Source organism: Bos indicus, chromosome 10 (assembly GCF_029378745.1).
Source record: "Bos indicus isolate NIAB-ARS_2022 breed Sahiwal x Tharparkar chromosome 10, NIAB-ARS_B.indTharparkar_mat_pri_1.0, whole genome shotgun sequence".
Classification (NCBI taxonomy): Eukaryota; Metazoa; Chordata; class Mammalia; order Artiodactyla; family Bovidae; genus Bos; species Bos indicus.
In genome coordinates, this window is record NC_091769.1 from 77,194,402 (window position 1) to 77,771,117 (window position 576,716).

The window sequence follows — 576,716 nt, forward strand, 5'->3', positions numbered from 1 at the left end:
TCTTCTTTACTTTCTGCCATAAGGGTGGTGTCGTCTGCATATCTGAGGTTATTGATATTTCTCCTGAAAATCTTGATTCCAGCTTGTGCTTTGTCCAGCCCAGCATTTCTCATGATGTACTCTGTATATAAGTTAAATAAGCAGGGTGACAATATACAGCCTTGACGTACTCCTTTCTCAATTTGGAACCAGTCTGTTGTTCCATGTCCAGTTCTAACTGTTGCTTCCTGACCTGCATATATGTTTCTTAAGAGGCAGGTCAGGTGGTCTGGTATTCCCATCTCTTTAAGAATTTTCCACAGTTTGTTGTGATCCACACAGTCAAAGGCTTTGGAATAGTCAATAAATCAGAGATAGATGTTTTTCTGGAACTCTCTTGCTTCTTCGATGATCCAGTGGATGTTGGCAATTTGATTTCTGGTTCCTCTGCCTTTTCTAAAACCAGCTTGAACATCTGGAAGTTCATGATTCACGTATGGCTGAAGAATGGCTTGGAGAATTTTGAGCATTACTTTGCTAGCATGTGAAATGAGTGCCATTGTGCGGTAGTTTGAGCATTCTTTGGCATTGCCTTTCTTTGGGGTTGGAATGAAAACTGACCTTTTCCAGTCCTGTGGCCACTGCTGAGTTTTCCAAATTTGCTTACATATGGAGTGAAGCACTTTCACAGCATCATCCTTCAGGATTTGAAATAGCTCAACTGGAATTCCATCACCTCCACTAGTTTTGTTCGTAGTGATGCTTCCTAAGGCCCACTTGACTTCACATTCCAGGATGTCTGGCTCTAGGTGAGTGATCACACCATTGTGATTATCTGGGTCGTGAAGATCTTTTTTGTACAGTTCTTCTGTGTATTCCTGCCACTGCCTCTTAATATCTTCTGGTTCTGTTAGGTCCATCCCATTTCTGTCCTTTATTGAGCCCATCTTTGCATGAAATGTCCCCTTGGTATCTCTGATTTTCCTGAAGAGATCTCTAGTCTTTCCCATCCTGTCGTTTTCCTGTATTTCTTTGCATTGATCGCTGAGGAAGGCTTTCTTATCTCTTCTTGCTATTCTTTGGAACTCTGCATTCAGATGCTTATATCTTTCCTTTTCTCCTTTGCTTTTTGCTTCTCTTCTTTTCACAGCTATTTGTAAGGCCTCCTCAGACAGCCATTTTGCTTTTTTGCATTTCATTTCCATGGGGATGGTCTTTATCCCTGTCTCCTGTACAATGTCACAAACCTCCGTCCATAGTTCATCAGGCACTCTATCTATCAGATCTAGTCCCTTATATCTATTTCTCACTTCCACTAGAAAACTAAAATTTTTGGTTCTGAGGAATCTGGTTCAGAATCCAAGCTACTTGCTATTAAATATCCTTGCTATTTTCAAAGACTCTGGGGAAAACAATGGAAAGACAAAAGTATGAGTTAAACACTGATTCTACCTGTAGAAAATAGTAACCAGGAGAAGTGGTAAGATACAATGAATTATGCCCTCAGGGCAGTGTGAGCATGGCTGCCTGGAGGTCTGGGTGGAGCCTATGTTGGCCTCTTGGCATGACTGAGTTTTCACTTATGATTAGCTTGGGCCATCAGATGAAGTCTCTGTTGCATGGTCTCTAAGGAGACCCCACTAACTTAGTGCATTGCTGATAGCTTGTGGCCACCGTTGGTACCTCCTGCTCCATGGAAGACTGGATGACAGAATGTCATTGGATGGGCATAAATCCTTACAAATGATTGCAGCAATAATGAAGTATAGAGCCTATTGAGTGAGCTGGGTCATTACCTCTTGGGGCCCTTGTGTCTTTCATTGGCTAGCTATCTATTTTTAGTTCTGTGCTGGTTTTTAGTTCAGTGATGTGACATCAGTAGCTTGAAAGTAGCCATGGTAGTAGTATCTACACCACAAAAGTCAGCAAACACTACAAATCAGCACTCACCACCCCCACCACCCCCCACCAAGTTTGTTGTTAAACATTTCTCGGCATCCTAGCCCTGGAGATAATGAAATCTGGTGATTTTCACCTTCCTTCAGCCAAGGAGATCCACTGAGAGTGTTTGGTTGTTGCTTGAAGGAGAAGGGAGTGCTGGGCAAGGGGAGGGCAAATGGAAGTCTGTCCTGAGCTAAGCCAGCAATGTGTGTGCTTGTTTTTACTATGACCTTTTGTGTAAGACTTAAGGACAGTTCTTTCCACATTATAGCTCTTTTCACAGTTCTTTTTACAAAAGTTCATTAAAAGCAATGGAAAGTGACTCATCTGGTCTAATCTTACTTGACAGTCAGGAAGTAGAACTTTTTATAGTTCAGATCTCAGAAGAGTGCAGTGACTTTCTTTAGATCTCCCAGAGTCAAGTCCACCACCTTATATGAGGAACTTGGCACCATGGCACCCGCAGTGGGAGACAGATTCCCGCTGTCACTAACTGGGGCTTCCCTGGCTCCAAGCGCCACAAGCTCTCAGCAGAGACTCACTGCTCCACTCAGATAGGTGTCCTCCCTAAGCCTCATCCACTGTGCCCCTTTGCCCTTGAAATGGAAGGACCCTTAGCAGAGCCTTCAGGTGTTTTTCTCCCATAATGAACCCTCTCCTGGTACCTCAGGATGACTGGCTGCTTTTCTGAGCCCATCTCCTCAACTGATGAGAAGCCGAGTTGAAAATCACCCTTATGACCAGGTTTTAAAACTTGCTCCCAACTTTTGGCTGGGAAGAGATGCTTAAAGCCTTAAAAGCAAAACAAAACAATAGCTATTTTATCTTTTATTCAGCAAAGCTAGAAATGGATGTCAGGGCTTGCTGGAGGGCAAATGGATGTGGTCATATAGGGGGTGCAGTTAATAGGGAAGAGTAGCAGAGGTGGGAGAGAAGAGGATATGGAGTGAAAAGAAAAAGAAACATTAAAAAAAATCATTTTTAGGGGTAAGAAAATTCAGCTACAGGTGCCAAGGGGTATAATTTCCTGAGACTGTAGAAAGTCTTGCCCATTGCTTCCCTCTAGCAAAACCTGCTCTCTGGGCTTTATTTTGTAATCCCAATCACCCAGAACCAGAGCACTTGAAAGCGTTGCAGAAACTTATCTTTGTCGTAACACCACAGTGAAGCATTCTGTAATAAATATGGTTTGAGTTTGCTAGGGTTGCCATAATGAAAAAGTCCAAGCTGGGTGACTTAAACAAGAGACATTTGTCTTCTCACAGTTCCAGAGATTGGAGTTGAAGATCGAGGTGTGGGCAGGTCTGGTTTCCTCTGAGGCCCTGCTCCTTATCTTGTAGGCGAGCAACTTTTTGCTGTGTGCTCACATGGCCTTTCTTCTGAAAGTGCACACATCTGGTGTCTCTGTACCTCCGAATTTCGTTTCCTTATAAGGATGGCTGGATTGGATTAGGGCTTTTGTTAACGGACTCATTTTAACTTGATTGCCTCTCTAAAAGCTTATCTCCAAATGCTGTTATGTGGTAAGATAACTCAGATGTCTGAGATAATTCATATTTTGAGGTTAGAACTTTAACAAATGAATTTTGGGGCACACAATTCAGCATATAACAAATGTTTAGGCACCGTTTATCTAGTATACACGCATAGGACCCAGCTCACATATTTGGATATTAATGGTCCCTCCTCACTGACCCTGAGAACTTTTATCGTCTGCACAAATTAACTGCGATGCCTGGATTGAGAACTCATCAGGTGACATGACTTTACGAAAAGTCTCATTTGACTTAAAGAATTTTGAAAGTTTCACCTCTCCTTCAATTCTTTTTGTTTTCACCAGAAATTGATTTTCATAGGTGGGATGTCCTCAGGGACTTTCAATATTAGCAGAAGCTACTGATGACACGGAAACAGATGTACTGGCTGAGTGTGGCGGAGGAGAGACCACTGGGCAGGGCAGACAGGGCAGATGAACATGGAATCATGGGAAACTGCAGATAGACAAGTGAGAAAGGTTATCAAGACCCTGCCAGGATGAATTAACAGTTCAGCTGTGATAACTATTTAAAAATGGTTAAAATAGACACAGTTCTTGCCCTTCAAGCAGAGGACCCTAAAGGGATCATGACCAGCAATCCTCTTGGACCTGAAATAGCGGTTTCATTCAAACCCCAGAAAAAGACTTACAAGATTTCTGTAGATTTTTTATGAGCTGAAGTAAAATTTTTTCCTGCTTCCCCAAACGCACATATTCAAATGATTCAGAAGTACAAACTGTAAGTATCCTTTCAGTGAGCTAGGCTGTTGCTGCTCAGGCGCTAAGTCTTGTCCAGCTGTGCCCGTGCCATTTGGCGATGGGAGCCGTTAGAAAGCCATGTGCAATTATCGTTCAGTTCAGTCACACAGTCGTGTCCGACTCTTCGCGACCCCATGAGCTGAAGCACACCAGGCTTCCCTGTCCTTCGCTATTTCCTGAAGTTTGCTCAAAACTCATGTCCTTTGATTCGGTGATGCCATCCAACTGTCTCATTCTCTGTTGCCCTCTTCTACTCCTGCCCTCAAGCTTTCCCAGCATTAGGGTCTTTTCCAATGAGTTAGCTCTTCACATTAGGTGGCCAAAGCACTGGAGCTTCAGCATCAGTCCTTCCAGTGACTATTCAGGGTTGATTTCCTGTAGGATTGACTGGTTTGACCCCCTTGCTGTCCAAGGGACTCTTAAAAGTCTTCTCCAGCACTACAGTGAGCTGGGTAGTGAAAAATAAACAAGAAAAATCATTATCTATGCATTTCTTGCCCCTGCTCCAATGGATTATAAATCATTTGAGGATAAGAACTGAGGTATATACTCTACAGCCTCAAGTGTTCTTTGCATGAAGTGAATACTCTATATATTCACTGATTTGACCTGAATCTCCAAGAGGAAAGATTTTTTTAATAGAAATCACTAGAACACTCAAAAATGACATCACCATCTCAGACTAAGAAAAGAGAAAAGATTTGATTACCCTAGAAAAAAAAAACCCCAGGTGACCATGAGAAAGTCAGCAGTCTCCTTCTTTCAAGGGCACCAGAGGTCTGTGTTCTTCAAGTAATGAGTTGGAGGGGAGGGGTTGGCAGTAAGTTTCATTGAATTTCCTACCACCATTCTAAGGTATGGACTTCAATAGCCTATAACTTCAGTGTAATTGCTCTGTGGTCTGCTCTCTATAAATAGTAGCTTATTTGTAGGTAACCCAGGGCTGCCTATGAAACTGCTAGACTCAGAAATTAAATCAATTCAATTCAACGGATATTTATTGTGTAGTTCAAGACAAGAGAACTCTCAAACAGCCTAGATTATAAGAAGAGAAGAACCTAGGAGTCTGGAGGGATAGCTTAAAAGAAGGTTCGCCTTTGTATGTTGACAATTTCTCTTTCAGTTCTGCACACTGGACCCCAAGACAAAGAATAAGTAGAGCTGGGCTGCCAAGTGGGAAAATACAGGTGTAGATAAGTGGAATGCTCATCATTCCAGTCTGGTGATTTGATGATTCATATAATCCAAGCATGGAACTTGTGTTCCCTTGGCCAGTGATAGTTTTAGGTTATAGGCATGTGACCCAATGCTGGTCAATAAGAAATGAGAAGAACCAATGCAGGAAGATGGGAAGGGGAGAGGGAGGAAGGTTTCTGGGAAAGGCTAATACTGGTAAAGTGTTCTTCAACCACTGTTATGTTTCAGATAACAGACACCACTGCAACACTCTAAGCAGAAAAGGGTTTAATTTAGAAAATTAGGTGCTTAAACATTTATGGATGGGCTAGAGGAGAAGGTCTTGGCTCTACCTCCCACAGTAACCAGCAGAACCCTGCGGAAACATTAGCCAGGTGGCTGTTATCTGTGTCAGGGCAGAGAAGCTGGGGGAATCAAGAAGGCATCACAGTAAGTGTGACTCCAGAATCACACCCCTTACCCGTATTCAGGGATCAAAAAACCACTGCCAGGGCCAGACTGTCCCTGCTTGATCTGGCTGGGCAAGATGAATGTCCCACTTCCTGCTTCTCTGTCCCCAGGAAGTTGGTGCAGAGCACTGAGACTTTTGTTGGTGGTAGAACAAAAATTCAGCGCCTTCCTGACCGTGTTTGCCAGGAAAGAGCAGGTGAAACAGACCACACTCTCCTCTCACATCTCAAGATGCTGCATCTGATGTGCATTCTTCCACATGGAAGAGCTCAGCTAGTGCAACCCTTCTGCAACCCCTTTTCCCCTTCACACACTCCTTCCTAGGAGAGGTGGAGTGACATAGCTAATAGGTAAATTTGGGAGAGGAAAGTTGATGTGCATGAATCAGTCCTCCCTTGTCTTTTGGGAGTAAGTTACACACAGGGAGTATATTTCTGCTCTGCAATTCCAGGGACAAGCTTTCCTCTGGTGTGAGGCCTGGAAGTATGGTCCAGAGGTTCCTGTGACTGGCTGGGTGAACTGGTCATTAGAGTGTTGGAAGTGCAGTGTTGGGAAGCTTACCTGCCTACAGTTGCACTTATTGTTACAGACTTATCAGAAATAGGGTAATGTTTGGACCTCTAGATGCCATCTTTTTCTTTTTTTAGTTCTTCCTGTTTCTTTGTTGATTTAGGAATCTGGGGAGGAAACTAGGGCTGGAGACGTGAAATCGAACTCTCTTTGTGCTACTGATTGACACCTGGTCTGTCACAGTGCCGCCTGTTTGTATAACCATCAGCAGTTTTCAAAGCATGTCACACATGTGATCCTCACAACAACCTGTGGACAAAGACAGAACAGGATTGTTTAGCTGAGGAAGTAAAGCTGCAACTCCTTTTTAAAAATTTTTTAAGCATAGCTGGTATACAATGTTGTGTTAATTTCTTCTGCACAGCAAAGTGATTCAGTTACACATATACAAACGTTATTTTTAATATTCTTTTCCACTATGGTTTATCTTAGGATATTGAATATAGTTCCCTGTGCTATATGGTAGGACCTTGTTGCTCATCCATCCTATGTATTCTGCTTTGCATCTCCTAACTCCAAAGTCCCACTCCATCCCTCCTCCACTCCTCTCCTCCTTGGCAGCCATGCGTCTGTTCTCTATGTCTGTGAGTCTGTTTCTGTTTCATAGATAAGTGCATTTGTGTCCTATTTTAGATTCCACATGTAAGTGATATCATACGGTATTTGTCTTTCTCCAAAGTTGCGACTCTCAGTGCTTCCAACTCTTTCCATGTTATGATACATATAGAACATTGAAAAAATGTATATATACATACACATATACTTACGTATACAAACATATGTGCAAATTTGTATATATCTGACTATGGAAAAGAAATAAGGCTGCTGGCACCAGAGGTGATGGGCTCAGAGATTCTGACTGTCCTGGACCTTACCTGGCTAATCCAAGCATTGAGAAGATCAAATTCTTAGTAGACCTAAAACTCATTCCTTTACCACCAGTTGGGAATTCTACCTTAGAGAAGTGTGCTAATGTCCAAGGTCACAAGGTTAATACACAGAAGAATATTCAAATCCAAAGAATCTCAACGTAGTCTGAAATGGGGGAGGTGTTTGTTACCTTCACATATCCTCACTGTAGCTTCTTAGGTCAGAGAAGTTTCAAAGGAAGGACTTCTCAATCCAGTCTGTCTCTACTGAACTAATCTCTATAAGTATCTCAATAAATATACATATAATATGCCTACTACAGGAATATTCTAGGTGCTGGAGATACCTCAGTGAACAACGCAAGGTCTCTGTAATCAAAGAGCTTACATTCTACTGGAATCTTCCATTCCCGGTTTCTTTTAAAGTAGAGTAAGAACTTCAAGGCAATCTGAGTACAGACATATCCTAAGATGTTTATGATTTTTTTTCTCAATATTTTTTCACATGTTCACACATTGATTCAATAGCAATTTTCATGTGTATGACTTGTCCTTATCGAGCCTTTCCAAAGTATACAACGTCAGTTGTCACAAGAACAAAACTTCTTTTTGCACTCACATTTTATTGGTTTACACAATGGTTTACATAATCAGGAAGTATGATGAGCATAAATGGGTTTGGGAACAGATGACATTGACCCTGGTCAGCATGCAGCTCAATTTGTGGCCCCGGAAGTCCCTAAGAGGACCTCTGCTACCTCAGTTTCTGGTGCGCTGTGAGCTCTAGTGGGCTTTATAGAAGAAATAGCATCTGCCAACCTGGCGACTCGTTAGGTGGATGTCAGTTTTAAGAGCTTCTGCCACACGGATTCACCATCTCCCCAAGACTGTATGTATATCAAAATTTGAGAGTTGCTTATTGGCCAGTCTCTTATTGGACGACTCAGGTATTTATTCCAAAGCTTTATGAAGGTGGGGGAGACAAGGAGTTGTACTTTTGTTTAGCTAGGTTTTGTTTTCTGTTGCCTTTTTTTTTTAAAATAAAATTTCTAAAGGGGAAAGCATAACTGTGTTGCCTTTGTGTGATATCTAATGATATGTGAACCTTCTTTTCTCCACAACCCTCCCTCATCTATTTCCTCAGTCAGGGGTCCCAGGCCCTTCCTCAGATACCACTTCTTTCTTCAGGATGATGCAGCCCCAGCACCAATCTTTTCTTCTGCCTTACAAGGCCTGTCCCTTAGGCATCGAGTGTCACTGCATTTCCCCTAGCTCAGGCTTCTGCAGCCTCTGTAGAGTCTGGTACATGGTTGAGGGTCAGGGAGCAGAGGCAGGGGGAAACTGGCTTATTTCCAACTGCAGGCAAATGCAAATCAATACCCCCAAATGTAGATTTCTTCAGAAAATCACCCAGTCTGGTCTACTTTATTTTTCATAAAAAATATATGTATTTATTTTATTTTTATGACATGGACCTGATTTTCCTGGCTTGGATTTCATGAAAAAGAGCACGCCCTTAACTGAAAATGCTCCATCTAGAATCATTCAGGACACGTGACACAGTGTTCAATTAGGGTAGAGGTGGAGTCTTCAGTCCATCTGCTGCAAGTGAACTCTCTATGGGAGAGCGAGTTGCCCTCCCATCTTGTAAAGAGATAGGAAGAGAATATGTGCCCACACATATGTAGTGACAAGGGCACACCAAAAAGAACGAGCCATGCTAGAAACAAACAGGCAATAATACTGATAAGTCAATTATAAAGATTGTTCAGTGTCCCACAGTGCTCCTAAATTGACAGTGAGATGACAGATTATTTAATCCAGCCTGTTGGTATTGCAGTGAATAGGCGGCGCTTGAGCGAAATGACTTGCAAAAGACAGAGCTAGCCGGAGGCAAAGCCGGGGTAAGAAGCGCCAACCTTCCGTCATTCATTGCATCTACGGTACCTGCTGTCCTCAAAGTCTAGTCCACAGACTCTTGAGGAATCCCTGGGTCATTTCCCATGTGTTCATGAAGTTTAAACCCTCTTCATAATTGTATTACAACATTTGTTGCATTTTTCATCTTGTTGACTTTTGCACTGAAGGTACGAAAGCAGTGGTGAGTAGAAATACTATCTCTTAAGTGTGAATCAAACAGGCCCCAAACTGTAGCAGTCATCCTCACCACACACCTGCCATAAAAACAAATGTCAGTTTCATTTAAGAACGTCCCTTGATGAAGCTGTAAAAATGATGAATCTTACTAAATATTGATGATTTTCAAAACATTCTGTGTAATAAAATGGTCAGTATGCATAAACTACTTTTGCTGCATTTCAGTGTGTGATGGTTATCTCGAGGGAGCTGAGTTTGTGAGTTGAACTAACCACTTTTTTTTTTTCTCATGCAACATCTTTTTTCCCCCCTTGCTTGAAAAGCTAGATGACAAAGAAGGCTTTTTCAGACTGGATATTTGGCAGGCATTTTCTCAAAATGAACAAAGGGGGCCTGTCACTTCAAGGAAAAACAACTGATAGTATTTATTGCCAATGATAAAATTTGAGCTTCCAAGCAAAAATTAGAATCTGGAAAACTTGTATCCACCACTGTGGAGCTTGACAGCATTCCAAAACTTAAAGATTTTTCCAAAGAGATCTATGGTGATATTAATGAATGTGATTTTTTTTTTTAGATAGTATATAATGAAATGGGTCAACATTTAGAATATCTGTATAACTCAACGAAGCAATATTTTCCCATGACCAATGCATGGTATTACAAAATAGTGCATGGGTAAAAATCCATTTAAGGTGCACAATAAACCAAAGTTTAATGTAACAGAACATGGAAAGTTCATTGATATACTTTAAGATTCCACACTGCAATTAACCTTTGAGAAACTTGCTATGTTTTGGTGCAGTATCAAAAAAAAATATCCACAATTATCTAAAAAGATGACTGAGTACTCTATTTTTCCAGTTACATATCTGTGTAAAGCCAGATTTTCTTCACATACTTCAACCAAAACAACATATTGCAAAATTGACTATTAATCCAGACATTTACAAAATTTGCAAAAATGTAAAACAATGTCACTCTTATAATTTTACTTATCTTGAAAGTTTTTTTTTTTTAACAAAAACATGTTAATTTATGTTAACGTCTAATGGATTTAGGGAGCTTCCTAGATGGCTTGGTGGTAAAGAAGCTGCCTGCCAATGCAGGAGATACAGGTTCAATCCCTTGGTTAGGAAGATCCCCTGGAGTAGGTAGGGGCAACCCATGACAGTATTCTTGCCTGAGAATTTCATGGACAGAGGAGCCTTGCGGGCTACAGTACATGGGGTAGTAAAGAGCTGGACGTGACTGAGCACGCACCCACATGATGGATTTATTGTTATTTAAGCTAATTAATAAATATTTTAGATTTTCTACCAATAGATATAGCCTACATAAGTTTAAAAGTAAAAAGGTTCTGAGACTGAAAGGTTTGAGAGCCACTATATTGCACCATTCTGCCTTCCAGAGAGTGCGTTGGAGGAGGTTCTTCCTTCCCCTTTACCCAAAAAAGCCAGTGCTGTTACTGTTTTATTTTTAAATCCAACCCCTGCCCTCTTCCTCCAAAACTGTTAAAAAAAAAAGTCAACAGCAAAAATACCGCAAATACTTGAAACCAAAGGACCCAAAACAGAGAGAAGGCAAAGGACTGAATACAGGTGTTTCTCTGGAGCCTGCAAGGCTGACCAAGGACCACCTCCTGTCTGGCAGTCTGGCGGGAGTCACCTACTTCTTTTTGCTTCATTGGCCTAACCTTACATCCATCCAACCACTCCCATCCTTTAAATCTCAGCCCTGTCCGGGAACACTACTGTCCTCTGGGGCCTCAAAACACAATGGCTTTATTAAAGCTGTAGGCTGATACCCACCCTCAAGCCCCTCTTTCCTTGTGCCCCCTCTGGGATGACAGTGCAGGAGAGGGCTCTCTCAGCACGAGCCTCTACCGGCTCACTGTCTCAGGCTCAGGGCCGAGATGAAAAGGGGCGGCCTCTGTTTCTGGGCTGGAAAGAAACTGTAAACCTCTCGCAGGCCACATACCAGAAGCTGCCAGAAGACCATTTCCCTGTTAGTAAACAGGGCCGCTGGGGCCATCTTTCTCTCCTTTAATAACCTGTGGGGCACCTATTGATTGCACATGCTGGTCCATCATAAATTAGAACAGGGATGGCTTTCGGTTGCTCAGGAGCTGTGTGGATGGAGAAATTGGCTCACTAATACTTAGCTCAGAGCACAGTGCACACATCACAAAAACATGGAGAATTAGGTGCTGAGAAGACACAGGAATCAACTCCAGTGGCTGCGGAGGCTTCTGGCCATGCTGCAGACCTTAATCAGGCTGTTTCTTGTGCTCCTACTTGAGACCTACAGACACACAGATTGCATGCCTCCTTCTATAGCATCCTCTTCAAATGAGAGGGAGCAGCAAGCTCCAGTGGGTGGGAGACCCTGCTCCCATCTCAACCACCTCACCAGGATGGGAGCCAGCAAGTAGGAAGGAATATTCAAGTCTTGTACTACTTGAACAAGAGCACTGAGTTAGGAATCAAAAGACACATTCTAAAGTCCTGCTTTAGCCATTTACAGCTACTTGATCTTGGGCAAGTCCCTTAATTTCTCTGAATCTCGGCACCTCACCTGGAAAGAGGAGAAAGTAATAATACCTAAGAACATATGCCGGCCTGGTGTGCTCTCTGTAAATGAGTATCCATTGCTGAACCTGAATTTGAATCAGCTAAAAGATATGGCAATGTGTAGGGCTGAAATGATTTCTTTCTCCTACCTCCAAAATCTGGCATCAGGAACTTTCCACCACTATCCTTAGCCAACACTTTGCTCTTAAGTAAGAAGTGACGTCATGAAACTCATAGCTTGATAAATTGGAAATGTTTCTCTCATCCTTCTGTCTTCCTGAGCCCCACCTGACTTGGTTTCTGGGTTGAAAATTCATTTCACAGGGCCCTCTCTAAAGTGGATAGCAAACACAGAAAAACATGCCAGCATAGCTTACCAAGTTCTACTAAAAAAGCTTGACACCCACATGCCCATTCTTGGAAGAGCCTTCAGAGTTTCTCTGACTTTAACGCTCTGGGCTTTGAATGCTTTTCCAAAATAAGTAGTACTATCCTGCGGTTCTACTGTGGTCCCTTTTGCCAGCACTAATTAAAAGGGACCAGAAGGACTGTGTGCATAGTCATATTTCCATATTTCCCTTCCCCTGGTTCTGGAAATGAAATCTGCTGTCCTCGGACAGAGTGTGTAGTGGGTTGGATGGTGCACTTCCCACACCTCCATCAAATATGTCCACATCTTGGAACCTGTGAATGTGACCTTATGTGACAAAAAGGGTCTGCATAGATGTAGTGAAATGAAGGCTCTTGAGATGAGATCATCCTGGATTACCTTAGTGGGCCCTAAATCTTCAACACAAAGTGTTCTTATGAAAGACAAGAAGAGAAAATGCAGACACCGAGGAGAAGTCCATGTGGAGATGGAAGCAGAGTGATGCGCCACAAGCCAAGGGATTCTCAAGCCACCAGAAGCTGAGAGAGACAGGAGAGGATCACCCAGTAGAGCCTTTGATTTCGACTCTTGGCCTCTAGAACTGTGAGAAAATAAATTATGTTGTTTTAAGCCACCTAGTTTGTGATAATTTGTTACAGAAGCTCAAGGAAGCTTCTACAAGTGTGTTCCCTGGGATGGACCCCAGCTCAGGTTCTTCCACAGATTATTTTTTCCCTCTATGAGGAGATCTGTCTGAGAGCAGCCTCAGATGGCCTGGTCAGCAGCCGACTCTCAAAAGTCCAAACCCCCATCAGGGGCTGTGGCTGAGGATCCACAGGGGAGAAGCATCCTAGGATGTTTTCAGCATCCGTTGGTGTGCAAGGCATTGGGGAAATGGTCTGAATTTTGGAGATAGATGGACCTTGGTCTAAAACCCAACTTCACCATTGACTTTGTGCCTCTAGATAAACTATCAATACTTTTCCTCTTTGTACTGCAAGTTCCTCATGGATAAAATGAAGATAATAATGCCTAGATGGTAGGCAGGAACAGACCCAGAATCTGTATAAAAGCCAGGTTTAGGGACTCTTTCAAAAAGAAGAATCCATAGTTTCAGTTGGGAGTGGGGCCATGAAAGGGCCTTGTTAGTGAGGGGCCCTGAGGCTTAAACTAAGCCAGCCTCTGCTTCCAGGGTGTTCTGAGGATTATAGATAAAAACAGGAAGCCTAAGGCAGTGCCTGGCTCCTCCTGGGTGCTCTGTGAGAAGTAAAGCTGTTTGGATGAAGACATGAATACTGTCTCCTGAAAAGTACACAGATGTGTTTGCGATGCATAGAAAAGTGTCTGGTAGGATACATTCCACAGCAGGTTGCCAGCTGTTGCCTTGATAGTCATTTTTCCTTTCTTTTCCAAAACAGACAACTGACTTTTGGGAGGATGGCCATGTGCTCAGCTAAATCCTAGCTTCCCAGTGAGGTGTAGTTATGAGACTAAATTCTGGCCAAAGATAAGCAAAGAGGTATAAGAGACTTCTCATGGGAGAGTGTTACAAGTTGAATTGTGTCCCCCGACTCCCGCCCTGCAATTCATGTGTAGAAGTCCTAATTCCAGTATCTCAGTGCAAGTGAAAGTGTTAGTCGCTCAGTGGTATCCAACTCTTTGTGACTCCGCAGACTGTAGCCTGCCAGGCTCCTCTGTCCAAGGAATTCTCCTGGCAAGAATACTGGAGTGGGTTGCCATTTTCTTCTCCAGGGGATCTTCTTGACCTAGGCATCAAACCCAGGTTTCCTGCTTTGCAGGCAGATTTTTTTTTTACCATCTGAGCCACCAGGGAAGCCCCAGGATCTCAGGATGTGACCTTATTTGGAAATAGGGTCCTTGTAGGTATAATTATTAAGATGAGGTCACTAGGGTGAATTGTAATACAATACGAATGATGTCCTTATAAAAAAGGAAAATTTTAACACAGACACACACACAGGGAGAATACCATGTGAAGATCAAGGTAGAGAATGCAGTGATACATCTAAAGGTAAAGGACAATAAAGATTGCCAGCAAATTTCCAGCAGAAAGGAGGGAGAATATGGAATAAGTTTTTCTTTATAGCTTTCAGAAGGAACCAACCCTGCTGACACCTGGATTTCCAACTTTTAGCTTCCAGAACTATGAGTCGATAAATATGTTTCTGTGGCATAAGGCACTCAGGTTGTGGTACTTTGTTATAGCAGCTCTAGAAAACCAATACAGAGAGGTTTTCCCTTCTTCACCTCTTTTCCATTCTGCTGCCTGGAATGCAGATAAGAGAGCAGAGTCTCCATTAGCCATCTTGGCCTCGAGAATGAGGACCACGTTCACAACTGGTAGAGCAGAGAGTTAGCAGCCTGGGACCCTAAACACTCCATGGAGCTGCCACACTAGCCCTGGCCTGCCTACCTTCTGGAGTCCCTTGGACTGCAAGGAGATTAAACCAGTCAATCCTAAAGGAAATTTTCAGGTCAGTTTATTTCTCTTCCTCAGATTTTGTCCCATCACAACAAAAATTTGGAACGATGAACTAAAGGGTTTTAAACGGCAGACAAGTTACAGCTCAGTTCAGCTCAAGCAGACAAATCTTTTATTAGACAGACACTCCCAAGACATGGGAGCAGGCCTACCCAGCTCTGCACTCGTCCATTAATCCTTAAGCTCAATGGGTGTGTTTAGAGCTGGATTCATTAGGGTCTTGCTGCCTTGCCTATCCCTTGGAAAGCCCAGCCCATTAGCTTCCGGCTGACTGTTTGCAGAAGTCTTGTGCCCTGACAGCATCAGACCAGCTCACTCCCCTTAAGCATACACCACACCACACCTGCACCCATGTTCTGCACCTGTTGCTTCACTTGGCCACCTGCTCAGGATACTTTAGGCCTCTGAGGTGCACACGCTTCTCTGGTGCCTCTGCTGAGACTGACTTTGAAGTACACCCAGTCCTTGCAAGGCCCACCCTGGTTTAGTCAGGATCCCTCACAAGGTTGCCTAGAAGTCCAAGAGGGGTCAGTTGAAGTGTAGTAGGAGCAGGGGCCTCTGAGTGGGAGGCCACTCAGCGACTGAACGTTCTCTGCTGAGGGGCTAATAAGTTGGCCCCCTGGACCTCAGTGGGCTGCAAACTCAGCTCCCCACCCGAGTTCTGAGGGGCAGTAGGCTCTGCTTTCCAGATGCCCAGGAGCCTGACCAGGGCTCAGATCAGACCAGGGCATCAGCCAGAGGCGGGTAGAAACAGCTTAGGCATTGGGTGAACCAGGACAGAAGACAGCCTTTGGACAGAGCAGTGGAGCGGTGTGGAACAAGAGGGGCCTTGCTATTTTTACACGGACACTGTTCTAACCACAACTTACAGGTTTCGGAGGTGGGTGGGTGGTATCTATTTGGCAGAAAGATCTTTGAGATGAGAGCATGGCAGGGGGCCCGAACACCACTACTTCCTCTGCCTTTCCGAGTGTATTGTTGTCAAGCCAGTAATCCTGGTTCTGCTCAATTTGTGTGCCCCTTAAAGGAGTAGAGGGCTTCCCTGGTGGCTCAGCTGGTAAAGAATCCATCTGCAATGCAGGAGACCTGGGTTCAATCCCTGGGTTGGGAAGATCCCCTGGAGAAGGGAACGGCTACCCACTCCAGTATAGTCAGACATGACTGAGCGACTTTCACTCACTAAAGGAGTAGAATGAGGTGGAATGTGGCCACCTGGGGAGGCCTGGGGGGGCTTCTTGGATGCCTCAGTGGTAAAGAATCTGCCTGCCCATGCAGGAGATAATGGGTTCAATCCCTAGGTTGGAAAGATCCCCTGGAGAAGGAAATGGTAACCCACTCTAGTATTCTTGCCTGGGAAATCGAATGGACAGAGGAGCCTGGTGGGCTACAGTGGTAAAGAGTTGGACACAACTTAGTGACTGAGTACTCACTGCTTCCTGGAAGGCAGTCATGGCCGCTGGGGAGTTTCCAGGTGTGAGAGCTGTGGGTGGCCCTACGTGTGAAGTCATTTCCCTCCCCTTCAGAGAAACCGGATGATGTGTGGGTTTGCAACAGCACTTGAGGATCAGAGAGCCCTGGGTTCAAATACTAGTATTTGAGGGTGGAGGCCTATTGATTACTCAGAGGGTAGGGCTTTGAGGGTAGAGGTCACCAACAACAGTGCTCCTAGCCTTTGTGGAAATCTGTTTTTGCCTACACACCATTCCTTCTTCCTTCCTCAATGCCAGATGGTCCTTTGGGAATCCATCCATGTTCCACTCTTTCCATTTTGTTCAGGTGGGGATGACCTCACCCCTATTCTGCTTCCAGAATGGTTGTATGACCCAGACTTGGCCAACCACAGTCACAGTGTTTGGTTGAGGATTAAGTCCTTTGTCCAGGGAGCGTCAGTGAGGACCCACACTGGGACTGTTGCTGAAAGAGGCACTCTTTTCCCACTGGAGTTGCTAAGCTGAGAAGATGTAAGCCAAAGCCAGTGGTGGCCACCTCTGCCACTGCATGGGCAGAGTCTGACTGAGAATAAAGACAGTAGAGGGAGAAGGCAGATCTGGGAGATGGAGACACATAGAGTTCTTTCTACCCTTGCTGAACACCTGAAACTAGCCATTCCTGAAGCTCTCAGGTTTTAATTTATACCAGCTAACATATTACCTTTGAAAAAAACAGCTTGAACTGGGTTTTTGTTAATGAAAGCCAAAGGGGTTGTGACTAATTCTCTTTCTATTTACTTTTCATTTTGGTGAAAATTTTGCAATTTTTACATTGTGGCATAAAAACAGAACTCTGACATGTTTGACAACATACTTTTGACGGTTCTATCTCTTTCTGACAAGGACACGCTGGGAAGATGCAGGAACACATCCCCTGGGTCCGTTCCCCTCCTTTCTGAGTATACTTTTATCCAGAGCTACATAAATGTATGCTAATGATCTTATGCTGATGACAATCGGATCTGCGCTCCAAGAAGATTATAGCAGTCATGAGTAGGATTAGAGTGGGGAGAGGCAAGAAGCAAAAAGTCTACTCAGGAGGCCAGTATGATTCAAATAAGAAGTGATAAGGATCTTCACTGGGTGGTAGCCGCAGAAATGGAAAACAGAGACCCTGTGGAGGGGGATTATCATGGTTTGGCAGTAAGTTAGAGGGTAGAAGAGTCAGAATGAAATGCTTTCATCTACACAGCTCTGTGGGACCTTGCCCCCCCCGACCCTGATTTATCCCTGACTTATCTTGTAGCGCTCTTTCTCTTGTCTGTCTGCCCAGCTGCACTAGCCTTTGTGCTCACTGTGCCCTTTGCTCAGGACACTCTCACCCCAGAGAGCTCTTGGTCTATTCCTTCACTCTCTTCAGGGCCTCTTCACAGTCGGGAGTGTGTCAGAAAGGCTTCCCCGAGCTCACCCTTCAACCTGGCTTCCCAGGTCGTGCTAATGGTAAAGAACCCGCCTGTCATCTCAGGAGATGTAAGAGATGTGGATTCAATCCCTGGGTCCAGAATATCCTCTGGAGGAGGGCATGGCAACCCACTCTAGGATTGTTGCCTGGAGAATCCCATGGACAGAGGAGCCTAGTGGGCTATGGTCCACAGGGTCTCAGAGTCTGACATGACTGAAGAGACTTGGCACACATGCATCCTAGCACTCCTTATATCTGTGTGAATTTCCTCCATAGTACTCAGCCCCTCATTGACTCTCTCTTTCTCTCTCTCTATATATATCTTTTCTATCTTTCTTTTTTTAATTTAATTTTTTATGGGAGTATAGTTGATTTACAATGTTATGTTAGTTTCAGGTATACAGAAAAATGAATCAACTATCAGTTCAGTTCAGTCGCTCAGTCGTGTCCGACTCTTTGCGACCCCATGAATTGCAGCACGCCAGGCCTCCCTGTCCATCACCAACTGCCAGAGTTCACTCAAACTCGTGTCCATCAAGTCAGTGATGCCATCCAGCCATCTCATCCTCTGTCGTCCCCTTCTCCTCCTGCCCCCAATCCGTCCCAGCATCAGAGTCTTTTCCAATGAGTCAACTCTTCGCATGAGGTGGCCAAAGTATTGGAGTTTCAGCTTTAGCATCAGAATCAACTATACATATACATATATCCCCTCTTTTTGTTAGATTCTTTTCCCATAAAGACCATTACAGAATATTAACTAGAGTTTCCTTTGTTATAATAGTAGGTTCTTCAGTCAGTTCAGCTCAGTTGCTCAGTTGTATCCAACTCTTTGTGACCCCATGCACAGCAGCACTCCAGGCCTCCCTGTCCATCACCAACTCCCAGAGCCTACTCAAACTCACGTGCATCGTGTCAGTGATGCCATCCAACCATCTCATCCTCTGTCGTCCCCTTCTCCTCCCGCCTTCAATCTTTACCAGCATCAGGGTTTTTTCCAATGAGTCAGTTCTTTGCATCAGGTAGCCAAAGTATTGGAATTTCAGCTTCAGCATCAGTCCTTCCAGTGAATATTCAGGACTGATTTTCTTTAGGGTTGACTGGTTGGATTTCCTTGCAGTCCAAGGGACTCTCAAGAGTCTTCTCCAACATCACATTCAAAAGCATCAGTTCTTTGGCTCTCAGCTTTCTTTATAGTCCGACTCTCACATCCATACGTGACTACTGGAAAAAGCATAGCTTTGACTAGACGGACCTTTGTTGGTAAAGTAATGTCTCTGCTTTTTAATATGCGGTCTGGGTTGGTTAGTAGTAGTAGTAGGTTCTTATTAGTTATCTATTCTATATATAATAGTGTGTATGTGTTAATCCCAAACTTCCAATTTTCCCCTCCCCACTCTTTTTTGCTTTTCTTGGCTAGAGTGCATGCTCCACAAAGGCAGTGAGTTTTGTTCATTGCCGAGTCCCTAGAACCTAGAACAGAATCTGGCACAAAGTAGGTACTCAGTAAATATGAATCAAGAAATCTTGAGCTGGGACAGAGATGTGGCACTGACAGAAACAGAAACACTGGGAGAGGAGTGAGGAGAGGGTTAGTGGAGTGGAGGACGGAGGTGCTGAGTCAGCTCAGAGCTCGTGGGATTTAAGTTTAGATGAGCAGATGGTACTGCCCAGCTGGTGGTTGAAGTGCTGGTGGTCTGCACTCTGGAGAGGCCAGAGATGGAGATTTAGTGTGGAATTAAGCCTTAAAGACTGGTGGAAGCTGTAGTGTCAGTGAAATTCCCAAGACTGTGGAGAGAGAGACCAGACCTGGGCCCAAAGGCCTAGAGAAAGCCCTGGGTGACCAACTAGTCCTGGTGTACCAAGCACTTCCTGGGTTAAAAGTTAAAAGTCCAGCTTGGAAACCCCCTGGGGCTCAGGCAAACCAAGAAGGGCCTAAGAAGCTTCTTCCATTGAGGCAGAGGGAGGGGAAGGACTGGTTGGAAAAGGTAGGGCTTCCTCATAGAACTCAAGGAAAGGGAGGGCTCTATTAAGGACACGTCTCCCTTCCTCTCTCTCCTCCCCCAAGAACAGTTTGGTTCTGCCTTTCTGAGCCCAGGAAGGCTGAGTTACCTCTGAGCTTCCACCGACCCCACCTCCCAGCCACACTTGATGGCTTCCTCGTAAGCCTGGCAATCGGTTTAGTCCTAGGGCCGGGGCCCCAGACCATCGGGCACAAGTGTTAACCTTTGAATTCTGGTATCTGGGGGCTCAAGTGATACCCTTGGTAAGGGGTTCTCAGTCCATGATCATTTTCTGTTTGTCCAGAAGTAGAGTTTAAGAGGGTAAACAAGTCTGCATTTGCCTAGCCCCTGCGGCTAAAGAAACAGGAAGCTGCCTCTTCTCTTGTAAACAACTCCAGCCAAGATTAGCAGTATTGTAAGATGCTGGCTCTTAGCAGTGGGCACCGAGTTGAACCCAGGACTAACTTTCAAGTGAGGGAAACGATTGCTGAGTACATAGAAATTCAAAAAAATCCTAAAGGCCATTTTCAAACCTCTTTCTGAACTCGGTAGTTCTCAGAGTGAGTTCTGAATGAAGTATTTGGAACCTTGGTTACTGCCAAGAGAAGATGAGACAATAAATTATAAAGTACCTTAAGCTGTGTCATTTAATTTCATAATTAAAAGTATATAATTATTTTAAATAATTACACAAATACAAGATCATATCACTAGATCTTATTTGAAATAAAAGAACTGTTAACATCTATAGAAAATGTGGTCCCTGGCCTCAGAGAATGCTATGGCTTACCTGTAGAAGCAGGACATATATCAAGCTCATGATAAGAACTTAACTATATTTACTAACCAATATTTAAAGAAGTAGAAATAAATGCTGTGTCTCACCCCTTCCCAGCTCGCTTGCCTACAACATACATATCCACCCTCCCAGTGAGTATGCAGAAAAGGTCAGAATGTGGCAGTATTTCCAGCCATCATTCATTCTTTACCCACAGACCTGTTCCAGGAAGAAAGGGTTAGGAATATGGTAAGCCTGAGCTTAGATACATTGGCTAGAAATTTAATTCAGTAAGTGCTTACCGTATGGGCCACTTACTCGAGGCCTAATGCTGCATTAGGCCCTTTGGAGAGCTAAAAGAAGGTACCTGCCCTTAATCTCACTGGAGCAAAAAACTAAAGTCCCCAAAATGAGGCCTCCTATTATTAAGTACCAATGTTAATTGTAAGTGCGAAAAATTCTAGAAAAGGGAAACATTAATGTTTTAAGCAGACTTTAGATTTCATAGAGGCTAGGCATTGAACTGGATGTCTGTCAGGAGAGAATGAAGCTTGATGAGTCAGGATATAGCAAAATGAATAAATACGACAGTGGGAAAAACATTTTTTGCTGAGATCTAGGTTGAGAAGAAAGGGAAAATGTTTCATCATTCCTTTAAAAATATGGATTGCTTTCAGTAATGTAAAAAGAACCCATGGCTCTAAAGAAGTTAAAGGCCTTGGGACTTCCCCAGCAGTCCAGTTGTTAGGACTCTGCACTTCCACTGCATGGGACATGGGTTCTATCCTTGGTTGGGGAACTAAGATCCTGCAAGCCACGTGGCACAGCATAAAGAAAGAAAGGAAGAAAGAAAGTTAAAGGACTTGAATGAAGAAGCAGTCATATCCTAGAACTTGAGCAGATAACCTAGCACTTAGGCACTTAAAACCTCAGGTCCTTCTGTAATATGAAAGCCCATCATGCTGGGAGGAAGCACCAGCTATTGGTCAACAGAGCTTTATAAATCCATCAGAATAGGTGAGGTTATGCTCTTGTAACAAGGAACCTCAATCTCAGTGTCTTGATACAGTAAATATTTATTTCTTGTTCATGCCACGTATCCAACAAAGGTAACGGTAGGGTGGGGTAAGCTCTATTCCATATAATCTCCCAGGGACCTGGAGATTCACCATCTTGGAATGTTGCTATCTTATCATATGGCTTCCAGGTGAAAGAGATCTAAGACTCAAGTCTGTAGGTGGCTTATATTACTTCTACCAACATGCAGTTGGCTAAAATCCAACCATAAGTGAAAGGAACTGTGGGACATATCATCTTCCTTTGTGTCCTGAAAGAGGAAAAGAAAAATAGGATTTAGTAAACACACTGCATTATATGCATCATGACTTTGATGCACAGAATTTTACCCTATTGATAATAGCTAGCAGTTATATTTGCTAATCCTAATAATAATCCTATTATTATTAGGATTAGCAATAAAAAATGAGGTAGATTTTTAAGTATTATCTTTATTTTAAAGGTGAGAGATGTGAAGGAAAGAGAAGTTAAATCACTTACTCAAGATCCCAGAGCTAGTAAGCAGCACAAAAGAGATTTTGACTCAAGTAGTTTTTCTGCAAAGTTCCCACTCTTAACCATTATGCTATACTGCCTTTTCAGTGATTTAGTTAAAATGGGAGTCAAATCATGGCCTCATGTACCTGAACCTCTCACATTGGGGTATAGAAAGCTTCCAGCAATAATGTTAAGCTTGACTTTCACCAGGTCCCCTTGCCAATATTGCTATAGCATCAGTTGTATAAATATATTTACAATGTTCTTGACCGGCCTATCTTGGCATGCCATCTGTTCTTAGGGATATGGATGAGAACTTAATTATGTATAAATTGTATGGGTAGATGCTGTTTCTAAATGCAACACATTCTTGCATAGGCACCAGCAATCGTCAAAAGTATTGTGTCCTCTATTTCTGTCCTTGGGTGAGGCATTCTGGCTCCCCTGTCCTTAACTGCTCTCCAGCATGAGTTCTTCTCATTCTTTGTAGAACAGAAGTTAAGTGAACTATATTTTTCTTCTAAATCAATGTAATGGAGCAGATTATGTACAGACAAGTGGTGGGGGAGACATTGGCAGCTGGCCCTGAGCATGGCTGAGTAATGGATGTATTAGGAATCCAAGTTATCTCAAGCCTCAGACTTATTCAGGTTTGCTTATGTAACCCATGTGTCCAAGGTCAGACAAGCCTGGAAGCAACATTAGGGCCATCATTTCAATTACATCCAGATTTTAAACCTAATATGAGCCGAAATTTTGTTTATTTTGTTCACTGCCATATGGTGAACATCTAGAGCAGGGCCTGGCGTATAACAGACATCCAGTAAATGTTTGTTGAGTGAATTTGTTGACTAAATTCTAATCCTCTTTGGAGACACTGTGGTGAACTGGGAGAGCCCTGACTTTAGAACCAAATAGACTTGGGTTCAGATATCACAAGCTGTGTGACCCCTTATAAGTTATTCTCCTTAGCTTCATCCTTCCTCATTGATAAATGTAGCTAATATTGCCTACCTCTTAGTTATGAGAGTGAAATGTGTTAATTCATTTCATGTAGTCAGTATACTGTAGCTTGGTGTGACTTCTGTCCTTATCAGAGAAATTCCTGGAAATTCAGCTGTTTTTCAGTGTTCCCCTCAAACATTCCAGAGTCTTCAGGGGTACCTAAGGTGCACTCACTAGTAAGTCTTCCTGGCTACAAAATCTCACACATCTCTTAGATTCCCACCAGCTTTCTCCTCTGATCTGATACCTTTGTCTGATGGTCTTGTCTGATGCTGAGCTCTCCACTGCCGTTTTGCAGTGCCCACCATATTGAGTGTTTAATATATGACCTGATGCACTGCCTCTTCCTGGAAGCCAATGATGTCAACACTGAGTCAACAGCACTGAGGCCACTGCTCCTGCCACCCTCTGAAGCTTTCACCAAAGGCACCGCCATTGCCCATTAAAGTCACTGTGTACTTTGCTAAGCCACCTCACTGGGCTGTTGCTTCCTAGCACAAGAATCCACCTGCTTGAAGCAGGAAGCATTCAGAGGCTGGTCCTGTCCACTGGTCCCTGTTGGCTCTGCAGATTGAGGAGTATTCTTGATTCATACTCCTTTATGAACACTCAAGATCCCAGTTTAACAAAGTTTTTAACATAGTTTAACATTATGTCCCCACTGTGTTCTTTGTGTACCCCAATATCTCACAGAGATTTTCTGTGACTGTGCCTATTTCAGCCCTCCACCACCCCACCCCATCTTTGGACTTAGTCATATCCATAGGGTGCTGGGTGAGGAACAATCTAAGAGGCATTCACCAGCTGTTACTCAAAACCACTCCATCCCCCACAAGTCATCTGTGGCAGCTTGTATCTACCAGTTTCTTTCTCTTTTAGAAAGGTTCCTTCCTTTGTGGTTCCTGGGTTCCTCAGACAAATAGGTCCTTGACAGGCCTCTCTACTGGCCTGTCTCTAGACCAGCCCTGACATGTCTGAGCCCCAGCATAAATATGGCTGTCTCCAGCCTAAAAGAAAGAAAGCTGAGTGCCAAACAATTGATGCTTTCAAAATGTGGTGCTGGAGAAGATTCCTGAGGGTCCCTTGGACAGCAAGATCAAGCCAGTCAATCCTAAAGGAAATCAACCCTGAATATTCATTGGAAGGACTGATGTTGAAGCTGAAGCTCCAATACTTTGGCCACCTGATGTGAAGAGCCAACACATTATAAAAGACCCTGGTGCTGGGAAAGATTGAGGGCAGGAGGAGCAAGGGGATGACAGGATGAGATGGCATACCAACTCAATGGACATGAGTTTGAGCAAACTCCAAGAGATGGTTAAGGACAAGGAAGCCTGGCACGGTGCAGTCTATGGGGTCGCAGAGAGTCAGACACAACTGAGTGACTGGACAAACAACCAGCCCAGATCCTCACCACTTTTAAAAGGGGATAAATAAACCATAAAGGTCAAATGCATAACTTTCTTGGGACTGTCAGAGATGATCAATAGAATGTTAATACTGAAATTTCAAAATAAAGACTTTGATAAACTTTAGAAAAGCATTGATTGAGATGGTTTGGTAAAAAAGCAAGGTCAAAAGTCCTAACTTTAAATAGATGGGTGAAATTACACCAAAACCAGTAACAAGGAAGTTATCTGTACAGCTGGCTTCAGTGATCTGCAAAATCTGATGAAGCTGGGAAACTCGAAGACTGGGAAGAAACCCCTTTTGGGGCTGTTTGAAGGCTATCTCAGTGCTTGGAGCTTTTCATATGCTCTTATCTTAACCCTGTGTTACTGGAAAAAACCACCCGCCCACACCCATTCCCTCTCCCCTACTCACCAGATAAGACCTGGGAAGAAAAGAGCCGTGTTTCTCAGAGTGAGTATGATCTGAGGCCCTCACAAGTATAGCAGGGGACTTTAAAGCTTTGACAGAAGTCTTGGACATGTTAAGGGAGAGCAGCATTTGCAAGTAGGGACTGGAGAGAGATGAACTGCTTGTATAAGACCATAGGAAGAATCTGGTTTTTCTCCAGAGGATGGAAGCAAAGAAGAAAAAGGAAAGAAGAGAAAGACAGACTGAGAGGAATTCATTTTTTTTTTGGTATGTTTGAGTGGATATAAATCCCTCTGTGTGCTATGCTAAGGCCTTAGATGAGTGAATTTTCATTGAAATTAAGGAAATGGCTGAGCTCCACAACTAGATTGGCATGACATGGTTCTGAGATAGTGTTTGAAGAATGATAAGAAGCTATTCCAGAATTCAGATAACACTGGGGACGTGGGAGCTCACAGAGAGACCATTCACACCCCCAGAAATCCTTCTCAGGAAGAGCATGGGACTGTCTATACCTGAGTAATGGGTGTCTGACTATGCACGTGCTCAGTCATGTCCTACTCTTTGAGACCCCGTGGACTGTAGCCCACCAGGCTCCTCATCCATGGGATTCCCAGCCAAGAAAACTGGAATGGGTTGCATGCCCTCTCCCAGGGGATCTTCCCAACCCAGGGATCAAACCTGCATCTCCTGCATTGCAGACATTCTTTACTGCTGAGCCACTGGGGAAACCTGTGTCTGACTATATCTTAGCTAAAAATTAAGGACCAGGAAGGCCCTCTGACTGACCTCTGTTTATACCTGTAACCACATGGTTTATAAGATTTTTGAATTGTTTGTCATTTTGTATCCAATTTGTAAACATTTTCAATGTCATTAAAATCTTTTCAGAGACATATTTTTAAAAATTTTGCACACTATTGGTGCATCTTAATTTTCTTAACTCTACGAAATTGAGCATTCTGGCTGTTTCCAGCTTAGTGTTTTGTGAATAAATTTTTACTGAGCAGCAGTTTAACTGATACCAACTAGGGTTCTCGGCCTTGCCCAATCAAAAGAAATTGACTAGCAGACAGACAAGAAATTCAGGCAAGGCTTTACCGGAGCTCCCAAGGCCACAGTGGGGAGCAAAAACAAGTAACAGGTTCCCTTGCTCGCTCCTTGAGCTACAGGGTGGTGGGGTGTGGCGAAGTTGGTTCCTTATACGGGGTGAGGTAGGGGTATGTCCAGGGGTTGGACTGGAGGGGTGGCTTATGTGTCTCGCCCACCCCTTTGGTGGTGCTGTGTGCAAGGAGCATATATAGTATGCTGCTTTTGCTCTCAACACCCTATTTTTTGCTCCTGGCTCTTCAGAAGTGGCAGTTGGGTTTTTGGTCTTTTTGTATCTTTTTGTCCATAATTTGCCCCAACAACCCATGCATGCAGTGATTTTTAGTCCCTTATAATTCCTTTATATATATATATATATATATATATATATATATATATATATTTTTTTTTTTTTTGCTCAAGGAGGTGTTTATTCTGGTGCAAGCATTGCTGTGAGGGGTCCCAGATCCCAGCCTATCTCATAACCATTCCCAAATGAAGTTAAGTGATCTAGATGAACTAGCAGTCTCAAATTTAATCTCTCTTGAAGCCTGACTATACAAATGAACAGTGTCCAGACCATATATGAAAACTGAATTCTGACCCACAACCTCTGCAGTAACCAGCCCAGGAAGCCAAAGTGTAACCTCTGTAGCCACCAGCCCATAATAGCTAACTTCCCCTTTGCCCATTTGCTTCTGCATCCAAGTCAGAACCAGCCAGAGAAAGTCAAATATGTTCTCCAAAAAAACCTCATAGGGTGCTCTGCTTCTAGGCAGTCTGCCTTCAGCTTCTTCATGCCAGCCATCTCCAATCGGAGCCTGGAACCCTTCCCTATTTTTCACCATGACGTTTTCTATACCTGTCTTTGTCTCTGCCAAAAGCAAGTGATGCTGGCTGAGTCCTTTACCATAAGCAAGCTCGGCAAAAACAGCCTCTGTATGTTCTCATCTGGGTGGTCTTCTTTTATGCCCACACTCTCCTTGAATTAACCTGATGGACACTGACCCCAAAGGAATGTCACAGGCAAAAATATTGCATCAAATTTTTTTCCACCATGAGCCACTGGAAAATACTGGCTATTTCTAGAAGGGCATCTAAAAGAAAAACCCCTCCACACCCTGTGCACACCTATCAGACAGAAGGTCCCGGGCTCTGTGTCTTCCTTGGCCACTTGGTGCCTATGGACACATAGCAGCAGCAGCAGGAAGCCACAGAACATAAATCAGCCGCCGAGTTCAAACTGCTCCAGTCCGTCACATTGCCACGTCGCCAGCCCACGGTGCTGTGCCAGTTACCACCACATGTACCAAAGTCACTTTTCAAAACACGGTCAAACAAACTGCAGCAGGGCCATCCAAGCGTTAAAACGCTCGGGTGCAATTGTCAAAGCAAAGACTTATGTGCCAATAAGTAGGAGTCTGGGCTACATCCAGTTAAGAAATCACCTGGATGACAGCCTGAAGTTTAACTCTTTGTGGACAGACCAGCTCATCACCACTTCTACTAAAGAGAGGGCGAAGGGCATGGGGTGGGAGGGGCCAGGCATGAGATTCAGTCAGACAGAACCTGGGGCGGTTTTCTGTACTGTGGTCCCTGGGCAACCCCGACTGTGGGGGCTGTGGGTGATGCTGTCAACTCAGGTCATCTGAGGCAGGTGTAGGTGCTTCACATAGTTTCTTAAACCTCTTGCCCAATTCCCCAGAACCACTGGGAAACTGACAAATGTTTCCTGACAGCCTACTGCGTGTCTAGCACTGAGGTTCCTTTATGGTTGTTCTTGGAAGAGACAGAACAAAAGCCCCACCTTTATCTTCTCAGAGCTCCTTCTCTAGGAGTGTTATCAGAGCCACTCTAGGTGTAGATATCCTGGGCTCCATGGAAAATTCTGAAGAGCTTCTCACTAGCCCCACATTCTGAGAAACAGTATAGATGACATTTGAATAGGCTTCTAAAATCTACCAGGGCTTCCCAGATGGCTCAGTGGTAAACACCCTGCCTACCAATGCAGGAGATGTAAAAGGCATGGGTTTGATCCCTGGGTAGGGAAGATCCCCTGGAGGAGGGCATGGCAACCCACTCCAGTATTCTTGCCTGAAGAATCCCATGGACAGAGGAGCCTGGCGAGCTATTATTAAGCACCATTTACAAAACCCACTTGGTTTAATCTCTGCAAACCTTCCAGGTCAGTACCATCTTATCATTATCCTTCTTCTGAGGCTCAGAAAGCTTAACTAACTTGTTTCTGATCACACAGCTAGGAAGGTAGACAGCGGGCTCTTCCATCTGCAAACTCCACACTGGATACTTTTGGTGGGGGGGTGTAGGGGGTGGGGGGTCTTGGGCTAGAGGTTGTGGATATGTACCTCTCACTGGAGTCTGAGGCTCTTGCCATGAGCTTCTTGATACTGCAGAAGGTGGGGAGTTTAAGGCAGCCATGGGTTGGGGTTTACACCACTCATATGGAGGCCCATGGCTGGAGACGGCCTCTGGGTTCACTTCAAGCCTCAGAAAGGGAGTGCTTAAGGGAAACATCTTTTCTGCTATTTTAATAGGGGGGTTAAAAAAAAAAAAAAGTGGTAAATACAAGAAGTTAGGTGGTTGCTGAGGAGAAGGCAATGGCACCCCACTCCAGTACTCTTGCCTGGAAAATCTCATGGATGGAGGAGCCTGGTAGGCTGCAGTCCATGGGGTCGCTAAGAGTCAGACACGACTGAGCAACTTCACTTTCACTTTTCACCTTCATGCATTGGAGAAGGAAATGGCAACCCACTCCAGTGTTCTTGCCTGGAGAATCCAAGGGATGGGGGAGCCTAGTGGGCTGCCATCTATGGGATCGCACAGAGTCAGACACGACTGAAGTGACTTAGCAGCAGCAACAGTAGCCGGTTGCTGGGATGGCCCGTAATGTACACTTTAACTGTAGAACTGGTCACTTCCTGGATGTAAAAGAAAGGTTTAAGAAAAAGTGACCGAGAAGGCGCCCACTCCCAGCCACCAGCCCAGCCAGCTGCAGAGAGGGAAACAAATGAGCTTCTATAGATGGAATCCTTTGTTTGAATAGAGGTTAGCTGTGGCTTCTCTTTGTAACCTGGGGTGGGGAGTGGGGGTGGCTAACACTTTAATGCTTCCCTTGGGCAGTAATTAGGTGCCCCTGGAGGGATGGCCACTATCAGGACCCCATAGGGACCACTTAGAAGAAAGGTCATGAATCTAGAGAAATTAAGGGATCGAGTCAGAAAGGTAAGGGGCCTGTGGAGCTGGGAGAGAAGGGACATTTTCCCCACAAAGAGTTTCCCCTCCTATGTCGTCCTTCCATGCTGCGTGTAGTAATAAGACCAAGTCATAAATAAATCCCCCCTGCCAACCCCCAGCCAGCCAAAGTAGGAATGCCCAGAGTGGCAGGCAGCCTGTGCACAGGGTCTACAGGTACTGGCCTAGTGCAGGGGTGCTCGTGAAAGGGCAGGCCTTTTCCTCTACCCTTCCTCACCCCAGCACCATGACTCTCCAATGTGCTGAGTGCCTCTTGGAGGCTGGGAAGAGAGAAGCCTCACCCAATTTGCTCCCCTTGTCCTTTGCCTCCCCCTCTGCCTCTGCACGACTTCCGCCCACCAGCTCCTCACCCCTCAAAGGGCCTCTCCCACAGGGAGATGCAGCAGAGACAGCACCTGCATCTGGGGTGACTCTGTGATTTGTCTCCTGTTGACTAAGTCACTCACTGGAGAAGGCAGTGGCACCCCACTCTTGCCTGGAAAATCCCATGGATGGAGGAGCCTGGAAGGCTGCAGTCCATGGGGTCGCTAGGAGTCAGACATAACTGAGTGACTTCACTTTCACTTTTCACTTTCATGCATTGGAGAAGGAAATGGCAACCCACTCCAGTGTTCTTGCCTGGAGACGCCCAGGAATGGCAGAGCCTGGTGGGCTGCCGTCTATGGGGTCGCACAGAGTCACACAAGACTGAAGTGACTTAGCAGCAGCAGACTAAGTCACTCAGGGCACTAAACTCCCTCCAGACCTGGGAACAAGTGAGAGCAAGGAGTGAGAAGTGGAGAAAGCCATTCTTCTGTCTCTTTTCTTCCCTGGACCTGTCCTCTGCTAGCACCGTTGGGCAGGTTGTTCCCCATGAATGGCAGGGCCCTGCCGGTCAGTGACTTTGCCTGTGAAGCCAGCCTCAGGGCACTGGGTGGTGTGGGGGCAATGGTGATCCACTGGGGCTCACAGATGGGGAAGGAGATCTCAGTGCCGTGGTTACAGGGCTGGGCCATGTCCTTCAGAGATTGCACAGAGACAGGGGGACACAGGATGCATGAACTAGGAGGACTGAATTTTGGCCTGAAGACCTTTGAAATCTTTGTGAAGAAAACAGAAGACACATATGGCAAATCCACAGTAAACTCAGATTTTAGAGAGTCCATAAATGAGCCTTGGGTTTTGCAAGAGGCAAGACTTGGATACAGCTTTAGGGCAGATGGTTACTTAGTTCTGGGAAAACCAATGTAATGGCCCATTTAATTATGCAAATGTGGGGATACAGTAGCTGGAAGGGAAAAGGGCTCTGGGTGGTAAAGTGAACGAGTGTATCTGTGTTGGAGTCTGATACAGGTCTCTGCTATGCTTTCTTAGAAAAACTGGATATGCTGAGAATTTGGCCTATGCCAGGCTGGTGCTCCATTGAGCTTGCTTATGTTTTCATATAGCTCATCATAGATGATGGACCTGCTTTTGCCGGGGCTTTATTGGTACCCTGGGCACAAGCAACAGAGAGTCAGGGAGACTCTGCTAGGGGCGCTGGCGTCTCCAGGAGAGATGCCCTTAGCCAGGACATTAGCATCCTCGTATGGATGCCCTTGGCAATGAGGAGACTCTTTTGAGGGGCCTCTCTAGTGTCAAACATTCACTGCACTAGGCTCTGGAGTTCTTACCCTGAGTCTATGTCCTATAATAGGTCAGTGACTAGAATTTAGAAAGTCTATGTATTTGAATTAGAAAAAAATTAAAAAAAATTTTTTTACTAATTTCTGAGTGAAATGTAGCATTTCACTCAGCAATGATGTAGGCAATAAACTGCGATAGTATTAGAAGAGCTTGTAATGTTGTCACTGATAAAAATCATGTATATTTTCATCACTTTACTGTTGTTGCTGTTATATTAAAGTCTTTTTAATGCTCATCACTGCTTCAAAACTACAGTAACTATTAGCTCTGCCACTTGAACCAGGCAGGATTAAACTAACCTTCTAGTTGGGATCAGGTAATAGAATCATTTGTAGGTAGCTGGTACTAGATCAGACTGAATCCTGGGCTTAGGCCATCCTGAAGGGCATCAGCTATTGAACCATTTAGGCAAAAGTAAAAGCAGCTATAGAGTATTTCTAGCCAATGCACCTGCCTTGAACATAACTCATTTTACCTGTGGAGACTAATATCTAACATTTACTGTGCTAACTACAAGCCCTCCAGTGTTAATGTAGATAACAGTAGCTGAAGTTTTGTGGTATCCTCTTGTTAGAGTCTTTTTTGCTTAGAGTTCTACGCAGAGTCTTTTTCGCAGATGTTATTCATCTCTGAAGAGTGCCTCTCTTTCAGGGGACTTCAAATGTTAATTAACTGCTCCTACAGTGTAGATGACACATTTGTCATGTTAACTATGCTGAAATGTTTTAAATTAAATGATAACAATATAACACAAATCAGGACTGACCCAGGAGTTTGGTAGGAATTGTAGGTTATCTGGCATCCAGTGAATACTTGAGTCAAATTTCTTGAATTTACAGTTGAAACCATCTGGGAGATAGCATCAGGTACATGGGCTCACATTCTATGAATCCCCTGGTCTTGGGTGGACTGACTCCAGAGCAGGCTTGACAAACTCTATCATGTCAGGTCCTTAAAAAAAGAGTATCCTGAAAGCAGGGGACCACTGCTGCTTCCCCTTGTGCTTTTTTGGAAAGGAGCATATTATTTCATGGAAAGCAGATAAATGCTGAGTGACTGTCTTACCTTGCTCGTAGCTCTATATTTCAAGTGTCCTTCTCCCACAGGTGCCGAATCTAGCTAAAAATAGGCAAGACATTGAATCCAAGAATAAAAGGAAGCTGGTCTTTACCACCTTTGGTATCAGTTTCAAATGTAAAGAGGTTTAATGCCCATTGGCAGCTAAAACTACGTTTTCTCCCCTTTGAAATTGAACTACATTTTGGCCGAAAGAAACATTTATTTAAAGCCTTGATATTATTAATTCAGGAAGGGACTACACAGAGCATTTACTCCATTTTAACAGAGGAGAAAATGAAGGCCAAGAATGATAACTTAATAGCTACATGGCAGGCCGGCTAACCAGACTGAGATCTTCCTTTCATACAAAGATCTAGTCCCTACTGAGATGAAACAGTGGGAGATGATGAAACTGAATTTTCAGAGCAAGCCCGTGTCTCAACACTGGCAATAACCACTCAGAAAATGCAATGGGAAAAACATTTCACTTACAGTAGCAGCAGAGATGATAAAACTCTCTAATTAGATGTTTTCTTCATTTCACCCACAAAAATAAATTCTAGATGGATTAAAGATCTAAATGTAAAGAAAAAAATAAAATGATGAAAGTTCTAGGAGAAAAAATAAGAGAATATCTATTTCTTATGATATTTGGATACGAATGAATGATCTTCATAAGCAAAACACAGAATTCAAAATGTAAGTGAAAAGATCTACAGATATGACTGAAAAAAATTAAAAACCTCTGTAAACAAAGACAAATAAATAACAGTAGATTGAGGAAATATTTGCAACATATATCATAAGAAAAAGATGAATATCCAGAATATATAAAACATTTTAACAAATAAATACAAAAAATAAATTAATTCTATAAGAGAATGGACATAGGACATGAACTGGCCAATCACAAAAGAAATACAAATTGTCAGGGAGCATATGAACAGACGGTTTTAGGCAAATAGATATCAATTGTGGTTTTTGGACTGCAGTTGGTTTCAGAACCATCTAAACAAGAGTATTAAATCATAAGCAAGGGATGGTCTTCAGGGAAATGGGCTTTCCAGAAAGCTGGAAAGGTTTAGGCAGGCTGTAATTCAGGGAAACCTGGCCTTGTTAAATTTGTTTCTAGAACCAAGGGAGTTCAAGTTTGATAAACCTTTCCTTAGGCAGAAATACGGCTTGTGTGTATAAAGGTGATGAAAGCTCTGAGTAGAGAAAGGTTAAGGCATAATCAGACTTGAATTGTTTCACATCTGGCTTGATTCTCCTTGTAGGCATTCTGTGCCTGGCCCTGAGGCCTGGGGGCCAGGGAGAGCTGTACTGAGACAGCCATGTTTGTTCCATGTGGCCAGCCCACTGCTGACAAGATTTTACATCATTCTCCAATTAAATCCCCACCTTAATTTTTTTCTACATTGAGTGTGTGTGTGTTTGTGTTCCCTTCCCATTAACTGATAAATATCTGAAATGCAGCAATGTTTATCCTAATTAATCTAAAAAATGTAGATCAAAATATGATACATCTGTTTTTGTCTAACTGAACAGAACAAATTAAAATACCTGTGATATCCAGTGCTGACAAGAGGTGGGGTAAAGTCAGTTCCAGCAAACTGTTCGTATGGAATGGAATGGAATTGTCGCTTCAGTCACGTCCAACTCTTTGGGACCCAGTGGACTGTAGCCCACCAGGTTCCTCTGTCCATGAGGATTCTCCAGGCAAGAATACTGGAGAGGGTTGCCCTGCCTTCCTCCAGGAGGTCTTCCTGACCCAGGGATTGAATCTATGTCTCTTACGTCTCCTGCATTGACAGGCGAGTTCTTTACCATTAGTGCTACCTGGGAAGCCCAATTGTTGGTAAGGATATTATTAATAAAGCCATTTGGGGGTCAGTCTGGCAGTATCTCTTAAATACCAAATATATTTTTCCCTTTGACTTAGCAATTGTAATTCAGGAACATGTGCCTATGCTTAAGCCGCATGGAAAAAGATTTTACTGAAATGTTATTTTTATTGAAAATCAGAAGCAAAATGGCATGAATAAGAAAACGATTAAATAAACTGGAACATGTTCATACTTAGTTTATATTCTTCCAGAAACAGATCTTGTGACTGGGATTCAAGTTTGAGGTGTCTGGGAAGTGTAAGTAGGGAACTGGGGAAGTGATGCAGGGAAGAGCAGATGACTAGTGAAGGATGTGTTATTGAGCCAGTGAGGGACCAGAGTTTAATCCTTCAGGAAAACTCAGAAGGTAGTACAAAGCACATATCTCAGAATTATCCTAGCCAAGGGTCCAGGGGGCTGGGATATTTATACTGCTATAAATTTTAGTCATTGTTAAAGCTGTCTCTCAGAGGAACTTTAATTCCCAAGTACTTCCACTCAACCATCCACGGGCAAATTGGTTTCAGTGGCTGGAGGGAGCTATGCAACCAAGGTGGAGGTGTTGGCCATTGGCAGTCAGGCTGTGATGTGTGGAAATGATAAAGGTTTCCAAAGGGATATGAGTGGAGCATGGACAGTATCTGCTACATATGCTAACAAATGCAGAGAGGCCATTAAAAAGAAAGAGGCAAAGTAAGTAGCAAATATTGGATTGGCCAAAAAGTTCATTTGAGTTTTTTCATAAGATGTTACCAAAGTCCTGAACAAACTTTGTGGACAATCCAGTAAATATATAGTATGTTTTCACTTTTGTAATAAAAATACATATAACATAATTCACAGTGGTTACCTCTAAAGAGAACAGGGTAAAGAAAAAGATGGATTTTAATTTTTTATTTCATTTCTGTCATTTGTTCTACAACAGGCCTATGCTGCTGCTGCTGCTGCTAAGTCGCTTCAGTCGTGTCTGACTCTGTGCGACCCCATAGACGGCAGCCCACTAGGCTCCTCTGGCCCTGGGATTCTCCAGGCAAGAATACTGGAGTGGGTTGCCATTTCCTTCTCCAATGCATGAAAGTGAAAAGTGAAAGTGAAATCGCTCAGTCGTGCCCGACTCTTCGAGACCCCATGGACTGGAGCCCACCAGGCTCCTCCGTCCATGGGATTTTCCAGGCAAGAGTACTGGAGTGGGGTGCCATTGCCTTCTCCACAGCAGGCCTATAGAATCATTTAAAATTAAAAGAAATAAGGGAAAGTTTAAGAAACACATTCATGAGAAAACAAGAAACAGGTGAAGAAACTGAAAAACACTATGAATTAGGACCAAAAACTATATCCACTAATTTGTCACTCAACACATTTTTATTAAACGCCTTCTATGAGGCCGGCTGCATACTAGATTGTTGTTGTTTAGTCACTAAGTCGTGTTAGACTCTTTCCTAACCCCCGGGACTGTAGCCTGCCAGCTCCTCTGTCCATGGGATTTCCCAGACAAGAATACTGAAGAGGGTTGCCATTTCCTTCTCCAGGGGATCTTCCCAACCCAGGAGTCAAACCTGTGTCTCCTGCATTGCAGGAGGATTCTTTACCACTGAGCTGACAGGGAAGCCACGTATTAGATACTGAATAAAGTGGCCAGTAAAGACTCTGCCATCTGAGGTACTAAACTTGCTGATCCAAGAACCTCTCCTAAAATCTTGGTATTGGTGGAAAGTTAGTAATTTTTTTTTCCCTTGAAATATCCATCCCATCCCAAAGCTTCTGAAGCTAAATATTCATACTTTTGAGGATTTTTTTTTTTTAAGTTTTAAAGCGGGGAAAGCATAGAACTTAGGAATACATGTGGATATGCTTTTAAATGTTGAAAACACTAATGCATAGGGAATTGTGATTTTTTTTTTTTCTTCCATAAATATCCTGAACAGAAGTGAAGTGTTCATTGACAAATACCCAATACAGTGGCTCTTTCACCACCTGAGAACTGTCATTGTTTTTTCCAGGTACATGATTCTTGTGCTAAGTGGTTATGCTATTGGGGTTAGCAAAGTCTTTTCTGGGGAAAAAAACAGAACTGAATCTCCTTTCCCTGAAATCATAGATAATGACTCTGTGAAAAAGAAGAACGTACATAGAAAGCCCATTTTAGCTCCCAAACACTGACCTCCACAACTTTTATGACTTCTTGTCTAAAGCCTTAAGAACTGCTGAAGAGGTGGCATTGATGTAATCTGGGGGAATTGCTCCAAACTCTCTGCTTTCCAGCTTTCTTATTTCAAAGGCAGAATAGACATCTCTAGGCATGATAGAGGCCCGGAGGTAGCAAGCAAACGCATAGCTCAGAGCACACAGAAAGTGTTCCATTCGTTTTAGTTTCTGTCCTTCCCCACTGGCAAGACCTGTCTTCCCCGGCACCCACCCTAACCTTGTGAAAAATTGTATAAAAGTAGCTGGTGAATTACTATTGTTCCATCATCTGATGATATCTCTGTGTCAGACAGACTCTAAGATGACCTGTAGTAATTTCCAGTCTTCTGTGTCCCCACCTTTCTGTAATTCCCTGTTCCTGACCCACAGGTAGAGCCTGTGAGTTGCAAAGGTCACAGGATGTCACTCCCTTGATTAGTTAACATTATATGGAAAAGTGGAGGGATTTGTAATGTAATTAAGTTCCAAAGTCAGTTTTTTGTGTTTTTTTTTTAAGTTAATTTGTTGTTGTTTAGTCACTAAGTCGGGTCTGACTCTGGCTCTGTGGACTGCAGCACACCAGGCTCCTCTGTCTTCCACTCTCTCCCACAGTTTGTTCAAATTCGTGTTCATTAAGTCCGTGATGCTATCTAACCATCTTATTATCCTCTGCCACCTCCTTCTGCTTTTGCCTTCAATCTTTCCCAGCATCAGAGTCTTTTCCAATGAGTCGGCTCTTCAAGTCAGGTGGCCAAAGTATTGGTGCTTCAGCTTCAGCATCGGTCCTTGCAGTGAATATTCAGGGTTGATTTCCTTTAGGATTGACTGGTTTGATATCCTTGCTGTCCAAGGGACTCTCAAGAGTTTCCTCCAGCACCACAATTTGAAAGCATCAATTTTTCAGTGCTCAGTCTTTTTGTGGTCTAACTCTCACATCCATACATGACTACTGGAAAAACCATAGCTTTGACTTATACAGACCTTTGTTGGCAAAGTGATGTCTCTGTTTTTTAATACGCTATCTAGGTTTGTCATAGTTTTCCTTCCAAGGAGCAAGTTATCTTTTAATTTCATAGCTACAGTCACTGTCTGCAGTGATTTTGAAGCCCAAGAAAATAAAATCTATCAATGTTTCCACTTTTCCCCTTTCTATATGCCATGAGGTGATGGGATCAGATGCCATGATCTTAGCTTTTTGAATGTTGAGTTTCAAGCCAGCTTTTTCACTCTCCTCTTTCACCCTCATTAAGAGGCTCTGTAGTTCCTCTTCACTTTCTGCCATTAGAGTGGTATCATCTGCATATCTGAGGTTGTTGATGTTTCTCCTAGAAATCTTGATTCCAACTTGTGATTCATCCAGCCTAGCATTCTCATGGGGAGAAGGCAATTGTACCCAACTCCAGTACTCTTGCCTGGAAAATCCATGGACGGAGGGGCCTGGTAGGCTGCAGTCCATGGGGTCGCTAGGAGTCGGACACGACTGAGCAACGTCACTTTCACTTTTCACTTTCATGCATTGGAGAAGGAAATGGCAACCCACTCCAGTGTTCTTTCCTGGAGAATCCCAGGGACGGGGGAGTCTAGTGGGCTGCCGTCTATGGGGTCGCACAGAGTCGGACATGACTGAAGCGACTTAGCAGCAGCAGCATTTCTCATGATGTACTCTGTATATAAGTTAAATAAGCAGGGTGACAATATACAGGCTTGTCTTACTCCTTTTCCAATTTGGAACCAGTGCATTGTTCCATGTCTGGTTCTAACTGTTGTTCTTGACCCCCTCATATACATTTCTCAGGAGACAGGTAAGGTGGTCTGGTATTCTCATCACTTTAAGAATTTTCCACAGTTTGTTGTGATCCACACAGTCAAAGGCTTTAGTGTAGTCAATGAAGCAGACTTACTTACTTACTTAAAGTTGCTCAGTTGTGTCTGACTCTTTGTGACCCCATGGACTATATAGTCCATGGAATTCTCCAGGCCAGAATGCTGGAATGGGTAGCTGTTCCTTTCTCCAGGGGATCTTTCCAACCCAGGGATTGAACCCAGGTCTCCTGCATTGCAGGCAGATTCTTTACCAGCTGAGCCACCAGGGAAGCCCAAATGAAGCAGAAGTAGATGTTTTTTCCTGGACAGTTAATCCAAAGGGAGATTATCTTGGGTGTGTCTGACTCAGTCAGGTGGAAGCCCTTTAAAGAGGGCCAAGGCCTTCCAGAAGTCCAGAAACTCTCCTAGCTTTGAAGAAATAAGCTCCATGGGGTGAGAGGGCTACCAGAAATTATCTCACTGCAAAGAACTGCAGGCAGCCTCTAGGAGCTGACACTAGCCAGCAAGGAAACAGGGGTCTCAGATCTAGACCTGCAAAGAGATAAATTCTACCAACAACATGAGGGAACTTGAAAGTGGATCTTGCCCCAGTCAAGCTTCTAATGAGACAGGAGCCTCCACTGACACCCAGATTTTAGCCTGGTGAGACCCTGAAGTAGGGAACCTAAGTAGGCTAGCCCTGGACTCCTGACCCACAAAGACTATGATATAATAGCCATGTGTTGTTTTAAGCTGCTGACTGTGATAACTTGTTATACAATAGTAGACTATCTCCCTGTAGCTCTTCTGCTTTATACTGAGATAATAAAAAGGATGGTGAGGATAATGAAGGAATGAGGGTGGGAGGGGAGGAAAAACATGAAACATTTATTAAACACTTAATATATACCAGGCACATTAGTCATGGTTCTGAAATGAGACAAATGGGACACTCAAGTGGTAAAATAGGGAGAATCTTACAACAGAACTATAATCAGAAGTATGCATAGGGTTAGGATTCCCAGCAAGAGATGTTGAGGCCATGAGCATCTCTAGGTGTGAATGTCTAAGGGGAGAAAGCAGAGTTAATGGAAGCTTTAGAGAGTTTAGCTATGGGAGAGGACTGCCTGACAGGAACTAGGGATGAAGGTAAAGGTATATAGCCTCTATTGAAATGGTAAAAGCCAGGGAAATAAATACCCTGGGTTCTTATTCCTTTGAATAGCTATTCTACTAGTATCTCCCTTTGGCTGAATTCAACCAGAAGCCCAAGTGCAAAGATTACTCGGTGACACAGTCTTAGAAGTCAGTCTCTAAGGCCCAAGGCAGAGATGAATAAAGAGGTGGAGAATGGAACTGGAAGGGTAAATGGAGAATAATAAACTCTCATGGATTCGTTCATTGATTGTTGGTACATGAGGACTGAAGTATAGAGATGTTATGTAATCTACCCAGGGTAAGAGAACCAATGGGCTCCCCAGGTGGCTCAGAGGTAAAGAATTCACCTTCCAATGGCGGGGACGCAGGAGACATGGGTTTGATTCTTGTGTCAGGAAGATCTCCTGGAGGAGGAAATGGCAACCCATTCCAGCATTCTTGCCTGGAGAATCCCATGGAGAGAGGAGCCTGGTGAGCTACAGAGTCCATAGGGTGGCAAAGAGTCAGACATGAGTGAGTGACTGAGCACGCGTGCAAGAGAACCAATAGGTGGTAGAACTAAGATTGGAACTTAGGCATATCTAGTCCCAGAACCTGGACTCTTTCTTTAAAACTAATTAATTTGGCTACATTGGGTCTTAGTTGCGGCATGTGGGATCTTCATTGTACCATGTGCATCTTTCGATGCAGTACACAGGCTCTCGAGTTATAGCACATGGGCTCAGTAGTTGTGGAGCACAGGCTTAGTTACACCATGGCATGTGGACTCTTAATTCCCTGACTAGGGATGGAACTCTTGTCGATCTGCATTGCAAAGTAGATTCTTAATGGAGCCATTGCAAACTCGACCATCAGGGAAGTCCCAGAGCCTGGATTCTAGACCACTCCAATTAGAGCCTGGATTCTAGACCACTCCAATTAGAGTCCTTGGGACCCTTTGTGCCTGTGACCTTTCTATTCTGGGCTTTCCTCTGGATCCTGGAAGTCCCTTCCATGCCAAGCCACAGTGTAGGCTGGCTTCCTCTTTCTTCACCATGGCCACCTTCGTGTTATTAAAGCCAGGTACTGGCATCCTGCTTGTGGTGGCCAGAATAGGTCCTCCATGATCAACATGGGTGACTAAATTTGGGGAGAAACAACCCTTTTCTCATGAGATTTCCAGCTGAGTTGTTCAGGACCAACAAGAACAGAAAACTCTCCTATGTTTCCAAAACCATCAAAGCCTTTGACATTTTCTCCCAGTCATTCCCAAATTACTTCAAAGGGTTTGTTCTTACCTGGTAGGAGGGCACGGGAGAGAGTTTCAAAGCCTTTTGTGGAGATCCGCAGCCTTTACTCTCATTTGCAAAGCTTCCCCCTCTGAAGAGGTGATGAGTTCAGCTATTTCAGGAGCAAGGATGTAGATGTGACCCTGGCTCAGCTCAGAGTAACTGCCTAGAGTTCCTGCAAATATCAAGAAGAAAGGAAAAGGAAAGTTAAAAAGAAAACCTCTCAACATAGTTCATAAACCTGCCAAATGCTTAATTAGCTTCTTTGTAGATCCGCAGCCCACTTTCTTCCAGAAAATGTCCTCGTAGGACAGTTAGGATATGGAATTTGGGGGCACAGAGACCTTGGTTCTGGTCCCAGCTCAGCCACGTATTAGCTAGATGACCTTGGGCAAGTCATTCATTCATGGAACTTTTATTGAAGGCTTTGTCCTTGAGAAGTATAAAGATGAAAGACACAGTTTCTCCTCAGGGAGCACACAGAAAACTGAATAGAAAATGGTATATAAACAAATAGTTATATCCCAGTGTGATAAATGCTAAGATAGAGGTTCCATGAGGGGCGCCTGGAGAAGGGAAACCTAGCTCAGCCTGGAGAGGCTGATCTACCAAGCTCTCTGGGTTTCCATCCCTCTGCTGTGAAATAGAGAGGTTTCACGTATTTGCAAGGGTAGCTAATTCATTCATTTAGTGCTGGACACTGAGGAGTATGGGCTTCCCTGGTGGCTCAGTGGTAAAAAACCTGTCTGCTAAATACAGGAGATGTGGCTTCCATCCCCGGGTCAGGAAGATCCCTTGGAGTAGGAAATGGCCATCCACTCCAGTATTCTTGCCTGGGAAATCCCATGGACAAAGGACCCCGGGGGGCTACCCTGCATGGGGTCACGAGTTGGACATGATTTAGTGACTGAACAACAACTTAGGAGAATGCAAAGTTGCCTAAGGTTCAGCTCCCACACGAAGCCCCATTGGCGACTTGCACCTGCCTCTGGCAGAGGGAAAGAAAGCCAGCATGGCCCCTACCCCTCGCTCAGGATTCTCTTGAGGAAGAGCTCTTGCCTCTCCCTGTTCCTGCCTCAGTTTCCAACACACATTATGTGCTTTCTTGGCTATCTGTTTGATTCTGGTGTACTCTCTCTGTAAATGTGCTAAATTGAGAGAGGTAGGTTTTATTGGATTAGCAGAAGCAGAGCTGCTTGACAAAGGGAGTCAAAACTCAGCTGAAGTGAAACCAAGAACAAGGAGGACAGGGAAGAGTAGAAAGGAGGGAACCAGAAAAGCTAGAGGCAGAGTAAGTCTGCTCCCAGGAGAATCCCAGGAGACTGGTCTGTGTCTCGATGGCTCTAGAAGTTTAGGATTGAGTGACTCTTCATAAGGATGAAAAAAAAAGGCTGGCAGAGCTGTTTCTTATTAGCAGCCAAATTAGTTTAGTGATAAAGTCCTGCCTTCCAAGGGAGTAGAATCAAGATGTAATTAGGAAGTGAACACAGACTTCTTGAATAATTTGGGAGATGGTACCACTTCCTATAAAGGCATATGCTTTTTTTCAAAGCCAAGTCCAAAACTCTGCATTTCTCATTCATTAATGCCCCCATCATTCATTCACTTAGAACTGGGCAATGAGAGGGATGCAAAGTTGTACAAGACTCAGCTCCTACTTTCAGTTTTATTCTAGTAAACCTTTTGGCTAAAATCAAGGGTAGTATTGGAGCTTCCCTAATGGCTCAGTGGTAAAGAATTCACCTGCCAATGCAGGAGATACAAAAGATGAACATTCGATTCCTGGGTAGGGAAGATCCCCTGGAGGAGGAAGTGACAACTCACTCCAGTATTCTTGCCGGGAGAATCCCATGGACAAAGGAGCCTTGTGGGCTACAGTCCACGGGGTGGCAAAGAGTAGGACATGACTGAAAATATACAAACATTTATTGAGTACCATGTGCCAGGCACTGGACTCCATCTGAGAATCAAGAATAAATAAAGCGTGGTTTCTTACCTCACAGAGTTTATAGACTGGTCAATTTGCTAATAAAATGTCTTCCCACTTAGAATATTCTAAACACTAACTTGAACAGATATATTTTTCTCTCTTGTGATTTTGTCAGTTCTCTGGCCTTTGTTGGGAGAATAAATCCTCCGGATTTATTCTAGAAGCTTGCCAGTTCAGCTCTGAGCTCAGTTATTTGTGACTGGGAGAGAAAAGAATGGTCTGTTTCCTATCTCTCTCCTACAGGTTTAACAATGCACCTGGCTGGATCAGGCACATCCACTTTGTTCTCCAAATGAGGTGTTGCACACACTGAGTCATTTTTCTGGCTTTTGAAAAAGCTCGATTCAACCCTCCAATTTCCTACCTTTCTTTTCCACCTGCCTTGTTTAATAATTAGGCTATTTAATAAAAGCTTTTGATGAGGAGTCGGGGAGGAAGACGGTGATTGTTCAGGTTTACAAGTACCTGAGGAATAGAACAGCTACCTCTGCCAGAGTCGTCATGTTCTGGGTTGTTCCCTGGGCATCAAGTTGAGGGAAAAGGTCAGAGGCCTTTCCCACTTCAGGGCCAAGGCGTGGCTGACCTCAGGTCATACTGTCTCCAAGAGCCCTGCCAAGGATTCAAGTTTGGCTCCTGTCTGTAGCCGCCTTGTTCCTGCTCCTCACTTACTTCTCATTGCACATACTTGCTTGGAGCTTCTACTAACAGCAGACAAGTTCAAGTACACACTGGGTTTGGAGATTAGAGGGCAGATTAGACTGGGTGAAGGTAAGGAAAAAATTGCAGGTCAGCGTGTGATGATGCAAAGGAATCCAGAGGCCTCCCTGGAGGAGAATATTTCAGGAGAAGGGCACTCAAGGCATGGACCTGAGCAAAAGAGAAGGGGAGAGAGAACGTCTTACTGACAGGCTACATAGCTTGGGGGAAAAGCATTGGTTTTGGAGAGATTGAGATGTCAGTTCAGATTCCAGCTCACCATCTACTAGCCATACGATCTTATACAAGTTGCTTGGGCTTCTCAAGCTTCAGTTTCCTCATCTCTAAAATGGAGCTAAGAATATCTATTTGTATGCTGGGAGGGATTGGGGGCAGGAGGAGAAGGGGATGACAGAGGATGAGATGGCTGGATGGCATCAGTGACTCGATGGACGTGAGTCTGAGTCAACTCCGGGAGTTGGTGATGGACAGGGAGGCCCGGCGTGCTGCGATTCATGGGGTTGCAAAGAGTCGGACATGACTGAGCAACTGAACTGAAGTGAACTGTAAGAACTAATAATAAAATATGTCAAGTTATTGGCATGCAATAAACTCTCGATAAGGGTATATGTAATTATTTATTGAGTACTTTTTAAATGCTAGATACCTTATATAGTAGTTTAGAGGGATATGGTTAGTGGTAAAGAATCTGCCTGCCAATTCAAGAGATGTAAGAGACGTGTTCAATCCTTGCATCAGGAAGATCCCTTGGAGAAGGGAAAGGCAACCCTCTTCAGTATTCTTGGCTGTAAAATCCCATGGACAGAGGAGCCTGGCGGGATACAGCCTATGGGGTCATAGAGAGTCAGACACGACTGAGCAACAGCACATATCAGGGGGATATGTGTAGAAAGTGTGGTATGACCAGTAGGATTGACCAGTGAATTATCTGAGGATCTTTTCCTTGGGTTGTCTGGCAATGGGCTACCTCCTTCTCCAAAAGGAGTACTGGCTATACCAACCTCAACTTCCTGTGGGACCAGGAGACCTCAAGCTGGACATTTCAAGCACTTCCATAAGCAGTGGGCCCCTAAATTCATACTGCTTAGTATCTGAACCCCCAAATATTTACAATCCTGACACAGCCCCTCTCAAGCTGACCTATAAAAAGGAAAAGTAATAAAGGCATTCCTCCTTAAGGGAGTAGCTCTACGGCACATCCAACCTTGCCCCGCCTGACCTTGCCTCCCTGCAGGATCCAGGGAGAGCAGAGGACCTGCATACCTGCCCCCTTTATGAGTATCACCTGCACCAGTGATGCTCCTAGTACTGAGTTCTTTGCCAGAGCAGAAAGGCAGTCTCTATTAGGAAACAACAACTCTAAATGCTATATGAAAACTACTGTGATAGAATTACTTCACATAGCCCTAATGGGGTGCAGAGAAGAGGCATCTAATTGCCTTTTGCAGAATGTCCTACTTGAAAGAGGAGTTGGCTGGGCAGATGTGCAGAGAGACATTCCCATTCAAAGGGAATAGCAAGGCGTGGAGGCGAGAGAGGAACTCAGGAGTTCTGTTTGCTCAGTTACATGCATAGTGATGTGACAGATGATGCTGGAGAGGTAGACGTGTCTTTGAGGGTTGTGCTGAGAAACTGGAATTACTGGAGGTAATGGAGAGTCACCAGAGTACGTGAAGCAGGTGTGCATTTTAGAAAGATCATTCTGCAAGCTATGTGAAGCAGGAATTTGGAGGAGCAAGACTGAAGGCAACAACCCAGGGAACAACTGATGATTGCACCAAGCAGGATGGAACAGTGGGAATAGAGCAGAGAAGACTTGAGAGAGAGACATAACAAATTAGGACTAAAAGAGGATTTAGGAATAGTTAGTTCTTTCTTTCATGCTGAGGAAATTGAGGAATAAAGAGATTATATCACTTCTTGGAAATTGAATCTTCTTGTGCCCCGAATCTCCTTTTTTCTAAGGAATGTCTTAGGGTCCACTTCTCTACATAAGGCGTTCTTGATCTTTGGAAGTGTAAGGGTAGGACAGGAGGGGGACTGCTAAGGAAGATTGCATTAGACATGAGAAGGGAGTGGCTGTGTGAGTCTCTTTCATTTCTTTCCCCTGATGGTTGCTCAAAGCTTCCTTCATTTTAGAGAAATGTAGTTCCGTGAATACATAGTTCTGTGAATAAGCATTCACAGAAATGCAACCTCTAGTATGCTGATTTGTTTGTAGAAGGATTGATGGTGTTATTTCCTGGCAAATAAAACACACCCAATTTACGCATACTTGGGAATGCATGGGAGTAACCCTGCAGTGTGCACAGAGAGGCAGAAATTCTACCGGATGCAGCAAATGTGGGCAATGAAATCTGATTGGTTGCCTGATGTGCTCTGACAACCAAGCTTTCAGCATCCTTTCTAGAGAGTGTCACTCAAGATGTGGACAATGAAATCATCTTGTGACATACATATTATTGGGCACATTTAACAGAGAGGGAAACTAAAGCCCAGAGGGCCTGAGATCATGCCTGTGGACACAAGTAAGTAAATAGGAGAGTTGGAATTCCCTGTTCTTCCCACTATACCTGTTTACCTTCCTGGAAGTTGGTGCAGGATTTGCCATCGTTTTCTCTTTTAACCCTAACACTTGCACACCTATGGCTGTATGATTAGTTGGTCAGAGAAAGGGTATGTACAGTCTGTCTTACACTTTTGATCCTCTGAGTCAAGCATAGACTGGACCACCCATGGATGGGTTTGAGTTGTTCTCAGGACTGGAAGATGTCCTTCAATAGCATAGCTGTCATGTGAGCCTTCTGCAGCATGGGGTTCCTATAGGACCAAGGGGACAAAACTCCTGGAGTGGGGTCCTTGCTTTCCTATCAGAGACTTCTCTTTTAAGGTCTGTTTTCCCAAATATAGCACAATCTACACTTTTCACAACACCACCTCTCTTCCCTTAAGTGAGAGTGAGAAAAAGAAATGCTAACACCAATTAGCTCTTTTCTTTATACAGTCCATGGAATTCTCCAGGCCAGAATACTGGACTAGGTAGCCTTTCCCTTCTCCAGGGGATCTTCCCAACCCAGGGATTGAACCAGGGTCTCCTGCATTGCAGGCAGATTCTTTATCAACTGAGCTATCAGGGAAGCTGCAGCTTTTTTCTTAAACATATTAATGCTTCATTGTAATGTTTATAAAATATTATATAATATAAATATTATACATAAAATAAATAACAAAAATAATAGTCGTTATAAAATTGTTGAAAGTATATATAAACATATGAGTATACACACATATACATATGTCTGTATATTTATGTATGTGAGTTATAAAAGATAAAGCTATCTGTGTATAAAGCCATACCATATTTCTCTTGCACAAATGGGCTCACAGTGTACAAGCTATCCTGCAATTTGCTTTTTTCCAGTTATCAAATAAATTGTTTTCCTTTTTAAGATCATAATGATGGGTTTCTCTGACCCGGCAGTTCTAGAGCACGTCCGTACCTCCACTGTTTCCTGACGACTCATGATAGTTGCACTTCTTGATAAAGCCTGTGTATAACCAGATCAAACAATATCATGTATCCGAGACACTTTACAAACATAGGGTGCTGTACTCATGTTGGTTATCAAAATACTGGGTGCAGTGTGAAGATACATTTATGCACGAGTGGGTTGGATGCTTCCCATAGAGTTCTGTGCCATGGCTAGCGGAGAATGTTTGCACTTTGGACAGGAGGAAGGGCAGACCACTGAGGTTAATATAGTTGGTCCAGCCTGCTGGCAAGTGCTCACCATGGAAGCCTTTCAAGGTCTGGCCACTTCTGTCCCCCATAGCACCTGGCTGACTGATCGGAGGAGGTTTCCTTGTCACATCAATTTCACCAAACAAGACTACAGCCACCATGGGAGCAGGGATTCACCCCAACCTTCCTGGGAGCCCAGAATCTGACAAGGTTTAACTTGGTGGAGAACAAGAGGTGGGGACAAATGCAGCATCATTTTAATTCTTTAAAACACCTCCAAATCCTTCAAAGACACTCCAAATCCCTTTCTGGTTTGGTTTAACATTTCACTTCTCCCTGCTTCCAGCTGACAGTTTGAGAAAAACCAAATTTGTGGTTGACTGGTTGGGTTTTTTTTTAACCTATTGACAAGCCTGGTTTAAAACTGCTCAACCATTTTTCAGCTCCCAATACTGTGTGTCTATAGATAAACAGGCATATATATTATCTACTTTTGTTTACTTTTCCCCAAATGGAAGTCCATTAATTCCCCAATATATTTTACAGAATGATTTGCCTGTTTCTAGCATGGGGAAGATATATTAATCCTTAGTCCTGAAATGTTTAAGTTAGAAAATAATGGGAAATAGAAGAAAAAGAAGGACCAAGATGACTCATTTATCTCAGATGTTTACACTAAACTACTTCAGAAGTGCCAGCAATGAATTAAAACCAGAATTACAGAAGAATGACCCAGCTCACACTTTACCAGCAACACTCTTTAGTTCTTTAGCAAAACTTGCACTGTATGTCTAGAAGAGAGGAGCTTGATGATGACTTGAGTCAAGTAGCATGAACTCAGTTCCAACTGGTCTAGGGATAATGAATCAATATTTTCTCTCTATGGACAGAAACCTCTTTAGAAGATGACAAAGGGAAGCCATAGTCAAGTACAAGATAGTGACATCCTGTGATATGTTAGTGCTGAGAAAGAGAGCTGGCTTGGAAAAAGAACAAGATCTTTTCTTGCTCACTGAATCGTAAACCAAATCTGCTCCTCTGCTTGCTCTGTGGTGTTCCTCCTGCTTTAATCTTTCCCTAGGCACAAATGCAAGGGCCCTACAGGGATCCATCAACCGAGTTTTCTGTAAGATGATCTGAAGGCTGACGATGCCAGCATGTGATGAATGATAAAGGCTAGGGGTGTGGTTAAGTTAAAAATCAGGGAAAAAATAAGATGCAGGTCAAGGAACTTTTCACTGAGAGGTTAATAAGACTTCATATTTAACTAGTAACTGCAGGAAAGGAACTAATCTTGCAACAGAATAGATATTCTTGACAATGTTAATTGGATGCCACCAATTGGCATTCAATTTTATGCGTTTATTATTCAAGTTGTAAGTTTGATCTTGGAATGAACAGGTAGTGAAAGACTTGAGAAGCTTAGTAAGTGAGGTTATTTGCTTTGTGTATAAATGAAGACGAGGTTTTGAGTGAATAAAGATGAAGAGAGAGAGAGAGAAACTGACTAACCCTGACCCTGGGCAGGTACCTCAGGTGGGTCCTTCTAGGTAGCATATGTTGATGAAAGTGGTCTCAGAACCAGCACTGGCCCTCAGCCCTGGGCATGCCGGACCTCCAAGTCATCAGTCCACTTGGCAGTGGGCAGGCCCTAGTAGGGCTGACAGGAAAAGTACAGGGCACTCAGTTAAATTTGAATTCTAAATAACAACAAATATTTTTTTAGTAAAAGTGTGTCCCATGCAATATTTGTATATGTATTTGCTGAATCTGGCAACCCAGTCTAGAAGGCTTCCAAATTAGTTAACTCACTAGAGACTTATTTATAAGTCAGAATGCCAAAGTGTGGACTTTTAGGGCAGGGTACACGTTTCCACATATCAGTGCCCTCGACATACTGTCTGTTCCATGCTCCTTTAGGTGTTTGGTTAGCCATGTTGGTTGGTGAATGTCACGTTGTGGTAGAGCAGTTAAGTGGGCTCACAGGCTACACCTCAGGCTGCAGTAGACACCCAGGGGAACTCTGGGTGTTGACGACAGGGACACCACCCAGAACCTGGAATAGCAATCCAGTTAGACACAGTGTGTCTCTCTCGCCCTGACAGGGTTGCAGTAAAATTGGGCTTAAACTCTTCTTTTTCAATATTTATTTTTCTTTTTTAAAAATTAATTAATTTATTTTAATTGGAGGCTAATTACTTTACAATATTGTAGTGGTTTTTGCCAAACATGGACATGAATCAGCCACGGGCGCACATGTGTTCCCCATCCAGAACCCCCCTCCCACCTCCCTCCCCATCCCAACCCCCAGGGTCATCCCAGTGCACCAGCCCTAAGCACCCTGTCTCATGCATCGAGCCTGGACCAGCGATCCACTTCACATATGATAATATACACGTTTCAATGCTATCCTCTCAAATCATCCCACCCTCGCCTTCTGTTTTTATATCTGTGTCTCTTTTGTTGTCTCGCATATAGGGTCATCGTGATCATCTTTCTAAATTCCATATATACACATTAGTATACTGTATCAGTGTTTTTCTTTCTGACTTACTTCACTCTGTATAATAAGCTCCAGTTTCATCCACCTCATTAGAACTAATTAAAATTCATTCTTTTTAATGGCTGAGTAATATTCCACTGTGTATATGTACCACAGCTTTCTTATCCATTCGTCTGCCGATAGACATCTAGGTTGCTTCCATGTCCTGGCTATTATAAACAGTGCTGCGATGAACATTGGGGTACACGTGTCTCTTTCAGTTTTGGTTTCCTCAGTGTGTATGCCCAGCAGTGGGATTGCTGGGTTGTATGGCAGTTTTATTTCCAGTTTTTTAAGGGATCTCTGCACTGTTCTCCATAGTGGCTGTACTAGTTTGCATTCCCACCAACAGTGTAAGAGGGTTCCCTTTTCTCCACACCCTCTCCAGAATTTATTGTTTGTAGACTTTTTGATAGCAGCCATTCTGACTGGTGTGAGATAGTACCTCGTTGTGGTTTTAATTTGCATTTCTCTGATAGTGAGTGATGTTGAGCATCTTTTCATGTGTTTGTTAGCCATCTATATGTCTTCTTTGGAGAAACTTCTGTTTAGTTCTTTGGCCCATTTTTTGATTGGGTCATTTATTTTTCTGGAAATGAGTTGCAGGAGCTGCTTGTAAATTTTTGAGATTAATTCTCTGTCAGTTGTTTCATTTGCTATTATTTTCTCCCATTCTGAAGGCTGTCTTTTCAATCCCTATCAAGCTACCAATGGTATTTTTCAGAGAACTAGAACAAATAATTTCACAATTTGTATGGAAATACAAAAAACCTCGAATATCCAAAGCAATCTTGAGAAAGAAGAATGGAACTGGAGGAATCAACCTGCCTGACTTAAGACTATACTACAAAGCTACAGTCATCAAGACAGTATGGTACTGGCACAAAGATAGAAATATAGATCAATGGAACAAAATAGAAAGCCCAGAGATAAATCCACGCACCTATGGACACCTTATCTTTGATAAAGGAGACAAGAATATACAGTGGAGAAAAGACAATCTCTTTAACAAGTGGTGCTGGGAAAACTGGTCAACCACTTGTAAAAGAATGAACCTTTTCAGGAGAAGGCAATGGCACCCCACTCCAGTACTCTTGCCTGGAAAATCCCATAGACAGAGGAGCCTGGTAGGCTGCAGTCCATGGGGTCGCCAAGAGTCGGACACGACTGAGCGACTTCACTTTCACTTTTCACTTTCATGCATTGGAGGAGGAAATGGCAACCCACTCCAGTGTTCTTGCCTGGAGAATCCCAGGGACAGCAGGGCCTGGTGGGCTGCTGTCTATGGGCTCACACAGAGTTGGACATGACTGAAGCGACTTAGCAGCAGCAGTACACTTTTCTAATACCATACCGAAAAATAAACTCAAAATGGATCAAAGATCTAAATGTAAGAGCAGAAACTATAAAACTCCTAGAGGAAAACATTCGCAAAACACTCTCTGACATAAATCACAGCAGGATCCTCTATGACCCACCTCCCAGAGTAATGGAAATAAAAGCAAAAATAAACCTAATTAAACTTATTATTTTTTTTTTTTTTGCCACATATCAACATGCATCCGCCACAGGTATACATGTGTTCCCCACCCTGAACCCTCCTCCCTCCTCCCTCCCCATACCATCCCTCTGGGTCATCCCAGTGCACCAGCCCCAAGCATCCAGTATCTTGCGTCGAACCTGGACTGGCGACTCGTTTCATATATGATATTATACATGTTTCAATGCCATTCTCCCAAATCATCCCACCCTTGCCCTCTCCCACAGAGTCCAAAAGACTGTTCTATACATCTGTGTCTCTTTTGCTTTCTGTATAGAGTTATTGTTACCATCTTTCTAAATTCCATATATATGCGTTAGTATACTGTATTGGTGTTTTTCTTTCTGGCTTCACTCTGTACACTAGGCTCCAGTTTCATCCACCTCATTAGAACTGATTCAAATGTATTCTTTTTAATGGCTGAGTAATACTCCATTGTGTATATGTACCACAGCTTTCTTATCCATTCATCTGCTGATGGACATCTAGGTTGCTTCCATGTCCTGGCTATTATAAACAGTGCTGCAATGAACAATGGGGTACATGTGTCTCTTTCAGTTCTGGTTTCCTCAGTGTGTATGCCCAGCAGTGGGATTGCTGGGTCATAAGGCAGTTCTATTTCCAGTTTTTTAAGGAATCTCCACACTGTTCTCCATAGTGGCTGTTCCCACTAGTTTGCATTCCCACCAACAGTGTAAGAGGATTCCCTTTTCTCCACACCCTCTCCAGCATTTATTGCTTGTAGACTTTTGGATCGCAGCCATTCTGACTGGTGTGAAATGGTACCTCATAGTGGTTTTGATTTGCATTTCTCTGATAATGAGTGATGTTGAGCATCTTTTCATGTGTTTGTTAGCCATCTGTATGTTTTCTTTTAAACTTAAAAGCTTTTGGACAATGAAGGAAACTATAAGCAAGGTGAAAAGACAACCTTCAATATTTATTTTTCCAAAAACGTTTGCAAGTCACCAAAATCTTACTCTTCATCACAGACATGCTGTCATTTCCAAGATACCTGCTGATTCTGCTGATTAAATCAATTTATACTGAGCTGCTTTTGAGGGAATCCTACTAGATCTCTTGCTGAGGTTTAGGAAACTTGATAGTCTTAAGTAGCAGATAGTAATTTTATAAGATAGTTTCAGATGTGTACATATGTATCATTGATTTTCCAAAACAGAACATAGTTTTCATCTCAGATTCCTTTTCTTTGTGATCCAGAAAAAAAAATTAATCTAGTAACTACCAAGGAGATTAATTCACACTTACATTATCTCCCTTGCTTTACTTTGGATGGGATCTCAGTGGGAGGGGAGTGAGAGAGGGGGAACCCATATAATACCATGCACTCTGTGTGGGTACCTCCCAAGATAAGTAGCTGCCCCATCTTGTCTTTGATCATGGAATCCTCCCCTCTGGCATCCAGAGTTGTCCTTGAAGGTGGCTACATGCCATCTGGTTTTCTCAGTTCATTCTGCCACACATGGTCGTTCTTCCATGGTATGATTCTCCCAGGCTGTTGACTGTCACCCTCAGCTAACTTCTAAGCCATTCTCTAGGTATGAATAGGGTTCAGCTCCTCTCCCACACCTCTTTGGGGCCACAGGAAGCAAGACTGTCACTGAGTTCTCTTCCTCTGTCACCTGTAATACCATCTCTTCTGTGTTGACCCCATATCACTGGGGTATAAGCACATCTGTGGCGTTAGCTGCCCATCCACCATAGGAAGTAGACACAAGTCTTTTCCATTCTCAGTTTCCTCAAAGATCACCTGGTGTTCCACCTCCAACCACAGGTCTCTCTCTTCTGAGGGGATTCAGCCTGGGAAGATGACAGGGGGCTGGGGCCTCTCTTGGAGACCACACATCCCTACCATCCAGGTAATCCTACTTGAGGGCCTAAGGGCTGGTTATCTTGGATGGTTCTTTTGGATCCATCTTGTTTGTCTTCTGGTTAGGCTCAAATAGTTGTTGAAAGTTCAGAAGGTCTTTTCTCCTAAGTCTAGGTCTTGTGTTCAGGACTCTCATTTGACTCCTGAAAGCCAAGCACTGACTTTCTTTTCTTGGCATTCTAGCTGTAGCAGCATCACTTTTCCCTAGCATAGGGCATGCCTCGGATGGCACAGAAGGAGAGGACAGGGGAGTGTGCAGAGTTGATGGGCAAAAGGAAGACCTAGTTAATATCTCAAAATATCCTTGGGCTGCACTGACAGCGGACCTGCACTGAGCTCTGTGCCTCAGACCCATGTGATCTCAGAACAGTCTCCCAAACTGAGTATGGTCATTCTCATTTCCAGAGGAAGAGATAAAGGTCGAAGAGGGGATAGGTAGCTTGTTCAAAGATCCCAGATATAAGCGATGGAGAAAGAATTGAACCTAGGATAATCTAATATCAAAGCCTCTGTGTAAAATACTAACAGTGGTCTCATTAACTTGGTAAACAACTGAGTCTTCAGAAAGTTCATTAAAAACAATTCTGATAAAGACCGGCTGCAGGAGATCCTGATCCAGTTGATCTGTGATAGGGCCTGGTTGTCTGCATTTTGAACAGTAGGTAAATTTGTAGGTAATTCAGACACACACCAAATTTTGAGAGCTGATTCTGTCACTTGTTACCTGTGTGGTTTGGAACAAATTACTTCACCTCCCACTGCCTCAGTTTCCTCATTTGTTAAATGGGAGCAATGATGTCCCTCCCACTTTTGAGTTACTGTAGGAATTAGATAAGTTTAAAATAAAAGCTCTAGGAAGAGTGTATGGCACATAATAAGTGCCTGATAAGCATTAAAAATGATTACTTTTGCTGTCTCTTAGCAGCAACTTACTTACAAAACGTTTTTTAGAAGCTCTGCTTCCTGGACAGATTACATAAAAGAATAATTGCCTGCATTTACATAGATTTTTAATAGTCTGTGTCTCAGGCAGTGATTTTCTTTCTTTTTTTTTTTTAGCCTCTTTTCCAAAATCTTGGCTTATGCCAAATTTGGATCCCATGGTCTCCTGTCATTCCAACCATCTGGAGACCATATTTTGAAGATAAATTGAAATTAAGCCACAAATGTAATGACAGTGGCAGGTCAAAGAGAACTAGATCTATGATTCTCAACCTTGGTTGTAAGATAGAAATACAGAAAGAGCTTAAAACAATGCCCAAGTCATATCCAAGATCAATTCATACCAGACTCTTTGGGAACAGGGCCCAGCCATCAGCATATTTTTATCTCCAAGTAATCTAATGTGTGGCCATTGTACCCCAACTTTAGCTCTACTAAGTAGAAATTCTAAGGGTGGGACCCAGTAGTCTGTGTTCAAACAAGCCTTCTATAAACCTCAGGACATCTGATGTGAACTATTTCATTGTTCTCTCCATGTCCAGATCTCTGTTTCTGCTTCTCTTCCCAGTAGGGTGTGACGTAAAACAAGACAGAAGATACATTAACTCAGTTCCCTTAAAAAGGTGTAAGAAGGTCAGTTGTTTAGTCACTAAGTTGTGTCCGACTCTTTGTGACCTGATGAACTGTAACACGCCAGGTTCCTCTGTCCATGGGGTCTCCCAGGCAAGACTAAGGGAGTGGGTTGCCATTTCCTTCTCCAGGGGATCTTCCTGACCCAGGGATCGAACCTGGGTCTCCCGCATTGGCAGACAGATTCTTTACCGCTGAGCCACCAGGGAAGCCTAGACAGGTCAGTACTGTTTATCTAATTGATATTTATTCTCACCAGACCTGCCCTAATCTAAGGGAATGAGGATCTTGCAGCCTAAATGCTTGCATCCTAAGGGACACATGATCCAATTAAGAGAGGTTGCACTTCCTCAGAACGGAGACCACGTCAATATTTGCCTAAAACTCTCCTTTTCTCCAATCCTATCTCTGCCCTGGAAGCTTCACAGAGACCAATAACACGTAAACAAGTTCCAAACCAACCCATCTGCTTCACATTTCCTGCAGAATGCTAAAACGAGTCTTTTAGTGTTGCTTAAAATATGTCCCTCTCCTCCTGCCCTGACCCCCAGGGCGTTCGCTCTGCGTCCTCAGACCACCTCAGCCCCTGCCTCCTCCTCCACCTGGGCCCCTTCTGCACAGACTTGGCTTCACACAATGCTCACAGTTATTCCTGGCATTAGCTTTTTTGGCTTAGGGCACAGCCAATGATATCTTTTTCTTCTTCTGTTTGAAGCACTGTCTTCGGTCTCCTCATTTGTCCCTTTCTCCTCTGGCAAGTGTAATGCTATGACATTTGAAAGTGGCCTGGTTCCCTGGAGTCTGGTAAATGGCCTGCTGCTAGAATTAGCGTGAGAGAACCATGTGCAGAAGCGTAGAGCCGAGCTAACAGGACCTGCTCTCCTGGGGCGCAGACACTCCTCTTGGGACTTCCACAGCAGACGTGCAAGGTTGGAGTGCCAGGGTGCTGGGAGTGGTACTTGGAGTAAGTCTAAAATTCCTTCCTAAATTTGAGCAGTGGCTCCATGTGACTTCCTTGGTGGCCCAGATGGTAAAGGATCTGCCTGCAATGTAGGAGACCTATGTTCGATCCCCGGGTTGGGAAGATCCCTTGGAGAAGGGAATGACAGCCTACTACAGGATAATTGCCTGGCGAACTCCATGGGCAGAGGAGCCTGGTGGCTACAGTCCAGCGGATTGCAAAGAGTCGAACACAACTGAGCAACTAACACTTTTCATGTGACCTTAAACCACTGTGGCTTTGCTCTGCTCTAACTTAAGTAGAGACCTTTGCCATCAATTAATTATAATGAGGCCCTATTAAGTTGCAAGGTACAGGCATACCTCATTTTATTGAACTTTGCCTTATTTCTCTTCCAAGATATTGCCTTTTTTGTTTTTTTTAAACAAATCAAAGTTTTGTGGCAACCCTGTGTCCAGCAAGTCTATCAGTGCCGTTTTCCCAACAGCATTTGCTGACTTCATGTCTGTGTTACATTTTGATAATTCTTGTGATATTCCAAACCTTTTAATTATTATTATATTGGTCTTGTGGTCTATGGTCTTTGATGTTATTATTGTCATTGTTTTGGGGAGCCATGAACCATGTCCATCCATGTAAGATGGTGTACTTATTTGAAAAATGTTGTGTGTGTTGTGACTACTCTGCTGACCAGCTGTTCTCATCTTGCTCTTTCTCCTTGGGCTTTCCTATTCCCTGAGACACAACAGTATTGAAATTAGGCCAATCAATAACCCTACAATGACATCCAAGTGTTCAAGTGACAGGGAGAGTCATATGTCTCTCACTTTAAATCAAAGCTGGAATAGATTAAGGTTAGTGAGGACACATGTCAAAAGCTGAGATAGGCCTAAAGTAGGACTCTTGCTGATATAGAGAAAGTTCTGGTGATCTGGATAGAAGATAGAACCAGTCACAGTATTTCCTTAAGCCAAAACCTAATCCAGAACAAGGCCCTAATGCTCTTCAATTCTAGGAAGGATGAGAGAAGTAAGGAAAATGCAGAAGAAAAGTTTGAAGCTAGCAGAGGCTGATTCATGAAGTTTAAGGAAAGAAGCTGTTACCACAACATAAAAGTGCAAAGTGCAGCAGCAAGTGCTGATGTAGAAGTTGCAGCAAGTTATCCAGGAGATCTAGCTAAGATAATTAATGAGGGTGGCTCTTGAGAAATCTGTATGCAGGTCAGGAAGCAACAGTTAGAACTGGACATGGAACAACAGACTGGTTCCAAATAGGAAAAGGAGTACATCAAGGCTGTATATTGTCACCCTGCTTATTTAACTTATATGCAGAGTACATCATGAGAAACACTGGGCTGGAAGAAGCACAAGCTGGAATCAAGATTGTCGGGAGAAATATCAATAACCTCAGATATGCAGATGACACCACCCTTACGGCAGAAAGTGAAGAGGAACTAAAAAAACTTCTTGATGAAAGTGAAAGTGGAGAGTGAAAAAGTTGGCTTAAAACTCAACATTCAGAAAACGAAGATCATGGCATCTGGTCCCATCACTTCATGGAAAATAGATGGGGAAACAGTGGAAACAGTGTCAGACTTATTTTTCTGGGCTCCAAAATCACTGCAGATGGTGACTGCAGCCATGAAATTAAAAGATGCTTACTGCTTGGAAGGAAAGTTATGACCAACCTAGATAGCATATTGAAAAGCAGATACATTACTTTGCCAACAAAGGTCTGTCTAGTCGAGGCTATGGTTTTTCCTGTGGTCATGTATGGATGTGAGAGTTGGACTGTGAAGAAGGCTGAGTGCCAAAGAATTGATGCTTTTGTACTGTGGTGTTGGAGAAGACTCTTGAGAGTCCCTTGGACTGAAAGGAGATCCAACCAGTCCATTCTGAAGGAGATTAGCCCTGGGATTTCTTTGGAAGGAATGATGCTAAAGCTGAAACTCCAGTACTTTGGCTACCTCATGCGAAGAGTTGACTCATTGGAAAAGACTCTGATGCTGGGAGGGATTAGGGGCAGGAGAAGGGGACGACAGAGGATGAGATGGCTGGATGGCATCACTGACTTGATGGACGTGAATCTGAGTGAACTCCGGGAGTTGGTGATGGACAGGGAGGCCTGGTGTGCTGGGATTCATGGGGTTGCAAAGAGTCGGACACGACTGAGGGACTGAACTGAACACTAAACACTAAAGATTTTCCATGTACACAAAACAGCCTTATCTTGGAAGAAGATGCCATTCAGCACTTTTGTATTAATAGCTGGAGAGGAGAAGCTGGCTTCAAAGCTTCAAAGCTTCAAAGGAACAGTCTGAGTTTTTTATGAGGGATAATGCAGCTGGTGACTTTGAGTTGAAGCCAATGTTCATTTACCGTTCTGAAAATCTTAGGGCCCTTAAGAACTTTGCTCAATCTACTCTGCCTGTGCTTTACCGATTAAACGTCAAAGCTTGGATGACAGCACATCTGCTTTCCAATGTGGTTTACTAAATATTTAAGCCCATTGTTGAGATCTATTGCTCAGAAAAAAGACCCCTTTAGAATGTTACTGCTCATGGACAGTGAACCTGATCATCCAAGAGCTCTGATGGAGATGTACAAGATGAATGTTGTTTTCACAACTGTTAACACAACATCCATTCTGTAGTCCGTGGGTCAAGGAGTCATTTTTACTTTCAAGGCTTATTATTTCAGAAATACATTACATAAAGCTATAGTTGACATAAACAGTAATTCCTCTAATGCAGGGGTCCCCAACCTCCTGGCCATGGATCAGTATATCCTGTCAGATCAGCAGGAGCATTAGCTTAGAAACAAAATGCACAAAAAATGTAATGCACTCGAATCATCCCCAAACCACCCCCCACCCGCATTCGGTGGAAAAATTGTCTTCCACGAAATTGGTTCTTGATGCCAAAAAGGTTGGGGACTGCTAACTCTAATGGATCTGGGCAAAGTAAATTGAAAACCTTCTATAAAGGATTCACCATTCTAGAGGCCATTAAGAAAATTCATGATTCATAAGAAGAGGTCAAAATGTCAGTATTAACAAGAGTTGGAAGAAATTGATTCTAACCCTCAAGGAAGATTTTTGAGGGATTCGGTACTTCAGTAGGGGAAGCTACTGCAAACATGGTGGAAATAGCAAGAGAACTAGAATTAGAAGTGGGGCCTGAATATGTGGCTGAATTGCTGCAATTTCATAACAGAACTTGAATGGATGAGGAATTGTTTCTCACGGATGAGCAAAGAAAGTGGTTTCTTGAAATGGAATCTACTCCCGGTGAAGATGCGATGAGGATTGTTGAAATGACAACAATGGATTTATAATATTACCTAAACTTAGTTGATAGAGCGGGGACAGAGTTTGAGAAGACTGACTCTCATTTTTTGAAAGAAGTTCTAGTGTGGATAAGATGCTATCAAACAGTGTTGCATGCTACAAAGAAAGTATTCATTAAAGAAAGATCCAATCTATTTGGCAAAGTTCACTGTTGCATTAGATTAGGAAATTATCACAGCTACCCTAATCTTCAGTGAACACTACTGTGATCAGTCAACAGCCAGCAACATGGAGATAAGATCCTTCACCAGCAAAATGCTTGCAACTCACTAAAGTTTCAGATGATGGTTAGCATTTTTTTGCAATAAAATGTTTTAAAATTAAAGTACAGTACATTGTTTACTTAAGACATAATGCTATTGCACACTTAATAGGCTATGGTATAGTGTAAACATAACTTTTAAATGCACTGAAAGTGAAAGAAAGTGAGAAAAAAAAAACAAAAAACAAAAAAAAAGAAAGTGAAGTCACTCAGTCGTGTCTGACTCTTTGCAACCCTATGGACTGTAGCCTACCAGGCTCCTCTGTCCATGGGATTTTCCAGGCAATAGTACTGAAGTGGATTGCCATTTCCTTCTTCAGGGGATCTTCCCAACCCAGGGATTGAACCCTGGTCTCCTGCATTGTAGACAGACGCTACCAGGAAAGTCCTTTATATGCACTGGGGAACCAAAAAAAAAATGTGTATCTTACTTTATTGCAGTGCTCTGGAACCAAACCCACAATATCTCCAAGGTATGCCTGTACTATTAGAATTTGAACAAACTTGAAAAGACCAATTCCAGAGGAAATTGTGGAGTAGGAACAGTGCTCCTGTATTCTCTTTTTAATTTCAGAGAAATGCTGCTTCCCTTCTTTTCCTCAAGGACTTAATTTGAACCCTATTTTAAGGGCAGAATCCAAAGTCCCATACCCTCTCCTAAATGTGCTGTCTTGTCCCATACTTCATCTTCTCACCATCCTGCCAAGACCAAGTTAGATAAAATGATAACAACTGATAATATCCTAATATATCTTTTCAACAGCATAAACTTTAGAATGCCATCTTTGTACCAGACATTGTGCTTCAAGAGGCAGCTCTGTCCCTTAAGAAGCTTGAAGAGACAGGATGTGTGCACATGGAAAGATAATAGCTTCAGACCATGCCAAGTGAATCCGATAACAAAAGTTAACAGGTGGTGCTATTATTCAATAAATATATACTGAGTGCTTATTACATGCTATGCTACATGTTACCAGTAAGAGGGGGAATAGATAAAATCCTTGGTTTCATGGATCTTAGGTTCTAATAAGACAAGACAGAGTGTTAATAAATAAATATATAGTATATCAACTTGCGACAGGTACTTGAAGGAAAATGAAGCAGAGTAAGGTGAATTTTTTAGATGAAATGTCAGGGAACACCTCTCAGATAAGGAGGCATTTGACTCAAAATCTGAAGAAAGAGGGAGAGCAAGTCATCAGAATATCTGGAAGAATTTTCCCAGCAAGCTGAATAGTAAGTGCAAAGGCCCTGAGGTGGGAATGTGCTTGGTGGTTCTGAGAAGGACAAGTAAGCCAGTGTGGTTGAAGGGCTGTAGGTGAGAGGGCAGGATATAAGGTTAGAGAAGTGATAGGTTAGATCACCAGTGTTCTAGAGGCTGTGGGAGAATTTGGATTTTGTCCTGAAGCTGTTAGAGGGTTTTGAGCAGAGCAGTCATGTGATCTGAGTTATACATTCAAAGGAGCACTCAGTGCGAGGGCAGATGTAGGGGTGCACGAGGAGAAGAAATGATGCAATGATGGTGGCTTGGACTGAAGTGATAGCACTGGGATTGGTGATACGAAGTTTAATTCTGAATATATTTTAAAGGTAGACAAAATGCTAAGGTATGTGTTCACAAACAGAGAAATTAGGAATGACATCAAAGTTTTTGGCCTGAATTCAATGTTTTTACACTTATTGGAGAGTGTGGCTGCATCTGTCTCAGGTAATTGGAGAAAGACTGATGAAGGATCTAAGATTTGAGTTGCACTTTGAAAAACGAGTATGGTTTTGGGGCTTGTAAAAACTCTCGGTGGCTTATTCTGAGACCATTTTGTCTTCCTAGACCCCATCTCCCCACCCTAAACCCACTCCTTTGTTAAATTTTAGTACCACAACTACAGGAGACAAGGGACTCACCCTTGTCTCATAGTGCACCTTGAATCTTGGGCCAATCATGGAAATTCCTTGCTCTTGCCAGTAACTGGTTTAGAAATGGGCTGATTTAGGAAAGGGCATGCACTAAAATTCTGGACAACAGAACAGAAAAAGGAACTCTGAAGGACGGACTTCTGGGAGATTTTCTGAGTCTGAGATGCTCTGGATTTGAGATGTTGTGTAAAGACATGGCCCTCGAGCTGCTGTTGTCATCTTGCAGACGTGAAGTGGGAAGCGGAGGTCAACGGGGCACAAGTTGAGAGTGGCAGAGGGAAAGGGTGGAAAAAGAATGTTTTTTTGAGGACATTGTTGAGTCACTGAGTTCCCCAACCTTAGAAATACACCATTTCTGGACTTCTTATTATGTGAGATTAAAATAACAAACCCTCCTTATCATCAAATGCTTTTGAGTTGGGTAGTTTGTGCTTGAAGCAGAAAGTATATCATTTTAGATAAGCAATAGATAGTAAGGCATAGCAAAAGCAAAGACACTTTGAGGCAAGAAAACTCAAAGCATATTTGGAAGAGAGTAGGTGTAATAACTTGGCATTCGTTCATAGACTCGTTCAAATACTTGTGGAGCCCTACTGTGGACCAGACACTGGTCTAAGTAAGATGTAGGATGCTACAGTAGACAGGATCCCTTTTCTCATGGAGTTTATTACTTGGTGGAGGGAAGACAAGTGGTAACAGGAAATACAGTAAGAATAATTTCAGGAAGCTGTAAGTATGAGAAGGGAATAAAATACCCTGACATGCTAGAGAGGGACTAGACGGGCTTCCTGAGGTTACTGTGAGTCAGTTGCTCAGTTGTGTCCGACTCTTTGTGACCCCGTGGACTGTAGCCCGCCAGGCTTCTCAGTCCATGGGATTCTCCAGGTGAGAATACTGGAGTGGGTTTCCATTTCCTTTTCCAGGGGATCTTCCCGACCCTTGGATAGAATCTGGGTCTCCTGAATTACAGAAGGATGCTTTACTGTCTGAGCTATTAGGGAAGCCATTCCTGAAGTTGGGAATGGTATTAAATACATTCAGGAGACTGAAAGAAGTAATTTTGACAGAGTAAAAGGACCCTGGGGTGGCTAGAGCCTAGGAGAGAGAGGAGAGGAAGAGAAAAGAGAGGGAAGAAAGGCCGGGTCCTTTGGGCTTTGGGGCTGAGGCAGGCATGTAGATTTTATTCTAAGTCAGAAGGGAAGTAACTGGAGGATATTTAGTAGGGGTGTGATATGACCTCTTTACCTTTGTAGATCTGCCTGGTGACATCATGGATGGACCCCAGTGGAGGGATATAGGAGACAGAGAGGTATATACCTGGGAAAGCAGTCACTGTCAAGTAGCTTCTTTCCATTTTTCAACAACCAACATTGTGACTCATTTGAGAATTTTAGGTATGGGAGCAATGGCCTTGGGGCAATAATTATAGCAGAGGCCCTTTTGTCTGCTGGGCCATCCACTTGGCCTTCTTCCTAAAGAACAAATCAGCCTTGCCACAACACTGGATAGAAAGAAAGAAGAAAGAAAGTGAAGTCAGTTGAATTTGACTCTTTGTGGCCCCATGGACTGTAGCCCACCAGGCTCCTCCATCCATGGAATTTTCCAGGCAAGAGTACTGGAGTGGGTTGCCATTTCCTTCTCCAGGGGATCTTCCTGACCCAGTGATCTTACCCGGGTCTCCCGCATTGCAGGCAGATTCTTTACCATCCGAGCCACCAGGGAAGCCCATATCAATACCCAAAACAGTGTTGATTAGAAATAGAGGTGATTACCTATCTAAAAGAAATAGCACATGAACCACATAGGTAGTTTAACATTTTTTAGAAACCACATTTAAAAAGTAAAAGAAGGTAGGGACTTCCCTGGTGGTCTGGTGGTTAAAACTCTACATTTCCACAGTAGAGGGGCATGGGTTTGATCCCTGGTCAGGGAAGCAAGATTCCACATTGCTGCACAGTGTGGCCAAAAAAATTTTTTTTAAGTAAAAGAAAGTAAAAAGATAAAGTTAATTTTAATAGTATATTTTATTTAAGCCACTATATCCAAAACATTATCCAAAACATTATATATCAACATGTAATCAATATAAAAATTATGGTTGTTCAGTCACTAAGTTGTGTCTGACTCTTTGCAACCCTATGAACTGCAGCACACCAGGTTCCCCTGTCCTTAACTATTTCCCAGAGTCTGCTCAAACTCATGTCCATTGAGTCAGTGATGTTATCTAACCATTTTATCCTGTGCCACCCGCTTCTCCTCTTGCCCTCAATCTATCCCAGCATGGGGGTCTTAGTGATCTGGTTTTCTTTCTTTTTTCCTTCCCCCTAAGTCTGAAGTTTACTGTATTTTATACTTACAGCACAGCTTAGTTTGCACTAGCAACATTTCAACTGCTCAGTAGCCACATGTGACTAGTGGCTACTATAAGATATTGGTCAGTATAGGCATTGGAGAAGGAAATGGCAAACCACTCCAGTATTCTTGCCTGGAGAATCCCAGGGACAGGGGAGCCTGGTGGGCTGCTGTCTATGGGGTCGCACAGAGCTGGACACAACTGATGCAACTTAGCAGCAGCAACAGGGATAGAAATGCATCCTGGGAAAACTGGGTACAGGAAGTCCATGTCAGGATGAAACCCTGGACTTTGGCAATGGCTTCCTGCTTCTGCTCTGCTCTGAATCCACTCTCTAAAAGAGATGTATTGGGTCAAAGACATGAATTTTTAGGACTCTTAATTATTTTCCTAACTGATAACATCTATTTATGATACTTCCTACCATGAATATAGGTGCCAATATCACCAGCTCCTGATTTGGAAATTTGCATTTAATTTTGGGAGGGGGGAGGTTAATTTAGCAACAGAATTAATTTACATCAGTTTAAATTTATTTAATCTTGTGGGAAAATAACAGGCTTCTTTTAATCTGCTTCTCTTTGGTAACTAGTAAAATTGAATATATCTTCACATATTTATTAATATTCTTTTGTGGATTGTGTATAAGTCTTGGGTCTATTATCAGCAGAAGTGTTAATGAAATTTTTGAGTGGATCACAATGCTTGCTCAATTCAGTCTGTAATCATATTTTCTTTGCTTAGATTGGCCTCAGGGGCCACCAGATTATCAGGGAGTTTAGGAAGCATGGATTTGGACCCAGGAGGAAGCTGATCTCAAGTGTTTCTCAGCTAAGGCAGATTCTAGCTCTCTGTGGCGGGAAGCATAAGTGGGAGTCTGCTTAGTAAAGAGATTCCTTGCTCTTAACTGAGTTTAGGGGGCACTGGTGCGTAGTGTCAGACTTTATTTTTTGGACTCCAAAATCACTGCAGATGGTGATTGCAGCCATGAAATTAAAAGACACTTGCTCCTTGGAAAGAAAGTTATGACCAACCTAGATAGCATATTCAAAAGCAGAGACATTACTTTGCCAACAAAGTTTCATCTAGTCAAGGCTATGGTTTTTCCTGTGGTCATGTATGGATGTGAGAGTTGGACTGTGAAGAAGGCTGAGTGCCAAAGAATTGATGCTTTTGAATTGTGGTGTTGGAGAAGACTCTTGAGAGTCCCTTGAACTGCAAGGAGATCCAACCAGTCCATTCTGAAGGAGATCAGTCCTGGGATTTCTTTGGAAGGAATGATGCTAAAGCTGAAACTCCAGTACTTTGGCCACCATGCGAAGAGTTGACTCATTGGAAAAGACTCTGATGCTGGGAGGGATTGGGGGCAGGAGGAGAAGGGGACGACAGAGGATGAGATGGCTGGATGGCATCATTGATTCGATGGACGTGAATCTGAGTGAACTCCGGGAATTGGTGATGGACAGGGAGGCCTGGTGTGCTGCGATTCATGGGGTCGCAAAGAGTTGGACACGACTGAGCGACTGAACTGAACTGAACTGAACTGGTGCACTGGCTTGACCTACTGTTTCCCTCCTAAGAACTGGGTCTTTTTCCAACTACAGTGTAAGTTTCTCTGTACTGCAGTTGGTTGCATTCTTTCTGTGCCTCCCTTGAAATTACTCCTGGAGCAGCTGGACTGGATTCTGGCTCTTCTCAACCTTTCAGTCACATATTTACAATCTCTAGATTTATCCCTATATATAACCAATTACGTGTGTAATGAGAGGATCTTACCAATTTAATATGGAAGTCAACTTTATTTCCAGTTTCTTGGGTAATGTCTTGTTGTGATCTTTAAGAACTAACAACAGCTTCTACAACACCATCATTCAGTATGATGTCTAATATTAGGCACTCTTTCTTTTGTGAAGATGAATTCTATCTCTATTAGCATTTTTAAATGAATGAATATTGAAATTTAGATACCATTTTGCATTCATAAAAATAATTAAAAATCTTCTAGTTTAAATTTTATGATATGCTTCAGTTAAGATATTCTTTTATCATTGAGATTGACCTCTCCTTCTATTAATGAATCACTTTGAATAGCTAATATAGGCACATGGCATAAAATTCAGAAGTTTAAAGAGGTGTATAATGAAAGCAGTCTTCCTTCCTCCTCTGACTTCTATCCACTTAACTTCCCTCTTGATATTATCAAGAGGGCACCTGATATTATCAATTTCTTATTTATCATTCCAGACATGGTTTTTGCACTGTCAAATATCCAATACACACACACAAATAGTAGTGTACCATCCTGTACTATTCTATCCTGCATATTGCTTTTCTCACTTACCAATATTTATTTGATGTCTTTTAATGTCAGTATGTATACAATTATTTCCTTCTTGTTAATGATTGCATATAATTCAGAATGAATGTAATGTGATTTATTAATTGGTTTCCTACTTCTGGGTCAGCTGGCTAGTTTTCAGCCAATTTGCATTTACAAATAATGCTACAACTAGTATCATATGCATGTCCCTTTGCTCACATGGAAGTGTATCTATAGGATGAATGCCTAGCAGTAGAGTTGTTGGGTCAAGTGCATTTTTAGTTTTGAAAGTTATAGCCAGATTGCCTTCTATAGATTTATAGCATTTATAATGAGCAACAAATGGGTATTCTGGTTTCCCCTCGGCAATTTTGGATATTATCAAGCTTTTTGATCTTTGTCAGTAGGGAGATGAAAAATGGCATCTCATTGGAGTTTTAAAGTACATTCTCTTTAAAAGTGAGGTTGAATTTTTCTTATGTTTAACAGTCATTTGTGTTTCATTTTGAAGCTGAAGTTTGTTGCATGGTATGATCTGGCCTTTGCATCCCAAATCCTGCCTTGCAGAACCCAGATCCTGCCTTTTATATCTCCATAGCTTTTACATCAGTTTGGGTTCAACTTGACTGCAAGTAATATAGAACCCTGACTCAACTGGCTTTTAGAATAAGGAAAATCTTTTATCTTACATGACGTCATGTTTTGGTATAGAATAGCTTTAGGGTTGGTTAGTTTAGCTACTCACCAGGGTCACCAAGGTCCCTGGTCTTTCTATCTTACTGACTGTGTGCTCAGTCGCTCACTCATGTCTGACTCTTTGTAGTCCCACGGACTGTAGCCTGCAAGGCTCCTCTGTCCATGGAATTTCTAGGCAATACTGGCGCAGGTTGCCATTTCCTCCTCCAGGGGATCTTCCCGACCCAGGGTTTGAACCCACATTTCTTACATCTCCTGCATTGGCAGGTGGGTTCTTTACCACTAGTGCCACCTGGGAAGTTCCATCTTTCTGACTGCCACTCTCCAGTTAGAATACTTCATGGTCATAACATGGCTGCGTTAGTCAGGCACCCCACAGAGACCGCACAGCATCCAGTGGAAGATGACGGCTGTTTCTTACGACGAGCCTCTTTTTAAGAACAAGGAAACGTTTCCTCAAGTTCCCTTTCAGGAGATATGCCCTTGAATCTCATTAGCCAAACCTGAGTTTTATGCCCATTCCTAAACCAATAATCGGCACAAAGACTGACCATCATAACTGGCTCGTGTTAATCAGGATTTTCTCCTGAATTCTATGGAGTACCAGTGGAAACTCTTCTTCCCCCCAGAGTAATTAGGACACTCCCAACAAGAAACACGTAGGTCGGCTGCAGGCGGACAGTTTACTGATTGCCACAGCTCTGCACGTGCTATTCCATTTGCCTGACACAGCTCTTCTCTACCTATCCTACCACACATGTTTCTAGCATAGGCTCAGTGTTGGCTCTGAGGAAACCAACTCTGTCTCCCTCAGGGCCTCTTCATTCCCCTGCAGCCTGTGCCACCCTCAGCACACAGCATTCTCATGCTGGCTTTGCCTCCCAGTCTCCCGCCACGTCCCGCACCCATCAGGGCAGGGTCTGCTTCTGATTTGTTTCTGTATCTCAGAGCACAGTACAGAGCAGACACAACGATCTGTTGAACGGTCTGTCTGCTAGCATTTTATTTAGAGTGTCAAATCTAGATTCACAACAGAAATCAACTTAGAGTTTTGTGTTTGTAAGTGATTTGCTTGTTGAAATTTGGAATTAGGATTATCTTTTCCACATACAGCAAATGGGCATTTACAGAACAAATTGTTTAACTGGTGGGTTATTGGTTCCTTAAAAGTCCAGAATTTCAACAAATATTTCTCAAACACATATTACATATTGAGCACTGTCCCAGTTGGCTCTTTATACAAAAGTAGAATGAGAGCTTGTCTTTGAATGTGTGTATGCTTTAAAGCAGCATTTTTTAAACTGCAGGTCAAGGTCCTTTTGTGGGTAATCAATTTTGTGGGTCAAAACCATTTTAAAGTGAAAAAAGAATATAATATCAATAGATTAGAACAAAGTATATCAGAGTGCATCATTCTTGGTTAAACTTTTGGTTTATATGTGTATCTATGTGATGTCCTGGGTCAAGATTATAGAATATGTTTTTCACTATGGGTAAGGTCAAAGCAGTTTAAAGTCATTGCCCTAAGGATCAGTATATCTTCTTTCCTCTTTCTCTTTGAAGCTTGCATTCTTCTGCTCCTAAAGTCTGGGTTCCCTGGAAACAGGGTAAGACAGGGCTTTAAGATATCTGCCTCCTGCCCGGAGCCAGGGCCCCAGCCTGAGGTTCAGTCAGCCAGTCACAGATTTTAGAGTCAGAGGCAGGAGTTCAGTCCTGAGCTCCAGCACTTACGATCTCAGCAGTCCAAGTCACTGCACCTTTCAAAACATCTGTTTCTCTCTTGCAGAGATAACAGCAGTACTTGTCCCACAGGCAATCAAGGAGGTCAATATGTGAAAATATGTTGTGGCTTAGTCAACTCCCTCTTTTCCTTCAGAGGAGGAAAGCAAACGGAGCCCATGGTTGAGAAAGTTCTGTCTCCTGAGCAGGGAAAAAAAAGACTTCAAGGAATAGCCCCACAGAGAAACTTAAGAGGTGGCTCTGAACACCCAGGGACTGCAGACATTTGAATCAAGAAAGGGGAGAAACCAATCAGTGGGAAAAGCTCAGGGCTCTCCAATGAGCAGTTGCTTTTCCTTTCTCTGTGGAGCTGGAGAGCAGGGCTTGTCTGGAGGGGCTGACAGCACACACCGCTGCATCCGGAGGGGGAGAGATGCTGATTGCGGTCCTTTTGCATAAACTTCAGGAGGACTGCTGTTGAACTCTGTCCTCCCTTCACCCATCGCAGCAGGTGTGGAGGGGCTGCCAGTCCTGGAGGTCACTCAGGGTGGGCGTAGGTCAGAGGAGTGGGATGGGGCCAGGGTCGGGAGCTCATAGGAGAGCAAGCCACTCTGGGCGCTTGGTCTGTCTTGAGGCTCAGTAATCCTCACCCTCCGAAGCTCTGTCTTCTGTGACTCTGAGCAGTGGTCACAGCGGACAAGCTGGGCACGTTGTCCTGCCTGCTCCCCTTCTCCCTGGAAAACTCTCTGCAGCCTTCACAGCCTGGTTCTCCTGTCATCAGATGTATTAACAGGTAGCCAGGGATGTGCTTCCTTAAATAAAAAAGTTATTTTTTCTTGTTTGTTGTTCACCCTGAATTGTTGAGACAGAGGAAGAGAGACTTCTAAGAGTTTTAGATGAAGATGGGGGATCCCTATGAACCCAGTGGTTCTTTGTTTCTTTCCAGGGACTCTGTCCTTAAGACGCCCCGTTTGGGATCTGGGCACCTCACTCTCTGTTCTCTGATACCTTTCAAGCCAGCCTGGGCCCCAGGGGTGCCAGTGTTCCCCAGCATGCTCAGTGGAAGCTCGGGGAAGCAGGCAAGGGCAGGCATTCTCACTGCCAATACAGGGAGAGAGGAAGGCGTCAGTCATGTGTGAACAGCTGCGGCTCCAACAGCCTTCCCAGCACAGTATGGGCTATTTGCCAAAGTTTGTCTCGAGTTGTGCCTTCTTAAAGGGCACCAATGACCTCTAAGTCACAAAATCCAGTGGCCTTTCCTCAGGCCTCATCTTCCAACTGATCAGCCCCTCCCTTCAATGCTCTGCTAGCGATCGAACTCTCCTCCTGCTTTCCCAACAGCTCTTCCTCTGGTCCTGTCCCTTTTTTCCCTGCATCCTCAGCTTAAAACTCCCCCAAGCTTCTGTCTTTAGTCCTTTTCTTTCTCTACTCTCCCTTTTTCTGGGAAAATTTCAGTGTCCTTTGGTAGTATTTTAGTTGAGACTTTTAATTTCAAGTAACAGTAATTAGTTTAGCCAGAAGAGGGTTTCCATTATAAGGTGTCTGCAGAGCCCAGGGGGAAAGAGAGGGTGAGTCTCAGAAGGGGCTGATCCCAGAACCTAGTAGGTGTCCGGGAAGCCAGGCAGTAGCTGAGAAGCTGGTCCCTTCCTCTCTGCAGCTCTGCTTATGTTCTGTTCCTAGATGTTTTTCTACCTTTGCCATCTGTTTCTGGGCCACCATCTTACCTGAGGGCTTCATGACCTCTTTAGTAATTTCCCTACTCTTGGTTGTATCTTTCATCCGAGCTGTCTTATTTCACCAGTCTGCCCTCTGTGTTGGGTCCCACATTTTAAAGCAGGGTCCCCAGCCTCTGGGATCTAATGCTTGATGATCTGAGGTGGAGCTGATGTAACAATAATATAAATGAAGTGTACAATAGATGTAATGTGCTTGAATCATCCCCAAACCATCCCCTTGCCCTGGTCCATGGAAAAAATTGCCTTCTACAAAACCAGTTACTGGTGCCAAAAAGGTTGGGAATCGCTCCTTTAGAGGGTCCCCCTCTGGTCCACTTTGGCTGCAATTCTCCAGGAGGAAAGGAATCCACAGGGCCAGTGAATATTCCCACCCAAAGCCCGCATTCCCTTTCTAGAGCCCACTTCCTGGGCTGGGTCAGACTTCCTCTAGGAGCATTCCTAAGGGCAGATCACTGTTGCTGTATTTACTCCTAGGCTTACAAAGTGCTCATGGGGCAGCTGTCTGTTGCAGACAGGTGTGGTAAGGTGGGAGCAGGAATGTGACTAGAGCTTGGACATGTCCACTGAATGTGCTTAATGTTCCAGGTCATGTGGGATGGAGTCTGACCTGAGAAGTGAGGGTGGCCTGGGGCTAGGGCCAACTTTGCTTCATTCTACCTTGACCCAGCATGGAACTCTGAGAAATTCAAGAACTCTGTATTTGAACCTGGCAGTCCACTTTGTTATGAAGGTTTGTTTGTCAGTACAGGAGGATGGAACATATTTTATTTAATAGTTTATTGGTTTGATTTATAACTTTTAGACATGTGGCATGTGGGTTTCCATTTGTACTTATGCCCTGGGCTGCACAGACCTTAGGGGCAAGTCTATATTTCACTGTGGCCAGTTTTAAAATATATATATATCCCCTAAACAAGGCTTTGATTATATCATCATCTGCCTGGAAGCTTTTGATGATGACTGCTCCTGCTTGCTGGGAAGTAAGTGGCTCTGGTTGTTCATTATTCTGTGTCAGATGAAACTGACAATCAAGTGGGACCTGCCTTTCATCAGAGAAAGGGTCAGGCCAGGATGGAGTCAGCAAGGGAGCAGCTTGCTGCTCGGAGCTCACAGAGGGAGCTTAGAGGACAGAAGCCAGGGCAGCCTGACAACTAGCAATTGGAACCTCAAGCAGAGATGGTGTAAGTTCATGCAGACAAGTGTCAGAAAATCAAAGACAAGTCTAAGGCAAGCTGTCAAGAAGTGACCGGTCTGAAGTTGTTGAGGAGAGTGGGGCACATATCAAGGTAAGGGAGATTTCATTTCTGGGTCACTTTTGGCCTCTGTTCCAGATTTTCTTATAGTTCCCATGTGCTGGAACTTTTCCTCACCTAATCCATGTAAGACCCTTCCAGGAGGTGAGATTGCATCATGGAAACAAAGCTTAGTACCTAGCAGTATTCAGCAATGGTTTGCAATGAGCAACTCAGAGCAGTAATAAGCATGTTCTGATTATAATCAATCTCCTATTGAATATCTTTGAAGGGACTGAATTTGGGAATCAGTTAGGTCAGGGAAAGGATAAGCAGGTAGGGCTGAAGTCGAGGGAGGTAGACTGGGGCAAGATGACGTCCCAGAACCTTCTCCTACTTCTGAGGTTTAGTCAGGTGCTCATGCTGGGAAAGAAGATACATAGGACTGAGTGCAGGCTTAGACTTCTGTTTGACACAGCTCCGTCTGCCAAAGCGGTGCCACTTGTGATGTTCTCTTTCCAGATGTGCAAGGATCAAGAGCTCTACAGAAAAGCTGTTTTGAGCTTGGGAGACAAAAAGGTAAGTTAAAACATTGGGAACATGAGGAAAGGGAAAGCCTTGAGTTTAAATTAAACCAAAAAATCATATGCACAGCTTTCCTGGACTTCAAAAACAAGCACTGAGGACAGATTCACCAAAATTCATATACAGGCCGTTCTTTTATATTAAATTGTTTTAGTTCAAATTCATTGATAAGAGCTCTAATGGGGACATTAGGCACTTATTAGGGGCATCCTGGTACTTTGGCAGGGCTGCTGACATCTTAAGAGGGCTGCCTTGTGAGGAGCTTAAAGAGCCCACTTACCCAGTGCTTCGTAAACCAGCATGCATCAGAAGCACCTGGCAGTGCTTATTCAATATGCAGAATTTATAAGAATTTTCCCCTATTTATCCAAAATAATCTCTTGAAAGCAACTATAGTAAGGATCTTATTTCTCACAATATACCCAAAATTATTTTCTATATTTAAAAATGTTAAAACAAAAAAAAAAACAGCTAGCTTTATCAGGAAAAATTTTTTTCTAAGGAAAAAAGCAAACCCCATTTGCAGAAATTTGACAAAGGGCAAAATCAAGTTATAAAACTCCCTCTCTTCAGTTCAGTTCAGTTGCTCAGTCATGTCTGACTCTTTGCGACCCCATGGACTGCAGCACGCCAAGCTTCCCTGTCCATCACCAACTCCCAGAGTTTACGCAAACTCATGTCCATTGAGTCAGTGATGCCATCCAGCCATCACATCCTCAGTCATCCCCTTCTCCTCCTGCCTTCAATCTTTCCCAGCATCAGGGTCTTTTCAACTTAGGAATAATAATAAAAGCAAAATGTTCTAAAGGTTACATCAGTCAGGGACCTGAATCCCCCCTCCTCCCCAATAAAAACCTTATATTGAGTCATTAGAGAAGATTGTAATAAAAGACTTTATTTGCAAAAGATAGGCTGGTCTTAGATGAGGATAAGGGGATAATAAGGGGATGATACACCTCTTCTGGGCTGGTAAGTGCAGGAGCCATCACCACCTTTTCAAATTACAAATTGAAAAAGCAAAGAGGCCCTGATTCAGTTAAGGGAACTGAGAAAGAAAGTAGGTGGAGTGAGCTGCATAGCAGGAAGGAACCAGAGAAATATGCCAACTTCATAGGCCAACCCTCCCAGAGGCTAGAGAGCCAAGGGAGCCCACGGATGCAGTCCCTGGGGCTCAGTATCTGGGGACAACGGCCAGGTGGAGAAGGCTGCAGAGTGGATCCTGAGGGGCAAATGGAGAAAGAAGACCCAGCGCTGATCAGAGATGGTTCAGGGGTGGGAGTGGCTACTGGCTCTCTTTACAAGCATGAAGAAAATGACTTCCTTTTCTGTCATCTTGTTTATATCACCCTGTAGCAAGTTTATAAGAAATAGGTTATTAAGTGTTAAGTCTTGTATCGGGGGAGGGGAGCAGAATCCTGTGCCCCACCCTCAGACGCAGAGTCAAGTCTCACCCATAAGGGGCCCTGAAAGCTGAACTTTAAATAAATACTCCAAATGACTCACAAAGTGGAGGGCTGAGCTGCGGCAGTTACCTTGTTAGGAAAGTGGTAACAGTTACCTACGTTGAGAAAAACTATACAAAGTTTGAAGGCCCCTGGACAAGGACAGGCGGAAGAACAGGCTGGTTAGTAAGGGTGTTCAGAGTTTCAGAAGTTTTTTTCCCATGATGATGTTCATGTAAGAGACTATCCAACTAAAAACACTTCTAAGAGAACTTGGAGAAGGTGAAACATCGGGTCTCCACAAGGGCCTGACGTCCCTCCCGAGGAGTCCCAGAAACCCATCCTGAGCTCTTTTAGTCCTTGTCAGGGCTGCTCAGTATCCCAGAGTCTCCTGAGCCAGTGCAGACGGAACTCCAGAGGGAACATCTGTGGCCTGAAGGAGGAAGGTCAGACCCTGAACTGGCTTCACAGGACCCTCCAAACTTTTTAGGTACAAATGGACAGGCAGCCTGCGTGGACAGGGCTTACCTTCCCCTCCTCCTGGGTTGAGTGACCGAACCTTTGGTACTTGGGCTGGGGAGGCGCCTTTTAATGATTTCCTTAGTCTGTGTTTCCCAGACAACGGAAGTTCCCTGCTTAAGGCAACATTAAGCACAAGGGAATGACCCTTGGGACTGGAGACAGCAAGGTTGTTCTGGAAGTTGCAAAGGCAGTGCAGCTGCTGTGGCTGTGTACCTGTGGAGGCCCTGGACTGGGCTTTCTGCCTCTCCTCGAAGTCTTCCTTATTTGACTGCTCTGCGAGTGGCCTATAAAGCTTGAGACAGGTCAGGGGAAGCTGCAGGGTCAGCCTAGCTTTCCCCAAGAAGCCAGTGAATTGCCTGCAAAGTTCAGCTGTAGGCTTCAGGGCAGAGAGAGAGAAGCCTTCTCTAAATCCAGAAGTCAGGAAATGCTCATTATAGTCTATATAAAGGCACCCCCCCGTGCTTTCTGGGCTGACACAGGGAAGGACTATTTATTTCTCAGCAATGCTTGTCTGAGTTGGCAAGCTTGGGCTGGAGCAGGGAAAAGCAGATCTAAGACAATCATGCGATGGAATTACACCTGCTGAGATAAAGAACAGTGGAGCTCCCCGAGCAAACATTCTTGCAGACTCTGCATTGCAAACTCTGGCTCAGAAGGTGCCAGGCTAATTTGTCTTTTGCCAACTAAAGGCAAATGGAGGAGGGCAGAGCCTGGTAGCTTCTCCAGCTGCCTGGTGATTTGAGGATCACTCTAACCACTCCCCTCCTCCGCCATTGCCCTCCCTCCGTCAGCTAAAGAGCTGATATGAATTTGCTCCACTTCATCAGGGAGCAAGGAAATGCACATCTCTTTATTTTTCCAAATCAACTGAAATCAGGCTGAGTCCCCTCTTGGCCTGGCTGGTGGGGTCCTCAGTGTTAATTGTTATTGGAATTGTCTCTTCCCATGCACTGAGCAGTACTAGAATGCAGGGGTCTACTTGGGAACAGGAAAGCAGGACAAGGGTTTGAGATAGTCAATAAAATGCGTGCGTGCATGCATGTCAGTAGCTAAATTGTGACTCTGTGACACTATGGACTGTAGCCCACCAGGCTCCTCTGTCCATGGGATTTCCCAGGCAAGAATACTGGAGTGGGTAGCCATTTCCTTCTCCAGGGTATCTTCCCAACCCAGGGATCAAACGTGTGTCTCCTGCATTGGCAGGCAGGTTCTTTACCACTGAGCCATCAGAGAAGCCAGTCAATAAAACAGCCACCATTATTAATATTGCTTCTTTTCTTATGAGATGCAGCTATTTGACTAAAAGATTTCTAATCATCGTGTCTACTTTGCCATAGGGGGGCCTCTGACCATGTTTTCAAGGTCATAGATTAGAGACTGTCCCCAAATTGATAGTTTTGTTCCAAGTTTGGGGTGCAGGGAGAGTGGAAGGAGCTTTGAGGAAACTTTAGACCCTCCTTCCATAATGTGGGTCAGGGTCCCTCAATCTTTGCTATAGATAATTAATCCTTGCTTATTTCCATGTTTACATCCACATAAACAGCTGAGAGCACCCTTCTCCTCTCTCCAGATTGCTGCCACTGAGACCTTCCTACATAGACACTTTGGAGGTTTGACTGCCAGGCACCACCTGTTTCCCCAAAGCCTCCAACCCCCAGATCCCTGTACACAGAGGCAGTATCTCCACTTTCTGAGGAGGCCTACACTTTAATGTCCCCCCAGGCTCATAGAATTTAACTCCCTGTCTTATTCACGGAGACCCAGCTTCCTTCCACCCATCCCCACCCCATCCTCTGGACCACCTCCAGCTTAATTCCTTCTTGGGCTTGACCTCTGAATTGTAGAGAAGCCAACTGCTGTCATCCTCTCAAGACAAAACAGGGGCTGAGACCACTGAACACAAAACCTTGGCTGATTTGTAGAGCCAATGAAGAGGAACAAAAGTTGTTTTATTTGTTTTTCTCTTCTTCCACTATAGAAGGAAGGAAGGAAAATAAGTTTCATTCAATTATCACGCCTGAAATTCTGTCACCAGAGAGTCAGTCCTTCATGTAGGATACTGCTGTCTCCAAGGGATCCTAAGATGTTCTCTTGGGAAAGTTGACAAAGTAAGGCAAGCACCTTAGGTGTATTTGACACCTTAAATGCCAGCCAGGGGCAGGTGGTAGAAAATGGGTGGGGAATGTGTGTCATGTGGAGGCCTAGCTCTGCTTCACCTTATAGTCGGGTCCAGGGGCTGGCTTTGTGGTTGGCTGTATCAGATGATGCTGACCAGGAAAGCCTCTCCTCTTTCTGTTGAAGATAAGCTTGTGCATTTCCTGTGGTTTATTTGGGCTGGGTCACTACCTCCTGGAGAGGTAGCAAGGTGGGGCAATTAGTTTGGATATCAGATCACCTGGGAGTTATTGCTGTTTTATATGAAATGAAGAGCCAAGTTCAGAATGAGGAGGAAATCAGAACATAGGTTCATATAGTGTCTGGCAAGAGACTGAGGGCAGCGGCCTCCTTTAGGGCCACTCCCGTGAGAGCTGGCAGTGACTTCATTAAACTCACAGGGTCAGGGGCAAGCTCTGACATAGTCCTCCCCAGGACTGCCAAGAACTCCTAGGCAGCTGTTGGGTCCCATCTGGATTAACAGAAGCTACAAGCAGACTCTTGTTGGAATCAATGCAACCTTGGCTCTTACTTACATTCTGTGCTTCAGTTTTCCCCTCCTTAAAATGGGGATAATAACATATCTACTCCATGGGGGTATTGTGGGGATTTGTTGGTGTATTTAAGGCACTTAGAAGAATGCCTAGCACATTGCAAGTGTTACAGAGATGTTAACTGTTGTAGTTACTATTGTTGCTGTTTAAAGCCAGGTGGATCACGGAGTCAGCAGCCTCAGGTAAGCCTGTGGAGCTGCCGCTAGAAATAATTATTTACACTTGTTCCCAGCCTTCCTAGGGCTACAGATGAAATAATATTTGTTACACCCTCATGGAGTTTCCTTGGGAAGGGCAAAATACCTGGATTTACCACTGGAATGCAGGTAACAGAGGCCTTTACTTTGGGTCTCTGCAATTTAAATAGACCTTACTCTTAAGTGGTAAAATACCTCCTCAATAGCCATGGTTTGAGGGTCTTTGCACGGAGAAGGCAATGGCACCCCACTCTAGTACTCCTGCCTGGAAAATCCCATGGACGGAGGAGCCTGGTAGGCTGCAGTCCATGGGGTCGCTAAGAGTTGGACACGACTGAGCGACTTCACTTTCACTCTTCACTTTCATGCATTGGAGAAGGAAATGGCAACCCACTCCAGTATTCTTGCCTGGAGAATCCGAGAGATGGGGGAGCCTGGTGGGCTGCTGTCTATGGGGTCGCACAGAGTCGGACACGACTGAAGCGACAGCAGCAGCAATAGCAGAGGGTCTTTGCAAGGCTTTCCAGTACCAAGACATCTCTGCCATGGGCTTCCTCCAAAGCCTGACGTTGTCTTTAGTGCTTCCAGGAGTTTTGAAGAGGTGACCCGGTCTGCAGCCAACTGTGTGGATGTGGACTCTGTACTCACTAGCTGAGAATCCTGCAGAAGTTACTTAATTTCTGCATCTCAGTTTGCTCATCTGTAAAAGTAAGACTAATGAAACTCCCCTCTTTATAGAGTATTTGGGAATTAAATGAAATAGTATGAGTAAAAGTTTAGCAAAGTGCCTGGTAAAACAGTGACTGGTGGTGATGGTGGTTTTATCTGGAGAAAGCATCAGTTACTGATTTAATAATTATTAATCCACAAATACTTAATTTTAAAGACTTTATTAGTAAGTATGCAAAAATGTTGAAAAAATAATACAATGAACATCTTTGTACATACCATTTAGGTTCAATGGTTTCTTCATCTATGATGTTGCCATTTTTGCTGTTATTCATGATTTTCTGCAGTTATTTTGCTGTCGTGTGCATATGGTTTTTTTAATATTTTACTTTATTGTTTGGCTGTGCTGGGTCTTCATTACTGCATGTGGGCTTTCTCTAGTTGTGGCTAGTGGGGCTACTCTCCAGTTGCCGTGTGTAGGCTTTTCACTGTGGTGGCTTCCCTTGTTGCAGAGCACGGGCTCTAGGGCATGTGGGCTGTAGTTTTTGCTTAGTTGTAGGCTTAGTTGCTCCATGGAATGTGGGATCTTTCCAGACCAAGGATTGAATCCACTGAAGGGATGCCCCTTCAATGGCAGGTGGATTCCCAACTACTGACCAGGGAAGTCCCCTTAGTCATTTGTAAGTTGCAAGCATCATGACACTTCACCCCTAAATACTTAAACACGTGGCTCCTCCAAGTAAGTAGGTTCTTCTACAAAGCCACAGTACCATTACTACATCTAAAACAATTGACAAGGATTCTAAAATGTTTTCTCGAATTAAGCCAACAACTCGTACTTTTTCTGTTGTTCGCCCAATGTCTTTTAGAGTTGCTTTTTTCCAGCTAGTAACCAATAATACATGCATGAATTGTGTTTGGTTACATTTCTTTAAATCTAGAGTAATCTCCCCATGGGCTTCCCTTTTGGCTCAGTGGTAAAGAATCTGCCTGCAATGCAGGAGATGTGGGTTTGATCCCCAGGTCAGGAAGATCCCCTGGAAAAGGAAATGGTAACCCACCCCAGTATTCTTGCTTGGGAAATCCCGTGGACAGAGGACCCTGGGGGAGCTACAGTCCATGGGGTCGCTAAAGAGTTGGACACAACTTAGCAACTAAGCAACAACAAATTTTCCCATCTTTCTTTTTAGGTGCACTGAGTTTTGAAGAGGCCAGGCCATCTGTCTGATAAAATGTCCCATTCTTGATTTGTCTTATTGTTTCCTTGCAGTACGGCTTTCAGTGGAAAGAATGAAAAAATCTAGAGCTTGAACTAGGGTGCCTGGGCTGTCCCAAAGACGTAAAATTCTACTGCCCCTAGGGAACAAGGGAGGAAGTCAAAACACAAGGCACACTCATTTTTTGAAACTCTGAACCTATTAAACACGAACTTCTTTTTCTTTCTTTCCCCTAGCCCTTAGCAACTACATTCTACTTTCTATGAATTTTACTGCTAAGAACCTCATATAAGAGGAACCTTACAATGCTTGTCCTTTTGTGATTGCCTTATTTCACTTAGCGTGATGGCTTCAAGGTTCACCATGTTGTAACATGTGTCAAAATTTCCTTTCTTTAAAAGACTGCATATCATTCCATTGTATGGATGTGCCGCATTTTGCTTGTGCATATCACATGGACACTTGGTTGCTTTCATCTTTTGGCTATTGTGAATAATGCTGCTATGAACATGGGTGAATAAATATCTGTTCACAACCCTGCAAGGTACACTCACTCTTACCTTTTGTCTTGGAGCTAGCCTTCATGCAGCCTGTAACTACTGGTGATTTTAGAAAACGTTTTAAATCTAACTTTCTTTCCCATCATTTTCTCCCTTTTACTGAAGTCTAACATAAAGCTGCTCCTTCAGGGTTGCCATTTTCTGGAGCTTACAGCCATGTGCAAGAAAAACCTGGACACTATTCAAAGCAAGTATTTCTACATTTCTTACTATGGCAAGTATATTGATTATAATAATATCAAGGTGTGTAAGAAGCTGAAAGCTCCAAGCTTTTAAAGCCACTAAATGGGAAAGGTTTGAAATGCCCTTTTAAATCCATTTATGAATTTTTAATCTGTTAGGCTCCTATACTTCAGAAAGTGAAAGTGTTAGTCGCTTTCAGTCATGTCATGAAAGTGTCAGTCATGTTCGACTCTTTGCAATCCCTCGGACTGTAGCTCTCCAGGCTCCTCTGTCCATGGAATTCTCCAGGCAAGAATATTGGAGTGGGTTGCCATACCCTCCCCCGGGGGATCTTCCCTGGCCCAGGGATTGAACCCAGGTCTCCTGCATTGCAGGCAGATTCTTTACCATCTGAGTTGACAAGGAAGCCGCTCACACGCTTCTGATTAAAAATATTTATACCAAGTTTCCAAATTAACATGTGTGACTTATATCTGCTGCTGCTGCTAAGTCGCATCAGTCGTGTCTGACTCTGTGCGACCCCATAGACAGCAGCCCACCAGGCTCCCTCGTCCCTGGGATTCTCCAGGCAAGAACACTGGAGTGGGTTGCCATTTCCTTCTCCATTGCATGAAAGTGTAAAGTGAAAGTGAAGTCGCTCAGTCGTGTCCAAGTCGTGTCCAACTCTTAGCGACCCCATGGACTGCAGCCTACCAGGCTCCTCTGTCCATGGGATTTTCCAGGCAAGAGTACTGGAGTGGGTCGCCAGTGCCTTCTCCGTGACTTATATCTAGCTACCAACAAACTATAAGAGGAAGCAAGACAAAGTAGAATTGACTCTGAACTGGATGATGGAGATGGGGATCCAGTATCTGAGCTCTGTTGACAACATGTGACCTGGGGCCAAGTCTCAACTCTGAGTCTTGGTTTTCTCATTTGTCAAATGGAAGGTTGATTGATGGCCTTCAAATGTTATGATAGCCTGAGCTACATTTTCTTTATTTTCAGAAATCAACAGTAAGGAGGCACTTATGGAAATTTGAAAGCCCTGAAGTTGAGTTCCAGCTTTTCCCCATACGTTGGGTGATCTTCAGCAGATCCCTTAATTATATGAGCCTAACTTTTCTAACTTGCAGAATGGATATGATGAACATGGTAGATCAGTGATAAAGATTATAAGTAATGAAGTCTGGTGAAAGGGCTTTGTAATTTTAAGTTACTATAGGATCCCATGAGAGTGATTGCACAGAGGATTTTAAGCCATAAGAAGCTCTACGAATGTTAAGGAATTACTATAGAAGTAAGAACATTACTGTTAATGATCCACTTATATAAACTTAACAACATTTTACAAAAAAAAAGTAGATTCTAAATCCTACTCCCTTCTTCCTAAGAATTCATTCTTTGTTGGTCCTGGGTATTTCCTAAATTGGTTTGGATTTTGTGGTAGATCTCTGCCCCTGCCTTACCCCTACTTTGTAAACTTTAACAGCTGTTAGAAAGTGCTTGCTTTATTTTGCTCCAGAACTTGCTGCAACATATCTTGTTTCAACAGCACTCCAGCCTGTCAGTGTAGCTATGGTTTTGCCAGTTGTGATGACTCTAAAGTCCTTTGTCAATTCTTTTGAGTCCTGGAACACTTGATCAGTGAGTTGGGTTGCACGTTGCTTTAACCACTGAAGAGAAAGCAGCTTCCCAGGTTTTGCCGTTTTATAACCTGCAATTTAATTATGATTGTTTAACAAGTGTTCAGGAGCTTCAAATAGTCCCTATCAACGTTTGTTCACTCTTTATAACCACAGCACCCTGTCTTCTAAGGAACTCTCTATGTTTCCAATTCAAAAAGGGAGTATTTGAGAAAAAGAATATGGGAATAAGATGGGTTCAGAATTCAGCTAAGAGCTCAAGGGATAATAAAATGTTTCAGATTTGAGTATGGTATGCCAGGCTTAATTGTTCATATGCAAAAGAATTACCTGGAATTCAAAATAAAAACACAGATTTCTGGACTCTGGCCCCAGAGGTCCTCTGATTAAGAATATCTGAGTTGGGTCATGTAAAATACACTCCTCGGGTGGTTCTGATGCAGGTTCCAGGAGAAAGCACCATTTTAAACAAGTTGATTCTAGGCCAGCCACAAACATACTGTGCTCAGTCTCTGTGTTTATACATGGAGAGGAAAACAGCAACTACCCTCTCAACCTGATGAGTTAGAAATGGAAGCAAAATGAGACACCATTTTGAAAAGTGAAGAGCTCATACTAGTGCAAGGCACTCTCATCCTCCTTAGCATTCTCTTGCCTCAAGGGAGTGGACCCCAGCTGACAGCATCCTGCCCCCACCCCACTAAGCACTTGCAGGTACTCATTTGAAGGGAGAGAAGCTCCACTGACATGCCTTTGTCTGCTTGGTCCAGATAGGCTCACCTAGGTTTATGCCTTTCCCAGCAGAGTGTTACAGGACCGCCCACATTTCAGTCTGTAATCTTGCCCAAAAGGCATCTGGAGTGACCCTCCTAATAGGTCCAAGTCCGTCTCGAAATCTAGGTACATCTGTATCATTAATGATCCCATTGATTTCATTTTCTTCAATGTCACATCCTTCCTGGGCCACATATGCCTTTTCTTTGATCCCAGGCTTGCACCTGAGGGTTTGCCGTCCACACCTATCCCTCGTGCTTTGGCTGTGTTCCCAGGTACAGTGTGTACCTTTTGAGGTTCAGAGTGCTCAATTTCACGTTAATCTTTTCTCCCTCACTCTATTCTAATCTCTTTGGAAAGAATTTTTCCAGGGTATTCTATCCTTTGAGGCCATAGTCATCTTGGAGGGTATCATTTCCAGTTAAAGCACATTGGCTTTCTCTTTCAGATGACTAGACAGTCTACCAGCAAGGTCCTTGATTGTTTGTCGTTGTTGTTCAGTTGCTAAGTTGTGCTAAGTCTTTGTGACCCCATGGACTGCAGCACACCAGGCTTTCCTGTCCTTCACTATCTCCCAGAGTTTGCCCAAACTCATGTCCATTGAGTCGTCGGTGTTATCTAACTATTTCATCCTCTAAAAGAACGTTAAAGGGAATCTGATTCGTAGCCCAGAGACATTTATTAAATTCCTTTTTCTCTCCTTAATCTGCATTAGGCAGGCTCACCGAACCCCTCAGATTGTCCCTTGGACCCAGGCCACGTGCTTATTCCTCTCTTCATCCTTCACTTCCCTTTCCTCCCACTTTTCCTCCCACTTTCCTCCCACTCTCCAATCCCATTTCTATTCATCTTCCAACCTGGCATAAAAGCCTACAAACTGATTTGGGGAAGACAGGATTGATCTTAGAGCAGTGCTGTTCAGGGAAAATAAATGAGCCACCCATGTAATTTAAAATTTTCTAGTGAAAGTGAAAGTGAAGTCACTCAGTTGTGTCGGTCTCTTAGCGACCCCATGGACTGCAGCCTACCAGGCTCCTCCATCTATGGGGATTTTCCAGGCAAGAGTACTGGAGTGGGGTACCATTGCCTAAAAGTAAAAAAAAGTGAAATTAATTATAATAATATGTTTAATTCAGTATGTTTAAAATACTATTATATCAACATGAAAAAATATAAAAATAATTCAGGAGAGATCTATTTTTTCAGATGTTCTTGAAATCTAGTGTGTATTTTTCACTGATCAGATCAGATCAGTCGATCAGTTGTGTCTGACTCTTTGCGACCCCATGAATGGCAGCACGCCAGGCCTCCCTGTCCATCACCAACTCCCGGAGTTCACTGAGACTCACATCCTTCGAGTCAGTGATGCCACCCAGCCATCTCATCCTATGTTGTCCCCTTCTCCTCTTGCCCCCAATCCCTCCCAGCATCAGAGTCTTTTCCAATGAGTCAACTCTTCCCATGAGGTGGCCAAAGTACTGGAGTTTCAGCTTTAGCATCATTCCTTCCAAAGAAATCCCAGGGCTGATCTCCTTCAGAATGGACTGGTTGGATCTCCTTGCAGTCCAAGGGACTCTCAAGAGTCTTCTCCAACACCACAGTTCAAAAGCATCAATTCTTTGGCGCTCAGCCTTCTTCACAGTCCAATTCTCACATCCATACATGACCACAGGAAAAACCATAGCCTGGACTAGACGAACCTTTGTTGGCAAAGTAATGTCTCTGCTTTTGAATACGCTATCTAGGTTGGTCATAACTTTCCTTCCAAGGAGTAAGCGTCTTTTAATTTCATGGCTGCAGTCACCATCTGCAGTGATTTTGGAGCCCAGAAAAATAAAGTCTGACACTGTTTCTACTGTTTCCCCATCTATTTCCCATGAAGTGATGGGACCAGATGCCATGATCTTCGTTTTCTGAATGCTGAGCTTTAAGCCAACTTTTTCACTCTCCACTTCCACTTTCATCAAGAGGCTCTTTAGTTCCTCTTCACTTTCTGCCATAAGGGTGGTGTCATCTGCATCTCTGAGGTTATTGATATTTCTCCCGACAATCTTGATTCCAGCTTGTGCTTCTTCCAGTCCAGCGTTTCTCATGATGTACTCTGCGTATAAGTTAAATAAACAGAGTGACAATATATAGCCTTGAGGATCTCCTTTTCCTATTTGGAACCAGTCTGTTGTTCCATGTCCAGTTCTAACTGTTGCTTCCTGACCTGCATACAAATTTCTCAAGAGGCAGATCAGGTGGTCTGGTATTCCCATCTCTTTCAGAATTTTCCACAGTTGATTGTGATCCACACAGTCAAAGGCTTTGGCATTGTCAATAAAGCAGAAATAGATGTTTTTCTGGAACTCTCTTGCTTTTTCCATGATCCAGCGGATGTTGGCAATTTGATCTCTGGTTCCTCTTCCTTTTCTAAAACCAGCTTGAACATCAGGAAGTTCACGATTCACATATTGCTGAAGCTTGGTTTGGAGAATTTTGAGCATTACTTTAGTAGTGTGTGAGATGAGTGCAATTGTGTGGTAGTTTGAGCATTCTTTGGCATTGCCTTTCTTTGGGATTGGAATGAAAACTGACCTTTTCCAGTTCTGTGGCCACTGCTGAGTTTTCCAAATTTGATGGCATGTAGCACATTTTAAAATGGATTACATACCTATGGCTGGTTCATGTTGATGTTTTACTGGAAACAACAAAATTCTGTAAAGCAATTATCCTTCAATTAAAGAATAAATTAAAAAAATTTAAAAATCAAATGGATTAACCACATTCCAAGTGCTTAATAGCCGCACGTGGCTAGTGACCTTAAGCAAGAGTGCAACCTTACAGGGTAGGTGAATGGGCAGACAGAAGGGAAAAACTGGGTTTCAGATCTCGCCACACGGCCTAGTTCATGAAGATGTTTTCAACGTTGGTGCAACAGCAAAATTACAAGAATAAGGACAATGTGCTGAGTTTTACTTCAGTTCAGTTCAGTTCAGTAGCTCAGTCATGTCTGACTCTTTGCGATCCCATGAACCACAGCACACCAGGCCTCCCTGTCCACCATCAACTTCCGGAGTCCACCCAAACCCATGTCCATTGAGTCAGTGATGCCATCCAACCATCTCATCCTCTGTCATCCCCTTCTCCTCCTGCCCTCAATCCTTCCCAGCATCAGGGTCTTTTCCAGTGAGTCAGCTCTTCACATCAGGTGGCCACAGTATTGGAGTTTCAGCTTCAACATCAGTCCTTCCAATGGACACCCAGGACTGATCTCTTTTAGGATGGACTGATTGGATCTTCTTGCAGTCCAAGGGACTCTTAAGAGTCTTCTCCAACACCACAGTTCAAAAGCATCAATTCTTTGGCGCTCAGCTTTCTTTGTAGTCCAGCTCTCACATCCTTACATGACTACTGGAAAAACCATAGCCTTGACTAGATGGACCTTTGTTGACAAAGTAATGTCTCTGCTTTTTTTGGGGTCTTAGTTCCCTGACCCTGGTGGCTTAGATGGTAAAGCGTCTGTCTACAATACAGGAGACCTGGGTTCGATCCCTGGGTGGGAAAGATCCCCTGGAGAAGGAAATAGCAATCCACTCCAGTACTATTGCCTGGAAAATCCCATGGACAGAGGATCCTGGTAGGCTACCATCCATGGGGTCGAAAAGAGTCAGACATGACTGATCGACTTCACTTTCACTTTCCTAGTTCCCTGACCAGGGACCGAACCTGGGCCCTCAGCTGTGAAAGCTGGACCACCAGAGAATTCCCCTCATAGTCTTTTTATACATTAGCCTATTCAATCATCTTGACCACTGCATGTTGTGAAACAATTACTTTCAGAAAAGATGCAAGTACAGTGTACAAAACTTTTTTACTTGAACCATTGCAAAGAAAGAAAATGAAGTTGCTCTTTGCGGAAGTGTCTGACTCTTTGTGACCCCATGGACTGTAGCCTGCCAGGCTCCTCTGTCAGTGGGGATTCTCCAGGCAAGAATACTGGAGTGGGTTGCCATGTCCTCCTCCAGGGGATCTTCCCAATTCAGGGATTGAACCTGGGTCTCCTGCACTGAAGGCAGATTCTTTACTGTCTGAGCCATCAGCGAAACATTGAAAGGAACTTGTTGATTTGATGCCCTATCAACCCCCAATTTTAATGCATATTTCCTACAAAATAACCTATAAAACCACATACGGTTATGGAAATTAACTTACATCAGTGTATTACTATGCAGTAACTTAGGTACTATTCAAGTTGTCTCAATTAGGTACCATAATAGTTGTCTCAGTTATGTCTTCAGTCTCCTTCAGTCTAGATTCCTTAGTCTCTTTGATGTACATGATTGTGATGCTTTTGAAAATTATAGACTAGTCATTTCATAATTAAGAAGTATTTAGTGGGGAGTTAATTTAAAACTATACAAATATGGGCATTCCCTGGGTGTCCAATGGTTAAGACTCTGCACTTTCACAGCTGTGGGCCCAGGGCAATGATGCCTGGACCCTGATCAGGGAAGTAAGATTCCCCAAGCCACATGGCACAGCCAAAAAAGCAAATAAAAGAAAAGGGAAAAATGTTAAATTGCTATTAATTACAGTATGCCCCCTACACAGGAACCTTCAACTTGTGAATTTTTGCAAACATGTGTTTGCTAAAGAGGCAAACGCGTGTGTTCACATGTTCAATCACATAAGTTAGTTCACATATCTGGTGTCATTGTCACGTGGGTGCATCCTCTACAAGGGGAACAGGAAACGGCAAGGGGATTTTCTTTGAGGAGGACTGTTAGTTTTTGAGGCATAGGACCTGAACGTGGAATGGTACACCAAGGTTGCAGCAGCTGTTCAGAAGGCAACCCCGTTCTACTGTGTCATCTATGATGAGAACCAAAGAACTACTACCCAGACATCACTGGACACTTTTTCAAAGAGGTAGATAGAACTGAATCCAGCAGGGAACCAGAACCTGTGCCATCAATGTCAGGTGTGAAACTGCAGCTTGCCTTCCATCTCCTATTGCTAAGGATTCTTCGGCTCTACCATCTTCCACCTCCTCTCCCTGTTTAGTCAGTAGCCCTTCTTGCCTGTTCACTCCATGCCAGCCCCTGTTTGCCAGCTGTTATACTGTACTACTGTGCTTGTCAAGGTTATTTACTGTAAGATTTAAAATGTTTTCATTTTATGTGTTTGTTTTTATGTATTATTTGTGTGAAAAGTATTATAAGCCTATTACAGTGCAGACAATATTAGCCAACTGTGTTATTAATAGTTAGGTACCTAGGCTAACTTTGTTGGGCTTATGAACACATTGGACTCCTTGAGGAGTGGGGAGAGGCAGCTTCCTGGAAGGGAGCATTCAGGGAGGGGAATTAGCAGTGATCTGAATGTAGGTTGCAGTCCATGGGGTCGCTAAGAGTCAGGCACGACTGAACGACTTCACTTTCACTTTTCACTTTCATGCGTTGGAAAAGGAAATGGCAGCCCACTCCAGTGTTCTTGCCTGGAGAATCCCAGGGACAGAGGAGCCTAGTGGGTTGCCGTCTATGGGGTCGCACAGAGTCAGACACGACTGAAGTGCCTTAGCAGCAGCAGCAGCAGAATGGGTTTTATACTAACTTTCAGCCAGTCCTCCTGGTTTTAGGCCTGTCCAGCCTCTGACCTTGGGAGGTGCCTGTTGTCCCCGGTGTCTGGGTCTTTCTGGGATTCTGAGACTGTTTCTCCTCTAAGTTTAGGTTTCTGCTTTCTCTGAACATTGTTTCTCTCATTTGCTGTGTCTTTATCTAGTGTTCTTTCGTCTTTGTGGGCTTATGTCATTTAAAAATTCCTCGGCTGAATTTGTTTTGTGAGGATAGAGATAAATGTGAGTGTTTCATCTGCCATGTTTAACCAGGCAACAGTGATTTTTCTATTTATTTTATTAGTGTATACCTCTAATGTGTTACATACTCACATGTCCTGGGGAAAAGGTGTTTGAATAAACGCAGGACTTTTTCTTCTTCTCCATTTTCTCCCCTGCCCCCAGTGAAGTACCAAAGGTGGTGCTGACAGAGTTTATTTGGACCTCTAGACTTGGTACTGATACTGTGGCACCGCTGGCTCCCCCAGGAGAGCTGGACTAGAGTGCCTATAAATCTTCAGCCTTAACCAACTGTGAGTTTTAAACCTAGCCATTCCCTATAGATCTGTAGCTTAGAGCAATGAATTTAGATAAGGACAGGGTTTACTGTTGTTTATTGCTTCACAATAAATGCTGTTTGCTCATGGTAATTGGTTTACAAAAGCTCTTCAGTCCCTAATAAATAAACACCCAGGGTCGTTTGTTAAGTTGGAAGGTGAGGGGTCCCAAGGTTCCATGAGGACCGAGAATCTTGATCTTTGTCTAGTTCCTAGGACTATCCTCTGAAATAAGGCCAGGGAATTTCAAAATTAGTCTGATTACTTAAAAAAATTTTTTTTTTTACCAACTCATATCATCATAATTTAATTCATTGCTACATGTCTCAGATATAGTAGGCGGTAAAATTCAGGCTGACAATCACTGTAGTCAAGGGATGGAAGTGAAAAGCAAAAATGGGGCAAGAGTACCACCAACTCTCACTAGACTTGGCCTTATTTTACAGATGATGAAATAGGTTCAGAGAGGCTTATAACAAGTAAGTGGCTCCACTGGTATATAAATTCAAGTCTGTCTAACACCGATTCTTAGAGAGGGATTTAGACCCTGTGAATTTTAGACTCTAAAAGGCCTGTGCTCATTCTGGGAAAGCAAAGGGTAAAGCCAAGGAACTTTCTGCAGAGGGAAGTTTTCTCTTCTATTTGGCAAACACAGTTTTCTAGAATGGATTATTTTTCTAGCAGAAATTGCAGTGGGATTTGAAGGGAAGTCTTCTGTTTTGGTGGTAATATCAGCCAAACAGAATCAGGAAGGATACTTGGTGGCAAGGGACAAGAACTGGGAATCTCTATAGTTGTTAAAAAGCACTGATTTGATTTGATTTGATATCGGATAAGCTTATCTTCAGGAAAGCCAAGAGACATCTTGCCCTGACACAGAAAGAACTCCAAGCTTGAGGGGACCCAGACCTGAGCCCACCTGTCACCTCTAGGTAGGGAAAGGTTACAGAGGTGAGTTCCTATGAAATTTCACATAAGAAGGAGAAAGATGGCTATGTCAGTGACTCTCAGGTAGTCCAGAAGAGTTTGGCAATGTTAGATTTTTATGTCATTTTAATTGTTTTGATGTATTAACCTGGTAACAAATTGTCAGTTAGTCATTTTTATGTCATAATAAAATATACATAAAATGCTAGTGATGCTTCCTGCTCAGGGCCCCCTCCCTAGCATGGAGTGTGATTGAGATACATTTCATTTCAATAAGCTGGCAATTTTACCAGAGTTAGAGGACACTGACAATTATCCCTCGTGTTGCAGCAGACAATGTAGAAAGCCTCCAAGTTCTAATTCCTTTTGGCCCCAAGAACATATCTTACAGAAGGAGCAATTTTGGTGGCCCTGGAGACTTTAGTCACCAGGTGACATTATTTTACTGAAGAAAAAGCCCACAGTCCCGTTTCAGTAGATAGGGAGATAAGTGACTAATAAATGTGATAAAATGGGCTTTCTGTGTTAAATACAAGCTGCATGGGTTTTTAGATCAGGTTTATATAAGAACACTCTGGAATTCTTTCCAACTACCAGTGAGATCAGAGTGTCCATGGAAAGCTACCGAGCACAGACACTGGAAAAGCAGAATCATCCCCAATTTCTGCCATGTGACCCCAGTATGACCTTGCTGATGTGTTTGCTTTGTAGTCTGTTGGTTTAAGTTAAACCTCTTTACAAGGTTACCACATAGAACAGTACTTGTCAGCCTTGATTTAGCAAAAAGCAAGAGCCTTTCTGAGGGTGTCACAAATTCCTGAGAGAGTTTAGTCTTTCTTAGTGGCCCTCCTGCTGAGTGCAAGACATCAGGAAAAGCAGTTATGAGATTAAACAATGATGGGGTGATGCAACTCCAAAAAGGCTGGAAATCCTTAATAGAATTAAGTCATAAAGCTACAGAGTAAAGGAAGGAGTGACTTGACTTTTATGATGACTAATATGACAATCTCAGCACTTCATTTGGTTGCTGCTGCTGAAGGAGGAGGGAGGAGGAAGAAAAAAAACAGATGCAGGGTGGAAGGAAGGCTGCCTCAGTGGTGACAGTTCTGCTAGACTGTAAATTAAGCTAATTATTAGCATTAGCTGTTACTTACTGTTTAATTCAGTAGTGTTGCTCTGTGATTCTATAACTCGTAAGTTGGCAAACCATTATGTAATGGAGCTGTCCAAAAGATCCTATATAAAATTAAGTTTACTATTCTGGTTATTATAGTTCAGGAGTCACTTAACCAAGCTGGTGTGGTCATGAGTTAAGAAGATGAGCTGCTAAGGAAGAGATTGAGAGAAAGTTAATGTTTGTTTTTTTTCAAGCTAGTTTGTCTATAACCCCAGTCACCAGGAATCACAGGCCAGTGGATAAATGTTAAATAGGATGAAATCTCTAATAAAACCAAAGGTGTGGGTTCTAGTTCTGATTTTTTCATCCTTTTGACCTTTTTGAATGGAGATGAAATGGAAATGTTTGTGTTGTTTCTACCTTGTCCAGGATTTAATAGATCAAGCCTCTAGGAGAGAAGTAATACGTTCTCTTAAGAAACACATTAACTAAATGTCAGGTGATATAACCCTTGAAGGTCTTCTAGACACAACAATTTCACTTGAAAGCTATTAATTTCAGAAACAGAGGACAGAATACCCTGGAGTTTCAGGTTAATACTCCCTAAGTACACCTAGGTTAGGAAACTTTTAGGACTATAGACAAAATAAGTCCACAGGAGGATTAGGAAAGCATCTACCATGTCTATGCAGTGACTATTTCTTATAGCATCAATTTTTTTTTTGCTATGTCATGTAAACAATTATGAAAAAATATAGTGATACTTAAAACTTTACAAGAAAAATTTTAAGCAGACAAAAATAATATGCAAGAACACGAGAAAGCAGAGTTATGAGCAGAGTTCAAACATTCAGTAAATATCCAGTGAGCACCAACCACATTATGTGCCAGGCCCTGTGGCAAGGGTGAGGATCCAAGGATGGCTTCAGAAATAATTTATAGTGGTTCAGTATTTAAGCTGTGGAGAGGCAGATAGGGGTGGTACCCTGACTTCATCCCAGCCTTTCCCAGCCTTTGGTAACTTCACCCCTACCTCCACTCTCACTGAATTTCTGGCAGTTGAAACATCATCCCTCTGGGGGTTCCCCAGGGCTCATCCCAAGAGTTGATCAAGTGTTCTGCCTTTCCTTGTATCTATATGCGTGTGCATGCGAAGTTGCTTCAGTTGTGTCTGACTCTTTGTGACCCTATGGACTGTAGCCCACCAGGCTCCTCTGTCCATGGGGTTCTCCAGGCAAGAATATTGGAGTGGGTTACCATGCCCTTCTCCGGGGGATCTTCCTGGCCCAGGGATCAAACCTGTGTCTCTTATGTGTCCTGCACTGGCAGGTGAGTTCTTTACCACTAACGCCACCCGGGAAGCCCCCTTGTAGCTGTGACCATGCCCCAGTTTGGTTCACTGGATGTCAATGAAGGAAACACCGGGCAGCTACTTCTGAGCGTGCTGATCCCAACTTTGGAAAGTGTTTCTAAGAGAAAAGGACAGCCAGTGTCACAAGTTCCCCAGGTAGCTGCCTCACTTGCATCTGGAAAATTGAAAGTTGTCTAGCTTGTGGCCTCAATCCTCAGTTGTAATCCACTGAGTCCACACAATTGCTCAGGCATTGTAGAAAGAGGTGGCGCATTCCTAGTCATTGACGGATGTGTAAACTCAAGTTACATTTTTACATTTAAAAGAGGAACTTAAAAATATTCAGGTTAATTCTGCTTCCTAAGTATTTATTGCCATTAACGTGCACCATTAAACACTATCTTTTTGAAACTCCATTTCTCTCTGCACTCACTAGTGAAACATTCCCAATAATAGGCCTCTTCTCTTTCTTTAATGTTCTTCCCTGACTTTTCCCTTTAAACTGAGGAAATATTATCGTAAGTGAAATCTTTCCCTATTCAGCTAGAAATGAGCACTTAACTTAAAACTAATTGCAGGCCAGCTAAAGGGTCATTAATTAGTAATGGTACCAGAGGAGCAAAGTGACTAGATGGCTGAAATTGAGCAGAACAGGCCCAATGTTTTTTTGCTTCTTATTCCATCTGACAAAAGCTGTCCTTCAAAAGCACATTTAATAACTGAGTGAAGAGACTTGGTAGAATTTCAGCATAGTCCCTGGCATGTGCGAAGCTCTCAATAACACTTCTCTACCTTTTTGCCCTCTCCTTTCTATCTTCCTTGCTCTCTGCAGTCACTCACGCCTTCCAACTCATGAAAATAATGGCTTGAACTTCTTCAACTTTTCTCAAATGAAGCCCTGTCTCTTTGGTGCCACCCACTCAATGGACATGAATGTGCCCAAACTCCAGGAGATGGTGAAGGACAGAGAGAGTCGGACACGACTGAGCAAATGAATAATAACAACTCTTTGGTATTCCTTTCCTGGTCTGATTCCCCTGATAATCTTGATGCTCCAGGCTCCTCTGTGGCCCCATTCTTCCAGTAATCCCTTCTCTACGGTGTATCTTCATTACCTTTGTCAACTAGCACATTCCACCTTGAAATCCAACAAAACTTTCTCTAAACCCATTTGCTTCTTAAGTTATTGATTGTTTTCTCCTCCATTAAGCCAACCTTGAAAGAGTAGTCTACACTTCCTTCAATTCCTCCTCTAAATGTCTGTCCCTTGCCAATTGCAACCTGGCTTCTGTGGCTACTAAAATTGCTTTCCTGGAGATCAGTGATGCCCTCTTCTCATTCCTCTTTCATCTGTTCATGGCATAGTGCTCAGCTACTATCTTGATTAACTTCTTGTGACCGTCTTTATTTTTATCTGCCTCTCTTTAGGGCTTCCCCGGTGGCACTAGTGGTAAAGAACATGCCTGTCAATGCAGGAGACATAAGAGCCGTAGATTCATTCTCCAGGTCGGGAAGATCCCCTGGAGGAGGGCATGGCAACTCACTCCTTGTCCTCTTGCCTGAGAATCCCATGGACTGAGGAGCCTGGTGGGCTACCAGTCCATAGAGTTGCAAAGAGTTGGACGCAACTAATGTAACTTAGCATGCCTCCCTTTATCATCTCCCATGTCAGTACCTTAAATGTTTCTGTCCTCAAGTGCTCATTCTTAGCTGCTTCTCTTATGCTCTGGATCAGGGTTTCTCAATCCGGATGCATATAGGAATTACCTGGGAGCTCTTTTAAAATGCAAGCCCAGATTAAATCCAATTGTTGTCATACAGTCACCCAGTCATGTCCGGCTCTTGGTGACCCCATGGACTGCAGCATGCCAGGCTTTTGTCCCTCACCATCTCCCGAAGTTTCCATATCAATTAAATCTAATTTCTGATACCACCAAGAAATTGGATTTGATTGATCTGGGGTTGGACCCTGGCATCTATTTTTTGTTTTTACTTTAAAAAAGTTATTTATTTTTTTTTTGAAGGATAATTGCTCTACAGAATTGTGTTGTTTTCTGTCAAACCTCAGCATGAATCAGCCATAGGTATACATATATCCCCCTGCCTTTTGAACCTTCCTCCCTTCTCTCTCCCCATCCCACCCCTCTAGGTTGATACAGAGCCCCTGTTTGAATTTCCTGAGCCATACAGCAAATTCCTGTTGGCTATCTATTTTACATATGGTAATGTAAGTTTCCATGTTACTCTCTCCATCCATCTCACCTTCTCTTCCTCTCTCCCCATGTCCATAAGTCTGTTCTCTATGTCTGTTTCTCCACTGCTGCCCTATAAATTCTTCAGTACCATTTTTCTCGATTCCGTATATATGCGTTAGAATACGATATATATCTTTCTCTTTCTGACTTACTTCACTTTGTATAATAGGTTCTAGGTTCATCCACCTCATTAGAACTGACTCAAATGCGTTCCTTTTTATGGCTGAGTAATATTCCATGGTGTACATTTACCACAACTTTTTTATCCATTCATCTGTTAATGGACATCTAGGTTGCTTCCATGTTCTAGCTATTGTATATAGTGCTTCAGTGAACAATGGGATACATGTGTCTTTTTCAACTTTGGTTTCCTCAGGGTATATGCCTAGGAGTGGGATTGCTGGGTCATATGGTGGTTTTATTCCTAGTTTTTTAGGGAATTGCCATACCATCTTCCATAGTGTCTATATCAATTTACATTCCCACATTCCCACCAACAGTGCAAGAATGTTCCCTTTTCTCCACACCCTCTCCAGCATTTATTGTTTGTAGACTTTTTGATGTTGGCCATTCTGGACCCTGGCATCTATTTTTAAAATTCTCCTTATGTGATTATCAAGTACAGCTAGAACTGACGCCCATAGCTCTAGAATATCTATTTTTATCCTTAATTCTTACATTCCACTGATATATAGACCCACATTTCCAACTCTTTGCTAAGCATCTCAATCTGAATGCTCCATAGCACTTCACTTTTTGGGTGAACCGAATCAAACTCATTTCCCCATTCAAAGAACCTCTTCCTCTATGTTATAGGGCCACCATTCTCACATTCTCCCAAGCTGGAGACCTGGAAGTTACATGTAAAAATTTCTTTGGCTTTTCTGCTCAATTCACTTATTTGCCATGCCTTATAGATTTTTAATACTGACCAATTTCAAATCCATTTTCCCCTGCCAACACAACACCATCCTGTGCCCCATTTTAGGACCTTGTTACAATAACTTCTTAATTGGCATTCTTGCCTTCAGTCTCTTACCTCTTCATTCCATCCTCTACATGCTAGTAGAAAGGCCTTTCTGGAACACAGATCTGATTATATGCACTCAAAACCATCATTGGGAGCACCCCTGCCATACCACCATTGGATTATCCTTACCCAATAATAAAGCCCAAATTTTTTAGAGGGTCCCTCACAATCTGACCCCAATTCTCCAAAACCACTCTCTTCTATATTAGATTCCCACCCCATGAGGTTCCCCCTAATACAATCATGGTCCATGAATCATGATATATTCCTTCTTGCCTTTGCTATTCTCTCTGTCTAGGACTGAATTCAACTCAGATGGTTCAAAGAAAGATATGACCTACAGAGATACAGCCAAGGTAAAGGGAAACTACAAGAGTGGTTGAGACATCCATAGTGAGCAGAATGGGATGCTCATTCTTTCCCTAGTCTTAAAGGACTGGGGGTGAAATACTATTACCACTTCTCAGTGAGAGCTGGAGCCATGGAAAGAGGGCCATCAGCAGAAGCAGGTAAGATTACAGCCACTGCCAAACCCGAGTGCAGAAGCAGAGAAGGGACAGCAAATAAACAGCTCAGACTCTCCTCCTTGCCTGCTGATCTCCTTCCTGAAGGTGTTTTTTAATTGGCCAAAGTCAACTAGAAGCCAGCCAACCACCAAGAATGGTAAAATGATGCAATCTACTATTGACAAAACAGAGCAGAGAGAAGCAGAGAATAAATGGTGGTGTGTGTGTATGGTGGAGGTAGGGGGAGAATTAAATGGAGAATAATCCCCATTTTTATGCAGTAAAATCCTTTGTAACTTTTGGTTCAAATGTCACCTATTATGTGAAGTCTTCGCTTGTTTTGCTACCCTAAGAACGAGTTATTTCATTCCTCTGGTCTCTTTTATTATATCGACATTATTGCAGCTCTCAGTCTGACTTATGACACTATTACTTATGTATCTGCATCCATCTCTTGCACCATACTTTGTGCTCGTGGAGGAAAGGGATCATATTTCATTTGGTATAGTGTCTTGCAGATAACAGGCTCTCCATAAGTGTTGGTTAAATTTGATTGCATTTCCGTGATATCTCCTTCTCTGCCTCTGTAAGGGAGATTCATATATACTTGTAGTCCTACATTTTTTCCCCACTTTCATAAGAGTTCCTTTTTTGGTCCCACTTCTGCCTCTTCCTTGAGTTTCTCCTTCTTACCCCTGTTTCTTAGGTTAGGTACTTTAGACTGCAGCTCATCAATAAATTGTTGGGAATGCCGACATCACTGATCCTGGCAGGGATCCAAAAATCTCTAGCTTTATTTCATGTTCTAAGTGGTACATATAAAACTTTTTTTCTTTAATTTACGCATGTACCAAGCTTAAAAATGAAGTCACAGAACCCAATTTTTTGTTCTACATTGGACTTTAAGCACTTCTGAATGGAAGTTACGCTTGGCTTCACATATTTTGCATACAGAAAAAGCCATGCACTGCTCCTATTATTTCTAAATACCAATAGTGAGTGCAGCTAACATATTTTTACTGTGTAAACACTACATAGATGGTTTTGATACACATTGAGATTTTTATATGAAAAGGAGTATTTTTAGACCCAATGAAAATATTATTTTCTATGATGTTGATAATGGTGGAAATAATGGCAAAATTATAATTCCCATAGTAGATCAGAGTTTTCATCTAAAATACTGAATTTTTCATCTTGAGAAGTTTGACTTTGGTCTTTTTAAAATATCTTTCTTTTCTCTCCTTAACATACTCATTTATTCCTCTGCTTTCTTAAGCATATGGAGCACAGTTGCAAGAGCTGTTTATAATAGCTGTTATCATGTCTTTGCCTACTAATTTTATCACCTGTGCCATATCTGGGTTTGTTTCAGATTTATTTGTTTTGAAGGATTTATTCGTTTTCCTCATTCTGGGGTTTCCTGCTTCAATTTGTATGTCAGATTAAAAAAAAAAAAACAAGTGCCAATAAAAAATTGAATTACAGGCATCATGAATTTCATATTTTTTGATGCTGGACTTCCGCAGGGAGGGCACTGATTGCCTTAACTATTTTTGAGTTATGTTCTGGGACACAGTGAAGTTACTTGGAAATGCGTGTGTTAGTTGCTCAGTCGTGTCTGACTCTTTGTGACCACATGGACAGTAGCCCACCAGGCTCCTCTGTCCATGGAATTTTCCACAAGAATACTGGACTGGGTTGCCATTTCCTTCTACTTGGGAATAGTTAGATCCTTTTGAGGCTTGCATTTAAACTCTGATGGGCAGAAGCAAAGTTGCCTTTAGCCTGTTAATGAGGCAGTACCTTTCTGAGTACTCAACCCGTTGCCCAATATACTAAAAAGTTTTTACTTCAGGTTGTTGAGAATGCAGGTTATTTCCAGCCCTGTGTGAATGCCAGTAATTGCTCCTGCCAGGTGTTTCTCTTCCTGTCCTCAAGTAGTTTCTTCATACACATGTGCTGATAAGTATTCAGCAGAAGATTTGTGGGGGAGCCCCTGCAGATCTCCAGAACTCTTTCTCTCTCTTTCCATGAAGCTTTCCTACCTTACGAATTCTAGCCACCCTAGCCAATTTCAGTCCTTAACTTCAGGAAAACTGCCAGGCTTTATGGGGTTCCCTTGCCTGTACTTATATGTAGAGTATATCATGAGAAATGCTGGTCTGGAAGAAGCATGAGCTGGAATCAAGATTGCTAGGAGAAATATCAATAACCTCAGATATGCACATGACACCACCCTTATGGCAGAAAATGAAGAAGAACTAAAGAGCCTCTTGATGAAAGTGAAAGAGAGTGAAAAAGTTGGCTTAAAGCTCAACATTCAGAAAACAAAGATCATGGCATCTGGTCACGTCACTTCATGGGAAATAGATGCGGAAACAGTGGCTGACTTTATTTTTGGGGGCTCCAAAATCACTGCACATGGTGAATGCAGCCATGAAATTAAAAGACGCTTACTGCTTGGAAGGAAAGTTATGACCAACCTAGACAGCATATTAAAAAGCACAGACATTACTTTGCCAACAAAGGGTCCATCTAGTCAAGGCTATGGTTTTTCCAGTAGTCATGTATGGATGTAAGAGTTGGATTATAAAGAAAGCTGAGCGCAGAAGAATTGATGCTTTTGAACTGTGGTGTTGGAGAAGACTCTTGAGAGTCCCTTGACTGCAAGGAGATCCAACTAGTCCATCCTAAAGGAGATCAGTCCTGGGTGTTCATTGGAAAGACATGCTGAAGCTGAAACTCCAATACTTTGGCCACCTGATGTGAAGAGCTGACTCATTGGAAAAGACCTTGATGCTGGGAAAGATTGAGGGCAGGAGGAGAAGGGGATGACAGAGGATGAGGTGGTTGGATGGCATCACTGACTCAATGGACGTGAGTTTGGGTAAACTCTGGGAGTTGGTGATGGACAGGGAGTCCTGGTGTGCTATGGTTCATGGGGTTGCAAAGAGTCGGACACAACTCAATGACTGAACTGAACTGAATTTGCCTATACTGTAGCCTGGAATCTCTCTAGGCAGTAAGCAGGGGCAATTATAGTTTCACTTCATTTGTTTTTCTTTCAGAAATGACTGTCTTGTACTGTATGCTGTCTAATATCTGAAAACAGTTGTATATATATAGCTTATTTGGTTTCTATTTGTTTAAGACAGAGTAAATCAGGTCCCTGTTACTCCATCATGACCACAGTGAAAGTGAGTTTTTATTTTCAAATGAAAGATGGGAGAGTATATTGAACCAATTTGTACCAGAAAAATAAGCTGGAGTGTGGCCATGGCCCAGTCATTTCTCTTCTTAGCTTTACTTTCCTCATCCAGAAAATAAAGAGGATGGTGTCTGTATGATCATTAGGTTTATCCCAGACTCTTAAATTCTGTAACTCTGAAATAAAGTACAGGTGTATTTTTGAAGAGAGAATTGATATACAGTCTCCAATGTGATAGTTTAAAGATTCAGAACGAGGGAACTCCCTTTTTGCCATAGTAAAGTAAATTTAGAAGAGAAGATTAGTATTTTAATAGATGAAGAAGGAGTTTTTAGTTATAGACCTGAGTGGGACAGTTAGAAATTCCAGAGCATAGACATGCAAAGTGACCAAATGAATTGAAGAAGGAGAAATGTATAGGAATATTCTTAGTTTCACTATTGTTTACAGGGCCTAGCACTGTGTATTGAACATAGTAGGTGTTCAATAAATATCTGTTCAATAACTCAGCGGTATTTGAAGCCATTTTCTAACAAGGAAAAGCCAACTGAAAAGCTTTTATTATAGCAAAAGTTGGGAAAAAATGAAAAATCTTTCAATATTGGGATTGGCTAGTGGTATATTCATGTTATGAAATATTACACAACAGGCAAAAATACTGAGGCAGAATGCCATGCACTAATACGGAATGCTTCCAAAGACAGAGTGCTAAATAATAAAAAAAACAAGATCACTCTATGTATTTTATACTCTTACAATAAAAAACATTTTAAAAGGAATTAGATCTGTTTTAAGGCAATGTATACATACATGCTTATACATTCAGAGAATACATCTAGAAGGACACACACACGGTGACACTAATACCTTAGGGGAAGAAGACTAGGAGACAGTATGAAGAGGAACTTTTTTATATGTTTTGAATTTATGTCCTTTTATGCTTTTGAACTGTGGTGTTGGAGAAGACTCTTGAGAGTCCCTTGGATCACAAGGATATCCAACAGTCCATTCTGAAGGAGATCAGCCCTGGGATTTCTTTGGAAGGAATGATGCTAAAGCTGAAACTCCAGTACTTTGGCCACCTCATGGGAAGAGTTGACTCATTGTAAAAGACTCTGATGCTGGGAGGGATTGGGGGCAGGAGGAGAAGGGGACGACAGAGGATGAGATGGCTGGATGGCATCACCGACTCGATGGACATGAGTCTGAGTGAACTCCGGGAGTTGGTGATGGACAGGGAGGCCTGACGTGCTGTGATTCATGGGGTCACAAAGAGTCAGATAGGACTGAGCGACTGAACTGAACTGACTGATACATCCTTTAATTTTTCTTTTTTATCATGTGCATATGTTATCTAGTTTAAAAAATGTTGCTAGTGGATGTATAGGTACAATTTTTGTTTAAGCGTGGGCGGCTGCGACGGTGCACAAGCGCCGCAAAGAGGAGCTACCCCACGTCGGAGGTCAGGGGTGGCTGAGAGAAGCAAACCCATGTCCAAGGAGCGGTGGCTGTGCGGGCGCAGGAGGGCCAAGAGGAGCTACTCCACGATCAAGGTTAGGAGGGGCAGCGGTGAGGAGGTGCCCCTCGTCCAAGGTAAGGAGCAGCGGCTGTGCTTTGCTGGAGCAGCCATGGAGAGATACCCCACGTAGAAGGTAAGAGAAACCCAAGTAAGATGGTAGGTGTTGCAAGAGGGCATCAGAGGGCAGACACACTGAAACCATACTCACAGAAAACTAGTCAATCTAATCATACTAGGACCACAGCCTTGTCTAACACAATGAAACTAAGCCATACCCTGTGGGGCCACCCAAGACGGGTGGGCATGGTGGAGAGGTCTGACAGAATGTGGTCCACTGGAGAAGGGAATGGCAAACCACTTCAGTATTCTTGCCTTGAGAACCCCATGAACAGTATGAAAAGGCAAAATGATAGGGTACTGAAAGAGGAACTCCCCAGGTCAGTAGGTGCCCAATATGCTACTGGAGATCAGTGGAGAAATAACTCCAGAAAGAATGAAGGGATGGAGCCAAAGCAAAAAGAATACTCAGTTGTGGATGTGACTGGTGATAGAAGCAACGTCCGATGCTATAAAGAGCAATATTACATAGGAACCTGGAATGTCAGGTCCATGAATCAAGGCAAATTGGAAGTGGTCAAACAGAAGATGGCAAGAGTGAACATCGACATTCTAGGAATCAGCGAACTGAAATGGACTGGAATGGGTGAATTTAACTCAGATGACCATTATATCTACCACTGCAGGCAGGAATCCCTTAGAAGAAATGGAGTAGCCATCATGGTCAACAAGAGTCAGTCAACAAAAGAAATGTAGTACTTGGATGCAATCTCAAAAATGACACAATGATCTCTGTTCATTTCCAAGGCAAACCATTCAATATCACAGTAATCCAAGTCTATGCCCCAACCAGTAACGCTGAAGAAGCTGAAGTTGAACGGTTCTATGAAGACCTACAAGACCTTTTAGAACTAATACCCAAAAAAGATGTCCTTTTCATTATAGGGCATTGGAATGCAAAAGTAGGAAGTCAAGAAACACCTGGAGTAACAGGCAAATTTGGCCTTGGAATACGGAATGAAGCAGGGCAAAGGCTAATAGAATTTTGCCAAGAGAACACACTGGCCATAGCAAACACCCTCTTCCAACAACACAAGAGAAGACTCTATACATGGACATCACCAGATGGTCAACACCGAAATCAGATTGATTATATTCTTTGCAGACAAAGTTGGAGAAGCTCTATACAGTCAGCAAAAACAAGACTGGGAGCTGACTGTGGCTCAGATCATGAACTCCTTATTGCCAAATTCAGACTGAAATTGAAGAAAGTAGGGAAAACCACTAGACCATTCAGCTATGACCTAAATCAAATCCCTTATGATTATACAGTGGAAGTGAGAAATAGATTTAAAGGACTAGATCTGATAGATAGAGTGCCTGATGAACTATGGAATGAGGTTCATGACATTGTACAGGAAACAGGGATCAAGACCATCCCCATGGAAAAGAAATGCAAAAAAGCAAAATGGCTGTCTGGGGAGGCCTTACAAATAGCTATGAAAAGAAGAGAAGCAAAAAGCAAAGGAGAAAAGGAAAGATATAAACATCTGAATGCAGAGTTCCAAAGAATAGCAAGAAGAGATAAAAAAGCCTTCTTCAGTGATCAATGCAAAGAAATACAGGAAAACAACAGAATGGGAAAGACTAGGGATCTCTTCAAGAAAATCAGAGATACCAAGGGAACATTTCATGCAAAGATGGGATCGATAAAGGACAGAAATGGTAGGGACCTCACAGAAGTAGAAGATATTAAGAAGAGATGGCAAGAATACACAGAAGAACTGTACAAAAAAGATCTTCACGACCCAGATAATCACGATGGTGTGATCACTCACCTAGAGCCAGACATCCTGGAATGTGAAGTCAAGTGGGCCTTAGAAAGCATCACTACGAACAAAGCTAGTGGAGGTGATGGAATTCCAGTTGAGCTATTCCAAATCCTGAAAGATGATGCTGTGAAAGTGCTGCACTCAATATGCCAGCAAATTTGGAAAACTCAGCAGTGGCCACAGGACTGGAAAGGTCAGTTTTCATTCCAATCCCAAAGAAGGGCAATGCCAAAGAATGCTCAAACTACCGCACAATTTGCACTCATCTCACATGCTAGTAAAGTAATGCTCAAAATTCTCCAAGCCAGGCTTCAAAAATACGTGAACCATGAACTTCCAGATGTTCAAGCTGGTTTTAGAAAAGGCAGAGGAACCAGAGATCAAATTGCCAACATCCGCTGGATCGTGAAAAAAGCAAGAGAGTTCTAGAAAAACATCTATTTCTGCTTTATTGACTATGCCAAAGCCTTTGACTCTGTGGATCACAATCAACTGTGGAAAATTCTGAAAGAGATGGGAATACCAGACCACCTGACCTGCCTCTTGAGAAACCTGTATGCAGGTCAGGAAGCAACAGTTAGAACTGGACATGGAACAACAGACTGGTTCCAAATAGGAAAAGGAGTACATCAAAGCTGTATATTGTCACCCTACTTATTTAACTTATGTGCAGAATACATCATGAGAAACGCTGGACTGGAAGAAACACAAGCTGGAAGCAAGATTGCTGGGAGAAATATCAATAACCTCAGATATGCAGATGACACCACCCTTCTGGCAGAAAGTGAAGAGGAACTAAAAAGCCTCTTGATGAAAGTGAAAGAGGAGAGTGAAAAAGTTGGCTTCAAGCTCAACATTCAGAAATGAAGATCATGGCATCTGGTCCCATCGCTTCATGGGAAATAGATGGGGAAACGGTGGAAACAGTGTCAGACTTTATCTTTTTGGGCTCCAAAATCACTGCAGATGGTGACTTCAGCCATGAAATTAAAAGACGCTTACTCCTTGAAAGAAAAGTTATGGCCAACCTAGATAGCATGTTGAAAAGCAGAGACATTACTTTGTCAACAAAGGTCCATCTAGTCAAAGCTATGGTTTTTCCAGGGGTCATGTATGGATGTGAGAGTTGGACTGTGAAGAAAGCTGAGCGCCGAAGAATTGATGCTTTTGAACTGTGGTATTGGAGAAGACTCTTGAGAGTCCCTTGGACTGCAAGGAGATCCAACCAGTCCATTCTAAAGGAGATCAGCCCTGGGTGTTCTTTGGAAGGAATGATGCTAAAGCTGAAACTCCAGTACTTTGGCCACCTCATGCGAAAAGACCTCATTGGAAAAGACTCTGATGCTGGGAGGGATTGGGGGCAGGAAGAGAAGGGGATGACAGAGGATGAGATGGTTGGATGGCATCACCGACTCGATGGACATGTGTTTGAGTGAACTCCGGGAATTGGTGATGTACAGGGAGGCCTGGCATGCTGTGATTCATGGGGTCACAAAGAGTCGGACATGATTGAACTGAACTGAAGTGAAAGTCTCTAAAAGGGCTAGATTTCCATAAAGCTGTCTGGAAAATTTCCCCATGTCTAGGTTTTGTGTTTAAAGGAACCAGAGCACACCTACTCTTTCTACTATTACTATAGGAAAGTACAAGGCACCTCCATAGCTGTGATTAATTTCCCATTCCTTGTGAAAAGAATCATGATGCTAGATTCCTAGTGACTGTGGAGCTTAATGCCTGCTTGAATATGGGTGCTTGAGAAAAAGAACAAGGCCATTTGTTTCTAATGATCCTATATACATTTTATGGTATTTAATTAGCCTTTATAATCTACCCCACCCATGTTTCTGGCTTCCAGATGAGCAGTCAAGAAAGCATGGGATACAGGAGCTGGACAGGAAGGCTGTGAGAGTCATAAGAAAGTAGCCCTTAGTTTGCTACTTTCCAATGCTATAGGTAATGTGTAAATGTGGTTAGAAGAGTGTGAAATAACATCCACCATAAAACAAACAAACAAACAACTTTTTCTGTTTTAGGGAGAGAGTTATATCTCTGGTAAACTATCGTAAAAGAATGACTTCTAGTCATAACCTGTGTTCCTGTGAGTGTCTGATGCGCCTCAGGTATAACCCAGCCAAATATTTCCTGGAAGACATGGAGAGATATTTGGAAACATATGTGGAATCCAAAATTAAAAATCCATGGCTCATCATGTAAGTCAGAAAAAGTGCTAGGATGCCCAAGGCATTTTCTTCTGACTATTGTCTGCTTTAAAATTTCTGGTGCCATTGCTGGTTTTGAATTCTTGAAGTGCTTATGTTCAAGTAGACAGTCAGTGCCAGAAAGATGCCTCCAAGTTCCAGTAAGTCAATAAAAGAATAGGAAGAATAAGATTCCTGACTTCACAAAGCTTATTTTTGTCATATGTGGGATATTATTGTGCAGAAATTACTATAAGACATAAATAACAGGGAGTAAAACATTCATTGAGGGGGGAACTGTTAGGTAAAATGGCAGTATTTTTGGTGGATTATGAATCAGCAGGAAGAGTCCTGCTTCCAGCCACTCCCCCAGTCTGAACTAAAGGTCAAGAATTTAACAAAAGGGAGGTCCTGTACTAGGTGATTCTAGATTTAGCAAGTAAAAATTCAGGATGCTCAGTTAAATTTGAATTTCAGATAAACAAATAATTTTTTAGCATAAGGACATTATGTAATATTTGGGATGTGCTGATACTAATGCTTTGCTGATTATCTCAGTCAAATTTAATTGGACATCTTGTATTTCATCTGCCAATCCTAGCTGCTACATGGAGTAAAAGTAGATGTATTATATATTATTGTCTTTTCCTCACCTCTTGGTAGGATGAATTGCTAGTGACACCAGGCACACAAATAGGAGCCAACCAGGAGTAAGAAGACAGTTGATTTCTTGCTATGCTGCAGAGCCAGAATGGAGGAAAAGGCTATATGAATTAACTCAAGAACAACTGTGAGACAGATTCCCCCTTCCCCCACAAACAAACAGATGGAAACATGCTTATAACACAGATGATGAAAGTTGAGCTTTTGAATGTGGATATTAAAGGAAAAGCTGACTCCAGAAGGCTTGGAAGTCTTGAAGAAATTCTATACTTCGAAATTCTTGGAGTTAGTGAAGGTGGAAGTTCCACAAACTAGGTAAATCAATGCTAGGTATGAGATGGGGTACACCTACTCTCTGGCGTCAGGCTGAGAGAAGCCTTCACGTCATGCAGGCTTCCAGAGCCAGAGAACACGGGGTGGTGGTGAGAGGACAGAGGCAGCAATTAGGAGGCACAGGTGGGTTTGTTCAAAGGATGTGGAGGGTCTTGCAGACCATGTTAAGGATTGGGGCCTTAATCCATGAAGCAGTCGGGCTCCTCTGGGGGTTAGCATGATCAGATTAATCTGGCAGCCTCTTCTAGAGTGATTGTAAATGGCCAGAGGGAAGAAAGTGGAGGGAGGATTATCAATTGAGAGGGGATTCAGTCGGGCCACTCTGGTCCTATGGCATCCATAAGTGAATTAGAAAAGGTACCTCCCCTGAGGAGATATAGACCAGGGCACTCATTCTGGTAAAAGACTGTGCCAAGACATGTGGTTTGGTGATGAAGAAGTGGATTTTTAGCTTTCCCATTATCTTCCTGGGATGACAGTGGATGAGATGGTTGGATGGTATTACCGACTTGGTGGACATAAGTTTGAACAAACTCCAGGAGTTGGTGATGGACAGGGAAGCCTGGCGTGCTCCAGTCCACGGGGTCGCAAAGAATCAAACACAACTGAGCAACTGAACTGAACTGATCTTCCCAGATAGTATGACAGTTGGTTAATTAACACTAGTAGGTTAAAGCAATAAAGGTTTATTCTGTGCTTATGTCACAGTTCAATGCCTGTAGGGTGGTTTTCCTTCCGATGGACACTCAGGGATCTGGGGTGCCTACCTTGATCTGAGAGTGAGACCATGTTGAATATGAGCCTCCAAGATCACCAAGGTGGGGGGTTGGGGGAAGAAAGAGCTGGAGATTCTTACAGGGTCATTTATGGCCAGACTTGGAAGTGACTTAAGTTCTGACCACATCCCATTGGCTAGAACATGGCTCCAACCTGACTACCAAAGAGGATGGGGAAGATAAAGGAGGACAATAACTTGTGGTGTGCTTGACTCTAGAAAGCTTTGGAAGATGATTCTAGCAGTTGGAGAGGTTTGTAGGGATATTAGGGGATATTTATTCTAGCAGTTGGAGAGGTTTGTAGGGATATTAGGGATATTTATTCAGTTTTGATTTTGACTGTAATAAAAGCAATATCCTTTCTCTTGTGCAAAGCAATTTAATGAGCATCCATACCTAGCAGTTTGGGGTTTTTTTTTTAGAGCTATATATGTGGAAAATTATGAGTCATAAATACAAGAGGAATCTTCAGACATTATATGGTCTTTGATACTGTCAGAGCATGACTGATTTAAGCCGAAAACCAACCAATCAACCAACTCAACCAACAAACAAAAAAACCTCAAAACTACACAGGTTAGTTTCTGTAAAAATCTATAAAATTTGTCTTACTGCATGAGTATCATATAATATCATTTATGTGTGGAATCTAAGAAACGATACAAATGAACTTATTTATTTAACAGAAGTTGAGTCACAGATGTAGAAAACAAACATCACTGGGGGGGAAATGGGGGGTGGGAAGGAAGATTGGGATTGACATATACACACTACTATATATAAAATAGATACCTAATAAGGATATATTATATAGCACAGGGAACTCTGGCCAATGCTCTGTAATGGCCTATATAGGAAAAGAATCTCAAAAACAGTGGATATATGTATATAGAGAGCTGATTCACTTTGCTGTACAGCAGAAACTAATACAACATTGTAAATAAACTATACTCCAATAAAAATTTTTTTTAAAAAATTTGTCTGAATCTGCACATGATATTGGAATTCTAGATTTGCTATGATGAATGTAAAATTTATCCCATGTCCTTTGATGAGCAAAGTGGTAAGTTGTAATTGGGAGACAGGGAAGGAAGATGAAAATCTCTTCTGCCACAAAATCAAAATGATATGTGCACAATCCTATTTACCAGAGCTTCACTTAGCCTCCCTGATACTTAGTTAAGCTCATAGAAGGCAAAAATATTCTTTGAATATTCAAAATACTATTACATGGGCTCATACAATCAAAATAGATGCCTAAATAATCATAATTTTGCCATATTGGCAAACATCAGATCTGATATACTGCCAAGGACATTTTATGGGCATGATCATGAGGAGTCTTAACTATAATGCAGGTTTTACATACTTCAGACTTAACCTATGATATCCATATGTTTTCTACCTTTCAGGAAAATTTAGATTTTAACTATTAGGTTTGGTTGTTAGATTTAGTTTCACTCCGTTTGGTGAAAAAAATATGGCCACTGCATATCTATCTGGGAGGAGCTGGTAAATTCATTCATTGTACATTGTGGAGGAGAACTAATCAAGCACATTTTCTCTTAGAGGCGCACAGAATATTAAAAGCGAGAAGACTGCATAGATTATTTTATTAGGCACTTATTTTTAAAATGAAGAATACACCTATAAAAGGAAAGACAAAGTTAATTGGATTTCTTCTATTATTTAGGAATGTGGACATAAGTATGTGTAAGGTTTTCCTATGATCCTTTAAAAATAGCTATTAAAAGCTATTAGAACTTCCTTGGAAACCATTTTCAAGATCTAGCAACATGTAAACACAAGAGTTCTTGCATTTAGTCAGATCTTTTCTGTGGAAACAAATTCCACTTTCTTCATTCATTCATTTACTCATCCATTCATTCAGTTACTATGCGTTGAATATCTCCTAGAGGCCAGGCACTATTCTAGGTGCTGGAGGTAACAATGATAAATGCATCTGATTCTATGATGGTTTGTTAGGATTTTGTTTTTAAGTAAATGAAATATTGAGCCTGACAGAATGCAAAGAATATTTGGTTTGGAACCAGAAGATCTGAATTCTAATTGTGGTTATGTGTGTGCTCAGTTGCTCAGTTGTGTATAACTCTTTGATCCCATGAATGATAGCCAACTAGCCTCCTCTGTCCATAGAATTTTCCAGGCAAGAATACTGGAGTGGGTTGCCATTTTCTACTCCAGGGCATCTTCCTGATCCAGGGATTGAACTCGTGTCTCTTGCATCTCCTGCGTTGGCAGGTGGATTCTTTACCCACTGTGCCACCTGGGGATCCAATTGTGGTAATACTCAACCATCAGTTATATTAATGATATCAAATAATGATTTATTTGTCTCAGGTCTCACTATCTTTAGTCATTTTTTCACCTAATCAGTTATCACGTCTTTTAAAATTTTTGAAATTCACCTGCTGCTATCCACTTCATCTCTTGGTTATTTCTTAAATCATTGCATCCAGAGCCATGCCATATATGATTGTGTAGGTCATCTGTTGCGTGTGGCAGAGACATTAGTCCCAGTCTCTCTTGTTAATTCAGACCTTTATGAATTCCATTTCTACTATTTATATATTAGACATTCATAAGTTCTTGATATCAACACATGGTAGCATTAGCTTTTAATAAAACTTGTCTATAGATTAGCTTTTGAAACGTCTGTCTTTCGTATGTGAAGACAGTTTTGTCCCATTATCATAGGGCTTTCACTTTTTTGCTTTTAAGAGGAGCCGTGAGTGTTGCATTACATAGATCATGATTTCTCCTTGTGAACAGAATTCACATTGTGATCAGACCATTGTAAGGTGGGCAAGTTATTTTGTTGATGAGAAGCTTGATGTTCCACATGGAGATAAACTCCAACACAGCCCGCCGGACTTTATAAACAAAACCAAGACTGAAATTTAGTGGAAACAATGGACTGGGGAATTTTATAAGGCCACTGTGAAGGATGAGATTGAGTTGGATTGCTAAGGACCGAGAATAGAAGGATAGAGTGATAAGATCTATATGTGAATATTAGAGGGATTAGTAGGGTTGTGAAAAATTGAAGGAGAAAGCAAGGAAGAGGAGTGTACATAGCAGGGTACCCAATATGTCAATTCTTGGGTCTGTTTACCTCCTGCCTCTACGCAAGGGTCTGCCATGTTCATGCTCATAGAGCCTGCAGAAGGGCAGCGCCACCAGCTTGACACAGTAAATTGGAAATAACATCTTACTGAAGGCCAGAAGACATATGATGTGACTTAGTAAAGAAAGACAAGACCCAACAAGACTTCCCTCTCTGGAAGTTGGATAGACTTCTCAACTGTTTGACCTGTGATTATAAGAGCCCAGAAGACTGGGAGTATATTTTAAACTTAAATGATCAGCCTTGAAATACATGTAAGTTAGCCCCACTTGACCCTGTCTGTGTAAGTTTACAAGTCTACTTGTAATCATGCCAGCACAATTTATAGGGGGTTGTTTTTAGAACCTTTACTCTTTGTCTTAAATGCCGGCACTTGTGTTAGAATATGTAGTGCAGAACTGAAATGATATTCAGCCTTTGGTCCAGGAAATCTTGTTTTTTTTTTTCTTCCTGAGAGTCTGTTTTCATGTTATCTTAACTTTGAACTTAGATCCGATAATAACAGTAGTGTTCACAAAGTCTTGCTTTAGCTTAGGGTTTTTGTAGAGCTGTAAATGGCAAACATTTATTGTGTGCTTACCCTGTGCCAGGAATTGCTTTTAAGAGCCTTATATGTAATATTAATAACTCATTTTATAGTCACAGCAAACTGATGAGGTATATAATGTTGTCATTCCCATTTTACATGAGTGAAAAAATAAGACAGAGAGAGGTTTAAACAGTTTCCCAACATCTCATCACTATTAAGTGTCAGAGCAAGTATCAAATATAGTTAGAATCTATGTTCTGAACCACAACTCTATACTTCCGTGTTCCCATGGAAACCGTAGAAGATCCTGACTAACCAGAGGTTATTAGTTTCTTGATTTTCCCCTTGGCAGTTATACAGCAATGAAAATTAATTAACTCATTTGATAAATATGCTACATAATGGTGATCAAGACAGATAGGCAGGATCTCTGCTCTGAAGGGGCCTTCTGGTATTTCAGACTTTTGTCAGTTTGGTTAGAGTTGGTTTTTTCCCTTAGAACCCAATGTTTCCTGGGGTGAACTTAAGAGTTTTTGCTACTGCAAAGTGGAGCATTGTAACTTTGGTGACTTCAGCAAAGCTCACTTTTACTAGAGCAAGTATTTGTAACATTTTGACAGTGATCATTATTTTTTTGGCTGGAATTTTTCTCTTTGAGCAATTTTTTCTCTTGCACCTATCCCATCCTTTCAAAGACTGTACTGTTAGTTTTGGTTTAAAAATTCAAAATGTAACACTAGCATGTACTTGTCTTTGTTACATTTCTCTCAAATCTTTTCAAACTTTTGGGGATTTGTTTCTCTTTTTGTAAGCATTAACAACCAACTTAATATAATTTATCAAGCTACTATGGAATTGTACCAGGATTAGATTCAGTGACATGTGGCAGGAAAATCTAGATGATAGTGGCTTAAATAAGATACAAACTTATATATATATATCTTTACATAAAAGAATTTTGGAGGTAGGCAGTCTAGGATTGGCATGGTGGTTTCACAAAGTTGTCAGGGAGCCAGGCTCTTTCCTATTCATAAATGGTATCCCTAGTGTATGGCTATCCTCCTCGGGGTCCAAGATGGCTGAAAGGGCTCTAATCATCACATCATACCCTAGGTAATAGGATACAGAGTAGGCAGAAGACTGTATCTCCATTCTTTTTATGACTTAAAAAAAAAAAAAAATAGAAGTCCCATACAATGTTTATATCTCAACAGCCAGAATTTAGTAATGTGGTCATATCCATTGCAAAGGAGACTAGGAAATGTCAGATTTTATTTGAATGGCAATAGGACCATGAAGGAATGAGAAAATATATGTTGTTGTTCAGTGGCTAAGTTGTGTTTAACTCTCTGCAACCCCATGAACTGCAGCACACCAGGCTTCTCTTTCACTGTTTCCTGGAACTTGCTCAAATTCATGTCCATTCAGTTGGTGATGCCATCCAATCATCTCATTCTCTGTTGCCCTCTTCTCCTCTTGCCCTCAATCTTTCCCAGCAACAGGGTCTTTTCCAATGAATTGGCTCTTGGCATCAGGTAGCCAAAGTATTGGCGATTCAGCTTCAGCTTCAGTCCTTCCAATGGATATTTGGGTTGATTTCCTTTAGGGTTGACTGGTTTGATCTCCTTGCTGTCCAAGGGACTCTCAGGAGCCTTCTCCAACACCACAGATAAAAAGCATCAATTCTTTGGTGCTCAGCCTCTTTATGGTCCCACTCTCACATCTGTATATGACTACTGGAAAAAACCATAGCTTTGACTAGCGGGGCCTTTGTCACAAAGTGATGTCTCTGCTTTTTAATACGTTGTCTGGATTTGTCATAGTTCTCCTTTCAATGAGCAAGTGTTTTCATTTCATGCCTGCAGTCATTGTCCGCAGTGATTTTAGAGCCCGAGAAAATAAAGTCTGTCACTGTTTCCACTTTTTTCTCCATCTATTTGCCATTAAATGATGGGACCGGATGATATAATCTTTGTTTTTTGAATGTGGAGTTTTAAGCCAGCTTTTTCACTTTCCTCTTTCATCTTCATCAAGAGGCTCTTTAGTTCCTCTTCATTTTCTGCCGTTAAAGTGGTATCATCTGCATATCTGAGGTTGTTGGTATTTCTCCCGGCAATTTTGATTCCAGCTTGTAAGGAATTTCACTCTGCATATAAGTTAAATAAGCTGGGTGACAATATACAGCCTTGATGTACTCCTTTTCCAATTTGGAACCAGTCTGTTGTTCTATGTAAGGTTCTAATTGTTGCTTCTTGTCCTGCATACAGGTTTCTCAGGGGACACATAAGGTTGTCTGGCATTCTCATCTGTTTTAAGAATTTTCCACAGTTTGTTGTGATCTACACAGTCAAGGCTTTAGCATAGTCAATAAAGCAGAAGTAGATTTTTTTGGAATTCCCTCCTTTTTCTATGATCCACGGATGTTGGCAATTTGACCTCTGGTTCCTCTGCTTTTTCTAAATACAGCTTGTACATCTGGATGTTCTCAGTTCACATACTGCTAAAGCCTAGTTTGAAGGATTTTGAACATAATCTTTCTAGCATATGAAATGAGTGCAATTGTAAGGTAATTTGAACATTCTTTGGGATTGGAATGAAAATTGACCTTTTACAGTCCTGTGACCACTGCTGAGTTTTTCAAATTTGCTGGCATATTGAGTGCAGCACTTCAATAGCATCATCTTTTTTTTAGCTTCATTTTTTTTTTTTTAACACCAAAACTATTTTGTATTGGGGTATAGATGATAGCAGCATCATCATTTAGGATTTGAAATAGCTCAGCTGGAATTCCTTCACCTCCACTAGCTGTTTATAGTAATGCTTCCTAAGGCCCACTTGACTTCACATTCCAAAATGTCTGGATCTAGGTGAGTGACCACACCATCATGGTTAAACAAGTCATTAAGACCATTTTTGTACAATTCTTTTGTGTATTCTTGCCACCTCTTCTTAATCTCTTCTGCTTTTGTTAGGTCCTTGCCATTTCTGTCCTTTATTGTGCCCATCTTTGCATGAAATGTTCCTTTGGTATCTCCAATTTTCTTGAAGAGATTCCTCTATTTCTTTGCACTGTTCACTTAAGAAGGCTTTCTTATCTCTCCTTGTTATTCTCTGGAACTCTGCATTCAGTTGGGTATGTCTTTCCCTTTCTCCTTTGCCTTTCACTTCTCTTCCTTTCTATTTGTAAGACCTTAGATAACTCCTTTGCCTTCTTGCATTTCTTTTTCTTGGTCATCTCTTCAGGCTGCCACCGCCATGTTATCCCAAGAGAATATTTAAAAGGGGGGTAATTTGAAGTCTATGCCACAGGTACTTTTGATATAGTTGGCATTTGAAAAAATTTATTGATTGGTTTTTATAAACTTGACAGTCATATTCTTAGAGGGCATCATTCAAGTTGTTAATAAAGATAGGTAATCCTAGACTTTTCCTTTTATTATTATTTTTACTTTATTATTTCATATAGTATATTGTTATATTAACTGCATCTAAAATAAATCCACCTGGAATTAGCTTATGCAAAATATGAAATATATTGGAAGAATATGGGAGAAATCCTTGGATGAGGCAAGCCTAAGAAGAAGAAAGGCAAGATTCTGCCATTGGTCAAGAAAAACTGGAACTGGGAATTCCAGTGTAACAATGACATTTTCTTCATTCTTTTTGCTTCTCTCTGTCCATTGGCTTTATCTCCCCAATGCAGAATGTTTTTTTTTTCCACTTGACAAAAAAAATGTCCAGTGATGTCTCCCAGATTTTATTCTCGGTGAGGCTTGACATGACCTCTCTTTCAAAGTCTAAAAAGCTTGGAGGAATGGCTTCCTCAGTTCATCTTGCATCAGAAATTCACCTTTTGACCAGTTAGCTATGGCCAAAGGGAGTCCAGCAGTAATATGACTTCTTTGGCTGCTATCATGTGATAGAATGTGGAAATGGGAAAAACATTTCTCTAGGAAAGGGGTATGCTGGCTATACAGGTGTATAGACTACACTATAATTATACAAGATAGAAACATAGGTCAGTGCCCTGAATTAAATAAATGATAAAGGAGAACAGTATCTATCCTAATGAAAACAAAAGTTAATTTAAGCAATGAATAAACAATGGCAACCCACTCCAGTATTCTTCCCTGGAGAATTCCATGGACAAGGGAGCCTGGAGGGCTGAAGTCCATGGGGTCGGACTGCATAGGGTCAGACATGACTGAGTGACTAACACACACACACACACAACTTTTGATATGGCTGCAATATATAGAAAGTTTACTATGTGTCTGGCATTTTGTTCAGTGCTTTTTACATGTTGAGTTGTTTATTTCTCACAACTCTATGAGCTGCTGCTGCTGCTGCTGCTGCTGCTAAGTCGCTTCAGTCGTGTCCGACTCTGTGCGACCCCATAGACGGCAGCCCACCAGGCTCCTCTGTCCCTGGGATTCTCCAGGCAAGAACACTGGAGTGGGTTGCCATTTCCTTCTCCAGTGCATGAAAGTGAAAAGTGAAAGTGAAGTCGTTCAGTCGTTCTGACTCTTAGCGACCCCATGGACTGAAGCCTACTAGGCTCCTCCATCCATGGGATTTTCCAGGCAAGAGTACTGGAGTGGGGTGCCATTGCCTTCTCCCTCTATGAGCTAGAGATTGTTAACTTCTTTTATAGATGGAAAAACCAGGGATCAAGGAGTTTAAATACCATGTTCAAGATCATCCAGCTAATAAGTAAGCTACAGTTGTCTTAACTTCCACGTTTTTAACTACTAATCTACTGTCTATTACTTCTCCATCTTGAGTTGAAAACTATGGTCATTTTGATGAAGTGATTATTAGTTTTTTTTTCCCCTTTGGTTCTGCCATAACAATGCTATGTGAACTTCATGAGTCTTATAACATATCTGAGTCTAAATCTCTTCGCCTGTAAAAAGATTGAGTTGATTCAAATAACGTTTTTCCCTTTGTTAATGTAGGTAATATTTTATTTCTGAAGACAAGAGCCATTATATTTTTTATAAATTTTATATCAGTCAATATTTTTGAGTGTTTACTGAGCTAGATCTGTGTTAGGAGCTGTGATGAAATTAAAAATATTTAAGACGTATTTTCTGCTCATAGTATTTTGGACAAACAGAATTATTATTTTGCAGATTTAGAAGTCCAGAGAAGATTAGCCTTCAGAAGTGATATAACCATCAGCTCAGCTGTATCTTCAAGGTTCTGCTCTCTGTTTGCCATTCTTAGTGGGTCAACTTCATTCTAAGTTAGTCCCTCTTATGGCTGTTAGATTGCTGCCAGTGGCAATTTAGGTTATAGGCTGACTTGCTCATACTTGGCAGAAAGGAGAGAATCTTCTCTCCAAAGCATGGGCTAAAAATCCTTCTGATTGAGTCAGTTTATCCCAGGACCACTGGTGGCTCAGAGGTTAAAGCGTCTGCCTGCAATGCAGGAGACCCAGGTTTGATCCCTGGGTCGGAAAGATCCCCTGGAGAAGAAATGGCAACCCATTCCAGTATTCTTGCCTGGAGGATCCTATGGAGGGAGGAGCCTGGTGGGCTACTCTTTGTGGAGTCACAAAGAGTCTGACACAACTGAGCGATTTCATTTTCACTTTCACACAGTTTTCAGGTCTAATAATTAGAATGGTCTAGGATCTGGCATAACTTAGAGTTTAGGTCACACCGCAGTAAAAAGAACAAAAAACAAAACCACATCTCCGTAGCTTAAACAACAAAGGTGTAGCCTTTTCTCAAACTATATATCCATCCTGACTTGATGAAGGAAGGAGGTGGGCTGTTCCACATTGTCCTGTCTTAGGGAGCTAAGTTAACTAAGGCTTTATCATCTTCAACAATACGGGTCTTGAGACTGGGGAAGAGTTTGGACTTATACTTGCAATTAAGTGTTCTACCTGGAAGTGACACATAGCACTTCTATCCACAACCCACTATAGCCTGCTGCTGCTGCTGCTAAGCTGCTTCAGTCATGTCCGACTCTGTGCGATCCCATAGACGGCAGCCCACCAGGCTTCTCTGTCCCTGGGATTCTCCAGGCAAGAATACTGGAGTGGGTTGCCATTTCCTTCTCCAGTACATGAAAGTGAAAAGTGAAAGTGAAGTTGCTCAGTCGTGTCCAACTCTTGGCTAGTGACTTTAATTAGTCACATGGTCCAGCCAACTACAAGAGTTGGGGTAGGTGGCAGGAATGTAATCTCTTGACTCAGACTAGTTAAATTGCCCTTTTGTAGCTGGAGGTTGGATGGTTATCTAAAAAACAAACCGATAAAAACAAAAACAAGGAACTCTATTAATAAGGAAGGAACAAGAGTAGATGCTGAATAAGAAACCAACAGTGTGAACTACCTGACATTTTACCTTAATTGAGAAGACAGAAATTTCAGCCATGGAGGCAAGTCATAGGGAAGGATAGTTTGGCTAATTTCATTGGTCTTTAAATCAATCACTTCATTTATTCTTTTGATTGGAAAGATTGACTTCGGCTCTTTAATGAGTGGATGTAGTTGGAATTTCTATGGCTCAAAAGTGACTTAAAATTTTATTGGATTTGGAAGTATGGACTGTTTTTCCATATTTTATTGTTGTAGTTCCTGCCAATGGGGTGTCAAGCTAGCTAGATGTATTGTTTTAGAACTGACAAACAACTAAAGTTTATCCAGTCCAACTTTTTTATTTTGCAGATGAGAAAACTAAGGCCCAAATGGGTAAAATGATTATCTCAAGGTCACACCTTCTTGCACGTAGCAGTAACAGTGCTGTCTTTTGGATGATTTGCTGTAAAATGGAATCCTCTGAGTACAATGTAGCTAGAATAACAGAAAACAAGATTAAAAATTTGTTTAAAAATTTTTAAAATTTATAAGAAAGTTTTCAGGACTGATACTCAGTTGGTCCACATTGGTAAAGATGGAAAATTTTCTAAACTGTTTGGTAAGTAGTTGCTCTGAACCTCTTGAGAGTCTCCTCAACCTTTCTCTCTGATCCCTCCCACCACTGTAATAAGGGGCCCACCTCAAAGGGATGATTTTAAAATTAAATAATGGAGATAAACAGTTTATCAAGGGACCTGGCACTCAGCAATATTATAACTTGTCTATTATTTTTATTATTGTCATTAATGAAATGGTAGTCAATTTCAAACTAGCTCCTACATGAAAGTTCATGATTTTGGAAATGTGATGGTATTCAAGTTCATTAACTTTGATCTAGCTAATCTCTTGAAACAATAGCTTCTTATGTACTCATTAACTTTCATTTTGATCTTTTGTATTGTCTAATGGTTGACTCCGCCTCACCCCACCTGCAAGATCCCACAAGTTTTGGTTGATGAAAGAATTTAATCTAGGCTGTGAAAAAGAATATAAAGTACGGACAAGGTTCTATTAGTTCTTAGTAAAACATATCATAAAGAATGTTCTGTACAGTGTTTTGTTGAGCAGAACTTGCCTGTAAGTTTTCAGATAAGCAAAGATAGGCCTAATGCCTCGCTGGTAACAAAGCCGTGGGGGTTGTGGAGCAATTCTACTTGGTCAAGCAAATATCAGACACGAGGCATGATGAGAGGCAGATGAAGTAAGAAGAGATGGAGGGTCCAGAAGCATAGAGGGAAGCTGGAGCTTATGGAGAAATCAGCCTTTGACAGAGATGTCTATGGGTAGCCAGAGATGTTTAGAATCTTTTGGGGATTTTTTTCTGTCAGAAATTTAACCCAGCAAGAAGGCAGAGTTTCAGTAGTAACCTCTTTTGTAAGAGTAAATGAAATGTGTTTTTTAAAAGCTGGAACTGTTGGAAACTTTCTTGAAATTCATTATTGGCCCAGACCTTAATGTGTAAAGATTGGTTCTCAAAAATCAGTTGTTAAACTGATATTTCCAGTTCTGAGGTGGCCACTAAATGCTGGGCATGTCCTGGAAAGGGCTGTGTTCTGTCAGTGACTGAGATGTCCATTGACTCAACAGAATGCAATCCAAATTGTTAATGGACTAGTTTCTGAGTATATTTATTTTACAGACAGCAGATTATCTGGTTTGGGCTTCCCTGATGGCTCCATAGTAAAGAATCCGCCTGCCAATGCCGAAGAGGTGGTTTCAGTCCCTGGGTGGGGAAGATCCCCTGGAGAAGGAAATGGCAACCCACTCCAGTATTCTTCCCTGGGAAATGCCATGAAAAGAGGAGCCTGGTGAGCTATAATCCATGGGGTTGCAAAAGAGTCAGACATGATTTAGCCACTAAACAACAACAAGAAGACAAGAACCATCCTATAAATGTGCAAGAAATTCCGGACAAACATTCTTTGGACAGGTTTTTTTTTTTTTTTTTGAGCAGAAAGAGGTAGAGAATATAAGTATTTCACTTCCTAGGCTTTTGGAGAGGAAAAATGAAGGCAATATTAAAAAACCCAGGAGTTTGAGGCAAATGTAAAGGAAAGCTTTGAAACTGGAGATCTTAAACATGCTTGCTAAAGTATTGTTAAAAAGTACTGTTTAAATTAAGAAAGCAGATATCGACCTCACCTCTGACTTCTAAAAAGTACCTAGAGTTTGACTGATAAAACTTTGGCCTTTAATCTATATTGCTGCTAACTCGCTTCAGTCGTGTCTGACTCTGTGCAACCCCATAGACGGCAGCCCATCAGGCTCCCCCGTCCCTGGGATTCTCCAGGCAAGAACACTGGAGTGGGTTGCCATTTCCTTCTCCAATGCATGAAAGTGAAAAGTGACAGTGAAGTCACTCAGTCGTGTCCGACTCTTAGTGACCCCATGGACTTGCAGCCCACCACGCTTCTCCGTCCATGGGATTTTCCAGGCAAGAGTACTGGAGTACTGGAGTAGGGTGCCTTCTCTGTTAATCTATCTTACTATGGCATAAGTCTAAAATTTCTGTTCAATTCCAACAACAAGGTATGTAGCCATTATAGCAGACTTTTGTTCAGTTTATTAACTTAGTGCAAAAACCTCTGCAGTAAGCGATAGCAACCATGCATAGGATAAATGATGGTTGAATGATGGAATATAAACGCTAAGCTAGAATATAGTTCTGGCTCTGCCAGTATATATTTTTGTGTAACCTTAGGTCAGTCACTCTACTTTTTTCTAAATTTCTTTTCTTACAGGGAGACAATCATAAAAATGACTGGCAACTACCACTTAACTGAGAGCTTTTTCTTTAAAGGGCTGATGATAAAAACCCGTTGCAAGGTCCAGCAAACCTCTTTCAGAGGAAACTAAACTTCTCGAGGACAGGGAACTTTTTTTTTTTTGAATTAGAAGCATCTTATTTGTATTTCTGTAATACAGTTTCTGGACTCTAAAAAGGTGTCAACAAATATTGTAAATTTATTAATATTATTAGGCAGATTGCAGTCTTGGCAGCCCACCACTGCCTCTTAAATCTCTTTTCTGTGATCCTTTCATACTTGGCATCTAAAAGGCTGCCGATCTTCGCTCTGTGATAGGTTCCCAAGGCATTTACTTAAAAATATCCAAGTCTGGAGAAGTCATTCTTGTCTTTACGGGCACCATTTCGCTTTCTCAAGGTATTGCACCCAGGCTTGGGATCTGGGTCCGGAGGCTACAGGGAAGAGTTCGGTACGGGAAGCTCATCCTCCCGCCCTCCGATTGGCTGACTCGCACTCCACTCACGCGGTTCGTGTCTCTGGTTGGCCACCGTAGCACCCCCGCCTCGGCTCGCGACTACTTTGTGTGCCGGGGCGGCGCGCTCAGCTCCTCTGGCTCAGCTCGCCGTCAGGGCTGGACTGGGCTAGCTCTTCGGCCCACTGCTCTGCATCGCGGGCGCCAGGAATTTTCCCGAGTCCGAGCCGGGTAGGAAGCATCCTAGGGAAAAGCTCCCTCCTCCGCCCCATGTTCTCTTTCCCGTACTGAATAAACTTCCGCCTTGGAGGGGTTGTTGCAGCCGCGGGTCGGGGGGAGAGGCCAGGCACCGAACCCAGGCTCTCATGGGGGAGGGGTCTTTCTGTCCGGGCGAATGTGGAAGACCAGCTCTCACAAGATTAAACCGGGCTTCACTATTCGCATGGGAGTGCGATGCCATTCTATGATCGTGTTTTGCAAGCTGCAGTGGAGCGGCCAGACCTGCGCTACGGGGGCTGAGCAGCAGCGATCACTCCTAAAAAGTAGCAAGGAGCCTGCTTCGTATATCCAGTACCAGTGGTACTTAAGGGCCGCGGGCTGAACTGGCACGGGCCGATCCGTTTCCCGGCGGTTGAGAATACGGCATTCCCCGGAGGTGGCGCTCCCGGGAGTGGGGAAGCCCGGCTCCGCTCGCGCCTCCTTCAGCCTTTGGCCTTCAAGCGGTAGAGGGCGGCCTACACTCGTGTCGGAGTCAGCGCCCGTGCGCACAGCGTTGCCGACCCTGCTAGAAGGCTCCCCGTCCCGCTGTGGCCCGCGGCTCAGCCCGGCAGTCGGACGCTGCGGCTACGCGGTCCACGGGCGCGGCGAGAAGGGGGCGGGGAGAAGCCCTGGCACAGGCGGGGGTCGCCGTAGGAGGCAGTGGCCAGCGCATGCGCGCCTTCTCCCAGAAGCTTGGGACGCTGAGGGGGCGCGCGCTCCCATGCGCGCGGGCACGCTTGCTCTAGCCGAGGCTTCCCCGCCTGCGCTCGCGGTCAGAGCCGCTCAGGCGCGTGCGCGTGTTATCTCCGGTAGACCCGAGTAGCCCGGTTCTCTTGGCTCCAGGCCCCCGCCCCTCGCCGCCCCTCGGCCGACCCGTCCCCTTCCTCTCCTCGCGGAATGGGGCCGGCGCTGCTCGGGGTCGCGCGCCCGGGACCCGGCTCGCCCTCGGTCTCGCGCTGTCAGCGACTGCCTGGCTCGCGCCGCCTTGCGCTTTCCCTCAGTCAGTGGCGCCGAAGGCTCCGTTAAGCAGCGACGGCGGCGGTTCCTGTTTCCGTTTCTTCTCTCCCTTCAGTAGGGAGTAGCATCCTCCACCCAGCCACCCCTCCCACTTCCCCAGCGCGGGGCAGCTGCGGCTGAGGGCTGTAGCGGCGGCGGCTGCTGGGGAACGGCGGAGACCGCCTCTGCTCCCGCCTCGGGTAAGGGGGCGTTTGGGAGCCGGGCCCCGCGCGCCCCGGGGTCTGGAGGTGGGCAAGCGCGGGATCTCAGGAGGCTCCGGGAAGGTGCCTGCCGGCCGTCGCAGCTCTCTTTCCCCCGAGGCGACCCCCGGGCCTTTTGCTGCCACTGCTGCTGCTTATGCAGCGGCTCCGGGGAAAGTGGGGAGGGAGCCCCCGGGACCCTCTGATGGGTGCCTTTGCTTGGCCGCGGGGGTTGCGGGAGGTGGGGGCCGCGGCAGGGGACTAGGGACGCCTGCAGCTTCGGCCGGGGCGTGGAGCGGCTCGGCTGCTGCCCTCGGCGTCGCGCATCCTTGGTTAGGGCAGGGGCCGAAACCGAGGAGAGGAGATGGGGGCGGGGGTGGGAGGTGTCCCTCTTCTCTGCTCTTACCTGCCCTTTCTCCAGCAACTCGCTCTCTTGTGTCACAGACTGTGGGGACAAGCATGCTTGTGCGTTAAGGGCTTTCCTGAGGGGTTCTCCGGGAGGAAATTGGGGAGTGGACCCGTGCAAAGAACCGCTCCCGGCGAGGGGCCAGTGCCAGAGCAGTTTCACGGCTTGAGTGCCGCTGCACCCTCGTTTGACGTGGAAATGATGAGCTGGCGGCTTTAGAGCTCCAAACTTATTTGGGAAGGTTAAATGAGTTCTTAAATATTTATTTATTTAATCTCCAGTTAAAGGAGGTTTGTTCTGCAAGAGTGAGTGGGCTGTCGTGTGCAGCACCTGTTTTTTTTTTTTCTCACAGTGAGGATTGCAATCTTCAGCCACACATAACGTCAGAGACGCAGTGTATTTCTTAAGTTAAATGGCAGTGTCATGGTTAGAATTTATCCCTGGTGAGCTTTAGCGTTTGAGTGAGGCCTTGGATAGAACAGGGTGTTATTTCTTATTCCCATGTTTCGGTTAGTTTACAGTGGACTTAATCCAGCTCAAGAGTGTGGACCTAGGCAAGCCAGAATCTCCTGTAGAAACACCCCAAACCTCAAGGTAACGCAGACTAAATTTCGACAAAAGTTTTCTCTCAGTTTACAGTTAAACTCATCACAAGTAACTGAACTTTGGCTTGGTTCTCTTTAGAAACTGCAAGCAAGGTTTAATTGCAGTTTTTTGCTCCCTTGTTATTCTTGGGGATAAGTGCATATTTATTTTCTTGATTAACTTTTGTTTTTATGCATATTTCTTTTAAAGAAAGCATCATGTAGAAAACTTTTTAGGAGAGAGATTTGCAGTATTATAGAGTTATGCTGAAGTAGTGGAGTAAGTTGTATTCTCTCTTGAAAGTAACTTAAAATTAACCTGAAATCCTATGATGTATAATAAAGCCTTGTACATTGCTAGCCTTGTGAAATATACCATAAAATGCACATAGTAAATCTTCGTTTGATTTATACCTACTACAATAGTAAGGATAAGGTGGGAATTCAAAGATTTGAAATTATGATTTTATAGCTTAGTATGTAAAAATGCAGGGTGTTAGAAATGAATAGGATTTAAGGAACATAGAGGGGTGGTTTGGAGGCGTGAATTTTCCTTTTCCTGCTTTATAAACTGAGAATTCTACTTAAATTGCTGAACAGCTGGAATGAAAGTTGCATAGATAGCAGAAACAGATGCAAAAATGTGTTTTTGATTAAGTAGTCAGTTAACATGAAGAATATCTTGTGGTTTATTAAGACAGTGATTCAAAATAATTTACATAAAACATAGCATTATATAGATTGTACTTTAGGATGTTCTTAAATTGAAATAGACACTTAAAGTTGTTTTCCTTCAAGTCAGTTTTGAGAGAGAGAATTGAAAAACAGTAACTTAGATTACATTCTGCAGTGTTTGGTTACAAGTTTTAACTAGTTATTTTAAGGCACTGGAGTGTCTTTAAAAGTGGTGAATTGTTAAATCACTAGTGGCTTGGAAAAACTTGTGTTCCTTGTTTATTTTTTTAAGTGCCCGTTATATCAGTAGGTTGGTCTGGAGGGGGAGCTAGTGCCAAAGCAAAGCATGGCTTAATATATGTTTGAACTTTTTCAAACACCCCAAACCAGATTTTTATGACCAGAAGAAAGAGAAATTTAATTTTTAGTTAAAGGAGTAAAGGAATTGATAATGAATATATATCTTATCTGTCAATAGTTACTTGTGGAGTATATATATTGTATATTACAAATTAGTTTTTTTCGTGATCTGAAAATAAATGCATAAGGTTTGTTAAATTTCTCATTTTAAACCTCTGAAAGTTGGTCCCCAAACTTAGGGTATATGATGACAGATTCTTAAACTTATTACGCATTGCATCAGAAAGGAAGCAGTATCTGTTAACCCTTTGTGCATGTTGTATCTTCTTAAGTTTTTTCTTTGTAATATCTATAGTCCAAACATTTCAAAAGAGCTTCAAGTAGAGTCTTATAAGAGCAAAGATATCAAGCATGTAGTATTTAGCTAGGTATTTATCAATAGCTAGGTATTTATCGATCAATAAATACCTAGCTAGGTATTTATCAAAAGTAAAGGTAATTGCAATAAAAAAAAATGGGTCCTTTAAACATCTGGAGATCTGGAAAGCAGGATCCCAAGGTCACTTCTTAACATCTCTCTCCTGCAATATAATGCAGTGAGTCCATCTGATCTGTGAAATTGAACTTGTGCATTTGAATATGAAGCAGTAATTTTTTTGATCTGTGGCACTTTATTTAGGTTTCTGAACTGCAATCAGTTTTGATTTTACTTCTTACGGTTCACATATTCTTCCAAATTCGAGGTTAGGATTGATTGTGTGTATATTAAAATCAGAATATTTTAGTTTTCTGAGGGTAGTAGTTGGGCTGTTCTCCGTTGCTATTCATTGTGTAAATAGAATTTCGGTGGTGGTAAAATAAAAAAGTAGATTCTTTGAAAGGAATGAAAATATCTGTGAGATACAGAATAGTGAGGTGTTTACTGTTTTTAAAAAGTTAATGCTATAAATTAATCACTTTAAGATATTCTAGAGTATTTTCATATATGTTTTTCATTTCTTTAATGGTTCTTTTTAATTCACTGCACAGTATTAGTAAATCTCTTGGTTTAATTAAATGGTGAACATACCCATTTCATATTATAGCACACTTGTAAAAGCATTTTCATTTCATAATCATAAAAGCAAATGTAAAAATAAACATGAAATTAAATTTCTTTACTTAAAACAAAATTGAGATTCTAAGCAACTCTGAAACCAGCATAATTTTTCTACTCAGGCATCAATACTAGTCCTATTGGTACTTTGCAAATGAGATATATCAATCTCCAGTCTTCTGTAGTCAACAGTAGTATTGTAGATATAGGATTTAGAGGATAAATACCAAGTTTCCCTTGGTTCTCCTGTTGATGATTCTCTGGCTTATATTTCTGTACCATATAGTATATGGTTTTGCAGTTTGAATTGATATTGAATTGTACTATTGAATTGTAGCTTGTTATAATGAAAGAAACATGTCTAAAAGTAAAGAATAATTACGACTGATTCTTTTAAAAAAGACCGTTTAAAATTCAGAGCAGAAGAAGGTTATATGGGTATATATGTATATAAATTTTTAACAGATTAGTCTCAAGTCTCAACCTTCCTTTCTCTCTACATTCTACTTTCCTGATTACATCTCCCCTTCTCCAACCATCCTCTATCATCCTGTGATTTTCTCTTTGGGATAATTAGGAATCAAACCAATAAAATGAACCATATCATTCACTTGGCATAGTTTTTTTCTTCCTTGATTAAATGACTTTATATCAGTCTGTATAATATTTTAAAGATAAAGCCCATATGGACTTTATGCAGTACTCTAGATTTTTCTTTTAATGGAAGAAGAGCAAATATGGCCTGTGAATTATGCCGTGTATTTCAGTACAAGAGTTATTCATGCTCTTTATAGAAAGTAGAGCTATTGAGTTAATTTCATTTATTTTTTTTTTAAGATATAGGCTTTATTTGCTAAAAACCCAATATTACACTCATTTACTACTTTTAAAAAAATATCTTTTTGTGATAATTTTTTGTCAGAAAAGAACATGTGACGAGGAAGTGTGTTGAATTTTAAGTTTAAAAAAATTGACAAATTGACAAATAAGGCTAGAACAGATGTAATTCAAACACTTGCTTTTGCTATCATTCTCTTTTCTTTTGTATTGATTCTATAGTATAACTTCTTCATTTAAGCACTGGAATAAAGCTTTGAAGATCACTCCTGAAATGCTCTCCTGTATTTGTTGTATCTAAGAACTTGGGGTTTTTTTTTGGAAATTAAACTAATTCAGGGATAAACTGAATAAACATGATTTAACATATTTACGTTAAGAAGATCAGGCTTAATGTTTCTACTCGTCACAGTCTCAGTGACTGGTAGGTGTAAATAAGGTTCATATTAGAAAATAATAAACTATTGATGTTAATCTTTGATGTAAATGGGACATTAAGCTCATGTTTATTTTAGCATCTCAGTTATGAGAAGTGTTACATCATGTGAGTTGTAAATGCTGTAGCTTTCTGTTTGTAAATGAACACAAGTGAAGGGAAAATGGAAGGTTGTTCCATTTGATTTACCCCAAATATATAACTAAAATGAACCTGTTTTGTGTCTGTGTAAATCTTATTTTTTTAAGACTGTTACTGAACCATGAACGAGTTTTAAGTTTTTACTAATTTATGGCTGGCTGTTTATATCCCTTAGATGAGATAAATGCCGTTTAATATGACTTAATACCTAGAGCTTTAGAATAAATTTGTCTGTAGTAAAAATGGTATTTACAAACCATCAAGCTGTAAAAGCATCCCAGTGTTATTAAATGAGTTAATATTCCATAAGCTAGCTTTTAAAATAACTTTTATAGTTTTTAAGATTAATTTATTGTAATATCTTGATAAATAGTAAAGGTGGAAAAATATAGTTTTTAGCTTTTATATTTCATTCATTGTCTCAGCCTTAGGTAAGCTTGAGACCAGTGAGGTGGGAGACTGAGAGAGGGGATGTACTGGTTGATGAACCTTCTTTCTTTAGAGGTGAGGGAGATTTCTTTTTCAGTTTTTTCCACTCCATCCACTCCTTTCATCTCCCTGTTTATCATCTGTCTTCTTTTCCAACAGTGGTGAAAAATCTGGGAGTTTGCCACCTTTGCAGGATTTTTTTTTTTTTTTCTTTCTTAGAGTTCATAGAATATTTCCTGGTAGAACATTAGCTTTTATGTTAACAATAATTTTATTATAATGGCCTCATTCTCTTGCAGCAGTAGGCAAGAGACTGGAAGAAATTCAGGTTGATGTGGGGTTTAATTATTGAAAGTCACTCAGTTGTGTCTGACTCTTTGCAACCCCATGGGCTATATAGTCTGTGGAATTCTCCAGGCCAGATTACTGGAGTGGGTAGCTATTCCCTTCTCCAGGGAATCTTCCCAACCCAGGGATGGAACCCAGGTCTCCCCCCACTGCAGGTGGATTTTTCACCAGCTGAGCCACCAGGGAAGCCCAAGAATACCGGCGTGGGTAGTCTATCCCTTTTCTAGTGGATCTTCCCGACCCAGGAGTTGAACCGGGGTCTCCTGCATTGCAGGTGGATTCTTTACCAACTGAGTTACCAGGGAATCCCAATTCATTATTAATCATTTATTAATGATTTTGTATAAAAAGGGATATGGGAGGTGTTCATTGTTAGGAGTCCTGTGTCAGTCATATTATTGTTCTGCTTACTGTTAAATACATGGCAGTCCCTTCTTCTATTTCTTGAAATGCAGTCTTATGCCTTCTCTGTTATTTCTGTCGTCGTCTATGGAGTTTCTGACTACACGGAATTTGCTTTTTAGAATGTCTCTTTACCTCCTTTGTCTGCCTCATTTGAATAATTTAATGTTAAAAAAAACAAAAACAAAAACTAACAAACCCAAACAGTAGGAACCTATGTCCACTGAAGAGAACAGCTCTGAAACGAAAATGGACAGTAATGTTCTCCTTTCATGGGAGTAGTTTTAGCAGATTTAAGCCAGTTACTGTGGAATATTCACAAGGAGAAAGTGTATATTTGATGATTAGGGCTCTAGTCATTAGAGATCTGACTGATTCAATTTCTCTAACATATGGAATTGTACCTGAGAGAGATACATTCAGTAGAGATTGTAATTTTTTTTTGTATGTATTGAGTTTTGTGAGTAACTACTTAATTCAGTCAGTTACCAAATGACAAAAGGTTGTAATTTTGAGAAAAATATATTCTTTAAAATTAGAACTTAAGCCAGGGTAAATATTTTGTTTTCTTTTTGCAAGTTTCAAATTTTTCTTTATCTTTTAGAAAGTTATTGAAATTTTAGGGTTTAGAAGGTGGTAATTAAAGCTCTTGAGTCAAAAAGTCTTTAGCATTGGTGAAATAAGCCTCAGTGGCATGAGAAAGGTAGATTTACTGAGTAATTCTGACTGCTTCCTCTAACATGATTATGCACATCTGGGCCTTCACCAGTTAGAACTGTTTGTTTTTAAGATCCAAGCAGTAGATTACCAGCTTGATACTTACAGGTGTAAAGCATTCATAGAATGAATGATATAATGTTATTTTTAATTTGTAAGTAAATGAGGACTGCTTCTTGTGCTGAGTAGGCTAAAGAGTTGTATACCTAATAAGGATGTACAAATAATAAACTAAAGAAACTTGCTAATATGCAGTTAGGAATGGTTCCTGTTATTAGTGTTTATAATGGCACAAATTATAATGGTGAAAATGAAATCAACGAAGAACTCTGTCTTGGAGCAGTTTGTTAGATAAGAGCACATTCTCTGATCTATAACTGTCTGCAGAAGTTCACTTAGAGCCATGCAGAATCCTACCTAAAAGGAAATAATGATCAACAACTAAAGTGTTTTTGCAGGAAATGTGCATGTTTTTTCTGTGTATATTTGCCCAGTGCCTGTCACCTTCTCTTTCCGTATCAAATATAAGGTTAGAAAGTAAGGTATTTAACTTTTGAAAAATCTGAAGGGAAAAGGATCTGAAGTTTGGAAAAGGCTGGTTTCTTCATGTTTTAGTACTTCTTTTTGACATAAAATTTTCGGAGAGCTCCACAGTTGTGAAGCTAAAATCTGAGTTCTTTCTTAGTAATTTTTTGGATTGCTTTATTGAAGTTTATTGGACAGGGAGGCCTGGCATACTCCGGTTCATGGGGTTGTAAAGAGTTCGACATGACAGTGACCGAACTGAACTGATTGAAGTTTAATTTGTATATCATAAAATTCACAATTCAAATTTTAGTAAATTTATATAGTTGGTGTCTCAGTGGTATAGAATCTGCCTGCTCATGCAGGAGATGTTGTTCAGTCCCTGGGTCGGGAAGACCCCCTGGAGAAGGAAATGGCAACCCACTCTAGTATTCTTGCCTGGAGAATTCCATGGACAGAGGAGCCTGGTGGGCTACAGTCCATGGGATTGCGACTTCGTGACTAAACAAAAATAATATAGTCGTACAACAGTTATCACAATCCAATTTTAGAACATTTTTGCCTCCAGAAAGTGCCCTCTTGCCCGTTAGCCCAACCCCTATTCCTGCCCTCAGCTCTAGGCAACCACTTGTCTGTATTTTGTCTCTGTAGTTTTGCGATTTATAGAAATTAGACATTAATGGAGTCATATAGTAAATGGTCTTTTGTTTCTTGGCTCTTTTCATTTAGTATGGATTAAGAATGGATAAAGTAGAAAAACTTTAAGCTTGGAATCTAGAGACCTGGATAGGAGTATTATCTCTGCCACCCAGATGTATAAACTTGGGTAAGCTATTTGCCCTCTCTGGGCCTCTGCTTCTTTCTCCATCAAGTGAATTATTTTGATTTTCTTCTAGTTTGGTTTTCACACCTTGGTAGACATTCACTGACCTTTCCCTGGAACATACCTTAACTCTTTCCCTTAACACTTTATGTCTGCATACGTTTTTTCTGAATCAAAAACAAGGCTTATGGTCTTAAGAGGTGACTCAGCAATGGACAAATATGAGACTGCCTTGAAGCATCAGGATGACTGATTAAACCTTTTCTTGGGCATTTTTTAGTTCATATGTACAACTTGAGAATAAGGATAGTCTTAATTGCTGAGTTAATAATTAAGACTTTTGAAGAGAATAAAAGCAAAGTTGAATAATTGTCAGAGGTAGGGCTTTAAAAGTGATGGAAGCTTCTTAGGAACGTAGGAAAAAATTACACTTTTAAGTTATTTTTTCTTCTGGAAGTAGAAAGTGGAGTAGAGCATTTTTAGTTAAGTTTGAGCCAAATTGGGCTCCAGGAAGAAGAGCCAAAGGAGATAAATGGCTACTGTTGGGAAGACTGTCCTAGGGCTCATCTGGAGGCAAAGCTGACAGATAACATTCAGGTGACAAATTAGGGGAAAAATATGTATATAGGGAATTAAAAATTAGGGGTGTGCATGTGTATACGTATGTGTAGCAGGTATAGACCACAGACTGAGAAGGCTGGTATCAGGTATATGCCAAGGGTGTAATTTTCAGTGTAGTATAGTAAAAGATAGGGCATTGAAAAATAACTAGCTAAATTTAAAAATGAGAGTGCTGTGACTACTTTTAAATATTCAATAATTTTGACTTTTAGAAACTATCAGAGGTTCTTATATCATCTGCAGTAGTAGGAAGTATGGCTATTAAATGATTGAACCTTTATTTTTATCCAACATAGTAGAGTATACGAGTGGTGACCTACAAAGCAGGCCTTGTAGAGGAGGGGAATGTAGCTGTAAATATATTTTACTGATGCTGTCATTAGAGCAGCATAAAAAAATCTGTTCATGCTTTATAGTCACACTTTTTGCTTGAAATGGTATTTTTATTTTAAATAAATCGTCTTATGATAACCAAATATATCCCCAAATCAAACCTGTATTAAGTGAAGATTTTTCACTTGATAGTATTATAAAGGTTGTGTTCAGACTTTAAAGGAGTTCCAAAAGTAGAATCCCAAAGCTTATTGTGCAATGGCAGCATTCTAGGAATAAATTTAAAGCTTTCTAAGGTGACTGTTTTTATGACAATAATATTCTTTTGAATATATGCTATACTACGTATTTTTAAAATGTCCCACTGAAATTGTGACCTCATGGACTGTAGCCTACTGGGCTTCTCTGTCCATGGGATTCTCCAGGCAAGAATACTGGAGTGGGTTGCCATTTTCTTCTCCAGGGGATCTTTCCCACCCAGGGATCGAACCTGGATTTCCTGCATTGTAGGCAGATTGTTTATTATCTAAGCCACCAGGGAAGCCCACATATAAAATACCTAAATATAAATTATGTAATTGAAAAAATTTCAGTGTAAACGAAGGGGAAACTTCTTTCTATAACTTATGAAGCTTTAAAATATTAAGGATAATCATCATTCATATTTTCCCAGGGAATTTTAATTTTCAATCATAATAATAAGTGACAGCTGTCAGAAGGTATAGCCATTTCTACATTTAGAATTCTTTTTCTTTATACGAAAGAAAGTGAAAGTGTTAGTTGCTCAGTCATGACTGACTTTTTGCGATGCCGTGGACTGTAGTCCTACAGGCTTCTTGGTCCATGGGATTCTCCAGGCAAGAAAACTGGAGTGGGTTGCCATTCCCTTCTCCAGGGGATCTTCCTGACCAAGGGATCAAACTAGGGTCTCCCACACTGCAGGTAGATTCTTAACCATCTGAGCCACCAGGGAAGCATAATTCTCTCAAATACTTGTCCTTAAGAAAATAGCTACTAGGGATTTGTTGAATAATCAGATACTACTTTGATATTTAAGCAAAACACCAAGCTAGACTAGGAACATTAAAGCAATAAAAATGATTAATTTCTAAGTTTTAATAAATTCTTAAAGGGTGCTGCAAAATACTTAACATTTGTTGAACAATTCTTTTCTGACTGACTTCCTACAGGGGCTCTTTCAGACCTTTTCTACCTCTTTCCTAGCCTGTAATGGTATACTGCTCTCGGACTTTGCAGGTTATTTCACTTGCTTTTTTTTTTGAAAAGCGTAAGACGGTTAAGACCATCAAACAGAGGCTTCCTCAGCTTTGCTTTTCTTTATCAGTAAATTGTGTAATTTCCCCTCCCCTGTACCATTTGGTGTCAGGGATGTGTCCTTTAGGCTTTCACGACTACTTCATGACCATTTGTATCCCAGCTACTCTTTAGAATGGGGCTTTTCTGGTGGCTCAGTGGTGAAGAATCTGTCTGCAATACAGGAAATGCGGGTTTGATCCCTGGATTGGAAAGATCCCCAGGAGAAGGAAATGGCAACCCACAGCAGTATTCTTGCCTGGAAAATTCCATGGACAGAGGAGCCTTGTGGGCCACCGTCCATGGGGTCACAAAGAATTGAGCATGACTGAGCTACTGAGCACACAAGAGATTAAAAACAAAATTCAGTGTCGAACATTCTGTAACTAGATGAAGCTGTGCTTGTTCAAGTACCTTTAGAATATATAGGTGCATTAAGTTCATTCCTTTATCATTTTAATTTCAGTTTCTCCTAACAGCATCTTTACTGGCCTAAAAAAAAAAAAGGCAACAACAAAACCCCAAACCACTTTTCCTTATTCTTTCTGCCACTTCCTCCATCCTCTGCTCCCTGCCCCCGACCCCAACTTCTTTTGGTGTTACCCACAACCCAAAGTAAAAGCAGTATGTCTCTTGTTTTAATTGTTCTACCTTCTTTTTCAGTAAAACTATTCTCCTTGTCTTTATTAATGACCTTCTGAACTGCCAAACAGAGGCATTTCTAGTATTAGTTTTAGCTTTTTAATTTTTCAGACAGTGTAAATCCCTTCTCCTGATTTTCCTTATAACTCAGTAGTCCTGGTTCTCCTATATATTCTAGAAACTCTTCTTTTCATTCACAACGTCAACTTCTTTATTAAGTATTAACCTTATACATTTTTCTTAATCTAGACTTTTTTCCTTGTGATGTTACAGTGTTTTTTAGCTTCAGTGAATACCTCTTTCAGACAACTCCCAACCATACGGAAGCTGCTTGACTTTCAGTTTCCAGCTTGAGAGCGCCACCTGTTTGTTATTCCATCAAGCTCAGTGTACTCAGTTCTGAATTTTCTCTCATCCAAACTGTATTATTCTTTCTAACTTCCCTTTCTCTATTATTGGCTCATCCCTCTCATTGTCCAAACTTGAACTCTGAGTTGTCTTTGAATTCCCTCCCCATCAGATCCTTTCCATTGTCAAGCTGTAAATTCTGTTACTACAGTGTTTCTGTACTTCATCTGCTCTATTCTATTTCCCTTTTTTTAACTACAGAAATTTAAGTTCTCATTACTACTAACATAAATAATTACAATTTTGTAATTGCTGTAAAAGAGGGAGAGGAGGAAGAGGGAGTTCTACTAGGATATGATCGGTAGGGAAAGAAAGTGACATTTAAGCTTAGCACCAAAGAATAAGTAGGGAAATTCTAGGCAGGCAGACTGAATAAAGACTTAATCAAAGTTTATTGTATGTTGTCAGCTCATAAGATTTTTGCTTTAATCCTTACTGCATGTGGGTGTTTTTCCTATTGGCACGTGCTGTTGCCTTTCTTCAGATATTGAAGATCCAGAGAATGAATAATGTAAAACCAGAGTGACACAAAATAATGTATATCTTATATTACCTAGCTTTGAGTGAGCAGAGTGGTAAAAATGTAAAGGGGTGAAAAGTGACTACCGTTTGCACTGATGACTAGAAGCTGTCTTGAAGGTCCCTGACACTTGGAATGTAAATCTTCAATGGGCAGCTGTTTTCAGTCTACCGTTGATCTTAAACAACTCAGGTTGGAACTGTCCAGGTCCACTTATACATTATATTTTCAGTAGTAAATACTACAGTACTATAAGGTCTCTGGTTGATTGAATTTGTGAATGTGGAGGAACTGCAGTTACCAAGGGCTGACTATAAATTACACTTGGATTAACCCCTACACATTGTTCAAGGGTCAGATGTAACTCTATATGGCTTTATTTTTATTTTTGCCTCTTTCCACACATGTTTGATTGCCCTGTAGTAGGACTTGGTAATATCTTTATATTAATAGCCACTAATAACAAAAGTAAATTAACTGAGGGTCACAGCAAGTAAAGAAATGATTTACTATTTCTGTTCCCTTAGAGAAGCAAGATGTTTTGTGCTTTTCAAATGGGAAACACTGAAAATAACAATTCTAAAATGGTTAAACCAAAATGTGACTTTTGGACTTTGCAAGTAGAACAACCTAGACAGCATATTAAAAAACAGATATTACTTTGCCAACAAAGGTCCATGTAGTCAAAGCTATGGTTTTTTCAGTAGTCATGTATGGATGTGAGAGTTGAACAATAAAGAAAGCTGAGTGCCGAAGAATTGATACTTTGGAACTGTGGTGTTGGAGAAGACTCTTGAGAGTCCCTTGGACTGCAAGGAGATCCAACCAGACCATCCTAAAGGAATCAGTCCTGAATATTTATTGGACGGACTGAGGCTGAAGCTGAAACTCCCAGTACTTTGGCCACCTGATGCGAAGAACTGACTCATTGGAAAAGACCCTGTTGTTGGGAAAGATTGAAGGTAGGAGGAGAAGGGGACGACAGAGGATGAGATGGTTGGATGGCATCACCGACTCAATGGACATGAGTTTGAGTAAACTCTGCGAGTTGATGATGGACAAGGAGGCCTGGCGTAATGTGGTTCATGGGGTTGCAGGGAGTCGGACATGACTAAGCGACTGAACTGAACTGAGAATGGAGGTAGAGCAGTCCAGGAACAGCCAGATCGAAAAATTTAAATGTCTTCCGGATATTCTCCATTTCTTGACTTCTTTCTTTGTGTTGGTCTTATTATCTGCTTATGTTAGAAGGCTTTTTTCAACAGAAATGTATGGACTCAGACTACTGAGAACTTAAATTTCTGAAGGAGGACCTATAATTGGACCCATCCTTGGAGAATTGTCATTGTCACCAGAACCACATAAAGTGGCAGAGGGTCAGTTCCCCAAAGGATGGGAATACTATAAACCAGAGAAATGGGAGAAGGAATGAGAAGTAAGCAAAAACCATCTATAGTCATTAGGAGGAGGAAAGGAAGGGAGTAGGAGATACAGGGAAAGGAAAATGCATATACAGGAGAGAGAAGCCAGTTAAGGGAAAAGAACTATTATTAGTTGAGAGTTTACTGTGTGCTAAGCCTTGGGTTCCCCTTCATGGATCACAACCTTGTTGTAACTAAGGGGATTGCATACCTCAGTGATGCTATGAGCCATGCCATGCAGGGCCACCCAAGACGGACTAGTCATAGTGAAGAGTTCTGACATAGTGTGGTCCACTGGAGGAGGAAATGGCAACCTGTTCCAGGATTCTTGCCTAGAGAACCCCATGAACAGTATGAAAAGGCAAAATGATATGATACCTAAAGATGAGACCCTTGCTGAAGATGAGGAAGCGTGGTGTCCAGTATGCTGAGGAAGAGCAGAGGGCAATTGCTAATAACTTCAGAAGGAATGAAGTGGCTGTGCCAAAGTGGAAACGACACTCAGTGGTGGTTGTATCTGTTGGTGAGAGTAAAGGCCAATGATGTAAAGAACAATATTCATAGGAACGTGGAATGTTAGGTCCATGAATAAAGGTAAACCAGACGTGGTCAAGCAGGAGATGGCAGATTGAACATTGACATCTTAGAAATCAGTGAACTAAAATGGACGAGAATGGCAAGTTTAATTCAGATGACCATCATACCTACTACTGTGGGCAAAATCCTTTAGAAGAAGTGGAGTAGTCCTCATAGTCAACAAAAAAGTCTGAAATGCAGTACTTGGGTGAAACCTCAAAAACAACACAGTGATCTTGGTTCATTTCCAAGGCAGCATCACAGTAATCCAAGTCCATGCCCTAACCCCTGATGCTGAAAAAGCTGAAGTTGATGAGTTCTATGAAGACCTACATACAACACTTTCTAGAACTAATACCAAAAAAAAAGATTCCCTTTTCATCATAGGGGATTGGAATGCATAAGTAGGAAGTCAAGAGATACCTGGAATAACAGACAAGTTTGGCAAATGAAGCAGGCAAAGGCCAACAGAGTTTTGTTAAAAGAACATGCTGGTCATAGCAAACACCCTTTTCCAACAATACAAGAGACAGCTCTATACATGGATGTCACCAGATGTCAATACTGAAATCAGATTTCTTCCCTCGTGGCTCAGTGGTATAGAACCCACCTGCCAGTGCAGGAGGTGTGGGTTTAGTCCTTAGGTTGGGAAGATACCTTGGAAAAGGAAATGGCAACCCACTCCAGTATTCTTGCCTGGGGAATTCCATGAACAGAGGAACCTAGAGGGCTTCCATCCATGGGGTTGCAAAAGAGTTGGACACGACTTAGCAACTAAATAGCAGCAACAGTGTTCTTTGCAGCTGAAGATGGAGAAGCTCTGTACAGTCAGCAAAACAAGACCTGAAGCTGACTGTGGCTCAGATCATGAGCTCCATATTGCGAAATTCAGGCTTAAATTGCAGAAATCAGGGAAAACTACCAGGCCATTTGGGTAAGACCTAAATCAAATCCCTTATGATTATACAGTGGAGGTGATGAATAGATTCAAAGGATTAGATCTTGTAGACAGATCAGGTAGTGTGCCTGAAGAACCATGGTAGAGGTTTGTAACACCGTACAGGAGGCAATGACCAAAACCATCCCAAAGAAAAAGAAATGCAAGACAAAGTGGTTATCTGAGGAGGCTTTACAAATAGCTGAGGAGAGAAGAGACATGAAAGGCAAGGGGCAAAGGGAAAGATATACAGGACTGAATGGAGACTTCCAGACCAAAGAATAACAGGAAGAGAAAAGAAGCCCTTCTTAAATGAACAATGCAAAGGGATAGAGGAAAACAATAGAATGGGAAAGACTAGAGATCTCTCCAAGAAAATTGGAGATATCAAGGGAACATTTCATGCAAGGATGCGCATGATAAAGGACAGAAAACTACTGCACAACTGCACTCATCTCATGTGCTAGTAAAGTAATGCTCAAAATTCTCCAAGCCAGGCTTCAGCAATATGTGAACCGTGAACTTCCTGATGTTCAAGCTGGTTTTAGAAAGGGCAGAGGAACCAGAGATCAAATTGCCAACATCTGCTGGATCATGGAAAAAGCAAGAGAGTTCCAGAAAAACATCTATTTCTGCTTTACTGCCTATGCCAAAGCCTTTGACTGTGTGGATCACAATAAACTGTGGAAAATTCTTTAAGAGATGGGAATACCAGACCACCTGATCTGCCTCTTGAGAAATCTGTATGCAGGTCAGGAAGCAAGTTAGAACTGGACATGGAACAACAGACTGGTTCCAAATAGGAAAAGGAGTACGTCAAGGCTGTATATTGTCACCCTGTTTATTTAACTTATATGCAGAGTACATCATGAGAAACGCTGGACTGGAAGAAACACAAGCTGGAATCAAGATTGCCGGGAGAAATATCAATCACCTCAGATAAGCAGATGACACCACCCTTATGGCAGAAAGTGAAGAGGAACTAAAAAGCCTCTTGATGAAAGTGAAAGAGGAGAGTGAAAAAAAAAGTTGGCTTAAAGCTCAGCGATTCAGAAAACAAAGATCATGGCATCCGGTCCTATCACTTCCTGAGAAATAGATGGGGAAACAGTGGAAACAGTGTCAGACTTTATTTTTTTTTGGGCTCCAAAATCACTGCAGATGGTGACTGCAGCCATGAAATTGAAAGACGCTTACTCCTTGGAAGGAAAGTTATGACCAACCTAGATAGCATATTGAAAAGCAGAGACATTACTTTGCCAACAAAGGTCCGTCTAGTCAAGGCTATGGTTTTTCCAATGGTCATGTATGGATGTGAGAGTTGGACTGTGAAGAAGGCTGAGTGCCGAAGAATTGATGCTTTTGAACTGTGGTGTTGGAGAAGACTCTTAAGGGTCCCTTGGACTGCAAGGAGACCCAACCAGTCCATTGGAAGGAATGATGCTAAAGCTGAAACTCCAGTACTTTGGCCACCTCATGGGACGAGTTGACTCATTGGAAAAGACTCTGATGCTGGGAGGGATTGGGGGCAGGAGGAGAAGGGGACGACAGAGGATGAGATGGCTGGATGGCATCACTGACTCGATGGACGTGAGTCTGAGTGAACTCCGGGAGTTAGTGATGGACAGGGAGGCCTGGCGTGCTGCGTTTCTTGGGGTCGCAAAGAGTCGGACATAACTGAGTGACTGAACTGAACTGAACTGAACTGAAGTAGAAGAGATTAAGAAGAGGTAGCAAGAATACACAGAAGAACTGTACAAAAGAGGTCTTAATGACTTGGATAACCATGACAGTGTGGTCATTTACCTAGAGCTAGACATCCTGGAATGTGAGGTCAAATGGGCCTTAGGAAGTATTACTACCAACAAAGCTAGTAGAGATGACAGAAATCCAGCTGAGCTATTTAAAACCCCCCCAAATGACACTGTTACAGTGCTGCAGTCAATATGTCAGCAAATTTGGAAAACTCAGCAATGGTCAGTTCAATTCAGTTCAGTCTCTCAGTCGTGTCCAACTCCTTGCTACCCCATGGATCATGGCATTCCAGACCTCCCTGTCCATCACCAACACCCGGAGTTTACTCAAACTCATCTCCATTGAGTCGGTGATGCCATCAAACCATCTCATCCTCTGTTGTCCCCTTCTGCTTTCCTCAATCTTTCCCAGCATCACGGTCTTTTCCAATGAGTCAGCTCTTCGCATCAGGTGGCCAAAGTGTTGGGAGTTTCAGCTTCAACATCAGTCCTTCCAATGAACACTCAGGACTGATCTCCTTTAGGATGGTCTGGTTGGATCTCCTTGCAGGCCAAGGGACTCTCAAGAGTCTTCTCCTATACCACAGTTCAAAAGCATCAATTCTTTGGCACTTAGCTTTCTTTATAGTCCAACTCTCACATCCACACATGACTACTGGGAAAACCATATCCTTGACAAGATGGACCTTTGTTGGAAAAGTAGTGTTTCTGCTTTTTAATATGCTGTCTAGGTTGGTCATAACTTTCCTTTCAAGGAGTAAGCATCTTAATTTCATGACTGCAATCACCATCTGCAGTAATTTTGGAGCCCAGAAAAATAAAGACAGCCACTGTTCCCACTGTTTCCCCATCTATTTGCCATGACGTGATGGGACCAGATGCCATGATCTTTGTTTTCTGAATGTTGAGCTTTAAGCCAACTTTTTTACTCTCCCCTTTCAGTTTCATCAAGAGGCTTTTTAGTTCTTCTTCACTTTCTGCCCTAAGGGTGGTGTCATCTGCATATCTGAAAGTTATTGATATTTCTCCCGGCAATCTTGATTCCAGCAATGGCCAGAGGACTGAAAAAGGTCAGTTTTCATTTCAATTCCTAGGGCAATGCCAAAGAAAGTTCAAACTATTAATACCATACGGTTGTGTTCATTTCACATGTTAGCAAGGTAATACTTGAAATCCTACAAGCTAGGCTTCAGCAATACCTGAACTGAGAACTTCCAGATGTACAAGCTGGATTTAGAAAAGGCAGAGGAACCAGAGATCAAATTGTTAACATTTGGTGGATCATGGAGAGAGCAAGGGAATTTCAGAAAAACATTGACTTCTGCTTCATTGACTACTCTAAAGCTTTTGACTATGTGGATCACAACAAACTGTGTAAAATTCTTAGATAGGATACTAGACAAACTTATCTGCCTCCTGAGAAACCTGTATGCGGGTCAAGAAGCAACAGTTAGAACCAAACATGGAACAATGGACTGATTTGAAATTGGGAAAGGAGTCCATCAATGCTGTATATTGTCATCATGCTTATTTAACTTTTATATAGTGTACATCATGCAAGATAACTGGATGAGTCACAGCTGAAATCAAGATTGCTGGGAGAAATAGCAACAACTTCAGATATGCAGACGATACCACTCTAATAGCAGAAAGCAAAGAGGAAATAAAGAGTTTGTTTATTCATCTGTTTAGAAGTTTGGGTTGCTTCTAGTTCTTGGCAGTTATAAATAAAGCTGCTGAAAACATTTGAGAATAACTTCGTATGAACATGAATTTTCATTTCCTTTTGGTAAATACCTAGGAGTGGGATTGCCGAATCATATGGTAAGAGTATGTTTACTTTTATAAGAAACTGCCAAAATATTTTCTAAAGTTGACTTTACCATTTTGTATTCCCATGTTCAATGTATTTGAGTTCCAGTTGATCTTCATCCTTGCTAGCACTTGGTATTGTCAGTTTTTTTTTAAGTTCTTTTCATAGATTTATGTCATTGTGCTTTTAATTTGTATTTTCCTAATGACTCATGATGCTGAGTGTATCTGTGCTTTAAAATGCATTTCTTTAACCTTCTGAGAATGTGTATTTGTTTTTTGAAATATGATTGCATTTTTTCCCAGAGTCATACAGTAAATGGCTCTGACAAGGCCTTTGATGAGCATTTGGGTTATTGCTCCTACATCACACAATCCAGAGGACACCATACACACACACACACACACACACACACACACACACACAGTGCTCTGTGGAGTTGTGCAGTGCAGCAGTCCTGGCTATATATTTACAGCTACTATCTTAGGTTATTGATAATTAGTTTCCATGGAAAATTTGAGTAGTATCAACTGATGCATTTAAAAATAATTTTTCAGGGTTTCCCTGAAATGAAATTTTGTCCAGGAACAAGTTCTGAAAAAATGCCCTACAGGCAGTATGGCTAATGAATCAGACTTGGGAGATAGAAAGGTCTATTTCAAATTCTCAGCTCCTCCATTTACAGCATTTACAGTGACTTTGGGCATCTTATCTGGCTTCTCTGAAGCCATTTTTTTCCAGCAAAACAGCATTGATAATATCTCCCTTTTATAGATGATGTGATAAGAATTATCAGTAATGCATGCAAAATACCTGATACAGGGTCATTTCAGTTCAATTGCTCAGTCGTGTCCAGCTCTTTGCAACCCCATGGACTGCAGCATGCCAAGCTTCCCTGTCCATCACCAACTCCCAGAGATTGCTCAAACTCATGTCCACTGAGTCGGTGATGCTATCCAACCATCTCATCCTCTCTTGTCCCCTTCTGTAATCATGAGTGTGTTATAAAAAAGACTGAAATATAGCAACTATTTAGGGACTGAGAAATGCACTTTACTTGAGACAAGAAGATATGTGACTGAATATTTCTGGATACCATTAGTTCTGACCAGTGAAGTCAGGATATTTGAGGTACCAGTGAACTTTATAAGATTTTTCTAAACTTTATAATTTCTTGTTGTGATTCCATGGTGATTACAGTAAATCCTTAAAACAGCAAGCCAGCAGAACCAGGAAGATTCTGGATACAAAGAGAGAGGTTTACCAAACAGTAGAGTGAGTATGGAAAGGAGTTTAGGTTGGGTTTCTGGACCTGGGAAGTAACTTAAAAGTCTTAACTGTAGAAGAAGAGTCATAGTGTGATCTTGTTTGTTTGCTTGCTGGTTTTTTTGGTTTGGTTTTAAGCCATCTCTCTACCTGGGTGTTTTCTGTTAGACTTACTAGTTTCTACTTCTGTATAGTAAGGAGTTTTCACAACTTTGAGTCACACTGTTTGGGCTCACAGTTTTGTTACTTTCCAAGTGATTTCTTTTTTGGGGTAACAATATGAGAAGGAGTAAGAAATAGCTTAAGAAATAGAATTAAAGGTCCTTCTCTTTCTCCATTTCTTCTCTCTCAGGTAATATTTCATTCTAGTCACTTTGTAGCTTAGAGAAGGAAGATTTGCATTCACATGTCCTTTCTTCATCTGCCTTTTCTTCCCTTTGATCTATTATGTCATGTTGTCTGTTTTTTTCAAGTTAACAAACCTAAATATTTAGCACTATCTCCAGTTGCTTCCGCCAACCTCCATCCTAAGGCAGCTCCCCTTCTCCTGCTTCTCTGTCTGTGGTAAACTCTTGGTACCATTTCACTTTTGCATTTTTTAAATTCCCAAAATCTCTACTTTCAACATTTTTTGATATATTTTTTCACCGACAGGATTACAATCAGAAGCAGTTGTAAGGGCTACTTATGTGGTTTCCTAAGTTTTAAAGAAAAATTATAAACTGGTATATAAATTAATGTGTAAATGTAGTTGCTGGTATCTTATTTTCTACTGAAAAAGATGTAATTCCCCCAAAATAATGTGTAGCCATTAAGTACTACCACCACCCCCTCTTCTCTGCCCCCCAGTAGTGTTGTTTTTTTTTTTAATTAAATTTTTCTTAAAAAAAAAAAAAAAAAAAAAGGATCCTGAGGCCCTGCTTTCACGGTCTGTATTCGTACTGAAAATCAAGATCAAGCGAGCTTTTGCCCTTCTGCTCCACGGGAGGTTTCTGTCCTTCCTGAGCTCACCTTAGGACACCTGCGTTACCGTTTGACAGGTGTACCGCCCCAGTCAAACTCCCCACCTGGCACTGTCCCCAGAGCAGGTCGCACATGGCCTGGCTGGGTGCTTGGTGCCAGAAGTGAGAGCCCCTCGGGGCTCGCCCAGTGGTGGTTGACATAGATTACTTTGGTTAATTAGCCAACTCCTCCAGTGATTATGTCTAACTCACTAATACCCTCCTTGTAAACTTGTCAGTATTGCTGCCCCAGACTTCACAGAGAGGCACATTTTCTTAGAAATTTATGTCACCTGTTTTGAATAGGGACACTTTTATTGTCTTAGACATCTGTTTTCCTCTTTGTTAGGCAGTTTAATAGTATGTTCATCAAATGTTTGTTTGAGAATGTACTGTATGGCAGACATTGTATTAGGCCCCAATTATGTCAACAGAAACAAAAATGCTCAAAGGGAAGGCACCTTAATCTCTCTGTAATAAAGTTTTAACTTATTTTTTCGTTCTATTTGTAACTTTTAACTGCAAAAACAAAAACAGATTACATCGAATTCCCATGTAACATCATCGGACTTCAACCTCTATCCTTTGTGAGAAAACAAAATTCAGCTAAGTAAATTTGAAAATTTGATTGGCTTTATTCAGTGATTCATGAATTGGGTAGCATTCCATTCTATCTAGCAAATAGAAAGGAGCTCTGAAGAGTTGAGCAAAATGGGAGAAGGGAACAGGAACAGGGACAAAGAAACAGCAGAGTTGCCTCATCTTTCTTTGGGGTAATTCAAGAGGTCTGTCAGGTGGATTATTTCTCTACTGCTAACCAGGAAATTCCAGATTGACTTGTTTAAGATTGCATTCCTGTGAGAGATTGAAGTTGTTTTTAGGTTAGGTATTAAGTCTTGGTTTGTGGACATGGGTCTTAGCACAAATGACTCCATTTTGGGCCTGTTGTCTCTTCCCTCAACACCTTTTTTGATGATATATCTTGATGAAAATTCCAGAAATCATGCTGTTTTATCCATGAATACTTTAGGATGAAACTTGAATTTCTTTTTGTAGTGTAATTACAATGCCATTGTTATACTTAAAAACAATTAACTGTAATTCTTAAAATTAACTGATACTCCCCAATTATGTACAAAAAGTCTTTTTGCATTTGGTTTGTTTAAATCAGGATCCCAAAATGGTCCAGTTACTATAGTTGGTTGTGTAACATCTGTTTTAAATTTCTTTAAAAAAAAAACTACTTACTCTAATTGGTCGTATAATGTGTTTTGTTTCTTTGAAACTAGGATAGCCTGGCTCTCTGTTTTTCCCTATGCTGTTGACTTGCTGGAAAAAAACTTATTTTGATGTTTTTTTCCTGATAGAATTTAGTTAGATTTGGAATAATTAGCACTTGCTGCAACACATTTTATCTGTATTACTTCCACCTGATAAAACTTAGCTTTCCAGGTTGTCAGTCAGTTAGTTACCATAAGTGACTTCTGTGTCTTCACTGAATTCTCTGAACAACTGCCTTAAGATGCATGCATGCATGCATCTATCCAGAATCCTTCTCCCTGGGAAAGACTGAACTTCCCTGGTGATTTAAGGCCTTTACAAAAACAACTAACTCTTAGATTTTTATGACATTTGTGACTAGTATATAAGTCACAAGTATTAGCAAGAGTTCATTAGAGCCCATGAAGAATCAATAAAAGCATGAAGTAAGATACTATACATATTAGGGGAACATTTTACCATAGTCCAGTGATCTGTTTTGTTGTAGATGAGAAGTACCCTTGACCTAAATGAGATTGAGAAGAAACTTCCTCATTTGTGCAACAATTTATAACAACTGAATCTTATAGTAATTATTTTAGACCCAAGGTAACAAAACTGGAAATATATATTTCATAATCAAACCACATCTGCCTTTAAAAGAAGAAAAAAGTGAATAAATGTAATGCGCAAGTTATACAGAAAGAAAGGTATTTTCACACATTTTAAGTGATTCATTTTTTTATTAAGATGATATCTTGGATAAGTGGCAAGATATTTTTTACAGAGATAGTACATTGACAAGTAACTAATTTTCGTTATAATTTTGGGAATTTACTTTCTTATTTCATACATGGAGACCTATTATACACTTTGGTGATGCAGTTAGAGATCAGAATTGTTGAAATGTAGATATCATTTTAATTACAGTTTATAGTACTGTACCTTAGAATATTTTCATATATTTGTAGAAAAATATACATGTTATTAGTAACTCAAAAATTTGAACCAAGCTTTGGTTGACAATGAAATTTGCTTAATAAGTAAAATTTTTTAAGTTTAAAACTGAGTATGGCATAAAACTGAGAGAGGTATCATACCTACAAAATATCTCAGAACTCTTGTGTTGTTAAAAAGAAGGAAGGTTTGAAAAACTGTCATAGCCAGGAGGAACCTAAAGAGATATGACAACTAAGTATAATTTGGTATATTAACTGTGATCCTGGAACAGAAATAGAGGTTTAGGTAATCTGCATAAGCTATGGGCTTTAGTTAATAATAATATATCAGCATTTGTTTATTAATTTTAACCAGTGTACTGTACGGGACTTCTCTTGTGGCTCAGCTGGTAAAAGAATCCGCCTGCAATGCCGGAGACCTGGGTTTGATCCCTGAATTGGGAGGATCCCCTGGAGAAGGGAAAGGCTACCCACTCTAGTATTCTGGCCTAGAGAATTCCATGGGGTCGCAAAGAGTCAGACACAATTGAGCGACTTTCACAGACAGACAGACGTACTAATGTAAGATGTTACTATTAGGGAAAACTGAATGGGAAGTCAGTATATGGGAACTCTGTTATTTTCTGAAATTTTCTTTAAATTTAGAACTATTAAAAGAGACTATTTAAAAAATGAAAAAGTTAATTTTTAAAAATTATGAATAATAATAACTGCTTGAGAACAGGGTCATTTGATATTAATATTTGTATGCATAAAGACTAAGCACTCAATAAATGTTGTGTGAAACTGTTTCACTTAGGTTATTTTGTGGAAGGCGTTTTGGGAAGATGAGAAGCAGAAAATTGATAAGCTATTTAATTTTCTTAATTTTTATTAAAAAGTTGCCAAAAATTTGAGTTGACTTTATTTGAATACATTTTATACTGAATGAATTAAAAATGTTTGCATAAGGTTTCTATTTTTTCTTGAGGCCAGTTTGAAATTTTCAGTATTATAAATGATTCTGCATCAAGCTTAGTTTAGTTTATAAAACTGTTTCATTACATTAACAGGCTGAGTGCTGAACATTAAAAGTAGTCCTTTAATAATAAGAATTAAATATAATATTTAAAAAAAAACCCCTGAGTATTTCAACATTATTAGCCATTAGGGAAATACAACTTAAAACCAGAAAGAAATACTACTGTGTACCTTTTAGAATGGCAAAACAAAACTAAGACACAAAACTTTGACAATACCAAGCTGGCAGGGATGTGAAGCAGCTGGAACTCTTGTACATTGCTGATAGGAATGCAAAGTTGTACAGTCACTTTGGATAATAGCTTGGCAGTTTCTTAAATAAAATTAAACATGCACTTAACATGTGGCCCAGAAACCTCACCACTAGGTATTTGCCCAAGAGGAATGAATTTATGTTCCCTCAAATTATATACATGTCTGCTTTATAAGGCATTTGGTCTAAGTACTGGCTAAATAAACTTATGTTAAGTATTATTTGACATTTTCTTTATTAGATTTTTTCACTTTCAAGGAAAGTGAAAGAAGTCACTTATACAAGAAGTGACTAATAATAAAAAAAAATTTATATCAAAAGAGTACTATAATCATTCTGTGCAAAGAATTTGACCTAGCAGTACAATGCCACATTTTTGAATAGGTAGTAATTATTTACTGAAATCATAAAACTGTCCAGTGAACACTTTGCAAAACATTTTAACTATATGTTTTGCTCAGTATTATGGTTATTATTTTCTCTGTTTCACTCATGAGGAAACTGAAGCATAGAGTTATTAAATGACTTGCCTAGGATCACACAATAGGAATGTGACAGAGTTGGAATTTCAACTGTGTCAAACTCAAAATTCCTTTCTTTTTTTTTTTTTTTTACAATTTATTATACAACAAAATGTACAGATTATTATGATTGTAAAAATAAAGTACAAAAAAAGACCACACAGAACAATTCTATTTAATGTATTATAAACTAACACAATTATAGCCACCACCCCGGAAACTTGTAACTGTTTCTCTCCTAGCAGTAACAATTATTTTGATTTTTGTGGTCATGTAGCTTTATCACCCGTGCGTGTATGTGTGTGTGTGTGTGTTTCTAGATAGTACACTTTAATCTTACCTATTTCAGTTTTGAATTTGGTATGTCTTTTGGGCCTTTTAATCTGTAGGTTCCCCTCTCATTTATTTCTTTTCTGCACAGTTTAGCTGCTGAACCCTGGCTGACTTGTAGAGTTTCCCACAGTTTGGTTCTGCTGATTGCATACTAATGGTTAATTCAGCATGCCTTTGTCTTTTTTATGTGTCCTGCAGGTTTTCTGTGGGATCTAGAGTCTTGATCAGAATCAGGTATGATCCTGACAAGACTATATGAGGTTATATTCATTTGGGGGACTTGATATCTGCATGAATCTTTTTTGTGATGTTACCAGCCATGGATATTTAATACCTGCTTGCTGCTGCTTAGTTGCTTCATTCGTGTCTGACTCTGTGCGACCCTATGGGCCATAGCCTGCCAGGGTTCTCTGTCCAAGGGATTCTCTAGGCAAGAGTACTAGAGTGGGTTGCAATGCCCTCTTCCAGGAGATCTTCCTGATGCAGGGATTGAACCCGGGTCTCCTGCACTGCAGGAAGAGTCTTTATCACTGAGCCATCAGGGAAGCCCATTTAATACCTATATCCAGTAATTCATTGGGGATTGCAAAATGGTGATATTCTAAGTAATTTTAATTTATGATTTAGGGTACTTCCATATAATATTATCTTCAACTGTTATTTTGTTATTAGTACAATTTACAAGGAAGTTCACTCAGTCAGTCGTTTCTGACTTTTTGTGACCCCAGGAACTGCAGCATGCCAGGCCTCTCTGTCCATGACTAACTTCCGGAGCTTGCTCAAATTCATGTCCATTAAGTCAGTGATGCCATCCAACTATCTTATCCTCTTTGTCCCCTTCTCCTCTTGCCTTCAATCTTTCCCAGTATCGGGGTCTTTTCAAATGAGTCAGTTCTTCTCATCAGGTGGCCAAAGTATTGAAGTTTCAGCTTCAGCATAGGTCCTTCCAATGAATATTCAGGACTGATTTCCTTTAGGATGGACTGGTTGGATCTCCCTGCAGTCCAAGGGACTCTCAAGAGTCTTCTCCAGCACCACAGTTCAAAAGCATCAATTCTTCAGCACTCAGATTTCTTTATTGTTCAACTCTCACATCCATACATGACTACTGGAGAAACCATAGTTTTGACAAGACAAACCTTTGTAGGCAAAGTAATGTATCTGCATTTTAATATGCTATCTAGGTTGGTCATAGCTTTTCTTTCAGGGAGCATGCATCTTTAAATTTCATGACTGCCGTTGCCTTCTCCATTGATTTTGGAGCCCAAGAAAATAAAGTCTGTCACTGTTTCCATTGTTTTCCCATCTATTTGACATGAAATGATAGGACCCGATGCCATGATCTTCGTTTTTTGAATGTTGAGTTTTAAGCCAACTTTTTCACTCTCCTCTTTCACTTTCATCAAGAGGCTCTTTAGTTCTTCACTTTCTGCCATAAGGATGGTGTCATCTCCATATCTGAGGTTATTGATACTTCTCCCAGCAATCTTGATTCCAGCTTGTGCTTCATCCAGCCTGGCATTTCACATGATGTACTCTGCATATAAGTTAAATAAGCAGAGTGACAATATACAGCCTTGACGTACTCCTTTCCCAATTTGGAACCAGTCCATTATTCCATGTGTGGTTCTAACTTGCCTCCTGACCTGCATACAGATTTCTCAGGAGGCAGGTAAGGTAGTATGGTACTCCCATCTCTTTAAGAGTTTTCCACATTTTGTGGTGATCCACACAGTCAAAGGCTTTGGCGTAGTCAGTAAAACAGAAGTAGATATTTTTCTGGAACTCTCTTGCTTTTTCTATGATCCAGTGGATGTTGGCAATTTGATCTCTGGTTCCTCTGCCTTTTCTAAATCCAGCTTGAACATCTGGAAGTTCTCATTTCACATACTGTTGAAGTGTGACTTGGAGAGTGTTACTCTACTAGCGTGTGGGATGAGTGCAATTGTGCAGTAGTTTGAACATTCTTTGTCATTACCTTTCTTTGGGATTGGAATGAAAACTTGGAACAAAACCTTGTGTGCACCAGGACCCAGGAGGAAGGAACAGTGACCACAAAGGAGACTGACACTGACTTGCCTACGAGTGTCCACGAGTCTCCGGCAGAGGCATGCGTTGGTGATGGCCTGCTGCAAGGTCAGGGCACTGAGTGTGGCAGTGCGTGCATGGGGCCTTTTGAAGGAGGTCACTATTTACAAGGACAGGCAGGATAAATGCCTAATTCTTTATTTTTAATTACCCGTTTTCAAGATAGTGAATATGTGCAGTAAAAACTTCTGAAAGTGTTTTAGTTATTTAAGGATCATTATGAACTCATGGGTTTACACATATTTAGATTTTAATACATTACAGTTAATATGGTTAATGAAGCTCTAATTGTCCCATCTTTGACCAGTGGGAACCTCTTTAGGAGTGTTTTGAATCCTTTTATATGTCCCTAATTGTCTTTAATTACTTTCTTGCTGTTGATATGATAGTTGTTCCAGGCTTATTTTGTAATTTTCTATTGATTCTATGGAATCACTCATTTCTCCATATTCCCTGGTGATGAAGATGATTATGCTACTGCTGCTAAGTTGCTTCAGTCGTGTCCAACTCTGTGCGACCCCATAGACGGCAGCCCACCAGGCTCCCCCGTCCCTGGGATTCTCCAGGCAAGAACACTGGAGTGGGTTGCCATTTCCTTCTCCAATGCATGAAAGTGAAAAGTGAAAGTGAAGTTGCTCAGTCGTGTCCGACTCTTCTCAACCCCATGGACTGCAGCCCTCCAGGCTCCTCTGTCCATGGGATTTTCCAGGCAGGAGTACTGGAGTGGGGTGCCATCGCCTTCTCTGGAAGATGATTATATAATAGAGTTAATATTAGTTGAGGAGAGCCTCAACTGAGCCACCAGTAGAAACAACAGGGCCTGGAACATAATAGGAACTCAAGAAATATTTGTTGAATGGATATTAGGATGTGAATATCTTTACCTCTGTAATTTTGTACCTCTTCTTTTTCCCTCACAGTGGCTGACTCAGAGGTACTCAGTAAATGTAGTGAAGTGAATAATGAATAAGATCATGTCCTTTGATAGCATATTAAAAAGCAGAGACATCACTTTGTCAACAAAGGTCCGTCTAGTCAAGGCTATGGTTTTTCCAGTAGTCAAATAAGGATGTGAGAGTTGGACTATAAAGAAAGCTGAGTGCTGAAGAATTGATGTTTTTGAACTGTGGTGTTGGAGAAGACTCTTGAGAGTCCCTTGGACTGCAGGGAGATCCAACCAGTCCATCCTAAAGGAGATCAGTCCTGGGTGTTCATTGAAAGAACTAATGTTGAAGCTGAAACTCCAATACTTTGGCCACCTGATGTGGAGAGCTGACTCATTTGAAAAGACCCTGATGCTGGGAAAGATTGAGGGCAGGAGGAGAAGGGGATGACAGAGGATGAGATGGTTGGATGGCATCACTGACTCAATGGACATGGGTTTGGGTAGACTCTGGGAGTTGGTGATGGACTGGGAGGCCTGGTGTGCTTCAGTTCATGGGATCGCAAAGAGTCGGACACGACGAGCAACTGAACTAAACTGAACTTTGATAGCAGACCTCATTCCAGAACCAAATATTAATGGTACGATCTTGAAGAGTGAAGTAAATTTACCAAATTTCTATTTCTCTGTCTGTTAAATGGGTTTATAACTAGCATTGTTATTATGAAGTTTAATTGAAATAATTTAATGCTGGCCAATAATTTTAATAGCATAATGGCTGTTACATGGTAGATGCTTAGTAGAACTTAGCTCTCATTAGTGACTGTTGTTTTTGGGTTTATATATTTTCTTCAACTAATTATCTCATTATATTTTATTTAGTATCAAAATAAAATACCAAATACATGGAATATATATATATACTAATGGTGGGTGAAAGCAGCTCAATAGCAATATGGGTAACAAAAATTAACTTGTTAGTATAGATTTCCTTTTGCAAATGAATGTAGTTACAATGGTTGATGTATTAATAATTTAAGCTATAATGTTCGCCAAATTGGCTGTTACGCATTGTGTTTATAGTCCTATGTTCCTCAAGTAGAAATAGATTAAAAAGGAACATAAAGATGTGTTTTCTGCAGTACACCAAATTACCTTGTAACATGGTTAGTTTTTGACTTACACATACACTCTAGATTTAAGTGCTCTATAGAATAGAGATTGCCTGAAGAAGTGAGTGATCTCTGTGTAGAGGAGCTGTCTCTTACGTGATTGTTTAGGTTTTCCAGCAGAGACTATTAATTAATCTTCTTTGACCCTAGATTCTACTGCCGAATCCCTGTCTCTCTGCAAGGCTACCATGCTGCCTTGGGTGTCAGGGACGTCTCTGCTTTCACTGACAAACAGGGAGACAAATTAATTCTTGAGATCACAACTTGGAACTCTGAATATTAATTCACCCACACTGCCCACCCTACCCCAATATGTATATTTCCCTATATTTATAAATAGTGGCTAAGTATGGTTGATAAATTACCATTTAAATATGGGTTGGCCTGGAACTAGAGTTATCATTTAGCATGTTTCTGTATAAAAGGAAAGTGCATTCTAAGTTCTGAATAGGTTTTGGAATAGCTTGTTCATAGTGGACTGTTTATATATGAGGACCTTTTTGCTTGTCAGGGGCCAAGCATGAAATATTTGGTACATTTACTAATTTGTAATCATTAGGGATTATATATCTGAGTTTGGGGTTAAGCCATGTACTGCAGATGATTTACATTTTTGTGTAATTGAGATTGAACGGTACTGTTGCTGATATTTAGTTAAATGAATGATTGAAAGCTGTAATTTTTAATCTTGTAACTTGGTAGCTTTGTAACTTGGTAGAGTGGAAAAAAACTGCGGTTTAGCGTCAGCTCTGAGTTCAAATTTTAGCCCGACTAGTTACTAACTGAATTTGTTTCCTCAGCTGTAAAATAGAGATGATAATTACAGAGTGGTTATGAGATTTCAAGTGATTTAGCAGTAGCCCATGTAAAATGCTTAGTCAAAGCACTTGATACACATTAAACACTCAATAGCATACCATTAGATCCTTAATTCCTCACATTAAGTTTTTTTCACATAAGGACTTGTTTAAAAGCGGACATTTTTCTGAGCTACAGCATGGAATTGTGTTTAAAAGGCATAATAGTAAATAGGTGTGATAGTATATGTTGATATTTCTTTGGCTGTGTTGAATAAAAGATAGCTTTTTAATTTTTCACATTTTTATAACGCTCATAAACACCATTTAGTAAGTACTTATTTGTAAAGGAAAGCTCAAGTAGCAAGTAAAAACAGTGAATAGTGTGTTGTTTTTTGTTCAGATTATTATTTTATATAGTAATGTTTGCTTTGCCAGGAAGTCTTATTTTATAGGGACATTGGCTGAATTTTTATTTCCTGTTTTCAAATAGTCAACTTTTGAATTGTATATATGCTTCTGAAGTGCAAATTGGTTTATTAGTAGCCAGAACTGCTGTCCAGTGTAGATGGATATAGCATCACCAACTCAGTGGACCTGAACTTGGGCAAACTCTGGGAGATAGTGAAGGACAGGGAAGCTTGATGTGCTGCAGTCCATGAGGTTGCAAAGAGTTGGACACGACTTAGTGACTGAACAACAAGCCAGAACTGACCTATAAAGCTATTTCAGTGAAAGTAGCGAGGAAACCTTAAAATGTAAATGAACTTAATAATTGTTCTTACATGAACCTGATGATAAAAATATGCAAGTTTAGTTAGTATAATAATGTTTACAGTTCAGTTTCAGGTTAATAGTGAAGTGAAGTGAAGTCAAGTCGCTCAGTTGTGTCTGACTCTTTGCGACCCCATGGACTATAGCCTACCAGGCTTCTCCGTCCATGGGATTTTCCAGGCTGAGCATAATTTAACAAAAAAGAATAGTGTTTTTGGCCTTGGACATTGAATATGGTTTGTGAGAAAGTTTGTCTTAGATAACAAGTGCTTTAAGCAGTGCTCTTTGGGTAGGCCATAGTAAGTATGAGATACCTAGAGAAAATTTGTTTGTGGGTATCATATACTTAAAATGTCCAGCCAGCTTTGTGGAAGGTAGAGTTAGCAGGTCATTCATGCTTTTCCTCTCCTTTTATTTCCCCCTCTCCTCACTCCTTCTCCTAGTCCTCTTCTCCTCATCCCTCCTCTTTTCTTTTCCCTTCTCTTCCTCCTTTTTTCTCCCCTATTCTTTCCCCATTTCCCTTTATTCCTATGGTCTTTGCTGAGATTTTTTTTAACCTGTGGAACATTTCAGACATATTAAAAGGTATAGTATATCAGAAAGCAGACATTGTCCACCACTGAAATTAATGTATTCCATCCCATCCAAAACAATTAATTATTTTTCAACATAAATGATATAGTAGAAATAGAGAAATTTGGAATGAGAAAATATGTAGGAGTTCTAAAATTTCCTTCTTTTATATTGGAAAAAATTAGGTGATGGAAAATGTTTGAAGATATAGCAGTGTTGTATTTGAGGAACATTTGTTTTACTTGTACTGAATTGAGTGGAGCTCTTCCCAAGTGGTTCAATGGTAAAGAATTTGTCTGGTAATGCAGGAGCCACAGGGGACATGGGTTCTATCCCTGACTTGGGAAGATCCCCTGGGGAAGAAATGGCAACCCACTCTAGCATTTGGGATTTCCTGGTGGCTCAGATGGTAAAGAGTCTGCCTGCAATGCGGGAGACCCGAGTTTGACCCTTGGGCTGGGAAGATTCCCTGGAGAAGGAAATGGCAACCCACTCCAGTATTGTTGCCTGGAAAAGCCCATGGATGGAGGAGCCTGGTGGGCTACATACAGTCTATGGGGTCACAAAGAATCCGACACGACTGAAGCTACTTCACTTTATGCTGATAATAGGGCTTCCCAGGTGGCGCTAGTGGTAAAGAAGGCCCCTGCCAATGCAGGAGACATTAGAGACATCGGTTCCATCCCATGGTTGGGAAGATCCTCTGGAGGAGGGAATGGCAACCCACTCCAGTATTCTTGCTTGGAGAATCCCATGGACAGAGGAGCCTGGTGAGCTAAAGTCCATAGGGTCTCCAAGAGTTGGACATGGCTGAGGTGACTTAGCACACATACAGGCACATGCTGATAATAATCACAGTTTTTTTCTTATTTCTAATTCTGTAGAGATTAGAGGAAGGTTTCTGACAAATCAGTTTGCTGCTAAATATTAGTAGTTATGAAACTTATTCTTAAGACCCATTTTACATTATTAAAAGTTATGGAGGGAGACTACAAGAAATTTTTTTGGTGATTATATTGATATTTGCCACATTAGAGTAAAACAAATTTAATGTAACTATTCATTAAAAATACCCATAATAAGGTATTACATGTTTATGTAAATAACATTTAATTAAAAATAATTTCCAAAACAGCAAAAAAAAATTAGATTGCCTTTGTTTTACATTTTGCAAAACTCTTTAGTTTTACAAACTCTTAGTAGATGTCTGGATTTTTATATTTGCTTCTGCATTTATTATATTGTAATATATTGTTTTGGCTGAAGTATATGAATAAAATATGGCTATTTTATGGAAACAGTGACAGACTTTATTTTCTTGGGCTCCAAAATCACTACAGATGGTGACTGCAGCAATGAAATTAAGACACTTGCTCCTTGGAAAAAAGTTATGACAAACCTAGACAACATATTAAAAATCAGAGACATTACTTTGCCGACAAAGGTCTGTGTAGTAAAAGCTGTGGTTTTTCCTATAGTCATGTATGGATGTGAGAGTTGGACCATAAAGAAGGTTGAGTGCTAAAGAATTGATGCTGTTGAACTGCAGTGCTGGAGAATACTCTTGAGAGTCCCTTGGGCTGCAAGGAGATCCAACCAGTCCATCCTAAAGGAAATCAGTCCTGAATATTCATTGAAAGGACTTATACTGAAGCTCCAGTACTTTGGTTACCTGATGTGAAGAGCTGACATATTAGAAAAGACCCTGATGCTGGGAAAGATTGAAGGCAGGAAGAGAAGGGGACAACAGAGGATGAGATGGTTGGATGGCATCACTGACTCAGTGGACATGAGTTTGAGCAAACTTGAGGAGATGGTGAAGGACAGGGAAGCCTGGCGTGCTGCAGTCCACGGGATTGCAAAGATTCGGACACAACTGGGCCAGATTGATAGTTTCTTTTCAGTACACAGACTGTAAAAAAGATGTGAATGTTTGAAATTTTAGAAAATAAAAATAATTTTAACTCTTTATTAAGGATATTCTTCATTAATACTCCCTTCTGCCTTCCCCCCAACTCCTTGCCAGTTGTTTGTTAGTAAAACATACACTGACTACTAATACAGTTTGATACCGGGCCTTTGTTCATTCTAAGACACCGTCAGTTTTATCCAACTTTGTTTTTGCATTGTGCATGCAAATGCTAGTTTTATGATAAAGGCAGTTACCATCTCAGTGTTACCATGAAGATAGTTTTGGCCTTGTGAATCCTTGAAAGGATTTGTGGGATACCAGTTGATTCGTTGGAGAAGGCAATGGCAACCCACTCCAGTACTCTTGCCTGGGAAATCCCATGGATGGAGGAGCCTGGTAGGCTGCAGTCCATGGGGTCGCGAAGAGTCCGACACGACTGAGCAACTTCACTTTCACTTTTCACTTTCATGCATTGGAGAAGGAAATGGCAACCCTCTCCAGTGTTCTTGCCTGGAGAATCCCAGGGACGGCGGAGCCTGGTGGGCTGCCGTCTATGGGATTGCACGGAGTCGGACACGATTGAAGCGACTTAGCAGCAGCAGTAGCAGCAGTTGATTCGTTAATCATATTTTGTATGCAGTAAGCCAATTTTTGGATATACCTTAATTATTAGAGGATAGTTATTCACTGATTTTTGTTACCTGAATTTTCCTGTTCAACTTGTCTTAAATTTCATAGCTTTAAACAACTGTCCATTTTTAAGGAATCCAGCTGTAGAAGGTTCTTGAGGAGAACCAGGTTCGAATATTGATTATTTAACAGTTCCAAAGACTTTAGAACAGTGAGAGGGAATAATTTTGCCTTGGTTTTGAATGGTTCTTTAGATCAAGGTTTAGAGAGGAAGAGTTTTTTTTATCAATAGAGGGTGGTGCAGTGACTTCAAAATCAAGCCTGTCCTTACATCTTTACATTCTCAGAGCTCTGGAACCTTGAGAATTGGTGTTGGGTTTTGGTGTTGGAAGAACAGAAGTTAAGGGTTTCCACACCTTCATTAGATTTGCACCAAAACTAGAGTCACTGCACTTTAATTTTTTTTTTTCCCTGTGTTGAGGTTCTGTTTAGGATTTTAGTAGAAAAAAGTGTTCTGTGGCTAAAATATGTTTAGAAACTTCATGTTTATCTTTAGGACTTATTTCTGAATAGCTTGATTCATTTTCATATGCAGATTATTATTGCTGGTTGTTATTTACATATGGGTTCATCCATTTAATACATTTCTTAGCGTATACACTGTGTTGCAGTCACTAGTTGAATATAGGAATGAGTTAAGACAGAAGGCAGACGTTGACAGACATGGTTCTATTTCCAGTTATGTATATACTATACAGTTTTGGACCTTACCCTCTAGCAGAATCTTCTCCATCCTTCAGCTGCTCCTGGGTCAGGTTCCCTATATCTGTTTTCCAATTTCAAAATTATTACCCATGTCAGTGACCTTTGAAGTTTTTGTATTTTTAAATAACTTCAGACTCACAAAAATGAATGGTGGAAGAACAGTATAAACAATTCTTCTGGGGCTTCCCTGGTGGCTGAGTGGTAAAGAATCCATTTGCCAGTGCAGGAGACACGGTTTCCATCCCTGATCCAGGAGGATCCTGCATGCCATGGAGCAGTTAGGCCTGTGAGCCACGACTGCTGAAGCCTGTGCTCTAGAGCCTGCGAGGCACAACTGCTAAAGCCCCCGTGCCCTAGAGCTCGTGCTCTGAGACAAAAGAAGCCACCACTGAGATGCCCGCACCCTGCAGCTAGAGGGTGGCCCCACTCACTGTAACTAGGGAAAGCCTGTGCAAAGAGTAAACAGCCAGTGCAGCTACAGACAAGCAAATAAAATTATAAGTAAAAAGTTATTCTGCACCTTTTGTCTAGTTTCCCAGATTTAATATTTTACATTTTCTTTTTATTTCTATCATTCTTTTTTCTGAACTATTTGAAAGTCACAAATATGATTCTCTGAAACTCAGTGTTTATTTTATGAAATGTAAGACAATCTCCTGAAGTAACCAAAGGACATCAATCTGTCTGTAAATGAATAATAAGTGAGGAATAATAATAAATGAATAATGAATAATTATTCATTTAATCTATCTATATTTGTTATGTCTTATTTACTTTGTCTATGAATTTAAGTTTTACCAACTGACCAAATAATATAACACAAGAAAAAATATTTTTCTCTAGTCCAAGATCAAATTCAGAATCATGAATTACTTTCGTTTTCTTTAATTTGGAAAAGTTTCTTTTATGACACTGACTTGTTAAAAATGTAGTCCATTTATTTTGTAGAATGTCTCTTGGTTTGGGTTTGTCTAATGTTTCATCTTAGAATCTTATTATACATTTTTTCAGGGCTATGGTTGTGTCCTTCTCGGGTGGTTTTATCTGGAGACACATGATGTTGATTTGTCCCATTATTGGTGATCCCAATTTTGGTCACCTGCCAGTTTTATTTTTTATTCCCCACTCTAGAAGTGCTGTGTTTTTCCTTTGTAATTAATAAGTATGTTATGAGGAAATACTTGGATTATGTGAATATTCTGTTTCTCAGCAGACTTTTACTATTTTTGCATTCCTTTGAGGAAGTTTGTGTGCTGTGTCTGCTGAGTTGCTCAGTTGTGTCCAACACTTTGCAAACCCCTTGACTGTAGCCCACTAGGCTCCTTTGTCCATGGGATTTTTCAGGCAAAAATACTGGAGTGGGTTGCCATTTCCTTCTCAAGGAGGAGGTTTGATTGAATCAATATTATTAGTATGTGTTCAGTCACTTCAGTTGTGTTGGACTCTTTGCGGCCCTGTGAACTGTAGGCTCCTCTGTCCATGGGATTCTCCAGGCAAAAATACTGGAGTGGGTTGCCATGCCCTTCTCGAAGTCCTTCTCCTGCATTGCAGGTGGATTCTTTACCAGCTGAGCCACCAGGGAAGCCCAATAATACTGGAGTGGGTAGCTTCTCCCTTCTACAGTGGATCTTCCCTACTCAGGAATCGAACTGGGGTCTCCTGCATTGCAGGTGGATTCTTTACCAGCTGAGCTACAGGGAAGCCCAAAAATTAAAACTGGAGTGGGTTGCCATGCCCTCCTCCAGGGGATCTTCCCAACCCAGGGATCGAACGCAGGTCTTCCACATTGCAGATGGATTCTTTATCTTCTGAGCCACCAGGGAAGCCCAAGAATACTGTAGTGGGTTGCCATGCCCTCCTCCAGGGGATCTTCCTGACCCAGGGATTGAACCCAGGTCTCCTGCATTGCAGATGGATTCTTTACTGTCTGAGCCACTGGGGAAGGCCATTATTAATATAGTGGTCACCAATTGGTGAATTTCTCCTTTAATTAGCTGACATTCTGGCATGTACATACACATGGATTCTTATTTCTTACTTCAGATCAGATCAGTCGCTCAGTCGTGACCCCATGAATCACAGCACGCCAGGCCTCCCTGTCCGTCACCAGCTCCCAGAGTTCACTCAGACTCACGTCCATCGAGTCAGTGATGCCATCTAGCCATCTCATCCTCTGTCGTCCCCTTCTCCTCTTGCCCCCAATCCCTCCCAGCATCAGAGTCTTTTCCAATGAGTCAACTCTTTGCATGAGGTGGCCAAAGAACTGGAGTTTCAGCTTTAGCATTATTCCTTCCAAAGAAATCCCAGGGCTGATCTCCTTCAGAATGGACTGGTTGGATCTCCTTGCAGTCCAAGGGACTCTCAAGAGTCTTCTCCAACACCACAGTTCAAAAGCATCAATCTTCGGCACTCAGCCTTCTTCACAGTCCAACTCTCACATCCATACATGACCACAGGAAAAACCATAGCCTTGACTAGACGAACCTTTGTTGGCAAAGTAATGTCTCTGCTTTTGAATATGCTGTCTAGGTTGATTATAACTTTCCTTCCAAGGAGTAAGCGTCTTTCAATTTCATGGCTGCAGTCACCATCTGCAGTGATTTTGGGGCCCCAAAAAATAAAGCCTGTAACTGTTTCCACTGTTTCCCCATCTATTTCCCATGAAGTGATGGGACCGGATGCCATGATCTTCGTTTTCTGAATGTTGAGCTTTAAACCAACTTTTTCACTCTCCACTTTCACTTTCATCAAGAGGCTTTTTAGTTCCTCTTCACTTTCTGCCATAAGGGTGGTGTCATCTGCATATCTGAGGTGATTGATATTTCTCCCGGCAATCTTGATTCCAGCTTGTGTTTCTTCCAGTCCAGTGTTTCTCATGATGTACTCTGCATATAAGTTAAATAAACAGTGACAATATACAGCCTTGACGTACTCCTTTTCCTATTTGGAACCAGTCTGTTGTTCCATGTCCAGTTCTAACTGTTGCTTCCTGACCTGCATACAAATTTCTCAAGAGGCAGATCAGGTGGTCTGATATTCCCATCACTTTCAGAATTTTCCACAGTTTATTGTGATCCACACAGTCAAAGGCTTTGGCATAGTCAATAAAGCAGAAATAGATGTTTTTCTGGAACTCTCTTGCTTTTTCCATGATCCAGCGGATTTTGGCAATTTGATCTCTGGTTCCTCTGCCTTTTCTAAAACCAGCTTGAACATCAGGAAGTTCATGGTTCACATATTGCTGAAGCCTGGCTTGGAGAATTTTCAGCATTACTTTACTAGTGTGTGAGATGAGTGCAATTGTGCGGTAGTTTGAGCATTCTTTGGCATTGCCTTTCTTTGGGATTGGAATGAAAACTGACCTTTTCCAGTCCTGTGGCCACTGCTGAGTTTTCCAAATTTGCTGGCATATTGAGTGCAGCACTTTCACAGCATCATCTTTCAGGATTTGGAATAGCTCAGCTGGAATTCTATCACCTCCACTGGCTTTGTTCGTAGTGATGCTTTCTAAGGCCCACTTGACTTCACATTCCAGGATGTCTGGCTCTAGGTGAGTGATCACACCATCATGATTATCTGGGTCGTGAAGATCTTTTTTGTACAGTTCTTCTGTGTATTCTTGCCATCTCTTCTTAATATCTTCTGCTTCTGTGAGGTCCATACCATTTCTGTCCTTTATCGAGCCCATCTTTGCATGAAATGTTCCTTTGGTATCTCTGATTTTCTTGAAGAGATCTCTAGTCTTTCCCATTCTGTTTTTTCCTCTATTTCTTTGCATTGATCACTGAAGAAGGCTTTCTTATCTCTTCTTGCTATTCTTTGGAACTCTGCATTCATTTGTTTATATCTTTCATTTTCTCCTTTGCTTTTCGCTTCTCTTCTTTTCACAGCTATTTGTAAGGCCTCCCCAGACAGCCATTTTACTTTTTTTGCATTTCTTTTCCATGGGGAGGGTCTTGATCCCTGTCTCCTGTACAATGTCACGAACCTCATTCCATAGTTCATCAGACACTCTATCTATCAGATCTAGGCCCTTAAATCTATTTCTCACTCCCACTGTATAATCGTAAGGGATTTGATTTAGGTCATACCTGAATGGTCTAGTGGTTTTCCCTACTTTCTTCAATTTAAGTCTGAATTTGGCAATAAGGATTTCATGGTCTGAGCCACAGTCAGCTCCTGGTCTTGTTTTTGCTGCCTGTATAGAGCTTCTCCATCTTTGGTTGCAAAGAATATAATCAATCTGATTTCAGTGTTGACCATCTGGTGATGTCCATGTGTAGAATCTTCTCTTGTGTTGTTGGAATAGGGTGTTTGTTATGACCAGTGCATTTTCTTGGCAAAACTCTATTAGTCTTTGCCCTGCTTCATTCCATTTTCCAAGGCCAAATTTGCCTGTTACTCCAGGTGTTTCTTGACTTCCTACTTTTGCATTCCAGTCCCCTATAATGAAAAGGACATCTTTTTTGGGTGTTAGTTCTAAAAGGTCTTGTAGGTCTTCATAGAACCGTTCAACTTCAGCTTCTTCAGCGTTACTGGTTGGGGCATAGACTTGGATTACTGTGATATTGAATGGTTTGCCTTGGAAACGAACAGAGATCATTCTGTCGTTTTTGAGATCGCATCCAAGTATTGCATTTCGGACTCTTTTGTTGACCATGATGGCTACTCCATTTCTTCTGAGGGATTCCTGCCCACGGTAGTAGGTATAATAGTCATCTGAGTTAAATTCACCCATTCCAGTCCATTTCAGTTCGCTGATTCCTAGAATGTCGACGTTCACTCTTGCCATCTTCGGTTTGACCACTTCCAATTTGCCTTGATTCATGGACCTGACATTCCAGGTTCCTATGCAATATTGCTCTTTATAGCATCGGACCTTTCTTCTGTCACCAGTCACATCCACAGCTGGGTATTCTTTTTGCTTTGGCTCCATCCCTTCATTCTTTCTGGAGTTATTTCTCCACTGATCTCCAGTAGCATATTGGGCACCTACTGACCTGGGGAGTTTCTCCTTTAGTATCCTATCATTTTGCCTTTTCATGCTGTTCATGGGGTTCTCAAGGCAAGAATACTGAAGTGGTTTGCCATTCCCTTCTCTAGTGGACCACAGTCTGTCAGATCTCTCCACCATGACCCGCCCATCTTGGGTTGCCCCACAGGCATGACTTAATTTCATTGGGTTAGACAAGGCTGTGGTCCTAGTGTGATTAGATTGACTGGTTTTCTGTGAGTATGGTTTCAGTGTGTTTGCCCTCTGATGCCCTCTTGCAACACCTACTGTCCTACTTGGGTTTCTCTTACCTTGGGCGTGGGGTAGTACTGTCAAATTGATACCATTTATTTTGATTCTCTGCTTGTCCCAGATTTGGTCCCTTCAGACTAACTCCTGCATCCTTAAGACATATTTCCATCTTTCTTTAAACATTTCCCTAGTTTCTGGCATAAGATGCTCTTGGTCTGTCTTGTACTGTTCCAGCCCTTGAGATGGAATGAGCTGTTTTTCCTAGAAGTCTCAATTCCTGTTGGGAGAGAATAGGATTTAGATAAAACCTCTGGGTGCTAGTTGTCCTATTCATTGTTAATGGCAGTCATTGCTTCCAAGTTCCCTCAGTTGATAGAGTCCTAACTCTATCACACACTCACATGTTCTTATCTATTTATCTGTATGTATATCTACATATATAGTTCAAGTTGATACCTTCAATTTTAGTCCAGCACTGTAAGATTCATAACTTTTTCAGCATTTCTAATTGCCTTTTTCTAACAGTGATAGACCTGACTTTGATTATTTACAATACATTCACTTAGTAAATCAATTCTAGTATGCTTAAAAGATAGTCTCAAAGTTGATCAGTCACACTAGTAGTAAAAATTAGCTAGTGGTCTTTTTGTTTTCAGCTTGACAGTATATAGGCAAAATAACATGTTCCAAAGTTACTTCAGTTAGTTCTTCCCAGTGGCTCTACCCATCTTTCAGTGTGGATATATTCAGTATAACTATTTGAAATACTTTTAGGTCTAGTTCTTTCTGCGTATAGCACCTTAGGGGTTATTCCTCCTGTATCCTTGTTGATTTTCTTTTTTTTTTGAGTATGTGAAACATTCATATGGTTCAGAACTATAGGAATTACTGTCCTAACAGGAGTCAGAACTATATAGTTTGAAAGTCATTTGCCCATCTCTTCCACTCCATTTTTCACTTACTCCCAATAGGCTGAAAGGTGGTCCCATGGATGACATTCAAGTGCTAATCTCTGAAATCTGTTAATTTGAAAAAAGCATTTTTGCAGATTTGACCAAGACTCTTGAGATAGATTATTCTGGGTGGGTCCTAAATACAGTCATGGGTATTCTTCTTAAGAGGGAAGCAGACAAGAGACTTGATATAGGAAAGGAGAAGGCAGTGTGATCATAAAGGCAGAAGCTGGGTTGGAGCGTCAAGTCACAGAGTGTTAACCACTACCAGATGTTGTAAGAGACAAGGAACAGATTCCTTCCTAGAGCCTCTTAAGGGAGTGAGGCCTTATTTACACCTTAATTTTAGTTCAGTGAAACTGACTTCAGACTTCAGACCTTCAGAATGATGAGAGAATAAATTTCTGTTGTTGTAAGCCACCAGGTTGGTGGTAATTTGTTACAGCAGCCACAGTAAACCACTACACACCCCTTGTTGGTAACCAGTCTTATTTTCTTGGTTAAATATTTTATTCTGATTCAGGGTATTTCTTATTTCTTATTTCATACTCAAAAGTTGTATACAGTAAATAATCTGCCCTTTATTTTGTTTTCTTTTATTATATCTTGGAAGATCTTTCTCATCTTTCTAGAACAACATATTACTTAATTGTGTTGTTGTAATAATTTAGCCAACCATACTCCAATTTAAAATTTTTTGCATTTAGGGTTTTTCTATTAATTTGTAGTTGAAAGCAGTGATGTGTAGAATAACCTTGTCCATATATGTTTGTATGCTGAGTTGGACATGACTGAGAAAATTCACTTTCATTTTTCACTTTCATGCATTGGAGAAGGAAATGGCAACCCACTCCAGTGTTCTTGCCTGGAGAATCCCAGGGACAGGGGAGCCTGGTGAGCTGCAGTCCATGGGGTCGCACAGAGTTGGATGCGACTGAGGTGACTTAGCAGCAGCAGCAGCATACTACTATTATTTTTTTCATGGTAAATTTCTAAAGTGAAATTGCTAAGTTAAAAGGTAAATATATTTATAAGTTTTGTTATATACATTTTGTTTGTTATTGTTCAGTTGCTAAGTCGTGTCTGACTCTTTGCGACCACATGGACTGTAGCACACCAGACTCATCTGTCCTCCACCATCTCCTTGAGTTTTCTCAGATTCTTGTCCATTGAGTTAGTGATGCTGTTGAATCATTTCATTCTCAGCTACCCCCTTCTCCTTAAGTCTTAAGTCTTTACCAGCTTCAGAGTCTTTTGCAATGCGTTGACTCTTTGCATCAGTTGGCCAAAGTATTGGAACTTTAGCTTTGGCATCAGTCCTTCCAATGAATATTCAGGGTTGACTTCCTTTAGGGTTTGATTTCCTTGCAGTCCAAGGGACTCTCAAAAGTCTTCTCCAGTACTATTCTTTGGCTCTCAGCCTTCTTTATGGTCCAGGTCTCACAGCTGTACATGACTACAGGAAAAACCTATACAGACCTTTGTCAGCAAAGTGATGTTTCTGCTTTTTAATATGCTGTCTAGATTTGTCATAGTTTTCTTTCCATGGAGCAAGTGTCTTTTAATTTCATGGTTGCAGTTTCCATCTGCAGTGATTTTGGAGCCCAAGAGAATAAAATCCGTCATTGTTTTCCCATCCACTTGCCATGAAGTGGTAGGACTGGATGCCATGATCTTCGTTTTTTGAATGTTGAGTTTCAAGCCAGCTTCTTCACCCTCCTCTTTCACCCTCATCATGAGGCTCTTTAGTTCCTCTTTACTTTCTGCGTTAGAGTGGTATTATGTGCATATCTGAGGTTGTTGATATTTCTCCTGGCAGTCTTGATTCCAGCCTGTGATTCATCCAGCCTGGCAGTTCACATGATGTACTCTGCATATAAGTTAAATAAGCTGGGTGACAATATACAATCTTGCTGTACCCTTTCCCACTTTGGAATGGTTAGTTGTTTCATGTGGGGTTCTAGCTGTTGTTTCTTGACCTGTATACAGGTTTCTCAGGAGGTAGGTAAGGTGATCTGGTATTCCCATCTCTTTAAGAGTTTTCCGCAGTTATGATCCACACAGTCAAAGGCTTTAGTGTAGTCAATGAAACAGAGGTCGATGTTTTTCTGGAATTCCTTTGCTTTCACTGTGATCCAGTGGATGTTGGCAATTTGATCTCTGGTTCCTCTGCCTTTTCTAAACCCAACTTGAACATGTGGAGGATCTTGATTCACATAATGATGAAGCCTAGCTTGAAGGATTTTGAGCATAACCTTACTTGCATGAGAAAGGAGTGCAATTGTCTGGTAGCTTGAACATTCTTTAGTACTTCCCTTCTTGGGAATTGTGATGAAAACTGAGCTTTTCCAGTCCTGTGGCCACTGCTGGGTTTTCCAAATTTGCTGACATGTTGAATGCAGCATTTAGTAGCATCATCTTTTTGGATTTTAAATAGCTCTGCTGGAATTCCATCGCTTCTACTAGCTTTATTGGAAGCAGTGCTTCCTGAGGGCCTCTTGACTTTATACTCCAAATGTCCGGCTCTTGATGAATGACCACACCATTGTGGTTATCCGGGTCATTAAGATCTTTTTTTGTACAGTTCTATTCTTGCCATCCCTTCTTGGATCTCTTCTGCTTCTATTAGGTCTGTTAAAGCATTAACGTAAGGCACATTGAAAAAGAGAAAGTCAAGTTATTTGACATGGGAATGTAAAGGGAATGACGGTGTTATAACCAATGGAAATTTCAGTACCTTGTCTTCTGATTTCAGACTAGCTGAAAGGATGATAACTAAAAGGATATTGACTATAAATAGATAAAGATATAATTTTTATTTCTAATTTCTCAGAAATATTATTTTCATTTTTTGTGATTCTACAAAGCTTATCTGAACAAAGTTATGAATTAAAGATGACAGAAGTCACTTAAATTTCTGTTCCAATAATTTTTGGCATATAGGGCTGACTGGAGGAAGAGGAAGAAAAAATGGGAATTGACATTTTACTGTCAAATGGAACTTACAAATTTACCTAGACCAAAATAGGAATAAAAATTTAAGTGGGCCCTATTAACTGGTAAGAAAATCGATAAAATTAAAGTTGATGGATTATTAGTTTATGTTGTCAATGTTAGACAACTTCAGAATAGGAGAGGAAGTAGTGAGGACTTCTCCTTGTTACTAACTTGGTTTTTTATTTTGCTTCAAATGAATGTTACATTTCAAGATCATTATAGGAAATATTGCTTACCAATAATTATGAGTTTAACAGTCTTAGAATAGTGAATTCATTTTTGTTGAAACAGTGGACAGAACATGCTTTTCAGTGTTTTTATTTTTCAAATTCATACTGGTTATCAGTTCAAAATATTTTCTTTTTTGTTCTCTTTTCCTTTTTATTCTTAGAATGATTGTTAATGAGAAAAAACATGGACCAGTTAACCATGTCACTTGAATCTTTAGTCTTCTCTTTCCCTCAAGTATTTAAATATGACATTCCTTTCATGATATTCTTTCTGGCCATCATGTTCTCTTTCTTTCTGGCGTCAGAGTCCTTTCCAAAAGGAAATATGCTGCCTGGCATTTTGTATTACCCCTGATTTCCAGTTGGAACAATCAGCCAGATGAGGTGACGTCTAAAAACAGCGGGATTATATTTCTACAAACAAGACAGTAATTCAGATCTTCTTGCTTTAATTCTTCTCTGTTTTACCATAATGAGATATTTATCAAAGTCCAAGAGATTACTGATACACAGTAGTGACCAATGACTTCATATTAATAGAGCTATTCATAATAAATTCATCAGTGAAGTAATTGGAAAAAATTTAAAGAGTGATTTTTCACTGTTCTGTTTATATAGTATTGAATGAAACAACCATAGCATTCAAACACCCAGAAAGTACAAAACACTAATATTAAATGAAGATTGATAGCCTCGAAATACTGCAACATCTTAAAGTATCTTGCAAATGACCAAAAACAGATAAAATTTTGGTATAACTTTAGTTTTTTCCACAGAGCTATATATTAAAAATACTGGTAATCCATGTAAGATATATACACAATCCTGAACTGACTAGATTGTTCAGTGAATAAATAATACTCCACACTGCTTTATTGTTAGGACAAATGAGCTTTATAATTCAATGAAACCCTTTTAAGAAGTTCTAGTCTGTAGAATGATGTCCTCAAATTATTTGGTCCTATTAGTTTTATTAACAAAAACTTTGCATCCTTCTTGGTGGTGGTGATGGTTTAGTCACTAAATCATGTCCAACTCTTGTGATCTCATGGACTGTAGCCTGGCAGTCTCCTCTGCCCATGGGATTTCTCCGGCAAGAATACTAGAGTGGGTTGCCATTTCCTTCTCCAGGGGATCTTCCTGACCCAGGAATTGAACTTGGGTCTCTTGCATTGCAGGCAGATTCTTTCCTGACTGAGCTATGATATTTAATTCCTCTGAATATTATCTTTAAAAGGCCCTACTTGATAGTTGTCAGTATAAACCATAGGTCAAGTGCAACCCTCCCATCTTCAGTCTATGGGCTTTTCGTGAATTTCTGTTCCATGTCCAACACAGTGACTGGCCCACGAGTTTTCCATTGGAGATTTCATGGTCCTTATTTCAACACTTTCCACAAAGTATCCCTTCCTTCTCTAGGCATTGGGTAGAGTGTCATACATAATGGTATGTGGTGTTCCTTAACATACCTGCCAAAATGTGATAATTTCCTTGGAAGAAAAGTCATGGGCTTCAGTCACACATCTGAGTTGACAGACATCCAAGTGATTCCTGTATAAAAAGAAAAGATTGGTGTTTTCTGGAATATGAATGTCCACTTTTAGTAAATTGAAACAGATCTGAACATAAATATCTTCAGACTTGATGGATTTTATGTGCCTTGTCATTTTACAAATTGTATCGGCACCAGATCTCTGAACATTATATAACCCAATCCACTGCATTTGGGGGGGAGCACCTTGAAGGTACACATGCTAAGTCACTTCAGTTGTGTCTGACTCTTTGCAACCCTATAGACTGTAGTCCGTCAGGCTCCTCTGTCCATGGGGTTCTCCAGGCAAGAATACTGGAGTGGGTTGCCATGCCCTCCTTCAGGGGATCTTTCTGACCCAGGGATCTTATGTCTCTTATGTCTCCTGCATTGGCAGGTGGATTCTTTACCACTGAAGGTATAGTCCGAGTATGAAATGTAGACTTTTTGGTAAAATCTTCTATAGGGATAAATATCAGTTAGAGGATAACCTGTGAAAAACTTCTCTGAGTGGCTTAAATCTAAAAGATAATACACTAACTTGCCAGTATTGATGAAAACATCAGTGTCTGTCTTCACGATGTACCTAGCATTGGGGCAAGACTCAGTTATCCACCTAAATGCCATAATCATCTTCAAGATCAGGTTATTGTTGTTGTTTAGTTGCTAAGTTGTGTCTGACTCTGCTACCCCATGAACTGTAGCCTGACATTTCCTTCTCCAGGGGATCTTCCTGACCCAGGGATTGAACCCACATCTCCTGCTTGGCAGGTAGATTCTTTACCACTGAGCCACATGGAAAGCCCCAGGTTATTGTATGTGACTATAAAAACTCTTGTATTATATTGCCATAACGGAGGTGTTTATCCTTTAAAGATAATGCTAACACTTTGTCTTCACTTTCAGCCTGTTGGCCCAGTAAGAAAAATGTAAGAACCTCATATCCCCACCAAGACTTCTTTTCACCCCAAATAACTCTAATGGCCTGTCTGACTTTCTCATCTGAGGGGTGCAGAATCACTAGGATGACAAGAAATGGATTTTGATGAGAGTAGTTTGAGTGCTCTCGAAGTGTGAAGTGGAGGTCTTGTCTGTAAATGGACTCTGAGAAGTACATCCAGTTCACACATTGTCACATGGTGGTGAGGCAGACTGAGGTGCCACATCACCAGGAAATGGCAGAGCAGTAGCAGCAGGAGGCTCCATTGGAGGGGTCTCAGTGACATCCCACCCGGAAGGGTGGAGCACTGGGGCCCTTTACAGCCACTCAGCAGCCCATGAGCCTCAGGGTCTGGCTGCTAGACACCGCACAACCCTAGGGGCTCCATTTAATCTTCTTCTTGATTCATTCCTTCTGAGCGAAAGACCTTCAGTTTCACCAACAGGACATTCAGTAGTAAGAAGTAGTCAAAAATAATACTTGGAATTTCTACTGAAAAACAGAGACTCTCAGATTGGCTTAAAATTCTGCCATATACTGCTTATAAGACACATGCCTGTAGAATTTCTGATGAAACCAAAGCAGTAGCTGAAGTTTTTTGTTTTCCGTACTCCACGCTATATATAATCAAAAGATTTGCCGTGAACTACTCTCAGCCGCCTGGGGAAAGGTAAAACTATTCCCATTTGAAGACTGCAAACCCAGATCTTTCTTATCTCTGGAGGGGCAGCTGATTGTCCTGGCGGCCTGAGCCTCTGGGTGCATATTGTTACCTATTTACTGATGTCTGTTTGCCAGCATAACATGTATGCTGGAAGCAGCAACTTCCCTTGTTCCACCAGATTCATTGATGTATGTATTAATGCTACAGGAAAAGAGAGACAACAGAGTATGTTCTTCTCCTTTGGGGTTTACTTTCCACCTCTTTGTGTATTCTCTCTTAATATTGCATGTGTGCTAATTGCCTATTTCACTTTTATGGTTACTGTTCTGAAATTCAACCCCATAGTCTGCATTTATTATATGGTTAAGGATAACTTATTAACATGGTGAGTGGTGTTAACTGAATACATCTAATTTTTGGAAAATTTCAGCTTTCAGTGCAATCACAAAGTTAGATTAACTCATAGTTCGGGCTTCCCCGGTGGCTCTGAGGTTAAAGCGTCTGCCTGCAATGTGGGAGACCTGGGTTTGATCCCTGGGTCGGGAAGATCCCCTGGAGAAGGAAATGGCAACCCACTCCAGTATTCTTGCCTGGAGAATCCCATGGACGGAGGAGCCTGGTGGGCTACAGTCCATGGGGTTGCAAAGAGTAGGACATGACTGAGCGACTTCACTTTCACTTTCCTTTAAAGTAATTAAAATAATGCTTCCAGCCACATTGGAGTGAAGTTGGAGTGACAGGGATTGGTATCCTTTTACTTGAAATAACTAGGCAAAAAACATGAAACAGCAGTTCATGAGGCATTTGCCATCAGGCAACCCAAGACATTGATCCCTGAGAGACGGGAAACAGCGGAGACCTATGCTTGGTCTAGCCTGGGGAGTGTTTTTAGGCATGGAATAGTAGAGCAGTAGAACCCCAGAGAAGGCTAGAGACCTGCCTGAATTGAGGAGATGGTATTGGGAGCCTGAGAAGCCAAGGCAGCTAGAGCTCATGGGGCAAAGTACCAGAAAGAAGAGGGCTGCAAGAGAATTTTACAGATCTGCAGAAGTCCCTTCCAGGAATTCAGTTGAGCACTGATCAGTACATGCCTGTGAGGAAACTATGTGTGGTCAAAGGAACTCACCCAAAAGGAATACAGTGCTCACAGCTTACACAGTGTTAGGAATAGGGCCTAATTCACCGAGTGTCAGGTAGAGCCTCTAACATTCTAGCTTTCATTTTTAGGTGTTCAATTTGGGTCTTTTTTCTATGTTTTAAACTTAAATTGCACTCAGTCTTTTCTCTAGCTTCACAGCATATAGAATACATTTATAATAACTTTTAATCCTAGTTTCCTGGTTTTATAAAAACTGTGTCCTTTCTGGGTTGGTTTTCATTGATACTTCTCATTTGCCTCTTATTTTCTTGTCTTTTTTTCTTGAAACTTGCTTGGCAAATTAGTTAATGCTTGTTAGGTATGTAACAGAAGACATTGTAAATTATGCTTTGTTGGGTGCTGAATATTTTTGTATTCCTCTAAATGTTCTTGAAGCTTTTTGTAGAATGTATTTACTTGGGAAATATTTAATCCTTTAAGGTATTCCTTATTAGGACCATTTAGTATAATTCTGCTGTATTCCTGAGGCAGAACCTTTTTGAAAACTTTACCTGATGCCCTGTGAATTATGAGGTTTTCCATTTAGCTCACCATCTGTTTACAGATGTTAAGTTGAGGATCAGGTTGTTCCTTCAGGGTTTGTTTTTAAGCTCTGCTGTCATCATCATCGATTAATCTTTATTCTGGGACTAATTCAGCCCTGCTGAGGCCTCTGCTTATTGTCCAGAGTATGCAAGGTTTCTCTCCTCTGGTTAGGTGCAACTCACATGTCCCTAGCTCTGAATGAATTGGTCATTTTTCTTAGCTCCCCAGCAGATTCTCCCGCCCCCCACCTTTGCCTTATGGAGTTTTACCCTGTGTATGTGCATGCTAAGTCGCTTCAGTCATGTCTGATTTTTTGCGACCCTATAGATCGTAGCCCACTGGGAGTTTTATCCTAAGTATGTGCAAATTAGCATGAAGCCAAAGACTCAAGAGAAGATGTCTGAAGTTTTTTTCTTCATTACTCCCTCCTGTCTGGTATAGTATTCCAGTAATAATTGCCATATATCCCTTCAGCAAATTTGGAAAACTCAGCAGTGGCCACAGGACTGGAAAAGGTCAGTTTTCATTCCAATCCCAAAGAAAGGCAATGCCAAAGAATGCTCAAACGACTGCACAATTGCACTCATCTCACACGCTAGTAAAGTAATGCTGAAAATTCTCTAAGCCAGGCTTCAGCAGTATGTGAACCATGAACTTCCTGATGTTCCAGCTGGTTTTAGAAAAGACAGAGCAACCAGAGATCAAATTGCCAAGAGAGTTCCAGAAAAACATCTATTTCTGCTTTATTGACTATGCCAAAGCCTTTGACTGTGTGGATCACAATCAACTGTGGAAAATTCTGAAAGAGATGGGAATACCAAACCACCTGATCTGCCTCTTGAGAAATTTGTATGCAGGTCAGGAAGCAACAGTTAGAACTGGACATGGAACAACAGACTGGTTCCAAATAGGAAAAGGAGTACATCAAGGCTATATATTGTCACCCTGCTTATTTAACTTATATGCAGAGTACATCATGAGAAACGTTGGACTGGAAGAAACACAAGCTGGAATCAAGATTGCTGGGAGAAATATCAATCACCTCAGATATGCAGATGACACCACCCTTATGGCAGAAAGTGAAGAGGAACTAAAAAGCCTCTTGATGAAAGTGAAAGTGGAGAGTGAAAAAGTTGGCTTAAAGCTCAACATTCAGAAAACAAAGATCATGGCATCTGGTCCCATCACTTCATGGGAAATAGATGGGGAAACAGTGGAAACAGTGTCAGACTTTATTTTTTTTGGGCTCCAAAATCACTGCAGATGGTGACTGCAGCCATGAAATTAAAAGACGCTTACTCCTTGGAAGGAAAGTTATGACCAACCTAGATAGCATATTGAAAAGCAGAGACATTACTTTGCCAACAAAGGTTCGTCTAGTCAAGGCTATGGTTTTTCCTGTGGTCATGTATGGATGTGAGAGTTGGACAGTGAAGAAGGCTGAGCACCGAAGAATTGATGCTTTTTAACTGTGGTGTTGGAGAAGACTCTTGAGAGTCCTTTGAACTGCAAGGAGATCCAACCAGTCCATTCTGAAGGAGATCAGCCCTGGGATTTCTTTGGAAGGAATGATGCTAAAGCTGAAACTCCAGTACTTTGGCCACTTCATGCGAAGAGTTGACTCATTGGAAAAGACTCTGATGCTGGGAGGGATTGGGGGCAAGAGGAGAAGGGGACGACAGAGGATGAGATGGCTAGATGGCATCACTGACTCTATGGACGTGAGTCTGAGTGAACTCCGGGAGTTGGTGATGGACAGGGAAGCCTGGCATGCTGCGATTCATGGGGTCGCAAAGAGTCGGACATGACTCAGCGACTGATCTGATCTGATCTGATCTGATCCCTTCTGAACTCTGATGTTTGTCCTTTCATGTTGGTGACCCTGCTGCGCTCTACTTTGAATTTCCCTGCCTGCAGTAGTGTCTGTAACATGTCTCTTAGCAGAAAATTAAGGTGTATGTAGGCTTATCTAGCTTGTTTTCTTCTCTCAGAGAATGAAGATCTACACTAATTGTTGTCCAGTGTCTGGAAACTGTGCTGTCATCTGTTTTGCCTAGTTTTGCTGTTGTTTACTGACTAAAGAGAAATCTGGTACCAGTTACTTCATGACGAAGTATGAATCCCATAATACTGAATTATTGTGGGAGGTTGGTGAAGTTTTGTGAAGGTTTTGTGAAGTTGGTGAAGGAATCACAATGAGCCTTGATGATTTTGTAATTAATGGCCATTTAAGAATTGTCAGTTTATGGGCCCTGGGGTAGTTGACTTGGGAGTGGTTTGTCCTTTTCAGTGAGAATTTCCAGAAAAGATAATGTAAATTGTAAAGTGTCAGTTGCTCAGTTGTATCTGAGTCTTCGGACTCCATGGAATGTACCCTGCCAGGCTCATCTATCTGTCCATGGTATTTCCCAGGCAAGAATACTGGAGTGGGTTGCCATTTTCTTCTCCAGGGCATATTCCTGACTCAGGGATCGAACCTGGGTTTCCTGCGTTGCTGACAGATTCTTTACTGTAAGACAGTATAGAAATGTGCTTGCTTTTGATTTAGAATTATTTATTAAATGTTTTTATAGGCTCTTGTGTCTCAGAATAAATTTTTGACTCTTGGAATTTAGAATGAACATAGTTGGATTACTTTTGGGGAGATGGAACTGGTAATGATTCTTCTGTATTATTTCTAATCATCAGAAATTGGTTTCAAAATGGCTTTGCTGTCAGCGAAAGACTACATCTGACAATTTGAAAATAATCTTATGTTGTAACAACAGTAAATTAACTGGCAGAAAGACATGTTTCCATAGAGTGTTTTGTGTCTTTATGTTATTCTTGGGTTTTTCTACTTGGTGAGCTGCACATATGTACACACTCAGTGAACATATGATGTGTGAATCTTCATTCGGACCATTTCACTTGTTAGTCAATCATAGTGATTACTTTCTGTGTGTCAAACATGTTACTAGATGATGGAGAAGAGGTGACAAAAGAAGTAGGAGATAGTGTTGCTAACCAGAAGACTATATGAGATGACACATATCAAAGGAAACAAAATATTCTTGTAGAGATTAATGGAGTACAGAATGATTTTATCAGCTCTCAGGCAGGAATGAGGAGCTGCATTTTGAAAGTTGATGAATATGCATTGATTAACAAAGAGGATAAGGGAGGAAAAATCTTTCTTTTAAAAAGAAGGAATGCTGTGTTGCATGGTGACAGCTGAGAATGACAGAATTGTTCTGTGGAAAGCAAGCAAATTAAATTGACTTGAATGAAAGTTTGTGTAGAATATAGTCAGAAATTAGATTGTAGAGCTAACTGAGGTATAGGGATGTAGATGATTTCAAGCTTTGGTCTGGAAAGAGATGTTTCTGACTGACCTTGTTTTAAGATGTAGACAAAATTAAGAATTTTGTGTTCACAAAGCAGTTTTATAGGTGCAGATTTATTTTAAGATGAACTATGAAGCAAATTAAGACAGTGTTACTATGTTTGAATATAATTTGCAAAATGAAAGGCTGTTTCTTAGTGGGATTTGAAAGGCATTGTTGATATTGTTCAGTCGCTCAGTCATGTCCGACTCCGTGACCCTGTGGATTTCAGCACACCAGGTTTCCCTGTCCTTCACCTTCTCCTGGAGTTTGCTCAGACTCGTGTCCGTTGAGTTGGTGATGCCATCCAAACCATTTCCGTGCTCTGTTGTCCCTTTCTCCTCCTGCCTTCAATCTTTGCCATCCTCAGGGTCTTTTCCAGTGAGTCGGCTCTTTGCATCACGTGGCTAGGGGTGGAGCTTCAGCTTCAGCATCAGTCCTTCTAATGAATATTCAGGGTTGATTTCCTTTAGGATTGACAGGTTTGATCTACTTGCACTCCAAGGGACTCTTAAGAGTCTTCTCTGACATCACCGTTCAAAAGCATCAATTCTTTGGTGCTCAGCCTTCTTTATGGTCCAACTCTTACACCCGTATGTGACTACTGGAAAAACCATAGCTTTGACTATATGGACTTTTGTCGGGAAAGTAATCACTCTGCTTTCTAATACGCTGTCTAGGTTTGTCGTACCTTTTTTTCCAAGGAGCAGGCATCTTTTAATTTCACAGCTGCAGTCACCACAGTGATTTTGGAGGCCAAGAACATAAAATCTGTCTCTGCTTCCATTGTTTCCTCATTTATTTGCCATGAACTGATGGGACCAGATGCCGTGAGCTTAGTTTTCTGAATGTTGAATTTTAAGACAGCTTTTTCACTCTTCTCTTTCACCTTCATCAAGAGGCTCTTTAGTTCCTTTTTGCTTTCTGCCATAAGGGTGGTGTCATCTGCGTATCTGAGGCATATTGAAAGGTGTAGCTTGCAGAATAAGTGAATATGCAAAATTTTTACATGTTATGAGTGGCTACATAAGGGGAAAAAAGGGGACTTTTAGAAAAGTATATAAAAGGGGACTTTAGAAAAGTATATAAAGTATATAAAAGTTACATAAGGGGGAAAAAAGGGAACTTTAGAAAAGTATATAATGGTAACTGAAGTTTGAATAGGACAGAGGTTCATAGTATATATGTATATTTTTTGTTCCAGGTTGCTGCTTTTTCTAAGAGAGCACCCATGACCCTGATGGTGTTTCCAGTTTTGATAAAGAGTTCTATTGCAATTATTGATTAACTGAACAAATTCAGGTTAGTAGATTTTGTGGACAGTACTTCTCTTTTCCAATTATATGTTAATATTTTTAGAAATGGATAATTTTGTATTTAAAGTTACATATGTATACACCAGTGAAGTAGAAAGGCCAAGTCAATTTAAACTTCTCCTGAATTATGTACCTACCACGCTACCTGTTATGTACAATTTGCAGTGCATAAAATGAAAAATGTTTTATTTCCTATTTAATAGTTTTTTACTTTAAGGTGCTAGGTAAGTTGTGGGTGAATATTGTATACTGTACCTTTTCATCCTGTGGCATCTTTAGTGCTGAAAATAAACTACTCATCTTAAAATTGTTTGAAACTTTTAGTAGCTTATTTAGAAAGATTTCATTCTTATTCATATTTCAGTTATACATTCAGATTTTTATTTTTTTTATTTTTTTTAAGTCTGTGAATTTTGACAAATATATATTCATTACCATAATCTTCTAAATTCACTCTTGTTGCCTTTTTGTAGTCAACCTCTCTCTGCATCTCAATCCCTAGCAACTACAGATCTGTTTTTTTTTTGTCCCTGTAGTTTACTTTTTCCAGTATACCATTTAAATGAAATCATTTAATGTATAGCTTTTAAAATCTAGCTTCTTTCATTTAGCATAATGCATTTGCATTTATCCATGTTGTGTGTACCAGTAGCTCATTCTTTTTTGTTACTGAGTAGTGTCCTATTGTATGGATATACTGCAGTTAGTTCCCTGGTGGCTCTGACAATAAAGAATCCTCCCCCAGGGTAGGAGACCCAGTTGTAGTTTTTGAGTCCGGAAGACCCCCTGGAGAGCGGAATGGGTTTCCACTCCAGTATTCTTGCCTGGAAAATTCCGTGGACATAGGAGCCTGGGGTCCATGGGGTGGCAAAGAGTCAGACATGATGAGAGACTAACACTATCTATCTATCTGTCTATATACATATACAGTTAGTTTATCCATTCACCATATGATGGACATGTGGGGAGTTTCTAGTTTTTGGTGATTATTGCAGTCGTGCTTTCTTCTTTTTTAATCCTGTGATAAAATGCACATAAAATTTACCTTAACCATTTTTAAATGTACAGCTCAATGGTGTTAAGTATATTCACATTGTTATGTAGCCGTCACCACCATCCATCCTCATAACTTTTTATCTTGTAAAACTGAAACTCTATACCCATTAAACAATAAAACAATAACTCTCCATTCTCTGCTCCCCCAGTCCCTGGCAACCAGCACGATACTTTCTGTCTTTATGATTTTGACCACTCTAAGTACTTTATATGAATGGAATTATACAGTAATTTTCTTTCTATGACTGACTCATTTCACTTAGTGTAACGTGCTCAAGGTATATCCATTTGTAGCATATTGCAGTTTTCTTCCCTTTTTACGTTTGAATAATATTGTGTGTATATATCACATTTTGCTTATCTACTCATCAGTTGATGAACATAGTTGGGTTGCTTCTGTGTTTTAGCTGCTGTGTATTCACAGAACATGGGTGTACAGTGATCTCTTCAAGGCCCTGCTTTTATTTCTTTTTGTGTATATGCTCAGAAGCGAAATTGCTAGATCATAATTCTATTTTTACTTTTTTTGAGAACCACCATACTGTTTTCGACAGGAGCTACACCATTTTATATTTCCGCCAGTAGTGCACAAGGCTTCCAGTTTCTTCACGTCCTTGCCAGTGCTTATTATTTTCTTTTTTTTTTAAGTAACCATCTTAATGGTTATGATGTGGTATTGTACTTTAGTTTTCATTTACGTTGCCCTAATGATTGCTGACATTGAGCATCTTCTCATGTTATTTCATGTTGGTAATTTACATATCTTTGGAGAAATGTTGTTTCAAGCCCTTTTCTCAATTTTGAGTCATTCTGGTTTGTTGTTGAGTTCTAGGGTAGTTCTCACATATTCTGGATATCAATTTCTTATCAGATATATGATTTCCAAGTATTTTATCCTATTCTGTGGGTTGCCTTTTTATTCTATGCATAGTATCTTGTGCACAAAATTTTTAATTTTCATAAAGTCAAATTCGTTTTTTAATTTCTTTTTACATGTGCCTTTGGTGTCCCCCTGTCCAAGAAATCATTGTGAAATTCAATGTCCTGATGCTTTTGTGCTTTGTTTCTTCTAAGAGTTTTATTATTTAAGTCTTACATTTAGATTCTTCATCCATTTTCATTTAATTTTTGTATATGGCATTAGGTGTGTGGACCAGTTTCCCCAGCACTCATTTGTTCAAAAGACTTACTTTTTCCCCATTGGATGGTCTTAACACCCTTATCAGAAATCATTTGAGCGTGTACGTGTGAGTTTATTTCTAAGCTCTCTTTCACTAGTCCGTGTGTCTGTCTTTATGACAGTGCTGCACTGTTTTGATTACTGTAGCATTCCAGTGAAATTTTGAAATCAGGAAGGGTGAATCCTCTAGTTTTTCTTTTCTTTTTCAAGATCTTCTTGGCTCTTCGAGGTCCCTTGAGAGTCTATGTGAATTTTAGGATCCTTTTTTCTCTTTGTGCAAAATTCTTTGGGATTTTGATAAGCGTTGCATAGAATCTGTAGATTGCTTTGGGTAGTATTGACATTTTAGCAATATTAAGTCTTTTAGAATATTAACGTGAGATTTATTTCCATTTATTTATGTCTTCTTTAATTTCTTTCAGCAATGTTTTATAGTTTTCATTGTACAAGCCTTCTACCTCCTTGGTTAACTTATTTCCTAAGTATTTTGTTCTTTTTTATACTACTGTCAATTAAGTTATTTTTGTAATTTTCTTTGTCAGTTTGTTCATTGTTTGCATATAGAAACGCAACTGACTTTAGTCTTTGTATCTTTTTTTGCTGAATCCATTTATTACTTCTAACAGTTGTTTTGGTGGAGTCTGTAGGGTTTTCTACATAGAAGACCACATTATCTGCAAGCAGAGATAATTTTATTTTATCCTTTTCAGTCTGAATGCCTTGTATTCTTTTTCGTAATTGCTGTCACTTGAGCTTTCGGTGCTGTAGCCAATAGAAGTGATGAAAGTGAGCATTCTTACCTTGTTTCTGATCTTACAGGAAAAGCTTTTAGTCTTTCACCATTGAGTATGTTGTTTGTTGTGAGCTTTTCATATATGGCTTTATTATGTTGAGGTAGTTTCCTTCTATTCCTATTTAATTGAGTGTCTTTGTCATGAAAGGATGTTGAATTTTGTAAAACACTTTTTGTGTGTTAGTTGAGATGATTATGTGAGTTTTTCCTTCATTTTGTTGATGTGGCGTATTATATTAATTTTTGTATGCTATGCTCTCCTTAGTTGCAGGAATAAATTCCACTTGTCATGGTATATAATATATTTACTGTGGAGTCATACAGTTTAAAATAAAAATGTGATTATATATTCTTTATTAAAACAGTGTTACTTGTTTTTAAAGAGATCATAATGATTTAACTGTTGCCTTTTTGGATTGGGGGTTGCATTTCTTTTTAAAATGTCATTAAAAATTAATTAGAAAAAACTTAACAGATCATATGGGTATGGGAAGAGACTTGCAACTTATGATCTTTTTTTTTAAATGATCATTTTGAGTATAGAAAGAGAGGTGATGAAAATTATAAGATGGGGGTATATTGGAACTTATGTGTTGTCCTTATTATGGAAAAATCAGGTAGCTTTCCTCAGTATAGTGGTAGATCAGAAATGTACAAATTTTTATGTAGTTAACCCTCATATAGGGAGCTCCAAGAGTTACCTGTTTAGAAAAGTCAAGTATTTGTAAGAATTCTTCTGTCTTAAAAATGTATGTAAAAAGGACAAAGGTTGGGCATGAAAAGTTAATTTAAACTTTCTTGAATGAATACTTGGGATGAAAATGATGGAAACTGTCATTCTGCCTTGGGGAAATTAAATTAGTAATATGAAAGATTAGCTTATTTAGTGGTATCAAAAAGCTATTTGAATATTTACAAGGAATATCTAGTTCATCATGTGCTACAGAAATAAAAATATTTTGAGCAAAATGTCATGCTTAGATTCAGAAAATGTTGGTTTCAATTTCAACTCCAAAGCCTGAACACTAAAAAAAGAGTCAGTGTGACTTTGAATTGTTCTCATGTTTTTGCATATCTTTAGATGAATTATATAACTTTCATAGTCTCTGTTGGATAAGTGGTATGCTATATTATGTTCTCAGGGAACATTTCAGAAATAGATAAAACATTTTAAGCAGAGACAGAGCATTTTAAAGATGTTCCTGAGAGAATATTTGTTCATTGGGCATATTCAACACAGAGTCAGAGATGATGCTATGCTCAGAAGTTCTTCAGGATTTGAGCTCTTTTGTGAGTGTCTTATTAATTAGTTATCTGGCATAACTTTATAATAAACATAAAAAACATTTGTTGTTGTTCAGTTGCTCAGTCGTGTCTGACTCTTTGCAGCACCACATGGACTGCAGCACTCCAGGCTTCCCTGTCCATCACTATCTCCCAGAGCTTGCTCAAACTCATGTCCATTGAGTCAGTAATGCCATCCAACCATCTTATCCTCTGTTGTCCCCTTCTCCTCCTGCCTTCTATCTTTCCCAGGATCAGGGTCTTTTCCAGAGTTTCAAAAACATTACTGAAAGCCAAATATTAGAAAAAGGGATGAATTTCTAGTTTGTAGGAATACTGATTCCATTTGCTGAAGAGCATGTCATGAAATTTTAAGGCAAATATATAGTTCCTAAGATGGGCGGGTCACAGTGGAGAGATCTGACAGAATGTGGTCCACTGGAGAAGGGAATGGCAAACCACTTCAGTATTCTTGCCTTGAGAACCCCGAACAGTATGAAAAGGCAAGATGATAGGATACTGAAAGAGGAACTTCCCAGGTCAGTAGGTGCCCAATATGCTACTGGAGATCAGTGGAGAAATAACTCTAGAAAGAATGAAGGGATGGAGCCAAAGCAAAAAGAATACCCAGCTGTGGATGTGACTGGTGATAGAAGCAAGGCCCGATGCTATAAAGAGCAATATTGCATAGGAACCTGGAATGTCAGGTCCATGAATCAAGGCAAATTGGAAGTGGTCAAACAAGAGATGGCAAGAGTGAATGTCGACATTCTAGGAATCAGCGAACTGAAATGGACTGGAATGGGTGAATTTAACTCAGATGACCATTATATCTACTACTGCAGGCAGGAATCCCTCAGAAGAAATGGAGTAGCCATCATGGTCAACAAAAGAGTCCGAAATGCAGTAATTGGATGCAATCTCAAAAATGACAGAATGATCTCTGTTCGTTTCCAAGGCAAACCATTCAATATCACAGTAATCCAAGTCTATGCCCCAACCAGTAACGCTGAAGAAGCTGAAGTTGAACAGTTCTATGAAGACCTACAAGACCTTTTAGAACTAACACCCCAAAAAGATGTCCTTTTCATTATAGGGGACTGGAATGCAAAAGTAGGAAGTCAAGAAACACCTGGAGTAACAGGCAAATTTGGCCTTGGAAAATGGAATGAAGCAGGGCAAAGACTAATAGAGTTTTGCCAAGAAAATGCATTGGTCATAACAAACACCCTATTCCAACAACACAAGAGAAGACTCTATACATGGACATCACCAGATGGTCAACACTGAAATCAAATTGATTATATTCTTTGCAGCCAAAGATGGAGAAGCTCTATACAGTCAGCAAAAACAAGACCAGGAGCTGACTGTGGCTCAGACCATGAACTCCTTATTGCCAAATTCAGACTGAAATTGAAGAAAGTAGGGAAAACCACTAGACCATTCAGGTATGACCTAAATCAAATCCCTTATGATTATACAGTGGAAGTGAGAAATAGATTTAAGGGCCTAGATCTGATAGATAGAGTGTCTGATGAACTATGGAATGAGGTTCGTGACATTGTACAGGAGACAGGAATCAAGACCATTCCCATAGAAAAGAAATGCAAAAAAGCAAAATGGCTGTCTGGGGAGGCCTTACAAATAGCTGAGAAAAGAAGAGAAGCAAAAAGCAAAGGAGAAAAGGAAAGATATAAGCATCTGAATGCAGAGTTCCAAAGAATAGCAAGAAGAGATAAGAAAGCCTTCTTCAGCCATCAGTGCAAAGAAATAGAGGAAAACAACAGAATGGGAAAGACTAGAGATCTCTTCAAGAAAATTAGACATACCAAGGGAACATTTCATGCAAAGATGGGCTCGATAAAGGACAGAAATGGTATGGACCTCACAGAAGCAGAAGATATTAAGAAGAGATGGCAAGAATACACAGAAGAACTGTACAGAAAAGATCTTCACAACCCAGATAATCACAATGGTGTGATCACTCACCTAGAGCCAGACATCCTGGAATGTGAAGTCAAGTGGGCCTTAGAAAGCATCACTACGAACAAAGCTAGTGGAGGTGATGGAATTCCAGTTGAGCTACTCCAAATCCTGAAAGATGATGCTGTGAAAGTGCTGCACTCAATATGCCAGCAAATTTGGAAAACTCAGCAGTGGCCACAGGACTGGAAAAGGTCAGTTTTCATTCCAATCCCAAAGAGAGGCAATGCCAAAGAATGCTCAAACTACTGCACAATTGCACTCATTTCACACGCTAGTAAAGTAATGCTGAAAATTCTCCAAGCCAGGCTTCAGCAATATGTGAACCGTGAACTTCCTGATGTTCCAGCTGGTTTTAGAAAAGGCAGAGCAACCAGAGATCAAATTGCCAACATCTGCTGGATCATGGAAAAAGCAAGAGAGTTCCAGAAAAACATCTATTTCTGCTTTATTGACTATGCCAAAGCCTTTGACTGTGTGGATCACAATCAACTGTAGAAAATTCTGAAAGAGATGGGAATACCAGACCACCTGACCTGCCTCTTGAGAAACCTGTATGCAGGTCAGGAAGTAACAGTTAGAACTGGACATGGAACAACAGACTGGTTCCAAATAGGAAAAGGAATATGTCAAGGCTGTATATTGTCACCCTGCTTATTTAACTTATATGCAGAGTACATCATGAGAAACGCTGGACTGGAAGAAGCACAAGCTGGAAGCAAGATTGCTGGGAGAAACATCAATCACCTCAGATATGCAGATGACACCACCCTTATGGCAGAAAGTGAAGAGGAACTAAAAAGCCTCTTGATGAAGGTGAAAGAGGAGAGTGAAAAAGTTGGTTTAAAGCTCAACATTCAGAAAACAAAGATCATGGCATCCGGTCCCATCACTTCATGGGAAATAGATGGGGAAACAGTGGAAACAGTGTCAGACTTTATTTTTCTGGGCTCCAAAATCACTGCAGATGGTGACTGCAGCCATGAAATTAAAAGACGCTTACTCCTTGGAAGGAAAGTTATGACCAACCTAGATAGCATATTGAAAAGCAAAGACATTACTTTGTCAACAAAGGTCCATCTAGTCAAGGCTATGGTTTTTCCTGTGGTCATGTATGGATGTGAGAGTTGGACTGTGAAGAAGGCTGAGTGCCGAAGATTGATGCTTTTGAACTGTGGTGTTGGAGAAGACTCTTGAGAGTCCCTTGGACTGCAAGGAGATCCAGCCAGTCCATTCTGAAGGAGATCAGCCCTGGTATTTCTTTGGAAGGAATGATGTTAAAGCTGAAATTGCAGTACTTTGGCCACCTCATGCGAAGAGTTGACTCATTGGAAAAGACTCTGATACTGGGAGGGATTGGGGGCAGGAGGAGAAGGAGACAACAGAGGATGAGATGGCTGGATGGCATCACTGATTCGATGGACGTGAATCTGAGAGAACTCCGGGAGCTGGTGATGGACAGGGAGGCCTTGGGTGCCTCGATTCATGGGGTTGCAAAGAGTCGGACATGACTGAGCAACTGAACTGAACTGAAAGTCTATTAGAATTTCATGTACCTACATTCTCAAGTAGACGATTGAACTTCTTGACGGTGAGGGTCATTTTAGATTTTGGTGTTTTCTGAAAGAATTATTTCTACTGCAAATATTACTACTTGCTGAACTCATGATTTAGTGGACTTCTTTGAGTTCATTAGAGCATCATTGCATCCGTGGATTCTTCAAGATTGTCAGGGCAAGAAGTAGGAAGTTAATTTTCTGAAATCATGAGAAAGTAGAATCAATCAAAACTGTAAAAACTGGACTTGTAGAACTGTTAAGTGACATGGACCTTAAGGAACATTTAGTCTAATACCTGTTTTGTTTTGTTTTTGTAAATAGGAAAGTGGAGACCTGGAGAGGTGAGGTGTTAAGATTTAGTCACACAGCTCTCTGGAGACATGTTACGTAGTGCTCATTTTACTCATCATCCTGCCTCTCTTCCTCCAGGGATCATTGCTTGATCTTAGAGTTGAAATAAAGTTAAATTGCTCAATTTACAATTGTTTATTTAAAAAACTCAGTTTTAATTTCTCTTTCAACTGATGTGTTAAAACAGGTTACTGTTGAAAGGGTATGAGATATGATCTTCATTTTCAAACAGATGCAAAAATATGCTGATATTAAATATGTAGCTAGAAAAATCTAGCAAATTATTTTTTATTTTTCAACAACCTTAAAATTTTATGTGGATTAATTTAAAATGTATAATATTAAATGAGACCCAAAGTTTTACAAATTTTAGATAAATTTGGACCTTAGATTTCTTGGTTAAAAATCTAAGTACTCTAAAATGTGGATTATATTCTGCTCTTGAGGATTTCATTTAATAATTGTATTTACAGGTAAAATTGGTGAAGTTCAGAACTAGTAAACAGTTTTCTTTTTTTCTTCTTCCTTTTTTTTAAATTTTGGCTGCACTGCACAGCAGAAGGATATTAAGTGTCCTGAGGAGGGACTGAACCTGTGCCCCCTGCCGTGGAAGTGCAGAGTATTAACCACTGAACCTCCAGGCAAGTCCCTGTTTTTCTTTTTTTTTCATGAGCGCTACTAAACCTAGAAAATTAGCAAACAAAATAAAAACCCTCATTCAGTATACTCTTTTGGAAATGTAATAGTTTAAAATAAAAGTAAGAATCAAACATATAATTATTTACTTTTGCGTAGTTGATATACAGGCTTGTTGAGAGAGACTGTTTAAGACACACAGGGTGGTTTTAGGTTATACAGGTAGTATACCTTTTTGTTTAAATGTTTTCTTCCTGGAACATTTTCTACTCATTGCTTTATACTAACTTCATCCTGATTTCCTAAAGTCTCTAGCCCTTTAGGACAAGGGAGATACCTACTGAGAGGTGATTCTCCATGATCTCTTATGCTTCAGCACATCTTCTGAGCCAGAGGCATTGGCAGCTTTTGTTTAGGGCCCTCTTTTGAAAGAAATTTGCATCGCTAACAGCCTGAGAAGATAGAAATAGTATTTCCATAACAACAGAGGGCAGATTTCCTTATTGTCCAGGATAATCAAGATAATCTCTCTTGGGAAAAGGTGGGATATTTTTGCTTGCAACTCCTTTAAAATATTGACGGTTCTTAGGTTTCAGCTTTCTTCTCCTGTAATGTAACTCACTGTGTGTGCAGCATCACCTGGCTTATCTTTGTATTGCCCTTTAGGAATTGGAGCTTGGGGAACCAGTGCGAAAGATGATAACATTGGCTACAGCTGTTGTTTTGAGTAGTAAACTTCTCTTTGTTTCTGACCCAGGGGTGTCATATTTTCTGCCAGGATTATCTGATACTGGCTCACCAGATATTACACTAACACAACCTATTGATAAAATTGAGTTTATTGCTTACTGTGGTAAAGGAGAATACCACCTTGACAGATATTTGATAATACCTTAAAAGGGCAAAGTCAAGGTAAAAATTTTAGAATTTGAAGTTTGATTTTATTTGAGTCTTGCAATGGTGATGATGGAGCTTGATTAATATTGAGTAAGTATCATGAATATCAATACAACAATTTAGAATTGATCAAAACAGCGATGCAAGGATTTAAACTGTTGATGCTTTCTGTTGGAGTCTAGATGAGTCTTTTGTGAAATTTCTATAATCAAGTTATGTTCCCGCAAGAATCTCCTGGAATAGTAGAGTATGCTAGTGAAGACACTGGACTAGTAAAGCCAGGCTCATGTAAACAGAAAGGGGTGTGTGCGTGTTTGTGTGCAGGTGTTTTAGTTTCCTAGGGATGCTATAACAAATTGCTGTGTAATTAGTGACTAATTAGTCACTTAAAAGAATAGCCTCTAGGGGAATAATTGTTTCCTCTTTTCGAGCTTCTGGTATTTTTAAGCAATCTTTGGTGTTTCTTGGCTTGGCTTGTGGCAGCGTACCTTTAATCTCTACCTCCATCTTTACATGGTGGTCTTCCCTCTGTGTGTACGTGACTCTTTGTTACTCTATGGACTGTAGCCTGCCAGGCTCCTCTGTCCATGGGCTCCTCCAGGCAAGAATACTGGAATAGGTTGCCGTGCCCTCCTCTAGGGGATCTTCCCTCTGTATCTCTGTCCAAATTGCCTTCTTTTTATAAGGATACCAGTCGTTGGATTAGAACCCACCCTAATCCAGTATGACCTTATGTTACCTTGATTACATCTGCAGAGGTCCTGTTTCCAAGTGAGGTCAAATTCACATGTTCCAGTGGTTATAAATTTGGGGGGTGGGTAGTATTAAATGCATTGCAGAGTATATGGTTTCAGTTCTGTGTTCAGTCTGTGTGTGGCTAGATACTTTTGGTTCTCAGTAGCCATGAAACTCTCACAGTCTCATTGCTTTGCATGCATGTAGGATAGAAATCTCAGGCTCATCAGAGTTGTTGACAACAGCATGGTATATTGTGGAAGGAATACCAGTATGGAAGTCAAGATGCTTTGGTTCTAGTTTCTGTCCAGTTAGTCAGTCAATTTGGTCGCTCAGTCATGTCCCACTCTTTGCGACCCCATAGACCGCAGCACACCAGGCCTCCCTGTCCATCTCCAGCTCCCTGAGTTTACTCAAACTCATGTCCATTGAGTCTGTGATGCCATCCAACCATCTCATCCTCTGTTGTCTCCTTCTCCTCCCGCCTTCCATCTTTCCCAGCATCAGGGTCTTTTCAAATGAGTTAGTTCTTCTCATCAGGTGATGGTGGAGAGTTCTGACAAAATGTGGTCCACTGGAGAAGGGAATGGCAAACCACTTCAGTATTCTTGCCTTGAGAACCCCATGAACAGTATGAAAAGGCAAAAAGATAGTTTCTGTCTCACTGTTAACTATAATAGCTTGGAAAAGTTACGGTCTTCTCCAGCTATTAGTTTCTCAATGGGTAAAAGGGGAGGTTTGAAAGAAGAGAATAGGAATGTATCTCTGAGAGCCTTTCTAGCTCTCAGGTTCTAAAGTTCTGTAATTGTTGAGTGTCTGCTGTATACCATATTGGTATTAGTTTTGTTGGAGTGACAAAATTAAAAAAAGAAATAGAGAATGCTTTAAGTGCTGATCTGATGTATTCTGACATGTGAATATAGCCTTATTTATGTTTTGTTTGCTTGAGTTAAAATCATTAGTGAAGATATTGGGTAAACATGGAATTACCCCATTCTAGTCCATTCCATTCTCTCTGACTTACTGTATTTTATTTTTCAGTCTGAATGTTGTATTTAGAATAGAGTCATTCTTCAGGTCAGTTAGTTCATTTAAAGTTAGAAAAATGTTTTGTTGCTCTACTCTGTCAGCTGAGTTCAGAAAATGAAATAACCTTTTCTGAAGCAAGCATGATGTAGACTATGGATGTATTTGATTCCTTTTGTGATTCACAGTCTTGACTTTCTATGTAGTATTTATTTTTTTGATTTTTGGATGCTTGAAAATCTAGAAAATTTCTTTCCCCTCCTCCCCAGCTACTCCTGCAATTCCGTAGGAAAAAAAGCAAGGAAGGAAGACCATGTTGAACACATTTTCCTTTTTTTAAATTTTATTTATTTTTTATTGAAGTATAATTGACTTACAGTGTACTAGTGGAAAGTGATTAGTTGTTTATTCAGTTTCTTTGACCAGTATAGGCCTATTCACATGATCTGTTTCTCCTTGTGTTTGCTTTGGCAGATTGTGTCTTTCAAGGAATTGGTCCATTTCTTCTAAGTTAGCAAGTTTGTGGGCATAGAATTATCCAAATATTTCTTTATTATCCTTTTAATATCTGTAGGATTGCTAGTCATGGCCCATCTTTCATGTCTGATATTAGTAATTGACTTCTCTCCTTTTCTCCTTAGGAAGCTTGGCTAGGAGTTTCTTCATTTTATTGGTCTTCTCAAAGAACCAGCTTTTAGTTTTGTTGGTTTTCTTGTTTACCCTGTTTTCAATTTCACTGATTTCTGCTCTGATTTTTATTATTTATTTTCTGCTGCTTATTTTGAATTTAATTATTTTCTTTTCCTTGTTTCCTAAGGTAGAAATTTGAGTAGTCAACTTTACTTTTTTAATTTAAATATATGCATCCAGTGTTAAGTTTCTTTCTAAGAGAGAAAATGTAGTATGGTATTTGCTGTATCCCACAGATTTTTATGCTTTATTTTCATTTTTATTTAGTTAAAAAATTTTTTTTAAATCCTCAACACTTTGATTCATGTATCATTTGTATATGTTGTTAATATCTACATACTTGGGGATTTTCTGGCTGTCTACTGTTATTAATTTCTGGCTTAATTTCATTGTGGTCTGAGACCATATTTCATTTGATATCTGTTCTTTTAAATTTGTAAAGGTGTATTTCCTAGCCCAGAATATAGTCTGCTTGGTGAATGTTCCCTCTGAGCTTGAGAAGAACGTGTATTCTGCTGTTGTTGAATGAAGTAGTCTATAGATGCCAGTTGTGTCTTGTGTTCAGTTATGTCTCACTCTTTGCAAGGCCATGGACTATAGCCCACCAGGCGCCTCTGTCTCTGGAATTTACCAGGCAAGAATACTAGAGCGGGTTGCAATTTACTGCTCCACGGGTTCTTCCCGACCCAGGCATTGAACCCATGTCTCTGTGTCTCCTGCATTGGCAGGGGCATTCTTTACCACTGTGCCACCTGGGAAGCCTCTATGGATGTCAATTAGATCCAGTTAATTGATGGTGCTGTTCAGTTCTGTGATAGTCTTACTGATTTTCAGCCTGTTGGTTCATTTACTGATAGTGGGGTATTGAAATCTTCAGATATAATAGAGAATTTATGTATTTCTTTTTGCAGTTCTACTAGTTTTTATCTCAAGTATTTAGTTCTGTTGTTAGCTGCATGTATATAAGGATAGTTATATCTTCTTGGAGAATCAACCCTCTATCATTATATACTGTCTCTCCTTATTCTGGAAATCTTCCTTGCTTTGAAGTCAGCTCTATCTGTTTTCTTTTGTTTAGTGTTAGCATAGTATATCTTACGTTATCCCTTTTCCTTTAATATATCTATGCCTTTATAAGTGGGTTTTTGCAGACAACATATAGTTGGGTCTTGTCACTCTGAATTGGTGTATGTAGATCACTGATATTTAAAGTAATTATTGATGTACTTGTTAGTATTTACCATATTTTAAATGTTTTCCATTCCTTACTCCAGTTCTTAGTTTCTGGTTTTGTTTTTTTCTTTTCCTTTTTATTTTTTTTTGGCCTTCCACTCTGTTTCTGCTTTCTCTCATTTTAATTGAGCATTTTATATGGTTCCATTTTCTATCCTGTTATAGTATATCATTATATTTCTTAAGGAACTTTTTTGAATGGTTGTCTCAGAGTTAACATTTATACATTTCTAGGTAATTCAAGTTCATTTTCAAATAATGCTACACTACTTCATGGATACGCAAGTACCTTAGAGCATTTTCAGTTCCTTTCTCCCATCCTTTATACCATTCTGTCATTCATTTAAGTTTTCTATAAGCTGTGATCACAAAATATATGGTTTTGAACACGTTATTTGTTAGATTAAGAATAAGAAAAATAAGAGTTTTAGTTTTGCCTTTATATATTGCTTTTCTTATGCTCATCATTTCTTTATATAATCCATGTTTCTTACCAGTATATAATCTTATTTCTGTCTGAAGAACTTGTTTTTACATTTCTTGCAAGGCAGATCAGTAGGTTTTCAGTTTTCTCAATTTTTGTCTGAGACGGTTGCCCACCCCCGCGCCCCCCCACTTTTGAAGGATAATTTTGTTGGGTACAGAATTCTAGGTTGGTGTTTATTTCACTCATTTTGTTTGCATGGTTTCTGAAGAGAAAGTTCAATGTAATTCTTATTTTACTTCTTTCTAGATAAGGTTTATTTTTTTTCTCCTCTCTTTGTTTTTTTTCTCTTCTTTTTTTGTTGACTTACTCATCTGTTGTTCTGTAAGTATTTTAGTATTTGTTCTGCTTGGAGGACACTGAGCTTCCTGGATCTGGTTTGGTGTTTGTTACTAAAGACATTTTTGTTTTCTGTTACATTGTTGTTGATTTGTAACATTTCCTATTGATCTTTTCTTAGAGTTTCCATGTTCTGCTTTTATTACCCATTTGTTCTTACATGTTCACTTTTTCCATTAGAGCCCTTTGCATATTTACCATAGCCTTTTTTTAACCCATTGCTAATTCTAAAGCCTCTGCTGTATGAGTCTGGTTTTGAGGCATGCTTTGTTTCTTCAGATTGTGTTTTTTTGCCTTTACAATGCTTTGTCTTTTTTTGTTGCTATCCAAACATGGTGGGCTGCTATCTATGGGGTCGCAGAGTCAGACACGATTGAAGCAACAGCCACAGCAGCAGCAAGCATGGCATAGTAGATAAAAAAGAGGAGGTAAATAGATCTTTCACTTCAATTCAGTCGCTCAGTTGTGTCCGACTCTTTGCGACCCCATGAATCGCAGCATGCCAGGCGTCTCTGTCCATCACCAACTCCCAGAGGTCACTCAAACTCATGTCTATCAAAATAGATCTTTAGTGTGAGGTTTTATATTTATCTGATTAGGATGCCATGCCGTGCATATATGTTCAGTTGTGTCCAGTTCTTAATTGTGTCTGACTCTTTGCAACCCAATGGACTGTAGACTGGCAGGCTCCTCTGTCCATGAGATTTTCCAGGCAAGAATACTGGAATGGGTTTCCATTTTCTCTTGGGATCTTCCTGATCCCAAGAGGAAATGGAATCCAACTCTTGTCTTCTGCATTGGCAGGTGGATTCTTTACCACTGAGCTACCTGGGAAGCCTGTATTTGGTGTCAGAGGCTAACATTTCTTGCAGTGTCCTTATTTTGGCTTGTTCTTTTGTCTTTGGGTTATGTAGAGAATCTTTAAATGGGGTCTCAGACTTTGAAGTTCTTTTTACCTGTAATGCTCTGTTATTGTATAGAGTTGTATTGATATGGAGGTAAGATGGTTGGGAGTTTTGTGGTATTGTGATTAGGTCTCAGTTTTTTAAACCTGATTTGTGTATCTCTTCTGTTCTTTGAAGGCTGGAGGGAGCTGGAGTTAGGTAAGGTACTTCCTGGTAGGCTAGGTTCTGTTAAAATAATGTTCTTTTCAGACTGTCTTTTTTAAGAAGAACAGAAAGCTTTGGGTATATTTTAAGAATTATTATGTCTCCCTTCCCCCTGCTGGAAATAAAGAAAATTTTTTCAGATTATCACAGTTGAGAACCTGGTAGGGCTCCTGGAGGTAAAACTCTAGAAACTGTTGGGGCCTTTCAAAGACTGAGCTCTCTCATGGTTTTTCAGTCTAAGCTAGTCTACACTGAGTCTCCAGCAGTTTGTCATTTACTGTTTAAAGTGTTCCTACTGATACTGGCTCCAGCTGAAGATTTATCTTCCTAGGCTTTGCTTCTTGCACAGTGTGATTTTCTGTATCTACCTGTCTCTGTAGTTTTCAGGTTAGAGGTTTGCCCTCTGGCTTCAATTCCCTGATTAATTGAAGAAGAGTGGTTGATTTTCATTTTTTCTCTTCAGCTTTTTTATTGCTATAAGGACAAGTGTGATGAATTTCAAGTTCTTTACATGTTGAACCTGATTGAAGGTTATTTTTGAATCTTTTTGACAATTTAGTAATGGTAAAGACTTGGTACAATACTCTTTGTCTGATTTGGCAGTATTACTCATTTGCAATGTGATTTCCTTCTGGAATCAGGTTTGTACATTTTGAGATCATGCATTGTAATTTGCAGGGATGAGTAAAGAACTTTTCCTGAGGGAAGTTAATATTAGGACTGATTTTCGTTATTGGTAAGATGGCTCGTTTTGAGTCCATTTACTGTTACTCTGCAAATTTGGTTTGGGGGTAACAGCAGCTCTCTTTGCATGTGTGGTTTGGGGGCAACAGCAGCCTTTGTTTCCTGTGTTGATAGAGTTTCATTTTTATACCTTACAAAAAATATCTGATTTTATAGTCTGTTTCAGAATAAGGTCATGTCAAGTTACACCAATTTGTACTCTGATAACTATACTGATGATTCTAAGAGTGGGTATTAAACCCTTGTACTGATATTTTTGTATTTATGGAACCAATTAATTGGATGACCTCTTTATGTTGAGTGTCTTAATTTAATTAGATTTCCCACTAAGTATTTTTATGAGTAAAATAAGGTAATGTTAATCCTTAAATTTTCTCTGATGTGGTAAAAAACTTAATGTACCTCTTGCATATTAGATATATTGGTAGAAATTGAGATATAAGAAGAAATTGGTTTAAATTATACATAAAATGTAGTTTATTTTCTTTTGCAAAACCTTCATATTAAAAAATTACTGTTAGAGAAAATTTAGACAACTTTTTCTTAAAGTAAAAGAATCACTTTTAATCCCACTAGCGTAACATGATTGTAGTTACAGGTGGATGTGTGTGCCTTCTAGTACTTTTTTGTATATAGACTTTTTTACATAGTTGTGATCACAATTTATTTTTAAATGTGTGCTTTCCCTGGTGGCTCAGACGGTAAAGTGTCTGCCTACAATGCGGAAGACCCAGGTTCAATCCCTGGGTTGGGAAAATCCCCTGGAGAAGGAAATGGCAACCCACTCCAGCAGTCTTGCCTGGAAAATCCCATGGATGGAGAAGCATGGTAGGCTACAGTCCATGGGGTTGCAAAGAGTCAGACACGACTGAGCCACTTCACTTTCCTTTTCTTTTTGCAGTTAGTAGTATATTCTCTCATTCTGCATCATTGTGTTTCAAAAATAATATTTTTTCTTTGAGTAAGGTATTATTAGATTGATCAGACTGACAGTTTATTGTACCTATCGCTGTCATGAACTATATGTGCATTTAGCTTTTCTCTGTGCTATTTCCTTGCCTGGATTTTCAGAAGTCTCAATTTCTCTTTCTTTCAGCTTCTCTCTCTTTCTTTTAAGGAGTATTTTATATATTTCATGTTCTCTCCCACAGTGCTAATTAGTTTTTACTGGATCTTGAAAAATGGATTTTTTTTTTCTCATATGATCAGAAAACAATGCTTTCAGACTTATACTGCCACAGTTATTCACACAGGTTTGTTCTAAAAAGTGGAAGATTTTCAACCGGATGATAAAATGATCCCCTAGATATGTCAAATTTGGTATTCTAGACTCCCACCCTTAGGTTGTGTTAATAAATTGTCTTTATCCAAATAATTTAATATTTTACAAATTGGATTTTTTCTTTCCTCATATTTATGGGTTTAATGTGATCTCTGTGTCAGGATTCCTTTTAGATTTTCTGTGGTCTTCTGACTTGTCCTCTGCCTGTCATTTGTGCTTAGAGCTCAGTTAGGTCTAGTCATTTGAATGGAAAGTCAGTCCTCAGAGAAACTTATAGAAACTTCTGCTGAGTCTGATGATTCTGAACTTACCTAATTCTTTATACACAATATTTAGCAGTTTCTCAGCAACCATTAGTTAATTTTCATTGTAAATTATACACTAGATTATTGAGTGTTTTTTAAATGGGAAAATTGTTAATTGAACTTTTACTCTCTTGAGTGCCCAAGACAACTGCATGGATAAGATACAAATTAAAGTCTTGAGGAGGCAAAAGTCCAAAGGAAAGACATAATGCTCTGCAGTTATGCCAAACAGGGAACTATGCTCGTATAAAAGATGCTTTGTGAACATAGGGAGAGAGTAATGCTGTCCCCAGAGTGTAAAAGTAAGGAATTTGAGAATGACATCTGAAGGAGGTGACAGTTGAGTTGTGGCAGAGAGATTTTTAAAGCTAAAATTCAAGTATCTGTTCTCCAAAATTTCTTCAACTCTAGACTTCTCTGGTGAAGTTACAGTGTACCATAGCATTCAGTTACAGATCTATACAAAGAGAAGTACTGCTTCTAGTAAGGACCCTGATACTTGGCTGGTTCAGGATCAACAATCCAAAACTATGTTTTTCTTGGCATATTATGCTTACTAGTAATATTGCTATGACTGCTCTACTACCGATGCTGCAGCTGCCTCTTCCGTTGCTGTCACTGCCGTTGTTACTACAGTGCTGTTTCTAATGCTACTGCTGTTACTCCTCCTGTGCCTTCTACCGCTATCCTGCTGCTGCTACCTCCGCTACTACTTTACCAAGCGATACTTGTTTTTACCAGGGACAACTTTATGCTCCTTACAGATTTAAGGTGGGAGATTAGATCATGTTTTAGGTACAGTTTTCAAGAGAAAAAAGGGATTGTTTTCACAAAAACTTAAAATTACCCCCATTTTCAAGAAATATTCTGGTAATGTCAAGTTCTGCTTATGAATGGTTATCCTGTGTTTCCCCTTTCTTTATGTTTCTTGGTATTACTTTATGCATGACAGTATGATTGAACTTTTATAATTATATTTATTCCAAATAAAAATCAACCTAAATGTGCAGCATTTCTCTAGTTAAATGTATGCTTTTGTTGTATTCCTGGGGATTCTGATTATTTCTTTGAGCATTCAGGTCAATCAGGGTATTTCTAAGGTGAGTTCTAGGGTGTTTGTAGGGGGAATTCTAGGTGTTTGTAGGGTGAGTTCTAGAATTTCTGTAGAGAGTATAAGCTATGTAGTAAGACAGGTGTGGTCTGATTCCTGATTTGGATTTGCTTGCTGTGCTTGGATAGTTAAATTAGATGCTGAGTTTCCAAATCTGTAAGATGTGGGTAAATAATAATACAGAGTCTTTAGCACAGTGCCTGGTGTATGCATGAAGTAATGACTCAATACATGTTAACTATTATTATTGTTAACTGAATAGGCATTCCTTAAGTTTCAAGCCTCAAACGTATGGACCTTGGAGAATATAAATATTAATATCTTGGGGCCACTTCGAGCCAAGACTAAATTTTAGGAAGCACGTTTTTATTTATTCATAAAGTGATTTTTTTTTGCATTTTTTAACTTTAGCAAAATACATAATTCTTTTTATTTTTTTGTATATCTATTTTTATAGAGAAGATTGCTTACAGAATGATCAGTTCTCATGTGCCTTTCTGACCTGAAGCTAATCTAGTGTCTACAGATTTTGTCAAAAAATTTTCAAAGAACCTTAATATTGTAAAACAGTCGTACAGAACACTTAGCACAGTACAGAAGAACAGGCTCTTGGCTTATGCTTAAATTCTGGCATAGGATGAGACCACAGGTGTATAGGTTTCCCTGTGATGTGTGTGTATGTGCTAAGTTGCTTCAGTTGTGTCTAACTCTTCATGACGCCATGGACCATAGACTGCTAGGCCTCTCTGTCCATGGGATTCTCCAGGCAAGAGTACTGGAGTGGGTTGCCATCTCTTCCTCCAGGGGGATCTTCCCGGCCCAGAAATCAAACTTGCATCTCTTATGTCTCCTGCATTGGCAGGCAGGTTCTTTACCAATGGCCCCACCTGGGGAGTCCCTTCCTGTGATGTAGGTATTATATTATAGCAAGAGTTGATGAGAGAACCTTTCACAGCTTCTAGTCTGCATAAGTTGACTCACTTGGGATAAGTTAGAGTAATCTGAACTGTGTTGCCAAACTGTAGGGAGAGATGTCTTTTTTTTTTTTTTTAAGTTCTGTATTTGAAAAGTACCTCATTTTAGGTGTTATTAGTGATACCCGATGAAGGCAGCAGAAAAGTCAAGAGACAAATGTAGTCAAATCTAGATTCTATATCCTGTAATCTTTTCAGTCAGGAGTTCTAGGTTCTAGAACCGGGTTTGTGAAATACTGAGGGACCTCCTGAGGGAGCCCACTGATAGTCAAATGATTGATATCTTTTTCTTTGTCTTTCTTTCTTGGGCAATGGAGGTTGGAAATGCATTCAGGGTCACGAAACCTTTTTTTGTATGATTAATGTCTGAAAAGAAATATTCCACCTTCCACCCAGATAGTGTTTCTCTTGGATACTTATATTTTTAGAACAATTATGTTACTGTGTTTTTAAGTTCTGAGTTCCTGACTTGGAATATGGTATAGACAGTTGCAGAATAGGTAAGTCTTACTTAAAAAGTATTTATTACTTCCTGTGCCACCAAATAGTACTAGTCCCTCATAATACAGATACATTCTTAAAAATGCTAGGAGAGTTATCTTTTGGTGATAGTTTAATTTATTGATATACTGTGTAGTTTTGAGATTTTAAGAAAGTGCTACTTTTTTAAATGAAAAAGATGGCTTAAAAACAAGTTTCTTTTAAACACCAGTAAATTACTTGACAGTTTGATTTATTGTGATTGAAAGGGTTTTTAGTTGATCTAATTTTAGATTCTAGAGAATGCTTTACAAAAATACCTGGTTAGTCAGTTAGAACAGTGGTGGACTTTCCTGGTGGTCCAGTGGTTAAGACTCTGTGCTTCCACTGCAGGGGCACGGATTGGATCACTAATTGGGGAAGTTCTACATGCTTCGGGGTACAGCCAAAAAAAAATAATACAGTGGTATTTTTCATACATACTGTTAAAAATCAAAATTTGTGGAGTGATAGCAATGGCACCCCACTCCAGTACCCTTGCTTGGAAAATCCCATGGATGGAGGAGCCTGTTAGGCTGCAGTCCATGGGGTCGCTAAGAGTCGGACACGACTAAGCAACTTCACTTTCACTTTTCACTTTCATGCATTGAAGAAGGAAATGGCAGCCCACTCCAGTGTTCTTGCCTGGAGAATCCCAGGGACGGGGGAGCCTGGTGGGCTTCCGTCTATGGGGTCGCACAGAGTCGGACACAACTGAAGTGACTTAGCATAGCATAGTGTTATACAGTGATACTTTATCATGGAGACTGTATTAGTAGGCAGCATCAGATAAGCTTTTCCTGACCATTCAGACTTAAGTATCTTGTAACTTTTTGTCATATTATCTTATGTATAACACTCTTGTTTCCCTTGTGTATATATGTATGTGTGTGTGTGTATTTGTATTTAGTGATTATTTTCATGCTGGAATGAAAATTCAATGAGAAACCTTTTCTTCTTTTTCATGAAAACCTTTATTAAGTTCCTAAATGCACATGGCCTGAACCATGTATGTGCAGTTTAAGGCCTGAGTGCTTGGCTGAAGGCAGGAAAACCGTTGGCCTTTATCCTGTTTGCAGAGCGTCTGCTGTTCATAGTTGGGTCAGTCCTATGGCATGCAAAGGAGAAGATAAATATCCCAGAGCAAGATTATGCTGAAGTCGAATAATACCGGGGGTACGGACACTGAGCCATCCCTTCTAGTTAACCCCTTGGGATATAACCTGAGCACCTAAGTTATAGCTTCTGACTCATAGTGGGTAGTCAATAAGTATTTGATGGTGGATGGAGGATTTTCTTTTCTCTTTTTTTTTTTTTCTTTGAGGGAGGAGTAGCAGGTTTGAATGCAATATAAATAACTTGAATTCATTTTCATAAAGACTGTGCCAGGAAAATATATCTGCTTACTAAAGAATACATTTAACAATTTAAAAATGAAGAATTAAGAACTCCTTAGTTTTAAGGCTAGCTGATTTTCATCATTGTAACTCTTAAAGGAAAATATAAATCATGATAATTGAGAATTCAAGAGAAATTTTGGTTGACGAAGTGGTAATACATTTGTAATAAAAGTTATACATACAATTAAAATTTTAGAAAAACTTGAATACCATGAAATCACTAAAAAAAAAAAACCTTAAAGGAAAAATCTCTGAGGCAGAACTTTATTCTAGAATCTGGAGGAAAAAAGAAGTATAAAGTAGACTTTAAATAGGATAAAGATTGCCAGAGCAGGCCAATCTGAGGCTAAATATTGTCAGCCAGAAAAAATGGCCTAGAACAGATGTTAGATGGAGGAACCCAGAAGTAAAACCTGCAAGCTGCTGTTGAATTAGATTGTGTTGGATCCATCATGGACTCTCCTTGTTCAGTGCAACCTTCTATGTCCAATACAGTGTCTGGCACTTAGTATTCTCTGCATAAAAATTTTTCCTGAGAACTGCATTAATATGTAGGTAGTAAATTCCTGAGAGCTGATTTCAGACATTTTAGAAGTATCTTTAATACCAGATTGTGGTAGATTTTTAGCTATATATAATTAAAGAAAAATTCTTTTAACCTTTTAGGGCAAAGGATTGGAACTTGTGCCTGTGGCTCTTGCTAATACAGTTGACCCTTGAACAGTGCAGGGGTCAGCAGCACTGACTGTCCCCTCCCTGAAAATATTGTAAATTTACGTTTTCTGTTTACAAGATAAACCTAAATTGTCTGTCAGATACTAAGACTGGACATCAAAAATGAAAAGATAATATGAAAAAGAAATTCATATTTATAGCTATAACAGTTCATGCACTGATAACAAGGAGGTAGCAATATGATTGCTTTATTATAGCCTAGTGTAATTGATATGATTGCTTTGTAGTAGCCTAACCTTACACTAATGAATGAATCATTATAAAATTTTTATGGCATGCAGTGTTTCAGTCATATTCATGATACAGTATTAGAAACATTGTTACATTAAAAACACCCCACTTGTGATGATAAGCAGTTTCTCCAATTATGACAGCGTTTTGCTCTATGGTAATGTAATTATTTGAAAGCAAAGTTATAAAACAGTAAGAAAACTAACGTATTATTAATTTTGAATACCACTTACCTTATGCCTGTTTAAGAACAGGCTATCCACTTCAAGGCTGTCCACTTCATTGCAAGTTTTGCATATGATGTGTTACCCAGTGAATACTTGGGTGATGATGATACAAAAAAATCTCATACAGTTCTTGCTGTGTAGTTACTAAATTTTTCAAAGGAAGACCATACATATGCATTAGATGAGTTTGTTAACTGTACGGCATGATTAGCATTTACTGTTTAAGTGGAAGGTCTTCATCCTCATTGTCTTCACATTGAGTAGGCTGATGAGGAAGAGGAAGATATGAAGTTAGTCTTGCTGTTTCAGGGGAGGCAGAGGTGGAGGAGGTAGAAGGGGAGCAGGAGTGGCAGGCACTTGGTATAACTTTATGGAAATATTTCATAATTTCTGTCTTTTTTGCTTTTGCATTTTTCTGAAACTTTCTGTATGGTACCCATCTTTCTACCGTTTTGGGAAGATTCCCCTGGAGAAGGGAATGGCTACCTACTGCAGTATTCTGGCCTGGAGAATTCCATGGACAGTATAGTCCGTGGGGTCGCAAAGAGTTGGACATGACTGAGAGACTTTCACTTTCACTTTCCTGCCATTTGCTTAATTTCAGTTCCTATATCATAAAAGCATCCATGTTGTAAAAAAGAAGTCAAAAGCAGTCTTGAATAATCAGACCTTATCTGCCAGACATTAGATTCTGTCTAATGTCAGTTTGTTTTCTGGCACTCATTCTTCTATCTCTCTCTCTCTCTTTTAAATTGAAGTATAGTCCATTTACACTGTTGTGTAAGTTTCTGGTGTACAGCAAAGTGATTCAGTTTTATATATGTATTCTTTTTTGTATTCTTTTCAATTATGGTTTGTTATAAGATAATTGGATATAGTCCCCTATGCTATAGAGTAGGACATTGTTGTTTATCTATTTTATATATAGTTTTTTGTGTATGCTAATTTCAAAGTCCTGATTTCTCCCCTCCCTCCCTATTCCTCTTTGGTAGCCATAAATTTGTTTTCTTTTTCTGTGAGTCTGTTTTGTAAATTATTACATTTGTATCATATTTTAGATTCCACATATAAGTGATGTCATGTGATATCTGTCTTTCTAACTTACTTCACTTTAATATGATAATCTTTACGTCCATCCCTATTGCTGAAAATGCCATTTTTTCATTCTTTCTTATGGCTGTGTAGTACATTGTGTATGGTCTTCCCTGGTAGCTCAGCAGTAAAGAATCCACCTGCAAGGCAGGAGACACACAGAGATGCGGGTTTGACACCTGGGTCAGGAAGATCTCCTGGAGAAGAGAATGGCAACCCACTGCAGTATTCTTGCCAACAAAATCCCATGGACAGAGGAACCTGATGGGCTACAGTCCATAGGATCGCTAAGAGTCGGACATGACTGAAGCGACCAAGCATGCACATATATTTATACTACCTCTTTATTCATTTATCTGTTGATGGATATTTGGGTTACCTCCATGTCTTGGCTATTGTAAATGGTGCTGCTGTGAACATTGGAGCACACGTTTTCAAATTAGAGTTTTCTCTAGACATATGCCCAGAAGTGGGACTGCTGAATCATATGGCAATTCTGTTTTTTAGTTTTCTGAGGAACCTCTGTATTGTTCTTTATAGTGGCTGAGCCAAGTTACATTTCCACCAACAGTGTAGGAGAGTTTCCTTTTCTCCACACCATCTCCAGCATTTATTATCTGTTGACTTTTTGATGATGGCCGTTCTGACTAGTATGAAGTGATGCCTCATTGAAGTTTTAATTGGCATTTCTTTAATAATTAGCAATGTTGAGCACCTTTTCATATACCTATTGGCCACCTATATATCTTCTTTGGGAGAAGTATCTGATTAGGTCTTCTGCCTTTGATTGGGTTGCTGCTGCTGTTGTTTTTATTACTGGGTTGTATGAGCAATTATTTGTATACCTTGGAAATTAAGCCCTTGTTGGTCACATTGTTTGCAAATATTTTCTCCCAGTTTGTAGGTTGTTTTATTTATGGTTTCTTTCGCAGTGCAAAAACTTGTTTGGTTATGTCCCATTTGTTAATTTTTTGCTTTTATTTCTGTTGCTTTGGGAGACTTATCTGAGAAAATGGTATTATGATTTATGTCAGAATGTTTTGCCTGTATTTTCTTCTAGGAGTTTTATGGTGTCATGTCTTGTATTTAAATCTTTAAGCCATTTTGAGTTTATTTTTGTGTGTGGTTTGAGGGCATGTTCTAACTTCATTGATTTACATGTAGCTGTCCAGTTTTCCTAAACCCATTTACTGAAGAGACTGTCTTTTCTCCATTGTATATTCTTGCCTCCTTTGTCAAAGATTAACTGCCCGTAGGTGCATGGGTTTATTTCTGGGCTCTCTAGTCTGTCCACTGATCCATATATCTATTTTTTTGATCAATACCATACTGTTTTGTTTCCTGTAGCTTAGTAGTATTGTCTGAAGTTTTGGGAGTGTTATGCCTCTAGCTTTGCTTTCTTTTTTTCAGGATTGCTTTGACCATTCTGGGTCGTTTATGGTACTGTATAAGTTTCAGGATTATTTGTTCTAGTTCTGTGAAAAGTGTCATAGGTAGTTTGGTAGGGATTGCATTAAGTTTGTAGATTGCTTTCAGTAGTAGTCTAGTCTTCTTCCTCATTGTCTGGCACTGATTCAGAAACACTCATCTCTGTCAAGTCATGTTCTTATTAATTGTTCTTGTTTTGTGTCTGTAAGCTCTTGAATGTCTCCAAAATCCTTTTCTTGAAACTCTTTTACCCCCAAACTTTTTTTGCCATATCTTTGAAGATCTCTCAGAATTGCTTTTGAGTCCTTGATTGGCTCTTTCATAAATCCTGTGAAGTCATGTAACATCTGAACACAGTTTTCTCCAGGAGGAATTTGTTTTGGGTTTAATGGCTTTTTCTGTAACAGTGATAGAAGTACAGTGGTGTAATCCTTCAGACTTTCATGATCTGTTGGGTTCTCTTCCATAGCTTTGACAGTCCTTTCCATAGAGTCCTGCATGTTATGAACTGTAAAGGCTCTCTTTACTAGAGAGATATTTGGGGGCAAGTGGACCATTTTAATGCCTTTGGTGTTGAACTCATGGGGTTCTGGGTGGCCACGTGGACATTGCCCAATATCAAAAGAACTTTAAAAGTCAATTACTTACTGGCAAGGTACTCCCTGACTTCAGGGACAAAACATCAATGGAACTGGCATTAAATTCTCTAGTTTTAGGGCCTTCTCCTTTCTTTTGCTTTAAGTTGTCATATAATGAATTTGATTTTTCTCTAATCATATTATATTCTATAGATATTCCTTTCTTATATAAATCCTGTACCCAAATAAAAGCTGCATTTTCAATATATGATAAAAAGGTATTTTGCAAAATGTGCAAGGTTTTTGCACCTGCTGGCTTTATTACAGCGATGACTTCATGAATTTTCTTTTCTTTTTACAATGGTCCTTACAGTGGATTCATTTATCTTGAAATGACAAGCATTGGCAGCTGCAGACTTGAGTCTATGGGGCATATTGGGCAATTCAACTTTTTTTTTGTAATGTCATGAGTTTGCTTATCGGGAGTGCTTCTAGCGTCACTAGTGGCACTTCATATGAGTCCCATGATGTTATTCTAAGTTTATGGTATTGTACTGAACATGATAAAAAATATGTGGAAACCAGGAGAGATCACTTTTTACTGCAATGCGCAATTTACTGGAGAGACAAACTGCTCTTGCAGAGGTGATTAATGTCACATGGCATTTTAAGCAGATAACTCACAACACTTGAACTCATCACAGTGGCAATAGGAGGTGACTCTGAAATTATTATAGTAATACAGTATGTACTCTGGTTAATTTTTTACAGTTATGCTTTACTACTGTGTCTTTATATTTGTTTGCATTTTCCTTAACTGTGAAAGTCACCATGTACGGTCTGTGTTGTGTGCCTAAGTTTTGATATTAACTTTTTATATTGAATTTGTGCATATTTTATAGTCATAAATGACAAAATAGATTCAGATTTGCATATATTTTAGGTATTCATACCTACATTTTTAATTTTTTAAAATATTTCTAGGCTACATAGTTCATCTATGAGTTTTTTCAAATTGTTGCAAATCTCCAAAAACTTTTTCAATATTATTTATTGAAAAAAATCTATGTAAGTGTAATGTTGTTCAAGGGTAAACTGTAATATGCTTTTAATTGTTTGCTGCTTTGTTCTTATCTGTAGCTGGACCCTTATTTTCATGAAAGTTAGAGGGCAGGCCTCCCTGGTTTTTTGAGTTTTGATAGCCAGAATTTGAGTCTATGACCAGTGCACTAATACCAGGATAGAAAATCTTGTATTTATTTTGTTCAGTTCAGTCTCTCAGTCGTGTCCGACTCTTTGTGACCCCATGAATCGCAGCACGCCAGGCCTCCCTGTCCATCACCAACTGCCAGAGTTTACCCAAACTCATGTCCACTGAGTCGGTGATGCCATCCAGCCATCTCATCCTCTGTTGTCCCCTTCTCCTCCTGCCCCCAGTCCCTCCCAGCATCAGGGTCTTTTCCAAAAAGTCAGCTTTTTGCATGAGGTGGCCAAAGTATTGGAGTTTCAGCTTCAGCATCAGTCCTTCCAATGAACACCCAGGACTGATCTTTAGGATGGACTGGTTGGATCTCCTTGCAGTCCAAGGGACTCTCAAGAGTCTTCTCCAACACCACAGTTCAAAAGCATCAATTCTTCTGCGCTCATCTTTCTTCACAGTTCAACTCTCACATCCATACATGACCACTGGAAAAACTATAGCCTTGACTAGACGGACTTTTGTTGGCAAAGTAATGTCTCTGCTTTTGAATATGCTGTCTAGGTTGGTCATAACTTTCCTTCCAAGGAGTAAGCGTCTTTTAATTTCATGGCTGCAGTCACCATCTGCAGTGATTTTGGAGCCCCCCAAAATAAAGTCTGACACTGTTTCCACTGTTTCCCCATCTATTTCCCATGAAGTGATGGGACCAGATGCCATGATCTTCATTTTCTGAATGTTGAGCTTTAAATCAACTTTTTCACTCTCCTCTTTCACTTTCATCAAGAGGCTTTTTAGTTCCTCTTCACTTTCTGCCATGAGAGTGGTGTCATCTGTATATCTGAGGTGATTGATATTTCTCCTGGCAATCTTGATTCCAGGTTGTTAGATCTTAGTAAATAAATTTCCACAGGATTTAATTGCCCTGCTAAAGAACTCTGTATTACTTAGTTATATAAAGTTATGACGATCGAATAAAGGGGTGAATGAGTCATCAAAGCTTTTCTCTTGCAGTTACTGTTTTCAAACTTGCGTGTGTGTTGGTAGCAATGAAAAAATCACTTAATCCTCGATGGACTTGAGAAAACACCTGGAATCTTAAGTTGTTTGTGTCTTCATGGAGTAAAAGAGGTTGATTAAATTGTCCTTTCACAAGTGTAAATAAGAAAAGGATTAGTCTAGGTTTTCTTCTAGGCTTCTATTTTATTTACAGTTTTTTTAAATACTCCCTTCATTTTAATACATCCTAAAATTTGATGAGTATACTTAATATGTTAATGTGCCCCTCCACCCAAAAAGCTACATTAAATCAGTATGGTGCTTTTAATCAGGAATATAATACTAATTTGTTGTTGTTTAGTTGCTCAGTCATGTCTTACTCATTGCTATCCCACGGAAGCAGAATGCCGGGCTTCCCTGTCCTTCACTATCTCCCAGAGCTTGCTCAAACTCATGTCCATTGAGTTGGTGATGCCATCCAGCTATCTCATCCTCTGTCATCCCCTTCTCCTCCTGCCTTCTGTCTTCCCCAGCATCGGGGTCTTTTCCAATGAGTCGGCTCTTTGCATCTGGTGACCAGTGTTGGAATTTCAGCATCAGCCCTTCTAATGAATATTCAGAGTTCATTTCCTTTAGGATTGACTGGTTTGATCTCCTTGCTGTCCAAGGGACTCTAACACAACAGTTCAAAAGCATCAAATCTTATGATGTTAATAGTTTAATGTTATGTCAACTAAAACAATCCTCCCTGAGGGGGAGGGTTTTAAAATTCACCACATAGTGATTATGCCTAAGAAAGAATAAATAGATTAATCCTGTTATCAGTGCCTGTTCTAATTAAAACCAAAGTATACATATTAGTAAGAGATACAGTAAATACTAGATTAAACCATTTTATTTTATTTATTTATTTTTTGATTAAACCATTTTAACAAGAACAAAAAGAATAAACATAAGTTAAGGCTAAGATACTGCCAAAGGTGGGATTGTTTGCTAGGTCCAGGCTGTGAGTGCTATAAGAGGATTATGTGTGTTCTGCACATTATTTATCCTGTAAGAGGTAGTCAGTACATAATGAGTGATAAGTAACTGCTAGTTTATTAGCAGAGGGATTTCAGAGGATGTCCGGGAAGGAACAGAGGAAGAAACAGAGGGTTGTTTGAGCTGTTAATTGCCAGGAACCAGAGATTATATAAACAAACGCTGTCTAATATGGTAGCCAACAGCCACGTGTGGCTGTTTACATTTTGAAAGTTAAAAATTTAATTTTTCAGTTTCACTAGCCATATTTCAAGTGCTCTGTGGCCACTGTCAGTTCAGTCGCTCAGTCATGTCCGACTCTTGGCGACCCCATGAATCGCAGCATGCCAGGCCTCCCTGTCCATCACCAACTCCCAGAGTTCACCCAGACTCAGGTCCATCGAGTCAGTGATGCCATCAAGCCATCTCATCCTCTGTCGTCCCCTTCTCCTCCTGCCCCCAATCCCTCCCAGCATCAGAGTCTTTTCCAATGAGTCAACTCTTCTCATGAGGTGGCCAAAGTACTGGAGTTTCAGCTTTAGCATCATTCCTTCCAAAGAAATCCCAGGGCTGATCTCCTTCAGAATGGACTGGTTAGATCTCCTTGCAGTCCAAGGGACTCTCAAGAGTCTTCTCCAACACCACAGTTCAAAAGCATCAGTTCTTCAGCTCACATCCATACATGACCACAGGAAAAACCATAGCCTTGACTAGACGGACCTTTGTTGGCAAAGTAATGTCTCTGCTTTTCAATATGCTGTCTAGGTTGGTCATAACTTTCCTTCCATGGATTTCCCTGATGGCTCAGACAGTAAAGCGTCTGCCTACAATGCGGGAGACCCGTTTTCAATCCCTGAGTGGGGAAGATCCCCTGGAGAAGGAAATGGCAACCCACTTCAGTAGTCTTGCCTGGAAAATCCCATGGACGGAGGAGCCTGGTAGGCTACAGTCCATGGGGTTGCAAAGAGTTGGACACGACTGAGCGACTTCACTTTCACTTTCACTTTCCTTCCAAGGACTAAGTGTCTTTTAATTTCATGGCTGCAGTCACCATCTGCAGTGATTTTGGAGCCCCCCAAAAATAAAGTCTGACACTGTTTCCACTGTTTCCCTATCTATTTCCCATGAAGTGATGGGACCAGATGCCATGATCTTTGTTTTCTGAATGTTGAGCTTGAAGCCAACTTTTTCACTCTCCACTTTCACTTTCATCAAGAGGCTTTTTAGTTCCTCTTCACTTTCTGCCATAAGGGTGGTGTCATCTGCGTATCTGAGGTTATTGATATTTCTCCCGGCAATCTTGATTCCAGCTTGTGTTTCTTCCATTCCAGCGTTTCTCATGATGTACTCTGCATAGAAGTTAAATAAACAGGGTGACAATATACAGCCTTGATGTACTCCTTTTCCTATTTGGAACCAGTCTATTGTTCCATGTCCAGTTCTAACTGTTGCTTTCTGACCTGCATATAGATTTCTCAAAAGGCAGATCAGGTGGTCTGGTATTCCCATCTCAGAATTTTCCACAGTTTATTGTGATCCACACAGTCAAAGGCTTTGGCATAGTCAATAAAGCAGAAATAGATGTTTTTCTGGAACTCTCTTGCTTTTTCCATGATCCAGCGAATTTTGGCAATTTGATCTCTGGTTCCTCTGCCTTTTCTAAAACCAGCTTGAACATCAGGAAGTTCATGGTTCACATATTGCTGAAGCCTGGCTTCGAGAATTTTGAGCATTACTTTACTAGTGTGTGAGATGAGTGCAATTGTGCATAGTTCGAGCATTCTTTGGCATTGCCTTTCTTTGGGATTGTAATGAAAACTGATCTTTTCCAGTCCTGTGGCCACTGCTGAGTTTTCCAAATTTGCTGGCATATTGAGTGCAGCACTTTCACAGCATTATCTTTCAGGATTTGGAATAGCTCAACTGGAATTCTGTAACCTCCATTAGCTTTGTTCGTAGTGATGCTTTCTAAGGCCCACTTGACTTCACGTTCCAGGATGTCTGGCTCTAGGTGAGTAATCACACCATTGTCATTATCTGGGTTGTGAAGATCTTTTTTGTACAGTTCTTCTGTGTATTCTTGCCATCTCTTCTTAATATCTTCTCCTTCTGTTAGGTCCATACCATTTCTGTCCTTTATCAAGCAGTATATATATTCGATACCATATTGAAAAAAATATATATATATAGAACACTTCCTCATTGTAGATATAGCTGATATAGACATTTTCTCAAAGATTTTAATGATCCAGATAATCATAGTTTTTAAGATAAGATTCTTAGGATTTTTTAGTTTAATATTTATACTGTAAAATTTATTTTGATTTTTCAGTTTTATCATAGATACTCCACTAATTTTTAATTGTTATTTTGTGTTTTTAGATGTTATTTTAATTTAATTTTGAGAATAGGTCCCGTTTATAATATAAATTAATGGAAAAATATGAAATGATAACTGGAATTTGTCCTTCCTGTTAACGAAAAGCATCAATTCTATTAAGTAAGGTAATGAATAGAACAGTGAAAATTCCTTTTAAGGTTTTTACTGTCAGTATTTTAGGAATATGAAACTTTAAAAAATTGCTTCTAGTTCTTTTGGCTAAACATGATAATGTATTTTTCAGTATAGTGCCAGGCTTACAAAAGTTTCTGATTAGGTGTTAGTTAGTTCTTTCAATACATGCATTCATTCACTGGGTCCTGGATCCAAAACCAGATAGATGATCATAAGAATTCCCTGAGAAGTTTTTTAAAAATACAGATATCCATGACATATGGCCTATGATTATATATAGCAGTGTATTAGTATACAAAAGGATTTTGTCTAATTTTTCCTTAGCATTAACTCCTTGAGAGAGAATTGTTGGCTCAAAAGATTTAATCATTTGAGATTCTTGATTCACAGAAACAAATCCCCTTCAGAAAATTTGTATCAATTTACAAACTTTCCCTCACATTTTCTCTACACTGGGTGTTATTGAACTTTTAAGATTTTCTCAGTGGATGAAAAGGGTCTCTTATTTTAGTCTGTATTTCTTTGTCTATGAGTGAGTATCAACGTTTCTCATAAATTTTTTTGAAATGGATTTTTGTGTATTCCTCCTCATTTTAAAAAAATATTTTGGTGAATTATCTGTTTTTGTTATCTGTTCTCTCATAAACCTAAAATTCTTAACTTTGATAAGCAGTAAATTGAATGATAGGGCTTAGAAGGCAGCACCTAAAAATAAGAATTGTCATCTGGAAGATGAGGTGATTTAGATTACTATGCAAATATGGCCATGATGTTAAATCTGTCACATATCTGCAGGATTCTTTTACATATTTCAATCTATTCTCTCATAAATGATGTTTCAGGAGTGATCATTTTCAGTGTGAGTGTGGGGGAATTGGATTAAAATTTTCTAGTATGAAGAAATCAGATATTTTGCTACTATCATTTGAACACTGATCATTACAGTTGGTTCTGGGTGGTATTGAAATTAGTTTGAAACCATGCCCTTAGTAATGCCATCTGACAAAACTGTTTGTTTTACTTTCTTGCCTATGTATAAATGTGATTACAACAGAATCCCCTTAATTTGGGGACTGTTTATCTTTGTGTCCCTAGTAGCTTATAGTATCTGGCCCTTTAAAAGAAAACTCATTTACTTTAGTCCCTACACTTCTGATACCAGACATGTGGGTTTCCCACACCAGTAAATTCTATAATTCTCTAAGAACACCAACTGAGAGTTAGCACAGACTCCACAAATTAAGGGGTCAGTCCCACAAGACTACCCTTACTTCAGGTATCAATTGCGAGTAGTGGGTGCCCAGGTTACCTGTACTTTTGTTTGATTTGACTATAAATCGAGTTGGGGGCAGGTGGGGTACTCCTGAAATCTCCTCAGGTTTGATAATTGTTGTCATGGTTCACAGAACTCAGGGAAACATGTTTGCTAGTTTATTTTAAAGGATATAGTAAAAGATAAAGATGAATAGCCAGATGATGAAGGACTAGGTCTGGGATGGGTGTGCCCCCTCCCAGTACATGGATGTGTTCACCAGTTTGGGAGCTCTCCAAACCTATAGTTTATGGATTTTTTTATGGAGATGTCATCATGTAGATGTGATGGATTATTAACTCAATGTCCAGCCCCTCTCTTCTCCATGGAGGATAGGAGGTGGAGCTGAAAGTTCCAAGCTTCTAATCATGACATGGTCTTTCTGGTGACCAGCCTCCATCCTGAAGCTATCTAGGAGCCCACCAAGAGTAGCCTCATTAAAATAAAAGAAATTCCAAGGGACACAGGAGTTCTGTGTAAGATGCTTCTATCACCCTCATCACTCAGATAATTATCAGGATTTTGGGAGTGCTGTGTCAGAAACTAGTGCCAAAGACTAAATATCAGGAAAAAAAATTGCCCCTACCAGCCCTGTCACTCAAGCAATTATAAGGATTTTAGAGCTCTGTATTAGGAACCGGAGACAGAGACCTATGAATATATTTCTTATTATGTCACACCATGATTGCGGGGGGGGGGCGGTTAAGAATGCTTGTTGATGTGATTGCCTTTTTATCTGAATCTACTCTTTCTACTTTATTATTATGGTAACATCTCCATTTTGGGACTAATAAAACTATAACAAAGTATAGAAATAATCTCTGCTTTTCTCTTTTAAAATTATTTAAAATTTAAAAATCATGATAAAATACACATAGAATTTGGCATTTTAACCATTTTAAAGTGTACAGTTCAGTGGCATTGAGTAGATTTACATTCTTAATGTACTCATCACCACCATCCACCCATAGAACTTTTTTCATTGGCAAAGCTAGTACTGTTGGGTGGTAACTCCCCATTCCCCTACCCTCAACCCCTGTTAACCACCGTTCTACTTTCTGTTTCTGAATTTGACTACTCTGTGTTCCTCATATGAGTGAAATCATACAGTATTTTCTTTTTCTGACTAGCTTATTTCACTTAGTGTAGTGTCTTCGAGGTTCATCCGTGTTGTGCGAGGGTCAGAATTTCCTTTCCATTTAAGCCTGAATAATATTCCATTGTGCATGTTATACTGTATTCTGTTTATCAGTTTTTCTGTCAGTGGACACTTGGGTTGCTTCTGTCTTTTGATTATCATGAGTAATGCAGCTGTGATCATGGGTATACAGTTATCTCTTTGAGACCCTGTATTTAATTCTTTTGGATATAAACCCAGAAGTGGAATTGTTGAGTCATATGGCTTACTCCTTGGAAGGAAAGTTATGACCAACCTAGACAGCATATTAAAAAGCAGAGACATTACTTTGCCAACAAAGGTCTGTCTAGTCAAGGCTATGATTTTTTCAGTAGTCATGTATAGATGTGAGAATTGGACTATAAAGAAAGCTGCATGCAGAAGAATTGATGCTTTTGAACTATGGTGTTGGAGAAGACTCTTGAGAGTCCCTTGGACTGCAAGGAGATCCAACCAGTCCATCCTAAAGGAGATCAGTCCTGGATGTTCATTGGAAGGAATGATGCTGAAGCTGAAACTCCAGTACTTTGGCCACCTCATGCGAAGCGTTGACTCATTGGAAAAGACCCTGATGCTGGGAAAGATTGAGGGCAGGAGGAGAAGGGGACGACAGAGGGTGAGATGGTTGGGTGGCATCACCGACTCAATGGACATGGGTTTGGGTAAACTCCGGGAGTTGGTGATGGATTCATGGTGTGCTGCGATTCATGGGGCCACAGAGAGTCAGACATGACTGAGTGACTGAACTGAACTGATGGTAATACTGTTCTTAATTTTTGAGAAACCGCCATAGTGTTTTTAATATTGGCTGCCCCATTTTATATTTTTACCAGCAGTGTACTGGGTTCTAATTTCTCTTCTTCCTTGCCAACACTTATTTTCTGTTTTTCAATAATTGCCATCTTAATGAGTATGCTGCAGTATTTCATTATGGTTTTGATTTTTCATTTCCATAATGACTAGTGATATTGAGCATATTTTCATGTACTTATTGGCCATTTGTACATCTTCTTTGGAGAAATGTCTATTCAAGCAAATCCTTTGCCCACTTTTTGTTTAAGAATTTTCTTTACATGTTGGATATGAATCTAATTCTCTATATCTGGATATTAATTCCTACATTAATTAAACATTCTCTAAGTGTTTTATAATTCTGTAGCATATATTTCGTTTTTCTTATAGACTTCAATATAGTGTATTTGGGGGGGCTGATGAGGAAATATGGCTTTATTTTTTTTAGAACAGATTTATTGATATATGACTGACATTCTAAGCCCTGAATACATTTTAAATATGCAATGTGATAAGTTTTGACATATGTATACATCTGTGAACCCATTGCCACAGTTAAAACAGTGAACATATCTATCACCTTCCAAAATTTCTTCCTGTTCCTTTGTAATTCCTTCTCTTACCCCCTCCTGAGCTTCCCCCCTTTCAGGGAAATACTGATATACTTTCTGTCACTATAAATTAGTACATTTTCTAAAGTTTTAAAAAATGGAATCTGTAGTATGACCTTTTAGGAAGAAGTTGCTTTTTCCACTCAGCATAATTATTTTGAGATTCATCCATGTTGCTGCATCCTTATTTCTCTTCTTTTTGTACCACTCAGGTAGTCTCTTGAATGGTGTAGCAATCTGGGTCCAGTAAGGAGATGGAAACCATACAGTTGGTTAAATAAGGAAAGTTTAGTATCAAGAATTATTAATATGACTAAAGAGTTAAAACTATAAGATAATAAGGAAACTTTATACAGTATTGTAGGGCTTTGGGAGAGTACCCAAGGAGGAAAGATTTGGAAGGGGATAAGATGTCATTGGAGAAGATGGGGTTCAGTGCACTGGACAGCAGAGAAGTCCATGGTTTGTATAGGCCCGAGGTGGTCTGAAGTTGCTGGATGAGCAGTAGGCAACTCATTGGAGTGTGAGAGGAGAGCAGGGGATCAGCCACTGATAGAATGGGTGTGTAGTGGGAGTTCAGGTGCCAGCAGGGGCAGGAAACTTTTGGAGTGGGTGGGCTGTCTTGGGGGCTTGCAGGAGGGACAGCTTGGTGTGTATCCATCTGGGCCACAGGCAACTATGTTCAGTCTCAGGGCTTGTAGAGGGAGTATAGACGCTGGTGCTGGTAAGAGACCAAGCCCATAAGGGACATTGACACTTTATTATACCAGGTTGAGGCTTCAAGGTCACAGGATTGTTTTCTCTGTAGGTGGCTAAGACAGTACTCTATTGGAAGTCCTCATATCTGCACCTACTTCAGTGTCTCTTGAGTGCCCTCTATTGAGAGAGGTAAACATGGGGCATGTTGAAGGAATGAGCATACTGAAGGAACTTTCTTGTCTGTCATACAGCATATATTGATGGATGCATTCAGAGCCGAGGGGCAATAAATGGGTAAGTGACACACGTGGATATATCACAGTTTGTTTTTCCATTCATCTGTTGATGGGCATTTTGGGTTCTTTTTTAGTTATTGGTTCTTACAAGTAAAGCTGCCATGAACATTTAATATACCAGTTTTTGTATGAACACATATTTTCATTTCTCTTTGGTAAATACCTAAGTGTGGAATGACTGGGTCATAGAGTAGGAGTGCATATAACTCTTTAGGAAATTACTAAATAGTTTTCCAAAGTAGCTTTACCAAAAAAAAAAAAGTAGCTCTTTTTGTTTTTGATTTTGTTGGCAGTGTATAGTTCTTCTATATCTTACCAACATTTGGTACGGTCATTCTTTTAAATTGTAGACATTACTAACTGGTGTGTTTGTGTGGTCGTATCTCCTTGTGGTTTTAATTTGCATTTCTCTAATGACTAATGATATTAAGTATTAATTCATGTGTTTATTTACCATTTGTATATTTTCTGTGGTAAAATGTTCAGATCTTTTACCCATTATTTTAATTGATTTAATTCTTCATTATTGAATTTTGAGCACTCTTTATATATTTTTTGTTCTATGCTTTGCAGACATTTTCTCCTAGATTGTGGCTTGTCTTTTCATTCTCTTAACAGTATCTTTTGAGGAGCACACATTTTTAATTTTGATGAGGCCCGGGCAATCAATATATTTTTATATGGATTTTGTTTTTGTATCTAAGATGTATTTGTCTAATCCAAGCTTAAAAAAGATTTTCTACCAAGTTATCTTCTAGATGTCTTATGCTTTTAGGTCTTATGCTTCATTCTATGATGAATTTTGAATTGCTTTTTAAAATATTGATCATAAGCTGATGGAGGTTCATGTTTTTATGTAGTGGTATCCAGTTCTAGCATCGTTTGTTGAAAAGGTTGTCCTTTTGATATTTGTCAAAAATCAGTTTGTCATATATATGTGGGTTTATTTCTGACTACCAGATTTGTTCCACTGAACTCTTTGTCTGTCTCGATGCTGCTATCATTTTGATTTCTGTGACTTTATAAGAAGTCATGAAGCCAGGTCATGCTACCCCTCTAAATTTATTCTTCTTTTACGGCCTATAAGATATTGGCTGTTGTACTGGTTGTCAATTTATTGCCTCTCAGCTCCAGATTTATCCTTTTTTTCACCTGCTCTGTGAAAATGTATCAGGTCCTTTAAATATTTTTCTTTTGCCATCTTGTACAGTGTTAAGCTTTGTCACTAGAGAATGCTGGAGAGAAATTGAGAGTTTTGCTTCTTGGTTCTTGTGTGCTTGCTTTGTGGTCTCCAGCAGCATACTCATCTTCTCCAGTGTCAGCCCACATAGCTCTGCTAGCCTACATCTCCTGAGCACGTGCAGCTTTTTCTCCACTAGGCTCCCTGAAGTGCAGAGAGAGCAGTGGTAACTGCACCCGTCAGCTAGCACCTTCTCTTTGTGTCTCTCCTTCGTGTGGTTTGTAGCGGATTACCTTGGTGGGACACTTCCAGGTCAACAGCTTTTGTTTCATAGCTCCCTAAAGACTGGATTTCTGGCAGGATCCACAGGCAGATTTTCAGCAGGTTCTGCCTGCATGTCACCAGAGCACCTTCTCTACCATTCAGTGAGATAGACCTGTGCCCTCTCCAAGGTCTGAGTGTCAGCCTTGAAATCGCCTGAAAGGAGTTGGTAGAGGTTCTTGCTTAGCCACTCTGTCTGAGCCTTAGGAAGTATTGGCTGCTGTTGTGTTCTTTAGAATTCTGTTTACTTCTCACTAGTTAACTGCTACTACTTCAATCTCTTGTTACAGTTAATGATTCTATATACTTCACTTTCAGTTTTCAAATCTCTGTAGCTACTCTCCTGATTCAGTCAAGAGGGATGCAACTGTACTATGTCGTTCACATTTCTTTATGAGTTTTAGAAGCAATTTATAAATGTCTATCTGAGAAAAGGATATTGGGATTTTTGTTGAATCTGTAGATAAATTTGGGGGAATTGCATAGGATCTATAGATAAATTTGGGCAGAATTGAAATCTTAACAGTGTTGTCTTTTAAGCCATGAATAAGGCTGTCTCCATTTACTTATATTTTTAACATTTTCTTAGATTTTTTAATTTCTTTCAGCAGTGTTTTATCGTTTTTAGTGTACAGATCTTTCCAATACTTTGCCAAATTTATCCCCAAGTATGCTATTTTTTTCTCTTATATATGGTGTTTTATAAAAGGTATTTTTAAATGGTATTTTTTTTAATCATTTTTTTATAACTGGTATTTTTTAATTCAATTTTTTAATAAATGGTATTTTATGCCATCTATAAATGATAACTTAAAAAATTCCAGTTCTGTTTGTTCATTGCTAATATATAAAAGTACAATTTATTTTTGTATGTTGGCCTTGAATTTTACAACCTTGCTAAGTGAACTTTTCTGTTCTAGATTTTTCTTTTTTTATTGATTCCATTGGATTGTCTACATGAACAATCGTGTCTTCCGTGAATTAAGAGAGTTTCATTTCTTTCAATCCAATACAGATGCCTTTACTTTCTTTTTTTCTTTCTTTTTTTTTTTTTAACTGACTTCACTGGCTGGACCCTCTAGTATAATGTTGAATAGAACTGGTGATAGTGGATATCCTGGTCTTGCTTCTAGTCTTAGGGGGAAAGCATCTTTTCTTTCATAATTAAATGTGATATTGATTATAGATTTTTTTTCCTAGACCCCTTTATTAGATTGCTTTCCTTTCCATTCCTAATTTGCAGACTTCAAATAAGGGACAGATACTGGGTTTTGTCAAATAATTTTTTGGTGTGTTTATTGAGATGAGAGTTACTGTGTGTTCTAGCCCTGCTGCTGCTGCTGCTGCTAATTCACTTGAGTCCTGTCCGACTCTGTGCGACCCCAGAGACGGCAGCCCACCAGGCTAATGCAAATGTCTGTTGTGCACAGTTTTGTATTGGCAGTTTCCCCCCTCACCCCACAGAACCCTTCCTTCATGAAAGCAGTCATTCTGCATGTATAATATCTGGGTTTTAAAAAGTATTTTATTTTCAAATATCATTTCTAATTGTTTAAAATATAAACTAATTATTGAACTATGGTATGAAAAAGTAGAGAGAAACATTAAGAACTATTTGGAAAAACATATACTGAGGTAACTGTTAACTTACAGTTGAAACATCGTATTCATTATGTTCAGCATTACTGATGGGAGATAGCTATGGGATACTTAAGCCCTTTTGTGAATGAGTTGCCCTGGGATAGTTGGGTTTAAGTCTTGTATTTACCACTTGCTAACTTGATAAGTTTCTTAAACTAATTTTCTGATTTCTCATCTGTTGAGTGAATATAAAAATATTCATCCCAAGGGTTATAGTGAGGGTTAAATAGAATCAACTGCATAAACGTACATACATAGCAGTGTTGTTAGGCACTTAATAAATGTTTTTGTCTTTTATTTTCTTCTAAGTTTCTAATGAAAGTTATCTTGGAACCAAGAAAATAAAGCAAATTCCTGCTTCTGTAACTTTTCACAGTTTGAAAGAAAATTAAACCTATTAGAAAATACTGAGCTGAGAATGCTCTGAAAGACAGTTCTGACTTGGGGAAGGATGGTAGAATTTTTTTTATAGTGCTTTAGTTGGATGGGTGCAGGCATAGTACAACTAGTTTGGGGGAATGGTTGGTTAAGTATAACTCTCAGAGAATTGATCTTGTAGATGAGCAGCCATTGGACAATTTAGATTTTATCAACAGAGTTGGGGAGAAGCAGCCTCCGGAGCATGAGAGGGCCAATGGAAACTTCCCAGATTTTTAGAGTCATCATAGTAGATTTTTCTATCACTGGGTCCTGAAGTCTTTTCCCAACCCCACAGACCTCTTCCCCAAACCCCAAGTATGAGGGCCCTTTACCCTGGTCATGATTTTAGGCCTTTCTGGCTCTTGATCTCAGAAGGAATATCTTTATGAAACTTCTAAGAATAAGTAAATAAGTATTTTGTAGTGTTAAAAAGTCCTCTAAGTCTTCCTGTCTTCTTTGCACTGTGTTTTGGATCTTGTTATATACCTGCTGTGCAGTAGACAAAATAATAATGTATAATAATGAAAAGCTTCAAAGTAGACATATGGCTGGAAGGGAGGGTTTGCAGCAGCTTTTTTTTTTTTTTTTGGTCTTATAAGAAGTCGAATGAGATAATTTTTAATACCTAGTTTGCAGACTTCGATATGTGCAAGCAGCTTTTCAAAGCCTACCTGTGCATTTCCGGGAGCTCGGTTTGGGACTGAATGGATCAGCTATTCTCTTGTATCTTTTTAATGCATTACTGGTTTCTAGCAGCTGGTACTTAACACTGTTCAGTTTTGAGTTTGGTTACTTATCTGTGCTTCCTGTGATTTCTTTGCTTTTATGAGGTACTTTTTGACTACAGGTGGATACAGTTTTCTATAAATATAATCTATGCTTTGAAATTAAATTATCCTTGTCCTCTTTGAATACGCAAATTATCTTATTATCTGTGAGTTTGCCTCTTGTTTTGTGACGCCCTGTGTTCTTGTAATGCTTGCTTACGTTTTAGTATAAGTATAGACATCCATGAAAGACTTTGGTCTGTTTAGATTTTAGGGAAATGTAATTATTTGGCCATCACATTTAGGATTATTGGGGTGTTTCTTCCTAACTTTTCAGAATATAGAAAAAGAATTGAATTTCCTATTCTTTCCTAATCAAGCTCTCTAAGCTCGTTCCTAATCAAGATCTTGCACGGAAAATAATATGAAGTATAGTATATCTGTTATTTCTACATGGATATGCTTACTATAACTATGGAAAATAATTTGATTTACTGTGAAGCTCTTTTAGGGTAAATGTGTCAGATATAATCAATATTTTAGTATTATCATATATACTTAAGTACTTTTCCATAACTTATGAGAACTTTATTTATTTATTTTTTGTTCTGCAAAAGATCACCAAAATTTCAGTAATGGAGCTTTCTCTTTTAGATATTCAGAGGAATTTAGAGAACAGATTTATCTACATTTATATAATTTTATTTAAATTTGTCTACATTTTGCCAGTCACTGGTAAGAAGCTTTCCTTCATGAACCCTACTTTGCTCCTTAAATGACATTTTCCTCCACTTGTGATGTTTGGTACTTATAAAGTAAATGTTCACTGTTCTAGCTTTCTTTAATTTTCTGGAAGGTATTTTTTTTTTAGCCTCTGTATCTTTAAATGTTGGGAACTCTGAAAGACATCCATTTTTATTTCTTCTCAAGAAAGTATCTTCATTTACTCTTGATGTTTTTCTAGAAATTCCTGCTATCCACAGATAGAAATGAAAATATGCAAACATAAAATCTCAGCCGTTTAGGATATTTTTAAAATTACCAAGTCAGTTTATTTAAAAAGTTCATTAGATGTGTGGTTTTTTTTTAACTACTGCCCCCGTGCCCTGCCACTTTACTGAGCCATACTTGACAAATAAAATTGTAGGATATTTAAAGTGTACATTGTAGTGACTTGATCTATGTGGAGTTGTGAAAGAAGTCCCACCATCTAGTTAATTCACATATCCATCACCTCACTTATTTTATCTATCTTTTGTGTGTGTGTGTATGTGAGAACATTTAGATTCTCTCTTAGCAAATTTCAGTTATATAATACAATGTTATTAGTGAGTGTTGTTGTTGTTTATTCACTCAGTCGTATCTGACTGTTTGCAACCCCCTGATCTGTAGCCGACCAGGTCCTCTGTCCTTGGGATTTCCCAGGCAAGAATACAGGAGTGGGTTGCCCTTTGCTTCTCCGGGGGATCTTCCCAAACTAGGGATTGAACCCATGTCTCCTGCATTGGCAGATGGATTTTTTGACAATGGCTGAGTTACCAGGGAAGCCCCATTATCAATGATAGGAACCATGAGAGGAGGTGAACTCAGAGTCTTTCTATTCAGCCATCTTAGTGAACTCTCCTTAAACTCATTCAGCTTTTATTTGCCTGGAAAACCCTTTATATCTTGTTCAATTTTGAAGGACAACTTTGCTGGGTAGAGTATTCTTGGTTGGCATTTTTTTCTTTTAGCACTTTGAATATACTTCCTTCTGGCCTATAAAAGTTTTCAGATTTTGCTGAAAAAATCTGCTGAATATTCTGTTGAGGTTTTCTTTTATTTAGCATGTGGTTTTTCTCTCACTGCTTTTAACATTCTGTCTTTGTCTTTACCTTTTGATAATTTAATTTAATGGGACTTGGTTGAGACTCATCTTATTTGAAACACTTCAGATGGACTCCCTGTGTCTGGGTATCTATTTCTTTCCTCAGGTTAGGGAGGTTTTCAGCCATTATTTCTTCAAAGAAGCTTTCTGCCTCTTTTTTTCCTTCTGGGACTCCTATAATGTGTAGAGTCCCATTGGCTTTCAGAGCTAGATGATTTGGGGCCCAATCCCTCAGATGAAGTCTTAAAAGTTGGAGTGGTAGATGTTAGGTCTAAACTCTTCATTTTTTAGGGAGAAGCCAGTAGTTGTGAATTCCTTTCCAATTGTATGTTGCTGTGCTGGGATTGGAGTTTATGAAGAGAATGTTTCTCAGCTTTTCCACTCATTTGATGTAGGTTTTTCCTTATTTACCCTCTTTGCAGTAGTCACTCGCTGGTCTCTGATTTTCTTTCAGAGGAACTTGCATGTTTGGGTGTAGATTCAGTGTATCTGAGGGAGGCAGTGAGTTTGAGAGCCTCTTATGTAGATGTTTTTGACCAGAATGAGATTTCTGATTTTTAGGTACTGAATGAATAATGATCCAGAGAAATGAGATGCTGTTCATATCTTAAATATGATACAGAAATGAGTCTACAATGTGTATAACTTCATTTGTGCTTGTGTGTAATGTAACCTTTTTTAATGTAAGTACACTATTAGAGAATATATTTGGAATGTTATCAAAAGGACTCAATGTGTTGTTTATTGATATCATACCTATTTCTAGTTTGGTTCATATACTTGTTTCATAAGTATGCCAAGTACATGGCATGGTAAGGGAGAAGAAATGTAAAATGTGAGTTTATGTAAAGATACTTAAGGAAGGAAGTGCAGTGTACACTTTCTAATGTGGTTTTTTTTTTTTAATGTTAGAAAAAACATTGAAAACTTGGACATCTAAGAAAGCTGAGAAAGCTTCTTGCATTTTGTAACAATTCTTATCTACTAGTTGCAGAGCAAAAACAATAGAAAATTAATTGTATAGTAAAAAAGAAAAAAAACCTTTAACTATGAAGTCCTCCTATTAAATTCTTCAGTTCATTAAACCTACTTTTGGTTGTTATTATTTAAAAAACTGTTATTTAGCAGTTCTAAGAAAAGCTTCAGAACAGCTGTAATTACAGCTGCAGTCTTAGTCAAAATAGGGGTTTTTAAGGCTCCTCAGTCCCCTTTCGCATCTCTTTCACTCACCCCAAGCAACCCAAATTTAGTTGTCAAAGTTTTGGTGAGCTCAGGATTCCCGAAACTGGAGTGCCATGTGTTTAACTGCGTATAGATGCGATGGTTATCTGTGACTCTTTATGAAGGTTCCCAGAAACTTTTTCATTTTCCTGCTTCTCTGTGCACAGTTATATGATTGTTGTCTGTTCTGCCTGTTTCTGCGTTGAATTTTATAGATACATGAGTATTCCAAGCACAGGTTAGTGATTTTTACCAAGGCCTAGGCATCTACTAAGACTATTTAGAGGGATAATAGGTTTCAATCTAAATTAAAGCTAATGTTCACATAATTACACGTTGATTGGAAATACCTGAAAAACTGTATGTCTGTGTTTTTAAAAATTACTTCCTCAAATTTTACTGTAATATAAAATTGCCTTTCACCTTGTCTGAAAACAAATTTGGTAAATTTCTTGAAGCAAGTTCAGTTAGTGAATCAAAAGTAAAATACATATCCATGTCAATGTTTCCCTTATTCTTCCTTCCTCTAGTTTTATGATCTGGGGATGTGGATGTCATTCTGGTCTGGCTTTCACATCATCAGTTGGGAAATGGCTCTAAGGGTTATGAAGAACTGTGACTAAGCACAGGGTTTGGGGCCAGTCTCCCTGTCCCAATTAATTACCATCTCTTTTGCAGATACTCGTTATGCTGAATATTGCTCATGCACTCTAATAATTTAACTTGGGTTCTAACCAATTTTACTATGTCTTCTCAGAAATTGAAGTGATTTGCTGTTGAATCACACATAGGTAATTGAGAGTCTTCTGTCGGTGCTAACAATTTAACACTTAAGGTAGAAAGGCAACTGAAACATGCCTGCATGTGCATAGCGCCATGTTAGCACCTCTTATGTTAGCGCCATAAGCATCTCTTATCCAAAAGGATAAGGCTACGAAGATGTACAGTTCCTACCTTTAAGTAAAGTAGAAAAGGTGCAGATATGTGCATTAAAATAATAAATCAACTTTTATAGGGTAAATAAACTTGGACTTAAATCCGCAATCTCAGGAACTCTTTAAAATTTAAAAGAAATTCCAAAGATCTAGATCAATGTTTTATTATCACACACAGTAAAACAGATTCAGAGAAGTTGAGTGAATTACATTGTCATTGATTAAATGGGGGGTTTATAGGACATTCTAAATATGAACTCAGTAGTGAAATAGCAAGTTAATGCTTTTATTATTATTTTAGTGTCAGCTTATGTTGGTTGATTGTTCAATGTAGGTTCTTTTCTAGAGAAGCTGCCAATTCGTTTCTTACAAAAGTATAGTGTATATATTAGCGGAATGTGGACTTACATAGGTTATTTTTAGAGAGCGTAGCTTTGAACAAAAACCGTTTTAGAGAATACTGGCCAATTCAAGTGAATAATAAAACATTCATTAAGACAGAATAAGGAAACTATTTACAAAATTGCATAACTTTTAAAACATAATTTGGCTTATAGGCATGAGGGCAGATAGCAGGTAAAATTTGAGATGGAATATAATTTTAATGATGAAAGTACAACTAATTTTGTGAGAATAAAGGAAGAAACTCAACACAAACTTGTAGGAAGGAAAATAAAACTTTGAGACTTTACTAAGATAGGAAAAAGGAAATGTAAAAAGCAGTTCAGTTTTATTTAGGGATCAGTCATACATTTATCTCATTATCAAAACTTGTTGTCAGTGTCTTCTTTGACTTTCTCCCTTCCTTTACTGGTTCTCTCCGAGAAAGGCCCTAGCGTGGTGTGATACAGCACAGTGCCGTTCTGGCTTTGTCACTTATGACAAGCATGGTCTTGGACTAAAAATTTGCTTATTAAGACATACTAAAGTGAATAATTTTTAGTTAGTTAATCAGGCATTTGAAATTCAGGTACTTCATAGAAAATGAGACTATGTATTTGCTGTGACTATAGGATCATTGGAATAATCAAGTGAAATCACGTGAAATTGTTCTAAAAACCAAAGACTTCACAAAGGTAAATAATATTGTTTTATGCTGTAACTATACATTCAATCTAACAAGACAAATATTTGTCTATCCAATATGTCAGAATTAAGGTTGTAGTTTTGAATTAGGGAAGGTATAGTCCTAGCTTTTAAGATGCTTTTTGTCTAATTTGAGAAAGTAGGACATAAAATATATAGTGCAGTTGTCTACAGTATATGACAGAATATGAAAAGGGTAATGAGAGGTTAAGCTGAACTGAATTTTGGCTTTAAGTTAAAGAGCTGCTTACCTGAATCTACTCCAGGTCCCTGAGACTCAGTACGCCACAAGTGACAGAGTGAGTGTTTTGACCTTTGATGTATATGTCTTCTGCTTCTTGGGCTTTTAGGTAAGAGTGGACAGATTTTAACATGGGTTGCCACGTGATAGAGGTCTAAACTTAGGCTCTCCAATAGATGCGGATAGGAACTTGTTAATTTTTAGGTGTACAGATATGAGTCAGTAGCTGACTCAAGGTTACAAAGAACATACAAGTTTTAGTCTTGTTGAGTATTATCAAGGAGATATGTTCCAGGTTTTAACGTCTGGGTTGGATACTTTGATAGGGGCATAGAGGATTAAAAGGGGACTTTAGGAACATCTGTTTTAACCCCCTTGAATATACCTTTTACAGGGTCCCAGAATTAGCTTGACTGTTTATCATGCTGAGGAATCTTCTGGTTATGTCACATAGTACACTTTCTTATGGGCTCTTGTGTTTGTATTCTTTTTTTTTTTTTTTTTGGCTCCGAATGACCTCCCTCCTGTTGTTGTGTATTCTTTACCTTTTGTTGCATATGCTGCAGGTTTGGCTGAAGGGAGAACCTGTTGATGCAGCAGCCAGGAGTAGAAAGAGGAGAATGATAGGTTCAGGAAGCAGGACAAGAAAGGAAATTATAATAACAGTAATAACTAATACTTATTAGCACTGAAGTCCCAGATGCTTTTCTTATGTTAATAATGAGATGAGTTAAATGAAACATCATAGTATTTACCCATGTTACAGATAAGGGAGCTGAGCTATAATGCTTTGCACAGTGGAAGGCAGAGTTCATGATTTTTGGTTCTAGAGAGTAAACCCTTAGCACTGTCACCGATTGCTTCTTAAAGATAACCTGGAGGCCCCTTTGTGAAAAATTCTCTGCCTTTTCTTCTCTAAATGTGATAGCCATTAGAGATAAAAGATGAATATTTTAAGGCTGGTAACTTGGGTTGGGTGGTGATGCTGGTGGAGGAGGTGAAATATTACAGAATTTATTCAGCATTTTAAGACTGAATGATGGTATCAGAAAGGAAGGAACCTGAATATAATCTACTGTGCAAATCAGGGGAAAGGGAATTTTGGTGAAGACCAGATTTTGTGATGCTACAGAAGCATGAAAGCTTGATAGAGGAAGTTTAGTCAGGGCTTATGGTCACTGGTTTAGGTAGATCAACACTGTACAGTAGAAATACAATGTGAACCATGCATGTAATTTAAGATTTTCTGGTAGCCACATTAAATAAGGTAAAAAGAAATAGGTTAAATTAGTTTTAATAATGTATCTTATTTAAATATTATTTAAAATAATTAATAAAAAATAATGAAATATTTTGCCTTCTTTTATTCCTACTGAGTTTTTGAAGTCAGTGTGTATTTTACGTTTAGGGCATTTTTCAGTTTAAACTAGCCGTATTTCACATGCTCAGTGGCCACATTTGGCTACTGACTGCCTTATTGGACAGTGCATTTTTATACCATTAAAAGATGGGTTCTTTAAAAAGTTTCTGATTGAATTACAACTAGATGGCTTATTCTTCCTTTGTGAAGGAGTGGAGGGCAGTCTGGGGCCTAAAGGTATCCCTATTCAGTTGTGTCCAGAGAACCTGCTCATTACGGGGAACGTATTTTTTTATACTTAGTACGAAGAGAGTGGGGAAAGATTTACCAAATGTTTAGGTTTCGTATCATTTGAGATGTGTGGGTGTTACGCAGTTAGAGGGACTTCTATGCCGTTCCAAATAATTTCTGTGGTCATATTAGTTCTGGGCTCTGGTTTCCATTATAAAGAGCAGAGTGCTTTTTCTGTATACAGAGCTTTGAAAAAGGAGCACACAGCTCTTGAAATGTGGTGTCTGTTGGTTCAGGGACTCTGCCACCATGTAGAACCCTTCACAACATCACTGATTTCACTGATGTGCTTTTATGGGATTTGATATGTTTAAAGTTGTGTTATTCCTCAGGCAGGGATTTCTAAAATCTGCTTTTTCTTTAAAAAAAAAAAAAAGAGAAAATCTCCCACTAAATAAACTTAATCACATAAAAAAAAATGACTAAATCTTTTGTAACTATTAAAGTGTAATATGCATTCTTTGTAAAAATCTAGATAATGGAGTTAGCTACTTTTACATGTTTAATGAACAGATCTCTAGCACAGGGAAGTGTTCAGTCTGTGTTCAGTCTTTGGCTTCCTCCTGCCGTAATAAGATTCTTTGGGCAGTAGCTCTCCGGTGAATTAGACTCTCTGTATGGAACAGGTAGTGAAGAGTTTATTTCCTTTAAAGAGACAGTGAACAAGTGAGAAGTATGTGTTCTTTCTGCCTAAGTTATATATGTATATTGTTCTGTATTATATATCATATGTTTGACTAAGAGCCTAATTTGAATGCATTTCATTAAAAATCTTCTTAGTTATCTGTAAAACTAAGATTTATTAAACTAAGTAACTACAAGAGTTGCATTAACTTGTTGAGAGATACTAGGTTAAAATACAAGTTCTGTTCTGTACAGTTGAACAGAATAGTGTACACGTTATCATAATCAGTAATTTTCATTTTCTGAGTTTGTAGTTTTAGTGGTATGCTGATGTTATCGGGCTTCCCTGGTGGCTCAGATGGTGAAGAATCTGCCTGCAGTGCGGGACACCTGGATTCAATCCCTTGGTAGGAAAGATCCCCTGGAGGAGGAAATGGCAACCTCCTGGCAAGTATTCTTGCCCAGAAAATCCCATAGACAGAGGATCCTGGTGGATTACAGTCCATGAGATCGCAAAGCATCAGACACGGCTGAGCGACTAATGCTTGCTTTCATTTTTTTTGACATTATCAGTGGATTGTGTTTTACTTGTGAATGTAGTTGTGGTTCAGGTGGGAGCAGGGTAAGGGATGTTTGTGGAAACCATTGCTTACCATTTCGGGGATGGGTTGTGGGAAGAGCAAGCGAGAAATATATTAATACTTGAGAGATAAGACAGTAGCCACATGGGAGCAATTTGAGATACTGGGAAATACATATTTTGAGAAAAGTTAGAGTGTTTTAAAAAATGTACAAAACTTAATCCTTAGGAACATAATCAAATTCTATAAAATTTGAGTAGGAAACATTAAAGAGTATTAGAGAACTTTGAATTTCATATTTATTATGTTCATATTTTGTGTGAATATGAACATAATATTCAAATATAGAGTCTTGTTTTGAATTGACCCCTTGTGGCTTCTTAGACTCATAACTAAGGATCATAGTCCTTATGTGTGGAGAGTTCCAAGACTGAGTTTGTCAGATTAATGCATCTAAAGTCATTCAGTGTTAGCTGTTTAGATTTTATCAATCTGTATCTTCATATTTTCTGCTGGAAGGTTAACAGTCATATTGACCCTTGTCAAGGAGTTATTAGTAATTTATAATTCTAAAGTGCTGTGAAAGCATTAAACACTCTTTAAGTATTATACTTATTTGAACATTCCTTAATACAAAGTAGTTTATTCATCAACCCCTACTTAGTTTTGGTTACTATAATTACCTGTTCTCAGATGTCTGTCAGAGAAGGCAGTGGCACCCTACTCCAGTACTCTTGCCTGGAAAATCCCATGGACGGAGGAGCCTGGTAGGCTCCAGTCCATGGGGTCGCTAAGAGTCGGGCACGACTGAGCGACTTCACTTTCACTTTTCACTTTCATGTATTGGAGAAGGAAATGGCAACCCACTCCAGTATTCTTGCCTGGAGAATCCCAGGGACAGGGGAGCCTGGTGGGCTGCCGTCTATGGGGTCGTACAGAGTTGGACACGACTGAGGTGACTTAGTAGCAGCAGCAGCAGCAGCAGACTGTCTGTCGTAGTCCTGTGCCTGTCCTTCTTTAGTTCTTAGCCTTGTAGGAACATTTGTGAGTGTGCTCTTAGGTCATTCCCCATGACTGACCTGGGCATAACTCAGGAAAATTCTTGTGAAGGGTGGTTATGACTGTGGAATGGTTTTGTATTGACTGTTGTTGCCTGGCTTCTTGAGGATGTTAGCTTAGGTTAAAGAGTTCAGATTTTGGAGTTACTTGGTTTCTCATGAATCCTGTCTCTTCTCCTTTACCACCTCTAGGCAAGTTACTTGCCCGGGCAAGTTGTTAAACCTTAGTTTCCTTAACTGCAATTTGAAATAATAGTGACTGCCCCTTAGGGTTGTTAGGAGGACCCCCATAAAATAATATCTCTAATATTATTATCCCTCTACTAGAGGGATGATAGCACTTTACTGTTTGTTTGTTTTTGAATAAAGATGACTTTTTTTTTAGAGTGGTTTTAGGTTCACAACAAAATTGAGAGGGAGGTATAGAGGTTTCCTGTATGCTCTTTGCCCCTGCACATGTATAGCCTCCTCCATTTATCAACAGTTTCCACCAGGGTGGTACATTTGTTACAGTTGATGAACATGCATTGCCACATTGTAATCAAAAATCCATAGTTTACCTTAGGATTGACTCTTTAGGTTGTACGTTCTGTGAGTTTGGACAAATGTATAATGACATGTATGTATAATTATAAATCCATAAAGAATATATTCACTGCACCCGTCCCCCCATATCCTCCGTGCCTTTTCATCACTTCTCCCCAGCTTCCAACCCTGGACTATTCCTAGTCTTTTTACTGTCTCCATAGTTTTTTGTTTTCCAAAATGGCATATTAGTTGGAATCTAACAGTTACGTAGCCTTCTCAGATTGACTTCGTTTACTTTAAGGTTCCCCCCATGTCTTTTCATGACTTGATAGCTCATTCCATTTTAGTACTGAATAATATTTCATCGTCTGGAAGTACTGAAGTTTACTTATCCATTCACCTACTGAAGGACATCTGGTTGCTTCCTAGTTTTAGCAATTATAAATAAAGCTACTCTGAACATCTATGTGCAGGTTTTTGTGTGGCCATTAGTTTTCAACTAGAAGCTACTTTTATTGAGCATTTATTTATTTTAGCTAGACACTGTACTATATTTTATATGCAAAATATCATTTAATTCTTGTTGTTTAGTCACTCAGTCATATCCAACTCTTTTGTGACGCCATGGACTATAGCACGCCAGGCTTATGTACATATAATAGACTGAGCAGAATTTACAGCCCATAGTAATATATGTCCAATAACTGATGGCTGTAATTTTATCTCTGTGTTAGTTCTAAGCATGTAGTTTAAGTAGAAATTGAGGCTTTTAAGATGAGACTGACAGTGGGCATTCTGATCAGACCTCAAAGACTTAAGAAGTTGACAGTGGATTGAAGGTGAAGTGTATAGCAAATTGTAGTTCAAGGATAATCCACATGGTAATCATTTAGGAAGCCTGTTAAAATGTAGAGTTTGGGGTTCATTTTCAGAAACTCAGACTTTATGAATCAGAATCTCTGGCCATGGAGCTCAGGTTCTGTAGTTTTACAAGCTTAATAAGTAATTCTGATTCACTATGAAGTTTGAGAATCTTATTTTTAATTTATTCTTCCTGATGAAAAAAATAATTCTAGTGATTTTAAATAGTTGTGTTTTTTTGATATAATAAGCTTTCTATTGGTGATGGAGCTGGTAAACTTTTTCTGTTAAAATTTTTCCACGTTATGAGGGTAGGAAGGTAGTGATATTTGTTCATTCAACTATTTTTTAGTAAGTGTCACTTCTTTAAGGTGTATTTTAATTTTTTAAATAAATATTGCATATTTTACTTTATTCAAATAATATAGGCTTTTTGAATAGGATAAGAAAGTAAGGCATACTTTTATGCCTATTATGAAGATAGTAGAGATGCATACTATTATGAAGAACATACTATTATGAAGATAGGTAGAGACACAAAGAGAGTGTTTTCGGGTACTAACTGGAAGGAAAAAATAGCTATAAATAATTTATGTAACTCACATGAATGATTAAAATCTGATGGAAGTTTTCAAGGAGTTTTGGTATGGGTTACTTTATTAGTCATATTAGTTAATGACAGAGTCATATCAGGAATGCTTAGCTTCTGTTGCTTTTTGACCGTTGCTTTCTCTCCTAAGAACACTCTTCTTTTGGGTTGTGTCAGTGTTGGCTTCCTGGGAAGTCTTATTCCAGATCCACGGTTTGGGAAATCAGGATTCATCCCTACAGTGTTTCACGTGCACCTAGCTTTCATAGATCCTTCCAGTAAAACCTTACCCAAAGGAACCAATGAATTCAAGTCATAATTTTAAACTTAGGTCTTTAGAAGACTCCATTTCAGTGAGTCTTTGCATTTGTATTTTTAGCCCCCAAATCTTTCTGGCTCCAGCATCCACTTTAATAACTCTATGGGTTAAGCAGTGCTATTTTTAATATCTGTAGTTTTGTTCATTCTCAGAAACTAGGTCAGTTGGGCTTTGTCAAATGAAAAAAGGTACACTTTATTTTTTAGGAGTATCCTTGGACTGAATGAAGCTAAAACATAGACATTGTTGCTCTTCTTTAAATGCTCATAGGATATAATTTTGCTTATTTTAAGCTCAATCTGTTTGCCAGTACAATGATATATTTATCTCTGAAAACTCTGGCTTTTCTATTGTGCTGTTCAGAATTCACATGAATTATTAAAACTTTCTAGTAGGCCTTTTATTGATAGCCTTTTATCTGACCTCTTCTTTAAAGTTGTCTTCAGCATTTTCAAAAGAATCATCTGGGTCTTTCTGGGGCTGGAGATTTTGCTTCTGTTATGACAGAAGCAGAGAGTGAGTTTTTTGGAAGTTAGTAGTAGTGGGGTACAGAAGAGAAAAATCAGACTAAATTATACATCATGCCGTTTCATTGTAAAAAATAATCATAACTTTTTGTCCTTTTCGGAGAGTGATGGTGGTGGTTATAGGAAGAGTATAGGGTGAATTGAGACATCAAGGAAAATACGTCTCCTAACATAGAGCTTTAATTATTTCCCAAAGGTAGATAGTAAAGTGGTTCTTTCCAGAAATTTTTCATTCATAGGAACCCTATCTGCAGTATTGGTATATTTATCATTCACCCTAGAATATTGACAACGTTGATGTTATAGGTAATCTGAGTTACTGCTTTTGTGTTATATTCCTTTCTGTTTTAAGTGTGTGCTACAGACCCATAACAGTGTTGATATGATTATATTACTATTGTAACAGTTTTTCTTTTTAAACCAGAGTAAAACACACTGATTTTTTCCTTCATTCTTACAGTATTTTTATTTTAAATAAGTACACTTCCTTCTGAATTATTTCAACATGTTTTGGTCAGTCAGTTCAGTTTAGCCGCTCAGTCATGTCTGACTCTTTGCAGCCCCATGGACTGAAGAACGTCAGACTACCCTGTCTATTCCAACTCCTGGAGCTTGTTCAAACTCATGTCCATCGAGTCAGTGATGCCATCCAACCATCTCATCCTCTGTCGTCCCATTCTTCTCCTGCCTTCAATCTTTCCCAGCATCAGGGTCTTTTCCAATGAGTTAGTTCTTCACATCAGGTAGCCAAAATATTGGAATTTCAGCTTCAGCATCAGTCCTGCCAATGAATATTCAGGTCTGATTTCCTTTAGGATGAATTATTTTGGTCTCCTTGCAGTCCAAGGGACTCTCAAGAGTCTTCTCCCACACCATAGTTCAGAAGCATCAATTCTTTGGCGCTCAGCCTTCTTTATGGTCTACTCTCACATCCATGCCTGACCACTGGAAAAACCATAGCTTTGACTAGACAAACCTTTGTTGGCAAAGTAATGTCTCTGCTTTTTAATACATTGTCTAAGTTGGTCATAGCTTTTCTTCCAAGGAGCAAGCATCTTTTAATTTCATGGCTGCAGTCACCATCCACAGTGATTTTGGAGCCCAAGAAAATAAAGTCTGTCACTGTTTCCATTTTTTCCCCATCTGTTTGCCATGAAGTGATGGGACCGGATGCCATGATCCTAGTTTTTAAATGTTCAGTTTTAAGCCAGCTCTGGATGTAGCTAGTGTTTAGATCATATCTTGAGTATTAAAGTCATAGAATGTCCCACTAGTGGTTCCAAATCTCTCTGTCAGTACATTATAAACACTTGGGTGTGTTTTTTGTTTTTTTGTTTTTTTTAAACATGCCTAGACTCTACCTCAGACCAGTTAAGTCAGATCTCTGGCTGTAGTGTTCTGGACATTATCATCGTCATTGTTTTTTAAAAAAATATTCTGTCATTCTCATATGAATAGCATTAACAGCTGCTACTTTATTAATGTGAAGGAGAGTCATTAAGCTAGGTAATCCATTTTATGTCTGCATTTACTATTATCTTTTATCATTTTAAGCATCTGAAGGATAAGCATAAACTGGTCAGAACTCTTTAACTGGGAGGCAGCTAATAATGTTGGCTTGAAGTTTTCTTCACAATATACTGGACTGAAAAGTTTGACTCCTTGAATCCTTCTTCATCGCTTTTATTTCCTAGTGCTCTCATAATTTTTGTAATCTTCTATGGATTCTCCCTAATTTCTCAACAGCTTCTTGAAAGTATAGTAATCTAAACTCAATATAAAATTAACAAAACTGAATAGTGGCAGAGGCAGCAAATAAAATTCCTTCTACTTTTTAAATTCTGTGATTTTTATTAAAGTGGAAAACATATTTGTTTCAGACTTTTTATTGGCCTTTTCTTTATGCTTTGGGGAGTCAAAATGTGTTTTCTACCATGATGTTTGTTTTAGTACATTACTTTCTTAGGTTATATTCCCTCTTTTTTCTTTCCCAGTTGTACTTTTTGCCACCATTTCCCATTTTTCCTCCATTTCCCTGTATGTATTTGGAAAGAGTCAGTACATATTTTCTCATGGATTATCATGTTTTGGGAAAGTAGTTTTCCAGATTGATTAAATCATGCTAAAATTTTATTCCATTTACATATCAGTTAGAATCTAGACAGGGAAGCTGTCTACACTATATTTCTGCCATAAAATTTAGACGGGGAGTAGGTTATACAGGTATTAATTAGAGGCTGAAAAGGCCAAAGGGAAATACTGGAGTAACACAGAGACAATAATTGCAGAAAGCATCAATCATCCAGAGGACAGGGGTACTAAGAAGAGCTCAGAGTAGAGTTTGGGCTCAAAACTTCTAGATGGGGTACTGTCTGACTATTGCTGGTACTTCTTAGAATGTCAGAAAAAACTTGTGGCTCTTACCAACTGCTGCTGTTGGGATGGAGGGCTTGTGCTAGGTCAATGCTGAGTGGAAAAAGCAAGCTTCTCCTTATTGGCAGCATGAGGAAGCTAGCTGGCAAAAGAGAAAAGTAGTTTCCACAGTTCTATTAATATTATCAGCGTTACTGAGCTGAGTATTAAAGGGTGGATTTGTTGCTGAGAGACCATAGCTAAATAACCAGCATGTATAGCTTTCTCTTCTGGTTATAAAATAGCTTTTGGTCTCTTGGTCTCCCTCTTAGTGACGGGAACCCTGCATGTTCTTGGTGTCTAGGATTTAGAATGAAAGGAGTTATTATTATTTTTAAGTAAGTTGTGTAGCTAATGTGATTTGATAACTGTCACAGCCTTTCTTGGGACCTGAGATTTAATGATTATTCATTACTTTAACTCACAAGGGGTTTCTGTATTTCAAGATCCCTTATTCAAAATATAAAAATTGTAGGAGTAATGATAAACCAGAGATTAAAATTGGTTGCTTATTGGCCAAAATGTGGTCTATAGTGGGAACCAATCTTTAAACAGAGGAATTACACTTTCTCTCTCATTCTAATCTTCTTCCAGCAGAGCTTCTCAAATTTTACTATGTATATGAATTATTTGGAGATGTTGTTAAAATGCAGATTCTGATCCAATATGTCATTGGTTAGGGCCTGAGATTCTGAATTTCTAACAAACTCCCAGTGCAGCCTGAAGCTACTGGTCCCTGGACCAGACATTTTTTTTGTCTTCCCTTCCCCGGTGGCTCAGCTGGTAAAGAATCCGCCTGCAATGCGCGAGACCTGGGTTTGATCCCTGGGTTGGGAAGATCCCCTGGAGAAGGGAACGACTACCCACCCCAGTATTCTGGCCTGGAGTATTCCCTGGACTTACAGTCCATTGGGTCGCAAAGAGTCAGACACGACTGAGTGACTTTCACTTTCACTGTATTGAGAACCGTTGGTCTGGCTTGGATCCACTGTTGGACCTGGTTTTGGGTGGTTGAATGGTGAGTGGATCATGAAGTAGAGTTTCATTCAAGCTTATTTTCCAGAGATGTTTTGAGCAATTTTATTAGAGGTATTTATAGCTGTTTCTTTCCAGGTGGGCATAGAAAGGCAGTGCCTCCAAATAGGTTGACTTTTCTTCCATAATTTTGTTGCTCCTCTAGATGTAGAAGAATGCATATCACTTGTAGTTTTCCTGGAATATCTGAGGCTTTTCAGTAACTGTGTACATGTTTAAGGGAAACTGATGGGAGACAGGAGAGGAGGACAGTTAGAAAATTCATGTATCAGATAGCTTGTGTTCTTTAAAGCCATTATTTTTTATTAAATATAGGGCTATCTATGCATTTAAAAAATTTGGTTTCAATTTCACACTAAATGCATTTTCCCACTTTTGACACTTTGGTATACCTAAAGTATAAAGTCTTCCTTGAGCCAAATAAATAGTAGTCTATCTTAATTGAACTTTGCATACAGCCCAAATTTATGAAGTTGTTAATTGCTCTTTATATTTGGATTTTACTTTACCAGGGCATACCTGATTACATGAATAAAAAGTTAATCTTTTATTCAGTTGCTGACTGTCAAGCTCCTCTCCCTGCTTTCCTTATCCCCATTACCCCCAATTCCTGGATTTTTCTTTTTGTCTTTACAGACCTAGATTTTTTTAAGACCCTGGGTTGTTTCTTCTTGTCTGTTGGTGCTTTATATTTGTATGAGTGTTACTCTCAAAATTTTAAAATTCAGGCTATAGGTAATGTAATTCAGGGGATGGAACTGAAATAATTGGCCACTTTATCAGTTGAGGTGAAAGAGTTAAAATGAAAGTTAAGGATCCAGGGGACCCCTATAGAAATGAAGGGTAAAAAAATGCTCAATTTTAGGATCCTAAACAAAGCATTTTGATTGGCATATAGAGACCCTTGCATGCACACAGACGTCCGTATTTGAATATTTATAGACGATAATCTGTCAAAATTACTGTTATTTTAATTTGCCAAGCTTGGCTGATTGCTGCAGTTGAATGTTAGTTGAATTCTAGATGAGGAACTGTAAATATGATCTGGTCTGGAACATACTTTTTGTCCTTGAAGCTGTTTGAATATTACCCTCTTTTTTTTTTTTTTTTTAAATAGTGGGACCTTTTTATATTAGCTGAACTTTCATGTTTTCCTTTTTTTGGGGAAAAAAGTAGGGTGATAACAGTAAATGTTAAAAAAATTTTTTTTTTTTTTTTTAGTTAAACTATTTACATTTAGTGATCAGCGATTATTTAAATAGTTTTCAACTATTTGTCCAATCTTTGCTCGAAGAAGCTTTCCCTGGAGAGTTTAAACCTAGGGACATGTATCTCTTCAAGGCTTGATGTTTTGTGTCACATAAGTTTCTTGTTAACAAAGAAATGTATAATTGTAGATAATTAATGTTACTCCTTTTTTTTGGTCTCATTTTAAACAGTTGATAATTATAGTGACCTGGTTTCAAGCAGTAATATCTTCCATTGGAAATATGTGATTTCATCAGCTTCTTACATTCTAGGGGAAAAAAGGTAAGCCATTTTTCATACTTAATATTTAGTAGCTTTGTAAATAAGTCAAATTTTTCTCTCTTAAAAAAGTTAAAAAACCCTTTTCTCTTTAGGTAGCGTTTTCTCATGCAGAAAACACTGTGTTATTTATTTACGTCATATCACTATTCCTCAAAAGATTCTACCGAATCTACATTATTTCAGCTCTAGAGATAATATGACAGAGAAGGCAATGGCAACCCACTCCAATACTCTTGCCTGGAAAATCCCATGGATGGAGGAGCCTGGTAGGCTGCAGTCCATGGGGTCTCTAAGAGTCGGACACAACTGAGTGACTTCACTTTCACTTTTCACTTTCATGCATTGGAGAAAAAAATGGCAACCCACTCCAGTGTTCTTTCCTGGAGAATCCCAGGGATGGGGGAGTCTGGTGGGCTGCTGTCTATGGGGTTACACAAAGTTGGACGCCAGTGAAGCAACTTAGCAGCAGCAGCAGAGATAATACGATGACTTTCTAAAAATCATATGACAGCTTTTTGGAGCAGGACTACATTCTGTGCTCTATCTACTGGGCTGTCTTGTCCCTTTTACATAGCTATTCTCCCCTGAATTTCTGTTTTTACATATATAACCACTGACATGACTAGATAGTCTTCATATTTTTGTTTTCTTGCTTTTGATGTTTTCATTTCTTATCTCTTGTAAACTGACATAATTGGATCTTACTTTAGTAAGATAGTTGGTTATTACTTTTGTTAGAAACTATGTCAAGTACTAAGTCTCAGTTTTAGTTAGACATTGATTTTATTTTGGGGTTTGAGGAATGTCAGGGTCTCAGGAATATATTTTACATTCAGCAAATTGAGTGGAGCTTATAGAGCATTCTTTTCTTTTTTTTTTCACAAGCATCCATCTTCATTCTCTTTGGACAGTTCTTTTTTGTGTAGATTTTCTTTTTTCTAGGAGTGTTTATATTACTGTTCACTTATTACTATGATCTCTTTTCTCACTTCTTTTTGTGACCATCTCTACTATCATTTCCAGTATATTTCTTACCCTAATTCCTCATGATCCTCCTAAGAGAATTATTTGTCCAACTCTGTGGTAATCCTCCCAGTGAAGAGTAAGATTCTTAATAATTCCTTAAGATGTTATGCTTGCTTCTAGTTTTGTAGTGGTTCACCATCTGTTTACTGTATAAAGGACTCAGAAGTATCTGTTATTCCTAATGTATGAGGGATGTGGAAATAATAACAAAATGAAATTTACATTTATGCAAAGCAAAGATAGTATTAATATATTCCCTTGGGTTTGGCCATTCTGATATTCTTGCTATGTTTGGAGACTTATTTTGCAACATACTTTCAGATTTTTTGAGGTGAATTAGATATGTTCATCTTATAATCAGCTTGCTTTTGGTTAAGTATGTTAAAACTCAAGTTGAATAAAATTTAAGTTAGTAATATAAAAAGTAATGAGCTGTTCTACAGTATGATTTGGAAAAAAATTAGGTGTACTTCTTGCTATAAGAACAGCAGATAGCACAACTAAGATTTTCTAAGTAAAGTAATTTTGGTAAAGGTTAATTTCACGGCAATAGAAAATGTTGGGAATTGGCATCCAAATGTCAAATTTCACATACAAATCCTAGCTTTCTACTGACTTTTCTTTTCCCCCCAGAGGATAAATCTTAAAACGTATAATTTGCTTAGAAGACACTATAATGCTGTTTTAGGAATAAGAAACTGGCTTTATTTTTCTATAATTTAACAGTAAGGGTAACCACCTTATAAAGCTCTTATGGAAATGTAATATTCAAGTGTTTACTTAGAAAAAATTTTAGTTTGTCATAATGATGTGGGATCTAAATGATAACCCGTGATATTCACCTATGTGTTTTCATTGTTTCAGAAAGAAAGGATGAAGTGGATTGTTTAATAGTTTGCCTTTTGGTATTATTTATAGGTTGAACACCATGAGTAATCATAACTTAGGTAATTTGTGTGCCAGTGAGACAAATTTAGATCTTCATGTGTTTCTTTGCTCCTTTATATCATAAGAGGGTTATATTATCACTCTGTCAGTTAGTTAAAGGGTAACAACTGAAAATGGATTTTTGTTTGTTTCTGGTCTGGCATGTAAGAAGCTTAGAAGTCGTGAAATAGTGAACAACTAAAAAATCAAAACTCTTCTTAGATCCATCAGAGCAATGAGGTCACAGGGCAAATCACTGTTCTCAAATTGAAGAGACAGGCAGATAGAGAATGACAGCTTAGCAGAAACCTCAAAAGAAACCACTACTGTGTAGGAAAAATCTAATTTGTGATTGACAAATTACAGGAAGCTCCGTGTGGACAAACCTGACAGGAAAAAGCCAGGAGGACCTGGTCACAGGGGATCCCCACATTTTCTTGATTTTACTTCTAGGAGCTCTCTCAGGTCCTCACAGTGACTATCTGAGAAAAATCCCCTGGTTCTTCCTACCGGGGGAGGAGAAAATAACCATTTTGAGATATGCCAAGGCATCTTTCTTTTCTTAACAAGATCTGCTATCAAGAGAAAGTATTTTACCAGAGCCTAATCTGTTAGAGTGTTATCAGACACTAACTGACCTAGAAGAAGGGAAATACCCAACTCTGGCCTTCAATGATGTAAAGAAAGATCCAGTTCTTGCCCCTGTAGCCATCCTGTTCCACCTGGGAGGGGAGCACAGGACTGAAAAGAACTTGTGAAGATCACAGCTTGAGGAGCACAGTTCCACTGAAAGGCTGAAACCTAACTTCTACTCCCGCCACACCTTACAACATTAGTAAATTTCTATTAGCTGTAGTTCCTTTTATTCCGTGCATGATGTCTGACTTTCAGCAAAAAACTACAAGGCAGACTAAAAAGCAAAAAACACAGTTTAAAGAGAGCAAGCATCAGAATCAAACTCAAATTTGACAGGAATATTGGAATTATGAAACAAGGGATTTAGGACAACTGTGCTATACAAAAAAGATCTTAATGACCCAGTTAATCACTATAGTGTGATCACCTGCCTAGAGCTGGATATCCTGGAGTGAGAAGTCAAGTGAGCCTTAGCAAACATCACTACAAACAAAGCTAGTGGAAGTGATGGAATTCCAGATGAACTATTTCAAATCCTAAATGATGATGCTGTTAAAGTACTTGCTCTCAGTATGCCAGCAAATTTGGAAAACTCAGCAGTGGCCACGGAACTGGAAAAGGTCAGTTTTCATTCTAGTCCCAAAGAAGGGTAATGCCAAAGAATGTTCAAACTACCACACAATTGCACTCATTTCACATGCTAGCAAAGTAATGCTCAAAATCCTCCAAGCTTGGCTTCAATAACTGAGAACTAATAGATGTTCAAGCTGGATTTAGAAAAGGCAGAGGAACCAGAGATCAAATGGCCAACATCCATTGGATCATAGAAAAATCAAGAGAATTCCAGAAAAACTACTTCTGCTTCATCGACTACGCTAAAGCCTTTGACAGTGTGGATCACAACAAACTCTGGAAAGTTCTTAAGAAAATGAGAATACCAGACCACCTTACCTGCCTCCTGTACACTGGTCAGTAAGCAGCAGTTAGAACTGGACAAGGAACTACGGACTAGTTCAGAATTGGGAAAGGATGACATCAAGGCTCTATACTGTCACCCTGCTTATTTAACAAAGGCAATTAGTAGAAAACGGTAACAAATATGGTAGATATTAACCCAAGTTTATCAATAATTGCTTTAAATATCAGCGGTTTAAATACACTAAAAGGCAGACTGTCAGATTGGATTAAAAGTCAAGATATGTTGTGTACAGAAATTCTTTATATATGAAGACAGATATAGATTAGACATAAAGAGATGGAGAAAGATACACCATGCTAACACGAATTTAAAAAAAAGCTGAAGTAACTATATTAGTTTTGACAGAGCAGACTGCAGAGCAAGGAAGAGTTTCAGGGGAAGAAATAGCATTAAAGGTGAAAGTGTTAGTCATTCAGTTGTGTCTGACTGTGCGGCTCCATGGACTGTAGCCCCCCAGACTCTGTCAGTGGAATTATCCAGGCAAGAATAATGGAGTGGATAGCCTTTCCGTCTCCAGGTGATCTTCCAGACCCAGGGATTGAACCCAGGTCTCCCACATTGCAGGCAGATTCTTTACCATCTGAACCACCAGGAAAGTCCCAATAGGAGCATTATATAATAATAAAAGAGTCAGTTCTTCAGGAAGATATCGGATTAGATCAGTCGCTCAGTCGTGTCCGACTCTTTGCGACCCCATGAATCGCAGCATGCCAGGCCTCCCTGTCCATCACCAACTCCCGGAGTTCACTGAGACTCAAGTCCATCGAGTCGGTGATGCCATCCAGCCATCTCATCCTCTGTCGTCCCCTTCTCCTCTTGCCCCCAATCCCTCCCAGCATCAGAGTCTTTTCCAATGAGTCAACTCTTCGCATGTGTGCACCTAACAACAGGTCATCAAAATATGTAATGCAGCAGCCAACAGAATTGCAAGAACAAATTGATCAGTCCACTATTATAGGAGGTGATACTTCAGCACTTCTGCCAGAAATGGACAGATAGAGAAGAAAATCAGTAAGGACATATTTGAACTCAACAGCAATATTAATCAACTGGATATGATTGACACATCATCCAGCAACAACAAGGCCTACATATTTTTCTCAAGAATAAAAATAGAATTAAAGAACTCTGAGAAAATTCAGAGTTCTTTTTAGTTTTTGATTTATTTTTTTTAACTAGGATTTGCATCCATACATGGTCAGAAAGAAGAAAGACGAGGAACTTGTTTTGAAAAATACAACAAGCTGTCACCTGCCTCCCCTCTACTTCTTACGTATTTTAGAGTATGAATTTTAAATTTTTGATCTTTTAAAATACTGAAACATTTTTCTTGCCTCAAATTTGGTATAATGATTGAAAGAGTTGTGGGGGTTACTTTTCCAGATGAAACCTATCTGGCACTTTTTCATTTATTGATATTATGAAGGAATACCTCCTGCAACTCCTTGGTTCCATATAGCGAAATTTGAAAACTGAATCCCTCATGACCTGGCCAGTATTTGATAATTATTGACTTTCGCTCCTGAATAATAGACCTCTAGATACCCATATTCTTTTGAGTGATATAGCGGGAAGAGCAGAAGCAGATAAAGGCCAGAGGAGAATTTGTAAAAGGAAGAGAATATTTATTATTATCATGTATCTGCCGGGTAGACTTATGATGGTGAAACCAAAGGGATTAATAACATAGGTTTCTCTAAAGGATATAGATATCTGTTAAAATGGATTCAGTGAAATTGTTCCCATCCCTGTAGAATTAAAAACAAAACCAAAAATAAAACACGTCAAATGAACTTTTCCCCTTTGGATCACTAGTAGTGGTATGAAGACAAGCTGTACAAACCTTAATTAAGTCAAATCACTTACTTTGTTTCCTCATCTTCAAAATGGAAATAATGCCTGCCTTACAAAACACTGGTAAGCATTAATTGAGAAAATGTGTGTACAGTGCCTGGCTCATATTGGGCATGCACCAGGGTTACTTCTCCTGGTTCCTTTCAGCATCAGTAGTAATATCTGGACTTCAGTCCTTGAATTCACTAGTTACTTGTCGTGAGATCTTTATAAGATCAAATTATTTTGTCTCTCCGAGCCTTATTTTCCTTTGGTATAAGATCATTAATATCCATATTATAAAATTGTGGTTGTAATTCATTTCGTTGTATCATCTAGAAGATTTTCGTTGAATCTAAATCTGATGTTAAACTGCTAAAATCTATTATAAATATGTGAGTTTTACTGAGTAGATCTTTTGGGCACCAAATTCACATTTTTTTTTTAAGGAATATATAATAGGAGGAACATAATAAGGAAAAGTAAATCTCTAGTTTTGTTTTTTAATGGGAGGACTCTATACTAGCTTACTTAATTTTTGCTTAATATAATTCATTGGGAAAGTGGGGAAATAATGGATCGAAGGATTTATTTTCACTTGAAATAGCTACTTCTAGAAAGGATATACATAGGGCACCAAGTTAGGGAGTCCAAACACTTGAATGTACCTCTTTCTTTGTCTTTGTTCTTTTTGTCTTAGGTGACATTATTTTGAAACGAGACTTCAGCATACAGTAATGGTTTTGTGGGCAGATACTAGAAATGATACTGTATGATATCTTTTATGTGCAATTTAAAAACAATACAAATGAATACACATGCAAAACAGAAACAAACTCAGGTTTAGGAGCTTCACTGTTGGCTCACTGATAAAGAATTTGCCTGCCAATGTAGGAGATGTGCATTTGAGCCCCTGGAGGAGGAAATGGCAACCCACTCCAGTATTCTTGCCTGGAGAATCCCATGGACAGGGGAGTTCATGGGGTTGTAGAGAGTCAGACACATCTTAGCAACTACACAGATTGGAAAATTATTAAGTACTGAAAATTTTCTGGCTTGTTAATTACCAAAGAAAGAACTAATAAACTCTTATTAAAATTTAATATTAAACTTTAATTGGTAAATTAAGACTCATAAATGAATCCTGTTAAATGAGTTTGAATTAGGTCAATATTATTGGTGAATTCAGCTGTGTGTTAAATCAATATAAATTCTGTGACATAATCACAGAATAGAAATTGATGTCTGTATGGTATATTGTATTGAAGGGTTGCAAAGTGATGAACTGGGAAGTTGGTATTTTTAATGATGTTATAAATCCATGAATTTCAGTTAGATTTATTTGAATATGAATCACTTTTATAAAAATTAGCAGTAAAATATTATTGCTTTCATATTCTGTAGCAGTTGTGTCAGCTTTTGCATATAATCAAATGAATGTAAAATTTAACTTATTTTCTTACATGTTTCCCAAAGTTTAGGAAATGATGTAGCATATAGAGTGTTAATTACTGTTAAGAATTCCCAGTTTATCATTATATTTGACAATATGTAGCTCCTTAAAGTGAAGTTGCTCAGTTGTGTCTGACTCTTTGCAACCCCATGGGCTATAGCCTGCAAGGCTCCTCCATCCATGGGATTTTCCAGGACAGAATACTGGAGTGGGTTGCCATTTCCTTCTCCAGGGGATCTTCCCGACCCAGGGATCGAACCTTGGTCTCCCATACTGCAGGCAGACTCTTTACCATCTGAACCACCAGGGAAGCCCGTGTAACTCCTTATTAAATGCTTATTAACAACTTTGAAAATATCCTACAAAGTAGAGAATAGTCTCTGCATGCAGTCTTTACCTGCAGGAAAAAGAATAGAAGAAAATATAATAAAAACTAAATTGTGAATGCATTGAGTGCAGACAAGTTTCTGCTGACAAAATGGATGTGAATTTATGTGTGAATGTTAAGGACATGGGGGTATGTTGATTATAGCAACTGTTAGTATTGTTGTAAAGCAAATGATTTGCAGAGTTAGGTTAAATGCATTATGGGTATGGCTGGGATCAAAATAACATTAATTTGTTCAAAGTTTCTTTTGTTTTTTGGTATTTAAAAAATATTTATGTATTCAGCTGCACTGGGTCTTAGTTGCAGCATACACGATATTTTAGTTGTGACATGAGAAATCTAGTTGTGGCATGTGAGGTCTTCAGTTGCAGCATGCCATCTCTTACTGTAGCATGTGGGACCTAGTTCCTTGAGCAGGAATCAAACTCCAGCCCCAGTGCATTGGGAGTTTGGAGTCTTAGCCACTGCACCACCAGGGAAGTCCCAGCACTGTGTTTGTTTTTTAAGAAGCCAAATACTTTTGTATACTACTGGGTAATTTAACTACTTTTCTGGTAATAATTTAATGTTAAGAACAAATAGATTTCTGTGATTGTACATTTATAAGATATTATTTGGACAAGTCATTTATAAAGTAATATGGTTCATATACTTTTCTCTTTTATTGTGATAAAATATATATGACAAAATTCACCATTTAACCATTTAAAGTGTATAATTCAGTAGTGTTAAGTATGTTCACATTGTTGTGCAGCCATCACCAGTGTCCATCTCCAGAACTTTATCATCATTCTGAATAAAACTGCACATTAAACATTAACTCCCCATTCTTCCTGACTTCAAGCCCCTGTCACATGGAGTTGATCTCCAAAATATTTAAAGAGCCCATAAACTCAACATCAGAAAAACAAAAAGCCATGTTAAAAAATGGGCAGATGATCTGAACAGATAATACATGAAAAAATGCCCAGTATTGTTAATTATTAGAGAAAGGTAAATCAAAGCTTCAATGATATGTTACCTCAAGCCTGTCAGAATGGCAATCATCAAAAAGAACAGAAATAAATAATTGGCAAGGATGTGGAGAAAAGGGTACCCTTGTACATTGTTGATGAGAGTGTAAATTGGTGCAGCCATTGTAGAAAAAAGTACAGTAGTTTCTCAAAAAACTAGAAATAGAACTATTATATGACTCAGAAATTCCACTCGTGAGTAATATATCTGAAAAATCGAAAACACTAATGTGAAAACAATACGTGCATGGCAATGTTCTTAGCAGCATTATTTACAATTACCAAATGAAATTCTGCCATTTGCAAGAACATGGATGGAGTTGGAGGATATTATGTTAAGTGAAATAAATCAGACAGAGAAAGACAAATACTGAATTTTATCACTTATATTTGGAATCTAAAAAATAAAACAAATTAGTGAATATAACACAAAGAAACAGATTCACAGATAAAGAGAACAAACTAGTAGTTACTGGTGGGAGAAGGATGGAGTCGGGGGAGGAACAATATAGGGTCTAGGGGATTAAGAGTTACAACCTACTATGTACAAAATAAATAAGCTATAAGGATATATTGAATAGCACAGGAAATATAACTGATATTTTATAATAACTGTAAATGAATTTTATAACCTTTAAAAAATGTAACACTATGTTACACACCTGAAACTTACATAATATTGTACAACTAAATCTTAGTAAAAAATATCAAAATAGTGAAAAGCAAAAAAATAAAGAATTCACATTCTCCCTAATACCCAGGCCCTTTAACCACTATTCTGCCTCTGAATTTGGCTACTCTCATTTTCTTATGTGAGTTGAATTATACAGTATTTTTCCTTTTGTAATTGACTTCTTTTACTTAGCATAGTGTCTTCAGGGTTCATCCATGTTGTCCCATGTATCAGAATTTCAGTCTTTTTAAGACTAATATTTCTTTATGCATATGCCACATTTTGTTTATCCATTTATCTGTCAATGAATGTTTGGGTTGTTTCTACCTTTTGGCAGTTGTGAATAATGCTGCTGTGAACACTGATGTGCAAATATTTGTTCAATGGTGGTTATATGTATTTTTAATATATATTTTAACATTTAAAGATATTTGAGGTAATAAAATTCTATTTGAATGGACTGCATAAATATCTGTGTTTTCACTGATGTCAGTGGTTGTTTACTGAATACCCATCATGTATTCCAGCTCCCGGGCCACAGGCCGCAGAGGGTCCCTGGCCAGTTAGGAACTGGGCCACACAGCAGGAGGTGAGATGTGCAAAGAAGTGAAGTACTCCCCATTGTTCACATTACCACCTGAGCTTTGCTTCCTGTCAGATCAGCAGTAGCATTAGATTCTTACAGATTCTCATATATCACAATGTAGCGATGATAATAGAAATAAGTGCACAACAAATGTAATGCACTTGAATCATCTTGAAACCACCCCCACCCACATTTGCGGAAAAACTGTTTTCTACAAACTGGTTCCTAGTGCTAAAATGGTTGAGGACTACTGTTGTAAGGGATATAAAGAGAATATTTATTGAATACTTACTGTGAATTGGAGATTAGGGACATAAAGAGTAATAAAACCATGTTACTGTTTTTGAAGAACTTGCAGTCTAATAAGAATGATAGGATGTATATATAAAAACAGAACAACCTGGTAGCATTATACTTTTTGAAGCTGAAGAGATGTTCACAGTCTGATCCAAACCAGCATCTTCTCATGCTAAGATTTTTGCATGTCATCCTAATCAGTTAAGAGGCAAAATACATGACCATAATCAACAAACATATTCCATTCAAGTATATGTATTTAACATTCAAGCATAAATTTTGAAGTTATCAATCATTACACTCTGCAAAACAGTCTTCTCCAATAACAACATCCTTAGAATGGCTTATATTCTTTTATCCAAACTCCTACCTTAACTCTCACTTAATCTCCTATCTCCACCTCCACCTTGAGTTGTATAATTTTTTGTTGTGGATATGTTTTTTATGCATGTAAACCGACGTGTAGGTGAGTAAAAGCTGAAATGATGAACTCTGTATGTGTTTCAAGTTTCTTTCCAGGCTTAAATGATTCTAATTTTATCCCTGTAGTATCTGGATTTCCAGGTGAAAGAAAACAGAATAAGCAAGTCTAGAGGTTTCTCGACAAATCTATTTCATAATGATTTAAAAGGCAAAAATTTGATTGGAATAAAAACATTTTGGTGTGCTTTGGTGTTTCAGTGATGTTCTCCCTCTCTCAAGCTATTTTTTTCTGGAAAAACAAAATTAATCCTTTGTTAATTCAGTCATAATTTTTGAGTTTAGTTGTATTTTTAAGGTTTTTCTGGCTGTGCCAACTGAACCTTTTAGATACCACTCTCTTTTTCCTATTTTCTAACATTTCTAACTGAAATGTTAGAAAGACCAAAGGAAGACATACAACCAGCTGTTAGATTCACATTTCCTTTGGATGATGTTTTGAAGTTCAGAAAAGGAATTTTGAAAAATTTAAACACAGCTGAGCAGAGTTTCCAAGAGGCAATACTGTAATACTACTTCTTTCTCCATATTTATTTTCTTGACTCAGTACTGAGCCTGAATTCTGAGTGGTAAAGACATTTATAGACTCATTACTCTGTAGGGTGAAAAAAAAGGAAAAAGCTAATTTCAAAGTTAAAACTTAGAAAAAAGAAGATAATTGTAGAAGTGAGGAAGGATGAATGAACAAGGATGATCATCCATTCATTCAGCACATATATGAAAGTCTACTATGTACCAGACATGCCACTAAACACTGGAAATAAAGCAATGAATAAAATAGGATCAGTACCACTCCTGGAACTTCGATTGCTGGTAAGAGTGAGTAGAACATAACAAGGCTCTTAAAAATAACTTGAATAAATGAATGTCTTGAATAAATAAAGTTGAATAAATAAACTTCAATAAATAAATATATTGTGGAGAAGAATTTGGGGGTAAAGGACATTTTAGTGAAAAAGTATGAACTGTCCTGTTCATTGTATTTGAGATACTTCATTTAAAAAATAGAAAAAAAAATACTTATTACTGGGCAAAATGACTTAGTTATGGTAATACATAGAATGTAATACATTGGAGCCCTTAAAAATAATGACATACATTGGAAGCAACCTAGATGTCCATCAGCAGATGAATGGATAAGAAAGCTATGGTACATATACACAATGGAGTATTACTCAGCCATTAAAAAGAATACATTTGAATCAGTTCTAATGAGGTGGATGAAACTGGAGCCTATTATACAGAGTGAAGTAAGCCAGAAGGAAAAACACCAATACAGTATACTAACGCATATATATGGAATTTAGAAAGATGGTAACGATAACCCTGTATACGAGACAGCAAAAGAGACAATGATGTATAGAACAGTCTTATGGACTCTGTGGGAGAGGGAGAGGGTGGGACGATTTGGGAGAAAGGCATTGAAAAAAAAAAAAATCAGGAATTTGATAGTGAATGAAACCCAATACCATTATTCAACATTGATCTGAAAGTTTTAGCCACTGCAGTAAGACGTGAAGCAAGCACTTAGCAAAAAGATTACCACTTCTTAAGGACTCTGAAATTGGAGTAAATATCTTATTTTACCGAAAACTCATAGCACCTTAACAAGATAGTTATTTTATATATTAGCATTATTTCCATTTTTTTCCTTGTGAAGGAACTGAAGTAACATAATCAGAAACTTTCTTATATTTATGCACCAAATGACCCTTGTGGCTATAGAGTGTTACTGCCATTGTAAAGGAGACAAATTATGCTGATTTAAAGAGGGTCTTTGTCCATCTTGAAAACCAAGAAAATTCACTGAAAAAGCTACTAGAATAAATAAGAGAATTCAGCAAGATGATTGGATATAAAAGACAGCCACTGTCCTGTAAAAAAAAAAAAAAAAAAAAATAATGACATACATTGAAGTATGTTGGCTAACATAAAAGATGTTCTTTACCTAATGTCAAATTAAGCAAAGTAGGCTATAGAATAGGATGTATGGAATGGTTCTTTTGAGATTATTTACATTTATGTAAAATGTCTTGAGAGATAGTAGAAACTTTGGAATCAGACATTCTTGGGTTCCATAAAAGCGTACTTCATAAAAGTTATTCGTTAACATGTGTCAGAGTTTTATCTAACTAATGAGGGAACAATCAGGAAGACCAAAGAACCGCTTATAAGAGTTTTTGAGCATTAGGAGTTCTTGTATTCATTTAGGAAAGGGATGCTAAGATAAAATTGCTAAGCCACACAGAAGTCTCATCAACTTTCTGAAGGAAAAGGAAACTTGGAATGTAAAGCAGTGAGTTCAATTTAAATATCGTCATGGTCTTTATCATCATATCCAGTATCATCAAATATATCAGTTTCATTGATTTTAGCATGGAGATCAAATGGCCAACATCCACTGGATCATGGAAAAGACAAGAAAGTTCCAGAAAAACATCTATTTCTGCTTTATTGACTATGCCAAAGCCTTTGACTGTGTGGATCACAATAAACTGGAAAATTCTGAAAGAGATGGGAATACCAGACCACCTGACCTGCCTCTTGAGAAACCTATATGCAGGTCAGGAAGCAACAGTTAGAACTGGACATGGAACAACAGACTGGTTCCAAATAGGAAAAGGAGTACGTCAAGGCTGTATATTGTCACCCTGCTTATTTAACTTATATGTAGAGTACATCATGAGAAACGCTGGGCTGGAAGAAGCACAAGCTGGAATCAAGATTGCCCGGAGAAATATCAATCACCTCAGATATGCAGATGACACCACCCTTATGGCAGAAAGTGAAGAGGAACTAAAAAGCCTCTTGATGAAAGTGAAAGAGGAGAGTGAAAAAGTTGGCTTCAAGCTCAACATTCAGAAAACGAAGATCATGGCGTCTGGTCCCATCACTTCATGGGAAATAGATGGGGAAACAGTGGAAACAGTGTCAGACTTTATTTTTCTGGGCTCCAAAATCACTGCAGATGGTGATTGCAGCCATGAAATTAAAAGACGCTTACTCCTTGGAAGGAAAGTTATGACCAACCTAGATAGCATATTGAAAAGCAGAGACATTACTTTGCCAACAAAGGTCCGTCTAGTCAAGGCTATGGTTTTTCCTGTGGTCATGTATGGATGTGAGAGTTGGACTGTGAAGAAAGCTGAGTGCCGAAGAATTGATGCTTTTGAACTGTGGTGTTGGAGAAGACTCTTGAGAGTCCCTTGGACTGCAAGGAGATCCAACCAGTCCATTCTAAAGGAGATCAGCCCGGGGTGTTCTTTGGAAGGACTGATGCTGAAGCTGAAACTCTAGTACTTTGGCCACCTCATGCGAAGAGTTGACCCATTGGAAAAGACTCTGATGCTGGGAGGGATTGGGGGCAGGAGGAGAAGGGGACGACAGAGGATGAGATGGCTGGATGGCATCACCAACTCAATGGACATGAATTTGAGTGAACTCTGGGAGTTGGTGATGGACAGGGAGGCCTGGCGTGCTGCAATTCATGGGGTCACAAAGAGTTGGACACGACTGAGCGACTGAACTGACTGAACTGACTGGAAGCTTGCTATGTGCCTTCAGAGTTATAGCTTTATCTGCATTGTATTTTAAAATTACATCAGCTTGTTACCCTATTAGTCTGGCAGACCAACCAATAAAATATCTGAGGTATTTATTTAAACCATTTTTCTCAACTTTCCTTTGTACAGCATAGCCTCTTTATACATCAAAACACATTGCTTCTACTCATTCATTTCCCAACATTTTGATTTCCTGAGTATACTCTTCTTCATTCATATTCTTCATACACCAACATTTTTTATTCATTGTCTTTCTTACCCTTGCATCTGTTTAACCTCTTTTACCTTATTCTTGGGCATGGCAGTGCCTCCCAGCATCTCAGATTCGTTTCTTGTGGTGGCAGTGGTAGCTGCTCCTCTGAGTGGCACACAGGACAAAGTAGCATATAGTACAGATGGAACCACATATGTGGGTGAGTTTTGACTGAATTTTTCTAAGATATACTTACCAGCATCAAAATTCTTTCCTTCTTCCCTTTCTGTGTGTGTTAATGTTTTAAGGGTTTTTTTTTGGAGGGGGGTGGAGGGCAGGTATGGAGTTATCTTTACTCTTATCTTTCTTAGCCTCATTACTAAGGTGGACCTCTCTTCTTGGGTCTTTACTGAATGTCCCAAGGATTCCGTGAGGACTTTTTTATCTTGCTTGTGAGAACTTGTATGATTCCTGGCCCTGTGTAAGCCTTGGGAATTACCTCCCTTTTGTTACTTGGTAGTTTTTCTTGCCCGGAAGTTGTTTTTGTTCAACCATCTCATTTTATGCATATGCAAAATTGGTATTCAGGTAAAATTTAAGTAGATCTTTTTCCCCCTTCTTAAATGGGCCTTTGTGTTGCTCTCATTTCAGGACTGTAGCCAGTCAGTCTTCTCTGTCCATGGGATTCTCCAGGCAAGAATAGTGGAGTGGGTTGCCATTCCCTTCTCCAGGGGATCTTCCTGACCCAGGGATTGAACCCAAGTCTCCTGCATTGCAGGCAGATTCTTTACCATCTGAGCCACCAGGGAGGCCCCAGTTGCTTACATATGGAAGTTAATTCTGGATTCTATTACTCCCTCATGGGTGAAAGTAGAGATTTCTTAACACTTTTAACTTGGAGAATGATATTCTTAGTGAGTGATATATCCTGCTCAAATTGTTTTCAAATACTATTATGTGTAAAAATTCATTTTTAAAAGTGCTGCCTAAATTAAATTTATCTTAGTAACAACATTTCTTCTACATATAGCTGTAAATAAAATCTGCTTTGGCTGCTTGTCTTCTAATAATAGTTACCAGTCAACTGATGCATTAAATTAAAGTTGGTGTAACCCTAATGATTTATAATAGCTGATACTTTTTGGTACTGCTTTGCCTCACTGAAGAGCACTGCTGTTTTATGGTACTTCTTTTCTTTTAAACATGATTCAATATAGCTAAAAGAACAAAAAAGCAGTAACCTTAACGTAACTCTTACTTAATATAGAAACTTTTGCTAATAAAAAATCTGTTTTATATTCCATCTATTGAGATACAGTGAAAAAGTATAAATTAAGTACTAATTATTTCTTTGAAATTCTTTCATTTAGTTTAAAAGCATTGGTAAGTCGTAGTAGAAGTTAATTGAGAATGTCTCATTAAGTTTGGAATTAAGAAAGTAAAGGTTGTATGTGGTGAAGAACAATACAAATTTTGTTGTTGTTTTTGTTTGGTTTAAGGATCTGAGGTGTTCATGAAAGAGTTAACAACTGTCACGGTTATGGTTGATTCAGTTGGCAGCATGAACTTCCTTCTTTATCATTAACGTTTCAGTTACTATACTAGATACAATGTGCCCTATCTAGTAGTCATTTTGTGTCTATTGTGTCCTTAGAAGAGAGACTTGAAATTCTTAGGGGAATGTTTGAAAATGAGTCAGTAGTAGCATTGTGATTTGAATGTCATATGCTGAGGCTTAAGGAAGGTATTTTTGTCTCTAGCATCAGAATTACATATAAGTAAATCTTTTAGAAAAATCCTAAAGAAATTTATAGCCCTAATTTACATGTCTCTCAAGGGATGAGGGTTAGGATTATAATTATAGATGAGAGAACTATAAAGGCACTAATTCTAACAGATGGTAGCAAAATGTCCAAATTTTTGCTACTTTTGTTATTTCTTAAAAACTGATTTTTAATACCTTTAAAATGACTGTTTTTAGATACAGCCATTGAGTTTGGTATGGCAATAGACTGTTTACTCTTTACTTTTTTTGATAGCAGATACAAAATGCAGACATCTAATTATTCAGAGTCTTTTAGACACTAATGGCTATTTACTTGTGAGAAAATTTAAACTGGCATGTGACAGTCACTAGATCCATCTGCCAAAGTGGCTTTAAGTTTTGGTCTGTTATTACTAAAAGTGATGGGTCTTACCATAGAGTGACCTAGGCCACGTGGATGCACTGCATTTCTTTCCCTGAGATGACTTACCACTGAAATTCATGGATTCGGTTTGTTATTTTGGTTGCATGTTCCCTTGTCACTTTGCTACTAAAGTGTAATAACCCCTCGACAATAATGGTTTTGGTCAGCCAAGCCATATTGTTTTGATTCATTTGGAGTAGAGAACAGGGACTCTGTAGTGAAATAGATCTGACTATGAATCTCTGCTCCTCCTGGTTTTGTGACCTTAGGTGAATTACTTAACCTCTGCTGATGCATTTGATATTAGTATAGTTTACTAGTTTAAATGTGTGAACTCTGGAGATAGTTTGTGGGGATTTGAATCCTGGTCGTGCTGCTAATAAGCTGGGTGACTTCAGACATGTTTCTAACTTTCTGCCTCCTCTTTCGTATCTGTAAATTAGAGATAAGAATAGTACTTATCTGTAAACACTTTGAGTTTTTTAAACCTATCTGGAATGTAATAAGCACTCAGTACATGAATACTCGTATTATCTATATAAAAATGAGGACAGAAATAACATAGGAAGGCTGTCATGAGGCCTGAATGGTTAAATAAAGCACTTCACACTGGGACTTAGTAATGTTCAGTAAATGATGGTACTGTAAGGAGATTAGGGCTTCCTGGGTGGCGCTAGTGCTAAAGAACCCAGCTGCCAGTGTAGGAGGCATGAGACCCAGGTTCGAATCCTGGGTTAGGAAGATCCCCTGGAGGAGGGCATGGCAACCCACTCCAGTATTCTTCCCTGGAGAATCCCTTAGACAGAGGAGCCTGGCCAGCTCTGGTCCCTAGGGTTGCACAGAGACAGACATGACTGAAGTGATTTAGCACACACACACATAAGGAAATTAATATTATGATGCAGCAGATATATCTGTGGAGTAAGCATAGATCCAGGATTTGTAATTAAAGAGACCACATTGAAACTCCGTTGCTAATTGGTTAGGACAACAATGAGTTCCAGCATTCTGTTAGGTCACTTGTACAGAACAAATCAACTTTTCTATCCCAACTGGTGCACAGATGGGGCACATGAAAAAATCCCATCCAGTGCTGGGCTGGATGAATCACAAGCTGGAATCAAGATTACTGAAAGAAATATCAATAACCTCAGATATGCAGATGACAACACCTTTATACCAGAAAGCAAAGAGGAACTAAAGAGCCTCTTAATGAAGGTGAAAGAGGAGAGTGAAAAAGCTGGCTTAAAACTCAACATTCAAAAAATTAAGATCATGGCATCCGGTCCCATCACTTCATGGCAAATAGATGGGGAAACAGTGGGAACAGTGGCTGTCTTTATTTTTGTGGGCTCCAAAAATCACTGCAGATGGTGACTGCAGCCATGAAATTAAAAGACACTTGCTTCTTGGAAGGAAAGCTATGACAAGCCTCAGTTGAGTTCAGTCACTCAATCTTGTCTGACTCTTTGTGACTCCATGGACTACAGCACGCCAGGCCTCCCTGTCCATTACCAACCAATTCCTAGAGCTTGCTCAAATTCATGTACATTGAATTGGTGATGCCATCCAACCATCTCATCCTCTGTCGTCCCATTCTCCTCCTGCCTTCAGTCTTTCCCACTGTCAGGGTCTTTTCCAATAAGTCAGTTCTTCACATCAGGTAGCCAAAGTATTGCAGCTTCAGCTTCAGCAAAAGTCTTTCCAATGAATATTCACGACTGATTTCTTTTAGGATTGACTGGTTTGATCTCCTTGTAGTCCAAGGGACTTTCAAGAGTCTTCTCCAGCACCACAGTTCAAAAGCATCAAGTCTTTGGCACTCAGCTTTCTTTATGTTCCAACTCTCACATCCATACATGACTACTGGAAAAACTTTGGCTTTGACTAGATGTACCTTAACCTAGACAGTGTATTAAAAAGCAGAGACATTACTTTGCCAACAAAGGTCCATCTTGTCAAAGGTATGGTTTTTCCAGTAGTCAGGCATGGATGTGAGAGTTGGACCATAAACAAGGCTGAGCACTAAAGAACTGATGCTTTTGAACTGTGGTGTTAGAGAAGACTTTTGAGAGTGCCATGGACAACATGGAGATCAAACCAGTCAATCCTAAAGGAAATCAGTCCTGAATATTCATTGGAAGGACTGATGCTGAAGCTGAAACTCCAGTACTTTGGCCACCTGATGCGAAGAACTGACTCATTGGAAAAGACGCCTATGGTGGGAAGGATTGATGGCAGGAGGAGAAGGGTACGACAGAGGATGAGATGGATGGCATCGCCTAATGGACATGAGTTGGAGCAAGCTCTGGGAGGTGGTGAAGGATAGGGAAGCCTGATATGCTGTGGTCCATGGGGTCACAAAGAGTCAGACACGATTGAGGCACTGAACAGCAACAACAGAGATTTCACAATTGCAGTTTTGGTGTACCTATTGTGATACAGTTTGGGACTGGCCACACTCCACAGCTGGCCAAGAAAGTAAATGCATTTATTGGGAAAAGCTTTTACATCAGCCACTAAAGATACGACATCAAAGTTTTCCCAATATGAAGGCTTATTAGAAATTTTGAAAAACAGAAAGTGAGTCATGATGCAGGATCCTCATATTCTACTCAATCCTTAAATCTCATATTCTAGTCAATTCTAAAATTTACCCTTCTTCTGTAGTAGTAGAATCCTGACTTTTTGTTTTTAGCTAGGCACATTGATGCCTGGAATAAAAGACTATTTCCCAGCTATGTGACTAAGTTCTGGCAAAAGAGATAAAAACAGAAGCATTATGTGTGTGCTTAGAAAAGGCACTGACTCAACTGTAAGAGAGCCCATTTTGCCATTCAGTTTCTCTTCTTCTTTTTGACTTGTATTGAAGACATGATAACTGGAGCTTTAGCATACATTTTGGGCCATGAGGTGATGATGATGGAAGCCAGGGACCTAGAATGGTAGAGAAGTTAGAAACTTCGGTCCCTAAGGATACTTGCAACTGCCATGTCTACATCACCTGTCTCTAGACAACTTTTACAAAAGAAAAATAAATCTCAGTGTTGTTTAAGTTACTTCTGTGTTTGGGTATTCTGTATTGTGCAGAATATATTATTACACTGAGGGAAAGGAATAAATATTAGAGCACTATTGAGATTTAGTCACTGGTGTATAGGGTGGGGGTGTATAAGGACTTAAACATAAAGGAGATTGAAGGGCAATAGCATAAATGATTAAAGGACTGAGAAGATTGTGGATCACTTCTATTATACTGGTGAAATTTTATTATATTATTGGGAAATAAACTTTTTGGGAAAATATTTCAAACAGTGACATTTGTAAACTACTTACTAAATTAAATTTTGTTGGCTATAGGGCGTGGTTAGAAGAGCTGGTAAAACTGATGGGGGAGCATAGATAATTTTTGTGTTTACAGCATTAATAGTCTTTTATATTGCTAGGTTGTTATGCCATTGTTAAATGAAGTATTTACAGCAGTAGATTTTTTTCTGGTAAAGTTATTCTAATTAATGATATTTCACGTGTCTAAAAATTTTGGATTGGCAAATATGAAAAAACGTTAGAAAACATTGGATTAACCATTTTCTCAAAAATAGGTTGAGAAAAGATTATTTTGGAGCCTACACAGCAAATGTTTAAGATTTATTCACTTTTACATAAAGATTATTCTAAAAAATTGTTTGTGTATTAATACTTGGGCCCTCACATTTAAATGGTTTGTGTGACACCAAAATAATTGTTTGACATTTAATTTAATAGCTTTGGCTAGACAAAGGTTTAGATGCCTGAGCTGAATATGTGATAATCTCTCTAATAATGTTGCCTAATTTATGACTTGGTTTTATTGGATAGTGTGGAATTACAGACCTAGAAAGACTTTACTGTCTTTAATGTAAATGTTTGCTAATTTGGTCTAACCTAATGTGTCTAATATGATATGTTTTACTATATCTTTATTAATGAGCTTGAACATTTGCCTATTTATATTATAATCATTTGTATCAACAGCATAATACAGTCTTAGGCACAAGAGCTTAACTTACTCGATTTTGAATCCTGTGTCTTCTAGTTACTAATTATGTGACCTTGAATATGTTTCTGTGATTGATTGGGAGCATACTATTGTGATAAGGGCATAAAAGACCTCAACTCTGACCTTTGCTTATACTAGCTTTGTAAATGCTTTAAGCAAATTACTTAATAGCTGTGAACTACAGTTCCTCATCTGTAAAGGGATGGCAAATCATAATTAGAGGGTTTTTTTTTTAATAAATTGAAATAATTATATAGCACTACAGACATATAAAACGTTAAAATACTTTATCTTCACTTTTTAAAAACTCAAGAATATTTTATTGTTATAAGATTTTTTTTTCCCCTTGGATTTTTTATCTTATAACTGGAAGTTTGTATTTGTTTGACCATTTTCATTCAACTTGCCTACTTCCCACATTTGCAGCCTTTAGCAACCATCAATCTATTCTCTATATCTATGAGTTTTCTTTTTTTTTTTAAGATTCTGCATGTAAGTGAGATAATGCAGTATTTGTCTTTGTCTGCCTTAGTGTACTTTGCATAATGCCCTCAATTCATCCAAATTGCTGCAGATAGCAAGATTTTCTTCCTTTTTTATGATTGTATATGATTCCGTTGTGTGTGTGTATATATATGTATGAATGTATGTATATTTTTTCAGGAACTGCTATACTGTTTTCCATAGTGGCTGCACCAATTTATACTCCTACTAACAGTACACAAGGGTTCCTTTTTCTCAACATCCTCACAAGCACTTGTTATTTCTTGTCTTTTTGGTAAAAACATGTGAGGTGATATGTTGTGGTTTTGATTTGCATTTGCTGATTAGTGGTGTTGAGAACCTCTTCCTTTATCTGTTGGCCATTTGTATATTGTCTTTGGAGAAATGTCTATTTAGATCCTGTGTCTGTTTTTAAAATGGATTGTTTATTTTTTCTATTGAGTTGTATGAGTTCTTAATATATTTTGGATGTTAATCCCTTATGTGTATATGGCTTCCAAATATTTTATAGGTTGCCTTTTTATTTTGTTGATGGTTTCCTTTGCTATGCAGAAGCTTTTTAGTTCAGTGTAGTAAGCAACAGTTAGAACTGGACATGGAACAACAGACTGGTTCCAAATGGGAAAAGGAATATGTCAAGGCTGTATATTGTCACCCTGCTTATTTAACTTCTATGCAGAGTACATCATGAGAAACACTGGGCTGGAAGAAGCACAAGCTGGAATCAAGATTGCCCGGAGAAATATCAATCACCTCAGATATGCAGATGACACCACCCTTAAGGCTCTTGATGAAAGTGAAAGAGGAGAGTGAAAAAGTTGGCTTCAAGCTCAACATTCAGAAAACGAAGATCATGGCGTCTGGTCCCATCACTTCATGGGAAATAGATGGGGAAACAGTGGAAACAGTGTCAGACTTTATTTTTCTGGGCTCCAAAATCACTGCAGATGGTGACTGCAGCCATGAAATTAAAAGACGCTTACTCCTTGGAAGGAAAGTTATGACCAACCTAGATAGTATATTGAAAAGCAGAGATATTACTTTGCCAACAAAGATCCATCTAGTCAAGGCTATGGTTTTTCCAGTGGTCATGTATGGATGTGAGAGTTGGACTGTGAAGAAAGCTGAGTGCCAAAGAATTGATGCTTTTGAACTGTGGTGTTGGAGAAGACTCTTGAGAGTCCCTTGGACTGCAAGGAGATCCAACGAGTCCATCCTAAAGGAAATGAGTACTAAATATTCATTGGAAGGACTGATGCTGAAGTTGAAACTCCAGTACTTTGGCCACCTCATGTAAAGAGTTGACTTGTTGGAAAAGACTCTGATGCTGGGAGGGATTGGGGGCAGGAGGAGAAGGGGACGACAGAGGATGAGATGGCTGGATGGCATCACCGACTCGATGGACATGAGTTTGAGTGAACTCCAGGAGTTGGTGATAGACAGGGAGGCCTGGCGTGCTGTGATTCATGGGGGTAGCAAAGAGTTGGACACGACTGAGCAACTGAACTGAACTGAACTGAGTCTCACTTGATTACTTTTGCTTTCATTGCCGTTTTTTCATTTGGTGTCAAATTTAAAAAATCATTGCCAAGACTGATGTCAAGGAGGCGTTAAAATTTTATGGTGCAAAGTCAATGGAATTAAGGAAAGGCTGATAACTCCTTTAGTTATTGACCTAATAATTAGTTGTAGCTTTTATTTATTAAACCCATACTACGTGCCAGCCACCATGACTAGCACTTACATACATATCTTAGTTCAAGACTACTTTAAATATTCATTTAAACTAACAAAAGCAAATAGAGTTAATAGTCTCACTCAACCAAAATATAATAATAATAGCTATAATTCTAATTATTATATTTTAATTGGTCCATAATGAATGTTATTAACTAGTTTATGAAGAGGTTAAATTTTGGCCACAGTCACACAGCTAGAAAGTTGAGGAGGAAATGGGCAAAAATTGTTCTTAGTGACTGTAAAACTCTCTTTAATTCTCCAGTTATTACATTGCTAAATATTATTGAGTGTATCTCCTTGTATAGATACTTTAGTAGTAGCTTTAAGGCTTCCTTGAAAGCTTCCTTGATAGCTCTGCCTGCAATGCAGGAGACCCCAGTTTGATTCCTTTGTTGGGAAGAGCCACTGGAGAAGAGATAGGCTACTCACTCCAATATTCTTGGGCTTCCCTTGTGGCTCACCTGGTAAAGAATCCGCCCACAATGTGGGAGACCTGGGTTCAATCCCTGGGTTGGGAAGATCCCCTGAAGAAGGGAAAGGCTACCTACTCCAGTATTCTGGTCTGGAGAATTCCATGGACTATATAGTCCATGGGCTTGCAAACAGTCGGACACGACTGAGCGACTTTCACACTTGAAGTATTGCATTAAAAATATATGTAACTTGTTAAAATCTACTGTTATTGAAGTTTTACCAATATGAAGTATAGAAACTTTACCTCTAAAGTTCCTCTGCCCTCCTCTCATTTATAATCTGATGGTCTTAAAATATCTCCTCTACATATATTTAAAACCGCAATAGACAGTTACATTTTTTGCTTCACTTGTGAAACATAGTGTAGAAAACTCAAGAATAGAGGTTAAGTCTATTATATTTGCCCATGTTTTTGCTCTTTTTTATGTTCTTTCTTCCTTCTGGGATTTATGAGGCAAAAAAAAAACCCTCAGAGAGCTTACTGCTGTGTTGTTCCTTTAGTCCCTAGATCCTTGCAGGTCTGCCTTTGCTTTCCAAGCCTTACACAGTTCTCTTATATTTTTTAATATAGTGGCCAGGGTTTTTAGCTGTTCTTAGTGGGAGCGATGGGGAGAAGTGCGTGTTTTCCATCTTGGTCTGGAACTGAAGGTTACTTCATTGTACTTTCCATATATATGTAAAAAAATTGCCTATGCTGGAGTTTTATCTGGTTTTCCTGATAGTGTGCTATTTGGGAGGAAAAAGCTTGGGGCCTTTAAATCTTTGGATTGAATTATACTTGATAAATCCTAGTGATAGAGTTGCCCATCACTGGGGTTAAAAAAGTACATATAAAGGAGATTCTCTAGCTTCCCTTGCAATTCTTGGAAGTGAGCAGTTTCTTAATAATAATTAAAAAAATAGCTATCATTGATTTTGGTTCTGCCATTTATTGACTTTATGACTTTGGGAATGTTATTTACTCTCAATGTGCCTCAATTTCCTCCACTGTAAAATGGGGATAATAATACTTGAAAGGTTGTTGAGAAGATTAAATGGTATTATAATTGTGAAGTAATGAGAAAAAATACCTTACATTCAGGAAGAACTGTATAAACGTAGCTGTTATCTTCATTATTCTTAGAGTAATAGGCCCATATGATAGGCGTTATTACATTCATTTTAAGAATAAAAAATTCAGGCTCAAAGAGAGTAAGATGCCTTACTGGTTCTTTTCTGGCCCAGTTCTATATAGGTATTCTTAGGATATACACCCAGAGCTGTCTGACCTTACAGTGTATGCTTTTCAAGGTATGATGCTATCCATCAACATCATCAAATCCCCCTGCATCCTGTATTTTCACCTAGCATTATGTGTATTTCTTGTCATACTTGATGTTTTAACCCAAACTATAACATCTCACCAGTCACTGTACCATAATTTATCTAACCTTCTCTTATTTTTGAATATAAATTGTCTCTCTGTCATCCAACTGGCTCATGTATTAATGAGTGCTCACCAATATTAGTATATTATTTTTTATAATGCAGTAGTAACAATTGACCTTTAAAGGGCTTTGTGCCTTTTATATGAAGATAGAAATGTGTTTTATGAAAAAGTATATCCCACTAAAAATTTTCAGTAGCATGTTTATTATACTTTTGAATGTCTTGTTCTGTAGAAACTGATTTAAATCTGTTTGAATCTGAATTTTTGAATCTTTATTGTTATTTAGAAAGAGTTCTGTAGAAAGATTGTGCGTCTTTATTCATTAGTTGTGTGTATGAGACTTGGAATTTTTGCCATGTGTCTCCTGGCCCTTATTAAATGTAACGTTGGAGGACTGTGCAGGTTATCAACAGTTGGCTTAAATGTAAGTCTTTGATTTGAAATTATATTTAGATATATTTCTTTCTGAGCATCTACGGTTTACATTTTCTGAATGTAAATATAGATGAATAAACATGAAATGACTTTGAATCTTAGCTCTAATTCTTCAAAGTCTTTATTTTATTTTTATTTTGCCTAAGATATTGACTATAGATATTAAATGAATACATGCACACTGTAATATTCATGCATTCACTTTTTTGTTCTACAAATATTATCATAGGGCTTGCTTTGTTTTAGACACTGCTCTAAATCCCTGCTCTTCTGATACATACCTTTTAGTATAGAAAAGAAATAAGCCAATAATTATTGTGATAGTGTGATAGAGAATAATGGGGGATGGTGAGTGCTTTTTTTTTTTTTTTTTAAGACAAAGTATTGTAGCATTCTTATAGCGTTTTATAGTCATTCACTTTTTCTTGCTGCCCAGGGTCCTGGTTTTGTTCTGCAGCCCACCCTTGGGAATAAATTCTGTTAGTCTAAGCATAATGTAATCCCATTTCACTCTCAGTGGTTGAATTTTCAAGGAATGAGTTGACTCACTCTTGTTTAATAGGATGTGCAGATTTGGGGGCGACTTCTTTTAGTAGTTTCTCTCCTTTATAATGCGACTGACTAGAACAGTTGTTCTTTTTCACATAGTTACTTGTGGCTACAGTTAAAATGTCAAGACTATATATTGTCACTCTGCTTATTTAACTTATATGTAGAGTACACCATGAGAAACGCTGGGCTGGAAGAAGCACAAACTGGAAGCAAGATTGCCGGGAGAAATATCAATAACCTCAGATACGCAGATGACACCACCCTTATGGCAGAAAGTGAAGAGGAACTAAAAAACTTCTTGATGAAAGTGAAAGTGGAGAGTGAAAAAGTTGGCTTAAAGCTCAACGTTCAGAAAATGAAGGTCATGGCATCTGGTCCCATCACTTCATGGGAAATAGGGAAACAGTGGAAACAGTGTCAGACTTTATTTTTGGGGGCTCCAAAATCACTGCAGATGGTGACTGAAGCCATAAAATTAAAAGACGCTTACTCCTTGGAAGGAAAGTTATGACCGTCCTAGATAGCATATTCAAAAGCAGAGACATTACTTTGCCAACAAAGGTCCGTCTAGTCAAGGCTATGGTTTTTCCAGTGGTCATGTATGGATGTGAGAGTTGGACTGTGAAGAAAGCTGAGCGCCAAAGAATTGATGCTTTTGAACTGTGGTGTTGGAGAAGACTCTTGAGAGTCCCTTGGACTGCAAGGAGATCCAACCAGTCCATCCTAAAGGAGATCAGTCCTGGGTGTTCATTGGAAGGAATGATGCTAAAGCTGAAACTCCAGTACTTTGGCCACCTCATGCGAAGAGTTGACTCATTGGAAAAGACTCTGGTGCTGGGAGGGATTGGGGGCAGGAGGAAAAGGGGATGACAGAGGATGAGATGGCTGGATGGCATCACCGACTCGATGGACATGTGTTTGAGTGAACTCCGGGAGTTGGTGATGGACAGGGAGGCCTGGCGTGCTGCAGTTCATGGGGTCGCAAAGAGTCAGACACAACTGAGCAACTGAACTGACTGACAGTTAAGATAGCCAACTTGTTACCAGGAAGAGAGCTAGGGCGAGGACAGAAGCTGATATGCCAAGCGGAAAGAATAGATAGATGAAAAGAGTTTTTTGACTATTTCATGGAACAATTGAATTAGTTAACTTTAAATCCATTTTTTAACCAAGTAATTGATTTCCTTATTTTAAACAATTATTTCTTTGGCTGTGATGGGTCTTCATTGCTGTGTGGGTTTTTCTTTAGTTGTGGTCAATGGGAGCTACTCTCCAGTTGCAGGGCAGGGGTTCTCATTGCGGTGGCTTCTCTTGTTCTGGTGCATGGGCTCTAGGCCTGTGGGCTTCAGTAGTTGCGGTACATGGGTTCAGTAGTGGTGGTGCATGGGTTTAGTTGCTCTTTAGCATGTGGGATCTTCCCAGACCAAGGATTGAATTCGTGTCTCCGGAATTGACAAAGGCGGAATCTTTACCCCTGAACCATCTGGGAAGCCCTGATTCCTTTATTTTTAAAGCCATTTTAAGTTGGATTTTCTCTTACTTTTGTCCTAACATGTCATAATTGATATGTGTTGTCAGGGACTATCCCTGAAAAGAGGGGACATTTAAGTAGAGGTTTGAATTATGAAGAATAAGCTGAAGGGATTGCAGGTCAGGTAGAAGGTACAGCAAGAGTGAAGATCCCATGATAGGTAAGAACTTTACATATTCTGGAAACTGACAGAAGGCTGGAATACCTAGTTTCTATTGAGCAGGGAAAAGATGGTAGTATAATATTTATAAATTGCATTACAGTTTCTAAACCATTTTTACTTATATTATTTAATGTGATCTTCACAGTTAAATGAGGATATACTATTATTATAATTTTATATTTTGGTAAACTCCCCATATGTTTATAGCCAGTGATTTATTTGAAATAGTTGCTCTTTCTACTTTATCATGTTGGCATATGAGTATATGTTATGTCCAAAATCCCCTGGAGAAGGTCATGGAAACCCACTCCAGTATTCTTACCTGGAGAATCCCATGGGCAGAGGAACCTGGTAGGCTACAGTCCATAGGGTCATAGAGTCGAACATGACTGAAGTGACTTAGCACACAGCATACATATGTTATGTACATATTTGATAACCAGATTAAATGGTAAGATATATGTTTTATTTGAATTTGTTAGTGTTACCACTTTTTGGCAGTACTGATATGTTTAGGGCAGAAGGAACAGATGCCAAGGCGAGTTTTCTGGATCCATTTGAATGGTATAAATTAATTGCATCAGTAAACACAACCTGATGAATTAAGGTGAGTGACATGCTTCTGATAGAAACCATATAAATGTGATTATGTGTTTGCACTTCATAACTAGGAAGGTTAATTTCTAAGATATTAGCTGCTTTTAGTGAATTAATAGAGTATTTTGTGCTCATGTATTCAGGATGCCTGGCATTTTAAATTCATATGTGCATATACTGTGACCTTACTGATAAGTGTACTGTGAAAGCATGATAGATAACTCCGTAAGTAATGAATAAGAATTGAATTTTGTAATCTTGGTAGTTGCTATATGAAAATTTCCTTTTCTTTCCTTTGCTGTTACTCCTCTTTTTCCCTTCCAGGCTTTCCCTTTTCTTCCTTTCTGTCTTCCCTTCCTCTCCTCCTTCTCTCCCTTCATTCCACTTATCAGTTCAGTTATTTAGATTTCAGCTGTCATTAAAGGACCATTTTATGATTCTATTTTTACTTGCTTTTCCCTACTTCTTCCTTAAATTATTTTTTTTTCTAGTTCCCAATGCAAATTCTTTTTTTTTTTAATTTTATTTTATTTTTAAACTTTACAATATTGTATTAGTTTTGCCAAATATCGAAATGAATCCACCACAGGTATACCTGTGTTCCCCATCCTGAACCCTCCTCCCTCCTCCCTCCCCATACCATCCCTCTGGGTTGTCCCAGTGCACCAGCCCCAAGCATCCAGTATCGTGCATCGAACCTGGACTGGCGACTCGTTTTGTACATGATATTATACATGTTTCAATGCTATTCTCCCAAATCTCCCCACCCTCTCCCTCTCCCACAGAGTCGATAAGACTGATCTATACATCAGTGTCTCTTTTGCTGTCTCGTACACAGGGTTATTGTTACCATCTTTCTAAATTACATATATATGCGTTAGTATACTGTATTGGTGTTTTTCTTTCTGGCTTACTTCACTCTGTATCATAGGTTCCAGTTTCATCCATCTCATTAGAACTATTTCAAATGTATTCTTTTTAATGGCTGAGTAATACTCCATTGTGTATATGTACCACAGCTTTCTTGGATATTCATCTGCTGATGGGCATCTAGGTTGCTTCCATGTCCTGGCTATTATAAACAGTGCTGCGATGAACATTGGGGTACACGTGTCTCTTTCCCTTCTGGTTTCCTCAGTGTGTATGCCCAGCAGTGGGATTGCTGGATCATAAGGCAGTTCTATTTCCAGTTTTTTAAGGAATCTCCACATTGTTCTCCATAGTGGCTGTACTAGTTTGCATTCCCACCAACAGTGTAAGAGAGTTCCCTTTTCTCCACACCCTCTCCAGCATTTAAACAAAATGTTATTACTGATCTTTTCACATGTATGGAGAATAGACAGATTTTAGGTAAAATCTTTACTTAATTTGAAAATGAATTAAGATCAGATGAGAATATGTTTAAATAAATGGTTGTGAACTTTTGTTAATCTGGAATTGACTTGAATTATATATACATAGGGCTTTTTAAATATTTGTACTTTATAATTGATAATTAGCTTTTCTCTAAAAGTTTAATTTGATTTCCTTTTATCAACCTGATGCCTTTAAAATATAACAGTTAAGCTGAACCTTATAGTAGTCATTCTTTAAATTTGTTGAAAATGATTTTCTTTTTCTTTTGAAGTTTTAGGTTTATTCTGTTACATTGATTTACTTTAAGAAGCACTCTGTAACAATGATTTGCTTTTTACTCCTTCAGTTACTAATAAAATCATTCTAAAGATGGTAGCTCTCTAAACCATAGTATACCTTTATTATAATCTAAGGAATCATTATTATTTGAATGTTTACGATCCTTTCTTTTGGATTGAGAAAAGTTAGGTTACTAGGAAGATACAGAAAAGTTTCATTGTAGTTTGTTAGTTTTATAGTTACTTTAGCGGATTCTCATTGTCTTTGAAATGTGTAAAAAATAAAATTTTAACGTTAACAATTGGATTGAAGTTGATCATATCTATAGAATAATTACTTTTGATTTCTTTCACTAAAAGTAAGTATGTATACTGATGATTTTGCTGAGGAAAATCTCATAGAAACTCAAAATGCAAGCAAATAATTTAACCATTTACTGAATTAGCATTCTTCAGTTATTGACATTTTCAGTTATATTCACAAGACAGTTTACATTTTGTTAAAATTTTTCCAATAGATTTTTCAACTCTATTGAAGCATTTCTTACATGAGCAAAATGTACATATAGTAAGTGTACACTTAGATGATTTTTCCTAAATCTGTACTTTCATACAACTGTCATTCCCCCTTTTAGTCAGTGCTATGTATGCTCCCTGGCAATCAGTGATCTGATTTTAGTCATTACATGTTAGTTTCTCTGTTCTAGAACTTCATAAATGTGTGTTTTTGTCCCTGGCATCTTTCAACAGGCATATTTTTGAGATTCATCCATGTTGTTATGTAAATCGGTAGTTCCTGTTTGTTAGTCGCTCTGTCATGTCCAGCTGTTTGCGACCCCATAGACTATAGCCTGCCAGGCTCCCCTGTCCATGGAATTCTCCAGGCAAGAATACTGAGTAGCGATTCCTTTCTCTAGGGGATCTTTCCAACCCAGGGATTGAATCCACGTCTCCTGCATTGCGGGCAGATTCTTTACCATCTGAGCTACCAGGGAAGCTAGCTCCTGTTTACTGCAGAATAATATTCCATTATATGAACCTGTTACCTGTTGATTAGACACTTGGATTTTTTCAAAGTTTGATTCATTGATAAAGTGGCCGTGGTGTCTTCTATAAATATTTGGTGGAATTCACACATAAAGCCATGTGGACCTAGAGTTTTGTTTCTGGGAATGAACATTTACTAATATACATTCATTATCTTTAATAGACATAAGGCTTATGCCTACTCAGGTTATCTATTCTTTCTTGAATAGCAGTTGGCATTGACAATTTGTTTAAGAATTGTATCCATTTCGGGTCTCGTTCTATATATATTGACCCAAAGTTGTTCATAATATTTCATTACTGTCCTTTTGTAGAATCTGTAATGATGCTTCCCTTTTCATCACTTATATTGGCAATTTATGTCATCTTTTTTTCCTAGATTAGTTCATCTAGAATATTATTAATTTAATTGATCTTTTCAAGGAACTAGTTTTTAGTTTCATCAATTTTTTTCTTGTATTGTTTATCTGTTTTATATTTTATTGATAGAGTTTACATTGTAAAGCTTTTTTGTTGTTGTTCAGTCATTCAGTCGTGTCTGACTCTTTGCTACTTCATGGACTGCAGCACGCCAGGCCTCCCTGTCCATCACCAACTCCCGGAGTTTACCCAAACTCATGTCCATTGAGTTGGTGATGCCATCCAACCATCTCATCCTCTGTTGCCCCCTTCTCCTCCTGCCCTCAATCTTTCCCAGCATCAAGGTCTTTTCCAGTGAATCAGCTCTTTGCATCAGGTGCCAAAGTATTGGAGCTTCAGTTTCAGCCATCTGTCCTCTCAATGAATATTCAGGGTTGATTTACTTTAGGATTAACTGGTTTGATCTTGTAGTCCAAGATACTCTCAAGAGTCTTCTCCAGCACCACAGTTTGAAAGCATGAATTCTTGGGCTCTCACCCTTCTTTAATGGTCCAAATCTCACATCTGTATGTGACTACTGTAAAAACCATAGCTTTGACTAGACGGACTTTTGTTGGGAAAGTGATGACTCTGCTTTTTAATATGCTGTCTGTGTTTGTTATAGTTTTTCTCCAGGGAGCAGATGTCTTAATCTCATGGCTGCAGTCACCATCTGCAGTGATTTTGGAGCCCAAGAAAATAAAGTCTCTTACTGTTTCCTTTTTTTCCCCATCTACTTGCCATGAAGTGATGGAACCAGATGCCATGATCTTAATTTTTTTTAATGTTGAGTTTTAAGCCAGTTTTTTCACTCTCCTCTTTCACTTTCATCGAGAGACTCTTTAGTTCCTCTTCACTTCCTGCCATAAGGGTGGTGTCATCTGCATATCTTAGGTTACTGATATTTCTCCAGGCAATCTTGATTCCAGCTGTGCTTCATCCAGTCCGACCTTTCCCACGGTGTACCCTGCATATAAGTTAAATACGCAGGGTGAAGCTTTTACCTATTTCACCAAACTTTCAAATGCCTGCCTACTTCTTGAAGTATAATGTAGACTTTAAAACTATATTGTTTTTTCTGCTTGTCATACATACATCTTATGACTTTGTTGTAAACCCTATAATATTTGTCGTTTTAGTTTTAAAGAATCAAATTTATTTTACTTTTGAATCAAATTTATTTTAAGAGATTAAAAATGAGGAAAAATTTCATTTATACTTATTCATACATTTATTCATTGTTTACATTCAAATTTCCATCCACAATCATTTTCTTTCAGTCTGAAAAGCATCCTTTTAAGTATATCTTATAGTGTGTATCTGTTGGTAACAAGTTCTTTCAGCTTTTGTTTCCAGAAAATGTATTTATTTTGCTTTTATCTTTTAAAATCTTTTTATTTTAGAATTACAGAACATTTTCAAAGAAAGAGTTTTGATACACTTTTTGTCAAGGTTAGCCTAATGTTATCATTTTACATAGTCATAGTGCATTTGTGAAAAATGATGAGTTAACAAGGTGCAATATTATTTGCTAGACTACACACTGTATTTGAATTTTACCAGTTTCTCCACGGTGTCCCTTTTCTCTTCCACGATCTAATCCTCAATGCCGTGTCTCCTTAGACTTCTCTAATCTGTGACAGTTTGTTAGTTGCTTCATTTTTTTTTATGACCTTGATAATTTTGAAGAGTATATTAGGGTCAGGTATTAATATTTGGTTGGATGTCTCTTGGTTTGGGGTTTTTTGGTATTTTTCCCATTTTTAGACTGAAATTTGGGCTTGGGGGTTGAATACCACAGAGATAATGTGCCATTCTTCTGTACCAATTAGAGTTGTTTCATCACTGTAAAAAATTTCCCTGAAACCCCTTGGTAATCAGCCCGCCCTTACACCTTCTGTCCTTGCCAACAGCTCATCTATTTTTCATTCTGTAGTTTTCTTTTTTCCATAATATCAGATAAATGAATCACACAATATGTGTCTTTTGGTTCTATCTTCCTTCACCTAGCAAAATGTCTTTTTAAGATTCACGCATTTTGTTGAGTGGGCCAATAGTTTGTTCCTTTTTATTGCTGAGTAGTAGCCCTTTGTTTTTGATAGATTATCATTTGTTTTGATAAATGAATGCTCTCATTCACTTATTGAAGGCCATGGTGATTTTCTCTCCAATTTTTGTCTATTTATATATGAAGCTGCTATAAACATTTGTGTAGCAGTTTTTGTGGGAATATGAGGTTTCATTTTTCTTGAGGTGATGCCTAGATAGGAGTGGGAATCCTGGGTAAGTCTATTTTTAACTTTGAAACCTTAAACTTCTTAAAGCAAACATTGGAGAAAATATTTTTACCTTGGATTTGGCATTGAAGTTTTAGATATAATAGCTAAACTACAGTCTATTAAAAATTATATTCAATCAAAAGATTAAATTTTTGCTGCATGCAGGACACTGTTAAAATGCAAAGACAAGTTACAGACTGGTGGAAAACAATTGAAAAGTTACATGTCTGATTATAGACATGTATCACGAATATATAAAGAACTCTTAAATCTCAAATGTAAGCGATCTAATATATAAATGGACAAAACATCTCAGTGGACATTTCGCCAAAGGAGCTATATGGATGGAAAATAGGCAGAGGAATAGATGATCACATGCTTAGAGAAATTGAATGCAAATGAAATCTGCATTGAGGCACCACTACACATCTATCAGAATTGCTTTAAAAAATTGAAAATACCAAATGCTGGAGAAATTGCAGAGTACAGAACACTTATTTTTTGCTGGTAACAATTTAGGATGTAAATTAAGGATGAAGAAGTTGCTTTGGAACACAATTTGGCATTTTCTTATAAATGCATGTTTTTCATATGACCCAGCAATCTCAATCCTAGATATTTACCCAAGTTAAATGGAAGATTACAAAAACTTGCTCTTGTGTTTGAAGGTATTGTCAGTGGATAGCAAAGGGTAATTTTGCCATTTCTTTTCATTTCAGCACTTTTTAAAGACATTGTTCTGTTGCCCACTAGCTTGTATTTTTTTTCTAAGAAGCCCCTGAAATTCTCTTTGTAGCACCTGTGTATTTTCCCCGTGTGACTAATCTTCTTCTCCAAATTATGGTTTTATTTGTGTTTTAAAATACGTTGGAAATTCTGCCTATGCCCATGACTAAGCTAGTTTTCAATATGTTACTTCAAGTTTGATGATAGGTTTTGTTTTGATAAGTTCGTCCTTCTTCGAACTGAATACCAAAATGGGGGGAATGCCTGTACATTTCCAACTGGCCCCAAAGCGATTAATGTAAATTGTTTTCTTGCTAATGATGATGAGTGACTTTAAAGTTTTAGCACCTGACCAGATTTTAGTTCATGGTGATAGTTACTTTAAGGTGACATGACTGTGCTGAAAGCTGTTAAACACTGTAGTATCTGAAGTGCTGTTAACAGTGGCTGCTTGAAAAAGTTACTTTTTTTTTAAAGTCAAACTTTCCAATTTTTTTCTTTCTGTATAATTTTCTCTTTGAGTAATTTTTTTTAAAAGTGACATATAATATTGTATTAGTTTTAGGTATACAGCATAATGATTTGATACATGTATATTGTGAAATGATTACTGTATGAAATCTGGTTAACATCTGTCACAATATATAGTTACAATATTTTTCTTGTGATGAAGATATTTTCTGTCTGTCTTCAAATTCACTTAACTTTTCTTCTGCAGTGTCTAATATGCTCTTAATCATTACCAGAGAATTTTTTACATTTCTAGATTTTTAAAAAAATTATAGATGTTGCCTTTTTGTTAGTTCGTATTTCTTTCATCAATGTATTCATTTTCTAAAATTTAAATCCTAGCATATATTTTTAGTAATCGTTTTAGGGTCCTTATCTGCTGTTATCATCACTTTGTCTTCTGGGTCTGTTTTAAATTGACTGATTTTCTTCTTGGTTGTGGGCCACATTTTCCTACTTGTTGCCTCATAGAAAAAATATACATTTCTGGAAAAGTAATTCATAATTTTTTCAACCATGTTTCTATTGATGAGCAATTGTGTTATTTCTAGTTTAAAATTGTTGCAAACAGTGTTTTAATGAATACCCTTCTGCTGTGCGTTGTTCACATGTTAAAATTCATCTTAGTATAAATTTCTGCTAGTGGAGTTTCTCATCAAAGGACACGTTTATGCAAATATTTGACATATTATGCCATATTGCCTTTTGCATAGGGTATACATATTTTATATTAAATACTGAATTAGGGTATACATATTTTATATTAAATAAATACTGAATTTAAGTTCAATGCATTATTTTTAAGTTTAGAAGAAAATCCTGTAATGAACATGGTTCATGGCAGAACACACCAGGCTCCTAGAGATTTGGTTCTGTAGCACGTTGTCACAGATTCATCTTTTGCCCTTAACCTTAGTAAAGCCACTTGAATGTAACTCTTGGAAACTTTCACATAGTCAGATGCTAAAAGAAGTAGCTATTGTGGTCATTTTCTTATATTTTGAATATGCGTGTGTGCTAAGTTGCTTCGGCGGTGTCCAACTCTTTGCAACCCTGTGGACTATAGCCTGCCAGGCTCCTCTGTCGATGGGATTCTCCAGACAAGAATACTGGAGTGGGTTGCTATTTCCTTCTCCAGATACGCTGAGTATAAGAAAAGTGAATTTGATAGTGTTGTGATAGTACTACATTTTGTTGTTGTCCCTTCTAATGGAATGGTTACACTATTTTTAAGAAATTAATTAGGTGATATTGTTTATATTCAGTTTTTTTTTATTTTTTAATTTGATTTTATTTAACTTTACAATATTGTATTGGTTTTGCCATATATCAAAATGAATCTGCTACAGGTATACATGTGTTCCCCATCCTGAACCCTCCTCCCTCCTCCCTCCCGATACCATCCCTCTGGGTTGTCCCAGTGCACCAGCCCCAAGCATCCAGTATCCTGCATCGAACCTGGACTGGCGACTCATTTCATATATGATATTATACATATTTCAATGGCATTCTCCCAAATCATCCCACCCTCTCCCTCTCCCACAGAGTCCAAAAGACTGTTCTTTTTTACTGAATTAATCAGAATAATAATTGCTACAAGAAGAGGCTTTTTTGGGGGCTTGTTTTAGCGACCATACTGCCCTTGCAATTCGAATCCACTAGAATATTATCCTCGAGGGTAGAAATTTTTTGTCTTTCTTGTTATTGCAGAAACTTAAAATTCCTAAGGTAGTGAATTACTGCTGCCTTATTTTGGTGCTTGAAGTGCTGGTGTGTTTGCTCTTTTTTCTAGTCACCGCCATCGCCTTTAACAGCCTTTTGAATACCTGTATCAAAGGTGCTCTCTCTCTGTGTTCTTTGTAATTTTTGGTTAGTTGCTGGACAGTGTGAACTTTATATCACTTAGTGTCTGTATTTTATTGTATTTCTTTAAAGAACATTGAGTTTATTTTGATAGGTATTTATTTCCTTTTGGATCACTTTGAGCTTGCTTTTACAGCTTGTTTTTAAGTTTTATTGTGCATCTTGTTAGCATAGCCTTTATTCTGTGGCTGGAGTCATTAGACTTGTCTCATGAACAGATCTGGGCTATAGCCCTTGAGCTTAGAACGGACTTTACATTTTTAAACAGTTGTAAAGAAACGAGAATAAAAGCTAAGAATATGTGGTAGAGACTCGTATGTGTCCCACATAGTCTGAAATATTTACTGTTTTGCCCTTTACAGAAAACGTTTTCTGATCTTTGCTCTAAGACTTGCTTAACCCTAACTTATAAGATGTTTTATTTCTTGGCTTTCTATTGAATACCCGAGGTTTTCTGTGATATTTTCATTCTGTTTGATTGGAACTCATCTGTCTCTCCTATGTAAAATCTCTGAAAGATGTACAGCTTTCAGCTACATTTAATTTTTCTTTCCCTGGTATTCTTTGCAAGTCTCATGAGGTCTTACTATGCGTGCAGAATTTAGTATCTAGCAGGAGACTGCTGCACATTTCTGGAGCCTTTTCTCTGGGTAGCTGTTTTCATTTTGGTACACTGGCTCACAGATTCCAGCCACCTTACATTCCCTTAACTTTTTTTATTTTAATTATTTATTTTAAAATAAGATAATGTTTTAATGCAATATATTTTTTAACCAAAGTTAAGTTTTAAAAAAATGAGTTGACCATGTATTTCTGGGTTCATTTCTGGACTCTCTATTCTATCCCATTGGTGTCTGTTTTTATGCTGGTATCATACTGTGTTTTTTTTTTAACTTTCTATTTATGTATGGCTGAGTCACTCTGTGGTGCACCTGAAACTGTTAAAACATTGTTAATTGGCTATACTCATTAAACTTGTTTTGTCTCTTGTCCTTTCACCTCAGAAAGATAGCTGTGCTTTGCTTGAGTTATCCATTTTTGTCCTAGTGTTCAATAACATTTAGTTAGAAACCTGCAGTGAACATAGGACTTTACATTTGGTTGTTGATCTTCTCTCAGGCATTACAGTCTTGTCTGACCTTTGCCCAATGTCTGAAAACTGTTTTCCTAAATTTTTTTATTTTCCTTTTAGTTTTTTAGTTGTTTATATGTGAGGACAAATCTAGTATCAGTTATTCTTTCATGGTGAGAAGTAGAAGTTTGTTTCAGTTCAGTTCAGTTGCTCAGTCATGTCCAACTCTGAGACCCCATGGACTGCAGCATGCCAGGCTTCCCTGTCCATCACCAACTCCCAGAGCTTACTCAAACTCATGTCCATTGAGTTGGTGTTGCCATCCAACCATCTCATCCTCTGTCATCCCCATCTCCTCTCGCCTTCAATCTTTCCCAGCATCAGGGTCTTTTTCCAATGAGTCAGTTCCTCACATCAGGTGCCCAAAGTATTGGAGTTTCAGCTTTAGCATCAGTTCTTTCAATGAAAATTCAGGACTGATTTCCTTTAGGATGGACTCGTTGGATCTCCTTACTGTCCAAGGGACTCTCAAGAGTCTTTTTCAACACCACAGTTCAAAAGCATCAATTCTTCAGTGCTCTGCTTTCTTTGTAGTCCAACTCTCACATCGATACTTGACTACTGGAAAAATCATAGCCTTGACTAGATGGGCCTTTATTGGCATAGTAATGTCTCTGCTTTTTAATATGCTGTCTAGGTTGGTCATAACTTTTCTTCCAAGGAGCAAGCATCTTTTAAGAAGTCTGTTTAGTAAACATTGATAGAAATGCTTTTAGACTTTTGAGATATTATAAACTAATAATTATACTTTGTTAAATATCTTATTTGTTGTAAATTGAATTTAATTTTTATAGCATTTGTAAGAGGTATTAGCAGGGTATAAGGAAACTGTGATTAATATTCAGTTCTGTCCTGCATCTTGGATGCCTACCCTGTGTCTCAGACTTTGTACATCTTGCTGGGGACAGAAAAAGTAACATGTAATTTGAAGGCCAGGTACTCAGTCTGGTAGGGAGAGTAGACCTATGTATCATCTATTGCTGCATGACAGATTACCCTAAGACTAAGTGGTTTAGAAAACTTAATCTCTTGGCCAGGAATCCGGCCATGGTTTAGCTCCATCTTCTGGCTCAGGATCTTTCAAAAACCTGAAATTAAAATGTCAGTCAAGCTGCAGTGGTATCAAGGCTTGACTGGTGGAGAATCCATTTCCAAGTTCACTGACAAGGTTGTTGGCAGGAATCAGTTCCTTTCCACACGGGCCTCTTGACAGGGCAGCTCACAGTGTGGTAGCTTATATCTCTTGTAACCTTATCTCAGAAGTGAAATTCTGTCATTTTCACTGTATTCTATTTAAGAAGTAAGTCCTTAGGTCCTGCCCACATTCAGAAGGAGGAGATTACACAAAGATACAGATATAGGACACAAGGATCGTTAATAGCCATTTTAGAAATTGCCTTAATAATCCATGGTATATAAATTGCATAAAATATTATAATTGTGTCTATAAAATAATGTTTTATTTTATAAAGGAATAAAGTTTCAGAAGGAAGCCTGACATATTTTGATCCATTTACTATTTTGCAGATGAAGGGTAGTATGTCAGTCTCAAACAGAAATGAATTCATAAATACTTGACAAAAAAAAACCCACTCAAAGAAGAAATCTCAGCAAATGCTATTTATAAATTTTAGTCAGAAATTAGCTCATGTTGTTAATGTTGAAATATTTTTGCTAATAAATTTGAAATACTTTCACTAATAAATTCATTCACAAATTAACTGTCTTTCATATCAAAGGTTGTACATACTTCCTTCAGCTACCCCATTGTCTTTGCAAAGTGAATCTTCTAGATGAGGAAAATTAAGACATAGACAATTATTTTTAATGGCTGAAAGGTAACCATAAGATTGCTGATCTTATTGCTTTTTAGACCAGTTTATTTTAATACTTAAGGGGTGTCTTGTAAAATATATGTTAATAATAATAAACCCTAAAGTTGTTGAATGATTTTATTTTCCTTATAATGGCACTGTCCTCTGCATTTTCCATTCGTATTTGCTTTCTGGGGCATAAAATGCAGTTGAGGTTGATGTGCTCAGATTTTGTATCATAGAGGCACATGCCATTATGACATCTTCACTCACTCATTCATTTATTTATTAAAAAAATATTTGTAATTAAGTTTTAAATACTGTTCTAAGTACTTTGGATATGTCAGTGAACATGGATAAAAATCATTAACATTTTGGTTGCTACAGTTCAAAAATAAACAATAAACATGATAGGTAAGTAAGCATACATTCATTATAGATAAGAAAAAAATTATTTATGTGCTCTTTTAAACCATACTAAGGGAAATCACATAGAAAGCTACTTGGTTTTCAGCTTATTTTTGTTGATCACATTTTAAAATATTGATTAAGACAACAAACTTTGGGGAAATATTTTCTCTAAAGACAGAATTAAAATCATGCTTTTAATTAAGAAATGACCATGTTTTGCTCCTACAATAATTTCTTGCTTTTCATATGCAATATCAATATTACTCTAAAGTGCAGTAATTTAATGGGTTTCCGAGGTGGCTCAGCAGTATAGAATCTGCCTGCCGATGCAGGAGTTGCTGCAGACGCAGATTCGATCCTTGGGTCAGAAATATTCCCTGGAGGAGGAAATGGCAAACCACTCCAGTATTCTTGCCTGGAAAATTCCATGGGCAGAGGAGCCTGGCGGGCTACAGTCCATGGGGTCACAAAGAGTCAGACACGACTGAGCAACTGAGCACAATTTCTCCTCTTCCATGTAATATCTTAAATATTTTTGATGGTTTATAAAATCCCAAAGCACTTGGTATGACAAAATTTATGTTTCTGTAAACTTGTTACTGTTCAAATTATTTTATACTTTTGCTGGCTTTGAATATTTATGATAATTGTTATAATTTTAAGTAAAATGTTACAACATATCTTTTATTATTTGTTATTGAGGTGGTTCTTGTTTAGAAAACTCTATACTTTTGTTTACCACATTTGTCTTTATAGGTTAGCTTTTGCTATGAAGGGGAGGATTTAACACTTTTAATGTCTTATTGGAAAAGGTCAGTTTTCATTCCAATCCCAAAGAAAGGCAATGCCAAAGAATGCTCAAACTACCACACAATTGCACTCATCTCACACGCTAGTAAAATAATGCTCAAAATTCTCCAAGCCAGGCTTCAGCAGTATGTGAACCGTGAACTTCCTGATGTTCAAGCTGGTTTTAGAAAAGGCAGAGGAACCAGAGATCAAATTGCCAACATCCCCTGGATCATGGAAAAAACAAGAGAGTTCCAGAAAAACATCTATTTCTGCTTTATTGACTATGCCAAAGCCTTTGACTGTGTGGATCACAATAAACTGTGGATAATTCTGAAAGAGATGGGAATACCAGACCACCTGACCTGCCTCTTGAGAAACCTGTATGCAGGTCAGGAAGCAACAGTTAGAACTGGACATGGAACAACAGACTGGTTCCAAATAGGAAAAGGAGTCCATCAAGGCTGTATATTGTCACCCTGCTTATTTATCTTATATGCAGAGTACATCATGAGAAACACTGGACTGGAAGAAGCACAAGCTGGAATCAAGATTGCTGGGAGAAATATCAATAACCTCCCCAGATATGCAGATGACACCACCCTTATGGCAGAAAGTGAAGAGGAACTAAAAAGCCTCTTGATGAAATTGAAAGAGGAGAGTGAAAAAGTTGGCTTAAAGCTCAACATTCAGAAAACAAAGATCATGGTATCTGGTCCCATCACTTCATGGGAAATGGATGGGGAAACAGTGGAAACAGTGTCAGACTTTATTTTTGGGGGCTCCAAAATCACTGCAGATGGTGACTGAAGCCATGAAATTAAAAGACGCTTACTCCTTGGAAGGAAAGTTATGACCAACCTAGATAGCATATTCAAAAGCAGAGACATTACTTTGCCAACAAAGGTCCGTCTAGTCAAGGCTATGGTTTTTCCAGGGGTCGTGTATGGATGTGAGAGTTAGACTCTGAAGAAAGCTGGGCGCCGAAGAATTGATGCTTTTAAACTGTGGTGTTGGAGAAGACTCTTGAGAGTCCCTTGGCCTGCAAAGAGATCCAACCAGTCCATTCTAAAGGAGATCAGTCCTGGGTGTTCATTGGAAGGAATGATGCTAAAGCTGAAACTCCAGTACTTTGGCCACCTCATGCGAAGAGTTGACTCATTGGAAAAGACTCTGATGCTGGGAGGATTGGGGACAGGAGGAGAAGGGGACGACAGAGGATGAGATGGCTGGATGGCATCACCGACTTGATGGACATGAGTTTGAGTGAACTCTGGGAGTTGGTGATGGACAGGGAGGCCTGGCATGCTGCAATTCATGGGGTCGCAAAGAGTCGGACACGACTGAGCGACTGAACTGAACTGAATGTCTTATTGGTTTAGCTTAGTATTGAGTAGAATGTATTATAGGTTCAACGTATGGTAAGACAACATTTTACAGTGGTGCATGTATTGTCAGACAGTATTATTAACACAAATGTTAATACTTCTTTTGTCAACTTACTGAATTAAATACATCCCTTAGGCCATTAGGGTGGATTTTTTTTTTATTGAGATTTGGGGTTCAAAAGGACAAAAATAGTAGTCATATTCTTTAATTGTTGAAACCGTTCTTCAACCTGTCTAGTCTTTCGTAACAATTTAATTAATGGTTAAGCACCCATCACATTGTTTTGTATATAGAAACTATTTCTTTTCTCTCTTCTCTTTTACAAGGACCTCTGTGCCTGGAAATAAGACTTTTCTTACATAGCTCTGAAATTATCAAATGGTATTAAAGTTATATCTTTGCCTACAGCTTTTTCCTTGGGGAGAAAATTGTTTTGTTTTCAAAAAATTCAAAGCTTAATGATGTAGAAGTGACAAATGAAACCAATAACCTAGCCTGAGAAAGCATATCCATTTTGTAGTAAGATGCACAGTAACTAAAATTTAACTGGTATTAGACTTCTGTTGCAATTGTTGATATTTTAAAATAAATTTGAGGAAGGAATAATCTACCATAATCCATATGAATCTTTGCTTATGATGTTTGGAGTGGTTGCCAGCTATATAATGGCTGTGATAACCTTTACTTGGCTAATTGCATGTCACCTGCAGAGTGAAATGGTGTGATGACAGCTGAGCAGTGAGAAGGGGGTGGAGTTGAAATTTTGTAGATATGAATTCACTCATACAGAGAACATGTTTCAGTTTGAGATAATGGAAATATTAGCCCAGAATATGTAGTCGAGTACATTTTGTTTGGTTTTGAGTGGATTTTCAAAGATACAGTCTTTAAATCTCAGTATATGTGCTGTATTGCACAGTGATGTTAGAAGGAAAAGTAATAATGGCATTTGGAGGACTTTCAATCTTAGAGCTAATTAATTTATGTTGTAGAGCCTTGATTTAATATGGAGATGTAAAAGCTTTTCCTTTTTTCTTGTTACATTATTTGCTAGCCTGTTGCTGCTGCTGCTAAGTCTATTGGCTACTTAAAACCAATATGTTTCTTTTAACTCCATGAATCTCAGCTTATGCTATTTTACACATCCTAAATACTTTAAATAATTTCTTTCTCTTTCCACAGCATGTAGAGTCCATGAAGCACAGGAAAATAAAACTTCCTACTCATACCACCAGGAGGATCTCTTGAAAAGAGTCACCATAGGACTACAGGAGAGACTAATTTGTCTGAAGCATCATGTGTTGAAACAACGAAGGCTGGAACCTTTGCACTGGTTAGAAACAGAGTGATGATGTTTTTAATTCTTTGAGCTCCAGGACCCCAGGAGAGTGAGTTGAAACTCTGAAAATGCGGCCATGGACTGGTTCCTGGCGTTGGATCATGCTCATTCTTTTTGCCTGGGGGACCTTGCTATTTTATATAGGTGGTCACTTGGTACGAGATAATGACCACCCTGATCACTCTAGTCGAGAACTGTCCAAGATTTTGGCAAAGCTTGAACGCTTAAAACAGCAAAATGAAGACTTGAGGCGAATGGCTGAATCTCTCCGGTAGGTTCTAAGAAACTGGGAAGAATGGTGAAATATTGTACTTTGTTTTTAGGTGCAGGGCTTCAGTCAGATATTAAAAAAATTCTTAATGATTTCTATAAACTGCTATTTTTGCAAAAATGTAAATATCTTAATAAGGTACTTTTTGTACTACTTCTCTATGTAGTTAACATAGAGAATTACTCTAGCAGATCTTGTTTTATATACGAATTTTAGTATAGAAAAACTGTGCTATTCAATTTATGTACTTACATTTTGTTTCAAATTATCTTCAGAATTTTGATAATTTTAATAAATTAAGCTTTGTATGATTTGAATTAGTCCATATTAAAATGTTCATCATGGACTATAATAAACACATTATAGTAATTGAGAGACTAAGTCTAACTGTAACTTATGAAATGAAAAAAATTCATTCTTAAAACAACTGTATCTGGAATCTAGAGATTTATTATAATTGCTACTTCTAGTCTATTAAAAAATGTGACAAATATCTGTTAGAAGTCATCAACTTTTGGGAAAAACAAAGTTCTGTATTTTGGGGGGCAAGTGAATGTAGTGTTAAATAGATAATCTCTATATTTGTTTTCAAAGTTATTGAATTTAGAAGTTCTTTAGTATCTTCTCATTCCTCATACTTAAATTTGAAAGTGATTATATATTTAGTGCTTGCTGTCTCTCAAGACAGCAGTCGAAGATTTGAGAAGATGAAAAAGTGAGACTCATCTACAGGTGATAATTGACTCTAAGGGAAGTAGTGTAGAGAAAAAGAATACAAAGTCATTTCTTTTTTGAGAAACAAATAAACTGAGGGGTTGAAAGTGGAAGCATTCCGTTGTGCATAGAGCCTTCAGAGTAATTGGAGAAGGAGAACTGGAGAGAGTGGTGCTGTGGAGGCTGAGGAGCCTTCTACATTTCTACAGCCTTCTACATTTCTACATTCTATGAAGAAATGTTGGTGGCAGCATCATCCACCCTTGGTGCTTCCCTGCCCTCACTGCCCTTCACTCTATTTAGAACTCAGTTCTTTCCTTTTGTTTAGTTCCATAACTTTTCTTCACCCTGATATTATTTTTGATCTCTTTATGTTCTTTGGAAAGCTGGGATATGTGTTAAACGAGTTTTACAACAATGAATGAAACATCATCCCTATCATTTGTAGGAGTAGTACCAGTCAGCAAAGTACAAAGTAATCAGGAATTAGAAAGCGAACAGATAACTTTTTGAAATTTGTGTATCATTTTATTTCCTTGTTGAGAAGAGCCAGGGAGGTTCATGGAAAGGATGGTCTTTTCAGTAGAGTCTTACTCATTTGTTATGGGAACCAAAGATTGACAATTAGAAGATAGTAATAATAGCTGACATTTGTTAAGAGTTTATTTTGTGCCAAGTACTGTGCTAAAGACTTTATATGGATTATCTCATTGAATTACACAACTTTTTGATGGGATGCTGGTTCTGATTTTATAACCATTTTACAGATAAGGAATCAACAGAATATTAAGTGATTTAATTTTTCCCAAGATCACAGTTTTCACAAATGATGGCACTTATTTTGAATCCTGGCAGTTTGAGTGGACAGCCAGGGAACTGGTGAATTGTTTTGCCTCTCTGAATAGAGGGGCTTCCCTTGTGGCTTAGCTGGTAAAGAATCCGCCTGCAATGCGGAAAACCTGGGTTCGATCCCTGGGTTGGGAAGATATCCTGGAGAATGGAACAGCTACCCATTCCAGTATTCTGGCCTAGAGAATTCCATGGACTAACTGAGTGACTTTCACTTTCACTCTTGAGTAGAAACCAGTGAGAAGTAAATGATTCAGAAATCTCAAGTAAACATCTCATGTAGCAAATCAGCAAGAGTAGTTAATTTTGGAGAATCCTTATAGTAAGATCTTATTCTACATTATAGGAATTTTGCTCCTTGAAAAAAGAGTTGCCTCTTAATTTAGACTTATAAAAAATTGCTAATTTCCCCCCTAATTTCAACTTAAGTACTTATATTTCAGTTGGCTTATTTCTAACAGCCAGGCATTAGGTTGGCCAAAAAGTTCGGTCAGGATTTTCTTTCAGATGTCATGGAAACATCCTGAATGAACTTTTTGGCCAATCTAATATTTGTTTCTATTGCAGGAAGGAAAACTTGCTTTAATATGAGTTATTCCTTCTGCAAAATAATCTTTGAGTTTCTTAAGTCACTTTCTTTGTAGTCTTTCCTGTTTCTGAAGAATTAAGTTCTCAGCTTCTCAAATGTAGAGACAACTTCTAAGAGTGTAGACATTTAATATGTCATGTTATAGCATATATACAATCTGAAAGCACAGATGGAGCAGAGGAGCCTGTATATACACACACACACACACAAATAATTTTAAGATAATATGTAATTAATTAGGGAAGAAAACTTCCTCAGGCCTTTCCATCAACTTTATTGATAGGACCATTTGTGTTTTCTCCAAAGAGATTTTATTTATTTTTAAAATTTTTATTTATTTATTTTACTTTACAATATTGTATTGGTTTTGCCATACATCAACATGCATCCACCTCGGGTGTACACGTGTTCCCCGTCCTGAACCCCCCTCCCACCTCCCTCCCCATACCATCCCTCTGGGTCATCCCAGTGCACCAAGAGATTTTATTTTAAAGTCCCTGATATCAAAGGAGGAGCAGTAGAGGTGCTAGTGGCATTGGTTTCTTTTTCTCCCTTTATTGTAATATTTCATACTCAGTTTTCTGTGTCTTTTTTTAATAAGAAAATATGTTCAGAAGGTAGACTATGTAGAATTAATTCAAATGTCTATAAAGCTAGATTATTTTTTTGAGATACAGTATGTGGATTGGAATTAGAAAGTAACCCAGAAGCCTGCATGTGTGCATGCTCAGTCGTGTCAGACTCTTTGCAACCCTATGGACTGTATAGCCCACCAGGCTCCTTTGTCCATGGGATTATCCCTGCAAGAATACTGGAGTAGGTTTCCATTTCCTCTTCCAGGGGATCTTCCTGACCCAGGTATCAAATCTGCATCTCCTGTGTCTCCTACATTGGCAGGTGGATTCTTTACCACTGGAACCACCTAATTCAGATGTCTTGTAAAGTTAGGTTATTTCTTTTAGATACGGTATATGGCTTGAAATTGAAAAGTAAGTCAGAAGTCTGAAACTACAATTTTTAAACATTCAGGACAGTCATTTTTTAAAAGCAGTTGCCCAACCCTCTAGCTTGTGTTTGCTAATCTTGTTGATAGGACTACAAATTTGGGAAAATAATTTGAAGATCATTACTCTGAGGGATACAAATGTTTTAGATCAATGTGGGGAGGTTGCTGTATGTTGTTGTTTTTCAGTCGCTAAGTCATATCTGACTCTTTGCAAGCATGCCAGGCTCTTCTGTCTTCCACTGTCTCCCAGAGTTTGCTCAAATTCATGTCCATTGAATCAGTAATGCTGTCCAACCATCTCATTTTCTGCTGCCCGCTTCTCCTGTTGCCTTCAGTCTTTCCCAGCATCAGGGTCTTTTTCAATGAGTTGGCTCTTCACATCAGGTAGCCAAAGTATTGAAACTTCATGTTCAGCATCAGTCCTTCCAATGAATATTCAGGGTTTATTTCCTTTAGGATTGACTTGATTTGATCCCCTTGCAGTCTAAAGGACTCTCAAGAGTCTTCTCCCAATACCATAGTTCAAAAGCATCATCCTGTGTGTATTTCTGTGTGTATCTGTATATATATTTAATTCTGAATTGTTGATGAATAATTTCTATATGGTAAAATTCACTCCTTTTAGCTAAAATGTCTATGAATTTTGACAGATCCTTACAGTCATGTAACCAGCACCACAATCAAATTATAGAAGAATTCTGTCTCGCTCCAGAATTCTGTTGTTCCCTTTTGTAGTTAAAATTATATTCTACCTTCTGTCCCTGGCATCTAGTGATGTATTTTCTATTCTGTGTTACTTTTCTGTTCCAAAATGTCATATAACTAGAATCATGCAATAGGTAGCCTTTATGTCTTTTTTTTTTTTTTTTTTCCATTTAGCGTGATATATTTGAGATTCATCAGTGCTGCTTTGTGTATCGGTAGTTCATTTTTGAGTAGTATTCCTTAGTATGTTTGTGTCAATGTTGTTGTTGTCTTTGAATGCATTCACCAGTTGAAAGATGTTAATATTTCCATTTTGGGGGCTATTATGAATGAAGCTGTTAAAAGCATTTTTCCTGAGTTTCTGTGTGTGAGTTTTTATTTCTCTTGGGTAAATACCTAGGAGTAGAATTGCTGGGTCATGTGTAAGTGCATTTTAACTGTATATAAGAGGCTACCCAAATGTTTTCCAGAGTACTTGAACTATTTTTTATTTCCACCAGCAGTGCTTGAGGGTTACAGCTCTCACCCTTGCTGGCACATGCTGTTGTCAGGTGTTTTTACTTTAGCTGTTTTAATAGATCTGTAGTGTCATCTCATATAGTTTCAGTTTGCATTTCTGTAATGATTAATGATGGTGAGCATTTTTTTATGTGCTTATTTCCTATCCATGTATGTGCTTTGGTGAAGTATCTACTCAGATTTCTTGCTTATTTATAAATTGAGTTATTTGTTTTCTTATTGAATTCTTTTTAAAAACTGGGGTTTCATATATAACAAAATGTATTTTATGTATATATGTGTAGATATAAAATAAAAATATAGTAGCATAAACCAGTAAACATTTATTTGCTTCTGATTATTCTATTTCAGTTGGCCTCAGCTGGACTGTTTTTCTAATGATATCTGGGATCATTGATGTGGTTGTAGCCATCTGGTGGCTTCATTGTGATTGGGCAGTCTGATGACCTCACAAATGTTTCGTGATTAAGGGACCGTCAGCTGGTTCCCCCTATCTGGCTTCTCTAGAAGGATAGCCCTGGTTTCTTACCTTGCAGTGTTCTAAGCAGGCAAAAGTAGAAATTGCAAATCCTCTTGAGGCCAAGCATGAAAAGTTACACAGTCACTTCTGCCACATTCTGTTAATCTTTGCAAGTCAAAGGGACTTTCCACATGTAGGGAATGGAAGTAGGAACTGCAAAGAATTTGTAGCCATTTTGACCCACAGTTCTCATCTCTAGATGTAATGTTGAATAGATTAGGTCACATTATAGTGGTCTTAAACAGCCAGAGTTTAGTGTAGGCTTGGTTGATAGATAACAAGAAATCATAATTGGTTTTTCAGCAGAGGAGTGACACTGTGAAAATGGTTGAGGAAGATTTAGATTTTCAGGTAGATTTTGCCTTGTACTTGACTAGAGTGAAATTAACTGGGAAATACAGTATTAATCTAGACATGAGGTGTTGCTGACCTTAATTAATGATTAAATTGCATGGCTTTGGTACCAAGGTACATCTGCTTATTTTCCCATGTTTCCTTCATGCTTTTATCTGGCTTTCCCCAATCATCCTTTTCTTACTTGTTGATTGCCAGCATCTTGAATATACACGCAATATCTTTCTTTAAAAGCTTATAAGTCATTGCTTTTTAGCATGCCACCCTACAGGAATGCCTTTTCAAATTTCATATTTGTTTTGTCTCAACTTTTACTAATGTGAAGTTGCTATCAGTTCACAGAATCTTTGCTTCTTATTCTTAGGATTTGAACCCGCCATTCTGCCTCTCAGAGTAGAAATTAGCAGAAAACACCTGGAAAATTACTGAAACTTGTTATGAAACCCTGTGAGCAGTGAACCTCATTGACAGATGTCAGAACTGGACAGAACTTGTAAAATTTAAGGAGTGCTTAATTGAAAGCTTTCCTCTTAATTCCTTATTCTACTTCCATTTATTTTGGGGAGCATAATTTTAAAAAATTCTGTGTGAATCTGTAGCCTTTTTTTTGGTCTAGGAAAGAAAATATTTCTTCTGGAATTTAGATATTAGCTATAAGCTAAATTTTACAGACCATGAAGGTATAATTAACTTAGAGTATCTGTATTTCTGAGCTACATACTCCTCAGTTGGATTAGAGCCAAATCATGAATCTTCCAGTGGAAAAATTTGTCTGATACAACAAAAGAATGAAAAACTGCCATGGGTAGGAAGGAAACTGATGTGGTTTTTCATAGGTCATATCTTACTTCAGTTTGTGAAACTGGTATTAGAAATTGCAGATGCCTTTGTTCCTGTTGGTTGTTTAGAGGATTTGCTGTAGGCAACCTTCTCCCTAAGTGCTTATCTCATTTGTAAAGAGTGTACTTGTGTTGAGTCGCTTAGTTGTGTACGACTCTTTGTGACCCCATAGACTGTAGCATGCCAGGCTTCCCTGTCCGTCAGCCATCTCCCGGAGTTTGCTCAAACTCATGTTCATTGAGTCAGTGATGCCATCCAACCACTCATCCTCCGTCGTCCCCTTCTCCTCCCGCCTTCAATCTTTCCCAGCATCAGAGTCTTTTTCAATGAGTCAGCTGTATGCATCAGGTAGCCAAAGTATTGGAGCTTCAGCCTTAGCATCAGTCTCTTCCAATGAATAAAGGGTTGATTTCCTTTAGGATTGACTGGTTTGATCTTCTTGCTGTCCAGGGAACTCTCAAGAGTCTTCTCCAGCACCACAGTTCCAAAGCATGAATTGTTTAGTGCTCATCCTTCTTTATGGTCCAACTTTCACATCCATACATGACTACTGGAAAAACCATAGATTTGACTATATAGACCTTTGTCAGAAAAGTGATGTCTCTGCTTTAGAATCTGCTGTCTAGGTTTGTCATAGCTTTTCTGCCAAGGAGCAAGAGTCTTTCCATTAAAAGAGTATACTGATTCTATTCTTATAGAAAGTGAATAGATTGGAGTGTGTAGAGAATCAAGCTATAACCTTCCCCCCACCTTTTTTTTTTTTACTTTTATTTTGGCAATCCTCCATCCATTATTCCTTATGCTATCAAGAATGTCTTACTTTTCCATATGGAAAATATTCCTTTCCTATGTTAGAATATCTTAGTGAGATTTTTAGTCAATATTCCTAGCCTTCTCAGTCTAACAATCAGATGCTTTCTCCCTGGAATTTGTATTAACCTTGTCATATATAGCTGTATTAAATTTGCTAGTGGATTGTTTGCTATGTTAACAAGACATGCTTACCTATAATATTTCCTTCTTACAGTGTCTTTAGGGTTTTAGTATTAAGGTTATATAGAAAAATTTTATTCTCAGAAAGTGTTCATATAAAATTGGAATCCATTCTATTTTATATCTTTGTTAGAATTTCACCAGTGAAGCTGTCTGGGCCTGAAGTCTTTATTTTGGGTGAGCGGGGGGAGGAACATAGGTTGGTTTTTGTAGAGACAGGAGACATGTGGGAAGACTTCAGATTCTACATTTGTTTTTTTTAATAGAAATTGGACCATGCATATTTTCTATTTTTTTTAATGTCAGTTTTGGTAAAATGTATTTTTTAAGAAATATGTCCATTTTATCAAGATTTTCAAATATATTAGCATAAAGCTGTTCATAATTCCTTTTTACTTTTCACCTATAATATCTGTAGTACTGTTTCCTTTTTCATTCTTGATTTGTTTATATTTTCCCCTTTTATCTTGCAGTTTATTGATTTTATTTATTTTTTTGAAGAATTTCTCCTGTTTCCCCCCCCCCCCCCCCCATTGTATGTTTGTAATTTTACTGATTTCTATTCTTAGTTTGTTAATTTCCTTCTTGTAGTATCTTTAGAGGGTTTTTTTTTTTTCTTTCTTTCTGTTTAAAGCTTTTTCAGAAAGAATTTTATATTATTCATTTTAAGCCTTGCTTTTTTCCTAACATATGCCTGGAGAGCTATAAATTTTGCACTAATCACAGCTGTAGAGAGCACAGTTGCATCTTGCCAATTCTGTCAGTGACTTATTTTAATTGATATTCAGTCAAAAATAGTTTCAAATTTCTTTTGTGATTTTTCTTTTAAACTTGCTAGGTATTTAGGACTGTATTTTAACCCAGTGTCTGTTATAAAGTGCACATTATGTTATTATAATTTTGATATAAATTAATCATATTCCTCTATAATTAACTACATATTTATTCTTTCTAATGTTGTTTATTCCTTCCTGCAGTTTATTTCTTCCATGCTGATCATTTCCCCTCAGTCTGGAGAATATCCTTTAGTATTTTTGGTAGTGCAAATTTGATGGCAATAAATGTTTTTTGATTTTCTTTTTCCGAAAACTTTTAAAACATATGCAATGTTGAGATAATGTTTGCTTGTATACAATTTAATTTGGCACATTAGAATTTAATTTTTTTTAGCACTTTAAACATGTCATTCTATTGTTTTCTCACTTACATAGTTTTTGTTGAAAAGTCAGCAATTTTACTTGAAGTTCATCTTTTTCTTTAGCTACTTTTGCATTTTAATTTTTGTCTTGGTGTTATACAAGTTGACCGTGACACCCAGATATAACTTTGTTTTTATCTAGTTTGAAATTCACTGAGCTCAATTCTGAGATTTGATATCATAGGTTTTAGAAAATCCTCAGCTATTACCTCTTTAAATACTGCTTCTAGACTATTCTTTCTCTTTTCTCTTGAAACTCCACTTACACGTATTAGTACATTTCCTTTTATGATGTCTCACATGCCTTTTATGTGTTTTTCACAATCTAATTTGTTTTTGTACTTCATTTTATGTGTTCTGTTTTGAACTGTCTTCCAATTTATTTAATCTGTCTTCTGCACTAATTCTGATGTTAAGCACACCCAATTAGTAATTTTTTATATATTTTGATTCCAAAATATCTAGTTCATTCTTCTTTTTTTTAACTGCTTCAATGACTTTATTTTGATTGATGTTTTAATCTTTTTTCTCTTTGCTTTCAACCTTTCTGTGTATGATTTCAAAATTTTTTGTAAATTTTCTATTTTTTCATCAATATTGTCCATGTTTTTTAAATAATTTCTTTAAGTCATTATTCTAATATAGCTATTATATTGTCTACTAATACCTGGATGATATCTGGATCATTTTTTGTTCATCTTTTCCTATTGGTTATTGGTCAGATTTTTTTCCTCTTTACATGTCCAGGAATTTTTTTTTTTTTTTTTTTTCCTTTTTTAAGAATACTAGGGTGGGTTGCCATTTCCCACTTCAGGGGATCTTTATTTTTGTTAGATAGTGTGACAAAATATTTTGAAAATATGTTGTCTAAAAGTAGTTTGGAAATTATGGAAACTTCCCTCTGATATGGATATATTATTTCTGGGACTGTTATGTCATCTGGTGCAATTAGGGATTGAGCTGGGTCATGGCTAAATTAGTAATACTTAGCCCACTTCTTTTTCTTGCTTGTTACTTAGGTGTAAATCTTCCATGCTTTTTAATTGAGGACTTGATGGATTTCTTTCAGGACTTAAATATTGTGGGAAATTTAGTCGGCCTTTTAGATGTGTTCAGTCTTGCTCATTGGCATCTTAAACCGTGTATCATATAAATATAGCAAACAGTGAAAAAAAAAAAATAACTATGACTTTAAGGTAGGTCTCAAATAGGACTTTGTCTTATAATGTCCAGGACTGAAAAATTTTAGTCCGTCTTAAAATTTCTCTCTAGCATCCCATGACCATTGGTCATAGCAAACGCTCTCTTCCAACAACACAAGAGGTGATTTTACACATGGACATCACCAGAAGGTCAGTACCGAAATCAGATTGATTATATTCTTTGCAGTCAAAGCTGAAGAAGCTCTTTACAGTCAGCAAAAACAAGACCTGGAACTGACTGTGGCTCAGATCATCAGCTCCTTATTGCAAAATTCAGGCTCAAATTGAAGAAAGTAGGGAAAACCACTAATCTAGTCAGCTATAACCTAAATCAAACCCCTAGTGATTATACAGTAGAAGTAACGAAGGGATTCAAGGGACTAGATCTGATAGAGTGCCTGAAAAACTATGGATGGAGGTTCATAACTTTGTACAGAAAGTAGTGACCAAAACGATCTCCAAGGAGAAGAAATGCAAGAAGACAAAGTGGTTGTCTTAGTAGGTCTTACAAATAGCTGAGAAAGAAGAGATGTGAAAGGCAAAGGAGAAAGGGAAAGATATTCCCAACTGAATGCAGAGTCACAGAGAATAGCAAGGAGAGATAAGAAAGCCTTCTTAAGTGAATAATACAAAGAAATAGAGGAAAGCAATAGAATGGGGAAGACTAGAGATCTCTTCAAGAAAATTGGAGATACCAAGGGAACATTTCATGGAAAGATGGGCACAAAAAAGGACAGAAACAGCAAGGACCTACCTAAAAAAAGCAGACGAGATTAAGAAGAGGTGGCAAGAATATACAGAACTATACAAAAAAGATCTCAAATGACCCAGATAACAACGATGGTATGATCACTCATCTAAGCCAGACATCCTGTGATATGCAGTCAAGTGGGCCTTAGGAAGCATTACTACGAACAAAACTAGTGGAGATGATGGAATTCCAGTTGAGCTATTTCAAATCCTAAAAGATGATACTGTGAAAGTGCTACACTCAATATGCCAGCAAATTTGGAAAACTCAGCAGTGGCCACAGGACTGGAAAAGGTCAGTTTTCATTCCAATCCCAAAGAAAGACAATGCCAAAGAATGTTCAAATTACCATACAGTTGCACTCATTTCACATGCCAGCAAGATTATCATCAAAATCCTTCAAGTTAGGCTTCAGTGGTACGTGAACTGAGAACTTCCAGATGTATAAGCTGAGTTTAGAAAAGGCAGAAGAACCAGAGATCAAATTGCCAACATCCACTGGATCATAAAAAAAAGCAAGGAAATTCCAAAAGAAAATCTACTTCTGCTTCATTGACTATGCTAAAGCCTTTGATTGTGTGGATCCCACAACGAACTGTGAAATATTCTTAATGAGGTGGCATTACCAGACCACCTTACCTGGCTCCTGAGAATCCTATATGCAGGACAAGAAGCAGTACTTAGAACTGGACGTGAAACAATGGACTGGTTCAAAATTGGGAAAGGAGTACGTCAAGACTGTATATTGTCACCCTGTTTATTTAACATACATAAAGAGTACATCATGTGAAATGCTGGGCTGGATGAATCACAAGCTGGAATCAAGATTGCCAGGAGAAATATCAACAATCTCAGACATGCAGACGATACCACTTTAATGGCAGAAAGTGAAGAGGAACTACAGAGCCTCTTGATAAAGGTGAAAGAGGAGAGTGAAAAAGCTGACCTAAAACTCAGCATTCACAAAACTAAGGTCATGGCATCCAGTTCTATCACTTCATGGCAAATGGGGAAAATGTGGAAACAGTGTCAGATTTCATTTTCTTGGACTTCAAAATCAATTTGGACAGTGACTGCAGCCATGAATTAAAAGACTCTTGCTCCTTGGAAGAATACCTATGACAACCTAGACAGTGTATTAAAAAGCAGAGACATTACTTTGCTGACAAAGGTGCGTATAATCTAAAGCTATGATTTTTTCAGTAGTCATGTATATGCGAGAGTTGGACTGTAAAGGAGACTGAGCACTAAAGAATTGATGCTTTTGAACTGTTGTGTTGGAGAAGACTCTTGAGAGTCCCTTGGACTGCAAGGAGATCAAACCAGTCAGTCCTAAATGAAATCAACCCGGAACATTCATTGGAATGACATGCTGAAGCTGAAACTCCAGTACTTTAGCTACCTGATTCAAAGAGCTGACTCATTTGAAAAGACCCTGATGCTGGGAAAGATTGAGGGCAAGAGAAGAAGAGGACAACAGATGGTGAGATGGTTGGATGGCATCTCTGACTCAATGAACATGAGTTTGAGTAACCTTGGGAGATAGAGATGACAGGGAAGCCTGGTGTGCTGCAGTTTGTGGGGTCACAAAGAGTCAGACAAGACTTAGTTACTGAACAACAACAAGCATCTCTTCAAATTAAGCTATTGTACCATGGACAAAACTGGCTATAAATTTGTTGTTCCTATAGTTCCCAAATTTTCAAAATCTTTTGTAGAATCCAAACCTGTACCTCATGTCATAGCTAGACAGTAAGTGCTCCCTAGATAAAAGCATGGGCTAGTTATACAATGCTGTTCTCTGGATTGTTAGTTAATTTAATCTTGTATTTGAAAATACCTATCTAATGGCTTTAAATGGGTTATATTTTCAAGTTACTTGTTTTCAAATTATTTTTATTGTTATTATTACAACAGGGTTTCCCTGGTTGCTCAGACAGTAAAGAATCTGCCTGCAGTGCAGACCTGGGTTTGATCCTTGGGTTGGGAAGATCTCCTGGAAAAGGGAATGGCTACACACTCCAGTGTTCTTGCCTGGAGAATTCCATGCATGGAGTCATCTGTTGAGCCAACAGTCCATGAGTAGAGCAGGGTTTGCCATTAACTATTTTATTCTACTTGAAATGAAAACTACCTATATTGAAAATTGTTGGAATTCATTTATCTTAATACAGCTGCTATAAAGAAATTCCCAATAGTTCCTATATTTAGATCCCTAGATCTGTTCTGTTTCTTGCCCATTTTAAGGTCTGGTTGTTCAGGTTTTCCTTTGATTTATTTTTAATTTTTTCTCCCATTGTACCCCCTGTTGTGTGGTAAAGGAAAGTAGGAGTTTGGGCAGGTTGGAAGTTTTTGTTTTGTTTTGTTTTTTACTAATATCAGTGATCTCTGCTTCATTGACCAATACAGTGTATCTCTTAGGAGAAAGAGATCAAGGTGAAATCTAGATAGATTGATCTTGATGTGCTTTCTAAACCTATCCAGTGGAAGGTTGGAAAGTTAATCTAGAAGTCAGGGAAAAAGTCAGGATGAGAAAGATACCTTTGGGAATCATCTATATAGGAGTGATTGCCAGAAAATGTGTTGCACAAGGTAAAATTTGTGTGTTTATTTCAGGTAACCCACAGTCATCATAGGTTTGGAGAGAAATTAGTGTGGGAATAGTTTTAAAGGAGATTTTAAAGCATACCTGGAAGAATTCCTTTCTATTAGTAGTTTGTCAATAAATAGCTCTTTAGCTAATGATAGTTGATAATTAAAAAAAAAAACATAATTTAAACACTTTCCTAGAACTCAGAATACTTGTTTCTCTTTACTAGAAAGGAAAAAAAAATCATATTAAATATTTAGCATAACACATTAGATTTCATAAAATGTACATGTTCCTCAGAGTGACTGTTTACCCTGAGAAAATCAGTTGACTTTTTTTGGCCTAGAATACAAAAGTAGAGAAGGTTGATTGGGATAGATGATCATATTCAATAAATTTATAAGTCTTTACAGAGACAAAATAATTACATAATATACTAGATCATGAAGGAGTATAGAATAGGTTTTGTTCCTTAGGATTTGGCTTTCATAACTGAATTATATGAATTTTTTTTAAGATGAGTTGGTTTTATATGTTGGAATTATATTTACCCACCATAAGCTTTATTTAAAATACATAAATTTTAATTATTCATTATAACTACTCAGAAGGGCCTTTAGGGAAGACTGCACCATTCTTTTTTTTTTTTTGCACCATTCTTTGAGAAAGGTGTCACATGAATAAAGATATTAAAATCCTAACTATTCATTGGAAGGACTGATGCTGAAGCTGAAACTCCAGTACTTTGGCCATGTGATGCGAAGAAAGGCGGGGGAGAAGGGGACGACAGAGGATGAGATGGTTGGATGGCATCACTGACTTAATGGAGAAGAGTTTGAGCAAGCTCTGGGAGTTGGTGATGGACAAGGAAGCCTGGCATGCTACACAGTCCATGGGGTCGCAAAGAGTCGGACACGACTGAGCAATTGAACTGAACAGAACTGACCATGAGCTTTATTTAAAATATAGAAATTTTAATTATTCATTATAACTACTCCAACCAGTCCATTCTAAAGGAGATCAGCCCTGGGATTTCTTTGGAAGGAATGATGCTAAAGCTGAAACTCCAGTACTTTGGCCACCTCATGCGAAGAGTTGACTCATTGGAAAAGACTCTGATGCTGGGAGGGATTGAGGGCAAGAGGAGAAGGGGACGACAGAGGATGAGATGGCTTGATGGCATCACTGACTTGATGGACATGAGTGTGAGTGAACTCCGGAAGTTGGTGATGGACAGGGAGGCCTGGCATGCTGCGATTCATGGGGTCGCAAAGAGTCGGACACAACTGAGCGACTGATCTGATCTGATCTGATCTGATAACTACTCAGGCATTTAGGGAAGATTGGGCTGTTCTTTGAGAAAGATATCACATGAATAAAGATATTAAAATCTTAAATAACCAAGATGAAGTTATTTAAACTTTGTGATTTAGTTTTGTCATATAGACAAAGTGAGTATGCATTAAACACTTTATGATGTTTGAATATTTGAATTTAGGGGCCTTGACTAAATGTTTTTTTAATCTTTTATTCTTTATTCTTTTATGTTAGCATTAATGAACTGATAATGGTTTCAAACACATATTACTGATAATTAAAGGTAAATAATAATAGGAAATATGGCCATAGTGATTCATCAGTTTCAGTGTTACTTCATTTATAGATGATGCATAATCTCCTATAAACAGTGTACAAGGAAAAAAACTTTCCTGAGCCATTTCTCTCATTTCTTTTAGGCGACTTTTATTTCACTGGGAAGTTTTGTTTTTTTTTAATTAATTAATTTATTTTTAAATGAAGCAAAGATGAATATTTGTAATGATAAAAGGTGCAATTCACAAAGAAAATAGATGCTGTAAACCAACAGACACCTAACACCAAAGAAACAAGGATACATAAAGCAAAAATCAGAAGAAATATAAGAGAAAAGAGAAATACATAATCATAGTGAGACATACTAACATTTCTCTGAGAATAGTTTACCAAGTGCATAAAAAAAAATAAGAATAGAAGCATTTTGAATGATGTCATTATTGAGATGTCATACTGCCATTTTATAATTCATTTAGGTAAAATCATGAAACAAAGTGGTTGTTTAGCTTGATCAAAATTCTAGACAAAGCTGTCTGAAAGAGAATGAATGTAAAGAAGTCTTCAATGTATTAGTTAACTTATGAATTACAGTAGCTAGAAGGTGGTATAGTGTAAATTGGCACACTATGCTTATCTTGTTGCTGGTTCAAATAGCATAAATTTGATCTTAATGCAGTCTTTTTGTTCTTTTAAAATGTATGCAAATGCGATTGCTTGGCAGAGATAATTGTACATCAGAAATGCATAAAAGAGTATAATGTTTGGAGAGAAGCCAGGGTGCACTTAATAAATATAGAATACTGTATCTTCATTAAAGACAAAAAGGACACTCAAAAGTATAGTTTAATGTTAATTCTCATTTATATTCAATAACACTTCAAAAATATTATCTGTTTCTAAATGATATGTACAGAAGCTAAAATGACTTAGTCATTTTTCTGAGAGTCAGTGTCAGAAGTAAAAGCAGAATCTTCTGAGGATTTAGGAGTTTGTATCTAATTTTCAGTACACTCCCTATTGGTCATTTTTTAATACCTTCTCATGTTCCTCTTCTGTTAAATATTATCTTCAGGACAATATGTTTTACTAGTCTACAGATAATGAAAACTATCCTATTTATTATTACTGTTACTTTTGATAATTGTTAAATGTGATCAAAGATGTCCATATACCAGTATTAGAGAATTGTTAGATCTTTTAGTTATATAAATGCACTTGTGTAAGCTGTAGTGATGGTGTTTCATGTTTATTGAACTTAACTGTAGTAATAGTTTATAATCTGTGTAAAGAAATACAGATGGCACATTTGACACAGTTTGCTGTGATCACAGTATTGCAGTGTTTAATGAGGGTCATAGAATCTGTGGGAAGAAACCACATGCTGTAAGTTTAAGTTCTAAATTTATTTGGTCAACGATACATAAATTTTTTGGAAGTGGTATGACCGTATGGAGAGGAAATAAATGTGATGCATCTAAATGTAGCTCCCTTGGCCCTTTAGAGTTCCCGAAGGTCATAAACTGCTGGTGTCGTTGTCCACATTAGGTAATATCTTGCCATATCTGGCTTCATTTCTTATTATGCTATAATAATCCTTATATTTGGGCCCAGTGTCACCTTTTTTGGAAGACTGTACACAAACTATGTGTTTTTCCGTTTAAGGAGATGTGTACAAACTGAGATTTATGAGTTTTTGAGCCAAACCTAGCATCAGTCCTTATTCTGATCCTTGAGAAGAATACAAAAGTCGTTTCACTGTATCTCAATCATCAGTGTACTTCCTAGTATTATGAATAGTACATTTCTCCACATACTGATAGTGGTATGTACTGTACCTGTGCATGCGTGCACACACACATACACACACACACACACACACACGCACACGTGCATGCATAAAAGTTTGTTGTAAACCAGCCAAGTCATTATTATTTAATTTTTTTTTTCTTTAGCACTATTGGTACCTTTCAAAAAGCAGAGGTCAGTGAGGAAGATAAAACTCTCCCCCATAATTTTGCTCTCTTTAATATGTTACAGTGTTGGCAAGACTCAGATCGAATCCTGCCACACACAAATGTTTGTAAGCAGGTGCAAAAACAGTCACAATCTGTTCTGTAACTTTGTCAGAGGGCATGCTCTTAGTCTTCTTTAGTTGTTTTTATAGTGTCTTTTGTGAAGAGCTCTCTTGCAGTTGTGATAGTCGTTCTGATAACATGTTTTGGTGTACTTTCTATTCAGGTATTTGAGAATGTCCGAATGAGCCCCTGAACAACATATGGTTTTGAAACCTAGGCCTAACATGTAATTCCAAAGGTTGTGATATACTAGAGTAACTATGTTTGTACATATTGTTCACAAAATTGTTCGCAAAATTCTTCTACATTTCCAGGTTCCCATTTTCATACATATTGAATTAATTTTACCAGTAAAACAGTATTTGTAGTATCTACCTAGCTAGTAACAAACTACCTTTGATTGTAAATGCATGACATGACATGGATGTATGCTCAGTCATGTCCAACTCTGCAGCCCCATGGACTGTATAGCCTGCCAGACTACTCTGTCCATGGGATTTTCCAGGCAAGAATATTGGAGTGGATTGCCATTTCCTTCTCCACGGGATCTTCTCAACCCAGGAATCAGACCTGCGTCTCCTGCGTTGACAGGTAGATTCATTACTACTGCACCACCTGGGAAGCGCTTAATTAGAAATAGAGCTGGCTAAAGAACTTAATATCAATCACTGCCCTGGTAGTATGAACTTTTCCCCGGCTTTACTGACGTACAGTGGACACATATCATTGTGTAAATTTAAAATGTGCAGTGAGGTGAGTTTTGGGGGGATGGGAAAGGCTGCTTTGGGTCTTAGTTGTTGTACATGGGATCTTTGTTGGGGCACACAGGCTTTTCCCTAGTTGTGGTGTGTGGGCTCAGTAGTTCTGTGCAGGCTTAATTGTCCCACGGCATGTGGGATCTTAGTTTCCTGACCAGGGATTGAACCCACCTCCTCCGCATTGGAAGGTGAATTTTTAACCACTGGACCACGAGGGAAGTCCCCAACGTGATGATTTGGTATATGTATATATTGTGAAATTTTTACCATAATTAGGTTAGTTACACATTCATCACCTCACAACATAGTTATCTTTTGTGTCTGTGTGTGTACTGTAAGATTTTCAAAATCTACTCTGTTAGCTCTCAGGTATATATATAATACAGTATTATTAATCACAGCCATCATATTGTACATTAGATCCCCAGAACTTATTCATCTTATAACTTGAAGTTTGTTCTCTTTGATCGCCTTTGTCCATTACCTCACCCTCACTCCCCTATCCCTGATCCTGGAAACCACCAATATACTCTTTGTACCATGAGTTCAACTTTTTTAGAGTCTACACATAAGTGAGATCATACAATATTTGTCTTTTTCTCTCCGATCTATTTGATCCTGGAGCCATGCTTTCAAGGCTCATCTGTGTTGTCACAAATGGTAGAATTTCCATATTTTATCATGGCTGAACAATATTTGATTGTATGTATATACATCACATATTCTTTATTCATTCATCTGTTGACAGACACTTAGGTTGGTTCCATGTCTTGGGTATTGTGAACAATGCTGTGGTGAACACGGGAATTCACATATCTCTTGTTGATTTGATTTGAGATATTGATTTCATGTTTTTGAGATGATAATTAGTGATGTTGAGCACTTTTTCATGTACTTGTCAATTTTTATGTGTTTTGAAAAATGTCTGTTGAGTTTCTCTACCCATTTTTATTTATTTATTTATTTTCAATCTTAATTTTTTTTAATTTATTTTTTTAACACCAAAAGCATTTTGTATTGGGGTATAGCTGATTAACACTGTGTGGTAGTTTCAGGTGAACAGGTGTACATATATATGTATCCACCCTCTCCCAAAGGATGTATCCAGCCTCCCATCCAGGCTGGCATATAACATTGAGCAGAGTTCCATGTGCCTCTGCCCATTTTCAAATCAGATTTTTTTGATTTTTATTATCGAGTTCATGAGTTTGTTATCTATTTTTGACTATTAACCCACTGCATATGGCTTTCCAGTTTTCTAACACTATTTATTGAAGAAATTACCCTCTCCTTGTTGAGTATTCTTGGCTCTCTTGTTAAATGTTAGTTGGCTGCATATTCACGGGTTTATTTCTGGGCTCTTGATTCTTTTCCATTGATCTGTGTGTTTGTTTTTATGCAAATACATGCTGTTGGATAACTATAGCTTTGTAACATAGTTTGAAATCATGGAATGTGATGCCTCCCACTTTGTTTTTCTTGCTTAGGGTAGCTTTGGCTGTTCAGGATATCTTGTGGGTCCATACAACTTTTCAGATGGTTTTTGCTACTTCTGTGGAAAATATCACTGACATTTTAATGGGTATTGCATCAAATCTTTAGATGTAATGTCCTTTCCATTTCTTCACTTTGAGCCTGTGTGTGTCCCTAAAACTGAAATGAGTCTCTTGTAGGCAGCATATATAGGTATACCTTAAGAATCTCAGGTTCAATTCTAGACCACCACAAAAAAGCAAAACTCCTAACCATCATCAGAGCCTTCAGCAAATTGTAATCTTTTTGCCTGTAGAAAGTCTTCCCTCAGTATTGATGGTTGCTGACTGATCAGGGTGGTGGTTGCTGAAGGTCGAGGTGACTGTGACAGTTTCTTAAAATAAGTCAATAATGAAGTTTGTAGCATCTTCACCAGAAGTAGATTCCATCTCAGGAAACCACTCTCTTTACTCATTCATAAGAAGCAACTCCTCATCCATTCAGGTTTCTCATAAGATTGCAGCAATTCAGTCACATCTTCAGGCTCCCCTTCTGATTGTAGTTCTCTTGCTATTTCTGCCACATCTGCAGGGACTTCTTTCATTGGAGTCTTGAACCCCTCAAAGTCATCCATGAAGATTTGAATCAGCTTTTTCCAGACTCCTGTTAATGTTGATATTTTGACCTCTTCCCATGGACAGAGGAACCTGGAGGGCTACAGTCCATGGGGTCACAAGAGTCGGACACGACTTAGCGACTAAACCACCACCACCACCACCATGAATCATGAATGTTCTTAATGGCATCTAAAATGGTGAATCCTTTTCAGAAGGTTTTCGGTTGACTTTGCCCAGATCCCTCAGAGAAATCACTGTCTGTGGCATCTATAGCCCTACAAAATGTATTTCTTAAAGAGTAAAACTTTGTTAGCAGGCTTAAAAACAACTTGAATCTAGTCATTCTGTATCTTTTGATTGAAGAATTCAGTATATTTACAATTAGAACAGTCATTGATATGTAAGGATTTACTAATGCTATCTTAATATCTGTATGGGCCAAAATATTGGAGAAGAACAGATACTCCCAACACATTTTGTGAAGTCAGCATTACCCTGATATCAAAGCCAGATAAATGAAGCAAAGCAGAAAAATACTGACTGCTGTCTCTGATGAATGTGTAAAAACTCTCAACAACAACAGAGTATATCTTTAAGTATTTATTCCCTAATAAAGAGTGAGATATTTGCCTAATAAAGAGTGAAATCACTTTTCCTAGAGTGTAGGTTAGAGCATATACCAGTATACACAAACACATACACCACATGTACTATGTGCTAAGGTATTTTAAAGTATTTTACTGACCAAGTGGCATAGTTGTATAGAGACTGACTATTATCAATAGTCCTGTGTAAATTATGGTTTTTTTCTTGTTTCTGTTATGTTTCTAATAGCATTTGTATACATAGAACTTCTGTTTTAGATCAGATGTATGTTTGCCTGATCTACTCATCTAAAAGAAATAAAAAGTTTTGCAGAAATCATAAATTATATGAATTTTTTTTAATGGCCACTTTAGTTCCACTAGAGTATAAAATTGTTACAGCTGTAGTTGTTTGTAAAGTGATTATTTGTAGTGAGGTAAGAAATCTTAAGTTAATGAATAATTCTTCAGTTCAGTTCAGTTGCTCAGTCGTGTCTGACTCTTTGCGACCCCATGAACCACAGCACGCCAGGCCTCCCTGTCCATCACCAACTCCCGAAGTCCACCCAAACCTATGTCCGAGTTGGTGATGCCATCCGACCCTCTCATCCTCTGACGTCCCCTTCTCCTCCTGCCCTCCATCTTTCCCAGCATCAAGGTCTTTTCCAATGAGTCAGCTCTTCACATCAGGTGGCCAAAGTATTGGAGTTTCAGCTTCAACATCAGTCCTTCCAATAAACACCCAGGACTGATCTCCTTTAGGATGGACTGGTTGGATCTCCTTGCAGTCCAAGGGACTCCCAGGAGTCTTCTCCAACACCACAGTTCAAAAGCATCAATTCTTCAGCACTCAGCTTTCTTTATAGTCCAACTCTCACATCCATACATGACCACTGGAAGAACCATAGCTTTGACTAGACAGACCTTTGTTGGCAAAGTAATGTCTCTGCTTTTTAATATGCTGTCTAGGTTAGTCATGGAGAAGGCAATGGCAACCCACTCCAGTACTCTTGCCTGGAAAATCCCATGGGCGGAGGAGCCTGGTAGGCTGCAGTCCATGGGGTCTCGAAGAGTCGGACACAACTGAGCGACTTCACTTTCACTTTTCACTTTCATGCATTGGAGAAGGAAATGGCAACCCACTCCAGTGTTCTTGCCTGGAGAATCCCAGGGACGGGGGAGCCTGGTGGGCTGCTGTCTATGGGGTCGCACAGAGTTGGACATGACTGAAGCGACTTAGCAGCAGCAGCAGGTTGGTCATAACTTTCCTTCCAAGAAATAAGCATCTTTTAACTTCATGGCTGCAGCCACCATCAGCAGTGATTCTGGAGCCCAGAAAAGTAAAGTCAGCCATTCTTACTGGTCTAGTAAGTAAAAACAAGCAAGTAGTTGCTGAATTGAATTATGGGTTGTATTAATGTGCAAAGATAAAACAGACTTAATAGTATTTTAAGCTTCTATATTTAGAGAACCAAACAAACTAAAAAGTGCATTTTGCTTTGAAGGTTCAAACCTCAAGAGAATGAAGTTTCTGTATATATTAAATGTATCTATGCATGTCTAAATGTCCATACATTCATACTCTTCTCCCCTGCCCTGAGCTACTAGACACTGTATTAAAAACATTAATAGACTGTTTTATATTAACCCTTTCCCCCCTTTGTAACTCCCTTAAAAAAGGGACTGTTTCATTCATCTCTGTATATTCTGCAATGTTGAACATAGCACCTCCTTCACAGTAACTTTGAATATGTTTTTAGGAAAGCATTTATTCAGAGTCTAACACCAAAATATTCCAGAGAAATTCACTGTAAGGATTATTATGTTTTGTTTTGTTTTCACTAATTGTTCTACCTGTCCTTTATTTTTCTTTCGTTGAATCCAAACTGCTTCAAGGCAAAATTCTTGAGACAGATTAGTTTGGGAAGCACCCTGACATTTTCTATGAATAATATTTGAAGTTTAGGAAAAAAAATATGTATCTTTACATCAAAGTGTAAAAATTGACAAGAATTAATGGTAGCTATAGGAAGATGGGTGTTTAAAGTGTATACCATATAGGTGGCTATTTTGCCTCTCCTCTCTACTGAATTCTCCCTTTCTCCTTTCCACATATTCAATCACTAGGAAAGAGTAGGCCTGGAGTTGTTTCTTTGACTTTAACTGCTAAGATTAATAATGGTGTTTAAAAACTTTATAAGACTATGATCTGTACTTCCAGTTGATGACTGCTTTTGTTACTTTATAAATGAGAAACAGGATGGTTTACATGTTATGTTTAATGTAAAAGAAAAATTAAAAATAATTTCATACTCTGTGTTTTCTTTAACAGAGTAATTAAAATTTTTTCATTGGGGTATAGTTGATTTACACTGTTGTGTTAGTTTCAGGTGTACAGCGAAGTGAATCTGTTTTACACACATACATGCATCCACTCTTTTTTAGATTCTTTTCCCACATAGGCCATTACAGAGTATTGAGTAGAGTTCCCTGTGTTATATAGTAGGTCCTTATTATCTGTTTTTATATAGTAGTGTGTATATGTCAGTTCCAATATTCCAATTTATCCCTCTCCTTGTCTCCTTACTCCCTGGTAACTATAAGTTTATTTTCTACATCTATAAGTCTGTTTCTGTTTTTGTAAGTAAGTTCATTTGTAGCCTTTATTTTTTTAGATTCCACATTTATAAATGAGAAATGGATGCTTTGCATGTTATGTTTGAAAGTGAAAGTGTTACTTGCTCAGTTGTGTTTGACTCTTCGTGACCCCATGGACTGTAGCCCTCCAGACTCCTCTGACCATGGGATTTTCCAGGCGAGAATATTGGAGTGGGTTGCCATTTCCTTCTCCAGGGGATTTTTCCGACCCAGTGATCGAACCTGGGTCTCCTGCATTGCGGGCAGATTTTTTATCGTCTGAGCCACCAGGGATGCCTTCTAAATGATGGAGCTCCAGTCCAGAATACTGGAGTGGGTAGCCATTCCCTTCTCCAGCGGATCTTCCCAACCCAGGGATTGAACCCTGCTCTCCCACATTGCAGACGGATTCTTTGCCAGCTGAGCCACCAGGGAAGCCCAAGAATACTGGAGTGGATAGGCTGTTCCTTCTCACAGATCTTCCCGACACAGGAATCAAACCAGGGTAGATTTATAAATATATATAAATATTGATTCCACATTTATAAATGAGAAATGGATGCTGTGCATGTTTAGTGTTTAAAAAAAACCTTGAAAATAATTTCATACTCTAATTTTGTTCTTTAATAGAGCAGTTTTTTAAATATAAAAATTGGAAGGAGAAAAATGCTAGAAAGGTTTGTAACTAGACTTCTGTTTTCATGGAACATCCCAAAGTAGTGGCTTTCAGTGTGGTCATTTGAAAATAGCATCAACATTTCCTTAAAATTCTTACAACTCCAACATGTTTAAGCTCCATCCCAAAATTATTGTATCATACACTGTGGAGATGTGGCTCAGTGTTCTTTATTTTAGCAAGCTCTTTAGGTGGATCTGATACATAGTAAAGTTTTCAACCACTGCCCTGAAGTATAAAAATTTGATATTTAAATTCCTGACAGAGAAACTTCATAACAGAAAAAGGAACAAATACAACCAATGAGTGAGTCATCTTTGGGAATTTATCATGACAGTGTTAATCTCGCGCATCTGAAAGAATTTACTAATGAAATAAAACATGTACATCTTGTTTCCGGTTACGTGTAGCGCTTCATGTAATATGATAGAAGTGATGCTCTGCTGCTGCTGCTAAGTTGCTTCAGTCGTGTCTGACCCTCAGTGACCCCATGGACTGCAGCCTTCCAGGCTCCTCCGTCCATGGGATTTTCTAGGCAAGAGTACTGAAGTGGGGTGCCATTGCCTTCTTCGAAGTGATGCTCAGATCAGTTCAAAAGCATATATTGGGCAGTTTCTATTTATTCGCCTTAAGAGGACAGATTTTAAGACCTGTATTGACTCATTTATATAGCCAGAGCTGTTATATAATAGCACCGGCCTTGAAAGAAGAGTGTAAATTGATTGTCGTTGTATATATTTGTGTCAAAAAATATAAACCAACATGTGCAAATTTTAGCTTACCCATTCCATCCTGGTTTTCCAGTTAAAACCTACTAAGATCTTTTTCTTTCCATAATTCATCCATATGTGAGTTGGTATGTTTTATTATTAATAGTAATAAATATAGATACCACCTTTTTTACTTTTATGTTCTACCCATTTTTCCTTCCTTGAATGATGCCTTTATTTCCAGATCAGCAAAGATATATTTATTTATGATTTCTTTGTTTTCTAATAGGACTTTTGCTTATTTACATAAAAATTATAGTTAAAGAAGCTGCCTGTGCTTTGACAGTTTTGACATTTTTATTTTCTCAGTCTTGGCTGACTACAGCTTATTTTGTGTATTACATCTAACTGAGACCATTAGAGTCTTGTTGCTGAAACTGTAAGTCATGGTGTTAAATTTCCCTTTGAGGTATAGAGAATAGAACCGTATACTTGAGTGCACTTTGCCTCAAAGGGGTGTAGCCTAAAAGGAGCATAAACGTTAATGTGGTGAATATAACCAGCTTTTTCTGCACAGTATTTCTTTCATTTAAATTTATGTAACTTTTCCTGGAAATTTTATGCTATCCTGAGATATTTTAATATAAAATGTATTTACCTTGATATTTTTAGATATTTTAGTAATGTTACCATTTCATGATCTCTGCTTACCTCACTAACCTTTACTCTTAGTACTTTCTAGTTTGCCTACTAAACGTCTGTTTTGTTGAGCAATTAGTAGTTCTTCAAAAATACTATACTTTCTGACTCTGTTCCCTTTTACATTTTACTATTTTGCTGGTTCAACCCCCACTCTCATCTCTCCTGAGCATTTTTAGTATGTCATAGAACCAGACATGAAACAATGGACTGGTTCCAAAGTTGGAAAGGAGTACATCAAGGCTGTATATTGTCACCCTGGTTGACTGTCACCATGGTTGTCACTTCTATGCAGAGTATATCATTCAAAATTTCAGGCTGGATAAAGCACAAGCTGGAATCAAGGTTGCCAGGAGAAATATCAGTAACCTCAGATACGCAGATGACACCACCCTTACGGCAGAAAGCAAAAAGGAACTAAAGAGCCTCTTGATGAAGGTGAAAGTTCAGTTCAGTTTAGTAACTCAGTCAAGTCCAACTCTTTGTGACCCTATGGACTGCAGCACGCCAGGCTCCCCTGTCCATCAGCAACTCCTGGAGCTTACTCAAACTCATATCCATCAAGTTGGTGATGCCATCCAACCATCTCATCCTCTGTCATCCCCTTCTCCTCCTGCCTTCAATCTTTCCCAGCATCAGGATCTTTTCCAATGAGTCAGTTCTTCGCATGAGGTGGCCAAAGCATTGGAGTTTCAGCTTCAGCATCAGTGCTTCCAATGAATATTCAGCACTGATTTCCTTTAGGATTAACTGGTTGGATCCCTTGCAGTCCAAGGGACTCTCAAGAGTCTTCTCCAACACCACAGTTCAAAAGCATCAATTCTTTGGTGCTCAGCTTTCTTTATAGTCCAACTCTCACATCCATACATGACTCCTGGAAAAACCATAGCTTTGAATAGATGGACCTTTGTCATCAAAGTAATGTCTCTGCTTTTCAATATGCCGTCTAGGTTGGTCATAGCTTTTCTTCCAAGGAGCAAGCGTCTTTTAATTTCATGGCTGCAGTCACCATCTGCAGTGATTTTGGAGCCCAAGAAAATAAAGTCTGTCATTGTTTCCATTGTTTCCCCGTCTATTTGCCATGAAGTGATGGGACCAGATGCCATGATCTTAAATTTTCTGAATGTTGAGTTTTAAGCCAGCTTCTTCACTTTTCTCTTTCACCCTCATCAAGAGGCTCCTTAGTTCTTCCTCACTCTCTGCCATAAGGATGGTGTCATCTGCATATCTGAGGCCACTGACACCTCTCCCAGCAATCTGATCTCCAGCCTGTGCTTCATCCAGCCTGGCATTTTGCATGATGTACTGTGCATATAAGTTAAATAAGCTGGATGACAATATACAGCCTTGAAGGTGAAAGAGGAGAGGAGAGTCCATGGGGTTTCAAAGAGTTTGACACAACTACGTGACTGAACAACAACAGCAGCTAGTTTTTAGATCTCAGCCCAACCATATCTTTGTCTGAGAATCCATTCTTGATCCTTCTCATCTGGATAAGGTCCTCTTTCTGTCTGTTTCTGCGCTTGGCTAACTACTGTCACTGTACTTATCACAGTGTGAAAACTTTATAGTTTCCTTTTTGAATCTTCAGTCTTTTGAAGTAATGGATCATATCTTAATCCATTGTTGTATTACAGTGCTGAGCTCAGAACCCAGTACATTTAATAAAATTGCCCATCAAATGAATGAGGAACAAATACATGAATGAATAATACTGATTGATTTGGGGGGCATTTGTATTTGACTGAAACTCATTCCTGTATTATCAGTTGATATTTGTCATTTTAGATGTGCTAATCCATGCCTGTTACATCTTTGATCCCATGTCTTGTACCTGGTGAATGTTGTTACATAAGTGAATTGGACTTTGGGACTATATTTTGTGTAAAATCATTGTGTACAATGACAGATTTAGATTTAGGCATTTTATAATTAAAGTCTAATCTTCTTAGAGGCCTCTTTCTTTTAAAGATTTGTTGACCTGCCTTGTACCCCATTGGTCTAAGTATTCCTTTTGCATATTTGGGTTCTGTTTGAAGCTATGGGTTCCATTGCATTGTGGATTATTTTGTGACCTAGACAGAGGATTCTTGTTAATATCATATAGTAGTTTCCTCTGAAATTCTGTGTTCTCATATCATTATGGTAGATATTAGACATAATAGTTTTGTAGTTGTTAACTATGATAGTTATCAATGTTATAAAATGTAAACATACACCCTGTTATTCATAACCAACAGGAAGACTTAATAAGTGACTTATAGTCTCTAGCAACTGAAGCAATATTGAATTGATTTGGATTGTTGAACACAAGAAGCATAAAAAGAAAAAGGAGAACCCAGAGTCCAATGTAATTCACTCAGTATATTACAATACTTTGATTTTTAATGATTAATCAGAGAGCACATAGAGATCATTGTTTTTTCTTCAGACTCCTTATTTGTATATTAATCATCTCCTTTGTTGTGTAAGAATAGGAAGATATTTAGGAAGACATGTTTCATATTTATTTCCTTTAATCTTTTTGGATTAGATCTGAATTAGCAGCTAGGAGTTTTTGTTTTCTTCTTAATATCAAACCTTGAAACTTCAAATTCAAGGAAGTGAATTGCTATCTATAAGTGTCGCTTACCAAGAACATTTATTCTTCAAAACTGGAACTAAGATGAAAAGGTGGTAGACTAGGGTGTTAACAAAGAGCAAGTAGAGAGAATAAGTCAAGATTTTGAAGGTATGTTAATTCAGAGTAACATTCTAATATTTTAATGTATTCTGTATGCTATAATCTAGGTACTAGGTACTTTCACTTATGTTACTTTTAAGTTATTTAATCTCAAGTGAAAATTGTAGTTTATTTTGTCATAGGCTCTTCTTTTACATCATTTCAGTGCTTAACTTTCTAGTTTATATATGTTTGCATTTGACATATTGGTTGGTCAAATTTTATTCATTTATATATACACAGCCTTTGTAGTCAGAGAATTCTGAACTTATAATTCATCTCTGTTGTTCAATTTTTAGCTAGGTGAATTACTTATCCTCTGAGCCTTAGTTTCTTCATTCATAAACCAAGAAATTAAACTTCTTGGTTAAAGCTTATTTTGGTTTCAGGCTCCAGAATTCCACTTAACCACAAAATGGAATTGTTTTGTAGGAATACATGGGTATCTTTTGGAACTCACAGTAAAATCAGGAAGCAAGTCAAGACCTCATAAGACTCTAGTAATGGAATTGGAAAGCTGGTAGAAACCCAGACTTTTAATTTCTGTCTCTCTCTCTTTGTGTCTCTCTCTGTCTTTTCCTTATTTATTTTCTCCTTATCTCTGATTTCTGACTCTCTTTGTATATCTGCCTTACTCTTCTCTCTCTTTCCCTGCAGATCAGCTTTCATTGTTTTAGTGTGTATTTAGCCAAACACAGGAGCCTGACAGCTCCTAAATTTGTATAACTTCAGGTTGAGTGACCAACTGAGACTAAATGGTGGCCCTTAGTTTATATACTAAATCTCCAGGAGAAAGAAACTAATTGATCCAGCTTGCGTCAGGGGGCGTGTACCCTATCCAGGCCACTGTGGGTTAAGGAGGGAGGGCTCCATAATACAAACATAGCTGCTCTATAGGTGGTGGCAGGGGTTAGCATTAAAGTGGGTGATAGCTGGTGGCTGTCCACTTAATGGCGCGTACACACAGACCATACACACACACACACATACACACACACACACACACACACACACACACACACATCAGATTCAAAACATGAGTGATTATTTAAAATCGCAAAACATAAGTTAGTAACCAAAGGCTGTGGAATTTCTTAACTGCTTCATTGCTAGGCAGTCTTTGAAGGGAAGGAAGATGAAGAGATGGGCCTAGTGAAGTATTAGTTGCATTGCTCATGCTGTCCCTGTCTGCTTTAACAATATGAAAGTGGAGTAATAAACTCATTGAACTAATAAGTCGTATGTAGGCACTGTCATTGATTGTTTTTAGTGATTAAGATAGTGTCAGTTAGTTTGTTTGTATTCGTTGTGTAAGTAAATGTGTAAACTGGTAGAAATCTAACCTTGAAGGTATTTTTGGCATTTGTGGTGGCAGAGTATAAATCATCTGTCATTCTCAAAACATGCATGTGGCACTGGAGTAAAATTCCTTTAGTTTTCTGGCACTCTAAAAGGACTAGAGACTGTTTTCAAGATATAAGAGAATATTATCCTCTTTGTTCAGAAATATTAAGAAAATAACATCAAGTGATTTCTTTAATCAGGTGGAAAGTTGAAGCAATCTTGATGAATTCACTAAAATGGTTTGCTGTGGTTGAGTATTATGAAACAGTTTTCAGATGTTTGTGTAGCAGGTCTAAAAGTGATCAATTTACAGAACAGGAGGCAGATTATTTCATTAGCTTATATGTTGCTATTATATATGCAGCGAATCTAAGGTAAATCTGCACAAAGGTATGTGGCTTCTATCCCTGGAAAGTCTGATGTAAAGCCTAATTCTTTTTAATTGATAATCTGTCATTTTATGTAGGCTTCCTCGATAGCTCAGTTGGTAAAGAATCTGCCTGCAGTGCAGGAGACCCCAGTTCGATTCCTGGGTTGGGAAGATTCTCTGGAGAAGGGATGGGCTACCCACTCCAGTATTCTTGGGCTTCCCTTGTGGCTCAGCTGGTAAAGAATCCACGTGCAATGCAGGAGACCTGGGTTTGATCCCTGGGTTATGAAGATCCCCCAGAGAAGGGAAAGGCTACCCACTCCAGTGTTCTGGCCGGGAGAATTCTGTGGACTGTATAGTCCATAGGGTCACAAAGAGTCGGACCTGACTGAGGGACTTTCACTTTCACTTATATAAGACTCCAAGAGAGCTTATACATTAGTATAAAGAAGTTCTAAGTTTTAGATGTGATTAAAATAGAAGTTTAGCCCCATATTAAAATAGAATAGAAGATACAAATTCATTATCTAAAATTAATATTTAAAGCTTTAGAAAAAATTATTTATGTTTTTGAATAGATTATCAATCACAGATTTTTTTTTTTCCTCCAGTTAGAAGGTATTTTGGGACTCTTCGGATGTTACATACCCTCAAAATACATGTTACATGTGAGATATCATATGCAGTTTTGACCATGTTAAAGTTTATTGATGAAAGAATTAATATAGAAATGATTTAAATAAAAATTTGTTAATTGGATATTTGTATGAAGGAAATCAGAATATGTAAAGAAAATGGGAATTTGGAGGCTGGAGTAAGCATGCTGCTTATAGCACTTTTCCTTCTCTATTGAAGCTCAAAAATTTAGTTGGTTTGTGAGTAATTATTAATAAACCATTCATTACTTTCTGCATAAAAGGCAAATATAATTCCACCAGGTTTATAAAACAGGTAGCCCTCCCTGAAGTTAAAGGCATATTTATGGTTTTAGGGATCATATAGTTAACTGCAAATCTATCAGCTACAGTAATATGAGCCCAGTGACTCTGTGACTGTGCCTCTGGCTGATAAAGACATTAATGTTGACAAACCATAGCAGCAGCGTCAGTTAGTTGAGGGTTATGGCTCAAGTGCAGTATATCATTTTATGAGAAATATCCCTTTAAACTTTTACTAACAAACTGCCTTAGATTTGAAATGAGGAGAGGCTTTAAGGCAGTTTTCCATCAGAGAAGACAAGCGCAAAATTCCTTGCCAAGTAATCTTTTAGAATTTCTTAAATTGCAGACCTCTGCCCCAAATTATATCCATCATCTGAGGTGTAAAGAGCCTCTTCTGACAGTTTTTGTAAACCATGCTTACGTATTTAATTAAGTCTCATATAAATTCCTATAACTTACAGAATACAAAACATCTAACATTATTTCCTACAAAAATAACTACCGAAGTTTACTTCTGAAACAACTGTTAGAATGGCATATTACCTTTTAATTCAGGCTGTTTATCATAATGATATAGAGTTTCAGTCATTTGGCCTAGTTGGTGTCAAAGACCATGATTTTAAAGAAAGCAGCCACAAGTTGAATCCATGCCCAAAACTGTTAAATTTATATAGAGAGAAATTCTCTTTTATGATTAGAGATAGCATTCTTCATCTTGTATACCTTTAAGTACCTGTCTTATTGATTCCTTACTCTGTCTTTGAACAGTGCCTATTTGAGAGGTGGGTTAAATTTTTCAGGCAAGAAAAGAGAATAAAGTGCTCAAAGCATATATTGTTCCATTGGCCTAGTTCTTTAGTTATCTATTTTTACACTGGGATTATATTTAGGTGTTTTAATGTCATGACATCTGGATTCCCCCAGAACAAGTAGAAAAGAGTAAGTTGGAAGCTTCATTAGAAGTCACAATCATCACTATGCAGTATTGTATCAGTTACTACACAGATCATTGCTGTTCACTGTGAGAGGGGACCTGTGCAAGAGAGTGCACACCAGGAGGCGAGACTCTTGGGGCCGTTTTGTAGGCTGCCTACAATACCTTGTGTCCGACTCTTAGCAACCCCATGGACTGCAGCATGCCAGGCCTCCCTGTCCATCACCAAGTCCCGGAACTTACTCAAACTCATGTCCATTGAGTTGGTGATGCCATCCAACCATCTTATCCTCTGTCATCCCCTTCTTCTCCTGCCTTCAATCTTTCCCAGCTTCAGGGTCTTTTCAAATGAGTCAGTTCTTTACATCAGGTGGCCAAAGGATTGGAGTTTCAGCTTCAACGTCAGTCCTTCCAATGAATATTCAGGACTGATTTCTTTTACAATGGACTGGTTGGATCTCCTTGAAATCCCTTGGACTCTCAAGACTCTGAAGAGTCTTCTTCAACACCACAGTTCAAAAGCATCAATTCTTCAGCACTCAGCTTTCCTTATAGTCCAACTCTCATATCCGTACATGACTACTGGAAAAACCATAGCTTTGACTAGATGGACCTTTGTCAGCAAAGTAATGTCTCTGCTTTTTAATATGCTGTCTAGGTTGGTCATAGCTTTTCTTCCAAGAGAAAGTGTCTTTTAATTTCATGGCTGCAGTCACCACCATCTGTAGTGATTTTGGAGCCCTCCAAAGTAACTTCCGTCACTGTTTTCTATTGTTTCCCCATCTATTTGCCATGAGGTAATGGGACCGGACGCCATGATCTTTGTTTTCTGAATGTTGAGCTTTAAGCCAACTTTTTCACTCTCCTCTTTCACTTTTCATCAAGAGGTTCTTTAGTTCTTCTTCGCCTTGTTCTTTTAGACTTTATAATGTCACCATTGCCTATAGTAATGTATTTCAATTAGAGGATGCTACTGCTGCTAAGTCGCTTCAGTCATGTCGGACTCTGTGTGACCCCATAGACAGCAGCCCACCAGGCTCCCCCGTCCCTGGGATTTTCCAGGCAAGAACACTGGAGTGGGTTGCCATTGCCTTCACCAATGCATGAAAGTGAAAAGAGAAAGTGAAGTCGCTCAGTCGTGTCTGAGTCTTAGCGACCCCATGGACTGCAGCCTTCCAGGCTCCTCCATCCATGGGATTTCCCAGGCAAGAGTACTGGAGTGGGGTGCCATTGCCTTCTCTGGAATTAGAGGATATATGGAAACTATTTATTTTAATAGGTATTAATATTCCTGCTTGTTCTTAAATTTCTACTTAACTTATTTAAAAGCACTCTGTTTCATTTTCTTCCCACATCAGCTCATAGAATATCCTCCCTCTCTTTCATTCCATCTTCCTCTCTCAGTTTTATGGTTTCCTGACCTCAGTAATGGCTGATTTGAAATGATAGCCAAAGGAAGATTCTAGCTGTATATAATATGAAATAGTAGGAAATAGCATAAACATGCAATTGTAAATCTGGATAATTTAAGCTGCTCCCCTTTATAATTATTTATACTTTTTATTAAAACTTCATACTAGAAGCAAAAAACAAAGAGTAAATATTATTAAAGGGATTTAAAAAGTTGCTACGTAACAATGAAGACTGAGGAGTGGCATGTGTAGTTACCATAGTTCCCTTTGGAAATAATGGCTCCTGATTTCCTCAGAACTGATAAGACTCAGCATATGCAAGTCAGACTGCCTTGCCTCAGAAAGATAATGTTCTTCATGGTATCTTAAAACATAATTACTGAAATAAGTAAAATGGAAATAGCAAGGGATAGAAATAATAGCTAAAAATTAAATTACTGACACTGAAGTAAAGCTTGACTCCTATCACAGAGAGTGAAGAAGAAAAAGCAAGAAATTAAAACAGAGAATATAATAGATAATGGAGGTCCAGCAAAGATCCAACATTAAGATAATTGCATGAAGTAGAGAATGGAAAATGTGGAGGAGAAAAATTATTCAAAGATAAAATAAAGTTTTCTCTGAGAAGAATTACCAATTGAATCCTCAAGTCAAAATGATATTTCGAGTCCTAGGGATTTTGAGTGCTTGGCATACCTAGGTTAATTGATAGAACTTTGGTATTTCTCCAGGTATTCAGAAAAAAAGGGCGTATCATTTCAGAGGAGAAGGGCAGAATAAGACTCTTAGTAAACCTCTTCTCAGGAACAGCCAGTACCAGAGATCAATGTAGCAATAGCTGAACACTTCTGAAATAAAGAGGATGTGATCCAGAAATATGTTCCTAGCCAGGATACCATTCATTTATAAAGTCAGCAGGCAGACATACCCAAATACTCATGAGTCCCTCTTGGGAAAAAAAAAAAAAAATCTCTTAATATGAAATCCAGCCTATTAAAAGGTAAAACAAATTGGTAACAAGATTGGCAGTGACTCTATTTAATATGAAATATAAGACATTTATGCAGTTTATGATTGTGGATCTGATATAAAGTTTGACTGTGAAAAATAACATGCCAACAAAATTTTGTTTTGATAGGATGTATGAATATTCTCATATTTTAGTTATAACATCTAAAATTTTAAGTATACTTATAAAGATATTATTCTACAAATATTTTCATATTTTTTAACCTTAAAGCTTTTAGAAAATATCCATTTGAAATTGAGGAATTCATATATTTTCACCAACATGTTTCTGTTAAATTCAGATAAGATTAAATGTATTATATTTTAAAAGCACAGACAGTATCATCCAATTTTTATGAAAGCTTTTAAAATCTGTTTTCATATGGGCATTAAAATGGCTAGAATTATGTTAATGTAAATGTTAGCTTATTTTAACTTTCTGTGTAATTGTATTTGAGGTATCTCTTTTCATACTTCTTTTTAAATCACTTTAATCCTTTCAAAGAGTGTGTACTTTTATAAAAATTATTAATTATTTTGCCCCATCCAGTGCTTTATATTCTCCTATGTGTCATGTACTCCAGCCATATAAAATTATTTCCACATTTTCTTGAATAGAGTGTGGTCTTTCATACAGCTCTTCCTTCTGCTTGAGGTAACTTTCCCTTCCTTCATCATCCAAAATCCTTAATGTTTAGAATGGATTGGATATGGCTGCTCTCTTTTAAGTTCTTAGCTACATCAGACGTTCTCTCTTCTTGCTCTAGTCCAAACTCTTATATCCAAATCATAACTGTTATTGTATAATATAATTCATATTTCAGAGTTTGTGTCTGACTCTTCCACCTGGTTGTGAACTTCGTAAGTATAGTAGATGTTTCTGATTTGTGTTTGTGTCCTCCTGTCATGTAACAAGCACTAAATTGTTTTTTGATTGAGCTATGATTCTTGCTCCTACAGAGATCATATTATCAGATTTTCTTTCTTTCCTTTCTTTCCCTCCTTTTTATCTTTCTCCAACATTTCTTTCACTCTGTTTCTCTTTCCCTCATTCTGTTTTTTTTTTTTTTTTCTTCATCAGTGATATATAGAAGACAAGAAATTTAAGTAGTAGGTGTTTGCCAGACAGAAGAGAGTCCAGGTGTTTTACAGATGAACCATAGACACAGTAAAATGTTCAAATACTACAAAGGGGTATACACTGGCAAATAATTTTCCACACCAACTCAGCCTCCAACTCCTGGATTCTCCTTCCCTTTGTGTATCCGTTCAGAGATACCTCCCTGTCTGGGAGGAAAGAAACAAATACATGACACACCAATGTATTACTTCTCTGGTTAGAATGATCTTCTAGCTGTGTGTTTGGTGTTTGAGAGCTCTGCCTACTTGATTTTGTCCTTATGAGTTCATATTTTTTTTTCTTTATGACTGTATAGAAATCACTTTGTTGACCATGAGTTCACAGGTAGAAAATGTGATATTTTAATAGCCACTTAAAACATGAAAAACATTAATTCTAAGACTCTGGAATTGGGAATGACTTTGCAATGAGTCTCTTCAACCCAACAAAGCCAATTCGTTCTTCACATGGGATAAAAAGAGACAGGAAGGGGGCAGAGTTTGTGCCTTTGATGAAGTCTGAACACCTTGACCTATCTCATATCTTAGCTTCATGGGGCCATAAAATAGATGCCATTGGGAAAATCCCTTTAAGTGTCTCTCTCTCTCTCTTTCCTCTTCAGCAAACACTGCTGCTGCTGCTGCTAAGTCGCCTCAGTCGTGTCCGACTCTGTGCGACCCAATGGATGGCAGCCCACCAGGCTCCCCCGTCCCCGAGGTTCTCCAGGCAAGAACACTGGAGTGGGTTGCCATTTCCTTCTCCAATGCATGAAAGTGAAAAGTGAAAGTTAAGTCGCTCAGTCGTGTCCGACTCCTAGCAACCCCATGGACTGCAGTCTTCCAGGCTCCTCCGTCCATGGGATTTTCCAGGCAAGAGTACTGGAGTAGGGTGCCATTGCCTTCTCCGAAGCAAACACTGGGGAATACTTATAATTGAAATGGTTTCATTACCTAGAGAGCAACATACTGGCACCCAGTATGCTCACTTGTCTATTTCCTAAGTGTGGATTGGTGTCCAGAATATATTAGGCATATGAAGAACTTACAGTTCTTTTGTGAAACCTGTAATTTTTCCTCCGGAGAAAAGGTTTCAAGACACTACCATGTAACTATAGGGTTCAATACCTCAGTGAAATCCTACTTAAGATGTTGTTTTCTTAGTTTCCTGGTATTTGTTGGAAATAGATTTCATACGTCAGGCTGGAATTTATATGCCTGAGGGCAAAGGATAGTAATCTTTCACCTCCTTCTGCCACTCCATCTGCCTTGATAAAAATCTCTGTGGGAAGAAGTGTTGTTAGTGCTATATTTTGGGAATTTGACACATTTGTAATTTCATTGGAGGGGAAAAACAAACAAAAGCATTTCAGTATTGACTTGGAAAAATGTCACATCCTGCAGCTTGGGTTATTTTATCTATGTTTTGTTAATACACATGCTTGCGTGCGCACACACACACAAATACACACACGCATATTTAGCACATCGGTTCAGTTGAGTTCAGTCACTCACTCATGTCTGACTCTTTGTGACCCCATGAACCGCAGCATGCCAGGCCTCCCTGTCCATCACCAACTCCTGGAGTCCACCCAAACCCATGTCCATCGAGTTGGTGATGCCATCCAACCATCATCCATCTTAACCTCTGTCGTCCCCTTCTCCTCCTGCCCTCAATCTTTCCCAGCATCAGGGTCTTCTCAAATGAGTCAGCTCTTCGCATCAGGTGGCCAAAGTATTAGAGTTTAGGCTTCAATATCAGTCCTTCCAATGAACACCCAGGACTGATCTCCTTTAGGATGGACTGGTTGGATTTCCTTGCAGTCCAAGGGACTCTCAAGAGTCTTCTCCAACACCACAGTTCAAAAGCATCAATTCTTTGGCGCTCAGCCTTCCTCACAGTCCAACTCTCACATCCATACATGACCACTGGAAAAACCATGGCCTTGACTAGACAGACCTTTGTTGACAAAGTATTGTCTCTGCTTTTCAATATACTGTCTAGGTTGGTCATAACTTTCCTTCCAAGGAGTAAGCGTCTTTTAATTTCATTGCTGCAATCACCATCTGCCATGATTTTGGACGGAGAAGACAATGGCAACCCACTCCAATACTCTTGCTTGGCAAATCTCATGGATGGAGGAGCCTGGTAGGCTGCAGTCCATGGGGTTGCTAGGAGTCGGACACGACTGAGCGACTTAACTTTCACTTTCACTTTCATGCATTGGAGAAGGAAATGGCAACCCACTCTAGTGTTCTTGCCTGGAGAATCCCAGGGACGGGGGAGCCTGGTGGGCTGCCATCTCTGGGGTTGCACAGAGTCGGACACGACTGAAGTGACTTAGCAGCAGCAGCAGCAGCAGTGATTTTGGAGCCCAGAAAAATAAAGTCAGCCACTGTTTCCACTGTTTCCCCATCTGTTTGCCATGAAGTGATGGGACCGGATGCCATGATCTTAGTTTTCTTAATGTTGAGCTTTAAGCCAACATTTTCACTCTCCTCTTTCACTTTCATCAAAAGGCTCTTTAGTTCCTCTTCACTTTCTGCCATAAGAGTGGTATCTGCATATCTGAGGTTATTGATATTTCTCCCAGCAGTCTTGACTCCAGCTTGTGCTTCCTCCAGCCCAGCATTTCTAATGTTGTACTCTGCATAGAAGTTAAATAAGCAGGGTTACAATATACAGCCTTGACGTACTCCTTTTCCTATTTGGAACCAGTCTGTTGTTCCATGTCCAGTTCTAACTGTTGCTTCCTGACCGGCATACAGATTTCTCATAGAGGCAGGTCAGGTTGTCTGGTATTCCCAGCTCTTTCAGAATTTTCCACAGTTTATTGTGATCCACATAATCAAAGGCTTTGGCATAGTCAGTAAATCAGAGATAGATATTTTTCTGGAACTCTCTTGCTTTTTTGGTGATCCAGCGGATGTTTGCAATTTGATCTCTGGTTCCTCTGCCCTTTCTAAAACCAGCTTGAACATCTGGAAGTTCACGGTTCACGTATTGCTGAAGCCTGGCTTGGAGAATTTTAAGGATCACTTTACTAGGGTGTGAGACGAGTGCAATTGTGTGGTAGTTTGAGCATTCTTTGGCATTGCCTTTCTTTGGGATTGGAATGAAAACTGACCTTTTCCAGTCCTGTGGCCACTGCTGAGTTTTCCAAATTTGCTGGCATATTGAGTGCAGCACTTTCACAGCATCATCTTTCAGAATTTGGAATAGCTCAACTGGAATTCCATCACCTCCACTAGCTTTATTTGTAGTGATGCTTTTTAAGGCCTACTTGACTTCACATTCCAGGATGTCTGGCTCTAGGTCAGTGATCACACTATTTAGCACTCACACACACACTGTTTAGCACATAGTGTAATACAATAAATAATGGAAGAAAATATACAGTACTTTGTTGATACCTGAAAACAAAGCCTAGGGCATAAGATGAATTGTTCCTTCATAAGATTAGTTGTGTGAATACATTTGAGTGTAGTATTAGTTGAAAATTTCCCATTTCAATATGAAAAAATTCAAATTTCTTTTACCTTTGAACTTGATATTAGTAGTCTGTGGCCTATCACTGTCTTTGATGAAAGTCCAAAAAAAAGTGTTTATTTAGTTCAGATTTAGATTGAAGTTTCTAAGAACATGAAAGTGGCATACGATTCTACCTCTGAAAGCTTAAAATGCATTATGTCTTAGCGGACAAGGCAGGGCAGTATACAAGAAAAACCCAAAAGCCCTGAAAGGGTTAACACTCAGTTGTTGATAATGTTTACCTCGCTGGGGTGTTGTATAGCTTCCTTAGCACTAGCAAAGCAATTTAATGCCGCTGGATGAAAGACAGTTAAGTTATTAAAGGTTTGGTAGTGCTGTTATGATGGTGATGTTGCAAACCAGTCATCATTTTTTCATTGGTGACGTGGAGGGAAGCTGAGATATAGAGTGGTTTGAGTCTAGAATGCTTTATGAAGTAGGTCTCATCTTTAATATATCAGCTGAAAATCAGTTGTTGCCTTTCTCTTAAACTATTCTGGTGTGTAACCAAGACAAATGTGTACTTTTAAAGCGGACTTTTGTGGTGTGTGTGTTGCAGGGAGGGGGGTTGTGTAACCCAGTAGCAGTGTATTTTACAGATACAGTTAACAGTGCAAACAAGTCTTAGATTAATTGTAACAATTCTTTACATGACTTGGTTGTGACTAAAAAGGTGTAAAATCCATTGCAAGATATAATAAAAAAATTTTAACTGGAAATAAACAAAGGTCATTACTTCTAGATCTCACCTCCTAGTTCTTCAGGAAATTTCCAGTTGCTTATTAACTGAGGGATTAATTATGGGAGCTTTTCTGCAGCTTTGTGCATTTGCAGCCATATGTGCAGTAGATGTTTTGCCAGCTCCATTCTTAAAATAGACACTGAATGCCTTTGGATCTATCTGAGGCTTTTTCACTTTGGTTTTGTGTCATCATTGTTTCTTTGCTGAAAAATTGTTCACAAAAAATGATTGTGTGAGTGTGACTTGAAGTAAAGTATACATTTATAATTTATGGATAGAAGAATGATTGGGTTCCCTTTATTCTAGCAATGGCTTCTGATAGGAACGTGATTGTTTTCTTTTAGAGAATGAATACACAAGTGATGAGGTCTTCATTAATTATCAAAGACAAAGATCTGTTCAAACTTCAGCCTTTGGTGGAAAGCAAAGAAAGACTCTGCTAGAGGATGAACTTGCATTTGGAAAATGTCATTGTTTCATGCAGGTAGCCTAGTTCTGTCTTAATAATGAGGGCTTCCCTGGTGGCTCAGTGGTAAAGAATATGTCTACCAATGCAGGAGATTCAAGTTCGATCCCTGGTTTGGGAATATCCCCTGGAGGAGGAAATTCCACTCCAGTATTCATGCCTGGGAAATCCATGGACAAAGGATCCTGGCAGACTCCAATTCATGGGGTTGCAAAAAGAGACACGACTGACTTAGTGACTTAACACCGACAGTTTCTAGTAATGATACTAGTGGAAGTTTGCAGACTATGTTAATCACCTTTTCCTCTAAAATAATCCATGTGGACCTGCCATTCAGTGATTTACTACAATTTTGTTTGAACCTGAGTGGGTTATTAGCAATGGAAATAACATATTTTATGTATTTGTGTCTTTTTTAGGGGGAGGAGAAACTTGTTGGGAAACTATCTCCAGTCATTCTTTAATGCATCATTCATTTGATAGCCATTTTTTGAGCATTTACTATAGGTCAGCACTTGGGCTGGGTCATGACATGTTTATTCATAGGATATGGATATGATATGGTAGCTGCTGTCTGAGTGGAGAATTATCATTTGTGGATGTATTGGGTGTTTTGCACTTGTTCCTTCCCAAGATCCCTCCCTTCTCCACCTCCCTTCCTTTTTCTTTCAAAGCAACAGATAATATTTGTGGTTATTTTATTAATATGTTTCACCTGATACTGTAGCATATCTTCACTGAGTCTTCCAGAAATTCCTTAGCAATGATAAGATGGTTACTGTTTTATAAAGTGCTTTTTGTTTTCAAACAACATATTTACTTTGTCCTTGTATGTGTCGTAAAGTATCAGTGTACTGTAATATCATCTGGGCTATATAAACTTAATAACAGTGGAATACCAGGCCACCTTACCTGTGAAAGTGTAAGTCGCTCAGTTGTGTCCGACTATTTGCAGCCCCTAGGCCAGAATACTCAGAGAAAGAAATGGCACCCTACTCCAGTACTCTTGCCTGGAAAATCCCATGGACAGAGGAGCCTGGTAGGCTGCAGTCCATGGGGTCGCTAGAGTTGGACACGACTGAGCGACTTCACTTTCACTTTTCACTTTCATGCATTGGAGAAGGAAATGGCAACCCACTCCAGTGTTCTTGTCTGGAGAATCCCAGGGACGGGGGAGCCTGGTGGGCTGCCGTCTATGGGATCACACAGAGTCGGACACGACTGAAGCAACTTAGCAGCAGCAGCAGCAGGCCAGAATACTGGAGTGGGTAGCCTTTCCCTTTCCCAGGGGATCTTCCCAACCCAGGGATCGAACCCAGGCCTCCCACATTGCAGGCAGATTCTTTACCAGCTGAGCCACAAGGGAAGCCCACCTTACCTGAACGCAGGAACATATATGCTGGTCAAGAAACAGGAGTTAGAACCAGACGTGGAACCCTGGACTGGTTCAAAATTGGGAAGGGAGTACATCAAGGCTATATTGTCACTCTGCTTATTTAACTTATACGTAGAGTATATCATGTGAAATGCAGGGCTGGATGAATCATAAGCTGGAATGAAGATTTATATTGCTGCGAGAAATATCAGTAACCTCAGATATGCAGATGACACCACTCTAATGGCAGAAAGCAAAGAGGAATTAAAGAGCCTCTTGTTGAAGATGAAAGAGGAGAGTGAAAAAGCTGGCTTAACCAGAAAGAAAAACACCAATACAGTATACTAACGCATATATATGGAATTTAGAAAGATGGTAACCCTAACCCTGTATACAGGACAGCAAAAGAGACACTGATGTATAGAACAGTCTTTTGGACTCTGTGGGAGAGGGAGAGGGTGGGAAGATTTGGGAGAATGGCATTGAAATATGTATAATATATATGAAACGAGTCGCCAGTCCAGGTTCGATGCACGATACTGGATACTTGGGGCTGGTGCACTGGGATGACCCAGAGGAATGGGGAGGGAGGAGGGAAGAGGGTTCAGGATGGGGAACACATGTATACCTGTGGCGGATTCATTTTGATATATGGCAAAACCAATACAATATTGTAAAGTTAAAAAATAAAATAAAATTTAAAAAAAAAAAGAAAGAAGGGCAGGGAAAAATGCAAAAAAGAGCATGTACAAGTGAAGAGTGAAGACTTTAGAAATTCTGTGTGTTGGTATGCATGTGTAAAAAAAAAAAAAGAAAGAAAAAGCTGGCTTAAAACTCGACATTCAAAAAACTAAGATCAGGGCATCCAGTCCATCACTTCATGACGAATTGATGGAGAAACAATGAAAACAGTGACAGACTTTATTTCCTTGGACTCCAAAATCACTGTGGATGGTGACTGCAGCCATGAAATTAAAAGATACTTGCTCCTTGGAAGAAAAGCTGTGGTAAACCTAGACAGCATATTAAAAAGCAGAGCCATCATTTTGCCTACAAAGGTCCATCTAGTCAAAGCTATGGTTTTCCCAGGAGTCATGTACATATGTGAGAGCTGGACCATAAAGAAGGCTGAGTCCTGAAAAATTGATGCTTTCAAACTGTGGTACTAGAGAAGACTCTTGAGAGTCCCTTGGACTGCAAGGAGATCAAACCAGTAAATCCTAAAGGAAATCAACCCTGAATAGTCATCTGAAGGACTGATGGTGAAGCTTCAATCCTTGGCCAGCTGATGTGAAGAGCAAACTCATTGGAAAAGACCCTGATTCTGGGAAAGATTGTGGACAAGAGGAGAAGAGGGTGATAAAGGATGATAAAGGTGGGATGGCATCATCAACCCAGTGGACATGAGTATGCACAAACTCAGGGAGATGTTGAAGAACAGGGAAGCCTGGCATGCTGCTGTCCACGGGGTCACAAAGAGCTGGACATGACTGAGCAACTGAACATCAATAACAAACAATGGAAATGAAGTTTGCAAAATAAACTGACAAATTGCTGATCTCAAATCTAATCTTTGTCAGTAGAATTGCAATTAATTTCTGTTCCACTTAGATTGTGTTGATTTTTTTTGACCTTTGAAATGGTTATTTTTTAACTTAGCTTAAATAAATATACACAGAGATGATTCCATGTAAATGCATATGTAAAATGGAAAGGTATAATTTTGATGTGGTATGATTTTTAACTATAGATCTATATTAGGTAAATCACAATTTTTACTTGGTGTGAGTATGCATGAAGGTTAAATGTACTTATTAGTCATTGCTTTGACAGCAGCATTGTTCAATCAGAATTCTTGATACTGGTGTATAATTTTTATAGAATTCTTTCCAGAGCTATTAATTCACTTGCAGCAGCTATCAAGGCTGGTATTCTGGGGAAGGATTGTATTCCTTTCTTCATGTGATAGGCTATTTTAATGTGACCAAAATTTTTAAAAGCCACCCTTCTTTCATATTCCTTCAGATTTTCCTTGGAGACTATGGTGTGAGTGTGCAGAATAGCTAGGGAAGTTACTAAATCTTACTTACTATCTTGATAGTTTTCAGCTAATGTCTTCAAAATAGCATATTAAGAAACCAGATAAGAAACTACACAATTCTTTGAAGACTTACAATATTCTTTTTAAAAAAGTAGATCATAGCTTAAAATTTGTGAAAATTTCTCTCATAGGACTTACTATATTCTAGTTTATTGAGTTTTCCAAGCAGGGTCCTGTATAAACACTTAGTTTAATATGGAGAATTTTATTTTATTTTATTTTTAATTTTATTTTATTTTTAAACTTTACAATATTGTATTGGTTTTGCCAAATATCGAAATGAATCCACCACAGGTATACATGTGTTCCCCATCCTGAACCCTCCTCCCTCCTCCCTCCCCATACCATCCCTCTGGGTCATCCCAGTGCACCAGCCCCAAGCATCCAGTATTGTGCATCGAACCTGGACTGGCGACTCGTTTCATACATGATATTATACATGTTTCAATGTCATTCTCTGAAAATCTTCCCACCCTCTCCCTCTCCCACAGAGTCCATAAGACTGTTCTATACATCAGTGTCTCTTTTGCTGTCTCGTATACAGGGTTATTGTTACCAACTTTCTAAATTCCATATATATGCGTTAGTATACTGTATTGGTGTTTTTCTTTCTGGCTTACTTCACTCTGTATAATAGGCTCCAGTTTCATCCACCTCATTAGAACTGATTCAAATGTATTCTTTTTAATGGCTGAGTAATACTCCATTGTGTATATGTACCATAGCTTTCTTATCCATTCATCTGCTGATGGACATCTAGGTTGCTTCCATGTCCTGGCTATTATAAACAGTGCTGCGATGAACATTGGGATACACGTGTCTCTTTCCCTTCTGGTTTCCTCAGTGTGTATGCCCAGCAGTGGGATTTCTGGATCATAAGGCAGTTCTATTTCTAGTTTTTTAAGGAATCTCCACACTGTTCTCCATAGTGGCTGTACTAGTTTGCATTCCCACCAACAGTGTAAGAGGGTTCCCTTTTCTTGATATGGAGAATTTTATTACTACTTTTCTTTTTAAAGATCAGTCTTTCTAGTTATCGCAGCAGCTGAATTCGTATGACAAAACTTCATATTCTTTATAATCTTTATAAAATTTTAGGAAGGTACTATAAAGATATTCCATAATAGTATGTGCTGTTCTACAGTAGGACATGGTAAAAATGTTAATAGGTAACATTTATTGAGCCCCCACTATTTTGAAGCATTTCTTCTTCAACATGAGTCTTTGTGGTGTGATTGTTATTTTCATAGTGCAGATAGGGAAATTATTATAAATATTATGGTTATTTAAGGAAATTACTATAAATGTATTAATAACCTTTCTAAGGTTAAATAACTTGTTTAGAGTCCCATAGCTAGTAGGACCCTGATCAAAGGCCTTCTTCCTCTAGAACCTATTGTTTTAACCTTTGTACAGCTACCCTAACCAGCAGTTAAGAAGACACTGATACAAATGATCTTTACAGTGAGGGTGATAAATTAATCTAAATTATTCACACTGACTAGAATGTTATATATCCCAGAGTGGCTTGGCTTGGAGTAAAGGACATGCTTTAACCAAAGTTTTCTTTGGCGGCCTAGAGACTCTTTGTCTATATTTTAAAGCAACTGAGGATAATTAGCTCTACCATCACTGCCCTACCTGGACAAATATATCCTGGTAACATTGAGATGGATATTTATAGCTTATGCCATCTCACAGTGAATTTGTCCTTCGTGTATTTTGATTTATTCTGTTAACTAACAGAAGGGAAGAATAACAGAAGCTTGGATTCCGGTTCTGGCTACACCGCTTATTAACTTTGGAACCTTGAACAAAGTTGCTTAACCTCTCTGAACCTCACTTTCATAGCTATAAGGATACCTCTTTTTTCTTGATTGTTCTGAGTTGCTGTAAACGAAATAGTTTTGTTAAATGTTAATCATAGTACCTTGAAAATAATGAGAGTACCATATATGATAATAGCTATTATTTTCATTATTGATGTAGAAGAAGAGTAGGGAGTAAATTTAAAAAACAACAACAGAACTTGCTTTGCAAAGTTGAGTGTTTTGGAAACCAGCAGTTCAGTGATAAGTGTTAAGATGGACTAATGAAACCTACCCTTACTTTAAAAACATTACAGTCCTGGAGATCAAGGTTTTTTAGTGCAAACTGCATATTCTCTTTGCTTCGTGTTTGCAATAAGCTTTTCTCTGCCCAAAGAAGCAAATAAACAGAAGCCCCCAAATATTATAGTCCTTGCAATCTGTCAATTTGTTTAATTTAAAAGAGTTCTAAGTATACATGTTTATATCTTTAGATGTGTCTCTGTGCATGTATGTGTGTGTGCGTGTTTGAAAAAGAGTATATGTATGCATTTGTTTAAATCTAGACTAGTTTGTTTGGTTAGTGGTCTTATCCTTAGTTTACTTAGAATTTTAGTAAAAATTTACAGATATCTTAAGAATTTTTGAACTTTTTTTAAACAAGCCATTTAATATGAAAACTTAATTTTTGCCTAAGCCTAGTTTCCCACCTTATAAATGGAAAATAAGCAAAAACAGAACCAGTCATCAGCAAAAAGAGAAAAATATATGTTTTCAGAATATGGCATCTACTCTATATCAGGAATATAATTTTTCTGAAAAAGTTAGAGGAGAGGAGAAAAGAGAAAACCTAAACTCACTGAGAATTATTTGTGTTTTTACCCTCCTTTCCATGCATACTTTTAAGTGGTTCAACTCTGCCTTTTCTTAAAGCATTTTTTAAAAATTGGAGGTATGCCTGAAAAGGAGACAAAAGTATTCTTTGGGAAATGTGTTTTCCAAAATGAGTGTTTTCTAAGATGTTCTAAATTTTTACTCATCCTCAGAAATGGCTGGTAATGGGTTATCAGCAAGCTATTCAAGTTTGTGCCCTTGTTGTATAATGACCTTACCACTGTGTTAGAGGGAGCATCTGCTTAGAAGGATTTGGGGATATGTTCCTGGGCCAGACATCCAGAGATACTCTGTGGTTTGCAAGGTTTTCAGTGTTTTGTTATATGGGTTCTGTTTCACTTACTGAGCTAGTAATAACAGTATTATCATTTTATCCTTTGAATCTGACAAATCTAAAAGATTTGCAGTAGATTTGAACTGGCAGACAACCATGGTCTTTGCATTTCTTAATATTGTCATTCACTGCTTTCTTAATTTATAAGAAGAGTGTTCCAATAATAGTTTATTTTAGTGGGCCTGCTTGATACATAAACTCTGACAAAAATTCAATAATCTGCTGTAAATGCAGTGCCCAGAAAATATTCTCACCAGACCCTTGCCCTTTTGAGAATATGAGGTAAATTAGCTGTTACTATTGAGAAATGTTGAAATGTAGAAATTTATCCAAAACCCAATAAACATTAAAAGTAGAATAACTTGATAACTGATAACCATGGTAGAACCATGGTCTCTTCATATTTTCTGTTTCTTCCTGGTTCAGTCTTGGAAGGTTGTTCTTTTAAGCATTTATCTATTTCTTCTAGGTTGTTCATTTTATTGGCATATGGTTGTTTGTAATAATCTCATATGATCCTTTGTATTTCCGTAGTGTCCATTGTAACTTCTCCTTTTTCACTTCTAGTTTTATTGATTTGGATCCTCTCTTTTTTTTCTTGATGAGTCTGACTAAACATTTATCAATTTTGTTTATCTTCTCAAAGAACTAGCTTTTAGTTTCATTGATCTTTGCTGTTGTTTTCATCTCTATTTCATTTATTTCTTCTATGATCTTTATAATTTCTTTCCTTTTCCTAACTTTGGGTTTTGTTTGTTTTCTTTCTCTAGTTGCTTTAGGTGTAAGGATAGGTTGTTTGAGATTTTCTTATTTCTTGAGGTAGGATTATATTGGTATAAACTTCACCTTTAGAATTGCTTTTGCTGTGCCCCATAGATTTTGACTTCCCTGGTGGCTCAGACAGTAAAGCATCTGCCTACAATGCAGGAGACGGGGGTTTGACCCCTGGGTGGGGAAGATCCTCTGGAGAAGGAAATGGCAACCCACTCCAGTTCTCTTGCCTGGAAAATCCCATGGATGGAGGAGCCTGGTAGGCTACAGTCCATGGGGTCATGAAGAATCGGACACGACTGAGCGACTTCACTTCACCTCATAGATTTTGAATTGTGTTTTCATTGTCATTTGTTTCTAGGTATTTTTTATTTCCTCTTTGATTTCTTCTATGATCTCTTGATTGTTTGGTAGCATATTATTTAGTCTCCATGTGTTTGTGGTTTTTCTTTTCCCCTGTAACTGATTTCTAATTTCTTAGTGCTATGGTCAGAAAAGATGCTTGATACGGTTTTAGTTTTCTTAAATTTACTGAGGCTTGATTTATGACCCAAAATGTGATCTATCCTGGAGAATGTTCCATGTGTATTTGAGAAGAAAGTGTATTCTGCTGCTTTCCTATTGAATGTCCTATAAGTATTAGTTAAGTCTCTCTAGTCTAATATGTCATTTAAGGCTTGTATTTTCGTATTAATTTTCTGTCTGATTTGTCTGTTGGTATAGATAAGGTGTTAAAGTCCCCCACTATTATTGTGTCACTGTCAGTTTCCCCTTTTATGGCTGTTAGCACTTGCCTTATATATTAAGGTATGCCTCTGTTGGGTGGAAGTATTAAGTCACTTAGTCGTGTCTGACTCTTTGTGACCCCATGGACTGTAGCTGCCAGGCTTCTCTGTCCATGGAATTCTCCAGGCAAGAATACTAGAGTGGGTTGCCATTCCTTTCTCCAGGGGATCTTCCCCATCCAGGAATCAAACCCAGGTCTCCTGCATTGCAGGCAGATTCTTTACCATCTGAGCCACCAGGGAAGTCCTGTGTTGGGTGCATATATATTTACAGTTGTTATGTCATGTTCTTGGATTTATCCTTTGATCATTATGTAGTATCCTTTCTTGTCTTTTGTAACGGTCATTATTTTAAAATCTATTTTTTTCTGATACAAGTATTGCTACTCCACTGTCTTCTGATTTTCTTTTGCATGGAATATCTTTTCCACCCCCTCAATTTACCTGATTTGTAAATCTTACCCAAAATTCTTTGTGTTAACAAGGATACTTTTCTCATATTTGAAGTGAGCAGGGACAACTGTCAGTCTAGATTGTTCTGTTTTTGGCTTCTGGATAATGAAACCATGGTCTAATTTACACTTTCTATTTCACTTGTCAAAATAAACATCGACACAGATTTCCTTGGAGAATTGAGCCTAAGACCTACTTAATGTTGATATCACAGTATCTTAGAGCGGAATTTCAATCCAGATTTTCCCATGTGATTATTCTGTTAAAACTGATGTCGTTGCTTGACCCTTCTACCAATCCTTGGGTTCCATTTACATTTTTACATACTCTGTAAAATGAATAAGCATAACCAATGAATAAGCATAACCACAAGCAGCAGTTCATTTGAATAAAATAATATTTTCTCTCAATAGATAGATGTCTTCCATTTATCTAATTTGACAAAGCTTGACATTTGAATAAATGTATTTATTTTTTGTGGTTTTTCTGGAAACATTTTAGTCCCATTAGTGCCTGTTTAACTAACTAACTGAAAAAACCAACAGACAAATTTAAAAAAATGAGCATATGTGAATTACTGAGTATAATTCTAATTTTCAGCCAGTTTAGTTCATATTTATAAATGGTCCAACTTTATAGTATCCTAGTAGTTTATTGGCAAGATGCCAAAAATATAGATTATAGATTGCTTTTTAAAATAATTCTTTTTATTGGGTGAAATGATCTGATCTTAGCAGTTCTAGTCTTCCATGGCAATGACAAAGTTTAGGCAGATGATGAACAACTATGTTAGTTAATCTTGTCTAAATAAAAGATATTTTACTTGATATTTTTACAGCAATATTCTTTTTTTTCTTTTTAAAATTGTAATTATATATTTGTATATATAGTTTAGTATAGTTGATTTACAAAGTTGTATTAATTTCAGGTATACAGCAAAGTGATTCAGTTATATATATATATGTGTGTGTGTGTGTAAAATGAGTGTGTGTGTGTGTGTGTGTGTGTATGGAGAAGGAAATGGCAACCCATTCCAGGACTCTTGCATGGAGAATGCCATGGACAGAGGAGCCTGGTAGGCTACAGTCCATGTGATCATAAAGAGTCGGACAAGACTGAGTGACTGACACATACACAAAAACATATATATGTATATCATATACACGTATATGTATGTATATATTATATTCATTTATATCATTTTTTTAGATTCCACATATAAGTGATATCATATATTTGTCTTCATTTTACTTACTTCACTCTGCATGACAATCTCTAGGTCCATCCACATTTCTATAAATTGCATATATATATATGCATATATATATTATATAATATGTATATAATATATATATATTCTTTTTCAGATTCTTTTCCATTATAGGTTATTACAAGATATTGAATATAATTCCCTGTGCTATACAGTAAGCCCTTATTTTTTCTCAGTTTTCTTTAACATAGTAGGTATATGTTAAATCCAAACTCTGAATTTATCGCTACCTCCTGCTCCCCTTTGAGAGCCATAAATAGGTTTTTTTATGTCTGTGAGTCTTTTTCTGTTTTGTAAATAAGTTCATTTATATCATTTTTTTGGATTCCATATATAAGTGATATCATATATTTGTCTTCATTTTACTTACTTCACTCTGCATGACAGTCTCTAGGTCCATCCACATTTCTACAAATGGCATACTTCCGTTTCTTTTTGTGACTGGGTAATATTCCTTTGTATATATGTACCACATCTTCTTTGTCCATTCATCTGTCTGTGGACATTTAGGTTGGTTCCATGTGCTGGCTTTAGTAAACAGTGCTGCTGTGAACATTGGGGTGCATGTATCTTTTAGAATTAGAATTTTCTCTGGATAAATGCCCAAGAGTGGGATTGCTGGATCACATGGTAACTCTATCTGTAGTTTTTCAAGGAACCTCTGTATCGTTTTCTGTGGTGCCTGCACTGGTTTACATTCCCACCAATAGTATGTGACACTTCCTTTTTCTCCACATCCTTCGCAGCGTTTATTATTTGTAGACTTTCTGATAATGTCCATTCTGACCTGTGTGAGATGATATATACCTCATTGTAGTTTTGATTTGTATTCTCTAATAATCAGTGATTTTGAAGCATCTTTTTATTTACCCGTTGGACATCTACAAGCCAAAGAGAGAGGCCTTAGATGAAACTACACCTGTCAACACCTTGATTTTGAACTTTTAGCCTTCCTAACGATGGGGGGAAAAATGGAGAAGGCAATGGCAACCCACTCCAGTACTCTTGCCTGGAAAATCCCATGGATGGAGGAGGGCCTGGTAGGCTGCAATCCATGGGGTCGCTAAGAGTTGGACACGACTAAGCAACTTCACTTTCACTTTTCACTTTCATGCATCGGAGAAGGCAGTGGCAACCCACTCCAGTGTTCTTGCCTGGAGAATCCCAGGGACGGGGAAGCCTGATGGGCTGCCGTCAATGGGGTCACACAGAGTCGGACATGACTGAAGCGACTTAGCAGCAACTATGGGAAAATAGTTTTGTATGAGCTAGCAGCTTATGGTATTTTGTTATGGCAGCCCTAGCAAACTAATACAGCATATGAGAGTTCTAATTACTCTGCATCTCACCAACATTCAATCTTATACTCTTAATTATTATCATTCTAATAGGTGAGAAAAGATACCTGTTTTAATTTGAATATCCTGGCAACTAAAATTTTGAAGTTGATCACTCCTCAGAATTATTAATCATTAAAGTTCTCAGCTGTGGATTGCATGGTCATCTGTTTTGTACATTTTTCTATCAGTTTGTCTTTTCTTATAGATTTGACGGAGTTCTTTATATTATCTAGATAGTAATTTAGATAATTTCCATTATCCTCTTGCATTCTATAAACTTTATTGCGTACATTTTTCTATTCCTATTTAAGGCAGTTAAGTTTATCAGTCTCTCTTTTTAAGGTTTAGGCTTTTAAATCCTTGTTTAAGAAATCCATCTCTGACCCAAGGTCATGAAGAATATAAAATTTCTTCTAAAATTTTAAAGTTTTGATTGTCTGATTATTTAAATTTTCACATTTTTCAAGTAGGAACCCAGCTCTCTAAGCAATCATTTATTGAATAATTTATCTTTCCCTAGTAATTTAGAATGATACCTCTGTTATATATGTTGGGATCTGTCTCCAGGAACTTTATTCTTAAGTTCCATTAATTTATCTGATTTTTTGCCAGTACCATACTGTTTTGTATTATATTTAATTAATCTGATTGGGTAAATCCTCCACCCATTTACTATTTTGCAAAATTTCTAATCTCTGAGGATTTTTGTGATTTATATGAGTATTAGGATCACCTGAGCAACTGATCTGATCTGATCATTCAATTAAAAGATCCTTTTATAATTTTTATTAGAATTATATCCGGTCAATTTGGGCTGCGATTACTTCTTCAGAAAATATATGATATTTGTCATGCATATCTTACTATTGTTTAGATTTATTCCTTCCTTATCATTTTGTTTGTTATTTTAAATGTGATGTATTTAAGAGATACATTTTGTAATTGTGGTTATTGTTTAGGGACAGTAAACTAATTTTTTATATCTTAATACTGTGTCTAGAAATTTCCTTGAACTGTCTTAGTGCAGTTAGTTTGTAGATTATATTGGATTTTCTACATTAAAGATCATATCATCTGTGAATATCAACAGTTGTTTCTTCCTTTCCTATATTGTAAGTCTTACTCTTTCTTTCTGCATTGACTAAGACTTCCAGAACAGCAGAGCAGTGATGGCAGACATTTCTTCTGCTGTTTCTAACTTTAAAAGGAATACTTTTATTTTGATCCACAGTGATTTTTACTGTGAATTTTTTGATACATACTCCTTATCAACTTAGGGAGTTTACCTTCTATTCCTTAAGAATTTTATAATGGATAAATTTTAACTTTTGTCAAATGATTTTTTTCCTGTTTCTGTTGAGATGGTAATTTTATTATTGCCTTTAACTTGTTATTTCATTGAATTTACATTAGTATCTTTTCTAGTTATAAACCAACTAGATATTCTTGATAAAGTCTGGTCATGGTATATTTTTTAAAACATTGCCATGGTAATATATCACTTAGGATTTTGAAAACAAATTTTTTGTTGGCCTTTAATTTTCCTTTTCTTGACCTTTATACCACTTTTCTATCAATTTTATACTAATTTCAGGAGTGGGAGTTTGGAACTTCTCTTTTTATATTCCGTAGGAAAAAATTTATATAACTATTTTATGAATATTTATGAAACTAATATATAAAAATGCCTGGTCCTAGAGTTTTTTTTAACTTAAATAGCTTTTTGATTACTGACTAAATTTCTGTTTCTTCTTGAATCTATTTTGATATTTCAGTTTCCTCTAAAAGTTATTTTTTTCCATATCTTAACATTAAGTGCCTGAAAATGTAGTATTTTGTGATGAGTTAAAATTCTATATCTGTGCTTGTAATTCTCTTTTCATTCCTAATATTGTTTATTTGTGCCTAGGTTCTTTTTCTTAACAAAGATCTTTATTGTTTCAGCATTCATGGCAAAATCATTGGAAGTATTAATATTTAAGAATGGCAACCTATTTTAAATGAACTATTAAATATATTTCTGATGAGAAAAGTTTAATTTTTCTGAGAGACCTGTGTAATCATAACACTTAGGCTACAAGATTCACTGTTTCTCATATTCTGACCACAAAGCAGGAATTTACTGATTTTTATGTTTTTGAACAGAGCCACTGAGTTCCCTGAAAAGTGGCTTATGTTTGTGTATTAGAAGGACAACATCATGTTTGAAAGATTTTCTTCAAATGTTTTATTCCAGAGAATTTCATAAGTTTTGAAATATGCATAATATTAGAAAACATGAACATGTTGACATTTTTAATAGGAATGAAGATTATCTACAGGAAACCCTGTTTCATATTCCATGACATTAAATATAATCAGTGAAATAGGCCAGCCACACAGTCTGCTTTCCTTTCATTCTCTGATGACTATTGATGTTTAATCTTTTAATATGCTTATTTTTTTAAAATTTATTTTGTGTGTGTGTGAAGTATCTATTCAAATCTTTTCCCATTTTTTTTTCCCCCCGCTTGGGTTGTGTTCTGATGATTGGATCCTTTATATAATTTAGACAGAAATCTTTTAACAGATATGAGATTTGCAAATATTTTCTTCTAGTCTGTGTCATGTCTCACCATTGTCTTAACAGTGTCTTTTTAAATAAAGAGTTTTTAATTTCAGTGAAGTCTGATTTATCAGTTCTTTCTTTTATGGATCATGCTTTGGTGTCATATCTAAGAAAACTTTGCCTAACTGACGATATCAAGGTATAATTTTTTGTTTTCTTCTATGAGTTTTATTGTTGTAAAAGCTATTCTTTCCCCACTAAATTGCTGTGACTTTATAATAAATCAGTTTTGCATACTACGTGTGGTCCTATTCCTGGACTCTATTCTGTTTCGTTGATTTCTTCATTTATCTTTATGCCGGTACCTCGCTATAGTGATTATTGTAACTTTACAATCTTGATATCAGATAGTGTTGGTCTTTCAGTTTTCTTAGTCTTTCATAGATTTGTTTTAGGTGTTTGCCATTCCATATGAATTTTAGAATTGGCCTGTCAGTTTCTAAGCAAAGTTCATCATTTTTGCTTTGTAGATTTTATATATCTTTTACTGCATCATATTTAATTTTTTCATGATTTTGTTACTATAAGTAATAATGTGCTTTGAAATATCAGTTTCCCATTGTTTTTTCCTAAATATAAAAATACATTGAACTTTATATGTTGATTTTGAATTCTGCACCCTTATTAAACTCCCTCAGATATTCTACTTGGGGACTTACAAGTTTCATGAATTTAGATGTTCAAATAACTCACCAGAGTTGGATATTTTTAAAAATAAGCCTTCTGTCCCTTCCTCTTTTTCTTTTCCTGCTAGAACTCCAGTAATCATAGATTGCTTTGCTTATGGAATTTATAATTTGATTTGGGGAATATGTAATTTCCTTAGTCTTTCTTCACTCTTTTTCTTTTTGTTTCTTTTTGCTCCTCTGACTAGATAATTTCAAACGAGCTGTCTTTAGGTTCACTAATTCTTCGCTTCATCAAGTCTGTTGTTGAAGCTTTTTGTTGAATTCTTTAGTCATTGTATTTTTCAGGTCTAGGTTTCCGGGGTTTTTTTTGTTGTTATTATGGTTTCTGTTTTCTTATTAAATTCACAATTTTGTTACATGCATTGTTTTCCTAATTTTTATTAGCTATGTTTTTTCACAGTTCACTGAATTTTTTTAAGAGGATTGCTTTCAGTTCTTTGTTAGACAGTTGACAGATCTTCATTTCTTTGGGTACAGTGATTGGAGCTTTATTAGTTTCATTTGGTGGTTTTATATTTATCTGATTCCTCATGATCCTTCTGTCCTTGTGTGGATATATTCTCCTTTGAGAAAGTGGCGTCTTTTCCAGCCTTTACTGAATTACTTAAGCAGGGAGAGACCTTTACCAGTCAGCTCAGCTTAGGGTTCTGGATGGGCAGCTGGTAGCAGCCTTAGACAAGGAGTGCTTACATTCATAACATGAGTTAGAGAAGGCTACTGTGTGTGCTCTGAAGTTGAGGGACAGAGCAAGTGTTATTTTTCTGCATTTGGGTAGGTCTCAGAGTTGGGCTTCACATTTTCAGACTGAACTGCTAGCTGAGATCTGCATTCGGGTAGGGCTACTTGCTAGGCTCTGTAGTCACCTAGTCAGGCAGGGCTGTGGGCAATGTTCTCTAGCCTGCTGTCCAGAGAGTGCTGTTGTTTGCATTTTGGGAATGAGCAGGGCCATACACTGAGCTCCACAGTCATCCATGGTTGTATGGGGCCTCAAGCTATGCCCCCTGACTTGATGACACCATTGATAAGACTCTGTATTCAGTTAAAGCCATACACAGAGCTTTATGATCAGACGGGAACTCAGGGTGTACTCCTAGATCAGACTGGGGCATACACTGTGCCCCAAAACTGGGTGGGCCTATAGGATGGGTTCTGTAATTTAGAAGGCTATTGTCTGTATTCTGCTGTTTGACAGTCTCTTGCTGGGCTTCTTGGCCAGGTAGGCTGCCAGTTGTACCCCACAGTTGGGTGGAGCTGGAGGCTATGCTCAGTGGTTGAGGGGTTGCTTTTTGGACTCACTGGTTGGGTGGGGCCATAGGTTATGCTTTATGATTAGGTGAAGTGGTTACCTGGACATTCAAACTGGGTGGGTTTTCAAGCCATGCTCAGCAAATAAATGGGTTGTAGGCTATGCTGTGCTGCTGTACAGCACCAAGGGCTGGTCTCCACATAGTCAGTACCAGAAGCTAGGCTTCAAAGCTGTCGAGGGACACTGTCTGGACTTTCTCAGTCAGACAGGACCAGTGGTCATGCTCTGTAGTTGGGCCGGGCTGCTGGCTTGTCTGTCCACTTGAATGGGCTTATAGGATAGGCTTCAGAGACCAGGGTCTCCGGTCACCTGTGAGGCTGGAGACTATGTTCAGCAGCAGAGTGGTGCTTCTGGCTCAGCTCTCTGCTTGAACAGACCTGCAGAATGGGCTCTGTGGCTGCCTCAGGGCCCTGGCCAGGCTTCCTGGTCAGGTTGGCAGTATACTGGGCTTCGCAGTTGGGTGGGCCTGCTGACTTGCTTTCCTCCTAAGTAGGCCATAGGATGTTCTTCATGGCTGCCCACAACTGTGTGGCATCTTTTGCCAGTCTTCACTGTTGGATGGGATTGGAGGCCATGCTCAGTGGTTGCATGTGGCCAGTGACTTTCTTCCCTGCTTGGGTGGCCATAGGATGTGCCGAGTGACTGCCTAGCATCTCAGGCCAGGCTTCCTGCTCAAGGTGGGGTTGAAGGCTATGCTCAGCAGTTGAGTAGGGCTGCTGACTTGCTTCCCTGTATCGGCAGAGCCCTAGAATTTGCTCCTCCTCCAAGACAGCCCTCTGGCTGAGGAACCAACCATGCAGAACTGCCAGCCAAATTCCCAGACCAGCTGAGGTCATGAGTTCAGCTCTGCAAGAGGTCAGAGTTGCTTGATCAGGATCTCAGTTCAGGCCCAACTACTAGTAGGAATGCAGTCTACCAAGATCTGCGCACTGACTGCTGTGAGCCCTTTCCTCCTCCTCTATCTCTAGCTGATTCTCCTAGTAGTCCCCATGAAGTACTTAAGTGGGCCTCCCAGGAAGCATCTGGAATGCTGGGGAAGCTTCATGTCCTCTTACACTCTTTTTTTTCTGCAGGAAAAACTTTAGGCCCAGGGGATCTCTTCAGTACAGCACTGCACTGAGCTGGTGAGGGTTGGGGTCGGGGAGGTGGTCAATGTGAAATCACTCCTCTTGCTCTTCTAATGCCCCTTTTCTCAGCTTTTATGGTTGAAGGGGATACTTCATACTCACCCTTTCGTTCTGGGATCTTTAAAAAGGTATCTAGTCTGTGAATAGTTGCTAGTTACTCTCTTCCTGAGGAGTACTGAAGCCAAGAATCACCTATTTTTCCCTCCATCTTTCTCCAGATTCCAGTTTTATTAAACCATTGTTTCATAAGCTTTATCAGGGTTTTCATGTGTTTTTGTTGTTGTTGTTCAGTCGCCAAGTCATGTCTGACTCTTTGTGACCCCATGGACTGCAGCACACCAGGCCTCCCTGTCCTGGGTTTTCACTTGTTCCAGCCTTAATGATAAATCTGACTTCTGTTACTTCATCTTGGCCAGAAGATATTCTATATATCTTTTTGCACAGTGAATGTAATCAGATCAGATCAGATCAGTCGCTCAGTCATGTCCGACTCTTTGAGACCCCATGAATAGCAGCACGCCAGGTCTCCCTGTCCATCACCAACTCCCGGAGTTCACTCAGACTCACGTCCATCAAGTCAGTGATGCTATCCAGCCATCTCATCCTCTGTCGTCCCCTTCTCCTCTTGCCCCCAATCCCTCCCAGCATCAGAGTCTTTTCCAATGAGTCAGCTCTTCGCATGAGGTGGCCAAAGTACTGGAGTTCCAGCTCCTTCCAAAGAAATCCCAGGGCTGATCTCCTTCAGAATGGACTGGTTGGAAAAACATTCAATTACCTAAATATTCAGGTAAAGAGATTGTTCTTACAGATTTACTCTTTTCTGTATGGGATTTGGAAAGAAAAGCCCTTATTGTGTTCATTTTTTTGCATTGAGTTTTCTATTACTTTTTTTTTTTTTGTAGTTCTTTTTTTTTTAATTTTTAAACTTTACAATATTGTTAATTTAGTTTTATTTTATTTTTTAACTTTACAATATTGTATTGATTTTGCCATATATCAAAATGAATCCGCCACAGGTATACATGTGTTCCCCATCCTGAACCCTCCTCCGTCCTCCCTCCCCATACCATCCCTCTGGGTTGTCCCAGTGCACCAGCCCCAGGCATCCATTTCTAGTTTATAAACCATAACTAGTTTATCCATAGTTGGATTACATTATTACATATAAATCACTAATTCTTTTCTGTTCTATTAGAATTAGATCGGATTTAATGCTTAATGGAACTCTGCTGGAAAGACCTTATGCTGTTTTTCCATGCCTGTTTTCCCCTAACATTATTGCATAAAGAAATGAGATAAAAAGGAGAACCTGGACATATCTTTCTATTGACTGAAATTTTGTATCACTAAAATGTATTCTGGAAAAGGACATCCTAATCCTATGGTATATTGCTGCCATAATAAATTACAAGAGGGGGTAATTTTATTTTATTTTCAAATTATTTCCTACAAACCAGCCATCTAATTCGGAAAGTGGTTAAGAGCCAAGTTTTAAAAATTATGTACCAGGAAATGCCTCATTTATGAATGTATACGTATTTGTGCTCATAAATTGGGTAATTGTGCACCTAACAACTCTCTTCATTTTACCATTATTCTGTTGTTTGTATACAAATGAGGCTTCTTTTAATTCAAATTCTGTAGCCTGGAACATTCACGATTAGTGGATGACTATCATTTCTGCTTCTATTCAGTGTTAATGCATACAATTTCATGTGAAATTATAGAATATTTTATTTACTCTGGTATAACTGTAGCTTCCCTGGTGGCTCAGACGGTAAAGCGTCTGCCTGCAGTGCAGGAGACCCAGGTTCGATCCCTGGGTTGGGAAGATCCCCTGGAGAAAGAAATGGCAACCCACTCCAGTACTCTTGCCTGGAGAATCCCATGGGCGAAGGAGCCTGGTAGGCCACAGTCCATGGGGTCACAAAGAGTCAGACACGACTGAGCAACTTCACTTTTTCTTTCTTTATAACTGTAACAAGAGCTTCTTTACTAAGCATTCATTCTGAAGTTAATTTGGCTTTGTCTGTTATATAAAAATGCTAGAAAAGGTATTGAAGTTTTATATTACTTTTTTCATCAGGTTGATATCTAAATTTAAGTTCTGTCAAGTATAGTCTAAAAATTGGAATGATTGCGATGGTACAAATTAGTATCCCAGGCATTTTAAGGTTACAGCTCATCTCTAAAATGACTGAGCCCAGATAGAGTAGTCCTGATAAGGCTTATTGACAGACACTGTGCTAGCTATTTAGAGACATTTCATCATTTAAATAGATTATAGAAGAAAAAATCAGCCATTTTTTAATCTCAATATTTTTCCAAAAGTATATATACATATTTATATATATGTGTGTAAATACATGTGTATGTATTAGTTTCCTATTGCTGCTGTAACACATAACCATAAACTTCTTGGCTTAAAATAGTAGAAATTTATTATCTTACAGTTTGGGAAGTCAGAAATGAGTTACATGGAGCAAAACCTAGGTGCCTGTGGGGCCACATTCACTAGAGAAACTCCAAGGGAGAATCTGTGTTCTTGCCTCTACCAGCTCCTAAAGATGCCTTTCTTGAATTTGTTGCTCATGACCCATTCCTCTATCTTCAAAGTAATAGGTATGACCTTCTCCTCTTTTGTAATAAAATTTCCTTCTACTCCTCTCTTACAAGAACACTTGTGGTTACAATTTATGGCTCACTTGGGTAATCCATGCCTATTTCCCCTTCTCAGGATCCTTAATCACACAGTTTTCTGTCACCTAAGATAGTATTACAGATTCCAGGATTAGGATGTGAATAGCTTTTATGGCAAAATTGGAGTATAGAATACTGTCAAAAGTCACATAAAAACAAAATATGTTAGAAATAAGTACAGTTTAGAAAAAAGTTGTACAGGTTGATAATATAAGCAGGAGTTCCTCTGCTATGTTCCAACATTTTATGTTGTTGACTGGTAGTTTTCATTCCTGACATAAACAGGACATTAACTGTCAGGTGTTTTTTCTGGTATTCTTCATCTTCTATTCTTGTCTTTCCCTTCCTTATACAACCAATGCTTAGTAATCTAAGGTTATAAGTTCATGAACTGGAGCACAGGTTTACATGGCCTGATATTGTGATTAATTTAGAAATAATTTGCATTTGATATTTGAACATAGACATGTTTTCAGTTACAAGCTTTTGTACTCCTTTTAAGCCTTTTTGTCACCCTGTCCTTGAATTTTGTTGTTCTCAACACTAGTGAAAGAATTGATCACTTTGGCACTAACGGTGTAATTCAGAGTAGTATGATGAGTTTTTAGGAGACAGTTCTAAAGGTTCCTTAATTCTTCAAAGATCATACATCTCTGAGCTAGATTATTTTTTTCTGTGTTCAGTATCATTCCAGTGTTTATGTCTTACCCTTACCTTTGAAGAGAAAATTTCATTTGGTACTTCTAATATGTGTTACGGTCCAGTGACTTCTAGAGTTACCAATAAATACGTTTTAGCAAAGTAAGCATGTATTTTCTTGCATAATGTATAAGCTAAATGTTTACGTTTCCTTCCTTGAACTACAGAATACCAGAAGGCCCCATTGATCAGGGGCCAGCTTCAGGAAGGATTCGTGCTTTAGAAGAGCAGCTTGTGAAGGCCAAAGAACAGATTGAAAATTACAAGAAACAAACTAGAAATGGTAGGTAATCATACATTGTTTCTCCTCTTCAATATACTGATATTAGTACATATAATTGAAAGTTTCCTTTCATCAGAATGTTGGAAATGCTAATACTCTCCATTGCTTGACAACAGGTTTGGGGAAGGATCATGAAATCCTAAGGAGGAGGATTGAAAATGGAGCTAAAGAGCTTTGGTTTTTTTTACAAAGTGAGTTGAAGAAATTAAAGAATTTAGAAGGAAATGAACTCCAAAGACATGCAGATGAATTTCTGTCAGATTTGGGACATCATGAAAGGTACTTCATTTACATTTCATTTGGGATTTAGTAAAGATTATAATCTAAGAATGGGAAATGGAAACCCTTGTTAATTTCCCTGCTGAATGGCAAATGATATCTTCCATGCTGGGAAAGATTGAGGGCAGGAGGAGAAGGGGACGACAGAGGATGAGATGGTTGGATGGCATCACCGACTCAATGGACATGAATATGGGTAAACTCTGGGAGCTGGTGATGGACAGGGAGGCCTGGCATGCTGCGGTTCATGGGATCGCAAAAAGTTGGACATGACTGAGCGACTGAACTGAACTGAATGTTTAGAAGCAGTAGAGTGCCTGAGGGCTCAGTGGACGATAATCACTGAATGTAGTTCATCACCAGAAAATATTATTTTAAATGAATTTCTAGAAATCTTTATGCCCTGAATAAACTCCAAAGGTAGTGCTCAGTCAGCTAGCAGTACATTAAAATATCTTCCTTTAAATCTCCTTGTTATACAACTGACATTTGGAGCGGAGTGTGCAGTTTACATTATAGTACATTCATTGGAACACATACTAAGGCTGGCAGTTATGTTTTGAATTGAAACACTGAAAACTTCAGCAACTTTTTAAGATTTCTAGTGAAAGGTTAATAAGTTTTTGATAAAAAGGAGCATTCTGTTAATTGCTCTTCCATTTAGTTGCTAGAAAGAAGAACCTAAAATCTGCCTAGTTAAGTTTGTTTCTCCTGTTTGCATATTTCTGAAAATGTGGAGTTTATCTTCCGTGGCAAAGGACACATTTTGGTCTGGTGTGTTCATGCAGAACAAAATGTATCTGAGAATCTTTATAGATATGTAAAACCTGTCCGTAGGCCTATTATATTTGCAAGTCTATATTCCCAGTGGGATTCTGATGGCAATTACTGTCTCATTAGTGAACAATAAAAGAAAAATTGTTGTATTAACACAGCCTACCACTGTGAAGAGGAAAAGAATTACCCCACAACCTAGAGATTCATATATATTAACATATCAGCAATATTGTAGTTATTTTAAAATATTGCTTTGCTGTTTTAAGTGAAATTACAAATAAAATCTGTCAGTTTATTGGAATCATTTTAGTATTAGTGAATCTACAGCAGTTTAAGATAGCATAAATTTCAATGGCATTGATTTACTAGGCCACAGATTCAGCAGTCCCTTTGAAATTTTTGCCTAACTTGCAGTCAGGCCATACTTAGACCTTTAAACCAAATATGGACTGATTCTGTCCTTAAAGCTTCTCCACCCTAAGCTGATTCTGGGCACCATGGTTCTGTTATTTGGAGCTTTGTGCTTGTGTGCTTTGCTAACTGCAGTTTTTTAGGAAAATGCAGATCTGAAGAGGATTTGAGTTGGGCAGACTATATGGTATTTTAAAGGATAAATTTTGGCTCTTCTGATATAATATTTAAAGTTTGAATGATTTAATTACTTGAAAATTTCATTTTTTCAGTTCAGTTCAGTAACTCAGTCATGTCCGACGCTTTGTAACCCCATGGACTGTAGCACGCCAGGCTTTCCTGTCCATCACCAACTCCCAGAGCTTGCTCAAACTCATGTCCATTGAGTCAGTGATGCCATTTTATTTTTTTTCCTTTTCCAAATTAAAATAATTATTTAAAAATTATTTTGTGCTTAGGTTCTGTGACTGTATGTAGGAATTGAAAAAATATGTGGAAATAAAAAATTTTGGGCCCTGAAAAGTTGATGTAAATCAGTGTTAATTTTTTTGTGAGTTGAGTTCAATCTTAAATACATTTTGTTTCTTGACACCGCCTTTTAGTAAATGTTAAGTAATAATATTTTGCTGAAAACAAAAGGAAAGAGACCCAAAATACCCAGTTTCTTTTGCTGTCTTACGCAGAACTTATAATGAACTTGGGATACAACTTCACAGGGTGGTAATTTAACTCCAGGCAGCCAAATTAGAATGCCGTATTACAAATAATGGACAAAGGACAACCAAAAATTAGAGAAATAACCTTTAATGAATGTACGAATAGAGAGGATTTGTATGTATGTAGCATATGCTGTCTTACTGTTAATTTCCAAGATGTTTAAGTATAAGAATTAAAATAGACCTTTGTCTCTGGTGATTTTAACATTACACAAAATCCCCATTTTCTTTTTATGCTGTCCCAAATTATAGCATACAAGTGGTCTCTGGACTGAAAGTCAATGTTCTCTGAAAAATTAGTTAGAGGTTAAGTTTTATTGTTCAGATTTCCCTTTGAATCACTCATCATTTTTTGTTCAGAAAGACATCAGTTATAGTGAAATTACTTATGGGCTTTTGTTTTTTCAGAAGGGCTTTCTTTATGTCTTAAAATTTTGTTCTCATAGAAACTGATATCCTTTTTTTTTAGTTTCTAAATCAACTTTATTGTGTCATAATTTATTTACAATGAAATGTACATAATGTAGTCGATAGTTCTGTGGGTTTTGACAAATGCTCCTAGTTTTATAACCATCACTGCAATCAAGATACAGAATTGCTACTGCCCTAGGAAAATTCCTTCTGCTCCTTTATAGTCAGCACCCTCCCACCCCCAACTCCAGTCCCTTACAGTCACCAAATCTGTATCTGTCCCTATAATTTTGCCTTTTCCAGAATTTTATGTAAATGAAATCATCCTATGTAGATTTTTGAGAGTGGTTTCTTTCACTTGGCATAATGCATGTGGGATTCACACAGGTGAGAAAAATAGAAGCCACAGAACTTGGTGACTGATCCAGGGTACGGAGATGGGGGACTCAAAAGTAATTGAAGACTTTGTATTTTGCTGGAAGGATAGCATTCATAAATGGAGATCATTGTTTCTTGTGTAGTAATTTGATTTTTTTCCCTGACAAAGTGTAGTCTCCTGAAGGCTAGAACTCTAAATTCAATACCTTCTCTACCCTGCAGTGCTAAGCACTTATTATTTAGTCTGCATTCAGTAAGTTATGTCTTTTTTATTTAGTATATACATTCTTTGATTATTTCACACTCTACTTTGCACCCTGTGCAAAAACAAAATCCTATTCCATCGAAAGATTTATTAATTTTGTGCAACTAAAGAAAATTATATAACTGAGGTCAGAATATTCTCTTGTAATTGAGAATTGCAAAAGGTATGAAGGGTGAGTTATAGGAGAAAAGTCATTTACCTCTAAGTATAAAGCTAGAAAGCCCCAGTTGATTTAACAGTGGATGCTGCAAAACAGAGTATCTGTTAGAAATCACCGAGTATATAGGGGAGGAATTAGAGGTGGGGATCTAAAGTGTTATCAGAGTCATGCTGAAAGGAAGCCTGTGGGGCCAGAAGAAAACCTGACGTTTTGTATTTTTGTACTCAGTGCCCTTGACTGCATGTTTGATTTACTTTGGAGGATTTAAGTGACCCCTGTATCTAAAAGTAGTCATGAGACTTCAGTTATCCACGAATCACTAAAAATACAGTGTTTCCGATTTGGAGTATAAATCTGATTCTAAGCAATGAAGTATGAACTTTCTTTGAATGTGAATGATAAAAAATAATGTTGCTTACCAAATATATCTGATCATTTGTTTATATTTCATGGGCCCTGTGCTCAGTAATTTTTTAAATGCATCTAAAAATATGTTGAAATTGAGGTGGGTAAAAAACCCACTTTGCCTCATCATAAACTTATTAGGGTTGTTAGAGTCAGAGAACTAGTTTAGATTTAATGTTTTATTCCATAGTGCTACTCTTCCTTGAAAGAAGAGGAGAAAAAGTAAAATGAATATGGAACATTATTTTCTTTTGATGACCATGAGCTCTTGGTTCCAATCTATTTATTTTACAGACACAACTGGAAATTCAGTTTAATATTGAAAAGGAAAAAATATGTATCCTTTGTTGTTTTTACACATTTTTTCATACTCAGCTTTTATTGTCTCTTAGGCCTTATAGTTTAATATGATAAGTGAAATTGCACATCTGTCATTTTAATTCTTAAAAAAGTAATATACCATACTGAAAGTATATAAATCAGAAGTCCTTTGGTATATGTTTATTAGTGTATATTAGATTTCTTTTTATTTGTGTGAACAATATGAATGGTTTATAGCAATGTTATTATGGAAAGTATATTTTAAACAAGTCAATTCTAAGAGCAGAACTCCTTATTCAGTGAATAAATTTCCTAGAACCCTAATATAAAACACTGAATGTTGAGTAAATCACAAATATTGCTAATGTCTTCAATTGTCATACTAAGTAGAAAAATTTTAATTTCTAAACATTTTTAACTCGTAAAGTCATGGTCATAGAGATTATGAAGATATTTGAAATTCAGTGCTTATCATCTGATAAATAGAGGCATATCTCACAACAGTCTCTTCTCAACATATAGGTAGGTAAATTAGAAAGTCAGTGGGGAAGTCACTTGTTGTGTGCCAGTTGTTAAGAATTTTTGTGTGTCGTCATTACCCTAGTCTTTTTCCAGCTTCAGCAAGGTATCAAGAGCAGCTGGAGGGCGTCTTAAAACAGGGATTACTGTATCCCATCCTCAGAGTTCCTGATTTAGTAGGTCTGGAGTGGGCCCGAGAATTTGCATTTCTAACATCTTCCTAAGTGATACTGTTGGTCTTTGAGAACAAAGGCTTTACAGAATCCCTGGTTCTCTTTATTGGTTCACCACTGATATAGGCTATGTTAAAGTGAAAGTGAAGTTGCTCAGTCGTGTCTGACTCTTTGCGACCCCGTGGACTGTAACCTACCAGGCTTCTCCATCCATGGGATTCTCCAGGCAAGAATACTGGAGTGGGTTGCCATTTTCCTTCTCCAGGGTATCTTCCCGACCCAGGGATTGAACCTGGGTCTCCCGCCTTGCAGGCAGATGCTTTAACCTCTGAGCCACCAGGGAAGCCCAGAGGCTGTGTTAAGTTTCTTGGAAAAATCGCATGTCTCCATAGGTTGGTGCGCCTTATCAGTAAACTGTGGGGGAAAAAAAAAACTCTTCCTTTGCTCCCCACTTGATGCTGTTTCTTTTAGTGAGAGGACCATATTTCTTTTCTAGAATGTAGCTCTCATTGTTCATTACTCAAAATACCTACCATTAATGCAGCCTGGATTCCAAATATCATGTGGGTTTTAGCTCTCCTGAGATTTTTAGCAAAATGCTATTGACCTGATTAGCCTATTACTTGGGAGCTAGTAAATTAATAATATTCTTTGACTTTTAGGAGTTTTTATTTTTTAAGAATTTAGAGGGGCTGATGGTATAATAAATAAATACAGAGTAGAATATTATTATTACCTGGTATATTGATCTCAAGCATTAATATCATTTCATCTTTCAGTTGATCATTCTAATGATTATATGTGACCATGCTTCATAGTAATACCATCGCATTTACTTGATGCTTCTGATATCATTGATCATGAATTGACCCTGGCCTCTTTGAAATAGCAAGAGGGAAATCAGCCGTTTAGAATGGTTATTTTTGTCATTATGACTTGATTATTTATGTAGTAGTTTTAAGTGCTTGGATTTATGATTTTTTAGATTTGGCCCTTAGTTTCTGAGGATATCATGAAAAGTTTTATCTTACCACCCTTTTTGCTTGTTCAGAAATATATTTCACTTAATCATTGTTGCTTTGGCTCTTTTTGTCATCTTTATGGCACCAGACACCAGTTTATGAAGTAGTTAACTGGAGTTGCTTCTTTCTTATTTTAAATCATACCAATTATTAAAGGATAGGAGGTTTCACAGAACTGATGAGCTATTTCTCAATTAAGTTGACTGAAACTATTCAGAAGCAGCCTAGTGAAGTAGCAGTCTCATTGCTCCTGCCTGGTTTGTATCATCTCATTACCAGTAATTTGTAAAGCAGCTTTGCTAAGGCTGAGAACAGCTATGTTTCCCAAATGATGAATGATACTTACGACTAAGCTGATTAGCTTTTTGCTACTGTAGGGGAATATGGAACAAAAATACTTCAAATCAGGCAAGGGGTGCGATATCTGACTGGTTATAGGGGAATGTTGGTAGGTTAACATCTCACAGGTTTATTTGATCGGCATTGCTAGTCATAACCATTGTGGTCCAATAGCTTGTTTTGTTTTCCTCTCTTTATAAAGTAGACTCTCTTCAACTGTCTTTGAAAGGTCCAAGAACTGAAATTTTCATTCTTGAATAGTTTTGTGAACCTTCAAATCTATCATTCTTTGTGCTTTATTTTATTATATACATACTTAATTTTTTTCACATGTGTTTTGATTCTTACATGAAGCTGGAATGTAGTAGATATTCTTTCTCCAGTTTTTAGTCTCTTTAGGCAAAACGTTTTTGTATGATTGTTTTCCTACTAAGGAGTTTAGTGATACTAAATATCACTAGATACTATCCAGTGATACTAGAACATTCCTCTTAATGTCCTTGGACAAAGGGAGACATTGTCATATGAAGTTACTCTTATTCGGCTTGTTACTGAATTTCTATCCGCCAGATTGTGATTCTCCATCTTCTGTAAGGGAACATTCTGTCCTGAAATAAAATTTGCATTGGAAGGAGAATCTGGTGGGAAAGTGTGTCTTATCTAGTGGCCCTAACTCTTGTTTTGCCTGTCCCCACCTTACTTCTCCTTGGGTGTGGTTTCCAAGCTCAAAAATTTTTTTGACATTAAAAATACTTAACTTACTAAGGATATCCTATGTGCCAGTCACTGCAATAAAGGCTCTCTATTCGTTTTCTTATTTTATCAACATAACAGGAGACACGAGACACAGGTTTGATCCCTGGGTCAGGAAGATACCCTGGAGAAGGAAATCCACTCCAGTATTCTTGCCTGGAAAATTCCATGGACAAGGAGCCTGGCGGGCTACAGTCGAGGGGTTGCAAAGAGTCAGACATGACTGAGCACGCACGAGCAATACTATGTGGCGAACCTCCTTATTTTATAAAAAAGCTGTACTCAGGCCTAGAGAATTTAGATAGCTTATGCAATTAAGTAGCAGAGCTGTTCTATGTAAATTTCTTTCTCTTAATTGCTAAATACTTCTCTGAGCTTTATTTTTCTCTTCCACACATGGAGATATAATTCCTGCAATAGTAGCATTGTGATGATTAAATGTGGGAAAATAAATAAAACGCTTTCCACAGTCACTAACACATTGTAGAATCTGGTAGACTGTAGTCAGACCTGCCCAAGGAAAGTCCCACAGAGGATATATATAGAAAATTCCTAGATCCTGCAAGGACGGCACCATTAAGGGGAGATTGTCACAGTGCTAACAGGAAGAATTTCAGGGTCTGAAACCTAAACATAAGCCTAATGGAGCTCACTCACCAAACAGCATAATTATTGCCCTGTGTTTTTATTGCTGCCCTTTGGGACTCCCCTCTGCCTGTGTGGGCTGTCTGAATGGCGGTATTCTAAAATTCCTCCTGAGACAACATGGGAGGCAGTGGGAACACTGTCTGCCTTTCTGCCTGCTGCTCACAGTTTTATCCTTTGCACTGTTTGCTTCTGCCCCAGGAGCAAACCCAAGTGTTGCCCCTGATGCATATTCACCTGTGGATTAGGTTTCATGGTGTACCCTCCCTTAGTCACATTTGCTTTCAGTTCAGTTCAGTTCAGTCGCTCAGTCGTGTCCGACTCTTTGTGACCCCATGAACCGCAGCCTGCCAGGCCTCCCTGTCCCTCACCAACTCCCGGAGTCCACCCAAACCCATGTCCATTGAGTCTGCCATCCAACCATCTCATCCTCTGTCGTCCCCTTCTTCTCCTGCCCCCAATCTTTCCCAGCATCAGGGTCTTTTCCAGTGAGTCAGCTCTTCACATCAGGTGGCCAAAGTATTGGAGTTTCAGCTTCAATATCAGTCCTTCCAGTGAACACTCAGGACTGATCTCCTTTTAATAAATTCCAGTTCCTTCACCTTGGGCTTTTCTTGCTTGAATTACATCTTCTGTGCCAGCCGTCTGGGAGAGTTTCCCTCTCCGGCATTTTGAATCTGGTATAAAAAATACTCTGCTTGTGGTTCTTCATTGGCATAATTGACAAAGACCTGAACATTTAAAAACAGTTTTGTGAATATTAATATGTATAAAAATAGGAAAATTAACAGCAAACATAAAGAATATAAATGTAGACCAGCTTTGGAAGAAGGGTTTGATATTTGTCAGCTATGATTTTTGTCGTATTCTGTCATAGCTGACAAATATCAAACTCCTGCTCTTAGAGTCACAGATGTTTGTCTGGCCTGTCACTTATCTTCAGATGTGTGTATTCCACCCTCAAATGACCAGTGCTGTTCTGCTGGTCCTTTGCCTGGATTTGTAGTGATATTTCCCAGACTTTAATACCTCAGGACTTTAGATTCATCATCCACCTCCTAGATTTTTGGTAATCTTCATAGTCAAAACTGAGTCAGCCAGATTATCCCAGCTTTTGAGACACTTCTAAGAGATTTGATTTTAGGATGGAGTCACTGAAAATCCAGAATTTCTGTGGAGTGGTTTTCAGACATCATGTTTCCCGGTAATGGGCTGGGAAACTGAATCTTTCTATTTGATTATCCTCATGTCTTTGGCTAACAGGTGACAAATTTTGCAGGATGGTAACTTCTAAACATTATTGGATTAGCAAAGAACTACAGTTGACCCTTTAAAAAATGTGGAGGTTTGGGACACCAATCCATTGCACAGTCAAAAATTCACATTTTGACTTCCCCAAAATGTCACTAATAAATAGCCTTCTGTTGACCAGAACCCTTACTGATAATGTAAACTGTTGATTAACCCATGCTTTGTATGTTGTGTACCAATATTATGTAGTCTTACAATTAAGTATACTATAGAAAAGGAAATGTTATTAAGGAAATCATAAAGAAAATACATTTAAAGTACTGTACTATATTGATACCAGAAGTTTATGTCCTCTGTTTACAAAATGAATTGTCTCTCAGTAGCTTCATCTATACTGTTTTATAAGATACAAAACACTATAGGTATTATACATATTATAGTAGAAAGCAAAAATGAAAAGATAGCATAAAAATTCATTTATTTACAGCTATAACAATATATGTATTATACCTGTATCAACAATGATTGCTTTAAAGGAGGAATATAATCAATATAATTACTTTGTGGTAGCCTAGACTATACACTAATAAATGAATTGTTATAAAATTTTTATAGCAAACAGTTTTACAGTCATATACATAACACAGTATTAGAAATATTACATTTTTTAAAAAACCTATGATAATAGGCTAATATGCAGTTACTCTAATTATGAAGAAGGAATACTCTATAATAATATAATTCTTTGAAAGCAAAGTTATGAAACAGTAAGAAAACTAGCACATTGTTAATTTTATATTAAATATCATTCACTTTATGCCTATGTAAGCACCTATGAGTACCAGCATATATTTTACACATTTATGATACATCTTTTTCTCAATTTTTTTTTTGTTATTTCCATAGTACGTGGTTCATCTGTGAGTTTTTTCAAATCATCTCAAATCTGAAAAAATTTTTTCCAATATTTATTTTTTAAAAACTGCATATAGCTAGACTACTTGCACAGTTCACATTGTGTTGTTCAAGGGCCAACTGTAGGTTGAATTTAAAGTCATTTCCTGGACTTCTCTTCTTTACGTGATGTGCATGGGGAGGCCAAGAAAAAATGATTTACAAAGCAAGCTCAAGTTAGTTGACTATAGAAATAGAGTGACTTATTTTGTGATTCTGACTGCATCATCATAAAAAATTAGTGTCCTTTTTTTTTGGTCTTTGGTCTTCTAGTTATGAGACTGGTTATTCCACTTTCTTGACAGAGATTGAGATGAATATGAATAATTGATTGCTAAGACTTAGTACTGATGTAGCTTGGTAAAAACATTCACTTTTATGTTTTCTAACTTATTAAAAAATACAGAGATCAGCTTTCATTCCCAGTGGTAAAGTAATGATTACTGTGACATGAAAGCATAAACCATGCCAATTTTTATATTTCAAAGAATTTTCCCCTCTAAATTATACCTAATGTAGTTTTTACCTGCTTGAGACTGTATGGTGATTGTCATGGAATGTATTGCTATTTGTTTGTGTGTATGTTTATTTTTAATGTAACGCCATCAGAGCATATTGAATTTCCTTTATTCCTTTGACATTTGCTGATAGACTGGTTATTTATCCTGCTGTATTATTACCTCTCCAGAAACAACACTGTTATTTAAAGTTGAGATTTGCAATAAAAGTTGTGATTACTCCTATTTAATGGGTAGGAAAAAGCAAATGACCATGTTTGGATATGATGAAACCTATGAAATGTAAAAAATAATATGACAGTAATGGAAAAGAGGCCTTATAAAACTGAGAAAATAATTTAAATAAAATTCAAGAGCCCTATAACACCATTATAGTTAAAGACATCTCCTGTTTCCATGATCAAGTCACACAATTTCATATGAGTGGTGACTTTTCCCCTAGCAACTATAAAATGCTACATGATAGTCCATAGGGGCCTCGGTTTGGTAATCTGAAGAAAACCTGAACCTCTGTTCAGTGTATAAGACTGTAAGTTAATTTCTTAGGGAGGCATTAAGTTGTAGATATGGTTTTTCCAACTAAAATTGCTCTTTCAATGAAAAGAAGTGTTTTGAATCTTTAGGTTGGAATAATAAGTATAAAAATAGATAAAGCATCACATATTAGATTCGTGCCCTATTTTAAAAGGGTAAACATGGAAATAGTCAAGCTGTGAAGTGTCCTGTGCATGAATAATGTTGACACATTGAACAAATGCCTGAAATGGTTCACAGATGACCCTGTTATTCCAAAGCATTGTATAAAACTGTTCCACTCTTAGTTGGGTGAATATTCTAAACTGTAGCTATGATTTTGCATTTTTATGTGTGTATTATTAATAGTTTTGCTTTATTCAAAGGGTCTATTACCAGATATTCTCTGTTTATTATATGTAGTTCTGATAGTTTTCTATGACAGTAAATAGAACTTTAATTTTTCCAGTGGGCTGCCATTTTTTATTCCCAAATGGTTTATCATTTAGTTAAGAACCAGGAATAAAAGACAACTGAGGCTGTCATATACTCCTACAGAAGTCACAGTTGTTAAGGGCTGGTTTCAGTATCTGTTAAATGAGTCCTTACTGATCAGTCCCTTTCTGCAGGGTGCTATAAAGCACTGACTATTGGGTCATTTTTCTGACTGGCCGTTAGTCCCACAAATACTGTCATCCTCATACCCAGTGGGTCCTTCCTCTTAGTTGTAGAATCATTCGTAGGTCCTCCTCAGACATGGGCAAAATCTCTGAAGCAACTCTCTGAGTCATTCTAGCATAAATAGCAATGTCTTAGTGTATTTGGGTTACTGTTACAAAAATACCACAGATGCATAGCTTATGAACAACAGAGATTTATTTCTCACAATTCCGGAGGCTGAGAGGTCCTAGATCAAGATACTGGCTGATTTGGTGTCTTATAAGTGACCTCTTTCTGCTTTATAGAGAGTGCCTTCTCACCATGCCATCAATGTGGCAGAGAGGCTAGAGAGTTCTGTTGTGTCTGTTTTATAAGAGCACTAATCTCATTCGTAAGGGCTCCACTCTCATGACCTAAGCACTTCCCACAGGCCCGACTCTTGAGTACCATCACACTGGGCATGGGGACCGCAGATGTTCAGTCTGTAGCAAGCGACCACCACATATATTATTACTTTGTTCATATTATCATTAATCCTTTAAAAAACTATGGCAGGTATTAAAAAACTATATGGCAGATATTATAATACTTATTTTAAAATGAAGTAACTATTTCTCAAAGATGTCAAAAAAAAAAAAAAAAAAAAGCTAGTAAGAGGTAAACCCCAAACTGAGAGACCTGTCTGGCTCTCAAAGCTTTTTCTCCTCTGATTTGGAATCTTTCTGATTTGCATATTTACAATGAATGGTGTCCACATTTTTGCACTCTGGACCCCTTACTTTGATATTTGTTGTATGTGTAACATAAAAAATACGTGTTAATATTGTTTATGTAATCAGCAAGGCTTCTGGTCAATAGTAGTGCTATTAATAATTAAGCTTTGGGTGAATCAAAAAGTTGTATGCATTTTCAACTGTGTGTGGCATGGGTACCCCTAATCTCTGAGTTTGTCAAGATCCAACTGTGTACTATTCTGATAAATAGAAATAAATGTCTAATTTTATAATTTTCAGAAACAAATAGAACATACTTAATAAGCATTCTCTAAATGGAAGAGTTCATATAAAATATGGTGAAGGAGTATAAGCTGGAGTTATAACTAGTTAAGGATTATCCCCAGAAGTTCTCTAGCACAAAATTGGATTTGTGAAATATAAAAATTATCAATATTATCTCATCCAAAATTCTTGAAGAGTTTTTTTGCTACTTTTTCGTTTAATTTAATTATCTATTCAAAAATGTCTACTGGGCATTTTCTGTGTGATCAGCACTGTTCTGTAGGCTGATTTGTGGTGGTTGGCGGGTTTAAAAAGTACTCTGCTACCATGGAGCTTAAGTTCTAGAAGGTGGAGGAAGATAATAAAATAAGTAAATGATGTATATTAAAAGATGATAATTGCTTGGAGAAAAATAAAGCAGGGAAGGAAAAGAAGGAAAATTAAGAGATGTGATGGTAACTGGGTGTTGAATTTTTAAGTGAGAGTCTGGAAAGCCTTTTAAAGCAGAAAGTGAGCACAGATTTAAACGACATTTGGGTGAGTCATGTGGAGGATATCTGGGAAAGCAGCATTCCAGGAGCGAGAAGAGCAAATGCAAAGGCCCTGAAGTAGGAACAAGGCTGACATGTTCTGGGGTTAATAATAAGATTATGTGGCTGAAATAGAGTCCACAGTGAGGACAGTAGTAGGAATGAGATCAAAGAGATAAAGGAGGCCTTATTGTCTGGGGCCTTGTAGTTCAAAGTAATAACTTCCAGTTTGATGAAGTGAGATGAAGAGCCAGTTCATAAGTGCAAAGATATAACATCATTTGACTGGCATTTTGACAGGATCTGGCTGCTGCGTTGAGAATAGACTGTAGAGATTGGCAAGGGTGGAAGCAGGGAGACCTGTTCAGAGGTTACTGTAACAATTTAGGTGAGAAGATGGTGGCTCAGTTGATTGGAGTGCCAATGATAATGCTTGGTCAGAACCTGTTTCAATATTTGCTGATAGGTTGTTGGGGGTTGTTAGAGAAAGAGGAGACTTGCTTTTTACTTTTCTTTATTGGTAAAGGTAAGTCATAGCTTGTATTTAATGAAATGTAAGTAAAACCATCTGCACCAGCCATCAAGTTTCTCTTACCTAGTATACTGAGCATTTTAGTTTACTTTGCAGGAAATTCAGCATGTTTTAATTGACACTACCAATTCTATGCAAGTATCTTACAATCATCTTATTAATTTAGACCAACAATTGTCAAATTATAGGCCAAGGGCCAAATCTGGCTTATAGCCTGGTTTTGTGATTAAAGTTTTATTGAAACATACACACATTTTTTTTTTTTTTCCTGCATATTGTCCATGGCAACTTTCCTGCTTCAAAAGCAGCAGAAACCCAGGAATCCTAAAATATTTACTGTCTGGCCCTTCATAGAAAAATGTTTGCTGACCTTTGGTTTCAACTATTGTGTCAGAATTGTGCCCAGATTTTCCTCTCATCTTTTTCCAAGTATGAAGAGGAAATTTAAGAGGGGTCAGAAAGTGACAATTGAGGGAACAAAATGGTAATATTCAAATACTGGCACCAACGTATTTCTCTCCCTTATGCTAATCTGCCTGTTTCTTTGCTGTGGATATCCACTTCTCCCTAATCTCTGAAGTGCTCTATGTTGAGATATAAGTACACATAACTGGCCTAGGGGAAAAAAAAAGATTTGTTTTTCTCAATAGTAAAGATTTACTGTAGGAATGACTCTTGGATGCTAGAAACTAAATTGTTGAATTTCACAATCTTGACAGAAAATAAAAGACAAGTACCACCATCAGCGTGAGCATCAATCTTTATGAAGAATTTGACTCATCTTATGATTTTGCAAAATCCTGTACAAATGAAGTACAAATAAGTTAGACCCCCATTGTTGTTTGGTTTTTATAGGTCTATAATGACGGATTTATACTACCTCAGTCAAACAGATGGAGCAGGTGATTGGCGGGAAAAAGAGGCCAAAGATCTGACAGAGCTGGTGCAGCGGAGAATAACGTATCTTCAGGTAAGAAGGTTAGGTTAATAAATAAATTCGAGTGAAAAATAGGAGGAGAAACATTAAAACTAAGAGTATTTGTCCATTCACTTTACATATTTATTCAGAAAGACACTATGGCATGCCTTGAATGGAATATAAAGATGGCTAAAACAAGATCCCTGCCCTAACAGGGCTACTTCTGACACACGCACACAGAAAAACTATAGTGCAAGATAGGAAGTGCTGCATATATGAGATATGATGAAATGCTCATTGGAGGAAGATGTCACAGATAGCTTTGTGGAAAAGATATTATTTGACCGAGCTGTAAAGGATAATCATATAGGATTTAGACGTCCAGAAATGCACAACAGTGTACTAGCTATAGCATGCTGTTTGCTGTGCTCATTCGCTCAGTTGTGTCCGACTTCAGATGATGTGAGTAAAGCTCCTACCTGGGAAAGAGCAGTACAGGAACCCAGCGAGAAACAGGATATTTCAGTTTGTCTGGAGTTTTGGTTGTGTGAAAAGGAGAGTTGGTAAAGGGAGGTTCGGGAGCCAGATTGCCGAGGTCCTTTTGTACAGGTTAAGCTTTACGGTACATATGCGGCAAATGGTTGCTGAAAGATTTTATTTATTGCCTAACATCATTATAACAACAAACAGGAAATATAAATCAAGCATAAACTCCAAGTCCCAGGCCCTTTTAAATGTTCTCTCTTCATTTTGTGTGTGTGTTTCCTTCTAGTTCTTACTTACATGCTTACCCAGTCTTAAAACGTTTGTAAAGACAGAACTGATTTACTTTTGAGTTGGTTTTTTTTTTTTTTTTTTTGCTTAATATACCATAAACCTTTTCTGTTTTAGAGTCACAGCCTACTTTTGAAAAATTTGTGTACATAAGAGTATCATAATAAGAGTGGTGCTTTAGTTATACTAATCTGAAAGGTAGAATTTTGCTTGAACTGGATTCATTCGCAGAGACTGGAAGGAGACGGTTTAGGACAGGAGTCCCCAACCTCCAGGGGCTTCCCTGGTGGCTCAGCAGTAAAGAATTTGCCTGCCAATGCAGGAGACACAGGTTCAATCCCTGGGTCGGAAAGTTCCCTGGAGGAGGAAATGAAAACCTACTCCAGTATTCTTGCCTGGAAAATCCCATGGACAGAGGAGCGTAGTGGGCTGCAGTCCACGGGGTCACAAAGAGTTGCACACAACTTAGCAACTAAAACAACAGCAACCCCAACCAGTACCTCCTGTCATTAGGTTAGAAATAAAGTGCACAGTAAATGTAACGTGCTTGAACCATTCTGAAACCATCTCTCCTCCCCCCGGATCCGTGGAAGAATTTTCTTCCACTGAACCAGTCCCTGGTGCCAGAAAGGTTGGGAACCACTGGTTAGGATATAAGGACAATATTGCAGGTGAGAAGTATTGAGGTGTGTGGCAGTTTGCATTGGAAGGGCAGAAGGGAATTTGAGAGAGTTTGGGAAGATCGAATAGATAAGCCTTTCCAAGAGGCTGAAGGAGCAGGAATGACTGGGGTAATGGGGTATTATTAACTGAAAAGAAACTTAAAGTTAGAATGCAGTCATCAGGGGAAAACAATGAATTAGTAAATAGAATTCTGTAACACTCCAAATGCTTGAAGTTGGGATGATCATCCCCATCCATTTCTGGTGATGGTATGCTTTCTGTGTACACTCACTGTTTCCCTTTGAAAATTAAGGCGTCTTATAAAAGCAAAATAATAGCCAGTGACTTTATTTTGTATATTTTAAGATGCATATTTTCCTACACTTAAATAGGAAAAAAGTAGAAAATCAAGTGCTTCAAGAGATCATTAAAAACAAAACTGATCTTGGCATGCTCTCTTGTCTCATGCCCCCATGGCCATTCATCAGAGGTGTCTGTAGAATGAACAACACTTGCCTCCTGTAGGGAAGAGGTAATTATCTCCTATCAACTAGAACCTCATTCAATGAACTATAAACAGCTGGTGGTGCAGAACTCTCATCCTCATTTAAAATGGAAATAACTATGGTTTCTGAGTTTCTTCCATTTCCACATATTCATTAAGTTTTCACCCCACGAAAGTTATATTTAAACTATGATTTGGCCATACTTTAGCTCCCCTCACTGTAACGAGTACCTACCACTTGCTCTAGTTTCTTTTTTCCTCTTGGTTTTTAAGTGGCCAAGTGCTCTCACCAGTAGCATGAAGTCCATCTTCAGTGTGCTGTTTTCAGTGGTTCTGTTTTAGAGAATTTCACTTGTAAATCACTTATAGCAAAACATCATTTCACATGGACCTAACTTTGAATAGGTATTCAAATATTACCTATTTAAAAAATCCTTGCTTTTTTGCTTTTCTTTTGTTTTTTTCTATTGGAAAAGAAAATGTGATTTTTTTTTTAAATATTCAAGGAGATGGGGAAAATCTCAATAGGAAAAAATGTATTTTAGAAAAAAATATTTTTCTTTAATTATTTAATGTATTTATGATCATTTTTTTTTCCATTTTTAAAGAACTGTATTTTTTTACATATTATTTTTTAGAGCTTAAAGTTGCCAGTCACTCAGTCTTCAGCTTCTTTGGATATAGGTGAATAAGCATCCTCTCTCCCATTCCAACAAAATTAAAGATATGTATTTGTAAGGAGGACTTAACCAGTGGCTCAGCAGCAAAGAATCTGCCTGCAATGTAGGAGATGCCAGTTTCATCCCTTGGTTGGGGAGATCCCCTGAAGAAGGAAATGGCAACCCATTCCGGTATTCTTGCCTAGGAAATTCCATGGACAGAAGAGTCCAGCAGGCTATAGTCCATGAGGTCGTAAAAGAGCTAGACATGACTGAGAGACTAAACAAGAACAGTAAATCATAAGGAATCCTTCCTCTGACTTGGATTTTTATTCCTTTTAAAAAAGAATGATTTGGGGACTTCCCTGGTGGTCCAGTGGCTAAGACTCTATGCTCCCAATGCAGTGGAGGGGGCGGGCCGGGTTCAATCCTTGGTCAGGGAACTAGGTCACACATGCTGCAACTAAGACCCAGTGCAGCCAAATAAATAAATAAATAAATCATGATTTATCCCTGGTTTAACTTAATGGATTAGAGAATTAATCAGAATAGTTGAGCTATTTATACAGATGTTTTAGAGTGATTGCATTTTTTCCCATTACATCTTTTCTTGGTATTCAAATCTATTGGTGTTTCCATATTACTTTTAAGCCTTTTATTACTGTTAAAAGGCTATTTAAGCAACTTAGATTCTGAAAGACTTCAACAGGGCTTAGAAAATGAGAAGTATACTAGGAAATAAAGCTAAAAAGGGGGATAAAGGACAAAATCTTTGACTTTTGGTTCAGTTCAATTCAGTCACTCAGTTGTGTTCAACTCTGCAATCCTATGAACCGCAGGACGCCAGGCCTCCCTGTCTATCACCAACTCCCGGAGTTTACTCAAACCCATGTCCATTGAGTTGCTGATGCCATCCAACCATCTCATCCTTTGTCGTCCTCTTCTCCTACCCTCCATCTTTCCCAGCATCAGCATCTTTTTGGTACCTATATTCAAAATAAAAACAAGCACTTCATATAACTTATAGATGGAGATTTTAGAAGGCTTTCCTTCTTTAGCCCATCAGATCGGATTAGATCAGATCAGTCGCTCAGTTGTGTCCGACTCTTTGTGACCCTATGAATCGCAGCACGCCAGGCCTCCCTGTCCAGCACCAACTCCCGGAGTTCACTGAGACTCAGGTCCATCGAGTCAGTGATGTCATCCAGCCATCTCATCCTCTGTCATCCCCTTCTCCTCCTGCCCCCAATCCCTCCCAGCATCAGAGTCTTTTCCAATGAGTCAACTCTTCGCATGAGGTGGCCAAAGTACTGGAGTTTCAGCCTTAGCATCATTCCTTCCAAAGAAATCCCAGGGCTGATCTCCTTCAGAATGGACTGGTTGGATCTCTTTGCAGTCCAAGGGACTCGCAAGAGTCTTCTCCAACACCACAGTTCAAAAGCATCAATTCTTCAGCACTCAGCCTTCTTCACAGTCCAACTCTCACATCCATACATGACCACAGGAAAAACCATAGCCTGGATTAGATGAACCTTTGTTGGCAAAGTAATGTCTCTGTTTTTGAATATGCTATCTAGATTGGTCATAACTTTCCTTCCAAGGAGTAAGAGTCTTTTAATTTCATGGCTGCAGTCAACCATCTGCAGTGATTTTGGAGCCCAGAAAAATGAAGTCTGACACTGTTTCCACTGTTTCCCCATCTATTTCCCATGAAGTGGTGGGACCGGATGCCATGATCTTCGTTTTCTGTATGTTGAGCTTTAAGCCAACTTTTTTACTTTCCACTTTCACTTTCATCAAGAGGCTTTTGAGTTCCCCTTCACTTTCTGCCATAAGGGTGGTGTCATGCAGCTATTATATAAAGATGCTAATATTTTTTATCTAAGTAGAAAATAATAAGGAAAAGGTACAATATAAACAAATATTTTCAACATTTTAAATCTCTGGGAGATTTCAGTCACTGAAATATCTTGCTGTAGTCATAAATAATTCAGATAATTTTATAATTTACTTTTAATGGTTTGTTTGAATAGGTGAAAACATTTTAAGTTTTACTAGATTTTTACTTATGAAACTTGTGACTTCTCGTTAACACAACAAGCATTTTTAAAAAATCCTGATGTATTTAGGTATAATGCAAGACCTAGTACAAAGAGAAAAAGCCTAGATTAAACCCCTGTCTTAATCCCTAATAGGTTTTATTTTAAAATCTAAGCCTTTCTTTCTGCAGTTCTCCACCCCCTCTGAATTGGGCAAATATCCATTATGTCTCCTGAAGATCTTGCTTGACTTACAGTCATATAGTACAGTGAAGTTTGGTTTCAATATTAGATTTCCATTCAGTTATTATCATGTGTGTCATGTCTCTCATGTTTGCTGTGCTCAGTCGTGTCCGACTCTGACCCCATGGAGTGTGTGTAGTCCATCGGGCTCCTCTGTTCGTGGAATTTTCCAGGCAAGAATACTGAAGTAGGTCGCCATTTCTCCTCCAGGGGATCTTCCCAACCCAGGGATCAAACCCACATTTCTTGTGTCTCCTGCACTGGCAAGCGAGTTCTTTACTATTGCGCTGCCTGGGAAGCCCTTATTGTCATATACCTGGATTTTACTTGGGAGAAGCAATTTCACCATACACTGGAAAATAAGAAGGTACTAGGACAAGTGGACTTCAGTGGGACAGAGATCTATAGTTGTCTTAATTAAAATTATCTTCTCTTTACAGTTGAAGGCCCTAAGGCATGGCATTAAAGGACTAAACTTACTAAAAACTCTAATAATCTTTTTGAAGACAACCCCAGGTGTGCTGTGTTAGTCTCAAGTAGAATGGACCAAGTAATTCTCTTAAGGTGTTGATCTTTTGTATGTTTATCTAAAAAGTCCTTCAGCCATACAGTGAACAGGTAGTATTGGGTTGTTTAAAATACTATTTTGTGCTGGTCTTTAATCTTGTGCTACATGAATCATAACAGATTGAAAAGTTTTGTTGAGTGTATTTCTCTAGTTTCTGATATTAACTTCAGGCTCACTTTAAAAACCACACTGCTAATATATTTGTTATATGTCTGCATTTTACTGTAATGCATGTCATTTTCCTAGACTTTTGAATGACATGGAGGAAATTCTTCTTTGATTGTGGTTATTAGAATATACTTTGCAGTTTCTAATTCGCTCATATTAAGCACATTGGAAGAGATCACAGTGCCTTGTTTTTCCTTAACTTGCTTGAAACAAGTTATAAGTTGGTGAGTCTGGTGAAGAGAGCAGCTAGTTAGGGCACATAACTTATAACAAAAAGCATTTCCCAGTTTAACTGGAAATTATCTATGTTTTGGTACTTAAAGGTTCTTCTTTTGTTTTTTCTACCCAGCTCTAGAGTTGACATTTTAAGCAGAATTGAACCCATTTCAGGTAGAATCTAAATATATAGAAAGTAGCAATAGTTGGAAATGGGTTTTTGTTTTTTCTTTTTGTGGCTGCCTTTGGGGGCTTTGCTTTGTTTGTTTATTTATGTTTTGAATAGGACTTTTCTTGGAAATTGGTAGGTTGATAATTTTCCATTTTTTGAGAGAAAACTAAAAGCTGTGAAAATAGGGAATATTTTACTTTTTAAAAGAGAATAGAGCTTTGTTTTTCCATTCACAAGTAAACTATTTGGAGATAATGCAGGTTTCTCTTTTTCTGTATGGATTCTAGTGACTGTGGATGGTCTTTGGAATGGAAAGTGGCCAAGTCACACTGGAAATGCATTATTGAAGCTGTTAACATATTTTTCAGATAATTTTCAGATTATGGGGAAACCCTCCACTATAACAAAGGATGTGTCTAACCCCCTTTCTCTTCAACAGGACAATTTTTAAAAACAGATTTAAGGCCAGACTATAACTATAAACTTTATTCATCTGCTAGTCTGATCACCATGAGATCAAATCTTTCATCTGGTGCCCTCAGAGTTGTGTGTTCTACTGAGTAATTCAGTGTATTTCTGCCCAAATGAGAACCGAAATAAAGCCAGAAATGGTAATAATTATAACTCACTTGAAAATGTCATTAACTTAGCTATATTAGGATATTCATTAAATGCTTAAGACAATTGGAGTAAAGAGAAACTTTGAGGACTTTTCCTTGTTTGAAAGATATTAGTTTGACATGAGATCAGTTAGAGAAAAGGAAAGAGTTTTTCAGAATTAAGACCTAAGAATATATTGACAAAGAATATCTTTCCCAAGATAAAAAGTATAAACAGGTTTAATGAGGAAAGAAAAAGAAGTGGTAAGTGAATATGGTGGCAAGGGTAGCTTTCATGAAATGAAAGAGGGGATTACTCTATTGGAAGTCAGCTGAGAACAAAGGTGAAATAAAAAAGATGTATTTAAGTTTTCTTTTTTTTTTTTAATTTTATTTTATTTTTAAACTTTACATAATTGTATTAGTTTTGCCAAATATCAAAATGAATACGCCACAGGTATACATGTGTTCCCCATCCCGAACCCTCCTTCCTCCTCCCTCCCCATACCATCCCTCTGGGTCATCCCAGTGCACTAGCCCCAAGCATCCAGTATCGTGCATCGAACCTGGACTGGCGACTCGTTTCATACATGATATTTTACATGTTTCAATGCCATTCTCCCAAATCTTCCCACCCTCTCCCTCTCCCATAGAGTCCATAAGACTGTTCTATACATCAGTATCTCTTTTGCTGTCTCGTACATAGGGTTATTGTTACCATCTTTCTAAATTCCATATATATGCGTTAGTATACTGTATTGGTGTTTTTCCTTCTGGCTTACTTCACTCTGTATAATAGGCTCCAGTTTCATCCACCTCATTAGAACTGATTTAAATGTATTCTTTTTAATGGCTGAGTAATACTCCATTGTGTATATGTACCACTGCTTTCTTATCCATTCATCTGCTGATAGACATCTAGGTTGCTTCCATGTCCTGGCTATTATAAACAGTGCTGCGATGAACATTGGGGTACACGTGTCTCTTTCCCTTCTGGTTTCCTCAGTGTGTATGCCCAGCAGTGGGATTGCTGGATCATAAGGCAGTTCTAGTTCCAGTTTTTTAAGGAATCTCCACACTGTTCTCCATAGTGGCTGTACTAGTTTGCGTTCCCACCAACAGTGTAAGAGGGTTCCCTTTTCTCCACACCCTCTCCAGCATTTATTATTTGTAGACTTTTGGATCGCAGCCATTCTGACTGGTGTGAAATGGTACCTCATAGTGGTTTTGATTTGCATTTCTCTGATAATGAGTGATGTTGAGCATCTTTTCATGTGTTTGTTAGCCATCTGTATGTCTTCTTTGGAGAAATGTCTATTTAGTTCTTTGGCCCATTTTTTAAGTGTTATTAAAAGCTACATTATTTGGAATCTTACAGATTTTATGGAGCCCTTGCATGTGGGTGTGTAGGTCTCATCGAATTGTTTATTTTTTCATTTATTCAAGAAGTATTTGGATGTACTGAATATCCTAGGCATTAGGTACATTGTTAGGGATTTAGGGTGAACCTAATGGACATGGTATGGTGTCTGCCCTCAGAAACCTTGAAGTCTGGTAACATTCTGAGAGTATCTCTGAATCAATTATCTTCAAACACACACACACAGTTTATTTTATCCCTCCATTTTGTCATTTTGATATTTATTTCTCTGACTCATCATTTGGATATTTTACTACTTCCCCTATTGCTATTACACACATTTTTCCTATGTATGTAGTTGCTCAGTCATGTCCAACTTTTGCGGCCCCATGGACTGCCCCCTGCCAGGTTCCTCTGTCCATAGCATTCTCCAGGCAAGAATACTCGAGTGAGTTGCCATGCCCTCCTCCAGGGGATGTTTCCAACCCAGGGATCGAACCCAGGTCTCCTTCACTGCAGGCAGATTCTTTACCGATTGAGCCACCAGCCACCTTTATCACTCCTTAAAAAAAAAAAAAGCTTTTGTTGTGGAAAACTTCAACTTATGTAAAAGTGAGAGACCATTGAACCCCTAGTACCCATAACCTAGCTTTAACAGTTACCAATTCCTGGTCAACTATGTTTCCTCTGTGCTTCTACCATACCCCTTGCATATCCAGGATCATTCTGAAGCAAATCCCAGACATTTTATCATTTTATTTGTAAATATTTCAAAACGAATTTCTGAAAGTTACAGATATTTTTAAGAAAATCAGTTCAGATCAGTTCAGTTGCTCAGTTGTGTCCGACTCTGCAACCCCATGAATCGCAGCACACCAGGCCTCCCTGTCCATCACCAACTCCCGGAGTTCACTCAGACTCACGTCCATCGAGTCAGTGATGCCATCCAGCCATCTCATCCTCTGTCGTCCCCTTCTCCTCCTGCCCCCAATCCCTCCCAGCATCAGAGTCTTTTCCAATGAGTCAACTCTTCACATGAGGTGGCCAAAATACTGGAATTTCAGCTTTGGCATCATTCCTTCCAAAGAAATCCCAGGGCTGATCTCCTTCAGAATGGACTGGTTGGATCTCCTTGCAGTCCAAGGGACTCTCAAGAGTCTTCTCCAACACCACAGTTCAAAAGCATCAATTCTTCAGCACTCAGCCTTCTTCACAGTCCAACTCTCACATCCATACATGACCACTGGAAAAACCATAGCCTTGACTAGACGGACCTTTGTTGGCAAAGTAATGTCTCTGCTTTTGAATATGCTATCTAGGTTGGTCATAACTTTCCTTCCAAGGAGTAAGCGTCTTTTAATTTCATGGCTGCAGTCACCATCTGTAGTGATTTTGGGGCCCAGAAAAATCAAGTCTGACACTGTTTCCACTGTTTCCCCATCTATTTCCCATGAAGTGATGGGACCGGATGCCATGATCTTCATTTTCTGAATGTTGAGTTTTAAGCCAACTTTTTCACTCTCCACTTTCACGTTCATCAAGAGGCTTTTTAGTTCCCCTTCATTTTCTGCAATAAGGGTGGTGTCATCTGCGTATCTGAGGTTACTGATATTTCTCCCGGCCGTCTTGATTCCAGCTTGTGTTTCTTCCAGTCCAGCATTTCTCATGATGTACTCTTCATAGAAGTTAAATAAGCATGGTGACAATATACAGCCTTGATGTACTCCTTTTCCTATTTCTTTGCATTGATCGCTGAGGAAGGCTTTCTTATCTCTTCTTGCTATTCTTTGGAACTCTGCATTCAGATGCTTATATCTTTCTTTTTCTCCTTTGCTTTTCATTTCTCTTCTTTTCACAGCTATTTGTAAGGCCTCCCCAGACAACCATTTTGCTTTTTTGCATTTCTTTTCTATGGGGATGGTCTTGATCCCTGTCTCCTGTACAATGTCACGAACCTCATTCCATAGTTCATCAGGCACTCTATCTATCAGACCTAGGCCCTCAAATCTATTTCTCACTTCCACTGTATAATCATCAGGGATTTGATTTAGGTCATACCTGAATGGTCTAGTGGTTTTCCCTACTTTCTTCAATTCAAGTCTGAATCTGGCAAAAAGGAGTTCATGGTCTGAGCCACAGTCAGCTCCTGGTCTTGTTTTTGTTGACTGTATAGAGCTTCTCCATCTTTGGCTGCAAAGAATATAATCAATCTGATTTCAGTGTTGACCATCTGGTGATGTCCATGTACAGAGTCTTCTCTTGTGTTGTTGGAAGAGGGTGTTTGCTATGACCAGTGCATTTTCTTGGCAAAACTCTATTAGTCTTTGTCCTGCTTTATTCTGTATTCCAAGGCCAAATTTGCCTGTAACTCCAGGTGTTTCTTGACTTCCTACTTTAGCATTCCAGTCCCCTATAATGAAAAGGACATCTTTTTTGGGTGTTAGTTCTAAAAGGTCTTGTAGGTCTTCATAGAACCATTCAACTTCACCTTCTTCAGCATTACTGGTTGGGGCATAGACTTGGATTACTATCTAAGATTACTAACAGTAGTTCTTTAATATCATCAAAATAATTGTGTAGTGATCATATACCCCTGATTGTCAAACACATTTTAGTGTGCTACTTAAAAACTGATTATCTGCAGAGGGATTCCAAAAAGATGGTGGACTAGGAAGCACCAGGAATTTGTCTCCCTACCTGGACTGTTGCACTGGCAGAAACCGCCTGATATAACTTTGAAGTCTGATGAAGGCTTACATCTCCAGCGGAAAGTTTGAACCATAAATTACAGTTAATTTTGGTCTTCAGCTCTTAGCACAGTAGAAGCTATCCATTCCCGGCCCCAGATCTCTGGTAGACAACAGTGCACCTCTTCCTGAAATGCATAGATGGTTCAACATGTGAAATTTGATCATTGTAGTATGCCACATCAAAAAATAAAAGAAAAAAACACATGATCATCTCAACTGACGCAGAAGAAGCATTTGACAAAATTCTGTACCCTTCATGATAAAAACACTCAAAAAATAGGAATAGAAAGAAACTGCTTCTACATAATAAAAGCCTAATTTTTTAATGTTGATCTTATATCCTGCAGCTTTACTAAACTCATATATTCTAATAGCTTTTTTTTGTAGATCACATTAGATTTCCTATATAAATTATCATGTCATATGCTTAATTAACATATTTATCCCTTCATTCCCAATCTGGATGCCATTTTGCTATAGTTGCTTAATAGTTATTCACCTTAATTAGTATAATCTGTTACTAGCAAACCCAGAGAAGGCAATGGCACCCCATCCAGTACTCTTGCCTGGAAAATCCCATGGATGGAGGAGCCTGGTAGGCTGCAGTCCATGGGGTCGCTAAGAGTCGGACATGAATGAGCGACTTCACTTTCACTTTTCACTTTCATGCATTGGAGAAGGAAATGGCAACCCACTCCAGTGTTCTTGCCTAGAGAATCCCAGGGACGGGGGAGCCTGGTGGGCTGCCGTCTATGGGGTCGCATAGATTCGGACACTACTGAAGCGCCTTAGCAGCAGCAGCAGCAGCAAACCACGTAGTGTTCAGTTCAGTTCAGTCGCTCAGTTGTGTCCGACTCCTTGCGACCCCATGAATCGCAGCACGCCAGGCCTCCCTGTCCATCACCAACTTCCAGAGTTCACCCAAATCATGTCCATTGAGTCAGTGATGCCATCCAGCCATCTCATCCTCTGTCATCCCCTTTTCCTCCTGCCCCCAATCCCTCCCAGCATCAGAGTCTTTTCCAGTGAGTCAACTCTTTGCATGAGGTGGCCAAAGTACTGGAGTTTCAGCTTTAGCATCATTCCTTCCAAAGAAATCCCAGGGCTGATCTCCTTTAGAATGGACTGGTTTGATCTCCTTGCAGTCCAACGGACTCTCAAGAGTCTTCTCCAACACCGCAGTTCAAAAGCATCAATTCTTTGGTGCTCAGCCTTCTTCACAGTGTTAGTAAACTGCAAATTTACTTCCTTCTTTTAAAATCCTTGACAGCATCTGATTTGGGATTTAAGTTTCTTCATAAGAGTTTAAAATCATCTTGAGATGCCTGATGGCTATAGAGGAACTTATTAAATTCCTAGCAGTGCACTTAGCACAACTCTATCTGAATTTTGTCATTTTGAAGTTTACATATTTCTTATATATTTATATCATCTTGATTATCAATAATACAAGTTTTTTAAAACATCATTCCTTATTAAAGATATATGAGAATGCATATGAGATCCTTAACATTTAGTATCTAGAAATAAAATGAGCAGCTGATGGAAATCTAGATGCTGCTCCCTAAAATCATTTTATCTTTTGAGAGTAGCACCACCTAATAAAGTATCTTTTTACTTTCTTGAATGTAAGTTGAACTTAGATTTGACTCTATTTAATTTAGGTATGTCAGCCCCAGTGTTGCTCTGTTTCCTCAGTAATTTTCTGTTTCTAGAAACATATTCTTTTTTCCCTAAGAAAGGAAAAATTTTATTATAGTTTGATCCTGCCCTAGATCACAATATACATAGCATAATTATATAAACAATTTTCCAAATTTTAAAAGAAATCTGGGTTTCACATAGTCATAGTGCAATAATTGGGGATTTTGGCCCTGACTATGAGGTCCCAGGCTGTAGATTCCTGTTCTAGAATCCTGGTCTCAATCCCAGTGAGGCAATAACTGGGAAGTAGCAAACTCTCCTGAGGGGGAGATGAAGGCTCTTGACCAGACATGGATCCAGATTTAGGGAATGGGCTTGAAGCCTCTAGTTTTTAGTACTCTCTTTTATGTAAAGAAATACAAGGACCAGGAAGAAATAGAAAAGCTTAACAGACCCATCACAAGCACAGAAATTGAAACTGTAATCAGAAATCTTCCAGCTAACAAAAGCCCAGGTCCAGACGGCTTCTCAGCTGAATTCTACCAAAAATTTAGAGATGAGCTAACACCTATCCTACTCAAACTCTTCCAGAAAATTGCAGAGGAAGGTAAACTTCCAAACTCATTCTATGTGGCCACCATCACCCTAATACCAAAACCTGACAAAGATGCCACAAAAAAAGAAAACTACAGGCCAATATCACTGATGAACATAGATGCAAAAATCCTTAACAAAATTCTAGCAATCAGAATCCAACAACACATTAAAAAGATCATACACCATGACCAAGTGGGCTTTATCCCAGGGATGCAAGGATTCTTTAATATCCACAAATCAATCAATGTAATACACCACATTAACAAATTGAAAAATAAAACCCATATAATTATCTCAATAGATGCAGAGAAAGCCTTTGACAAAATTCAACATCCATTTATGATAAAAACTCTCCAGAAAGCAGGAATAGAAGGAACATACCTCAACATAATAAAAACTGTGTATGACAAACCCACAGCAAACATTATCCTCAATGGTGAAAAATTGAAAGCATTTCCTGTAAAGTCAGGAACAAGACAAGGGTGCCCACTTTCACCATTACTATTCAACATAGTTTTGGAAGTTTTGGCCACAGCAATCAGAACAGAAAAAGAAATAAAAGGAATCCAAATTGGAAAAGAAGAAGTAAAACTCTCACTATTTGCAGATGACATGATCCTCTACATAAAAAACTCTAAAGACTCCACCAGAAAATTACTAGAACTAATCAATGAATATAGTAAAGTTGCAGGATATAAAATCAACACACAGAAATCCCTTGCATTCCTATACACTAATAATGAGAAAATAGAAAGAGAAATTAAGGAAATAATTCCATTCACCATTGCAACGGAAAGAATAAAATACTTAGGAATATATCTACCTAAAGAAACTAAAGACCTATATACAGAAAACTATAAAACACTGGTGAAAGAAATCAAAGAGGACACTAATAGATGGAGACATATACCATGTTCATGGATTGGAAGAATCAATATAGTGAAAATGAGTATACTACCCAAAGCAATTTATAGATTCAATGCAATCCCTATCAAGCTACCAACGGTATTCTTCACAGAGCTAGAACAAATAATTTCACAATTTGTATGGAAATACAAAAAACCTCAATAGCCAAAGCAATCTTGAGAAAGAAAAAGTGGAACTGGAGGAATCAACCTGCCTGACTTCAGGCTCTACTACAAAGCCACAGTCAGACAGTATGGTACTGGCACAAAGACAGAAATATAGATCAATGGAACAAAATAGAAAGCCCAGAGATAAATCCATGCACATATGGACACCTTATCTTTGACAAAGGAGGCAAGAATATACAATGGATTAAAGACAATCTCTTTAACAAGTGGTGCTGGGAAAACTGGTCAACCACTTGTAAAAGAATGAAACTAGAGCACTTTCTAACACCATACACAAAAATAAACTCAAAATGGATTAAAGATCTAAATGTAAGACCAGAAACTATAAAACTCCTAGAGGAGAACATAGGCAAAACACTCTCTGACATACATCACAGTAGGATCCTCTATGACCCACCTCCCAGAATATTGGAAATAAAAGCAAAAATAAACAAATGGGACCTAATTAAACTTAAAAGCTCTGCACAACAAAGGAAACTATAAGCAAGGTGAAAAGACAGCCTTCAGAATGGGAGAAAATAATAGCAAATGAAGCAACTGACAAACAGCTAAACTCAAAAATATACAAGCAACTCCTACAGCTCAATTCCAGAAAAGTGAATGACCCAATCAAAAAATGGGCCAAAGAACTAGACATTTCTCCAAAGAAGATATACAGATGACTAACAAACACGTGAAAAAGATGCTCAACATCACTCATTATCAGAGAAATGCAAATCAAAACCACTATGAGGTACCATCTCACGCCAGTCAGAATGGCTGCTATCCAAAAGTCCACAAGCAATAAATGCTGGAGAGGGTGTGGAGAAAAGGGAACCCACTTACACTGTTTGTGGGAATGCAAACTAGTACAGCCACTATGGAGAACAGTGAGGAGATTCCTTAAAAAACTGGAAATAGAACTGCCTTATGACCCAGCAATCCCACTGCTGGGCATACACACTGAGGAAACCAGAAGGGAAAGAGACACGTGTACCCCAATGTTCATCGCAGCACTGTTTATAATAGCCAGGACATGGAAGCAACCTAGATGTCTATCAGCAGATGAATGGATAAGAAAGCTATGGTACATATATACAATGGAGTATTACTCAGCCATTAAAAAGAAAACATTTGAATCAGTTCTAATGAGGTGGATGAAACTGGAGCCTATTATACAGAATGAAGTAAGCCAGAAAGAAAAACACCAATACAGTATACTAACGCATATATATGGAATTTAGAAAGATGGTAACAATAACCCTGTATATGAGACAGCAAAAGAGACACTGATGTATAGAACAGTCTTTTGGACTCTGTGGGAGAGGGAGCGGGGGGGATGATTTGGGAGAATGGCATTGAAACATGTATAATATCATATATGAAACGAGTCGCCAGTCCAGGTTCGATGCACGATGCTGGATGTTTGGGGCTGGTGCACTGGGACGACCCAGAGGGATGGTATGGGGAGGGAGGAGGGAGGAGGGTTCAAGATGGGGAACACATGTAATACCTGTGGCAGATTCATTTTGATATATGGCAAAACCAATACATTATTGTAAAGTTAAAAAATGAAAAAAAAACATTAAATTTTTAAAATATAAAAAAAGAAATACAAATATAAAATTAGATATTAGAATAAATTCACTTGATTCTCATTATTTGCTTCAGTTGTGTTCTATAGAGTCACACAGAATTAGTGAATACTGAAACATTCATTCTAAGTGCCTTTAAGTCTCTGATCAGTTAATCAGTATATAAACTTGTTCTATGTGTTCTTCTGTTTGAAAACACCAAATATGTATTGTTGACTCATTAGCATTGAACTGATAGCTTTATGGGCTTCTCTGGTGGCTCAGATGGTAAAGCAATGAGGGAGACCCGCAATGAGGGAGACCTGGGTTTGATCCCTGGGTTGGGAAGATCCCCTGAAGAAGGAAATGGCAACCCACTCCAGTGTTCTTGCCTGGAAAATCCCATGGACCGAGGACCCTGGTAGGCTATAGAGGCTATAGTCCATGGGGTCACAAAGAGTCACTCATGACTGAGCGACTTCGCTTTCACTTTCATAGCTTATAGCACAGTAACTCATACTTGAGTAGAACTTGCCTAACACATATTTTTCTCTGGAAGGCATCTCTTAGCTTTCTAGTACTTAGGAACCCTGGACAGCTTAGGAACACTCCAGTACCACACTTATGTGCCATTTTAAACAGTGAAATTGTGAACAAAAAGCACTAAAATGAAAAGAGAAAAAAAAAAAGGCACTAATTAGACCATAAAAAGGACCCTTGTTCGTAGTATGAGAACTGAAACAAGAAGGTAAATGGCACCTTATTTGACCTCAGCAGAGAGTTTGTGTTTAGGAGGCTCCCATTTTTCACTGTATTACGCTTGTCCACACGTGACCTGAAAGCACATCAAGTATTGATTTTGAGATTACAAATAAATTTTAGCTAGTAGGCAAACTTGCAAATATGCAATCTGTGAGAGTAAGGATCAACTATGTATAATGAAAAAAAATCCCAACCAGTTACGAATTTTATGAACTTGACAAATACCACAAACACAAAATTCCAGAAAAACTAAAAATTTTTATTATCAGCCTGACACTTTATAATACTGTTTCCTCACATTTCTTAGCTGCATACTCTTTGATTACAGTTTGTCATATTTTCTATAAAGTGAATTGACAATGATTTTGTAATATTTTTTATAAAGAGAATGGAAAGATTAAATCAGATTTTTGATCAAAAAAATTTTGTTTTTATTTATTCATATTTGTGATATATAACCTTTGCAACTTAAAATACAGACATACCTCATGTTTGTAGTACTGCTATAAGCTAGTGCCCTATATAAAAGGGAATTTGTATAATTTTTATTTCATGTGATTCTCATCCAATAAAAAAGAATGAAACATATAGTTATTTTATGCTACAATTTTAACTGTATATGTTACAGTTTTGAGGTTATTAATAATAGAAGAGAACTTTTGTGTTGATTAGGCATCACTGAGAACCAACTCCACTTCTCCATGGGGCACATTCATATCACAATGCAACCTCCTGCCCTGTACCTATATTTATGTCACAAAAATAACTGCGCAAAAGCAACAATGAGCACATAAATACATACCTCTAAATCTAAACTAAATTAATTCCTTGCTTAATTTTCCCATAACAGGACCTCAGGAATGTTGAAGACCACTTTAGTTTCCTCCCAATATTGATACCAACATTGGGGAAGTGAGGTGAATGGGAGGGAGTTTCAAGTGGGCAGAGACAGCTGTCTTTCTCCCTGTGGACAGATTTTGCAAATTTTGACCAGTTGAACATACTGCACAAGTCCCCCTCCTCCCAGGGTTTGAAAGGATCTGTATAAATGAGGCTCCCTGAAGCATACATTTCAGTAAATCCACTGCACCCACAAGGAAGTCCTTCTCATTGAACTAGGAAGGAACCTGAAGTCACTTAGGGGTTTTCAGTCCTGCTCTGGACGTGAGATTACTCAAGAACACTTAATGGTAAGCAGCCTGAAAGAGAGAAAGGTGTTGCAAAATTAGATGAAAAGTGATAAATGCTGACCTTTAAGATTCAATGGGTTCTGTCTCAAGCACATAAATACAGTAAAAACTAGGTTGCTTGCAATTAAAATTTTGCTTTAATTTGATATTAGAACAGCAGCTTTCCATTAAAGAGCTATAACTTCTGACTAGAACATTCACTTTCATCTCCAGGACTCCCTAGAGTATGCAACACTTTCTCTTATTGACAACCCCAGAATTATCAGTCTCTCTGTTCACTGACTGCTCACAATGTTTGTGAAGGGCAGCTGTGCTCTTGGTGTGAGTCCTGGTTATTGTAGACCAAAACTGAGCAACTTTTCCCCTTACTTTTTTGTGTATGTCCAGTAGCCAATGGCACCCCACTCCAGTACTCTTGCCTGGAAAATCCCATGGATGAGGGAGCCTGGTGGGCTGCCGTCTATGGGGTTGCACAGAGTCGGACACGACTGAAGCGACTTAGCAGCAGCAGCAGTAAGCCTCACTGCCCCTTTTCGTTCTCCCTTCTCATAATTGCTTAGCTCAGGATAGAATGCTGACTGAGAATCTAAGATCAAATAAGTCATAAATATGGCTCAGTGATGTCATAAGAACATAAAACTACATCTCTGTGTAATCAATTAAAATACCTATATCGGTTCAGTTCAGTCGCTCAGTCATGTCTGACTCTTTGCAACCTCATGAATTGCAGCGCACCAGGCCTTCCTGTCCATCACCAACTCCTGGACTTCACCCAAATTCATGTGCATTGAGTCGGTGATGCCATCCAGCCATCTCATCCTTTGTCGTCCCCTTCTCCTCCTGCCCCAGCATCAAGGTCTTTTCCAATGAGTCAGTTCTTCGCATGAGGTGGCCAAAGTATTGGAGTTTCAGCCTCAGCATCAGTCCTTCCAATGAACACCCAGAATGATCTCCTTTAGGATAGACTGGTTTGATCTCCTAGCAGTCCAAGGGACTCTCAAGAGTCTTCTCCAACACCACAGTTCAAAAGCATCAATTCTTCAGCTCTCAGTTTTCTTCACAGTCCTACTCTCACATCCATATATGACCACTGGAAAAACCATAGCTTTGACTAGACGGACCTTTGTTGGCAAAGTAATGTCTCTGCTTTTTAATGTGCTATCTATGTTGGTCACAACTTTCCTTCCAAGGAGTAAGCGCCTTTTAATTTCATGGCTGCAGTCCTCATCTGCAGTGATTTTGGAGCCCCCAAAATTAAAGTCTGACAGTGTTTCCACTGTTTCTCCATCTATTTCCCATAAAGTGATGGGACCAGATGCCATGATCTTCGTTTTCTGAATGTTGAGCTTTAAGCCAACTTTTTCACTTTCCTCTTTCACTTTCATCAAGAGGCTTTTGAGTTCCTCTTCCCTTTCTGCCATAAGGGTGGTGTCATCTGCATATCTGAGGTTATTGATATTTCTCCCAGCAATCTTGATTCCAGCTTGTGCTTCTTCCAGCCCAGCGTTTCTCATGATGTACTCTGCATATAAGTTAAATAAGCAGGGTGACAATATACAGCCTTGACGTACTCCTTTTCCTGTTTGGAACCAGTCTGCTGTTCCATGTCCAGTTCTAACTGTTGCTTCCTGACCTGCATATAGGTTTCTCAAGAGGCAGGTTAGGTGGTCTGGTATTCCCATCTCTTTCAGAATTTTCCACAGTTTATTGTCATCTACACTGTCAAAGGCTTTAGCATAGTCAGTGAAGCTGAAGTAGATGTTTTTCTGGAATTCTCTTGCTTTTTCTATGATCCAGCAGATATTGGCAATTTGATCTGTGAGTTCCTCTGCCTTTTCTAAACCAGCTTGTCCATCTGGAATTTGTTGGTTCACATACTGTTGAAACCTAGCTTGAAGGATTTTGAGCATTACCTTGCTAGCAAAATTCAGACTTAAATTAAGAAAGTATGGAAAACTGCTAGGCCATTCAAATAGGACCTAAATCAGATCTCTTGTGATTATACAGTGGAAGTGACAAATACACCCTGAGCTGCCCATTATATCTATCATGCATCTTTGTTTCCAGCTGATAAAAGATGAATATCGTTTCCATTCCATCCAGTTTTCCATTTTGTTCTATACATAATAGAACAAGTCCTTCAATATTCCAAGTACATTTATGGATTGTTGTTACCAAACTAAACATGGATCTGCTCACCTGACATGGAGCAAATCCATGTAGGGACGCTGGACTGTGGTGAAGAAAAGTACAGCATTCATCATAGGACACTAAGCAAGGAGAACAGACACCTCATGCTCAAAGGCCCGAACCCACCAGTGGTTTTCTGGGGAGCATTTTTAAAGGCAACATTTGGGGCATGGTTGCAGTTTGTGGACTTGCGTCTATTGGTTGGTGGTGAGGTGACAGGCTGATGTTTCAGGACTCTTAATCCTCAATGATTCTAGCTAATCTAGGGTCTGTGTGCCTGTGGTCACCATCCTCCACCTGGGCGAGGGGCTTAGTTTTTGCCAAACAACTCAAACATATGCATCAGATTGCTATATATATCCCCTGAGGAGGAACTAGGGCTCTGCTTAATAATCATTACTTTACTTGTTGCTTTTGCTTTATTTCTGCATTCCCTCATATCCTACTTAGTAACTGTTTTAAGTCTGTTCCTTGGGACTTAGAAGGCCTAGGAGTTGTTGTTTAGTTGCTAAGTCATCTCCAACTCTTTGGCAACCCCATGGTCTGCAGCCCACCAGACTCCTCTGTTCATGGAATTCTCCCAGGCAGGAATACTGGAGTGACCATTTCCTTCTCCAGGGGATCTTCCCACCCAGGGGTCAAACCTGCATCTCCTCCATTGGCAGGCACATTCTTTACCACTAGCCCCAAGGCCTAGGAGACTAAAGCCTTTTTCTACAAACAAATGAGGGACAGAGAGGGGCTTTACTACCCAGGAGGACTCTGCAGGGTCCTACTCAGTCCCCCTTTTATTTGATAATTCCTTAATCCCAAGGGAAACATGAGTGGGACAAGAAAAGAATACAGGTTTGGATAGAGAAGTTAATCATACCTTAGCAGGGAAACTTGGTTGTAGGGGCACTCAATTTGACTAGGTAAAACTAGTTATCAGAAAGATGAGTCTGAATTTTAGCTACTCATACATTAGGAAAATAATGATGCTGATTTAAGTAGAAAGTAATATGGGCATTAGAAAATCTCCTTAGGTTTATCGAAAGACTAAATCCATATGACTCACTAATGGTAGAACATCTCCAAAGTTTTATCAAAGTAGAATACAAAATAGAACAAGATATAATTTCTTATATCTTTATGACATGTATTCCTACCCATCTTGTTCGATGTTGCTTTTCCTTTAGCCACACTATTTTTGCAGATTTTGCAGGCCTAGACTAGAGGTCAGCAAAGTACTGCCCTCCAGCCAAATTCAGATCAACTGTTGCTGAGTCACTTCAGTTGTGTCCAACTCTTTGTGACCCCATGGACTATAGCCCACCAGGCTTCTATGTCTGTGGGATTTTCCAGCAAGAATACTAGAGTGAGGTACTATCTCCTTCTTCAGGGGATTGTTTGCACTCAGGGACAGAACCCACAACTCCTGCATTGACAGGCAGATTCTCTACCACTGAGCCACCAAGGAAGTCCCAATGTTTATTATATCTACCCTATTCCAGGTGAACATCATGAGAAATATTTCCTCACTGCTCTCATCAGGTGTCATAGTTGTAGAGACTGCACACACAGTGATGTCCTCCATGCCTGCCCTGCAATAAAAAGGGCACCCCTACCTCTCTCAACTGGTGTTACAGTTGCAGAGACTTTGGACAAAGCCTTGTTCACCATCACCACACTGCAATAATGGGGCAGTTCCTGTTTCCCTCCCATCTAGAGTAGAGGAAAGATTATGAAGAGAAAGGAGTTAGATAAACAGATTTCCTACAATCTGTGTTTAAAACCCTGGGAAGACCTCTAAAAGTGATCAGAATCAATATAGAAAAAGGTTTGAGAACTGAGCTCTGGTGTGGTAGCCATCAGGCTTCAAACTGGCCTCTGGGTAGTCCACAAGTGGAGCAGAACAAAACACTGAAAAGGCATTAACAATTAAATTGACATTTGAGCCACAGCTCATAAAGGTGAGCTTGGAGTCCAAAACAGTTTGCCTACTAAACTAGATGATTTAAATAGCAGAGTCAGAACATAATACTCATCATCATACCAAGAACCAGGAAAACCATAATTCACATGACGGAAGATAATCAGCAGACATCACACTGAGATGACACAGATGTTGAAACTATCTGACAAGGATTTTAAAGATGCTATAGTAATGAAAATGCTCCAAAAAGCTATTACAGGCTCGAAACAAGTGAAAACATTTAAAGTCTCGGTAAAGAAATAGATTATATATAAAAAAAATCAAGTGGAAATTTTAGAACTGAAAAATATAATAACCTAAGTAAAAAACTGGCTCATTGTAGAATAGCAGTAACAGGGAAGAATGACTGCACTTTAAGTTAGATCAATAGAAATTATCCACTATGACGACAGAGAGAATAAAGATTTTTTAGAAAGTAAACAGGGCCTCAGGGACCTGTGGGCAATAACAGCGACAACAAAAATTGTACGTTTGTATCTTACGATTGAAGCAGTGATTTGAAAACTTCCTAAATTTGGTAAAGCCCTAAAGGGAAAAACCCAAAGTAATGTATTCCCAGACACTTCATAAGTAATTTGCTGAAAACTAAGACAAAGAGAAAATTCTTCAGAGCAACTAGAGAAAAGCATTTTATTAGCTACAATGCTTCTGAATCAGAAAACATGGAAGCCAGAAGTGGTAAGATATTTTTAAAGTGTCAAAATGAAAGAACTAACAACCCAGAATTCTTCATGCAGTTAAAATATAAGATGATATAAAGACATTTTCAGATGAAGGAAAACTAAGAGAGTTTTTTGCCAGCAGACTTGCTCTAGAAAAGGAAATTCTTCAGACAGAAAATGATAACAGAAAGAAACTTGGACTGTCAGGAATTAAAAAAAAAAAGTACAAATGAGAGAGTGGATGTAGGGTAAATGACTGGTTTGCTCCCCTTATATTTGTAAAATGTTTGATGGTGAAAATCAAAATTTATAACATTGCCTATTATACTTTTCAATGTATATAAAGGTAACTTTTTTTCATTCTCAGTTTTTCCTGAGATATAAAGGTAATTTTTAAGAAAACTGTACCATAAAAGAGGAGCGATAAAGGGAGCTAAAAGTTAGTAGGATTTCTGCATTCCACTTGAAATAGTAAAATGTTGGTATGAGTAGACTATAATAAACTCTGTGTACATAAACTATAATACCCAGTGCTGCTATTTAAAATACTCTATGACATGATGTACTTTTAAAAAAAAAACCACTATAGACAAGTCAATATTGAATACTAAAAGAGGTTCAGAGCATGCACAGGAAAGCAGAAATAGGTGTTGGATTTTGTCAAGTGCTTCTTCATACTAATTAGTGTTAATTAAACTGTTAATGGTTATATTGAGTCAATTTGGAATACTTAACCAGCTTTGCTTTCCTAGAATAACCCTACTTGGTCATGATATATGTGTGTGTGTGTGTGTGTGGATAAATGATAAAAAATATTTTGAAATATGAATATTTAATATAAATAGAATCATACAATATGTGACCTGTCTGCTTCTTTCACTTGGCATAATATTTTCAAGTTTCATACATGCTGTAGCTTGTTTTAGTACTTCATTCCTTGTATGGATATTCCAGTATTTGTCCATTCATTTGTTGATGAACCTTTGGGCTGTTTCTGCCTTTTGTTATTTGAGTACTGCTAAGACATGCCTCTACATGTATTTGTTTGAGTATCAGTTTTCAGTTCTTTGAGAATATACTTATGAGTGGGCAGTTGATTTTTGAGAGGGGTGCAGAAGCAGTTCAAGGTAGGAAGCATAGTCTTTTCAATGAATGATGTTGAAATATTGGACACCTCATAAGCAAAAAATCACCCTTGACCTAAACTTCACACTCTACTTAAAATTACTTAACTCAAAATGGATAGTAAATCTGACAGATAAAATAAATGTGATATGTCAAACTATAAAGCTTTCTATATGTGAAACTATAAAAAAAAACTTAGGAATAAATCTTTATAACTTAGGCTAAAAAGTTCTTAAACATGACACCAAAATGGTTCATAAAAGAAAAAGAAATAAAGCGGACTTTATAAAAATTAAAAACTTTTGATCTGGGAATGTGACCCTTGAAAGAAGATGAAAAGGCAAGCCATAGACTAGGAGGAAGTCTGCAAATCACATGTCCAAGAAAGGTCTTGTATCCAGAATGTATTAAGAACATTCTAATGTCAATAATCAGAAACAGTTCAGTTTAAAAAAATGGGTAAAAGTTTTGGACAAGTTTACCAAAGAGTAAATATGAATGACAAATAAGCACATTAAAAGGTGTTTAAATCATTAACTATTTTTAAAAATGCAACTTAACAATACAATGAGATACCATTACATACCTATCAGAATGGCTAAACTAATGCTGAGCAGCTAGCCCTCTCATAGATTCTTCATGGGAATGTAAAATGGTAGAACCATTCTGGGAAACAGTTTGACTGTAAACTTAAACTTGACCTTATCGTGTGATTCAGCAATCATACTGCTGTACACTCATCCTAGAGAAATGAAAACTCATGGACACACAAAAATGTATATACTCACATACACGGCAACTTAACTGTAATGATCAAACCTTGAAAACAACCCACATGTCTTTCAGTGGGTAAATTAACTGTGGTACATTCCACATAACAGAATACTACTCAGCAATAAAAGAGAATGAACTATTGATGCACACAGTAACTTGGATGGATCGCAAGAGCGTTATGCTAAGTGATAAAAAGAGATCATTGGTTCTGGAGATTAAGGTTTGAAGAAGGGTGTGACTCTAAAGGGGATAATGTACAAGGATTTTTTTGTGTTGATGAAACAGTTTGTGTACTGATTATGGTAGTAGTTACATGAGTCTGTGTAGGTTTTGAAAGTACTACACCAAAAAACAAATAAACAAACAAAAAAGGTATGCATGTAAAAACCAGTGGAACCAAATAATATCTGTTTTTGTTGTTATTCAGTCGCTCAGTTGTGTCTGACTTTGCAACCCCATGGACTGCGGCATGCCAGGCTCCTATGTCTTTCACTGTCTCCCGCAATTTGCTCAAACTCATGTCCATTGAGCCAGTGATGCCATCCAACCATCTCATCCTCTGTCACCCTCTTCTGCTGTCCTCAATCTTTCCCAGCATCAGGGTCTTTTTTCAGTGAGCTGGCTTTTCACATCAGGTGGCCAAAGTGTTCGAGTTTCAGTGTGAGTCCTTCCAATGAATATTAAGGTTGATTTCCTTTAGGATTGACTAGTTTGATCTTGCAGTCCAAGGGACTCTCAAGAGTCTTCTCTGGCACCACAGTTCGAAAGCATCAATTCTTCAGTGCTCAGCTTTCTTTATGGTCCAGCTCTCACATCCATATATGGGAAAAACCATAGCTTTGACTTCATGGACCTTTGTCAACAAAATGATGTCTCTGTTTTCTAATATGCTATCTAGGTTTGTCATAGCTTTTCTTCCAAGGAGCTAGCATATTTTAATTTCAGGGACCATCTGCAATGATTTGGGAGGCCAAGTAAATAAAGTCTGTCACTGTTTCCATTTTTTCCCATTTTCCCCCCATCTATTTCCCATGAAGTGATGGGACCAGATGCCGTGATCTTAGTTTTCTGAATGTTGAGCTTTAAGCCAAATTTTCACTCTCCTCTTTCACTTTCATTAAGAGGCTCTTTTAGTTCCTCTTTTCTTTCTGCCAGTAGGGTGGTATCATCTGATATCTGAGGTTATTGATATTTCTCCCCGCAATCTTGATTCCAGCTTATGCTTCATCCAGCCTGGCATTTCGCATGATGTACTCTGCATGTAAGTTAAATAAGCAGGGTGACAATATACAGCCTTGATGTACTCCTTTCCCAATTTGGAACCAGTCTGTTGTTCATGTCCTGTTCTAACTGTTGCTTCTTGACCTTCGTACAGGTTTCTCAGGAGGCATGTAAGGTGGTCTGGTATTCCTGTCTCTCTTAAAAATCTATTTTGTAGTTAATAATGTTGTTTAACATCAGTTTCCTGATGTTGATAATCAGGAATTCGGTGTTGTGGTTAAATAAGATGTTTTCTTTGAGGAAAGCTGTGTGGAAGGTTCACAGTAACTACTGTTTTTGCAATCTATTGTGAGTCTTAAATTATTTACAAATAAACATCAAAAGATGTAGAGTTAAAGATTTTCAAAAGTAAAGAAAATAACATGAATTGGTTAGAGCACTGTTATACTGAGGCAGTGAGAAAAGTGATCTAAAGAGGTTTTTTAATTAAAATAATAATAGCTAAGGATTTCAAAGAAATTTTAATCTGCTAATAGTAGATTCTCAGTGCTTGGCCAGCTACATGGAAAAGTGGGACAAAGCCTCTATCCAGGAGAAGTAGTAGCAAGATTTGACGTCTGGTTTAATTATTGTTGATGGTTTGATTTAAAAATCAGTGAGGGACAAGTGCTGTAAGTATCGTTTCTACCCCGAAGAATGGCATTTTGCAGAATGTACAGTGTTAAGTTATTCTTTTATTTAAAACAAAATAAAGCCTTTGCACAAGAACAAAATTCCAGCTACTGTTTCTCTTTTGTGTCTGCTAATCTATTTTAGTTTTGAATACTATATAAGACACAGCTAACCTTTCTGGAGCTTGCCTTTATTTTTATCCTTCTTTCCCCTTCTTCCCTCCTCTTTTCCCTCTCCTGCCCCATTCCCTCAGCCCTGTATATACCCTCCTTCTCTCTTCCCTCCCTCTCTCTCCTCTCTCTTCCCTTCTCCTTTTCTCTTCCCCCTTTCACATACTACTGCCTTCTCCCTCTTTTTCCCCCCTTCCCTCTTTTTTTTTTTTTTTTTTTTGTAGAGACTATCTGCCAGTATGAGGAAAGCCCCATAAGTCTTGTTAAGTAAAATAATGGTGGATGGAAGGGCTTTCTGAAATTCGACCTTAATTTTGTAAAGCGTGCTAGTTTTAACCTGACCAGTTCAGTTGGTTCTGAGACCTGGGAATCAAGCTGTCAACTTAGGAAGAAATATTGAAGGTACTTGAGGAAATTCATTTTCTATGCATTCATGTAGGATTGGCAGAATCAGGCTCCTCAGATAACAACTTTTCCTCTCTAGCCTTGGAGGGAGTTGTGTTTACATTCGATTTTGAATGAGTGAATTAAGCGTGGATGCATCTCATTCCTTCTGTCTTTCCTCTGTGGCCCTATGGAAGCAGACAGTGTTCCTAAGGTTGCTCTGGTGTACCGAACTTGACACAGAGGTCTTTTAGGGACTATCTGGAATACCCAGAGGTGACAGAACACTGTCTCAGAGACTATCAGTGGAAGAAATTCTCCACTTTGTTGCTTTCTACTGGATCTATAGAATTTCCATCTTTTTAAAGATGATTTTCAGACATTCAATAGAGATTTCTAGGCAAAGGGCAAAAGTTTAAAAAATGCATTTAAAGTAAGCCAGTTACTGGCTTTACTTATCAAGAAGAGCTTTTCTCTTCTATAACCATGTAATAACTACCTACCTTTTGCTTCAATCCATCAGGATAACAGTCTGTAAACTATGTATCTTGATCTGTTACTCTTAAAACATTATGAAATACCCACAGGGAAATTGATTTCCTGAAGCACTGGGTAGCCTACTTGTGAGTAAGCTAGTTTTTTCCTTACTATTAATATTTACAACAGATTGTTCTTCTCTGTGTGTGTGAGCTCAGTCCTTTCCAACTCTTTTCAGGCATATAGAGCATAGCCCTCCAAGATCTTCTGTCCATGGAATTTTCCAGGCAAGAATACTGGAGAGGGTTGCAATTTCCTACTCCAGGGGATCTTCCCTACCCAGGGATCAAACCCATGTCTCCTGCATTGGCAGGCGTCTAGAGGTGTGAAAAGCACACCTTAATACTACTTTAACTTTGCTATGAAAATATTCTTAATACGTTAAAAGACAATGATTTCCGGTGTTCGCTTTTGAAAATGAGAATGCTTTTTAACTTTCTCTTTCATGGTTAACTATGCCCAGAGTCTTTATTTTAATTACCACTATGCAGTACTTTAATTCCACTGTTAGCTTCATTACGTTCTCTGCTTTGGTTTCTGAAAATAATTTTAGAGAAATAAAACCAAATTGTTCCAATACAATGAAGTGTTTTTACCACACTATTAATGAATCTTTTCTTCATTACCACCACAAACCTAGATGTTGCGAATGTTTTTAAATAAGCAAATTAAAAACTATTTTGTATTGTGATTATAGTAAACAAAGAGCACAATAAAATTTAACTTACCTGACTCAGTTCTCTAGTTTTTACTGACCTTTCTTTATTGGAAAGAGCTATCTGTCATTCAGTTCCTCCCTATGGAAGTAATGTTATTAGAGAGAAACTGGAAGGATTCCCAGGGTTTTGATTCTTAAGTGTAAGACTTGAAACTGTAAAACTAATAGAAGAAAAAAGAGGGGAAAAGCTCTTTGACATTGGTCTTGGCAGTGATTTTTTTCAGATATGACACCATAAGCCTAAGAAACAACAACAAATCAATAATGAGACTATATAAAACTAAACTTCTGCACATCAGAAGACATACGAGGAGTCTACAGGTATATGCAAAGGTGCTCAATATTCCTAATCATTAGGAAAATGCAAGTCAAAACCACGATAAGCCAAATCACCTTATAATTGTTAGAATGGCTATAATCAAGAAAGACAAAAGATAGTAGGTGTTATGGAGTATGTGGAGAAAAGAAAACCTTTATACCCATCCCTGTTGGTGGAAATGTAAATTGGTAGAGCCATTATGGAAAACAAGATGTTCTTCAAAAAATTAAAAATAGAACTACCATATGACTCCAGCAATCCCACTTCTGAGTATGTATCTGAAGAAAATAAAATCAGTGTCTCAAAGAGATACTTGTACACACATGTTCATTTCATCATTATTCACAGTAGCCAAGATATAGAAACAACCTATGGTTCTGTCAGTGGATGAAGGGATAGAGAAAGTGTGTGTGTGTACAAACAGCAATGGAATGTTATTCAGCCATAGTTAAAAAGAGAAAATCTTGCTATTTACAACAACATGGAAGAACCTGGAGGACACTATGGTAAATGAAATTTGACACACAAAGACAAATACTGCGAATACTCACATATATGAGCAATCTAAAAAACTCAAATTCATGCAAGCAGAGAGTGGAACAGTAGTTACCAAGGTCAGGAAGGTGGGGAAAATGGAGATGTTCACCAGATGGTACAAAGGTTCAGTTACGTGGGATGAACAGTTTCTAAAGAGTTAATGCACAGCATGGTAACTGTAGTTGTTAATAACAAAAAAAGAATACATTTGAATCAGTTCTAATGAGGTGGATGAAACTGGAGCCTATTATACAGAGTGAAGTAAGCCAGAAGGAAAAACACCAATACAGTATACTAACGCATATATATGGAATTTAGAAAGATGGTAACAATAACCCGGTGCACGAGACAGCAAAAGAGACACTGATGTATAGAACAGTCTTATGGACTCTGTGGGAGAGGGAGAGGGTGGGAAGATTTGGGAGAATGGCATTGAAACATGTAAAATATCATGTAGGAAACGAGTTGCCAGTCCAGGTTCGATGCACGATGCTGGATGCGTGGGGCTGGTGCACTGGGACGGCCCAGAGGGATGGTATGGGGAGGGAGGAGGGAGGAGGGTTCGGGATGGGGAACACATGTATACCTGTGGCGGATTCATTTTGATATTTGGCAAAACTAATACAATTATGTAAAGTTTAACAATAAAATAAAATTAGAAAAAAAAAACAACAAAGGCAAAAAAAAAAAATAATAACACTGTATTGTGTACTTGAAATTTGCTAAGAGAGTTGATCTTAACTGTTCTCCTCACCAAAAACCAAATTATAACTGTGTGAGATGATGAATATGTTAATTAGTTTAACTTTGGTGATCATTTCAGTTTTTACATATTTTAAAGCAGCCTATTGTACACCTTAAATATATTCAGTTCTTATTTGTCAAGTAGACATTCATAAAGCTGAGAAAACAATGACCAGCGAAGTGCTGTGAGCCCACCCTTTCCACTGCATCTTTTGTTGAAGGCTTCATGGGGAGGGGACAAATAAGAGCACCGAGCGATGGGTCAAGACCTGAATTATAAATTTTGGCTTGCCACCTGTTAGTATATTTTTGTGACAATGGATTTGACATCACCTTTGTCTTGTACATGCAGTCCTGTTGAACTAACAGTTAGTGAGCACTTACTCTTTGCAAGAGATGCCTGGAGATATTTATATCCAGTTTATATTGACTAAATGCTTTTGTTTGTTGTTGATTTAGCCTTTTTCTTCAGTGTTTTGGTCCAGGAAATTACACTGTGACTGGAAAGTTTTCCTCTGAAGAGGCTTTTATTTGTATAGAAAAATCTAAATAATCTTGGCAAAGGTTTTATCTGTGATTTAAAAGCCATAGAATTGATACTGTTTTGTAATATTACATCAATTCTCGATTACTACTAATTTATTAAGTGAAGGAAGTAGAAATCTCTCAATGCTAGCAGTGCCTAAGTTATATAATAATGCTTATGGTTTACTAGTTAATTCAAAATTATTCTTTTTTTTAGCAAAATAGAAATTGATCTGGCTTCCTAATTAAACTGGCTCTTCACATCCCAGAGTGACTATTTTTGTGTTGTAACCCAAGTAAATCAAGTATTTTAGCATTTGATGGTGCCTTTAGTGAATTAGTAATCATTTAGGCTTAAGAGATGCTGCTTCCTTTAATATATTGTATTAGTTAGAGGAATATTGATTTAAATATGCTTCCCAATGTTTATTTACAGGACAGTGAAAGCAAATGCAGATTTCAGTTCTGTTGAGATAGGGTCATTCTTAGAAACTAACGGTGTCAGAAGAAATGCCTCAGGTAGTGTTTAAAAAAAAAAAAAAAAAGAGCTGAACAAAAGGAATACAGAAGAACTCTGTTTTATCTCAAGTCCTTATTTCTTATATGTACTATGGTGACAGCTTTACTGCAGAATTATAACTGTAAAATTGTTACATAACATTGTTAGCTGATAAGGGCCTGTGATTGGGCCACCTCATAGCACTAAATACAAATAGAACAGCATTTATCCAGTGCGAAGTAATGTCTCTTGAGATTATGAGGATAAATGAGATAGTATGTTTGAATTAGCTTTGAGTGTATACATGTGTTTTAGTCTCATATTATCTCTGAGATAGAAGGAGGTGAGCAGGGAGCAGTTATGGGGAGAGGTAATTTTTATCTCAATTATACATTACCAAATTGAAGCAAAAAATCACAAAACTGAATTCATAACAGAGCTTGAATTAGGAAAAAAACTTGTATCTTAAACCTCTCTGTAGTTCTTCAAGTAGAACACGATATCTTAAGTAATTTTGAAAAATTTACCTCCTATTCTAAAACTTAAATAGCATCACCATTGAAAGAAGCAAGAATACATGTGTCTGTTGATGAGTCTGACTTTAAGAAGACCTGGTATACAAAACCCTACATTTTAAATATAATTTATAGAGTTTGTAAAGTAATTTCACTTTGCCCTTCACAATTATTCTTTGCATTATGGACTATCATTGAATAATGGGAAAAGTACATTTACTTAGCATTTCAAAAACACAATAAATTATATGTTAAAGGTTTATTTTAAATGCAGTTTTATTCATAACCCTTTCAGTCCAACTGAAAGTGATTTTTCTGTTCCTTAATTCCTTGTTTACCATGATCTTAAAACATTTAAATTGTCTACTATTGTGGTTATTTATGTGTAGAATTTCTTATTCTATTGGATTGTCATACATATCCCATGTTTCCTTGTATACATTTAGTGCTTAATAAATATTTATTAAATGAACAAAGTTTCACCTATACTTGATCACTCAGTGATAATCAAGGCAAAAGGAGGGAGAAGTAAGACTATCTCCCAGGGGACTTATGGGGGAACATTTTCATTCTATATTTCCCCATCTCCCACTCACCAACAAGAATTGCTTCTTAGTGAGCCTCTATCTGCTGGAAGTGTATCATATTCCAAGTGTGTGTATGTGGTGTGTGTGTGTGAGAGAGAGAGAGAGAGAGAGAGAGAAAGGGAGCTAGGGAGGGAATGAGAGAGGGAGAGATGAGTGGAGGGAGCAGCGTAAAACCATAAGGAGGGGAAAAAGCAAAAGAATTACAGCGTAGAACAGAATTATCTGCCTGCATTTTGGCATTTCTAGTAGAGAAATATAGAAGAGAGTGCATTAGGCACACAAGAAGCAAACAAAAAACAGATTTTATCATCAGAAATAGCTACCCTGATAAAATGATAACATGATTAAAGTAAAGCTTTTAGTAATGAAGCCCTTCTCTATATTCTTGCTTACGAATAATACAGACACACTTCAAGTGTTTTGCAGACATCACCAGAAAAGTCTAAAATGAGGATCAGTGGTAACTGACAAAGTCTGTTTGGTAAGAAATTTGGAGATTATGTATATGAATGTATGTATGTATAACAATGGCTCTGTTTCACGTTTATAGAATTCCATAAATCTCTGTTGCTACTTCATAACAGTGGTGGATAACAAAGACTTAGCTCTGATGATGGGTTTTCTTATATAAGGTTCCTTTCCATTAGAATAAGTCCCTATCCATCTCAGAGTTGTTGCTTTGTTTACCTATTATATATCTGCCTTTTTTTCCCCTAGATATTAGAACATAAACTTTTTCTGTTTCTTGCTATCTCTCTCTTTTTTATGAATATTTTATGAATAAGACCCTTTGAATTTTGCAGACTTTTAAATATCATTTTGGTTAAAAAAAAAATGGGCTATAGCTCTGAGTCTTTTCAGTGTTTTGTCTAACTATTATCATTCCAAACAGCCATTCATTTTCTCTTATCACTCTCTGCCTTAGAGTCTTCCATTGGTTACACGTATATGTAGACCTTTCTCATTCCAGAACCAAACATAATAGACTTTTTTCCTTTTCTCTGTGTTATCTTTGACATTACAGAAAGATTTAATATATTCTGTCACCAGCTTACTTGGAGACACATTAAGACTCTTGAAATACGCTTCATTTCATAAATTATCCTCTTTTCCTTAGACTTCAGTTCTTGAAACATTGGGTTCTAATTAAACTCTTAAGAAATACAGGTATATTTTTTAATGTAGATGTGAGTCTTCTTTTCAGCAAAAAAAATCTACAGTTTGAAAACTAAACATCAGATGTTTTAATTATTGTATTTCTTTACTCTCTTTTTTCCTTAAAAAAAATTAAAACTAATATAAGATATAATACGGAAAACTGGTTGTGAGGTATGTGGGATCTCTGTACTAACTTTGCAATAATTCTGTACATCTCAAAGCAGTTGTAAAAGAAAATGTTTATTGAAAAATATGTGAAGGACATTTCCATTCATATGAATTTCAGGAATATTCAGGGTGTTTTATTTGTTACAAATCATGAAAAACCTAACAAATGTCAATACTCTTTGCACTCTTAACTGTTGAATTAATAATAAAGCTTTGGATCAGTTTGAGAACATTATTTACTCCCAGATCCTTGTATAATATTGTAAGAGAGTAAATGATGAATTGGTCTCCCAACATCAGACCCCCTCTGTTCCTCTCAAATCTTCCGTGGCTGAAGTGGGAATCTTTACAGCCTGAGGAGTCTGTCCTTGAGTTCAGTCTCAAGCGAAGAGAATCAGCAGCTCTAGAACTTGATTGGGGAAACAGCATTGACCACATCTTGCTGAATTTTGTTTGGGCTTTCTTGAATTCTTAAAGGCTCTAACTCTTTACAAGACTCTTGATGATATAGGTTCTTCTTTGATCTGAAAGGACTAGCGTACAGTGGCACATCTGAATATGAAAGATAATTCTGAAAGTAATTGTGTGTTGCATTTTCCCTTCTCAGCTTTTTTTTTCCCCCGAATCATTTTATAGCCTAATCATCCTAGCTTTTGTTTCTAGGGCTCTACTTGACATGACAAGTGTGATGATGACATGACAAGATGATGTCCCTAGAAAATAGTTGTAGATTTGTGGTTTGGCAACTGCTTTATTAAAGGCTGATATAAATTGAGAACTGATTACCTTGCTTATTGCTATGTGGAAGAAAAGATGCTGTTCCTAAAAGTACCCATTCTTTCTCTCCCGGACCTGCAGACAGAACAGCTTGAAAATTTTCTCAGGCTAAGGAGTCCTTGTCAAAACAGATTTTTATTTGAAGAACTAAGCTGCCTAGGGTATTTACAGATAGCCCAAATGAAATATGATGGGGTTGATACCTTAGAATGGGAAAAAAGAATTTTTCACATTTGCTTAACCCCACTGGACCCCACTGGACCCATTGTTAGATAATACAAATAATATTAAAGTGTTTTAACCACTTGCTAGTCATATTAAAGTATGTAAATAAGAAAAAATGGATAGCCTTATTAAAAATTGGCATAACACATTCTCAATATATCTGATATAAAGCATGTTCTACATTTTATTTTGAAAATTACCAGTAGCATCAGTTTTGTTTTCTTAAAGTCCTATGACTGATATTTTTTAACTGTTGAACTCATATCCTTTTACAGTATTCAGTGACTTTACTTCCAAAGTCCATTTTGTTAGTGACATCTTGAAATCTGGAATAGGTAGAATTATTAGATAAATTATAGTTTTTCCTTTAAGATAATTTGAGTTTCATCTGTGAAGGTAATAAGCTCAGAATGCTGAAGTGCAGCTGGAGTAAATGAACTATTTTGCTCCTTTTATAAAGATTTCAATGTGTGCAACTTTGAATTCAAAGAGAATCATACTTGCATGTTCCGAGTGATAGAGAAGTGAAAGAGTATTATTATTTTTTTTATGTAACTGCTTAATTTCACATTTGTTGGTGATGTTTCTGAAGTAACTGGTCTTTTTCACTGCCATCTCCCAAAGTATGCACATAAAATTTTCAGTGGATTCTGTGAAATCTAATCTTAAAAACTAAATGCCTTGCTTAATAAGATATACTGGACTGGTCCTGGCTTATTATATTGATTTTTGACAGTTGCCGCCTATAAAGAGGAGTTAACCTCTCCATACAGTTTATTGTTGCCTTTGTTTCTCTTCCTTACTGACAGAATCCCAAGGACTGCAGCAAAGCCAAGAAGCTGGTGTGTAACATCAACAAAGGCTGTGGCTATGGCTGTCAACTCCATCATGTGGTCTACTGCTTCATGATTGCATATGGCACCCAGCGAACACTCATCTTGGAATCTCACAATTGGCGCTATGCTACTGGAGGATGGGAAACTGTGTTTAGACCTGTAAGTGAGACCTGCACAGACAGATCTGGTGTCTCCACTGGACACTGGTCAGGTAAGAAGCCTGTGCAACTTGTCATCTCTCTGTGTTGAACTACTGCATAACCAAGTTATCGGATTTCTACTTACAACCTTATGGATCTTAGTATTTTTTCTCTGCATTGTGAATACCATACATTATCCAGATAAAATCTAGAATAGTAATATTTTATTCACAAAGTGTTTCATGATAAATGTCTTATTTTTTGGCCACACCACCCAGCATGCAGGAATCTTAGTTCCCCAACCAGGAATTGAACCTGTGCCCTCTGCCATGGAAGTGCAGAGTCCTAATCACTGGATTACCAGGGAATTCCCTCATGATCAGTTTCATCTCTAATGTTCATTTTTATCTGGATCTAGCAAAATCACTAAGTTTTTTCAAGGAACATAATTTATTCTTTCAATGATGATGATGTACCTTCTCTTTTTGGGGTGGTTTCACATTATTGTACTCATTTAATTATAACATAGATTGCTGGTTCTCAGACTTCAGCATGCATGAGAATTATCTGGAGAGCTTATTAAAATACTATTTTCTGATTCAGTAAGCCTGAGACAGGGCCTAAAATTTGAATTTCTGACAAAGTTTCCAGGTTCAGGGACCATACTATGACAACCACCTAGACAGTGAAGGTACCTTTATCTCCATTCTATAGTTGAGGACAATGAAGCCTAATTTGTTTATGTGATTTTAATTTTATTCAGGAAACATTTAATGAGGAACAGTATGTTTAAGGTACAATGCTAGGCATGAGAAGAGATGCAAAGATGAGCAAGAAATTTCTCTCCGAGGACTTGGTGATAGAAGGGATAGAGTATAGGTAGAGTTTCTTGCCACTAGTCTTTTATTTTTCCTACAGTGATGATCTTTAAATAAGGTCCAAAGTTGGGCTGCCTTTGTTAAAATCTTTGCTGTATCTTATTGTAATCTTGGGCAAGTAAACTTAACCTAGGCCTTCATTTCCTCATCGGTAAAATGAAGAGTAACAATTTACTTACCTCTTTGAGTTGTTGATAGGATTAAGTGCACTAATATGTATAATGCACTTAGCACAGTACCTGACATATAAGCTCAAGTAATTGTTAGATGTCTTTAATAGCCTATATTCATTGAGAGCCAACAGTGTGACATATACGGAACTAAGTGATTAGGTGAAATGTGTAGTAAGTCACTATGCTATCTCTGCACTCACATCTATGAGAAGTCCAGTATTTTTCAAAATGCTGAGGCATTTCAGTTAATGTAATTTCTTATGGAGCTGAGCACCTTTTTTTCACACTTTAAAACACTAGATGTGAAATAAGGAGCTATGTCATTGGCAAAGTGAGTAACTTTAGTTCCTTTGTTTCTTTTTGCCTCCTTTGGGAAATACAGGTAATACTTCACAGAAATGTCAAGAAAGTTAATTGGGTAATTTCTTCTATAAAATGTTTTAAGTTGCTCTATAAAATGTCCTTTATGGATTTAAAGTATCATCTTGTGATATGAATTTTGTCTTCTTTAGGAGCCTTATTCTGTATATCAGCATTTGTTTTTTCTTTGTAGCTCACTTCAAATTTTAAAGTGAACCCCTTAATCTAAAACTTAGCTGAGCTTTAGTTTAAGGTTTCCTCTTCCATTGATCTGGCCTCTCAGGTCATCAGTGGTAAAGAATCTGCCTGCCAGTGCAGGAGACACAGGAGACATTCAATCCCTTGGAGGAGAAGATGGCAACCCACTCCAGTATTCTTGCCTGGAAAATCCCATGACAGAGGAGCCTGGCGGGCTTCAGTCCATGGAGTCACAAAGAGTCGGACATGACTGAGCGACTGAACACACACGCACTTCCATTGATCTGGTCTGTGGTTTATAGCTGGTACAAAAGGATTAGGTGTCAAGGTTAGGGAGATACAGAAAAAGCAACTCTTAACAGTCTCACTGTGGCTAACTTTTCATTTTGTGTACTTAGTTCAGTTTCAAGCTTCTTTGATTGTGGAAGCATATAGCCTTCAAAGAATAAGTTTCAGTATTTCAAAGGAGAGATAACTTTATAAGTAGTAGTCAGTTAATAAAAAAAGTTAAAAGTTAGCCTCACTAGACTTACCAATTTGGTATATAGGTTGGCTATGCCAATATGCTACAAGTAGTTATTTGGTTTGTTTGATTATAATCCTTCCTTATATATTTTGTAGTATGTAGTGGCAACTATTGGAGAAGGCAATGGCACCCCACTCCAGTACTCTTGCCCGGAAAATCCCATGGACGGAGGAGCCTGGTAGACTGCAGTCCATGGGGTCACAAAGAGTCGGACACTTTTGAGCGACTTCACTTTCACTTCTCACGTTCATGCACTGGAGAAGGAAATGGCAACCCACTTCAGTGTTCTTGCTAGGAGAATCCCAGGGACGGCGGAGCTTGGTGGGCTGCTGTCTGTGGGGTCGCACAGAGTCAGACACGACTGAAGCGACTTAGCAGCAGCAGCAGCAGTGGCAACTACAGAACATGAAGGCTAAAAATATAAAATATGGAGAAGGGAATGGCAACCCACTCCAGAATTATTGCCTGGAGAATTCCGTGGACAGAGGAGCCTGGTGTGCTACAGTCCATGGGGTCGCAAAGAATTGGACATGACTGAGTGATTGAAACTTTCCCTTTACTTTGAACAATACCTGTTATAGTAGACATGATATTATTGGAAAAGAGTCAATTGTATTTTTATGCATCTAAAAAACAGCAGTTAGAAAATGTAATTACTTTTGCACACAAAATATAATATTCTCAGGAATAATAATTAACAAAAACTAAGGATGACTGTTACACTGGAAATTATAAAGTGCTACAGACAGCCAATAAATACAACCAAAATAAATGGAAAAAAATATATATATATATAAAATAGACAACTAATGAGAACTTACTATATAGCATATGGAAATCTACTTAATGCTCTCTGGTGATGTAAATGGGAAGGAAATCCAAAAAAGGGGGTTATATATCCACATATGGCTGATCACTGTGCTGTACAGCAGAAAATAACATTGTAAAGCAACTGTATGCCAATAAAATATTTTTATGAAAAGGCTTGAATTTGAAACATTCAGAATTTCTTCATGTTACAGTTAAACAGATTTTCAAAATCATCCTTACTTTTTTTATGTGGACTCTTAAGACCTGGTAGATACTAAGTGGCTTATCCACAATCACACAGCTTATAAATGACAGAACTCTGGTTAATACATTCACTGTACCTACCTCCAGTCTAAGTCCTTCCTAGCACACTATCGTAAAATGCCTTACCTAGCAGAATAATGATTAAAAGCGTAAAACAGTCTTTAATGTCTGGGAACTAGATAATATGATGAATTTAGTAACTCTATCCTCTTTTCTCCCTCTATCCTGTAACTTTTCCTGAATCTTTCATATAATTTTAGGTACTGAAGAGTTACCAATGGTATTTTCTTCTTAGTCATTTGCTGTCCCCGATTAAAGAAATCATTTCATCGTGGTATCATAGAATTATAATTTTAATTAAATATATCTTTGCTTTTTCACTACAGATACTGTATAAAATCATACTCTTTCTTCATGCTAATGAATTAACCTACGCCTGTTGGACACTTTTAATTAAACTAGTAGTTATTTTCAATGTTCTTTCAGAATTCACTATAAGTAAAATAATTTAGATGCTAATCTTATATCCAAAGGAAGAGGCTTATTTTAGAACTTGGAATACTTTAATTTTTATGAAAGTATGATTGCCATCACTTCTATGTCTGTTTATATACACTATCTATATATGTACCTTTTGAAGAAACCTATTTCTAGAATTGGAGAAATCAGAATGAATTTTAATAAGCTCTTTGACATTAATCCTTCAGTTAACCATAAGTCAACTAAATCTGTTATTGTTCTGACTTGTACAAAGATTTTTAGGATATTATGACACGACTGCCATGAAATTATTACTGTTTGTACCTAGTTGACACGAAGTGCCTGCAGGTGGAATTTAGTGATTTCTGTGCAAATATGTCACCAGTATAGGAATTAGTATGCACATTTGATCATTTGAATAGCCAAATCATAGCCCGTTGTAAGTTCAATTCTTTGTTTTTCTCCTTCATTTTTTTATATTTGTGTATGAAACCATACCATTTCTGTCCTTTATCGAGCCCATCGTTGCATGAAATGTTCCTTTGGTATCTCTGATTTTCTTGAAGAGGTCTCTAGTCCTTCCCATTCTGTTGTTCTCCTCTTATTTCTTTGCACTGATCACTGAAGAAGGCTTTCTTATCTCTTCTTGCTATTCTTTGGAACTCTGCATTCAGATGTTTATATCTTTCCTTTTCTCCTTTGCTTTTCACTTCTCTTCTTTTCACAGCTATTTGTAAGGCCTCCCCAGACAGCCATTTTGCTTTTTTGCATTTCTTTTCCATGGGGATGGTCTTGATCCCTGTCTCCTGTACAATGTCACGAACCTCATTCCATAGCTCATTAGGCACTCTATCAGATCTAGGCCCTTAAATCTATTTCTCACTTCCACTGTATAATCATGACGGATTTGATTTAGGTCGTACCTGAATGGTCTAGTGGTTTTCCCTACTTTCTTCAATTCAAGTCTGAATTTGGCAATAAGGAGTTCATGGTCTAAGCCACAGTCAGCTCCTGGTTTTGTTTTTGCTGACTGTATAGAGCTTCTCTATCTTTGGCTGCAAAGAACAGAATCAATCTGATTTCGGTGTTGACCATCTGGTGATGTCCATGTATAGAGTCTTCTCTTGTGTTGTTGGAAGAGGGTGTTTGCTATGGCCAGTGCATTTTCTTGGCAAAACTCTATTAGTCTTTGTCCTGCTTCATTCCGTATTCCAAGGCCAAATTTGCCTGTTACTCCAGGTGTTTCTTGACTTCCTGCTTTTGCATTCCAGTCCCCTATAATGAAAAGGACATCTTTTTTGGGTGTTAGTTCTAAAAGGTCTTGTAGGTCTTCATAGAACCATTCAAATTCAGCTTCTTCAGCATTACTGGTTGGGGCATAGACTTGGATTACTGTGATATTGAATGGTTTGCCTTGGAAACGAACAGAGATCATTGTGTCGTTTTTGAGATTGCATCCAAGTACTGCATTTCGGACTCTTTGTTGACCATGATGGCTACTCCATTTCTTCTGTGGGATTCCTGCCCACAGTAGTAGATATAATGGTCATCTGAGTTAAATTCACCCATTCCAGTCCATTTCAGTTCGCTGATTCCTAGAATGTCAACATTCACTCTTGCCATCTCTTATTTGACCACTTCCAATCTGCCTTGATTCATGGACCTGACATTCCAGGTTCCTATGCAATATTGTTCTTTACAGCATCAGACCTTGCTTCTATCACCAGTCACATCCACAGCTGGGTATTCTTTTTGCTTTGGCTCCATCCCTTCATTCTTTCTGGAGTTATTTCTCCACTGATCTCCAGTAGCATATTGGGCACCTACTGACCTGGGGAGTTTCTCTTTCAGTACCCTATCATTTTGCCTTTTCATACTGTTCATGGGGTTCTCAAGGCAAGAATACTGAAGTGGTTTGCCATTCCCTTCTCCAGTGGACCACATTCTGTCAGATCTCTCCACCATGACCCACCCATCTTGGGTTGCCCCACGGACATGGCTTAGTTTCATTGAGTTAGACAAGGCTGTGGTCCTAGTGTGATTAGATTGACTAGTTTTCTGTGAGTATGGTTTCAGTGTGTCTGGCCTCTGATGCCCTCTTGCAACACCTACCGTCTTACTTGGGTTTCACATAACAGAAGCAGAAGATATTAAGAAGAGATGGCAAAAATACACAGAAGAACTGTACAAAAAAGATCTTCATGACCCAGATAATCACGATGGTGTGATCACTCACCTAGAGCCAGACATCCTGGAATGTGAAGTCAAGTGGGCCTTAGAAAGCATTGCTACGAACAAAGCTAGTGGAGGTGATGGAATTCCAGTTGAGCTATTCCAAATCCTGAAAGATGATGCTGTGAAAGTGCTGCACTCAATATGCCAGCAAATTTGGAAAACTCAGCAGTGGCCACAGGACTGGAAAAGGTCAGTTTTCATTCCAATCCCAAAGAAAGGCAATGCCAAAGAATGCTCAAACTACTGCACAATTGCACTCATCTCACACACTAGTAAAGTAGTGCTCAAAATTCTCCAGGCCAGGCTTCAGCAATATGTGAACTGTGAACTTCCTCATGTTCAAGCTGGTTTTAGAAAAGGCAGAGGAACCAGAGACCAAATTGCCAACATCCACTGGATCATGGAAAAAGCAAGAGAGTTCCAGAAAAACATCTATTTCTGCTTTATTGACTATGCAAAGCCTTTGACTGTGCAGATCACAAGAAACTGTGGAAAATTCTGAAAGAGATGGGACTACCAGAACACCTGATCTGCCTCTAAAGAAATTTGTATGCAGGTCAGGAAGCAACAGTTAGAACTGGACATGGAACAACAGACTGGTTCCAAATAGGAAAAGGAGTACGTCAAGGCTGTATATTATCACCCTGTTTATTTAACTTATATGCAGAGTACATCATGAGAAACGCTGGACTGGAAGAAACACAAGCTGGAATCAAGATTGCCAGGAGAAATATCAGTCACCTCAGATATGCAGATGACACCACCCTTATGGCAGAAAGTGAAGAGGAACTTTAGCCTCGTGATGAAAGTGAAAGTGGAGAGTGAAAAATTTGGCTTAAAGCTCAACATTCAGAAAATGAAGATCATGGCATCCGGTCCCATCACTTCATGGGAAATAGATGGGGAAACAGTGGAAACAGTGTCAGACTTTATTTTTCTGGGCTCCAAAATCACTGCAGATGGGGATTGCAGCCATGAAATTAAAAGATGCTTACTCCTTGGAAGGAAAGTTGTGACCAACCTAGATAGCATATTCAAAAGCAGAGACATTACTTTGCCAACAAATGTTCGTCTAGTCAAGGCTATGGTTTTTCCTGTGGTCATGTATGGATGTGAGAGTTGGACTGTGAAGAAGGCTAAGCGCCGAAGAATTGATGCTTTTGAACTGTGGTGTTGGAGAAGACTCTTGAGAGTCCCTTGGACTGCAAGGAGATCCAACCAGTCCATTCTAAAGGAGGTGAGCCCTGGGATTTCTTTGGGAGAAATGATGCTAAAGCTGAAACTCCAATACTTTGGCCACCTCGTGCGAAGAGTTGACTCATTGGAAAAGACTCTGATGCTGGGAGGGATTGGGGGCAAGAGGAGAAGGGGGCGACAGAGGATGAGATGGCTGGATGGCATCACTGACTCGATGGGCATGAGTCTTCGTGAACTCCGGGAGTTGGTGATGGACAGGGAGGCCTGGCATGCTGCGTTTCATGGGGTCACAAAGAGTCGGACACGACTGAGCGACTGATCTGATCTGATCTGATGAAACCATATCCTTTGTAGTAAACTGCTGCTGTTTAGTTGCTAAGTTGTTTTTGACTCTGTGACCCCCATGGACTATAGCCTGCCAAGCTCCTCTGTCTGTGGGATTTCCCAGGCAAGATCCTGTAGTAGGTTGCCATTTCCTTCTCCAAAAATTTGGTTTAGTGAAGCAGGATATAAAAATTATGCTTCCAATTGAAAATAATAATCTTTCTTTGGTACCTACAACTGTCATGTCAGTTCTAAAGTTGTTGATAAAATGGTCAGATATTTTTCTGTATTTAAAAATGTTTCCTAAACCTGAACTAACTACATGTAATAGGCTTGATTCTTCCAAATAGATTTCTTATGATAATTTAGAATGGGAATCTTGGAATTTAATAGTTTGAAGTATCTTTCAACAGTAATTGATTTGTTAAATTTTGTTGACTGTTTTAGGCTATGTATAACTTCCGGTTTCCAAGATACTTTTGTAGTTGCTATTTACTCTTGAATACATTGATTTAGCAGTAGGGAACTTAAACCATTTAAACTCAGTCCTCCATTATTTTTTTCCCTTCATATTCAGATTAGCAGTTAAACCATTTGGGTGTTTTGCATTTCCTTCTCTTGTCTTTCATTGTCATAAATTGAACTGAATTACTTAATTTGATAAATCTAATTGAAAAACTTTCTTTTAAATGAAAATAATGATTAGTAAGAAACAGTGCTTATAAATATGAAAAAATTTAATGCCCTAGAGGTATCTGATTTAAGGGTATGTTTAGATAGATTGCTGCTTGCTTGAAAAAGTAGGCTTTAAGCTCAACATTCAGAAAACTAAGATCATGGCATCTGGTCCCATCGCTTCATGGCAAATAGATGGGGAAACAGTAGAAACGGTGTCTGACTTTATTTGTGGGGGCTCCAAAATCACTGCAGATGGTGACTGCAGCCATGAAATTAAAAGACACTCCTTGGAAGGAAAGTTGTGACCAACCTAGATAGCATGTTCAAAAGCAGAGACATTACTTGGCCAACAAAGGTCCATCTAGTCAAGGCTATGGTTTTTCCTGTGGTCATGTATGGATGTGAGAGTTGGACTGTGAAGAAAACTGAGTGCTGAAGAATTGATACTTTTGAACTGTGGTGTTGGAGAAGACTCTTGAGAGTCCCTTGGACAGCAAGGACTGCATACTCTCTGGCAGCCTGGGGGAAAGGCAGACAACTAGAACAAACAACTAAAATTTATTGTGACATGGGTAAGTCCATAGTCCTCTAAAGTACATACCTAATAATGTGTATTTGGGGTTCTTCTGCCTAAGGCCCCTTACCTTGTGCTCAGTCCTCTCCGACTCTTTGTGACCCCACGGACTGTAGCCTGTCAGGCTCCTCTGTCCCTGGGATTTTCCAGGCAAGAACACTGGAGTGGATTGCCATTTCCTGCTCCAGGAGATCTTGCTAACCCAGGGATCTAACCAGTGTCTCTTGGGTCTCCTGCCTTAGCAGGCAGATTCTTTACCACTGGGCCACCTGGGAAGCCTAAAGCACTTACATAATGCTATGTTTCCTGCATTTTGTTTAAAATTTGCATAATTGTTGTCTATAGGACAATAATTTTGCATTACCGTTTTATGTAGAGAGAATAGGAAGGTAATTTAGTTTTCTACCTTGGTTGAGCAGTTTTTTTCCAATTATGTTAGAGATGTAATTAACATATAACATTTTATTAGTTTAAGATATACAACATAAGTTTAGTAAAAATCCATCTTCTCACATGGCTACAAATGTTTTTTCTTGTAATGAGAACTTTTAAGATTTAGTCTCTTAGTTACCTTCAACTCTACAATACAGTATTATTAACTCTAGTCACCATGCTGTATGTTCAGTTCAGTTCAGTTCAGTCACTCAGTCGTGTTCGACTCTTTGCCACCCCATGAACCGCAGCACGCCAGGCCTTCCTGTCCATCACCAACTCCTGGAGTCCACCCAAACCCATGTCCATTGAGTTGGTGATGCCATCCAGCCATCTCATCCTCTGTCATCCCCTTCTCCTCCTGCCCTCAATCTTTCCCAGCATCAGGGTCTTTTCAAATGAGTCAGCTCTTCGCATCAGGTGGCCAGAGTATTGGAGTTTCAGCTTCAACATCAGTCCTACTAATGAACACCCAGGACTGATCTCCTTTAGAATGAACTGGTTGGATCTCCTTGCAGTCCAAGGGACTCTCAAGAGTCTTCTCCAACACCACAGTTCAAAAGCATCAATTCTTCGGCGCTCAGCTTTCATCACAGTCCAACTCTCACATCCATACGTGACCACTGGAAAAACCATAGCCTTGACTAGATGGACCTTTGTTGGCAAAGTAATGTCTCTGCTTTTGAATATGCTATCTAGGTTGGTCATAACTTTCCTTCCAAGGAGTAAGCGTCTTTTAATTTCATGGCTGCAGTCACCATCTGCAGTGATCTTGGAGCCCAGAAAAATAAAGTCAGCGCATCCTCAGAATTTATATATCCTTTTCTTTTGGAAGTTTATACTTTTGACCACCATTACCCCTTTCCCCCAACTTTCCCTGCTTTCACCTCTCTTTACCTCTGGCAACCACCAGTCCATTCTCTTTTCCAATGAGTTTGTTTTTTTTAGATTCCACATACAAAGGAGATCATACAGTGTGTGTGTTTCTCTGACTGACTTATTTCACTTAGCATAATATCCTTAAGGCCTGTCCATTTTGTTGCAAATGACAAGGTTTCTTTCTTTCTCATGGCTGAATAATATGACATTGTGTGTGTATAAAAATACACACACACACACATATATATACATATACATGTGTGTGTGTGTATGTAGTATTTTCTTTATCCACTCGTTCACCAATGGACGTTTGAGTTGTTTCCAATGGTTGAGTTATTATAAATAATGCTGCAGTGAACATGAGGATGCAGATATCTCTTCAAGATAGTGATTTCATTTCCTTTGTATATCTACCTAGAGATGAGATTGCTGGATCATATGTTATTCTATCATTAAACTCTTTAAGCAAATACCTCAGGTTAAAAGGAAAATCTTTAGCAAGCTGAGACAAATTAAATTATACTTTAACTTCTTCCTGTGAAACTAATATTTGTGACATTTACAAAACTACTCAGATGTCTATTGAAGTCATCCAAATAATCTAACAAGCTTGTATCCTTAACAATGGCTGATCTCAGATGGACTGATTGATAAACTAATGATATGGTTGATAATCTATAGACATAACCTGTTAGGATAGACTATGGACCTCCTTCTACATAGTATTTTTACAGTAGTATTTTCGTGATTAATTAGGTAGAGTATGAAATAAGTGCATTTAATATTTTAGATCCCTTGTGCTGCAAAAATATCTTTATTTCTCTGTTTAGGTAATGTGAGGAAGAGGAGAGGATACTGGTCTATGAGTTTAACTGTGTCTGATCTCAGTTCTGTTGTTTTTAGCCTTCTGAACTTAAGCAGTTAATTATCACTTCTGAACCTCAGATTTGCTTTAATAAAGCCCATGATATTCAATACTTATCTCCCTACACACTTTTATGGGACTGTAGTCATAAAGGAAAGTGATTAAAAGCTATAAAAGGTATTAAGATGATTTTCACACAGAGTTTCTTTTCATTGTCTATGTTTGGTCCCCAAGTTTTAAAACAAAAATGTTGTAATGGAATATATTATTAGATTATAATTTGCAAAAATAGAAAAGTTATCCTTTATTCTGAGATGAAAACTAGGCCTTTATAAGGACTTCATAGACAGTTTTCCCTTTTAAAATTATAAAGTTACATGGAAAAATTGAAAGAGATCCAGAGAGGAGAAATCACTTCTGAGAATAACCTCTAAGCACTAGACTCGCTCTGCTTAATAAACCCAACAATTAAACATAGTAAAATTCTGGACCAGTCAGATAGTCTCTCTGTAGCTGCCTTAATATTTTTTCTATACCAGTATACCTGAGATAGAAGGTATACTCCTACCTATAACAGTGGCTCACTATAATTAGTGATTTTAAAATTGTCTGTGTCTGTGGGAACGGGATGGTGATACAGGGAGATGATCTGAAGACTGAGCTAGCTATCCGTACTTCAGGACTCTAATAGGTCTCTCTGCCCTACACCCTACTCTTTTGAGAACTACTGACTTAAACACATGTCATTTGCAGGTACATAAAGACTTTCATTTCAGCCTTTACAAGACTTCTTTTGCTGTTTGTGGTCCGTAAAAGAAAGAAAGATTTTTGTCTCAGGAATATAAAATACCAGTTAGAATGTATGTGTATCTCAGAAGAACTCAAACTACCTTTCCCTCTGATACTTTCTTATCTTCAGCTTAACACCTGCAGAGAGAAAGGAGTCTATGGTATCTTATTTATAGTTAGTGAAATATGGGAGTAGAGAGCTGAAGCTTTGTCCACACAACAGTTTTGCCCAGAGTGTGCCCACACCTTAAACATGGCTGTTGATGTTTATTTCCATATTTATCCTACAATTGCTTCTTATGTTGAGATATGAGTAAACATGGAGAAAGTGAGTCAGAGGTTTGCAAACTGCCAGGATAAACACGGTACATTTTTCTGGACTGTCAGTTATATTCGCTGGTATGTAAGCTAAATCGTTTTCAGATGATAAAACAAACAGGATATATAATGGTGTAAAATGAAAATTTTGATAAAATATCAAATTCAATCCATAGGTTTAGTCCAGCCTTCATATCCTTAGTAGTAGAAGTTTACCCTCCTTTGCTGTTGGGAGCATTTTGAAGAAAACTTTAAGCAGTACCATTCTGTTGGGTTGGCCAAAAGATTTGTTCACATTTTCCCTAACATCTTGCAGAAAAACCCAAATGAACTTTTTGGCCAACCCAATATATTTGCATTTTTTTAGCTATTTATTTTATCTTGAAGGTGATTACAGATGGCAGCAGGGCCTAGGTCTCCTGGGTTATTTACACAATGCCAACCACTTGACCAACACACAATAAATGTAATAAAAAACTAAAATCCATCTCTCGTGGTGGTGGTGGTTTAGTTGTTAAGTCATGTCTGACTTTTGCAACCCCATGGACTGTAGCCTGCCAGGCTCCTCTGTCCATGGGATTCTCCAGGCAAGAATACTGGAGTGGGTGGCTATTTCCTCCTCCAGGGGATCTTCCTGACCCAGGAATCGAACCCAGGTCTCCCACATTGCAGGCATCTTTTCTGTATCCTGGTCCAATTTGACTATTACCGTGCAAACTGTGTGAGGCACTTTTACTAGATTGTCATTTTTTTAAAATGGTCTGTTGCTAAGAATGAATTTTTTTAGCAGTATATCCTGCCCCTTTTGTACAAAGATCTGGCAGAATGAGTTCAGAGATGAAAAGAGGTATGATTTAGGAAGCAGCAATACATAATTAGCATAAGAAGTCATTGTGGAGTGGAAATAATTTCATTGGAAAAGTTTTTGAAAAATCCTCTTAAGTCTCTTTAGAACCTACCCAAGTTTGCTAGAAATAGAATCCAGGCCCTCTAAATTTCCCGTGGGAATGTCTGGGCCCTGACCTTGATACCTGTATCAGAAATTATCAGTGTTTTTGTAAGTACTCATACACCTTTTATATTAAAAGTGTGTTCTTAAAATTTGCTGTAAATTGAATTGTTATAATTAAATTATGTTTTAAATATTCCAGTGGGACTATGTAAAGAATTCCAAAGGAAATCTTTTCATAAAGTAAAGACTTTTTTTCCTAATATGAGCTCTTAGTCCCCTGGTTTGTTGATCTCTCTCTCTTCTTCTCCCTCTCATATTCTCTTTAAAATGCAATCAATTGATTACTCTGTGATAAGAGTCTTATTTGTTTACAGTCTGTAGATCACATGCAAGTTTAGAATGATTCTGTAATTAAGATAATTGTTGAAATGCTAAAGAAAGCTAAATGCCGCCTAACCCTTTTGGCAAGTTTTATGTGCCAGGGCTCTGGGTATGATAGAAATATAGAATTTCTTTATCTCTCTTCCATTGGTTTTTATAGATTATAGACTAATTCCATGGAGTCAGAAATAGTAATAGGCCATCGTCTTTAGTGGAATTATACATATGTGAGTCACCTTCAAAAGCAGGGAAGTGCATTAGTCATCATGTAAAAATTTGAGTGTTTCTAGATGTTAAAGGGAATAAGATACAGCCTCTGCCTTTTAGGAACTTGAATTGAGTATGTTAAAACACAGAGATCTGTAAATGTGACAAAGGTAGGATATGTTAAGTGTCATAAGAAAGGTTTGGAATTTTGTGGGTCATCAGAAATCAGAGAAAACTTTCTGGCTGAAGTATTAAAGACATCACTGGGAGCGAAAGTTATGACCAACCTAGACAGCATATTAAAAAGCAGAGACATTAGTTTGTCAACAAAGGTCTGTCTAGTCAAGGCTATGGTTTTTCCTGTGGTCATGTATGGATGTGAAAGTTGGACTATAAGGAAAGCTGAGCACAGAATAATTGATGCTTTTGAACTGTGATGTTGGAGAAGACTCTTGAGAGTCCCTTGGACTGCAAGGAGATCCCACCAGTCCATCCTAAAAGAGATCAGTCCTGGGTGTTCATTGGAAGGACTGATGCTAAAGCTGAAACTCCAATACTTTGGCCACTTCATGCGAAGAGTTGACTCGTTGGAAAAGACCCTCATGCTGGGAGGGATTGGGGGCAGGAGGAGAAGGGGACGACAGAGGATGAGATGGCTGGATGGCATCACTGACTCAATGGACATGAGTTTGGGTAAACTCCAGGAGTTGGTGATAGACAGGGAGGCCTGGCGTGCTGTGGTTCATGGGGTTGCAAAGAGCTGGACACGACTGAGCGACTGAGCTGAACTGAACTGGGAGCGTAAGCTGGGCCTTTAAGGAAATGGAGAAGGGCATAGTCTAAGGGAACAGATCAGTGTCTTTGACTTGGAATCCAAACTGGTTCTATGTACCTTACAGAGTCATTATGAGGATTCAAAGTGATACTGTCTTTAACAGCATTTTATATGTTCCAAATCACCCTGTTTGTTGTTACTCTCACTTTGGTTTTATGAGAACAAAGCAGAATAGCATAATTGGGTCATGGGATTTCAGCAGGGCTTCTTTTAAGAAACTTTAACAACCAACATTAATGAAACTTAGAAGTATTTGATGGCTTCTTGTGAAACCCGTTCAGAAATGTAAATGAAAAGAGAAGAAGGAAATTATGATAGAGGAGCAAGGTGAAGACATCCACCCCCTCCTTTACTCATCCTCTGACTGAGAACCAGTTTAGCTCCACTGCAGTCCCAGCCCAATTGAACGTCATTCCTCTGTTCCTCTCGGTTTTATTTCACTGGGCCAATGAAATCCCAGTGTCTGGGCTGATTAGGGACTAGGAGTATGCTCCTGTCAAGGAGACCTAACCTTTTTCCCTTTAGTTTGGGGGACTGTATTGCCTTCTTAGCTAAAGCCATCGCTGACCCCAGTCACAACCTTCCTGACAAAACATTAGTCTTCTATTAGTTCTTTAGCTCTCCAAGCTGATAGATGATGATTTGGGGAGGGAAGAAGGGGATGTGGAATAAAACATGCTGTCTTGGAGCTCTAATATGTAGGTAATGCTAAGGGAATCAAGAATTAATTGATTCTTTTAATATTAAGAATACTGCTTCTACTGCCACATCTTGTCAGTCTTGATCCATGCAGTTCAGAATACCTAATAATAGGATTGATAAAAGTAGACATTGCATTCTTTGTCCCCTGTTTTTCTAGACTATATTTAGTACCAACCATGGTACCACCCAAATTGAGCGACTAACATACAAATTGAGATGTTAGAATATATAGAGCAGTCCATATCCAGCATCCTTTGGAAATGTCTAGCCAGTAGTACCTGGATTGACTCTAGAAGGTCAGATAGTCTTCTAAGAATATGATATCTGCATTTTAAAGGGATGTGGTAGATCTGTTTCTGAGGAAAGACTTATCTTATGGCTTGTCATGAGTGACCATTTTAGAAGCACCCATTTGTATTGTATGTTAATAAGTGGACATTTAGTTCATTTACTGTGTCTATTGTACCTTTGTATCATGACTCCCACATTGATGGACATTTAAATTATTCACATTTTTACCATTATAAACAGATATATCTTTGAATACCTTTGTGTATGTCTCTTTGTTCATATGTGTTAGTTTCTCTAGGGCAGTGCTTATCAAACTTTTCCACATCATACTGTATGTAGAAGATATTTTTCCTGCCCATATTATCACCTGGGAGATGATGACATATGGCAAAGCCACAGAGTTCTCTGTGGCGAAGTGTTACAAATAAAACCTTCTACTGTAAAAGTGAGGCTAGGAAGCAGTCATCCTCAGCCAAACTCAGCCCTCCACCCGTTTTGCAAATAAAGTTTCACTAGGACACAGCCATGTGCATTTGTTAACATATTGTCTATGACTGTGTGACATAGAGTCATAGTATGAGCTTTTATACTGCAGTGGCAGAGTCGAATAGTTGCAGTAGAGACCATCTGGCTGCAAAGCCTAAGTGTTTACTCTGTAGCTTTTTACAAAAAAAGTTTGCTGACCCCTACTCTAAGATAATAATTACCAAATACATAGTTTCAACCATTGTAAATTTGTGAATAGATTTTCTTTGTTTGGTCTTTTTCATGTACTTATTAATTTGAGATGGAATCAATTTAAATGATCTTAAATGTATAATTTAAAGATCTTAAATGTATAATTCAATGAATTTTGATAATGTAACCAACACCTCAGTCTGCTCAAGTCTTTTCTAATTCTTAAAATTGGATTATTTTTACTTTTTATTTTTAATTTATAGGAGGGGCGTGTGTACTCTAGATACAGATTCTTTATCAGAAACATAATTTACAAATATTTTCTCTCAGTGTTCATTTTCTTAATAGTATCTTTAGAAGATCAAATTTTTTAACTTTACTAAAATCCAGTTAATTAATTTTTTTTTCTGTGACTATATAAATTAGTGCTTTTTGTGTCATAAGAAATCTTTGCCTATCTTAAGGTTGCAAAGATACTGTTTTATGTTTTCTTCCAGAAGCCTTATGCTTTTAGCTTTTATGTTTGTGTGATGTGTGAGGTAAGGGTTGAGGTTTATTGTTTTCTATATGTTTAACCAGTTGTTCCAGACTTACATATTGAAAAACTGACCTTTCAGTTTCAAATCATCTTGGTGCCTTTGTCAAAAATCTGTTGACAATGTATGGATCTATTTCTGTGCTCTCTCTCTCCTGTTCGTTTTATATCTGTCTTTATTCCTTAAGTTTTTATCTTCCATCAAATATTTTGCAACATATTAATTGGAAAGCTGTACATGTGCCTAGAAGTGTGTTGCTAGGTCATAGTGAAGTATATTAATCTTTAAGTTATCTTCATATCCCTAATCTCTCTCTGTCTCCCAACTGTCCCCTTTGCTTTCAGAAGCTATCCCCTTTTAATCCATTCTCTACCCTGCCAGCAGAGTGATAGTTCCAAAATTAAACATGACTTTGTTTCTTAAAAGCTTCCATGGCTGTGCAGTTTCTAGAGAGATGCATATTAACTCCTTACTTAGAAAACATAAAATTAAGCTGCTTCTCTGTACTGCCCACTTCTCAGAATTTGCCCTGGATTCCTGGCCTCACCAGCCCAACTACAAATTTATTCCTTCAAACTTCTGTGCACTTTTATTTTATGCTGGGAACATACTTATTCTTTCTAGAAACTCTCCTCTATTTCATCCCATGAAATCCTGTTTATCTTTTAGTATCACTTCCTTTGTGATCTTTCTCTCCAATTGACCTCATGTTCTCACTTAAGAATATAGTCTTTAAATAGCTTGTTTACTTATATATGTAAGTATATATATATTGTGACTTTTTGGAGATTCTTATCTGATTTATTCTGTCCCCTTTTTACCTAATAATGCCTAGCCAATAATTGTTACTCAGTTGTTGTGGAGCCTTTTTTTTTTTTTTTTTAATTAAATCACCTCTAAGCAAAATGAGGTAGCTTCCCTCATAGCTCAGTTGGTAAAGAATCTGCCTGTAATGCAGGAGACCTGGGTTTGATTCCTGGGTCAGGAAGATCCCCTGGAGAAGGAAATGGCAACCCACTCCAGTATTCTTGCCTAGAGAATTACATGGACAAAGGAGCTTGGCAGGCTACAGTCTGTGGGGTCGAAAGAGTCGGACACGACTTAGCAACTAAACTACTACTACTAAGCAAAATGATACTTGAAAAATGTTACTTTCCATTTCCAGTTGTATCAGCTAAAGGAAATATAGCCTAATCTATATGATTCATGGGCTCTTGATGCAGAGCACATGAGATCATAGGCATGGTAATGTTTGGAAAATGTTTTTAAAATATGGTGGCCTAATTGTTGTTATACTGAAAAATGCTAATTTTAAAAATAACAAAGTTTAAAAGTACTTTATGGACTAGAGCATTTTCCTATATGAGATCTCAGCTATATGTGTATGTGTCTGTCTCTTTGGATATCTTTGATTCATTAAATATTTATGGAATACTTCCTCAGTTCAGGTATTACGAAGGCAATATTACATATAGCAATAGCTAATATTTAGTGAACCTTACTACATTAACAGTGCTTAAGAACTTTGACTATGTTATGTTAATATTCACAATAAACCTTGATGATAGGTGCCATCATTATTCATATTTTATATAGATTAATCATTTGCTAGAGATAATAAGAAATCCCCCAATCTGACCTCAGAATCTGAAAATTTTGCCAATCTCAGTGTAAATAATTAAGACGGAGTCCCTGTTCTCAAGAAGCTTTCAGTCTAAATAACAGATTAACACAAACATTTTTCAAAATTTGTTTCATGAGGCAACATGTGGTTAGTAGTTTATAAAGATACAAACAAACCAGGATACATACCTTCCCAAGACTGGGAGGTACAGTCAGTCCAGCCAAAATAATGAAAAAAAAAAGGCATTTGAACTGGTTTTGGAAAAGCTGTAAAATGACCAGAAATCTTAGATATAGAATTCTGCACACTTGAAGTGCTTGGAATGATGTGTGGGTTTTTTGTTGTTGTTGTTGTTTTTAATGCTATGTGCCTATTATATCTTACTTGGAGCAGTGCCAAAGTATCAGAACTCCTGGGCATCGTTTCCCCTTCTGCCCATGATTTGCTGAGTTATGTGGAAGAGAGCATTAAACCATCTGCTTCTCAGTTTAGTAGAATGTGACTGAAAAATCAGTCGGATAGCTAATTATGTTGTGTTTCTCAAGGAACTCCAAAACAAATTTGATAGAAGATACCTAGATGGAGGTATTTTTTCAGCTATAAAGGTATGAAAATGTTTGTGATTTAGTTAAATAAAACCTTATATTTTACATTCATTCACTACTGTCACTGAATAGGTAAAACTGAAAATCAATGTTTACATTCAGAGTAATTGCAATTTCTGTGATAGGTTTTGTATTTATAGGAATTCAACACATAATTTTATAACTCATTAGCAACAGTTTGTGGCAAACAATAAATAAATGTAACCATGCTTTTGAAGAATATCAGCAAAAGTAATTAAGTTAATATAGAATTGCTTGTTAGGAAATGTTTTGATTAAATTGAGTATATGACATAGGATTGACATTGTTATTATTACTCAACCCTGTGTGCCAATAATATAAACAATGAATGTCACCCTGAAAGATTTGTACTTTTTAAATTAAACACACATGAAAGTATTAAACTAGAGGTGCATTTTTCTGCTAATGTAATTTAGAATATGACGTTAAATTATTAATCAAATGGTTGGATATGGGGGAATTTTTTCAAAGAGGAAAAAAGGATAAATTGTTCCATGTCAGTTGAACAGTATTCCAGACACCAAAAATAAAAGCAAGGGAGGCATAAAGATTCCCTAATTTTGTAGTATGTGCAGATAGGCATCCATTATATGAATAGTAAATGTTATGTCTATATTTGTGACATTTTAAAAATCTGATAATAGCTTTAAGCTCCTTTTTCTGGGTCATTAATGTTAATATGTTAGTACTGAACTAATTAATGTATATATGGACAAATCACTGTTCCCTGGTCTGCTGTGGATAATTTAAATGTTTCTCATTTGATTAAATGAAATCTGTTCTTTGAACTTTTTTTTTTAGCCTGAAAAGAAATATACATTAGTGATAAATAGCAATTGTGGTTTCTATGTTCTATGTTGATATAAATGTTTAGAATTGGTTTTATATAAAACTGTATATTCAGTGGCATTTTCAGTTGTTTAACAAAAAGACTAATACATATTTTAATATAACAACTGTAATATGTCCTTAACTATTTAAACATGTTTCTGTCTGTTTTAGTAGCAGACTTATCTATGAATTTGAATAAAATTAGGAGTGGCCAAAGATGCATAAGAAAACTTATGTAATTTGAAGCATTTGCCATACCATTTCTTATAGACTGCCTTGCAGTTCTGTCTCATTGAAATGAATTGCCTGGGTCATTAGAGTATGCTGAGCAGATTAAAGGAAAAGAAGGGAAAAGAATCATTTGGGAAAAGTTTGAATGAAATCTTTGCATTGTGCCTAAGAAACAGCCTGAACCTTCTATCTTGTTATGTCATTCTTTAAAATAACGGAAATAAATTATTCCACGAGTTGGTATTTGAGAAAATTATCTGTTGTCAAGAGCAAACTAACATTTTAAAGTTATTGCCTTTTTAGTATAAAACATAATATGTTTTGAATATGTTATTCAATTCCATGTTTAAATAATTTGTAACAGAGACCACAGGTAAGAGCTACTTACAAAAAGACTTTGATTTGTGGAATTTTTGAACGGCCATTTCTTGTTCTCCTGTCCTTTCTCTTTTCTGTGGTTTGATTAGTGACTACCAGAAATAAGGAGAAGGTGAAAAGCTCAGGCTCTTTTTTTTCCCCCCTTACTTGTTATTTTACAGTCTCTTTTGTTATTGGAATGAGAGACAACACGTATTTTCAATCTCCTAAATTAATTAGAAGAGATATGAATATACATAATATTAAATGGTAGATATGCAAAAAGTCATTTTTCCTTCACTTTGAATAGTTTTATGCCATGCTGTGGTAACCTAACCCCAGGGTACAGAAATGATGTGCAAAGGCCATAGTCCACCAAGTGGATAAGACATACCTCAAGAAATAGAGAACTTTTGTATTATTGTTGCATGATAGTGAACAGCTGTAATCTCAGTGAGCTTGCCCTTTTTGGCAGCTGGCTTTATTTAGCATTTTTAAAAATTGCACGCTCTTTGCCTCTGGTGCCTGGCATTCTTCAATTAAAATTTTAAATGTATTCTTATCATCCCCTAACACAAAGCTTATTTATGCAGCCCCAAATCTAGCCTGAGACACCTGTTCTTGAATCCATTTTTTTTTTAAAAGTTCAGTATGAAATAAATCTGTAGCTAAGTCATGCTGGAATTAAAGAAATCATACATTATTTTAATGGAATCTGATCAAGCTACTTAGATGGGCTTAAGTGAATGGCTGAGGTCTGTTATGGGTATGACATTATTACATGAAAGCCATTTCAATAAAGGATTAGTGTTGTTAATTTTAAGAGTTGCTTTGTTTTATTAACAAGAGTCTGGAGACAGTAAATAAAGGGGCTTGATTATTTCTTTGATTTCTTTTAGGCCTTAAAATTCTATCAGTTAGCAAAAAGGAACTATTATATGTAAGGGCAAGTTTTTTGTGTCTGTTTGCCATAGAAGAGAGAGAAAGCTGTTTTTCCACTTATATCAAATTATAACCTTCATATCAATATTGACCAGAAAATTCTTAAAGTCGTGAACTTGAAAGTATCTACACTGATGTAGAAATTAAATACCTCCAGATAGAACAAGTTTCTTCCCGGGGAAGAGGTTTCAGGTAACCTATGACTCATACTTTATTGAATTTAAGCTGCTTCTCCACGTAGCCTTCCAGTTCAACTGAAAAAGGCTTTGATTTAATAGAACACTCTCTTTGTGCTTGTAATTTGTGATAAGTTTAGCCTTCATTAGTTAGTTAGAGGTTTCATTGAATCCTTCCCAAGCCTAACTCCCTCTTCATTCAAAGGAAACCTTTTTATCTTTTCTCATCATTAATAATCTTTAATAGTTTCTATGATACCTCTTTTTTAATTTTTAACGCATTTTATCATTTGTTCTCTCTAGAAAACAACACCAAAGGGAGCTAGCATGATTTTTAATTAATATAAAACAACTAAAAAGAAGGATTAGAGATTGTGTTAACTGGATAAAGTACCAGCAATTAGAATTTTCTGGATATAATTTCATCTGGATCATATTGTTGTTCTCTTAATGCTAAATTTATTCATTCTACTTGACATAATTACTTTAAAATAAATTTTAAAATGTAGTATGTGTATTCTTTTAGTTTGTTTTGAATGCCTGTGTTTTTTAATTTATAGACTTCATTTCTTAGAGCAGTTTTAGGTTTATAAAAATATTTATTAGAAAGTACAGTGTTTGCTCTTTTCCTCCCCTTATCTCTCTCCAGGGTCCAGTTCCCCTATTATTAACATGTACTCTGATGCAGTACATTCGTTATAATTGATGAACCAATATTGATACATATTATTAACTAAAGTCCATAACTTACATTGGGGTTCAGTCTTCATGCAGTATAGTTCTGTGAGTTTTGCTAAATGCGTAATGTCTTGAATCGACCGTTACATAATCATACAGAATAGTTTCGCTGCCCTAAAAACTCCATGTTCCACCTATTCACTCCTGTCTTTACCTACCATCTCTGCCAATCACTGATTTTTCTGTCTTTATGATTTTGCTTCCTAGAATGTCAAATAGTTGGAATCATATGTTATGAAGTCTTTTCTGATTGCTTTTTTAAAACTAAACGGTTCCTCCGTGTGTTTTTGTGGCTTGCCAGCTCATTTGTTTTTGTTGCTGAGAACACTGAATTGTGTGGAAGTACCACAGTTTGTTTATCCATTCACCTATTGAGGGACGTCTTTGCTGCTTTCAGTTTTGGCAATCATGAAAAAAGCTGGTATAAACACTCATGTGCAGGTTTTTGGGTTGGCGTACATTTTTAACTAATTTGGTTAAAGACCTAAGAGAGGGATTGCTGAGTTGTATGGTAAGCCTATGTTTAGCTCTGTAAGGAACTGCCAAATTCTTTTCCAAAGTGGCTGTGTTAGTCTCCTTAGGCTGCTGTCACAAAATACCACAGACTGGGTGGCTTAAACAAAACATTATTTTTTGCAGTTCTGGAGGCTGAGAAGTCCAGAATGAAAATGCCAGCAAATTTGGTTCTTCTTAAGGATCCTCTTCCTGTCTTGTGGGCAGTTGCCTTCTTGCTATGTCCTTATGTGATAGAGTGAGAAATCTCTGTTGTCTCTTGTTCTTCTTCTTAGGGGCACTAATCCCATCAGTGGGGCCTCCCAAAGACCTTACTTCCTAATATCATCACACTGGGAGTTAGAGCTTCAATGTATCAATTTCGAGGGGACACAGCACTGAGTCCATAACAGTAGTTGTACCATCTTACATTCCCAGGAACAATGAATGAGAGTTTCTGTTGCTCCACCTTGTCCCCAGTATTTGTCACTGTTTTAGATTGTAGCCATTCTAATAGGCATGTAATGGTATCCCATTTTGATTTGCAATGTCTAATGACCTCTAATGTCAAACATCAGTTCATATGCTAATTCACATTCTATATATCTTCTTTGTTGAGATGTCTGTTCAGTTCTTTATCTATTTTATCATAGGATTATTTTCTTATTGTTGAGTTTTAAGAGCTCTTTTAAATTTTTGGATATAAGTACTTTATCAGATATATTCATCCATCTGTGGGTTTCATTTTATTCTTTAACAGTGTCTTTCGAAGAGTAGAAATTTTTAATTTTAATGAAGTCCAGCTTTTCAATTTTTTCTTTTATGGATTGTGCTCTTGGTGTTACATCTGAAAACTCATTGACAGACCAGAGACCCGTTAGATTTTTTTTCTTCTCAAACGGTTTTGCATTTTACATTAGGTCTATGGTCTATTTTTTGTGAAAGGTATAAGGTCAGTGTCTAGATTTTTTTTTCCTGTGGGTATGCAGTTGTTCCAGCACCATTTGTTGAAAAGACTGTCCTTTCTCTGTTGGATTACCTCTGCTCCTTTGTCAAAGATCAGTTGGCTTTATTTGTGTGCGTCTATTTCTGGGCTGTTTGTTGTGCTCCATTCATCTGTTTGTGTTTTCTTTCGCTGGTACCACAGTCTTGATTACTGTCACTTTTTAGTGAGTCAAGTAGTATCAGTCCTCTTTGTCCTTTTTCTTCAACAGCGATGGCTATTTTGAGTTTTTGCCTCTCCATATAAACTTTAGAATCATTTTGTTGCTATTCAGAAAGTAGTATGCTGGGGTTTTTATTGGGATTGTGCTAAATCTACAGATTGAGTTGGAAGAATTGACCTTATTTGTGTCTTTTCTTTTTTTCTTTTTACCCTGACTAGAGGTTTATCCATTTATTTGCCCTTTTCAAAGAATGAGCTTTTAATTTTGTTGAATTTTCTCTATTTTCTCCTCTTTCAATTTCTTTGATATTTTTTCTTCTTACTTTGGACTTAATTTATTCTTTTTCCAGTTTCCTAAGTTGGATGATTGATTTTGTCTCTTTTTTTTTAAATTATTTTTAATGCATTTAATGCTATACATTTTTCTCTAAGTACTGCTCTTGCTGCATCCCACAAATTTTGATGTCTTTTTTTCATTTAGTTCAAAAAGTTTTTTAATTTCCACAGATTTCTTCTTTGATTTTTGTATTATTTATGTGTGCTGTTTAATCTCCAAAATCTCAGGATTTTCTAGCTATGTTTCTGTTAATGATCTCTCATCTAATTTCATTGTTGTCTGAGAGCATACTTCTTATGATATCTGTTCTTTTAAATTTGTTAAAGTTTGTTTTATGGCCTAGAGTATGCTCTAACTTGGCAAATCTTCCCTTTAAGCTTAAGAAGACCATGCATTCTACTGTTACTGGATGAAGTATTCCGTAAATGTCAATTAGATCCACTTGATGGATGATACTATCCTGTTCAATTATATCTTTACTGATTTTCTGCCTCCTGGTTCTGTCAGTAACTGAATGAGTGATATTGAAGTCTCTAACTATAGTAGTGAATTTGTGAATAATCTTTGAATTAAAATAAATAACGAATTCTTGCAGTTCTAACAGATTTTGCCTCATATAGTCTTATACCTGTTTATTAGGCACATACATTTTAAGGATCATAATGTCTTTCTGGAGAACGGACCCCGTGTCATTTTGGGGTCCCAAAGAGTCGGACACAACTGTGCGCCTGAACATTACACAACACTTCTCTATCACTTACAATTTTCATTGCTTTGTCTGAAATTCAGAGATACTCCACCTTTCTTTTGATTAATACTGGCACAGTATATATTTGTGTATACCTTCACTTTTAATGTTTCTGTGTCTTCATACCTAAAGTAGGTTTCTTATAGACAGCATGTAGTTGGGCCTTGCTTTTTGATCCACTCTGACAGTTCTTGTCTTTTAATTAGTGTATTTAGGCCACATACGTTTAAAGTGATTATTGATAAAGTTGGATTAGTATAAACCATACTTGTGACTTTTCCATTTATTGACCTTGATTCTTTATTACTTTCCTCTATTCGTCTACCTTCTCTGGTTTTAATTGATCATTATAATGACCCCATTTTCTGTCTTATCTTAGCATATAAATTACAACTTCTCTTTTAAGTAGTTACCCTAAAGATTATAACACAGATTTATAACTACTACAAGTCTACTTTCAAATAACAGTATACCACCACTTCATGGGCACTTCAAATACCATATAACAGAGTAGTCCCAAATCTTCCCTCCCATTCCTTAAAGCACTGTTAGCATTTATTTCACTTATCCATAAGCTTGTTGTTGTGCAGTTTCCCAGTCATGTCCGAGTCTTTGCAATCCCATGGATGGCAGCACGCCAGGCTTCCCCGTCCTTCACCATCTCCTGGAGTTTGCTCAAACTCATGTCCATTGAATTGGTGATGCCATCCAACCATCTCATCCTCTGTTGTCCCCTTCTCCTCCAGCCTTCAGTCTTTCCCAGCATCAGGGTCTTTTCTAATGAGTGGGCTCTTCACGTCAGATGGCCAAAGTATTGGAGCTTCAGCATCCGTCCTTCCGTAGATTTCCTTTAGGATTAACTAGTTTAATCTCCTTGCTGTCTAAGAAACTCTCAAGAGTCTTCTCCAACATCAGGCTTCAAAAGCATCAGTTCTTCAGCACTTATCCTTCTTTATGATCCAACTCTCACATCTGTACATGACTTACAAAAACCATAGCTTTGACTATATGGACCTTTGTCAGCAAAGTGATATCTCTGCTTTTGAGTACGCTTCCTAGGTTTATCATAGCTTTTCTTCTAAGGAGCAACCATCTTTTAATTTTATGGCTGTGGTCACCTTCAGTGATTTTGAAGCCCAAGAAAATAAAATCTGTCAATGTTTCCATTTTTTTCCCCATCTATATACCATGAAGTGATGGAACCGAATGCCATCATCTTAGTTTTTTGAAGCATAGCTTATCCATAAGTTATGATCATGAAATATTTTGTTGCTGTTATTACTTTAAACAAACTGTTATCTATTAGATTAATAAAGAATAAGAAAAAGAAAAGATTCTATTTAACTTTCATTTATCCCTTCTTTAACACTCTTTGCTATATATGTATGTATGTATATATGAGTTTTTGACATATTTTCTTCTCTCTGAAGCTAGCGACAGTTTTCCTCAATTTTTGTCTGAGAAAGTCTCTTTTGACTTTTGAAGGAAGTTTTACTGAATACAGAATTCTAAGCAGCTGATTTTTCACTCTTTAAAAGCAAAGTATTTTACTCCAGTCCCTTCTTGCTTCCATGGTTTTTGAAAAGAAGGCTTATGTAATTCTTACTCTTGTTCCTTTATTGATAAGATTCTCCCCTACCTCCTCGACTTGTTTCAAGATTTTTTTTTTTGATTTTCTATAGTTTGAATATAACATTCATGATATAGATTTTTTATTTATTTATCCTGCTTAGTATGTTCTCTGAACTTTCTAGATCTGTGGATTGTTGTTATCATTAATTTTGGAAATCTCTATGGCATTACTGGTGGTTCAGAGGTTAAAGCATCTGACTGCAACGCGGGAGACCCGGGTTCGATCCCTGAGTCGGGAAGCTCCCCTGGAGAAGGAAATGGCAACCCACTCCAGTATTCTTGCCTGAAGAATCTCCCCCTGGAGAGAGGAGCCTAGTAGGCTACAGTCCACGGGGTCCAAAAGAGTTGGACACTACTGAGCAACTTCACTTTCACTTTCACGGCATTATTACTTCAAATATTTCTTCTCTTTCTTTCTCTCTTTTTTTTCCTCTGGCATTCCCATTACATGTATGTTCTCCTTTTGTAATTGTCTCAGTTTTTGGATATTCTGTTTCATTCATTTTTTTTTCTCTTTCCAGTCAGTTTTGTAAGTTTATATTGTGATTATCTTCAAGCTCATTGATTCTTTCATTCAGTCATGTCCAGTTTACTGATGAACCCATCAAACACATTCATTTGTTAGTGTTTTTCATTTCTAGCATTTTTTTTTGGTTCTTTCTTAGAGTCTTCATCTCTTTGCTTACATTACTTATCTCTTCTTGCAAATTGTTCACTTTTTTCATTGGAATTCTTAACATGTTAATCATAGTTATTTAAAATTCCTGGTCTGATAATTCTAAAATGTCTGCCATATATAAATCTGGATCCAGTGGTTGCTTTGTTCCTTCAGTCTGGTTTTTTTTTTTCTTTTTTTTGGGGGGGGGGGGCGCTTTTAGCATATCTTACAATTTTGTGTTGAAAACTGAACATAATGGATTATGTAAACGCAGAACTGAAATAGATGGGCCTTTAGTGTAAGGTTTTATGTTAATCTGGTTAGGATTTAGGCTGTGTTTACTATTAAACTGTGGTAGCTGTGGTAGCCAACGTTAAATTTTCCTCTAGTATCCTCTTTTTTTTGTCTCCCTTGTTTTTAGATTTTCTTAGACACTCCTTAAATAGGCAGTTTTTTTTAGCTGTTGTTGTTGGTTCAGTCTCTTCAGTCATGTCCAGCTGTTTGTGGCCCCATGGACTGCAGCACGCCAGGTTTCCCTACCCTTCACTATCTCCCGGAGTTTGTCCACATTCATGTCTATCGAGTCTCTGATGTCATCCAGCCATCTCATCCTGTGACCCTGTCTCCTCCCGTCCCTAACCTGGGTCTAGTATTCCCATCTCTCTAAGAATTTTTCACAGTTTGTTGTGATCCACACAGTCAAAGGCTTTTGCATAGTCAGTGAAGCAGAAGTGGATGTTTTTCTGGAAGGTAGAAATAGATGTTTTTCCTCTTTACTGATCTTCAGTTTAGGTTAGGAGAGCAACTTGTGAATAGACATTTATAGTCATATTTTTACTATGATTATGATAATAGGAACAAATCTACATGAACACTGTTGAGATGATAATGTGATTCATGCCTATAATACATTTTTTCTATGAGAAAAAAATAAATTTTTTAAATTTAATTTAATTTTTATTTTTAAACTTTACATAATTGTATTAGTTTTGCCAAATATCAAAATGAACCGAAACAGGAAAAAATAATAAATTCCTAAAAGTCAAAGATTTACTATACATCAGTTTTTATGTCCCCACACTTCATCTGAAAACATCTCTTTGGGCAATGCAGCCCTTTACTGTTTTATGGATATCCTGTAACCACTCCTCCCCTCTTGCATGCATCCATACACACACATGCACAGGTATATTCACAAATGTAGAGGCCAGAATGAGTATCTGACTCTGAGAAACTAACCCTTTAGGCTGGGGTGTGCCAACAAGTTACCTATTGGCAGGTAATCTAATCTTGCACTTGAGCACACCAGCTCTGGAGTCTGGTGGGTCTGTCTTCTAACTCCACTGGTCATCTGTAAGTATACTTGTCCTGTAGGGTAATTTTTGTAATTAAGAGAAATAATATTCATGGGCATTTAGCACAGTATTCAGCACATGATCTCAGTAAATGTTAATATCCTTACAAGAGACTCTGCTTATCTAAGGGTGAGACTAAGTTGTAAAATCCTGTAGACTCAAGCTGATGACTACAAGATGGGGCACTGACAAGAGAGAAGTCACTTAGCAAAGAGTGTAGCTGACCTGCACAGACCATGGAAAAAAAAAAAAATTGCAGGTTTCTCATTTTCTGTAAAATACAGTTGTACTTCTTGTTTTTGTTTTTTGTTTTGTTTTTTTTTGGCAATTCCCTTATATTCTTTCCTTTTCACTTGAGCTATTTTGACCAGGTTTCTAGTCCTGCTACCAGTGACCTCTCAGTGAATCCGTTTTCTGGTTTTTTGATACTGACAAAAGCAAATTATCATGTACAAGTTTTGTCCTACAAAACTTAACTATGAGGTACCAATGTCAGAATTCCAATATCCTTTATTTTATGAATTTTATAATCTTTTCTAACCAAGTAAGCAGTATCAGCAGGCATAAGTAATATTATATTCTTCCTCCTTTTATCTTCTTCTGTTTCAATGGTATATCTACCCCTTATCTCCAACTGAAAGGAAAAGAAATAACAATTTGTTAGTACACAAAGAAAAAGCATCCTTTAGAACCAAAATGTAATGCAGTCTTATTATCTTGTATATATTGTTTCCTGTGCATTGAAGCCTAAAAAGGGCATTTAGGGTCATATTATTGATTCATCCAATTCAGAACTCTGATTTAGCAGCAGTTCTCACTGACATTTCATAAGAGATATAGTTGCCATCCATGATATCAAGGTCTGAACATTTATATTTTCCCCCAAACATATTAAATCTGACTTTTATCTTCTCTTGGGGTAATGAGTTCTGTAAGAATTTCACCTATTGTGTAAAATTAGACTTTATTTATTCTTGAAGTTATTTTTTCAAGCACCAGTGAAACATTCCTAATTCTAAGATTTGGGGAGTACATCTTGAACACATTATCTAAATCTTTCATGATTTTTGTAGGCTTTGAACGTATCCCCTCTTAGCTCTCATTTTTTCAGGTAGAAGAGAATGATTCTCTTCTTCTCCTCTTATCATTTGGAAGATCTCTGTCCTTTTAAAAAACATTATTTCTCCTTATTCTTAAGATGGAGTAGTTGAACTTCACAGATTTATACACATACCAGCATAATTGTGATTTCCTCTTTCATGTATGTTCAACCTAGTAAAAATTACTTTGTATCACCTCTAGAAGTTCTTTTTGTGATATTTTTTAATTTTTCAGAAATTCCACTGACATGAATAAAGTTAATTTTTATAATAATCAAGGCTGGAAATGTTTCTGAAAATACAAATACTTGTATTTATTTTATGATTATTTTGGATGCCATCAATTATTATACCATAACTCTTGGATCATATCATCAACAGTAGATACTTCAGTCAGTTTATAAGGTTTTCATGAGTAAGTTGAAATTTATTTACTTCTATTTATCCCTAATATACCACTTAAGAAATTAAAAGTAGAAGCTTTTTTAAGGACAGAAATATTTTAGATTGCATAATATTTTTCGCTTTAATGTTTAATCGTTGAAAGTATGTAAATAAATAATAGAATTATTTATAAGTTTAATAAATCTTTTATAACAACTTTGCTTCCATATTCTATGTTATGAAGTAGGCTATTTCTTCTTCATGGAAAGCTTATTTTATCATTATTAGGAAATAAGACTGTCATTGGTTGGCTAATTCATACTTTCTTTTTACAGTCAAATTGTGAAGATATTATTAACTCCTAACCCTAGCTTTAAATTGACTAACAAGCACTTTATTTCATATGAATAATTTAAAGTTGAGATCAGCTGTCTTTAATTACTGTTTCATTTCTTGGGAGATCCCAAGTGTGAACCCAAAATGACAATGAATGATATTGTTTTGTTAAGCCACAACTCACATCTTCTGATAGTTTTATGAGTACACATGATCAGTGTTTTATGTCTTTCACTTTAACACTAAATTTCTAGATCCAGTGCACTCTGCAGAGATAGATCTAGATCTTACCTGTGGGAGCTGCCTTACCTCTTCCTTTGTCTTGCTATTTAAACTCACACCTGGAGCCTGGCCCTCTCCCCTCTCTTTCATTCCATGAGAGGTATTTTGGCCTTCTCTGAAACTTTAAGGGAGTGGAATAGGAATGGAGTAAGACTTTAAACTCTGAAATCAGAATGTCTAAGTTCAACTCCTGAGTGCTTGCTAGATGACCTTAAACAGGTTACTTAACTTCATCTGTAAAATGGGGATAAGCGAGTACTCAACACATAAGGACTTTGTGGACTAATTAGGATAATGTTATGGAAAATGTTTAGTGTAGAACCTGGCATACGGTTGGTGTTCAGCAAGTGTCACCTCTTGATTCAAGATGCTGATGGAGAGGTCCAGTGGGGAGGGGGTGGATGTGGGAGCTGTTTTAGAAATGGCTTATGGCAGAAGTCATTGAGAAGGAGCAAAGCATATGGGAAGAACAGACTCTGGACCTTCATCCCTGCCAGACTCTTTATCAGTTGAAATGAAGATAGGATTATGATAAATAGTGGCCTCTGATTTAGAGATCTACCAGATTAAGACTTCGTGGCCTATTGATAGATAACTGTCTACAGGTTGAAAAATATGTTGCATATAATAGGAAATAGTAGGGATCATCTCATTGGAAAAGACCCTGATGCTGGGAAAGATTGAAGGCAGGAGGAGAAAGGGATAAAAAAGGATGAGATGGTTGGACCGCATCACCAACTCAGTGGACATGAGTTTGAGCAAACTCCAGGTATCCTGCACTGCGGGTAGATTCTTTACCATATGAGCCACCAGGGAAGTGGGCTACAGTCCATGGGTCACAAAGAGTCTAGCACGACTGAGCGACTAAGCACACAGCATACACTGTAAGGAAGGTTTGTTGTTCCTATTTTAGTAAGCTAATATATTTGTCTGTTTTATCAGTAATTTGTAGTACTTTAACACAGCACCATACTTGATTAAGTTGTCTTTTTTCCTCACATCCTACAAAAGTCTTAACTGTTTTGTTATTATTTCCTTCTTCCAACATGAGTGTATTTTCATTTCCTTCTCTCATGAAATAACCAACATTTCTTGTTATAATTCTTGCATCTTAGGGTTTTAGGATGGACCGTTACTCTATCACCAAGGAACCTTAATTAGGCTTTTCTGATGTAACATAATTGGATGATAACTTAGTGTAAAATTACAAGTATCTATAAAGTCAGCATGAAACCACATTCCTAACTCTTCAACTCTGTGCTGACCACAGAGACAGCTATAAAACCCCCACAGCAAGAGGGAGCACAGCGTGCCACCTGACAGCTCTGTTCTGCAAGAGCCTGACAGCACACCTGCTTACCCCTTCACTTCTTCCCGGGATTCTCAAGGAATGAAAGGCTGTTATTACCTTGAGGTCCTTCCTCCTGGCTCTTTCTTTCAAGGAGACATGACATGTGATGAAAGAATAAGAGGAATATGAGAGTGGAATCGTGATTTTTTTTTCACGTGATTTTTTTTTTTCAATCATTGGGGAAAGAGGTTGGGCTCTTTATTAAATTTGATGAAATTGCAGTTTGTCTTTGTTTCTGCTGCTTTTCTCTTCTCCGTTTCCACGTTTCTTGCCAATGAGAAAAGCTGTTCTAGGATTCTCTGGGATCCTTTGGGTTAGAAGAAGGTTCTAAGTTAGAAGAAGGTATTCCTGAAAAACAAAAAACTCCCCCAAACCTCTAGTCATGGAGTTATAGGACCTGCACAATGTGAATCATCAAAAAAAAAAGCTGTTGTCAGCATCCCCTTTATGAACATAGTGTCTGTGGACTGTCTGGAACCTCTTGGCAAAGTAACATATATGTATATGAAGGTTAAATGACTAATTTTGTTTCAGAAACATTAAGAACGACTTCAGGAATCCTGTTTAGTGCCATGAAGCAAACAAATATGTTTGGTCTTTTTTCTTTTGACACTGTCCTGCCTACCTTATCCTGAACTGCATAATTCACTAAGCTATTGCATATTTTCCATTAGCTGTTCTTTTAGTCCTCGATCCAGAGTTAAGCCTGTCAGAATATCATTGAGGTCAGTGAACCATGAGCCTGATTGCTTTTGCAAGGCATTTCTGTTGCTAGTAAAAGCAGCAAGCACCTCATAAGAATGCTGCATAGTCGTTCACATAGTGATATGCTAATTCTTAAGAATGTTGCTAACACTGCAGTGTGTTTCATATGATTGAATTTGGAACTTTTCACTCAACTGGTTCAAGCATTCAAACTGGAAGTAATAACAGTCTTTTGAGTTGTTGCTTATGTAGAGCAGTGACGGAATTCATATGACAGATGACAGTTGTTCATTCAAGTTCAGGAAGAGATCTCTATCAGCCGCAGTGGTTGAAAACAAAAGGAAAGTGGCCCAGATGTTCATTTTTTAATAGTGTATCTTTCCTTCATATTTTAAATGAGAACAGAGCTCATCCATTAAATAAGGATATAAATATTAATGTCATGTTAAAATCCCAAAGAACAGAGCTTGCATATTTATGTGATTTTTTTTTTAAATGGCCACCTATAAATTAAAGAAAATCAAACAAACACCCCCCACCCACCATGCCTCTGGAGGTATCAACACAGGTGGTTCACTTTTGGTCTTTTTACTCATACCTTCTCTAACAAGTCTCGGAAAGTTGAGTAAGAATTTAATCAGTCATATTTGCCCACATTGTGGCAAAGAAAATGTAAATCCCCAAAGTCCAGATAGTCTTTGTGGATATAATTTAAGCATATAAATTCCTTGCTGTGACGTGAGCAGGAAGTTTACCAGTTTAGACAACTTACTGCTATTCTGAGCTTTCAGTATAGCACAGAATTTCGGTCAAGATAGTGATGATAGAGTATCAGAATTTTCACATAGATCAGAATTGCTGTTCACTCTGTGTTCAGTTGTTATTGCCTGTGGTAAACAGTATGAACAAGATTTACTTTGGGTGTATATCGTATATGTCCTTATCTGCTATATTTGGGAGCATATCTTTGGCTCACTGAAATGGGGCACTTTGATGTATTTTTCGGAGGATATGATATTTTGGCAAATAATCTCTTCCTGGACCTAACAATAGCCAGGTTCTTGAGAATTGTTCAGCAGAATTGGTCCCAGGATAAGAGCTAACATTTTTTGAGAATTACTGTGAATCAGGCATTGTATTCAGCTTTCTCCATGCAATATCTCATCCACAGAATAACTTGAGTTATTGACGAGTAAGATACTATTATTAACCCTATTTTACATATCAGAAAATTGCTGTTATCAATGCCATTTTCCAGAAGAAGAAAAAGGGGTGAAGTTAAATATAACCCATCCAAGATCACACAACAGTTAGCTGAGAGAGAATTTGAACTCCAATTTTTATGACTCCAGAGCCTATACTCTTAATCACGGTGCACACAGTCGTGGTACGTTATGAATAGGCATTTGCTTTGCTATATTTTGTTTGATGTTGCTCCCTGCTCTAGCCTCCAGTGGAGCCATGAGTCCCAGCAGTTGACAGAGTCTTTGGTATGGCTGTTGAATGGGATGGCACCTAGCTGCTAGACCCATTCAAGACCACACTTAGGAGGAGAATTAAAACCTTATTCTATCTCATTGTACTTATTTGGAGGCAGCCAGAACCTATGTGGGTATTGAGGGAAATCTCTTTAAGAAGCTTGAGTCCAAAAAGTAGACAGGTTTTCTGATTCAGAATCACCAAAAAGTTACTAATAACTCCCTTCTCCCCCCAAGTGAATTAAAGTTCTAGATAGTGATGTCTTTTGAAGATTTTTCTCAACTGACAACCCTATTCCAGACGTCTTTGCTTTGACCAGTCTGAGCTCCATGAATTCTGTTTTTAGCAGAGTGCCCCTTCCTGAGTTCTGCTTCTCTCACAAGACAGGAATTACAGAAGAAGTCTTATGGACTGGGGCCCAAAATCTTTACATCCTTGAAACATTTTTCATTACAGCAAAGCTCATTAATTTATCAGTTCAGTTTAGTCACTCAGTCATGTCCAACTCTTTGCGACCCCATGGACTGCAGCATGCCAGGCTTCCCTGTCCATCACAAACTCTCAGAGCTTACTCAAACTCATGTCCATCGAGTCAATGATGCCATCCAACCATCTCATCCTCTGTCGTCCCCTTCTCCTCCCGCCTTCAATTACTCCCAGTATCAAGGTCTTTTCCAATGAGTCAGTTCTTCTCATCAGGTGGCCGAAGTATTGGAGTTTCAGCTTCAGTATCAGTCCTTCCAATGAATTTTCAGGACTAATTTCCTTTAGGATTGACTGGTTTGGTCTCCTCGCAGTCCAAGGGACTCTCAAGTGTCTTCTCCAACACCACAGTTCAAAAGCATCAGTTCTTCGGCACTGAGCTTTCTTTATAGTCCAGCTCAAATCCGTACATGACTACTGGAAAAACCATAGCTTTGACTAGACGGACCTTTGTTGGCAAAGTAATGTCTCTACTTTTTAATATGCTGTCTAGCTATGGTGGATATTAAGCTTCTAAAGCCCTTTCTTTTGAAGACTAATAACTCTAATTGACTATCTGCAGGGCTAGTGTCTCCGATTTATGCTACATAAAATAGTAGCAGAGTAATGCTTTTAAATGGAGCTGTTATGAATTGACTAGCAGGGAGGAGGGCTCTTCTAGAAGTACTTGCTTGTAGCTGAGAAGATCATCCCTTACAAAGAGCTACCTATGCTCCTGCCAGAGAACAGGCTTGTTGTGTACTAACAAGCTTTTTGAGTCTTAATCTGCCCTTGGCAAAGAGAATGACCTGATAAAATAGGGTTATCAACCAGAGAGGTCATCTGAAATCTGAGATAATAATGACTGTATCAATTCAGGTTGAACTGGGCAGTCAGTGGTGTAACACCCAGGCTAGTTTGCACTGGTTCTTTACAGATGAGTAGTGCTAACTTAACGTATAATTTGTATATCTAAAATATTCTCTTGCTGGAAGACTGATGCAGCACTTTTTTTTTTTTTTTAAACCAACGCTGGTGTCTTAATCTGGGCTTCTGTCATGGCTCACTGGTAAAGAATCTGCCTGCAGTGCAGGAGATGAGAGTTCAGTCCCTGGGTCAGGAAGATCCCTTGGAGAGGGAAATAGCAACCCACTCTGGTATTCTTGCCTGGGAAACCCCATGAACAATGGAGCCTGACAGGCTACAGTCTGTGGGGTCACAGAGTCAGACACAATTTAGCAGCTAAACAACAGTCTTAGTAGAATGGCAGAGCACTCTTCATTGGTAAACAGGGATGTACTTAAATGCTTTTTTCTTAAAATGCATGTTCCAGAAAGCAGAATATAGTATAGTAGAGTAAGCACTAGAGTCTGATTACCTTTGAGAAATTCTCTTGACCACTCTTAATCTGTTTCCTCTGGAAAATGAGGGGGTTTAAATAAATGTGTGTTTCCCAAAATTCTGAAACCTACCACAGATTACTAGAAGTGACTTTAGGTGGCATATAAGATAATGTCAGGCAGTTTTCTGAAAAGAAAAAAATAATTAAACATTGACTCACATAGCTGAGTTATTCCTCATTCAGTCTTTTAATAGAATCTGGGGACTTCCATGGTGATCCAGTGAGAATCTGCCTTGCAATGTAGAGTTACGCAGGTCGATCCCTGGTCAGGGAACTAGGATCCCTTACGCTACAGAGTAGCTAACCCCACACCACAGCTGCTGAGCCCACATCCCAGAGCCTGCATGCCACAGCTAGAGAGCTCACATGCCAACTACTGAAGCCTGCGGCCTCTGTAGCCCACCTGCCACAACTAGAGAGTCCAGGCACTGCAACAAAAGATCTTGCATGATCCAACAAAGATCCTGTGTGCCACATGCAGCCAAATAAATTAAAAAAAAAAAAAATCTGGCTTGAACTTAGAGCCCTTTATAAGCAAGAGAATTTGTATAAAATTTAATAACATAGTTTTGTTTGTAGCAAAGTTATAGTTTCAGTTACCATATACAAAGTAAATCAATTTAACTTTTTAAAAAGTGGATTTTTTAACATTAAATAGTACAGATGGTACATATGGATATGGCAGAAATTACAAAGATGGTACATAAATGACTAAAGTTTAGAAAACTGAATAAGATTATCTCTAGGATCTGTTCCAGGTTTAAATTCTTTTGAATGTGTATTCCAATAGAATAAAAATGTTTTATGGCAAACCAAGTAAAAGAAAAGAACTTCCAACTTAGCATGTACTGTGTAATTTTCTTTCATTTTGAAATATGTCATTGTTGAGGAGGCTAAAATTTTATTTTATGACAGTTTTTTTCATTTATGAATACCCGTTTCTTAATATTTTACTGGATAACTGAGTATTGATATGTTTTGGATAGCATGTTTGTTGGTGATGATGGTGTTGTGTGTTCCTTTGTTTATTCGTTTCACCAAAAGCAGTCTGGTTCTGAGTGAGGTTTTTGAACTGGAAATCTTGACAGTCAGTAACCATGTCATCACTCTATAGGCTGTACTCTGACTAGCACAGTGTTTGGCATGGTGTTCAGTTCAGTTCAGTCGCTCAGTCATGTCCGACTCTTTGCGACCCCATGAATCTCAGCACACCAGGCCTCCCTGTCCATCACCAACTCCTGGAGTTCACCCAGACTCATGTCCATCGAGTCAGTGATACCATCCAGCCATCTCATCCTCTGTCGTCTCCTTCTCCTCCTGCCCCCAATCCCTCCCAGCATCAGAGTCTTTTCCAATGAGTCAACTCTTCACATGAGGTGGCCAAAGTACTGGAGTTTCAGCTTTAGCATCATTCCTTCCAAAGAAACCCCAGGGCTGATCTCCTTCAGAATGGACTGGTTAGATCTCCTTGCAGTCCAAGGGACTCTCAAGAGTCTTCTCCAACACCACAGTTCAAAAGCATCAATTCTTCGGCGCTCAGCCTTCTTCACAGTCCAACTCTCACATCCATACATGACCACAGGAAAAACCATAGCCTTGACTAGATGGACCTTTGTTGGCAAAGTAATGTCTCTGCTTTTGAATATGCTATCTAGGTTGGTCATAACTTTCCTTCCAAGGAGTGAGCGTCTTTTAATTTCATGGCTGCAGTCACCATCTGCAGTGATTTTGGAGCCCATAAAAATAAAGTCTGACACTGTTTCCACTGTTTCCCCATCTATTTCCCATGAAGTGATGGGACCGGATGCCATGATCTTCATTTTCTGTATGTTGAGCTTTAAGCCAACTTTTTCACTCTCCCCTTTCACGTTCATCAAGCGGCTTGGTGTAGTATTCAGTAAATATTTGAACAAGTGAATGAATAAATAAGTCAATACAAATATACTGAGTTCTTTGTCTTGAAGGTGCAAGCATAGTTTTCATTTCTGAAATGAAATAGTCAATAGAGCTAGCTATACGGAAATTAAGGCCTTGGGACAATTATTTATAGAAGGTAATACTTTCTCTTGAGTGAAGTTTGGAGCTAATTACATGGGAAATTTAGCATAACCTTTTCAGGAAGAAATTACAAAAAGAAAGTAGCTGTACTAATTTTGCTTTTGTTTATGGTCATATAGGAGAAGCTAGGGTTTTCCTTCTTTTTTCTCTTTGTTTTTTATAAGAAAAGGCTAGCTTTTTACCTTAGTTTTTTTTTTGTTTCTCATACATATACTACTTATCATCTCCACACTGGGGAAAGCACCCTAATTTTCCTTGCCTTAGGGAGATATTAGAACTTAATTTAAAATGCAGCTCACTGTTTCCCTAAACACTCTTAATTACAGTTTCTCATCTGATAAAGGTGCCCAGCTCTTTCTTAACTGGCATACAAGGTGAACTCCAATACTGGTGGTAAATTTGTTTATTCTAATTTATTCACTTAACATATATTATGTGTCAAGGGTTTTGTTCTAAGACTCCTGAAATGAGTTTTACATATCAGTGAAAATATTAACCAGATGTTTCTAATCCTTAGTTTTACAACTGACTTTCTAATAACCATACAGTTGGTTTGAGTGACATACCCAGATCATGTAATTTATTTTAAAACACTTTTTCCATGTATAGAAAAACAAAATTTAAGGACTGTGTTTCATTTTGGTGAATATATTTCAAACATATTCTAGGTGTGCTCACTACAAATACATTCTTTCTTTAATGGCCCAGTGATTAACTGTGATTCTAATTTATTATGCCCAATGACAACATCTTAACTGGAGTTATTTTGTATGTTTAGGTTAATATATTTTGTTACTTAAGATTTAAGTCAGTATATTTTATATTTGTGAAATCTTTCTGCCTAGTATGTTTGTGTTTTCTAGTTATTATTAATACTATGTGGTCTTTAAAATGTGACATAAACTCTGAGGATGCTGATTATAACATCTTGGTTTGTTCTCAATGTATTATAAAGTTGATAGAACAGCAGTAACATTAATGGTACATAGAAGTTGAATTTCAAAACTAATCATAATTTACAGCAATTATCTATCTCTTTTCTAACTTGAAATTAAAATTATTCAGGTATACAATAAACACAGATTCTATTATGGTCATCATTGAAAATATAATAGGTCTACTTTTGGCCAGGCAAAAAAAAGATTTTGGAACTATCTTATTTTGTTTCTTTAAAAGAGATACTTGTCTTAAAATTGTAATCTTTAGATATCTCCAGAGTCATTGTGCTCTGTCATAAAAGTATGCAAGAGCCATTTGCTATCATGACATGCTGGAAGTTTTGAGAACTCTTTGTCTAATTCAAAACAAACAATCATAGATTCCACATGTAAGCGCTATCCTTTGATATTTGTCCTTCTCCATACAGCAGAAAGTAGCACAACATTGTAAGTCAGTGGTACTGCAATACAAATTTTTTTTTTTTTTTGCAATACAAATTTTAAAAAGAAAAACAGTTATGAAAAACAGGACTTTGCCTAGGGGAACGTGTCCACTGACAATATGGTTATTCTCTGATTAGCTGCTTGAAGTGCTGGAAACCATCTTTATCTGGGTTATGAGGTATTGATATGGCAGCCCATTATGGTAGTAAAGAAAAGGCCACACACTTGAGAGGCAGACCAACCTGAATGTGAAATTCGGCTCTGTCACTTTTACTCTGGTACCGAGGGCAAGTTACTTAACTTCCTCTATAAAATGAAAATTGTAATACTTTAGAGTTTCTGCACCAATAAAAGCACCCAGAGTGAGTTCTTGTCAAATGGTAGTTGTACACACAATACAATGTGATGATATGCTTTGGTATTCCCTCAGGTGAAATAAAGGACAAAAATGTACAGGTAGTCGAGCTCCCCATTGTGGACAGTCTTCATCCTCGTCCTCCATATCTACCCCTGGCTGTACCAGAAGACCTTGCAGATCGGCTTGTACGAGTCCATGGTGATCCTGCAGTGTGGTGGGTGTCCCAGTTTGTCAAATACTTGATCCGCCCGCAGCCTTGGCTAGAAAAGGAAATAGAAGAGGCCACCAAGAAGCTAGGCTTCAAACATCCAGTTATTGGGTAAGAATATGATTTGTTTCTCCCAAAGTGATATGTAGTAACAGGGGTACATAACTTTAGAGTACAGTATGAATGTTACAAGGTTTAGTATAATTCTCATAGCCACACCCCAAAAAGAGGTTCCAGTGTTCACCTTAGGCCACAGGGAGATCATTCTTCCTTTGTTCACTTAGAACAGCTGAGTCATCATCATTTAGTCACTTAATAATCTGTTCATTTATTCATTCAGCAAATATATTAAAACATATTTCTGAATTAGCTGTCTCTCTTGGGGAAACAAGCAAAATTTTATTTTATTGGGAATATTTTAGATACTATACATGCTTCCTATCTTACTCTAAGAGGGCCATGAGATGGGGCCCTCACATTTATAGCTTTTCTTTTTACGCCTTATTCTTAGGTTTCTTTCATTGCCACTGGTGATTATTTTGCATTTTTGATGTTCTGTTTTCTTTTTTGTTTTGGAACCCATTTTGAGAACAAAGATTTCATTTGTAACGTAAGATAATGTTGAAATTGTTATTTAAAGTTGTCTCTTAGCCCACTTAGTAATTACTGTTTATATATGTATTCAGTCTCATGCTTATGTTAAAGGAAATGTATCAGGAAATCTTGGAAGCAAAAAAAGTCCAAAAGAACACCTTTGCTCACAAGCATGTGCTCTGTCCTATACCCATACATAAAAAGTTATGAATGAGTTTTTCTGTGTCCTGATGCCAGATTTCACACCACAGGAAATGTTCTTTGCCTAAAGGAAAGAATATGAGTTAAGTGACCTTGGTAATACTCCTGCCTGTTCCCTAATTCTGGGTCAAGTTACTTAATAATAGCATTATTGAGCTTTGATTTTTTTTCCATTTGTAAAATAGGAAAGGTAATACCTCCCCTAAAAATGATGATGTGATAATATAAGAATGAAAAAAGGATTTTGGTTCTGTAAGGAGAAAATACACTGTAAAATGTTATTACCTTTCAGAGACTGATGCTTAAGTAATTCCTGAAAATAGATTTGTAGGCTAGACTGTGGCATTCTGCAGCTTCTATTGTTTGTAATAAAGTCAGCTATTGATTAATATTAATACATGTGTTGATTCATTCACTTATCTGCAGAACATTTATTGAATACCTGCTACTGTGGGGGACCAAGATTAATTTTTTTTAAATGACTCCTTTCAACTCATTACAGTCCATGGGAAAAGAGACTTAACAACTAACATTATACTGGGAGAATGTGATTAATGCCCTGAGGAAAAGCATAAAAGTCTTATGAGAAGTCAGGGAAGGGGAAATGTACTTTCTGGACCAAGAAAGCCTTCAGAACCACAGTGTTAGATCAGAATTTTCAAGGTGGAGAAGGATGCAGGATAGTAGTTACATTACCAGAATAACTTCAACTGCATTATCTCAGTGATCCTGTAATACAGTCCAGTGAAATAGGCAGAGATGACCATTTTACAGAAAATCTCTTCCCACAGTTCCAGAGTTTATAAAGGCAAAACCAGGACTTAAAGCTTCTTAACTTTGTTTGGATAACCTGTAGTTTTACATAGCAGAAAGATAACTTTATTAAGTTTTCATGGAGCATCCCCCACATTGAGAACTGACCAAATACAGGAACTTGAAGTTCTGCAGACAACTAAGTTATTTGCACACTGAGGTAGTGTGTTGTCTGAAAGAGGGGTGCACTAGAATTCAAGAATCTAGGAGTCCAGACTAGTTTCTACAACTTAGCAAGTTATGTGACTTTGGACAACTTACTTGGTTATCCTCGGCCTTCGTTAATTGTCACTCTTTGTGTATTAAAAAAAAAAAAAAGCACTGGGTTAGATAATAGGTATCATTAACACAATAATAGACTTTTGTGTCTACCCACCATTCATTCATTCATTCATTTGTTGTGTTTGGTGGAACTGGGAATAAATAAAATCAGATTCCTTGCCCTCGGGGAGCTGTGATAATGAAAATCAGGCACACAAGTAACTTTTACTTTACAAGACTGGGCTGAAATGCAGTGAAAGAAACCAACATTCCTTTTTGCCTTATGTTGTCATTTTGTTTCCTGAAATGTCTTCAGAGGCATCAGTTTCTTTAACTGTTAGATGAAAGAGATACATTCTATATCCTTCACAGATCTAACATTCTAATTCTTTCATGAAATTCCATTTAAGGTCCTCTGAAATTATTGGTCCAGGCCTAGTTTTAGGAATACTTGGAGAACTGAGAGAATTGCTTAGTAGTACTCTGCTCCTCTTCCTTTGATTGTTCCTTTTTGTTATAGATCTCCTTTCCCATTTTTCCACTTGTGCCTTCATCTTCATATGTATATAAGTTACTGACCCCTATTCTGCTGCTGCTGCTGCTAAGTCGCTTCAGTCGTGTCCGACTCTGTGCGACCCCATAGACGGCAGCCCACCAGGCTCCGCCGTCCCTGGGATTCTCCAGGGAAGAACACTGGAGTGGGTTGCCATTGCCTTCTCCAATGCATGAAAGTGAAAAGTGAAAGGGAAGTCGCTCAGTCGTGTCCGACTCTTAGCGACCCCATGGACTGCAGCCTACCAGGCTCCTCCATCTTGGGATTTTCCAGGCAAGAGTACTGGAGTGGGGTGCCATTGCCTTCTCTGGACCCCTGTTCTAAATGGTACTAAAACAAATGCATGGTAAAAATCAGAATTTCAAGTAGTGTTTCTTCTTATGAAACTTCTCATTGAAATTCAGTGGAATTGTTCTTTCTGTCCCATTTCATCTCCGGAGCACAATGAGCAATTCCAAATTTTCTGAGAGAACCAGTGACTAAGAAGATTGTGAAAAGGAAAAGATGTGATACAATAGGTGCTCATATGCTAGTATTCACATCTGGACTATCATCTGAAATGCAAAGGAAAGAATAGCCGTGAAGATGACAGAGTAACTCCAATGAAACTGAATCCTCACTCCAGATTCATAATAAATGGCAGCCTCATAGGCTGCCATCTATGGGGTCGCACAGAGTCGGACACAACTGAAGCGACTTAGCAGCAGCAGCAGCAGGCTTGACTTAATGTGAAAGTGTTAGTCGCTCAGTCATGTCTGACTCTTTGTAACCTCATGGACTATAGCCCGCCAGGCTCCTCTGTCCATGGAATTCTCCAGGCAAGAATACTGGAGTGGGATGCCATTCTCTTCTCCAGGGGATCTTCCAACCCAGGGATCAAACCTGGATCTCCTGCATTGCAGGCAGATCCTTTACCATCTGAGCCACCAGGGAAGCCCAGGCTTGACTTAAGACTTGCTCATATATTATGACCTAAAAGGAAACAAATCTACCTTGTTCTTTTCTTTTTATGAGCAGTGGTTTAGTAACTTGGGAAGAGAGGGGTTGTAGAAAGGGCAAATGTAAGGAGTGTTTTAACTTATGAAAACCAACTATGATTACTGTTACTCTTAATTTCATTAAAATACTGTTGAAAGTTGAGGCCTTATTCAGTGCAAGATAGTGTAACTCTTGTGTCCCCAGTTCTACAATTTCACAGTTTTTGAGCTTTTCTTAAATAGGACAGATGAGATTAGTCTCTGCTTGTATTTGGTAGGGTAAAACAGCAGAGAAAGGAAATTCATTATACCTACAACAAAAAAAGGAATGGTTCCATGAACTTAAAATAGTAAGAACTCTTAAAAAATTTGCCTTGCCTTGATTGCGCTATAGAGACTATCCTTGCAGGTCTGTGTTTAACTTAGCTTTAAACTCTACAAGCTGCTGTTACAGTGATAATACAGGATAAAATGAAGAAAAAGAAAACTTGGCATCAAAACATTACAAATGATATATTTAATGTTCTATAATAATAACTGTGAGTCTTGACATCCTTTATTGTCAAAAATATTTAAAATTACTTCTAGTTTTTTGGTTGGTATTTGCTGCCTTATATACAGTCTAACTCTAGAATCTCCCATTTACTTCTGATTGGCCAATTACTTTCTCTTTAAAGCATTTTTCAAAGACTTATTTTCTAATCCCCCTTGTATTAATATGCAAATATATTTCGAATACATGTGTTTGAATTTTTTAATATTGGTTTTATTTTTTCTAATGTTGAAAATGAAAGAAAAATTGGTTTAAATGTACATAAATGGGGAAACCAGAATTGAAAAAGACACACGTACCCATGTTCACTGCAGCACTATTTTCAAGAGCTAGGACATGGGAGCAACCTCGATGTCCATCCACAGAATAAGTTGTGGTATATATACACAGTGGAATATTACTCAGCTATAAAAAGCAACACATTTGAGTCAGTTCTCATGAGGTGGATGAACCTAGAGCCTACTATATGAGTAAAATAAGTCAGATAAATACTGTATATTAACAAATATATTTGGAAGAAAGACGGTACTGATGATCCTACGTGCAGGGCAGCAAAGGAGACACAGACATGAAGAACAGACTTTTGGACTCAGTGGGAGGAGAGGGTGGGATGAGTTGAAAGAATAGCATTGAAACATATTCATTACCAGGTGTAAAACATAGCCTGTGCAAGTTTGATGTATGATGCAGGGCACCCAAAGCTGGTGCTCTTTGACAACCTGGAGGGACAGGGTGGGAAGGGATGTGAGAGAAGGGCCAATTTATGTTGATGTATGGCAAAAACCATCACAATATTGTAAAGCAGTTATCCTCCAATTAAAATAAATAAATTTTTTTTAAAAAAAGAAATGGAAACGTCCATAATGCCACCATGAATAGAAGTATAAAGCTGAATACCCTAAAAGTACTCTGTGGATTGGAGCATTTTCAGCGGAATCTGACTTTATCTCTCTGTCCCTGCAGAGTCCACGTCAGACGCACAGACAAAGTGGGAACAGAAGCAGCCTTCCATCCCATTGAGGAATACATGGTGCATGTTGAAGAACATTTTCAGCTTCTTGCTCGCAGAATGCAAGTGGATAAAAAAAGAGTTTATTTGGCCACAGATGACCCTTCTTTATTAAAGGAGGCAAAAACAAAGTAAGTTAGATAAACTAATGATTCTACAGCGGACCATCTCTTTTCAGTCAAAATGAATCCTTAATTTCCCATGACTGGTGATTCTTGTTACATTGAATGTTATTACTGATTATTGGGGGTTTTAAATTCAAACAACTGTGTGCTCGTGCAACTGTTGTTATGGTCAAAGCGGTCAAAGCATATTTGTGGTGCCAGCAAGGTGTAGACTTCATTCTGCAACCCCTTCTCTTGACTTCTAGGCAGCAGGTATCTCATCATATACTCTCACGACCTTTGTGTGCTTGGAAGGCAGAGGGCAAGCTTTCTGGTGTCTCTTGTAAGGACGCTCATTCCATCATGAGGGCTCCACACTAAGGATTTCCCAAAGGCCCCATTTCCAAATATTATCACACTGGGAGTTAGGGCTTACACATATGAATTCTGAGGGTACACAAACATTCAGTCCATAACACTAATCAGTTCACAAGACTGTTAAATATGAAACACACAATGTACTTGTCCTTTTGCTCTTACAGTCCTCACTAAGAACCGAAGGCAGCTGAAACCATGTGTAAGATACAAGTTTTCACCTTGTAAAAACTTCTGGAATTTGGAGATTATATTTTTTTAAAAGACAGAGAATCAAAAGAGGAGTTTGATCGGTGAAAGAATAAGGACTGCTAGCTTGTACTGAGCAACACCATTGTTACTGAGCCCAGCCCCTATATTTCAGGCACTGTGCTAGGTGCTGGGGGGTCCATGATACACGAGACACTCTCTGCTCTCAAGGAATTCCTCGTAGGGGAATGGACAGTGTGAGCTTTTGTTGTTGGTCAGTCACTGAGTCGTGTCCAACTCTTTGTGACCCTGTGGACTGCAGCACGCCAGGCTTCCCCATCCTTCACTGTCTCCCAGAGTTTGCTCAGATTCATGCCCATTGAGTTGGTGATACCATCCAGCTGTCTCATCCTCTGTCATCCCCTTCTCCTCCTACCCTCAATGTTTCCTAGCATGAAGGTCTTTTCCAATGAGTTGGCTCTTTGCATCAGGTGGCCAAAGTATTGGACCTTCAGCTTCAGCATCAGTCCTTCCAATGAATAATCAAGGTTGATTTCCTTTAAGATTGACTGGTTTGGTTTCCTTGCAATTCAGTAATACCATCTAGTCCAGAAATCATCCCTGAACCCTTGACTAAGTGTTCCTCCCCTAAGTGCATTTATCTTAATATTTAGCACTTGCTTATTTCTGGTTCCCTCACATTATAAGCACTTTGAAACTATACCTAGTTCTAGTAAGTGTTCAGTAGGTACTGAGTTATGTTCATTTCAGTCCACTCAGTTTGAAAACATTTTATTAGCAGTCAGTCATTTGACCTATTTGACTTTTAATTAATTTCTCAATCCTTTTTATGTCACAAAGAAAAACAAATGTTGGGAAGAAAAACAAATCTGGAATGAATACTATAATGCAAGTATTTATCCAAATCACTGGATAATCCTTTAAACCCTATTTCTACCTTGTAAGAATGCAAATTACCTGATATAAACTGCTTTTTCTTTAAGGCTCCCTCTATGCAGACACACACACTCTCTGTCTCTCTCTCACACATATACACACGTACAAACCAAAAGGCCAAGAAATTCATTAGCCAAATAGAAGCCAAGTTATGTATTATACTTATAATTCTTATATAAGAGTTAGGGATTAAATGAAGATTTGGACACAAAACAAGAAAAAAGTTCCACAGATACTATTCCAGTTTGATATGCAGATCTATTAGAAACAAAGAGAAATAGTTCATCGTAGTCCTTCATTTTAAAATACCTGACTGAATTTGTACCTTAGTGGAAAAAAACATTAAAATATTACTTTATTTACTCTTTTACTTGTTCTTGAATACATCATAAGTTTTCCCCTTGATTAACAAAGTAGTTCATGCTCATTAGAAAATATGGAGTTGATGAGTATACAAATAAGGAAAAAATTTTATTCATAATCTCATTACTCAGTGGTAACAACTATTTAAATATCAACATATTTCCTTCAGATATTTATATAGTTATACATTTTAATGGTTGATCATATTCTATATGATTTGAACTCTTCTTTTTCTTAATATAGCAATCGATCCCTTTTCACAGGTTGCTAAAAAAAAAGCCATTGTCAGTCTTTTTTTTTTTTCAGTGATTAAATATCCAGTGAATAGAAATACCATTGCTTACTTGACCATTCTCCTACTATTTGACAGGTTATTTCCAGTGCAGTGAGGTGTGCCTAAAATTATCCATATTATTTCCTTAATCTGGAGTATTTAGATAAAAGAATATGAACATGTTACAGCTGTAATCCATAGCACAGCATGATATTCTTACACCAAGCAATCCTTATAATACAGTTGGCAGTAGTATCTACTTGGACTGTGGGAATAGAAAAACTTGATTTTTTTTTTTTGGTCAGTAGCTAGTAGTAACTCCTCTCCCCGTGGTAGTTCAGGCAGCATTTTCCTCCATATTCCTGTTATAAATATAGCAATTGCATTTTATGCATATTTACTCCTCTTTGGAAATCCTTTGGCTTTTCTGTGTCTCACCTTCATTATTTTACTTCAGTGTTTTTTTTCCACTTTGAATTAACTCTGCTTTTGACCTCTCATGACTGGTTTTGATCCTAAACAAATCATAAAACTGCTGTTATTGTTTCAGGAAACCAAAAACATGAATTAATTTCTCAACAAGGTATATAGTATCCAAGGTGATTATAAGACTTTTCTGCTTCAAGAGGGTGAAGAGATGGAGAATTAAACTTAAGTGATGCATAGGATTCATACAGAGAAGAAACCTTTTTTCTGAGTAACTTACTCTTTGTAAAAGGGGTCAAGATTAGTTTGTGTCTGTGACTCCAGTAGTTAATGCTTTGTTGCTTAGTATTACACCTCAGGTTTCTCTTTCGTTCGCGAGATTTTAGCACCAGCATCCCAGTGACCATGACAGCTATTGGTAACATGGAGATCTCCTCAGGTAATTCAGTATTAAGAGTGTTTAAATTAAGAGTGTTAAATCTTTGGCAGTCAAAGAAATAAGAACTGTCAAAATTGTCTGTCCAATATTGTATTCTGAGATAATGGAGATTGAGCGTAGGAGTGGAGCAGGAGAAAAAAACAAGCCATTAAAAATCTCTCAGATTAAATATTTACATATTTATTTTGCTCTTTATGAAAAATGCTAGATGAGCTCTTCCTAAAATTAAGTTTATTTAAATGAATAGAAGCCAGAGAAATCTGTTAAAATGGTTTTCTAAAGCATTTGGTTGCCATATCCAATGAAGAATCATCCATAGTGGTAAATGTCTTCACCATTTTAATCTAACTACATACAATTTGCTAGACACAGTTACAGGGCATTCAGTTCAGTTCAGTTCAGTCGCTCAGTCATGTCTGACTTTGCATTGCAAAATCATGGACTGCAGCATGCCAGGCTTCCCTGTCTATCACCAGCTCCCAGAGCTTGCTCAGACTCTTGTCCATCAAGTCAGTGATGCCATCCAACCATCTCATCCTCTGATGTCCCCTTCTCCTCCTTCCCAGCATCAAGATCTTTTCCAATGAGTCAGTTCTTTGCATCAGGTGGCCAAAGTATTGGAGTTTCAGCTTCAGCATCAGTCCTTCCAATGAATATTCAGGACTGATTTCCTTTAGGATGGACTGGTTGGATCTCCTTGCAGTCCAAGGGACTCTCAAGAGTCTTCTCCAACACCACAGTTCAAAAGGATCAGTTCTTTGGTGCTCAGCTTTCTTTATAGTCCAACTCTCACATCCATATATGACTACTGGAATAACCATAGCTTTGACCAGATGGACCTTTGTCGGCAAAGTAATGTCTATACTTTTTAATATGCTGTCTAAGTTTGTATAGCTTTTCTTCCAAGGAGTAAGCGTCTTTTAATTTCATGGCTGCAATCACCATCTACAGTGATTTTGGAGCCCAAGAAAATAAAATCTGTCACTGTTTCCATTGTTTCCCCATCTGTTTGCCATGAAGTGATGGGACCAGGTGCCATGATCTTCGTTTTTTGAATGTTGAGTTTTAAACCAACTTTTTCACTCTCCTCTTTCACTTGCATCAAGAGGCTCTTTAGTTCCTCTTCACTTTCTGCCATAAGGGTGGTGTCATCTGCATATCTGAGGTTATTGATATTTCTCCCAGAAATCTTGATTCCAGCTTGTGCCTTCATCCAGCCTGGCATTTCTCACATTAGGAATACACAAAGAAACCAAAAATAATATGTGGCTTCTCCTCTCAAGGAGTATCTAGCTGATAGGCAGTATACATGTAACCATTAATCACAGTGTCATCATATATCAGTACTTGTCCTGAAGGAGTTGTATGCTAGGTAGTGAAGTCAAGAGGAGTCTTTCCCTCAGTCTGAAGAAAGATTTCACAAAAGAAAATTTGATGCTATTTTTAATTTCAAGTTAGTTCTTTGTGGGTGATATAAAAAATAAATTTTTACAACATGGAGGAAGAAATGATGCTTTTTAAAATCATTGCCAGTCTCTGCAGCCTTACAGTGGAAGACCTCCTCTGCTGCATACTTGTGGGCATAAGACGGAAAGAAGCATGTTTGTGTGGAGTTTTCCTTGCTCATTGTTGAAAGTACAGAATCTCCTTCCTTCATTATTTCCATTGTTTGTGTTTTTTTCAACACTCAGTATCTTTCATCAAGCTCTTTTGCATATAGAGATAAGGCCTGAGGAACTTAGGTGCCCTTTTGGTTTGGTGCCAGAAAGAGGCCTTTAAGTTCGGAAGGGCATAATGTTAGTGTCACTTCTCAGTAAAAGGATCACTCTGTTTGTTCCACTGAGTACTCATACCACACTGACAGAGTTAGTCTTTACTCTAGGATACAACCTGTGCTGGTGTGTTTTAACCCATTTCCCTCCTCCTTCACCCTCCAGCCTTCATATTTATTTGTTTCTGTTTTAGCCCCATGCCTGGATATATGCATCTTCACAGGAATCACATTAAAAGTCTCTTTGGTTGTTTTCTTTATAGAACAAACGTGACATTTCCTTCATCTCCCTGATTCAGAGCTGGGAGGGCAAAATGTCAAAAATAATGAGGCCAAATGGATCTGATCACTGAATACCAGTCTGAAACAGTGCTCAGAGACTTTTTCTTCACAGTCATTATTAGAGGCAGTGAGAGAAAGCTCCTTGGAGGCTGTGGAATGAAGAGAAATCTGAAGCAGCTGTTAGGGAATTAGGAAAACGTCCCAGTCGTGGGTAGCACTCACTGTTCATGTGTTTATCCACATGACTATGTGGAGTTCTAGATGCTGTGATGCAAAGGAAAATAAGGCATAGTTCTAACCTTTGGGAAATACTGTGTGGGAAAAGCCACCTAAAGTGGCACTTGCTGTCTCAGGGCTTATGAATAGAAAGTGTTGTTAGTTCAACAAATATTTATTGATCTTCTGTTACATTCTAGATTCACTTTTAGGTGCTGAGAATAACAGAGTAAACAGAGCAGAAGAAATACCTCTCTTTTTATAGAGTTTACATTCTAATTAGGGATGATGGAGGTGGGAATGAATGCAGACAGTAAACAGTTGTTATTTAGTTGCTAAGTCATGTCTGACTCTTCTGTGACCCCATGGGCTGTACCCTGCCAGCCTCCCCTGTCCGTGGGATTCTCCAGGCAAAAATACTGGAGTGGGTTACCATTTCCTTCTCCAAGGGATCTTCCTGACCCAGGGATTGAACCCAGATCTCCTGCTTAACAGGCAGGTTCTTTACCACTGAGCCACCAGGGAAGCCCAAAATAAACAGTAAATAAATATTATGTCGAGTGATAAGAGCCATGGAGAAAAATTAAGCAAGTAGAAGGGTTAAGGTTTGCCAAACTCCTCACTAAGAGCTAGCATTTGAGCAGAGATACATGGAGGAAGTAAGAGATAAAACCAAGTGGATGTCTGAGGAAAGAATGTTTGACAGTCACAGCTAGTTGATTAGCTAAATTTATTGAGCATTTACTGTATACCAGGTACTCTTCTAAGCCGTTTACAGTGCTTAATTTAATTATTAAAAATTATATAAAGGAAGTACAATGATTATCCCTTTTGCATGTAACTTCCCAAAGTTGACAACTTAACTCTGATCTATCACATGTACTGAGAAAATTTATTCACTCTATACTGAAATATAATTAAACCTCTGATTCAGAGTAGAATTATTTGAACGTATGGTAGATTTTTAAAAGACATCCTGTTTCAATATTTTTAACACATATCCTCTCAGGACTACCACAATATTAGTTGGTGAACATCTACATGGAATTTACTAACATAAATTTATTAGAATGGTTTCTTTGTCACCATTATTTGTTAAGATGGTGCTAATGGGGATTAGGGCTTCACCAGTAACTCGGCAGTAAAGAATCCATGTGCAATTCCTGAGACACGGAATTGATCCCTGGGAAGATCCCTGGGTTGGGAAGATCCCTTGGAGGAGGAAATGGCTATCCACTCCAGTATTCTTGCCTGGGAAATCCATGGACAGAGGAACCTGGCGGACTACAGTCCCTGGGGTTGCAAAGAGTCGGACACGACTGAAGCGACTGAGCATGCATGCGTGCCAGACCTACATATGGAAGTTAAAGGAGACAAGTCTGAAATACCACAAATTCTAAACTAAAAATTTAAGTGAGATTTAATCATGAGATATATATTCTAAAGGAAAAGCTCAGTGACCAAATTTGAAAGCAGGTTGGAGCCTCCTAGAGAGGCAGAAGGCAATTGGGACTCCCCCTGATGATACAGACCCTGGCCACAGGCAGTGGGGAGCTCATTCTACCACAGAGCCCCTGGTGCTAGCAAGCTCCATTTTCGAGTCCTCCTTCTAGCCTATTAGCACTGGGGGCTTATGTGCCCACTAGGTGATTGCCTCCAGTACTGGGATCCCCAGGCCCCAAAGCCAGCTGTGCTGGGACCTAGCACTTCCCACCAACAAGACCAGACCAGCCTTAGGACCTGCGCACCTGCAATCAGGAGCACCAGAACCCAGCCCCATCCAGCAGCCGGCTGGCACCAGCCCTAAGATTCCCCAGACCATGTAGCCAGCTGTGTCAGGACCCAGACCCACCCACCAGCCGCTAGCAGCCCCCACATAAGGCAGGACATGACAGCCAGCCAAGCTGAGAGCTAGCCCTCCCTCCCAGCCTGCCCACAGTAGTTGGCCCCACCACAACAGAAGTGCCCCCTCAGCCCACATACAACCTCTGTTGACCAGAGCGGGGAGTATGTAGCTGGACCCCATAGGACATCTCCTACATAAGCTACTTCACCAAGAACAGAAAACATAACCGGCCTGTCTAATATATAGAAATAAACACAAAGAATTAAGCAAAAATGAGGTGACAAATAATGTGCTTCAAACAAAAGAACAAACCCCAAAAGAACTAAGCAAAGTGTAGATGAGCAATCTATCCATAACAACACAACAGAAATCAAAGGATCAAAAGAGATTACTGCAAACAACTATATGTGAATAAATGGACAACCTGGAAGAAATGGATAAATTCCTAGAAATTTACGGTTTTCCAAGACTAAATTAGGAAGAAATAGAAAATATGAATAAATCAATTACCAGGAATGGAACTGAATCAAGATTAATCAAAAAGCTTCCAACAAACAAAAGTCCAGGACCAGATGGCCCCATGGGTGAATTTTATGAAATATTTAAAGAAGAATTAATGCCTGTACTTCCAAAAAATTGAAGAAAGAAGACTTCTGAATTCATTCTACAAGGCAAAGGTCACCCTGATTCAAAAACCAGACGAAGATGCCACAAAAATTGAAACTTACAGACCAATATCATTGATAAGATACAAAAATCATTAACAGAATGTTAGCAAGCTGAATCCAACGATATATTAAAAGGATCATACACCATGATCATGTGGATATGAGGACAGTTCAATATTTGCAAATCGATCAGTGCAACACACCACATTAACAAAACAAAGGATGAAAGTCATATGATCATCTCAATAGGTGCAGAAAAAGCATTTGGCAAAATTCTACATTTATTTATAATAAAACTCTAAGTGAATGTAGAAGAAATGTACCTCAGCATAACAAAGGCTGTAATATATGACAGTCCCCCAGCTAGCGTAATACTCAGCAGTGAAAAGCTGAAAGTTTTTCTTCTAAGATCAGGAAGAAGACAAAGATGGCCACTCTTACCACTTTTATTCAACGTAGTGTTGAATGTCCTAGCCACAGCAAAATGTTAAGACATTGTATCCCTAGAGTTTTCATCACAAGGAAAAAATTTTTTTTTCCTTTTTAAAAAATGTTGTCTCTTTAGGAGATGAGGGATAGTGACTGAACTCATTGTGGTAACCATTCTGTGACGTGTGTAAGTCAGTTCATTGTGCCTTACACTTATACGGTACTGTATGTCAATTATATATCAATAAAACTGGAAGAAAAAGACAATGTATAAATTACACTTTTAAAAAGATGAAAAAGATAGTTTAAGGATAAAAGTGGGAGAGGAATGCATAAAATGAAAATGTGTCGATGTGAAAAAAAATGAAAGCAGGTTGAAAAAGCGCTTCAAGGTCACTCGTTACAAAGAAAGAGCTTTCTATTTTCAATTATTTCATGAACTGAAAGGGACGTTCTGATGCATATGTGTCCTTTATATGACATGCCAATAACTTTTAACATAAAGGACACCCCAGAATGGTTTCTGCCCCATCAGTGGATTCAAAGATGCTTTGTCAGCTACTCTATTGAGTGCCAGAGTTAAAGCTCTCCTTACTGTTGGAAAAAGAGGCACGCCTATGTAAAGGAAGTCCACCTCCTGTTGGTAGGATACTACTTCCTGATAGAATTCTATAATTTCAGTGATTTTGTTTCTTTTTCCAGGTACCCCCATTATGAATTTATTAGTGATAACTCTATCTCTTGGTCAGCTGGACTACACAATCGATACACAGAAAATTCACTCCGAGGTGTGATCCTGGATATACACTTTCTCTCCCAGGCAGACTTCCTGGTGTGTACGTTCTCATCCCAGGTAAGCATTTTTAAATGGTCAGTACTCTGTGGTTATATTAGGTCAGGGAGTTCTTGGATCTTTTTTAAAAATGCTAGTTATCATGATTCAAGTGCAATGTTTTAATATTGGGAAATGATCTCTTTTATGAAAAGATGAAAAGATTCCAGAAAGCATAGCTTTTTGATTCCGTTGAACATTTAGTTGTTTGCAAGCAGTTGTTGAATACATCTCTAATGAAGCCAGCTACTGGGGTTGTTATAAAGTGTTTGGCTTATTCACAGCATTTAACAGAAACAGCAATAAGTTTACTTCATACTTTCTGATTTTGCATACAATCAATACGTAACTAGAATCCATCCATTTCTACACGTCAGTGCACTGATACTGAGACTTAAATGCTCAGCATTTTGACTCAGCAATTTGACTCATTGCTTTGTAGAAAATAAGAAAGAGGAAATATAATTCCTCTTCAAGTCCTTTTACATTTCTACCTAGCAAGAAATAGTACAATATATTTAAGCAATACCATATTATAATCATTCTTTAACTATTACAGAAAAACTATATGTTATTGGTTTGGTGTATGTTTTTATGAGTGTCCAATCAGCCTTATTTGCCCAGTGGAATATCAACATAGAAATATTTGTTGTGTATTTTATTCAGCTCTCTTATTTATGTGCATATTACTGGTTAGTTTATTCAACAAGCTATTAAATGGTTGTTTGTGCTCAGATCTATGCTGGGGTAGAGGGGATTTCATGGGATTGAAGATACAGATCTTAGCCTGGTCCGAAATCTAGTGAGCAAACTATTCACATGAAATAACTAGAGAATAATTACCAAGAAATATAAAGCATGTAAGATAAATATATGCCTAAAAGCTTGAAGAAGCAGAGAAAAGAAAATGTGAAAAGGAAAGTCACATCATTTACATGGGGATATACTGCAGAGAAGTATAAAGAAAATAACAAGTTTTTTATTATGTGACAATGTACTTTCTCACAATGGTGTGGTGTTATGATTGTTGGAAAGATACTTACCCCAACAAAGGCTGTATGAGTTCCTTCGGTGTGGAATAAGACTACAACTTAAGACCCAAAGACAGCTACCCAGAACAGGAGTCACAAAGCAGCAGTCCTCATCAGAAGGGAAACATGAAGGCATCCATAGCGGATACTTCTCCCTAAGTGGGGTTAGGATCCTATCATTGAAAGGTCCCTTTTCTGTTCTTATGGGAGGTAGGGGGAAGAGTTGTAACTACCTAGTCCCTCTAAACTGCTTTTGATAATCTGGCTGTGTGCCTGTGTGATCAACAGGTGCAAGTAACACATTTTCAAATGGTTGTTGTTAGAGCAATTGAATCAAGAATTTCCAGATGCACCATCTCCCCCTTAGGCATAAATTTTAGGCCTAAAGTCTGTTCCTTCAGCCCAGGGTTTCTCAACCTGGCACGATTGACTTTGGGGGCTGGATAAGTTGTTGTGGGCCCTTGTATTGTGCGCTACAGCATGGTTAGCAGCATCCGTGGCCAGTAGGCCCTCATCTCAAGTTGTAACAGTCAACAGTGTTTCCAGACCATTGCCAAATATCCCAGGTTGGGGAAGTGGGAGGGCAAAATCGTCCTTGTGAGAACCACTGCTCTAACTATAAAGCTCTAGAATTAAACAAAGGGCTTTCCAGGTGGCTCAGTGGTAAAAGAATCCACCTGCCGATGCAGGAGACGCCAGTTCAATACCTGGATCGGAAAGACCCCCCTGAAAGAAGAAATGGCAACCTTCTTCAGTATTTTTGCCTAGATAACCCCATGGACAGAGGAGTTGATCTTTGCCTACATAATCCCATGGGGTCGCAAAGAGTCGAACACACTGAGCCACTGAACACATACACACACACTCAAAATTAAATATAAGCATGTCTAAACATTGGCAGATCTTACATGTAGGTAGACAGTGAGACTTACAAGTGCTCTGTGTTTTGCTTCCTTTCTTCCAGCTCTCTTTAATTAGGCCATTAGGCTCATTCTGGAAAGAAAAAAAAATTTTTTTTTTCCTTTTCAGTGATGTGCTGTAGAATTTTTGATCCTTATAGCCTCACAACTCTTTTGACCCAGAAGTCAGGAGTTCTGTCACTTCATGATAATGGAAACCTGTCCAGATTTGAAGAACATATTGTTCATACTTCTTTGTTCTGTTTTATGCATAATATTAACCTCAGTGTGTTCTTCAGACCCCAGATCCAGAAAGACAGTTTATATGAAGACAGAGTGCTGAGAGGTCTGATTGTGTCCAAAGGAATAAGATTCGTGATTATATATTGTATTGTTCGTTAAAACTCTTGGCAAGTCAAAGTTCATCCAAAAGAACTCTCCTAATTTGAACCAATATTTTGTGTCCCAAAATAGATTTGAATATCTCAGACATTTTATGTTAGGGTTCAGAATAAAAGTTTAATAGTAAAAATACCTTATATTTATATAATGAGTAGCAGTTTGCTAAATGTGATCATCTCCTTTCTTGATGACTAATGGGTCTAGCGTTTGATATTGTGGAATAATTCCACACTTGGGGATAAACCTTTGAGCTTACTTGCACTTCAGTATTTTTTGAAAATATTTTTAGTATAAAGGCATTTGATACAGTTTAATATTTTTATGATGTGAGTGAAGTTGGTTGCTGGCTCATAGTTTCCTTGCCATAAATCAAAATTGGGATTTTTTTGAAAAATGCCCCCAAAATGTGAAGTTGGTTGCTGGCTCATAGTTTCCTTGCCATAAATCAAAATCGGGATTTTTTAAAAAAATGCCCCCAAAATGTCTCAACAACAGCAGCAGTGGAGTTTGAGAAAAACTCACTGATGGTATAAGTGTCGAGCTTTTAACTTCATAAGGCAGGGAATAAGAATGAAGCATTGTAGGTTCTGGGGTCACTCTACCTGGGTTTTAAATCCAACTTTGACCATTTAGTGACTGTGGCATTTGAACAAATTACTTAGACTATCACTGACTTTTTTTTCCCCTCTCTATAAAAATAGTAATAATAATACCTACTGCATAAAGTTTTTGTGAGGATTAAAGAGTTATTATAGATAAAAAGCACAGAGAATAGTACTGAGCAATATATTAAATGCAACGTTAGCTGCTATTATTTATATAGGAATAGGTATAGGACTATCTTTGCCTGTTAGACTCTACAGTATTTATTTGAGCAGCTCTTTTTCACATGGCCCCATTTCAGACTATATGTTCTCACATTTTAGAAGGAACATGAAACATGCTATTCAAGGACACCGTTACCTCTACTTATGGTCACAGGTGATGTGTAGGGTCCACACAGTCATTGTGTGCATTGACGCATGTAACGTTCTTCATAAAGAAGAACAAACAGTAACATTCACCATATTAATTTCTATGCCAAGGTACCGTCTTAACTTTCTTTAGCTCATTGAAGGACAGCATCACCATATAATGAATTTAAAAAAAAAAAAAAACTCTTCATTCCCAAAGGGTGAGTGATACGTAACAGTATTTGCTGTAGCAAATGTAGGTAAACTTGCATATAGTTTTAACTTTAGGGAAATTAATCTGCAGGCTTTCTTATATATGCCACAGGCATGCTAGAAAGTGGGAAGGGGGACAAGAAAATAAAACAATGAGAACCAAATCTAAGCCCAGAATAAAACATGGACAACCAACTTTCAAATTTTCCTTGATGATAATCTCATTTCAAGAAATGGTGAGAAGGAATAAAAGTTTAGACTCTTCTTCATAATGCTTTGGCAATCCTACAGTTTCAGTCATGTAAACTTTCTGTCTCCTGTATACTACTACCCTTTAGAGCGTTTATGCTATATAACAAGTGAGTTTATCTGTTGACAGTGTGCTATTGTAGAAAATCCTGGAAGAATAAAATGCATTGTTGGAGGGAAATTGCAAGGCCTGGTTGAAGTTTGAGAAACTATAGGCAGAAATGTCATATCTCCTTAATCAGGATTCTTTATAAGGTTTTGGATCCATTCTTCTCAGCCTGAGGGCTTCTAAAGATCCTTGGTTTTATATCCACAAATAAGGTCTGGGAATTGTCTCTCCTTAAGTGAAAAGTTTTTAAAAGCCAAGAATATGACTCTGCTCTCTAATTTTGTTACTGTTGTTATTCTTAGTTTTCTGAATTCTTTCATCAAAGCTTTTTCTCAAAGCCAGGTTTGTCCTAAAAGCTTCATAAATTGAAGAAAACAAGCTTTAGGATTTAGTCTGAAATTTAGAGGCAGTGTTTTTCAAGAACATCCACTAAGTTTTGAAAGCTATGCAGTGAGTCACACTCCAGACTATTTTACCAAATACTCTAACCTTGTTCTGTGTTACTGGAAGTTGTGTATACCCTAACCATCTACTATGTCGTTTATTTTCATAGTTAACGAAACAATCTTAAATCTGAAGCAAAGAAATTACATTTGGAGAAATAACAGCAGTTGACAGCTCACTCAGTTGCAGATGGGCAAAATATCAGAAGGGTTTTGTTTTTTTTAATACTGCCCATGAACTGAAATGGACTGGAATGGGTGAATTTAACTCAGATGACCATTATATCTACTACTGTGGGCAGGAACCCCACAGAAGAAATAGAGTAGCCATCATGGTCAACAAAAGAGTCCAAAATGCAGTACTTGGATGCAGTCTCAAAAACGACAGAATGATCTCTGTTCGTTTCCAAGGCAAACCATTCAATATCACAGTAATCCAAGTCTATGCCCCAACCAGTAACGCTGAAGAAGCTGAAGCTGAATGGTTCTATGAAGACCTACAAGACCTTTTAGAACTAACACCCAAAAAAGATGTCCTTTTCATTATAGGGGACTGGAATGCAAAAGTAGGAAGTCAAGAAACACATGGAGTAACAGGCAAATTTGGCCTTGGAATACGGAATGAAGCAGGGCAAAGACTAATAGAGTTTTTCCAAGAAAATGCACTGGTCATAACAAACACCCTCTTCCAACAACACAAGAGAAGACTCTATACATGGACATCACCAGATAGTCAACACCGAAATCAAATTGATTATATTCTTTGCAGCCAAAGATGGAGAAGCTCTATACAGTCAGCAAAAACAAGACCAGGAGCTGACTGTGGCTCAGACCATGAACTCCTTATTGCCAAATTCAGACTGAAATTGAAGAAAGTAGGGAAGACCACTAGACCATTCAGGTATGGCCTAAATCAAATCCCTTATGATTATACAGTGGAAGTGAGAAATAGATTTAAGGGCCTAGATCTGTTAGATAGAGTGCCTGATGAATTATGGAATGAGGTTCGTGACATTGTACAGGAGACAGGGATCAAGACCATCCCCATGGAAAAGAAATGCAACAAAGCAAAATGGCTGTCTGGGGAGGCCTTACAAATAGCTGTGAAAAGAAGAGAAGCGAAAAGCAAAGGAGAAAAGGAAAGATATAAGCATCTGAATGCAGAGTTCCAAAGAATAGCAAGAAGAGATAAGAAAGCCTTCTTCAGCGATCAGTGCAAAGAAATAGAGGAAAACAACAGAATGGGAAAGACTAGAGATCTCTTCAAGAAAATTAGAGATACCAAGGGGACATTTCACGCAAAGATGGGCTCAATAAAGGACAGAAATGGTATGGACCTAACAGAAGGAGAAGATATTAAGAAGAGGTGGCAAGAATACACAGAAGAACTGTACAAAAAAGCTCTTCACGACCCAGATAATCACGATGGTATGATCACTCACCTAGAGCCAGATATCCTGGAATGTGAAGTCAAGTGGGCCTTAGAAAACATCACTACGAACAAAGCTAGTGGAGGTGATAGAATTCCAGTTGAGCTATTCCAAATCCTGAAAGATGATGCTGTGAAAGTGCTGCACTCAATATGCCAGCAAATTTGGAAAACTCAGCAGTGGCCACAGGACTGGAAAAGGTCAGTTTTCATTCCAATCCCAAAGAAAGGCAATGCCAAAGAGTGCTCAAACTACCGCACAATTGCACTCATCTCACACGCTAGTAAAGTAATGCTCAAAATTCTCGAAGCCAGGCTTCAGCAATATGTGAACCGTGAACTTCCTGATGTTCAAGCTGGTTTTAGAAAAGGTAGAGGAACCAGAGATCAAATTGCCAACATCCGCTGGATCATGGAAAGAGCAAGAGAGTTCCAGAAAAACATCTATTTCTGCTTTATTGACTATGCCAAAGCCTTTGACTGTGTGGATCACAACAAACTGTGGAAAATTCTGAAAGAGATGGGAATACCAGACCACCTGATCTGCCTCTTGAGAAATTTGTATGCAGGTCAGGAAGCAACAGTTAGAACTGGACATGGAACAACAGACTGGTTCCAAATAGGAAAAGGAGTTCGTCAAGGCTGTATATTGTCACCCTGTTTATTTAACTTATATGCAGAGTACATCATGAGAAACGCTGGACTGGAAGAAACACAAGCTGGAATCAAGATTGCTGGGAGAAATATCAATAACCTCAGATATGCAGATGACAGCACCCTTATGGCAGAAAGGGAAGAGGAACTAAAAAGCCTCTTGATGAAAGTGAAAGTGGAGAGTGAAAAAGTTGGCTTAAAGCTCAGCATTCAGAAAACGAAGATCATGGCATCTAGTCCCATCACTTCATGGGAAATGGATGGGGAAACAGTGGAAACAGTGTCAGACTTTATTTTTATGGGCTCCAAAATCACTGCAGATGGTGACTGAAGCCATGAAATTAAAAGACGCTTACTCCTTGGAAGGAAAGTAATGACTAACCTAGATAGCATATTCAAAAGCAGAGACATTACTTTGCCAACAAAGGTCCGTCTAGTCAAGGCTATGGTTTTTCCTGTGGTCATGTATGGATGTGAGAGTTGGACTGTGAAGAAAGCTGAGCGCCGAAGAATTGATGCTTTTGAACTGTGGTGTTGGAGAAGACTCTTGAGAGTCCCTTGGATAGCAAGGAGATCCAACCAGTCCATTCTAAAGGAGATGAGCCCTGGGATTTCTTTGGAAGGAATGATGCCAAAGCTGAAACTCCAGTCCTTTGGCCACCTCATGCGAAGAGTTGACTCATTGGAAAAGACTCTTATGCTGGGAGGGATTGGGGGCAGGAGGAGAAGGAGACGACAGAGGATGAGATGGCTGGATGGCATCACTGACTCGATGGACGTGAGTCTCAGTGAACTCTGGGAGTTGGTGATGGACAGGGAGGCCTGGCATGCTGCGATTCATGGGATCACAAAGAGTCGGACACGACTGAGCGACTGATCTGATCTGATCAAGTTTTAGAACTTGGAATCTCATTTACAAAAATGGTTGTAGATGTCCATTTTAAAGACTGTAAGTAATCGACATTTTTTTAAGGAGCAGTCAATATTTGTTCAGTAGTTTCTCAGTCATTAAAATCACCATAGGACAAAATTTTTCCCCATAGGACACTTCCTGTGTGGCACTTAATGCGACATTCTTGTGGCATTTTCTGTTGTTTCATTCCAAATCACACACAATACAACTGGCTTCGTTACACTTTGCATCAGATTTTGAAAAGCCCAGAAGGAGAAGCCAGACACTGATTTTATTTCCAGACAGACAGCTCTGGATAGGGATCTCCATTGAGGTGTGGTTATGAAATAGCAGCAGATACTGTCCTCTCACTGAAGAGCAAAATAGAGCAGTTTACAGTAAAAATGTACAGATACCCCAGCCTCACACAGAGACACGAGCCCACTTCCAACTTTTCACACTTGGGAGATCTTTCTGGCCCTGTCTATTTTGACAAAAAACCAGTATCCCATCTGCTCTCAGAAAGATTTGGAGGTTCATGCAAAGCTCAGCTGGCTGTTAGGGACAAAATTCAGACTTTCCTTCCTTTTTAAATTTTTTTCTTAATCCAGTCATATCTATGTTTTATCCCTTGGCAGGATTTTTGCTTTTACTCATAACTGTGTGCTTGCTGCTAAGTCGCTTCAGTCATATCCGACTCTGTGCGACCCCAGAGACGGCAGCCCACCAGGCTTCCCTGTCCCTGGGATTCTCCAGGCAAGAACACTGGAGTGGGTCGCCATTTCCTTCTCCAATGCATGAAAGGGAAAAATGAAAGTGAAGTTGCTCAGTCGTGTCCGACTCTAGCGACCCCATGGACTGCAGCCCACCAGGCTCCTCTGTCCATGGGATTTTCCAGGCAAGAGTACTAGAGTGGGAACTGTGTGCTTAGTAGAGTTCTAAAAACAATAGAGTGACACGTCAGCAGTGAGTGAAATAAGGCATTCTGCATGTGGCCATCCGCTGCTTTGCAAACCATAGAGACTGCTCCTCTCAATCATGCTACCTGTCAAGTATCAAAGATGAGTATTGACATCAGCTGGAAGGCATCATTTACCTGCTATGTGATTTGGGTTTGTAACGCCCAGAGAGGACGCCTGGAGTGATTAAATGCAAACATTGACACTATAGTCAGCTTTCTAACTCTTTACAGTAAATTGCTCCCTGGTTAACATAGAGAAAAAATTTAATTACTCGGAATATTCTATACGGATCTTAAGGATTAATATCACCAGTGGTCTTGCATCTCAGCTGCTGGACTGGTATTATACATGGAGCAGTATTCATTCAGAAGGTATTTATTAAATAGCTACTTTGAGGCAGGCACTATTCTAGGTTCTTATCCTAACACTCTAAGGCAGTTGAGTGTGTGGTTTAGAGACAGAGTCCTAATTACATTTCTGCCATTTCAGTCAGTTCAGTTCAGTCTCTCAGTCTTTGCGACCCCATGGACTGCAGCATGCCAGGCTTCCCTGTCCATCACCAACTCCCGGAGCTTACTCAGACTCATGTCTGTTGAGTCGGTGATGCCATCCAACCATCTCATTCTCTGTTGTCCCCTTCTCCTCCGGCCTTCAATCTTCCCCAGCATCAGGGTCTTTTCCAATGAGTCAGTTCTTCATGTCAGGTGGCCAAAGTATTCTGCCATTTACTAACCCCTTTATTCATTTTGTTTAATTTTTGAAAATTTTTGGAAATATTAGTATAGTTTCTTCAGCTATAAAACATAAATAATAATAGTAACCAAGTCATAGGGTTGTTGTGAGAGTTAAATGAGTTGAGAAAAAGTGTGTGTACAAGCCCAGCTATTAGAACAGTGGTCAGTAGGCTCATCTGCTCTCATTATTGCCATTATTATAAGAAGGAGCCTTTTATTGGCCCACCTCTGTATCTGAAAGCTCTACCATTTGTAATTTCTTTGGCTTAAGAAAGTATGTATGTTATCCATCAGGTTAATACATCAACAACTATTGATTGCTGTTGTTGTTGTTCGGACACCAAGTCAGGACCGACTCTGCAACTCTGTGGACTGCATTATGCCAGGCTCCTCTGTCCTCCACTATCTCCTGGAATTTACTCAAATTCATGTCCTTTAAGTTAATGATGCTGTCTGACCATCTAATTCCTCTGTCACCCCCTTCTCCTTTTGCCTTCAGTCTTTCCCAGCATCAGGGTCTTTTCCAGTGAGGTGGCTCTGCATCAGGTGGCCAAAGTATCAGAGCAACTATTGCTACCAAACATAAACTGATCATTAGGAATACCCTCAAAAGAAAGCACGTTCCTAAGGGTGTGGGACTGAAGGCAGTGTTGTTTTTATGAGAATGAGAAGTTAATTAGTGAAAGGGGAAGACACATCAGGGTCCATTGCCATGATGGACATTGTGGTCATCCCAAGGCAGTATAAGATCTAGCATCCCTGACTAGGGATAATTGAAAAGGGGGTGGAGGGGCCCTGAAAATACAACTCAGGTTTTCCCAAGGCCTGCCTTGGCCTTACGCTATCTAAAATGTGAGCATGGGGAATAGGATCTGCAAGAAAACACATGCTTAGCAGTTAACAAGTATACACATTCTGCCTAGGTTCAAAACCTGAATATGCCACTTAATAATAGTATAACTCTGGCCATTTTCCTTAACTGATCTTTGACATCCATAAAACAAACATGATAGAATATTATGGGACTCCTGACAATTAAATTAGACCTTGGAAGCAATGCCCGACAGAAAAACTAAGTAAAACTCAGTAAATATTAACCTCTGTCATTGTTACTGTACTTTGCTACTATTGGGGCTGCTTTAATTATTTAGGTTCTTTCCAAAGTCTTCACTGGATTTTGCGTACCCTATATGGGCCTCTGACTAAATATGAAGTTCAAGTTCAAAATCTTTTTTGCTTCATTTTGTTATAGTTTGAGTATTCTACCAGTGATGTCAGTCATACTGTGACATTCCCGATATAAAATTAGTTTGTTGACAAAGTAGCAGATTTGAAAGCAAACTTACTCTCTTGGTTCTATGTCTAGTTGAAATCCTAGCACTAGAATTAGTCCCTATCTGCAAAATTAAAAATACTATCTAAACTTCAGTTTTATTTGCAAATTACATTTGGCATTTAAGAAGTGCCCCTCCAGTTCCTGAAATTCGGATTTTTTTAAAGACTTAAGTTGATCATTAACCTAATTAGATTCTATTTACTCATAACACTTAAGAATTCAGTTTTGATACTGTGAATGCCAAAGTTTTTAAGGACTACTGGGTACCTTAAATTACTCCACTGAGAAGATTAAGAGTTATTATTAGCATCATTTTAAATATGTCCAAAAGTATTGATATAGGGACAATAAAACCAGAGAAGGCAATGGCACCCCACTCCAGTACTCTTGCCTGGAAAATCCCATGGACAGAGGAGCCTGGTGGGCTGCAGTCCACGGGGTCACTAAGAGTTAGGCACAACTGAGCGACTTCCCTTTCACTTTTCACTTTCATGCATTGGAGAAGGAAATGGCAACCCACTCCAGTGTTCTTGCCTGGAGAATCCCAGGGACCGGGGAGCCTGGTGGGCTGCCGTCTATGGGGTCGCACAGAGTCGGACACAACTGAAGCGACTTAGCAGCAGCAGCAGCAGCAGTAGCAGGGGCAATAAACCTTCATTAACTGAGATAACTACAAGTGGAGATGCAGAAAAATTTGACTTCAGTTGAGTCCTCTGTTCATAGTATATAGTGGAAGAATTTTCTAAGTAAAATAGTATTCTCTTTTGTTTTCACTTATTCTTAAGTTTCTGAAACCCATTTACTAGATAATGAATATATTTGTTAGTTGTTTAAAATGTTATACCTCCATTAAGATCGTTTACCTTTGTTAGCAAGTCTAAAGTTCAAGGACTGTGTAATTTCAGCTGCCATCCAGTGAGAATGGTAGGTGTTCTTTGGACAGAGGAATCTTTTAAGTAGCCTTAAATGCATCAGGTAGATGCACCTTCCCCAAAGCTAGTTCATCTTGTTTCAATCTAGACTGCTGCTATCTACACATCACACACAAAACTCTTCAGAACAGAAGTGGCAGATATGTTTTAGCTCATTTGGCAATAGTTGATTGTCAGTAATTACATGAGTTTCTGAGACCAGATCTAAATTAGCGGAAAAGAGTATGTGATTTATTAACACTGAATGAAAGAAAGGGAGCAGCAGCATTTGTGTAAAGTATTTATAATCCTGAATCTTAAAGTTCACCAAGGGCACAGACTATGTTATTTTTGCCCAGCACTCTGTGGCTCTTGATAAGTGTTTATTCTCAAAATACTTTGCACTACATGTACATATCCTTTTTTTTCTCTGCCGGATCCTAATTGTAATTGTCTTTTATGTTTAGAAAAAAGATACAGGCAAAGAAATGAAGAATGACTTTGTACCATCATCTGAGAGCAAATGGACTTTGACTAGAATCTACTCATTCTCTCAGCCCTGGTCCTAGTTTAGTCCCTGTCTCTTTGGCAAGGGCTCTCAGAGTGCTACGAAGGCGATCTCACATGTACTAACAGATTTTTTTTCATGCTTTCCCAAGGTCTGTCGAGTTGCTTATGAGATCATGCAGACGCTGCATCCCGATGCCTCTGCAAACTTCCATTCTTTGGATGACATCTACTATTTTGGAGGCCAAAATGCCCACAACCAGATTGCTATTTATCCTCACGAACCTCGAACTGCGGATGAAATCCCCATGGAACCTGGAGATATCATTGGCGTGGCTGGAAATCACTGGGATGGCTATTCTAAAGGTGTCAACAGAAAACTGGGAAGGACGGGCCTGTATCCCTCCTACAAAGTTCAAGAGAAGATAGAAACGGTCAAGTACCCCACGTACCCTGAGGCTGAGAAATAAAGCTTAGATGGACCAGAAAGACCACCAAACTCAGTTCAAACCATTTGAGCCAAACAGTACATGAAGAAGGCCCCGACCTAACAGCCCGTGGTTAAAATTAGTCAACATCTTCAGCATCAGGAGCAGCTGGGATCTGACAGATGCTTCATTGGTGGAATTGCTCTTTAACAAGGGCTACAATGCCCGTAAACCCATGCACAGTCCAATAATGTACTCACGTATAACATGCAAACAGATTGTTTTCTACGTTACCCCTTCTTTCAAGACTATGTCCCCATGAAACAAACACTGCCACATTGTGTAATTTAAGTGACACAGACATTTTGTGTGAGACTTCAAACATGGTGCCTATACCTGAGAGACTTGTGTGACCAAATGAGATGACTTGAATAGTTCCCTCTTGTGGGGAGCTTGATTCTTAGCCAGTGGTGGTATTGTAACCACTGAATTCACTCCAGTCAACAGAATTCAGAATGAGAATGGATGTTTTTGTCTGGAATTTTTTTTTTTTTTTTAAGTAATTGCACCGGTTCATCCACCTCATCATTAATAAGTGAAGGATACAACAGAAATTAAAATATTCACACTCCATTAGGAACTTTTGTAAAACAATGCCATGAACAGATTCTTTAGTACTCAATGTTTCTGGACATTCTCTTTGATAACAAAAAATAAATTTTAAAAAGAGGAATTTTGTGGAGTTTCTAGAATTTTATATCAGATGATGATGTAGCCAGCATTATAATGGAAAATGATGATAAAAAGAGGAGTTTGACGATTTTTCTGCTTTACTTTTTTATTTTTCTGTTTTGGATTGAATGGCTTAGCTCAGAGAGTCGTTGGTCCATTTGAACACTGAACACTGAGTGTAGTTGGTGCACGTTACAGAGTTGCTCAGAACACTCTTTGGGAGTTTTTATTTTACTGTGAATATTTTGGACCTTGTTTATTTGTTTTAATTAATCAAATAATCGTACTCCTTGCCGTCAGAGGAACTATCCCCTCCATTTCCGAACTAATAATTTCAGGCTTGTTCTTTCTTATTGGGGCTGTTGTCACTTTTTGTGAGTTGAGTCCTGTTATTTCAGCCAAGAAATGATTTTGTACCCTTTGCTATCATGTCCTGCTTTTGAGAGTACCAGGAATCTGTGGTGTTGGGAAGCTGGCTCTGTTTCTGAAATGCGTGTCCAACAGTGTATAGAGTTTGGTGAACAAAGTAGAGGGGAACCGGTATGAGACCAAAAATGAACCTGGGATTATCTCATCCAGGTATTTCTTTTTAGTAATTCTACATCAGAATCACTTCAAAAGACAAGACTTTGATACCCCCTACGCTTTCTCTCTGAACGTCACTTTTCTCCTTATAAGATCACTTCCTCTTTTCAGCGGTCTGCCTCTTTATAGATGCCTGGAAGGAGTATTTCATAGCATCGTTTTACCTTCTGAAAGAAAATTTTGATCCATATAGGAACCAGTATCAGGCCTGGTATTAAATTTTAGGAATTCTAGACAAAAAAATCCTGTCCTTCATGTCATCTCTAAATGAAAATGCCTGTGTATAAAATATCCCCACCAAACTTCCCTAAATTCTTCGTACTTTTCCAGTCAAGTCTCCCAGATCTAACTGTTTAGTATTAGTAAGCAATTTTCAATTTAGTTTTGGTACAAGTAAGTCATTTGAGACAAAAATTTCCAGCTGAACAGAGGTACTTTGAAATGCGAGTTATTTTCTAATTCTCATCTCACTTGTCATCAGAGCATCAGTAACCATGGGTTTTTATTTCCTCTGCTGAGATATCTTGTTTTTATTCATTGTGAGCTCATTTTCTTCTGCTTCTTTGAACATAGTTGTTACAATTGCTTTAAAACCCTTTTCTGCTAAGTCTAATACCTAATTAATCTCAAAGTTGGTCTCTATTTGTCTTTTCTCTAGAGAAAGAATCACATTTTTCTGGTTATTCAAATATTAAGTAAATTTAGATTGTATCTTGAATATTGTAAGTGTTTATGTTGTAGATTCTGTTATATTCCTCTGAAAAACATGGATGTTTTTGTTTGTGCAGACATTTAACTTCATTGGACTCAAACTGTAAACGGTGTCTTGGGCAACAGCACAGAATCTAAATTATTTTATCTTTACCTGGAGTCTGCCCCATACATATATGGTTTAGGAGTCAACTAGAGATGAGGGTAGATTTTACACATAGAATTTGAAGCCCTTTCTTTGGCTTTCTGTATTCTGAGATTTCCATCCTCACTTTCCAGCAGCTGTCATGGCTCTGATTCTGTGACGTCCTCTGCTTCTTCAGCCAGAAAGATGGCAGTTTTCTATCCACCTAAAAGCCATAAAAATGGAAAACTCATCTTGTACCTTTCCCTTCTTCCAAGTTCCAGTCTCTTTCCAGAGTTCGTCTGCTACTTCAGTGACTTTGAGTAGCTTTTTCGTATTTTGTCAAATGTTGATCATTGTTATCCATTGGAAGATCTGTTCAGTAGGTGCTAAAACTTTGTCATACAGGAAGTGAAACTCCGAAGCAGAGATTTAAAATGAAAAAGTATGGTGGGGGATGGAAGAGTCTCTGTTTAGATTCTGACCTTAATAGCTTTAAGCAGGAAGAAAAACAAAACTACCAAATTGTTTAACCTGCGGGTGTGAATGGCTAATGAATACCGCTGACCACTTCCTTCTGAATAGCTTTTCTTAGCCACGTTTTTGCAAATCATCAAGTACATGCCATACTGGCTGCCCTGTTGGGACGACTGACATTTCTTCATCACTGTTGTAATTTCTCCATGAAAATCTGGTTCTTTAAAAGTCTGCATGGTTTTGGATCAAGTGGCCAAGGCAAAGATTTGGGTCTTTTCCTTGTTACTAGACCCGTTTCTGAAAGAGCCTTACCTAGAACAAAGTTATTAGCCTGGTCTCATTGAATTTGGATACCAGCGAAATGCACACTAAAGACAAAACAGTTAACAAAAGTTCTTCCTGGTCCTGCCACTCAAGTCTGATTTAGTGCTGAGCTGAACTTAAAGAGACCATGCCTGTTGTCCAAGTGCTCTCAGCCCTCTTCCAGGATTTCTTTGTGTCCCAAGTGAATGAGACTCGTTGCTTCCCTCTCTGATCTTTAGGTTTTGTCCTATCATATAGAGCGTAGCCTGTTGAGAACATGAATGGCCTCAGCTTCTGAGGGGCTTGAGAGTTTATAAGAGAAAAAGCACATCTAAAAAGCTATCTCACGGAGTGATTATTGTCATCATCTTTTAGTTAGAATGCAATCACTGTGTATTCTTTAAGCAGGAAAAGTATTGGGGTCTAAATGGTGCCTCTAAAAGAATGTCCTCTGTCTCAGTGAAAATAAATCTCTTTTACTTGAGGTGCAGCAGACATGTCCTCTTTGACCACAGCCAACTGCCTGATACTTCATTTGTTCTCCTGGGAGGCTGTACAATAGCCAGGATCAATAGTCTGTACAGAATAGTTGTGTGGCTTGGGAACTTGGCAATAACACCCTAATTTATGCCAGATGCAGACTCTGGGTAATTTTTTAAATGCAGTGCCCAGAAGGAAGCACGAAGGAGAAGTTGCCTTGGCGATTACTGGTTCTTGACAGCAGTCTCTGTCTTGGAAACAGGAAGAAGCTGTTCCAGGATCCTTGGCAGGGCAGACGCAGGCCACGGCAAGTTCTTTGGCTTCAACTTTCACTGACGTTATGCATGTTTGAAGTTGCCCTTCAACAGTACATTCATTTTTGGTTCCTTCATACAAGTCAGAATCTCTGAGTACCTAATCAGCTGTTCAGCCTTGCCATCTGCAGTCCAGTTAAGTTGCCACCTGCTTTTTCCTCTCCTTATTCTTAAGACAATCTTGAGTTTGTCTGTCTACAGAAAATGATCTCATGTGAGTGGTTCCTTTGTTATTGTTCCATTGTTCATGCAGTTCCTATGCTAATTACTTAGACTATAGTTTTGTCATTGGCGTCTCCCAGATAACAAGGGAACATCAGCCCTCTTGGACAATTTGAGGTAATATAGGCCTGAATCTGAGATATAATGGTGCTGTTAATACTGTGTATTCGTGGGCATTTAACTTAAGCTAAACATTTCAAAGGTTTTTTAACAAATCAGTGTCCTTATACTCAAGGGGAATGTGGCCAGGGCATCCTTTGCTTAAAAACGATGTCAATCAGAACAGAACCTGCACTTTTTTAAAAAGCAGTGTATCGAAGGTCATGGCCATAACCATTTGATGTTTTGGGAAGAGAGCCAGGAAGAGAGTTCAGAGCTCCTGCTGACCTGTCATCTGTAACTGTAACCTCTCCTCCTTTTTTGAGTCAGTGTCCTGTGGAGGCTGTTGTTCCCTAACTGCCTGTGTGGGTAGAGAAAAGGCCATTAACCAAGAAAAAGCAGCATGTTTGTTTACTGCCCAGCTGGGCATGAGAGCATCTGGTGGAGGCTGGGAATGTGCACTGCTTTGTACAGAGAGCACAGATAGTTTGGACTGTGGGTGTGGTCAGCAGTCTGAGGAATACTGGGACTTGGGGTTTCTGGCTAGTCTTAAGCTCCCTAGTGGATTGCAGCCCCTAAGAATTTTCTGCCCAGCACAGAAAATGAAGGGAAGTTAAGTGTGTGCAAAGTCAGAAGACCAGTTCTCCATTTTGTTTCTCCCTGTCATAGTGCCTACGAGCTGATACGTTCCTGTACCTCAGATTCTCTAGAGGAAAGACCAGTAATACTGAAAATCTCTGAACTGGGGTTGAGAACAACTGGCCTTCCATTTTGTCTCTGCCATTGAATGTCACATCATTCTCAGAGTTCCATTTTCTTCATCTGTGAACAGAATTGTTTGGATTTAATCAGAGTTTGTAAATGTTACTGTCTGTTTGGGTTCCATGTGTCTAAATTGGGTAGCTACTACTCAGCCTCAGCAGATTATTGTGCTAAGGCATAATGTGGCCAGGTTCTTGCTTTTCAAGAGAAGCCAAATCTATTTTTATACAAAAATTTCAAATACTAGTATCTAATTAAAAAAATGTAAGACACTAAAGAGTATAGAAGAGACATCAGTGGCTACTTTGAGTCCCTGGTCCACTAGTTTACCATGTCTGGGCTAGATGTGGAAAGTGCTCATGTCAGGACTCTGTCTCTGGAAAGGACTGCTCAGATGGCTAACAGCTGTACAGTGCTTTCACGTTCAGTTGCTGTGTATGTCCTAATTCTTGGGCAGTGTTTGCTCGGCTGGCTCTCGTCCTGGGCTCAGAAGTAACTTAACGTGCTGAAGACAGCTGTTGCTGTGATAGCTCAAACCCTGGGTCCCTCTCAGACTTGGTCTTGAGGGTCCTCACTGGCTGTGTTCCAGCTGCCCTGACCACCGGTCTTGCTTTCCTGCAGTCAGGCTCACAGACCAGCGATGACTCCATAGCCCATCAGCTGAGCCGCCACCTCAGGGAGTCCCTGCCGTTCTTCTCCATTACATCCAAACATCAGGATGTCAGAGCATGCCTCAAGTCTCTGCTTCACGGTGTAGAGAGGTTGGGAACTTGTCAATAACACCCTAATCTATGCCGGATGCAGACTCTGGGGTATTTTTACGGGGATTTTTGGTAGTCTAAGAAAGTATGGTGAACTAAGAGGTGGTAAATGCTTGAAAATGAGCAGATATTTTTGTTTTTAAAAACGAGAAGAGAGATTACCACCATACACATTGATAAATTTGACAAGTCCTAAGGAAGGCTTCAAACTAGATTATTAAAAAGTTAACAGTGATAACTATGTAAAAACCAGACGTATCAGACTAATCCTATTTCTTACTTTGCATACACTTTGGAGTAATGAGCATTACAATAATAGCTAACATTTATTGAGCACTTGCTGTGTACCTGGGGTTTCTCCAGGTACTTAACTTATGGTCACCATAATCATAAAGTAGGTACTATCATTACTCCATTTTATTAACTAGGAAACTGAAGCTTTGCCTGTGACAGAGCCAGGATGCAAATGCAGAATGCCTGCTTTTAACCACTCAAGGAATGCTGTGTTGCTGCATACTGTCTCTAGGATTTCAGCTTGGCAGTAACTGTTATTGTGGACAAAGTAGAGCAGCTGAGGCTACATGAGCATTTATGCAAAAGGTTTGATTAACTCAGTGTCTGCTGGTTTGTCATAGAGCTCTAGGCTGACTTGTTCACATAGTTTATTAATGCTTTGAGAAAGGACAGTGATGGGAACAATGTGATGTAGTTAAAAGTATGAGTTCTGTCGATTTTTTGGGTTCAAATCCTGGGTTCTCTACCTGTTGGCACTGTGACCTTGAACAAGTAACTTTACTGTGCCTTTGCTTAACCATCTATTAAATGAAAATACTACTAGTACATAACTACTTCATAAAGTTTTTCTGAGGGTTAAACAAGTTAACACATGAAAATCTCTCAGCTTGTGCCTGGCACAAAGCTCAACAAATGTGAGCTATTACCACTATTCTTTTTGCATTATTAATCATAAGTTTTAGTGACTAAAAACTGAGACAATAGCAAATTATATTGTTTGGGAGAATTAAGGTCCCTAAAAGTTGCTTAAAAATTGAAATTAAAAGGTAAATCTAGCATATACTCAGGGCTGAGAATCACTGCTTTGAATAATAAATGCTAGAGCACTTAACATACTCTATGGGCTTCCCTGGTGGCTTAGATAGTAAAGAATCTGCCTGAAATGCAGGAGACCCAAGTTTACTCCCTGGGTCTGGAAGATCCCCTGGAGAAGGGAATGGGTACCCACTCCACTATTCTTGCCATTCATAGACAGAGCAGCCTAGCAAGTCACAACGAATGGGACACAACTGAGCAACTAACACTTTCGCTTTTAACTTAGTGTACAGCTTACAAACATGGTTTATCCTTAGATCTAGAAGGTCAGTTGTGCTTCAGGTCAGCCTGTTGGAGATGTAACTAAAGACTTAGAGAATTTAGTTGCTAATAAAAGTGCTGTGACACCACTTCCCACTCTACCCTACCTCTCAAAAACAGAAGTCTCCAGAAGGAAGGTATTGGAATCTTGAATGTCACTTTGAATCCTGCGCTGGGTACTCCATGGTAGCATGCTGAGGTGCTGTGAGGCTGCTGTGTGAAGCGGCAGGTAGACTTTTTCATGTGACTGCAAAGTGCAGAAGCAGCAATATTAGAGTAGCTCAACACATGAAAGAACTTTATGATAAATTGTGCTGTTGATCATGACACAAGCTAATTTAGATGACAGTTCCCTGTCCTTTCAGGGGCGTCCAAGCAGAACTGAATGCTGAAGGGAACTTCAAGCATGTAACAGGGGTTAGATAATCTCCAAGTTCCTTCCGGCCCTAAATTTCTAAAATGGTCATTGATTTATAGTCACATTGTAGGGACTGAAATTCCATCCGGGTCATAAGTGGTGCCAGCCTGAAGTTGCCTGGTTAGAAGACTGGACGGCTTAATCTGGTAGCAAAGAACAAGGGCCTATCTATTTGCTAGACCAGCTGACTGGGTCTTTTTCTGGATCTCAGTTACAATCAAGAGACAACTTCTTATGTAACACAACAGGCTTTGTAAATCTATCTGTTTAAATTTAGAAACTCCTCTTTTGTTTGTTTTCTTTCCTACCTTTGTTTGCTAGTAAAGCTTCTTTCATAGAATCACAGCTTTATTTTCATCTTAAGTCAAGGGAAGAGAAATTTGTAGAAACAAAAGCCAAAAGAACTGGGAAGTCAAGTGTTTCCTTGGAGGCCAAGAGTGGAGGTGACATCCCCCTCTGGACTAGATCTGACTTTTCCTTCCATTCAAGAAAACGAGTGTGAGTCCCTTCTGACCTACCTCATTATTTTAAAGTAATATCCATAAACACTGGTAACTGTGCAGACACCTAACAACTGATCACCATATACAGGTGGGTGACCACACAAGGATAAGGACATGTGTGTGTTCAAGTTAAAGAAGGAGTTTGAAATCGGATAACTCTAGTTTCACGTCCTGGCTTCACATCTGTTGAGGACACATCTGTTGATCTGTTCAGGTAATTGATGCTTTTGAACTGTGGTGTTGGAGAAGACTCTTGAGCGTCCCTTGGACTGCAAGGAGATCCAACCAGTCCATTCTAAAGGAGATCAGCCCTGGGTGTTCTTTGGAAGGAATGATGCTAAAGCTGAAACTCCAGTACTTTGGCCACCTCATGTGAAGAGTTGACTCATTGGAAAAGACTGATGCTGGGAGGAATTGGGGGCAGGAGGAGAAGGGGACGACAGAGGATGAGATGGCTGGATGGCATCACTGACTCGATGGACGTGAGTCTGAGTGAACTCCGGGAGTTGGTGATGGACAGGGAGGCCTGGAGAGCTGCGATTCATGGGGTCGCAAGGAGTCGGACACGACTGAGCGACTGAACTGAACTGAATGCTCTTTCAAGAAATTCTCACTGATAATTCAGATAACCAGAGTTCTATAAGTCAGTAATTGGCAAGCTATAGCCTCAAGCCTGTTTTTTTCTAAGTAGAATTTTACTGTAACCCAGACACACCTGTTTATTTACATATTGTTTATGTCTGCTTTCAAAGACTACAAGAGCAAAGTGTAGTAGTTCTGACAAAGACTGATTGTGTGGCCCACAAGGCTAAAACAGTTACTGTCTGACCTTTTACAGAAAAAGTTTGTTGACCCCTGCTCTAAGCAGTCCTGTCTTTTAGCTTCAAGTTGATAATCCAGGGGAGCTCAATATTCCAAAATACTGTTTGAGTCATCAGAGGAAAATCTGATTGTGGAAGTAGTATAGTGTGTGTATATGTGTGCTCAGTTGTATCTGACTCTTGGCAACTCCATGGACTGTAGCCCACCAGGCTCCTCTGCCTGTGGAATTTTCCAGGCAAAATACTGGTGCAGATTGCCATTTCCTCCTCCAGGAGATCTTTCCAACCCAGATCAAACCCACATCTCCTGCATCTCCTGCATCTCCTGCATTGGCAGGTGGGTTCTTTACCACTCACTACCTGGGAAGCTGTGGGAGTAGTATATTAGACCCTCCACTAATCTATAAGATGTGTGCTAAGTCACTTCAGTGGTGTCCGACTCTTTGTGACCCCGTGGACTGTAGCCTACCAGGCTCCTCTGTCCACAGGGATTCTCCAAGCAAGAATACTGGAGTGGGTTGCCATGCCTCCTCCAGAGTATCTTCCTGACCCAGGGATTGAACCTGAGTCCTTTACATCTCCTGCATTGCAGGCGGATTCTTCACCACTAGCACCACCTGAGAAGCCCTTGTGCAAATTAATGAAGGTGCTCCCGTAGACAGTTATTGTAATGTATTTATTTGTATAACAAAACTCTTACCGCTATCTGCCAGGAAAATTATGTAAGGCTACAAATCTGCAGTGTCTGCAATATGCATCTCGCTCCCTCTGTATAGCCATAAGCAGCAGTCCCAGTGCCAGATGGAAAGGAAACTCTGCTTGTAGTCAACAGACCTGGGTTCTGCCCCTAGCTCAGGACCTAACCTGCTGATCCCCTAGGCAAGCTGCATAATCTGTCTAGGCCTCGATTTTCTTACCTTTAAAATGTAGGTAAGTTAGTTAGCTGTTGGTCGTTGTTCTGCGAAAATAAGAAGAGTAGACATGAATTTGCTTTGTAAAGGCTTACAGCTCTGCAAAATCGATCTCTAGTCATTTTTTTTTTTTTTGGACAGCTAGTATAGTTCTAGAACTATGATAAGTGACTATGAAATTAGTTTAAAGAACTTACAGTCTTACCTGGAAAGCCGTACACATGTGAACTTCACTGGAAAGTTACAACCTAATATAAAAGGTTATGTACATTTGAATAATTAGAGCACGGGTAACTTAGTGGTCCTTGGCGTTTACTGGCCTCCTGCTATGTGGGACTGAGCCCTTAACCTGCTTTATCTCACATGCGTGATCATCACAGCTATGTGGGTCTAAGCCCTTAACATGCTTTATCTCACACACGTGATCGTCACAGCTATGTGGGACTAAGCCCTTAACCTGCTTTATCTCACACGCGTGATCGTCACATTAGCCATGAGTGGTTGGTGTTATTATCCTTGTTTTTAAAGAAAAGGAAAAATAATAACTAGCATTTATTATTCATTTACTATATTCCAGACACTATTCTAGTACTTTATGTATTTTATTTCATCCTCACATTACCCTATATGTACTATTATTCACATATGAGGAAACATTCAGAGATTAAATCAATGCTTTCCAATATTTTTAAGATATTCAGTGGAGGATTGGGAAAGCTATATGATATAGTAATTCATTGCTCACTGGCAGAGGGTACTGGGTATAAGTAGTGTGCAGTAAAATAACAATTTCCATATTCAAGAAATATCACAAGGAGCTGTATCAATATTGGTTAAATGTAACTTATAAATTGTTGAATAGTTTTTTTAAATGGTTTAAGTGTTTTATAATTATAAGAAAACTTAACAACTGACAGCATTTTGTGGTACTCCTACAACCTGGCAAACTGAGATTTTTGTTTTCGTATTGTTTTCTTTACAAAGCAAGTGACTGGTGGGGTGGCTAGGTAGGACCAAGTCTTGAATCCAGGGCCAACTCTTCAGTCTGTTCTTCTAGGCTCTGTGCAATCTTGCCCTTCTTCTGTGAAGAGCCAAACTGTGAGACCCAGACCCCATTTATCCTTAGCATATTTGATTATTGGATAGTTTGATCATCCAGGCTTGCACTAAGGGGAAGCTTATAATGAACCATGGTCTTTAATGAACATAAATTTCCCCTACCAAGTTCTCCCTGATGGCTTTGGAACTAGCGTTCCATACTTCTTTCTATTCACTCTCTGTGTTAGTTGCTCAATCGTGTCCGACTCTGTGACCTCAAGAACTGTAGCCCACCAGGCTTCTCTGTCCGTGGAATTCCCCAGGCAAGAATACTGGAGTGGATTGCTATTCCCTTCTCCAGAGGATCTTCCCGACCCAGGGATCGAACCCTGGTCTCCTTCATTGCAGGTAGATTCTTTACCGTTTGAGCTACAGGGAAGTCCATATCTCTATTCATATCCCAAGCAGGAAATAGATGGGCATGTGACACAAGGGAGGATGCTGGGAGGTGACGGGCAGCAGACTGCCCCTGTGCTCTGGAGGCTCCTGCTGGGTTCAGTCTTGCTTTTGCCTCTGCTTGTCTGCGCCCACTGGAGGGCGAGTCCTTGCAGAGTGGGATTCCCAGCTCAGCCCTCTGCGCTCACACGGAGATGCTGGATTATAATAAAAGACTATTTTAACTCTCACTTACTCAGCATCTCCATGCAGAAAGAACTCTGGATGTGATTCTGTCTGCCTTCTGTGCTTCACAAGATACACCTCTGAGCAGAAACAGTCTTCCCAGATGTGCTCCACAGTCTCATGCAGATGACAGTTCTGTGGCTGAAGATGATGTTGGAATTTACATATATATATGGAAACGTTGATTTAATGTGAAGCTTGATATTGCATGTGTGTGTGTGAGTCACTCAGTTGTGTCCGACTCTCTGCAACCCCATTAACTGTAGCCTGCCAGGCTCCTCCGTCCATGGAATTCTCCAGGCAAGAATACTGGAGTGGGTAGCCATGCCCTTCTCCAGGGGATCTTCCCAACCCAGGGATTGAACCCAGGTTTCCTGCATGGCAGGCAGATTCTTTACAGTCTGAGCCACCAGGGATGCTCTTGATATTGAATGTAGGTTTTACCTAATGATGGTTTGTCTAATTTCCAAGCCTACTTGCTTTTGAACTTCATTCTCCAGCCTTCTGCACAGTAGGAGAGCTGAAGGAGGTGGAAGATAAGGTTGGTATTTTATTCCTGGCTTTGTCTGGCATGCTGAATGACTGGTGTACAGGCAATGATATGTGGCAGGACATCTGGGGCAAGGTTAGTGACCCATTAAGGTGTCCTGAGCTCTGATTAGAGAGAGCTTGGAGCCAGCAGAGCTGTCAACACTCAGTATCTTTTTGATTAAGATTCTGCCTCTTAACCCCTGGAGGCCACTTATCCTTCCCACCTCCAAGAAAAGATAGAGTTAAAGCCTGAGGTCATTGCTTAGTGGAAGCCCCAGGAGCTGATTTGGCCAGAAAGGGCCTCTCTTAGCCTCTCTCGGCAGCCACTCCATGATCAGACTCCCCTACTGACAGGTGAGCTCATGGCCCTTGATTTACAGAGCTCCTAAGCGACAATGGCTCTCAGAGGAGCAGCTTCTCAAGGAAGAGGGAAGATGCTTATGGAAAACCACTGGTGAGGCAAGGAGGTCAGGGGAAATAAGCTTATTAGTTATTGTGGTCACTTTGCCTGTTTCAAGGGTGATTTTTTTTTTTTTTTTTTTGAGCCCATGCTAGAGGATGTATCCTCCCAAGTAAAGAGTCCTGTTTTCTATTATTGTGATTCAGTCTAGCTTATCTCAATAAGCTTTAGTCTGTAAGCTCCTCACTCAGCTGCAGCTTCTTAAAGGCAAAAACTGTATCTTATTCATTATCATATTCCTAGTGCATGCATGGTGACTGGCACATAGTAAGTGCTTGAAAATGTACTATGCTGAAATTATAGATTTAATGAAGCACTATCCTGGATTTGCTTTAAAGTAATACAGGAGGAAGGGAGAATCGGGTGGGAGTATAGATAAAACAAGACTGGTCGTGAGATGAAAGCTGTTTAAGCTGAGTGGTCGTGGGGCTTTGTTATACTATTCTCTCCAGTTTTGTTCAGTGTTTTCCATATGAAAACTTTTTATGAATATCTGAATTAAATATAAAAATTGCTGAAAAATGAAGCAAAGACTGGCCCGGCGCTCTCCTAACATCTCATCTTTTTCCAAGCCTAGCTTGCCTGCCTTGCTAAATTCCACTTTGCAGGCAGGCCATGTGACTTAGGTTCTGGCCAATAGAATGTAAAGGCCCTTCCAAGTGTGAGCCTAATCCTGCCCATCCTCTAGGCTCTCTGTCATCCCTAGCCTCCAGGCTGGATGCAAGTTAGTGAAGAACTCTGGCTCCTAAGCAACGATGGAGTCTAGGTGAGTGAGCCTGGACCTCTGAGTGACTTCATGGAGCAAAACCACCTCCCACACACTGCTGATGAACCTGCGGTAGACTGTGATGTGACTGAGAGATACGCCTTTATCGTGCTTTAAAAAGTATATATATACAGCTTTGAATTGCCATTAATCTGGCCAGCCAGGTTAGCTATTTTAGACATAGAAGGGAGGGCTTTTAGTTATTGGGCCTTTTAGCTTTGATGATAACATTTACTGTTTACCATTATATGCCAGGTATTATTTTAAGTGCTTTATATGTATTAACTCACTTATTCCATGAAACAACCCTATAAAGGAGAAACTAGTATTCCCATTTGTAGAGGAGGGAACTGAAAGAATGAGTAACTTGCCTACGTCAAACAAATTATGTAACAAAGCCAAGATTCAAATTCAGGTCTGACTCTCAAGCTCTGTCTCTGTACCAGCCTGTAATACTGCCTAAATATTTTGGACCTCCCCATGGGGAATGAATACTGGCATGAAGTATTAATCATTTCTGAGCAGCATGATGTATCACCAATAGAAGCAGTGCCAGACCCTCATTCTGGGAAAGAGTACGCAGAACAGAAAAGAACCAAAGTCTGCTCTTCCCCTGCCCTTCTAAATGGTGTCCTGATGGGCAGAATTTAATGATGGGATCCTTGATCATCTGGAATAAAACCAAGTGTGAGGGTTTCACTCACTCCAGATTGCTCCGAGATAATTACCTTCCGTCTCCTCTCAACCTTCACCTCTCCTGTATTTTCCACGAGGAGAACATGTCTGCCATTTGCTCCACCCATAAGCCCTACTTGCCCCACAGGCCCCACCTGGCCCACCCTTTGTGACTCTCTCTCTCTTTGATCCCAACCCAGAACCTATGTCTGTCCTCCTTCCCAGGCTGTTCAGGGCATATGTTGGGGCAGAGAATCGTTAATGCTCATTAAACCTCCAAATGACAGTAGTAACTCATAACTGCCTTGCTTCCTGACCTCAGCTGCCTGCTGAAGATGCTGCCAGTCCTCAACAGCCAGCAGAGCTGAGAAGGGGGTACCATCAAGCTGGGTAGGACAGGGGTTTTAAACTGCATTTTATGGAGAGGCTTTAGGAGTCACCTAAGAACATAGGAGAAGATACAGAGAATACTAAATGAGTGGGTATCCCCTAACTAAATGAGAGGTACCCCTAACAGCTTCTATCACAGCAATTTCACTTTGTCTGCTCATGTGAGATTGCATGGAGAGAATTGTTCCACTCTGGAAATAGGAAAAAAAAAAAAAAATCCTTGGACGTTCCTTGAGTTGCCAAACCTTTGAGCCCATCTTTCATTTTGTGCCTCTCAGGTCCCACCATTCCTGCCCACCAGGAACAGAAGTGGAAAGAAGCCCAGCTGACTGTCCCAGTTCCACTCTCTAGGCTCTGGATCCAAGGGAAATTACAGCAAAACAGAGCTCATGGGTGGAGAAAGGGGCCATGGGTTGCTACTCCCCCTACAAGTCCCACAGTTCTGAGTCTTACAATGCCTTGCATAGAGGAGGTGCTTAGTGAACATGAGAAGAATAGATGGATGGTTTGATCTTCGTTGGTCAGGGTGTAGTTCCAGTGGGAGGATAGGAAATTGGTCTTGATATCAGAATGGTCACAATATTTATTCTGCAAGATTCAGAGAGGCAATTTGGCATAGACATTAAGAATGTAGAATCTAAAATAAGACCATGTGCTAAGTCACTTCAGTCGTGTCCTCCTGACTCTTTGTGACCCTATGGAATGTAGCCCGCCAGGCTCCTCTAAGATTCTCCAGGCAGGAATACTAGAGTGGGTTACCATACCCTCCTCCAGGGGATCTTCCCGACCCAGAAATCAAACCTGCATCTCCTAAGTCTCCTGCATTGCATTGGCAAGCAGTCTCATTACCACTAGTGCCACCTGGGAAGCAAAATAAGATCCCCTGGCTTCAAGTCCTGCCACTTTGAAACTGCGTGGCCTTATCCTTGTAAAATAGGAATATTATTTCCCTCGTTAGGCTGTTATGAGGCTTAAATGAGTTAGTATGTGTAAAGCACTCGGCACCCGACATGGTAGTGCTCAGCGAACACTGATAGACATGAGCTCTCATCATTGTTGTTACCCTGATCAAATGCCTCCTGATTCTCCTAAGCAAAATTCAGTATTCTCTGGACTTCCGAAGCACTTTGCTCAGATCTCTGGGGAAACTGTCAGGATTTTTTTCCCCAAGCTCTGAATCACATTCGATGGTAGGGACAATAAAGCAGATTCTTTGAAGTCAGGATACATAAATAAGTGAAACCCTTACTCCCTCTATAGCTATTGTGGTTATGTATCTGTCTCTTCCTCCCTACCTCTGGCTCCTCTGGGATAGAGTCCACATTTTTATCCATCTTTGTAACCAAGGGCTGGGGGTTGCTTGAAAGGATGAGCAGGCTTGGTTCTGTCTGGACTTGGCAGTGGCCTCCTGGCTTTCTTACCTATCTCATTTCGCAGAGGCTCAGCTCCTCTCTTTGTCCCAAGATAGGGTTGAGGTTAAGCATCTGGGGCGCCTCTTCTGGGCTTGACTGTGAGGTTTGGGAATTGAGAGCAGAGGAAAGTAACATGTGCTGAGCACCTGCCATGTTCCCAGAACCTGCAGGGCTCTTTACAACACGTAATTCCCACAGCCGTCTAGTGGCGGTATATTCTGATTAGACCCGTTTTCTTAGGTGAGAAGGCTGAATTTAAGAAACTTTTCCAGGGTCACATAGCTGACATGGCTGAGGCAGACTTGAATCGGTCTGACTCCTGAGTTTGTGCCTTTCCACTGTCCGTGCAGGCTTCTGCTGAAGCAAGCTGAGCTCCGCACGGCCTCCCCCCTCCTCCTCCGCTCCTCCCTGCTTCTCTACCTCAGTCTTTCCTTTATTCTCCCATATTATCCTCCCTAATATTATTTTTCTTCTTGAGTTGGCTTATTTATCACTTGGCCATGTCTCCTTATTAATATACCAGAGCTTAAACATTATGTATCCCCACTGCCTCGTTTGCCAGCACGGTGCTGAGCACTTATGAGCTTGGCAATTAGACTGAGCTCAGAGGGGCCATAACATCTGCGTCTTCAGCTGCTTTCATAGGGAAATGGGGTAGAGAGGAAAGGCTGTGAGACAGGGCAGGGCATAGCACACACATGGTGGAGGAGGAAGGGGGTAGGCATCGTGGTGGTGGCACAAACAGACACCTCTGTGTCCGCAGCCTAGATGCAAAGAGCTGCTTGTGGCCTGAGGCTGTGAGCCTCCAGGAAGACCCTAAGGTCATTTCTGCCAAACAGCCCCCTTCTGTCTTATTTCTATGCCTGCTATCACCATCACCATCAGCCGCCACTCATTTATTAAGTACCTACTGTTTGCTTTACACACATCTCATTTGGTCCACACAACAATCCATGAGCTCTATATTTATGCACTGTTATATAGATGAGGGAGCTGTAGCTCAGAGAAGGAACGTAAGTAACTTGTTCACACTCATAGAGCTAGCAGTGGCAGAAAAAGGGAAAAGGGCAGAAAGACCTAAAAATTAAGAGACGCTGGGATGAGGGACAACTGACCAACAGAGTTGGCCTCTCAAGGCTGCTTCTCTCTGGGCCTGTGCCCTGGCAGGGCAGCTGAGTGCCCCTGTCAGCTCACCTCAAGGCCTACCCGGGGAAGAAGGATTGTTCAGCCCTGAACGTTGATGATGTGATTTCATCCTGGCTTTCCAGGGAGGCTGCACAACTGGAAGAAGTTGTTCAGGAGCCAGGAGGATAAAGTCCTATCCTATCAAGTCCATCATGCTTCATGCTTCCCGTACCAAGGCAATTTACATCCAAGATACCTCAAGACCTGCCCCTGCCCCTGAAAAGATACCTGCCCAGCTGATTGATTGTTCTGCCCCAAAACTGTTCTTTTCTGGTGGTTTTTACCCAGCTTTTTAACTTATTTCGTCCCTTTCTCCAGTCTCATGGTTTCCTGGGCCCAAGCCTTCCAAGCCCACCTGGAACCCCTCCAGCAAGGGGTTCCAAGACAACTGTTGGAAAGTCAAAGTGGAAAGTCAACTGTTCCAAGACAGTTCCCTCTGAGTCATGACACAAAACCAATTTTTAAGAAAACCAGGCTAAAAAAAAAAAAAGAAAACCAGGCTATCTGAGATTTTATTAGTTATCCTGGAGTTGGTCCCACCCTCCAAATGTCTCCTAGAACCCAGCACTCCTCCAATTCACAGACTAAGGCTATGCCATGTAGCCTAGAAAAGCCAATCCCAAGCATTTTTGTGGAAGAAGCCACTAATAAAAAAGTAATAAGCTTTGATGGAACAATTGGTTTTTTTGTTTTAATTCTTGAAATATACTCTTAAGACACTGATGTGATTAATAATGCAGGGCTAAGTATTAATAAGGCAGGCCTTGGTACTGCTAGGGAAGGCTGGGTGTGCTTGATGGCCCAGAGCTCTTCACACCTCACCTCACCTTCCCTAGCCTCCCCTTCCTTGTTCCCCTTAGTCCTGCATAAATAAGGTAGTGGTTGACAATCCCCACTGCCAGTGTGTGTACTAGTGAGCAGCAAAACAGTACTCGCTGGTTACTTTAAACGTGACCAAGAACATGGTGGTATCTGGAAGGACTTTGGAAACAATTGAACAAATATTTATTGAATGTATATTATGTGCTCAGCATCTGTTCTAAGCCTTAGAGATAGAACAGAAGACAAAAAAAGGTATTTTTATTTTTATTGAAGTATAGTTGATTTACAGTGTTGTATTAATTTCAGATGTACAGCAAAGTGCTGAGTCACTTCAGTTGTGTCCAACTCTTTGTGATCCTATGGACTATAGCCCACCAGTCTCCTCTGTCCATGGACTTCTCCAGGCAAGAACTGGAGTGGTTTGCCATTTCCTACTCCAGGGGATCTTCCTGACCGAGGGGTTGAACCCAAATCTCCTGTATTGGCAGTCAGATTCTTTACCACTGAGCCGCCAGGGGAGCTTCCTGATACACGTTAACTGCTCTTTTAATTTTTTCAGAAAAAAAGAAGCAGAATATATTTAAAAAGTGACCTCAAGTGGCAAATGAAAGAACACACTAGCTTTATAATCTAAAGCCTTGCTGACGGATGGTCAGAAGACAGAAACCACTCTTGCTATTCCAAGTAGGAAGGGTTTAAAATGGGGAATTAGAAACTTAGACTAACTTTGGATAAGCTCGAGAAGTGAAGGTCAGGGAAAACACTGCTGGAGGTTACAAGATCAAAATGTGCCAGGCTCTCAAAGAAGCCACTTCCCACTTCCACTGCTCGCATTACCAAAGCAGGTGATTTGCAGAAACTTGCCCAGAAATCAATGCAAACTTTAGTTCTTCCATCTGCCTATATATTTGCCCCCAGTTGCCACCAAACAAAAATTACTTCTCTTAATCTCTCATAATCGTTTCTCATTGGCAGCATATAAGCCAGAACCTTTTAGGAAGAAAGATCCTCAGCAATGTAGGCCCAGACTTCCCTCCTGCTTTGAAGAGGAGATTTTAGGAGAAGGCAGTGACTATGCTGCACTGACATAGGATAGCATGGCAGCAGATAGCACTGCACAGATGGCTTCCCCATGTCTCATCTTTGAGAACAGAGGTTTGCACAGCTCTCGTAACATCTAGTTTTACTTTCCCTACCTCTGGAAAGCTGTCATGTTTGATTCAAATGTCTCCTGCTGGAACAGTACAACACTTATAACATTTCCATACAACCAACTCATGAAAATCTGCTGTGTAGTAAGCAGAACCCAGGCAGTGTCAGTGGCAGAAAAGACTCCAGTTTTGGAGGCAGATATTCCAAATGCTAATCTCAGATGCACTGTTTATTTGCCATGTGAATTTAAAGAGTTAGCTCTTTTGGAAAAAAAAATGAGGATTATAAAATAATCAGAGCTATGTATAAAAATACATATAAAAAAATGTTTCCAACAGTGTTTGTAGAGAATTTGTTAAATAAATTATGATATCCCCATATTAAATAGTATCATGCATCCACTTAAAATTATACACAAATAATGTTGACATGAGAAAATATTTATGTTATGGTGAGAAGTGAGGTAAGCAAGTTACAGAACAGTGAACACTGGGATTCCTTTTTTTGCATTTTTAAAAATTGTATTGAAGCATAGTTGATTTACAATGTTGTGTTAATTTTTGCCATACAGTGTAGTGACTCAGTTATACATATATGTGTGTGTAAAAATTCTTAAAGAGATGAGCATACCAGGTCACCTTCCCAGCCTCCTGCAAAACCTGTATGCAGGTCAAGAAGCAACAGTTAGAACCAGACATGGAACAACAGACTGGTTCCAAACAGGGAAAGGAGTACAGCAGGCTGTATGTTGTCACCCTGCTTATTTAACTTATATGCAGAGAACATCATGTGAAATACTGGGCTGTGTGAAGCACAAACTGGAATCAAGATTGCCAGGAGAAATATCAATAACCGCAGATGTGCAGATGACACCAGCAGAAAGTGAAGAGGAACTAAGCCTCTTGAGGGTGAAAGAGGAGAGTGAAAAAGCTGGCTTAAAACTCAGTATTAAAAAACCGAAGTTCATGGGATCTGGTCCCATCACTTCATGGCAAATAGATGGGGAAACAGTGGAAACAGTGTCAGACTTTATTTTGGGGGGCTCCAAAATCTCTGCAGATGATGATTGCAGCCATGAAATTAAAAGACGCTTTCTCCTTGGAAGAAAAGCTATGAGCAACCTAGACAGCATATTAAAAAGCAGAGATGTTACTTTGCCAACAAAGGTCCATCTAGTCAAAGCTATGGTTTTTCCAGTAGTCATGTATGGATGTGAGAGTTGGACCATAAAGAAGGCTGAGCACCAAAGAATTGATGCTTTTGAACTGTGGTGTTGGAGAAGACTCTTGAGAGTCCCTTGGACTGCAAGGAGATCAAACCAGTCAATGCTAAAGGAAATCAATCCTGAATATTCATTGGAAGGACTGATGCTGAAGCTGAAGCTCCAATACCCTGGCCACCTGATGCAAAGAGCTAAGTCATTAGAAAAGACCCTGATGCTGGGAAAGATTGAAGTCAGGAGGAGAAGGAGACGACAAAGGATGAGATGGTTGGATGGCATCACTGACTCAATGCACATGAGTTTGAGCAAGCTCTGGAAGATGGTAAAGGACAGGGAAGTCTGTCGTACTGCAGTCCATGGGTCTCAAAGAGTCAGACATGACGGAGCAACTGAACAACAGTAACTATATATATACATACTTTTCCAGTATGGTTTTTCACTGGATACTGAATGTAGTGCCCTGTGATACACAGTAGGACCTTGTTTATCCAACCTATATTTATATTAGTTTGCATTGCTAATCCCAAACTCCTAGCCATTCCCTCCCCAACACCTTCCTTTCCTTGGCAACCACACGTCTGTTCTCTGTGACATGACATTTTAAAAATTTTTTATTGGAGTATAGCTGCTTGATAGTGTTGTGCTAGTTTCTACTGTACACTCAGGACTGTACTCAATAGGATTCCATTTTTATAAAAACAACTATACCAGTGAAAGACTTTGCACCAGAATTTTAACAGTTCAGTTCAGTTCAGTCTCTCAGTCATGTCCGACTCTTTGCAACCCCATGAATCGCAGCACGCCAGGCCTCCCTGTCCATCACCAACTCCCGGAGTTCACTCAGACTCATGTCCATTGAGTCAGTGATGCCATCCAGCCATCTCATCCTCTGTTGTCCCCTTCTCCTCCTGCCCCCAATCCCTCCCAGCATCAGAGTCTTTTCCAATGACTCAACTTTTCGCATGAGGTGGCCAAAGTACTGGAGTTTCAGCTTCAGCATCATTCCTTCCAAAGAAATCCCAGGGCTGATCTCCTTCAGAATGGACTGGTTGGATCTCCTTGCAGTCCAAGGGACTCTCAAGAGTCTTCTCCAACACCACAGTTCAAAAGCATCAATTCTTCGGCGCTCAGCTTTCTTCACAGTCCAACTCTTACATCCATACATGACCACTGGAAAAACCATAGCCTTGACTAGATGGACCTTTGTTGGCAAGGTAATGTCTCTGCTTTTCAATATGCTATCTAGGTTGGTCATAACTTTCCTTCCAAGGAGGAAGTGTCTTTTAATTTCATGGCTGCAGTCACAATCTGCAGTGATTTTGGAACCCCCCAAAATAAAGTCTGACACTCTTTCCACTGTTTCCCCATCTATTTCCCATGAAGTGATGGGACCAGATGCCATGATCTTCGTTTTCTGAATGTTGAGTTTTAAGCCAGCTTTTTCACTCTCCTCTTTCACCTTCATCAAGAGGCTTTTTAGTTCCTCTTCACTTTCTGCCATAAGGGTGGTGTCATCTGCATATCTGAGGTGACTGATATTTCTCCTGGCAATCTTGATTCCAGCTTGTGCTTCTTCCAGCCCAGCATTTCTCATGATGTACAGTAGTTATCTCTAAATGTAGTTGGGATTACAGCTAGGGATTTTTTGTTTGTTTTCATATGTGTGTAAGTTTCTCAGATTTTCTGCATTATGTATTACTTTTATAAATTAAAAATACATATAAAAATAAGAAGTAGGATTCAAAAAGAGTGAGAGAAATAAATTAGACAATACCTGCAAAGTTCCTGATACACTTTCAACAAATGATAGTTACCTCTCCCTCACTTAAGAATGGTGTTACTTTTATATTTTGAATATATAATAGTCACATCTAAAAACGTAAATCCTCCCTCCTTCATCAGACATCCATCCAGCCACTCACTTCCTTTTCCTATGGGAAATCAACATTATTTGGTTTGTTTCATTATCTTTTAGGGAAAATGTGTGCCTTATAAGCAAACATATAAAGTTATCCATTCTTTTCACTCCGTCTTTACACAAATAGTAAATTATACAACTTTATGCCCCTTTGTATTTTTATTTTCCTTTTATTGATGACCTTCCATATCAATTATACAAACAATACAATAATTGGTAATTGTACTATCCTTTATTTAACCAGTTCCCCATTGGTTAACGTTAAACTTGGTGATGCCTTCTGAAGGTGGCCTTGGATAGAGCAGCCTGCACCTTAAGAATGACCTTCATGCCCCTGGTCTCGTCTGCCCTTGCAAACATCATCATCTCCCTGAATTCCTGTCACATCTTGGTCCCAGCTTCTGAGGCCAAGGGGCTTCAGGAGACCCTGTACTGGTCACAGTCTTTTTACCTTTTTTTTTTTTTTTGGTGTGACTGGATCAGGCATGGTACTGAAGATATTCTTGTCCAGGATCTAAGAAAGGATAAGCCATGTGCCATGTTTTAAGTAACCTGGTCTGTCTCTGAGACTCTCTAGCACTGTTGACTTCCACACTCAGTCTTACTTCAGGAAATCAACCCTGAATACCCATTAGAAGGACGGGTGCTGAAGAAGCTGAAGCTCCAGTACTCTGGCCACCAAATGGGAAGAGCTGACTCTCTGAAAAAGACCCTGATGCTGGGAAAGATTGAGGGCAAGAGGAGAAGGCGGCGACAGAGGATGAGGTGGTTGGATGGCATCACTGACTCAAACAGACACGAGTTTGAGCAAACTCCGGGAGACAGCGCAGGACAGTGAAGCCTGGCGTGCTGCAGTCCATGGGCTCACAAAGAGTCGGACCCGACTGAGTGACTGAACAACAAGCCTGTTGATTTCCACCCCACCTCCCACTCTCAGTCTTACTTCTGGAGGTCAGTGGCCCGCCCACTCTCCCACATCATTATTTTCCTCGTCCTCTTTATTGAGGAGCTGGAAATAGGACTGTGGTGTTGCCACCTAGCCGCACACCTTGGATGGCAAATGGAGCATGCTGACAATGAGGAGCCAGGCCAGGAGTGCCGTGGTGACTCAAGGGGGTGGTAGCTGAATCTATGAGCCCTGTCAGATAGTTGGGAATGTGGACCCATGGGGTTAAGTGAGGAGGGTTTAGCCTATGGTAGGGCTTCTGAATGAGAATTTCTTTGGTGGTGGTTCAGGGGAAGTAGTTAGGATCTAAAATCCAGTAAGAATCGTTTAATCCCCATCCTTACATGAAGTCTATTTAAAAAAAAAGATCTTTTAGGTCATTGGTTAATTTCTTAATTACACTCATATTGATTGAATGTCTACTGCATGCAAAGCACCCTATTAGATGGTTCTGCAGTCTCTATTCTGTTTTGTTTGTGTTTTCATTGTACACGTTGTGATTTTTCCCCTTTGGCTGGAGTCACTAAGCCATGCAACCCCTTTCCTTCATGTTGCCGTGAACTTTTGTGGTCTTTCAAGGCCTATGAGTTTATGTTTCCTCTCGGGCTCTGAAAGCAGAGTGTAAGTCCTTGAAGGTCAGTTTCAATCAGGGCACTCACAGAAGTAGACCTCTGGCTAGGATGGCGTGGAGAATGTGCATAATCAATGTTGTCTAAATTGAACTGATCAGGGTCAGTGAAAGCCCTTCTGCAGAGCCACACCGGCTACAGTGTGCCCTCACTCACTGGAGATAATGGCCTTGGGAACAATTATCAGCCTAATTTCTTTTTATATCAATGTAGATTTGATGTCCAATAATATATGTGTTGTAGCTTTAATGGTCTTTTAATGATGAAGAGGATCAAAAGTATTTTAGATCTGAACCTGCATCATTAGTTTCCATTTCAGAAATCCACTGTAATTACTGCAGCTGCTTCTCCACGCCCTGCCAGAGCACTGAGCTCCTGTGAAGGTATCTGCACAGTTCATCACAATCAGCCCTGAGCCAGGTCTGATGCGGGTTCGGGGTTGCTGGCGGTTACTGAAGGTGGAGAAGGACAGGGACAGGGTGAGGGAGGGGGAGTGACCGGGGGGAAGCAGTGAAAGCCTGTGTCATTCAGGGCCCGGAGGGTCAAGTCGCTCGGAACAGGGGTTCTCTCCACTCTGGCCCTCTCCTCTCTCCTCACAGAGAATAGCTGACTTACAGGGTGAAATGTAATTTGCTATAAAGCCTTCTTTCTATGGGGTTCTGCAAGTCATATTGGAAAAAAACTAAGTTTTCTCGGTAAACGTTCTCTCCCATCCCATTTATGAGGACGTGTGGGGAGCAGGGAAGGGTGTGGGGTGTGTGGTTCAGTGTGCCCGGCTGGGGTGGATGAATCTGGACAGGCAGGATTATGCGGAGAGAGCACACAGGGAAGGGTCTAAGAGAGACGCCTCCTAGGGACAGCAGATGTTCCGGTGGGGTGGCTAGGAGGTGGGTTATTCCTGTGAATCTGCCTGCTATTCTCTGGCCCTGGGAAGATGACCTCTGCGGACTGCATCACCCAGGCTCTCTTGCCCTCTGGCTCACAACTGGCTTTGACTGGAGGTCTGAGGGTTGAAGGAGAGAGGGATCGGGTTATTTCCTCCTCCACTCCCTTCCTGCTTAGGTATTGCACTTCCGGCACTGGTAGCATCCTTCTACAACCATAGCTTCTGCCAGGAAGCCCTCCTTCCACGGCTCCAGCTCTTTTCAGCTCTAATAATATGGTTTCTTCTCCTTGCCCTTGGACTATAAACTTCAGAAACAAGGGAGATATAAACTTCCTGTTTTTGCTAGTCCCTGGATGTGTCAAAATCCCTTATAGATTCTCTTCACCCCTTCACACCTCTGTAATATAGCACCTTCATTAAATTCAAAATCCCAGTTAGGTGTGCCATCTGTTTCCTACAAGAACCCTGATTGATACAGTGAGTGTGTCAGAGACTAAGGCCTGCCCATCCTATTTCCTTTTCCTGAACACATAGGAAGACTACATTTTCCAATCTTACTCACACCCAGGTTGAGGCTGTGCAACTGGGTTCTGGTCAATGGGATCATGTGTGACACTTCCAAAGAAAGGAAGAAAGAAAGAGAAGTCGCTCAGTCATGTCCAACTCTTTGTGACCCCATGGATTGTACCCTACCAGCTTTCTCCATCCATGGGATTTTCCAGGCAAGAGTACTGGAGTGGGTTGCCATTCCCTTCTTCAGGGGATCTTCCCGACTCAGGGATCAAACCCGGGTCTCCTACATCGTAGGCAGACACTTTTACCATCTGAGCCACCAGAGAAGTCGCTTCTAAGTCTAGCCATAAACTCCTGTGCAATTGTCCCCAACCTCTTCTTCTCCCAAGATGATATTGGAAGCTACTTGTTAGAGTGTCTCCCACTGGAAGTCACTTGGATTCCTGAGTGACTGCTTGGAGGAGAATTGCCCAACTGAAGTCAACTAAATATGAGTGAGAAATAAGCCTTTATTGTGTTGTACCACTGAGGTTTTAAGAGTGGTTTGTAAAAAAAAAGAGTGGTTTGTAAGGTTGATTGCTTTGACTAATTCAATGGAGGTGTTAAATGAAGAGGCCATCTGGAATGGTGGAGTATTCAAGACATAAGTATAATTTTCTAGATTGGGTGAGACCACAGTGAAGGCTAACAAAGAGAGCGCATTATTGCTTTGTGAAAGGACCAGGGATGTGGATATCAGAGTTGAGTTTAAATCCAGGCTTCACTACTTCCTGCTATGTGATCTTTACTTTTTAGTTTTCTTATGTGTAAAATGGGGAAAACGGCGCTTATCTCATAAGGTTCTTTTGTGGACAGATGACTTATTTTTATAATACATAGTTGATAACAATACATTTCCCTCTTTTTCCTCTCTTGACTGTAAATTCTAAGTTCAGTGCCTCCAGTGACTGGTAATTTTGACTTGTGGTTATCTGTTTCCTAATTTCTAATGGCAGAGGACAATTATCCTGAGTATACCGTTAAGTGGTTTGAATATTGACAAGTACAGAGGGATTCCCTTTTAGGCATTAACTCTTTCAGTTCTCTGCCCTCCAGGGCCCCATCTTAAAATTTGCAGGCCACCTAACACGTGTGCCAAGTCAGCAAAATTGAGACTTCAGAGTTCCAGCGAAGGACTTTTGAATGAGTATGAATCCTGGGACTAAAGTGTCTTTGGAAAAGGAAAGAGAAAAGAATCACCACAGAAATTTTTTTAGCTTCATGAGAGCTTCTCTGCTCATCCATCAGTCCATTCATCTATCCAACAAATAATTGTTTAGTGCCTACCCTACGTGAGAAACACTTCTAGGCCCTATAGTAGATACAAAGATGCATTAGACACATTCTGCTCTGAAGAGCTGAAATTCTTGCAGAAGAGAAGATAATTTATCTTCATAAAATAACTACAAGACAGATCAGGATGTGATAAGCATGGAAGGCAAGTTCCAAGTTCTGTGGAATTCAAAGAAAGTGAACCCCTCTTCTGCCTGGAGGGATCAAGGAGCATTTGAGTAAATTTTGAAAGCAGGGCAGGATTTGAACATATGGACATGAGAGGAGGGTCAGACATTGGAAAGCGGAAGAGACCCGTGGGGAAATCACCATTGGGGATTGAAGTGAGCTGGATAATAGTCTGGCTGGAATATAACTGCCAAAAGCGGAGTTGGAGGAAACAGTTTTAGAAATGTCACCTGAGAACAGATTGTGCAGACCCTGAAGTTGGGGCCAAAAGGCTTGTGATGAGGACAGAGAAAGGTCATCAAAGGTTTCTGAGCAGCGGGGTGGCGTGTGCCCTGGGAAGGTCAGTTGAGAAGCTGTGTTTAACACCTGTCAGAGACAGCAGGACGCAGAGGTGAGGAAGCCAGTTAGAAGACCTGCAGTCATCCGGGTAAACCTTAATGTGGGACTACACTAGGCGAGAAGAATATTGGATGGAATCATTCAACAAGTATTTATTACGAATCTGTTCACCATCTGTCAGTCACTGTGGGGGGATGAAAACTCGTGAGAAACACAAATATTCCTCCTAGGTGCTTGGAACATGACTTGAGGGATGAATCAGTCAAGGGAAGCTTGTCCTTGCTAAACTCTCCCCCTTATGAACACACAGCATAAGTTAGTGTACTCCCCACCCCCAGCTCCCAGCTCCATACCCCAACAACAGCAGCGCACTTCAATCCCAACAATTGAGTGTAAAATTCTAAGGTGTGGTCTGCTGTCCATCCTGACTTAACAAACATTCCGTGGCACTAACTGTGTGCCATATACTATTTTAAGAGCTTTATAAATACTGCATACTTTTGCCCTCATAACAATCTTATGAAATAGGTACTATTACTGTTCCCACTTTGTGAATGAGGACACTGAAGCCCAGAGACGAAATCATTTTCTCAAAATCATGTAGCTACTGAGTAGCAGACCTACGATTTAGAAACTCAAAAGTCTGGCTCCAGAACCTTACGCTTAGCCATTACATTATACTGCTTCCCTGTATCACTGCTTTCTCTTGCCCACCTGTAATGAACCATGGCCTGAAGGGAATTGCTGTTCAGGGAGGCCTGGCGTGCTGCAGTCCATGGGGTCGCAGAGAGTCGGACACGACTGAGCGACTGAACTGAACTGAACAGAACTGAACTTGGGCCTTATCCAGCCTCTCTGAATCGGTACTATCTTCATGGCTTATAGTGCTGTCCAGGGTCACAGTCGTAGCTAGAGTCTGCTCACTGATCTCTGCTGTAGCCATAGCTACGGTCAGTGCTTTCACTGCCTGCCCTGCTAGGTAACCAGCCAAGAAGGTGAGTGGGGCAAATCAATGATTAGGTGAGGGACAGGGAGTCCTGACCCCACAGGATCGTTGACCCTCTTTTCAGAGCTGTCATGTTGTGCTGCTGCTCATCTTGCCTCTCTGGATGAGGCAGACACCTTGGCGGGGCTTAGAGCCTGGGTTCTGACGTTTACTACCCATGGACACTCAGCCAAGTTATTTAACTTCCCCAAGCATCAGTTTCCCCATCCATAAAACGAGGGGATTAAATATCATGATAAAGTTGTGATAACAGGAAATGAGACACTTTCTATAAAGTCGTAATAAACAGTGTCTGACATAGAGCAAGTGTTCAGAAAATGTTAGCTGTTGTTATCTCATCTAGGTAAGAACAAACTCTTCATTTGATCCTGGATACTAGACTCAGAAGTATTCAGAGGCCCCAGGGGGGCCTTTTATACCCTTATTCAAGAAAAGTACTAAAATATCCCTTTAGCCTTTGGGGATAGAGGAACAAGCAATTTGGGGCCTTGCCATATAGATATGTATATTATTATTATTACTTTACATTGTACACTGGATTGCAAGGCAGTCTTGAATCATGGTTAAGCCATTGGATTCTGGAACCAGACAGCCTGGAAATAAATCTTAGCTCTGCCATTTAGCAGCTGTGTGACCTCAAGCAAGTTCACATACTTGAGCTTCAGTTTCGTTGTCTGCCAAGTGAGAGGATGATGCTCTCCTCCTCAGAGGGTTGTTTTAGGACAAAATGAGTTAGTATATGTACAGTCTTACAACAGTGCTTGGCACATTATAGGTACTCAGTAAGGATGGGCTATTACCAAAGCATCCTTTGGATTAAACTAGGCAATTCCTTTTCTTCTAGAAAAGAAGGCTGGGGCAGATTTTTCCTTCTTTAGTGGAGAGAGAGAACCCATAAAATCCAGGAAAGGAGATAAAACCAGACCTTGGAGGTGAGAAGTTTTCCCCTATCCCATACCTGGGAGATGGGGGTGGGATCCATGCCATCTGAGACTCTGGATCCAGACGTGAGCCTGGCATAAGGACCAGGAGGGACCTCAGGCAGCCACATTGCATTGAGGGTAAAGAGGGAGGTTGTGATCCTTTTATCTGAGGCTTCTTGGAGCATCAGTGAGTTGCCACACCTAGGTCTTCCTTAGAGACAACTGGGAGTCTTTGAGTCACTGGCCTTCCCTTCAGCTTGATGCTGAGATTGGAGACCTCATTACACAGGTCTTTCCATTCAGGCCAGTAAGGCCTTCCTTTGCCCTCTCAAAGACACTTACACAAGACAAAGTGGGAGATGAGACACACATGAGAAGACCACTGATAATCCATGGGAGTATATGCTCTGTGACAGAGAGGGCCTGCATCATCAGGAAGGCTTGGCTTTAGTTCCAGATCTGCCCCTAACTAGCTGGTGTATGTTAGGTAAGTTGCTTCATCTTTCTGGGCTTCAGTTTCCCCATCTGTGGAATGCTCTCATCCCAACCCCCAAGACACTGAACGATCTCTGAAAAACATCCTCCCAGCTCTGTGAGCCCATAAGTGTTCAGACGATAATTCCATTAGGAATTCAGAGGTGAAGTGGTCAGAGGAGCTTTCATGGAAGAGGTGAGCCTGGGAAGGATGTTCTCTTCTTGTTCTCATGGCTCTAACCCCCATCCTGACAGTGGGCGACCTTTCTTGATTCATCAGGCCAGAAGAATTTCTCACCAAGGGGCCTTAGCCCCTCTTTTTGCCCCGAGACCTGACACAGCTACATCAAGGAACCAGCAGAGCCTCAAGCCCAGGAGTAAGCTGACGGAAACGGCACCACCTCGGGGCCACCTGGGACAGTCTCCTCTCTAGTCTGAGGAATTGTTTTCCATGTGTCTCTTGATGCTCATTCATGAGTAGGTTGCAGGGGGCGAGTGTATCCCTGGATCTGACATCCCCCCTTCTTATCATCCTTCCCACGAAGGACCACCAAGGACGCTGTCCTAGACACATGCTTAGAAAGAAATCTGTCCCTTTGCATCCCATCCCCTATAAGGGTGGTACTGACCTCCCTGCCAAATCCAGTTTAGTGACACAAAAGACCCTGGCTCTCTTTCTAAGCTAATCACATGTCCAAGAAAGGTTAGAAGGAAAGGAGAGAAATCAGATTCCAAGAAAATGGTACCAGTCAAAACACTGTGGAAAGCAGGTGGGAATTAAACTTCATGCCATGGACCCTTGCTCTGATCTCGATGCTTCATTCCCAGCTCTTTTTAAGGGCCTCTCTCTACTTGCTTAAAAACTCTACAGTGAGGTTATTTTTAATAACAGGAGCCATCTGACTATTTGCCTGTGTAAGGAGGGTGATATATTTCCCTCTTCTCTTAAAGGAAAAGGAAAGGAAAGTCGCTCAGTCGTGCCCGACTCTTTGTGACCCCATGGACTGTAACATACCAGGCTCCTCCATCCATGGGATTTTCTAGGCAAGGGTTCTGGAGTGGGTTGCCATTTCCTTCTCGAGAAGATCTTTCCAACTCAGGGATCCAACCCGGGTCTCCCACATTGCAGATAGGGGTCAAGCTAATTTGCTCCCACGTGAGACAGTCCCAGTGTGCTTGTCATGAGTGGCTGAGGGCTTTGACGGACGTCAAGTGGTTGCAATATCTCCACCAAAGCAAGTGACCAGGGGGCCTGGCTGCCTCAGGATGAGAGGCTGAGTCCAAGTGAAAGTTCCAAGGCCCATGGTAGTAGCTGCCCCCTCCATGAACCTCCTGATTATCAGCTCATGGCAACCCCATCCGCCCAGTCCTCATGCTTTCCTCAACCTGCAGAGGCACTCGGGAGCAACCCAGCCCCTCAGTTCTCTCAGGCTCCAGACCCTGGAACTGCCCTCAGCCTTTTCTGCCTAGTGACATGGAGGGTTATCATTTCAGATTGTCACGTGTAGATGATTTTCCAGCATATCCTCTTCCATTACCATCAGAACAGACCGCAGTAGGGAACAGAAGTTTCCTTCTGGGTCATTAGTTTTCGTTTTGTTTAATTACACTTCAGAGTTAAGAGCTTAGTTTCTCCTGCATCACCTTCTTCTCTAAAAGGAGAGGGGGTGATGCTGACCGAACATTGTACCGCCTCAGATGAGTGATGATGCCCTCCTTCTATGATGGAAAATGTTCTGCTCACTTCTTTATTTTTCTGACCCCTCTCTAAGGAAAGAGCCCAGAGTCATGGAATGACATGGCTGGAAGGAACCTTAGAAATCATTCTCTGCTTTTCAAGCTGAGGGAATGAGGTTCAGAGGGTGAAGTGACTTGAATTTTCAGAAAATGTGACCTTAGAAATGTGGTTCCCACTGACCCCACTGCCCCTTCTCTGTGACCTGGGGAGAGTTACATGCTCTTTATGTTACGGGGTCTGACTCTGTCATCTTGGAAGGACATCAACCAAACATGGAGGATGTGAAAAAGAGAGTACTATTTCCACCTCAGGGTCCCTCACTGGCTCCACATACCCTCCACCCCTGGTTCCAGTGCCTTGGGCCTTCTGGGCGTCCCTGTTGGCATACACTGAATCCGGGCCGACTCTGCTAGACATATCCAGTCTTGCCCCCTCTCTCCCACCTTTATGGAAACCCCAGGTACAGCTGACGGGAAACCCCGAGATAGACACCTGACCCTGGGCAGCCCCATTCGCAGACTGGTCATCTGCCCGTGACATGGCCTGGTTCCAGATACTGAAAGTGTGGTTCTTGGCAGTAGGTGATGGACTTGGATCCAGGTGGCCATATTGGAATTTGTGCAGAAATAGTAAGCATCTATTTTTAGTAATGGTAAGCAACTAGTTTTTACCCTAGTTTTTGTTTTTGTTTGGTTTGGTTTTTAAAGAAGCGGGGGAATGGTATCAATACAGACTCATGGCTATAAGCACCCATGATCCACTGGGAGACGGGAAGAAGGGCTTTGGCTCTTGTTGATTTCTAGTGTCGTGGGCTCTGTTTTACTTATTTCCCACCTTTGGCCAGCATGAAGTTTCAGTCTCCTACCCTCTGTCCTTTATTTTTATTGGCTTTAGTCCCCTCCAACAACAGCATCCTTAATCAGAACATTATCTCGTACCATACACACGTGTAGACCTTGTTCCTCAAACCAGGAACAAGCTCTCAAAGCCCAGACATTTACGTCTTAGTCTTTTGAAAACCTTTTCCAGTTAACTTGTACGTATGACATCTGGTGAAAGGCTGAGCTGAAAGGCTTTCTGGGGATCCAGTTCTATAAACCCTTTTAAATATTTGCATCAGTTTGCCCCGAGGAAGCCTTTTTGAGCCTTCCAACATAAAGCTACTCAGTATTAATTGTCATTATAGTTTTAAATGAATTCCAGTGGGTCTTGTGTAGCCCTGATTTCCCCAGGCCTCTCATTGGCAGGAGGAGATGGAATTACAGGGGCTGTACAGAAGTCACCAGTTCATCTAGCACCTCAGCCTCTGAAAGTGCCCCTCTTCCACTTTCCTATCTCCCCACCTCGTCCTTCTGCCAAGCTGCCACCAGAGCCATCTTCCAGGTGCCCATCTTATCACGTGGTTCACCTGCTCAACACCCATCCTTGGCATGTGCTCGTCGTTGCCATTCCTCAGTCATCCCCCACAGCCTCCTCCCTTGTTGGCAGAGCTGACCTCCCGGAAAAGATGCAAAAAGGGCAAATATTCTCTCTCTCAGCCTTGAAACTAGAGCACAGGGGTATGACCCAGTTCTGATCAGCGGGACCTTCTGAGGGTTTCTGAGAAATATGTTCCTCCTTAACATAAAAGACACAAGTGGGAGAAACTCCTTTTTGTCTTGTTCTGGATTTTGTGCATTGAAGCCATGACGCCTGGATCTGGATGTGATCATGGATGGAAGCTGACACAAAGCCATGCCTTGATGAGTTCCTGAAGCTTTCTACTGCTGGACTTTGTATTGTACAAGAAAATTAAATTTCCTTATCATTCAAGCCACATTTAGATGGACCTATTTTTGTTACAGGCAAAAGTGACCTAAGACATGGTCTATAGATCTCTACAGGAGAAAGTCTAAGCTCCTTAGCATGGGTACATAAGACCTTCACAAGTGTGCCCTGTGTCCTGATCCAGAGTCTTTTTTTTTTTTTTTAATCTGCCAAACCCACCTTCTATTCCCATCCCCCAGCCACACCAAACTGTCTGGTAAATGGGCCAACCTGAACCTGAGCCTAGAACGTCTGTTCTTGCCCGGGTTAAAGCTTACCCATATTCAAGACGCAACTCAAGTTTCTCTTGATCCTTCACACGGTCCTTGCCGTGGAATCTCCCCTCCTTTGTGCCCACAATAGTACTTGTAACACCGAGTTCTCTTTGGTTGGTTTTATGTCTGACACTCCTTCCGCTGTAGGTTCTTGGGGACAAGGCCATGAATTTTTTTCAGCTTTGTATACCCAGTGCAAGTGCTTAATAAATAATTGAATGGGTGATTAAATTAGTTGAGCCCAGTTCTCAACTTTCCCTTATTAACGGAATGATTTTCGGGTTTCGTTTTTGTTTGTTTTTCACTGTGTGAGTCTGTCAGCCTGTTTTAGACCAGAGCTGCTCACACTTTAATGTGCCGAGGAATCTGTGAACACACAGATCGTGATTCAGCAAGTCTGTGTGGAGCCTGGGACCCTGCATTCCCAAGCAGCTCCCAGGTGATGCTCACGCTGCTCGTCCGAGGAGCATATCTTACATAGTAAAGTCATCAGGACAGCAGGGTCCTCGAGAGCAGATGTTGCCCTGTCCTTAAGTGGAAAAAGTCCTAAAAAACAAGTGGAGACTTATTGAAAGTGACAATTGGGTGATAAGGAATATACTTGGTATTCATCACTTCTGTTCAGCAGCTTTGGTCCCCTCCTCTGAGTCATCTTCTTCCGTGACGGGCTGAGCTCCTCTGAAGCTCTGATTTCTCATTTTCTCCAGCGAGAGTCTAACCTAAGTCACAAACACGGCTCCCTCCATACCTCTGTGAGAGCTGTCAGGAGCTCAAGTGAGCTGGGAGAGAGCACTGAGCTGTGCCAGGTGTCCCGGCAGCTGATTAAAGCAACAAATCGGAAATGAAAGAGTAAAGCTGTTTATCACTTACTGCAATGTAATAAGCAAGAGTCTTAAGCTGGATGCCAGCTCCTCCTGCTCCCATTTGCCCTGTGGAGGGGCACACTAGCCCAGGGTCGGGTGGATCAGTGTAGCTGATGAGGGAGCTCCAAGCATAAGAGACTTTAGTTTTGTGGATCCTGAGGTTGGGGAAGTGGGAAAGGGTGAGGAGTGGGAAAGTACTGGGTCCTGAGTCTGACCTGGTTGCCCCCTCCTTTCCCACTCCTACCCCTACAAGGAAGTCTCAGCAGAGTCAGGCACCTGAAGAGGACCTCTGCTGAAGACCTCAGATGGAGAGACCTAGGAAGGAAGGTCCCTCCGAGTTAGGAGTATAAATACTCGAAAAGCATGACCTGCGTGGGGGAGGGGAGGCCTGAGTGCTTGACTGCAGCTCGCTCCAGAGACTCGGGTGACATAGGCTGTGTTCCACGGCTGCAGTGGGGAGGGCAGCTCCCCCTAGGCCTGCCAGGAAAAGCCTTTCAACTTGCCTATGGTTGGGATTAAAAACTCACACAATCACACCTAGATTTTTAATCAGGAGCTAGACTCTTCAGTAGTTTTTCTCCCTAAAAGTGTTCACTTAAAATTCACTCATATTCATTCCTCCTCTGCCTACCTGTCTGTGTCCTTCTCTCCCGACCTTCTTCCCCGCCACAGGCACCACCCCCTGCCATCCTACTCATGTTTCTCAGTTGTATAAGTTCCCTATTATTGCACAACAAATTACCCTCAAAACTTAGTGGCTTACAACAACAAACATTTATTAGCTCAGTTTCTGTAAGTCAGAAATCAAGGTGGGGCATAGGTACATACCTCTGGCTCAAGGCCTTTCGTAAGGTTGAAAACCATCAGCCGGGGCTGCAAGTTTCATCTCGGCTAGTGGGACCACGTCCAAGCTCACTCACATGGTCACTGGCAGCGCTCAGTCCTTGTTAGTCATTAGCAGGAGGCCTTCTTAAGCTCCTTGCCATGTAAGCCTGTCCTTAGGGCATCTTATAATATGGCAACTGGTTTCCCTGTGGGGAAGTGAGCAAGTAAGAGAGGAACCAAGATGAAAAGGTGCAGTCTTTTTATAACATAATGTCAGAAGTGACATCCCATTAACTTCTGCTTTTTAGAACCAAGTCATTAAGCCTAAAACAAAGGGCAGATGTGGAAATGTAATAAAGCATTCGGACAGTAACTTGAAGTAGAGGATTTATGTGGCAAAAACAATTACATTCAGCAACATGGAACTGAACATTATTTTTCATACAAAGTTAAAGGTACATTGTATTTCCTTCCTGACCACTTACCCAGTATCCATCTCTTCCAGAGACAAGATTCAGCTGAATTATTTTATCTGATTGATGATTGTCATTTATAACTTTATTGCTACTTCTGTCTCAGGGATTCCTTTGGAAAAGGTATGTGGATTTGTTACATATTCTAATGTATTGTCTATAGATTATAAGATTAAGTCAAGCATGTATCTGCGGATACTTTTAAAGTTGACCTGTCTTTATACTTAGAAATGTCTTAATAGTAAGCTTCCCTGGTGGCTTAGATGATATAGAATTGCCTGCAATGCAGGAGACCTGTGTTCGATCCCTGAGTCTGGAAGATCTCCTGGAGAAGGAAATGGCAACCCACTCCAGTATTCTTGCCTGGAGAATTCCATGGACAGAGGAACCTGGAAAGCTATAAGTCCATGGGGTGGCAGAGAGTCAGGCATGACTGACGACTATCACTGACTAAGCCCAGCATACATAGGAAGGGGAGACCAAGGGTTGTATACAAGGAGGGGTGGGAGAATATTAGGGCCATATTAGAGGCTGCCTGCCCCCAAATCTAGCCAACCTCGCACCTTTTTCCTAACCACCCCTTAAGCACACTCTAAAGTCGGTTTTCCCTATAATGAACCTTTTGATTTTACTCTATTTTGTACTCCTGTCTTATCACCCAAGTGTTTGAGGCTCCTCTTCTTTATAGAATTCTGATTCCCTAGGGGCAAAGACCACCAGTTCTTGTTCCCTACTTCTCTTATAAGCCCCGCTGGACCCATCCCCAGGACTAGAGCTATAATACATATTTGTTGATTATGATCAGCTCTCACCTTCAACTTATTTAAACTTTTTCTCTTTCAGCCCAGCTTTCTGAGGCTCTGGGATTTCTGTGGGAGACTTTCTATTCAGTCTTTTCCTGCTGAGCAAACAGACCTTGTCTGGGTCAATAATCCTTGCTGGGAGGGTGAGGCAAGGTTATTGTTTATACTACAAAGCTGACTTTTAATGTCTTTAATGTTGGAATTCAGCTACTGAGAGAACCAGGAAAGATTTGGAGCCCTTTAGAGCTGAAAAAAAATGAAACACAAGAGATCTAGCACTTATGTATACATACTTACGTTAAGTAGCTCATTTAATCCTCCCAACATGAAGTGGAGCTTATCACCCCCTACTTTGCAAACATGAAGCTTGGGGCCCCACAGTTAGCAAGAAGCAGAGCCAGATTCTGAGCCCAGACCAGGGACTCTCAGCCCTGCCTTATGCTCCCGGGTGTGACTTTCAGAGTGACTTTACTCTCAAATCGGGGCCCTTCCTGCTAGAGCTCTTGCAGTGTCCAGTCCCACTCTCTGTGATTTCTGTGGCCCTTTTATGTGTCCCGAGATGTCAGGATCTCATCTTCTGATTACTGAATTCTTCCTTCTCTAGAGGAGGAGTGGCCAGAGGTCTTCCATACTCACTCCCAAAGGCCAGGCAGACCACAAAACCCACCCAGCCAATGTAGCTGACCCTGGGAGTGGAGGGGTAGGGTCAGTGGGGAGAATCTGGGTCAGGTGAAGTGTGGCAAAGAGATCTTGTGCGGAGCTCTGACATCCCAGGAAGAGGAGGTCACTTGAAATGAATGTATGTGAGCAGATTTGTCTGTCCTTTTCCGAGAGGTCCTGCAGTGGCCTCAGACCCCCGAGTGGGCCTCTTGGTGGGCGTAGTGCCACAGGGGATACAGAGCAGACCCGAGACTGTTGTCTTTTAAAAGGCCTGCTCAGAAGTCTGGCGCTGGAAACTTGGCTCTCAGGAGGGTTCCCACCATCCTGCCTGGTGAGAGAGGCTCGGTACATCTGTTTGTACAGACAATGGGGTTCTCACTCAGCAGCTGCTTTCCTTCTGGGAATCTGGTATTTGTGGCCGTGGTAGGCAGAGTGTGCCTACATGACCAGCCCGCCAATAAAACTGGGGCCCTGAGAGTCTATCAAGCTTGCCCGGGTGGCACTGAACCATATGAGCCGTCTGCTGTCTGCTATATGATTTGCTGCTGGAGGAACTGCGTCCTGCATGACTCCCAAGAAAGGGTTTTTGGAAACTTGTGCCTTTTCTTACCTTGTATCTTTCCATTGTAACAAGACTGAACCACGTGAGTCTTCCCAGAAAACACTGAACATGAGATGGTTTTGGAGACCCTGACATCCTAGGGAAGAAAGGAAGAGTGGGTAGGAGTTGGGGTGAAAGCTGGCAAATTGCTAAATGTCTACGAATCCTTAACTTCACAACTGCCCAAACTTCTGCCTCCAGAAATTCCCATCACCATCTTGTGGTCTCTAATTTTCTCCTTTCCCTCATTAACAGTCTCGTTATTCAAAATAAATGCTCGAGGCTCTCCCCCATGACTCAGCTTAGTCTGAGCTCTGAAATGGGAGAAATAGGCCAGGGCTTAGTAATGAGAAAGTCTTGAATCTGTTAATTAACAAGTAAAATGATAAGATGCCTGGAGGTGCGCCACATAAATTCTCGTCTTCTGTAGAATATCTGAGATGGCGTCCTTCTTTCTTAGAATGTAGGTGGGTGTCACCTGGAGGGTGTCACAGAGCAGAAAGAGTGTTAGAGTGCCCGAAGCCTCCCACAGGTCCCCCAGGCCACGTGCTTCTGAGGTGGCTGGGAATGTGACTGCTGTGGGGCTTCCTCCCGCGTCCCCCCCCCCCACCCCAACCCCGGGTTGGGGTCAGGGGTTGGTGGGGACAGCGTGGGAGCAGGGCCGGATGCAGGGACGGTTTTTCACTGTGAATTTCAATTCTGGTGCGGGGGGACTGGGAGTCACAGGATGGTTTTCAACAGAGGGAGGGCTGAGATCTCAAGTATCTTTTCTAGTTCAAAGACTATGCATATGAACACCTCAAAGTCTCCGAACATCCCTGAAGGAATACAGTGCCATTTTGAGAAATTGGTGCCATTATTTTATGTCCTTTTATTGTAATTTCTGGGAGCTGAGAGGCATGAAATCATCATCAGGGATCCCGCCTGGCTTGACCCTCTTCATTCCTCCCCTTCCTCCTTGCTTTTTCTTTAAGAAATAGAGGTCTAGCCTGGGATGAAAAAGTAGAGCCCGCAATTCTTCGCTACAGTATTGTCATTCAAATTAATTCATGGAGTGAATGGGCTTATGATTTGCATTTAGAAGAAAATTGCTATTTGAGTTTTTAACTAGAACAGTTGGCGGGTAAATCAACAGGGCCTCATCGTATGATTCTCCATGTCTCAGTGGGATAGAACCTCCGGGCCCAGCCAGGCTGCTGGGGAGCACCTCACCTTCTGCTCAGACACTGACCTCCTGTGATTACGCCACATTTGCCCTCTAAGCAAAGGTGTAGAATTGGTAGATTAATCATGCCATTGTGAAATACTAATGCTATTAAAGCAATTCAAAAATGATGAAATAAAAATCTTTCAAGAATTTAAAGCTAAACTCAACATTTGTAATACAATCTTCTTGCTCTGATACAAAATGACTTTCCCAGATAAATTTCATAAATATTTTATTGTGTGCCTACTATGTGCCAGGCAGAATTCTAGGCTCTTTGCCTGTGTTATTTAATTCTCACAGCAACCCTCTCTTTAATAGAGACTATTATTACTCCCACATGATGGTTAATTTTTATGTCGACTTGACTGGACCAGGGGTGCCTGGATAGTTGGTTAGCATTACTTCTGATATGTCTAGAAGACTGTTTCTGGATGATGTTAACATTTGAATTGGTAGACTGAGCAAAGCAGATTGCCCTCCCCAGTGTTGGTGAGCCTCACCTAATCAATTGAAGAACTGAATAGAATAAAGGCTGAGTAAGAAGGAATTCCATCTACTTAACTGTCTTTGAGCCGGGACATCCATTTTCTCCTGCTTTTGGACTTAGACCAGGACTGGATCTTACACCACTGACTTTCCTGTGTCTCCAGCTTGCTGACCACAGATCTTGGAATTTCTCAACCTCCATAATTGTCTGAGCCAATTCTTTACAGGAAATCAATCTCTATTTTTCTTTCTTTGAAAAATATATGTATCTCTGAAAAACATATATCTTATGGGTTCTATTTCTCTAGAGAACTCAGACTAACACATCCCACTTCACAGAAGCGGGGTCTAAGGCACAGAGTCAAGATTAACGAGCTATGGTCAGGGCTGTGGTAAGAGGGAAGAGGCTGACTTCCTCACCAAATAGTAAAGAAATGCAAATATCAATGAGAATTTGGCTCTTTAGCCTCTTAAATTATCAAATATAAAAGACAGTGAAGAAACCTCTATGTGTGAGAAATGGGTATGACTGTGCAGTTGTGGTGGGAGTACCAACTAGTACAACCATCCCAAAGGGGAGCTTGAGGACATCACAATGCAAAATGTCATAAAAGGCTCCGGTCAAAAGTTGGCTCCCCGATATCACCAACACAACCTGCTGCTAAGACACAGCTGAGTTTATTGTTCACCACGGTGAAGGAGGCCACTGTGCTGAAAATCTTTGGCAACATCTCAGAAAGGGGAAGTAAGTCAGAACTTACTGATAATGATGTTTAGTTTAAGGTAGGTCTTTCAGTGGAGGTTGGGGAGGGGGGGTGACACTTAACTGGGATTGGGTCAGAACCACCCCACAATCATCCAGGGTGGGTGAAAACAGCAAGAATAACATCCGGGCACACTCTGACTCTGGTCGATGTTCTTTATTTATTTAAAATATTTATTTATTTATCTGGCTGTGTTGGGTCTTAGCTGCGGCATGCGGACATGTGGGATCTTAGTTCCCTAACCAGGGATCGAACCCATCTCCCCTGCACTGCAAGGCAGATTCTTAACCCCTGGACCACTAGAGAAGTCCCTTGATGTGCTTTATTGAAGAGCTGATGGTCTTTGAGAAGTTCCTGTAATGAACAATCAAACCATTAGCTTGTGCAGGACAGTGAGACAAAGTCAAATCTCTGATCCACAGGGCAAAGATGGGGTTCACTGCTCATTTTTATATAAATTATATTGACCTTAAGGTGAATTTTTAAAGACTGATGAAAAATAAAGACTCTTCAAGTGGTTAATTTTTATATATCACTTAAACTGTTGCTTTAAATGTCTTTAATGGATATTCATCACAGCATCATTAATCATAAAGTGAATGTCCAACAACTGGGGAACTGGTTCAGTAATGTGTGATGCATCAATACAAGGGAAATTGGCTATTCTGCCATTAAAGACATGGCAGACTTAACTAGTATTATTGACCACCCTGCCTATGTGTCTTTTTTAAACCTTACAGTTGCCTAGGCTGGCACTGTAGAGAGGTACTCCCTAGGATAATTGGAAAGTGGCAGAGTGAAGACATGCAGAAACTTGATGTACAGGCTCTGCTCCTACTATAGGCAGCTTGGTCTAAATGAAGAGAAATTCCTGTTTTCTGGAGTATAGGTAATAGAAAGCTCTGGTGTTGGCAGGTGTGGACTCTGACTCCACACGGCTCCTGGGAAATGAAAGAGCCCCTCACCCGCACATCCTGAGCAACCTTTCCCACTCCAGGACCACAGTCCAAGCTCAGTGCCCCTTGCATCAGAAATGTGTCCCTCTCCCCTCTCATCTGGATTTCCACTTTGGGTTAGTTGCTTTGACTCAGCACTGTTGAAGCTTATATACTCTTCCTGTACGTCCATCTCTACATGCTTATCACACCATATGTGATGTATCTCTTCCTCCATCTTCCATCCTGTTGTGAGCTACCTGAGGGCAGTACCTTGCTAATTATTCCTAGTGCCTGGCACATGAAGGCACTAATCATTCAATATATTTTATTGAACAAAGAAATAGATGAATATCTATCATTAAGTCATTTGAAGTGTTATCTTCTCCTTTCATGACTAGGTCATAAGACCTGTGTATCTTGTGTCAGATTTTTCCTTTATCAAGAGGCTCTGCAAAAAGAGAAGTTACTCTGATAGCAGTTCCCACCCAATCCCCTATGAAGAATTGTCCAAACGGCCCATCTTCCAGACTTTCCACCTCTTTAGGTCCAAGGCCAGCAAGTCTTCTTTGATTCTTTGTTCAAAGCTCAGGGTGGGGGCCTAATATAATATATGAAAAGATTTTCCTCTAGGTCTGAGATGGGGACAAAGAAAAAGGTTTAGGTAGGTGGTCTGTGACTTCCTTGATTTCTCTCAGAACCTTGGATCAGATATGGGGTAGCAAATCTGCAAAGAAAAAAAAAATTCCAGATGAACCCATACAACTTCAAAGAGAAAAAAGTCCCTTGAAGAAAACTGAAAAAGAGTTTTGGAGAAGCATGAAAGTGATGAGAAACCTGGGGGATCAGAGTTTGATTTACTTTGTTCTTGTATAGTCTGGGGATGTGGTGGAGAGGCAGTGTTGGGGAAGTAGGAAGTGCTCAGATCCCGTTTCCTTTGCCATTTTGGAGGAAATTACCTCTACCTTCTAATGAACTACAGTTCCAGGGAATGAAGAGATCAAAACATTGGCCAACGTCACTGGAGAATATAATGCAATCAAAGTGGTTTGGAAAAATGTCTTGTATATCTTTCATCATCATCTTTGGGGGTTAGATTTATCCTTCTTCCATTTTCTTCTTTGTGGAAAATTTCTCAAAGGGACCCAAGATTGAGTTCTGAGGATTGAGGCTTATTATATAAAAAGGAAAAAGGAAATTAAGATCCCATTTCTCTCTTCATTATTGTGCCCTTTAGGAATTTTTCTTACTGAAGGGGCCTTTCATCTATGCCTGCAGAAAATTATAAGGCTAAGCTACTTTATCATTCTGCTGGACATCCTTTCCCATCCCCCTTCCCCTCCTCCATTTTAAAATGGTTTGGTCAGAAGAAATTGGGAAACTGCTCCATTTGTCATAGCGTACAGCAGAATTTCTGAAGCTCTCGGAAAACCCTAACCTGATCAACTTTTATAAACAACAGAAATGATGCACAGAATACCAGTGGGCACTGTCAAATGATCTGAATGAGGTAACTCTGAGTTTAAAATTTCCAAGAAGTAGCCTTTCATTGGCCTTGGCATCTGCTTCTCCCTACATGTTTTGAGAAAGAGTCAGAATGTGGAAATGAGAGGGTCTATATCACTGAAGAAAGCATTCAGCTGCCAGTAAAAGAAAAATCCAACTGTGATGGTTTTAAAAAATGGGGATTATTTTTCTCTCCAACAAGAAATCTGGAAATAGGCCCTTGCTAGAGCAACTTCACTTTCACTTTTCACTTTCATGCATTGGAGAAGGAAATGGCAACCCACTCCAGTGTTCTTGCCTGGAGAATCCCAGGGACAGGGAAGCCTGGTGGGCTGCCATCTATGGGGTCACACAGAGTTGGACACGACTGGAGCGACTTAGCAGCAGCAGTGTTGTTTCAGAGGTTTGATGGTGCCAAGGCTAAGACCTCAGGGATCTCTTGGCATTTCTCTCATGGTTGTCACATGGCTACTCAAGCCATCATATATCCATGTAGGAAAGGAGGGTAGGAAGGCAGGAGGAACAGAAAGGTGGTACTTTTTTTTTTTTAACTGGGGAAAACAGTCACCTTCTAGACGATTCTAGCAGAGATTATTGGCCAGAATGATGTCACACCCCAATCCTACATTCAAAGGATATTGGGAAAAAAGGGACTTTAGCCTTCTTAACTCTGTAGGAGCACCAGTTAGAGAACTAAGCTGGGAGTGTGTGTTGGTTCTTCCAATTTTCAGTTTTCCACGGAGACCCACAGCCTCGGGTCTGAGACATTCTTGTCTTCTGATATGTTTCCCTGCTGTCCTTGCCAATTCACTTTAGTTTAGCACAAACCAGTCGGCTCAGTCTTTAGACCAGGTGAACTTTATCTAATGGATTTAACAAACATTTCTCTAAGTGAGAACAGCACACAGTTGTATAGGGAACAGAGACATGCAAAGAAGACTGGGTGAGAAAAAAACATGCAGAAAAAACTTTGGAGGAGGATGTTCTTTACCTGGTTAGACATTGAAACATGCCTGCCTAAAGTACTCTATTGTCACTCTCCAAACAGGCGAAAGCCAGTCCTGGTGTGAAACAGTCAGAAGTGTACAGCTTTGGGGTACAGCAGGAAAGAATGCCCCCTAGGGACGCAGCAGAGGGGAAATTGGGCTCCTCTTTGAATTAGCTGAACTTAGAAGCCTCAGAGGCAATTGTTCATGCCTTCAAATTGTTCTTTGGAGGGCCCATTAGAGCATGATGGAAAAAGGACTCCACCAGAGCCCCAGAGAAGGCTGAGCTGTGAGGAGGGCCAGGTAATGTTCCATCTGAATGTGGAAAGGCTGGCTCTCCATCAGAAAGGCTTTGTGGGAGTACGGAGAGTGGGCTGAACAAGCCGGTCATTTTCTCAACTGGGGAGGCCCTCTGGTGCTCTCTCTGCACCTGTGTGGCCATAGCTCTGCAACTCAGCGCTTTCCTCAGCACCAGTGACTTCTGCACCCTGATGGTCGGAATTGTCCATCACCATAGCAACCTCAAGAATGGCTCCAAATGAGATCTCTCTGATCTTTGAGGATGCAGATGTGCTTCTCTTTTCCTTTCCTTTCCATTCCCTTCTTTTCTTCTTTTCTCCGTGAAGCAGGGTAGGGCAGTGGTGAAAGGTGATAAAAGATAGAACTGGAATTAGTTGCTGAATTTGCCCACTCCAACAAGAAATGGCACATGCCTAGAGGCAGAGGTGAACAGATGGTTGTGTGACTGATGGTAACTTGTATTATCAGCCTCTTGAAGCATCTGCCCTCACACAGATTCTCAGACCCTCTCAAAAGGAAGAGGGGATTTGCATTATGGCAACAGGAAATATGAGAAATGGGATTGCTCTCATAGGTAGAATTTTGATACATAAACAAGAAAATAAGAATTATGTTTTTCTGTTACTGCTCTCTCTTGTGCTTCCTTGTTTTTTCAGAAACAATCTGGTTTATGTGGAAAGATTCAACAATTCGATAAATTCAGCAAACTTTCATGGAGTGTCTTCTCTTTATTTTTATTTTATCTTTTATAACTCACCTCTTCCAACAGGAATTCCAGATAGCTTACAATCAAGGGCATAAAAGATGAGACTGATAAAATAGAAAACCAGGACCAAAGAAAGAACAAAGCAAATATTCTAATCATGAGTGTTAACATGATGCTAACTGCGGATTCAAATTTAACTTTGAGAATCCTAAACACAGGAACAAAATTTTTATATTCTTATTGATTTCTCTTGGAAATCAATTTTTGTTCTACTAAATTCTAAGAGAATTCTCTGGGGGAATTTGAATTTAGTTGACATTGAATGACCTATCCCTCCTTCCCCTCCTCTCCTTCTTCTTCATTGTCATTATCACCGACATTTATTGAGAGCTATCTATTGAGTGAAACTTATTTATTGATACATTGAATATGCTAGACACTGTTCTAAGCACATCAGATATACCAGCTCATTCTTGAGATAATCCTGGGAAGTATATGCTAGGGTTATCCTCAGACTAGGTGGGAAAATTAAAACATAGGTGGTGTCTTCCACATAACAGACTTGGTTCCTGGGCTACTATTCCTGCCGAGAAGACAGGTTCATCTGCTGAACCTAACACAAGGGTGCCCTTAAGGACCAAGACTAGCTTGTGCCATGGATCTGTTAAGCCATCCACATGCCCCTGGAGAGTCCCTCACTTCTAAGGGAGAAGAACACGGGGCTTTCCCTCAGTCAAGAGATCCTTGGCTGATGAGCTTGGCTGATGTCCTTGGCTGATGAACTTCAAACATTCTGGTCCCACTGCCAAAGTTGTTCATATTGTGGAAGGAAATGCAGAAGGTTGTTTCTGGTCAAGGCCAGTTATGTCCTTTTTGGAGTAAGAACTGAGCCATCAAGGCACCTTTGAGGCACATGGTCCCATCTCATGGAAACTGAGCATTCCATGACCTGCTCAAATCAGTGATGGCTGAACTTCCTACAAGACCTCAGTTTCTCCAGAGTGCATTGCCCTGCCTCACTCATAGACGAGGGGGTGACAGATGCTGTTCCATCCCAGAAAATCCTCTGACATCCAACTCCAGCCATACGAGACAGGGTGACCTGGTGTAGGTGGCAGGCTTCCAGGATGAGCTCCAGAGGGCAGAGGGGCCTGTGGCCCTAAGTGGAAAAGTCTGTCCCCAAATATTTTTGCTTTAGATAACATGCCATTGGCGCCAGTGAAGGGCGACAGTGGTCTGAGCAACTCTTCATGTTTTCCTTCTCTCTCTCACTTTTGCACAACAGAGTCCTCTCCTTAGGTCATGTGGTTATGTCCTTCGAAGCATCTGGCTCCCTGTCTCTCTAAAGCTGCTGAATGGTACTTTCTTCTAAGTCAACACCCATCTTTCTCTGGCATTGTCCACATTTTGTAAGTGAAATAACCCTCCTCCCACTGCAGCAGCCTGGCATAGCGAGTGATTCTTCCCCTTCCAGATTCTTCCTCCTCCGCCCCCCACCTCCATCATGATTTGCATGGACATATCTGAAATTTGTCACATTCTGTTTCTCAAGCACTTATTATGTGGCAGGCATGGGACTAAGAGATTCACACAACTTATTTATTGAAGCCTCCACTCTATAGTTAGAGTAGGATTATTGTCAAGTGTTCTTGCCTGGAGAATCTCAGGGACGGGGGAGCCTGGTGGGCTGCCGTCTATGGGGTCGCACAGAGTCGGACACGACTGAAGCGACTTAGCAGCAGCATTGTCATTTTACATAAGACAAAACTGAGGTTCAGAGAGGCAGGTCCTCTTTAGAGTCAGTCTCCAGGGGTCCACTCCCATTTTGGCCACTTTACTGCTCAGGGTCCCTTAACTGATAAGTGGCAGAAATGGGATTGGACCCCTGGAGACTGACTCCAAAGCCTGGATTTGTGCCACTACGCAGACTACCTTCACCTTACACGGTTCACTACAGTGCTGGGATGAAAAATTTAAACAAAATGGAGCACAGAAGCCATTCTGCATATAGCGTCACACATTGCTTAAACACACGAAAAAGGCAGCTTTTAAAATTAACATTTTACTCTACGTTAATTATGAATATTAGGTTGTATTTACATAAGTTGTCTTTTAACTGTTTAAGACTGGATAGTTACTCCAGAAAGAAAATCTCTCAGGACTCAACATGAAACAAATCCTTCTTAAATATTTTGTTAAAAATCATTTTGTGTTGCTGCCAAAGCAACAGAAAATAATTAAATTCCTTTGCATTTTATGATATAATTTACATAAGCAGTCATGCTATTGCTATCTGTAAATGTCAAGCATCCTAGTTTGGGCCCCTGGTGGTCACCTGTGTTGGGGTAATTATGATTTCAGTGTTGCGAGGCAAGGCTGAGTGATGACTTGGCAGTTCATTCAACACACAGGAGCTTCTGACTAATCCTTGGAAAGTGACAGTGTGGACCTGGACCCGGACAAGGTCCCATCAGCCCTAAGAGTCCTGAGAAAATGCAAAGAGAAGGATCTGCGGCCAGCTCTCGGTGACCGCCCTTTCCCAACCACTGCCTGCTCTGCAGCGGGTGTTCAGAGACCAACATCTTTGGAGAAGGGAACAGCAACCCACTCCAGTATTCTTGCCTGGAGAATTCCATGGACAGGGAGGAAGCTGGTGGGCTACAGTGCTCGTGCCCCACACCACGAAGTTCTGGGCAAGTCCAACAACCTTTTCTTATTCTACCACTGACTCCCAAATGTGAGATCTTGGACCATCTTATCTCTATCTGTACCTGGGTTCTTCCATCTTTATAAAAGTTCTTCTCCTCCTCCATGTTAGGAAATGATAGGGTTTATTGTGTTTGTAGTTTTGGCCACACGGCAAGTGGGATCTCATTTCCCAGACCAGGAATAGAACCTGTGTCCCCCTCCATTGGAAGTGAAGGGTCTTAACCACTGGACCACCAGGGAAGTCCAGGAAATGGCTGTTTTATAAAAGGCTTTGTGTTCACTGAGGAAGGGCTCTTTCCAAACAAAAATAATGCATCCATGTCTACATTTTTCTTTAATGTTAGGGAAGTTATACTTTCCATTCTCTATATTCTAGGGAGTGTGGGAGTAAGTGGGAGGAGTTGGAAGGAGAAGAGCAAAGGGAACAGCTTCCAAATAGCTCAAGGACACAGAGAATAAAGTTTTTCTTGTTTCCTCCTGCAGGGCTTGCAATACAGCAAAAATGATCTGTCTTTGGGCTAAATGAAGGGGCCTAGGTCAGCCACACAGACCTTTATAGATTTTATAGCCTTAACTGACTCCATTAAAGTTAGCCATATTAATCAACACTTCATTGGTGTGTAGGGAGAGCCAGATTTTTAAAGTGCTTTGAAAATTTCACCATGCCAGCTGGTGATGGCTTGGTTGCTGGGGTCACGCGTCATCATAAACCCAGAATCTAATACCAGGATGCTTGCTGGGATTTAACCACTGTTGTCCACTGGGAGACCCATGCAGCTTATGAGAGGTTCTTAAATCACAGGGAACAAAATTTTATGATTTGGAAAGAAGACAATGCAACCACTTTAAACCCGCTGCTTCCTGTTGGGAAGGAAATGAGTGGGGAACTCAGGAGCCGCAGGGAAGTTTCAGTACCGATGACCATAAACCGTGAGGGTCCAGCCCAAGAAGAAACAATTTCCCCAGCGCCAGACCCAGGAGGGATGGAGAGAACAATGAAGGGAAGGGACTCTAAAGAAAGCTGTAAAACCAGAAGGAAAATTGGGAAAGAAGTCCCTTGGGCAATTCATTAAAAAGAGGAATTAATTTCAGGTCAGACTAAGCTGCCTCAGGTCTTCTCTACTGAAATGAGGTGGCTGCTCAGGGCCTTCATCCATTTCTGCATCCCGAGGAGGTCTCAGAGATCCCAGGCTTTCTGGATTAAGACTCACACTGCCACATCTGTCAGCCTATAGAGAGGTACAGTGGCTCAGATGGTAAAGAATCTGCCTGCAATGCAGGAGACTCGGGTTTGATCCCTGGGTTGGGTAGTGGAGAAGGGAATGGCAACCCACTCCAGTATTCTTGCCTGGAGAATTCCATGGACAGGGAGGAAGCTGGTGGGCTACAGTCCATGGGGTTCCAGAGAGTCAGACATGACTGAGTGACTAACACACACAGATAGACAGGGGATGAAGAGGAAGTCATAGAACAAGACAGTTTCTGGAGACCCATAAAGGGAGCCCAACAGAAGGCCCTCGGAGACCTTCATGATTCTGGTGGGAGACTTTTCTTTCAAATAGAAAATCTGACCATAGCTTAGTCCCCTAATTTTGCAGATAGATTATTCAGCAACTTGTGGCTCACAGAGAGGAAAAGTTAAACAAACCCACAGAAACCAAACTGAAAAACAAAACAAACAAAAAAAACAGCTAAGGAAAGCAAGCTCCAGTGGGACTGGGTCAGTGTAAGTCCTTAGACTGCTTTGCTCTTCTGTGTGCTGTGAAGACTGCTGCTGCTGCTAAGTCTCTTCAGTCATGTCCGACTCTGTGCGACCCCATAGATGGCAGCCCACCAGGCTCCCCCGTCCCTGGGATTCTCCAGGCAAGAACACTGGAGGGGGTTGCCATTTCCTTCTCCAATGCATGAAAGTGAAGTCGCTCAGTCGTGTCCAACTCTTAGCGACCCCATGGACTACAGCCCACCAGGCCTTCCGTCCATGGGATTTTCCAGGCAAGAGTACCGGAGTGGCATGCCATTGCCTTGGAAGCTAGAGACCAATTAATGTTTGTAATCAGCAAGATTTTGCAAAATCCTTTCTGAGGGTACCTGGACACTTCAGGCTGCTGTGCTGCTCAAAATTTGATAGTTGAGGTTTCTTCTTTCTCTTGAAGGGTGAATGGATTGGGTCAGTATGGAAAGATAAGCAAAAAGAGGACATTGAAAAGCCTGGGTTGTCTTCAGATTGGGATGCAAGAAAAATTCACTTAGTTCAGTTTTTCTTCCCAAGAGAGTAATCCATGATGTTTTCTCAGCTCATAGCCAAGTTATGAGTTTAAATGACTTTTATTAAAGTATGTACGAGAATGTTTAAAGTCATTAGTATATCCTAAGGCCACATATCATAAAACAAAACCAAGATGTCTAATAATACACAATTAAGGCAATAGAAAAAGAATGGCTATTCCAGAGCAGATAAAGGAGTATTTGAATAATCTGAACCTTTGTAAACAAATAAATCATCTTGCATCCTTGGGTGATAATAAAATTAGACAATAAACTGTAGGAATGGAGAATGTGTGTGATTGCACAGGACTAAAGGGAGAAATGGAGAAGGCATTGGCACCCCACTTCAGTTCTCTTGCCTGGAAAATCCCATGGACAGAGGAGTCTGGTAGGCTGCAGTCCATGGGGTCGCTAAGTCGGGCACGACTGAGCGACTTCACTTTCACTTTTCACTTTCATGCATTGGAGAAGGAAATGGCAACCCACTCCAATGTTCTTGCCTGGAGAATCCCAGGGACGGGGGAGCCTCGTGGGCTGCCGTCTATGGGGTAGCACAGAGTTGGACACGACTAAAGTGACTTAGCAGCAGCAGCAAAGGGAGAAAAGGCTAGCTTGGCTTTGATCTTCATAAATGTTTTTAGTGATGTTTAAAATCATAAGTGAAGAAATCTACTGGCAATTGGGTAAAACAAAGCCAGGGCAATAGGGAGAAAATGCCTGATATAAGGCTTTTTTAAAAAATAAAGACATAAGCTTTATTTGAGAAGAGGGACTGAGAAGCTGAAAATATCTTGTTGGCGAGCCGGAGCAGGTGGTGCAAGATTAGAAAGGAACACCAATGGCGCTATCCAAAGTGAAGAGAAACTTCTGACTCTACCGCTCATGGGACACTAGGTTCAGAATTGATTTATTCATAGATGTATTCCTTCTGTCAATATTTAGTAGTATCTGTGATATATCAGGCTTTGCTCTGGGCATAGAGGGCATCAGGGTAAGTAAGACAAATAAGGTCTTTGCTATCATGAGGCTTATGTCCTGTGGAGAGTAGGTTGAAAATAACTAAGTAAGCCCATAAACTGTCGAGATAAAACCAGATAATCTCTGTGAAGAAATGACAATTGGATGATGGGATAAAATGTGACTGGGGTTGGTGACAGGGATAAGGAGGTCAGGGAGGAACTCTCTAGGGAGGCGAGTGGCATTTGAACTCAGATCTGAATGACGAGAAAGAGTGGAGACCTTGGAGAAAGACGTTCTAAGCATCAGGTATGTACAGAGGTTTTGAGAAGGTCACAGGCTTACGGTGCTTAGGAAACAAAATAAGTTCCAGATCAAGGTGGCAGAGTAGAGCATCCTGAGCTTGTCTCCTCCCATGGACACACCAAAACTGCATCTACAAATTGAACAACTCTTTCTGAGAACAACCTGAAAATTAGCAGAATAGAACAGATTTTCCATAACTAAAGATACAGAGAAAAGGTCACACCAGGATGGCTAGCAGGGACAGACACAATCTAGCCAGAACCCATCACCTCAGTGCAGTCACCCACAAACGGGAGGGATATCACAGTTGTGGAGGTTTCCCATGAGGAGCGAGAGGTCTGAGCCCCACATTGGGCTCCCCAGCCCAGGGAGCCCCACATTGGGCTCCCCAGCCCAGGGAGCCCAATATCTGGCCTTGAAAACCAACAGGGGCTTATGTCTGGGAGAGCCCGAGGGCTGTGGGAAAGCAAGACTGTTTTAAGGGAGTCGCACACAAACTCACTCGCTCCAAGTCCCAGCACACTGGCAACAGCTGAAGAAGCACCTGGGTCACAGGAGACGGAGGTTAATTGATAATTATAAGCACATGCTGGAGGGGCAGGGATTTGCTGCAACTTTCTCTCTTCGAAAGTGGAAGTACTGGCATGCTCAGTCGCTCAGTCGTGTCCGACTCTTTATGACCCCAGGATGGTAGCCCGCCAGGCTCTTCTGTCCATGGAATTCTCCAGGCAAGAATACTGGAGTGGGTAGCCATTCCCTCCTTCAGGGGATATTCCCAACCCAGGGATGGAACCCACATCTCTCGCATCTCCTACACTGGCAGGCAGGTTCTTTACCACAAGCATCACCTGGGAAAGAAGTGCTGGAGGAGAACCTTTTTTTTTTTTTTTTAAACTCTCCTTCCACATGAACCCAGAGACACACACCAAGACATTATAATTAAAATCTCCCGAGTTAGAGATAAAGAGGCAGAGACTGGAAAGATGCTTCTACAAGTCAAGGAACAGTAAGACTATGGGACAATCACCAACAATTTGGGAAGAGGCTGGCCCAGATTCTTCCTCAGGGCCCTCAGATGGAACCGACCCTGCTGACACCTTGCTTTTGAACTTCCAGTCTTGGGACTGTGAACCAATACATTTCTGTTGTTTTAAGCCACCCGGTCCGCAGCACTTTATTCCAGCAGCCCTAGGAAACAAGTATACGGAGGTTAAGCCATTCGCCCAGAGTCCTACAGCTAGTGAAGCGGTGGGGGAAACGTAAGCCAGGTAAATTTCAGAGCTAATGCTCTGAGCCTCCCTCCCCTTGGTAACAGGTTCTGCAGCAGCGCTGGGTTTTACATTGCTGTGTGTGTTGAATCGCTTCAGTCATTTCTGACTCTGTGTGACCCCATGGACTGTGGCCTGCCAGGCACCTCTGTCCTTGAAATTCTCCAGGCAAGAATACTAGAGTGGGTTGCCGTTTCCTTCTCCAGGAGATCTTTCCAACCCAGGGATCAAACCTGGGTCTCCTGCATCGCAGGTGGATTCTTTACCACTGAGCTATCTGGGAAGCCTGGGTTTTACGTTGGAAGGACCCTAATCGGATTCAGGGATGCTCAGAAGGGGAATCCAAGTCGCTTTCTCTGCTCCTCTCTGCTTTGCTTTGCATTGGTCAGGGCTCAGGGTGGCCATAAACAGTTAAGGCGTAGACAGAGAAGTCCGAATTGGACCACGTGGTGGCAATGAAGGTGAGCCTGCCACACTGTTGGACAAATGGTCACCCAGCGGTTCCCTGAATACCTGCTGGGACTCGGCCGGTGGTGGTGGGTGTGCGGGAGGCAAGTGGGTGCTGGGCTTGAAATCCTGCTGGGCCTCCTCTGGGCCCCATTGCCCCGAGTCTCGGTTTCCTCGTGTAGAAAAAGAAGACGACCCAACCCTCAGTGTTATGGCACCAAATGTGATAGTGGACGGGACCATGCAGGGCCTGAAGCAGGACCCTAAAAGGCGAGAGAGAGCAAGCAGGAGCCCTCCATTCTGTCCCTTCCCTGCAGGCACCACTCGCCACAAGTAGACACCACGGGTTTTCTTTTTTCCTCCCTCTCCCTGGCTGTGTCTTAGCCAGTGACTTGGAAGCTCAAGCTTGGCTCTTAGTATGCGGCAGCCCTTCCCTACACTTCCAAGTGGGATGATCTACATGAAAAATTAATCGTGTATTTTCTCTTTTTTTTTTTCAAGTGGAGAAATTATTTAGGGCTTTGGGGAAGATGGGGCGGCTATTTGCTATGCAGCGGCTCATCCCCTTAGCCATCACCCCTGCCATGTTCAGCAAATGATTCTTCTATTCTCTTCCCGGCAGGTGGTCTCGCAGCTACATGTGTTCGGCGCATCCAGCCGGGTGCTCCGGGGAGCGCGACGTGGCGAGGACTGCTGTTTCTAATTACTGCAGAATCAGGAGGCAAAGGCGAGAAGCGCTGCCAGCCTGGTGGGCCGCTGTGGAAACAGACGGTCGCAGTTATTGGGTTCCTGGGGCTGGCAGGGCCTGGCCGCCTGACTGGTCACTAGGAAGTGAGGGTTTGCTTTTCCCCAAAACTCAACATCTGAATAATTGAAGGGGACACCACAATCAATCTATGCTGTAGTGTGCTCTTGGTTTTGCACTAAGTGCTGGGGCTGGGTGGACGCAGGGGTGGAAAGGGGGTGGTGGGGAGTAAGGATAATACAAGTAGTAATGAACACAGCTCTGCCCTTCTAGAAGCTTCCATGATAGGTAGGGACCAAAGACAAAGTAGCTCAATTCATCCATCTGATGGCTTTATTGAGAGCTGCCCTTGTGGAGTTTATAGTCAGTGGGGGAGAGAGAGAGGAATCCAATGTTATCACACATATACAGCTGCTAATAGTCAATGCAGTGCAAAGTCAGGAGCTAGTAGGGCATAAATGGGGACCTGGTTTGTCCAGGGGTCAAAGGAGGATCTCCAGATGAAGGGGGGCTATAAGCTCCATCATGAGCATGGAAAAGAGAGGTTACTCTAAGGAAGAGTTTGGAAAGAATTAAAAAGCTGTGTGGACATATGCAGGGGTGAAGAACAGGGGTGTTAAAGATGACTAGATGATTTCTAAGTTTCCAACAAGAGTACCTGAAAATCAAAGATGCTCTTGTCAGACCGGGAGGTTGGGGGATGGGGAGTCCATTTGCAGGGGAAGCAGTATAGAATGGGGCTTCCCAGTTGGTGCTAGTGGTAAAGAACCCTCCTGCCAATGCAGGTAGACATAAGAGACACAGGTTTGATCCCTGGGTCGGGAAGATCCCCCGGAGGAGGGCATGGCAACCCACTCTAGTATTCTCGCCTGAAGGATCCATGGACAGAGGGGCCTGGTGGGCTGCAGTCCACGGGGTCTCAGAGAGTCGGACGCAACTGAGCAATGTAGCACACGTGCGTGCACAGCACAGAACGTGGCAGCTCAGAGGCCAGAGGGAGGGACTGGAGGGTCTTCGGGAGACTGGGAGTCAAGGAGGGGCATGGTGTGACTTCTATGTGACAAGCATGCTGGGAATGCTGTGTGGAGACAGACTATTATGTAGGGGGAAGGGGGCAGAGGGAGCAGATAGGAGACTAAAGCAGTGATCCAGGTGAGGGGTGATGGCGATCTGGACTAGAGTGGAAGCTGGGGACGTAATGAGAAGAGGTCAGATTCCGGAGGAGTTTGAAGGCTGGGTAATTGCTAATGGATCTAGCTGACTTGTTTCTGGATCTTTGTGTTCAGTTTGCTGACAGAGGGAGTCTTATGGGCCCAGAGCAGCCTCTTAATGAACCCAGCAGAGAGGCAGAAGGGCAGGGCAAGTGGTACCCAGTGACACTCAGGCAAGCGAGTGAACTAAGCAAGACGTGGGGCACGGTTGGACTGTTTCCTTCACTCGGGCCAAATCATTTAATGATGTTCACAGGAGCCAGAGAGGGAGGGGTTGTTATTCCAGTCTTCCATTTCAAAAACAGGGGCTCAGAGAGATGAATCACTTGCTGAGGAAGACAGCTGGAAAAAAGGAAGAGCCTGGATTTGACCTTTGGGATCCTGTCTGATTCTGAAGACTGTGGTGTAACTGCCAAGTCAGGCTCCCTGGGGCATAAAGAGAAATGCCCAGGAGGAGGCAGGGAGAGGTGTAAGGTCCTGGAAGTCCCCAAAGGTATGTCTGAGGAATGGGAAGGTGGCTAACAGGGCTGGTAAAGGGAAGTGGGAGCTGCCTTTGCAGATGCCAGAGGGACCTTGCTGCCCATGATCAGGCTGCGAGGGAGAGACAAGGTCGGTCTGGCAAAGGATGGCAAGTGGCTGGAGGAGGGCTGGGAGGTGGGAGTGGGGCCAGAAGACTGTGGGCTCGGCAGTTAGAGGGACGCCGCTGGTCGTGCCATCTTGGGCAGTTACCCTCTCAGAGCCTCCACTTCCCATATGATCATGGCAGCTGAAACTAAGTTGTGTGTGTGTGTGTGTGTGTGTGTGGGTGGGTGGGTGGGTATGTGTAGGCTCAGTCGTGTCTGACTCTCGGCAACCCCATGGACTGGAGCCCACCAGGCTCCTCTGTCCATGGGTTTTCCCAGGCAAGAATACTGGAGTGGTGGCCATTTCCTTCTCCAGAGGATGTTCCTGACCCAGGGATTGAACCCACGTCTCCTGCATTGCACGCGAATTCTTTACCACTGAGCCACCACCCGGGAAAGGCGAAATTAAGTTACACTGTGTTAAACCATCACCACAAAAGTTCATTCTTTTCTGCGTTCCATGTTCACCGTGGCCTGGCGTCAGGGCTACTGCTGCATGCCATGCTCAAGGTGCGCCAGAGTGACAGAGCAGCCCCGCTAGTGGGGACAGAGAGAGGGAGAAGGGAAGGGAGAGAGAGAATGAGACTGTCCTTGATCACTGTCCCAGTGAACGGGAGAGGAGTATTGGATTGGCCAAAAAGTTTGTTTGGGTTTTTTCAGACAAACCAGACTGAACATTTGGCCAACCCAAATATAATCCCCCACCCTGGTGAAAGGAAGTAAATATTTGAACACTGGTGCCTCAGTCGGTGAAGAATTTGCTTGCAATGCAGGAGACAGGGATTTGATCCCTGGGTCTGGAAGATCCCCTGGAGAAGGAAATGGCAACCCACTCCAGTAGTCTTGTCTGGAGAAGGAGGACAGAGGAGCCTGGCGGGCTAAAATCCATGGGGTCTCGAGAGTCAGACATGATTTAGCGACTAAACCACCACCATCATCTAGCCCCATACCTGCCTTGAGGGCTTCAGAAGCACTTCCCACAGCATCCTGGTGCATGGTGAGAGCCCCAAATGAAAGCCACTGATGTTAGTAACAGGCTGCAGTGCCCTGAAGGGCAGTTTGCTGGTTGCACCTAGGAGAAGCTCCATCTCTCTCATGGAGTAGCTTGTCTCTGCAAAGGTGAAAAAGCAGTGGAGCCAGGGGCTTGGTTTTTGAGCACCAGCCCCTGGGTGAGCAGAGATCCCGCCCCTCCCTCACAGGACATCCTGAGCTCCTCCTCTGCGGTTTGTATCTCGGTTCACATCTTTCCTTTCCCCCTCAGTTCCTCTCTCCTCCAGGGACTCCCCTGCTCTTCTGCATATATTTGTCTTCAAAATTTTAACAGAAATTTGAGTCTAAATCTTCTATAAACTGATTTTGGTCAAGAGCTCTAGCTAGTCATGTTGCACTGGAGTAATGATTCCTTACTTTCAAGAGTGCAGAGTGGGGAGAACTTTGCCTCCAGCTTGATGTCTAATTGAAGAAAAAAAAAAGTCAAGAGATGAAGCACTTTCAGCTTTCACAAACCCAGGGAGTCGTCTCTGAGTGGGCCCATCACCATCGTTTCTGGCTGCAGTGAGTACACAGCCTCGCACTGCGGTCCTAGGGTGGATACTGTACACAAATTCACACACACACAAAGGGATGGCACAGTCTAACTAGGAGTTCACAGTTTAAAAGAATCACACCACTGCTTCTTAGACATCCATCGGGGTGCATTTTATCCAGCCCTGAAGTGGTAGCTGAGAAAGGACATTTTTACTTACCTGGGAGGGAGGAGAAGTAGGAAGATTTGGTAAGTCAGGGATGGAAGGAGGAGAAAGAACCAGTTAGGAGAAGATAATGCCCACGATTGGCTTTAATTTTTGCCTAGACCACAGATTTAGTGATTCTCAAAGTGTTTTTTCTCTCTCTTTTTTTTTAATTTTGGCCTTACAACATCCTTGAGAAGTAGAAAGACCTGGTATGTTTATATGTATTTTCATGCACAAGATAAGTGAAGTTCAGTGAGATTAATGATTGAGCTGAAGACACAGTCAGTAAATGAGAGAGGCCAATATGGTTTGACTCTTTGCTACATGTCATTTTTTTAAATTGCTACAAGTAGCCTCTAGAAGATGAACATAGGTTTTATTTTATTTATTTAACTTTTAATGGGTCACTTAAATTTTATTCTCCATATATTTATAAATATTCTGTTATGAACACATTATTTTTATAATTGGAAAAATTAGTGCAGAGAGATAATGGGTCATTATCCTTTTAATAATGTTGTTATTCCTTAGTCACTTCAATAGTGTCTGACTCTTTTGCAACCCCATGACCTGCAGCCCACCAGACTCCTCTGTCCACAGGAATCTCCAGGCAAGAATACTGGAATGGGTTACCATTTCCTCCTCCAGGGGATCTTTCCAACCCAGGGATCGAATCCATGTCTCTTGTGTCTCCTGCATTGGCAGGCAGATTCTTTTTACTATTGAGCCACCATTCTTTGGGGAAGCCCCAAAGAATACTAACTAGTACCTAAAGCTCATGCATTAACAAATCTTGTCAACATCTCTGTTTGTAAGATGGTGGCTGCAGCCCTGGAACAATGAACCTAAGCTTAACTGAAATAATTGATTGCAAATGGCACCCTACTCCAGTACTCTTGCCTGGAAAATCCCAGGGACAGGGGAGTCTGGTGGGCTGCAGTCCATGGGGTCGTGAAGAGTCAGACATGACTGAGCGACTTCACTTTCACTTTTCACTTTCATGCATTGGAGGAGGAAATGGCAACCCACTCCGGTGTTCTTGCCTGGAGAATCCCAGGGACAGGGGAGTCTGGTGGGCTGCCGTCTATGGGGTCGCACAGAGTCGGACACGACTGAAGCGACTTAGCAGCAGCAGTAGCAGCAGCAGGGTCAAAAGTTAGCCTCCACTAAATTTTCTTTCTGTTACCTTTGTTCATTCCTCAACAAAATCATTGGAACCTACCTAAAATTCCTAAGGAAGAAAGAAACAAGGGTTCCTCAAAACCTTTGTTCAAAAAAAAATCTCTAAGACCTCTACATTTACAAGAGAACCTTTTAATAATGCTTTTGTGATGTGGGAAGAGGGGGGTAGATTGGTGGAAAGCATTGAAGGTGATGGTGAAGGTAAAGGGATTGGGTCAATCAGTAGAGAAGTAAGTAGGGAGGCAGGAAGAGAAAGGTCTGCATGCGGGGCTTGAGGAAGAATTGGGGTTTGAAGTATTTCCAAAGCAGCATCTTGTAAGGCGAGAGGAGGTGTTTCTGAGGTGTGTTGTGATGAGTTATGAATCGAATCACTTTTAATAGACAGTCATCCCTCAGGATTCGTGGGGGATTGATTTGAGGAGCCCACAAATCCACAGATGCCCATGTCCCTTCTATAAAACGGTGGACTGCAGTGAATACAGCCGCCCCTGTGTGACCTCATGAGTCACAGCCATGGATCAACCAAGCTTGGATCAAAATTTCAGGTCTGAAACCCGCAGGGCGGACTGTACTTTGCGAGATACAAGTGAAGATGAGCGATTCCCTTTTAGTCACGTGTGGGCCCTGCACGCTGAGATTTTGCATGTGGCTCTTCACGTAGACTGGTTGTGTAGAGCTCTGGGTTTTATTAGGGTCACACTGAGGTTTTGTGTTTGTCATCAAAGTTCTGAGGAAGCAGGTGGAAGGACAGGCAGATGAGTGTGGTCGAATTGATCCATTCCCTTCTTAGTTCTGTCCTAGAATTCTTTATTTTAGTTTTTCCATGAGGAAACATTTAAATCTGCTTAAACTTTCCTTAAGGAGGTAAAACCTGCAATGACTTTTCTATAAAGTGAGTATATTTCTAGCTAGGGGTTAGGATGTACATGGACGGGCCCTAAATTTCCCTTGTAAACAGCTCATCATTTTAATACTAAAATAAGAACTCCGCTGTACTACTTCATAGATTAGAAAATTGAAGCACATGATCCAACCCGTAAAAATATTTTTAGGCTACTCTGATGTTATTTGGAATCCAGCACTATCATCTTCATTAAATAACTAACTTCCTGAGTAAGCATTTCACAGGCCCGGTAACCCTTTGAGGTCAAGCTCCTCTTATCTCCATCTTAGAGATGAGAAGAGTAAGGTCACTCCCTTGTTTATAGTTGCACAGGTAATAAGATAGAGTGTCCCAAACTAGCCCACCTGTCTGCAGAGCCCACACTCTGAATGCCTACCTCGTACCTCAGTTACCTTGTATCAACAAGTTACCTTGTCGATAACCCAGTTAACTACTCATTGATCTAGACTCTATTGTGGTCACTGATTAGTTCTGTCTACTAGTAGGACCATTTCATTATCTCTGGAGAAGGGAATGGCCACCCACTCCAGTATTCTTGCCTGGGAAATCCCATGAACAGAGGAGCCTGGCTGGCTACAGTCCATGGGGTCGCACAGAGTCAGACACGACTGAAGTGACTTAGCAGCAGCGGCACTAGGAGGACACATTTACTGTAACTGCTGTAATATTCATAACCCAATCGAGAACTTTTTAAAAGGTAGGTTACATGAATCACTTTTAGATTAATTAGGATTTGCTAATTAATTTAAAATCAAACCCCTGCCTTCAAGGAACTTAGAACCTAGTGAAAATGGCAGATGATAAATAATTGCGAAAAATAAACATACAATTACAGATTCTGATAGTGATTAGTTCGTTGAGGGTGAATTTCGGTAGTGGGGATGGATGGGGAGAAAACAGAGTGGCCGGAAGCAGTTAGCTGCATCAGAGTCTGTCATCTGTCCATGCAGAAGTTATGGATGTCCTGTAGGTGGACGGCATTGTGTCAAGTGCCACAGAGGGGAGGGAGATGAATAGGAGATAGCCTTGCTTTCAACAGGAACTCAGGGGAGGAAACACAGGCATACAAATAACCATAAAAACATTAATGGAGATGACGTGATGGTAGTGACGATTAGAAGAGCTAATGTTTCTCGGCACAGTTTGAAATACTCTACATGGATAATTCATTAATCCTTAAAACAATCCTATGACATAAATACTATTATCTGCAAATAGAGGGAGAGGACATGGAGAGCAGTTGAGCATGGGTACATCTCAAGTTTGACTCGGGGCCAGGAGATGAGGTGATGGAGGCTGACTTGAAGGGATGACTAGAAGATGGCAGAGAGGGGAGGATAAGATGTGATGAGTATTCAGAGAAGGGGGAGCAGACTTCTGGCTGAAGGAATGTGGAGAAACCTCCTGCAGGAGTGAATATTGGACGTGAGCCTTGAAGGATGGGGAGAATTCAACAGGCAGATCCTGGGCGGCAGAGAGACTGGGGGTGTGTGATGGATGTGGGGTGGGGGGCTGGGCACAGATCTCCCAGGTGGCTGTGTAGGGCTGTGGTTCCTAAACCCGGCAGTGCTTCAGCAGCCTGAAACTTTTTATAAGTACAGATTCCTGGGATCCACCCCCAGTAAGTCTCAGTAAGTTTGACTCAGGCCCGGGAACACTCATTTTTCAAAGCACCTGCATGTCTTCCCCTTGGATGAGTGTTTTGGAAGTGTTAGTGAACCCATCACGTGGGATAGTTGCTTGAGGCAGGGTGCGGCTAGATTCTGCATGGTGTGCGCTTGGGACTTCCGAGTTTGCTTTATAAAGTGGGAGTCAGCTAAGAAGACTCATCAGTGGAGCCAGGCTCCAGGAAGGTCAGTCTGATCCAGAATGCTGGGTCCCTTAGGAACCTGAAGGCAGGAGGACTAGTTAGTGGCTAGTTAATTGTCTGTGTAAGAGGTGCATGGTCTGAGGTGGTGGCAGTGAGTGTGACCTGAGAGCCCAGTGAGTCATGGGACAGTTACTAGGATTTGGTACCAAATGGATGGGGAGGGGAAGGAGAATAGCAGGGCAGTGCCATGTCAGGACCCAGGGGCTGGCCCGACACAGTGTCTTTAGTGAAGTTTCTACTCCACAACAGGAGATGGGGACAAGTTGGTCGATCAGAGGCCTGGCCTCCTCATGGGAGTAGAGTCTGGTCTAAACCCTTCTCTTCACTATGTCTCTAAGGATTCTCCCTGGAAGAGGCTTTCCAAATATCTTAGAAACTCAGTTAAAAAGTGAAAGTGAAAGTCGCTCAGTCGTGTCCAACTCTTTGTGACTCCATGGATTATACAGTCCATGGAATTCTCCAGGCCAGAATACTGGAGTGGGTAGCCTTTCCCTTATCCAGGGGATTTTCCCAACCCAAAGATCAAACCCAGATCTCCCGTATTGTGGGTGGATTCTTTACCAGCTGAGCCACCAGGAAAGCCAAATCCTCTAAGCTGAAAGGACAGCTTAGTTGTTAAAATAAGAAAGGAAGGTAGATACAGGAATGATGATGCCATCAAGACCAAGACAGAGGGAAGACCTACCTGCGGAGTGATTTGTTTTGGCCCAGAAATAATCATACAGCAGTTTCAGTCAAATAGCAATAAGATCAACAATACTCACAATGAGAGCGATTGGGCACCAACTCAGGGATAAAGACTGAGTTAGAAGCTTCATCTCGTTTAACTCGTGCACTGGCCCTGAGCAATCCTGACTGGAGTCTTCTTAGGTCTAGTTATCAGATGAAGAACATCCCTGGTGGTCCAGTGGCTAAGACTCCACACTCCCAATGCAGGGGGCCCAGGTTCATCCCTAGTTGGGGAATTAGATCCCACAAACTGTGACTAAGAGTTGGCATGCTAAAGATCCCACATGCTGCAACTAAGATTGAAGGTCACACATGCCACAACTAAGACCCAGTGCAGCCAAATAAATAAATAAATCTTTTTAAAAAAATGATAAAAAAAAAAATAACTGAGGCTTAGATAAAACCCGTTCAAGGTCCCACAGCACGTGAACAGCACGGCCAAGATGCCATGTGAGCCCTGGTGGGGCCATGCTACCTGAAATGGGATGATGCCTGAGAGGGGTATGAGGATAAGATAGAGAGGAAAGAGCACTGGGTCTGGAGCCAGAACACCCAGGGCCCAATCCCAGCTCTGGTGAGTTGCTCCAAACTACTTTTGTTCTCACCCAGCCTCAAGGGGTGGTTGTAAGGCTCAAACGCAACAGAAGAGACATCAAGAATGCGAGATGTCCTGCTGCCTACCTCTGCAGGGAGAAGCCACCATGCTAACTCTTAAGAATTTAAAGGGCGCAGTCTCAGCGGAGGGTGGGAGAGACAGGTATACATAGATCCGTTCTGCTCAGCAATCTCTGAGGGCCAGCTCTGGGCTTGGAATTGTGCCTTGTAGGCATCAAAAGATTCTTGATGATTGGTCCTTATTTGAAGGAGCAGAGAAAGTACATGAAATATGAAAGTCAACACTCCACCCCTGCAGCGTGAGGAACAATGAGAATGAACAGTATGGTGGAGACGTCCTTTTCCACGAACTTCAAAACCTGGGAGGTGGCTGGATCAATAGACCATCATTTTGAAAAGAACTGAAGGGCAGGAATATGATGATTATTAGTAGGGTGCCTGGATATGCTAGATACAAATCATATTAACAATGAAACAATTTCCTTCCATCCCAAGATAACTGGTTTTGGCTTGGAGGCAACAGAAAGTGGATTTAGAGGAATACGGAGGGTCAATGGAGAAATAACTCTTTAGTTTCTTCTGAATTCTAGCCTGGGGAGCCAGCCCATGTACGAGTTCCCCTAAACTAGAGAGGGGACAGAAAAGGAGGAGAAGAACTGCATCTCAGTTGGAATTTGCTTGAGAACATGGCTGAGTTTGCCCCCTTTTCACTCAAGGTGAAATTCTTCCATTGACACAAGGTTGTCCTGGGGCTCCTAAGCGGTGGAGGAAGAATGTTTATTGATTGAGTTCATGCATTTTACAAGGGCAGAAATGCCCTGGATTACTCCGAATCTATTTTAGTGTGTAATTGTTTCTTATAAGTAAGTATTGTGTTTTTCAGCATGAGCTCCACGTAGCCTGCACGCATGCTTAGTCGCTCAGTCGTGTCTGACTTTGCGACCTTTTAGATAGTAGCTCGCCAGGCTCTTCTGTCCATGGGATTCTCCAGGCAAGAATACTGGAGTGGGTTGCCATGCCCTGCTCCAGGGAATCTGCCTGGCCCAGGGATTGAACCCACATTTCCTGTGTCTCCTGCATTGGCAGGTGGATTCTTTACCTGCTGAGCCCTCAAGAAAGCCCCTCTACATAGCCTGGTGCTCTTCAGTTGCCTCAGGCACGTATTTTGTTTTTCTAAACAAGAAACCAAGAAAAGTTAGGGGAGATGTGTAACCCTCTTCCTCTGCAGGTTCCCTTCCCCCAGCCCAGTCCCGATCCAGCGGTGAAAGCTCTCTTCCCCAGCCTCTTATTACCAGATACTGCCTGAGCTTGGGGTTGCTGTGGTGCACGCCAGAGCTGCTTATTTATCGTGCACCATCTGGCTGGTATATGAGTATGGGGACTTGTCAGATGGGGTTTATCTCACCTCACCAATAAATGCAAAACTGTTATGCCTCTGTGTGCTGTGATTTGTAGCACTCAGGGTTGATAAGACGTGTACAAGACTGTAGGATCAGATCTGCCCACCTGGTACTTACATGGTTATTTGCAGTTTGGGTGTGAGTCTTGACTCTCACTCTTCATCCACCGTTTATTGAACACCTACCATGAGCCAGGCACTGTCCTGCTGATCTAAAAAAGCTGAAAGACACCCTCAGCTCTTAAAAGCCCAGAGTCTGGAGGGGAAGACTGACGCAGAAACATGCAGTTGCAGTACAAAGAATCGGAGAGGGACATGAAGCTGTCCCAGGGGCAAGTGGACACCTGCTTCTGAGGGTCAAGAAAGGCTTTCTAGAAAAGGAAGATCATTTCTCTGGATTTTAAAGGAGCTTCTCACGTGGTCTAGGTTGGACACCCCTCCCTAAGGTTACCCTGTGTGGGAGGGGAACGACACAGACTGAGTGAGGGGGGTCTTGAGCAAAACTGGGGCTCTGTGATAGGAGACAGGGAAATGCATGCCAGGCAGGCGAAACCGGGAGCAGAGTTTTACATCTTGAATTCTCAATAAGATGTGAATTCCTTGAGCTGGAAACCTGGACCATGGGCTGGTCTTTTTTTTTTTTAAGTGTTATTTTTGTTTTATTTTTTTCTATTTGGCTGCGCTAAGTCTTCACTGTGGCGCACGGACTTTCTCTAGTTGCAGCAAGTGGGGGCTACTCTTTGTTGCGTGCGGTGCGAGGGCTTCTCGTTGTGGCGGCTTCTCGTTGCAGAGCGCTGCTCTAGAGTGCTGGCTTCAGTAGTTTCAGTAGCTGTGGCACATGGGCTTAGTTGCCCGGCAGCATGTGGGATCTTCCCAGACCAGGGATTGAACCCATGTCTCCTGCATTGGTAGGCAGATTCTTTACCACTGAGCCACCAGGGAAGCCTCGCCATGGTTTTGTCTTGACTCTGTGACGTAAACACTTGCTGCAGAATCAGCCTGGTCTTCAGCCACAGGGTGGGGCCACCTGAGAAGCAGCCATCAACAGCGACTTGGCTGAGAAGAGGCTGGGGAGTCGTCCTTGAAGTCTAACCTTCTTGGTCTCTCACTGGCTCTCCCTTTGTGCCCTAGGGGCAGTAAGCTCTTTGAACCCTTCCACCAGGGGGCGCCCTCAGTGTCCCGCCGAAGGGCTGCTGTCTCTGGAGACTTAGCGGTATCCACATCTGATGCTCACCACCTCCTCCAGCCAGATAGGGCCGGTCATAGCCACATAGAGAAACCCCTTAGTTAGAGTTAAAACGTCTTCTGACGCACGGGAATTGCTGCTGTAAGGAGCTGCAGACACGCCCTTGGTGTTAATTAAAGTGACAGGAAACTATTCAGCCCTCAGCTCTGAGTTGTCTTTTAACAAATGATGGAGGAATTCAGGGTTTTCACACTTCATGACTCAAGGTAGACAGGGAAGGGGAGTGGGCTGGGAGTGCAGCAGAGATAAACTCTTGGAGCGGGGAGGCCTTTGGAAGCAGCCTTTCAGCAGCCAAGGTCAGAGCCAATGTCATGGATGACCCAGGGTCTTTAGTGCCAATTCCAGGGGTTCCTCCCTTAAGGGAGTCTGCACCTGAGGGGAAAGCGCTAGATCACGGGCTGGGAAACTGGAAGTCAGGGCCCAGCTCTGCTTGAGTCGGCCGAGTCACTTGGGACAAGTCACTGTGTCTCAGTTTCCTTGTCATGGACTGGTTGACCCATGAGGAGAATTGTGAGGGTCACTCAGGATTTTTGGTGCTCACAGCTTCATCTGTTTCCTCATCTGTAGATGAGAAAATTGGGCTTAGTCTCAAGGACTATTCCAGCCCCAAAATCCAACTGCTATTTCAAAAAATGAAAAATTATGATACAAATATTTCACATCATTATTGCTGTTGTTATTTCAAACTGTCAGCTAAAGATCTTACTAAGGTACTAACCACCCTGCTTTTTCTTCTCTAGTGGCCAGTTCTTAGCCAGAGGAAGCTAGGCAGCTGAAAACTGATGGCCAGCCAGTGGAATGATTCCAAGAAACCTGCATGGAAAGGAGACTTCCACAACCAATTGAATCATAAAGGAGACTGCCAGCATATCCCCCTGACAAGTTATTGCAACTCATTTTAACAGAAAAAAGAATATTTTTGGTGAAGATGGATACTATGGTAAAAAAAAAAAATCATTTGGCTTTTGGCTAGATCAATTTAAAAAAATACATCCTCTAAGTGTGGTCTCATGTGGGGTTATAGAGAGGGGAAAGACAAGGTCCCTTACACTCCTGCTGGGAAAGCAGGACATCTGAGCTTGAGGCATGCAATGAAAGTAAGTTAGGGGCCTCCCTGATGGTCTAATGGTTAGGAATCCACCTGCCAATCTAATGGGCAGGAATCCACCACCTGCAGGGAACACAGGTTTGATCCCTGGTCAGGGAAGATTCCACATGCCATGGGGCAACTAAGCCTGTGAGCCTCAACTACTGAGCCCACACTCTAGAGCCTGTGAGCCAGAACAAAGGGTAGCTCCCAATTGCTGCAACTAGAGAAAGCCTTCTTGTAGCAGCAAAGATCCAGCCCGGCCAAAAATAATTTTTTTTTTTTAAAGACAAATGAGAATATAGTGAAAAGTCCATGGGACTTGTAGGTGTTCTGTGGCTAGTTGGTGAATGGCTGGCTGTGGAGAGGGGTCTGTGAGGATGGGAACAGAGGTGTTGCTGGGAGCCAGGTTCACGAAGCTTGATTTTTAAGGACAGCAAGAAGCTGCGGTGGCAACCTTGCTAGGTCTCCATACCCAGAGGTCCAGGCCGCTGATGAAGAAGGGAGGTCACATGGGCTTCATTAAACCCAGAGAACTCATTCCTCCTGTCCCCTTGTAACTTCTACTTCACAGAGTTCACTCTGGACCTGGGAAGATTTTGAGATCCTCTACTAAATCTTTCAAGAAAGAAGCCCTCTGGTTTAGGAAGTTGTTTGTCAACTATGGGAAAATTGCCTAACTGTACCTTCACGGCTTTCTCCTGGAATGCATAGAAAGCGTTGTGAAAAGAATGCTGCATTCAGAGGTCTGGTGGCTCAACCTTTGGATCTCGGACAAATCACTTAAACTCTCACGGTCTCAGTTTTCTCATTTGTAAAATGGGTTAATTCTTGCAGGCAGTGTGAAGCTCTGAGGTCAAAAGAACATATTCTATGCTGAAGAGCTTTGTCAACTTTAAAGTTGTTCGTGAAAACTGAAAATGCTGTCTGACGTACCTGTCCCCTGACTAGTGCTTTGAGCTCCGTTTCCTTGTCTGTAAAACCGAGATCATAAGAATGCCTGTAGTGTGGGGTCATTCTGGCGCTGAAGCCACGCACTGCTTGTGATGTGTCTGATACGGGGCCGGCTCCTGGCGCGAGCAGAACTCATGTTTGTTCTTCCTCTTCTAAAGATACAAAGCTCTGTCACCAGGAAAGTTTGAAGCCTTGTTAGCAAAAGATTCCATTATAAACATTCTGGTGACTGTCACCTCTGGAGAGTATCTAAGAATTAAAGCAGCCTTAGGTCAACTGTCCAGTCCAGCAATTCACAAGCAGATAGAGATCCTTAAAGAGACAGCTCAAGCCCTCTAGCAAACTGTCATGCAGACAGCAGTCTATTCTGACCTCCTCTTTCTCCCTTCTGGGCTTCCAATCAGGGCAGGTGAGGTTGTTTAGTCGCTCAATCGTGTCTGACTGTTTGCGACCGCATGGACTGCAGCCTGCCTGGCTCCTCTGTCCATGGAATTTTTCAGGCGAGCATACTGGAGTGGGTTGCCATTTCCTCCTTCAGGGAATCTTCCTGACCTAGGAGTGGGTTGCCATTTCCTCCTTCAGGGAATCTTCCTGACCTAGGGATGGAACTTATGCCTCCTGCATTGGCAAGCGGATTCACTGGGCCATCAGGGAAGCCTGGGCAAGTGAGGAGCAGATGACAAATTGTGTGAAGCCAGCGGAGAGGACCCTCAGGGACCTACCTCCCATTTGGGGCTCTCTCCACCTGTGCTGGCTTAGGTGGCCCCTCTGTGGAGGGTTGTATCACTGAAGACCTGAGGCGATGCCAAGTAGCCTTGCCAGCAGAGAGCTCCATGGTGACTGAAGTAAGTTAGCACTGCCAGTTCTGTGTGGAGCAGGCCATCAATCCTGGTTTGTTAGGACAGCCTCCACATTGAGTGGCGCTTTGCACTGGCTCCAGAAACCTCAGACTACCCTGTGTGAAAGCGCAATTGCCTCTCTTGGGTGACTGCTTGGAGTCCTTGAGATTTTCTTTGCCTTTGGCAGATATCCCCAATTCTACCTGCCTGGTCCCATTTCCTTCTCCATCATTCAACTGTGTGGGCTGCTGGCCTTTCTCTTTTCTCTTCATGGCCCATTGGCAATCCCACCCACCACTTTGGCTCTAACATCCCATCATGTTTATGCTACCGGATCTTGTATCTCCATCCTCGCTTCTCTCCTGAGTTACCTGCCCGTATCTCCGGTTGTCTACTAGACAGGTTCACCTGCATGTCCCACATGAACCTCATACGCCAAACAGCCCAGATCTCACTCGCTGTTTCTCCTACATCTTGGTCTACATTTGCGAGACAGATTGTATGTTTCATCCAAGTCTATAAAATGACTCAGGTGACCGAAGCTCAGAGGACAGGCATGATACATATTCCTGGAGGTTTTATTTTTACAGGAAAGCAAGCGAAATACTATAGGATATAAAATCTATATTTAAAATTAAGGTGGAACTTAAGACTTTAAAATAAAGTGTCTGCAAAAGCTGACTTAGACTATGCCCCCCAGTTACCCATGGGGTACAAATGTGCTCTTTCCATAAAGAACTTGAGTTACCTTGGACTGGAACATAGGTATGCAAAGTCATCTGTAGGAGAGAGAATGAAAGAGTTCCCAACAGGCAGCCCTCGGTGGTAACTGACTGAATGTGTTAGCTGGGGTTGGCTAGCACTGGAGCCCCAGGAAAAGGAGTGTACTCCATGCACTGACCACAGAAGGGGAAGTCTAGGCCAGTAAACATCTGGCCTGTGTAATGTGAAGACTAGGTGAGAAGGCGTATCCAGCCAACCGTGAGCATCCCCACACCACTGACAAGAGCATACAATAATAAGTTGTAGGCTGCAGGGGAAATTTTAAAATTTTCCTCATAGTATTTGCTCATTTCATTTTCATTAACAGTGTTTGTTTCTCAGTTAGTGTTTGAGATTCACCATCCTTCATTTCTTTTTTTTTTTTTCACTTTACAATATTGTATTGGTTTTGCCATATATCAGCATGAATCCGCCACGGGTGTACATGTGTTCCCCATCCTGAACCCCTCTCCCACCTCCCTCCCCGTACCATCCCTCTGGGTCATCCCAGTGCACCGGCCCCGAGCACCCTGTATCATGCATCAAACCTGGACTCGTGATTCATTTCTTATATGATAATATACATGTTTCAATGCCATTCTCCCAAATCATCCCCCCCGCCATCTCCCACAGAGTCCAAAAGACTGATCTATACATCTGTGTCTCTTTTGCTGTCTCGCATACAGGGTTATCGTTACCATCTTTCTAAATTCCATATATATGCGTTAGTATACTGTGTTGGTGTTTTTCTTTCTGGCTTACTTCACTCTGTATAATAGGCTCCAGTTTCATCCACCTCATTAGAACTGATTCAAATGTATTCTTTTTAATGGCTGAGTAATACTCCATTGTGTATATGTGCCACAGCTTTCTTATCCATTCATCTGCTGATGGACATCTAAGTTGCTTCCATGTCCTGTCTATTATAAACGGTGCTGCGATGAACATTGGGGTACATGTGTCTCTTTCAATTCTGGTTTCCTCTGTGTGTATGCCCAGCAGTGGGATTGCTGGATCGTAAGGCAGTTCTATTTCCAGTTTTTTAAGGAATCTCCACACTGTTCTCCATAGTGGCTGTACTGGTTTGCATTCCCACCAACAGTGCAAGAGGGTTCCCTTTTCTCCACACCCTCTCTTTTCTCTTTTCTCCACACCCTACAAGAAATGCTTGTAGACTTTTGGATAGCAGCCATTCTGACTGACATGAGATGGTACCTCATTGTGGTTTTGATTTGCATTTCACTGATAATGAGTGATGTTGAGCATCTTTTCATGTGTTTGTTAGCCATCTGTATGTCTTCTTTGGAGAAATGTCTGTTTAGTTCTTTGGCCCATTTTTTGATTGGGTCGTTTATTTTTCTGGAATTGAGCTGCAGGAGTTGCTTGTATATTTTTGAGATTAATTCTTTGTCAGTTGTTTCATTTGCTATTATTTTCTTCCACTCTGAAGGCTGTCTTTTCCCCTTGCTTATAGTTTCCTTTGTTGTGCAGAAGCTTTTAATTTTAATTAGGTCCCATTTGTTTATTTTTGTTTTTATTTCCAATATTCTGGGAGGTGGGTCATAGAGGATCCTGCTGTGATTTATGTTGAAACTAGAACACTTTTGAACACCATACACAAAAATAAACTCAAAATGGATTAAAGATCTAAACGTAAGACCAGAAACTATAAAACTCCTAGAGGAAGACACAGGCAAAACCACGCCTCCTTCTAAGGCCGCTTATTTTAGGTATGGCCCTACCCCCAACTCAAGGCACAGAGCGTGGGATAAGCCTAGGCCAGTCAATATACTCCAGTTCCCTGATTACACTATATGAATCTCAGGCTTTTACAGAACTCCTAGAAGAGAGGCTGTGTCCTTACCTAGTTTTGGAGTTGTACATGTGAGGCTGGAGCTGAGGCAGCCACTTTGCCACCATGTGGAAAGAATTTGTCTGAGAAAGGAGTCAACCAAGAGAAAGGAGGGAGAAGAGACGTTGGGAGAGAAACTGAATCCCTTTGAGCTCTTGCATTAAGTCCTGCCTCAGGTCAGTTTTCCTTCTGGATTTTTCAGTTGTATGAAATAATAGATCCCTTTTTTTGTTTAAGCCAATTGGTTTGGTTTTTCTGTCACTTGAAACCACAGAAATTCTAATAGCCACTTGTACATCAAAACTTCTAAGCCTGATGGCAATTACACATTTGTTTCTTCTCACTTTCCTTGATTTCATTTAATTATTATCAAGCTGCCTTCTGATTATTGTTGATTTTTCAAGTGGATCTTTCCAGGGGGAATAAATGTTCTGACTATATATGTTCATAGGTTTTTCTCACCCAAATAACAGTTTTATTTTAATTGTAAGAAAGTAAATGTGTTTTTCTGCTTTTTAAATTTGATTGCCCTGAGCCTGATTCCTTTAAGAAGGTGCAAATTGGGTTTCTGACTTAAAAGATTGAGGGTCAGGTTCCAGATTGTGAAAAATTGACCAGGGTGGTAGATGCAGCCTCTGGGCCTTTTTCCATGGAGAACAACCAGATGTAATGTGTAGCTGTGTGAGTATCAACACCCTTTTCTTTCTTCATTCTTCAAGAACCATGTGTAATATTTCCTCCTCCTCTTTTCTCATCCACTCAATGATTATTTACCAAGAGCTTGGGTCCACATAGTGAAAAAACAGAAAAACCCTTGCTATTATTGGGCTTACATTCTAAGAGGAGAGACAGACAGTGAACAAGACAAATACTTAATATAAATAGTAGTAAATGTTTGGGGAGACTGGGATGTTTTAAATAATGTGATCTGAGCAGATCTTCTAACCAAAGACCTAAAGAGAGGGAGAGAAGTACCTGGGTAGTCACCCGATAATAGCAGCCAGAAAAGGAAGCAGCCCATGCCAAGGCTGTAGCTGACCTGGTAGGTGGGTGAAAGCTGAGCAACCGGAAATGAAGTTAAAAAGAAGCAGCCCAGGCACATGGTCACATAAGGGTCAGAGTGAGGGTGTGTGAGGTGGGAGCACTGGAGAACTCTGAGCAGAGCAGGGACAGGACCTGACTCACGCTTGGGTGGGGTTGCTCTGGCTGCCATGTTAAGGATGAGTTACAGGGGCCAAGGCTGAAGCAGAGGAGCAGCTGGGAGGTGATGGTGGCCTGGATAAGAATAGAGGCTGACAAGATAGGATTTGCTTATAAACTGTATCTCAAATGAATATTGAAGGATGGCACAGAGGTTTTGTTTATTTTTTAATTTGTGCATTTAAGTTTGGGTGTGTCAACTTTGTTTATGCTACAATGGAACTGATCTTGTAACACTGTCATTTGTGTGACTGTCTGTTCCACTGGACTGTGGGCTTCTTTAGCATCCGCTGGCTTTATTTTTTCACCTTTGTCCCTCTAGAATCTCTGTAGAAGACACTCCTGCAAGAAGAATGTGTGATGAAACTGAAAGCAGTATGTGATGGGAGCCCAAGCAGCTCACCTTTGGGAGCACCTCTGCAAGTGAGGAGCAAGGAAAGAGGAGCGTTGGTTCCTCTAAGCCAGGAAGGAACCAATAGTAGCTGGCGACACAGGCAAGCAGCGCAGTTGTGAGAGTAAAGCTCAGGACCAGGGCCTGGTGGGGCAGACCCCGAGGGCTTCTGGAAGTCAAGGATAAGTAGACTGGGCATAGTGTCAGGAGCATCAGTGGTCTTGAAACGTGGCAGGTCATCTCCAGCAGTACAGAGCAGAGCAGAGATTAGCCTTGCAGAGGCAACTGGCAGTGGCCATGGCTGGAAGAACATCCAGGTTGGCAGCCTGGTAGATTGAGGTGCACCCAGCATATGGCACTGACAAGGGCCAGGAGGGTGACAGTGGACAGTTAAGTGGAGGAGTGGACAGAGGCTGGAACAGGGAAGAGAGGCTGATGATAAATGGAAATATCCCATCTAAAGGTTCTTCATTCCTTTGAAGATTCTTAAGAAAATACAACAAGTCAGCGGGCTGAGATCATGCAACTTGGCAGCCAGGTGAAATTGATCTAGAGGACAAACTGCAAACAAGGAAAGTGACCTTGCCAAGGGGAGGACCTAGGGGATATTTTTGTTTATGAGTGTTATTCCTTTAGTGCAGTTCTGTTGATGACTACCAATCTCCCCTGTCTTCTAGGTATATTAACAATGGTAAGGTGGCTTTATTCTGGATCCAAACATCTTCATTTGTCTCCTCTTTAATTCTGTGGTTTGTGGAAAGCCCATTCTTACCCATGTGCCTTGCCAGCCCCTGCTGGTCAATGCCATGCTGGTTGCTCGCCTGCATCAGAACCAATGGAAGGATGGTTGTGGCCTCTGTCTCTCCGTCCACAACTATTTGTAAAAACCAGGCTTTACTCTACACAGATTTCTGCCTCAATTGTATAGCCTTAATCAATTTGGCTTTCTTTATTTCTTTTTATGAGATCTATTGTCTTCTGATTACAAAAGAAATACATGCCCATTGTAGAACTCAAATGATTTTCTAGAGCTTTTATCATAAATTTGCATTCCCTGTGAATGCCCATCTGGCCAATTTGGGAGATACTGGAGGGGCGGCTCTCCTTGAATGCAAATTGGTTCTGTGCAGCCTCTGTGGGTGAGAGGACTTCTGGGGAAACAGGCATTCACAGCTGAGTGCTGCCTGGACAACCTTTCTCATCGTGCAAACATCCTTCCCCTAGAGTTGTTTTTTTGTCCCCCACTTTTAAACATGCTTTTAGCAATAACAGCTGGAATTAAAAGGCATTCACTTACCAGAGAATGCAGGCTTGAAGGGGCTCTGTGGCTTCCTTGTTGCATGCTGTCCACTTTGACAGCTCACATGTGATTTGAAGAGCTACCCATTTGTGTAAAATTTTGTAGTTCCTTCGTGTGCTGATTTTATTGGGCACACGCTTTGGTTTCTGAGTATGCAAGCGCGTTGCACTTACATTCATTCATAAGTAGGAAAAATTAGGTAAACAAAGCCCAGTTATTATCACACATTATACATTTTCTCCTGAACTCCTTAAGTGCTACGGTTCATACACGTGAAAATAACCTGTTCTCATAAATGCCATGGAGAAAAGAATAACATTTATGAAACATCCTGTTTCTGTCACTCACACATCTTACATGATGCGTAATCCTCACCATGACTCTTTGAGAAAAGTACTGTTCTCATTTTAATAAAAGTCCCTGGTAAACAGATGAAGAAACTGATAATTAGAGAGGTTAAGTACGTGCCCAAGAATTTCAAATTCAGTCATCAGAGCTGGTGCAACTCTGGTTGTTGCTGTTGTTTAGTCACTGAGTTGTGTCTGACTCTTTTGTGATTCCATGGACTGTAGCCCACCAGGCTCCTCTATCCATGGGATTTCCCAGGCAAGAACGCTGGAGTGGGTTCCCACTTCCTTCTCTGGGGGATCTTCCTGACCCAGGGATGGAATCATGCCTTCTGCATTGGCAGGCGGATTCTTTACCATCTGAGCCACCAGGGAAGCCCCGCTGTGACTTTGGATAAGTTCTTCAATACTATTTCAGGGCTAGGGTCAGAAAAGTTGCAACTTGAGGAGAACAAATTAAATTTTTTGTTAAATTGCAAAGACCCAAAGTGTTGATTTTCTGTCCAGATTATTCTTTTCAACTCTTTCTCAATCTACTTTCTCCTCTTAAACAACTCATCCAGCTGGTTGCTCAGGTATTGACATAAAGCTGGAAGCAGATTTATGTGCCCAAAGATAGGAGGGCTCTGGGAAAGCCTACCGGCCTGGCTGGTGAGGGTGACAGCTTGGTAATGGGCCTCTGAGAGTGTGTGTGTGAATTAAGCAACTTTCATCTCCTTTGCTACAAAAACATCAATTAAGCTTGAATAATCCATGTGTTTCCCCCATTTTCAGACAGAAGAAAGTCAGCATAAATTGGCTGGTATGTTTTTTCCTCTAGCCTTAGATCGTTAATCATCTTCAGCCCTTTCTTGCCTTTCCCCCAACCCTTAAAAAAAAAAAATCCACACTGCCATTTCTGGCACCCACTGAAAACATTTACCAGGTGATTTGTTCGGTCTTGAATGTAATGAAGACATGCATTCAGCGTTTTGGAGGCTGGTTCTATGGGGAAGGTGCCAGTCTGTTCTGTTCAAGGTTGGAAGAGGGCTCATTCAGGGTCCTTTGTGCAGGCTGTCAAAGCTGATGGGCTTTGATATCATAGTCTGGTCCCTGTACTTGAGCCAAACAGATGTGTCCCTGCAGGCCTCTCCATCCAACACCAGCCAGAGGAAGCCTCATTTGTCTTTGTAAGGTGTCCGCAACCCACATTCTTCTTGGAAATGATGCTGGCATTTCTGTGCTCCAGGAGTTGCTACTGGCAAGTACTGCCCTGGTTTTGGGCTTCACTGGTGGCTCAGACGATAAAGAATCTGCTTGCAGTGTGGGAGACCTGGGTTCGATCCCTGAGTTGGGAAGATCTCCTGAAGAAGGGAATGGCTACCCATTCCAGTATTCTGGCCTGGAGAATTCCTTGTACAGTTCATGGGGTCGCAAAGAGTTGGACATGACTGAGTGACTTTCATGTTTCACTTTAGGTAACTCTGGGCCCACGAGATGGGATCCTGGCTCCCTGGGATAAGGAAACCTCACAGGATCATCTAGCTCCTCCTTGGTTTCTGGGGGTGGGATGCACCCAAACCTTCCAGCAAAACCTGCCACTGTGCCACCTGGCAAGCCCACACCGCAATTTACCTATCCATTTTCTGGTTGATGTGCATTCTGGTTATTTCCAGTTTTCCAGTATTACAAACAGTGCTGTGACGGACATCCTTACCTGTGTCACTGCGTATGCATCTGAGAATTTCTCTAGGAGTGAATTTCTGGATCTAGTTGAATCAGTTACTGCACTTACGGGCTGTGTGACCTTGGGCAAGTTACTGCCCTTCACCTCTCCAACACTCACTGTCCTCATTTGTAAAGAACTCTGGTGGAGTCCTCGTGCAGTTTAGAGATAATGTATGTGAATCACTCACAGGTCAGGCACTGCTCTGACCAAAGCCAGGTCAGGGCCTGATGGAGAGCACTTTTTATTCTTGGCCTACTGCTTTGCTCAACACATACAGCCACACAGACACATACTCCCCACATACATACACTCCCCCTATCACACATACGTACATCCACCACACACACACACACACACACACACACATCATTTTGTAGGTGGTTTCTCATCTGCTCATCTAACCTGGTCAAAAGGAGAATCTCTGCTGAATTTGAATGTGTTGATGGCCATTCTGATTTCTCTGAGAGAAAAGGACAGAATTTCGCTACTCTACCTGAGAAGTTCAAGAACGTAAACGGAGGGGAAATAACAAAGTCACAGTTCAGGAAAAAGTTTCAAAAAGTGAATTAAAAAACCCATCACCTTTTTGGTTGTCAGTTCAGTTCAGTTCAGTCACTCAGTCGTGTCCGACTCTTTGCAACCCCATGAATCGCAGCACGCCAGGCCTCCCTATCCACCACCAACTCCCAGAGTTCACTCAGATTCATGTCCATCGAGTCAGTGATGCCATCCAGCCATCTCATCCTCTGTCGTCCCCTTCTCCTCCTGCCCCCAATCCCTCCCAGCATCAGAGTCTTTTCCAATGAGTCAACTCTTTGCATGAGGTGGCCAAAGTACTGGAGTTTCAGCTTTAACATCATTCCTTCCAAAAAACACCCAGTACTGATCTCCTTCAGAATGGACTGGTTGGATCTCCTTGCAGTCCAAGGGACTCTCAAGAGTCTTCTCCAACACCACAGTTGAAAAGCATCAATTCTTCAGCGCTCAGCTTTCTTCACAGTCCAACTCTCACATCCATACATGACCACTGGAAAAACCATAGCCTTGACTAGATGGACCTTTGTTGGCAAAGTAATGTCTCTGCTTTTGAATAGGCTATCTAGGTTGGTCATAACTTTCCTTCCAAGGATTGTAGTTCTGGCAAAAACATCTTGGGGAATAGCAGGTCAAAAAGTTGCCTAAAAAAGTAAGGGCTTGGGGGTGATGATTTGCTTCCTTTCCCGGGTAAGTGAAATTGGCTCTTTGTTTAACTCAGATGACTCCCCAGAAGAGATGAGAACCACAGCAGTGGCATCGCCTCAACATTGTGCAGAGCGTAATAGTCTCCAGAACGCCTTGACTGTTGTTACGTGATTAGGGAACAATGCTGGGGATGTGTCATGGCTGATAGCCACCTGCTCTTGTCAACCCTGTGAGCTTTGGCAAAATAGCAGTGTGTTTAGATTCACACTGAACTACCACTGAAAACCCTAGTCAATGTGAAAAATAACCAGGCAATGTAAAATATACCCACATGCAACATACAAGCATATTTTGTGTTACATGTTGTAATCTTTGGGGGCAGAATGAGCAGGAGTGCCCACCCTTCCAGGAGGGGATGTAGTTTCTTGAGCACTATTGGGCTCAATCCTGACACATATTCCACATCCACATGAGATGGGTGCTATTATTCTCCCCATTTTACAGATGACAAAACTGAGTCAAGTAACCTGCTCACTCAGATCACACTAGTAATCAGTGGTGGGATCAGGACTGCCACCAGGCAGCTCAGCTCCAGAACCTGTGCTCCCCCCTGTGCCACCCAAGCTGTGGTCCAGCACTCTGATGCTGGGGGTTACTCTCACTGGGGGCAAGGTCAAAGACAGGCTGTCAGGAGGAATACACTTCCTCATGTGAGATTAGACTGAATTTTCATAAGAAAAATGAATAATCCATGAAAGTTCATGTTGGAGAAACATGCTTGCTTGTCAGGCAAACAAACCAGTGAGAAAGTCAGCTTTGACCCCATCACTGGTGGGAACAGCCTGCGTCTAGCCTTGTCTCATGTGCTCGAGTGATTCCTGGTGGAATTATTGGCATTTGAGATGGAACATCTCATGATCAAATGACCATAGCTAGAGGATTAGCATCCCTGGCAATAAATGTGGAGAATGCCCAGTCCTTGTGGCTGACCCAGACTCCCCTCCCACCCCAACCCCCTTAAACCTAATGAGAGGACATCTTGCTGGAGGCTGAGTGTAGAGTCTGAAGGGCATGGGTAGGATCTGGGGGGGGCGGGATATAGCACCTCCTCTTGTCGGGGAAGCTGGAGTCTCCACTGCGACGAGGAGGAAAAGGACACTGGACTGGGGACTCCAGGGAGAGGCATGCATGGAAGGGATGTGAAGGGAGAAGGGAAGAGAGACCCAGGCCTGGGGAAAGGGCACCTTCAGGAAAGATCAAGTTCAACTACCCACTTCTGCTTTCCCACGGCCGGCTGCTCAGTGAGATTGCTGTCTGCTCTGGCCTTGATGCGGAGGAAGCTGAGTAGGTGGAGTGTGTCTGATAAGGGGCCACAGATGCTTCCACACCATCTTGCAGTGGCCTCAGCCAAGGAGGAGCTGACCCATTCACCTCATGGCAGGATCCCTTAAAGACCGCTCTAGGAGAGGGGTGTTGCAGGGGCAGCTCTAATGTTGGCATGAGGGGTTTTAGGAGGATGCCCTGTTCGGGAGGGCGTTCACATAGAAATTGAATTGCTGCTGCTGCTACTAAGTCGCTTCAGTCGTGTCTGACTCTGTGCGACCCCATAGACAGCAGCCCACCAGGCTCCCCCGTCCCTGGGATTCTCCAGGCAAGAACACCGGAGTGGGTTGCCATTTCCTTCTCCAATGCATGAAAGTGAAAGGTGAAAGTGAAGTCACTCAGTCGTGTCCGACTCTTCGCAACCCCATGGACTGCAGCCTACCAGGCTCCTGCGTCCATGGGATTTTCCAAGCAAGAGTACTGGAGTGGGGTGCCATTGCCTTCTCTGAACTCTGAATTATATTTAGACTAATTTCAAGGCAGTTGCCAGAATGATCCTGTTAAAATATAAATCAGATCATGTCACTCCTCTACTTAAAACCCTGCAATGGTTCCTTATTTTAGGCAAAGTAAAAAGCTCCTAGTGGCGTATTGGTAAAGAATCTGCCTGCAATGCAGGAGATGCAGGTTCAATCGCTGGGTCGGGAAGATCCCCTGGGGGAAGGCATGGCAACCGACTTCAGTATTCTTGCCTACAGAATCCCATGGGCAGAGGAGCCTAGCAGGCTACAGTCCACGGGGTCACAAAGAGTTGGACACCACTGAGTGACAGCACATTCGCACAAAAAGCAATGTCCTCACCGAGGCACGAAATGCCTGTTTGGGATGCTAACTTTGACCTCACCTCCTCCTAGCTGCCCCTCCCTCACTCTGGTCCAGCCACATTTCTCTCCCTGGAACATACTGCTGCTGCCTCAGGACTTTTGCACTGACTGTCTGCCTGGAGTGCCTGCTCTTCCTCTGCATACATGCAAGGCTCTCTCACTCTCCCACCTTTTTATCATCTTTATTGAAATGTCACCTTTTTAGTGATGCTCCCTGACTACTCTTCAAATTGCAAACAGTTCTTCCCTGATTGCCAGTGCTTCTTATCCTCCTTACCTTTATTTTTTTTTCCATAACAGTTGCCACCAGCATCTAACCTACTAGATCATGCATTTATTTCATATATTTAGACTCCTTCCCCTTACAAGGACATACGCTCATAAGAGCAGAGATTTTTGTGAGATTCGTTCACTGCTCCCTAATGCCTAGAGCTGTGCCAGTAGGAACTTAACAAACACTGTTGACTGAAATATTTCCCTTCAGTTGGAATTTGTCTGGAGAAAGGGGCCCTAGAGATATGATCAAAATGCTTCCCAGTGCTTCTCATGTTTGTACTTGCTGGTCCTCCTTTCAGGAAAGGAGGCTGTGTGGATGCTTTCAAATGATTTCCTGTATGGCACAGCGCCTGAGAATCTAGGACCCTCTGCACAACCTTGCCAGCTTCCTCTGCTTCTCATTTTAGGTTGCACTGACCCAGGGAATGGCCTTTGGAGCTCAGCTGGCCAGCTTACAGCATGCTCTGGGGGACAGCCTCTTCCAGCCTGTGCTTTACGAGCTTCCTGGTCTCCTGTGCAAGTCTGGACCTGACAATCCATGAGACAGAACCCCTCTCATCCCTGAGCCAGACTCCTGGATGCTGATTTCTAGCCTTCCTATAGTCTTTGTTCCCCGCTCCCACCCCCCACTCCCCCCACCCCGCACCCCGAGCTAGAGGTTTGGGAACTGAGAGACACAGATGAGAAACAGGGCATGTATCCATCCACTCTCAGACAGGAGAGTTAAAGGATTTCTTCCAGGCTGGAGATGAAAATTGCTTGGCACTAATTTAATGAAAATGACACGGAGGAGCCAGAGTTAAGCCAAAAAATAATTCAGAAAATCTAAAAATTAGAATTGATCAGCAGGTTAAGAATTCTTTAAAATTCTAATGAGCTTTCAGCATTTGTGCTGTTTCCTGGGCTTAAAGAAACACAAGGAAATAAAGAACAAAAATTGCCTTTTAGGTTTGGGTGATGATGGCTAATGCATCTATTTCCCTTGCCACTTTCCGTTTCCATTTCATTCCAACATCTTACTAAACTCAGGAGGTCGCCTTCAGGTTTTCAGCACTGCAGGGGATGATCTAAATCTAAATAATAATAAAAAGCCACTGCTTTTATTGGGATTCTACTTTATAAGTTGATGGAAACATTTCATATACACATTAGGTTTTGTAACCCAATTTTGGTACTTGGTGAGTCCCGGAGGGGCTGTTTCACTACTTGGGAGTTCCCTGACATTTGCATTATTCCTCCAAGGCAGAAGAAGGAAATGTTTTCGGTGAATAGTGTTTTTATTTGAAAAAAAAAAAAAATTCACATTTAAGGTGGGACACACATTCTTAGGTACACACACACACTCTTCCTTTCTCACTTTCCTAAACAGGCTATATCATAAAATTGTAGAGTTTTAGAATTGAAAGGTCCTTAGAGGTCATCTGTTCTAACACTGGTAAGTTACATATGAGGAAGTTTCTTCCCAGACAGGTTAAGTACCTTGTCCAAGGTCACCGGCCTCCAGGGGAAGGGACCAGACTACAATTTAGGTTCCCTGACTAAGTCTAATTTTCTTTCTGTTACACCACATTGCCTCTCAAATAAGTTAATGTATATGAAATCATTTTGAAAACTGGAATGTATTATGCAAGTACTGGGTGGGGAATGGAATGGGGAGAGAGCGTGATAATGAGATTTCTTTCTTCTGAGACAAGCCTGACTTGCTTGGGCCTCTTTCCAAATAAAGAAAATTCATGTTACATGAATCACACATCACATTTCTAATTAGGTTCCTGGATATAGCCTCCAGGAATTGAGCACCAAAGGGGTCAAATCCAAATACATTCTTCATTCAAGCACATCTATGTGTCCCTTCCTTCCTTCTTACCCTCTGTTTACCTCCCTCTAGCGTCCATCTTTCGTTACTGCGTGTATGCCATCAGGTTCCATACAGACTTCACAAGTATTTATGTATTGTTTATTGACATTATCTGGCCTATATTTTGATATTAGCAGCTGCTGACAAGAGCAAATCAGAATGTTTTCATATTAACAGGAATAACCGGTTAATATAAAGGCTTTGATATTGTTTGATCCCTGGGTTGGGGAGATCCCTTGGAGGAGGGCATGGCAACCCAGTCCAGTATTCTTGCTGAAGAATCCTTATGTCAGAGAAGCCTGGCGGGCTACAAATCATGGGGTTGCAAAGAGGTGGACATGACTGAACGACTAAGCGCAGCACAGCGCATTGTTAAGAAAAGTCTTTAAAATAGCTTTGAAGTTAGAATAAGACTGTATTTAGAGTTTGATTATTAAATTGTTTTTAATAGACTTGAATCACAAAAAAGTCCTTGTAACTAATTGAAATGTTTAAATTACAAGGAGTTATAAAATTTTAAGGCCAATTAAATTAGCTAACGCATGATTCAGCAGAAGAATGAATAGCTACTTTACTTGGAATAATGACAATTGCTAAATATTATTGCAAATGACAAGTTGACATTTTATTTTGGTACTATTAATATATTAATTCACTAAATCATATAGTAATGATAAATAATTTTTGTGTTGACCTTTCTGACATATATATTTCAGCCCTCATCCATTATAATTTCTGTATTCCCTTGAAAGAAGCATGTCCAATCTTTCAGTATTCTAGCCAGGCCCCTTGTTAGGGTGTAAAATATTGGCAAGATCATTGGAGGGAGATTTGTTGGCAGTCTTTGGACCTCACTCTCTGACCTTATAAAATCCATCTAAAAACACGAGTGATATTTACAAATAAGAGCCTTCTACCGTATTCCCAGCTCGTGTTGGCATGTGACAGGTCAGTGTACACAGAGAGAAGAGGTTCTTTTTTCTAAATTAATTTTTATTGGAGAAGAGTTGCTTTAAAATGTTGTGTTGGTTTCTACTCTACCAACACAAATGAATCAGCCATATATATGTGTGTGTGTGTGTGTGTGTATCCACTCCCTTTTGGACTTCCTTCCCATTCAGGTCACCACAGAGCATTGAGTAGAGTTCCATGTGCTCTACAGCATGTGGAGAAGTGGTTCTATGTGGCTCTCCCCTGCTGCCTGCCTGCCTTGATCTACCAGCACTTCACTCTCCTTCCACACCCCTCCTTGTCCAGGAACACACAGAAGATGCCAGGGCACACGGGCATTCTGAGAGCTGAAAGGCAGGAAGTCATTCAGATGGGCAGATGGAGCCAGGTCTTAGAGGAGAGGTGGGCCCGGGCTGTGGATCGCCATGCTGGCTGGTTTCCCCTGCAGTCAGCCTTAGACGGGTGTCTGGGGACACCTCTCATTTCCTATCTCCTTTTAAAGGGAAACTGCCAAATAACAGAGAGAAGAAAATTCACGTGCAAATAAATGTCTTTATGGCTTTAACATACAGAGTAAACCCTACTTTACTACTCAAGTGTGACCCAGAAAGTTCTGTCACACAAATTGGAGGGGTGCTTTATTGCCAGGTTAATGGAATGATCTGTTTGAGCCTGCAGTCCAGGGCTGAGTCAACTGCCAGGTGTGGAGTTTCTGAGTGGGATTTCTCAAGGATGCTCATGAGAAAGGAGATCAAGGTGGCCTTGTTTTCGGTCTGTTCCTTTTCCTGTCCCTTCATCTGGGGACAGACTTCCTCTCTTCTTGTAAGGGAGAGTGTGTGACCCAGGACTGACCCATCACAGCCCTCATTCGCAGCTTCGGGGATGGGTCCAGGCACTCATAGGGCAGGGCAGTCAGAGTCCTTCCCTGATACTGTTCTCTCTTCACGGGGCTGTAAGGACCTAGGTCCAGACTGGAGTGGCAATCTTGCCACAGACTCAGCTTTGTGGAGATTTGCAGACACCAGCTGAGACAGCATCTAAGAGAGAATGTCCCAGAGCTGTTGTCTCCCAGGCCGGCTGTACCCAAACCCTTTTTTTTCTGTCTTGTTTATTATTGTATTATTTTAACCACTTTTAATTGAAGTACGGAGTTCCCTAATAGCTCAGAGGTTAAAGAATCTGCTTGTAATGCAGGAGACCAGGGTTTGATCCTCAGGTTAGGAAGTTCTCCTGGAGAAGGGAATGACAACCCACTCCAGTATTCTTGCCTGGAGAATTCCACAGACAGAGGAGCCTGGCGGGCTACAGTCCATAGGATCGCAAAGGGTTAGACACAACCGAGCGACTACGACTCTCACTTTCTTTCTTTTCAATTGAAGTATAATTAACTTACAGTGCTGTATTAGTTTCAGATGTATAGCAAAGTGATTCAGTTTTATGTATATATATGTATAATACATTCTTTTTCAGATTCTTTTCCATTATAGGTTATTATAAGATATTGAATTTAGTTACCTGTGCTATACTGTAGGTCCTTATTGTTTATCTATTCCCAAATCCTTTCTTGCAGTTTGCTGTTTTCTCCCCCTTTTGGTGTAAGTTAACTGGAATTGAGTTTGTTACTTGTAACTGAAGGACCTTTGAATAATACAGAAGCAACTCTAGGGTCTGAAGACACATTAGTGAGGCAGCGGTTGTGAGCGATGAAATTCCATCTTCAATTAGCTTCATTGTATTGGATCGGGGAACCAGCGTGCCCAGGAGAGGCTCTTGTTTAAATGCTCAGATGGTATCTTCAGGATCTTAATTTTTCTCCAACCCTACCCTCCACCTTGCTCAATCCTAGTTTTATCCTCAGTATGGCTCTCTGCTCGGTGGCAAATCTCCTCCACCTCATACCTGGCCCACTTAGGAGCCACAGATATGCAAGGAAGGTCCCTGGTTCTCTCAATACAGAAGGAGAAGGGCTCTCCCTCTCCCATCATCCAGATGACCCTCACTGCCCCAAGTCAACCAATCATCGTGTCCAGAGGAACGTGCCCTCTAACTGGTCAGAGCTGATCTCTGTCTGACCTGGAGGCCGGGAGTAGGTGGCTGGGCCACCAGCTAATGGCACAGACAGTCATTACCATAGAACTGGGAGAGGGATGTCCCCCCTCTCCCTTTGATAGACCGACTGCTATGACTACCCAGACATGGTGGGCTATGGCCGTAACAGATTGAGAGCAGCTGAGCAACTGTGAAGCAGCAGCAGGTGAGGCTGGGAGATAAAGTTCAAGCACCCAACCAGGTGAGGTCCTCTGGCTCCACCTGGGAAGGCTGGTCCCTGCAAGCCCGCTGTGCACTCACAAAGATGCCCATGGTCTCAAGTGATGAACAATCTCCTGAAGGGAGTCAGGGCAGGCAGCCTGGCCAAGCAGTGCTCATCTGAGCAGGGCTGTCTGTGGGGAGGCAAAAAGGAGCACAGGCAAGAGCATGAGCCAGCAGCCCTGCACACGCGAGCTCGGTCTGGGGCAGCCAGCGGAGGGACGGATGAGAAACCTACCTTTGGGGATTTTTATCCCTCTCCCGGTTTTCTCTCTTTTTTGTTTAATTGACAGTGCTGTCTCCCGTTGGCTTGAGCAGCATGAGAAGGAAGGAGGGTTGAATTAGCTGCAGAAAGCAGACACCTTTGCTGGGAGCCTGGGGTCCTTTTAAAAAGACACAGCTGTGTGGTGGCTTCAAGGTGTCATTGTCATCTGGAATTAATTGCCATGAATGGATCAGGTGTGAAAAATAGCCATGAACAAATGCTGATGATCTGAGAATATACTGGGTCAGCCTTGAGCTGTTTAGCATGGGATGTGCTTGTCAAGTCCAGGACATGGAATTACTGAATTCCCTGGTCAGCTGATTTCTTCTCTGGTTCCCGTCTGAAGTGCCCTGAAAACATCTTTGGCGAGCCTGGGTGTCCTTTTAGGCTCGCCTTTGGTAAGCCTTTATCTTTAAGCTACCATGTAGCTCAGATGGTAAAGGATCTGCCTGCAGTGCAGGAGACCTGGGTTTGATCCCTGGGTCGAAAAGATCCCATGGAGAAGGAAATGGCACCCCATTCCAGTATTCTTGCCTGAGAAATCCCATGGACAGAGGAGCTTGGCAGGCTACAGTCCATGGGGTCGCAAAGAGCTGGACATGACTGAGCGACTAACACTCACTTTCACCTCTGCTCAGCACTTGGAGTTTGGAGAAATGGATTGGCAAGAAATTCCAGGCTGAGAACTAAGCCAGGGGAAAAGGGGATCGCTGGCTTCAGAAGAGGCCAGGTGATTTGGGGGCAAAGTTGATAATCTCTTCTTCACATGAAGGGCGAGGCCGTGGGGGGAACCCAAAAGCAGAGATTCAGAGGCTTGTCTAGTTTTCTGTGCAAGTTCTTGGCAGAACCATAAATCCATCCCAGCTGAGAAAACTGTTTACTTCCAGCACCAAGCCAAGCAAGTCTGGCCTTAATAGACTGAAGCTGGTTGGATGCTTCTATTCTTGAATTTGGTGCTGTTCACAGAATATTGATTTAAGGCACTTTTGTTTCTCAAACCCCTCTCAAACCTGGATGAAGAGCCAGTGTAACCTTGGCTTTAAGTAGAAAAGGCAGAGGGAAAGATGAGGGCTGGCCGTGAGGGTTCAGTTGCAGGTCCCAGACATCCCTCTTCTGGGGGTGGGAGTGGGTGGGGCTTTAGAGACAGAGACCTGTATTTACATTGGCGTCAGTGGGAGGGGTCACTGATAAAGTACAGGGCATGGTTATGCCCTGTGGGAGCATCTGGTCAACTAGCAAATCACCAGCAAACCCCATCAAAACTGTGTAGTAATGTTCCTGCTGCTGCTAAGTCGCTTTAGTCGTGTCCGACTCTGTTCGACCCCATAGACAGCAGCCCACCAGGCTCCCCCATCCCTGGGATTCTCCAGGCAAGAACACTGGAGTGGGTTGCCATTGCCTTCTCTGAATAATGTTCCTAGTACCTGGTATAAGAGAAACCATAAATAAAGTAACCCAGACAGTCCAGAGAAGGACTCGGGGTGGGAAGAGAAGCTGCAGTGAAGAGAAGTGGAGTTCATCGTGGTGGGGTCTCTGGAGGATGGGAGAGGAGCTTGGCTTAGGTCTTAAAGATAAAGAGAGAAAAATTGGCTAATTTATCACTCACAATACCCGCTAGGAACCACTCTGGGTGGGACTCAGCAGGACGGAGAGGAAGGATATAAAGCTGGAAGTGCTTCTCCGTCCTTGTAATTCCAGTGCTGCTCAGGCCACCTCCCCGAGGCCCAGCTGAGGCTCACCTGTGAGTGGGTGACAAGAAGAGAGGAGGGAAGGCAGAGGGTTCAAGAAGGCAGGGTCTAGTTTTCATTTGTTGCATAGGACTGGGATGTAAATTAGGATGTGGCGCCAGCCCAGGGTCACCCGTGGGACAGGACCTGTGGGCTCTTCTCAGGTCTCCATGACGGGGTTTGGGGGGTGGGAGGTGGAGGAGGGGGCAGCGGAAGTCAAAGTGTCAGTCACTCAGTTGTGTCCGACTCTCTGTGACCACGTGGACTGTAGCCCGCCAGGCTCCTCTGTCCATGAAATTCTCCAGGCAAGGATACTTGAGTGGGTTGCCATTCCCTTCTCTGGGGGAATCTTCCCAACCCAGGGATGGAACCTAGGTCTCCTGCCTTGCGGGCTGAATTCTTGACTATTTGAGCCACCAGGGAAGCTCCTGGAAGTTGCAGTGCTGAAGTTAAATATCACATCTCCCCGAATTTCTCCACCACATTCAGGAACAAGGGGCATATCACACCATATTATTTGTTCTGGAGAAAATGGAATCTCTCCTAGCTCCCACTTGTCAATGGTTAGAAGTCAAGATGGGTCAGCCCCACCCCTCCCTCAGGGTCTTTTGGAAACCCTAGAATATTCAGGCAGAGCAAGGTCTTCGGGGCAGGGCCTCTGGTCACCACAGCTTTAGGGTCACTCCTGAGGATAAGACAGGGTGGCTCGCTGCTTCTGGGTCAGGTACGCTCTTGGCTGCGACTCCCAAGCTGCCAGGCCTGATGGCCATCTTCAGAGCATCCACGTAATGGCGGTCTTCAGAGAAAGGGATCTTACCATTGCTAGGGGCTGTGTGCAAGAGGAGGCTCCAGTTCCTACCTCCTGTGTTATCGTCATCCTTTCCTACCCTTCGGCTTTGAAGAAATCACCCATTTCTCTTTCTGGAAAGGCCGTTCCCCCTACTTCATCTCCATCATTGACCAGGTCTTCCCTACCAAGTGCTTCCACATTAGGGGTGTTTCATAGATGGGGGAGGGGAGGAAACGTGTGCCTGCCTGCCTGTGTGTGGCTGTCTCCGTGGTGGTTACAACTTCTGGCTACAGTTCAGAGTGGCAAATGCCAGGGAAACTCCCTGGAGACTAGGGAGCCCAGCTGTTTAACACAAAGGCCTCGGGATGGGAGAAGAGAAAGTGTCCGCCATTTCTGACTCTTACTGAAGCCAAACCAACGAAGTAGGTTATTCCACACATGCCCATTTGCATTTGATGCTTGATAGAACTGTCTCTATTTTCATCTTCCTGGCTGTATAAGGGCAAAGATGCTTGAGAAAGAAGAGATCAGGGTCCTGAGAGAGAACTTGTTCTCAACCCTTCACTATCATCGTGATAACTACTAACACACACACACACACACACACACACACACACACCCACCCAGAAGCGCAATGACAGAAAGCCAGGTCTGACAGTTTTCTTCAACCAGACAATGACCACAGGGTCCCTTAGAGCAGCAATCCCCAACCTTTTTGGCACCAGGGACTGATTCTGTGGAAGACAATTTTTTCCCAGACCCGGGGTCGGGGGGATAGTTTTGGGATGATTCAAGAACATAACCCAGGTGGCGATAGTGGTAAAGAAGCCACCTGCCAATGCAGGAGGCATAAGAGACCTGGGTTTGATCCCTGGGTTGGCAATATCCCCTGGAGGAGGGCATGGCAACCCACTCCAGTATTCTTGCCTGGAGAATCCCATGGACAGAGGAGCCTGGCTGGCTACAGTCCATGGGGTTGCAAAGAGTCAGACATGACTGAAGCGACTTAGCGTGTAAGAGCATTACATTTATCGGGCACTTTATTTCTAATGGAATGCCACCACTGATCTGACGGGAGGTACCGGTCCAACTCTGGGAGTTGGTGATGGACAGGGAGGCCTGATGTGCTGCGATTCATGGGGTCGCAAAGAGTCGGGCACAACTGAGTGACTGAACTGAACTAAACTCGTCCGCAGCCAGCTCCAGCAAGGGAGGGGGTGGTGCCTCTCCTGGCTGGGCCTCCGGAGCTGAGGCATGTTCTATGGTACGTTTAGCAGGTAGCCCCAAATCTGTGTTAGCTAGCATGTGATGGAGGGAAACCCCCTCTACATCTGTTAGGTTGGAGTGGGCTTTTCAGCGACCAGGGTGTGTCCCAAGCAACGTGGCTGCAGATGCATGAGCAGGAAGAGCTGTGCCCTCCTGGGAGCTCACCCTGAGCCTCCAGGGTGAGCAGCACCCTATGCAGTGGGTGGGCTGTGTCTGGGTGAATGCTGAGTCTGAACACTGCTTCTGTCTCCTCCACCCGAGCTGGGCAGGGGGGTGCCTGAGACACTGAACTCCTTTGGAGGAGCTGGTGAGGAAGAGCTAGGGTGTGGAGCCTCCAGGGGCCCCTCTGGGTTCTTGGCTCCGCAGCAGGCTACAGTAAAGTGAGGGGCCCTCAGAACCCAGGCAGAGATGGCTCCTGCTAGGAAACTGGGGGGAGGTCGGGGCTACTTCAGGAGCTTCAGACTGCTGCTTATTCACAAGACTTACCACCAAATACCACGTAGATCAGGCGCAGCTTCATTCTCAGCGGCACTGAGTTACCCACAGGTCCTCACCACCCTGGAGAAGGCGCCACAGTGGCAGGTCCCAAAGATAACGATGACTGTGTCTCTGGAGAATTTCCTCCTAAAGTATAGGCAGCCATCTGAAGCATGTGGGCCCATTTAGTAACGAGCTTAGCAGGTGATCCAAATGATGTGTTAATTGAGCCCATGGAGAAAAATTAAATAGATCCAATAAAAATCATGGAGGAAAGGTTTCTGAAACTGCTGAGTATTGAGGACTCACTGATGGCTTCCTTCTATCAAGTCATTAAGCTGGTTGCAATAATTTCTTTTAAAAGATAAACGTTTTTCCTACTTTGTATCCTCTGTGTTTACCTTGCTGTAGTCACCACCATTTTCACGGCTGTCAGTCACTTCAGAAAGCCCAGATGGAAGGAACCGTTGAGGGCATTTCTGATCTCTCTCTGGGGGACAGTTTCTCCTTCCAGCATGTTCTTCTAGGCTTTGCTAGGGCTAGTTTTAAAAGGATCCTGAAGTGAGGTCCTACCACCTCCCCTGGGGAAAGACGATTCCATGGCTAGATCTGATCACACAGACAACTCTCCCCTTGTTATTCTTCCCCAACTTTCTGTTCTAAATGTCATCCTGGCAATCATTCATCACAATGAATAGGAAGTTATAATTAATAGAGGCCCAAATCATTCAAGTGGAAGATTACTCTTTTGAATTCTTGTATTTTTCTTGGAAGATGTCCTTGAGTTAATTATTTAGTGTTTTTTTTTTTTTTCTTCTTCTTCACAGTCTTGTTTCCAAAAAGAACAAATTGATCACAGTAATGCAGGGGATGAAGGGATTATGTACAATGTATGTAAGAGACAAACGTTAGAAATAAAATTAAAACAAGGCCCCAGGGCTTTGCTGCTCCCCCTGCTGGTTTTTTTTAAGAAAAGAAAGAGAGATGCTGCCTGGGCTCAGAGCAGCACAATGCAACACAAAACCGAGAGTCACCGTTTGCTGGGTCCCCTTAGGCACCGGGTTTGGCACAGCGGGTAAGAGGAAGAGGCGTTTTCCAGCCCGTGGGAGGGTGTGATGGCTGCAGTTTCCCTGGCCCTGCCGTCTAGTGCACCGAGGGGTCCTACCTTCTACCTGGAGCCTCCTCGCGCTCCCAGGACCAACAACTTACATCCACGGAGAGACTATGGAACATTCATGGAGGTAACCACTCCACAGTGAGCCACGGAAGAGGATAAATTAGAAACCACACAGCCCTGGAGTCTGTGATTCTCTGGCCCAGGGGGAGAGGCAGAGTGCGCGGGAGGCTCTAGGGCGCCCCCTACAGGCCTCTCTGTTCCCTCAGTTCAGTTGAGTTCAGTAGCTCAGTTCTGTCTGACTCTTTGTGACCCCATGGACTGCAGCCCGCCAGGCTTACCTGTCCATCACCAACTCCCGGAGCTTACTCAAACTCATGTCCATTGAATCGGTGATGCCTTCCAACCATCTCATCCTCTGCCATTCCCTTCTCCTCCTGCCTTCAATTTTTCCCAGAATCAGGGTCTTTTCCAGTGAGTCAGTTCTTCGCATCAGGTGGCCAAAGGATTGGAGTTTCAGCTACAGCATCAGTCCTTCCAATGTATATTCAGGACTGATTTCCTTTAGGATGGATTGGTTGGATCTCTTTGCAGTCCAAGGGACTCTCAAGAGTCTTCTCCAACACCACAGTTCAAAAGCATCAATTCTTTGGCGCTCAGCCTTCTTTATAGTCCAACTCTCACATCCATACATGACCACTGGAAGACAAAGACGGACTTTTGTCAGCAAAGTAGTTTCTCTGCTTTTTAATATGCTGTCTAGGTTGATCATAACTTTTCTTCCAAGGAGTAAACGTCTTTTAATTTCATGGCTGCTGTCACCATCTGCAGTGATTTTGGAGCCCAGAAAAATAAAGTCTGACACTCTTTTCCATTGTTTCCCCATCTATTTGCCATGAAGTGATGCCATGATCTTAGTTTTCTGAATGTTGAGTTTTAAGCCAACTTTTTCACTCTCCTATTCCCTACCTGCTGGCAACTCAGTTTCTCCCCTGGGGCGGGCATTAGCATCGTGTTCCCAGAGACAATTCATATTTATGTTTTATGTTCCCTTGTTGACCTCAGTCCGGCCACTTATTTTTTTAAAAAGACACCATTGTGTGCTTATTCTCCAGGCTCAGCAACTTCCGGGGTTGCTGAGCTCTCGGGAGGAGTCCTGAAGCTGCTGAATGCCCTGAGGTTTGAGGCATCTCCCTGGCATTGGATTACAATGTCTGGACCGAGTTCTCACTGACCTGACTTCACCCTGCTGGCCTTGGGAAAGCCCTGAGTCACGAATCATGGGAGCTTCTCTTGTGAAGGGATTCCTGGAGGGAGGAGAGGAGCTCCAGCTGTGAGACTGGAATCCTGGATTATGCAAGGGCGGGGATGCAAGGGGAAGGGGTGCTTAATCCACGACCACGGACTAAAATGCCTTCATTCATTCATTCCTTCTCGCCTTTCACTCACTCTTGAGGCATTAACCTCATTAGAAATTTGTTCTACTGATGGCAATATATTACAAAGTGAGTCCAACATGTGGCTTTTAAGGAAAATCGTTTCACAGCGATGACTCTGTCCATGTTGTGATAAATTGTTGGCGGAAAGGGTCCCAATTCCTTCCCTCCCTGCGTCCATATATAGTATTAAATATGGCTTTGCATCTTTCTCCTTGAATAGAAGGAATCTTTTTTTTTTTTTTGCCCTTGAATCTGGACTGGTTCTGCCACTTCCTTTGACTTAGAATGTGGCAGAAACGATAACACCAGTTCAGAGCTAGGCCTCCAGAGTCCCTGGATAACTTTGCTTTCAGAATCCTGCCACCTTGGAGACAAGCCCAGGATAGTATTAATCTCTGGCAGAAGAATAGAGGTCACATGGAGGAATCAAGTGCCGTTTGTCCCAGCTCGGGGCCATCATAGATCACCTTTCATCTGCTGACCCCAGACACGTGAGAGTCCAGCCATGATAGGGACAGCTGCCGCCCCCACCTTGAGGGGACTGTCGGTGCATGTGTGAGGCCAGCTGACTCGTAGGCTTGTAACCAATAATCAGTGCTTACTGTTTTGAGCCACTAGCTTTCAGTATGGTTTGTTACACAGCAAAAGTGACAAATGCAGTTTTAGCAATGAGTAGGCAGGGCAGAATCTGTCCACCAAGCCCGGAAGAATTTCTTGTTACCAGGAGTTTTGATGATATCCGTCAGCTGGGGGCATGGGATAGAAAGGAAGTTGTGGCATGATTCCTGAGAAACCAGCCCACTTTGGATAGTTTATACAGGGCTGCTACCCGCTGTGGCCAGACTTTTAGGAGGAATAGAAAGTTACTATAACAGACACACCGTATTATGCTGTCTAATGCTGTTTGCTAGCCAGGTGTCCAACAGACACGTCTTCAGTCTTATTGGCAGCACCCCCGCCCATCCCCTTACTGCCCACCTCTGTGGTCTGTGGACCTGGGCCTGGCAACCACCTAGGAGCAGGATTCATAGTTGCTGGTGGAGAGGAGGTCTCCAGTGCTTCAGTACCGGGAGGCCTGCCTAAAGGACCTGGAGCTGCGGGTGGGGTGGCTCCTGGTGGGGCTCAGGAAAGCACCGCAGGGGCACCGTGTGGCCCTCTCTGAGGGGGAGTGAGCTGCCGCTCCTGCTGCTGGGACTGTGGCTCTAATCCAGGCCTAGGCAGAAAGGAGGCGGAGCCCTTGACAACTGGGGTGTGAGGTGAGCCGCAGGATTCCTGCTTTCTGAAAACCCTGCCAAAGCCCTGCTCTTCTCTGCACCACGTCTAGAATTCTTCCCGTGGGAGTCATAAGTTGACCTCTTAAAATGGTCACCATGCACTCATTTTCTCATTTCTGTTTTCCTCCAACATGTGATGCAGTTGACATCATGCAGTTGACATGCAGTGACAATGTTCTCAGTTTCGCAGGGGACATTGAGAACGGGCAAGGTGACTAACCTGCCCCAGGCTGGGCTGTTCCTGTGACAGAGCTGGGGTTTGAACCCAGCTTGCCCAGTTTGCAGGGCACAGAGATCACCCACCAGGCCACACCAGCTGCAACAACAGGCTCTGCCTTCAGAGAGCCACTGTGAACCATGACCAGAGGGAGGGAGTGGGAGCCCAGAGTTGCATCAATGGAACAAGTCAGGGTCACCTCGAAGGACAGGAGATGGTGCCCGGGAGCCCTCAGTTGCCTAGGGCTGGGGGTGGGAGCACAGAGTGGGTCTGATCCCAGGTGTTCCCTCAACTCCCATGATACTATGCACACCTCGTTCTATTGAATGTTCCACCAAAAGCCCACTGGTGACTTTCTCACCCCCTGGGGGACCCCTGTGAGCCTCTTGAGATAGGAGTTTACAGAATTTTTATTGCCCACGGTGAGGAGGACTCAGTGACTACAGGTCCATAGCAGGCCTGGGTCTGGGTGAAGCATGGCAGAGTGGCCGGGCCCACCATCAGGAAGACAGGCCTGGATTTGCCTGAAGTGGAGCTCCAGAGTAGCCGAACCCTCACCATTATTAAGAGAAATACAGGGCTTCCCTAGTGCTCCAGTGGATAAGAAACTGCCCGCCAGTGCAGGGGACACAGGTTTGATGCCTGGTCTGGAAGATCCCACAGGCCACGGGGCAACTAAGCCCATGTGCCACAACTACTGAGCCAGCACTCTGAAGCCCACATGCCCTAGAGCCCCCATGCTCCACAACGAGAGAAGCTGCAAGGAGAATCTGCCCACCGCAACGAGAGAAAGCCCAGGTGCAGCAACGAAGACCCAGAGCAGCCAAAAAAGAAAAAAAAAAGTAATTCAAAGCCTCTAAATAGAAAAGATCATTCTCAAAGAGTTCAGAGAAAGGAGAGCCCTTACAGAGAGAAGGTCATAGAGGAGGACAGTTGATACCGGCTTTGAGATGAGGGAAGAGCTGCTGGGTCCAATCAGAGCCTAAATCAGAAACTCATAGGACTCATAGGATGGGGCCCAAGAATTCCTATATATTTTTAGGAAAAAAAATATCCCCAGTGGATTTTTAACAATTTAACAATGTGTGTGTGTGTGTGTGTGTGTTGTAAGGTTTGGACCATTTATAAAGTCTGTATTGAATTTGTTACAATATTGCTTTGGTTTTACGTTTTGGACTTTTGGCCTTGAGGCCTGTGGCATCTTAGCTCCCTGCCCAGGGATTGAACCTGCACTGTCTGTGTTGGAAGGTGGAGTCCTAACCACTGGACCACCAGGGAAGTCCCCCCAGTGGATTTTGATTCTCATCAGGTTAGGGAACCACTGGGCTCTGCCCACTCTGGGTCACACACAGGTGACACCAGCAGGCAAACGGTTCTTCAAGTAGCACTCGAGGATCACTGTCTATGACTGTTCTTTTGGTATACTTACTCTGGGTATGCATTTATTTTTTAATTTGGGGGCGCTCTGAGTCAACTAATTTTTGAATCTTTGAAAACCAGACGGAGAACAATGAATGTGAACTTACAAGGGGTGAACTGAACAGCATGCCATCTGTAGCAACATCAGCATATATTCCCCAGATGGCGTCAGGCTGCCGAGACAATGCTCCACGCCTTCACTCTCTGCCTCCATAGAGCATGGGCCCTGGAGAGGTTCAATTATCTCCACATGTGTGCTCTTAGGGAGCCTGGCAAAAGAGAAAGAACTAGAATGCTCAGTAGTAAAGTTCCCAGAGCTTTGAATAAAGGGAAAGGCAGGTGAATCAGAGCTCAGCTTGCATTCCTGTTATAGATTTGATTGCTAATAATTAGCCAATGATTCAGTTGTGCTACTTACATTATTGACCTAATTGAAAAATAACTGGTGGACAGCATCCTTTTAGGGACACATATTGCATGTGAATATCCACTCATTCATTTCTGACAAATATTTGTCTGCCACGTGCAAAATACTGGACAAGCCGTATGGCTCCTACTGTCCAATTGCTTATAGAAAGGAAGGTGTGATGTCAGGGAGGAGATACTAACTGAAGACTTTGAGGAAGATATTGTTCAGGGAAAATAAGGATGCTTTTAGGGAAAAGATGAATTTGAGAAGAGCTTTGAGAAATAGGTTGGATTTATAGAAGTGTAGCTTAATGGCAGGGCTTCCCAGGTGGCTTGGTAAAGAATCCGCCTGACAATTCAGGAGATGCAGGTTTGATTCTTGGGTCAGGACGATCCCTTGGAGAAGGAAATGGCTACCCATTCCAGTATTCGTGCCTGGAGAATCCTATAGACAGAGGAGCCTGGTGGGCTACAGTTCATGAGGTTCCAAAGAGTTGGACATGACTTAGTGACTGAGTGTACACACACACACACACACACACACACACACACACACACACACACAGCTTAATGGCAATGGGGAGGAGAAATGACCGTATGAATAAAGCACAGGAGTAGGTGGCTAAACAGTAGGTTTGAGGAGCAGTGCAGTGACTTGTTTTTATTTTAACCAAGAGATTGGAGAGCTCTAATGTTAATAAGATGAAAGGTGGGCCAAAGGATGGGAGGCCTAGAAGTAGGTTGGCCCGCAGGAGGCATGGGTGTCCCATTGCCCAGTTCCAGTGCTCATGAAAGACATGACCAACTGATCCTGAGCATCTTTTCCTTAAACTCTGGATACAGCTTTAGCATTTTTTCCACACTGTGCTTTGCTTGTGTGTGCATTCTAAGTCACTTCAGTCATGTCTGACTCCTTGTGACCTCATGGACTATAGCCCACCAGGCTCCTCTGTCCATAGGATTCTCAAGGCAAGAACACTGGAGTGGGTTGCCATGCCCTCCTCCAGGGGATCTTCCCAACACAGGGATTGAACCTGTGTCTCTGCATTAGGAGGCAGGTTCTTTACCACTGGTGCCACCTGAGAAGCCCTATTCAGTCAACCCCAATCAATTGCAGTTGGCTCATGAAGGAAAATTCATTCCATGCCCCTCTTTGTCTTTTTGAAGGTCAAGGAATTCTCATTTTATTCTGGAGAAACTGGCTGGGGGGGAACAACCTTTCCTCCCCTTGTCTCCCTGCTCCCCCAGTTGAAGGGGTGATGTAATCAAACACAATGTTTTGAATGATTAATCTGACAACAGAGTCTGGAAAGGGGGGATGAGGGCAAGGAGTAGCTGAGGCTGGGAGGCCCATCAGGAAGTTGTTGCAATAGTTGACTAAGGAGTGACCATCATGATTAGAGAAGTGGCAGTGATGAGGGGAGCAGAAGCAGGAGAATAGGACTGGCATAGCTGGGAAGCTCACTGGATATTGGGGGCTTTTGAACTGTGGTGTTGGAGAAGACTCTTGGGAGTCCCTTGAACTGCAAGGAGATCCAACCAGTCCATCCTAAAGGAAATCAGTCCTGAATGTTCAATTGGAAGGACTGATGCTGAAACTGAAACTCCAGTCCTTTGGCCACCTGATTCGAAGAACTGACTCATTGGAAAAGACCCTGATGCTGGGAAAGACTGAAGGCAGGAGAAGGGGATGACAGAGAATAAAATGGTTGGATGGCATCACTGACTCAATGGACATGAGTTTGAGCAAGCTTCAGGAGTTGGTGATGGACAGGGAAGCCTGGCGTGCTTCAGTCCATGGGGTCGCAAAGAGTTGGACACAACTGAGTGACTGAACTGAACTGTAAAACAGCAATAAGGTATGAGGAAGGGGTTTCAGAAGGGGCAGCAGGCTTCAGAAGTGTAGATGGTGAATTTTGTTCTGTATTATTGAGTTTGAGAAGCTGGCAACACTTCAGGAGAAGTTTGGAGGCATGGAACCAGAGGAGCTAGAATGTGCATTTGGCATCATGTGTCTGCAGGTGATGGTTGCAGATACAGGAGTTGATGAGATCATCAAGGGAACGGATGGAGGGGAAACAGAAGGAGGAGGGGAGCCAAGAGGAGAAGGCAAAAGACAACTGCAGCCTGTGTGTTGAAGCTATTACAGAACAAGCTGTGCTTGTATTTATTCTCCTGAGTCTAATGGTTTCCAGCCTATTCGACAAGATCCACTTTCATGTACTTAAACCCCTTGGTAAACACAACCTCCCTACAACATCCCTAATCAGTCAGATTCAGGAAAAGACCTAAACACCAAACACAAGTTGATAGATGTCAATGGCTGGTCCCTGTGGATGCAGGATTTTGTTGCAATGCAGACAACAGGAATGGAAAGCTACGTGGAGAGGGGCAAAGGAAACCCCTCCTGTATACAGGAACCCGGTGCTTTTTGCCTTAAAATGCTACCTAACAGGGCCTTCACTCTGAAGAGCAGGGAGTGTGTCCCAGGGCCAGCTGAGCCCCACTTCAAGGTCAGAGCCTCTGTGGGCGGGAAAGTGGTTGGCTTCTGCTCCTTGCCAGATGGCCAGGTGGCTCTGAGTGACCAGAGGAGAGTGTGTAGGACAGAACTTTGGCACTAGGGGGCTTGCTGACCCCTCATTGGAGTATCCTCTTTGGCTTGAGGACTGAAATGGGGGCACCAACCCTAAAACCTTAGGGGTCCCAAACTACAGTTGTACAATGTCACATTTGTTCGGGCACCCCCTTAGCTCCCACCCAGTATTTAACCAATTGAAGAGCCTCACTGGATCCCAAATCAGGCTGCTGAAGCAGGCAAACATTATGCAGAAGTATATGCTGGGGGGAGGACACTTTCATAAATGAGATAACTCCATAGACATGCATAGACATAGGTAAACTCATATCGACTTCTGGAATTTTCTTTAGAGCTCATTTCCCCGGCCATCTCTGTTGGACCCCTCGCCATCCAGACCCCTCTAGTCCTCTGACCTGTGGGGAGCTTTCCCAGTGGGAGGTCTCATCTCTCTGGCTCCTACAGTATCTGCAGCTCTCTGCTCACTGCCTGCCCTCCCCTGACTCACTGTCATCCCTTCCCTTCTCCTCCTCGTTCTCTTCTTCACAGGCTCTGTGTTGACCTTCCTCATGTTCCTCATCTTCTTGGCTGTCTCTCCTTCCTCCTGGGGGGGACTTCTGCCCTGTCTGGATTGGCTGTGGGGTGGCCACGATGAAGTGGCCTTTGACGGGAGTCCTCTGCTTTCTTGGCAGGCGACATTCCTGCCCTTCTATGGAGGGTCACAGCTGTTTCCTTGCCAGAGAGGTATTTACCACACTTATTTTGGCTGATGAAGGCTTTGCCTTTGTCTTTGAGTCAGTCAAGAGCTTTGCTTTTGTCTTGAGAGGCAACATGGTCACTTCTCCCTGATATCAACCTAAAAAGTTAACAATGTCAATCATTTTTGTGATAATAGTAAGAACTTACACAGACTGTGCTAACTGTGTGCTTGGCACTGTTCTGAGATCTTCACATGGAGAACTCACTTAATCCTTAAAATAACCCTATAAAATTGAGGTATGCAATACAACTATCCCCATTTCACAGATGGGAAAAACTGAGGCTCAGAGAGGCTAATCACATGCTCAAGGTCTTTATGAGGACTGAAACATGGTAAGCTCTATAATAAGCACTAGTTGTTTATTTCTGTTTTTAATTCATGTCTTGCCTCTGACTGTTGTGATCTGGGGAAATGTACCTTGCTTTTTAAAGTCTCAGTTTCCTCATCTGTAAAATACAAATCATCTGAATTCTCCCTTCCAATTATAACCTCCGTGCTCTTTGTTCATCTTGTCCCTGCTTTCCTGTAGAATATAAAATGGCCTTCCCTGGTAGCTAAGATGGCAAAGAATCTGTCTGCAATTCAGAAGACCCCAGTTGGTTTCCTGGGTTGGGATGATCCCTTGGAAACGGAATGGCAACTCACTCCAGGATTCTTGCCTAGAGAAGTCCATGTACTGACCATGGGGTTGAAAAGTTGGAAACGACTGAAAGAGTAACACTTTCTGTGGAATGAGTCCTTTTTTCCCAGGGAGTCTATCTCTCTAGCTTTTCCTGGATTTTACAAAGAAATAATTGTTTGACTGCTCTGGGAGTTTCAAGAAAACAACTTGAAATAATGCCCAAGGGGGATTTTGTCATCTCTCCTTTCTCTCAGAAGTCACAGCCACCTCAGTTGTCTCTAAGAGCTTTCATTAAGCTGGCTTTGTGATACTAAATCAATGTTTTCCAACCTGAATTCCCTCTGGGAGCAGTGAGGGAAGAATCGTGAGAGGCTGGGGTAGTCCTCAATCACACTTCCCCTCTGGTTAGTTCTTGTTTCCACACTGAATTAAGCAGACCTTGCTGCACCACCTTGAGTTTGGCCAGAACAGAAGTTAGAATCAAGAGCTCCCCCTTGGCCATCAAAAGGCTTCCTTTCTTTGGAAGAATCACAGAGAAAGAGGGTGCATTGGTTTTGCTTCTTGATCTGTTGCCATTTATAGGCAATTGAAGTTTTGAGCTCTCAGTGCCTCAGAGAGATAGGCAAGCCCACAGGCTAGTGATGTGGGCTGAAGACCATGGTGCAGGCAGAGTGCCCTCTGATCCCATCTGGTAAAGTCTAGTAAAACAGCACCACAGGGATTCTGGAGTCTCTGGCCAAGGTGCTGAAGGACAGATTGTTAAGAGGGAAAAACTGTCTTTGAATTGTGCAAAGCACAGGGCAGTGCCCTTGCCAAAGCAACATGGTGGGAGCATGCTGGGTATTAATAGCAACAGCTAACATTTATGGAGCACTTGCAGTGTGCCAGCTGCTGTGCTAAGCACCATTTAATCCTCATGATGACCCTCTGAAGAAGATCTTATTATCACTGCCAACACTTTGATGAGGACAAAGACACTAAGAGAGGCTGAACTCCTTGCCCCAGTTACACAGCAGGGCTAGGTTCTGATGCCAAAGCTCACATCCTTATTCTCTACTCTACACTGTCTTCCTCCAGAGTCCTTGGTGCTAAGGACCCCCAGTGCAGATAAGGGGATCCAAGAGCAGCAGCTGAGAGGCTGCTTTGGGCCCAACATCGGGCTGGGTTCGTATCCTACGGGACTTTTGAGACCCAGTCTGGGTTTTGGCACTGTGGATTCAGAGGGTCTGTTATCATTTATTTAGAGGGGGTGGGGTTGAGCCTGGGGCAAAGAATTTCTACTGATCTCAAAGAAGAATCAGGACACTGGAATCCAGATGTTCGTATCCAAGGTGACCCACACCTGCCAGTTCAGTTCAGTTGCTCCGTCGTGTCTAACTCTTTGTGACCCCATGGAATGCAGCACGCCAGACTTCCCTGTCCATCACCAACTCCCGAAGCTTGCCCAAACTCACGTCCATTGAGTCAGTGATGCCATCCAACCATCTCATCCTCTGTCATCCCATTCTCCTCCTGCCTTCAATCTTTCCCAACATCAGGGTCTTTTCCAATGAGTCAGTTCTTTGCATCAGGTGGCCAAAGTATTGGAGCTTCAGCTTGAGCATCAGTCCTTTCAATGAATATTCAGGACTGATTTCCTTTAGGATTGACCGGTTTGATCTCCTTGCAGTCCAAGGGACTCCCAAGAGTCTTCTCCAACACCACAGTTCAAAAGCATCAATTCTTCTGTGCTCAACTTTATTTATAGTTCAACTCTCACATCCATACATGACTACTGGAAAAACCATAGTTTTGACTAGACAGACCTTTGTTGGCAAAGGTCCCACACCCACCATCTGTTTGGTAATCCCTCTGGGTAGGCAGTCTGCTCAGGAGACCACCCAGCAGATCTGAACATTGCTCAGGAGACATTTCCAGCAGTGAGCAGCTCTTCTCTTTTCAAGTGATATTCCTGCCTGGTGCATTGGTTGTGGTCTTTGGAAGTCAGAGTGCCTTTATTCTTGATCTTTACTGGTGATGGTTCAATACATTCTAACTTCATGTTTTATTTTCCAGTATTCCTCCTTAGGCCCTCCCCCCAACTTCCATTTTCACAACACAGCTTTAAGAAAATCATGGTAACATTTCTGAGGTTTAGATATATTTTATACCATGATATTAAAAATTCTGCCTTCCAAAGAATTGGAAGGAGAAAAGCATTAGGAGGCAGGAAGCTGGAAGCCAGGCTCAGGGCAAGTCAGCCCACCAAATAAGAGGACTAGAGATGGTCCAACCCATGCAGTGGATGAAGCTCAGCATATACTCCTGCCTGGACAGGGATGGAGAGAAAATTAAGACCCCTGGCTGGAGAGTCTGGGAGAAAGGGGGGGCAGGGCTCAGGATAACGATGACCAGGAGGGGAGATAAAACAATTCCCTACAGGGGTGCACTTTCTGGGCCATTTTAAGTGATGAACGTCCTGCAACTGAGGGTTCACCCCTGAGAAGCCCTCAGAAGAAACTTCGCTGATTGACAGCAGCCGCTGTCCAGACTTTGAGGCATGCAGGAAACAAGAACGGGAGCTGAGATAGACATGGTTGATGCAGACTTCTCTGTGGGTCACCTGCATGTCACTTCTAAGCATTCTGCCCTAAGGGAGTCCAGGCAATGTTTTTCAACTCTCCTATTGTTGATAAATAAATTACCTTCTGGGAAAGTGATTACTGACCTAGAGATCTGGACTTCCCGGTCTCGTTAGAGATATTTGAACTATTTTCACTATTTCATAAAGTTTTCAGGAAGTTGTATGTTTACACAGATAGTAATGCTTGTGCTAACAAAAATGTTCAGTTCCTTTGCCCTTGGGCTTGTTGTTCAGTCACTCAGTCGTGTCCGACTCTTTGTGACCCCATGGACTGCAGCACTCCCGGTTTCCCCGTCCGTCACCATCTCCTGGAGCTTGCTCAAACTCATGTCCATTGAGTCAGTGATGCCATCCAACCATTTCATCCTCCGTTGTCCCCTTCTCCTCCTAGCCTTTGGGCTAGAATTATAGTATTAGCTTGGTGTGGCAACACTGGTTATCCTCATGCTAATAGGAAGAATTGATTGGCAGATATCTATATTATGAATAAATAATGAGCCAGGAAAGTAATTATACCTACTTATTTGTCATTTACACCCTGTACTGTTACACAGAAGATTGGAGGTGGCTGAATTACTGCTTGATTTTTTAAATTATAAAATATCTTTCATAACACTGAGTCTGCATAGGAAAAACCTAATGAAAGTCATGTGAGGGAATGAAGGATTGCGAGTTCTCTCTGGGCCTTATCTCTTATCTCAAAGTTAGGTGGCAGCTGAGGGTCAATAGAGGACACCTTGATGCCCCTTAGTAAGAGGGTCAGCTTCACAGATCCCTCCTACCTGGGATGCAGACAACTTTTTTCTACTTTCTGATAACGTTATCTGTATGCTTTTGTTCACCTGGGTTCTTGAATTGTCCAGTTATTCAAATTCTCAAGGACTGACTTAACTCTCAACCTCTTTCTAAAACTATATCTTGTAGACCAGAATCATCATTTGCTTCTCTTAATGACAAAGGTCCTTTCTTCTTTACCCCATTTAGCAGGTAATTAGGCATTGCCTTAGTGTCTTTGCTATATGCTCCCCTATTATACATCTCTCCTGGGGCCCCTTTAGGCTCCTCTCAAATCTTTAGTAGCAAAAGATGTGATACAGTGCCATTAGGACTTTATCATTCTGTGTGTGTGTGTGCATGTGCTTAGCCACTCGGTTGTGTCCAACTCTTTGTGATCCCATGGACTGTAGCCGGCCAGGCTCCTCTGACCGTGGGATTGCCCAGGCAAAAATACTGGAACGGCTTGCCATTTCCTATTCCAGGGGATCTTCCTGATGCAGAGATTGAAACCGAGTCTTCTGCATCTCCTGCATTGGCAGGCAGATTTTTTACCACTAGAGCCACCTTATTATTCTATAACCTTTAGCATTTCTAAATGCGTTAGCCATCATCACCACACACGATCCTCATCACATCAGTCAGGTGAGGTAAGTGGGAAGATGTTAACACTCTAGTTCTACAGACAAAGAGACAAAGGCTCAGGGAGTTAAGGTGACCCAGAGTTACCCCATGGACTAGTGGAAGATCTGGAACACAAGCCACTGATGTCTGATTTTCATTCCACTGTACCATATGCCTTCTTTCTAGATATTCAATTTCAAGTGCAGTGGCTTTTAAATTATATCACCTTCCTGGGCAGTATTGCAGTAAGTATTTCTCAGAGGATTTGAGCGAGTTCCTAGAATCCCTGTTGAGTGGATATGGGGCTAACCCTGGTAACAGTAAAGGTTGTGCTATAGGCTTCTTTGCTTAGTTGGTTTCTTTATTTTTCCATCTGATACTGGACAAATCAAGCACTAGGAAAGCCCTGTGATGCGACATATCTGTTCTGCCAAGAAGATTGAAAAAAAAAATAACCACTTGGGTAAATGAAGCTACCCAGTAAACAAGGAGAATCAAAGATACTCAAATAGAAGCAGACCCCTTTGTCTCACGCATCCCAGCTGCTTTTCCTAGTTTGTTGGTTTTCGTGTCCTTTGTTTTCTAGTCTTTTCATTACCCCACTGCTCACTTCAGATTCTAATTCTGGGTTCATTAAAGAGGGTCACTTCACCCCCAAAGCTTCACTTCCCCTCTCAGTTGGGACACAGGGCTGACCTGGAAGGAGGGAATTGACATGTGTCCTCTGAAGCCTGGAAATACAAGTTCTGCCACGCCCAGATCAGAAGCCCACCTCACCAGCCAACAGAAGGATTTTAGCTGTTCCTGTGGTCTGGCTCCCAAGTCTCGGTCCCAGGCCCACGACAAATGGCACTCTCCTGGGAGGCTGAGGAAGGGGTTGCTTCATTGCGAGGCAGCCAAGTGGAGAGATGGTGGGATGCATCTGCTTCGAAATGCCTTCTCACGGCAAATAACATTTGCACGACTATGCCTGCAAATATCACCATGGCATTTGCTCAGTTAAACACATGCTCTTGCTTGCCTGACCTTCACCTTATTCCAGACCCAAGATGATTCTGGATCTGGGAGCTCCACGCTGAGGAGGGACTCTCCCCTCAGCTCTGACCTCTGAGGGTGAGATGCTTCCTTCTTGACCTGGGAGAACACATCTCTTAACACATACAGAATCCAGATATTAAACTAATTCTGATCTGGGGGTCCGTGACATGGAGGCAATGACAGTGAGTCCTTACACTTTCTATTTTTTGCCTCTCATTAGCCTACAACACATGAGATGATAGACCTTGTCCATCTAGTTTTCACTGTACTGTACAACTCTTTTGTCTTGATGCTTTCATGTAAGTGTATTGTCTTTCCCAAAGGTGATACGCTGCTTGTGGAGGGAGACTGTATCTTTTACTGCACTGAGTCATCCATGCATGTTGATGGGCTACGTTTAGGCATAAGTGCAGATACATCTGTATAAGATCATATAGGCATAGGGACTTCCCTGGTGGTCCAGTGGCTAAGATTCCATGCTTCTAATGCAGGGGGCCCAGGTTTGATCCCTGTTCAGGGAACTAGCTGCAGTGGTGTGGATTGCAGCTGCTGCAACCCACATGCTGCAATGAAGAGTTTGCATTGGAAGGACTGATGCTAAAGCTGAAACTCCAATACTTTGGCCACCTCATGAGAAGAGTTGACTCATTGGAAAAGACTCTGATGCTGGGAGGGATTGGGGACAGGAGGAGAAGGGGACGACAGAGGACGAGATGGCTGGATGGCATCACTGACTCGATGGAGGTGAGTTTGAGTGAACTCCAGGAGATGGTGATGGACAGGGAGGCCTGGCGTGTTGTGATTCATGGGGTCGCAAAGAGTTGGACATGACTGAGCGACTGAACTGAACTGAACTAAAGATCCTGGATGCTGCAACAGAGCTGGAAGAACCCGTGTGCCACACCTAAGATGTTCAGTTCAGTCCAGTTCAGTCGCTCAGTCGTGTCCGACTCTTTGTGACCCCATGAATCGCAGAGGTGCAGCCAAATAAATAAATTTTGGAAAAAATCATATGGGTGCAAAGAAGCATATGGATGGGTACATATTAGGTTATTAACACAGGTTATGTGAGTGAGGCATAGGTATATGGATGGAAAAAAAGAATGGGAGGATGGTTAACAAAGAAAAAGGACAAAAAAGACTACACTTTAAGAAAGAAGACATTCCTAATATATCAGTTCAACTTTGCGGGCAAAAGAAAGCAAAGAGGATGAACTAGCCAACCACATTGATGCTTTTATGTAAAAATTTACATATATATGTCAAGAAATTAACAGAGAGAAGAGGTAAGGTGGATAAAAATAGTACTGTGCCCATACAGACATTCAGCAATGTCTGTATGGGTGAATACATTCACAAAAAATATCTGGTGAATGAATGAACACTGGCTAGTCTGTTGGATGTGATAATTTTGTAGATTGGGATTTTCAAGGACCAATTTATTGACTAATATTACCATGACCCAGCAGTGCTTGTGGTGTGTTGTCATAATCAGAACCACTTACGTTCTCTGGTTCGAGGGTGAAATGATCTGCCCGGGACAGTCCCAGTGTACTCTGCGGTCACCCTGTTCACTGACCGTCTGGAGTGATGGATGTAAGTGGAAATGACAGGCTCCAGCCTGGGATTCGAAACTAGCATCGGTGGGGGGAGGGGTAGGACTTTGGAATCTGTGTTGCTGTGCTCATTACCGCTTCAGAACTGTTGCTCTAGGCATTGTTAGCTGCCAACGTGATGTACTGCTTTTATAATTAACTATTCTTCAAACAAAACGAAACAAAGAGAGATTTATTATTTGCTACATATAAAAAAAATCATGCCTCGGTGTCTGACCTTCCTTCGCTTTATTGCCAGTATAAGACCGAATTCATGTGAACTTTGTAATGTGTACACAGAACTTGCAATGAAGCTGTCATTCCTTGAACTGAAAACACCTTAGTACCTTTTCTTGTCCTAGCTTTGTGCAGGTGCTGACCTATCTTGGCAAAAGAATCTTAAGTCTTCTGTCATCCCAAAGCAAGTTTCTGAGAACAAAATGCGATATATCAAATATTAAAAATAGATTGGCGGCTAGCCCTCCATGCTCTTACCTCTCAGCTTCACCCAGTTGTAACATTTTATTATACTTTCTTCGAATATACATTTTTATAAATAAAACTCTAGAAAACAATTGTGTACCCTTCTGTGACCCATCCTTCCTTTCCCCTTCCCAAAGGTAACCGTGGAACTGAATTTAGTGATTTTATTCTCATAAATATTTGTGTATGACTGTATAATGTATTCATACACAATTTGGTTTGACATTTTAAACTTTATATAAAGGCATCATAGGGTGTGCATTTCTTTGCTAACAGATATGTTTTGCTCAGTGATTTACCGTGTTGGCATATGCAGCTCCAGCTCATTCAACTGTCATATAGCATGGCCTGGTGTGGTGTAACACTGTATCATGGGGAATGGTAATACATAATGGTATTACCAGTACAGTATTAATAGGTTGCTGTTGTATGAATGTAGTACTATTACCTTTTCTTCCCCGCGAAAGGACATTTAAGCTGTTTTCCTTTTTTTAACAATTACAGCAATGTTGAAGTGAACTTTTTTGGTGAATTTCCCCTGCTCTGTGGCTTTTCTACATCTAGGACTGGACCTGTGGGTTGCCCTGTGTGTACATCTGCAGCTTTGATAGATCTTGCCAAATTATTCTGCAAAGAGATCGCACCAATTCCCATAACCACTTCTTGAATATTCCAGCAAGTTTTCCTTTCTGAGGGCTCAAATTGAAGAACAGAAAAGAGAAATACAAGCCAAAGTAAAAAAACAGCTTTGAGAAAGCATTTAATGATCAGTGGAACTTACCTCAGGCTTATGTTTCCATCCAGGGGCGTTTCTCCCATGGATCACCTCCCTTCAAGTATAATCAGTGCATATTGGCTAAGCTCTGGTGACCAGGCATTTGGGATTCAAAGCTATACATGCAAGGAGACTTATTTTCTGAGAGTCTAAAGATTAACTGAGGAGCTAAGACAAACTATAGGCTCAAGTTAATTATTTAAATAACAATTTAACAGGAAGAAAGAAAAGATCTCACTGGATAATGCTGATTCATCATTGAATCAATTGTGCCTGCATTAATTCTCCAGAGTTCCCAAGACAGGGAAGTCAGAGCTTAGGCGATTCTAATTTGGTTTCCTAGCAACCACCACTAGATGAGAATCAGCTAACTCTGCTTTTTTGTAGCAGACTTTATTTCTTTAGAACAAATGAGTTAAATAAATACCAGCTTAAGGTAAAATTTCACCACCTAAAATTATATTTGAAACATGACTTCTGAACAAAGATCTGAAGTGGTTTCCTTTCTCAGAACCTAACAAAGGTGGATGTGTGGAAATGCAAGTAGCATCAGATTTTAGGGACTTGAGCTTATGTAGGAGTTGGGGTTAGACAGGGATGAGTGAAGAGACAAAAGACAGACTCAGGGAGAGAGAGTGGGGCAACAGAACCCTACACTCGAAGTACAAAATCGAGCAATTTCCCAGCCACCCCTGGCCCAGAAAGTTTTAGGGTTCTTAACTCAGAGGTGGGCAGATGAGTTATCTGAGCTTCAATCCTGCAGACTTGCTCCACTTCACCGGAGTCTACTTTGTCTCTGGAGATTAGTTCCAGGGGAATTGCATTCTGAGTTTGCTGACATAGAAAAAAAAAAAATTGGTAGTTTGTTTCTATTTCTCTTACCACTTCTTTCTACCTCACCAAGCAACGGTCTGATTGAAAGGGGTAAAAGCTTGCAGAGTATTCCCAGGGAGAAGGTGCAAGGAGAAGGCTTGTTTACGTATCTTGACTTTACTAAGCACTTGTTGCCACAACCCCACTGAACTTGACAGAGGAAACTCTGTCATCACTGAAGGACAGGTCTCCAAAGCAATCTCTGTCAGCTAGGACCAGATCAAAAGGACATTTCTTGGGCCTTTAAATAGAAATGGAGACTCACAGAATTCTAGAGCTGGAAGAGACTCTTCCAGATCAAAAACGTGGAACAGTGTTAACCAAAATGTCAGAAATGAAGACCTGAGTGAAATAAAAAGGTGTTTATTTGGGGTTTGTTAGGACTGTAGACTTCAAGACACAGATTTAAAAGAAGCACCTGAATTGTGTTCTGCTCAACTACAAAACGGGGGAGGCTTACAAAGATAAAAACTACAAGATTATGGTTAGTTACATGAGTTGTTTATCAAGAATTATAATTGAAGCTGGCAAGAAGTAAGGGTGCTTGTTGTCAGGATTGGTTGGGGTCCAGAATGGTTGCATAGTTACAAGGGGACACATCGCGACCATAAGGTTGCGGCTGGCAGGTGGTGTTCGGCAGACGGCTGGTGTTGTCCTTGGGGCGGGTACAGTTCAAAGAAAGTTCAGGTTATTGGTGGCGCAGCCACATGTCTGAGACCAGATCCTTAATGGCAGCCTGACTCCAATTTTGTGTATCTGAACTGTGATCATTCGTTATAATTTCAATTTGTCATCAACGTAAAGGCATGCCTTGTTCTGCCTTGTTGTTTAGAGTTTTACTTGTACCTGACTTTCGGAGAAAAACATGTCTCTTTACCTTCCCCCTTTGTACAAAAACAAATATCCTCAGGGGCTCTCAGAGACATTTATTTATAAGAAAAGGCATGATTTATTTTTAAAACTTACTCAGTAAAATTGAGAATAAAATATAAATTAAGAGATTCTGAAATATTCTTATTATTCTTAAAATCTAAGGTTTTAAGATAAATTTAGAGTTAATGATGGATCATATTAGTTCAATTTTTCAGCACTCTAATTTTTTTTTTACATATATATATTCTTTTCATAGTTTTTTTCCATTCAGTTCAGTTCAGTCACTCAGTTGTGTCCGACTCTTTGCGACCCCATGAATCGCAGCACGCCAGGCCTCCCTGTCCATCACCAACTCCCAGAGTTCACTCAGACTCACGTCCATCGAGTCAGTGATGCCATCCAGCCATCTCATCCTCTGTTATCCCCTTCTCCCCCTGCCCCCAATCCCTCCCAGCATCAGAGTCTTTTCCAATGAGTCAACTCTTCGCATGAGGTGGCCAAAGTATTGGAGTTTCAGCTTTAGCATCAGTCCTTTCAATGAACACCCAGGACTGATCTCCTTTAGAATGGACTGGTTGGATCTCCTTGCAGTCCAGGGGAGCTTTTCCATTATGGTTTATCAAAGGATATTGGATATAGTTCCGTGTGCTATCCAGTAGGACCTTGTTGTTTATCCATCCTATATATACAAACTGGCATCTGTTACTCCCAAACTCCAAATCCATCCCTCCCCCATAACCCCTCCACCTTGGCAACCACAAATCTGTTCTTTATGGCTGTGAGTCTATCTTTGTTTCGTAGATATGTTCATTTGTTGTATTTTAAATTCCACATATAAGTGATATCGTATGGTATTTGTCTATCTCTTTCTGACTTACTTTGCTTAGTATGATAATCTCTAGTGCACCCTTGTTACTGCAAATGACATTGGTCCATTCTTTTTTATGGCTAAGTAATATTCCATTGCACATATATACACTACATCTTCTTTATTCATTCATCAGTGGACATTTAGGTTGTTTCTATTCTTGACTGTTGTAAACAATTCAGCGCTGTAATTTCTGTTACATATTAAATGTGATTATAAGCCTTTAGAAATCAGTGCTATCCCAACTTGAGAACTTTATTGACAAATGCTTTTTCTAGACAGTGGACTAAGTTATACACTTTAGGTATTCCTTGACATCATCTTTTTATATACCAATTTTTATTAAGAGTAATTAAGTTTTGAATGAAAACATGATGCATGCCTGCTAAATTGCTTCAGTTGAGTCTGACTCTGTGACCCTATGGACTGTAGCCTGCTAGGCTCCTCTTTCCACAGGATTCTCTAGGCAAGAATACTGGAGTGGGTTGCCATGCCCTCCTCCAGTTGATCTTCCCAACCCAGTGATTGAACCTGCATCTCTTCCATCTCCTGCCTTAGCAGGGAGGTTCTTTACTACTAGTGCCATCTGGGAAGCCTGTAATCATGATACTAGAAAAAATTACTATAAAAAATGTAAGATTCCAGCCCTACCAACTCTGGTGGATTTTCTGATTTCTGTCCCCTGAATCCAGCTTGTACTGGAAGATAAAGTGGTATGTTGGGGTTGGCTCTCTTCCCAACTTCATGTTCAGTGATAATGCTAGTACTTTGGAACAGGCTGTGGTAGGAGTATTCACGTCACTACACGTGGCAAGTACTGTAAATCAGGGCTTTTATTGTAGAGCCAGTTGTTAGAAATTTACCAGCACATCCCTGGGCAGATGTCATCATTGTTATCACTGGGAACCATGAATCCTAAGCCAACTTTCCTTCCACTGTTATTTACTACCCAGCTTATGTTTGCCCAGGGCATATACTTAATTCTCCAGTTTATCCAAGCAAAACACAAACAGAAAGGTAGTTTAGAACCACTTTTTCAAAAAAAAAAAAAAAAAATTAAAATCCAACCCCCACCAAGTCTCATAGAAACCACTTCACAATTGTTAATTATAATCTTGAATATTTTGATTTGAGGGATTACCCATATTCTTAGAAACCCCCATTCTCATATATAATGGAGACATCTCTAGAAAGCCAAGTCAATCTTCTCGAATATTTCTTGTTTATCTTTTCCAATGAGCTCCCCAGGTGGCTCAGTGGTAAAGAATCTGCCTGCCAATGCAGGAGACACAGCTTTGATTCCTGGGTGGGGAAGATCCCCTGGAGCAGGAAATGGCAACCCTCTCCAGCATTCTTGCCTGAGAAATCCCATGGATAGAGGAGCCTGGAAGGCTATGGTTAATAGGGTTGCAAAGAGTCAGACATGACTGAGTGACTAACACGCACTACTTCACACTGTTAGCTTAGCTTTAGTGCTGAGCATTCTTCCCCCTGCTGGTTAAATCCCTTGTTTTATCCTATTGGTTGCACTAATATTATCACTAAATATTCATCACGTGTGGGCAGTGTGCTAGGTACTGGTCTGCTGGGAAGATAGAAAGTGTTTTGTTGTTGTTATTTTTCAGCAAAGCTCAGAGCCAATCCAGTATGATTAGGAATTGAATGAGAGGTTAGAAGGAGCCCAGGAGACAGGATCCTTGGTTCCTTCCCTGTCCCTTTTCAAGGCCAGAATTAGCTGGTACCAAGAGGCCTGTACAATGCCCAGTGTTCTTGGTACATTTTTGATGATGCTGATACAGTTTTAAAAAAACAGCAGTGAAAAATATACTGTCACATGGGCTTTGAGAATAAGTCTTTTTAGGCAGAATAGATATCTATCTATCCATCCATCCCATGATAAACATTGCAAAAACCTAGGATCTAGTCTGTGTAGGCTCTGTGGGAACAATTTGCCTATGAGTGGCAGTGATTGGGGGATAGGAGTTGCAGAATAGGGTGCAGAATCTACTTATCAGCTTGCTCCCTTTTGGGTGCTGGTTGTTGTGGGTGATACCAAAGAACAAAAGGTCTTTCCCTGTGAGGAGTTTATTACAGCAGAGGAGCTCAGCATCTAAGCTGCTGGCCACCATGTCATCCACAGTGACAGGGATGGAGACATAGATTTCACACCTCCTGCATATTCTATTCCCTCTAGTCTCTAAATAAGGTGCTTTAAAAGAGAAAATATTCAAAAGGTGTTGAAAGAACCACTGATAACAACTTAAAAGCCCTTCTAGGGCAACCTCCTTTCCCAGTTTCATCCTGAGTCAGGCTTCCCTGTTTCTCAGAAGGCAAAATGGGCCATGGCTGAACCACAGCCTCCTGCATGGCTCCAAGAATGTGCTTGCCCTTCATATCTGCTGACCTACTGCATCTTGGGGGCGCAGGGCTGCCCCAACCTCTCCATCATTCTCCTTATGTGTCAGAAACTCTGTGCTATGCTTACCAGCTCAGAGAAAAATCCAAGCAGGAGATAATAATTTGGTGGAAGATCACGTTTCGTAAGTTGAGTCTTGTGCTGTGTTGGTCCCATTGATGCAATTAGTTACCCAACAGCAGAAAGCTTGTTCTGATGGTGGCAGGTACCTTGGCACATTACCCAAGCAACAGATGGCTACTGGTTCCATAAATTAGATTTCCAGATGATTGCATAATAGTGTGTCACCCAGCCACTCCTCCCTGGCCCTTCCTGCCTCTCTGGTGAATAGGGGTGGGTCTGTGTAAATGCACTGACTCCTGCCCATTAACCATTCCTCCGGGTGGGAATGCAGTTGAGACAGGGTCTGAGGGAGGGCACGGAAATTTGATCTTTAAAGATATTTAAATAATCTGCAATGTGATCAAACCAGTCAATTCTAAAGGAAATCAACCCTGAATATTCATTGGAAGGACTGATGCTGAATCTAAAGCTCCAATACTCTGGCCACCTGATGTAAAGAGCTGACTCATTGGAAAAGACCCTCATGGTGGGAAAGATTGAAGGCAAAAGGAGAAGTGGGTGACACAGGATGAGAAGGTTGGATTTAGGCATAGATTTAGGCAGAATAGATATCTATCCACCCATCCATCCCATGATAATTAAACACAGCCTAGTCTGTGTAGGCTCTGCAGGAATAATTTGCCTGTGAGTGGACAGGAATTGGGAGATAGGAGGTGCACAAGAGGGTGCAGAATCTAACTCAATGGACATGAATTTGAGCAAACTCCAGAAGACAGTGAAAGACAGGAAAGCCTGGTGTGCTGCAGTCCATGGGGGTCACAGAGTCAGACATGACTTAGTGACTGAAGAACAATCTGCAATGTGTACATCTTCTAGCCCTTTCCCTCTATCCTTATTCCACCTCTCCCAGATCTTCTATGTACTTACTGACCTGAAGATACCAGATCTTGCTTCAGACTGCTTTATCAGCAGGTTGGGAAGGAGTCCCCTGCTCCAGGTCTACCCTTCTGATTCATATGGATGTGATGCAACTAAGGATCTTTCCCTATCACTAAAGAGGTAAATAGGAGGGGATCTTCCTTAGAAGAACTGTTCATCAGTCCCTTCCTGCCTCCACAATCTCTCCTTAAAGGAACTACATAACCCTCCTACCCTCCAGACAAGTCCTTCTACTGTGTATCTCCCCTTCTACCTTGATGGCAGTTGACTAGGAAGGTTGGTCAACCGAATGTTCGTAGCCACACTATTCACAATAGCCAAAGACAGGGAAGCAACCTAAATGTCCATCGACAGATAAATGGATAAAGAAGATGTGGTACATATATACAATGGAATACAACCCAGCCATAAAAAAGAGTGAGATAACACCATTTGCAGGAACATAGATGGACCTAGAGATTGTCATACTAAGCAAAGTGAGTCAGTGAAAGACAAGTATCCTATAGTATCACTTACATGTGGACTCTTAAGAAAGATACAAAGGAACTTATTTACAAAACATAAATAGACTCACAGGCATAGAAAGAAAACTTATAGTTACCAAAGGGGAAAGGGGAGGGAGGCATAAATTAGAAATTTGGGATTAACAGATATACACTACTATGTGTAAAACAGATAAACAACAAGGACCTACTATATAGCACAGGGAGCTATATCAATATCTTGTAATAACCTATAATGGAAAATAATCTGAAATTATTATTAGATACATATATCTAACTGAATCACTTTGCTGTACACCTGAAACATAGTAAATCAACTATATTTCAATAAAAAATGAAGGTTGGTCAGAAGACATCAGATGCTCTCTCAGAAATGAAGAGGGAGGAGAATGATGTCAATAAACAGGCAATGGGGAAAAGGTCTAGGTGCTCCTCAGATGCCCTCAGCATGGTCCTGGCTCCAGGATCTAATTGGTCACCTTCCTATTGGATCCTACTTAATCTGAATCTTTTGAGTAAAAGCCCCTTTGTTTAAATTTGCATGAATGCTTTCTATGCAGCTAAATGATTCCTCTCTGGTCCATTCTCTTACATCATTTTCTTCCCCAAAGGAAAATCACAGAAACCATGTCACTGCCTTGACTATGACTATCCCCCAAATCCTGAAAGTTCAGATGTCCATCCATCTACCAGGCAAAACCTTTTTGAGCCAGAACTACAGTCAAGTTCCACAGGGATAAAGTGGGAATTTATCTGAAGGCCTTTCCCCTGTGCTCTACCCACTAGGACATCTCACATTGTCAGTGTCTTGAAATCTTGAGGCTAAAGTTTTTTCCATTATCTGGGTTTTCCCACTCAGTGGTGTTTGGATCATTATAATAAATGGATTGAATACTAATTGTACCCCTTGTTTTTCCTGCTTTTACAGGAAGGTGGTTTAAAGAGCTGTGATGCCTTTCATGGCAGAGGTGGGTTAGGACCTGCACAGTCCTCCATCAAGGATGCAGCTGGGCTCAGACTTGGAGCCCTGGAGCCAGGCTTTGGTGGAGGAGAGCGCCCAGGGATAGGCCTAGGGAGTGCCCAGCCAGCTGGAGAAGAGGTATGTCCTTTTGGTTTTATTTAGTTTGATTTCTTTTGCTTATTTATTTTCTCACATTTTTAACACAACTGTCTACCAGGGTGTGTGCCAGGAGCCCACTGGACTCAGTCTCTGTAAAGGGGATGATTGGCCCTGTGGGTCCAATGAAAGGGATCTTCCAAATTTCCTGCATAAATGACAGGGGGAGGAAAAGCAGAAGCATCACACACATCCTTACTCCAGGCTCTAGACTTGGGATCTTTGAGGCCAAGCCCTGGTCAAATCAGCCAACGGCAACTGTCTGTTTCGTGTGTAGATTGTCCTGATCTAGACTACTGGGGAGCTGCCAGCCAGCCTGAAGAGGGACTCGGGGTAAAGCAATGTCTCTGTTGTCATACTGCACTTGGCTGAAGGCACACTAAGTATAGTGACCATGGGTGATGACCCTGTCTCCCTCTTTAGCACGTTCCTTCTGTGTCTGAGGTCTTGTTTATATGTTTGGTGACCAGCTAACTCCAAATTGATGTCATCGTCAGGGACACGCCGGGCCAAGTAAATCGTCCCCTTTGGCCAGGAATGTGTGTTTGTGGTATGCGTAAAGCAAGACAGTGAGGTCTCGCCATCTGGAAGAGGCCAAGCAAACTGCAAAATGATCATTTCCAGATGTGTCCAAGTTTGGTATAGAGCCAGCTACCTCATGCAATCAGGCTGGCGCCCTGTGACATAAGGCTAGCTGAGCCTTCAGTGGGAAGTGGCTCTTATTCCCCTGGCCTACATTCATTTATCTTCTTTAACTTCTTTAAGCTGACCCGTTGTTTTCTTCCTTGAAATCCCTGGGAGTTTGTAACCAGATGATTAGGAAATTTAAATAAGCAGACACTCAGAAAGTGAGGGGAAAATATTAATATCAAGATTCAGACCTTAGGCGATGACCAGGTTGCAGAAAAGTGGCCTTCCCTGTGCTCCATGGGACCATCTCTGATTGGGGGCAAGTGGCTTACCCTGTTCTGTTTCTCAGGTAAGCAACTGCACTTGACCTTCTCTTGCATAGGAAAAACTTTGGCCTCAAACCCATGACTGGAATGCTAGCAATTTAGAAAAGGTTTTTCCTTCAATTTACTACCTGAATGAGTAACAAAACCCAAACAAACAAAAAACAGTCAAGGCACAAATACATCAAAGGATGAATAAATTACAAGGACTGCAATAAGTGCAGGGAGAGATGATTTTACAGGAAAGGGTCCAAACCTCAGCCCCTCTTAACGGCTCTTTTCATGCAGTGCCATGCAATTCGGGACTGACTCCATGTCAATCTTCCAAGGCTACATTAGGCCATTTGGTCAGGCAATGTCTATTGGACTTTTGCTTTATGAAAGGCATAGGATTAAGAGCTAAGTGGGGAGAGAAAGAAATCTGAAGACCTGGTTCTTGCATTTGCAGAGTTTGCGATCTCATTGGGAGATATCCTGCAGGTCAAGCAGGTGAAAAGTAGTTATCTGAAATCATAAACTATTATACCAAATACCAGCAGCATAAGGAACACAGAAGGGAGAGACTGAGACAGTGAAAATTCATCCACCTTGTCTGGGACACTTCATAAACACATTCAGTGTTATGATACATCCAATCAAGTTCAGGATCTAATCATATGGATGTAAGTATCTCATGAGGGTCTCTGATCTGCTTAGCTTCTCCAATGCCAATGGCGGTTCAGTTCCATCGATATCACGTGGGGACTTTCACCAATAAGACTGTTAAGCAAAAGCTCAGAATGAGTCACCATCTTTTTTCTACTGTGATTGGATGGTATTATTACACATGAATACATTGTTGCTACCATTTTGCCAAGAAGGTGTGTGAGGTTAGTGCTTTTGTTGGGTATAAGGACAATCATATTTCTGGATATACGTATGCTGGAGAGAGTATATGAGTGTATGGTTAAAGGGCATCTAGTATTTAAAGCTTATATGAATTCTTAGAATATGACAGGATTAATGACCCCAATAGAGGGTGACATTAGTCCACATGTGACTATTCATTTTTCCTTTGTTCTTGGTTGGCCATTCAAGGTACCAGGAACCACATGGGCCTTGGCCTGTCTATTCTGGCTTTGGAAGCCAAGCAGCCAGGCTCCAGAGAGGTTCTATTTATTTAACCAAAGTGAATAACATGCTTTGCCTCTTATTTCTTTTAAAACACTCTTTCATTAAAACAGTGATTCACATGCATTTTCTAAAACTGTACTGCTTACTTTTAAAGATGGCTGAATTTTGGAACAATGATTAAGGAAACAGTGAAAACCTATGGGACACGAGATGGGCCTGTGTAGAAAATCTTGGCACATTGTTAGGGGGTACTCCATGAAACTTGAAAGGCAGAGAGAATTCAAATAAAAGGATGCATATATCCCACGTTTGGCATATGGAGTTTGTTATCCAGAGGAGATATTAATAGAATAGGTGGAAGATAAAAAGAACTCAAAATGGTATATTGGTTCTTGGGTTGAAGATTGATTGAAGCATACTGAGGAAGATGACCATTGGACACATCAGATCAGATCAGATCAGATCAGTCACTCAGTCATGTCCGACTCTTTGCGACCCCATGAATCGCAGCACGCCAGGCCTCCCTGTCCATCACCAACTCCCGGAGTTCACTGAGACTCACGTCCATCGAGCCAGCGATGCCATCCAGCCATCTCATCCTCTGTCATCCCCTTCTCCTCCTGCCCCCAATCCCTCCCAGCATCAGAGTCTTTTCCAATGAGTCAACTCTTCACATGAGGTGGCCAAAGTACTGGAGTTTCAGCTTTAGCATCATTCCTGCCAAAGAAATCCCAGGGCTGATCTCCTTCAGAATGGACTGGTTGGATCACCTTGCAATCCAAGGGACTCTCAAGAGTCTTCTCCAACACCACAGTTCAAAAGCATCAATTCTTCGGTGCTCAGCCTTCTGCACAGTCTAACTCTCACATCCATACATGACCACAGGAAAAACCATAGCCTTGACTAGACGAACCTTTGTTGGCAAAGTAATGTCTCTGCTTTTGAACATGCTACCCAGGTTGCTCATAACTTTTCTTCCAAGGAGTAAGCGTCTTTTAATTTCATGGCTGCAGTCACCATCTGTAGCGATTTTGGAGCCCAGAAAAATAAAGTCTGACACTGTTTCCACTGTTTCCCCATCTATTTCCCATGAAGTGATAGGACCGGATGCCATCGTCTTCGTTTTCTGAATGTTGAGCTTTAAGCCAACTTTTTCACTCTCCACTTTCACTTTCATCAAGAGGCTTTTGAGTTCCTCTTCACTTTCTGCCATAAGGGTTGTGTTATCTGCATATCTGAGGTTATTGATATTTTTCCCGGCAATCTTGATTCCAGTTTGTGTTTCGTCCTGTCCAGCATTTCTCATGATGTACTCTGCATATAAGTTAAATAAACAGGGTGACAATATACAGCCTTGACGAACTCCTTTTCCTATTTGGAACCAGTCTGTTGTTCCATGTCCAGTTCTAACTGTTGCTTCCTGACCTGCATACAAATTTCTCAAGAGGCAGATCAGGTGGTCTGGTATTCCCATCTCTTTCAGAATTTTCCACAGTTGATTGTGATCCACACAGTCAAAGGCTTTGGCATAGTCAATAAAGCAGAAATAGATGTTTTTCTGGAACTCCCTTGCTTTTTTGATGATCCAGCGGATGTTGGTAATTTGATCTCTGGTTCCTCTGCCTTTTCTAAAACCAGCTTGAACATCAGGAAGTTCACAGTTCACATATTGCTGAAGCCTGGCTTGGAAAATTTTGAGCATTACTTTACTAGCGTGTGAGATGAGTGCAATTGTGCGGTAGTTTGAGCATTCTTTGGCATTGCCTTTCTTTGGGATTGGAATGAAAACTGACCTTTTCCAGTCCTGTGGCCACTGCTGAGTTTTCCAAATTTGCTGGCATATTGAGTGCAGCACTTTCACAGCATCATCTTTCAGGATTTGGAATAGTTCAACTGGAATTCCATCACCTCCACTAGCTTTGTTCGTAGTGATGCTTTCTAAGGCCCACTTGACTTCACATTCTAGGATGTCTGGCTCTAGGTCAGTGATCACACCATCGTGATTATCTGGGTCGTGAAGATCTTTTTTGTACAGTTCTGTGTATTCTTGCCATCTCTTCTTAATATCTTCTGCTTCTGTTAGGTCCATACCATTTCTGTCCTTTATGGAGCCCATCTTTGTATGAAATGTTCCTTTGGTATCTCTGATTTTCTTCAAGAGATCTTTCATCTTTCCCATTCTGTTGTTTTCCTCTATTTCTTTGCATTGATCGCTGAAGAAGGCTTTCTTATCTCTTCTTGCTATTCTTTGGAACTCTGCATTCAGATGCTTATATCTTTCCTTTTCTCCTTTGCTTTTCGCTTCTCTTCTTTTCACAGCTATTTGTAAGGCCTCCCCAGACAGCCATTTTGCTTTTTTGCATTTCTTTTCTATGGGAATGGTCTTGATCCCTGTCTCCTGTACAATGTCACGAACCTCATTCCATAGTTCATCAGGCACTCTATCTATCAGATCTAGGCCCTTAAATCTATTTCTCACTTCCACTGTATAATCATAAGGGATTTGATTTAGGTCATACCTGAATGGTCTAGTGGTTTTCCCTACTTTCTTCAGTTGGACACATAGGACTGTAATATTTCTAAATGAGAAAAGAGCAGAGATTTCTGTACATTTGTTACCAAGCCCAAACTTGTACTGCTCACCACAGGACAGGCCAAAACATCAAGAGACATTTTGTTGGGTCAGGGAATAATGACTTTATAAGGATGGTCTGCAGACAGAGAAGATGGTAGCTGATGCTGCTGTGTCACTTCAGTCGTGTCCGACTCTGTGCGATCCCATAGACAGCAGCCAACCAGGCTTCCCGTCCCTGGGATTCTCCAGGCAAGAACACTGGAGTGGGTTGCCATTTCCTTCTCCAATGCATGAAAGTGAAAAGTGAAAGTGAAGTCGCTCAGTTGTGTCCGACTCTAGTGACCCCATGAACTGCAGCCTACCAGGCTCCTGGGTCCATGGGATTTTCTAGGCAAAAGTACTGGAGTGGGGTGCCATTGCCTTCTCCGAGAAGATGGTAGACCTATGTCCTAAAGAGTCATCTTACCTGAGTTAGATTTTAGGCTTCTTTTATACTAAAAGGGGAGGAAGTCAAGTCAAACTTATCCTGGCTTTGGTCAGCCTCCAGAGGGGATATGTTAATTTCTTTCCTCCTACAATCATTCACATGTGGGCCTGGTCAGAATGTTTCCTGTGAGCTAAACAATGGTATTTTAGCTTAATGTTCACCACCTGGTTCCTAGAGAAGGGCCATTTTGTATAATTTGAGCTTATAGGAAGCATCCTTTTACTGATTAACTTGTAATCGAATACAAAGATTCTTCCCTATTATATGTTCCCTCCCCCAGAAAAAAATATTTCTTGGAATCATGTTGGGCAAAGAATGATGGACTGAACTGATTCCACATAGAAGGCCTTTCGTATAAGTTGACAGTAGCTCTCCTCATCCATATGCTGTGTAATATAACTGAGAGAGTCAGTTCCTAGGCAGGTTGATAGGGAGTTTAGGGGTCCCCAAGGAGAGAGGGGTCTGGAATTCTCAAGGAAGAAGAAAGGACAAACTTTTTTTCTTTCTCCACATTCCTTAGGATTATATAACAATTATGTATTCTGCCTAAGGACAGTCTTTGGATTCAACCTTCTGTCATCCTAAAATGTTAATTATGGGAGTAGACCTGGTCTTTACAAGGATGTATCTTGCCTGAGGACAGTGTTACCTTAAAATGTAAATTATGGGAGTAGGTCTGATGAGGTCTTTACAACCTCCAGACATTCTTTGGATTATATAACCTCATTGTTAACACTAGCAAGCGGGTACTCTTTCTGCCCCCTTCTGATGCCTATGTCAGAAGCTTTCTCTATCTCCTTTATACTTTAATAAAACTTTATTACACAAAAGCCCTGAGCGATCAAGCCTCGTCTCTGGCCCCAGATTGAATTCTTCTCCTCCGGGGGCCAAGAATCCCGGTGTATTCGCGTGATTCAACAACAACCTTTCATAACAATGATAAGAAGCTCAGCATCAGTGGAGAGGCTGTCACTCAGCTCAACGCCAGCTCTGAGGACTGGCTTTACATTTCATTAAGAGAAACCTGGAGACTAAAGGGAGGGAAAAGATAGGTCCATTGTATCCTCTGCTAAACAGATCACTTCTGGAATGCAACTTGGGGTGACAATGATTTCCAAGTCTGAGAAATAATACCTAAACATTTCTACATATTTTGTCTATGTGCTAGAGTCCTTTGGACAGCAAGGAGATCAAACCAGTCAATCCCAAAGGAAATCAACCCTGAATATTCACTGGAAGGGCTGAAGCTGAAGCTCCAATACTTAGGCCACTTTACGCGAAGAGTAGACTTACTGAAAAGATCTTGATGCTGTGAAAGATTGAGGACAAGAGGAAAAGTGGGCGACAGAGGATGAGAGGGTTGGATGTCGTCACTGACTTAATGGATATGAGTTTGAGCAAACTCCAGGAGATAGTGATGAACAGGGAAGGCTGGTGTGTTGCAGTTCGTGGGATCACAAAGATTCAGACATGATTTAGTGACTGAAGAACAACAATGTGCTAGAGTTCTCCAAGTGGCTCCATTTATTATCTCACTATTCCTCAAAGTATTGTGTCTATGATTTAATATTATCCCCATACTGCAGATGGGAAAACTGAGGCCCAGAGAGGGTAAGAGGCTAGCCAGGAAGTGGGGTTCCAGAACTTAGAAACGAGCTCTTTGGCTCCATGATTGGTATTTTCTCTGCCATTCCATGAACTGAATTGCAAGAAGACCAGAGGCAGGGACCAGAAATGAGGGTTCTGGAAGCCACAGTCCATAAGGTGCTTTTGAAGAAACCAGAGATGCCTCAAAAAGAGATGCCTTAAGGGGGCCTGTGATAGCTGTTGCCAAATATTTGAAACTTGTCATAGGAGGAGGGAAGAGATATTTTAAAGGCTCCAGAGGGCAGTAGCAGGACCAATTGTTTGAAATTATACACGAAGCCAGAGGGTGGTGGCAAAACTGTGTCTGAAAGAGTGACAAGGGCAGAATTATGTCCAGATAGGTCAACAAAGCAGTGACCCCGAAACAGCGGAGCCAGCCCAGCTGCCTAAATAGGTGGAAGGGAGGGGCATGGGCACAAATGTCAGCAGCTGGGTTTTTACCTGCTTTTGTGGTCAGGCTGGATCATTCTAAACGCTGTTCCGCTGGGTTTGGATTCCTCTCCCAGCAAGTTCCTTGATGTGGATCTTATCCTAAAGGAGAGCCCTGGCTACTCAGCTTGGAAAGGTCATGGTTCAGAGCTGGCTGCAGCTCTCTCCCACTCCCCCACCCCAACCCCTGCGGCTGGATGGGGCAAAGCCCTTCCCAGCACCAGCTGTTCTCCGCAGGCTCACAAGTGCTCCCACCTGTCAGCTACTTGGGTGTTTTCCTGTTCTAGGTCTGTAGGTGCCTGGTGGGCCCCTTCTGCTTCCCCACAGGTGCTGAGACCACCTGGGGCTACAACTAATGGGGTTTATCCCAATTTGTTTGCATTTGGGGTTTATGAGTATACTTATTCAGCTGGTTTTGTCATAAATGTCCCCTGTGGCCAGGTTAGTTGGTTTTCCTACTTAGCAGATCTGTTTTTCTGTGGGGATTCAAGAAGGTCCCAAACCTGTGTTTCCACGTCACCGCCACCTTGCCAGAATTCTCTGACCCGCTGCTGTAACTTCAGGTTCCTCTTTCTCTCTGGTTAGGTCTCGGCTGACTCAATCATCTCCAACTGTCTCCTAGAATCAAATTATCATTAGCATATAATAAAACACAGCAGTTCTATGAAAGGGTTTGGAGTTATATAATAAGCTTTGCCACAACACAACTTAAACTCGGGAAGATTTTAAAAACAGAGAGGATTTTTTCCCCCCACACTGAGTTGTGGTCCTGGGCTGGGTAAGAGGTGCTATATATACACATTTTGCATTTTCTGCTCCAGAAGAGAACGATTCTCACAGTTGGATGTCCGACTCAGGAATCTGTCGTTTTTGCTTGACTAAAGTCACATCATTGATTGATGCCAGATTTTGCTCAATTAAATGTTTGTTTTTCTTTGGGCATCAGCAAAGGCAATATTGATGATGGGTTATTAGCATGCACCCCTTGGATTTTGGATACTCTGGGGGCGTTTGCAGGCTGCTGTTTTCAGCAGTGCAGGGCTCTGAGCCACCTTTCTATTCTGGGCCCAAGGACACCTGCGTGTGTGTGACTGGGGAGGGGACCACTCTGTCAGGCCCTTTCTAGAGAGATGAAAAGAGAGAAAGGATCTTCACCCAGTCTTTGTCTCACTCCAGTCCCACACCCCCAAGCTAAGAAAAACAGTGATATTTTGTGATCACATTTAGGTTGTTCTTGTCTATTTGTTTGTTTGTTTATTCATTCCATGAGTATTTTGGAGGACTGGCTTGTGGGGCAAATGAGAAAAGTACAGAAAGACGAGCCCTAGCCTCCTGTGAGAGCTGTCTCTGCTTCATCTCAGGAGCTCCCGAGCAGATATGGAGATTGTGAGCCGGCAGCTGCAGCCACAGCCTCACACGGGCCCTTCCTCTGAGGTTTTCCGGGGGAGATAAGGCTGCAGCCAAAGGACTTTCGGTTCTCACACACCGTCTTCCATTCCGGGATGGCCCCCAACCCCTCAACGTGCTTTGGCCTTGAGCTGTGTTTCCACTGTTCAAGACTTCATGGGTTGACATAAATAAGAAAAACAGCTAGTGGGAACTACCGTATAGTTCAGGGAGCTCACCTCCCTGCTCTGTGATGACCTAGAGGAGCGGGATGGGGGAGGGGTGGGAGGTCCAAGAGGGCGGGGATATATGTATACGTATAGCTGGTTCACGTCACTGTACCGCAAAAATTAGCACAACATCGTAAAGCAATTATACTCTAAAGGTTTTTTTTTTTTTTTTTTTTTAACGAAATTAAAAAAAAAAAAGGAAAAACAATAAAAAGGAAATTAAAAAAAAATGAAGAGTGGCTGCGCTTCCCCGCAGGGCTGTGGCCTCCAGGAGGCGCCCTCTGGCAGGATGGAATGACGCCCAGTTCTGTCCCCACACCGAGGCGTCTCTGTGTTCCAGCCTTCTCTCCTGACCAGGCCCACATCTCCACAAATACCCAGCGCATTTGTTCCCTAGGGCTGCTGCAACAAATGACAGCAAACTTAGAGGCTTAAAAGTAGTTTATTATCTTGCAGTTCTGAAGGGCAGAAGTCTCACTAGTCTGAAAACCCTGGTGTCTGCAGGGCTGGGGTCCTTCTGGAGGCCCCAGGGGAGAATCTGCTTCCTTGCCTTTGCCAGCTTCCAGAGGCATTCTGAGTCCGTGGCTCCTGACCCTCTTTCTCCATCCGAGAAGCCGGCATCATAGCACCTTCTCTCCTCTCTGACCCCTGCTTTTGTCGTCACATCCACTTCTCTGACTCTGACCCTCCTGTCTCTCTCTTGTAAGGACCCTTGTGCCTGGATTCAGCTGGGTAATCTGGGATAAGCCCCAGTCCTTCAGGTTCTTAACGGAATCACTACTGCAAAATCCTTTTATCATGTAAAATAGCATTCACAGGGTCTGGGTATTAGGAGGGTGACCTTTCAGGGGAAGCAGGATTCTGTCTGCCGTACCCAACTCCTTAAAAATTTTTTTTATTTGGTTATCTTTTGCTTTTTTATTGTATAAAATAAACATACATAAAATTGACCATCATAGTCATTGTCAAGTATACAGTTCAATGGTATTAAATACATTCATAATGTTGTCCAACCATCAGCACCATCTGTCGTTACAAGTTTTCATCTTGTAAAACTGAAAGTCTGTATCCAGCATCTTTTATCCTGACCAAGGTAGGAAAATTCCTCAGCACAGTGCTACCGTGGCATTTGTTCAAAATGATAATCAGAAGAGCTAACATTTATTGATGCAAAGAACTGACTCATTGGAAAAGGCCCTGATGCTTGCAAAGATTGATGGCAGGAGGGGAAGGGGATGACAGAGGATGAGATGGTTGGATGGCATCACCAACTCGATGGACCTAAGTTTGAGCAAGCTCTGGGAGTTGGTGGTGGACAGAGAAACCTGGCATGCTGCAGTCCATGGGGTCGCAAAAGTCAGACACTGAACTGCTGAACTGAACATTTAATGAAGTCTTGCCACAAAGGATAATCAGGTTAAAAAAAATAGATCGTTGAAGAAACTGAGGCATGAGAGGTTAAATATAACCAAACCAGGAAGTGAAGGAAGCAAGCAGTCTGACTTCAGTTGCAGGCTGTTTCTCTGGAAAGGAAGGCTTATTAGGACGTCAGTGGGGCAGAAAAGAGTTGTTCTCAAATGTTGCCTGCAGCAACAGAGGAACTTCAAGCAATGCCTATGAAAGGCAGAAGATAAAGCTTCTCAGATGCCTTTGTGGCCAGTGTCAATTAAACACCATTGCTGTATGAAGTTCTTAATCAGACACTTCTGTCTAAAAAAATAATGCTACTGAAGTAAACAGGGTTTCTCTACAGTTACAGAATAACCGTCAAACTTGTTAGTGGAAATTCCCCCACCCCACCCCCTCCCACCCCCTCCATGTGGTTGGCTGCTGACGCTGCTGCAAAAACTCCCTCGAGTGTTTTTTCTAGACAAGGTCTCCAGACAGTTCTCTCTTCTCATTTGCTATTAGTGATGCTGTTTCTGTGGATCTCCAGGAGTCCAGTTTTCTTTTTGGAGGAGAACTAGCAAATCTTCACAAGAATTCTGCAACTCTACAGCCCAGCTGAAAGACGGGTTTCAGCCCAGCTGAAAGAAGAACTCCACAGCTCTCTGAAAGATTAGAGTTTAGGGGAATGAAAAGGGCTCACAGCTACTCACCCGGAAGAACATGAGCCCATGGAGAATCCAGGAAATGAAAATGAAATGCCCAGTTTGGATGCAGGGCCAGCTAGACAAATCTTGCCCATAGTTCAGTGTTAAATGATGCCCTTAATCCCCAGCTCTTGGGGTCTGGTGTCTCTGTTGAACGTTGATCAGCCTTGGTGTTCTCTGCACCGACTTTCAGGGCTGTTTGCAGGCACAGTAAATATTTGTCCTGTCAAACGGCATTTGGCTGCTCACATGTCTTATTTAAGAGATAAATGTCAGGGGTTTCTCTCTCTCTCTCTCTTTGGTGTGGACTACAAGGAGATATATATGCATCAATATCATTCCTACTTTTCTAACAACTGTGAGGCCCCCGATAAAGACAAATATCCTCAGAGTTTCATATCCTGATTGGGTTTGTGTCAAGTCAAAGTGAAGCCACCCTCGCCTCAGTAATATACGTGCCATGGAGAGCGCAACCCGTACCAGACTAGAAGCAATTTCTGTTCTGACATGTCTCTGTTATTAAAAAGTTAAGGAAAGCAGAGGAGGGAACACAAAGATTGGATCTATCAAAGACAGAACTACAAAGTTAATGGTACTGAGCCGTCTGGAGAAATGAGGAAATCCATGATGTCTTAGCCAGGAGGAGACATTGGAAATCCACAGGAAGGATCGACCACAGGGAGAAAAAAGAAATAAAAGAAGAAAGGAAAAGAACATGTTTGCCTTACAGATATTATGTCAATGTTGCAGACACAGAGGACAATCATATGGACACCAAGGGGAGGGGGAAAGGGGAAAGGGATGAATTAGGAGATGGAATTGACATATATATCCTACTGATACTATGTATAAAATAGATGACTGATGAGAACCTATTGGATAGCTCAGGGAACTCTATTCGATATACTATGGGATATAAATGGGAAGGAAATTTAAAGAAGAGGGGATATATGTATATGTATAGCTGATTCACTTTGCTGTACAGTAAAAATTAGCACAACATTGTAAAGCAACTATACTTCAATAATAATTAAAAAAAGATTACAAGGATAAAGGGTAGTAACCAAAGATCAGGGAGCAAGTGTTGGGTCATGGAAGACCAACCCCTTTGCCACTATTGCAAATTAAAAACAGCATAACTGGAAATGATAACTTCACATTTTCATAATTGCATATTCATAAATGACAAGTGATTGATGGGAAGGCAGGGGGGTCTTTTTGTGTGTGGGCTTAGAGACAGCCAGGGGCAATGGTTTTGGCTGAACTTTGGGAATTTTCTCAGGCTGAGGAAGGGAAGGGGTGTGGTGAGAAGCAGCGAGAGATTTTCCTAAATTTGGAGTGGAAAGGTATGTCCTTACAATGATCTTATTGTCCTTCTTGCCACTGGGGAGAGAGTCTTTCCAAGGAACAGCCCTGTGAACAAGGTCCGACGAAAGCTCAGAAGTATCAGTGGTGAGGATTCTGCGTCCAGAAGGAATGCTCTCCCTGACAAAGATTAGAAAGTGAGCTTTATTAAAATTATCCTGAGTACCTCTGGAACCCAGGGACCAACCATTGTGTGGAAACTATCTGTTACATAACACACATGACCTCATGCAATCCTCACATCAATTGTGAAGGGGAATTAGTCATCCACTAACTTTATTTGACGGAGAAGGCACTGGCAACCCACTCCAGTACTCTTGTCTGGAAAATCCCATGGACGGAGGAGCCTGGTAGGCCACAGTCCATGGGGTCGCTAAGAGTCAGACACGACTGAGTGACTTCACTTTCACTTTTCACTTTCATGCATTGGAGAAGGAAATGGCAACCCACTCCAGTGTTATTGCCTGAAGAATCCCAGGAATGGGGGAGCCTGGTGGGCTGCCGTCTCTGGGGTCGCACAGAGTCGGACACAACTGAAGTGACTTAGCAGCAGTGCAGCAACCCTATTTGACAGATGAGAAAACCAACACCCAGGGGATTCGTGTGACTATCCAAAGTCATATAGTCAAGGGAGACTTCATTAAGACTAAATGTAGTAGCAAAGGCTCAGACCTCTCTGATACTGTCTGATGAGGACCCTTCTCTGTGCTGTTAGCATCCACCCTGATCCTCTCCTGTTATGAACTGAATGTTTGACTCCCCCAAATTCCTTTATTAAAGCCCTAACTCCCAATGTGATGGTATTTGGAGGTGGAGTGTTTGAGATATGATTAGGTCATGAGGGTGGAGCACTCATGAACAGGATTCAGTTCAGTCATTCAGTCATGTCCAACTCTTGGGGACCCCATGACGCCAGGCCTCCGTGTCCATCACCAACTCCTAAAGCTTGCTCAAACTCATGTCCATTGAGTCGGTGATGCCATCCAATCATCTCATCCTGTCGTTCCCTTCTCCTCCTGTCTTCAATCTTTCCCAGCATCAGGGTCTTTTCCAATGAGTCAGTTCTTCACATCAGGTGGCCAAAGGAT

At 40.1% G+C, this 576,716-nt stretch overlaps 1 protein-coding gene, 1 long non-coding RNA gene and 2 other non-coding genes across 26 annotated transcripts; all 4 read left to right on the forward strand.

The window, feature by feature from the left end:
- The first annotated feature begins 118,575 nt into the window (after positions 1–118,575).
- On the forward strand, positions 118,576–450,740 carry FUT8 (fucosyltransferase 8). 23 transcript variants are annotated; one of them, XM_070797730.1, is made up of 15 exons: positions 118,811–119,951; positions 173,090–173,187; positions 181,964–182,048; positions 209,757–209,799; positions 231,105–231,195; positions 240,651–240,712; positions 274,071–274,498; positions 334,164–334,279; positions 334,396–334,558; positions 348,665–348,779; positions 383,576–383,813; positions 423,588–423,834; positions 428,639–428,815; positions 437,726–437,876; positions 449,732–450,740. In XM_070797730.1, the coding sequence occupies exons 7-15, from the start codon at positions 274,296–274,298 to the stop codon at positions 450,047–450,049; spliced, it is 1,728 nt and encodes a 575-aa protein (XP_070653831.1). In that variant the 5' UTR covers positions 118,811–119,951; positions 173,090–173,187; positions 181,964–182,048; positions 209,757–209,799; positions 231,105–231,195; positions 240,651–240,712; positions 274,071–274,295; the 3' UTR covers positions 450,050–450,740. The 23 variants fall into 23 exon arrangements, with proteins under 23 accessions (XP_070653817.1, XP_070653822.1, XP_070653830.1 ...); XM_070797717.1 differs by lacking the exons at positions 209,757–209,799; positions 240,651–240,712 and adding an exon at positions 120,872–120,951; XM_070797718.1 differs by lacking the exon at positions 240,651–240,712.
- On the forward strand, positions 189,984–190,055 carry TRNAC-ACA (transfer RNA cysteine (anticodon ACA)). The gene has a single exon. It is a non-coding gene; the product is annotated as a tRNA-Cys (tRNA).
- TRNAC-GCA (transfer RNA cysteine (anticodon GCA)) lies at positions 332,357–332,428 on the forward strand. Its single transcript has one exon. It is a non-coding gene; the product is annotated as a tRNA-Cys (tRNA).
- Positions 450,741–504,744: 54,004 nt separating the features above from the next.
- LOC139185339 (uncharacterized) lies at positions 504,745–520,474 on the forward strand. The gene is made up of 3 exons (XR_011568964.1): positions 504,745–506,088; positions 514,953–515,152; positions 515,874–520,474. It is a non-coding gene; the product is annotated as an uncharacterized lncRNA (long non-coding RNA).
- The last annotated feature ends 56,242 nt before the right edge of the window (positions 520,475–576,716 follow it).

Excerpts from the sequence above, each read along its gene's own strand:
- FUT8 (XM_070797716.1), top strand. The coding sequence starts at position 274,296 with ATGCGGCCATGGACTGGTTCCTGGCGTTGGATCATGCTCATTCTTTTT. Across the intron at positions 334,280-334,395 it reads CAAGAAACAAACTAGAAATG|GTTTGGGGAAGGATCATGAA; the intron begins GTAGGTAATCAT and ends GCTTGACAACAG. Across the intron at positions 334,559-348,664 it reads GATTTGGGACATCATGAAAG|GTCTATAATGACGGATTTAT; the intron begins GTACTTCATTTA and ends TGGTTTTTATAG.